The 576,716-nt window shown below is 41.9% G+C and overlaps 2 protein-coding genes across 3 annotated transcripts; one reads left to right on the top strand and one right to left on the bottom strand.

Annotated features, from left to right (window-relative positions):
* Positions 1-1,084: 1,084 nt before the first annotated feature.
* LOC126334763 (serine-threonine kinase receptor-associated protein) lies at positions 1,085-71,555 on the top strand. Its single transcript, XM_049997341.1, has 7 exons — positions 1,085-1,924; positions 22,309-22,448; positions 35,310-35,460; positions 57,136-57,260; positions 59,661-59,773; positions 66,709-66,845; positions 69,879-71,555. Exons 1-7 carry the CDS (start codon positions 1,681-1,683, stop codon positions 70,076-70,078), a joined length of 1,110 nt encoding a protein of 369 aa, XP_049853298.1. The 5' UTR covers positions 1,085-1,680; the 3' UTR covers positions 70,079-71,555.
* Positions 71,556-90,675: 19,120 nt separating this feature from the next.
* On the bottom strand, positions 90,676-457,824 carry LOC126334760 (uncharacterized). 2 transcript variants are annotated; one of them, XM_049997335.1, is made up of 26 exons: positions 457,709-457,824; positions 457,258-457,514; positions 301,255-301,334; positions 233,880-233,967; positions 225,409-225,560; positions 218,915-219,079; positions 218,718-218,831; positions 217,218-217,338; positions 209,612-209,804; positions 208,670-208,810; positions 201,993-202,258; positions 187,592-187,761; positions 187,078-187,186; positions 178,922-179,118; positions 178,542-178,677; positions 160,702-160,997; positions 155,194-155,367; positions 149,986-150,162; positions 149,490-149,693; positions 136,486-136,740; positions 132,201-132,373; positions 131,289-131,442; positions 122,138-122,399; positions 120,536-120,682; positions 101,004-101,157; positions 90,676-91,993 (listed from the first exon to the last, which is right to left on the bottom strand). In XM_049997335.1, the coding sequence occupies exons 2-26, from the start codon at positions 457,278-457,280 to the stop codon at positions 91,700-91,702; spliced, it is 4,245 nt and encodes a 1,414-aa protein (XP_049853292.1). In that variant the 5' UTR covers positions 457,281-457,514; positions 457,709-457,824; the 3' UTR covers positions 90,676-91,699. The 2 variants fall into 2 exon arrangements, with proteins under 2 accessions (XP_049853292.1, XP_049853290.1); XM_049997333.1 differs by having other exon boundaries at positions 218,915-219,082; positions 457,709-457,794.
* Positions 457,825-576,716: the final 118,892 nt, after the last annotated feature.

Raw genomic sequence — 576,716 nt, forward strand, 5'->3', positions numbered from 1 at the left:
TATTTCACACACAAAAGCAAGACAGATATTACACATTATAAAAATGAAATTGTTACATAATTGTGGAATCACAACTTGTAATGTGCCACTACATTATCAAAGGCATAATATGGAAGTACCACTAACTATTATGGTGACTAATTACACTTACAGTGTAAAAAACTGAAATATATTTATTTAAAAAAATGTGATACATACAATGTAGAAAAGATAAGGATACTGCAGCTATATGTAAGTGCTATAATATTTTTCAACACATCTCATCACTTCGAATTGTTCAGTTGTGTCTATTTAGTTATTATCACGTTATTTGATTTTTATTTAAACAGTGATCTCTCAAATTGAGTACAGAAAATTGTAATTGAATGTAAACCACCTGAAGACAGGCACAAGACCAAAACCATTTATTTGTTAAATACAATCACCTTCTGTAGTGACCAGTAGCGGTTATTATTCTACACCCTATTGTTATGTATATTAGTTATGTGTTCTGAGGGACATTTATTACTATTATGATGAAAAATATATCGTACTGTCAGTATAATATTACTGTGTTCTGCATCTATTTTAGTAATTGCTAAATGTAGTAATGGTGAAACTAAGGAGTATAAACTGTCGCTGCGGCCACAAATATTAGCAGTACCGGTAATGTTTTAGTGACTGTAATTACTAACTGTGGTGAATTAACCTTAGTGCAACAGAACATTATGAGATGATAATGGTTAGTCACAGGTAGATTTCTGGTTATATGTTTTTTCTGTGATGAGAACTCAAATTAATTTTTATTATCTTTCATTGTCATTTTATTGACCCCCACTAATTTCCAAATTTTTCACTTTATAATTTAAAGAAAGTTAGTTAGTTATGTGTTCCATAAATCGTATCTGCGATAAATGTTTTGATGTGGAAAGTGTCAACAGAACAAACATAGAACACATATTACAAAAAAGTACAAAGTATCTGTGCGGCTACAAGCTGGCTATTTACAGATTGTTCTTATAAATAAAAATTATCTCTGTTCAAGAGTTACTCTGTGATATAGAAGCTTGTGGCCATATAAAAACAGTGGTTTCATTGATCCAGTATTTTATGTCACTTTGTTATATGACAGAGAGGTATTTCTGTGGGGTGGGGTGCAGATCCCAAGTTTTCAGTACTTCTGGAAAATTCCATACACCCCGTTTACATGGAGCTCCCAAAATCGGATTTCGTTATCCTATTCCATAATACGACTTCTGGCTGATCATGTAAATGCTTCAAGACCGAATTTGCAAATCCGCTGCTAGTTGCCGGCTTTCCAATTCGTCTTTCGCTCCAATGTAAACGCATCCTGTTTTGAAACACGCTTGCGCTGTCATGTTTTTTGGTTTTAAAAATTTTGGATTAGTATGGACGGAGTGGCTTTTTGTATAGTGCAGGATTGGTAGAAATATAAGACTAAAGCTGCTTACATCTCATTTAATTGAAGAGATTGGGCGATTGCGCTGACTAAATCAGAAACTTGAATAGCTGTTTTCCGGGCTCCATATTTAACTCGGCTAGCTAATGCGCTTCAGACCTTAACATATAAACACGACAGCGATGAACGGTTTTCTAAATTCGGATTTCGTGTTTCAGAAGACGTATCGCATGTAAACGCAGTGTTAAATATTTCCTCACGTAATATCGATAATAGCGAGCATGCGTTTAATCGATATAGAAGTCGATTACGTTATTGCACTTTCGATTAGAGCAGCAGTCTCATCCGAAAACGACTACGTATGCCACGGACGAAACACGAGGGTAGTGTGTATAAACGATTTTGAGAAAATGGCTAATTTGAGACAGACTCCTTTGACTTGCAGTGGACATACTAGGCCAGTAGTGCATTTAGCTTTTAGTGATATAACGGAATGTGGATACTTTTTAATATCGGCTTGCAAAGGTATGTCGCGCTCTGTTGTCTGTTGCTTAAATACTGACCTAGTTTCCATGGCCTATTTAATCTCGTTAAATCACATTTGTGTATGTTCGCTTGTGTTAATGTTTCACTTGTGTGCATAGTGAAAGCAGTTAAAAAAAGAGATGTCTTTGTTATAAGGTGCTGTAATTTAAAGCGTAAGAGTGAAGCTTTGTTGTGTAGCAAGTCAGCCTTGATCTAATTCAGTGTAAATAACCTTCACCGACTGGTCGACTAGAAGGCCTTCATCATTTGAACAGTGGCACTTTTCTTTACAGCTTTATGGAATTCCTTCCTAATTACATAAATTATCCAAATATATGAAGTCTGAGAGAGAAAGCCGGGGGAAACTCGTAATTGCTTAGCTTATGTGAATTAATGTGAGGAATGATTTTTCGACCTTATTGTAATTAACTGTTTTCGCAGTTTTTATGTTTAAAGTTACAAGGGAGGTATCATCAAGAAGTTGTGCTTATCACATCCAAAGTTGTCACAATAACACCTCTACAGCTAGGCCTATTGCAAATTTTTTCCCCGTAGTTATTAGTAGGAAGGAGTATGGTTTTCGGGTCTCCAGGATCGTGGTTCCATCAGTTTTAAATGTGAATGATACAAATTGGTTTTTAATTATCATGGCGTCCGCCTAAGCAATGTACACCAATGAAAATAATGTTTCAAATTGAGTATATATATATGAGTAGGAAATAAACTGCCCAAGTGATGTGATTTATATAGTATTAGTTTCAGTTAGTAATGATGGAGACTGAATTTCTGTAGGAATACGTACACTCTTGCAGTAACGAGATATTTCGTTGTGGATGGAGTCGTGACAGCTGGACTCATATTAAACTGAGAGTGAAATGTTGTCTTAATGTACACCTGTCCTAGGCTCTCGTTTCAAATAAATGAATTGTAACATTTTAAAGTTGGTTTGGAAAGCTTCTTATAGCACTGAAACTTGTTTGATGAACATGTTAAATAGAATATTTAAGATAAAGCAGAGATTAATAATGGTTCCTGAGTGGTAGGCTTGTTACTTCTACAGTGTGGTAGATTTGAGAAATGTGTGGACAATTTTAGAATTGGTGGTTACAGATACATATGTTAGATAACAGAGGGGCTAGGCAACCATAGCAATATGGTATCTTATGCACTATATCCAATAGCAGATTGCGGCTCAGAGATAAGATGTTGAATTCACATTTATTTGCTGGGCGAATTTGTGTTCATCATATTGGAATGCATAAATTTGCCAGTAATGACAGTGCCTCATGTAACGATTTTTACAAATTATTTGTGAATTGTTCTAACAGGCTTTGACATGGGCCCCCCACTAAAATCTGGGTTATGGTGACAAAACAATCTGTAATATATCCTGATGTCCAGGTTAGATTGAAAGGTGATAGTTTGGTGGATTAAAGGGAATCTTTCTTGCCAGAATGTGATATTTGCTTGTTTAGTTAATGTTTAACAATATCCATGAACTCTTTACAATTCCACTATGACAGTTTTGCTGTGAGCTAGTGAAACGAACGAATATGGGCTGGAGGGGAGGGGGGGATTATGGTATCAGATTGACTTATAGCGCAACCTAATGTTTTACATTTGTGCCATATTTAATGCATTTTCCCATTATTAAAGCACCTTTCATCATAAACTAAAACTGAAAGGTAAATTCAGAAATCCTGTTTAAGGTAACAGACAATCCAGTGGGGAGCATTTTAATATTTATTATGAGTGTGTATCATACATAAACTACGAAAACTGCAAGGGCAGTCACTACGTTTAAAATTTTCTTCTGTTCATTGAACTTAGTTTTTCATCCCTTTGTTTAACTAAGTCCTGTAAATCTGATTATCAGGTTAGGAACATAATGAGTTAAAAAGTTTAAAAATAAGTGTCATGTAAAGAATTATTAGGCACTTAGCTTCTGAACTATTTTCTGACCCGTGATAAAAATGTTCATAATTGGACCGAATGTTATGTTTCAGCCAGAAACCAAGCAACAAATTGTTGAATATGGCAGGACTTTCCTTCTATTCAAGATAATATAATGGATGAACTATATAGCTCCAGTAGTTCCTGAGTATCATAGCAAAACATAACTCTGCTAAACCAACACTGTCCACATTGAGAATATGATGTGAGCCTTAAACATTTCAGTATAGTGTTAAATGTGGCACAAAGCTTTCCTCGTCTGAGATATGAGGTATGGGTTACTTACTACAAATGGAGTTGTGCCTCAAGCTAGGTAGATGGTTTTGCATTAACTCTGCAAATACAGGTTATTCCTGTCGTAGAATGCAGAACATTGGCGACATGTGCAGGAAAGGCTCTCTAAGAATGACGGTGCTTGCCAATTATTCAACGTATGTGAGTTTGTTGCAGTGGTCGGAACATCTAACATATGCAAATACTATAGACATTAAGTAACTGCAGCATATGGTGTGCTTAACTCAGTGATTTTTAATGACAATTATAAGGTCCATTTAGTATTTCAGTTAAGTCTTAGATCAGCAAATTTTATCCTTGCTGGTGTTTCTTTCTTCTTTCAATCGTCTGTACATACAGTTTTCCACTCTGCCACTAGGATGATAGTTTGGGAATGGGCCATTCAAGGCTTTTATGACCAAGCATTGGACAGTGTTGCTTAAACTACACAGAACACTTGTCGAGGAAGATGTTGACTGTTGATGGAACCATACAGGGCATAGACTCATGAGTATCAGTTTTTTAGTTTTACCTTTTTTAAAAGATTTGTTTTATAATGAATATTTGAGTAATGATGCTGATATTATGATGAAGATATATTGAACTCTATGCTACCTATTGTGACAAACCTGACTGTTGAAGACCAAAGAATGGAACACTGTGTCTGATGAATTAAAAGGTTTCTACATTTTTAGTTACATGTGGTAAGCACATATAGCTGCAACATTACACTTATTTTCTAAAAAATCTTGAGACTCTGCTCACCATCAGCATGAGAGCAGTGCAGTTACCTTCCTGGATTCGTGCGTGATTGCAGGCGCGCGCGTGCACGCTCACACACACACCTTTTGAGGTAATTAACTGTGTTCTATCTGCGTGCTAATGAGGACTTAAGATGCTTGTACCTGTTTTTGATTTTTCTGACCTGACACAAGAAGAGCAAGGTCAGTTAGGAATAGGTTTCTGCATGGATTAGTCCATTTGACAGGACATTCTGTGTGCATTTTGAGCTGCACCTGGGATACTGACAAGTCATAAGAGAAAGACTAGTTTTCTTCCTTACATTGTCAGTATTTCATTCAAGATTTAAAAGATTTTCGTAAAGCATAGGTACAAACTCTCTTATTATATCACATTCTCCTCTGTGATCTGGTGATAGGTGGCTCACCCACAGTTAAGGCTACTGTGAAAGTAAGCAGTCGGTGAGCATTCTAGACCCAGGACAGTGTTATGGGGCTGTCAACTTCTACAATACTAATAAAAATCAGAGATGTGCTTATAACCACAGTGGGGTATATGTTGTGGCACTCGTCATGATAAAATCCAAGAGAGCTTTGGAGAAAAGGTGTAAGTACTATTTTGCGTTTTTCAACCCACCCCGTGGCATGTTTTTGTCACCTTTCAGCATTGTGTGCTATATCCGTGTACTAAAGGTAGAATGTTGCTTGGCATCTGCGTGCTCTGATTACCACATGGAGCACCTTTCTGTAGTTATCAATAGTCAGCATCATCTGAATAGTGTGAAGTGTTAAACTGATATAGTATGGAGTTTCAGTAATGCCATCTGCCACTACATACAGGAGCTTTAGAAACATTCCCTGTATGTTATTACCTTGTGTCCCACATTTGGCTTCTGTATTGTCAGCAGAAGATTTGTATGTCTCTGAATGTTAGTAAAGCTGTGTGTTCCCCCTGTGTAGCACTTATTCTTCTGGACCTATCTTTCACATCTGTCATTGTTTCTTTTTATACATAATGTGAAAGTGAATCCTTGATTATAAACTTTTTTTACCCTTACATAGGTTTTGTTGATATTGTAAATAATTTGTGTCTGCACTTTATCTCCATTTCTTTATAGGGTTTTCAGCAATTTCTTCCATTTCACATTTTTAATACACTTCTCTAGATCCTCAAATCCTATACATAATGTCGAAAAAGTATTCCATGTTTTGAGAAGTGATAGCATTAGCCAAAGTAAGAGAAAAATGCCCAGTACGCAAGGGCTATTAAAATGCAGGCCTTAGGAGGTATGAACACTTGTTTATCTTCATTACTGTGAAACACATATCTTGTACTGAAAGCTCTTTCCTATTATGAACAACTTGCACAGTGCAATAAACAAATGAGAAAACAGTTCTGTTATTGTTCACAGATACAGCATACAGTAAAGTCTGTTCTTGGTGTTACTGTAAACCATATTCACAGTTCTCGGAAAATGTAGTGCCTATGTTAGCTCAACTGGAACCAGTTCATGTTTTGATAAGTTTCTGAAATACTTTTACATTACAGTTTTATCTACACTCGTGCCGCAAAGTGGAAGCCTAATATTCCACTCCGGTATTGGCAGACGTGATGATCTGTTCTGGCCTGGCAAAGGGAAGCATGTGTTGACTCCTTGCGTAGTGTCTCAGTAACAGAATCTGCTCATTTGTATATGGCTGTCTGTAGGTTGTTGGTAATAGCAAAGTGCGTGCAATAGCAGAGCAGTGTTTCATAGTAGTAAAGATGAATAAGTGCTCATGGCTCTACAGGTATGCATTTTAGAGCCCATGTTTTCTGGACTTTTTCTTGTTTTCTTCCATACTACCACCTCTCAAAATATAGAATACTTTTTAAAATAACCTGTATGTTGAGTCTTTATGATCTTCTTTCTGTTAAGTGGAGGATCAAAATTATTTGTACAGTTTCTCCTTTTGTAAGGCGATTTTACATTTATCCGAAACGTTTGAGCTTTTCTTTTTGTTCTTGACTCTTGTGGATAAAATATTTTTGCTGTATCTGACACATGGCAGCATTTTGAAAACCGCTTCTGGCATGGGAAATGATGCACTGGGCTTTTGAGTGCCTTTGTGAGGGAATGTTTGATTCTTTACTGAATATTGAACGAACTTTTTGTCCGTATAGGCAATTCAGGACTTCAACATTTGTTTGAACATCTTGCAACCACACAGTCTTGATGCATGATTGATTCCAAAAAGTAACTAAAATTAATTACAATACTTAACAGTAATGTTAGGCATGCTTGTACATTGATAATTTTATTTTAATTAGTCACAAATTGAAATTGCCATTTTTTAAATGTTGTAGTCTTAAGTCAAGATTAACCTTCGGAGTAAATGTAATATTTCTTTCATAACAAAAATTCCCAGAATTACACTACTATGTCATAGCACTTATGTACGTGACTGCTGTGATTCAAAAATTTTCTTGTGTTGAGGATACAAGGATCTTAGAGTAAATCCAATAACTGAGAATCGGAAAAGGGTGCTTGGAGCAAATTTTTGCCAGCAGCACTATTGCAGCAGTTATAAACCCCTGTTTATGTGGGTAACTGTCTTGTCTCAGTTGACTACTGCTGTGTCCACGGCATATCTTCCTGCACTGAGATATGCCGTAGTGCTCGTTTGTGTTAAAGGTGTGATGCCCTAAAAATCTTGCATCTGCAGAGAGGTGGCTACTATGCAGTTTCGCATCCGTTTTCCTAGTGGAGGGCGTTTGCAGTTCATAATGGATATCAGCTGAATGTCATGATATGGAACATCACTGCCAAATAATAGTATGTTCAGACTGAACGGAATGTCAGCATAACATCACACCACTTAGCTCTACACTGGATGGTGCACGTAAGGTAATGAGAGAATCTGTACTACAAAACATCGGATTATAGTAGCAGCATTAAAATACTGGCAATGACAGTAGGCTGGTCCTTTCAAAGTTCCAAATAACATCTAAATTGTTTGTTTCTTTCAAGCAGCTTAATTTTTTCTGTATTGAAATGATCTTCATAGTAAAAATTTTTGTTTACTTCTTTATTCGTGCAGAGCGTAGGCTCTCTTTATGTCCCGTTACAATAAATCATAAATTATTTTTCAGTTACAGATATTTGATTTCTCTTGTGAGATAACTTTCATTTAATATGACATCATATTCGCCATCAACAAATGATATGATTTCCTTTAAAAAGTCCATGAGACTGTGAACCTCAACCGTGAGAAGTTGACCAGCTGTCGGAGAATAGCTCATGCGTATTACACAATGTGACGTGCAAACAAGGCAAACAGTAAAATTAAGAAGCACAAAATCTCTTGATACAAAATAAGTAGTAATGACTGTGCCATCTCCCATCATCATCAGTGCTCTTTCCTCTCTGTTGCATTCCCAGTATTCAGCATATTTTGGATTTTAGAAATCTACATTCAGCACACTGTCATTTGTTCTGTGATATGCTGCCTTTGAGGCACTCAACAACATGTGCTTCTCTCAACTTATCCCGTACCATTTCCTTAATTTATTACCTTTCTGTGATTTCTTCAGTATTAACCTACAGTTCATCACCAGTAAATAATGCTCAGAGACCAATTTAAAATCTGTATTCATAGTATCTCTTACCATTATATAACCTATCGGAAATCTTTTAGCATCTCCAGATCTCCATGTATAAAACTATTTTTCGCAATTCCTAAATCAGCTGTTAGCAACGGTTAAATTATACTTCACGCAAAATTGTACTAGACAGCTTCCACTGTCACTTCGTTTCTGTAGTTCATGTTCTACTGTTTTTTTTCTTTTTTCTACTATAGAATTCCATTCCCCCATCACAATTAAAATTTTCATCATCCCTAACTATCAGAATAATGTCTTTTATCTCATTGTACATTCTGCAATCTCTTCACTGCTAGTTGGCATATAAATATGTACTACTATGGTGAGTGTTGGTGTCATGTCTTTCTGACTTCTGTAATGTGTTCACTGTGCTGCTTGGACCAACCAAAGTTTTTGGTACCACACTTTGTCTTGGACCCATGACATACACGGTCAGTCGTAATGTTGTGACCACCTACCTCCTATCAATATAGACCTGTCCAAGTGGTAGCAGCATCAGCTGGCAAGGAATGACTGCTAGTCAGACACATGCAAGATGCATGTAGTATCAGTGTGTGTGTTGTTCACTTGTAGAATGGGGAAGGTGTATGATCTGAGTGTGACCAAAGGCATATTGTGATACCTCAGCAAGAGCATTTCAGAAACTTGCACAATTTTTCGGGTGTTCGATGAGTGCTGTGGTGACTGTCTTCAATATGTGGCAAAACCAGGTTGAAACCATATCCACATGTCACTGGGTTGGGTGACCATCCCTCATTACAGATGTCAAACTTCATTGGCTGGGCAGACTGGTACAACAGGACAGGTGGGGAACTATGGCAAAACATCACCAGACTTTAATGCTGGGCAGAGTACAACACAGGATGCACCAAACACTCCTATTGATGGGCCTCTGCAGCTGATGGCCCGTGCATGTACCAGTGTTAACACCACATCAGCAAGTACAACTGAAATGGGCAAGTGACTGTCAGCACGGACGTTGGCCCAGTGGTAGTGTTGCAGAGTCTTGAAGCCCAGTACCTCCGTCATACAGATGGGAGGAATTGAGTCCTTCGTCTTCCAAGAGAACAGCTTCTTGATAACTGTACTGCAGGATGGGGACAAGCTGGCGGCAGATCCATTATGCTCTGGGGGAACATTCACGTGGACATCCATAGGCCCAGTGGAGCTCATGCAAGGCACCATGACAGCAAGGGAGCATTGTACACTGAGACCACATACACCCCTTCACGACAATCATTTTTCCCATTTTGCAACAAAATCATGAGCCATGTCATAAGGCCAAGAGTATGATAGTGTGCTTCTGGAAACACAGTGGCAAGTTCCTTTTGATGTGCTGGCCCTGTAACTTGCCAGATCTGAACACATCTGGTATGTGATTGAACGTGGCATCAGAGCTCATTGCCCCCTCCCTGGAGTTTACTGGAATTAGATGAATTGTGTGTGCAGTTGTGGTGCCAGTTCCCTCCGGCGATCTATGAAGGCCTCACTGCTTCCATGCCCCAAAGTGTCGCAGCTGTTATCCATGCCAGAGGTGGGCATGTTGTCTATTACATAGGTGGTCATAATGTTCTGGCTGATCAGTGTAACTGTGTTGTGTTGTGTGATGTCATTGGAGTGCGGAGTCATTCAAATAGATCATGTGCAGAGATGATGTGTTGGAGTAAGCGGTGGTGCACTCTAATGTTGTACATTTGTGTTTCTAAATTCTGTGAGAGATAAGTTAGTGCAGCACTGAACATAGCACTTTGTGTTACTACGTGTTTTGGAGTCTGGTTTTGATAGATTTTGATACCATTGTGCATGGCAACTATAAATAAATTTTAGGGTGGTTTTAGTAAACCAGTCATTGTACAGTGTCTGTAAATCAATTTAAGGAAGGACAGGAACACAACAATGTCACAATCCCACTGGTTTCTTATTATTTTTGCATATCCAGATTTCAGCTATAAAAGCTGTTTTCAGTACTAAAATACAAGGAAGTTACAGGCTCAGAATTGATTTACTTAAAAAAAAAGTGAGAGACCTTGTTATACAATAGCAGTCATACATTGTAGTCAACTCACCATTTGAGTGATTTACCTTTCAACAAACTCGCACCATATGACTTTACTGATGTGTAGGGAGAAGGAAACTGAGGTGGTTGTTTACAACTACTACAGCAGTCACCGTTTGTGTAATGTAGTATAAGTTCTGCATTACAAAAATAACTAAGCCCTTTCATTCCAATGTAGTAGTTTAAGCCTTTATAAAATAAAAAGAAAGCCGGCAAGTATTTTGCCTGTCACTCCAAAATACATCAAGAAATGCCAATTTACAGTGTCGCAATAGGCACCACAACAACAAACACTGTCTGAAAGTGAGCTTTTGACCAACAAGGCCTTCATTGAAAATAAACAACATACACACACTCAGACAGATACAAGTCACTCATACATGATCAGTTTTGGGCAGCTGAAGATAGAATGTAAGTAGAACCTGTAGGTAACAATAAATTGGAGGATAAAAATAACAAATACATTTGCTTGCTGTAGTGTGGGAGCTTTAGCACAAAAATAGCCTCAGTTTTTGAGAATTAGAATGTAAAAGTGTCCTTTTCAACTACAAACAACTTTGGATATGTTTTGTCTAATTATGTTGATAAAAGTGCAGTGCGAATCAGGTGTGTCCAGGATGGAATTTCCAGATTGTGATTTCTATTAGGAGGTACAGACAGGTTGAAGATTTGAGATCAGGTTTGGTGAGAGTGTATCTTTGTATAGCTGGGATATAGTTCAGAGATCCAACTTGAGAATGGCAGATTCGTGACCTTTTGGAGGAGAGAGTTACACTGGCATCTGTCATCATCTTGTGTTCACTTGCTCAATGAGCAAGAATTGATGAAGCGAAGCAGGTTTTGGGAACACTTTGTTGATCTCCTGCTTTGAGGGAGGACCCAGAAGGAAACTAATATGGCAATTTTGACCTTACATAACACTACTATGTGAAAATGTAACTTTTTGTCAGTGGACTGTCTTATCTTCCATTAAGTTGGTATATCCAACGTTATATCAGTTTTACCATCAAATGAGTAAAACACCATTCGGCTATTAGTCTTACAGTTTAGATATGATGATTCATTATGTTGTTCTTTGCAAGTATCACACTTGGATCTACACCATACGTTACATAAGAAATTTATATCAATAGAGGACATCTGTGTGTTTTTATTAAAGCTGTGTGGTTAAATTAAACAAGTCATGTTGATATTCAGTATTTTACTACAATGTTAACAAATCTTCATAAAAACAATATGTATGAACTTTTTGTATTTCTTTTATATTAAATATTTAATTTCTCACTTAATTATTATGATATGAGCAACTATGCTAGATTTTAGCTTGGATGAGTTTCATATTGATGTGAAACCTAAATTTTATCAAGGTGATCTTAAAAAGAAGTCTAATGTGATGTAATAATTCTGTATAGGACAGCTGTCAGTACATGGGAATAATCTTATGCATAACATTAAGTGGATCACTTCGCCACTGTTATATGAACACACACATTGTAAATCAGTCTTTCTTGATTTATTTTAAGGTGATAGTCAAATATACTTCCTGACTTTATTTATTAAAAAAGGCTTAAACTATTATATTGGAATGAAAGGAGGTTAGTTATTTTTGTAATGCAGGGGGCATTCTTTATACATGATGCAAACTGAGGTTGCCGTAGTTGTAAGCTACCACTTCAGTTTCATTCTACCTATACACCAGTAAAGTCATTTGATAACATATAGCTGGTGTGATTTTCTTGGATGGTCTGTTGACTAGATTGGATCATTGCTGTTGTATAACATGGTCTTTTTTTATTTATTTCTTCTGTAAACTGATTCTAATTCTGTAATTTCTTTGTATTGTAGGACTGGAGATGGCTATTTATAGCTAAAATATGGATATCCAAGAATAATCAAAACAATGGTTTTGCAACAAATTTCTGGGTTCCTATCCTTCATTAGTTTGACTTTATTGGCTTATCAGCAAATTATTTTAGTGTTATTAGTTGTTGCTGATTTGTTTTCAGTTTTGAGATTGTTAGTGCATGTTGTTAATGGTTTCAAATTTTTTCCCCATTTGGTACTAGGAATGGACCATGTGCCTAAATTTACTGCTTGTTTGTTATTGCTATGATGGACAATTATATGGCTGTTACAATTAAATTTCTCCATTATACAGCGTGGTGGTGGTGGTGGTGGTGGTGGTGGTGGTGGTGGTGGTGTGTGTGTGTGTGTGTGTGTGTGTGTGTGAGGTGTCAGCAGTGTGGGAAATTTATGAAATGAATCAAAGTAGTTGCTTCTCGAACCAGGGCCGAGTATTGCCATGTTGTCATGATGATATTTGGAGGTTGAGCGGGAGTTCCTGGTTTGAAAATTCTGTGTTGCTCATACAGTATGTTGTTTTGTTAACCTATTATTGATGCTAGTGCTTGTCAACTTGGTTTTGTTACCATGGGATGGATGTTAGTGATACAACTGTCTTAGGGTGGTTTTCTTTTTCTCGTGAGGTTTGTTTCAATTTTATAAGTATAAGGTGGTGTTTGGGAGTGCCTGGGGTAGTTGTGGAAATTTGAGTCTACATTTGGGAAGGCAAGGTGTTGGGTGGACAGTTGTGTGTGTGTGTGTGTGTGTGTGTGTGTGTGTATTTTCTGATGTGGTTTTAAAGATGATGGATGGGCGTGCAAAATTGGTTTTGGTGAGATTAATTGGAGAGTTACATTGCAGATGGTTCCATCATTGTTTCAGATTCTTTTTCTTCATTCAGGTACTAGGGGTTATTGACATTTAATATTGAACCATAGTGTAGAGTGCAAAGGTTATGCAGGGGGAGAACTTGTACTAAAGCTATATGAAGTAGGGGTGGAATCCATTACAGGGAATGGGATGAGGCACTCTTCTTCTCCTGTATGGTCTCCTGGTGATAAGTACTATTGAAGGAAGAGATTACCTGACAGCTATTGTCTTTTTTGATGCTTTCGGAAAAGGATACATGTTCGTTGGTTAAATTTATGGGAAGAAGGGAGGGAAGTCCGTTAACGTAGTTTGAGTTATTGTTAGGTTGAAAATTTTGTTTGTTTTGTTTGGAAAACCCCCTCTGCAAAGTTATGAATGATGTTGGCATTATTATTGTTTTTTTACATTTTAAATGGATATTGTGTTGGAAAAGGGCTTTAGTTGGTTGGTGAGTGGTGTTGAAATGGGGATGGAGTAAGGTGGGAATGGGTTTTCTGTAATGGTTATCTCTGTGTGTGTGTGTGTGTGTGTGTGTGTGTGTGGGGGGGGGGGGTTGCCAGCCTAGATTTATTTCTCAGTTGACTTTGAGTGTTTTTTTTTTTTAAAGGAGTGCAGTATGTTTACGCAAGTTTGAGATGTGGGTATTTATGGTGTTTCTTGATCAGAACTTGAAGCTCATATTTAGCAGTTTATAGTGATGAGTATCATGGAATGTCATTTTGCTCTGTTTGTTTTGATAATAGCTAGTTCTGTTGGTTGTCGTTTGCTCATGTTGTTGGCTTTGTTTGAGCATTATAGGTTAAGTGAAATTTTTGATAGCTTTTTTTCAGGTTTCTGTTATTGTGGTTTCATTGATTGCTGAGGTTTTTGTGTGGTCGGTTTTTGTATTAGTATTTGTTGTGGTATGTATTTGTTGTTACGATTGGTGTGTGCTTAGTTTGTCTTTTCCCAGTACACCTTAATTCTCGCAATTGTCATTTTAGTTTAGTGTTATTTCTGCAATTAAATATTTCTCATGTTGTTTGTTTCTGTTTGAGTGAGTAATGTGTGATGCCATGGTTGCAGTTATCACCATCTTGATGATGTCACGGATCAAAGCTGATGTTGGTACTGCAGTCTTTGGTGTCCATTATTCATGATATCTTACCTGTATTCCTATTTCCTTACTCTTTGCTAGCCCAGCTCCTGTATTACACCTGTTTGATTTTGTATTGATAACCCTGTACTGTACTGACCTGATGAGAAGCCCTTTCTTCCTCCTTCCGCATCTTTCACCAATGCCCAGAAATCAAACTCCAATTTATCTATTTCTCTTTTTAAAGTCTCTAACCTACTTGATTTAAACAAGCAATTAAACCACAAAAAATAAAGTGTAGTGTCCAGGTTCTCCATCCACCCAATTTTTTCGGAACCAATGCGCATCTAAGAACTCGGTGAAATGAAGAAAGACACAGTATGCCCCACCTCACTGCAATCACAGCTTGGAAGTCTCACTGTCCGTATCTGTGGAGATTAACTGCAGATCTTCCTGTCCCACATCAAATGCAGTTTAGTTTATCCCAGGTGCTACAAGGAAGTATGCTCCAGTAAGCTTTGGTGGGATGAAGACAGCCACTCCAATTTTCAGGCAGCCTCAAGATTGACAGCAGTGGGTGACAAACTTATGGTATTTTCAGTCATATTGTATAATATTGCTGGATTATGTTATGTGTGTTTGGGGCAGGGGGGGGTGCGGTTGAATCTTCTGTTTTCCAGTGTATCACTGAGCAAGAGCTTGATGCCTCCTGTGATGAGTAGGTAGAAGCATATTATGTGCAATGCAAATGGATTCTACTGTTTTCATTGTTTTCAACAAACTGCTGGATCTTTACAGTTGTTCCTTCATTTATACCTCCTCCTTTCTTCTTTCATAAAACTGTTAGAATGCCTCTCTCCTTCACTAATTTCAGATTAGTCTAACTAAACGCTCAGAAACTTTTAACTCGTGAACTGCACTGATGTCCAAAATTAAAGCAACAAATGGAAATTTTTGCAAAGTGGGTTTAGTTTGCCTCAAAACAATATAAACCGGCGATAGTAAAGTAGGAACAATGTAAAAAAATACATCACATAAACAACTGCATCATGCGCCCTAATTGTAGACAAAAATGTTCTTTTCCAACATAGTGGATTTGCATGCACATTCCAACAATGGGTTCATGTGCTCAGTATGGGTGCGACCACCTAACCACCTATGGCAGCAATACAGTTCTGGCAAAGACGGTGCATGCTTTGAATGATGTCATCAGTCTCATGTTGAGGCACTTATGCTCATTCTACCTGCAGAGCTGTTCGCAAGTCTTGGAGTGTGGCTGGTGGTTGCAACTCATGTCCCAAGTGCAGCCCAGACGTGTTCCATTTGATTCAAATCAGAAGAGCGAACAGGCCACACCATCCGTGCAGTATCTTCCGTCTCCTTAGAAACATCAACCATCTGTGCTTGGTGATGTGGAACATTGTCTATAAATACGAAGTCTGAGACCAGCAGAGTACCTCGGAACAGCCACAGATGTGGTCCCAAGATCTTATCACTATACCTGACAGCAGCTAAAATTTGCTGGTCCATCTGTACAATTTCATTAAAAGGTGTTTAGAGTGCTCAACATAATCACTGCCTGCCCCATTAGGTATCCTCCTCGATATTGGTTTCTTTCCACAGTGTTCGGATTCTGAAACTGTGTTCCACGTTCCCTGCAGATGAGAATCCGTTGAGAATCAGTCTGGGTGAAATCAGTACTCGTCTGTGAAAGGAATGTTAGCCCACTGTTCGACCACCCTGGGTGAAATCAGTACTCGTCTGTGAAAGGAATGTTAGCCCACTGTTCGACCACCCAGAAGCCCTGTTGAAGACTCCACTCTAAACATTTCCTTCTGTGAAGATGCGTCGGAGATACACATACAGCAGGTCTGTGACAATAAAAGCCACTCTGCCAAAACCTTTGTACACTGTTTGTCACGATACACTGCGTTCAGTGAATGCTGCGAGGCCAGATGCCAGTAGCCATTCAATACTAAGGAGGCACTGCCTTGTCTAAGCCAAATAATGGTCCTCTTTCAGAAGTCACAAGTGGTTGGCCCTGCTGTGGTATTTGGGATACAGCCTTGGCCTCTACAAGCAGTCGTCACATCCAAGAAACAGAATGATTCACATTAAGTCAGTGGGCAACATCAATTTGTGGCTGACTGTCCTGCTTCTTTCTTCCTAGGCCTGCCTGTTTGATAGACATCTTCATGCACCATGCTGCACTGTCTGGTGACTGTGTACAGTGATTGTAGACATCAGACTAACCAACAAGCACCAGACCGTTTGATAGGTGCCATTATGTCATCGTTGGCGTGGTTGTCTGTTGCCCGGAATGCCATATTCCATGCGGAACATGATTGTACAGACATTTGTTGACAGTTTGTATGATTATATTGTGAATGAGACACAGTAAAGGGGAAAAGCAGTTGTTGATTTAATTTTGGACGCAAGTGTATTTTTTCTCTTGACCATGAAGTAGGGAGCAAACATAAAATTTTAACTTTTTCGTCTTTGTGTCACTGAACACTTACTTTTTAGTTTCTTGATAAACTCAAATATTCAGTGTGGGATGACTTTGGAGGTAGGTTTTCTTCTTTTTTGTAAATGCTGTTGATATCTGCATTATTAAAGCACAATTCTGACAATTTTTCTAATTTTGTCTTAAATTCATTGCACCTTGCTTTCAATAGCTGCCTTTCTTTTTTCCACTACTCAGTTTTCTTCTTATTTTCAAAGCAGGGGGTACCTTTAAATTAGAACAAGCAAAATCCAATTTGCTAATAGCTTCCCCTTTAGGAATATAAATGTCATTAACAAGGTTACATGATTCTGGTTCTGGATTCATGATAAATATTTTTCAGTAAAATTTGAGCCCAGAGAATTCCCAGGAATCGCATTAAGTTTCACTCAGAAAGCTGTTTTACTCACACTTAACAAGGGCAAATATTCAAGTTTTATTTGCCTCAAGCCTTTAATAACTGTTTGAATGGCTCAGAGCACTTTTTTCCAAAAATAGTGATTGTACTTCAGAATAATTTTTTTCCATGATACTCACAAACTGATGATACAAAGAACTAAGTTGTAATTTAAACAAGTTCATTAACATTTTTTGAATTTTTTGAAACTGAACGTAAAATCTCTTATGATGTACTTCACTTGCTATGTGTCCAATAGAGCACTGTTCATCTATTTTATTGTATTCCAGCTAGTCTTTCCAAATTATTTATTGTTAAATTTTAAAATTGTATTAATAAAAAATACTCATGACAAAAGCTCATTTAATATCCTACACGTTCAGTTATGTATGTACATCCATTCTGAGGATTCTGAGCAGACTTAAAACTACAATGCCATGCACAGTAAATGTAGTGGGGGTAAACAGTTCATGTACTGAATTGTTACTGACTACTGGGCTCCGTACAGACCTGACTGCAGCCTTCTCAACAGTAGAGAAATTCCACATTTTTTAATTTTATGTTTATCATTTTGAACATGTAATAATGTGCTATGTAATTGAGAATAAACTTAGATGTAAATGTGGGCAATTTTTTCAACATAGAACTAAAACAAAAGTTCCTATTGTTTAATATTTTACTATAATAAACAGCACTAACTTAATATAGGGTAATAGTGTTAACTAAATATAAATTACAACTAAATTTATTACACTGAAACAATTAACTATCGCAATAGGCAACAACCGTAACATCAGTTGTAGTATAATGTGAATTATTGCCTCATTTTCAAAAATTCATATTTTTGTTTACAGTCAAATATCAGTGTTGTGATTTTTACAGTACTTTACTATCGTATGGGTGTATAAAATGTGCAAAAACCGAATTTTTATATTCAGTCCCACCCGAGATAACTAGCCCCAAACTTTACAAAAAATAAGATTTTTCAAATTTCAAAAATATATAAAAAAAGTAAGGAAACATTTGTCAGTGTTCTTTCACTACATAGTTTATGATAAGTAACTAGAGGAAGAAAAATGCACTCTGATAAAGCACTCTTTGGTAATTATTTTTGGGTCTAAAAAGTCTATTTTCTAAATTGTCAGTACCAAACTTTGGTGGTCAGTTTGATTATTTCTGAATTTAGGGTATTTAGGGTATTTTGGGTAATAAACTGTGTTGTCGAGGAGACTTTCCTAAAAACAATCATGTTAGTTGCAGTGTTGTAAGTTAACACAGTGCAGACATATTCGGCTTAATGCTAATGTCTCCAAATTGAAAATTCACCAATAAAAATGACAACCATTTTGTACTGGTGCAAGGTAAAAATGCTTTATAAAACTGTTTTGAACTTCTCAATTATTGGTTAATCAAATATAAAAAATCAAAAATAATGTAAAAATGGTCAAGTGATCATCAAGGTACTTTCAGTAGGTGATGGAGTTACACACAGTGACTTCCATATACATTTTGAATGCTGTTACAGTGTAATATATTGGATTTGATTATCATCTGCAGACAGTAGTTTGTGTATTTGATGCTCAGTTGAAATGCTACCACTTTTATCTTCTGTATGTTTGGTTTGAGTTTCTACCTCTAGAAATAATTATCCAGTTCTTCGTGTAGGTAGTTCGCCTGAGAGAGAGATTGGTCTTTTGGGCCAATAGGTAAATGTCATCAGTGTATATAAATCTGTGAGCCAGTGTTTGACAAGCCATGGTTCATATCAGGCAAATATTAACCGTACACTGTCAATAAGATTCTTCTGGGTTTTTGACCGCATTGTCAGCTATAAAATTCCGACGTTTCAACAACTATTGCAAGCCGCTTTCCTCTGGGTATATTACTAACTGCTGAACGGGCACTAGTTTAACTACTTACACTATGGGGGAGTGCTGTCATTGGATATGAGGGTGATGAGAAAGGGTAGTGGGTGTTCTGTTGTTGGTCTTTGCATTACATGTTGTCATTGGCAGAAATAGGTGTTTTCCATTGGAATTTCCTTTATTGCTTGTCATTAGTGGAAATTGGCAAATAGGGAATTGTGCGGCAACTGCAGCATAGGGCTATTTACTAACTGCCTAGTATTGGCTAGAGTGCGTCACATTCGGCGTACCCTCCACTGCTGTGGCTTACCGCGTGCCTGTTGCTTGGCCTGTTCAGTAAGGCTGTCACTGCTGGCAGCCAAGACGCTGGGAGTCAGTACCCGTCTTCTCTATTTGTGTTGTCAGATTGCTTGGCTATTTGTATAGTCTCTGATCTTCCCCCTCAAGCTAAGCGGCTGTTTTGCCAGTATGTGGACCTCTCAAAATTCAGTCTTCATCCTGCACTGTTCCTGGTGCTCTGCCACTGCTGATTTCTTGCCTTGTTTGAGATGGATACATCTCCATGTTCAGATAATCTTGTGCTTATTGAACGCCCAGTCTCGCCCATACTGATGAAACTGTTTAGCTTGAAGATGATGATCAGGGGGGCTGTAGGAATAGCCAAGTGTCCTGACGTCATGAATAGAGAAGACTGGTACTGACCCCCAGCATCTTGACTACCAGCAGTGAAAGCCTTGCAGGAGGACAGCTCTCGCAAAGCAACAGACATGCGATAGACCACAGTGGCAGAGAGTACACAGTCTGATGCACCCTAGCCGATACCAAGCAGTTGGTAAACAGCACTACACTGCAGTTGTCGCTCAATTCCCTATTCGCTAATTTCCACCAATAGCAAACAATAAATGAAACTCCAATGTGAAACACCTATTTCTGCCAATGACAACACACAATGCATAACCAATAAAAGAACACCTGTTACCCCTTTTCCTCACCCTCATATCCAATGACTGCACTCCTCCATAGTATATAAGTAATTAAATTAGTGCCCATTCAGCAGTTAGCAACACACGGTGAAGAAGGCATCTTGCAATAGTCACCAAAAGTTGTAATTTTATAGTTGACAATGCTGTCACAAACCCAGAAGAATTTTATTTACAGTGACAATGGCTGTAGAAGCCTATGTTTACAGTTATTAAACATTTATCCTATAAGGTGGTGATCTTAATTCAAGGAATGGCAGCAGAATAAAGTACATTACCAATCCTGGTGAAAGATATTTCATAGGCTTGTGTACGAGGTCTATTCAGAAATTTTTGAAAAATTCGTAATTTTTCACCTGTGGTGTGTTGAAGTGAAGTGCGGTTGGCATCCCTTCACATTCCTGTCTTGTAATGTGTAACTGACAGAAGTTTCGTTCTTGTATGTATGTTAGTTATTGTTAAGTGCTGTATAGAGTGGAACCTTGTGTTTCACAGTTTATGAATTTCAAGATTGCAGAATTAGAGGAGCAAGAATCTGCATTATCTGCATGACACTAAAAAAAAAAAAAACCTTGACAGTCACACCAAATGATGCAGGAAGCCTTCAGTGTTACAAAAGTTTCACACGGCTTAAAAATGGCCAGACGGAAGTTAAAGATGTCCCTCATTCAGGTCACCCTTCAACATTTACAAATGACGCTCGTGTCAGGACCATCAACAAAATTGTGCATGCCAGTCAGTCAAAGTCTGTCAGATTGCAGAAAACAATAACATTTCAGGTGGATCATGGCATGAAATCCTGAAACAGCATCTTGGAATGCATCATGTTGTTGCCAAGTTCGTCCCACAGCTCAAGAGTTGAGACAAGAAAGAACTTTGCCTTGCAATCTGTGAAGAGCTTTTGGGTTATGCAAATGAGAATGAGATGTTCTGTAAGAGAGTAATAACTGATGGTGACATATTGGTTTACGGTTAAGATGTTGAGACCAAGGTTCAGTCTTCACAATGGGACTGGGAAATGATCTCAAAGACCAAAAAGGGCTTGTCAGGTCAGGTCAAACGTGAAAACCATGCTGATAGTTTTCTTTGACTTTGAAGGATTAGTTCATCGTGAATTTGTGCCATAGGGATAAACTGTTAATCAATGGTACTATCAAGACAAGTTGCGAAGTCTGCGAGAAAAAGTGAGAAGGAAACAGCCTGAAATGTGGCAAGACAATTCATGGCTCTTGCATCATGACAACACTGTCAAACATTCATCTCTGTTGGTGCATGACTATTGTACAAAAAATGAAATCATTGTGCTGCCTCATCCAGATTTGGCCCCTGTGGACTTTCTTTTTATTTCCAAAGTTGAAAACTCCATTGAAAGGACAAAGATTTCTAACGATAGGTGAAATAGAAGAAAATTGGCAGAAGGCACTTACTGTCATCCAGCACGAGGTCTACCAAGACAGCTTCCGGAAGTGGAAACTGTATTGGATGCAGTGTGTCAATTGTGGAGGAGAGTATTTCGAAGGAGACCATAAGTAAAAGGTAAGCATAGCAAAATTTCGTGCCCAAAGTCGTGGAATTTTTTAAATAGACCTCGTACATTGGTTGCTGTTCCTTCTTCACTCCTGAACAGGAGCATACAAATATTATTGCTGCTTGGTGGCAACAAGATATGTGTCTTCAGTGGTAAGCTGAATCATGAATGTATTCAACGGTTATTTGCTTTTTGTTCTCAGATTATCATTAAAGCTTCTTGGAAATTCTTGGAAATTAAGAAATTACCTTAACATTTCCCTGTAGTTCTGTTGCCAGATATCAGTTGGCAGTGTTAAGAACATTCCAGTTTCCCTGATCTCAAAGTTCCATTCATATGTTGCAATGTATGCATGCAGAACTACAGGTTGCTGAAGGCAGTGTGTGTCTCTCTTCAGTACTATCTCTTTGATGTAGCCAAGATTGCTGTGCACATACGGGCAGGTTCCTTAAATTACAAAGCGTATATCATTTACATTTTTGTGTCACTTAAATACACATAACTGGACGTTACTCACTTTCAGATGCAGTCTGGGATCATTCAGAAACCGTTCCGTAATATTAAAACTGACTGCATTGAATTCATCGGAATGCTGCTGCTGCTGCTGCTGCTGCAACTAATGTTGGTGGTGACGACTTTTCCTACTTCGTTTACAGATGGCAAGCCCATGCTACGCCAGGGAGACACAGGTGACTGGATTGGCACATTTGAGGGTCATAAGGGTGCTGTTTGGGGTGTTGCACTAAACCCACAGGCATCAAAAGCTGCGACAGGTGCAGCTGATTTCAATGCCAAGGTCAGTTGTGAAGAGTTTTAAGAATTGTTTACTCATTTGTTTGATTATAAGAAAAGGTGAGCTAATGTTTTCTATCATGAAATGGCCTATTAGCTCTGCATTTTGAATTATTATTATTATTATTATTATTATTATTACTACTACTACTATCACTATTTTGATGGCCAGTTGCAAGTCAAAACCATGATATCTATCAAGTGTCTTCACAGTACTTTTGAGGCACATTTTCCAAATATTTTCTGCACCTTATTATGACAATCAAGTAGGGGTGTTAGGTAAAACTTTTAAACCACATATCACATCACTTTTTCCAAGTTGTGTCTGGATAAATACTTTCCTGAAAGCTCTGTTCTATTCTCAAGCTTCAAAATGCTGTTTAATAGACAACCCTTCTAGCATATTAGCCTACGTTAGATCGGGCTGCAAACTGGTCCCTATCAGTTGAAAGATGTACTAATCTTGCCTGATTTCTCGTGTGAACATATACTGAAAAATATGTGCATACAAATAAGTAATTGTTCTCGGATTGTTTTCTTGCTTGCACTTTTGGACTATATACAGGTAGCCTTTTCCCCTGTGTCTTTGCACCCTATGCAGTCAACACTTATACTGAACACATCTCCTCCTTCCCCCCCCCCCCCCCCTCTCTGTGCCCTCTCTCTCTCTCTCTCTCTCTCTCTCTCTCTCTCTCTCTCTCTCTCTCTCTCTCTCTCTCCCCCTTCCCCTTTTCTGTCTCCTCATATCCTCCTCCCCCTCTTCTTGTCCATTTATTCCTCCCCCTCTCTCTGACTGTCCTCCCCCCCCTCTTTCCACCTTCACCTCCCCCTCTTCCTTTTCCACATGCCTCATACATCCCCCCTCCCCTCTCTTTGCACCCCTCTATCCAACTCAACCTGTCCCCAGTCATTCTTATCGGCATGTGTAGCCTTTGCAACACAGTTCAATGAATTGGGTGAATACTAATCCCACGATGCATTGGTATGCAGGGCAGCCTATATGTGAGGGACCAGAAAACCATTTCTTGCCATTGACATGTAGGCTGCCGTGCAGAGCTGGTTGATTTGGCAGGTCAATACCATTCCTTCACAACATGCCTGTCATACAAGGTAGTCTGTATGGCAGGGACTGGAAAAACACATACTTGCCTGTACCTCCATACATATTGGAGCCTGGAGGCTATAACCCACCCACCCACCTGTCAATGGTGATGCTCATGAGGCCTGCTATTTCTGTGCCAAAGGGTTTGGGAGGAGATTTCGGTCATACAAACATACACCCTGCTGTATTCAAAACAGATTCTGATTCACCATTCAGTTGGTGAATAATATTGAATTGTAGCAGATACAGGTTGGGATTGAACTACCGTATTTACTCGAATCTAAGCCACACTTTTTTCCGGTTTTTGTAATCCAAAAATCCGCCTGCAGCTTAGAATCGAGTGCACAGTAAGCGGAAGTTCTGAAAAATGTTGGTAGGTGCTGCCACAACTTCTGTCGTCGCATATATGTAGCGCTACACAGGCATGCTTTGCAAGCACAAAGATAAAATACTGGCGCCAAAACCTGTGTGTCAGTAAATAAATTAAGACAAGGTAGAAGGATGTAAACATTATGCCATGTATTCTTTTGTGTTTGCTGCTATCTCATTTAAATCCTGTCTGCCTAATAAACTATGAAACTAGAGTGAGACAACTGCAAACGTGGAAGAATATACATATCATGTCATGTTTATTTTCATATTATTCTTATGCTGAATAGTGATAGTCAGAAATGAAGCACGACAACTGACTAGGTTTTTTAAATCTAAGATGACTCTTAATTTCTGTGCTGAATGTAATGTACTAAAGAGGTGTCTGCAAAGATTTTCAAATGGAGAAAAATTTTTGCTAAGCTCGCGTTCAGAACTTCTCCTATCATTCAGTCTATTATTTGGTTCTTGTTGATCATTATCAAAGAAAGCAGCAGTGTAAGTAACAACAAATAGCAGTCTCCTGCCGTTGATTCGCTTATGAGACAATTCCTCTTTTTTTTATATTCTCAGCCGCAGTAGCACGCATAAAAAGCAAGCCATGCCGCGAGCGGCGACAGGTCGTAAACTCTCGTTACCAGAATGCGACAAACAATGCATTACACAGTACAATAATACATTTTCAGCTTAGAATGACGTAAACACCTATAACAAAGAGAATGGCACTTATCAGATCAAACCAGACGAAGCATGTGAAAAAGGAAGGGTACCCGTATAAATACGGACGGAGTGCCTGACACACAGCAATGGCTACTTCTAAAGCTTAACTGTTAAGCTTACGACTCAATCCAAACTATTGTAGCTGTATCTTCATTCATTCGACGTCAATTATGTCTCATGTTACAATGGACCAACTTTGTTTCGATTCAGAGGGGTGGTCTAAAACTTTTCTCTCCCCTTGAATGTCGAGTCTGAAATTTCAGGTGCGGCTTAGATTCGGGAAAATGTTCTTTCCCTTGATTTCGAGTCTCATTTTTCAGGTGCGGCTTAGATTCGAGTAAATATGGTAGGCTCTGCACTTGGAGTGACTTGCTGACCACACTTTTCACTGAATTAGTCTGCAGGGGACCATGGTTTGGCAGCAATTGGTTATTGTATGATGACAGGTGTTATATGTGAAGATCTGGAGCTGTTTTGTGAAGAAGATTGTATGTGACTAATACCAAAAAATGACAAATTATCAATTAGGATGAATGGGCATAGGCAACTCAAAGTATCCTGTTGCAGAGCATGTTCTACAACTTGACATTTGTGACCTCATAGCCTGTTTTACCACACGCGCCATCTGGATTCTTCCCCCAGACAAGAGTTTCTTAGAACTCTGTAGATGGGAACTACCACTAAAACATATCCTTGGTTCTCATCCCCCACCTGGACTTAATGTACATTAATTTCTCCTGTCTCAGCTTTTCTTCACTGTAACTAGTCTCTGCTTTACTCCGTTGTAGTTTTCTACATCTTTCACTGTCTTTCCCGTCCATTTTTCACCACCATCCCCGACCTCTGTTACAGACAATGCACTTATCTTTTCACTCTTATTAACTTATGCACAAGTTTTTAATAGTTATCTCTGTCTTGCATAGTACCCTGTCTTCCACATTTAAGCTCTCAGGTTTTCAAACCTTGTCCGATGCAGTCCCACCAATCAGTCTTTCTTCTCATGATGCATGGTAAGTCTCCCATGACCTGCAGTTCTGGGTGACTTTCCCAAATTCTACCCCTTTTTCTAGACCTCTCCAGTCCTTTTTCCTTCACCCTTCTTCCTGCCCCTTCAATCCTTCTGCCTGAAGAAGGAGCCACTGACTCCAAAAGCTTGCCAATCACAACAGTTTTTTATGTGTGTGTTGTGCTGCCACTTAGTGAGTGGATTTTTTGTCTATCCAACTAAATAATTTAAATAAAATGGAAAGAAACTTCCACATGGGAAAAATATGTGTGCCTGTCTACTGGCACTTTCCCGCTTGGTAAATATACAACTAAATAATTTTATCAATAATTGATTGTTTTCATTGTTATACTATTATAATTGTTATACAGAAGAATGCTAATTGTGTTTACACTAAAACATCACTCCTTAATTGCTGTAGAAAATTGGTGAAAGGCAGAGTCTGTCTAAACGGTAACTAAAACAATTGTTGGCCCTACATGACTTAAAATTGTTGACCACAGCCGAGCATGGCCGAATTGCACTGAATGCATCCAAAATATTCAGTATGAATGAAGCAATGCTGGACTATTGAATATACCAGACTGCTGGATACCATATTAACGGGCTTATCCTGTAGTAGGTGTTAACTTTTACCAGATGATACTGGGCCTGTTAAATTATTCATACATCATTGGCATCCCCTACGGGTCCAGGGGTTAGAATAGGCCCGAGGTATTCCTGCTTGTCGTAAGAGGAACTAAAAGGAATCTCACACGTTTCAGCCTTCATGTGGTGGCCCCCTGTGGGGTTTGATCTCCATTTTTCAAAATTTTCCCGAAGAGCAAGCCAATTTGCGAAGGGAACCTTTCATGGTGCATCATGTCCATCATGCGCTGAGGCCTATCGCATCCTTTGTCGACGTGGGTCTGCACTTTTGCTTATTCTCCAACTGTAGGGCGAGGTAACCCTTCTAGGTGCGTATTTATCCATCAACAGTGCAGTGTTGTTTCCTACACTGATGATAATGGATTTGTTTGCTTGGTTGTATTTGATATCCAGCACGTTAGCCAGTCTGTTGTGGTGGGGCAGCCATATACCCTGTGGCTGTAGCCCCCTGACCACACAGGTATCCCTCTGCTGATGCCTGCACTGTTAACTCCCCACGCATGCCAAGGAGTAGATGCCTGTCATCCTGGGGCATCGGGACTCCCGGCAATGGCCATCCTGCCAGGTGGCCTTTGCTGCGGGTGGGTGGTGCCCGTGGAGAGTGCCCCTGGTCAAAGTGGGTGGCATCAGGGCAGATGACACGCAATGATGCGTAGTACATCATCTCTTGCTGGTGGTCAGACACCAGCAGTCTCTAAGCATTCATGGGCTCAATTCAACACACAGAAGTATGACCCCAAATCGTTCCCCTCCCTGGCCACACTATGGGAGGAACGTCAGGCTAAGGATGGCAGTGGCTCTTATTCATCCCAGTACCTTGTGTGTTTGAGAGCTGATAGGGAATGTTTCATGACGATGAAGCCTTAGTTTTTTTGTTGAGCATTTAGAGGAAAAGTTTGGGGAGGTGGAGCGCTTGCAGTCTGACGATGAGCTGTGTGCCAATTTAGAGCGGCAAGATGTACATTTCGTTTGGTGTATCCACCGGTGTCCGAGGGATAATCAGATTGCTACCAGTGCCTTCGTCTTGGCCTTCGAATGTTATACATTTCCTGAGAAGGTCAAGGTGTTGGTCTACTGCTGTGATGTAGAGCCCTATATACCTCCCCCAATGTGATGCTTTAAGTGCTTAAAGTTTGGCCATACGTCTTTCTGCTGTGCTTGCAGCATCACATGTCGAGATTGCGGATGCCTATCACATCCCAATAATCAATGTGCCCTGCCTCCCATCTGTGTGAACTGCGGAGAGCACCATTCGCCTTGCTCGCCTGACTGCGGGATTCTCCAGAAAGAAAGGAATATAATGGAGTGCAAGACTCTGGACTGGCTGACCTACACTGAAGATAAGAGGAAATTTGAATGCCTACATCCTGTGTGTATGACATAATCTTTTGCCACCGCTACAACAGTTCTAGCCCCATCAGCTCCACCAACCCCAGTCACCTCTCAGAGCCAGAAGACTACACCTGCGCCCTTAATGGTGGGGAGCACTTGCTTCCCTGTTGCTCCTGCACCACCTACTTTGAGAGCAACACCCCCCCCCCCCCCCAACCATCAGGGATATCAGTCCCCGCTTCTGCACCAGAGAAGCGTAAGTCATCCTTGGCTCCTCTCGCTAGGAAGGGGTCCCTTCCCAGGTTTCTGCTAGTGGGAAAGATGACATCTGCCAGTGGCTGAAGAGCCCAGAAGCAGCTGGCCATAGGGCTTCAGTCTGAGAGACTGAGTCAGTGAGGTTCTCTCAGCCATAGAAACTCAAAGAGCAGCTAGAGAAACCCAAAAAGAAGATCCCCAAGACCAAGAGAATTGTGGTGGTACCCACACCACTGCAACCTACAAGCTCTGTGTCTGTGGATGATGTGGAGATTCTGGCGTCTGTTGATGACATAGATCTTGCTGGACCCTCAGACACAATGGATATACCAGGTGATCAAAGAGTCAGTATAAATTTGAAAACTTAATAAACCACGGTATAATGTAGATAGAGGGGTAAAAATTGACACACGTGTTTTGAATGACATGGGGTTTTATTAGAACAAAAGAAATACAAACGTTCAAAAAATGTCCAACAGATAGCGCTTAATCTGATCAGAATAGCAATAATTCGCATAACAAAGACAAAGCAAAGATGATGATCTTTACCGGAAATGCTCAATATGTCCAACATCATTCCTCAACAATAGCTGTAGACGAGGAATAATGTTGTGAACAACACTGTAAAGCATGTCCGGAGTTATGGTGAGGCACTGGCGTCGAATGTTGTCTTTCAGCATCCCTAGAGATGTCGGTCGATCACGATATACTTGAGACTTCAGGTAACCCCAAAGCCAATAATCGCACTGACTGAGGTCTGGGGACCTGGGCGGCCAAGTATGACGAAAGTGGCGGCTGAGCACACGATCATCACCTAACGACGCTCGCAAGAGATCTTTCACGCGCCTAGCAATATATTTTTTCTTTCTTTTTTCCTAGTAAAACCCCATGTAATTACAAGCATGTGTGTCAATTTTTATCTCTATATCTACATTATTCCATGGTTTATTAAGCTTTCAAATTTATACTAACATTTTGATCATCCGGTAGACTGCTAATGCAATGTTAGTGGCAGCATGTAACCCCGAGATGTAAACTGCCTCATTGAATTTTCCAAGCCTTCCCAGCTGTGGTTTTTTCCACTGCCTGGCTGAGCTATGGCAACTGTTAAGCTTTACACATGCTTTCTGCATTGCCCTCCAGGAAACCTTGTTCCTGGCAGTGCAGACCCTTGCCCTCCACAGCTATAAGGGATCTTACAGGAACTGTAGCAACTGTAATAGAGTATCAGGCGGAGTTTGTATTTATGTCCTAAACTCAGTCTGTGCCCCCCTTCAAACCCCTCTTGAAGCTGTGGCTGTCAGAATAAGGATGACACAGGAAATAAATATCCGCAGTGTATATCTTCCTCCAGATGGTGCAGTATCCCTGAATGTTTTAGCTGCACTGATGGATCTGCTCCCTAAACCTTTCTTACTTTTGGGAGATTTTAATGGCCATAACACTTTGTGTGGTGGCACCGTGCTTACTGGCCGAGGCAGAGATGTTGAAACTTGACTGTCTCAGATCGACCTCTGCACCTTAAATACTGGGACCGCCACACATTTCAGTGTGACTCATGGTAGTTACTCAGCCAGTGACTTATCAATTTGCAGCCCAGAACTTCTTCCAGCTATCCACTGGAGAGCTCATGACAACCTGTGTGGTAGTGACCACTTCCCCATCTTCCTGTCATTGTCCCAGCATCAGGCCCACTGACGCCTGCTCAGATGGGCTTCAAACAAGGCGGACTGGGAAATTTTCACCTCTGCTGTCACCGTCGAATCTCCCCCACACGGAAACATCGATGTGATGGTTGAGCAGGTGACTACAACAATCATTTCTGCAACAGAAAACGCGATCCCTGGCTCTTTAGGGTGCCCCCGGCGAAAGGCATTCTCTTGGTGGTCACAGGAAGTTGCTGAAGCAATTAAGGAGCGTCACTGAGCTCTGCAGCAGCATAAGTAACACCCTTCCCTGGAGCTCCTCGTAGCCTTTAAACGGCTCCGTGCCCATGTTCACCATCTTACCAAACGATGGAAGCAGGAGTGTTGGGAGAGATACGTCTAGACCATTGCGTGCTATACGTCACCTTCCCAAGTCTGAGCAAGGATCATACGTGTTTTCAGATACCAGACCCCAAGAGGTGTTCCTGATGTTAACATAAATGGCGTGTTATCTACCGATGCATTCATGATTGCCGAGCACTTTGCTGAGCACTATGCTCGAGCCTCTGTATTGAAGAACTACCCCCAGTCTTTCGCACTCTCAAACGGCAGCTGGCAGGGAAAGTCCTTTCGTTCACTACACACACTACATTGAATCATATAACACCACATTTATAGAGTGGGAGCTCGTCAGTGCCCTTGTGCATTATCCTGACACTGTTCCTGGGCCAGACCAGATAGTCAGATGATTAAACATCTCTCATCTGACTACAAGTGACATCTCCTTATCATCTTCAACTGGACCTGGTGTGATGGCATCTTTCCATTGCAATGGACGGAGAGCACCATCAATCTGGCGCTCAAACTCAGTCAAAAAATGCTTGATGTGGGTAGCTATCAGGCTAACCAACGTTCTTTGTAAGCTGCTAGAACATATGGTATGTCGGCAGTTGGGTTGGGTCCTAGAGTCAGTTGGCCTACTGGCTCTGTGTCAAGGCAGATTCCACCAGGGTCACTGTACCGCTGATGATCTTGTGTCTCTTGAGTCCGCCATCCGAACAGCCTTTTCCAGTCACCAACAACTGCTTGCCATCTTTTTTTATTCACGAAAAGTGTATGACACGACCTGGCGACACTGCATCCTTGCCACTTTATGCAAGTAGGTTCTCAGAGGCCTGCTCCTGGTTTTTATCCAAAATTTCTTGTCGCTTTGTACTTTCCGTGTCCAAGTTCGTGCCTCCCACAGTTCCCTCCATATCCAGGAGAATGGAGTTCTGCAGAGCTCTGTATTGTGTGTGTCTCTTTTTAGTGGCAATTACTGGTGTAGCAGCAGCTGTAGGACCGTCTGTCTCACCTTCTCTGTATGCAACCGTTTTTGTGTTTCATACTGCTCCACCAGTACTGGTGTTGCTGATTGGCACCTACAGGGAGCCATCCACAAGGTGCAGTCATGGGCTCTAGCTCACTGTTTCCAGTTTACGGCGGCAAAGTCATGTGTTATGCACTTCTTTCAGTGTCGTACCATTTATCTGGAACCAGAACTTTACCTTAATGACAATTCCCTCACTGTAGTGGAGACTTCGATTCTTAGGACTGGTTTTCGACGCCGGTTTGACTTGGTTTCCTCACCTTCGTCAGCTTAAGCTGAAGTGCTGGCAACACCTCAATGCCCTCCGCTGCCTGAGCAACACCAACTGGGGTGCAGATCGCTCTAAGCTGCTGTTGCTCAACAGAGCTCTTGTTCAATCCCACCTTGACTATGGGAGCCTGGTTTACAGTTCAGCAGTGCCATCAGCACTGCGTTCACTCGACCCAGTGCACCATTGTGGTGTTCACCTAGCGACAGGAGCTTTTAGGACGAGTCTGGTGACCAGCATCCTGGTGGAGGCCAGAGTCCCTGCATTGACGGTTAGGTATGCACAACTGCTGGCCAGTTATGTTGCACACGTTCATAGTTCTCTTGCACATCAGAATTACCGTCTTCTTTTCCCACCCACAGCAGTTCACCTCCCAGGTCAGGGCTGCCAATTGCAGTTTGTGTCTGATCCCTTCTTTCTGAACTGGAGTCGTTTCCTTTACCACCTATAATTGAGATCCATTCATGTACACCTCCATAATGTACATCTAAGCTGTGGCTTCGTCTGGACTTTTCACATGGCCCTAAGGACTCAGTTAACCCTGCGTCTCTCCGCTTCCACTTCCTCTCGATTGTTGACATGTATTGAGGCCATGAAGGTTTACACCGACAGCCCAATGGCTGATGCTCACATCGGCTTTGCGTATGTCCATGACGGACACACAGGATTCCTTGCCCGATGGCTGCAGTGTTTTCACTGCTGAGCTGGTGGCTGTATCTCGTGATCTTGAGTTCACCCGTTCATGCACTGGGGAGTGGTTTCCTCTGTGTACTGTATCCTTGAGCAGCCTACAAGCTATCAACCAGTGTTACCTTCATCATACTTTGGTAGCGACCATCCAGGAATCCATCTATGCCCTGGAACGGTCCAGTTGTTCAGTTGTGTTTGTCTGGACCCCAGGTCACGTCGGAATCCCAGGCAACGAACTTGCCAACAGGCTGGCCAAATGGGCTATGCAGAAATTGCTTATGGAGATGGGCTTCTCTGCAACACCTGCATTCAGTACTATGCCACAAGGTTTTGTGGCTTTGGGAGACTGAATGGGGTAACCTCTTTACGCACAACTGTGTGCCATTAAGGAGACTATGAATGTGTGGAGGACCACCTCGCAGGTCTCTTGCAGGGGCTCTGTGGTTCTGTCGGCTCCGTGTTGGCCATGCTTGGGTGAGACATGGCTACCTCTTGCGCCATGACGACCCACCTCACTCTCGCTGCGGTGCCCGGCTGACAGACGCCCATATCTTGGTGCGTTGTCCTTCTTTGGTTGCCCTGCGACGGACTCTTCAGTTATGAAACTCGTTGCCATCAATTTTAGCTGACAACACCTCATCAGCTAATTTCATTTGATGTTTTATATGTGGCGGTGGGTTTTATCGTTCCATACGTGTTTTCGCGCTTGTCCATTGTCCCTTTGTGTCCACTCTAATGCTTTTAGGCTGGATGCATTATTAGTAGTGTTGGATGTCCTCCTGTCGTTCTTCTGGCAACTAAAACATCATTGGCTGTAAGGACAGACAACATTTTTGAAGTAATACTGAAAACTTTGACAATTGCATCAAACAGCTAGTCTGACAGCGCAAACGGCAGTGAAATGTTGTAGACGTGACTACAAACAGAATCAATGCTATTAAATCATCAGCAGTCACCAAAGGCAAAATGGTTATGAAAAAAGCTGAGGTCAAACTTACAGGGACTGCTATCAACTTATTTAACAGACAAACTGAAAATTTTAGATGTGGCAAATGTGTAAAAATTATGGTTGGAGTTTAAATATGTTATAAACCATGATCTATATAAGGTCATTGCAAATAAAGTAATAAACGACAGCAAAGAACCACCCTCATTTAATTGTACCATTTGTAGAATATCATGGAAACAGAGATTACCACTGCACCCTCAGTGCAAGAGAGTTTGCAGGGATGCTGAAATAAAAAGTTAATAGCAATGCATGCATCTGTAAGATATGCCATATCTAAAGCCTACAATTATTTTCGTAATCAGATGTGATAATAGATTTATCAAAAAATGGTTGGAAGTTGTGTTTATGCATAAAGTCAGTGAAAGGTTCCAAACCTTCCACTCAGTTCCTCATGGAATGATCTCGTGCTGAAACTGAAGACTGCAGACAGAAAACAGAATTTTTAGATTCACAGTAAACAATGTATTCACAGAAGAGAATACTACCATTCCACCATTGTTTGACTGCCCCTTGGATTTACAAATGAGTTTTTTCAATATTAGCACCCATGGCATTAAAAAGAATGAAGACTATTTAAAACAGATAAGGCAACACTCCCTAGTGGATTTCACTTTAGACTTAACATTGGAGACATCACAGAATTAGCACTGTCCTAGCTTATATTTATCAAGGAATCACTCTTGAAGTGAATAGTTCGTATGACTGGTAGAGTGGGGGCAGCAATCTGTGGTTGTTTGCTGATGATGCTGTGGTGTATGGTAAGTTGAGTGACTGCAGGAAGATGAGAGATGACTTGGACAAAATTTCTAGTTAGTGTGGTAAATGGCAGATACCTCTAAATGTCGATAAATGTAAGTTAATGTGGATGAGTAAGAACAACAAACTTGTGATGTTCGGTTACAGTATTACTAGTGTTCTGCTTGGCTCATTCAAGTCGTTTGAATATTTGGGCTTAATGTTGCAAAGTGATATGAAATGTAATTAGCACATTAGAACTGTGGTAGGGAAGGCAAATGGCAGACTTCGGTTTATTGGGAAAATTTTACGAAAGGTTGTTCACCTGTAATGGACGTTGGTGTGGTCTATTCTCGAGTACTGCTCAAATGTTCGGAATCCATACCAGGTCAGATTGAAAGGAGACATTGAAGCAATTCAGAGGCAGCCTACTATATTGCCATTAGGTCTGAACAACACCTAAGTGTTATGGAGATGTTTTGGGAACTCCAGTGGGAATCCTTGGAGGGAAGGTGACTTTTTTTAAAGAAACGCTACTGAGAAAATTTAGGGAACCAGCCTTTGAAGCTGACTGCCACACAATTCTACTGCTGCCAACATACAATGCGCATAAGGACCACAAAGATGAGATACAAGAAATAAGGGCTCACAAGTATTTTCCCTCACTTTGTTTCCCAGTGGAATGGGGGAGGAATGAATAGGAGATCAGCAGGGTGTGCTCTGCCACACTCTGTACTGTGGCTTGTGGAGTGTTTTTGTAGATATCGAATGCCAGTGTGGATGTGATGTGAAAACATTGTTCTGTGCACACACGGGGAAAGTGTGCCTGTGAAGGTAAGAATTCCCTGAATGAGTAGCTTGTACAGGAGGTTTTCATGCCACACAGTCGCATTTACATGGAAGTATAGCACCAAAGTTCTCTCAGTGCCTTGTGGCATCCATTATAACTCCAACAAGGCAATGAAGTCGACATGTTACATGTCCTCTTACTGCAGACTTCTTATCAGGGAGGAGTTCTCAACTTCTATGTGTTGCAGGAGTCATTTGAGGTACAGAGGTTTGAAGATTTTTAATAGTGCAGCTACCAAGCCAACTGGCTTGTAGTTTGAGGGGGAAGCAAGAGTCCTTTCCTAGCATTGGGATTATGATGACCTAACCTTGTTTGTTTCTCCATGGCTTTTGGATACTGTGCAGTGATGAAGATGCTGGTGTCTGCAAGCTTTACTATGGCAGCCATTGGCTTGTACTAGGTAAGTTAATAGGTCAGCTGGTCTGCATCATGAGCTTTCCTGCAGTTAAACCACTAGAGCTGTTCCAAATGTGATGTTGTTGCCATCCTCTTGTGCAGACAAATATGTTGGAGGTACTCTCTATTAGCTGCATGTGAACCAATGGCTTTTCATTGTAGTTTGACCAATAAACTATGCCTCCACACCATTCAAAAAAGTTGATTGTATCATCTTTTTTTTGTCATAGCACCAGTTGATACACTGTTCGTAAGTGTGCCGTTGTGTGCTATGTGTATGTGACAAAAATATTTTGCGACTTGTTTCCATATGGCTGTTTCATGCGTCATTGTAGTGATATTTCATCTTCTGTGTCAGTTACTTTGTTTCTCAAAATTGCTGTTTTTGTGATTTAGCTCTAATATACGGAAATCAGTGTGTAATTATTACAGTAGTCCAATCAGTTTATTCTGTGTATTATTCCTTTCAGGTGTGGGATGCTGTTTCCGGTGAAGAAATTCATTCTTTTCAACATAATCATATTGTAAAGAGTGTTAATTTTTCTTCAGATAGTGAACTTTTTGTAACTGGTAGCAACGAAAAGCTTATCAGAGTCTTTGATCTCAACAAACCAGAAGCAAGTAAGTACTTTTTCTGTTAGTTTCATGTTCAATGGTTCATTTTGCATGAAAAATTTCAGTAGTATGGAACAAGTCATTTCATATTCACATTGGAAATTAATTTTTAAATATGGCTACATGCAGAACATTCATAAGCTTTATTATTGTTATTATTATTGTTATTATTATTATTACACATTACACTAATAGAAATTCTCGTTTCACTTTTTCAAATTTTACTTTGCTGTCAATGGGTAAGTGACCAAAATTTGTTGCTGCAGCATTGTGCACCCCTTTCGTGTTAATGTCTGAATGTTGTTTTTACTTCTGATATTGTAATTATACACATCATTGTTCCTTTTGAACTGCAATGAATGATTTATAACGAACTTCACGAGGGAGTAAATATACTGTGAACGAGTAGAATATCTCTATTTGGAGGAGAATAGTACAGATTAAAAATTATTTCCAGTCCAGCCTTCACTTCTTTGGAAATACATCTACATCCATACTCTGCAAACTATCACAAAGTGCATGGCAGAGGGTATGTCCCATTTTACCTCTTATTAGGATTTCTTCCTTTTCCATTTATTTATGGAGCATGGGAAGAATGATTGTTCGAATGTCTGTGTATGTTCTCTAATTATTTTTATCTTGTCCTCACAGTCCGCATGCGAGCAATATGTATTAAGTTCCTAGAGCCTTGAAACTTTGTTAGTAGGCTTTGCTGGTATAGTTCATATCTTCAAGAATCTGCCTGTTCCATTTCTTCAGCATTACTGAATGACTCTCCCATGGGTCAAACAAACCTGTGACCATTTGTGCTGCCCTTCTCTGTATACATTCAGTATTCCTGTTAGTTCTAGTGTATGGTTCCCATACACATAAGCAACATTCTAGGTTGGGTCATATGAGTGATTTGTAACCAACCTCCATTGTACAGTGATGGCACTTCCCCAGTACTCTATCAATAAAGTAAAGTCTACCACCTACTTTATGCACAGCTGAGCTTATTTGATCATTCTATTTCATATCTGTGTAAAGTGTACACATGGGCATTTGTGAGAGTTCGCCAATTCCAACGGTGCCTCATTGATATTATAGTCAAAGGATATTCCATTGTTTTTTCATTTTGTAAGGTGCACAATTTTATATTTCTGAACAATTAATCAAAGTTGCCAATCTTTGCACCAGTCTGAAATCTTAACAAGATCTGACTGAATATTTATGAAGCTTTTTTGAAATTTTACTTCATTATAGATAACTGCATCATCTGCGAAAAGCCTGATGTTACTATTAGTATTGTCTGCGGTGTCATTAATACGCAACATGAACAGCAAGGATATCAACACACTTCCCATGTTCACACCCAAAGGTACTTCCACATCTGATGGTGAATCTCCATCCGAGACAACATGCTGTGTCCTACGAACCGAAAAGTCCTCAGTCCAATCAGAAACTTCACTTGATGCCCCATACTGATAGAACTTTCAACAATAAGTGTACTTGTGATACTGAGCCAAATACTTTGTGGAAATCAAGAAATACTACAGCCATCTGACTGCCTTGATCCAAAACTTTCACTTTATCTCGTGAGAAAAGTACAAGGCGGGTTTCACATGATGACTGTTTTGGTGAAGCCATGCTGATTGGCATGGACGACGTTATTCTGTTCAAGGTACCTCATTAAGTTCAAGGTTGCAATATATTCTAAGATTCTAAAACAAATCAGTGTCAAGGATATTGAACAGTAGTTTTATGGATCACTCCTACTACCCTTCTTGGAGATGGGTGTTACCTGTGCATTCTTCCAAATACAGTGCACGGTTTTTTATTCCAGGAATCTATGGTGGATTGTAATTGGAAGAGGGCTAATTCAGCTGCAAATTCAGTATATAATCTCATTGGGATTTCAGCTGTCTCTCAACACCTTTGACACTAATACTGATTTTACTCATCTTTTCAGTGGTACAGGGATTAAATTGGGGCAATTCTCCTGGGTTTTCCTTTGTAAAGTAGTCTGTTTATATGTTTCTTTACAGTGGCCATGGAGTGTCCCTCCAACTAAGAACTATTGTACTGGATGCATATCTATCCAGTGGACTGTTGACTGTTCTTTTATGCTTGAGTCAGAGATCCTCTACATGCTCCTCCTTTAAAGTTCCTCATGTTCTAGGTAGATTTCAGAGAAGGTATTTGGTAATGTTTCACAGGGTGTCTTCTCATGCCCACCACTAACAAAATTGTAATGATCACAGTATGATTGGGGAACTTACGTACAAATGAACTGAGGGTTTTTCTTTTTTCCCCTAAAGTTTTTGGTTACATCAAGAGATGGGGCTGGTGGCAATAGAAAGGTCTAATTACCATTTTTTGCCCATCTGTGATGCTGAGTCTTGCCCAGTCAGTCTCACACGTAGCTTCATTTCTATCTCGGTGGATTTAAGTTCCTTGTCTACTGTGACAAATACACCACCTACATTTCCCATTAGCCTATCCTTTTGATAAGCACTTAAATTTTCCCGAAAAATCTCACTGCTATTAATTTCAGGTTTCAACCAGCTTTCTGTACCTAGCATTATATGAGCTTCGCTGCTTTTAAAGAGTGCTTCGAACGCACACACTTTGTAGCGAATGCTTTGGCAATTAACAATTAGGATTTTAATACTCACTCCCTCGAGAGGCATTTTTGTTGATCTTCCGATCTTACACCGTTACTTCTGGGTTTCCTACAGCCATTGTTACCTAGATTGAACCGAATTCACCTAGTCTAAAAACCTTGTGTGCATTCCACACACAGTCAGCTACCTGGATAGCAGCCTCTGAAGGGTAGTGCACATCTGATCCATTTAGGTCCACCCTACAGTTCTCAACCCTATGGCTCAAGTCCAGGAAGTTGCAGCCCAGCTTGTCATAAAACTTTTGAAGTCTCCATACTCAAGAACAGAGGACTGCAATCAGTTCTGGAGAAAATGCTGAAATTGTGAGCTTTTTTGAAGTTCCTTGCACGAGGCTGTCTTCCCAACCTTCTCTGCCAGTCAGCGGAATGATCGAGGTAGGACATCAGAGCCCAGATGACAGGCATCATTTGTTCCGTGTGCCACAATCTGCAGTTGTTGGCGCCCTTTTCTTTCAGTGTCTGCCAGAATAGCCTTTTCAGTGTGTTGACTGAGGCCTCTATACTCACTCACTGAGTGTGCCTGTGTACTTTCCTGTCTCTTGCTGGTATTTCCCTAAGGGGTACCATCATTTGCCATACTTGTGAACTGCTGACAATTAATAGACCCTACCTTTTTGTGTTTCCCTCTTGACACCAGATCAAATGGGTTTCACCAAAACAGTGAAAAGTTTCACTGGCTCAATTTCAGTGAAAGACAGCACCTCAGACTTGTTGGTTAGGGGGATCAGTGTAACACCCAGAGTCCTCTCAGGTCCTGTCCACACTATGCAAAATGCCTAGATCTACCAGTCTAATGGACGAGTAATGACAGAACCTTTACTTTCTGCAGAGGAGGCAAATTCCATTGTTGCGAATAGTACTTAAGGTACCTTTGGTACTGGTACCACATTTACAGGACTCTTGGGAGCTCTTCCAACACACTGATTCACAGAAGCTGCTGATCATTTGACAGTAGACAGGATGATTTCCAGCTGCTTACGAACATCAACCAACTGATCCTGTGTTTGAGAAGAGCATTCACAATGGGACTGCACTTTGGCTGGTGCAGGTGAACAAATAACCTTATACTAAGCCTGCTGATTCTTTTATATCTGTTGGAAAAAAATGCTGATTTTCTAAAAGGAGCATTTACTGAAAACAAGATTTCTATTAAGACAACAGAAAAACTTGTGGTAAAAATTACTGATTTCCTAAAACTTTTTGAAGTTGATTGCAGTTATTAGCAAACTCAAAAATAGAATAATTTTATGACACACACACACACACACACACACACACACACACACTTCTTTAAGGGTAAACTAGATGTATCACAATGTGTTAGAATATCTGCTACAGTAACTAATCACAAATGCCGATTTACTACAAATTAGATTAGAATATCTGCTACAGTAACTAAATCACAAATGCCGATTTATTACAAATTAGATTGAGCACAGGCCAGTGGTAATTCCCAAAAATTCTCAAAAATGCACGTTTATTTGCGTTGATATACAATGATACTTGAAGTGATCTATTCTTTGGTAGTAACTGTGGATCACAAACAATTGTTGATTTGCTGTGAAAAAACTTCCTTACTGGTAACTTATGAAAATATAGTTTTAGAAGCATTTGAAAATTCTGGAGAATAACCTGTTTCTCCTGTAATTATATAATGAAATTATAGAACAGTTGTTTTCAATGAGGATAGGCCTCGTGTTTCAAAAATTTTAAGAACACAGATAATTTAACCATGCAATTGACAGTAATGGTAAGAGTAAGAGTTTATCATGGCACTTGCGAATGTTCCAAATTTCAAATATTACACAATACAAATGGGTATTGATACAAGCAGTGAAAGATTACGCAGAAGTGACACAGCAGTACATAAGCGAATCTAGAATTTCAAATTGGAACACGAATTATGAACACATGGTCTCTCACAAAGGAAAATTCTGAAGTTGGCTTTTTTCATATAAATAAACATTTGGGTCACATGGATTTTTTTACTTAGCTGTTTCTGTCCCAACATCTACACTGATGTGCCAGAGAACAACACTCCAGCATGAGTTTACCTTGGTCAAATCTAGAAAGATGCGTGGAACCAACAAAGCATTTTAGCATTTTTTGCCTGTTGCAGCTAGCAGTGCAATACAGTGTTTCATTATGATAGGAAGAAATGGTTGGATTAATTTTGTATACTTTTCAATTGCATTTCCATATTAAGGCGAGGGGGCGGAGGAAGAAAATGTAATTTTATCATTTTCAATTTTTGGTAGAGATTCTAACAGTTAGTAGGTAGTATTGTACTTAATCTATAACCTAAGAAAACTGATATGGAGGATGGGTAGAGGTCTTCTGAACTGATGCTGTCTTCTAAGCAAATGCATTATTTATGCACAGTCATTCATTCTGAAATGACATTTTTCTTTTTTAGTTGGTGGTGCCAGTATCATCCTATTATTGAAAGAAGCTTCAAAATTTAAAGCCAAAATCACAATTTCCTAAAATACTAGATCGTCTTTGGTTGTAAGTCATTTTGGCTAATGTAGGTCTTTGTTGGTAGATATATCAGACCCACATCTCTGTTCTAGCAGAAATTACAGTAAATTGGTTATCATCAACTCCCATTGTTACTGACAGTGTTATCTCCGACACATGCATTTACTCCACTCGACAACATCGTGTCAAGTGGTTTAAATTTGCAAGTGACTCACTTTCAAAATGGCTGTAAAGTAATCATCTGAAATATTGTAAGAGAATATAATACTATCCTGGATGCATGTCTGAAAGTTGGCGAAATATTCAAGGAACTCACATTTTGTTTACTCATTACATAATCGGAGAATGAATGTATGATGAGTCAAGTTCTCACTGTAGTTGTGGGCACTCTGCTAAGAAACTAACCAGTGAGAGTAGCCAAAACGTACTAAGTAGTAGGATGGAGATTCTTCCATTGAATTCAGGCTACACTAAGAAACAATTTTCTCTCACCACATGACTTAAACCGATGTCCCTGGAAAAAGCTGCCATCTGTAAATCAATAATCCATTATTGTATGGAGAGCACTGTATTGTATGGAGTGCACTGTAATTAGTCTAATCTTGTCTGCTGTCACAGTGGGAGCACTACAATAGGGGATTGCAGTATGTGTGTACAGTAAAACCCCCTTTTTACTCTTTTTCAGTTATTGACCCAAAAAGTGTAAAATTCAGTAAAACTAGGGAAACACAAAAAGTGATAATGAATAAACTATTCTTAGTCATTCTCTTTATATTTTCATAATATGAAATTAAAACTTTTTAAATTGTGCCTGTTTCAAATTATCTGAAATAATTGTTTTTCTTTCTAATAGCAATTAGGTTTTTTGTCATGAAACCACATTAAAAAAATATTCATGTTGTAATGTGAGACTCATTATTGATAACCATTACAAAATTATGATATAACACAATAATGGTTATCACTCTGAAGTTAGCAGTCTTTGTAAACAGAGAATAGTAGGAATGAAATCTACAGCATTTTGCCTACAAGGAGGTTACCTGGTTCAGGGATGCCCTGCGTGAAAAAGAGGTCGGAAATTGTCATGTTAAGTGGCATCTGGAGGAGGAATGTTTCTGACATCAAGTTGTACCAACCTGAGACTGCACACACAGTATTTCACACAGAAGTAACAATTTGTGGACATCCATTATAGAGACAGCTGTCTTCAAAAGTGGTGTTTATTTGCATAACTGACTGTGACATTAAATAAAAACTGTTGAAGTAAAATGCAGTGAGCAGAAAGGAGCTTACTACTAGAGTCACTATCATCAGATTGTGATTATTTTTAAGGCAATAACTCATACTTCCGCTACCTACCAGATGCTGCCAACCTGTAACACAGGTGGCCAGTATCGAGCACATTGACAATGAAAATCTAGCTTACTGCACTAATGCTATGTTACATAATAAACAGTTTTGTGTATAGTCTGTGTTTTCTGCTTTGATCCAAGGCTGACTTTGAGCAGGAATACAATGCACTGTTTGCAGAAATCTGTGTGGAAATCAATGTTAAAGCTTGTGATAACATCAAAGAAAACTTAAAATTGCAGAAAATGTTGTAACGTGGGATCATTGACAGGAAAGCATTACGTTAGGAGAATACGACTTCTTCTGGGACCGATAAAAATAACGTAAAAAGTGAGAAAACGTAAAATACAGGAATATAAAAATGGGGTTTTACTGTATTCAGAAGTTCTTGGAACTTTGTAATCGGGCTGTTGTGGGATAGCTCGCATCTATCTTCAAGGGTGTATCACTTCCAGTTTTTCAGCAGCTGTGTGCCAGTCTTCCACGGCTCAAACAAACCTGTGACCATTCATGATAGCCTCCTTTGTACACTTTCAATATCCCCTGGTAGTCCTGTTCAGGACTGGCGCCACATACTTCAGCAATATTCTAGGATGGGTTGTAAGAGTGGTTTGAAAGCAATCTCCAGTGTGGCTAGTTGTTCTTCCTAGTGTCTTACTGATGAACAGTAGTTTGCCATACACTTTGCTTACTACTGGGCCTGTGTGTTCATTTCGTTTCATGTCCGTATGAAATGTTGCGTACAGCTATTTGTAAGTTGAATGATTCAAATTGTGACTCATCGATTTTCTAGTCTTAGGATACTACGTTTTGAAATTTTTGAAAAGCACAATTTTATATTTGTGGTCATTTAGAGCAAGTTGGCACAACTTTAAAATTATACACTGTGATCAATAGTATCCGGACACCCCTAAAACATACATTTTTCATATTAGGTGCATTGTGCTGCCACATACTGCCAGGTATGCCATATCAGTGACCTCAGTAGTCATTAGACATCCTGAGAGACCAGTATGGGGTGCTCTGCAGAACTCGAGGACTTTGAATGTGGTCAGATGATTGGGGATCACTTGTCATATATCTGTATGCGAGATTTCCCCACTACTAAACATCCCTAGGTCCACTGTTTCCGATGTGATAGTGAAGTGGAAATGTGAAGGGACACGTACAACACAAAAGTGAGCAGGCCGACCTCGTCTGTTGACTGACAGAACGCTGACTGTTGAAGAGGGTTGTAATGTGTAATAGGCAGACGTCTATCCAGACCATCACACAGGAACTCCAGACTACATCAGGATACACTGCAAGTACTCTGACAGTTAAGTGGGAGGTGAGAAAACTTTGATATCATGGTCGAGCAGCTGCTCATAAGCCACATATCACACCTGTAAATGTCAAACGACACCTCGCTTGGTGTAAGGACCATAAACATTGGGACAATTGAACAGTGGAAATATATTGTGTGGAGTGGCGAATCACGGTACACAATGTGGCAATCCGATGGCAGGGTGTGGGTATGGTGAATGCCCGGTGATAATCGTGTGTAGTGCCAACAATAAAATTCGGAGGCAGTCGTGCTATGGTGTGGTCGTGTTTTTCATGTAGGGGGCTTGCACCCCTTCTTGTTTTGCATGGCACTATCACAGCACAGGCCTACATTGATGTTTTAAGGACTTTTCTTGCTTCCGACTAGTGAAGAGCAATTCAGGGATGGCGATTCAATCTTTCAACATGATTGAGCATCTGTTCATAATGCACTGCCTGTGGTGGAGTGATTACATGACAATAACATCCCTGTAATGGAGTGGCCTGCACAGAGTCCTAACCTAAAACCTAAAGAACACCTTCGGAACGGTTTGGAACTTCGACTTCATACCAGGCATCACTGACCGTCATTGATACCTCTCCTCAATGCACCACTCTTTGAAGAATGGGCTACCATTCCCCAGCCTTCCAGCACCTTATGGACTGTATGCTTGCTAGATTGGAAGCTGTCATCAAGGCTAAGGGTGGGCCAACACCATATTGAATTCCACCATTACCAATGGAGGATGCCACGAACTTGTAAGTCATTTTCAGTCAGGTGTCTGTATACTTTTGATCACATAATGTATCAAAATCAGACTGAATATTTGTGCAGCTTTTTTTTTTTTTTTTTAAGGTAGTAAGCCCACTTCATTACAGACAACTCCATCTGTGTAAAGTCTGAGGTTGCTATTAATGTTTTTGCTAGATCACGAGACAATAAAATATATGTTGCAAGTTACTGATAAAGACTGTGCTTGATTTGAAATATAATCTGAAATGATCACTGATTGTGAAAAACCCACAATAGACAATCGGCTGACTATACATTCTTTTAGGAGAAAAATTTAGTATGGCTTCATTGTCTTGCTGAAATTGTTAGGAATCTGCACAATAAGATAGCGGTGAGCATTTTGGAACCCGCTAACTTTGCTACAGGAGCTTAAGTGGTAGCTTACACAATAAAAAAAGAGGTAAAGCTTCTTAGTCAGTAATTATTATTTGATTTTCATGAAAATTTTCCTTCTTGATAAGTAAAACTTACTTTACATGGGAGCAGCCCTTGTAACGTACTTGAAAGGTTTATTTACATTTAGTGGGCTCATATCACATACATGTTTTGGATTGCACTGCTACTGTTTATGGGTTGGATTGACATTTGTTAAAGAAAGTACACTACACTGCAGGTTCAGGGGTTTTCAGGTCACCTCGAGCTAGATTGTTACCAACTTGAGTTGTGTTTGCGCGGTGCACAGCGGCCGCCACTCTCGATGACGGTTTTGTGTGAAGTTGGAGTTCACCACTGTCTTCCAGACTGAATCCAAGTTGAACAGAATTAAGTCTGTGCCTGCAGAATGGGATGTCACTCTCTGTGACCTATAAAAGTACAGTAGCTTATTATTTATTTTGTGTCATCAAACTTCGTGAGGCTTTATTTATTTATTTATATTTTTTTCAAGGGATCTATATAGAAACATTAATGTTGTGACTGAGGGAGGCCCCCCTGCCAGACCGGGGGTTAGAATAGGCCCAAGGTATTCCTGCCTGTTGTAAGAGGCGACTAAAAGGAGTCTCACATGTTTCAGCCTTTATGTGATGGTCCCATGTAGGATTTGACGCACATTTTTCAAAATTTTACTGAAGAGCGAGCCAGTTGGGTAAGAGCACCTTACATGGTGCATCATGTCAATCATGCGCCGAGACCTCGCACATCCTTCGTTGATGTGGATCTGCACTTCCGTTCGTTCTCCAGCTTTTGGGTGAGACCACCCTCCTGGCTGTGTTCTCCTCCATCCTATGTGCAGTATTGCTTTCTGCACTGTCGACGATAATGGACTCATTAGCTCATTTGCGCCTGATATCCCGCACGGTAGCCAGTCTGTTGTGGTGGGGCATCCAAGTACCCTGTTGGTTGTAGCCGCCTGACCACACAGGGATCGCTCTGTTGATGGCTGCGCCATTAACTCCCCACATATGCCAAAGAGTAGATGCCTGTCAACCTGGGGCATTGGGACTCCCGGCAGTGGGCATCCTGCCGGGCTGCCTTATTAGGGCAGTTGACATGCTATAAAGTGTAGTACATCATCTCTTGCTGGTGGTCAAACACCAGCAGTCTCTAAGCAGTCAAGGTCTAACTTCAGTGCTAAGAAATACGACCCCAAATCGTCCCCGTCCCCCTGGCCACGCCAAGGGTGGAATGCTAGATGAAGGATGGCAGCGAATCTTATTCCCCCCGGTACCTCGTATGTACGAGAGTCTATGGGGAATCTTTGTTGTCAGTGAAACCTCAGTTTCAGCACTTGGAGAACAATTTCGGGGAGGTGGAGGGCTTGTCCAAAATGCGGTCAGGATCAGTCGTGATCAAAACAGCATCCTCTGCCCAGTCATGAGCATTACCCACCTGTGACAAGCTGAGGCATGTTTCTGTTTCCAACATGCCCCACAGGAGCTTAAATATGGTCCAGGGTATCATATTTCACAGAGACCTTCTTTTGCAGTCCGAAGACAAGTTGCGCGCCAATTTAGAGAAGTGAGGTGTCCATTTTGTTTGGCGTGTCCACTGGGGTCTGAGGGATAATCAGGTTGCCACCAGTGCCTTAATCTTGGCCTTCGTGGGTGACACATTACCCGAGAAGGTCAAGGCAATGTTCTACCATTGTGACGTAAAGCCATATATCCCTCCCACAGTGCGGTGCTTTAAGTGCTGGAAGTTCGGCCATATGTCTTCCCACTGTACTTAGAGCATCACCTGTCGGGATTGTGGATGTCCTTCACATCCCAATACTCCCTGTGCTCTGCCTCCTATCTGTGTCAGCTGAGGAGAGCACCATTCGACTTGGCTGACAGACTCCAAGATTCTCCAGAAAGAAAGAAAAATAATGTAATAAAAGACCTTGGACCGACTGACCTACACTGAGGCTAAGAGAAAATATGAGAGGCTACATCCTGTGCATATGACGTCAACGTACGCCACCTATGTGACAATGGTTCTACTATCTTCCGTTCCACTGTGTACAGTTGGCTCTTACAGCTGTTGGACTCCACCTACACCCATGATGGTGTGGGGCACTTCCCTCCCTGTTCTTCCTGCACAACCTACTTCAGGAGGAAGGAGTCCCCTGGGTCACTCCATTCCCAGGTTCCTACTGGTGACAAAGCTGACACTCACTAGTGGCTGAAGCAACTACAGGTAGCTGAGACTGAATCAGTGAAGCCTTCCCAGCCAAACAAACCTAAGGGCCTGGAGAGAAACCTAAAAAGAAAAAGATCTCCAAGAACCAAGGCACTGCAGTGGCAGCCACACCACCACTACCTCCAAGGACTGTATCTGAGGATGAGTTGGAGATTCTGGCATTCGCTTAGGACATAGATCCTGCTGGGCCCTCAGACACAATGGATGTTGATCGCACAGGTACTCATCTGGTGGCAGCAGGTAACCTTGAGGCGTAAACTGCCTCATTGAGTGTTTCATGCCTTCCCAGTCTCACGATCGCATAATCCTCCAGTGGAATTGTGGTGGTTTTTTCCACAACCTGGATGAGCTATGGCAGCTGTTAAGCTTTACACGTGCTGTCTGCATTGCCCTCCAGGAAACCTAGTTCCCTGCAATACGGAGCCCTACCCTATGTGGCTATAAGGGATATTACAGGAACCGTAGCGACCATAATAGTGTCGGGTGGAGTTTGCGTCTATGTCCTGAACTCAGTATGCAGTGAACCTGTGCCCTTTTGAACCCTTTTTCAAGCTGAGGCTGTCACGATAAGGATGATGCAGGAAATACCTGTCTACAATGTATATCTTCCTCCAGATGGTGCAGTACCCTTCAACGTATTAGTGCCACTGATTGATCAACTCCCTAAACCTTTCCTACTTTTGGGAGATCTGCCCCTTAAATACAGGTGCCCCCACACATTTCAGTGTGGCACATGGCACATATTCGGTCATTGATTTCTCAGTTTGCAGTCCTGGCCTTTTCCCATCTATCAACTGGAGAGCGCAAGACGACCTGTGTGGTAGTTACCACTTCCCCATCTTCCTGTCACTCATGCCGCATCATGTCCATGGACACCTACCCAAATGGGCTTTAAATAAGGCAGCCTGGGTAGCCTTCACCTCTGCTGTCACCGTTGAATCTCCCCCACATGGTGCCATCGATGTTGTAATTGAGCAGGTCACCACAGTGATTTCTGCGGCAGAAAACGCGATCCCTTGTTCTCTGGGGTGCCAACAATAAAATTCGGCAGAAAACAGTCCCTTGGTGATAGCCGGAAGTTGCTGAGGCAATTAGTGTAAGCGAGCTCTACAATGACATAAGCAGTGCTCATGCCTAGAGTACCTAATAGACTTTAAGCCGCCTTGTAACTGTGGTTGCCTGCTTCCAAAACGACGGAAAGGAGTGTTGGTAGAGGTATGTCGACCATTGGGTGCCATGCATCACCTTCCCAAGTCTGGGTGAAGATCAGACCCCAACAGGTGTCTCTGGGGTTAACATCAAAGGCATGCTCTCTACCAACACAAATGCAATTTCTGAGCACTATGCTCGAGCCTCTGCGTTGGAGAACTACCCCCAGCCTCTCGCGCCCTCAAACAGTGAATGGAAAGGAAAGCCCTCCTGTTCACTACACACCACAGGGAACCCTATAATGCCCCATGTACAGAGTGGGAGCTCCACAGCGCCCTTGCACATTGCCCCTATACTGCTCCTGGGCCGGATCGGATCCACAGTAATATGATTAACATCTCTTGTCTGACTACAAATGACATCTCCTTGCCATCTTCAACTGGATGTAGTGCGATGGAACCTTTCCATCATAATGGCAGGAGAACACCATCATTCTGGTGCTCAAACCCGGTCAAAACCTGCTTGATGTGGGTAGCTACTGGCCCATCAGCCTCATCAGTTTTCTTTGTAAACTGCTGGAATGTATGGTGTGTCAGTGGTTGGGTTAGGTCTTGGAGTCACATGGCCTACTGGCTCCATGTCGGGGTGGCTTCCTTGTGTCCCTTGAGTCTGCCATCCGAGCAGCCTTCTCCAAATGCCAACATCTGGTCGCATATGACATGACCTTGCGACTTCATATCCTTGCCACATTGTATGAGTGGGGTCTCCAGGGCCCGCTTCTGATTTTTATCCAAAACTTCCTGTCACTCCGTACTTTGTGTCCCAAGTCGGTGCCTCCCACAGTTCCCCCGTATTCAGGAGAATGATGTTCTGCAAGTCTCTGTATTCTCTGTATTGAGTCTCTCTATTTTTAGTGGCTATTAACGGTCTAGTAGCAGCTGTAGGGCTGTCAGTTGTACCTTTTCTGTATGCGAATGATTTTTCCATTTCATACTGCTGCTCCAGTACTGGTGTTGCTGAGCAGCACCTACAGGGAGCCATTCACAAGGTGCAGACATGGGCCCTAGCCCGCGGCTTCAACTTTTCAGCCGCGAATTCGGGTGTCATGCATTTCTGTTGGCATTGCACTGTTCATCCGGAGCCAGAGCTTTACTTTGATCATCAAGAACTGGAACTTTACCTTAATGATGATCCACTCACTGTAGTGGAGACATAGCGATTGTTAGGACTGGTTTTCAACGCCAGATAGGCTTGTTTACCTCACCTTCATCAGCTTAAGGGGAAGTGCTGGCAGCACCTCAGTGCTCTCCGCTGGCTGAGAAACACCAACTGGGGCGCAGATTGCTCTACACCGCTTAGCTCTACAGAGCCCTTGTTCAATCCCGCCTTGACTATGGAAGTCTGGTTAACGGTTCGGTGGCACCCTCAGGATTGCATTTACTTGACCCAGTGCACCACTGTGGCATTCCCCAAGTGACGAGAGCTTTTAGAATGAGTCTGGTGACCAGTGTCCTGGTGGAGGACGGAGTCTCTCCATTGAAGGTTAAGTGTGTGCAATGGCTCGCCAGTTATGTTGCACATGTTTGTAGTTCTCCTGGACATTTGAATTACCGGCCTTTTTTTCCTAACCACAGCAGTTCATCTTTTGCATCAGCGGTAGAGGTCAGGGCTTAAGATCGTGGTTCGCATCCAGTCCCTTCTGTCTGAACTAGAGTTCTTCTCTTTACCACCTCTCCTCAAGGTCCATTCATGTACACCTGCATGGTGTACATCTAGGTTGCAGATTCTTTGGACCTTTTGCAGTGGTCCTAAGGACTCTGTTAACTCTGGCGGCTCAAATATCACTTCCTCTCAATTCTCGACATGTATGGGGACCATGAAGTGATTTACACTGATGGCTTATGGTCATGAAGGCTTTTCGTATGTTCATGGAGGACATATTGAACAGCACTTCTTGCCAGATGGCTGCAGTGTTTCCACTACAGAGCTGGCGGCCATATCTCGTGCTCTTGAGCACATTTGCTGATGGCCTGGTGAGTCATTTCTCCTGTGTACTGAATTCTGGAGGAGCCTACAAGCTATCGAGCAGTGGAACCCTCTCTATCCTTTGGTAGCATCCATTCGCAAGTCCATCTATGCCCTGGAATGGTCCCGTCATTCGGTGGTGTTTGTGTGGACCCCAGGACACTTTTGAATCCCAGGCAACGAACTTGCCAAACAGGGCTATGCGGAAACTGCTTCTGGAGACGGGCATCTCCGAAACTGATCGGTGTTCTTCTTATGCTGCATGGTTTTTCAGCTTTGGGAGACAGAATGGCATAACAGTACACACAACAAACTGTGACTCATTAAGAAGACCACGAATGTGTGGAAGTCTTCCGTGCATTCCTCTAGAAGGGAATCAGTTGTCCTCTGCTGGCTCCGCATATGTGGCTAACGCATGGTTATCTCCTCCTTTGCAAGGACCCACCTCGGTGTCGCTGTGGCTCCCAAATGGCAGTCGTCCACCTCTTGCTGGACTGCCCACTTTTAGCCGCTCTATGTTGGACTTCTAACTTTCCCAGCACCCTACCTTTGGTGTTGGGTGACAGTGCCTCAACAGCAGCTTTAGTTTTACGTTTTATTCGTGAGGGTCAGTTTTATCATTTGCTCTAAGTTTTAGCACATGACCTTTGTCCCTGTGTGCCCTTCACCCTAGTGCTTTTAGGGTGGAGTTTTTAATATGTTGCAGAGTGGCTGGCTTCTTTTTATTCTCATGGCCAGCCAGCCATGGTAATGTGCTGTTGTTTTGATCTCTTCTGCATGTTTCTTGTGTCCCTCTGGTTTGCTTGTCCGATTTTGTCCATTTTAGTGTTTGTTTGCACTTTTGTCATTCTTGTGTTTTTCTCCTTTCTTCCAGCTGTGTTTTGTATGTCTCGATTATTTTACTCCCACCCTTGTGGAATTATTTCAATCGAATTGAGGGACCGATGACCTAGCAGTTGTTTGTCATGAGTGTATTTTCAAAATGTGGCCTATAGTACAAAAACCATTCATGCACATAAAGTGGCATTTGGCAGACATTAAGATCGTCTGATCACCGTCAAACTCTTACAGAAAATTCAGTGTGTCTCATTAGTGTTTTTTTAAATTTCATCTGTAATTTCATCTGTAATGCTCGTGATGAGACATTTGGTTAACTTAAGATCATAATATCACCAACAAACTGTTACAGCAATTTCTGGATGTATCACTGTCTTCAAAATATCATTTCAGAAGACTCAAAATTGCGACCTGCAGAGAGATAGCCATTCAAGCTTTTATTGAGGCATGGCTATTAGATTGCCAATTACGAAAACATTGAATGTGTAGCTTGTAAGAAAAAAAATTGCAATAGGTGGAACATATACTTTTACATAAGAAATTTGGCTGCCAGACAGTAAAAAGAGTGTATTCAGTTTTGATTGCGAATTTCACATCAGAAATAAAATTGCAATCAAACTAGTTCGCAAACAGTGCAGATACTAATGAATTAAGTGAACACTATTAGAGTTTTCCTGGCAACTCTGTTTGGTTTCTGTATTATAAGAAGCTACAACCCGAGTAGACGTGAACATGGCAAATGACATTGAAAGGTAATTTAGCTTTTCCTGCTAGCTTGGTTTGAACAAGTTCCAGGGTCAGCTTGGTTTACGGAGTGATCTATCATGGGTTGAGATTATTACTAACTCAAGTTGAACGTGTTGCATTGCGATTAGTGCTGTGTTACAGGTTGTGTCACACTAGTTAGGTGCTCACCACTGTGACACGGATAAAGTAAATTGTGAGGGTCTCATGGGTCTGTCTTTAAAAAGTTGTAGCCCATAGTACAATATTCATTTGTACTCGTGACACTCCATTTGGCTATATGAAGATCATCCGATAACTTAAAATTCATACAGAAAGTTTGGAATGGTTCACAAGTCTATTTTCAAAACAATAAATCAAAAATTGTGGTATGAATTCATGCTCATGAACAGCCATTTGACTACCTCACGATTGACCAATGGCTGTCAAATTTTTTACTGCAAATTTCAGATGTTTCACAAGCATGTTTGCAAAATTTCAAACCACAAAAGCCTATATAGTTGTGCTGTAGCAGTTATCAACATAAACAATCATTTGGATCCCCTATGGTCACCTGATAGACCTCAAAATCTACACAGCATGTTTGTCTTTTCACAAGTCTATCATCAAAATTTCAAGCCAAAAGACCTGCTTCCTATGCTGTATATATCATGTTTGTGACTTAATTTTGTAGTCACCAATAGGTGCCACGAAGCTCAATTTGGTGAACTGAATTGAATGGTTATCTACTCTGACACAAAAGAGGGAATGGTGTTGAAAGTAATCTCAGTTGTTTGTCCTAACTCGGTTTGAACTCGATTTATGTATACTTTCAACTTAGTTTGACTTAAACCGGAATTGGCCCATCGCTACCAGATTCAGTGATCATGGTGACACATGACATGACCTAAGTCACATGGAAATAAATTCCTGATTTTTTCATCACATCTGTTGGTATCGTTGCAAGGAAGTAAAGTTATTGACTACAATCTATGTATGTGTAGAACAGTTGAACCAATTACCATTTACTGCGTAAAAAAAGTGAAATGAAATGGAAGGAAATTAGGAAGACACTCTTATATGTAAATATGTTACGAATTGTGTAAAAACTGGATTTCAGTTTGCAAAAATTTCATGTACAGCAGAGTCCCTTAAAAGCAGGGAGGAATAACATTATTCTTATGGACATTTTATCAAGACTGATGATTTTCTTTAAAAGAGGGTTTGTTAATTCAGTGTGCCCTCTATTGACGTAAATTTCTTACATAACGTATGTTGTAATTTCAGTTGTGGCACAATGTTTGCAAAGAACAAAATAACACATTTCCTGATACTTAGCCCTTAAGGCTAGTAGTTGAATTTGCTTGTTTGATGGTACAGCCAATATAGCATAAGTCAGTACTAACAAAATGGAATACAACACAATACACTTCATGTTCACATTCCTGTGTCATGATGTCTCCTGCCCAGAAGCAGGAGGCCATTAAGAATTTCCAAAACTGGCTGCATTTCACCAGCACTTGGTCATTGAGCAGGTGAAACCAGATGACCTCAGATGGCAGTATATCTCCATCTCCTCCAGGATATCCATGAAATTACCCTTTTCAGCTTAGTGCAGCTACCTGACACCGGATATCAGCCGGCCAGGGTGGCTGAGCAGTTGTAGGTGCAACAGTCTGGAACCATGTGACGGCTACGGTCGCAGGTTCAAATCGTGCCTCGGGCATGGATGTGTGTGATGTCCTTAGGTTAGTTAGGTTTAAGTAGTTCTAAGGGACTGACGACCTCAGAAGTTAAGTCCCATAGTGCTCAGAGTCAGTTGAACGGGACGTCAGAAAGGGGAGGGTGTGTCCTCTTTCAACCAAGTGGTTACTGAAGTTGCAAGTATTGTAAGTAGGATATAGTTGACAGATGCAACTTCGTATGTAATATATTTTAGCAGAGAAGTTGGCTACTTTTAGCTGAAATTTCAATGTTGTTGTTGTCGTTGTCGTTGTCGTTGTTGTGGTGGTGGTGGTGGTGGTGGTGGTGGTGGTGGTCGTCGTCGTCCTGAGACTGGTTTGATGCAGCTCTTTGTGCTACTCTATCCTGTGCAAGCTTCATCTCCCAGTACCTACATCCTTCTGAATCTGCTTGGTGTATTCATCTCTTGGTCTCCCTCTATAATTTTTGACCTCCACACTGCCCTCCAATGCTAAATTGGTGATCGCTTTATGCCTCAGAACATGTCCTACCAACCGATCCCTTCTTCTAGTCAAGTTGTGCCACAAACTTCTCTTCTCCCCAATCCTATTCAATACTTCCTCATTAGTTATGTGATCTACCCATCTAATCTTCAGCATTCTTCTGTAGCACCACATTTCGAAAGCTTCTATTCTCTTCTTATCCAGACTATTTATCGTCCATGTTTCACTTCCATACATGGCTACACTCCATACAAATACTTTCAGAAACATCTTCCTGACACTTAAATCTATACTCGATGTTAACAAATTTCTCTTCTTCAGAAACGCTTTCCTTGCCTTTGCCAGTCTACATTTTATATCCTCTCTACTTCGACCATCATCAGTTATTTTGCTCCCCAAATATCAAAACTCCTTTACTACTTTAAGTGTCTCATTTCCTAATCTAATGCCCTCAGCATCTCCCAACTTAATTCGACTACATTCCATTATCCTTGTTTTGCTTTTGTTGTTCATCTTACATCCCCCTTTCAAGACTATCCATTCCGTTCAACCGCTCTTCCAAGTCCTTTTCTGTCTCTGACAATGTCATCAGCAAACCTCAAGGTTTTTATTTCTTCTCCGTGGATTTTAATACCTACTCCAAATTTTTCTTTTCTTTCCTTTACTGCTTGCTCAATATACAGATTGAATAACATCAGGGAGAGGCTACAACCCTGTCTCACTCCCTTCCCAACTGCTGCTTACCTTTCATGTCCCTCGACTCTCGTAACTGCCATCTGGTTTCTGTATAAATTGCAAATAGCCTTACGTTCCCTGTATTTTACCCCTGCCACCTTCAGAATCTGAAAGAGAGTATTCCAGTCAACATTGTCAAAGTCTTTCTCTAAGTCTACAAATGCTAGAAATGTAGGTTTGCCTTTCCTTAATCTAGCTTGCAAGGTAAGTCGTAGGGTCAGTATTGCCTCACGTGTTCCAACATTTCTACGGAATCCAAACTGATCTTCCCCGAGGTCTGTAAATAATTCGCATTAGTATTTTTGCAGCCATGACTTATTTTAAACTGATAGGACGATAATTTTCACATCTGTCAACACCTTTTTTCTTTGGGATTGGAACTATTATATTCTTCTTGAAGTCTGAGGGTATTTTGCCTGTCTCATAGATCTTGCTTACCAAATGGTAGAGTTTTGTCAGGTTTGGCTCTCCCAAGGCTGTCAGTAGTTCTAATGGAATGTAATGTACTCCCGGGCCCTTGTTTCGACTCAGGTCTTTCAGTGCTCTGTCAAATTCTTCACGCAGTATCGTATCCCATTTCATCTTCATCTACATCCTCTTCCATTTCCATAATATTGTCCTCAAGTACATCGCCCTTGTATAGGCCCTCTATATACTCCTTCCACTTATCTACGTTCCCTTCTTTGCTTAGAACTCGGTTTCCATCTGAGCTCTTGATATTCGTACAAGTGGCTCTCTTTTCTCCAAAGGTCTCTTTAATTTTCCTGTAGGCAGAATCTATCTTACCCCTAGTGGGATAAGCCTCTACATCCTTACATTTGTCCTCTAGCCATCCCTGCTTAGCAATTTTGCACTTCCTGTCGATCTCATTTTTGAGACGTCTGTATTCCTTTTTGCCTGCTTCATTTACTGCATTTTTGTATTTTCTCCTTTCGTCCATTAAGTTCTATAGTTCTTCTGTTACCCAAGGATTTCTACTAGCCCTCGTCTTTTTACCTACTTGATCCTCTGCTGCCTTCCTACTTCATCCCTCAAAGCTACCCATTCTTCTTCTACTGTATTTCTTTCCCCCATTCCTGTCAATTGCTCCCTTGTGCTCTCCCTGAAACTCTGTACAACCTCTTGCTTAGTCAGTTTACCCAGGTCCCATCTTCTTAAACTCTCACCTTTTTGCAGTTTCTTCAGTTTTAATCTACAGTTCATAACCAATAGATTGTGGTCAAGAGTCCACATCTGCCCCTGGAAATGTCCTACAATTTAAAACTTGGTTCCTAAATCTGTCTTACCATTATATAATTTGTCTGAAACCTGTCAGTATCTCCAGGCTTTTTCCATGTATACAACTTCTTTTATGATTCTTGAACCAAGTGTTGGCTATGATTAAGTTCTGCTCTGTGCCAAATTCTACCAGGCGGCTTCCTCTTTCATTTCTTAGCCCCAATCCATATTCACCTACTACGTTTCCTTCTGTCCGTTTTCCTGCTACCGAATTCCAGTCACCCATGACTATTAAATTTTCATCTCCCTTCACTGTCTGAATAATTTCTTTTATTTCATCATACATTTCTTAAATTTCTTCCTCATCTGCAGAGCTAGTTGGCATATTAACTTGTACTACTATAGTAGGCGTGGGCTCCCTGTCTATCTTGGCCACAATAATGCGTTCACTATGCTGTTTGTAGTAGTGTACCTGCACTCCTTTTTTTTTGTTTTATTCATTATTAAACCTACTCCTGCGTTACCCCTATTTGGCATTGTATTTATAACCCTGTATTTGCCTGACCAAAAGTCTTGTTTCGCCTGCCACCGAACTTCACTAGTTCCCACTATATCTAACTTTAACATATCCATTTTCCTTTCCAAATTTTCGAACCTACCCGCCCAATTTAAGGGTCTGACATTCCACGCTCCGATCCGTAGAACGCCATATCACCACATCTCGCTTGTGCATTGTACAATACATGAAGCAGAATAATTACATATCAAATTAACATTTTTCAAGATCTGAATTTATCATTTTTTAAACCACCCCCCCCCCCCCCCCCCCAAATAAGTGGCTCAACATTCTGAGTGGTGGAAATGTATAGAATGAAAAGAGGAGAAAGTGGTATCTTACACTGTGCTTTTAAAAATCGAGGTGGAGATTGTACTGTTCCTTAATGCAGATTTCTTCGCCTCTAGTGTTTATTTCCTTGCTACATAGTATAGGGGTTGCATCATCCACACAGGTATGTCATCTCTGGAACACGTCCTTTTCGCAAATCTCTTATGAACCTAAAAAGTTCAGGAGTCAATTTGATAGAGGTGGTCCAGATGACTTTGAGCAGTAAGCTCGAGGTAATTCTGAAAGACGACTTCTGTGAGGCTGTGAAGAGATTGAATAGGTGTGCTGAACAATGTATTGTCATATCAGCCACATTTTAGTAAATAAACAACAAAACTCATATGCTTTTGGTTTTGTATTTCTTATTGCTTTAGTTCAAGAACTTGGACATGCACTTTGTACATGTATGTCAGTTGGGGCTGTAGTGTTCCTATTGTGAGCATGACTAAATGGTCCTTTCATCAGTTTCATTGTCTGCGATTCTGGTCTTGACTAGAAAATGCTAAAAGTTATATTATGTACAGTTTATTTTGTTTGAATGTGACAGTGTATTTACAACAATCCATTAACATAATGTTCCTTAATTTGTCTTTATGGTATATTTATATTCATGTGAGTTTCTCAAAGCATGAAAGGAATAAATGTTCAACATAGAATTTGGTTCTTATAGAAATTCAGAGTTATTTTTCATAGGTTATCTGCTTGACAGGCCCTTCCACCTTTGCTGGACACACTTCGGGAATCAGGCATGTGTTGTTCTTCAGGAATGACTCTCATCTTGTGAGCTGTGCTGACGATCGCTCTCTGAGAGTTTGGGACCGAACATCTGGACAGGTGATTCTTATCTTAAATTTGAAGGAGAGCCTTTTCTTCTGAGTAGCTTCTTTCTCAAGTGATTGTATTTCTTACTTGAAATTTAAATTTTAGTTTGTTTTTGAGTACATATGTGCTTTCCTAGTACACATTGAAATCCCTGTGCCACAGTACTCTAACACGTTGCTAGTGGAAGTAAAAGAAAATAGTGTGGCCCATTGATGGAGTATTGTATGGTAATTTGTTTTTGGTGGCAGTGGGAATATTGCAGCTGTTTTAGGTCAAGCTATATAGCTAAAGAAGTAAACTAGATTGGCCTGACATATCTACACCACATTTGCTGTCACCAACAAAGAATGATCATACAGTACTTCACTTTATCAGTGAGCTGCACAATTCTGTTTCGTCTTCCCTAGTAGCATGTTATGGTATTGTGGCATGGGGTTTTCAATGTGTGTTAGGAATGCAGATACATGCCTATGAAAAATAAATATGTCAATGGTTTTTCAAAGCGATGATTAAAATTTTATGACGACTGATTTATGATGTGAAACAAAGCTGAAAAATCATGTCGTGTAGACCTGTTTAGTATTCTGTTCATTTAGTTTCACTGGCAACATTATATTGCACTGGAGGCTTGTGGCTATTATGTGAATAACTGAACATGTCCTTATCCCTGCTTCAGGACACTAATAACACGAATCATCTTGTTGCTGGCTACCTAAAGTGATGATAATGACAAGTACACATCAATCTTTTGGAATAATGAAGCATAGTAATTTTTGCGTACTACCTACTTGTTGTTGGGTATTTGATAGCCTTGTCGTAAGTCTGTCGGTGTTAGGTCATTGTTGTAGGTTACATACAATACTGCTTCAGAAGAAATGAAGAATTGGGAGATTCACTGCTATACAACATGATCATTCACTGAATTGTACTATAATTTTTTGGCATAATGATTCTCTTGTAGGTGGCAGAACCTTGTGTTCTTTGACAGGGTGTAAAAATGTACATGTTGAAACACACATTTGTCACATGGCCTTCAGCATTTCATGTTGCTTTTGCCTAATCCTAGTTAAAATTGGATTATAGACAAAAATAGCTGATGCAGAGCTGTTGTACATATCACTTGGCCTTGCAAACTTGATGGCAGTTATTGTTAGGATGGAAAGGTCACCAGTTATTCCATTAACAAAAAGTGTGAAAATTGGACATACTCTTTCTTTCATGTAGGCATGAAGCATAAAATTCACACCAGTAGTAGTACTCTGCACAAGAAGCAGAAGATTTTTTATTTATCTTTTTTAAGAAAAAGTGAAAATTGATTTTTGATGATTAGCATTTTAAAAAGTTTATTATCCATCGAGATTTAGGCCACGGAGTTTTGTGAATGCAATGGCAGAAATTTCTCATTAGGTTTTCTGTGCCATTTCAAATTATAGAGTGGCTGGAGGGTTCTTGAGTACCTCCCAGATGGTGCATGGTTAGAGCTAGTGGAGATTTTGCAGTAGTAGAAAGTAGCACTGTCTTACAGTATCCATGTGTAACTGGCTGGGAACACCAGTTGTCAAGTACCTATAGACATTCATCTGCAAAATAAGATCATGTGGCAGCATTATTGCCGTATTCACTAAACTCCTAGTATGAGACCTGAGTGAATGAAGAGCTTCCATGCTAGTTTGAGCATAAATATATTTAATGCTAATATTGCTTACATATGTGAAGTGGGCCAAATCAAACCATTTATGAAATGCTTCTGCCTTCGTACAACATGCAAGTGTATGTCACAAGGAGGACATTAAGTTGAAGTGCATGTTTAAAAATTATTACAAAACTGTAATGAGCATGAAGTTTAATTTGTTTTACAAGAGATGTCTACATCTTCCCAAGGTGTTGTGTACACCTGGACAAGGCCAGGATTTAGTATGACATCTTGAACCACTTTAACTCGTCAACCCATATAAATTATCTTAACAGTAGTCAATAAAACTTTGTTTGAAGACATTAATCGTTGATAACCATATGTATGTTGGCAGTTTTCATTTTAGAATTAATGATTTCTCTAAGTAGGTGCATAACTACTATTTTTTGGTTTAGACTCTAGTTATTGTGTTACTTAAATAAACTTTCAGAAAGCATTATAACTTGTATAGGATGAAATGCTTTGCTGTTACAAATGTTACAGCACTTGCGGGATTTGGCAGTATCCAGTCATGAGCTGATCATTGATAGCAGTTATTTAATACCATGAGTCTGTGTACATTACAGTGATCATATAACTTTTTGTAGTGAAATATGCTTCGAAAGAGTGTGTGGAAAGTGCATACTGTTTTTTGTGTACTTCGGCTTTTTTAAGGTGCTCCATTAGATAAATTGTTATGTAGTTCCAATATTTCAATCATGTTTTATCTGTGTTTGTAGGAAGTACAGAAACTTGAATTCTCAGCCATTCCCAGTAGTCTGGAGGTGTCACGAGATGGTACAACGATTACTGTGACCCATGGGAATATAGTAAGCTTTTGGGATGCAAACAGGTGAGTTTTATTTCTAACAGAATTTTGTTAAATACTTTTTTAATTTCATGATATGAGTAATTTTGATGATAGTGTTCTAAAAGAACATTAAAGAAGTACACACAGTAAACTTTTCTCGTAATGCTTTTCCCTGTTGTTGCAAACATCTCAGACTGTGCTATTGAAGATTTTTGTACAGTCTGACTACAGAATTATGATGACATCATTGTTGAGCAGTTTTTTTTTCTTTCTGAGGTTCATTGAATGTTACAAGCAGAGGAAAACGTGTGATTTGTACCCCAGCTGTTCGTTGTAGTGTTTAACACTAAATATATTATATTGGCAAATTGTATACATTTCCTTGTAATGTTCTTGCTGTTGAGTCGTTAGTACTATTTTTCCAGAAATTGCTACCAGTAGCCCAAAATAATTATCTATTACACTGTTTGAATACACAGAGTTGAGAAAAATTAAATACGACCATAAAATGTTGTGTAAAAAAGTAAAAATTTATTTTTAACAGAAGTGCAATGTAGGAGAGTCGCCAATTTAACCAAAGTATGAAGAAAATAGAAGAGGAATGTAGGCCAGGTAGAAAATGCACTCAAGTATATTGAATGCCAGCAACATAACCAGTGAAGAACAGTGTTTGAAGATTTTCTTTTCATCCCTTGGATAGTGTACTAGCAAAACAGAAATGTTGCATTAGGTTCCAAGAATGAATACACTTATGTAATGTTGCCAGGAATATATAAAGCCATTTAAAAAGTTTGGAAATGTGTACAAATGTAACAAATATAAACTGACAAGGGGATCTTTCGATATTGGAAATTAAGTTCTGGATTAGACTTAACAGGTTAGTTGTATATTTCAAGGGTGTCCACTCATAGAAGTCTTAAAGCACATTATCCAGGAAAAAAAGGCTCTGAAGTTTTAAACATTGCTCTTACCTATGTCATATGTGTCAATAGTAGCAAGGCAGCAGGTAAGTTCAGTAGTGTGCGAGACTGTCATGTGGCTGATCTGGGTTCGATCCTACCTTACTGCTGGTAAGGTTCAATTTAGGTTTTTTAAAATGTTTTAAAAATTGTAACAACTGTAAAATACATTAATGACCTGACATATTATCAATTAAATTGTTCGCAGCTACTTAAAAATTGTGAATTACACTGCAAGTATTTTCTTTTTAAATAGCTGAATAATTTCAAATGCATTTTTAGTAGAAATAAATCAGTTACCACAAAATTCTGGGTTTAATTTGTTATATTGAATTTTCTACAGTATCACGGTCATTTGTCAATTTTGTATTTTATGTGATGATTGACATAAAAACATTGAAAACATAAACATTTTGGCATCTTGCACAATTTATGAAGGAAGATGTTTGTAGGAACACAGTTTTTTAAAAAATCTGTTGTAAAATATACTTTATTGACATTCCTGAAAACTTCTGTCATCAGAATGTCTGGAAGCATATCAGGTATATCGGATCATTTCCTTAAAAATTGATGGTAATATTATTTTCAATAACATTGTCATAATTTTGTATATGTTTCATCAGATTTTTTTACGCGTCCATAAAAGTAGACGTCACATGGGGAACAAGTGGGGTATATTTCAGAGGAATAACTTAGTTTACATGTTGGTGTTTTCTCACCATCCTGAAAGATTTTGTCATATAATTCAGGCTTTGATGGTCCACTCGCGAGTCAATAATTAACAGAAACTGTTCTTGATCCACATAAGACTTCAAACACCGTTTGAGAAAGTCAGTATGCAGTTCTGCCGTTGTCTTCCCAGATTTGGAAGACATTATTACAACGTTTTTATAATTTTGCTGTTTATTTTACTCAGGAATGAAAGTTATAGGTTGCTTCTTGTAAGCCCCCGCGCGCGAGCACACACACACACACACACACACACACACACACACACACACACACACACACACACACACACACACACACACACACACACACACACACACCATTTAGGATGTTTCCAGGCAGCATATTGAACAGTATATGTGGTGCCTCACTTTGTGTTCTGTCTTTTGATGAAAATTGTTTTGCTTCCTCTGACAGTCCTGTTGTACACTGACTGATACTGACATCCTGGAAAGAAAAAACAACTGAAATTGAATTTTGTCAAAGAATTGTAAAAATAGAGAAAAAAAATAATTTTTAAAAACGCTGCTATAAATACCTGTCTAGTCGGTGTTGATAACAAAATCTTAGTTGAAATTCAAAACTAATTTTAACATCTGGGTTCAAAAAGTGTCTGCAGCAGCCAAGGTTTCTTTGATCGAAGCTGTTTCTTTTCTTGAAACAAACCTTCGTCACTTTTTGCTGACGAATTCCGTGCTTATTTTTGAATCTAAGAACCCAGCTTTAAATTCAAAATCTGTAAACTGCTGTGCTGCTGCTAAAGCCAACTGTTGTAAATACCACATATTCACTTGTTGATAATACTCTCAGGCTGCAACAAAACTATCATACATCCAGAAACTGATTGGTGCGTACCTACCAAATTGATTGCTGCCTTTTTTTACAAATATTCCTGCTCCCTTACAAACTGCCACACTGGACTCGCATTCGGGAGGACGACTGTTCAATCCCGTCTCCAGCCATCCTGATTTAGGTTTTTCGTGATTTCCCTAAATCGTTTCAGGCAAATGCCGGGATGGTTCCTTTGAAAGGGCACGGCCGATTTCCTTCCCTAACTCGAGCTTGCACTCCGTCTAACGACCCCGTTGTCGATGGGACGTTAAACACTAACCACCACCACCAACACCACCACCACCTTACAAACTACATCCCTTCATCTTTTTTTTCCCTTGTGGGGTGAGCCTTTGTGATGTGAGCAATGTTAATTTTGTAATTCAAAGAAAGACAATCTACTTCTCTTGTCTTATTTTCTTCTGGTTCATATTCATCCGATGAGTTGTGGTTTTCATACATTCCCAAAGGTTCACATTCACAGATTCCGATGCAGTCAAATTATTTGCAGCAAGCAAGCCTTCATAATAAATGGTCACATTTTTTAACATCACCTTTGACACTTCACAATACTGTAAAAATTTCAGTAATATTACACAGTAAAGAATCCTCCATTCTCTGTCAAAGTCACCGAGCGAGGTGGTGCAGTGATTAGCACACCAGACTCGCATTTGGGAGGATGACAGTTCAAACCTGCATCTGGCCATCCTGATTCAGGTTTCCACGATTTCCCTAAATCGCTGTAGGCAGCTGCCAGTACAGTTGCTTGGAAAGGGTGCGGCAGATTTCCTTCCCCATCTTTCCCTAATCTGAGCTTGTGCACCGTCTCTAATAACCTTGATGTCGATGGGACATTAAAAATCTTCTGCAAAAGTCAGGAATGCACTGGCACTAGGGCAGGTAAGGCCCATTGCTATATTAGTTTGGTGCGGGCCTTGACACTTTTTGACCGTCTGCCTGTTTCTTTTGACAGTAGGGCAACAGATATACTCTGCTCTTCCACAAAGACACTGGGTCCTTGAATTTACAATGAATATTTATAACCTTTCCACAACTTATAATATTGCCTAATTTTGTAATAATGTTTAATGATAGTAATTAATTCTTTAATTTACCTCCATTGAAAATGCATTTGAAATTACTCAATTTTTAAAAACAAAGTGTTGACGAGTGTAATTCACATTTTAAGTAACCTGTGACAGCCAGCTCATAAACAAAATTATTTATGACTTAACTGATAATACTTTAGGTCATTAAACTTTATTTCAACATTGTTATAATTTTTAAAACAATTAAGAAAACAAAATGAAATCGAGCTTGCAGGTAGAATCGAACCTGGATTGGCCATATGACTTTCTAGCATACTACTGACTGAGCTACTTCACTTGTATGCTAGTATGCTACTTCCGACTGTATATGAGCTGCGTGTATGTTATGCTTGAAACTTTAGTCATTTTCCTTGGATTTTTCTAGCTAGTGCACTTTAAGACTTACTTGAGTGGATGCTCTTGAGGTATACTACCAACCTGCAAAGTTTCAACCTAAACTGAATTTCCGAGATTGGAAGGTCCGCTTTTGAGAGGGGCATGGTGAAATTGAAACTTGTGGAATTATTCTAAATGTCTGTGTGTGAAGTGAATATTGGACACTTCAAATTCTCTCTTTCATTGTTCTGCAAGAAATGAACTTGAGGTCAAGAAGACATAAACTTTTTGGATATTAGTTTGGGTTATGAAATAATTAATGCAATATTCTCACTTTTCCCAAGACAACATAACATTGATAGGAACAAGTTGAAAACGGAGTTGTTGTAAGTGCGTGCCTTTCCACAATGTTAAAATTGATAAAATTTTGAAAGGCTGGAAGTGTTGAGCTGAAGATTGTGTATGGAGATGTCCAGAAAAGGTGTTTAGAGGTAAATATAGTAACAAGAGAAAACTAAATTGGAGAACCACCTCTTATGGCTAGTAAGAGAACACTAACAGGACAAATATTGCAATCACAGGAATTCCAGTGTGAAAATGATAGTGAAAAAGGGTAACCATTGGCCTATAGCTGACTTGTGGCAAATACTACAGCACTGGTAATTGCCTAGCTTTTTAGATACTGCTTTTTTTTCCAATTTAAGTACACAGTTTTATATGCACAATCATGTATGTTAGGGGGTAGGGGAGGGAGATGATTATAAGAATAATAAGTGGAGGGAGGGCTAGAAATGGACTGAAAATAGTGTCACAAATTTGAGATTGTGGTTGGGTTGAAGGGAAGTGTGGGGTGGGGGTATAGTGGGAGGGAGGTTGTACTCTCTGATTAGCTTTACACAAATTTTGTATTGCAGTAAAAAATTACATATTTTTGTACTTCAAAGCACTGAAAATAACAGCTGAATAGGCCTTCAGTCATAACAGCCTTCAGTCATAACATATTGTTCTCTCTCTCTTCTCTCTCGCTCTACTCTCTCTATCTCTCTCCTCTCTCTCTCTCACTCTCTATCTCTCTCTCTCTCTCTCCCCCTCCCCCTCTCTCTCCGCTACACCCCTATCTCTCTCCCTCCTCTCTTACCCCCTCTTCTCTCCCCCCTCTCTCTCTCCCCCTCTCTCTCCCCCCTCTCTTCGCCCCCCCTCTCTCCCCCCCTCTGCCCCCCCTCTCTCTCCCCCCTCTCTCCTCCCTCCCTCTCTCTCCCCTCCCTCTCTCTCTCCCTCCCTCTCATCTCCCCCCCTCTCTCTCCCCCATCTCTCTCCCCCCTCTCTCTCCCCCCCTCTCTCTCCCCCCTCCTCTCTCCCCCCTCTCTCTCCCCCCTCTCTCTCCCCCCTCTCTCTCCCCCCCTCTCTCTCCCCCCTCTCTCTCCCCCCTCTCTCTCCCCCCTCTCTCTCCCCCCTCTCTCTCCCCCCTCTCTCTCCCCCCTCTCTCTCCCCCCTCTCCCCCCCCTCTCTCCCCCCCTCTCTCCCCCCCTCTCTCCCCCCTCTCTCCCCCCCCTCTCTCTCCCCCTCTCCCCCCTCTCTCTCTCCCCCCCTCTCTCTCTCCCCCCTCTCTCTCTCCCCCCCCTCTCTCTCCCTCTCTCCCCCCCCTCTCTCTCCCCCCCTCTCTCTCCCCCCCTCTCTCTCCCCCCTCTCTCTCCCCCCCCCTCTCTCTCCCCCCCCTCTCTCTCCCCCCCCTCTCTCTCCCCCCCTCTCTCTCCCCCCCTCTCTCTCCCCCCCTCTCTCTCCCCCCTCTCTCTCCCCCCTCTCTCTCTCCCCTCTCTCTCTCTCCCCCCCCTCTCTCTCCCCCCCTCTCTCTCCCCCCTCTCTCTCCCCTCTCTCTCCCCCCTCTCTCCCCCCTCTCTCCCCCCTCTCTCCCCCCTCTCTCCCCCCTCTCTCCCCCCTCTCTCCCCCCTCTCTCCCCCCCTCTCTCCCCCCCTCTCTCCCCCCTCTCTCCCCCCCTCTCTCTCTCTCTCCCCCCTCTCTCTCCCCCCCCCTCTCTCTCCCTCCCCTCTCTCTCCCTCCCCTCTCTCTCTCCCCTCTCTCTCTCTCCCCTCTCTCTCTCTCCCCTCTCTCTCTCTCCCCTCTCTCTCTCTCCCCTCTCTCTCCCCCTCTCTCTCCCCTCTCTCCCCTCTCTCTCCCCCTCTCTCTCCCCTCTCTCTCCCCTCTCTCTCCCCTCTCTCTCCCCTCTCTCCCCCCTCTCTCCCCCCCTCTCTCCCCCCCGCTCTCCCCCCCGCTCTCCCCCCCCCGCTCTCCCCCCGCTCTCCCCCCGCTCTCCCCCCCGCTCTCCCCCCGCTCTCCCCCCCCGCTCTCCCCCCCCTCTCCCCCCTCTCTCCCCCTCTCTCCCCCTCTCTCCCCCCTCTCTCCCCCCTCTCTCCCCCCCTCTCTCCCCCCCTCTCTCCCCCCCTCTCTCCCACCCCCTCTCTCCCACCCCCCCTCTCTCCCACCCCCTCTCTCCCACCCCCTCTCTCCCACACCCTCTCTCCCACCCCCTCTCTCCCACCCCCTCTCCCACCCCCTCTCTCCCACCCCCTCTCTCCCACCCCCCTCTCTCCCACCCCCCTCTCTCCCACCCCCTCTCTCCCCCCCACTCTCTCCCCCCCACTCTCTCCCCCCCACTCTCTCTCCCCCCCTCTCTCTCCCCCCACTCTCTCTCCCCCCACTCTCTCTCCCCCCACTCTCTCTCCCCCCCACTCTCTCTCCCCCCACTCTCTCTCCCCCCACTCTCTCTCCCCCCCACTCTCTCTCCCCCCACTCTCTCTCCCCCCACTCTCTCCCCCCCCCTCTCTCCCCCCCCCTCTCTCCCCCCCTCTCTCTCCCCCCCCCTCTCTCTCCCCCCCCCCTCTCTCTCTCCCCCCCCCTCTCTCTCCCCCCCCCCTCTCTCTCTCCCCCCCCCCTCTCTCTCTCCCCCCCCCTCTCTCTCTCCCATCCCTTTCTCACCTGAAGTGTGTGTGTGTGTTTTACAGCTGCACAAATAAACCTTAATTGTAAACATTTTCAGCTTGGAGAAGATAAGAGAATTCACTGTCCCTACACAAGTAAATTCTGCATCGTTGCATCCTGATAAGACTATATTTGTTTGTGGTGGAGAAGACTTGAAAATGTATAAATTTGATTATACTACAGGAACTGAAATTGGTAAGTATCAGTATTGGATGTGTAAAGCTAAAACATTATTTTTATTTTTTTATGCATGTTGTTTTTAATGTCTCTTTATTGTTACAAGGAGACAAAAGCGGCTCACCAGTATTTATCTTTAGGCAGTGAAATTCCATGTACTACTTATCATAACTTGTAGAACTTGTATGTTCTTTCCTTAGGGAGGAAAGGGGAATTGGTTGAGAAAGGTTGGAGAGCGGGTGGTAGGTAATTGGAGGGAACGGGCCTATCTCAATGGAGAGCCATGGAAGACAGTGGTGATGGAAACATCAAAGAGAGTGAGCTAGTATCATAGAAAAAACATTTGAAAACTTGTTCTCATTCAGATTACTTTCTCATCTTCATTTTGTCTCCCTACCTTTCTCTCTCTTTTAGTTGTTCTTCCTTGTCTCATTTTCTCATTGCGTGCTGGTTCTTGATTGCAGTATTCATTAAACTTTTAATTTTTCTCCTTTAATCCATCTTTACTTCTCACTTTGTCTTACGTATGATGCCTGAAAGGAAGTTATAGTCATCAACTGCTCACTGTATTCATGGCTAGGACTGTCTCTGCAATTTTTACCCGCCACACTTCCCTCCACACCAAGCTGACTATTCCTTTATGCCTCAGAATGAGTCCTATCAAGTGATCCCATCTTTTTATCAAAGTTGTGCCCTACTACTTATTGACCACACTTCACTTCCCTACACTCAAGACAAATATCTTTGTAACAGATTTCCTAACACTTAAATTTATATTAGATGTTCAGAAATTACTCTTTTTACAGAAATTCTTTTCTTGCTCGTGAGAGTCTGCATTTTAAATCCTCTTTACTTCAGCCATCAGCAGTTATTTTGTCACCCAAATAGAACTCATCTTCTTCGTTGAGTATTTCATTTCCTGATCTGATTCCCTCAGCATTGCTTGAAGTAATTTGATTACATTTCATTACCTTTGTTTTACTTTTGTCTCTTTTCAAAATACTATCTGTTATGTTCAGCTATTCTTCCAAGCCTTTCACCATCTCTGACAAGACATGAACAGTGTGTCACTCTAGAAGCACCCAAATCTCAAGAGATGGAAGCACATGCCAGAGGTGTTGATGTGTTAGTGCAGACTCTGCATATACATTGGCACTAAAAAACAATCATCTACTTAATGGGGCTTCACAATCTGAATTCACTTTGCATTGTGTTTGAAATGGATTACATTGAGTAGTGACTCAATTGGGAGAAAATCGTAGTTGTAATACTTTCTACTCATTTCAAGTCACAATTTTTCTCTTGCTGTAACAATTTCATAAATTTTATTGTATCTTGTGTCAAAATATTCAACCCTGTATGCTTAGTACACCCAATATTCTCAGTAATTTGTTTTACATATTCGAACTTCTGCTGTCCAACAAATTCTGTCTGTTGCAATACAGTAGAGTGCAAAGTTTGAGGCTTCAATGCGTTGCTGTAGTATCCTATAAGTATACACCCTGTTCTAATAAAAGATTTCACAGATAGACATAAAGAGCAAGGAAGTAGCTAGAAGCAGTGTTAGTGTGACAGTCAAGATTTGAAAAGTTAGTCCACTGTTACTTTTGACTCTTCCTGAACATTACCTCACATGGGTTGGTTCAGTTCCTCTCCAGGTCTTCCCATAATCTGCACACATTATACAATTTTTTTTACCCATTTCTTTTATCTTGATGAAAGACTTTTCAAAAATTCCTAAACCAGACACTTACACTTCTTAACTGCCCTCTGTTTTCTACCATGGTATTTCGCAGTTGCACATGGAGACACTTTTGTAGCGTGTATTTGTGTGTATTTTAGACATCAGTATAAATTTGTTAAAGAAAAAGAATAGAAAATAGTAATTAAAAAATGTATAAAATATCGTCTTGCTTTCTATTACTAGTTTTTTGTCCAAATTTCTAGTTTTATTTAAATTAGTTAGCTTGTGACATTAATGTACAAAGTTGCAACATTGCTATTACAATTACTGCAGGCAGCATGGTACTCCACTCCCCATGTTGGTAGAAAATCACTTTGTCTCTATCTCCTATAAAAATTGCATAAAATACTGAAATTTACATGTGGTAAAGATCTCAATAGTATCTCTGTGTCAAAAATCTGTTGTCAATTGTAATTAGGTCCGGAATTAAGTTGTTCAGATGAAATTTTTGTGTCGGAAAAGTTTCCTGCTTGAGAATCGGTAGACAGTGCTTTGTGCAGCAGAGTGGAAGAAAGTGGGAGCTGACAGTGTCAGATTCCCTTTCCTTTGATATCAGTATTCCTCTGGGAGCATTCCAGCCAACTAACTGTGTCTTTTAATTTATGATCTCAGTGAGAAAGTAAGCAAACAGCTATCCCTAGTTGCCGTGTAAGGCACTTACATTAAATTCCACAGGCACTTTTCACGATCACATGCCTGTATTTGTGAGCAACTTAATCCACATAGAAAGTATTGTTCCACTCATTGCCTCATCCCTATGAATTTCACAGTCTTGATGATAAACATCTGCTGCTGTCATTGTTTGCGCATTGCCTGGACCTCAAATTCTGTGTTTAAATTTTGTACCTTTCCAGGGACCATCAGGCAAAAATGCTACATCTGTATATCATTCAATCTTTACCTGATAAAAACCATTTTAGAACCTTACTGAGTTCATATTTTTATACTGTTCTGTAACTTTTCCTCAGTATTGCAAAATAATTGTAGTCTTTGCTTGTTCCAAAGTTGTGTTCTGTTGCGACCTAATCAAATCTAATCAAAAAATCTGCTTACAGTTACAATCATCTGTAACTACTTTCACACAAGTATAAGCAAGTGTGTGTAGTACTTCTGAAAACTTGCTGTTACTTCACGAGTTCATATTCCTCTTTTATGTATGTTTTGTATAGCATTTCATGTAGAAGATTATGGTTATTTAGTGGTTAGAGTATGCTCCCCATTTAATGATAGGACCGTATTTTGTGTTTAAATATTTGTATGTTTTAAAGCAGTGATATTGTATTTTAACAACTATGTTTTTCATTTAGAATCCTTCAAAGGTCACTTTGGACCAGTTCACTGTGTGAGGTTCTCCCCTGATGGTGAGCTGTATGCTTCTGGTTCAGAGGATGGAACTTTACGTTTATGGCAGACAACCGTTGGCAAGACGTATGGCTTGTGGAAATGCATTGAGGGAACACTGGCAGAGCCAATTGCCCCACAAAAGCAGGAAGTTTCAGCCAGCTAGAATTGACTGCTATGGAAGTCTCCTATTTATTTGACTTTATAAATATGTATAAAAAGAATTATCTTTTGACAGCTGAATCTCTCTCGTGTTGTCATGATTTTCAGTGACTGAGGACACTTCGTATGATAGGGTTTCAAGGAAAATGGAGGAGGAGAAGGAAACTTACTGCTTCATTTCATGTTTCTCTGGGAGAGACGTGATTTTTTTGGATGCATTCATGTAACAATTACCATGAACGAAGACATCACTTGTGGTAGTTCTGAATTGTTTAAACCGTTTTTTTAAGTGAGTCACAAAATATTTAATCGCTCACCAAGTTGTACTTGTGCAATTTTAACCCAAGTCTTTGGAACTCCCTGCATTTAGAACTGTTACCCCAAGTCTTTAGAACTCCCTGCATTTAGAACTGTTACTTTCCTTGTGTAGTCAGTTCAGCTCCTATTAGAAATATTTAAGCATTTTTGTTATAAATTGTTTTGCTTTGTAGTAAATATCGATGTGTAGTTCTTTGGGAATCACAGTGAGGAAATGTATTCATCAGACCATTAAATCATTAACTAGTATTTACAAATGGCAGTATTTCCAATTTTGATAGATCTTAGCTATGGTGGTATATATTTTGCAGCTTACTCAATGTGCAGTATTTTCAACTGTAGAGCCATGTTAGTTATTGAAAAACTTTGCTCCTGTGAATGTAGTACCTTTTCTCATGGAAATTTCAGATTATAGACTCATAAATTGTCCAATTGTAAAAATATACATAAATGTGCTTTCATGGAGTATAAAATTTTATTATGATTTATTGACAACCTTTGCTTTGCTTTTTGTGTTAAAACTGTTATATTTTATGGTTTATGTTTTTATTTCTGATTCAGATGTAATTACCTTGGTAAGATTTCTCACAGTAATGTTTTATGGTTAAACCAGAGCAGTTCTAAATGAGTATTGTGGGCTGAGTGTAGTAATTTTTCATTGTTGTGTAAAGCTAATTTTTAATTCATGACAAATAGGATAAGGGTATAGAAATAATTCTAGTATAATTGTGCATTTCAATAAATGTAAGTATTCATTGTAGGTGATGGTATATCTTTTTGTACGTGTATGACTGTAAGTGGGACAGGTATGCCAAGTTCCTGGGGCCAATGCTAATTTGGAATTAGTTTCCACAGTGCATTTACTAGGGCCATGAATTAGAAATGTGGGAGGGGGCATACCAAATGAATATTTTTCTCGGGCTGTGTTCGTAAAAAGAACACATGGGGTATATGAAGTGGTTTGAGCATAGTGTATTTTATAACATTAATAATTTTTATACCATTAATAAACAGTAGCTTCCATTTTGTACAGTGTATTTATTGTGTGGAAGAACTAAGCCATTATAAGAGTATGTATGCCCTGTATATTATTGACTGTATGAAAATAATTATGTAAAAAGTTCATTGTAAAATGAAATAAATCTGTACATGTTTTGTTCATATATGATGTAAGATCTGTATTAGTTTTTAGTACAATCATAACAGTTGCAGTAAAAAGGTCCCAGAAACTTCCATGAAATATATGCTCAACTGAACAAGAAGCATTTCCGGGTCAACAATGCAGTGCTTGGGTATGGTACCATTTTAGTAAAAATATGTAAGTAGGTGCGGAATATGAAGTTCTCTCAAATTACAGTTTTATATGGGAAACATGAATAATTGTTCCATGAAGGGAAAACTCTTAAGAAGCTCGTGGAGACAAAAAAAGTGAATCAAAATGAGAAATCAGGGTTGCAGTACTCGAGCACCATTTGCTGCTGACAAAGAGAGAGAGGTTAGCAGTGAGGTAGTGAGAGGGTGGGGGATAGGGAGACAAACTGCCTCTATACCAGAAAAAGGCATTGAATAATACTATGCTTATACTTGTGCTTGGGTTCCTCTTCTATTCCATTTTGTTTAATTCCAGTTTATCTGAATTAATTAACATTCTCATTCTAAGGCTGCGTTCACACTGCTGGCCGGGCCGAGCCAAGTCTGGCCAGGCCGCCGCCCGCTTTGAAATCAAACACATGGTTTTGAATTGCGATGTTCACACTGGCGGCTGCGCCCACACTGCGTGAGCCTCCCGGAGCCGAGCCGGCGACATCCCGAGTGTTTAATATTGCCGGCACGAGCCGACCGCAGGCGTGAGCCTGTGGAGCAGCACTACAGCTTCTGCAGTACATGCATCACACGTCTCCCTTCTGCTTTCATCACAAGTGTCAGTGCACATGTCTTTTATGTTAAGATGTTACCTCACATTTCACAATCAGTGAGGAATAAATTCGTTTATTATAATGATACATGCGAAATTACTTTTATTTCATTCATTTAATCTATCGTATTTACATGCATTTACAACAATAGCCTGCCAGCGATCGCGGCATTGCCGCCACTGAATAGTTCGCATTTACTTGTAAATGGAGGCAGATATGAGTGTCACCGAGGGACGGAAATGTGTCCCTACCAGATGACAGTGCAGTGTAAAGTCATGCTGTGGCACGTTACTGTTAGCTGTTGTCTGTGACATCTTTTTGCGATGTTCTTACTTTTATGAATGCAGAATAACATATACATGACATTAACTTGTGTCCATCAATTTGGTATCAGAAATTCTGCTAGTATGACAGTAATGATGCAGTTTCCACATCATGGAACAAAGTAACGAAGGAGTGTGTTTCAGATAGTACGCACAAATATAAATTATTTTCCTTTATAATTTTATTTGTTTTATTTACAGTGAAATGAGATACACAAAAATACAGTAAATAGCTAAGTACTTTAAAGTCCAAAATCTATTTTTGAAAGGTTTTGTAATTATTTTAAGTTGCATTTTTAACTAAATATTCAACAAAAGTGTTCCTGACAGTTTTCAAACGTAATGTGGAATTTCTGTTGAATGTGGCACCAGCTGTCTGCATATCAGCATTGTTACAAAACTTTTCAGCTTCAACATTGCATCCTTCTCTGTCAATGACAATATTATGAAGTAGACAAATGCACTTGACTATGTGATCAGCTAAGTCAATGGATGTTTCATTTTCCTTCCTCAGTAGTCTCCATTTATTGGTCATTATACCAAATGCACATTCAACAACTTTTCTTGCTCTGGAATGCATATCATTGTATAGAATCTTCTCGTTGTCTAAATTTTTGTGAGGAAAAGGTCTCATCAAATTCTCTAATAAGGGGTAAGCTTTATCTCCCAAAATGACGTACGGTAGTTCCTGACATTCCTTCAAGTCTTGTTGGTGGCGGTAATAACAGCTCCCCATTTGTAAGTTTCTTATATAACACACTTTCTTTAAACACGCCTGCAGCAGACTGTTTACCGTAGGCACCAACATCTACAGCTATAAATTTGTAATTTGCATCAGCAACTGTTTGGAGTACAATTGAATAGCACTGTTTGTAATTGTAAAACATGCTGCCAGAAAGTTTAGGACATTGAACACGTATGTTCTTCCCGTCTATACATCCAACACAGTTTGGAAATCCCCATCTCGTATGCATTTCACTGGCAATTTCTTTAAATCGAGAAACAGTTGGCATTGGTAAATGAATGGGAGCAAGTGACTCCCATATGGCCATACAAACGTCTTTCACCACCACTGATACGGTGGACACTCCTAATTGGAATGACGATGCCAGTGCATGAAACGAGATGCCAGTGGACAGATACCTGAGAAAAAACAAAATCGTAAAATGTGTTACTCAAGTGTGGTGTTGGGCGAAGTTTTTACAGTTTTGTTTGCACAGTAGATATTTACTTAGTCTATGTCATTTCACAGTTGTACAACAATAAATAATTAGAGAGACATGGCCATACTATATTCTTTCAATTAAGATAACGAAATCGAAATGCAAAGACCTGAGAGACAGTTACAGAGAAGAACTTGTATAACTTGGCAAAATGTCATGTGATCTAGGGAATAGTATGTTAAAATGCAATTCCTCTCAGGCTTTATTCTGTCATATGATTTTCCTAAGTTCCAAGAGCTATGCGCAGCTCCTTATCAGTGGAAATAGAACCACTGAGTCAATGGGCATTATCTCAAAACTCTTCGCCCATCAATCTGCCTATCTTACAAGGTAATGAAAAGAATTCTGTGAGGTCATCAGTGGGTCCACATGATGAACCATCACCACTGCCAAGCGCTGCATCATGAAGAAAAAAGTTGGAAAATTCTGAAGGAGTATTTCTGTGATTCTTCGTTGAAGGCACAGCAAGACGTTACCCAAAATGACGAAGCTAATTACTTACTAATGATTCTCGGGAGTCATATAAACTCTCTTCCCCTCATAGTTAAGCGTTTGTGAAATTTAAAATACAAAAGCATGACTACAATTAATTGGAGGTAGTGAAAGCTGCACAAAGTTCTACTGAAAACCAAAAAGTGTGTACTAATGAAGCTTCCCTTATCGTTATAGAAAAGTTTTCTTCTGCTGTTATACTTCTGCGAAAATTTGTGTTCTGTTTTGAAATTTTGTCTTGAATGTTCTGCAGCACATACTGAAATGTATTATGATTCATTCTGTAATATGAATAAAAATTTTCAGGATAGTTTTTAAGTTCTTCATGTAAAGAAAAAAAACCTCTCCTAAATGTTTTGTTGCTATTTATGGGATGAATCCATAACCTACTAGTTCTTCTGTACTTCAAAACTCGAAGAGTTACTGTAGAGTCAAAACAATACCAATAAGAGTGAAGACATTGTTCTACCGACAGCACAGACTAGCTAAAGGCGAGCAACTGTGACTGCAGCTGCGTTTTCCACTGACTTGCTAGTCAGCTGTCGAAGGGTCGGGATTTTTTAAAATTTACTTATTTGGCCACAGGCAACTAACAGCCATTTAGCCAAAGAGTGGAGATTACCTTGACAGCGCAGCCCGCCAAGGAAGGGGGAGGGAACAATGAAGAACAATGAAACATCTGTGTCGATCCACAGTAATTTCATTAAGTCTCCATTATTTTTTCTGTTAAAGTAGACGAGACTACAGAATTGCACTTCAGTTTCTGCAGTAAACGTATCACAAATCTCCAGTTTGTTTTTGTGATTAGTTATACACCAAATTTTATCAGACCTATGTCACCGACACTTGTACCTGTACATGTACTAAGCCAAGCTGTAACCGCACGAACTCCGTGGCTTGCGGGCACGGCACTGACGCCGCGGAATAGCTCGCATTATTTACGACCAGAGACAGATATCAGTATCTTTATCATTTCAAAAACTTTTTGGTACTTTTAGCTACATTTCATTCGCAACAATGTATGGTCTAAAACGGATCTAACAGTATGCTACCTGCTACATAACTTTTTCACTACAAGATTTGTAAATCATGTGCACAACGTTGACAAATAGCATCATTTCACAATGACTGTTAAGAAATATGGAAAGATAAATGATTCAATATGAAGCTAAGGTGCTACACTACCACGTGTACAAAATTAAGATTTTTTAGCCGCATACTTTCTTCAAAATCGGTTGGGAAGTGTTGCGAAACTAAGAAATCACGCGAAACAAAAAGTAGACTTTTCTTTTTTCACGATGTAAGTAATGCTTTTAAGGAAAAAATAAGTTCATTAAACAATGTGGCGAAGTCTCACATACCGCTAAGAATTTTTAAGACATGAAAATCGGAGTAGTGGATTTTCCCCCATTTCGCCATCCCAGCTCGGCGCAGCGCGCAATGTGAATGTACTACACGTCGGCCTGAGCTGGCTAGGCACGAGCTGAGCCAGCATGCGTCAGCCCGGCCCGGCCAGCAGTGTGAACGCAGCCTAAGAAAGGGCAGCCAACTTCATAGATCACTAAACATGAAGCTACGACTGTTAACCTCAATTTTATTGTTGTTAGTATTTTGTTAATAATATATTTCAAGTTAAATTATAAGTGAACTCGTGTAGGGAATTTGAGGACTTCATACAGGTGTTTTACTATTGTAGTTTGTCGCAACATGGATCAGCTATGCTTCATTATATTAAAACGTTGCATAAAAACACACTTATTTTTCTAACATGAAGTGCTGTTGTGGAACAGCATGAGGATGCAGGAGACTGCTTGATGACATTGGACTAACTTTCCTTTTGTTTACCAAATGTGCCATTTCAGTCTTGTTGTCTACCTGTATTCAGAAGAAAGAATATTAAAGAATTCTAGACATTTAACTGTAGATTTAAGTGTGTATGAGTGTGTCTCCCCCCATGGACCTTGCTGTTGGTGGGGAGGCATGCGTGCCTCAACGATAGAGATAGCTGTACCGTAGGTGCAACCACAACGGAGGGGCATCTGTTGAGAGGCCAGACAAACATGTGGTTCCTGAAGAGGGGCAGCAGCCTTTTCAGTAGTTGCAGGGGCAACAGTCTGGATGATTGACTGATCTGGCCTTGTAACACTAACCAAAACGGCCTTGCTGTTGTGGTACTGCGAACGGCTGAAAGCAAGGGGAAACTACAGCCGTAATTTTTCCCGAGGGAATGCAGCTTTACTGTGTGGTTAAATGATGATGGCGTCCTCTTGGGTAAAATAGCCCCCCATTCGGATCTCCGGGCAGGGACTATTCAAGAGGACGTTGTTATCAAGAGAAAGAAAACTGGCGTTCTACGGATCGGAGCGTGGAATGTCAGATCCCTTAATCGGGCAGGTAGGTTAGAAAATTTAAAAAGGGAAATGGATAGCTTAAAGTTAGTGGGAATTAGTGAAGTTTGGTGGCAGGAGAAACAAGACTTTTGGTTGGGCGAATACAGGGTTATAAATACAAAGCCAAATAGGGGTACTGCAGGAGTAGTTTTAATAATGAATAAAAAAATATAGGAGTCCGAGTAAGCTACTACAAAGAGCATGGTGAATGAATTATAATGGCTAAGATAGACACGAAGCCCATGCCTACTACAGTAGTACAAGTTTATATGCCAACTAGCTCTGCAGATGACAAAGAAATTGAAGAAATGTATGACGAGATAAAAGAAATTATTCAGGTAGTGAAGGGAGACGAAAATTTAATAGTAATGGGTGACTGGAATTCGAGTGTAGGAAAAGGGAGAGAAGGAAACATAGTAGGTGAATATGGATTGGGGCTAAGAAATGAAAGAGGAAGCCGCCTAGTAGAATTTTGTACAGAGCACAACTTAGTCATAGGTAACACTTGGTTTAAGAATCATGAAAGAAGGTTGTATACGTGGAAGAACCCTGGAGATACTAAAAGGTATCAGATAGATTATATAATGGTAAGACAGAGATTTAGGAACCAGGTTTTAAGTTGTAAGACATTTCCAGGGGCAGATGTGGACTCTGACCACAATCTATTGGTTATGACCTGTAGATTAAAACTGAAGAAACTGCAAAAATGTGGGAAATTAAGGAGATGGGACCTGGATAAACTGAAAGAACCAGAGGTTGTACAGAGTTTCAGGGAGAGCATAAGGGAACAACTGACAGGAATAGGGGAAAGAAATACAGTAGAAGAAGAATGGGTAGCTCTGAGGGATGTAGTAGTGAAGGCAGCAGAGGATAAAGTAGGTACAAAGACGAGGGCTGCTAGAAATCCTTGGGTAACAGAAGAAATATTGAATTTAATTGATGAAAGGAGAAAATATAAAAATGCAGTAAATGAAGCAGGCAAAAAGGAATACAAACGTCCCCAAAAATGAGATCGACAGGAAGTGCAAAATGGGTAAGCAGGCATGGCTAGAGGACAAATGTAAGGATGTAGAGGCTTATCTCACTAGGGGTAAGATAGATACTGCCTACAGGCAAATTAGAGACCTTTGGAGAAAAGAGAGCCACTTGTATGAATATCAAGAGCTCAGATGGAAATCCAGTTCTAAGCAAAGAGGGGAAAGCAGAAAGGTGGAAGGATTATATAGATGGTCTATACAAGGGCGATGTACTTGAGGACAATATTATGGAAGAGGATGATGTTGATGATGAAATGGGAGATACGGTACTGCAGGAAGAGTTTGACATAGCACTGAAAGACCTGCGTCGAAACAAGTAAATAACATTCCATTAGAACTACTGACAGCCTTGGGAGAGCCACTCGTGACAAAACTCTTCCATTTGGTGAGCAAAATGGATGAGACAGGCGAAATACCCTCAGACTTCAAGAATAATATAATAATTCCAATCCCAAAGAAAGCAGGTGTTGACAGATGTGAAAATTACCGAACTATCAGTTTAATAAGCCACAACTGCAAAATACTAATGTGAATTATTTACAGATGAATGGAAAAATTGGTAGTAGCCGACCTCGGGGAAGATCAGTTTGGATTCCGTATAAATGTGGGAACACGTGAGCAATACTGACCCTACGACTTACTTTGGAAGCTAGATTAAGGAAAGGCAAACCTACATTTCTAGCATTTGTAGACTTAGAGAAAGCTTTTGACAGTGTTGACTGGAATACTCTCTTTCAAATTCTGAAGGTGGCAGGGGTAAAATATAGGGAGTGAAAAGCTATTTACAATTTGTACAGAAACCAGATGGCAGTTATAACAGTGGAGGGACATGAAAGGGAAGCAGTGGTTGGGAAAGGAGTAAGACAGGGTTGTAGCCTCTCCCCGATGTTATTCAATCTGTATATTGAGCAAGCAGTAAAGGAAACAAAAGAAAAATTTGGAGTAGGTATTATAATCCAGGGAGAAGAAATAAGAACTTTTAGGTTCGCCGATGACATTATAATTCTGTCAAAGACGGCAAAGGACTTGGAAGAGCAGTTGAAAGGAATGGACAGTGTGTTGAAAGGAGGGTATAAGATGAACATCAACAAAAGCAAAACAAGGATAATGGAATGTAGTCGAATTAAGTTGGGTGATTCTGAGGGAATTAAATTAGGAAATGAGACACATAAAGTAGTAAAGGAGTTTTGTTATTTGGGGAGCAAAATAACTGACGATGGTCGAAGTAGGGAGGATGTGAAATGTAGACTGGCAATGGCAAGGAAAGCGTTTCTGAAGAAGAGAAATTTGTTAACATCGAGTCTAGATTTAAGTGTCAGGCAGTCATTTCTGGAAGTACTTGTATGGAGTGTAGCCATGTATGGAAGTGAAACATGGACGATAAATAGTTTGGCCAAGAAGAGAATAGAAGCTTTCGAAATGTCGTGCTGCAGAAGAATGTTGAAGATTAGGTGGGTAGATCACGTAACTAATGAGGAGGTATTGAATAGGATTGAGGTGAAGAGGAGTTTGTGGCACAACTTGACTAGAAGAAGTGATCGGTTGGTGGGACATGTCCTCAGGCTTAAAGGGATCACAAATTTAGCATTTGAGGGCAGCGTGGAGGGTAAAAATCGTAGAGGGAGACCAAGAGATGAATACACCAAGCAGATTCAGAAGGATGTAGGTTGCAGTAGGTACTGGAAGATGAAGGAGCTTGCACAGGGTAGATTAGCATGGAGAGCTGCATCAAACCAGTCTCAGGACTGAAGACAACAACAACAAGAGTGTGTGGTCATGTGCATGAGCACAACAATACTATACCTTTCAGACTCAAATTAAAACCATAACCAGTTAGCGTCTTGGTACAAATAATTATGTTTGGGTATTCCGTTTACGTTATGAATATTATTATTTTTTGTAGAGCCATCTGTACAGAAAAAAAACTGGTTAAATTGCATAAATAGGAGGGTTGACTGAAAAGTAATGCCTCCAACTTTGTAACTCTTCAACAGTTTGCAGCATTGTTCCGTAGCCTCTTCTCTACAGTACCAGTTGGCGGGAAGCCTTAGCATTGAACAGTTGTGTTGTTAACAGTGTAAATTATGGAACCCTGCGTAGATAATCGGTCAATGTGATTTAAGAAACGTAGTCACTGAATTCTTGACAGCAGAAGGTGATTGTGATGATGCGAGTACTGTGCGTCATTGGGTGAAAAAGTTTAAAACAGTTGAGGTGGGGACACCTGACCTGCGTGACAGACAGTTGGACATTCTGTGACAGCAACCAGAGTTTCACAAGCAAAATGTTGACAGATTGATTCAGGACGATCATCGTATTACTCAGAGAGAAATTGCAAGCACATTTGGCTTTTCACAAGAATGTGTGGGTCACATTTTTGCTTTGCTTGGCTATCTGAAGATCTTTGCACGATGTGTACCCGGGATGCTGACTCGTGAAATGAAAGTGCACAGATTTGAAATTTGCCAAGAACTCCTCTCGTGTTACGAGAATGAAGGTGATGCCTTTCTCCATCCAATTGTCACAGCAGACAAAATGTGGGTACACCATTACAACCTGGAGACGAAACGTCAGTCTGTGGAATATAGACACAGACTCGCACCAGAAAAAGAAATTAAAGACGCAGCCCTCAGGTGGAAAAATCATGGCCAAGTGTTCTGGGATGCAGATGGTGTTATCAATGTTGATTTCCTTGCTCATGGAACAACAATAAATTCAGAGTGTTACATCACAACGCTGCGAACTCTGAAATAATGGCTAACAAGGACCTGCAAAGAAAGGGAAATGTTTTCCTGCAGCATGACAAAGCCAAACCACATACTTCATGTGCCACCACAGCAGAAATTCAGGAACTGAATCTCACCACCCTACGGCATCCTCCGTACAGTCCAGATTTAGCACTGTCTGACTTCCATCTGTTCCCGATAATAAAAGATGATCTGCGGGTATATTATTATGCCTTTGATGAAGCCGTTGAGAGAACTGCGAGACTGTGGTTGTGGAAACTGAGTGTCGACTTCTTCCGTGATGGCTTCAGAAAATTTGTTCATCATTGGCAGAAGTGTATCCAATTGGCTGGTGATTATGTGGTAAAGTGAATACTGGTAATAACGATCACAGTGTAAGGAATATTTTTGCATTTGATTTATTAAAATATTCCCATCCAAATGCAATTAACGAAGGTGGAGGCATTTCTTTTCATTCAACCCTCGTATTAATGATGCAACAATAAAAAGATGGTGACCGAATAACATGGGAGTTACTGCAGATTCTTTCAGTGTAACTACTGTTGTGCTAATAATTATTTAAAACTTTCCTGAGTCTTAAGTGTAAATAAGACAAAGGCAGAAAATTGTGAATTGTTAAATAACAATTTATTGTGGCTACTCCTCTCAGTAACTGCATACTTAAATTCATTCCAGATTTCCCCAAGTGTCTCTTTTTATGATCTGTTTTATTTACCTCAAAGTGATTGTCTTTGTGTGTATTGCTTGATGTACATTGTGTCAGGACATACTCTGTGAAGCAACAGTGACTATAACAGTGCTTTATGTACACTTAAAATTTACGAAAGAATGATGCAGATTGTGGTATTGCAAATGCCTGGCTTTGATGAAATGAGTAAGTAATTACTTTCGTAGGACAACAGTGTTGCAGCATCCATGGAAAATAAGGATATATTCCCTGAGGAAAAAGTATAACTGTCAAGAATCTTTGACTACTGTATTTATGTGATTATAAGATGAGATTTTTTCCCAAATAAGTCATTTAAAAAATACAGGGTTGTCTTATATTCACAGATTAAACTAGTGCTGCTGAAGTCAGCAGGGGGGGGAGGGGGGATAGAAAATCACCAAACATCTGTGTTCTCAGGTCACACTGTAACTACACCATATTCGGAAGAAATAGCCAAATGTGTGTGACAACAAAGATATAAGTTTCACGTGTCTTGCTAAGAGGATGAGGATGATGATGATGATGGTGTTGGTGATTATTTAAAATAGTTATAACACAGACAGGCTAACTAAGCAAAAACGACAGTGAAGTTAGAAATTAATGAAAAAATTCCTTTTTGTGTATTTCTCTACATATTATCAAAGGGCAGACAATAAATCAATGGCAAATGCTCGATTATGTGTGATGTAAACTTTTTATGCAGATACCGTGGGTCGTCAGGGTCATATTATACTCAGTTAAATATGTTATGTGTCACACAAAAATGAATATATCGAAAGGAAATCTCACTTGAGAAATATTAAAATTATAAGGAGACCGAATGGCCGGACATTACTTACCTTCAGAAGACAGAATTCCAATACTGCCAATACATGTGTGTAAGTGCAAAAAGTAGTCCAGCTTTTGGAACTATTAGCTTCTTCAGAGAAGAAAGAGGGTAGGATGGTGTGGAGGGACAGTCCCTAATTAAGGTGCCCTCTCATGGGATGTGAAAGCATTCATGGACAATGAGCTGGCAGAGTTTAGTGACATTATATGGAATTTCATGTTCCACTTCATTGCAAAGTGTTAAAGGAAGAAACTGCTAAGTCAGATTTTTACTCAGTTCATGGGAGGAATGTGTCCATTGAGATACATGATCAGTTTTACAACACATGTAGAACGGGGGACACCATATTGGATTAAGTCATCCATCTTTGAAAGCTGCTTCAAAGCACTGGTACATTAAGGATCTCTTGCAAATTCATCACTTTTGGTATTATTTGTTATAGTTAAATGTAAAATAGTGATATTTACGGGTACAGTCTTTAGGTACGTGTATAAATTGTGTAAGATATAACTAAGACAATGCTGCCATGTGAAGAGCTGTACTGTAACTGAGAGTCAAGAGCTACGAAGTGAAAGGTTGCAGTTTACATGTGGGTACTGACAGCTCAAAAGGCTCTAAAAAATTCGAAATTTTTCACTCTCCACTTGAGAGAGGATTTGTTTGATTTTGCGAATCTGGGCCAATGAATTGCAAGCCTGCAATCTGACTCACTGGCTGACTCCCCCTTTTTTTTGAAGATCACTATCAGAATTAATCCAGCTATTTTATGCACTTCGTAGTTCGTAAAAAAGAACTACAGCTGGAGAGCACTGTATCTATGAGATACAGCAGGTCATTTCAGAGTGTTGCAGCAGCTGCAACAGTTACCAAGTCTGGCGTGCTTCGCATTGACAATCACATCCAATGTGAGTGGGAGAGAAGAGATCAAGAGAAGTTGCCAGAGAGAGTTGGTCAAACGTAGTTCACTGATAAACAGTGCAAGCTTCAGTCCAGAAATATCAACAGGTAACTTCTCTCACTAATTTTTGAACTTGTGTAATAATTATATCTATTATGTACACCCAAATTTTTATGCAGGATTGTGCTGATTTTATCCCCCATGACAGAATACTAAATATGATGATAAATTTATAGAACTGCACCTCCTGGATTTTACAGGTGTCAAGACTCTGGGGTTTAATATTTGCGAGTCTCGATTTCACTTAAAGTTTTTTCAGTAGCTTGATTTACAGAGGAATATGCAACTAGTTTTCGTATTTTAAGGATTGATTGCAGTGATCTCTTGCACAATAACTTCCAAGCATTGTATTTAGTAGTGCAACAATCGAATTGTTATCCTGCCTATTGTAGCCATTATTTTTTGCCCCTCTGTATAATTTCTGTAGACATCATTGTGTACAGTTCCAACTAGCACAACATTAAGGATACATAGAAAGTAAAAATTTAGGAAGGATGGCAAAAGAGACACTCTGCCTCCAAAGCTTCACAATGCTTCTCATAAAGCATTTACCCTGGCAATCTTGAAGACAGGCACACTTCTTATATCGTGGTTTTATGCTACACTGAGCACAGCAGCAGCGTAGCTTTTTAGTATAATGGGCACAGACTTAATCACAAAAAGTCATCCATTGTGTTTGCAGTGAACAGTATACAGATAATTTACTGGAAGATGTACAACACCATACAGTTTGTGGGGAAATGTAATTTTTTTTGGGACTGATCACTTACCTGATGATCCAACATGAACTATCTCTCATTGATTGTAATGTCTCTTTAGGCTAATGGTTAGAATTGCTGTCTAGTGATTTGTGGTTCTTGGGTTCAACTTCTCCTACCCTCAAAATTTTATTCCACAATGAGTACTGGAATTCAGTCCATCCAGTCTTATGAGACCAAAGGAGAAGTTGTTTGGGATAATAACTAATAAAATTGGTGGATACACTAGCAAAACATTGGAAGACCTCTACCAGGGTGGAGCCAATAAGACATAGACTTATTTTTATTCATATAGTGCATATCGATAGATAATCAAAAGAAATTATAGACCTACAGACATTTCACATATGCCCCAGGGAAGACACTGCAGTTTTGTAACGAGCTTATCCTTCTTAATATGTAGAAATACTGTGTATGCAAAGCAAAATATAAACTTGCATACTGTTTACACGTATACTTTCCTACTGAGAAGTTCTTTATTCAGTGGAACATTGTGCACTGTTTGCTTCTGGAGTAACCTAAACTGGGATTTGTTCTAATACTTTTTAGCAGTTTGTAGTTGTGTTCCCATTGGATTACAATCAAAGCAGGTACTTGGTGTGTATTGCAGTGGATATATGAAAAATGTGGTCACTTTATTAACTTGGCTGCACCATTTTTGAGAGAGAACTGCGAGCACTGGTGGTTTGCATATGTCACTAACAAAGTGTGGAATTATTCATATCTTCAAATACGTCCCTAACATTTATTTTTATTAATAAGTTTAAAAAAAGACAGTTGTAAAATAAAACCTTAGCATTGAAGAGTTGGTGTTCTGTGTAAATAAGAAAAGAAATAATACCTGATCAATTATTCTCAAAAAAGACTGCAAGCAAACGTATCAAATGTTCTTCGTAAGGGACAGGACTAAGTAAAATGCTTGAGGAATGTTTAAATGTGTCACGTTATTATGAATGTCACTTCCAGAACTGTAGAAGTGCAAATATGATAGGTATGTGTTCATATCACATTATCGGTGTTCTGCACAACAAGTAAAGTTGTGAGAACAAAGCCTAATGCGGCGACACTGCTATGTAAAACTTTCTCGGTATTCTTACCAAGTCAATTCAGGATTTGACACAGCAAGACAACCAAGAATGTTTTACGTAACCAAAGTTGTGGTAAATACATCTTCCAAGTCAAATGCAAACATATTTCAGGATACTGACACAGCTTTTGCTGTGTATTTGGTTCACACTGGGGTGACTGTTATTTTCCAAGTTCGATTTCTTTTTTTTCCTTTTCTCCTTTGTGCTACACACTAATGTGGTTACATAGTATAAAAAAATATTATTTTTGGTAATTTGGGCTCTTCTAGAAATGGGAAAGCCATGCCCCTAGGTCTCTACATTTGGAAGACAAAAATGATATAGGTGATTTACTTTTTTTAATCTTACAACTTACAACATTGAAGTAGCAGATTAACCAATTACTTTCAGTTTAATTACAGAATTTGTAGTATTAAGTGCAATAATTGAATTTATAACATTACCCCCCACCCCCATGAACCATGGACCTTGCTGTTGGTGGGGAGGCTTGCGTGCCTCAGCGATACAGATAGCCGTACCGTAGGTGCAACCACAACGGAGGGGTATCTGTTGAGAGGCCAGACAAACGCGTGGTTCCTGAAGAGGGGCAGCAGCCTTTTCAGTAGCTGGAGGGGCAACAGTCTGGATGATTGACTGATCTGGCCTTGTAACACTAACCAAAACGGACTTGCTGTGCTGGTACTGCGACAACTGAAAGCAAGGGGAAACTACAGCCGTAATTTTTTCTGAGAGCGTGCAGCTCTACTGTACGGTTAATGATGATGGCGTCCACTTGGGTAAAATATTCCGGAGGTAAAATAGTACCCCATTCGGATCTCCGGGTGGGGACTACTCAGGAGGATGTCATGATCAGGAGAAAGAAAACTGGCATTCTACAGATCGGAGCGTGGAATGTCCGATCCCTTAATCAGGCAGGTAGGTTAGAAAATTTAAAAAAGGAAATGGATAGCTTAAAGTTAGATATAGTGGGAATTAGTGAAGTTCGGTGGCAGGAGAAACAAGACTTTTGGTCAGGCGAATACAGGGTTATGTTATAAATACAAAGTCAAATAGGGGTAATGCAGGAGTTGGTTTAATAATTAATAGGAAAATAGGAATGCGGGTAAGTTACTACAAACAGCATAGTGAACGCATCATTGTGGCCAAGATAGACACGAAACCCACACCTACTACAGTGGTGCAAGTTTATGTGCCAACTAGCTCTGCAGATGACGAAGAAATTGAAGGAATGTATGATGAAATAAAAGAATTCAGATAGTGAATGGAGACGAAAATTTAATAGTCATGGGTGACTGGAATTTGGTAGTAGGAAAAAGGAGAGAAGGAAACGTTGTAGGTGCCTATGGATTGGGGCTAAGAAATGAAAGAGGAAGCCGTCTGGTAGAATTTTGCACAGAGCACAACTTAATCATAGCCAACACTTGGTTCAAGAATCATAAAAGAAGGTTGTATACGAGGAAGAATCCTGGAGATACTAAAAGGTATCAGACAGATTATGTAATGGTAAGACAGAGATTTAGGAACCAGGTTTTAAATTGTAAGACATTTCCAGGGGCAGATGTGGACTCTTGACCACAATCTTTTGGTTATGAACTGTAGATTAAAACTGAAGAAACGGCAAAAAGGTGAGAGTTTAAGGAGATGGACCTGGATAAACTGACTAAACAAGAGGTTGTACAGAGTTTCAGCGAGAGCATAAGGGAACAATTGTCACAAATGGGGGAAAGAAATACAGTAGTAGAAGAATGGGTAGCTCTGAGGGATGAAGTAGTGAAGGCAGCAGAGGATCAACTAGGTAAAAAGACGAGGGCTAGTAGAAACCCTTGGGTAACAGAAGAACTATTCAGTTTAATTAATGAAAGGAGAAAATACAAAAATGAAGCAAGTGAAGCAGGCAAAAAGGAATACAAATGTCTAAAAAATGAGATCGACAGGAAGTGGAAAATGGCTAAGCAGGGATGGCTAGAGGATGTAGGATGTAAGGATGTAGAGGCTTATTTCACTAGGGGTAAGATAGATACTGCCTGCAGGAAAATTAAAGAGACCTTTGGAGAAACGAGAACCACTTGTATGAATATCAAGAGCTCAGATGGAAACCGAGTTCTAAGCAAAGAAGGGAAAGCAGATAAGTGGAAGGAGTATATAGAGGGTCTATACAAGGGCAATGTACTTGAGGACAATATTATGGAAATGGAAGAGGATGTAGATGAAGATGAAATGGGAGATAGGATACTGCGTGAAGAATTTAACAGAGCACTGAAAGACCTGAGTTGAAACAAGGGCCCGGGAGTACATAACATTCCATTAGAACTACTGACAGCCTTGGGAGAGCCAAACCTGACAAAACTCTACCATTTGGTAAGCAAGACGTATGAGACAGGCGAAATACCCTCAGACTTCAAGAAGAATATAATAGTTCCAATCCCAAAGAAAGCAGGTATTGGCAGATGTGAAAATTACTGAACTATCAGTTCAATAAGTCACGCATTCTTTACAGACGAATGGAAAAACTAGTAGAAGCCGACCTGGGGAAAGATCAGTTTGGATTCCGTAGAAATATTGGAACACAAGAGGCAATACTGATCCTACGACTTATCTTAGTAGCTAGATTAAGGAAAGGCAAACCTACATTTCTAGCATTTGTAGACTTAGAGAAAGCTTTTGACAATGTTGACTGGAATACTCTCTTTCAAATTCTGAAAGTGGCAGTGGTAAAATACAGGGAACGTAAGGCTATTTGCAATTTATACAGAAACCAGATGGCAGTTACGAGAGTCGAGGGACATGAAAGGTAAGCAGCAGTTGGGAAGGGAGTGAGACAGGGTTGTAGCCTCTCCCTGATGTTATTCAATCTGTATATTGAGCAAGCAGTAAAGGAAAGAAAAGAAAAATTTGGAGTAGGTATTAAAATCCACGGAGAAGAAATAAAAACCTTGAGGTTTGCTGATGACATTGTCAGAGACAGAAAAGGACTTGGAAGAGCGGTTGAACGGAATGGATAGTGTCTTGAAGGGAGGATATAAGATGGACATCAACAAAAGCAAAACGAGGATAATGGAATGTAGTCGAATTAAGTCGGGTGATGCTGAGGGAATTAGATTAGGAAATGAGACACTTAAAGTAGTAAAGGAGTTTTGCTATTTGGGGAGCAAATAACTGACGATGGTCGAAGTAGAGAAGATGTGAAATGTAGACTGGCAATGGCAAGGAAAGCGTTTCTGAAGAAGAGAAATTTGTTAACATCAAGTATAGATTTAAGTGTCAAGAAGTCGTTTCTGAAAGTATTTGTATAGAGTGTAGCCATGTATGGAAGTGAAACATGGACGATAAATAGTTTGGACAAGAAGAGAATAGAAGCTTTCGAAATGTGGTGCTACAGAAGAATGCCGAAGATTAGATGGGTAGATCACATAACTAATGAGGAGGTATTGAATAGGATTGGGGAGAAGAGAAGTTTGTGGCACAACTTGACTAGAAGAAGGGATCAGTTGGTAGGACATGTTCTGAGGCATCAAGGGATCGCCAATTTAGTATTGGAGGGCAGTGTGGAGGGTAAAAATCGTAGAGGGAGACCAAGAGATGAACACACCAAGCTGATTCAGAAGGATGTAGGGTGCAGTAGGTACTGGGAGATGAATAACCTTGCACAGGATAGAGTAGCATGGAGAGCTGCATCAAACCAGTCTCAGGACTGAAGACCACAAAAACAACAACAAATTATATATTTCTTTTTAATTTTGTTATTTTTTGTTTATTTATTTTGCAAAGACTGATACAGTAGGCATTGAAAGATGACTTCTCAGTACACGATATTTCAAAATGCATCTTTAAGCTCTCAGGTTTTCAAACCAACCTTGTCCAGAACAGTCCCCAAGAATGCCTTTCCTTCTCACCCTGTCCAGTAAGTCTCTCTTGACCTGGGGTTCTGAGCAGCTTTTCTGAACTCTCCCAATTTCCTAAACTTCACCATTCCTTTTCTTTCACTCTCTTTCTTTTCCTTCATCCCTTCTTTCAGGGGGAGCCACTGGCTCCAAAAGCTTGCAAAATTCAATGTGCTTGTTGTCAACTCTATATCTCCTCCATATAGTGAGTAGCAATCTATTATTTCCATAATACTGCTGTTAATCCATCCTGGATCTTCTATAGTTCAGTTACATTATATTTTTAAGGTTTCTCTGATATGAGGTCTGTTAGACAAGTATCTGTCTTCTCTCTCTCTCTCTCTCTCTCTCTCTCTCTCTCTCTCTCTCCCCCTCTCCCTCTCCCTCTGATGGATTTGAATCTAGAGCACTTGCATCAGCTGACCTTGAACATTTGTGCGCATGTGTGAATTTTTTTTTTCTGCCTGTTGATAGTGTCAGTTGCTGGCAAGCAGCAGTTGAGTGAGGTAGTGCTAGTATTGCGGTTTTCATTGCAAGAGAAATGATGATATGGCTGGAGCAGTGTTACTGCATCAAATTTTGCCAGAAACAGGGCGAATAGTCAGGTGAAAACATTCGGAGGATTCAGATTTTCGTGACGATTCTGTGGGCATACCACAGATTAAGGAGTGGTACAACCGGTTAAAAGACAGCTACATCATCATTAGAATGTGAGCTACGCTTTGGTCATCCATCAACATGCCGAAATGACTAGGTCATCGCCACAGTCCTTCATGACAATACTCAAACACATTCCTCACCCTTGATTCGGACTTCTTTGGTGAAACCCAGATTGCTGTGCTTCAACAGTCACCTTATTCTCCTGATATGACCCCCTGCAGCTTCTAGCTGATGGCCAAACTCAAGACGCCATTGAAAGGAATGCGATTTCAAACAAGAGAAGACACTATGGCAGCAACGACAGTCGAACTAAACTCAATTCCAAAAGAGTTTTTCTGCATGTTCCAATAATAGTGGCACCACTGGGAAATGTGTGTGGAGTTCCAAGGGAACTAGTTTGAGGGTGATTAGGTGTCCAACACCCCAGACAAGCCAATTGTGTCCCCCCCAGCCCAATGTCAGATTTTTTTCTAACAGACCTAGTGTGTGACAACTTGCTTCCAGTTATTTCATGGGTATAATATCCAAGTAAATAAATTTTCTTCTGTGAACAAATGCTTACATGCTTTTGCTACAACTGCTACCTTTTCTCTAAAGTGAAAGACTGCCGGTATGGTGCAGACTGGGTGATGGACAGGAATCTCTCAGCCTGGTCTGTCTTCCTTCTGCCTGTCTCAAGGTCATTTACCTCTAGTGTCACCTAGTCCTTGTGAACAGTGCTGCAAGAATGCATTCTGTTAAGAAGACTGAAGTAAACAAACTACCTACACTGGGTAATGAATGAATCTGTCATGTAAAATTCAATATTTTTTGTAACTGATTGTTTTAGTTATTTATTTGGATTTTCCGAACATGAAGGCCCAAGGGCTCCTTCCACTCATTCTACTGAGCCAAAATTTCACACAGCTTATTTTTACTTGAAGTGGAACCAAACTGGAGGATAGCTCAAAGAAAAGTAAAAAAGAGTGCCAAATAAAGAGTTACATGACTCCACAGGCAACTGCCATTCTATAATTATAAAAGAGAGAATCTCTGTTTTGTAAACATCAAAAAAAGTTTCATAGTTGCCTATTAGAGTTCAGTTGTGTCAATTGAATTCAATCACAATAATGTCATAAACAGGTGAGAATGAAATTGAATTATACATGTACGCAGCTCCATTGTATCAGGTACTGTATCAAAGCAGTCACTTCTATTGATAAAAATCCTGTTCATCTCTATTTACACGAAAAGTTTGTGTTAGAAAAGGTGCTATGAAATGAAAAGACAATGAACATGTTTTCAATTTATATACAAACAATATTTTTATACACATTATTACAATAATAAATAAACTGGCAGTCATATGTATGTATTTGCTTTACACATAGCTTACTGGCTAACACACTTTCATGCTTAACAAGAAGACACTCAGTTCTAGAAATTTACTCATTTGACAATAATAAGTTTTAAACATGATTGTATCACTTACAATATCATTCATTCACACTTAAACTTTTTTGTGTGCAGCAGGTTCCTATACATATGTGAGAATAAATTTTCTGCATTTGGAAACCCATCAGGCTGAAGGTATGAAATCATGAGGCCACTTAATTTTGTTTTTGACACTTTTGTGACCATCTTTTGACATTATTTAAACAGTGGGACATTGTTGCACAGTGTACACACAAAACTCCCAAGTTTCAACTGTAATACTTTGTTTCTTTCAGTTCCGTAGGTTATGTATAACTATTGTCAGACTGGGGAAGGGGGGGGGGGGGGTCTCTCTTATAACATTTCAGGAGTTTTCAAGTCTGTCTTTGTTCCTTGAGGAACTGGCTAGTGTTAAAAGTTTTACACATAGATCCTTAAACTGAATGGTCACATAACAAGCTTTACAATTGGCTTTGGTATCGACAAGTAATTTTAGGCCAGTATCATCTGTATCTGTGGAATAGCAAACATATCTTTCTTATCCTAATGAGAAAGAGTAGGAAAAAGTCAGTCTCTTACAGTATATGAGATGCCATTTACAATGCTTACTGTGCCTTTAACTATGTTGGAGGATGAAACAAAAACGGTTGCAATGTACATACAATATTTTGTACACACAGCATGTCATGAATGGCACTGTAATATCATTATTGTTGTTAGTTTGAACTGTTTTTGTAGTGTGAAAGAGGTTATCCTCATCACTTTCTGATTTGACAGCAACAATTGTTTCTGATATGGTGTCAGAACCTTTGTGGGAGATCATTTTCACTTTTCACTGCATCAGAAATACAAGATATCATTCTTGGATTCTGAAATACAGCACTCAGCCAACAAAACTTGATAGGTCAGGCAGTTTAAATGCTACTCCAAGAGGTGCTGGACGTGGTGATCTCGGTCGTGGCCTGGGTCTCTGCCTAGGAGGGGGCGGCAAAAGACCGATGGGTACAGAAAGTTCTCTTGCTCTCGATGGCAATGGTGCAGCAGGTGAGTCTCCATCAGGTACTTGAAGCAGGAATCCACACTGTGCTGTGCATACATCGTCACGAAACACTGCATCGCGGCCTGAGTCTCGCACAAGCTGACTGCAGTCTGATATCCTCAGCGAAGCACACTGTGCCTGAAAAATTAAAAAAATACATCTTTGATAAACTGTTGTTTTTAAAGTCAATCTTTTGACTGCTTTGATGCTGTCCATCTTTTTCTATATTGTGCCAATCTTTTCATTCTGTGTAACAATTACACCCAACATCTGTATTACATTGTCTTGTCTTGGTCTATGTTTGTTTTTCCCCCTTACTGCTTCTTCCAGAGCCAGGTTAAGTTTTCCTGGAAGCTAGAGCAGATGCCCCACTAACCTCTCTCTCCTGGTAAGCAACTTCTATTCTCACCCACTTCATTTAGAGACTTCTTCTTTTGTAGTGTATATGTCCACTTAGTTTTTAATGTTCTTCAATGGCATCACATTTGCAGTGCTTCCAGTTTCTTCTCATTTGGATTTTCAGTTAACCACACTTCCCTTTCATACCGTTTTGTGTTCCAAACATACATTTTCATGAACTTATTCTTCATTTCCACATCATATCAAAATATTGCATCAGTAGAGACTTTTATTGAAGACAGCTTTCTTTGTGTGTGTTAATCTACTTCTGATACCTTCCTTGCTACAGACATTTTGTGCAGTCCTCCTTCCAACAAGGGGATTTGTTCCCCTTCTTCCACTACTTCGTTGTTCTCCTTTCTAGTACTCTTCATCAAAAAAAAAAAAAAAAAAAAACCAGTTCCTCTAGGACTCCGTTACATCTAACCCGGAGGACTAGGTTGTCTGCAAAGTGTAACATTGCTGTATGTTCCCCTTGATTTTTATTCCTCACCTGTAAATTACTTACACTTCTTTTACCGCTTCTTCAACATACAAGTGCCAATCCTGCCTAACATCCACCTTAACATGAACTTGCCTTTCATTTTATTACATCCACTTACATTCTGTAAATGTTATAGATTATTCTTCTGTCTCTATACTATAGCCCCAATCTTCTAATGACTGTGAATGTCTTGTGCTATCTTACACTGATGAAGGCTTACTGTAGATCCACAAATGCTTAGGAAAGTATTCTGAGTTTTTTCAGTCTACTACTTGTGAGCCTATGTGATGTCAAAATTCATTTCAGGAAGGGAAGAAGTCGCAGAGAAGCAAACTGATTCTTCCTCCAACCTATTCTTCAGTTTATTAACATATTCAGCTATTTAAAAATGTGACTTAGCAAACTAGCTGTCACATTCATCTGCACATAGAGTTTTGACACAAACTGGTTCCTATAGTTCCCATATAGTTCAACATCTTTGAAGAATATCATACAATCCTGCTGGCTTGTCTGAGCCCAGAACATTCAAATTCTGTTTGTGTTATTGGATCATGTGTTCCATATCAACTTCATCTTCTTCTATCTTTGGGACAGATCCTTTCCATAATAAGACTTCAAGGTACTCTGCCCCCTGACTGCCTTTTCTTCTGCATTAAGTAGTTTTACATCTGCACTTCCTAAGTTAACACTTTTGCACTTTACCTCTAAGACGTTACGCTAAACCATCCTTTACATCACATCAGTTTTTCGTAAAAGTGGCCTTTCTCTGTATCTTTGCAAGCTTCTCTCACCTTTCTGGTTACTCTCAATGTCTTTGCAAGTTTCTCTAACATTTCTGTTTACTTTACTTCCCAAGCAACCTATAGTACTGTATTCTCACTTCATTTATAAGATACTTATAGTTCCTTCCTTTGCTCATAAGGTCGAGTATTTTTTGAGACACGCATGGCGACTTCTTTCTTTTTCTATACCCGCAGTTTTCCGCCATCATATTACAGTCCTTTTCTACTGAATCGCTCTTGACACTTTTACTCGGGCCTTCAGTCATAGTCTCTGAGAAACACCACTTCATATTGCTATGTCCTATATTTTCAGTATTTAGTTTCATTTTTTTTCTTCTCACCTTGAACTTCACCCTTTTGTTGATAACTACTAGTTTATGGCCTGAGTCTATTTAATACGTAGCTACGGTTTTCTGACCAGGATTTGATTTTTAAATCTTTCTGTGACTATGTAATCCAGTTAATATTTCCCAGTGCATCCTGATCTTTTCCAAGAATACCTACTCCAGTGATTTTGGAAGGTGTCCACCACATACACTTGAAACCTATAGAACAACACTAATGGTGTCTCTCCCCTCTCAACACTTTCCGTCACTACATATTCTCCAATACCTTCCCTTTCCATCACCTCACGCAGAATAACATTGCAATCGCCCATGGCTACCAATTTGCATCTCACTTCAAATATTTTTCCAATTCTTCTATTTTCTTGCGTATTTCATCATCATGTGATTGTGATGTGTGCATGTAAACCTGTACGACAGGTGTTAGTGTTTGCTTAGTTTCAATCCTTAATAATAATAATAATAACAATAATAATTCAGTCATTGTACTGACCATAGTAACTTACCACATTTTCTATATTTCTGCTCATCATTACACCATTCACCGTTCACTGATGCTCTTGTTATTAACCTATAATCATCTGACCAGAAAATTCTGTTCTTTCCACTTCACTTCATAAATTTTTCCCAATTATAACTTCAGCCTTGTCATTTCCCTTTTCAGGCTATCCAGTTTCCCAGCAACATTCAGACTTCTAACATATCATACAATGATTGGTAGAATGTTGGCTTATTCATCATCCTGCTGACAACAGCGTCAAGGAAAGTCCCTACCCAGAGATCTAAATTGGGAACTGATTTACTTCCAAAATTCTACTGAACGAAGTGGCCATCATACAATTACTTTTGGAAGACTACATGAGTTGTTGTATGTTTTACATATCTTCAATGCAGTGGTTTCCATTGCATTCTGTATACTTATGCTGTTAACCATTGTTGATTCTTCCACCTTCAATGGCCTTTTCACACCCCAAAGGCAAGAGGGTGCCGTGTATCTCTATCCACTCATCAGTCCCCTTTTTGATAATTCCAGTGGCAGTATGAGGGTGACATCTTGTACCAGAAGTTTTTAGTTGCCTTAGCTGAGAATTTTTATTCAAAACGTATGCAAAAAATATAGGTAGGAACTTCAGAAAATAAGCTAAGAGTATTTCACAACAAGATTTGCATGATGTCAGAAGAGTAAAATTTTCTGGGTTTCCTGTAGAGAGCTCTTCTACACTATGGACAAGAGGTGCGTCACAGTGTATCTGGAACTGTTACCCGAAGTTGAAGAACATGAGACAGTATGAATCATGTATGCAAACCACAGATACACTGTGAAATTCTGGTGGTACATGGACCAAATTTAATGTCTCCAGTCATTGTGAAATGGTGCCCACAATTTGAAAAAGGCTACCCAGGTGTGGGTGATGCTGATTGGGAAAGAAAGCCTTTGACAGTGACCACAGATGACAATGTCTAGGCAATCATGAAGCTGAAAGGACACCTAGGTGGAAAGCGATTTTCCAGTACTTCAGACGTTCATACAGCAGTTCTCAAAGACCCCCCATGACCAAGTATCAGATTGGTAGAACATTCTGACTATTGCTTACTGACACATTGACCATGTTAAAAAATAGTGTCATATATCTGTCTCGTTGAAGTATAATGCAGCATTCAATAAAAGTTACTTGTCTCACCTCAACACTGTGTAACTTACTTTATGCAATATCTTGTAATACAGTAATAAACCACGAAAGCTGTACTTACTAAGGACAAAAGAATCTCCAAATTCATATTGCATTGAGGAACACCCAGCTCTTGAGCATGAGTGCCTTCTTTCGGCAGTCTCCCAACTTTAGCAAGAGCTAAGCAATCTTTCACATTCTACTTGCTCTACACATTTTGCTATCTGAAGTGACCATTGAAATGATCATCTATGCCAAGTGTAAACCGTGATCTGTGAGAGTAGCATTGACTCTTAGTTACTCCTTGGTTTATGCATTATTTTTGTCTATTCTATGATTGTGCAACTGAAACTGGTATTATGAAATGAAAAGTAATTTGAATTTGCTCTTATGATTTATTCCGTTCATTTTTCCTATATCTTGTCTTAAAAGTGCCAGAATTATTTTAAAGTTGTTAATGCCATTTTTTTGTGACACATTTAGTTCACCACTAACGTAGTAATGGGGGTATCACTCCATGGAAAATCCATGAAGGAATAATGACAATATTATAAGGATACTGACTGCTACTCCCTATACATACAGTGGAGACGTTAAGTTGCAGACAGGCTCAACAAAGAGACTACTAAACAGGTAAACTCGCAGCCAGAAAGCCATAAGCCATCTTCTGCCTCAGAGGCCAGAGGTTGTGTGTGTGTGTGTGTGTGTGTGTGTGTGTGTGTGTGTTTAGTTCAGAAGAAGGCCTTCTGGCTGAAAGCTTGCCTGTTTAATACTTTTGTTGTGCCTGTCTGCAAATCAGTATCTCTGCTAGATGGCTAGATGGTGAGTAGCAATTTATATCCTTTTCATAAGATTGTCAATGTTTCATTCTGGGAGCTTAAATTGCAGATAATGATCAAAATTATGTGTAATGTTTATTGCTGGTATCAAAAATTACATCTTCTTTTATCCAGTTTTTAAGCAAAAAAAAAGTCTTCTTTGATGACTTTTAATAAATCCATTATACAGATATTCAAACAATTTGAAGATAAGAAGCAGAATGTATGGCTAAAATTTATTATCAAGGAAACATTTGTAGCAAAAAAATTGATTATTAAGAAAACTGTTAATATTTTGCTGCCTAAAAATCTTCATGGAGTTCTGGATTAGCATAAATACCCAGTTTCAATTTGTATTATACCTCAAAATTTTACACATCATCATGGGGGGGGGGAACCAGTACTGGTGTGGTGAAATAAAGGTCCTTCCTTCGTGTCTAGTGACTTTCATCTAGCCATTGCTGGGGGAGGGGAACTGGTATGGTATGGTATGGTATGCTATGCTATGTTATGTTATGTTATGTTATGTTATGGTATGTCATGTCTCCTATTCTGGAGAAAACCAACCTACCCGTATATAGGCTATTATTATGATGGGATTGTAACTACCAAGCATTTTAAGGTAACTGCCAGTGCTCCCCCCTGGGACAAATCTGTGTTTCCATTCTGTCTGCGGCTTGTGTAACCACTTGGTCAAATGTGAAATGTTACAAAGTGATTGTGAATCATGTTTTAAAGGTGAGATGTGAGCAACGGTCCAGAGTTTACCTAGGTGGGTGTGGAAAACTGCCTAAAAACACATCCGGGCATGCAGGCACACTGGGCCCCATTGTTAAACCACAAGGTATTTTTTTGGTATAGGGACAGCATGCCTCTCTCTGTCCCTGACTAAGTGATGTGAAAGAAAGGTATGACATTCATATCATGGACAAAAAATAAGAAAGATGAGAAATTAGTAGGAATATTAAATAAATTTTTCCACATATATTTTTATGACATTTATATAATGGTCCTTACTAATAAACTATTATTTATATTCAAAACTATAGAAGGCAACTCACTCCTGCTCCATTGTGATATTACCTCTTCACTTCTGCCTATAATTCAGTAACTTGATATCAAATAATGCCTTACAAAAATTTTGGTATTTTTCACAACCTGACCTGTGGAATGAAATATTACTTAAATTTATACATGTTTTTCTCTGCATGTAACCACTGTACAAAAAATCTCCAGTGTAAAAAAATCCTGATTAGAAACCAGTGGTAGTGTAAGCACTTTGGAAGTGCTGCATCATACAACCTCCTAATATTATTGGTAACATTGAATTTGGGGTGCACTGTGGGAAATTTCTTATTTTAAAATAACATAAAACAAAGTATTGTAGATACCAGTTGCATTCTGTTTTCCTTATATACAGGTGCATTTAAAGTTTTATTTATTAGGTTTTGATAATGATATCTTCAAAGTGGCCTCTGTCCTCTTCAATGCATTTGGGGAATCGAAATCTGAAGTTTCAGTCCACTTTGTCCAGCATGTCTGTCTCTGCTAGCAATAGCAGCACAGATACTGTTCTGCACCTCACCATGGTCTGTGGACGATTGGTATACACCAAATATTTTAAAAAGCTCAATAAGAAAAACTTGCATGGGGCTAAATCTGGCAAGAGTGCTGGCCACTGAAGATAGTCCTCAAAAATATGAAACAGTTGGGGAAGTGTTTGCCCAAATGTGGCACTGATGTTCATGCTCTGTGAGCCAGGTGACACTGTCTTGTTGGAAGCACACATCCTTCGCATCCATTTCTTCAAGTTTGAGAAGAAAAAACTCCTCAATCGACTGGAAATAACACTCACAAGTGGCCGTAACTATCTTATTGTTGCCTCTGATAAACAAGGGCCAGTTTGTTGGACAATTTGGGGCAGGGAACCAAACAGCAAGGTCAGCCGTCTCATCGGAGTAGGGAAGGAAGTTAGTGTGCCCTTTAAAAGGAACCATCTCGGCATTTGCCTGAAGCAATTTAGGGAAATCACAGGAAACCTAAGTCAGGATGGCCGGATGTAGGTTTCAACCTTCAACTTTCCAATGCACACCAGTTATTCTGTAAATAGGTGCTACTCTTGAAGCTCCTCTCACATGTTTTGTTTATTTACACATCCAGACATATCAAAATATCCATTTTCACTGAAGATAACGAGGATGTCATGAGGCAGGTTTTCGATCAAGTCCTCACATGCATTTTTTTCTCTCTGTTTGGTTCTCTTTTTTTCAGTTCTTTTATTTTTTAAAAAGCTATGGCCTTGCAGCCCCAAGAAATAAGTTCTGTGACTGTAAGCGACTTCAACAGCTTAAGTTTTCACAGTTGTCCCTCTGTGAGAAAGTTGAAATTAAGAAAATGAGGTCATCAACACCTAATATTCTAATATCTGAAGCAGTCATAGACAGCAATAAGAAACACATTCATAGCTTTGATTCTGAATGGTTTGAATGGAAAAGTTGGTTTCATAACTGTGAAGTAAAAAACGCTTTGTTTTGCTTTATGTATTAGCTGCTTGTAGGTGATGTAACATAGACGAAATATGGTTTTAGAAATATAAAGAAAATGAAAGAAAACTCCAAAAAGTATGAGAAGTCAAAGAAGCATGTTGATAATGTAGTTTCACAGTCACTTTTTGGATCTATTAGCATTAAGATGAAATGTACTGAAGCCTACAGACTTAGTCAATGAAAATAATATTAAGTTAAAAGGAAGGTCAGCATTGGCCGTAATATTGATAGCAGAATCGATTTTCGATCACATAGTGATCGTCTTCAGTGCTGTACAAATTAAACTCAGACACTGGTATCAAGTTATCAGTAACCAAAACTGATCTAAATTGTTCAGCAAGAAATGCTTCACTGGTTTTAAGAATGAACATCCTACACAAGAGATAGTACTGTCTACTGAAGCATATTCCATTACTCACAAAGAAAAGCTTGGAATGGAACAATAAGTGTGATATTCAGTCATATTCAAAATTAACTGAGTTGCTGAAATTTATCTTGGAAAAAAAACTCTGGACAATGTTTTGATGGAATTATGAGCATTAGAGGCAGAATGCTGCTTTTCAACACTGAAAAGAATAAAAACTTCTAAAAAAACCCTATGAATTTGGAAAGACTAAATATGCTCACAATGCTGTAAATGGAGACAAATTCCCACAAATGTCATCCCGAGATCAAGGAGAAAATTACTGATTTTTTGTTCAATTTGAAACAAGAAGGATGGATTATCTTTTTAAATGTATAGATCAAGCTTTAACTGTAAAAAATTAGGTTAAAGAAAGTACAAAATATTTTACTTTGTTCTTTTAGGATGCCTGCCTCTGTGCAAGACCCACATGTAGCGGGACCTGGGTTTAGTTCCTGGTTCTGCCAGGTTGTTTCTGAATAAATTTTCTTTTTATATGTGTTTTTTTCACACAATTTTAAAACAAAGGCTAAAAATTTTATAGAGCGCGAGCCCACAAATTTCAGTTTTGAGCCAGAACCGCTGAAAACCCTACAATAAAGAAACATTAACATTTACTTTACAAGCCTTTTGACAACCAATATCTACAGTCAGGTGATAGAGAAATTGTTTGCCATATAATGGACATGATGTGTGTAATTTCAGTTATGGTTTGTGTAATGTATAAGTGCCTCTAGACAGAAAGAGATCCATGAGGAGGGACATATCACAAACTCTATGGTGTACTGGTGTATGCTACGATGTCTGATTCTGAATAACTGTTATATTCTTGCAGTTTTATGTTTCTAAAAATTCCCATGTATACTGCATGTATTACTCACAGGACCCAGTTTCTTCCAGCGTAGACACACAAGTTGTAATGGCTTTATCCCGGCTATTATACAATGCAATGATTTGGCCAATAAGGAAAACCAGTCATAGGTTGATAATTACCTTTAAATTTCAGAAGATATCACAGCAATAAATATTTATGAAGCAAGATAATATGATTTTCCTCAGAATCCAAGAGTTTACCAAAATAGGCAAAATGGCATGCAAAATGAGTGCATTGGATAAATATGAATTTTGAACTTATTTCAGACACAGTATGCTCCCATTAGTTTGTGTTCATTACTCTGACATTCTCCAGCAGAGAGATACTGCTGATTGTAAAAGAACACTGTGTATTATAATTTCCAGTAGTCCAAACCACACAAATAGTTCCATCTACTTGTCTCCTATATTCAAAGCAGTGCACTGATGTACAATCTGATTAAAATTACTTGTTAGATGACACTTCACACCTTGGAGAATAGTTCCTCTGATCTGAGCTTTCAGTTTTACATGCAAACTGTCCACTGTGGCTATGACCACACCAAGGTCTCACTTTAGCTACAGTTTTTGAGTAGAGCATTGCATGCTTATAATTCATTAACAGGCAATGCTGGCAATCTATTTGACTGTCACCGGGCAAATTCACTTTCACCTTACAGTCACATCACGCAAGCTGTTATCCAAACATCATCTAATGTGCAGCTGACAGCAGATGAGGCCATAGAATCCCATGACAAACATCAAATGGTAAATCACAAGTAGTTTTAATCAGAGTATAGACATACAATTCCCTTGACCGAGCTACATGAAAGTGACAGAAAATACTTACACCTTCCGATGTGCAGATGCAGCTTGTGCAAGGCGAAGGGAAAATTGTTTCTCCAAGAGCAAATGTGCGTCCACCCATCTGACAGCCATGACGTGTCTCTCTCCAGGCATTAAAATCTATGGCTGGTAGTGAATGGCATGGTACTCGGGGATTCCTGCAAGGTTATGAAACAATACTACTAATTACACACTGTTAAAAATTCATAGTTGACCTGAGCAGTGGTCAAGAAAGAAATATTTCAACTTTACTTTAAATGAATTTAATGTTAATGTATGTTTTAAGTAGAAGGCACATTATTGTGTAATGTAACTTCAGTATGATATACTCCTCTTTTGCGTAATTTTCTATTTACTATGTTTATGTACAGATTCAGCTTCTGCCTAGTTTCATACACAGAACAGCGACCATACTGGTACACCTGCCTAATATCATGAAGCCCCCCCCCCCCTCTCGAGAATGCAGAAGTGCTGCAACACAATGTGGGATGGACTTGCCTAATGTCTGAAGTAGTGCTGGAGGGAATTGACACCATGAATCCCACAGGGCTGTCCATAAATCCGTAAGAGTATGAGGTGATGGAGATCTCTTCTGAACAGCAATTTGCAAGGCATCCCAGGCATGCTCAACTCAATAATGTTAATGTCTGGAGAGACTGGTGGCCAGTGGACATGTTTAAACTCAGAAGAGTGTTCCTGGAGCCACTCTGTAGCAATTCTGGACCTGTGGAGTGTCGCATTGTCCTGATGGAATTGCTCAACTCCATCAGAATGCATAATGGACATGAATGGATGCTGGTGATCAGAAAGGATGCTTACATACATTTCACTTGTCAAAGTCGTATCTAGAAGTATCAAGGGTCCCACATCACTCGAACTGCACATGCCCCACACCATTACGATAGGTGCACATTGAAATGGTATAGCACGGCCCAGCACAGCGCCATTTTTTGCAACTTCACAGTTTCAAATAGAACCAGCAAATTGGGACGCGACTGGGATGTGACATGCACCAGATCGCATGTCGTCATGGTTGTGGCACAGTTTCTCACACCACAGGTCACATGAGCACTGCAGGAGGGATGAGGTGGGGAGCGGGAAGGCAGTCCTGCCATATGCACACTTTGACATGGCACATATGGATAGTGGAAGTATTGCCCATTTGAAAAATACTGCCTTACAGTATACTGAATTTTATTGTCACTGAGTAGAGTTTCGTTTTTCTCTGTTTAAGCACTCCATCTCTTTTTGTTAGTACATAACAGTTTACAGTTACATATACCTGCACACTTTTTTGTTTTGTTTATTCTTTTGTCAAGAAAAATGCACAGTTCAATAAATGGGGAGCCATTAGCCACTGAGGTTGCATCTTCTGCCTCCATTATGTCTTCAGATCATAATAAGGGATGGACTATTCATCGTGAGGTAGTGAATAAGTAAGGAATATTATAAAATCATGTGACTTAGAAGCAAGGCAGGAAACTAAAATAAGGTTATGTGTTTGCTGTTTGTTATGTTGATCTATCTCTACAATGTGTTACAAAAGGTCGAAAAGGTGTCGTTCCCACAGGTATGACCCCTTTGTACTCCTGGTAAAAAGCATATGAGATACGAAGTACATAAGTTTCACTATCATCATTTGGATATGGATAAAATAAGAGACATTATACTATGAACATGTTGACATCACAGACAAGAAGCCCTCATGAATAACAATGTTTTAATCAGCACACCATGATGAGAAAAAGCATTTCAGTGGTTGCATACACACTATCGGCATTAATAAACTAATTATGCAACAGGCTACACAAATGCAGTAGTAGTTGGTATTATTCCGAAAGTATGGATATCCTGTAAGAGGATGGTGATTTGATATATTTAATTTGTTGAAATGTATTGCTGACAACGGCAGATCTAATTTCATGACAATGTTTTTTGAATGGCATGAACTCTTCCTCTCACAAAGCACACTTGGCTAGCTTCCGCATTACTTTCACGAGCATTATTCTCAGCTGCTGATGATACACTGGTGGTGGTGGTTAGGGTTTAACGTCCCATCGACAACGAGGTCATTAGAGACGGAGTGCAAGCTCGAGTTAGGGAAGGATTGGGAAGGAAATCAGCCGTGCCCTTTCAAAGGAACCATCCCGGCATTTGCCTGAAACGATTTAGGGAAATCACGGAAAAACTAAATCAGGATGGCCGGAGACGGGATTGAACCGTCGTCCTCCCAAATGATGGTTCAATCCCGTCTCCGGCCATCCTGATTTAGGTTTCCCGTGATTTCCCTAAATCAATTCAGGCAAATGCCGGAATGATCATTGTGTTGTGCCACATATCAGTTGTTAACTTTTCACAATAACAACTATTTTATTCGCAAAACACACATTGTCTGTTTGGCCAGACATAGATGAGTAACCAGCATTTCGAATGTGCATGTCATTCCGAATGAAGGGTATGCTCGTCATTATTTTAATACTGCTCAGATAAAAAAAAGAAATAAAATCCTTTGGTAAGTTTATATTCCAGTCGCTCAGTGTTAAAAATACGATGGGGTATGGGATTCAACCAGAATTCCAACAGAATTGGCGATTTATTACTGTGTGAAGTGTTAACATTTTCTCATCCGAAGAAGCATCACCATTTATGAGCAACGGTCACATTTCTCTTGCTGACAGGTTTAATTGTACTTCTATTGCTAAAATTCAGTATAATTTGCACAAACTCATTTTTGAAGCAGCCATTGTGTCAGAATTCAATTCCGAAACAGAGTGTCTCACTAAACAAGTAATTGGCGACCAGAGAGCTCAACAGTTTACGAAAAACCGCACTGTGTCGGATTGTGGTAACATAAGAGAAGAAGAAGAAGAGTTCGGCAGCGCCCTTAGTGTTTTTCGAGACCGGGACCGGGTTTCACACGTGTTATCCATTCATTCATTACAAGATCTACATGACGTAAGAGTCACACTTGACACTTCGTAGCTCCTGTTTCACTAGCTTTCGATACCTCTTAAAGAATTACAGTCACTGGAATGAAAAAAATAAAATAGAAAGTACAAAGTCTGATATATCATCATAGATAAGAAAGTTCAGTGTGTTTATGAAGTGGCAAAGTACTTTTCTTGTTGTGTGACATCATTCACCAAAATCTCTTTTTGAGCTGTTTAGGAGATATGAGGGATGTTGTAAATATTTCATTCTCGCTGGTGTGAGATCGGGAGTGAATGCACTACATAGGATCCATTTTCTCAAGACCGGAGACAAAGACCTCCTCCCAAGTCTAAACAAAAATTCAATAAGTTAGTTAAATTTCATACATAAATTTCATATGGTGTAATACACACCAAATGCAAAATCATAGTGACCCCTAATTTTCATTGCGAACTTTTTGAATGTTGCATGGTGTCTTACTAAAATGTGTATATCACAATAAGTATGGCCATTAGTGAGATGATGGGAACTTCACCACGGGGCTGACATATAACACTACAAGTAAGGCAAAAATCCAACGTTTTCAATGAATAGTTCCTGTAAAATCGTTTGAGAAAGATTAAAGGGTGCGAAGCATATGTACACGTCGCAATATGTGCAGGACCAGCGCGACATGTGCAGAATGTGCGTGTCACGCTGTCGTGTCATGTCACATTATATCACACGTGCTACCCACATATCAATTTGCACTTCGCATTACAGAGCCTTCACTACCTTGAACAGTCCCCTGCTGACATACAGGAGCCATGGATTCATGAGACTGTCTCCATACCTGTACTCATCTGTCCATTCATACAATTTGAAACGAGACTAATCTGACCAGGCAACATGTTTCCAGTCAGCAACAGTCCAATGTTGGTGTTGAAGGGCCCAGACAAGGCCTGTGTTGTGCAGTCATCAAGGCTATACGCGTGGGAAATGGGCTCCAAAAGCCCATATCAAAGATGTTTCATTGAATGGTTCACATTCTGAGACTTTTTGATGGCCGTGCATTGAAATCTACAGCAATCTGTGGAAAGGTTGCATTCGTGTCATGTTGAATGATTCTCTTCAGTTGTTGTTGGTCCTGTTCTTGCAGGATCTTTTTCCAGCTGCAGCGATGTCGAAGATTTGATGTTTTACGGGGTTCCTGGTATTCGTGGTGCACTCGTTAAATGGTCATACAGGAAAATCCCCACTTCATCGCACCTCAGAGACACTGCGTCCCATCACTCATGGGCCAACTATAACACCACGTTCAAACTCACTTAAATCTACTATTGTAGCAGCAGTAACCGATCTAACAACAGCACAAGACACTTGTTGTCTTAAATAGGTGTTGCTGACTGCAGCACCATATTCTGTCTGTTTAATATCTCTATATTTGAATACGCGTGCCTTTACTAGTTTCTTTGATGATTCAGTAATGAATGTAAGTCATAGTTATGTTTAAATATCTTTTTGTTTTTCCAAGATGCTCCCTGCTGTACAAGTAGTACTTCTAATATGAACTATGTAAAGGCAATATTTTCAGGCTTTTAAAAACTTCTACAGGAATCCTTGTAGTTTGCCTGGTTTATCGCTCTGATAATCATTTTCCGTATTTTATCTATTTATTTTTTAGATGTGGCACTCCCACCCCCCCTCCCCCAAAAAAAAGATTCTGTACATTAATAGCTACTGTATACTGCTATGGCACATAGTCACCACTGACAAGCAGATTGTATTTTGAATAAGAATTTTAACAGCAAATGTAAATGGACAGTTGAACCTCGCATAGCAAGCATAATTCGTTCCAGAATTGTACTCATACTGTGAAATACTCATTAAGCAAAACAATTTATCCCGTATAAATTAATATAAAATATGATGATGCATTTCGTGCAGAAAAAGTACTAATACTTTTATCTCATTTATGACATATATTCAAAGAAAATTATACATAGAGTATTATGTACTTTATTACTCATGATATATAACTAATTCTTTCTTACTAGGAAGCTATCCGTAGTCAGAAGCTTCTTCCGATGCTTCAACACTTGGCAAAAATGTGATCCAGCATTATCGTCAAAAACATTTGTAGCATGCATAGCCACTGCTTTATTGCAGTGATGATTTTCAATGTACGATGCAACTGGTTCCCATGCGTTCAGCATTTCTCTTATTGCACCATAAAATTGCTGCTTTGCTGTTACCACCACCACCACCACCACCACCACCACCTCCTCCTCCTCCTCCCCCTCCTCCTCCTCCCCCTCCTCCTCCTCCCCCTCCCCTCCTCTGAAGAACTCCTCTCCACAACTTCCTGCTATGAAACACACTACAAAGCCACAAGTTCTTCGTTGGTCACTTCTTGGCTGCGACCTTTCACAAGCTCATCGATATCATTGTTATCCACTTCTAGTCCCACACTTGTGGCCAAAGACGCAATCTCGTTGACTACAGGCTCTGCAGATACTGATTCAAAAGCCTCAGAGTCACATTCAAAAATGCACTCTGGCCAAAGCTTCACCCATGCAGAAATGGGAGTTCTCTTGATAACCCCTTCCCAAGCCTTTTTGAACACTTGATGCAGGCAACAATATTGAAATGATATTTCCAAAACACTCTGAGAATGAGATTGGTACATTCAATTAACTCAAAGCAATGCTCGAAGAGTGCTTTAGAGTAGTGCTTCTTAAAGTTAGAAATAATCTGCTGGTCCATAGGCTGGAGCAACAGAATAGTGCTGGGAGGCAGAAATTGGATCTTGATGAATTGAAATTCTTCAAGGAGGAGATCTTGTAGGCCTGAAGAATGGGCATGAGTGTTGTCCATAACAAGCAAGACATGAAGTGGCAGATTTATCTTGAGCAAATATTTTTGCACCGAAGGACCGAACACTTTATTGATCCAATTATAGAAAAGGTCACGTTCGCCCAAGCCTTGTTGCTGGACCTCCACATCACATTGAACCTGCGCTTCTGGAATTTGCTCTTCTTGATGGCTCTTGGAGAGTTTCTGAATGGTAAACAAGCAGTGGTTTAATTTTCAAATCGCCACTTCCATTGGTAGAGAATATCAATGTGAGACTGTCTTTCATTGGTTTGTGGCCAGGCAATGCATTCTCTGCTGGTATGAAGGTACGCTTTGGAACCTATTTTACAGAACAGACCTGCCTCATCACAATTAAAAACCTGTCGGGGCAGATGACCCTCAGATTCTAAGAGCATCTTGAAGTTGCTGATGAAGTTCTCAGCTATTTTTCTGCTTCACCATGCCTCACTTTGCCGCAGTTGTCAGTTCTTCTCTTAAACTTTTTGAACCACCCATGGCTTCTCGCTCATGATTCTTGCATTTTTCTTAACAAGATCGCAAAAATCATTCTCACTTGCCTACAAATGGTGTTCTCATTAATAGTGTTGCCTTGCAATTGCTTTTTATTTATTCATATACAGAGTAATCTTTTGAGGTCATCCAGAATATGAAACTGGGGTTTAGATACTCCTGTCACTCCCTTTGAAGAATCTATCTCCTTAATCTTGTCCTTGTTCTTGAGGATAGTGCAAATAGTTGATGTAGACCGATTGTGGGAGATAAATCAGCAACGTTCACACCACATTCGCATTTTTCAATGATATTACATTTCATTTCTAAGAACATTTTCTTTCTCTTATGGTCATTTTGTTACCGCTTTATCTTTGGGGACATTTCTATGAAGGCTATTAAACTTTGCACAGAAAAAACACTGTGTGAACACAATTTTAGAAAAATGTGTGATGACAAGCTGCACTAAGATGGTACAGAGTGATAAACCCACACTGTAGTATGTACTAAAGACATTGTTCATATGCTACTGCCTACAATGAAAGGTGTTTATATTGTTGAATGCGTTGCATGCTGCAACCGATTGGCTGGTGATGTCACAGTAAATAATTGTCACTCGTTATACAAAACCGCTTGTTAAGCGATTCATTGTTTTACAAATTGTTTTGCTTCTTATGCAAATTGCGAGTTGTGAGAGGTTCTCACATCATGAGGTTCCAATATATTTAGAATGTTAATGATGCATCTCTCGCTTCAAATCCTCTTGAACGTATATCCCTAAAAATGTTGTATGACCCATATTCGAGACATTTTTCCCTTCAATGATAAAAACAGGGTTAGCAGGATGGAGGTTTTGTTTGGTGTGAGAGTTAACTGCTAAAGCTTTTTCAAAATTTATAATGAGCCTGTTGGTCCTGAACAGTGGCATTACTTTGTATTACCGACACTGCTGTTTCATTAGAATATTAGTGTCTTCTGTGAAGAGTACTGTCATTCTGTCTTTTGTTTAATCAGTCAAGTAATTTTCTAACAGCAGAAATGGGACAGGTCTCAGAATTGATCATTGTCAGATTCAGTACCTGATTTACAGCTCATTACTGTTAAAATTAGAAATTCTAACTGCATGAACCCTCATTTTCCTAGCTGTTTGTGGAACTGAAATGGCTCATGATTTGTGTAACAAATAATCCTCCCATACATTGATTGCATCTACCACCCAAACACCAAAGATAGAAATGGTCTGATGAAGGAGTAACAGATGTATTGGATGGTTATAATCAAACTTTCCCTATTTAACACATTAAAACACAGAAACTAATTGTCATACAAAGGTATGCTGGCTACCTCTCTAGATATGCTCCACTTGACAGCAGCACATGTGTGAATGCTGCCCTGATAAACCCTGTCCTTCAGGTAGCCCCACAACCAGAAATCACCGGGAGTGAGATCAGGTGATTGTACCAGCCAAGCATTTGGAAATGATTGGCTGATAATTTAATTGTTTCCAAATGTGTTTTGGGAAAGCAGGTGGACTTGACGAGTGATGTGTGGTGGGCCCCATCTTGCCAAAAAAACTGTTGAGTTAAATGCCTCTCTCTCCCCTGTAGGGCAGGTATGACATGCTGGCAAAGCATATTGCACTAATGTTGGCCAATCACACTGCACATCTTTGGTCCATGACCGCCAATCTATTAAAAAAAGAATGGGACAATGACTAACATAGCCGTGAAGCCACACCACACGGTGACACATTCACCATACAGATAAACTTCATAGACTGTAACTGAGGGTTAAGATATGCACACTCGGCAATTCTGTGTGTTCACCTCACCTGTCAGAGAAAAATGAGCTTTGTTTGCCCATAGGATGATACAGGCCCTCATCAACTTCAAACCTTGTGAGAAAGTGGAGAGCAAAGTCAACACATCGTTGTGTGTCCTGTAGTGCATGCTGCTGTACAATCTGGTTTTGTGTGGATACCACTCAAGAATGGTTCGAAGCACATTCCATACAGTGGACAACGGGATGTTCAACTGTTGTGACATAGCACGCTCACTGCCTGATGATCAGGAATTGCGTGCAGCATTGTCTGCCACAGCAACAGCGATTTCATCAACCACCTGTGGTGCAACTAGTCGTCGATCTCTTCTCGGAGTGATGCCCAGTTCTCCAGTTCATTTGGACTTGTCGCAGTTCTGAAGTACATGGTCCGCAGAGCAGGTGGAGGAGGAGGATCCTTCTGTAATCCTTTCAGCTGGTAATGTTCTGGAAGTGCAGCTGTGTTGTTTTGATAATGGGGCTTCACCAATAATTCCCTGCTCCTTTTGTCCAAGCTCATGTTTACACGTCAACAAATGAACTGCAGCCGGTCAGGTGTGTGAAACTATGAATCACAATGACTGAGCATGGCATGTGGCGATCATAGTTGGAACTGGATGGTGGTGCTGTGATGAATGGAAATCATGCACCCCATATGGCCACATAATTTTTGCATTTGGTGGACAGGCAATGTGTGGTAGATGTGGAAAAGCAGCCCATGATACAGGTGTCACTTACTCCCTTGCAGAATGCTGCATCAATTACTCTGGTGTTCATGGAGCATGGAATCAAAGCTGCAAAATATTTCAGGAGGGAAAGAAGATTTAAGAGAGGAAAATATCCTACACAGAGGGCCATGTTGAGACAGCATAAAGAAAAACAAGCAAATGTAGCAAAATCTCACTGAAGACACAGTTTCTATACTGCAGCAGAGCCTGAATAGGTTCAGGATTCATGTGGAGGAACACAATGCAGACTAATACAGCTGGGTCTGTGAGAAACTCACTGTGAAGAGCCTGACACCACTGTACAAATAAGGCACTGCAGCCTTCAAAGAAGAGGTAACCTCTGAAGAGAGAGAGCTCGAAGTTGTGAAGCCTTACCCATTTATGACAACCTGAAATTGGTTGTGCCACATAGGGAGACACTATACTCCTTACATCTGTCTGCTAATGATGATATAGTTCCTGAGGGTGTTATGGATCATTGCACATTTCCCCATTGTAATGAGCTATTGGGATCCATGACCACCTATCCATGAAGGTTGAGAACGTCAGTTCTCAGTAGCATGATGTTTGCTGTAAATAGGGCAGAGCACACACTTCAGAACTGCTACAAGACCATTCTCTGCCACAGATCTCTTTGTATGATCTCCTGCCTGCAATACTGCTCTGGGAAGTAGTTGGCAGTTTGCACTTGACTGAACATTTCTCCATCTAGATATATCTGGCACAGCAAAGTACACCTGAATGTAAGCGGCCTAACTGGATACTCAGAAAAGCTAACTATGTGCTGTACAACTGACTGTGTTTGAACATTGAGACAATGACCAGAGGTATGCGAGTTACAGTATGCCATTGCAATGGCGATCCACCAAGCCATAAAGGTATTCAGGCCATCTACAGGGATTGCCTATGCTTTGATGGGGTGAAGAGTGCCACTCTGCACTAGGGATCAGATGCATAGTGCTGCACCGTTAAGTATCTGCAGAGGACATGACAATGCCACTACTTGACATGGTCTGTGCTCCACTTCAGGCCGACAGCAACTCAGTGACAAATGGGGAACAAAACCCTGTGATGGAAATAACTCACTGAGAGAACAGAAGTAGGGGAAGCAAGGTGCATGTGACCACGGCAATATGCACACAACAATAACACAGCATATGTCTGGCGGTCGGCTAAAGACTGAGCACACAACAACTTTTGTATGACCGTTACTCTAGGTCCGTGGTGGTGTAACTCTGCAGAAGCACTGGCCTGCTCCACTTACTGCCAATCATGAGTAAACACTGACATCAGTGAGTCTGCTCATATGACATATTCAATCCAGGACACCACTTCCGTTCATCTGCTGAATGGCTTGGATAACAGTGGTAGAAAGCAGTTCCAGAAAAAGAGAAGGATGTTCACACACAGGTTTTTTTTCAACTTCATGAAAGTCTGTGGACTCATGCCCAGGCTATAGGGAGGATACAGTAACACTTCTCATCCATATTCACATAGTTTTTGGGCTACAACAATGCCACTATGTGGGCAAGCAGTGTCATGGAGAATGTGTGGCCCAGCCTTGAGCAACTGAGATCAGGTTTTGCGTATTTTTTTTGCACAGGTTTTGCATGAAATTATGATAATATACAGCTGTGACACTTGGTAAACATGTGACTTTATCTAGCATGATTCCTTGGTGATCATAAGCAAAAATCATCATTTGTTTAAGCTTTGATCGAGCATGTCAACATTTTTTTCTCTTCTTCAATCATCTGTCAGAATACAGAATACTGATGCTAGGGGAATTCCTGTGGCTTCAGAGTCCTTCACAAGTTGCACTATGATCTTCTTCAAGAGCATCTGCTGCAAGTTCCACACTTGGTTCATCTGTTTACAATTCTGGCCTTCCAGGTCTCAGATTATTGTCTATACCCATGTGACCACCATGAAAATGATTAACCCAATTTGAAACTGTACTACGGTCCACTGTAAACTCACCACAAACTTCACTTAACACATTATGGATTTCTATTTGACTTTTGTTGTGTAAAGTTTCAATCTTGATGTACAACCTCTGGTCTTAGATGGTCACAGTCCTCAAGACCGCTGCAGGGTTAATTTCTACCTCTTACCAATTTTATGTTAGGGTACACAATGAAGAAACAAAAACACGTGCTTCTTCCTCAGGCTCCCAATTCAATTACTTCTGACATAATTTTCACTGTTGCCACATAAGAAACAATCCACAGTAATACCAGTCTGTGCACCTTAATGGGTTTTAGATAGATTTTTATCATTGGCAATTCTATGTGCTGTAGGAATAAATTTGTAAACATCTCACTACTGAGCAGTAGAATATGGTACCATTAAGTTCCACCACCTAGCGGGAGTTTCACAAATGAATAGAGGGGATATGCATGCAAAAGAGGTACTGCTTCCATTAATAGCAAGTTTATTTTTGTGACCATATTGTGTCTGAGTTCCAGTGAGTTTAGCCAGGCAACCATGAAATCAATGGCAGCTCCTGCAATGAGATCTAAGATTGCTGCCGAATGCCACAGGGCTCTGGTGGAGCTAGGGGGAAGCAATAGGGTAAACCTAGTGTGGGACCCTGGCCACTTGGGGATCTGTGGCAATGAACAAGACAACAGATTGACCAGGATGGGGGCAACAACTCCATTTATTGGACCGGAACCTGTCCTGATAATCACCACGGCTATGATCAAACCAGAACTATGGAACTGGCTTAGGAAACAACACGTATAATATTGGTCCAAGGTCCATAAACAAAAACATGAGAAGGTAATAATGCCTAAGCCATGTTTTAAAAGAAGCTCTGTAATCCTGGGATTGAACAGGAAAGAGATTAAACTCATGACTGGACTGATGACCGGCCAAGGGAATTTCAAAGAACACCTACACACAATGGATATAACGGAAGAAGACCCTAAATGTGATGAGGGTGAAGAAACTGCACCACACCTAATTTTCGTGGCACTGGAGAGCAAAAGATACAGAATCTTCAGGACAACTAAACCTGAAAAAATTGTGTCTAACAAAAAACTGGTAAAGGGACTCCATGCACTATTTAAGGGAATTGGTTGGCTTTACTAAATATACAGGGAGAGATACTGCACAATAAACTCTGTTTTGGTGTGGGCAGTGGTAGGTTACACCAAAGCTGTTTTAGCTTCCCTGTCAAAATCAAATCAAATCAATCTGGTGAGTTTTATTTTCTTGTGGATAACTACAGCATACCGTGAGTCTAACAACAATACAACATGAATTCACTGTGCAATTTATTCGGGAAAAATTTGTAACATTGACATGAAAAAGAACTAATGAATTGTCCAAATTATAATGAAACAGTCATAGACCATTTTGCAGTGCAGAACAGGAGTTGTGCTGATTTCATCTAGACACAAATGAATTAAGGTAAAAAACTTGCATTGATGGGTGACAAGAAGCAATTCATTTGTTGTAAATACCTGCTTAGCCTACTAAACAAGTGGTAAAAAAAAAGAGTGGTGATGTGTTTTGTACTCTGATGTCATATTTTCTGATAATTTGGCACAACAAACTGCACTAAAATTACATGTTTTGGAGACCACATATTTTTATAATATACAAGTATAAATATGAAAACCAGCAAATACAGTATGCTAGCTTCACAAACAAATCAACATGGCAGCTGCTTAGTTTGCTTCTGGCAGCCGAGGACAGCACAAGACCCTTCACATCATATGACAACTCCACTTCCAAAATCACAAATGCTGCGGACTCAACATAGGTAAAAAGCTTAAAAATCAAAAGTTTAGATTTGAAAATGCAAAAAACATTAAGCATGTTAAGAAGAAAACACACACTGCATTAAAGACCTTTCTAAAAAAAAAAAGTTTTTTAGTACGATTTGTTGTGACAAAATGTCAAGAAATATACCAGCAAATAACTACTGTATTTTACGAACTATAAAACACTGTGGACTATAAGGTGCACCTTAATTTTTAAGCAATATTTTGAAACAATAATATTTTTACTGTTTTTGTTATTATACTGCAAAGCCAGACTAAAAATATAGTTCATACAACTGAACTGATCTTTAAAACCCCTGAAAATCATCATCTGAGCTTTCTTCTTCTCCTTCTTCTTCTTCCTTTTTGTCATCATCAATGTTCTCTTCATATATAGGATGGTTACCCCTGCCACTGAGAGCATTACTTATGCTGCACTTCTTGAAAGACTTAACTTCTCTCACTCTAGACCATGACTGTTTTAGCCACAGACACACTTGTTTGATTGTAAGTTGTTTTAAAGTTCCCTTTTCTGTGAATTCATGTCGATTATCATCCATCAACCATTTGTTCCATTCCCCTTTCATATACACTTTAAATGGTTTATTTATCGAGACATCAAGAAGTTGCAACAGCTAAGTAAGTTCATAAGAACAAACTCTGTACTCCCATGTCTCAATTTCTCTTTCACAGAATTTTTCAAATGACTACTAAACTAATCTACCACAAGAAGTGAATCTTCTTCAATAAAGCACAATTCATTCTCTTCCACACTGTGTTAACCCATTATTTCATACCAGCTTCGTCCATCCAACCCTTGTTATGTACATGAACACCACCACTTGGCAGTATTTCAGCAGGTTTTGGCATTGTTTTACACTTGAAAATGACCACTGGATTACATTTAGGACCATCAGCACAACATGAAAGGACAACAGTGTGGTGCCTTTTTTCATGTCCACTTGTTTTTATTGTTGAACAATTGATAATCCAGAACTGATTGTAACAATATTATGAAAAGTAGTGGAGATGCACTGTATAGCGGAGATGCTGAGTCACAGATAGGCACAACAAAAAGACTGTTGGAAAGTGAGCTTTTGGGCAACAAGGTAGACAAAACAAACACACACACACACACACACACACACACACACACACACACACACACACACAAACACACACACACACACACAGAGAGAGAGAGAGAGAGAGAGAGAGAGAGAGAGAGAGAGAGAGAGAGAGAGACTCTCTGGCAGCTGTAGCAACTTTCATAGTGTTGTTTTTATAGTTTACAGTTTTAGCACCTTTAAAGGCAACATGTCAGGGAGTCTTGTCCACATTTGCTATTTGGCTTAGTTCCACACTGGTTTTCTTTTTATGTTGAATAATAGAATGATGTTGAAAAACAGAAAGATAATATTTTCTCTTCATACTCTTGTGGCCTTTTCTGAAATATTTTGGCTTTGGTTCATATGTTAATTCCATGACACTTCATAAATCTCTAGCACCAACCAGCTCCACCCTTAAAGACTGTTAAGTTCCACTATAGCGCTAACTTAAGAGTGTGTATTTGAATCATTTTTGTATTCATTTCAATGCCATTTTGATGATGTCCTTGAATCCATTTCAATATATGATCTTCTAGTTTTGGATATTTTGCATTCAGTCCTCTATTTGTACATAGTCTTCCTCATTTTTTTCAGTTCTTTTTTACTAGCCTGCCAATTGCAAATGTTTTTTTCTGTTGGTGGAGGGCCAAAATGCTGCTCAGCTGCTCCGGTTCAATTATCTTCTACCATATGTGATTACTTTCAATTTATAGCCCACATCATATGAGTAACTTTTATTTTTTCCATTACGAAACCAGCTACTAACAAAAATATTGTACTTTTACTGATAACACAAATCACTTTCAATTCAAGTTCACTGGCACCATAGATAATAATGCCACATCATTGGCTAGATAGTATTCTGGGTTTCTGATGGTGGGGTGGGAGGGTTTTAGTGTTAGCAAGCTTGTGAATCCCTGCAACTCATGTTCATCAAATCGGTGCACTACTGCTGCTAATCGAATCCAATGTTACAGATAGAGATAGGTTTCCTGCAACATTGAATACATGGCCATTTTTAAGACTGGCAGGAATTTTAAATCAAACATTGGACTTTTTCATATTAACTTTGAATATAAGAAGCACTTGAATTTTGGAAGCAATTTTTCAAAGAAAAAAGTGTCTTGTAGTCTGTAAAATACGGTACATTAAAACCTATGGATTTTATTAGGGTTGAATGAAAAGTAATGCCTCCACCTTCGTTAATTGGGTTTGGATGGGAATATTTTAATAAATCAAATGCAGAAATAATCCTTAGAATGTGACCTTTAATTGCCAATACTCACTTTTCCACAGTATCACCAGCCAATTGGATACATTTGTGCCAACGATGAACAAGTTTTCGGCAGCCGTCATGGAAGAAGTCGATACTCTGTTTCCAGAACCACAGTCTCACAATTCTCATAATGGTGTACCCACATTTCATCTGCTGTGACAATTGGATGGAGGAAGGCATCACCTTCATTCTCATAATGCGAGAGGAGGCAAATTTCAGGTCTGTGCACTTTCATTTCATGAGTCAGCATCTGAGGTACTCATTGTGCACAGCCAAGCAAAACAATAATGTGACCCACACATGCTTGTGAAGTGCTGATTGTGCTTGCAATTTCTATCTGAGTGATACAACGATCGTCCTGAATCAATCTGTCAACATTTTACTTGTAAAACTCAGTGGTTGCTGTCACAGGAGGTCCAACTCTTTGTTTGCCACACAGGTCAGATGTTTCCACCTCAACATCTTTAAACTTACTTGCCCAATTATGCACAGCACCCACATCAACACCATCATCATACATTGCTTTCATTCTCTGGTGAATCTCCTTTGGGGTGACACTTCTGCTGTCAAGAATTCAATGACTACACTTTGCTTAAATCGCATTGACCGAATGTCTGTGCAGGGTTCCATACTTTACACTGTAACAACCATTCAGTGCTAAGGTTTCCCGCCAACTGGAGCTGAAGAGAAGAGGCTATGGAACAAGTCAGTACCTGCCGCATTCCAATGCTGCCAACTGTTGAAGAGTTACAAGGGTGAAGGCATTATTTTTCACTCAACCCTCGTTTCACAGTGTAAGACTAAATAAACTTTTGGCTTGAGTGTGTTGTGCCCCCTCTGCCCTGAAATCTTGGTTGTGACTGATTTGGAGCTTAGCATGAGGTCAATGTTAGTTCAGATCAGAAAATGTCACAACTTTCCCAGTATGAAACTCATGATACATGGTCCCCAGGAGCCTACAGTAAACTGTCATCTGCTCTGAACCCAAGAAATTATCAGTCCATAACCAACAACATCAATCTTTTGGAGATGGCTTACAACAAGCTTTCTTATGGAGATGGGATGTAATAGACATATTTTTTTGGTCTGGAGGCTCTATAGTCTCTGACAGTTTTGCCTTCTGTTAAAAGCACCCTATACTCATACAGTTCTTCATACACCATTTTATTGTTTTTATTTATTTTTTGCTTTAAGTGGTATATGTTCATGGTAAGGACTACAGATAATGTTTTTTTAATTGTGAACAATTCTGCAGTTTTTTGTTCCTCTTTGAACCCCATGACAGCTACTAGCCTGCTGTAGCTCACATTGGAAAGTTGGAAGAGAGATCCACTCAAACAAATTTTTACCTGCTGCAAATAAGGGAATCAGTTTTAAATGTCAAAGATTCAGTGACATTTCTGGGGCTCATATTCGATTCAGACTTGTTGTGACCACCACAGCCAATGGCAATGTCCCTCAAGGTAGTGAATATTATGAAGTGCCTAGTCACAAGTCTTAGGGAGCAGACAAGATACACGTGATCCAGTTTTATAAACCTTTTGTGTGATCAGTGCTGGATGATGGATGATTTGATTTATGACCTAGCAAGAGCTACTTACCTCCAGATTCTCTGTGCTATCCACTGTGAGAGGCTTCCACAGAATAATGGTGGCTACAAGACCAGCCCTATACCTAGCCTCTGCACTGAGTCTGGGGATGTCAGGAATACAGGTTCTATGTTGTTTCAGATTCACCAGCATACCCTCCCATATAAGCAATTTTTCCAAATAATCTGTGTGCAATGGTACCTTTTCAGATTCATGCAAAGCATGACTTAGTGGAAGTTGGTATGGGACAAAACCAATATTAACCCAGAATTGCAACCACGTCCACATTACTTACTGGAGGGGCCCAGAATATTTTAGACTTAATAGGTTACAGGACAGACTGCACTCCTGCAGCCATTTTTTATTTGTTTTTAATGAAATTTTAAATGGGAACCATGACATCATTTTTAAGTAAAATCTTAATATGATCATACACTATTTCCAAATACTTTCTAACACAGAACACATTTAACGTACATTGTTACCTATTTTCCGTATTATATGAAACATTGTCTGGTTTATAAGTGCACAACAGTTAGTAAACATTACAACATGTGTTTTACAAAGTATCAATTGAAAGATAACTATTTTTAGCACATTACCTCCCAGCATTGTCATACACATCACATTACAGCAATTGTATAGTTCACAATAAATGTTCCTGCATGGGTTATTGGACTACACATTCAGAAGAAAAATTGGAACTTGGAGAAGTACCTGTTTCATACAAGGTACTGAGAACCATGGTAAACACCCTACAATCCGGTATTCTGTGTGTCGAAAGCACTAATGGTGTTTCCAGATAGTAGTATGAGCATGATCACGTAGAAGCCATAAATGTACACCATAGCTGCACATACTTCTTTAGTGTAGGCATGTGACATTTATCAGCGCTCACACAAACACATACACAGGGTCATTTCCTGTTATTTGAAGCTTTCCTTGCATTTGAGAGTTTGTAAGAAAGGAAGATTATGGTTTAATGTCACTTCAATGATAAGATCATGACATGCAAATGAAAGAAGTATCATGAGGAATGGTAACACATTATAGTACATAGGATGTGTCAAGCAGCACTCAGAAACGGGGGGAAAAACATGCAATTGAATGCTGTAGGTGAAAGCTGTTTGTCTCTCCTACTCGATTTCTTTTTTTTTTATACGGTCAGCGGCTATGAAATAAGTAGAACCAGGAACCTCACAAAAAAAGTCTGACATTATATGCCCTCTTGAAATGAAATTATCATGGGGCATTATTGGCTGGGAGATCCCAGCCAGGGTTGTTTGGCCACCTGGTGGAAGTCTTCCTTCTTGACACCAAGTTGGTGACTTGTGCATTGATGCAGATGATACAAAATGATTAGGACAAAATACACATACACACACACGGTCCCTGAATGAAGAATATCTCTGACCTGGCTGCGAATCGAACCTGGGACCCCACAAAGCAGAGGCAACAATGGTAACCACAGAACCTTCAGCTGTATAAGAGCCTTATAAACCTAAGATGAGCAATAAAAAAGATTATTAATATTTATTTAATGTGCCTTGTGCTTACTGTTGTTTATTCTCTGATAGAGGTATCTAGAAAACTAATTTGTTGAACAGGCCTATGTTCACCATGGACTGCCCAGCTTACATCTGCAGCTACCCAACTGCCAAAGGACAATGTACTAGTTACAGGCAATGCCTGTAAGGATATTCACTCAGCAGCAAAGTACCATAGAAGATACTGTTATCCATTGTCACTGCAGATTATTAAGTAAATATTGTAAAGAGGAAACAAAAATGAGTGGACTACTGTAGTTAAGTCTTCATAAATTGATCGTTGACAGCTGCAGTGAGCTAGGCATGGCAGCCTCGTGCACCTACCTCAACCGATGAGATAACCCGATTTTGTACACATCTCTATGGCAATGCCTCAGTGCTGTCACAGCTCTGTAGACAGCTACTATACTGCCTGCAGCTGTTAGCGCTTCACATTTAAAAGCTGGCAACAGAGCTGAGAGCTGTCAGCAAACTTCTTACGCTGTCTCAACTACAGTTAGATTTTTTTTTATCCCTCTTTCCCCACCTCAGACTAGATTTGTTCAAATTAGTTGAGCAGCTTTTCTTATGACAGATGCTGGGTCAGAAACATTTTTTGGAGAATTCATTGATTTAGAACTGCAGTCTATTGCAGAGAGAGAATAAAGAGGAGAGGAGCGAAGTGATGAGATACTAGATAGAAATATTGGCTCTTGAAAATAACCTAACACAATGGAAAATTAAACCAATGCAGCACATACGTTAGATTTGTTTTCAGCATCGAAGAGGGCTTGCTACGAGGAATTTTTTGAAAGATAATGCCACTGCAGTATAACAGTACAGAAAGAAGCACATATATACTTGTCCTTTAAACATCCATACATTTGAAATATTTTCTTTCTACCCAGTGAAAAAAATTTCTCAAAGGAAATCATTAGCAGTACTGAAACTAATATGTCAAGTTGCATTTACAAGGATCTTGTCACTGCTGGACTCATATGCAAGTAGATGTGCCCTTCAATAAGATTTACAGTTATATTTGGTTAGTATATGACAGTTTAGTAGAGAAATATGAACAGAATAATATAAATGGAATGATAATAGTTATATCACAAACAATTTCTACATATCACACATAGGATTCAATTCTATTCATTCTAAGAATGCAGAAATTGCTCACCTTCATTCTAACGGAAAAGCAGAATAGTAACAGTCTGCAATAACTAAAATATCCCTTGCCTAATTCCAAATGCCTGTAGTTCTCATGCCAGGAGCTACAGATAACAATGTGTGAATGTATCAATAAATGACTAGTTTCATACAAATATAGAAACTAAGTGTTTCCACATTTCAGAGTCTGTCAAGCTAATAAAAATGTGTTATAAACTCAATTGATTATATCTTAAAGAAATAATAAAAATTTCATATCAGATTTACTCACAAAAATGAGCTTGGCTGATCAAATGCAGATCGCTGCATTTCACCTGGGTGATCCAAGTTATCACATAAAATTTTAGATAATGTGATCTTTCGAATCTGAGCCAGCTGTGCTTCTGTGAATTTCAAAACTGGGTCATCATTTTCATACCTGAAATTTGCAAGATATAGTGGTTGACTCTTCTATAATATTACATATTAATTATTACTTCATACACTTATATCTCCTGCTAAAGAAATTAAATGCAAAGCATCACACACAAATATTTTACAGGGGCAGGTCTCACGAACCTCAGGATGAGAGGGACTCATCATGTCATCACTTTAAAAACTTATTACCTTGTATTCTTTGACCATCTCTAATGACCTTGTTGCTGACAGGATATAAAACATTAATCTTCCTTCCTTTTTTTCGTATTTGATGAAGGAACTAACAGTTCAGGTCTTTCACCCCTCTGGTTTAAACCTGACATGCAGTATTCTATGTAATTATGATCCCTTGGCTGCAGTTGTTTATACCAAGCTGCAACACATTAGACTAATCATCTAGAGGTTACAATGAGGGAATGATAAATCACCTTCGTAAATCACCTTCGTAAATCACCTATTACATGTATTAGACTCTTGATACACTGTCGCTTGCACAAAAATCAAGAACTTCACTTTTTATGACAAATGTTGACATCAGCTGCAAAGGATTATTTTAAATTTATGATGCCAGACCAGTCTCAGGCCACATATCACCAAGTGTGAGTATGTGGCCCAACACTAGCTGGCATAATAAATTAAAAATATATCCTACACAGCCAATGATGACATTTGAGTTATAAAAATGGAGTTTGTGAGATTTTTATATTGTTGATGGTGCTTAATGATGTGTATCGGGTTGTTTTTAGTTCTGATCTATCTATTCCATGCTACTGTTTTCATAAACTGTGAACTGGAATGAGTTCCAATTTATCTAACGTCACACGCACATCTGCCAACGGAATCTCCCATCATATATACCTTGTATACTTATTTGTCAATGCTCAAGTCAACTTGCTTATCTGTCCCATATTTGTGAAAGTATGAGTGTCATCTACTTACTAAGCTACAATTTCTGGAAAGGGTTGTATAGTGGAGTAATCATTACTAAGCTCTTATGGTGTTGAAGAGAGGATGAAGAGTCAATAATCCATTTGGTGCAGTAAAATTTTTAAATATCCCATTACTGAATATGTTCTGAAAAATTACAGCAGTGACTTTAATTAGCTTAATTATTCTTTTCTTATTCTCACTATTCTTTGAGAATTTTATTTTTATACTGTTTCCTAATTGCTTACTTCTCTCTTTGCGTCTTTTCAGTATCTTCCTGTGCTCATCCATGCATACATGATAGGAAGAAGTTCCCAATTACCAATCACTGTTGTTGAAACAGCTAAAGCAGTGCTTCTCCAGCTCATGAATAACATAATTACCTGTCTTTTAACATAGTGTTACATAGAACAGCACACAAAAGTATACCTCAGATTGTCTAAGACAGTAATTATGCCATATGTTCAAACTAAAACAATAGTTTCAGGATAAGTAAGACACACATATAAGAAATCTTTGTTTTTCTTACCAGAATCTATCACACTTTCGCAACTGTCGGAACTGAATCCCAATAATGCAAGCAAAAGTTGGTCCAACTAATCCTCCTTGCACGGGTCTTTCACTCATTCCTCCAGGGAAGAGATCTATATCATCTACTGTAGGATACAAGCGTTTCAATCTAGTAATAACTTCAGCTGGGATTTCCCTTGAAAGATCCTCAAAACTAGAAGCTCTTTTTAAATTACACAGTGCACGGTAGTCATTGTATGGGCGTATAGCATGGTCACGACCTGAAAAGATGAAATTTTTTTAGTCACTTTCTATTTCTCTATTGGTTTTTGAAATAATTCTGATTTTTACTCTCTCTCTCTCTCTCTCTCTCTCTCTCTCTCTCTCTCTCTCTCTCTGCCTTTTTGTTCCAGTGTTCAAAACAGTTGATTAAATCTACTTATCTGAAAATAAAAAGTAAATAGGCACAACTTATTTATGTTAGATGACTTGGTATAAATAAGCAAGAGTTTATTTGAAACCATAGTATCGAAATAAAAGAAATAAAAGACAAAGATGACTTGCTCCACTTATATTTCTACTATTATCTACATTTTAGATTATAACAGATACAGCACTGGTCTTACTGAGATCTCAATAGCTGTGGGGAGGCAATGAATAATCATTAGTTAGTAAACTGAGCCTGTTTTGCACCGTGGCTTCTAACATTGCCAGAAGCAAATGCTTAGGAATGGTAGGCTGGGAGTCATGTAGGTTTTAGGAGAGATTGTTTGACAGAGAAACCTTCTCAGCTGGATGGGAATAAGTTGGCACCATGCTCTGCACATCATATTCATGATAAATATTATGATGCAGAATGTGTCAGCTGGCTACATGTGGGCTATATACAGGTTTTTAATTGACTAATAGCTTCTGTTCTAGAATTTCTGCATGGCAGGCTGTTATAGTGTTGTCCCAAAGGGGAGGGGGCCACTGGGTACCAATTGGCTCGTCCATGACCAAAAGTATATCATGTAGATTACCTGCCAGGCAGCCCATCTGCACACATGGCCAGTGCAGTACGATCACATACACTATGATCCAGCTGCCTGACTGCCTGCATCCCCTCAGGGGGCTCAGAGCTCTTTTATGGGTACTTGTGTGGCACGCACAGGACCCTGAGATATTGTAGGTTCTCTTCTCTCCCGGACTGCAATTCTTCCCCCATAACCTGTTCTTCCCATCGTAGCTCCTCCCCCTCCTGCCATCCCTCTTTCTCCCTCCGTGTTTCGCTCAGGTCTGCTACACCTTTACAGTCTTGTCTTGTGCTTCCATTCTCCCTTTTTTTCTGGCCTTTTCTGGTCCCCCTTGTGGTTTGACCTCCCTTTCTAAATTAATTTCAAAGTGTCAGTCACTTGGGGAAGAACTATCCCCTTAATGTCTCGGGTCTGGGTTCTCTATCCCTCTTCCTTTCCCATCCTAGCCTCCCCTGCCCCCACTAGGTCACCAGCATGGTGGCCAGTCAGTCTGATGTAGCTGTTATGTACCCATCTGGCTGAGTCTCCTAACAACACAAGGGACCACACTTCTGGTACCTGACCTATCACTGCTTTGTGTATGCCTAGGACTTGTTGCTCCTTTCTGGGGTATCAGAACTCCCAACAATGACTGCTGTGCCAGTCGGCCCTTGCTGTGGTTGACAGATGCCCATGGGGTGAGCTCCTAATTGGAGTGGGTGGTAGTGGGCACTTCGCACATGAAGCGCGTACAGTTCCACACTTCTGGCCACTCTTCAGGTAGGAATGGTTCTCCCCACTCCTACTTTTGCTCCTTGGCCTTCCCCTTTCTGGGAAGAGGGCCAGGCCGGCCAGCTTGGGGCAAACCTCTTTCACTGTTACTTGGTTTGTTACAGGACAGACAAAGAGACTTTCTACACTACCAAATTGCTCTTCTTTGTAGAACACACTAAAGATAAGTTTTGTTAAGTTGACTCCTTTAGTAAGATGCAATTTGGTTCCCTACTGATTAAAACTTCTGTCAGTCAATTGGCTTCCCTTCCTTCTTGTGAGCACTTAGGAGCCATCCCAAGGAGCATTACTCCGTACCAGTCTTTAAATACAATGTATGGCATTATTTTCCACAGGGACTCCTTCTTCAATCTGATGATGAACTCAGGACTGACCTGGCATGGTGCAGCATTCATTTCGTCTGGTGAATCCAGAGAGGTCCTAAGGACAATTGTGTTGATATTAGCACTTTCATCCTGGCTTTCGAGGGGGTACCTGTCTAGAAATAGTCAAAGTATTGGTATACCATTGTGATATGAAGCCTTATATCCCACCTCCCATGCCCTGTTTTGGTGCCTCCATTTTAGGCATGTGTCTTTGTGATGTGAGGTGACTTCTATTTGTGGTGACTGCGGAGTGGGGAGTAGTTGGACCCACCGCCCAAGTGCACCAACTGTCTGACACAAATTCTCTTTGTTCATCACTTTTCCCAGTCTCTAAAACGAAAGGAAGCATCAGGAATTCAAAAGTTTTGACCATTTATCCTACTCTGAGGCCCAACAGAAATTCGCCTCCATTTTGATCATGGGTCTTTCTGATGTGAGGTGACTTCTATTTGTGGCGACTGCGGAACCACTCTCCATGTGGGGAGTACTTGGACCCACCACCCAAGTGCACAAACTGTCTGACACAAATTCTCCTTGTTCATCACATTTCCCAGTCTATAAAACGAAAGGAAGCATCAGGAATTCAAAAGTTTTGACCATTTATCCTACTCTGAGGCCCAACAGAAATTCGACTGTCTCCATCTGGCACCTCTAACATTTATCTTTGTTTCTGTCGTGTTCTTTCCTCCGCCTCCTTCCTTCTTACCATCACCCTACCCCCCTTCCCTTTCCTTCTCCCTGGCAGTTTCCATGTCCTTCCTTCATGGAACCACTCTTTCTCTTCGGCTGGAGAAGAAACCCTCTTCTCTAGCACCAACCAGGGAATGAGGGCTCCCTCTAGAAGCCCCTCCCCCCAGAGTCTCCTGCACAAGAAGCCTACAGTTACGTTGATTCAGGCATGGGACCCATGCTGTGTGAGGCTCAAGGCTGCTATTCTCTTTTGGATCCTGATACTGCTGTGACTTGTTCTCTTCCCGACCACACCTCCTTTTCTCCTCCAAAGGAGAAGAAGAAGATGATGCACAAGTATCAGAATGATGCCCCCCCCCCCTGACAACCCAGGGGGTATCACCTCCTCCCTCTCAATCAGAGTGTGACCTTACATTCATGGATATCTCTCTGACCTTACCACTAACAGACACTGACTCGGCACAATGATCTATTCTGGCACGTTTGATGTCCATCTGGGCTTTGTACTACTCTCCTGCAATGGAACTGTAATGGGTACTATCATCACCTTTGGGAATTGCAGTTTCTTCTTTCTTTCTACTTTGTAACTTGTGTGTATTGCAGGAATCTCATTTCATTTACTGCCTCTTTGTGGCTCCCAAGTCGTCTGCTGGAACTGGATCAGGCCTTTGCAAGCCTCCTGCGGTGTTTGCGTTGGTCCACATGGATACTGTTAATTCCAGGGTTCCTCTTCAAACTGCACTGGAAGTGGTGGATGTTTGGATTCATTTAGACTCTGTATGGTAACAATGTGCAATCTTTATCTGCCTCCAGACTGCTCTCCTTCGAAAGCTCCCGTCCTTCTCCTTGTGGATTTTAAAGCCCATAATCCTCTGTGGGGCGGTACTGCAACTACTGACCAGGGCAGGAGTGTTGAAGACCTGCTGGCAGGACTTGATCTCTGTCTTCTCAACAACGGAGCTTCAATACATTTTAGTGTGGCACACAACACTTTCTTGGTCATTGATCTTTCAATCTGTAGCCCTCGACTCCTCCTCTCCATTCAATGGGGAGTTCATGATAATCTGAGCAGCAGTCATCTTCATTGTGAGGCTCCACCCCACTGCCGTTGTGGAGCCTGTTCGATGGTGGTCCACACTCTGCTGGACTGTCCTAACCCTGCAGCAGACTCTTTAAACTTCCTGACATACTAGCTTTGGTGTTAGCAGACAATGTGTCTGCAGCTGACCTGGTTTTACAGTTTATTTGAGAAGGAAGTTTTAATCGTTCTCTCTAATGGTACAGCACCTCAGCCTTGTCGGCCCATTTAGGGATTGGAAGGATGCTCTATTGCCTCCTCTGCCACGACTGGGTAGTGCATATCTGGGCTTGGTGGTCTACCCTACCCTTTACCTTGCCCTTTCTTTTGCTCTTCTTACCTTTCTTGCATGTTCTGTCTGACTTGGTGTTCTTCCTATGCTTCTCTCACCCTGTCCATATCGCCAGTCTTTACTGTGTATCGAGGGGGGCAGAAGATGTGCTCCCATTACAGTTTTTGCCTTTGAGGGCCTCTGGCTGCTCCCTGGAGGGGGCACCTTGCCCACCTTTCTTCCTTTCCCAAATTTCCTTCTTCCTTGTTCCTTTCTCTAGGCTTTGTTGACCTTCAATGAACCTCAGGGCTTTCTTTCCCTGGGTTCCGCATACTAGGCCCTTTGGTATGTAGTTTTGTTGTCTTGCCTGTTTTGTCTAGGAGAGACTGATTAACTTGCCATTTTGTCCCCTTGATCCTTAAACCAACCAACCTGACTGCCTGTGTGACAGCTGTTTGCCCACACCTGTCCACCTGCGCCCGTGGGTACCTGGCTTGAATAGCCTACTCTATGGTATAGCAGGAATTGTTAAGGAGAAACAACTTTAATCTACCTATGAAATCACTTCTCCTGTCTATCAGAGATTTTTTTTCAATGTGGTGTCTAGCTGGGTGTTGCACTCCCTTCTATGTCAAAGTTAGATTCCCTAGAGGAAACTGCAGACCATGTTTCCTCCTAGTGTTATATTGGTGAATATGTCTATTACTCACAAACTGCAATGGATTGTTGGCAAAAAAAAATTGTGAGTGAATAAATGTACTGCAAGGATCTGCTTAATATTACCAGTTGTTTTAACAAACGCCTGCAAGATGTAAATGTGGGAATTCCACACATAATTCTAATTACTTTCTTATGTGAAATGAATGTAACTTGCCTGAGGAGTCACCCCAGAATATTATGTCAAAGGACTTCGTTGAATGAAAATATGCAAACTGTAATCACTTATTGATTTTCACACCACCAAACTTGATAATTAGCCTTATGACAAAACTAGCTGAATCTATACATTTTCGTAGGTCTCCTATATGGTTTTTCCAGTTAAAATTTTCATCAATATTCACATTTATTATTTTGTCTTGATAAACTCACATTAACAGTTTATTACTACACTGTCCCTGTTCATAGAGTGTCTGTATTGTCATACAGTGTCTGTATCATCACAATGCAATGTCACTGACAATTACAGCTGTGGTAAACTTCACAAAATAGATATGTGTATTTGGACTATACATAGACAGCAGCTGTTTGCAGGCAATGAAAATTTGTGCCATACTGGGACTGGAACTTGGATTTCCTCATCTCGCTCAAATTTTCATTTGTCGCAAATGGCTGAGGTCAATGTATAGTTACAATATGTGAATCTATTTTGAAACATTTACTAAAGCTGTAATCATCAATGACAATGTCTATTCCTTCAGGCATGCGTGCATGTCTGATGGGCTTTGATGGGCTAAAATGATGTCATAATATTTGTCTCCCTGTGTGGAAACCATGAACAGTGTGAGCATAACAGTTGTGACTACATGACATATGGCAGTTTGTCTCAGTGCTGGCGGAGTAATCAGATAGTCTAAGTTGTTAAGATGACCATTGTTTTTTTAAGTACATTACTGCAAATCTGCTTAATGACTTTAACCAAAGCATCTTTAGTATTTTATAAGTGGATGCTTGTTTCATCAGCTTGACTATAATTCTTGTACAATCAGAAAAAAAGGACTAATGTTGCCTCCTCATTGTTCAGGTAAGTGCTTGTGGGCTACATTTGCTAAGCACATGGAGATTTATAATTTTCTGCACTCGACACATATTTGGATTCAATAGTACATCTGCCTTTAGATTATAAAAATTAAATGAAGGAAAACAAGGCATCTTTGTTTCTTTTATTTCCATAATCTGATTTCAAGTACTCTCTCATTTATACCAAGTCATTTAATATAAATAACTGTACCTATTTCTTTAGATGCATGTAACCCTCTGACTGCCATGGATAAGTTAACTCATCAATTTCCACTGCCCCAAAGGTGCTGAGGACATGTTTAAGCACATCTTCTGAATTTTTCTTAAGCACTATTGATGTGTTTATGCATTCTCTTCTGCTGAGGATGAGTTACTTCCAGAAATTAGTGAGTACAAAAGTTTCAAGTATTTATCGTATGACATACATGTCTCTTTGTATGTTATTATTTGCAGAAATTTCGTTTCAGTATCTGGAACTATTTATGAAAAATTATGACTGTTATGACCTCTTTTCCCAAAGTGCAAGGAGAGAATTTGGTGCACAGAGCATGGCCGTCTGCACAATATAAAAACCACAATCTGGGGAAGGAAATGAAGATCATTCTGCTCTCAATTTCAAATAAAATATTGATACCTTCTACATTTTATACGAAGTAATGTATGAGCTATAATCAACCATACACAAATTGATGCAGCACAATAACTATGATGAATAATGAAAAGAAATTCAGTCTTTTATCGGGCAAAGAGGTCAGATGGTAAGATGTAAAAAAAATCAAATTTTCAAATTTTTTCACTGAATAGTGAACCTTAAAATCCTATGATAAGTATTTCACAGTGGCTGTAATGCCATCTCTCATCACAGGTAGCAGCATCAGGAGAGCAGTACAGCAACAACTAAGCCACAGTCAGCACAGAATGCACAGACCATGTAACGAAAATGTACCTCACTCTTACATGTTCATTGAATTGCTGTAATCTAAAGGCAAACATACTATTGATTCAAATGCCTAGGTAGTGCAGAAAAAATGTAAATCTGATTAGCAAAGATACCCCACAAACAGCTACCTGAATATTCTGTGGGTAGTTAGTAATTTATTATTCAGTTAGTTTTTGTAAATAAATCTCAACTAGTAAAAGCAATCTGATGAAGCTATATGGTTGCAGAGATCTTTTCAAATCTCAGACATATATCATTTGAGTTTTGGGTGAATACCAAGTGGGCTGAGGCGTGAAATGGAATTTGCATTGAGGAGGGAGGCATGCTAGGGCAGTCCATGCAGTTGTGCAAAGCCACTGTGCCAGGGTGGTTTAGTAGTTGCACATCTGCCCAGTGAGCAGGAGACCTGGGTTCAAATCCTGGTCTTGGTACAAATTTTCATTCATAGCTTCAGTCTGCATATACACATCATAAAAGTAATTCTGTTTATGCAACCTGAACTGTGACAATAACTTCAAAATGTAAACTTGTTAGAGAGATTATATGGGCAAGCTATATAATGGACCAATTCTCTGTTATTTTGTAAGAGTTGTTTGATGTCTGAATACGTCTCATAAACAATTTCCTTTCCCGGACCACTGAAGTCGTCAGATTTTTTACTATTAAATTTCTGTTATATCAGTCAACTGAGAAAGAAATTTTACTCTGAAGCAAACAATACACACAATGGTGCTACCAAAAGAGAATGTCTATCAAGAAGTCCGATACACTCACGTAGAAATGTACCAATATTGATGTGAATAACTGCATTTTATTAAAAAATTTAATGTACAATTAATCATACTTTTTTCTTCTGCAAAAAACTATAAAATAAGTTTATTTTCTGTCATTTCCATCATACTGTATGCTTGTTGCTACATTTGTTACAATCATAAATTATGGATAACTATGTGAAAGATCACCTATGTTAAAGTACTTATTTTTATCTAGCACTATCAGAAATATCACTCCCTCAAATATCATAGCCATCCTTTATTGCTTGGTATGTGACTGTTGAATATTATGTTGACATCTAGGTCATTAAAGGCTGGAGCATGAGCTTATCTGGTCAAGAATGAGAAGTACATTGGCTCTGTTCTTCTGAAAGAAACCACCAGAAATGATGTAAGAAACAATGGGAAGACTTAACTAGTGGTGCAATAGTTAACTGACAGACTCTTATGCAGGAGAAATAGGGATTAAATCTTCATCCAGTGATTCTGATTCTCATTTTCTAAGGTTACGTCAATCATTACGGACTGTGGATGTCAAGATAGTGCCTTAAACTAGCCATATCTTTATTCCATTCTCCTTTGCTGTCATTCAGTTTCTATGAAGGTAGATGAGATCTTCCTTCTGTTCCGATTTTAAGTCATTTGTCTTAAAAGCTATGGAGACGCACTGTCAGAATCAATTTTTTTTTATAATAGGGTTAATTGACAGCATTTCCCTTTTATTGAAGTATGTGTTAATAGTTTTATTTTTTATTAATAAATCATTAATTAAAACTGGATGTTATAAATCATAACAAGTGAAAGATGTGGCAGTTAAGTCTTTGAAAATGAGTAAGGATGAAATCTATATAATAAAATAAAATATGAAAGGTTCACATGTATAACAAGATGTCATGAAGGTATAATAATGCACTGAAAATAAGCCGACTCTAACCACTATTCTTTGCACATCACTCCGAATAGTCTTCTGTTATCTTCACTACCTCCATAGATCCTATACATCACTTCAGTCCTTTTACTTCCATGGGTCATGTCATGAAGATAAGCTCCATTGTGTGATTTTTCCATGTGCTCTCTCATGAAAACCTATCCCAATGATCAGAGCAAGTTTAGAGGTAACTTACAATACCTTGCTATGCAACACATAGCCCTGAGCTTGGTAACTGCTTAATGAAATTCACATTTTGGATTATAGTTACCAATTGCCTGCACGTGAGAGATTAGATGGGTATTGGCCATATGGAACAGGCTCAGGTTCTCACTACTCATCAGACCTTAAGTTCTCAACTTACACTAACTGTTCCTGTTGTTAATAGGTTCATCATCACTTTTCAATATCTCCAATCTCCTTTTTCAAAACCTTTTGACAACTATTATTTCACTCACTTTGCCTTCCAATAAAACAATAAATAACACAGAGAATCTATAACGCTTGTATGATAATTCCAGTATGAAAATTGGAAACACATGTACAAATTCCATGCTACATATTATTTTATAACTATAAATTTTATAATCAGAATTATTACCTCTTTGTATATTGAGTGCTATAAGATCAACCCCTGAGAATGGGATATGCCTATCCTCAAACAGGTGGTTTGTGATTTCTCCTGTCATAAACTGGTCCAGATTTTCCATAGGTGTTGATGCAAGGCCTCTTATGATTTCATCAATAATGTTAGCCTGCAACCAATGCAGTATCACAGACACTGTTACTGCTGGAGTAATGTGTGACTTAAAATAATTCAAATACCTTATTCTTGGTGCTAGGAGATATTGATAACTTCAATGCAACTGTTGATTATTGAAGTACATGCCACAAATACAAGTATGATCACAACAATTACTGTTTATTACAAAGATGGATACATAGTAAAAATGGAAAAATAAATAATTGTGTGTGCAACAATCAACTTAAGCTTCTCAGAAATAGACTGTATATGTTATTAACTAATTTGATGTTTATCCCATCGAAAGAACAAATCATTTATGAAAACTGTGATTACTACCATACCTTATCTGATTTAATTTCTTTTTTTCAAAACTGAAACATCTTTTCATTTTAATAATTACATTACCAGAGCAGAAATAAAATAACAGTTGTAAGAACTCACATATTTCCACTCATTTATCTGAAATACTGTCTCCTTCTTTTGAATCATTAAGTTTTTGCAGGTGTTTAACCTAACCACTTATTTTACTACTTCCTTTTTAAATCTTTAATTTTCCAAACAGCGCAGTCCCTCATGTATTATTAAGTGTTTTTTTTTTAAGTTGTCTGGTTTTAACAGAGATTAAAGAACTGCATAGCTGTAATTAGCTGTAATTATCTTCCATTAGATTCCATACAGAATTCCATGTAGGAAATACTGTAAAAAAATCTACTGCTTATTATAATGGAATCTGAATTTGTTTCCATTCTCTAATATTGTGATACATACCTGGTAAATCATGTCGGGATTGAAAAAGCCATTTCGTAACAATATAGGAGGATCAATTGCCTGGTAATTTGGGCCAAATCGAGGAATATGTGGCCGTAAAAGACTGTGCCCAATTCGAAAAGCTGCAGTGGCAAACTCATTAACTATGCTTGGATTACAAGAAGCGCTATATCCTGAAAATATATGATGTAACAATAAGAGAGGCAGCTTTTTGACAGTTTATCTATGAACACACACTGTACTACATTTATGTACAAATAATTTATTTTTGATCAATGATAAAATATTTCAGGTTATGTACTAAACTACTTGCATCAGCACATAAACGTCTGTGTTTGAAAAAATAGCCAGTATTAAAGTATTGTGGCGCAAAAGAAGAGGATCATAGGTCAGAAACCATTGATACAGCCTAAATAATGGTTATCCCTCAAACATATATGACACATTCATCTATTACAACAATACTTTGATATTTCCAGTTATTTAAGAATAAGTGTTTTATTGTGCATATTTTGAAATACATTAAGTGGATAGAATGAGTAAGGAAGGATTTTGCAACAAAGGCATCTCAGGAATTTGTAATGGAATTGAAGAAATATCGATACAAGTAACACTGTTAGTTGACTATTACAGATGCAGTTGTACCAGTTGTGTAATTAGCTGTATGACAGATTTCATTAAACAGACATTAATTACAAACTTATTGAAAAGTTGCAGCTAGACATAAATTTTTGATGGACATATGTGGTTATTATAACAATCATTCGATGTCATCAATCACAACACCTTGCTTCAGAAACTTGAAACTGTAGATATTAGGGGCCCGGCCTAGGAATGGATAAAATAATATCTTCAAAACAGAGAGCAATTAGTTGAGCTTACTATCCAAGAAGGGAACAAGAGAAAGTCCTACTGGTCAGAAAAGCAGAGCATCAAGTATGGTGTACCACAAGGCTCTATTCTAGGATCAGTTCTGTTTCTACTCTTTGTAAATGACTTGGAATCGACTGGCGCCCATGCATAATTACATACAATTTGCAGATGACACAAATGTGATGATAAAAGGAAAGATCAAAGAAAAATTACTACAAGAGATTAAAAATTGTACCACACACATTACAGACTGGTTTCCTGGAAACAACTTAGTAACAAACACAGACAAAACAGTTACAATGCATATACACACAGTGCAAAATAAATGTCCACCACAGTGCAAAATAAATGTCCACTAGCACCAGACATAAGACTTGTTTACTAGAACCTTCGAAAATGTAAGCTCTATAAGATATCTTGGGATATGGATCCAAGAAGATCTAAGATGGGTCCAACAAACAAAATACATTAGAAATAAATTAAATACCATTTGTTGTACTATCAAAATTCTTTCTGATTGCACATCGAAAGAGACACTAAAAGATATATACTTCGCCCAGGCAGATTCCTTACTGCGATACAGCATAATCTTTTGGGGAAAAGCATCTGCTAGCAAAAGTTGTTTTATATGCCAAAAGAGAACTGTAAGAGCCACAGAAAATGCTGCATCAAGAAGCTCATGCAAGCCCTTTTTCAAGAAACTACATAATCTTCCACTACCATCTCTGTACATTTTACAAGTAATCATATTTGTAAGGAAAATCTTAGAAAACAGCAACAATCTTGTGTCAACTAACAAGAGTATCCACCTGTATAACACAAGGAGAAAGCAGGACATACACGTTCAACATGCACACACAACACTAAAACACAATGGACCACTGCGAACAGGAAACATGACTATACAATTAGCTACCTGCAAACATTAAAACAATAAAAGATACTTCAAAATTTAAAACTGTTGTCCATAAATATTTATTGCAAAAATGTTATTATAGTATAGATGAATATCTTGAAACATAAAAATTTATTGCCAAGGTTAAATATAATGTATGGTAGCTGAACTTTCAGTTGTGACAATATTAAGCCTAAATCGATGTAAATATTCTTGTATGATTTAAAAACATGTATTGTAAATCACAATGACTTGTCCAATATCATATTGTATACCTTGTACAACAAATGATCAAAAGGACCAATAAAAACATAATGTAGTCTTTCATTTGAGGAAGCTGTTACATGCAATCATTGGAAACTGTTACTCCCTTGACATTTTTCCACAACATTGTGCAATATTATTGTCTCAAAGGTATTTCTTCAATGCTAACTCAGTCATCTGAACATGGAGCTTTTAACAGAACAAGCTGGGATGGTCCTACTTGTTCTTAAACTAGTCCTGATGTTACTGTTTCTCTACAGAAAATATGGTGAACCTTAATAAAGAAAGATTCTTTATACACCTTAAGATTTGTGTCTGTGATTAAAGTTGAATTTTTTTAAATCAAACTTTTACAGATGAAGTAGTGAACATAAGATTTCGATACTGCAGTCATTGTGCAATTAATTTTTTTGGTTGTTATTTGATTCTCCAATTATTCTTACCATATATGGTGAGAAAAAAATTGTGATAACTATTATATCAGCCAAACCCATCACTCTCTTAATGTAAGGTTTAAGGAGCAATTACACACATGTAACAAAACTGCCTCTGGGTTGCACTTATCAGAAACCGGCCATACTATTTGGAACATTGAAAATAGTATGCGTATCCTCCACACAGCGCAAAAAGGCCATCCTTCCGATTTACTAGAAGACCTTGTAATTTATAAAGCCAAAATGCAGGATCCAGCATCAGTGCTTAATGGGCAGCTTGACTTTATACCCAATGCAAACTTTGCTTTATTTGATGATGTTTTACATTAATTAATGAACGCCTCTTGTATATGTATCTTCCCCTGTTGTTACATGCATTATATATTTACTCCACTTTCTTACGTTGGTTATTTTACTCTCACATCTGATCAACCTTCCCTGTTTATTAATGTATTTTATCAACAAAATAATCTTATTAAGTATTATTTTATTATACTTTTCTTGAAAAAGCAACTCGCACGGTACATGAGACCCTTTGGCAGTTATGTTTCTCCAACTTCGTGCCTGCACTGAATGCTCGTGCCCATGTCAACAGATATTGTTCATTACTTACTTTAGTCTTTTGTTCTCTTCCTTTTCATTTCTTTTCCTACTTATTATATCAACTTTATATATTTTTTATTAGCTCCATAAGCTTGTTCTTGTGTATGTTATTTTTTATCTGCAATGACCACAAGAGCATCTCAGAATCATATATTATCACTTAACCATTTCCTTTTCTCAATTTCAAATTTAATTTTATTCATGATTGAAATTTTTGCATTTTACCAATATAATAACTCATATATTTGGCATGCACACTACCAACTTTACCTATTGTATTCTTCATTTATTGCCTTCTGTACAATTTTATAATTAATGAATATTTATAGATTTAAAGTATTCACATCTATTAAGCTTATGGGACAAACAAATGTTGGACCGTATGATTCCTTCGGCACTATGGACTAATAACACTATATTTTGAATATGTGTGATGATGCTATGCTGATTTTGATGCCACAATGGCTTTATTATATTAGGGCATTTTATAAAACAGGTCTAAGGACCGAACATGTTGTGATCATTGATGGAAGTACAAGAAATTTATTCTATATTTTTGGAATTATGCTTTTAATATGTGATCATGTCACAGTTTTGGAAATTGAGCAAGGATGTATAAAACGGAAATAACGAATCACCAGACTGGAAGAATCAAGCGAGGTGGCGCAGTGGTTAGACACTGGACTCACATTCGGGAGGACGACGGTTCAATCTCGCGTCCAGCCATCCTGATTTAGGTTTTCCGTGATTTCCCTAAATCACTCCAGGCAAATGCCGGGATGGTTCCTCTGAAAGGGTACGGCCAACTTTCTTCCCTAATCTGATGAGACCGATGACGACGCTGTCTGGTCTCCTTCCCCAAACAACCAAACCAACCCAACGAGACTGGGAGAAGACAGAAGAGTTAAACAAGTGCCAACAGAAAATGGAGATGCAGACTGATTGAGAGACAAATGGCTACAAAGAAGACAGAGTAGACTTTAGGCTCACTCTATTAAGTGTAGAAACAGAAACACTGACACTCAGCAGAAAATTACCAATATTACATTCCTCTATTAATGTGCCGTAATTTAAGAGAAATTTATATTCATAGTAACTAGGTTCATTACTCTATCACTATTCTGTATCAAAAGTGTCTCTTTTGGTCAGTATTAAGAACTAGAGAAATCAGTCAGTTACTTTTAATTATACATTATAAATATATAGAAAACCTCACCTTTATAGAATCCCTGAGGCTGCAGTTTTAGTTCATATAGGTTCACAGCACTCCATCCTAACAGTCTTGGAAGAAATTCATTGTAGGTTATGTGCTGCAAAGCTGCTGTGAGGATTCGTCTGCCATGCTGGTATAGACGTTCATCATCCCAATGTGGATTCACGGCAGAAAGTGCCCTAGCTATGCTGTTGTGCTCTCTCATGAATATCGTGTGAATAGCTGTTAAAGCTGGCTGTTCACTGGCACGTCCATCACCTTCAGGAGAGTATTTTTTATTATTTCTCAAAGTTATATTGTGATATGCATCTCATAATGAAGTTGATAAATAACAGTTTGAGAGATAACGTTTTAGTGACTGGCCTCTGTTATCAACAATGACATTACTCACTTAATTTCTTTTCCAGATTTTACACCGGAGAAGCTGTATGAGTCTGTATACCCATAGCTACAGCACTCCCATTTACTTAAAGAGAAAAGGCATCTTGATGAGGACAGAATATGGGACATTCGTAGAGTATGTGTCACACTTAGAAGTATGATTCTCTTCTATCTTGAGAGCTTTTCATAGCAAAGGGTGGAACAGCATATTCAAAGTTTTGTGATGGCATCTGAATACTGACTGACTGCAGAAATAAAATTATTATGAGCAAGTCATTGAATTGGCATCAAACTGGGGAAGAAAAACCTCATGGCAAGCTAGCAACCAAATACGGGATGCTCTTCTGCTTTGGAAACAGAAATACATGATAAAGATATGAACATGAAGTAACAGGGGCAATTTGAAATAACAAATTTAATTAACAAAACAAAGCTTAAAGACTATGCTGCAGATTTATTGTCAGAATTGAGGAGCATTTTCTCAAGAGTCAATAAATGCAAAATGAAAGTAAATGTTTGAGGTAACACATTATTTAAATGTCATACCAAAACAGTAATTACATAAACAAGATAATTTAATATTAAACTGCTTGTGTTCACAATTCTGATTACGTGTTGGAATTCCTAAAATTTTCATTGCTTATATAAGAGTAGAAACCCCCCCCCCCCCCCCCAAGTCTATAAATGCAAAGACTGTAGTTAAAAGTTTTGTTAATATATACACTGAAAGTGATTTTTTCTGTTTCTTTTTTATCTTTAATATTACTTGTAAAGAAAGCTACTTTATTGTTCATTTTGCATAGAAATACAATAATGTATACAATATAGCACTTTACTTGCATACTTTTCCATACATGTTTGATATGCAGAACTGCAAAATAGTAAAAAATGTTACTGAACCACAACACAAAATACTGGCTACAACAATATTAAGTTGGAAATCTACTGATCACTTTCAACAATGTTTCTTTTGCTCCTTCCGGTACATTACAATGAGGAATAAATTTTACAGAATCCTTTTTCTTTTCTTTGTTGACCATGTTCTCTTTTTCCAAGGTAGCTGCTTGCTTCAGTTCCTGACTGCAATTTGGAGATTTCTGTACCTCAACCTATACAGGACCTCCTTTATAAGTGTCATAGACTACCAAAAATACCCTATTCATAGACTTTTCATAAGCCGTCACTCACTGATTAGTTATTTTGAAAGACATCTTAGTCTGTAGAGCTTTTAGTGCACTGAACTTGAACTCCTTTGCTTCCCAATCTTTATTTAATATATCACTGATGTCCTGTTGTTCCAGCACTTTGCAGCATTCAGGCAGTAAAAGAAAATTTTCCTTTTTGCATTGTATCAAACACTGTCAAGAGGCATATGGCTGTGTCCACAGTCCACAAACAAGGGAATTATGTGCCAGCTTATTAAAATTTCTGCTTTCTTCCATGAAGGCCATTAGTGTGCACTCATTACTGTATTTTTATTTTGACTGGTACAGGAGTCAGTGCATAGATGAATTTCATATGTACCATTTTGTTTGGGAGATCTCAAGATTCCTGAGGAAACCCAATATACCAAAGACTACTTGGTTGCATCCTTCAAAACCTTCTGTTTTGATCCAAGTATAAAAAGCAATCCTTTCATCTGTGCTTGGAAATGAATCATAATGCACAAACTGTACAGCCAAACATGTTTTGAATAGAACGTTTCATCTATGGAGACCTTTAGTATTGGCTGATTCTCTTGTATATCAACATATACTTTAAAGATATTTGCAAAGAACTTTTTTGCACAATTTTTTTTGCAGCCTGTGGTTTGATATTAACTGGTTCTTTTTATATAGATATTGGTCCTTTCTTAATTTTAGTAGACCAGTCTTGCATATTGAACATGTATCTATAAATGGAGTCTTAAATGACAATTTAAAGTAGTTGTAGAAAACGCTTTTACATTGCTAGAAAACAAGTTGGAAGGCCTGGCACTTCCTTTTTTTACAGATATTTTTCTGCATTTAGACTGTATTCAGCTTAGATGGTAAATACTATCTTTTGGATTTTTTCCTTGAATAGTGGCTCTCTCTACACCTCTATGTTTTGATATCACTCTTTACAGCTTGTCTAATTTTCTTATCTTTAGTAGTGCTGCAGTTTTCCCCTCAGTTTTCAGCTGGTAACTTCCCTATAACATGGAATTTATTGGCCAAATTGGAGTGTCTGTCTTGGATGTACCTGATGTTGCCTGAAATGTTGCAGCACATACATGTACTGTCTGTCCATTTTTTTCCCTAAAGCTGTATTTTATTAAAACAGCATTCTTCCTTTTTGCTTCTTTCTTGATGTTCCTGTGTTTTGGTGATTACCACATATTTTAGAAATAATTTATCCTAATTAGTTTTGTTTAAACTATGTACATGCTTATACAAAGTAGTGAGATGATTATAAATGAGATCGGTTGCTCTGCATTCCTTTCTTCATAAGGATTTTGGGTTCACTTGTATGTCTGGTAGGCTACGTGAACAGGAAAGCATTTTCTTTTTCTTGTTGGATTTCTTGGATGCTTTCAATCATCTTGGACTTCCTGCCACTTGAACACCCAGTTATATTTGTACCATTTTCTGAATCACTTGTATTAACCTATATATCATAGCTTAACAGCCTACTCTTTTACTGGAAACTTCTTCCTGACACAGATGGTTCAAACTGAGCAATAATCAGAAGTTGTGTAAACCACTAATTACTGTTGTTGGTTCTCGTGACAAGTGATTGCCTATAGTTTATGTTTACTTATTTATTTTTAAAAATCTCTCATATTATTATTAACAATGACATTCTACATTCTTATGCCGTCTTCATGTCTCTCAGAAGCAAAAGCACAATTTGCATTTATCAACTTTTGCTTTAACGGGCTGAGAACAAATACAGTACTGAGTTTTGTAAAAGGTCATAGTCTTCAACACCCTATACAGTAGCAAATATCAGGTTTGGACCAAAACATTTCAACAGGTCATGTGTGACAACAAGGTTGATTTGTAACAACAAAAATTTGAATTTTGAAAAACTGATCATTTATCAACCCATGAAAAAGCTCCTCTGTTCTCAGTGGTTTCACACTTACTGTAACCAATCCATTCCACTAACTTTCACATTCCAGGTTCACAAAAACTACAACTATGTGGCTGTTACACTCTAGAGTCAATTCAATGAAACATTTATGTTGTTCATAAGTACAACATGAAAAACCAATTAAACAAGTGAGAGCTGTGTCATTACTCACACTACTAAATATGGCTAAAAATAACAAAACAGCAAACTGTGGCTTTGGTTTTAAAGTAATGTTGCTCAAATGACATAACAGAGTTGTTGACGATCTGTACATATATAGCCTACATTACAAGAAGATGGAATGGTGAGCCAGTACTTACCTTAAGGAGGCTAAATTCCAAGTAAAATAGACTCATTTAAAAGTAGAAACAACTATTCTTTACGTTTAGAACTGTTCATTCCTTCCTCTGTGAGAAATGGACTGTTAGTTGCTTCCTCAGTGAGAAATTAGGGATGGGTTGGGGAAGACCGGAAAGGAGGAGACCCTAGGTTGAGAGGGACCAACTTGGATATGGGGACACAATATGAAGGAGGCTGTGTCAGAAAGAGTGTGAGGACAAAATACATTGGTAAGTACTGTGAATGCTTCAGTCCAAAGACAATAAGAGAATGTGAAAAGTAAATATGTATTAAAAGGAAGAGAGATGAGTGTTTGAATGAACACTGCAATTAATATCTAGAAGGAGATGGGAAAAAATCAAGAGAAAGGAGAACATGAAAGATGAAGACGAAAAAGAAGTAATAACTGAAATAAATGAAATGCCACCAATGGCAAAAATGAGGACTGGTTATTAACAGATGTGTGGACTGGAAGGTTTCAGAATGTGAGGAGAAGCTGGAGAGAAAGTTTCCATATTGGGAGTTCAGGAAAACTAGGACTGCATAGAAGGATCCAAATGGCCTGTTAGATGAAGCAAGTCTCTAGTACCTTGAGTCAAGCTGTAGAACAGGCTAAGAAACTGGGTACTGAGTGTCCCCAAGGCAAACAGTTCTTCTGCGTCCATTTATAAACTTAACCAGTTTAATGGCAGTCATTCTAATGGGCAATTCCATGTCCAGTTTTACCATAGCTGCAGGCACATAAAAAAGGAAGTCCTGTTAAGTTTTAACTCAAGATATGCTGCACCTTGGCTCCAGGACCATCAGCTGGAGGTCATTTGGCCAATGAGCATATTATCATGAATTAATCATCATCTTTGACAACTCTTTGTGAGTTGACTATTTCAGTGAGAATCCTACATTTAACTTGCCATACAGTCCTAAGACATGGAAGAAATTCTGCCATGACCCACCTTCAGTTGAACTCACCAATGTTTCAACTAAGTGTCATTTGAAAATATTTTTATTCAGGACAAGACTGATTGAAGCCAATTAATGAATTTGTAGAAGATGAAGTCGAACTGATTACATGCTGTCCTGGGGTAAAGTTTGCTAAAGACACAAAAATTTGCTTAGTCACAAAGCCCTATTTTAAACAAGGTACAAATACAAAAAAAAAAAATCTTTCTGCAACCATTTTTCAGAGAACTACAATATAAAGGAAAGCCTTTGATCAATCAATGACCCCAATGGCAAGACGCTTCAAGAATTGTCAAGGAAGTGTGTGAAGCCAGGCAAGAAGCTTGGTACAGCATGCATAACAGAAGAAAATGCTAAACTAAAATCATCAATATACAAATAAGAGCTTGGTGCTTCTCCTGTCAAGTTTCAGAAAGTTAGCAGCAGAGATTCATATGGGTATGCAAAGCAGGATATCCAGGCTCCCATCAGTAATAATATTGCAAATCCAGGTGGTTTTGATCTAGGTGAAGTAATGCAAACCAGTACAAGCCATCTATGCAAAAGCACCTTGATTTTGAGATATGATAGATCTGAAAGAAAAGTTGTGTGTATCAAAAAGCTATGAATTTTGACACTACAACCAAGAGGTTGACCAATGGAAAAAAACAGCATCCACATTTTATGTACCAGTAAATATGGTGAAGATTGCCACAAAGCTAAAAAGGGAATTCTTGAATTGCCTGAAAGAAAGCAAGGGAAAAAAAAAAGAATTCAGACCCAATAAAATCAAAAGTTCCACAATTTTATGAAATCGTTGAGTGTAGCAGGATGTGTCCTGGACTCAAAGATTGTGTTCCCATTATAACTGAAGGGGAGGAGATCAAGAAGCAGAAACAACTCTTACTTTGCAACCTGAAAGAACTATTCATCATCTATCAATACCACATTGGAGCTGAAATTGTAATTTCTCAGTTCTGTGAATCATATCCAAAATGGGGTGTTCTTGTCTGTTCTTCCAGAACATATTCAGTTTGTGTATTCACATTACACCAGAATGTTAAGCTTATGATAGATGGAAGTCCAACCCAAGAAGATTACAAATGTCTACTCAAAAAAAACTGTCAGTAACTTAGAATCAAAAGACTGCTTGCTCCACCATTGCAAAAAGTGTCCTGGGGAAGAAGCATTAGATACTATTTTTAATGGATTCTTTCAACAATAATGATCCTGAAAGTATTATTGAATTTAAGCAGTGGGTCCACACTGACAGAGAAACACTGGACACAAAACAGCTGGCAACTGAATATTTTATTTCAGAACTGACAGGAAAATATGGAACCTTCCATGCCATCGTTACACTGTGAAGCATTAAACCCATCATTTGAAAATGATCCAAGACAATTTGAAGATGGGAGAAATTGTTGTTTTAATGGATTTTGAAAAAAAAAACTATTCATTTGTGGTCCAAGATGCTCTGCAGTCCTTCCACAGGGAAAACAGACAAGCCCCTTTACATCCATTTATAGTTTATTACAGAGGTGCTGCAGATACAAAAAATTTGAACACTGCATAATCAGTGATTCCCTCAGGCATGACAGTTTTGCTGTACATGTCTGCTTGAGAAGGTATACTGAGCTTCTGATTGGGGATCTCTACAGTTTTCATCATTCCACTGACAATCCTGCTGCCCAATATAACAATTTAAGGAACTTCATCATCTTACATAATCATGAAAATAATTTTGGATGCCAGGCTGAGTTGAACTCCTTTGGGACAAGCCATGGTAAATCACCATGTGATTGAATTGTTGGAACAGCAAAACAACTTTCAGTACTTGCAAGCCTTCAGTGGCCTAAGAAAAACTAAATTTTGATGCTATTTGACTTGCTCACATTTTTGATGAAATTTGCATGGAATCAAGTTCTTCTTCACTGAGAAGGCCAAAGTTGAAATTGAAACACTGGCTCAAGAAGAAAGTTTTAAAAATGGTCACACTATTTCTAGTACGAGAATAAATCACCAATTTGTGCCAAATGATGAAAAGCAAATTCATATCAGCCACATTTCGAATGATAAGCATCTTTTATAGTTAAACTGACCACTCTATGGCAAGTTGCTTTGCAAAATCTCAAACTTGGACATTACATAGCTTGTATCTATGACAAATTGTGGATTGGGAATGTTTACGACATATCAGTTGAACAGAATAATCTGCTAATACACTAACTGCATCCCAAGAGTCCTGCACATCCATTTTATTGGCCTGATAGACAAGACTATTGCCGAGTTTCGGAAAAGCATATTATCACCAACATTCCTGCTCACTCTAAACATTTATGGGGTGCCAGTACAAGTTCCCTGGACAAACATCATCCAATGCTAAAGAAACATTCAATAGTAAGAAACAGTCAATAGTAAAGAGCAGCTCCACCTTGGGAGCCTGATAAACTCACAGTAGGCTTGGGAACCTGGTAGATATGCTCTTAGTCTTGGGAACCTGATTGACCTTGTAACAGGTCTGAGGACCTAGCGAAGTAATCCAACTCAGATTTGGGAACCTTCACGAAGAGACCAAGCCATCACTGTTCTTGCATAAATATCATGAAAAAAGCAAACAAATACTGTGACATACAAAGGTTTTAGTCTGGCGAAACCAATGGTTGAAACTGGGGTGGTGTAGGTGTGGCAATTTGTGCTGCCTAATTGACCTTGTCCATGTTGCATTTGAACTTAGCAACAAAAGTTGAGCAGAAACACCAACTTGCAGATTTCTCACTGCTGTAATCAACTTATAAAGAGTTGTCAAACATGACCGAGTGAGGTGGCGCAGCAGTTAAGTACTGGACTCGCATTCGGGAGGACGATGGTTCAATCCTGCGTCCAGCCATCCTGATTTAGGTTTTCCGTGATTTCCCTAAATCACTCCAGGCAAATGTCGGGATGGTTCCTTTCAAAAGGCACGGCTGACTTCCTTCCCCGTCTTTCCCTAAACCGATGAGACCGATGCCCTCACTGTCTGGTCTCTTTCCCCAAAACAACCCAACCCAAGTTATCAAACATGATGATTTATTCACAATAATAACTGATGGCTCTGTTGCTAAAAGTACAGCATGTGTTGCACTAAAAATTTACACAACTTTCTTTGAGATGTGTCTGTAGCAACGATAAAAGTTTTCACAAAATTGGACATGGACAGGTGGGGGCCATTTCTAAAATTGGCTGATTTGATGTGGAATGGCTCTTTACGAAAAGCCATGCAGTGAACACAGGTTAGTTGGCATATATACTGAGGTGACAAAAGTAATGCCCAAGAAAGGCACTGCAGGCAACCTTACGCTGTTTACAAAGGCACTCGTGTTGCTCTTTTGCTGTCATAGCCCATTAAATCCACAGCACTGTCCTAATGATACATTTATCATATGTCCCAAATTTGATTTCTGTGGTTATTTTAGTCAGTGTTGCTTGTCTGTCAGCACTGACAACTCTCCGCAAATGCCACTGCTCTACGTTGTTAAGTGAAGCTTTTTGGTCACTGCATTGGTCGTGGTTAGAGGTAATGCCTGAAATTTGGTATCTCAGCACACTCCTGACACTATGGATTGTGGAATATTGAATCCTCTGATGATTTATGAAAAGAAATGTCCCATGCATCAACCTCCAATTACCATTCTGCGTTCAACGTCCATTAATACTCGTTGTGTGGCGATAATCAGCTTTGCCAATGCACTGCCCTTTTATACCTGGTGTATGGGATATTACTGTCATCTGTATATGTGCATATCGCTATCCTATGACGTCTGTCACCTCAGCATAACGTGGATGGTTTCAAACCTTACTCTGCCTTTGATGATGTAAGAGTTACAGTGGTTGGGATAGAGTTAATGGTAGTGGGTGTGTTCTGGGGCAAGATTGACAGTGAGACTGATTGCAGTGGTAGGAATCTTGGAGTAAGAATAAAGGCCTGGGAGTGTCACAGGTTCAACAAGGATGTTACAATGTTAAGAGGGTGAAGGATGGCAATCGTGAGTAGTGTAAGAAGAATATCAGGGAGGATCAATCTTATTTCAGGGCCTGACTTAAGAAAGTCATAGCCCTGACAGACTAATATTTTGAGGCTTCTGTGGTACTGGGTGACAAAATGGATGCTTTTGAGCCTTTTGGAAGTTCCAAGTTGTATTCATGGGAGTCAGAAACGACAACTGAACAGATTTGTTTGTGGAACTTTAATAGTGGCAACTATTTATTTACAGTTCATACAAAATAGATGTGTGTTTCAAAGTTTTACTGATCTTCAAAGTAGTCACCAGCATTGTATGTAACCCATTGCCAGCGATGTGGAAGTCGTAGGATACTCTCGGCAGTGCCAGTTGTGTTGACAGTTTGAGCGGCGCGATCTCTGCCGGAGGAATTTGTAGCATTCTGAAGCGAATGCCGTGAAATGTTTCCTTCAGTTTGGAAATCGAGATGAACTTAAAAGTCAGGGGGGTGCAGTAAGTGGTATAGCACTTAGCAGCCCCATCAGTCAAACACATCACTAATAGCTTGCACTGTACATGCTTGAGCATTGTCCTGCAAAATGATGTTCAGGTCCTGCAGAAAGTGTCATCACTTCTGTTCCTAAGCTGTTCATGTTTGGAACACAGCCTATGACCAGCTTAGAGACAGAAGTGATGACACTTTCTGCAGGACCTGAACATCATTTTGCAGGACAATGCTCAAGCATGTACAGTGCAAGCTATTACTGATTTGTTTGACTGATGGGGCTGCTGAGTGTTATATCACCTACTGCACTCCCCTGACTTAAGCCCTCGTGAGTTCATCTTGATTTCTAAAATGAAGGAAACACTTCACAGCATTTGCTTCAGAAGGGCTACAAATTTGTCGGGCAATAGATCACGCCGTTCGAACTGTCAACACAACTGGCACTGCCAAGAGTATCCTACGACTTCCACATTGCTGGCAACGGGTTACATACAATGCTGGTGACTACTTTGAAGGTCAGTAAAACTTTGAAATGTGTATCTATTTTGTATGAGCTGTAAATAAATAGTTGCCACTATTAAAGTTCCAACTTTCATATGTAGTAGTAATGGAAGAGGAAAGCCTGTGAGAGGCTGTTGGTGTAGGTGTTAACGAATTCAGTGTTGGAATAGGTATGTTCACTATAGCTGCCTAGGTTGTAGTGATATGATAGTTAGATGCAGAAGGTGTAGCAACTGCTGAAGTGCAGGTATTGTTGCATACTTTTTGGTTTTGAATTGTCTGAGTTTTAGATCTAACAATGAAGTTGGATTGAGTGACAATAAAGAAGGTTTTTTCAGAGGGCTTCACATGGGCACGGGAGAGGCAGTGTTTTAGAGTTTAGAGGCCATATGTATATGAGACAATGGTGTAAAGAAAGGCTGCATCAGTAATGACAAGCAGGGGCCCAAGAGAGAGAGAGATGAGGGATCGGATTTGAGATGTTCCAATATGGGTTGTTGTCTTATGTAGTAGGAGAGGCTCTGTATGATCAGTTAAAAATGCTCATCTACCAGGGCTGAACATGACTGTTCGGGCTCTGAATGAGATGGGCAGGAACTGTAGTACATGGGTTAAATAGTAGTTCCAATGGTTGTGGACTATGACTGGGTAGTGAAGTGCTATTTCCTGTTCAGGTTATGAGTGAATAAGATATCTTTGCCTGGTGCAGAGTCATTGGCTGTGGATATGAGACTGAAGGTGTGTAAAGCAGGTGGTAGACTTTAGTTTCTAGATAGAATACTTGGAAAATTATATCAGCCTACAAAGGAGATTGCTTACAAACCACTTGTGTGACACATTCGAGAATATTGCTCAAGTGTATGGAACCTGTACCAAATGGGACCTGTACCAAATAGAACTACCAGGAGTTATTGAACGTACACAGAGGAGGGTAGTATGAATGATCATAGGTTTATTTGACCTTTGCAGAGTATCACAGAGATGCTGAAGAAACTGAACACAGACATGAAGATTATGTACAGCAGAGGCATATACACTATCATACTTCCTGTGCTCAATACATGAATGGAACAGGAAGAAACCTAATAACTGGTGCAATGGGAGATAACCTCTGCCATGCACTTCACAGCAGTTTGTTGAGGATGGATGTAGATCTAGAAGGTTAAGCCTTTCAAAGAAATATGTCTCTGGATTAAAGGGTGTTCTGGATGATGGAGTGAGCAATAAATGTTTCCTAGGATTGTGAGGTGTTATAATATGTTTCTGGTTAAGGGTGAATTTTGGTAGTAGATGTGCCAGAAGAGGGACTTTAATGGGGGAGCCCAAGCTGAGTTTGCAGGCTACAGTGGGTGGAGAGGAGGGGGTTTGGTTTGTCAGGGACAGAGTTCTGAATGACAGGATGGTGGTCACTGGAGATCAGGCGAGGGACATCACTTTTGAAGTTTTATACCAACAGAGTGAATACCTTAACATCATAGTGTGAGGTGTTTCTAAAATTTTCAGCTGAATTCAAGGAAAATTACACTGAGCTTGCTTGTAGACCCAGAGGTTGAAAGTTCGAGGATTTTAAGTAGTGGCAGTAGTGATTAGCAAAGGCAATATTTAGGTAAAGGATAAGGTAGGTAAGGGTGAGCTGCCAGTCATCACATGATGTGCAGAATTACTTCATATTATTTCACAATTCTTGGCAGTTATTAGAATTAATAATTTCCTGTGAATTATGGTTATGTAATTTAACCAATTAATGTTGCTTCCTCTGACACTATCATTTTCCATTTATTTATTGAGTTTTACTTCTGTACTATTTATAAAACAATTTTGGTTGCAGAATGTTCTTTATTAATGTAAGTTAAGGACTTAAGTTAATAAAGAACATTTTACAACCTGAGACTTTTTAAATAGTAGAAATAGAAGGTCACTGTACCACCATGCCAAGGTGGAATAGAATAATTTTTATTACATATGAATGGATTAATTTTTATTACATATGTTAGATTGTTAATAATGTATTGGTTACCCAAAATCTCTAGTTTTCATAAAACTCAACAGATAAGCAAAATTAGAAATTTTTGTAGATATTTTCTTTTAGTGCTAGGCAATTCCATAGGTAAGTGTTGCAGAAACTAATGCAACCTCCTCTTTTTCATTTGTCAATAACTTTTAAAAACAATATAGCAATCATATTCTTCTCCCCTTCATATTGGCAGGAAATGAAACAATGAAGGCACTGAGTTGCAGACAGGCTCAATGAAAAGGATGCCAAACATTCTAGCTTTTGTACAAAAAGTCCTTTGACTGAAATAGAACACACACACACACACACACACACACACACACACACACACATATATATATATATATATATATATATATATATATATATATATATATATATTAAAAATAAAGATTCCAAGACTTACCAAGCGGGAAAGCGCCGGCAGACAGGCACATGAACAAAACACACAAACACACACACAGAATTACAAGCTTTCGCAACTGGCAGTTGCTTCGTCAGGAAGGAAGGAAGGAGAGGGAAAAATGAAAGGGTGTGGGTTTTAAGGGAGAGGGTAAGGAGTCATTCCAATCCCGGGAGCGGAAAGACTTCCCTTAGGGGAAAAAAAGGGACAGGTGTACACTCGCACACACACACACACATATCCATCCGCACATACACAGACACAAGCCTTCCCATGTGGAAGTTTCTTTCTGTTTTATATATATATATATATATATATATATATATATATATATATATATATATATATATATATATATTCAGACAAGCACAACCCACACATACATGTCTCTAGCCCCTGTCAACTGAGAGCAGATAGCACTTTCGTCTGATGTGTGCAGCAATCTGGGTGGAAGCCGTGAGGAGGTGGCATGGGGCAAAGTGTGGGTGGGATAGGAGGGTGACGTGGTGGGGACAGGATCCCCTGCGGGAGGCAGTGTCAGGAGGCTGTGCCGAGAGTGGAGGTGGTGGGGTAGGGGTAGTGGGGGGGAGGGAGGGGAGAGGAGAGACATAGAGAAGGGCAAATGACTGCAAGTCTAGTGGCAGAATGGAAGGTGTACATATGCTGGTGTGCTGGCAGGGAAGGGGACTGTCAAGATTGTTGTTATTTTCCCATCCTGGACTTCCCTTTGTTTTAGGAAATGTTATACCTGGAGGTCTTTTCTGAAACATACCTTGCTGGAAGTGAGCAAACATCTCCTTCCATTTACAGTACCCAAACCTCTGAAAATATTTTCCTGACAAAATGTACCTGCTATGAAACAGTATCCAGAAGGAGCCTTGCACTCCGGATGTACAGGTGAATTAGGGAGAAGATCCTTTCCTTGCACTGGATGTTGTGTCACATTCAAACGTCCACCAAAAGATCTTAGTTGTCTTGCTAAGCATGTGTGTTCTCCATAAATTTGAGAGGCATCCAAGAATGCTGAGTTCTGATTAATCTGGTCTCTTGGTCCTATCAATGGTAACAGAAATAAGTACATAACATTAACACACTGGCATGGGAAAAACCATTACACATACACCTAAATTTCTGAATGTGATAAATAGTACAACCAAGTTATAATAACAGTATATAATTGGAACATTTTCACTACATTGCACACATAAAAGGCAAGTCTTTTGCTGTTGTCTAAAGCACACACACACACACACACACACACACACACACACACACACACACACACACACACACACACACACACACAAACCACCAACAACAGCAATAACCAAACACATATATTTACCCAGGTGCTGTTGTCCAGGTAAAGAGCGCATGAATGGCAAGCACACTGGTTCTCCAGTTGTCTGGTTTACTTGTGGATAGAAATGGTCATGCCTGGGGATTGGAATAGGCATGCACTCAGGATGCACTGTATTTGGTGAATTGCATGAACGGCAATCAGGAATTGAAGTGAAGAACCCTGCAGAGAAATGACAGCAACATTAAAGGAAGTCCAAAAGATAATAAATATATTTCAAATGTTAACTTTCACAACTGCACCCACTTTTTTCTTTTTACTTTATGATAATGACAAAGGATTATATGCCAGATATCTGACATCTGCATTCATGCCTGATGGTGGCATGGGATGTATTACTCTATGTAAGTGCAAATCATGAAACAAGATTTTCAGAGCAAGTCAACCTGACATACACAGTGAAAGAGAACTTCTAAGCTACATCTAACTTTGCTGTTTCATCAATAATAGAAAACTTTTCTTTATTTTATGGCATTACCACTGCCTTAAAATTATATTTTGTCCAAAGTGAAACAACTACATGATACAGAATTGAAATAAATACACAAAAAATACTAACAGTCTGGTATGAAAACATGTCAGCATTTAACAATGAAAACTTATAACATATGAGGTTCATTCAAATGAAACCTGATCAGTGTGTCTACCTTTGCCTTGCAAGTAAGGTGGCACCATGTAACTGTGGGTACGGTGGCACCATTTATTGGTAGAAAGACTGACGCGTGCACACCACTTGATGTTGCATAGCGCCAGTGTGGTTTCATGCCGAAGAGGAGGTGGTCACACAAGTTATCATCCATTACCAAACATGCAGGCGAGTAAGCAGAAACAATGAGGAGTGATTCAATTTTTGGCAGCAGAGGGAGTTGGAGGCCATGAAATGTATTGATGTATGAAGGCTGTGTACTGTGAGTACAGCCTGAGTCGTTCAAGTGTTGTGGAATGGTGCAAACAATTCCTTGGGGGTGCGAGTCGCTGGAAGACGAAGCTTGTCCTGGACAGGCTCATCCATCACACCAGAAATGGTTGCGAAGTGAATGCTTTAGTCTTGGTCAACCGCAGAATCACCATGGACGAGATCCATCGGTTACTGGGTATTATGAGGAGGAATATGGCTTTCTGCCACATATTGTCAGGTACGAAACATGGTGTCACCATTTTGAACTGGAAAGCAAGCATCAGAGCAAGCAGTTGAAACATGTGACTTCACCACCTCCAAAGAAATCAAAGGCTGTGCACACCTGGTAAGGTCATGATGTCTTTCTCTTTTGACCACAAGGGCCCACTGCTTGTCGAGATTCTGGAACGGGGAACAACCATCAATGCCCAGCGTTATGAAGCCACTTTACAGAACTTTAGATGACCTATCAAGTTGAAATGCCAAGGCACATTGTGCAATGGCATTATCCTCCTGCACAGTAATGCCCGCCCACGCACGGCCAATGCAGTGAAACGACATTGCAGCAGTTTCAGTGGGAAATGCTGGAACATCCACCCTATGCTCCCGATCTTTCACCATTGACTTTCATGTGTCTGGACCTCTAAAACAAGCTATTCATGGACATCAATTCACAATGGATGACGAAGTATGAGACTGGGTCCAGATCTGGATCTGACAGCAGCCTACTAGCTTCTTCAAGGGTGGAATCGACCAGCTAGTGTCGCAATTGGATAAATGTGCCAACAGTTTTGGTGACTATTTTTGATTATGGGTACTGTGTATAACTACATTTTTGAGTTAATAAAATCATTACCATTAATTTTCACTGGTGACCAGGTTTCATTTGAATGCCCCTTATATAATAGAGTACCTTAAAGGCACATCTTATTATTTTTAAAGGATTATAAACTTTGTATATGGCAGTCGTAACATTCTGACTATATTTAGCAGGATGTCCTACACCTTTTGGATCCAAATTATTATGATAGAAAAGCATTCTGAATGTAGTATTTTGAAATGAGGAACTGACGACCAGGAACAAACATTTAGTTCCTTGTTTACAAAAGTAACTTACACTTTGTAGCAACACACTTTGCTTACAGTAACTGATTAAAATAATGAATGCCAGTTTCAATGCATCTATTACAGTGGTGCATAAATTTGGGTGTGATATTAAAATAACTCTCTTGACTGTTGAATAGTGAGACAGGCAGCTAGGACACTACCAAACAGTTTCTCTCCAATTGGATTTTCATACTTCATGTAACCAAAGAGAAAAAAAAATCCATAGGAATGAGATCCTGCTATCGCATTGGCCACGGCACTTTCTCCCAATCAAGTGATGAGGGTATCTGTTCTGTGGGCACTCAGGGGTTTTAATAGTATAGTGTGATGCTGCATTGTTGTGCTGAAACAAAATCTTGCAACAGACAACTAATGTCATTTTTTCCCAAAAACTGTGACAGCACACATTGGGTGAACGCCTGGTAACACGTACCATTCAAATGGGATGGCAACAGATTAAGGCCTATTAATTGTACTTGTGCAGTTGCAGTGTTGTACTGCCTGAAATTTTGATTATCAACCACTGTTTCCTTGTCTCAAAAGACTCAGCTTAGGATCTTCTACTATCAGTATAATTTTCAGCCTAAAGATTTGGGAAACTCTGTCTCCTTTAACCTGGGTTCCTGTGTAGCTCCTAATTAATTTCAGTTTACTTCTGTTTCTTCTAACAATTCCTTCCCCTCTTTCAAATGAAGGAGTTCCTACATATGAAAGCTACTGGCTTTTATGACTATATGTACCCACCTTTGAATGGAAATAATGCCTGTTGGAGAGAAAGAGTATTTGTATGATTTTATTGTTTACTGGTAAGCACATTTTTTTCTAATGCTGTGCAAAGACTAGTTCCAAAAGGCATCAACCTTGTACTGACAGTGCGCCTTTCTTTGCTGATATTTTGTGACTGTCTTTTTTATCTACACTTAATTGAAATTTCATTTTAGTGAAAATTATTCAGTATATTATCAACTACAAACCTATATAACTGCTGATATTTCTAAAATTAGAGTTTATCTGTCAACAAACGTACTGAAACTCACAGAAACATACTTATGAACACATGCACACATTCTCTATGTTTTACAGAACTTCAACAAACATAAAAAATTTAGAACTTGTGAAACTAGTCATTTGAATGATGTTAACAGTTGCAGAAACAAATTACAATCACTAAATAAGAAACAAAGCACAGTGATTTTTCTTCTATTTTCATTTACTCTGTTTAAATAGTAGCAATGTTAAGAGTATATATAGCTTACTACCCAACATGTATCATATATAAAACAGCAGTAATTGTATGTCACTCTTACACAATTGCACTGATTAGCCTGAGCTGACTTCTGCAGTTATTGTATATCAGAGGTATTAGTCCCATGAGGTAGTCAACCATTTATTCACAGAAATGTTGGCCAATTATATGACTATTAGTATTTAATAAAATCTACATCTACATCTATACTCTGCAAATCACCATGAGGTGCATGGCACAGGGCACGTCCCATTGTACCAGTTATTAGGGTTTCTTCCTGTTCAATTTACGTATGGAGTGTGGGAAGAATGACTGATCGAATGCCTCTGTGCAAGCAGCAATTATTCTCAAGATCCCTAGTGGAGCGATACGTAGGGGGTTGTAGTATATTCCTAGAGTCATCATTTAAAGCCAGATCTTGGAATTTTGTTAGGAGACTTTCTCGAGATAGTTTACATCTATCTTCAAGAGTCTTACATTTCAGTTCCTTCAGTATCTCTGTGACTCTCTCCCTGGAATTATGCAAACCTGTGACCATTCATGCTGCCCTTCTCTGTACATGTTCAGTACACCCTGTTAGTCCTATCCATTATGGGTCCCACACATTTGAGCAATATTCTAGAACTGGTCACATGGGTGATTTGTACGCAATCTCCTTTGTAGACTAATTGCACTTCCCAAGTACTCTACCAATAACCTGATGTCTACCGCCTGCTTTACCCATGACTGAACCTATGTGATCATTCCATTTCACACCCCTACTAAGTATTCCTATGAGTTGCCAATTCCAACAGTGACTCATTGATTTATAGTCATAGGATACTACTTTTTTTATCATTTACACTTAGAGCAAGCTTCCAATCTCCTCACCACATTGAAATCTTATCAAGATCTGACTGAATATTTATGCAGCTTCTTTCAAATAGTACTTCACTATAGATAATGGCATCATTTGCAAAAAGCTCGATTTTATTATTAATATTGTCTGCAAGGTCATTAATATACAATATGAACAGCAAGGGTCCCAAAACACTTCCCTGGGGCACACACAAATTTACTTCTACATCTGACACTGACTCTCCTTCCATGCTGTGTCCTCCCTGTCAAAAAGTCCTCAAGCCAGTCACATACTTCACTTGATACTCCATATGATCGTACTCTTGTCAATAAGCCTAGGTGTGGTACTGGGTCAAATGCTTTTCGGAAATCAATAAATACTGTGTCTACCAGGTTGCCTTGACCCGAGCTTTCAGTATATCATATGAGAAAAGTGTGAGTTGAGTTTCATATTATTGATGTTTTTGAAATGCAATTCTGATTGCATTGAGGAGATTATTCTGTTCAAGATACCTCACTATTCTGAGCTCAGAATATGTTCTAAGATTCTACAACAAATCAATTTCAAGGATATTGGACAGTAATTTTGTGGATCACTTCTACTACCCTTCTTGTGGATGAGAGTGACCTGTGCCTTTTTCCAAGAACTGGATACAGCTTTTGCTCAAGAGATCTACAATACATTAGAAGAGAGGCTAACTCAGCTGCAAATTCAGTATAGAATCAGACAGGGATTCCATAGGGGCCCAGAGCTTTGTTCAATTTTAATGTGAAGATTTGATTCATGTCTGGTTAATCTCCTCACTTCCTGAATAGGTGCATCAGATTCCTCAGTTTCTAGTATTATTCTGTAATACTTTTAAAAGCAGTGTAGGTAATCACTCAAGACATGCTGTTTACTATAACTATTATTTAGGTAAAATGAACCATGGATACTTGTCACATTGCACAGATGAAAATCATGGCCTAAGGCACATACATCTTTAGTATAAACATGCAAAACTTCATTGATTGTGCAACGAGAAGCCATTGATTGTGCAACAAGAAGCCATTGATTGATTTTATCATTACCTAGACTATAAATTCTTTTAACAAAGTTACATACCTCTGTGAACTGGAGTGAATGTAAGATCATGGTCAAGGAACTGTGCAAACTGCATCAACATTAGGCTGTACCGATTATGTAGATTGCTGATATCAGCATGAATTGTAGTGGATATGAGGCGTGGAGAAGGCAATGGACCTCCTGACACCGAGCTCAGCCGTGGTCTCGCTATTGCTGTTAAACAATCTCATTCAGTGATATGCATAAGTATTTCACATTACAGTTAATGATAATTATTATATTTTACTGTGGATGCACCAGACTGTTATTCTTCCACTAACCAATCCTGAACATTAAAGAATGATACAGTAGGCATTGAAAGATGACTTCTCAGTACATGATGTTTCAAAATGCAACTGAAAAAAATTCATGTATCAGAGATGGCAAATAGAGAAATAAACCAAGGACAGCAATTCACATCTAGAAACCTCACCGAACAGTATCAACTGTTATGTCATTTAGAAAACGCTTGCTTATTTATATATTCTTTTCCTGGGACTCTAGCTGACAGTTTTCAGCTGAGACTGTAGGATGTGTCACACTGTTTTATAAGCAGACAGCTTGCATTAACCATTTTATATTACATCAAGGCTTAATTTCAGTGAATGTAAAATAATGTACAATAAAAATAGGATAAAGTTTTACAAGCACATAAAAGGTCTTTATATATATATATATATATATATATATTACAAATTTCCTGTTATAATGTAACACCCGAAGTTTAGTTAGATTTTAAATAGTCACTCTACTGTATACACATTTCCCTCTGAGATATATTTTAAGCAATTATTAAATATTTTAGTTCCTTTTATTTTCTTAATAGATCTAGATAGCTTATTAAGAAACCTTTTCCCTGCTCCACCTAGAGCAATCACTGTCAGTTTGAGTTTTTGGTGTCTTAAGTAATAATGTTTCTTTTCTATTGTTGTATGGTCATGTATACCTTTATAAAGGAGGTAACTGTTACTTGTTTTCACTGCCACTGTAGTAATAGTACATAATCCTGAGAAATCTCTCATCCATATGCTGTTTTGCAGATCTTGGTCTGGTCTGTGCACCTAATTTTTACATGGGGTGTTTAGTGCTGCCCCCCCACCCCCTCTTCCATTTCATGCAATACTAAAAATTTGTGCTTCTTAGTTCTTTAAATGCTTCTCTATTTAGTTTAGTATTTACATTATACATTTCCCTCTGTTTGGTTTGAAATTCTGCATACACTGTTTTACACTGATTTATGATACGATTATTTTGTAGTAGATACTATTTCCATTTTCAGCATTCAGGATTACTTCCTTTTCAAGCTCTTCCTTCATGTGAGCTGCACAGTTAATTTCACTGTCATCAGTATAAATTGTAAGTTGCTGATTTATACTGCCTGTGAAATCATTTACAAAGAGAATAATTAGTATTGCCCTGAGCATGAAACCTTGTTTGACCATTTGTAGCTCAAATCTGTAACTGATTATATCTTCTCATCAGTATGTCTGACTTCCGTACATTGTTTTCCATTTGTAATGTACAATTTTACTATGGAGTAGCATTTCCTTTGCATCCCATACCAATATAGCTTCTTCATTAGCTTGTAATGACCTTTGTCACCAGACACTGTGACAGTCGGTCAAGAGCCATAATCAAAGAATTTTCTTCAGTCTGAAGGAAACATAATATAAAAACAAACATGCAATAAAAGTAGACATTAATTAACTACTGCCACTGTTCAAACATACAAAAGACATGTACATTCAAATTAATGCTAAAAGAAACAGAAAAGTAGATGAATTATTTAAGTGCCTACCTCACCTAGTTATCACAAAATAACTCTTCAAAATATCCCACAAAACATGTAAATGGATTTTGGACATTTGTTCCAGCAACAAAACTATCCAGTCATACAGTACAGTGGTGCAGTGAAACAATGCAATAACATAATCTATGATTTTTTAGCCAAAGAGTGAGGATGTTAGAGAATCACAAAGTTAAATACTTAATTGTCGGTACCATAGTAGGAAGCTACTGTGATGAGTTGTTTAAGAAATACTTTTAGAAAAATAAAAATCCCATAAGCTTATAACATAGACTTGTCAATAAGGTAAAGATCAAGCAATCCCGATAACAAAAGGCTACATTTAACATGGTTAAATTACCAGGGCTCCACCAAATTAAAATATTAACCACAGTCCTTGTTTAAATTTATCAAAGAATAACAGTATCTAAATTTGCAACAATATAGTTTTGTCTACAATATGCATTGCTACTAGCGAATTATATGAAAAGGAAAATTTACTAAGAACAATATGAGAGAAGGACAGTTGCTACTCACCATATAGCGGAGATGCTGAGCCATGATAGGCACAATAAAAAGATTCACACAATCAGAGCTTTCAGCCATTAAGGCCTTTGTCAGAAGTAGACACACACACACACACACACACACACACGCACACACGCACACATACGCAAGCGCAATTTACGACACACACACACACACACACACGCATGCACGCACGCACGCACGCACGCACGCACACACACACACACACACACACACACACACACACACACACACACACACACACACAAGTGCAATTTACACACACATCTCCAGTCTCAGAGAGCTGAAACTACCAAATGTACTAAGAGAAACTACCAAATTTACTAAGAGGACTATAAAATTATGAGACAAAATTGGTGGCTATTACTTACCTTCAGGGGGAAAAATTCTTAGTACTACTAATAAATACAAGAAACTATCCTAGCTTTTGGGACTAATATGATGTGTGATCAAAAAGTAACATGAATTTTCATTTTTTTAAAATAATCTTTATTTATTCATCAGCATAACTTCATCCCATCTAAAGTAATTCCCCTGAGATATAATATATCGGTGCCAGCATTTATTCCAATTTTAAAAACACTTCTGGAACTCACTTTTCTTTGTGGTGTTCAGCTCCTTCAGCAATTCTGTTTTTCTCTTATCAATGGTGGCCAAACATTATCCTTTCCTGGTTCTCTTTAGCTTTGAGAGTAGAAAATAGCAGGTCAGTTTCAGCAAATGTGGTTGCTGAGGCAACACAACAGTTATATTTTTTTGCCAAAAAAAAATCATGAACAAGGATTGAGGTGCGAGCAGGAGTATTATGATGATGCAATTTCCACAAGCAGTTTTGCCACAATTCTGGTTGTTTTCTATGGACTGCTTCATGCAAACGGCTCTTAACTAGAAGGTAGAATTCCTTATTGGCCAAATGCCTATAAGGCAGGAACTCCTGATGCACTATCTCATTGTAATCTAAGAAAATAGTGAGAAAAACCTTCACATCTGAACAAACTTATCAAAATTTTATCAGTCTTGACTCTATCTATTGGGATGACTGGGCCTAAGTTCAACAATTTCAGAAAAACTTCGTTGCTACACATTTTGTGGCCCAAAATAAACTTTGCTGCTACAAATTTCATGGCAAAAAATCCAAAGACATTGCTTTTCATGAGCCAAAGGCCATGCTAATATCATCAGTAACCTCTCTGATGGTGATTTGGTGACCTTCCAGAACAATTTTCTTTATTTCTTCCACATTGTTGTCAGTAACTGATGTGCCAGGGTGTCCAGGGCTGTTGTCATCTTCAACATCTACTCGACCCTCTTTGATATTTTTATAGCACTCAGAAATTCTTGTCTGACTCATAGCAGAGTGCTCAAAAGTCACAGTCAACATTTTGAATATGGAGCTGCACTTTATTCCATTTTCAAGCAAAATTTAATGGAAATTCTTTGATCTGTCTTTTCAATAAGTAAAAATTATGAATGCTCCAAACATAGCCTTTTCGATTATCAACAATAAACTAAATATTCAAAACAGCTGAAAATAGATACGTGTATCAGGTACATGTGTACAAACAAGACAAAAAAATTGAAACTTGGGCGTATAAATCCCACGAAATTAAAAAATTCCTGTTGCTTTTTGATCACACCTCATATTTCCAAATGGTAGTATATTCAGCAATTCTGCAACATAATTTTATTGCTGTCAGTCATGCAGCCAACATTAGTATTCTGCCCTAGAATCTAGATTATCACACAATTGCAGAAGGTGTAGCTATCACAATATGTTTTAATATTCTCCTGAATTCCCAGGGATTCTGATTTTTTGCTTTATTGATGACACAAGTGTTTCAGCAGAATAAAATACCTCACTCTGAGTCTTAGAAAGGAAAGTAGTGTTTGAATGAAAATTGTGTTAGGTATGATATTTTGGTTGAATGAATCATAGTTCAACAAACTGATTTATATTATTAGCAACAAATACTATTAAGAGTAACTGTACTGAGATATGAGTAAAAATTGCAAGGAATTTCCAGAGGTCTTTGTGAGATATTTGGTTACCTACTTCACATGATATTCACTCTGCTTTTTTATGAATAAATACAGTATTTACTTCAGCTGCACTGCCTCAAAAGGTAACACCATAAGACAATAGGGAGTAACAGTATGCAAAACATGGCGGACTTAACTACTTCTATGGTGAAAAGTGTTCTGATTGTCAGTAAAGGAGAAGAAAGGTACTGACAATATATCTTGTTCCAATGAGCATCCTGAATTAATGGAGAGTATTTTATATGCATACGAGAATACAATAAAATCTGTTCATAAGTATGTTAACCAGATTGCCTGTTTACTATTCATGCTAAGTGATATTATTTCCACTTCACTAAGTGAAAAAGTAAAAAAAGGATGAAAAGCTTACTGATTCAATCAGTCTGCTCAGATTCACTATAGACCACTTACCAGTTCCTAGAGCCTATGATAACAAGAGCATGATATATAAGTGATAGGAAAGTAATAAACTGTTTGATATGGGCATACTTTGAAAAGTACGGTAGCCATACATACGTACACACATGCATAATATTGTACATTAATAATGAAGGTTCTGGGATTTTCTCCCTGTATTTTACCCTGTCACCTTTAGAATTTGAAAGAGAGCATTCCAGTTAACATTGTCAAAAGCTTTCTCTAAGTCTACAAATACTACAAACATAGGTTTGCCTTTCCTTAACCTACCTTCTATGAAAAGTCGTAGGGTCAGTATTGCCTCGCGTGTTCCTACATTGCTGAGCATAGTGTCTTTAATTGTAATTAATACAATTAATCAATTTCATTGTTTCAATTGTAATAATGCTGAACCCCATCTTCCAACATAACTACAGCCACTAAGAGTGAGTCCCAGGCCCTAGCTAATACAGCGGCATAAATGTGTTGCCAACCTTACGCATCTCACAAGGTGACACATGCAAAGCTTAGAGCCTCAGAGAGACTTCGCAGACACGCTGCACTTCAAAGGAGTGTGTATAGTAATAGTATGCATTAAAATAAATTGAGAGGACAAGCTGTAACTATGAATAATGTTTATATGTACTGTTACTGTCTTCTTATGACAAAAAGGAACATATATCTATTCTCTTAAATGTTAAGTGAATAAATTTAAAAATCAAATGCAAGCTACATACCATTCTCATAGGCTGCAGGTAAAAGGCGAGCAAATGTGCTAGTGCTCTTGCCGAGATTAGGGTTGCGCAGATTGTTGCACCTGCCAGTGATGCTGCGGTACGGGTATGCTGGATCACATGGAGCTCGGTCTTCTGGTGAATCACAGTCTGGTGAATATTCTCCAGTTGGTATGAATGGCCTGATGTCTATACTCTGCAGACCATTTGTGACAAAATCATCTCCTAAATCTGTAGAGAAGCCTAGGATATCATCTCTTACAGCATCGAACAGAGCCTGTCGGCGACTTCTCCGTAGTCTAAAAACATATAATCGAAACATTGACTGAAACAATTTCCCATTAAAATTAATTGAATATTTCACTTTTAAGTCACTATAGTATGTTAAAATGAATGAAACATTTCTGTGTAAAAATGATACTATATTCAACAGCTCACTGTCCATACTTTGCTTATAACATCTGTCCACAAAATTCCAGACATGCTGTACAGTCTAGCCTTCTGTCTAGCGTCTGGGAGGAAATCAATGTCCTACATGGCAATGAATTTTATTATTGTTGTTGTTATTTATATAATTGGAGAATGGAATAAGGATGTTGTAACTGATTATGAAGGTTATACATAAAGCCTTTGTCCAAAAAGACTAAAGCAGAGTGTATAAAATTATCAGTAGCAGTACATCTTTTCTTATTAAAGGATAACAGATTTTGAGTTAGTGTGTGGTAGGGTAATAGTGAAGAAGGAAGAACACTTTAAGCTTGATTGATAACTGTTTCTCACAGTGCACGAATAAATGTCACATATCATTCCCAAACACTCATGCTAAAGTGCCAATTAGAATATCTAATGTTGGTTGAGTTTTATCATATACGTTCAACATGTTTAAAACAGGAAAAAACAAACCTAGTGCATAATGACTAATTTCCCCTGCAGAGAAATACATATTTGTAGCACTGAAAGATAACAGAATAGGATTCTTCTGTACCATTCAAGGCTGTACAAGGTAGGCCTACACCATATCAATGGGACCACTCTTCATGTATAATGCACTTCGCACTAGGGTCAGGACAGAACTGATGGCCAGTATAGTTCCAAAAGCTACAGTTGTGTCATGTATTGTTATATGTTTCTATCAACAAAATGAATTTTTGCATCTTGAAGTTAAGAACTGACCAGTAATTCCGTCTCATAACTTTACAGTTTTTGCAAGTGAATATATCCTTTTCATACAAGTTCTCACAATGTCATAAAAACAGGTCATTTGGCCTTGTCATCAGTAGCAGCTAGGGTAATCTTAACTGGATTGTAGTCTGACTTCTAGTGCTGTTGTTCAAATAGACAGGCCGTAGAACCTCCAGAATCGTTAGTGTGCAGTTCTTATTTCTTTTCTATTGCTGTTAGCATGGGACCCTTTACTTGTTATGGGATGAATCACATCCTCAACTGTGAAACTATGTAGGGTCTCTACTTACTGGGCACCAGGGAGTGCAGTCATTGTTGTTTGCAAGTCATCTCTTTGTGAACAATATGTAATCAAATCTAGGGAGGACCACCACTCTGCCTCACTGCACTGTCCTCGATGTATAAAAACATTGTTGTCTCCATGTCACTGGTCTAAGTTAGTCCAGACAAACGAGGTTATTATTTCATCCACAAAGGATGACATTTTGAGGACTGTGGTTGAAAATTAAATAGAAATAAAACACTTTTTTACTTCAGACACTCATTTCTTATTCCAACATATGGCTCACTAGCTCACACCACCACTTTCAGGTAGTGAATTACAGAATTACATGCTTCACACCAATTTGGAGCACAGATACCTTTTCGCAGCAGGAGGCCAAGTGAGAAGTAGGTTATGCTTTATCTTTTGAGGAAAAGTAGAATCAAATAGGTACTGCAGACTGCAATTCACTGTACTCGTTCTTCATTGTACATGAGATATCACACTTGCGGCAACGTCAAGACAATAAGACTGACGCAAGTTGAAACTGAGTGAGCATTAAAGTTTAAGGATTTTTTAAAAAAGTATATGTTATTTTTGTACCCTTGTTCTTTGTTAGTCAAATTTGGTTCTATGTTTGTATTGTACTGTAGAATTTACACGTGTTCAGTTAACGTATATTAATTTTGAAAGTAAAGTGTGTAGTACATTCAAATCAAGTGTACATCATTTTACTGAAGAGGAAATCAGTTTCCTACAGTGCTGACATCAAACTGGACAATTATCTTCTACAAGTGTATTGCTACAAACCGATCACAATGGCTTCTAGCAATTCCATTTCTGTAAAAGAAGAACCTCAAACTCAACAGCAAGATTCTACTGCAACACCTGCAGTGACTGCAAGCAATGGCAATCACATGGGCATTAGGAATGTCAAGATTCTCCCATTTTAGCCTACAAATGTTCAATTGTGGTTAACAAAAGTGGAAGACATATTTGTTTCCACAGTATTATGTTGAACATGGAACAATTCATGTAGCTACTGCACAACTGGACTTAAGTGTTAGTGAACAACTAGCAGACATATTTCTCTAAACAGTCTTTCACAGTTCTAAAGCAAACAATTTTGCAGCATTTTGTGCTGTTGCCAGAATCACTTTTGCATAAGATCACTGATAGTGAAGCGGGTGCCAATGGTACCCACTCCCAAGTGCTCCGTTCACTGTGTGTGCTGGCTGGACAGGGCCTACAGTCAGAACAATCCCTCAAACTGTTTTGGCTCCATCATTTACCTCAGCAAAATTGAACTCTTTTATCAGTCTTCACAGATCTGCCTATAGGTAAACTCGCATGCAAAGCTGCTGCTATTGCTATTCCTTAATGTGAGAGCAATTGTGTCAGAGTTTATGGTGGGTTGCCCTGAACCAAACATAGCAGTGGCAGTTGCTTTGGGTGGCCCTGCATTGTGGATTACAATGCTACCATCCCAAAATTCAATGCTGGAGCCTTCTATGAGTAACTTAGTCAATGAGTTAGCTCACCTCAATGCTAGGTTGCAGAAGCAGGAAGAGGCAATGCATGCACCCATATGCAAAGATCAAGGCTGCAAATGGTGTCAGTTTCACTGATGTTTTGGTAAGGCTGCAACCAGATAATCCAAGCCATGTGCCTACACAAACTCCAAAGATGAGTGCCAGAAGGCCTGTGCACTCATCACCACCAGTTGACGCACATACAATCAATGCAAAAGACACAGTTTCTGCTGATTTGCCCTATGTGTACCTTCACTGTGGTGGATGTTGGCTGTGCTGTCTTGGGTGTTTACTTCTTAATTATTTCTCAGTACTGCCTGATTCAGTGAATCAGTGTCTATTTGTAAAGCTACACTCTCCTGTTCACTCTACTGCACCAGTTCGCATGTTGTGTGATGATGGTGGGTTACATCACATGGATATTTCTGTATTGACTGTGCCTGCTACATCAGCCCAACAATGTTTGCTATCACATCAACTTCCATGTGCAACACACATGCATTCATTACAAGACTAGAATCCAACAAAGGTTTTCACTGCTGTGGCCAGATTACAGGAGAGTTGTCAGTTAATGACAGTACAAATCTCAGAGATCTAAGCTCTCCACAAGGAGGAACTGAATGCCATTATGTTGCTGCATGAGGATAATGCCTCGCTGCATCAGTGGATCTCCACCATTTTCCAAATAACTAAATGTGGCCCAGGCCTGGCTACATGAACTTCACTGTACGGCTCCTGGATGAGATCTGTGTCTCACCACCATCAATTCTCCTCCAGCCAACAGAGGATGACGACCTTGGCCTGTGGCTGCTACAGGAATTTCCAGCACTTACAGACCCAGTCTTGGGTACGTGTAACCACTGCCAATCAATCCAGCATTTCATTCCCACTACCCCTGGCTATCCTGTTGCTGTGAAGCCCAGATTTCACCTGCATGTGGCTGAGTCAGAATTTAATATGATGCTTTCCGGTAGTTCAGTGGTTTGATCTCATGGGGGGGGGGGGGGGGGGGGGGGGGGGAGAGAGAGAGAGAGAGAGGGAAAAAAAAAATTCTGACTGCATGTGGCCGATGTATGTGTCTTCAGTGTTGTCAATTGTGCCACAGCTTTTTATCTGATTCCAGTGGCTAAGAAAGACAAACATAAAAGTGCCATTACTATTCAGATTTTTCAAGCACAACACTACGCCTTTTGGTTTGTGTAATGCCATGCAAACTTGGCAAGGCTTTATGCATAGGCCCTCCATGGGTTGTTGTTTATATTTTGCTATAGGGATGATCTTTTAATCCTCTCAAAGAGCCATGGGGAAAACTGAAAGCTTTGCGTCCAGTGTTCAAGAGTTTGAGAAATACGCATTTACCAGACAAAAAGTTCAGTTTCTCAGATGTGCTGTTTGTTTGTTTGTTTTGTTTTACAGCACAAAAACAATTAGGATCACACGTGCCTATTTCAAACCGTAGAACATGAGGACAAAGAGAGGAGTTAAAAACGACTACACATCAATTCCAGTCAACAGAGGAGAAGACAGCTAAACACAGGGACATAAAAAAAGGTCTATAAAATAGGCCATAGAGAAACGGAGGTGCAGAACTAAAAGTTAAATGGTCTTTGCCATACTGCTACAACAGATGAAAAGTACACGACGGTCAACAGTCCACATGTCATTCGCAACTGCCCCAACTCAAATGGCAAACACAAATGGGAATATAAGCAGTTAAAAAGAGGGCATTCCATCAGGAAATGGCAGACAGTCAAAAGTTGAGTGCAATGTGCACAGTGTGGTGGGGGAGCAGCACTTTGGTGATGACTAAAAAAGAGTGCCCAATACGCAACCTAGTTAAAATGATGTCCTTGTGGTGGAGGGCCAAAAGGAGGTCATCCAAGCCACTGGGAGAGGCTTGATAACCCGGAGCTTGTTTCCATCAATGGTGGACCAGTGCTGATGCTAAAGTGAGACCAGCTGCTGATAGACAGCAACACAGAGATCACCAGAGGGAATGTAAGAACACGTGCCCTGAGGTACAAGGACTGCAGCCTTGGCAGCAGTGTCAGCGGCCTTGTTTCCTGTCAGACTGATGTGGCCAGAAACACACATACAGTGGCTCCAACAAGAGTGAGAAAGTGACAGCTTTCCTGGACGTGTTACACTACAGGATGGATGGTGTGTACAGCAAACAGAGGCTTTGAAGGGTACTGAGAGAGTCTGAGCAGATGACACAATTGAAAAGTTTGTTCCGCCAGATGTACTGCATGGCCCGATACAGGGCAAAGAGCTCTGCTTTAAATACTGAGTAATAATCTGGAAGCAAACACTGAAAAACATCATCGCCAGTGACAAAGGCACACCCGACACCACGGTCAGTCTGAGAGCCATCAGTGTTCACAAAGGTACTATCGTGAAGTTCCATGCGAAGGTCATGAACCTGCAGGTGACAGAGCTAGGTTGGAGTGGTGTCTTTAGAAAGCAAATGAAGGCCAAGGTGAACAAGGGCCACCGCATGAAACCAAGGTGGTGAAGGGTTCACACCTGCCAGCAAAGTTGTAGGTGGTGTGAAGTTAAGCTGCCAGAGCAAGAGCCAAAAGCAACTCCATGAGGTAAAAGAGAAGAGGTATGCAACCCATACAGGCAATCAGAGGAGTCATCAAAGAAGGAGGCTTAGGGTGGGTGGCCACCTGTGGCAGACAAATGGCATGCATATCCACTGAGGAGAAAGTCTCGGCAGTGGGACAGATGTACTTCAGCAGCTTCTGCATACAGACTCAATTGGGCTAGTGTAAAAGGTGCTAGTGCCAAATGGATTCCACAATGGTGGATAGTATTGAGATGGCATAATATGAACGGATGGGCAGATGCATAAACAAAAGACCCATAGTCTAGTTTTGAACAGACAAGGGACCGGTACAAGTGGAGAAGGGTGGCTTGATCTGCATCCCAGGAAGTACCATTGAGGACACGTAGGACATTGATGGACCATATAAAGTAAACTGCAAGGTAAGACACGTGGTAGTATGAACAAAGTTTCCTATCGAGCATGAGCCCCAGGAATTTTGTAGTTTCAACGAACAGAAGGGCAACAGGCCCAAGGTGTAAAGATGGTGGAAGAAACCAACTTTGCCGCCAGAAATTCACACAAACAGTTTTGTCAGTGGAAAAACGAAAGCCACTGTCGATACTCCACAAGTAAAGACGATCAAGACATTGCTAAAGTCGCCACTCAATGAGACAAGACCTTGGAAAACTGCAACAGTGGCAAAATCGTCAATGAAAAGGGAGCTGCAGATGCCCAGTGGGAGACAGGCCATTATGGGGTTGATGGCGACAGCAAAGGGGACAACACTCAGTACGGAACCCTGATGAACACTGTTTACCTGGATAAAGGTGTCCAACAAGGCAGAACCCACACATACCTTGAAAACTTGATCTTTTAATAATTCCTGAAGGAAACGGGGCAGGCGGCCATGGAAGCCCCACATGTAGAGAGTAGGAGGATACCAGTCCATCAGCAGGTGTCATAGGCTTTCTCCAAATTGAAAACCATGGCCAAAGTCTGGGATTTCTGCAGAAAACCATTCATGTCATGGATGGACAAAGTAATGAAATGATCAACTTCACAATGGCACACTCAAAATCCACACTGTGCAGTGGTTAGTAAAGTGTGAGACTTGAGTCACTTAGCAACCAGGCACGTATCATGCATTCCATCACCTTGCAAACACAGATGGTGAGAGAAATGGGGCAGCAGCTAGAAGGAAGATGTTCATCCTTACAGGGGTTAGGTATGGGTATGACAGTGGTTTCATGGTAGTGTCTGGGAAATGTGCCCTCTGCCCAGATGCAGTCGTGTGTATTAAGCAGAAATTGCTTGCCCGCAAGAGAAAGGTGCTGCAACATCTGAATGTGAAGTGTCTGGCCCTAGGGTGGAGGAGTGGGATGCAGTAATGAAGGTGGCATTGTAACACCCACGATTCTGAGAAGAGAAGGGTATCACCCGAGCCTCCTCCACTTGTTTGTAATAGAGGAATGTATGGTGATAATGGGAGGAGCTCAAAATCTCTGCAAAATGGTGGCCAGGTGCTGGAGTTAGCAGTAGAGTGCACGATGACATTGTCTGCTACTGTCAGGCTGGAAATTGGGGAACGGATCTTGGTCCCAGAGAGCTGTCAGAGGCTGGCCAACACAATGGAAGAGGTAGTGGAACTGATAAAAGAACTAGTGAATGAAATCCAGCTAGCTTGTTTGCTATCCTGAAGAATGTGATAACACTGTGCTCCCATCTGTTTATAATGAACACAATTTGCCATCATAGGATCGCAGTTAAGAATGTAGAGAGCACTTCTCCGTGGATGAATTGACACAGTATGCCTCTGTCCAACAAGGGACCAGGATACTGCTTGGTAAAGAGGAAGTGGGAGGAATGGAACATTCTGAATGGTGAGGATAACGTTTGTAAGATATTCCACCTGGTGATCACAACTGAGGAAATGTTGTTCGTCAAGGAGGAGGTAGGCCTCCAGTTGGCCTTAGTAAGCTGCCATTTGGGTAAGCTGCTACTGGCAGAGGTGGCATAGGAGTCAGCAATATATAAGACACAGTACATCATGTACAACAAAGTTTGGAATTAAATCAAAATGTTAGAAGTAGTCAAAATCAAGCTACAATAGCCCTTTACAAAATAGTATTGTAAGGTGCTTAAAAATGTTATTAGGAAGGCAAAGAATATGTGGTATGCAAATAGAACAGCTAATTCACAGGATAAAATTAAAACCATATGTCAGTTGTGAAGGAAGTGTTTGGTCAACAGCACAAGCTTGGCAATATAAAGTCAGTTCGTAGTAAAAATATTTCTGTTACTGATAAATCAGATACATGTACAGTATTTAACAATCATTTTCTGAGCATTGCTGGCGAATTAAATAAAAATTTAGTTCCTACACGGAATCATATTACTTTCTTGGCAAATACCTTTGCGAGATTGATGTCTGAAATACTCCTCCGTGATACAGACAAGGGGCAGATTGAGTCAATAATTAAATCACTGAAGACTAAAAATTCTCACGGATATGATGGAGTGCCTAGCTGAATATTAAAGTACTGTGCTGCACGTGTTAGCCCCATATTTAGCCAAATTTGTAACTTTTCCTTCAGGAATGGTCAGTTTCCTGAACGATTTAAGTAGTCAGAAGTAAAGCCGCTTTATAAAAAGAGAGAAAGGGATAATGTAGACAATTTTAGACCTATTTCTATGTCACCACTGTTTGCTAAAGTTATTGGAAAGGCTATGTATATAAGGATAATTGATCATTTTATATCACACGATATGCTGTCAAATGTACGGTTCGGCTTTAGAAGTCATTTAACAACTGATAAAGCTTTATTCTCTTTTCTCTGTAAGGTACTGGATGGGTTGAAAAAAAGGTTTTGAATGCTAGGCATATTTTTTGATTTAACTAATGTGTTTGATTGTGTTGATCACAAAATATTGCTCCAGAACTTGGACCATTAAGGAATACGGGGAGTAGCTCACAACTGGTTCACCTCCTACTGTAGCAACAGACAGCAGAAGGTCATTACTCACAGTGTTGAGAATGGCTGTGATGTGGGGTCTGAGTGGGATACAGTCAAGTGTGGGGGTTCCCCAGAGATCAGTGTTGGGGCCACACCTGTCCTTTCTATATATAAATGATATGCCCTCTAGTATTAGGGGTAACTCTAAAATATTTCTGTTTGCTGATGACACTAGCTTGGTAGTCAGGGATGTTGTGTGCAACACTGGCTTGGTTTCAAATAGCGCAGTTCCTGGCGTAAGTTCATGGCTTGTAGCAAATAAACTATTACTAAATCACAGTAAGACTCAGTTTTTACAGTTTCTAACACACAATTCAACAAAACCTAATATTTTAATTTCACGCAGTGGGCATATGATTAGTGAAACTGAACAGTTCAAATTTCTAGGTGTTCAGATAGATAGTAAACTGTCATGGAAAGCCCATTTTCAGATCTTGTTCAAAGACGTAATGCTCCCATGTTTACTATTCAAATGGTATCTGAAGTGAGTGATCGTTCGACACAAAAATTAGTCTACTTTGCTTATTTTCATTCACTTATGTTGCATGGTATTATATTTTGGGTAACTCTTCCCATTCTAAAACGATATTTTTGGCTCAGAAACAGGCAGTTTCCTCATGAGTCACTCTTTCTATCTTGTCGATGCGTTCCTTCAAAAATTAAGCTGATTCTTATTGTATTGTTAATTGCATTTACTTAAACTTCACTTTTTTTGGGTTCATCTGATTTTATCTGTCATGTACTGAAACGTTCCATGACCTTGGATATTTGCTCCTCAGTTTGGTCCTACAGATATTGATGGGAGGGGAAAAAAAAGGGGGGGGGGACCCGAAAGGGAGCCATGTATAACCACACCGAGCAGCAGAAAGCTGGAGGAAGTATGCCCTGGTGGCATCATATGATGGAGGGATGTAACTGGTACAAAGGGAAAAGGTCAAGTGAGGAAGGATAAGGTGAACTGCAACAGCTTGAGGGCAGGTACTCAGGGAGATGGGTTGACCAAGAATACATCCCATGTCCTGTGAGATGGAATGCCAACCTCAGGGGAAGTTCAAAACGGAACAGGATGAAATGTGAGAGCACAAAGTGGTCCTGAGAATGCAATTTTGTTTCCTGAATGCAGAGAACAAGTGGACACAGCAATTCTAAGAAGAGCCGTAAATCCTAAGGAGAGCTGTAAATCATCTTTGTTGTACTGATGGCCACAAATGTTCCATTGGAGGAGAGTCATGATGGGTAAAAAATGAAGGGGTGTCATCACGGTGGCTGCCAAGTGCCAGCCTTCGAAGACTTGCTGCTACTGGGCACAGAGGCAGGAGGACCCTGCACAATGAGGTCTACAGAAGCGTCAGCACTCTTCTGCTGTTGGCCTGCAGAATCCAGGGCAGAAAAATGGTTGGTGGTGTGCACTGGCGACAAACAGAGGTTGGCCAGGTGATGGTATCACATGGCGACACTGTCGAAGAGGATCTCTGAGTCAGCGAAGGAGAAGACCATTTGCCTTTGTTTGAATTCTTCAAGCTTTTCCGGTTAGCAGAGGAAGACTGAGGTGTTGGTTGGCTGGAGGAACATAGGAAGTCTTCACAGGAGTATTCTATCTGTCATTTCCAGCCTGCTGGTTGAGTAGCTGGTGGCTTTGCCCCATGAGGCGAGAGTTTGGTGGTGTGTTGCACAGCTGGAGGAGGAGACAGGGATGCTACCATGACAGTGGGCAATTTGACAAGTGCGGTGCTAAATCTGAGGTTGCATATCTGCATGGCCATGCCTTTCACAGAGCGAGATGTAGCAAGAACATTACTATAGGTGCCAGATGGTAGCACACAGGGTTTTTGACTAGCCAACGACTTGCAAGCGGACGGGTAAGGTACTTTTTCTTTCATCCAGATCTCCTGGACAGCCTGCTCATCAAGATACTTGGGACAATGGTGGAAGGTGGCGACATGGCTGCCAGTGCAGTTGATGCAGCGGGGAGGAGGAGGCAGACAATCGCCCTAGTGAGCATCCCTCCCACAGGTTACACATTCTGCTAGGTGTTGACAGAACTCTAGAGTGTGGTTGTAACAATGACACTTGTAGCAGCACATAGGATTTGGAATATACTGTCTGACTGTGATAACTTCATAAACTGATCTTTGATGGAAGAACCACTCAATCAAATGTGAGAAGGAGAGTGCGTGTGGGCACTAAGGGGGCATCTACTTTTCTCATCACCCAATGGACGGCAATGACACTCTGGCCACAAAGGTATGTTTGGATTTCTGCCTATGTCAGACCATCAAGCACCCTAGTGTAAATAACACCACGGGAAGAATTCAGCATTCAATAGGCCTTGACACAAACAGGATAGCCATAGAGGAGCGAAGCTGCAATCAGATGTTGTGCTTGAGAATCAGAAGCAGTATCCAAAAGCAAAGTTCCATTGCGTAAATGAGAGCAGGATCTCATAGGGCCAGCAATTGCATCTACACCTCTCTGAATAGTACACAGATTTATTGTTGTGTAGGACTGACAGTTTTGTGTATGCGAAATCATGAGGAACCTTGGTGCAGCTGGGAGTGTCTTTGAATCGTTACCCTCATTCCATTTATGTCTTGTAGCTATTGCCTGTGAAGATGATTGGCTCATTGCGAGAAAATCCCCCATGACTGCCAGCATCACTGATGGTGCGCTCCACCCCCCCCCCCTCTCCCCCTCCAAATTGGACACCCACTTCAGAAGGGGCACACCCACCTTAGGTGATTGTTCACACATAAGGTCACACCTACCGAATACCTGAAAGAGGGACCAATTGGCAATTTGGGAAGTTATCAGCTGAGGAAATCACCCCTCCTTGGGCCTGGTCTGTACCTGGGGGTATGTGTGAACCCTACCTATCGACTTTGCGCTGGGAATTACCCATTGTCCAGTGACCTGTTACACGTCAGACATGTGGGCTGGCCTTCCAGGAGCACACAAGGAAGAAGAAGAAAAAGAGGAACTTCAAACGCCAAAGCAGAGGAAGGATAGGAGAAGGTGAACAGAGAATGAAAAAAGGAACAGTGGAGAGTATTCTGATATTGACTACCAAAAATGCAGAATACATTTCCAAAAACAGCCCAGACATGTTCCCCAAGGGAGAAGAAAAAGAACAGAAAGAGGATAAATATGCAGCATGGAAGGGAAAAGATGCTGCAAAGTCTGGAGACCCGTGCTAGCCAAGCACGAACTCTCCAAAGAGCGGTGAGCCCCCTGAGTGCTTGTACTACGTCGCTGCTTGAAAATGATATTATGCAGCTGTCATTACTGACCACATTCAGAGGTCTCTCGTGTGTCCTGGGGATGATTTGTTACAACAGACTTCATCTGCCTCACCCTTCAAAAACCTAGTACCCTCTTACTGACTGGCAAAAGCACATCAGAAACCAACGCATCCCCTGAACCTAGTACCCTCTTACTGACTGGCAAAAGCACATCAGAAACCAACGCATCCCCTGGACTTCCACAAGCATAACTGCTTTCAATTCCATGAAGACTGTGATTGCTAATGCTGCATTTATGCTCGCTGACACTGCATCTGCCCCTGCAACAGTATTTCTGAAGCACCTCTCACAGGGAGTCACTGGCTTGACCATCAAGCATTCCTAGCCATGTCTTGAGGGACCCACTGTGTTCATAGATCACAAGCACCTTATGTCAGTGTTTCACAGTCATGGAGCTCAGCTCCCCGTGCAATCTTGGCAGGTTGATTTCATTGCACAATTTACAACTGACATCTGACACATCTCCAGCCAGGACAACGTCATCGCTGATTGTTGGTCTCACAACTGTGCATCGATTGCAGCTGGTGGTGCCCTGGCTGTTGGTCAAGAATCAGATCCCTTCCTTCTTCAATGTCAGCTGGATACATCATCAAATAGTTTGCACCATGAACTCCTTCCTCTGCAAGGTTCTTGCCGAAAGGTATATATAGTGTGACATGTCATGCAATAAGGTTCGCCCCTTCTTCCAGCTAAATACAGCATTGCCACAAGTTTCCCCAAGTGAAGTTCCCTGATATCCCCCAGCTCCCAAACAAGTTTTAGCATTTTTCCCTGACAAATTTAGAGATCTCTAGTGTAAGTTGAGGATCTGTCTTTGCAGCTACGGAACAAGAAACAATAGTGCAAATGAGGAAATATCTAAAAAATACTTGCAAGCAGATGGCGTTTCCTGGTGTCAGCAAAAATCTTAAGTACTAACATTAACATCTTTTGTAATGAACTGTTTTTAGATGGAGAAAGCAACCCAAACAATACATGTGTTTCATTAAGACCACTGATGTTATTTCATTTCAATAAAACTAAACACAACACATTTGGTGACAAAAATATGTGTCTTCTTGGAGTTGCATGACAAGACGGGACAGCTACAAACAACACTGTAGATGACCACCAATAAAATGTTGGTTCTACTATGTTCATTATTATCAGTTATAACCCACTGTGTTGTTTCCATTATTGTGCATGTATTTTGTGATTTTTCCTTCAAGAAATATATGAATACATAGCATACAAACTTCCAGCAACTGGCACAATTTTCTTCTTCCATACTTTCTAACATATAAACTACTTTTTAAGTGGCAAAATGTACTAGAACAAATAAAATGTCTGCAAAACACCACACTGCAAAATTACTTGAGGGGAGACAGTGGCAATTCCTAAAATCCATTGCCCATGGCCTCTGGCCTTCTGAAGAACATCACAGTCCTGGGTCTGTTGATAAACCATGAAAATCTGCTGCATACACCCCATACAAACAGATATAGCCTGCAGGCAGATTGGTGAGTCTAGATCTGATGGGCTGGGCCTGCACATTACTGGGAACCGAATGGCTTCAGTTTGGCAGGCCAGATCTATTACAGATACCATCAGAAACAGGCTGCAGTTTTGGCTCGTAGCAGCTATTAATGACCCAAAGACCGCAAGTTGATGAAATGAGACCACAGTGATCAACTCAAGCAAAAGATAACTTATTCAAATATTCTGAGAATCAATAATAATGATAAAAGACAGAAACTCACCATAAAGATGATCACTGAGCCACAGACAGGCATATAGAAAAGACAATCACACTCTCGCAACAACATATTCAGCCATAGCTTTTGTCAGAAAATGAGAACACACACACATTCACGCAATCACTAGACACAACCCACACACACATGACCCCTGCCTCTGGCCACTGCATCTACGGTCTCAGAGAATTGGATCCACAAAAGCCGCTCCTCATGCCTCCCTGCCTCTCATCGGCAGCTGCTAGACTAATGGCAAGAAATGGTGGCAGCACTGACTGCAACTGAAGTTGGTAGAAAGGGAGAAGCAGTAGTAATGAGGAGTAGGGAAGCAGCGCACATATTCAGCTGCTCCAGCCAATGATGATGCATGAAATCTCAGTAAGTAAACCGTTTCATCTAGTGAAACAAAAATGAGATTTTTCCCATGTTTTTTTTTTTTTTTTTTTTCAAATTTCTCCAATGTGTTTGAAATTCCCTGATTTCCAAAAGCTGTGGCAACCCTGAAATAGCACTGCCCCATTTTTGACATTTTTTGCAACTTGTTTCACCCAGGCATCAAGGCTAGTGTTAAATTAGTAGCTAATAAAGTTGTCTGGGCGAGACTGCAAAGGGATTGTTGACAGTGGGTGAAGTGTTGTCACATATGTCAATCTTCAAAAATTGCTCACCATGTTTCTGTTCCTATCTCTTCTTTCCTCTCCCCTTCTGGGAGATGTACACACATCCACTTCGATATTGTTGGCCCTTTCCTCCCCTCTTGTGGTTTCTGCTACCTTGTGACAATAACAGACAGATTCACAAGCTTGTTTAAGGTTGTTCCATTGCTGCTCTCTTCCTTGCCCATTCCTGCTCTCTTCCTTCATTCATGTCCCCAGTCACACTACCCCTACTTCAAACAATATATACAAAGAAGCTCTGTAAGTCAAAAACAAATTCCATGTGTACAAAGTCTTGGGGACAGCTATAAATAAAAACCCTGACAATGTCAGGTTTCTCAGTAAGTTGTAGACTATGTTTCAAAGCTGTGGGAACATCAATTTACTTCCCGGAGTAGGTCAGAGTTACTCTCACTATCAAATTCAGATACTTTCTTGGTTGTCCCCAAATGCTTCTTGAGTAGTATTTCATGCAGACACAGACCATATCAAGGATTCTTTTGTGGTAAGGTGTAATTCATTTATATTAGAACTGTGCATGTTTCCATAGTGCCTGTCACTGGTTTATTGATTATAACAGAAAAACAAAATAGAGAAATTAAGCATCAACAGCATATTCCACCACATCAACTAAAACAGTCTGATGATGCTTGGTCTGCTTTGTGATTCCATGCCTGTAGAAATTTACTAGTTTGGCAATAGTTTGGCAATCAGTCTAAGTGTAAAGTATATTTTCAGTTACAAAAGCTTTTCATGATGGTTGCTCAATAAGGAGCAAGAAAGGTACATGTCTGTGGGTGCACGATAAGAATAAGTGTGATAGCAACACTTGATGCTGTTTCTTTGGTTGGCTTTCTTACATGGCGAGTACAAGGCATCTCTGTTGTTGGCAACAGATGCCAACTGTGATGTCACACACGTGGGATACAGTTTGTAAAAGAAAACACTTTCTTTGTGCTGCCAGATAAGTAACATTGAATTCTGAGGACTCACATTGGTCATTGCTGTTTCTTTCTATTTTCCTCAAGATTGTCTACAGAAAGTAAATGGCTCATGAAGGTCAAATGGCTGCAGGTCATCACATTTGTCAGTCACTGGGTATACTAACTTAACCATAGTTATAAACCATAAAAACCTTCGTCATCAAATCCCATTAGTCTTCTTGAAAGTGGTGAATACATCACATTGAAACTATCCTATTTGAAATGAAAGAGCTATTAGGTAAACATTAACATTGACACTCAACAAGTTTGATGAAAGAATATGCATGAAGAGCTACATGAATTTGCAGTTCTCATATTCATTCCATGGGGTGGACATAAACAACCTTATAATTAGGACAGAGGGGACACAATCAAACACACTTCACCATGGGGCAACAGATTGGAATCGCTCCATTCTGGGACAACAGTCATAAAAGTACAACAAATAATTGACAATTGCATGGTAGTCAAAAGCTGTGGAGGCCCCCCAAAAACTTTTTGGGTCTAATGACACTCATTTGCAGGACACCAAGAAATTTGGACAAGGTGCACTAACCATTACATTGATGTTGTCAACTCAACTGATGTTGGGGGCACGAATTTGAAGCATTTGCAATAAAAACTAAATTGAGGAAAGTGTGTTTAAAATTTGATTTTCATTTTCTTTTTCACCAATGTCTTAGTTCACATTTACTGATAGTCTGTGCTTATTACAATAAAAGTTCATTAGCAGTACATTAGCAAAAATTAAAACATGTGACCTATAGATATCATTACTAACAACGTTGTGTCTTATTTTACTACATGTCAACTATCTCACCACAGTGCTTTTTCTGCATGACAGCTTAAGCGAACACCACAGAAAATTCACATAAAATGTAACCACTCATGGATAGGAAATTGAAGTTTGCCTAGCTTTGACTGTTAAGCTGAAACCATTATTTTCAGCTAATTTAAGTAGTAGTTATGGTTTTGGGCACAACAGGTATTAAATAAGTTATTCTAACTGTACAGACTTCTGTGTGCTCATCACTGATTGCTATTGTTTTATGGTTGTAGCTCAACAATAATGCATTTCTGACCTATGATTAACTTAAATATTTTGCTCAAACTGTTTTACCCCAACTTAGTCTGCCTTATTGTCAGGTTGTTTTTCCTCACATTGTATACACTCTGTCACAGACATATTGTACCAGTGCTAGTACTCAAAACTGAGGCATGCAAGTTTTTTGAGTAAAATACATGTAAAATTTAATGGTGAAGCTCATGCTGCCTGTATTCTGTTGGAAACTTAAGAATGTCCTCTTCAGAACTGAAGCTGGGAACATGGAAAAAATTTAATACAGTTACAGACAGCTCTCAAAACTGACCATTTAGTGGTTCAAAATGGTTCAAATGACTCTGAGCGCTATGGGACTTAACATCTACGGTCATCAGTCACCTAGAACTTAGAACTACTTAAACCTAACTAACCTAAGGACATCACACAACACCCAGTCATCACGGACCATTTAGTGGGTGGAAAGAGTTTTTGCATGTTGCAAGAAGACAATTTTGCTGGCGCAGATGTGTTAGGTTTTTAAGTTAAATTATTTGCTTGAAAATTCATTTTTGGTTTTCTACTCAAGGATAAATCTTTTTTACACCTCCCGTTACAACAGATTTTTTTTTTTTCATTTGAAATGTACAATAAAATATAATTTTCTTGTTTAGTAATCACTGCAAAAGAACACATTACCTGGTTTCAGTTTACTATAATGTATGCTATTAATGCTTTCTGTCTTGTTCAGGTAATAGCATACCTGGCCATTATGCACTTCAGATATTCTGAAATATCAATACAGCTGGCTACAACCAGAATGCATGCTGAATTTCATTTAAAATTTAATATGCTGTTGAAAGAGACTGTTGAAATAATGTCTTTTTGATATGACCAAAAAATTAATGGTGGTGAGTTAAATTTGGTCACACTTCTGGTGATTCATTGATGGAGTTAAATTTAGTTACGTTTCAGGTGATTCACTGACTGGAATTTGTTTTACATGAAGTGCATATCACCACCATTTGAGATTCTGAAGCTGACCTCATTTCTGTAAGTTTCTATTAGACTCAATATAGTGCAAATTTCACCATTAAATTTGTTATTTATGACTTACTTGTATATCAATCATGCTTCTCTAACAACAATATTGTTTCACATCTGCCTAGTAATGTAATGGTATTGTAATATTCAAACTTCTTGATGCAGGAATATATTTTAAAATAAATAAAATCAGCTATTCAAGTAATGCTGAGTAAGCAAAATGACACAATTTCAGAGACTTTACTGGTATCATACAGATACAATTTTATGTATATTGACAGAATCAGATGGTGAAAATTTGTACCAATGCCAGGAATTGAATCTGGGTCTCCTGCTTGCTAGGCAGGTGCATTAGTCTGCCTGCCAGCCAGCCAGTTTACTAGGCAGTCAGGTTAATGTGCCTGCCTAGTAAGCAAGAGACCCAGGTTCAATTCCTGACTTTGGTACAAATTTTCACTTGCTGCTCCTGACTATGCACATATAATGTCGAATACTGTTACAACTTAATGCAACTGGATTACACAATTCTGATGTAAGTTACTCCTTACCTCTGCAATGAATTAAGAATTTCTTCAGATGCAAATTCCAGCAATATTGATGTGTTAGCTAAATGAAGAGAGTATTTATTGGCTTTACTGAATGCAGCAGCTGTACCAACAGGAGACTTTGGATCTGCTCCTCCATCTAATGAAATACAAACAGTTCATAATGAAAAAGGGCAAAATATAAGTATTTCATATTGAAAGTATCTAACTTATTTTGTTCATCATAATAAATGTTTTTGGAAAGCCCGCCAGTGTCACTCATGATTTAAATAATGAAAAATGAACCAGTTACCAACTTCTATAAATACTGATTGCTGCTGTTTGAGTGAGATAGAAACAGACCCACAAACCATATTGTTCTAAAATGGTAGATAGTGTCTTACTTTTCTTCCAAAATTCATATTCCTTCTGCTGACGCTCTGTGCGGTATTCCTCTGCTTTCTCCATAGCTTGCATTAATAAGTCTGTTGGGAACAGTTCAACAGCTTTCACTTTAATATCACGTGAACTTATTACTTCATCATCAAGCCAGGCAGACAAGTCAAGTCTTGGTTGCAGTTCACATGAAATCCGTACATTCCTGCATTCACAGAAATTTAACATTATACATATAGATGCTAAGTCAAATAAGTAATTAATTTAAATAATTGGCTTTTGAAGGAGAATTTTTAATGGCCCGTACTTAATTTTTCTCACATTGACAACAGTAAGATAAACACAATCGAATGAGATATGAAGAATTTCTTATAATTCATATTTTTGGAATAAATACTTCTTGCCATAAAATTGTCTCTTGACATGACAGTGAAGATAAAATAAAGGAAAAAATTTCTGTCTTCATGTCAACAGACTGGAATTCCATAATGTGAATTTTTGACAACTAAGCATAAAAGTATTTATTATTAAACAACTTTACTTGAGAAAATATAGTAGTTTGCAAATGGCCTTAAGTGGCTCTGATAGATCCTTTGTAAAGAATATAAATAGGTTAAGTGTCAAAATTTGGAAGCTCCATCATAGCAGTTTTCGCATTCTTTGTTTATTTCCTTTCCCACTGACATGACTATTTGTGAACATGAATGAGTTTGGTCAGATTCACAATATTTGCTCTTAAGACAGAAGATACTTTATTAATCTTTGTAACAAAACAAAAAAACTCTGCTCTGGATTCTGAAAGGTATAAATTAAGTAACAATACTTTCTGATTTCTTGCGATAAGTTTGTGACATGCATAGATGTCCACAGAACTGTTTTCAAGGTAGAACAACATTCTAAAATTGTCATTTCTTTACATAACTGGATCTGGGACTTTAAAGACATGTTAAGCCTATACAGATACACATTTATTATATCCCAAATTCCAGGATGGAATAACGACAACATTTTGAAAAGGCTAGATTGCTACTCATCATATAGAGGAGATGTTGAGTCGTAGACAGACACAACAAGCACACACACACACACACACACACACACACACACACACACACACACACACACACACACACAGACCATTGTGTCTCTGGCCAGATGGACTGCAGGCAACTGTGTGTGATGGGAGAGTCTGGGTATGGAACGAAGGAAGAGTCAGGGGTGGGGAGGGGAAGGGATAGCAGGATAGTGGTAGGGGAAGATGTGCTGCTTGTGGGAGCATGCAGGAACATGGTGGGGATAGGGCAGGGATGTATGTACACTCAGGAGGTTTGGCTTGGGGTGGGAGAAGCAAAAAAAGAGAGAATTATAGGAGGGAAAAGAAAGAGAGAGGTATAGGTGGAGAGAAAAGAGAAATAGAGAGACTAGTGGGTGTGTTGGTGGAATCGAGGACTATAGAAGGCTGTTTAGTGCTGGAGTGAGAGCAAGGGAGGAGACAGGTGGGTGAAGGACAGGGACTAGTGTAGGTTGAGACCAGGGGGGTAATAGGAAAGCAAGAAATATTACAGGGAGAGTTCCCAATTGCACAATTCAGAAGAGTTGGTGCTCATAGGAAGGATCCAGATAGCATAGGCTGTGAAGAAGTCGTTGAAGTGAAGCACATTCCTTTGTGCTCCCAGAAGCAGCACTGTACCCTCCCCAACACAGTCTCCTTCTTACCTCCACCACCCAGACTGCTTCTCCCTTCAGGTGCAGCTGCCCAAAGTCCAGCCTCAGTGGCCAGAGACAGCTGTCATGTGTGTGTGAATTGTGGTTGTGTGAATGTGTGTGTGTTTTCAACATTAGAAGAAGACCTTTTGGCTGTAAGCTTACTTGTTTAGCAGTCTTTCAGTTGTGCCTGTCTGCAACACCACATCTCTTTTATACGGTGAATTATCCACTCAATATTTCTGTATCTACATCTACATCTATACTCTGCAAAGCACCATGAGATGCAAAGCAGAGGGTGTGTCCCATTGTACCAGTTATGGAGATTTATTCCTCTTCAATTCACCTATGGATTGTGGGAAGAATGATTGTTTGAATGCCTCTGTATGTGTGCAACAATTACTCTAATCTTACTCTCACAATCCCTATGTGAGCAATATGTAAGGGGTTGTAGTATATTCCTACAGTAACCAATTAAAACTGGTTCTTGAAGCTTTGTTAATAGATTTTTTCGGCATAGTTTACATCTACCTTCAATAGTCTTCCAGTTCAGTTTTTCCGTATCTCCATGACACTCTCCCACAGATTAAACAAGTCTGTGACCATTTGTGCTGCCCTTCTCTGTATATGTTCAATACCCCTGTTAGTCTTATATGGTACAGGTCTCTCACACTTGAGCAATATTCTAGAACAGGTCACATGAGTGATTTGTAAGCAATCTCCTTTGTAGGCTGATTGCACTTCCCCAGTATTCTACCAATAAACTGAAGTCTACTACCTGCTTTACCCCACGGCTGAACCTATGTGATCATTCCATTTCATATCCCTACAAAGTGTTATACCCAGGTATATGTATGAGGTGGCTGATTCCAACAGTAACTTATTGAGATTATAGTCATAGGATGCTACATTTTTTTCATTTTGTGATGTGCAAAATTTTACATTTCTGAACGTTTAAAGCAAGGCACCAATCTCTGCACTGCGTTAAAATCTTATCAAGATCTGACTAAGTATTTGGGCAGTACTTCATTACAGATAACTGCATCATCTGAAAAAGCCTGATTTTACTGTCTGGCAGGTCATTGATATACAACATGAACAGCATGGGTCCCAACACACTTCTCTGTGGCACACCCAAGGTTATTTCTACATATGATACTGACTCTCCATCCAAGATAACATGCTGCATCCTCCCTACCAAAACGTCATAAATCCAGTCAAAAACTTCACTTGATACCCTACCTCACCGTACTTTTGACAATAAGCATAGGTGCAGTAATGCTTTTCGGAAATCAAGAAATACTGGATCTACCTGGTTGCCTTCATCCAAAGCTTTCAGTATGTCATGTGAGAAAAGTGCAAGTTGGGTTTCACATGATTGATGTTTTCAATATCGATGCTGGTCAGCACTGAGGAGATTATACTGATCAAGATCTCTCAGTATGTTTGAGCTCAGAATATGTTCTAAGCTTCTACAACAAGTAAATGTCAAGGATACTGGATGGTAATTCTTGTGGATAACTTTAAATACCCTTCTTGTAGATAGGTGTGACCTGTGCCTCTTTCCAAGAACTGGGCCATGGTTTTTTGTTTGAGAGATCCATGACAGCTTATAGTTAGAAGAGGGGCTAACTCAGCTGCAAATTCAGTATAGAATCTTATAGGGATTCTATTGGGGCCTGGAGCTTTTTTCAATTTTAATGATTTCAGATGTTTCTCAACACCACTGACACTAATACCTATTTCATTCATCTTTTCAATGGTATGAGGATTAAATTGGGACAGTTCTGAGTTTTCCTTTGTAAATGAACATTTGAGAAAGGAGTTAAGCATTTCAGCTTTTGCTTTGCTACTCTCAATTTCAGTTCATCTCATTCACTAGGGACTGGACACACTTTGGTGTCACTAATGGCCTTCACACATACAACCAGAATGTTTTTGGGTTTTGTGAAAGATCACTTGACAATATTCTGCTGCAGTAGACACTGAAAGCTTCTTGCATTGCTCTCTTGACAGCCAAACAGGTTTATTTCAGCATCTGTCTATGTATAGCCCCATGCTTCACTTTACACTCAGGAGTAATCTGTGCTTCTTTAAAAGCTTATTTACAGTGGCTGTATATTATGGAAGTTCCCTTCCATTATGAACTGTTCTACTGGGTACATATCTATTCAGTGCATGCATTGTTGCCACAAAGATGTCATTGTCACTGACATCAGTTTTAATGTAGACATTCTCAAAGAGCTCAGATCTATTTGTTGCCATTAGGTCCAATATATTTCCATCGTGAATGTGTTCCCTAACTATCTGTTGTAGGCAGTTTTCAGAGAAGGCATTTAGTAAAGTTTCACAGGATGTATTATCATGCCCACCACTAACAAAACTGTAATATTACCAATTAATTGTTGGACAATTAAAGTCTCTACTGTTGATTACAGTATGATTGGGGAACTTAAGTACAAGTGAACTATGGTTTTCTCTAAAGTTTTCAGTTACTTCAGGAGATGAATCTGGTGAGCAACAGAAGAATGCAACAATAATTTTATGCCCACCCCTGATATTGAGTCTTGTCCAAATAATCTCACATGCAACTTCAATTTCGCTGCCTATGGATCTGTGTTTGTTGTTTACTGTGACAAATACACCACTTCCATTTCCCATTTGCCTATCCTTTCACTATACATTTAAAATTTCCCCAAAAATTTCGCTGGTTTCAACCAGCTTTCTGTACCTAGTTTTATCTGAACTTCACTGCTTTCCATGAGTATTTCAAACTCTGGCACTTCATTGCGAATGCTTTGGCAATTTACCATTAGGATTTTAATACTCTCACCTGTGGGAGGCATTTCTTTGCATCTTACACTGATACTTCTGGGTTTCTTACAGCTATAGTTATCAGGATTGGATGGAGAGTCAACTAATCTAAAAAAAATCCTTGTGTTACAACCCACACACAGTCAGCTACCTGTGTAGCAGCCTCTGATGTGTAGTGCACACCTGACCTATTTAGGGGAACCCTACAGTTCTCAACCCTATGGAGCAAGTCCAGCAAGTCGCAGCCTAACTTCTCACAGAACCTTCAAGGTTCGACTCAGAACCAGAGGGCTACAATTAGTTCTGGGAACAATGGTGGAAACTGTGAGCTTTGTTGACACTTCAAACACATTTTATTGACGGTAGATCACTATGATACCTAAAATGTAGAAATGAAATAATATATGCTAATAATTTCGGAGGACAGGAGAGCATTGAATTGTTGACAGGCACAAATAAGCTGAATACACAATTGCAGTCATGCAGGTTGACTGGTTTTGTTTGGTGGATATGGCAGACGGGGGAGGGGAGAAAAGAGACAGAGAGTAGGGGAAGGGTTGAGAAAGGGTGGCTGACAGCTCAGAAGGAGGCAGCAGATGTGTAAGACAGAAATATGAGAGGAAGAGGCAGCACATGCCCCAAATAGGAATGCAACACACAGATACTGGAGCCAATGCTTTCCTGCATCACATAATGATTATGGTGTGGGAGAGCAATCTGGAAGGAGGTGATAGGAAAGAGGAAGTAGAGACTGTTGCGAAAACGGTGTGGGTGTAGAGGGTTAAGGTTGACAGGACTGCAGAAAAGGATGTGTTGCAAAAATAGCACCAGTTCAGAAAAGCTGGTGCTATGAGGAAGAATCTAGATGGCAAAGTTGTGAAGCAGGCACTGAAATTGAGCATGCTGTACTCAGCAGTGTGTTCTGCCATTGGCTGGTCAACTGTGCTCTTGGCCATAGTTTTGTGGTGGCCTTTGATTCTGTTGGACAGCTAGTTGCTTGTCATGCCCACACAAAATGCTGTGCAGAAATTGCAGCAGAGCTGGTACATGGCACAGCTGCTTTCTCAGGTGACCCTGCCTCTGATGGGATATGATAGGCCTCTGATGGGAAGAGGCTGGATGTGATGGGTGGGTGAACTGGGCAGGTCTTGCACCTGGGTCTTCCACATGTTTATGATCCCTGTGGCAAGAGGCTGAGTGTGGGAATGATACAGTGATGGGCCAAGATGATGTGTAGGTTAGGAGGACAGTGGAACAGCACTTTAGGGGAGGTGGGAAGGACTGAGGGTAAGGTGTTCCTCATTGCCAGGCATGATGATAGATAGACAAAGCCCTGACAGAAACTATACTGCAGCTGCTCCAGTCCAGCATGATAATGGGTGATATGGGGGGGGGGGGGGGGGGGCAGGTTCCTATGCAGCTATTTCTTGGGGGTGTTGGGAGAATTGAGGATGTGTGAGGATACGGTGTGGAGAATCTTTTTGCAGACTAGTTTTGTGGGATAATGTCTGTGTGTAAAGGTCTTTGTGTGACAGCCAGCATGGACAAGGAAATTCCATTACTGCATATATGCAGTCCATAGGTAACCAGGCTTCCTGGGAGTGATTTTTTGGTAAGGAACAGATGACAGCAGTCAAAATGTTGGTACTGTAGATGGTTAGTGGACTTGATATGGGCTCAGGTATGCATGGAGCCATGAGACAGGCAGAGGTCCAGGAAGGTGGCATGTTGGCTTGAGGGCGACCAGGTGAAGCAGATCAGAAAGAAGGAAGTCTGTGGAGGAATGAGGGTAGTGAGGTGTGAACCTGGGTCCAAATCATGAAGATTTTCTCAACAAACCTGAAATTTAGTCAGCACAATGTGTGTGTGTGTGTGTGTGTGTGTGTGTGTGTGTGTGTGTGTGTGTGTGTGTGTGTGCGTGTGCGTGTGCGTGTGTGAGGGGGTAGTTAGAGAAAGGAGTCATCTGACAGCTAGCAAAGTTTGTAGTCTTTGTTTGTGTGCCTGTCAATGACTTAACACCTCATTATTCAGTGAGTTGTCATCTCTAATTCAAAATTATGTACTTTCTGCCTAGCTGACATTCTCTTTATTTTATGTATGATTGTACAATTTCAGGTTTAGGTCTTTTTAAGTATTTTATGGGTGATTTTTTAATGGTATATTATGCCACTGTCATTGGAGTTGTTGCAAAGCTGCACAATCTTAGAAGTAACATGCTCCCAAAATAGTGAAAAACTGTTTCTAATTTATTTTGTGACAATTACATGCAGGCACAGGAGCAAAGACGTACATGGCAGAATAAATCATTGAAGAAATGCTCATAAAATAATTGAAAATGGTCTAAGGCGGAAATTGTACCATCATACCTCAAATAAAGAGATGTCAGCTGCAGGCATGACAAAATCATTTAACACATTCCACCAGAACTTCACTGTTTTCACAGATTAACACATTTCTGTTTTTATTGTCATCTTAGCTTGTCTTCTATTTCCTTACACTTAGTTTTTGTTGCTGCTGCTCATGTTTATCTCATCTGTGTCTCTGGTTCTCCTTTCCTTACTCCAGTTTTACTGAATTCTATCTCATCTTAGGTTTCTCATGTGACCCTGCCTCTGATAGGATATGATAGGCCTCTGATGGGAACAGGCAGGGCATGATGGTTGTATTAGTAAAAAGCAATAAGGCGTGCCACTATATCTACAATATTTTAGTTTTCCAAATACACTTTTGTTATCTGCACAATCCAAATGCTCAACAGTCACAGAAAACACCCTCAGGAAAATTTTTCTTTCAAGTTCTAACATTTTTGAGGACATGTAAGAATTTAATTTTAACTTATCTAATACAGAACCCAGACTGAGAGGCACATGGCACTTTTTGCTCAGAGCACTAAGTCAGTATTCTATTCCAGGCTACTTGGGATTTTTTTTAAAGACTGATAGGAGCAAAATATCTCTGTAATTGGACGTGATTTGCTGATTTTGAGTTTCATAAAGACATGTAATTGCACCTTCGAGTTTGCCAGGAAAAATGTCTCATGCCAATGACTGATTTTAATTATAGTTGTTTCAAAGAAGTGCTATCGAAGCAGTACAATTTTGTAGTGCTCTGGTAGAAAACACCATCATAGTTAGAAAAGCATAATTTTTGGCAATATAATGTCATTTATAGTTTTTTAGTGGTCGTAATTTTTAAATTGATGGTTGCTGATGATGTAAACTAACTCATCAATTTTCATTACTACTGTACACTTTGTAAATCTTTTTCTGTACATTCTCTATGGACATTATCATTGTATAATTACAATGATCCTTTTATACAGGATGTTTGACTATCCAACACTAAATGATTATTATGTTTTCATTTGTTAACATTTGATCATCATGGCCAGATGAATAATTTATTGTTGTTTTCACATCTAAATTACTAAATGTTGTTTAGTCTGAAAATAAGCTGTGAATCACTATTGCATTACATTCTTTAACATTCAATGTTGTCTTACTGATCGGCATTATCAAATGTCACAGTTTATTGTCATATATTTGTAGGTAAACATGTAAGCAGTCTCTAAAACAACTAAAATTTTTTAATTAATAACAGTTGATGTAAATTATGTATTCTTTGTAAATATTGTGGGAATACTCACAGATAGGGGTCCTCTTGAATAAACACCCGTGACTGTACCTGTTCAAGAGTTGGCATGTTAGCACACAGCAAGCCAGCAAGAGTCACTTTTCTGAGTTCCTGTAGTTGTTCTGAAAGAATTAAAGATTAAGTACTACTAATAATAAATCTTTAAACATTTTAATAGCTTAAGTATATTGTATTCCCATTTACTGATAACTAAATATGAATATCTTATCAAAGAATCTAAGGCATGCCTGTAATTGGCCTTAGATGACTCCATGTCATCTAGCACGCGCCACAGTTAAGTTTGCAAATTTAGATACTCAAGGACAGTTACCTATTGCTGAAGTGTTAGAGCTCTAATTTTTGGCCTTCAAATGTGCACACTACAGCAAAATTTCCCCTCAGCTTAGAAAATAGAAAAAGTACGATATTTTACTAATTTGGTACTGATATAAAATGTGCACATATTCCACTATATTAAAAAAGTTGATATTTTAAATGTTATATCCTTTCACAGCATCTCTACTTACTTTTGCTGAATGATGAGGGAGGGAGATCATTCTCATACCAGAAGCGATCACTATTTCGTACTAACGCAAACTGGTGAGCCAATAGGCAGGTGAAGGTGGGGCCAACAATAGCCCCATCAAGTTCTGTCTCCAGCACACCACCAACAAACAGATCTATCAAGCTTGGATCACTGTAAATGAAAATAATTTTCTTTCTAAAAAAACTGTATGAAGGCAATTTTCAGTTGGTAAAATTGCTATCTGTGGACAGTAAATTGAACTGTAAACATAAATCTATAAAAAGTAAAAATAATCATAATTTATTCCCAGAAAGGTGTCAGAAAAAAATTCAGGATTGAGGGAAATAAGTCAATTTTCAGGAGCAGAGAAAACAAGGAAAATAGTGTTACGAGGTTTCCTGATAAAGATAGGTTTTTAAGTTTGATCAATTTGAGGAACTTATGTTACACTATACCACTGTTGATGTGCATAATTATCATGATATCAGAAGTGGTTAATGTGATATGTGGTGCAGAGGGTGGAGAAAAATGGATTTTGTGCTGTAACTCAAAATTTTCGTTTGATAGGTTTATGGGAAATGGGAACACAGATAACTGTATATGCAACAAACTGTTCCCATAAATGTCTACACATACATATATTTCAGCACAAAGAAAGACACATGTGTACACTTTACAAGGTACAAAGGCTGACTAGAACATTAACATGGCGGCTCGTCAGAGCAGTTAGAGTTCAAAGATTATGCTTTACGTGGTCGATGTGACCTATCGACGCCACACAGCCCTCCCCCGCAGTACGGTATACGGCCTGAGAGGAGGTCGTGTGGGCATCAGCATCAGAGTGAGTAGTGCGAGGCGGCAGGTGCACGACTGGAAGCTCTATCTCAGTCAGGGCGATGTGCGAAGGCACGGTGTTGAGCTGCAGGACCACATGGTAATCAGGCAGCCAGTGGAGGAGACGATGCATCAGCCGGTCCAGGATGATGACGATGGAGAGGGTTGTATGGGCACACGACGGAAAGGGCTTCAGTGCCCGCTCAGTAACAGATCGAGATGGGTGTCAAGAAAATACTCAGAACAGTAAGTTAAAACAGAATGTAAAACACAGGTAAAAAGGTTGGAAAAATATGTGCCTACCAACATCAAAATGTGGGATGAAGCTAGAGGTGTGGGGAGGGGTGCGGCGTGCGAGCATGCCTGCCCCTAATGCAGATCGAGCCATCCAAGGAGATGAATGCACTAACTCTTAATGGATTGCACTCTTGGGGGAGGGACAGGCTATGCACTATTGTGACATCTACTTCCTCGTTAAGTGTTGAGTCTGCAGTGTCTGTAAGGACCACGAGCACACGGTCGTCCAAAGTGAAAATTGACACATTGTCGATGGGGTTAGTTGGTACATTGCAGCACAAGTTGAAAGTCGGGGAGCAAGTCTCTCCAGTAGATGAAACATAATCAAAACTTGCGCATGGAGTTGATGATGACATGCTTGGGTGCAGTGACGAACCCTCAGAAGGAGAAAACCCTACCATGGGGTGAGCTAATTCATTATCAGCCTCGTCAATGGAAGATTCGTCCAGATGATCCGATTGGGATGGTAGAGGGGCATTGGAGTCCACAAAAGCAGGCTTGAGCCTGTGTAGTGAAATGGTCTGTGGGCGATCTTTAACCATAATGTCGAAAGTCATCTAGCCCCTCCGGAGTACTTCAAAGGGGCTGAGATTTGGGTGTTGCAGGGGTTGTCTAATGGAATCGCCCTTGAGCATAGCGTGGGAGCGTTATTGAGTGTGGTTGACATGTAAGTGGCTGGTGGGGAATGACTGACAGGTGGGTATAGCCGTGCGTGTCTAAAGTGGGTGCGCACCCTACTATTAAAGTCTAGGGAGGAGAGGAAATCCTCGGGTGCTTGAGGCAGGATAAGTTCCCCAGGTAGAACTGGGTTCTCACCGAAAACGAATTCAGAGTTGGTTCCCTGTAAGTCAGGTTTAAAGGTCGAACAGAGACCGAGTAACACCCAAGGAAGTGCCTCAGACCAGAGGCAATCATGGCACCTGAGTGCCGTTTTAAGAGTGCACTGCCATCGTTCCGCTAAACCATTGCTTTGCGGGTGGTAGGCTGTTGTATGAATTTTTTTTAATACCAGAAAGGTTACATAGAATCGTGAAAAGTGCAGACTCAAACTGTCAACCCTGGTCGGTGGTGATGGTGGATGGGCAACCAAAGCTAGCGATCCATGATGAAACGTATCCCTTGGCCACGGTTTCTGCTGTGATGTTGGGTAAATGAACAGCTTCCATCCAATGAGACATGCAGTCGATTGTGGAGAGGATATATTTGTTGCCCTCTGATGGTGGCAGAGTGCCGATAAGGTTGATATGTACATGACGAAAACGTCCTTGCAGAATGTCAAACTTGCCAAGGGGGGGAGGTGCGGCGTCTGATTTTGCTGTGTTGCAGGAAATGCAGCTGTGTGCCCAGGTTTGACAGTTCTGCTTAACATTTTTCCAAACAAAATGCTTGGTGATGAGGCATGTGGTGGCACGGATGACAGGGCGGGTGAGGTTACGCAAGGAGTTGAAGGCTAGTCGGCGCAACGTCGGAGGGAGCAATGGTCGGAGAGTGCCGGTAGAAGAGTTGCACCACACTTCGTCCAAAACGCTGGGGAACTTGGCTTTGGTAAACACAAGTGATGCCTGAGGATCTCTGAGGCAAGCTTGAGATTCGTCATCAGAGTCCTGGAGAGTGGTGAGGTCAGATAAATCGATGATGCATGAGACAGTATTGATCCGCGAAAAGAAATAAGCGGGGATGTTTTCCGTGCCTTTGATACAGTATATGTCCATAGTAAATTGAGAGACCAGGTCGAAATGGCAGAAACGCCGAGGGGGTGGGTCCTCGGGAGGGTTTCAGACAGCGTCCGCCAGTGGTTTGTGATCAGTAAGGATGAAAAACGAACGGCCTTTGATGTCAGGGTGAAAGTGTTTGACGGCTTCATAGACCACCAGAAGTTCTCTATCAAAAGTGGAATATTTCTTCTGGGCTGCAGACAGTTTTTTATAAAAGAAATGAAGGGGTGAATTTGTGTCACCTTTGGGAAAGTATTCTACCAACTTAGCTGCAACCAATATGAGGCATTCTACATGGACATGACTATTAATAAGTTGTCTGTCTGCAAGAATGACCACTGAAAAATGGTGACCTTAGAGGCAGTTTGACTGCCCTGTTACGAAGTGTGGCACACAACACAGTGTGATTGACTTCAGCAACTGATTCACAGTCTGTGCTATCTGGACTCTTTCCACCAATACCAAGTTTTCTGAACTGTGAATGTGGGAACTCTCCCTACAGCATATCCTTCATTTCTGTAACCCCTCTGGCCTCAATCTTTGCTAGTGCCTAGCATCTCTTCCCTCCTCTTCCATGCCTTCAATGCTATCCCTTCCCCTCATGATCCCACACCTTTTCTTTTCCCTAAAAAACTACCACCTCCAAGGTCACTCAGTCAGGCCTCATAGCGTGGTCTACTTTTACATGTACCTGTCTGCTGCTCAAAGCCTCCTCTATATGATAAGCAGTGATATATCCTATTTCATATTGTTATACTATCCTGTATTATCCATTGTTTAAATTATTTACAACAGACAGTTTGGTAGCTCACTTGAAAGAAATACATTACATCTAATGGCAACAAACAGACTTGACCAACTGCAAGATACCCACAATCAGAGAGCATGAGGCATTTGTAATAACAATTGTTACCAAAGGCAGCTGTAAAAAACAGATATAACTAGACGCATAAAAAATCTACCCACCAAGTAGTGGCAGGAGAAAACACACATAAAAGTTATGGGAATGTGCAAGCTTCTGGAGCCAGTGGTTCCTTCTTCTGGTATGAAGTTAAAAGAGAAGGAAGATGGATGAAGGAAAAACCTGGTGACATTTAGGAATAGTGGAGAGTTATGGAAAAGTCGCAGAGAACCCTGGGTCAGAGGAGATTTAGGAGACAGAATGAGAAGGAAAGACTGATTGTTGGAGACTGCATAGGATGAGATCTGAAAACAAAATGAGAGCTTAAAAGTGGAAGATAAGGTAATAAACAAGATGGAAATTATTGACAATACATTGCTGACATTTCAGAAAATAAAAGATAAAAAAAAACTAAAAGGCAACGAAGAAAAGGAAATTACTGTTATCCTTTCCAAATCAAATGTTCGTTCTCATACACCCAGGCATTCGAGGCAAACATGTTTCTACAGATGCGGAATCTTTACAGTAATATTCCACCCTTCTCACATCAGCCTTCACAGGACATGATTACCCCACTGGCCCAGTTAAAGAGCAGATTTCTTGGGCCATCACATCCAATCTTGGTACTACTGAGCCCTCCAAAAAAACCTCTTATCATTCAGTAATATTCTGTTCTTGGATATATTTATCAGATACTTCAACACAAGGTTACAACTTCCTTAAATAGTGAAGAGGTCCATTCTGTTTGACATCCCCCCCCCCCCCCTTTCCCAACACCTAGCTGATTGGTCTTGTGTAAACCAAGAAATCAACAGCACAGATAGAATATTAAAAAAAATAATACTAGGCTCTCAAAATGCAAAATTCATTAATACACCTAATAGCAAAGAGCTATATACCTCATATGGGCTGCATTTGAATGCAAAAGGCAAGGAACTTATGGCAAAAAGGATTCTAGAGTTAGTGAACATGAAGAATAAGAATAACAAACAAGTGATTGAACTCAAGTGGAAGGACACAACTACAAATAATGAGCTAATGACTGTAGCTTTAGCAAATAAACCATGAGCACGTGCAGCTGAAAAGAAGAGATCCCACAAGCAGTGAATCCATATATCAACTAAAGACAAAAATATCCCAAAGAGCCCTTTGGAAATGGAAAAACAAATATGGACACTTCATAAACCTGCAGCAGGTATCAGTGGATTAAAGAAAGTGACCAGGCCTAATACTCCAAGCAACTGTGTGAGGACAAAGAGTCCCAAAATAAATACAGATAAAGACAAATATTAACTTTTTTACAAATCAGCATCTGTTAATTAGAAATAAGATTTTAGAATTAGAACATCTTTGTAATGATTTGCTTCTGGACATTATATGTATATCTAAACACTGGCTAACAATTGAGCAAGTAGACGTATTTGTCCCTCAGGGGTATGTTGTGGCTGATATCATGTGTAGAAAGCAAGCAGAGAAAGAATGGTGGTGCAGGTATTTTTGTAAGAGAATGAGTGAAATTTTCTAAAATTGATGTAACAACTTATAGCTCAGAACTACATGCAGAGTTCAGTTGTATTAAGCTGCTGGATGAAAACATAATAGTAGTTAGCCTATATACATCCCCAGATGGTGTTGTTAACCTATTTATTGAGAAATCTGAACTATTAATTTAAAAAATTTTAAAATTTAAGACGAGAATTGCTGTCTGTGGAGATTTCAACATTGAAATGGCTAACACAGACAAACAAGTCACAAAAATATTTTTGAATGTACTAAGATCATTAAACTTATACTGTACAAATAAGTATCCTGCTCGAATGTATGCATGCTTGGACAACATTATAGTTAATTTAGTTGAGGAAGATTTTAGAGTCACATCTGCAGGAGGACACTTCGCAGATCATGATCCTTTGCTCCTGACGCTTTATAAGAGGCAGCAAATTAAAACCACTGAACCTAACCCTGTACTGGTGAGAGAACAAAATGAAGAGTACATTACACTGTTCATTGATAAGTTAAGGAAGGAAAAGTGGGACTGGGTATACAAATGTCAACCAGGGAAATTGGGAACAGAAATAGCCTTTGATAACTTTTTTTGAAAAATTTATGGTATTCTTATTCTGCATTAACTTGCACACATTCCACCAGATTTACAAGCATGCCTGTATTCACAGGACTGAGCAGAGAGAGAGAATTTATAACTCATATACTAAATAAAAAAAAAAAAATTCTACACAACTAAGCTCCTACTCGCATAAAAAAAAGAGAAAAAAAACCTGGCATCTGAGAAGTACAGAGAAAGTGCTCCCTATTTCCTATAAATATAAGGCAGCATGGCAAATTATAAATCAAGGTCTCACTCCCAAACATACTCAAGTGCCTTTGATGGATCCTGAGGTACTAAATAACTTTTTTTATTAATTCAGTTAAGGAAGTAATAAATAGTATTAAAGAAACAAGTTCTTCCACAATGGACCTGCTGGCTACCCTTCCGCCCAATGAACATGTATTTCACTGGAATCCTATCATACCCTCTGACATTTTAAAAACTGTTTCCAAATTTTCAAATTCAAAAAGTATGGATTGCTACTGGTTGTCCAATTACATTATTTAAAAAACAATACACTTAATATGCTCGCCATTAGCTGGTATTTTCAATAAATGCTTAGAATCTGGAGTTTTTCCTAATACACTCAACATATCTAACATCATCCCAGTTTATAAAAAGGGGAATAAAAAACTGCCTGAAAGCTATCGAACAATTTCAATTGTGCCTATATTGTCAAAAATGTATGAGGCACTAATGCACAACCAGCTAAATATCTACTTTGAAGATCATGGCTTACTTTGTAACTTTCAGTTTGGATTTTTCAAGGGAAAAAACACAACTACTGCCATTTTAGAAATCATTGTTTGAACATTAAGTGCTATTGAAAACAAAAACAAAGTATCACTTGTATTATGTGACTAAAGCAAGGCATTTGATTGCGTTCCTGTTGACATCCTACAAAAGAAATTGGAATACTATGGGTTGCAAGAGAACACTTTAGCCATCATATCTCCTTACTTGAACAACAGGAAACAATTCATTTCAGTCAGGAATATGCATTCTTCCTTGCTCGAGATAGACACAGGTGTTCCCCAAGGACCTATCCTTGGACCCTTCTTTTTCATTGTTGCAATCAATGACCTGCCGTACAACATACCACATCCTGTCATATGTTATGCAGATGATACTACACTGTTTACCTCTCATCAGAACATTTCTGAACTCAGTCACATAACAAAAGAATCTCTTGACATAGCTTTGGACTGGTTTACTGCTAATAAACTTTTATGTAATCCCAATAAAACACAACAGCTCATACGAGGCATGACAAAGGATATAGAAACTAAATCAGTAAAGCATCTAGGTATTCACATTGACTCCAAACTTAATTGACGAGAACATGTCAATCATGTTTGGTCAGACCCCATGCTGCTTCTGCACCCATTTCTTTACCCTATGGCCCTTGCCCCTGTGTTCATCCCTGCTGTAACACATGCCCTATGCTTACTCCTATCTTATTACCCTATCTTCCACCTTTGTCTCTCAGGAAAAAATTGGAAATTTGCGGTAAGTTCTATGGCACCAAACTGGTGTGGTTAACGGTCCCTATGCTTACACACTACATAATATAACTTAAACTAACTTTCGCTAAGGACAACACACACACCCATGCCCAAGGGAGGACTCGAACCTCCAATGGAGGGAGCCGTGTGAAACGTAACAAGGCACTTTACACTGCACAGCTACCCCGCATGGCTGTCTCACAGGTTTTCAAATCTTGTTCTCTGCAGTTCTCAACAATCAGTCTTTCCTTCTCATCCATTTTGGTAAGTCTTCTCTGATCCAAGGTTAAGGGTGACTTTTCTGTTACCCTCCACTTTCCCAAAACCTTACAAGTCCTTTACCTTCATCCCTCTTCCTTCCCCTTCAATCCTTCTGCCAGAAGAAGGAGCTGCTGGCACAGTTCCATAACTTTTATATGTTTTTCTCCTCCTTCATGAGCAGATTTTTTATTCATCCAATTATATTTTCAAAAGCTGATTATTTTTGTTGATATATCAGCTCTTGAAACAAATATATAGATGTACATGCTCAATGAAGTAGATACAGAGTTGCTAGTGTCTTATCTCAAGGAGGAACTCAATTTAGCTCCGAACAAGAGCACATAGAAAACTTCAGCTGAAGTTTAGAAAAATAGTTACCAAGCACTATATACACTCAACAGCCAAAGAAACTGGTACACCTGCCTAATATCATGTAGGGCCCCTGCAAGCACACAGAAGTGCCGCAACACAATGTGGCAAGGACTCCACTAATGTCCAAAGTACAGAGTTGCTAGTGTCTTATCTCAAGGAGGAACTCAATTTAGCTCCGAGCAAGAGCACATAGAGAAACTTCAGCTCAAGTTTAGAAAAATAGTTACCAAGCACTATATACACTCAACAGCCAAAGAAACTGGTACACCTGCCTAATATCATGTAGGGCCCCTGCGAGCACACAGAACTGCCGCAACACAATGTGGCAAGGACTCCACTAATGTCCAAATGTTGGAGGGAACTGACACCATCAATCCTGCAGGGCTGTCCATAAATCCTTAAGAGTACGACGGGGTGGAGACCTCTTCTGAGCAGCACGTTGCAAGGCATCCTAGACATGCTCAATAATGTTCCTGGGGAAGTTTGGTGGGCAGCAAAACTGTTTAAACTCAAAACAGTGTTCCCGGAGCCACTCTGTAGCAATTCTGGACGTGTGGGCTGTTGAAATTGTTCTGCTGGAATTGCTGAAGTCCATTGGAACGTACAATGGACATGAATGGATGCAGGTGATTATATAGGATACTTATGTGCATGTCACCTGCCAGAGTTGTACCTAGATGTATCAGGGGTCTCATATCACTCTGACTGCACATGCTCCACACCATTACAGAGGCTCCACCAGCTTGAGCAGTCCCCTGCTGAAGTGCGGGGTCCACGGATTCATGAGGCTGTCTCCATGCCCATACACATCCATCCACTCAGTACAATTTGAAATGAGACTCTTCCGACCAACCAACATGTTTCCAGTCATTGACAGTCCAATGTCGGTGGTGATGGGCCCAGGTGAGGTGTAAAGCTTTGTGTTGTGCAGTTGCCATGGGTACACGAATGGGCCTTCGGATCCAAAAGCCCATACTGATGATGTTTCGTTGAGTGGTTTGCAACCAGACACTTCTTGATGGCCCAGCACTGAAAACTGCAGCAATTTACAGAAGGGCTGCACTCCTGTCATGTTGAACAATTCTCTTCAGTCATCGTTGGTCCAGTTCTTGCACGATCTTTTTCTGGTCTCAGTGATGTCAGAGAACTGACGTTTTACCGGATTCCTGATATTAACAGTACACTCGTGAAATGATCATAAGGCAAAATCACCACTTCATCCCTACCTCGGAGATGCTGTGTCCCGTCACTCGTGCGGTGACTATAATGCCACGTTCAAACTCACTTAAAGTTCGATAACCTGCCATTATAGTAGCAGCAGTAATCAATCGCCTCAGCGATTCAGATAGTCGTACCGTAGGTGCAACCACAACGGAGGGGTATCTGTTGAAAGGCCAGACAAACGCGTATTTCCTGAAGAGGGGCAGCAGCCTTTTCAGTAGTTGCAAGGCCAACAGTCTGGATGATTGACTGATCTGGCCTTGTAACAATAACCAAAACGGCCTTGCTGTCCTGGTACTGTGAACGGCTGAAAGCAAGGGGAAACTACGGCCGTAATTTTTCCCGAGGGCATGCAGCTTTAGTGTATGATTAAATGATGATGGCGTCTTCTTGCGTAAAAGATTCCGGAGGTAAAATAGTCCCCCATTCGGATCTCGGGGCGGGGACTACTCAAGAGGATGTCGTTATCAGGAGAAAGAAAACTGGCATTCTACGGATCAGAGCATGGATGTCAGATCACTTAATCGGACAGGTAGGTTAGAAAATTTAAAAAGGGAAATGGATAGGTTAAAGTTAGATATAGTGGGAATTAGTGAAGTTCGGTGGCAGGAGGAACAAGACTTCTGGTCAGGTGACTACAGGGTTATAAACACAAAATCAAATAGGGGTAATGCAGGAGTAGGTTTAATAATGAATAGGAAAATAGGAATGCGGGTAAGCTACTACAAACAGCATAGTGAACATATTTTTGTGGCCAAGGTAGATACGAAGCCCACACCTACTACAGTAGTACAAGTTTATATGCCAACTAGCTCTGCAGATGACGAAGAAATTGAAGAAATGTATGATGAAATAAAAGAAATTATTCAGATAGTGAAGGGAGATGAAAATTTAATAGTCATGGGTGACTGGAATTCGAGTGTAGGAAAAGGGAGAGAAGGAAACATAGTAGGTGACTATGGATTGGGGCTAAGAAATGAAAGAGGAAGCCGCCTGGTAGAATTTTGCACAGAGCACAACTTAATCATAGCTAACACTTGGTTTAAGAATCATGAAAGAAGGTTGTATACATGGAAGAACCTTGGAGATACTAAAAGGTATCAGATAGATTATATAATGGTAAGACAGAGATTTAGGAACCAGGTTTTAAATTGTTAGACATTTCCAGGGGCAGATGTGGACTCTGACCACAATCTATTAGTTATGACCTGTAGATTAAAACTGAAGGAACTGCAAAAAGGTGGGAATTTAAGGAGATGGGACCTGGATAAACTGAAAGAACCAGAGGATGTACAGAGTTTCAGGGAGAGCATAAAGGAACAATTGACAGGAATGGGGGAAAGAAATACAGTAGAAGAAGAATGGGTAGCTTTGAGGGATGAAGTAGTGAAGGCAGCACAGGATCAAGTAGGTAAAAAGACGAGGGCTAGTAGAAATCCTTGAGTAACAGAAGAGATACTAAATTTAATTGATGAATGGAGAAAATATAAAAATGCAGTAAATGAAGCAGGCAAAAAGGAATACAAGCGTCTCAACAATGAGATCGACAGGAAAAGCAAAATGGCTAATCAGGGATGGCTAGAGGACAAATATAAGGATGTAGAAGCTTATCTCAGTAGGGGTAAGATAGATACTGCCTACAAGAAAATAAAAGAGACCTTTGGAGATAAGAGAACCACTTGTATGAACATCAAGAGCTCAGATGGAAACCCAGTTCTAAGCAAAGAAGAGAAAGCAGAAAGGTGGAAGGAATATATAGAGCGTCTATACAAGGGCGATGTACTTGAGGACAATATTATAAAAATGGAGGAGGATGTAGACGAAGATGAAATGGGAGATACGATACTGCGTGAAGAGTTTGACAGAGCACTGAAAGACCTGAGTCGAAACAAGGCCCCCGGAGTAGACAACATTCCATTGGAACTACTGACGCCCTTGGGAGAGCCAGTCCTAACAAAACTCTACCATCTGGTGAGCAAGATGTATGAGACAAGCAAAATACCCTCAGACTTCAAGAAGAATATAATAATTCCAATCCCAAAGAAAGCAGGTGTTGACAGATGTGACAATTACTGAACAATCAGTTTAATAAGCCACAGCTGCAAAATACTAATGCGCATTCTTTACAGACGAATGGAAAAACTAGTAGAAGCCGACCTCGGGGAAAATCAGTTTGGATTCCGTAGAAATACTGGAACATGTGAGGCAATACTGACCTTATGATTTATCTTAGAAGAAAGATTACGGAAAGGCAAACCAACGTTTCTAGCATTTGTAGACTTAGAGAAAGCTTTTGACAATGTTGTGTACATTCATTCATTCATATGTATTCTGTGGACCCCATCAAGAAGGAGAACAGTCAAGTGTGTGTCAAGATATACACTACCAGAAGACAATAAAATCATAAATACTTAATCCATACACTACATTAGTGGCAAAGTCTCACTGTACTGCTTAATATTATTCACGTAAATGCAGCTAAGTTTAACCATGTAAATTAGACACAAAACTTCTGTTTCCCCAATTCCATTAAACAGTTGCTGTTTTAGCTTAATATTTCCTTAATTCCAACAGTGTTTTTCAAAGAATGTAGTTACCTACTGCTAAATAAATGGACTCAGTCAATTCGTGCAAACACCTGTATGTAAGATCCCTGAGGGTATGAGATGGAATGATTACACAGGTTTAATTTCAGTTAAAGCTGGTGGCAGACTTTGGTATGGCAGTGGAAAAATTCAGGCAATCTAGAAAGGTGATTGCTTACAATATACTCACATGACCTATCCCAAAATATTGCTCAAGTGCCATATAAGATTACTTTCTTGATTGTGGATAATTTTCCTTAGCAGCACTATAAGTTCAAAGGAACAAAAAACAAACAAACAGGTTTTAATTTCACTTGTTTTCAGATTTTTTTAATTATTAATCAAACTGGACAAAGACCAGTTCTTTATGCAGTTATCCAGACTACTGTCACTTCATAGTTGTCATTTTGTTCAACACAGCAAGTAACCCCACTTCTCAATGTCAGAAAATAACACAATAACTTAATAGTCTCAGATAAGTTCACAACAAACATGTCTCAATATTTTGTTTTCACATACAACTCAATTGCATATCCTTGGAATTCACAAATGACAATGTCAGCCTAACTCCAGATAAGTTCACAACAAACATGTCTCTTTGTTATCAGTTCAGAATCCCTCCCAGTAAACAAAATAGATGAGCTCCACACATACAAATAATTCACCAGCTCCACACACATCTAATTATATACAAATAATTCACCACTTTTGATGTATAATAGTGAGTACAAACAAAGATGTGAGCAGTAGGTTACACAGTCAAGAATTTTCATAGAGATGTAACAAAATTATTGCAACTCTTGGACTTTTATCACATAAACATTAATTGTGTGATTGCTTAAAAACAAAGATGTGGATTGTGTGGTTATCAGACAGGGATTCACACAAAAAATTACCCAATTAAATAATAAATTGCGACATGATATTATCACAATGATTGCTAAGCCCGGACTGAGGATTTTTGGGTCGAGTGAAGAATATATAGACTGGTGTCATGATATTTTGTTATTTTGATAGTGAAGTATGTATAGCATGGAGTCATAATGTTCTGTGATTTTGAGAATTATATTATCCGTACTATTATATAAAGTCAAGTCATCGCTTAAAGTTGTTACCAAAAAACACGGAAAGTTTTTGTCTGATTTACTTCAACCTTTTACGTGATACTTTAATAAATGTTCTTTAATATATAAAAATTGTATACACAACTATGTGCTTTTTTGTTTTCTTCTACGGAATCTGAATTGTCCACTGTAGATTAAAACTATGGGAAATACTGCCGTTGAAGCTATTATCTTCGCAGATGCAGCAGCCAGGGAGGTCTGTCATATCCTGTATATGATTAACCCATTCATTTTAAATGACTTCAATTCCCAATCAAGTATTCGATTGCAATAACAATAACCAAAGCTCAAGGTCAGAAAGAGGGGAGAAGATTAAATAGGCAGGGGGGTAGGGTGGATACAAAGAAAGGGAAGGAGTAGATGGATAGAGAGAGGGGCAGGAAGAGGTGGAGAGAGATATAGGGGAGGGGGAGATGAACAAAGAGAGGGTGCAGGAAGTGACAGACAGAGATCTGGGGGAGGGAGGTGGGTGTTAGGAGGAGATGATGATATGTATCCAATTACGATACATATTTAGCAATTGCGAAGCATTGCTCGGTCAGAATTAGAAATAGAGTGGATCTATTAAATCCAACAATAATCTAGTTTAACAAAATGACACTTATTTAGGAAAATATCAGAGTTCAGGGTATTATCTGATTAATACACGGTATTCCTCTGTGGTGGATTCACTATTTTCATGTAAGATGGCCATCTTTTAAATTTAGATAATTTATTCAAATTCTTAATTAATGGCTTAACTATATAACCAAATGCATTATCAGGATTAGAAAAATTAGGGCAACAAAAGTATAAAGTCAAATCCTGGAATCAAAGAAGCACAAGGGCTCAAAATGACAAAAATAACTTTGGGTGTGACCAGTCTATAATTACAAGTGTCTTCTTAGTTAATATGTTACTGGGAAAAGAAAATTAGTTACAGGAAAGAATGAAAGCAGCAGGACTTATTAATGAGTGGTGTCAATTCTCTCAAAACCACTGATTAGCTCACACTGATTTTACTACAGAATGGTGTTGCAACTACTTTGAATGCTAATTTTGTTTTAATTAACAAGGTTTTACATACAAATTAAGTATACCACTTGAATCGATAGACTGAAAACTATAGCATGGATTATAAAATTATTTGAAATACCATACGAACACTATTTTGGCAGTTATAAGTACACACTGCATGTACACTATGTATATAAAAAGATTCAGGCGAAAGACAGGGAAAAAATATTTCTCTTAGATATATTCCAAAATTAAAGAGAGATGTAAACAAAGTATGTAAGCTTAGGCACTATACAAAAAACTGAATCCGCACCTTCTACAACTGCAAAAGGCGCATACCTGTTTATGTTTGGAAAACTCTCTCATGGTTTATATATGATTATGTATAATACTTGTTCTCAGGCTTTCATGTTATGCAGTTTTCATTCTGCTTTCCTGCTGTGACTGGAAATTGAGCAGTTAATTTAAGAAACCACTAACTCACCTGTAGATTTTTTTAAGGACACTAAGACTCTCTTCTGGAATGTTGTGAGTGTGTCTGCTGTGGTCAGATGACATAGGACACAGCTTAAGCCATTGCACGTATGGTGGAAGCCCATGATCACGACCTCTATGAATCAAAAGGGATGCTACATTCCAGTTTGATGTAGAGGTAGATGGTGTATGTGCCAGTGGAATGGATGCTGGTGTATTCAGTAACTTCTGTATCACAGGTTCTGAACTATCTTTTGATACATTTTTGTTGTCCATCTGTGAAATATAAGATGTAATAGATTAAAAGAGTTAATGCTATGGTAAATGATACTTCTGTTAATTAACTAGTGAAAGTATTTCACAAAAGTAATTTATATAAAAAATACAAAAGCAAAATATGGACAATAATGAGCCTGACATCATTTTTCAGTGGCAATATCATCGCATTCAGTCATCCCCACATCTATAAATTATCCAAAAATTTAACTGCTGTAAGTGGTAATCCAGGTACCATGCAGAATATTTATCATAATAAAATTACTGTTTCATATTTTTAAGATGTTGTGCAGCCAGGCTTCAATGTCCAGAGACATTGGACATGTGTGTGTGTGTGTGTGTGTTTTCATATTTTTAAGTTGTTGGGCAACCAGGCCTCAATTCCCAGAGACACTGGACGTGTGTGGTGTGTGTGTGTGTGTGTGTGTGTGTGTGTGTGTGTGTGTGTGTGTGTTTTATGCTTGTGTGAGTGTGAGTCTGTTTTCTACTTTGTCTGAGAGCTTCGATGTTTTAGCAGACCTTTTCATTGTCTCTCTGCATCGTAATGTCTCCTTTATGTGGTGAGAAGCACTCTATCTTTTCCCTATTGTTTTTAATTGAGTAATATATAATTCACAGTGGATAGTCAGAGATATAAATTGTCCAAATGGCAATAAAAACATATGGCAGCCTTCCTGGTGGGGGAAAAAAAAAAAAAAAAAAAAAAAAAAAAAAAAAAAAAAAAAAAAAAAAAAAAAAAACACGCCACAGTATGCACAAAAATATAATGATTACACCTTCACTGATTGTATGTGTGCCGTATTCACTAATGACTCACAATTTAAGTTTAATCAATTGAGCAAACATTGATACATTACATAAAACATAATGGGATGGTCGTTATTATTGGTGCTGCTTACAAATGAGTTTGACTCATGTCATACTTGCAACACACATTTATTGCATACAGCTGTGCTAATATGGTTATTCTGCAGCCTTGTTTACGTTTTTCCAGAAAGCTGAACCAGATATTGGTGGTGGGTGAGGTGGCGAAGTGGTTAGCACACTCGACTCACATTCAGGAGGATAATGATTCCAGCCATTGCGATTTAGATTTTCATGATTTTTCTAAACCACTCCATACAAATGGTGGGATGGTTCTGTTGAAAGAGCATGGACAATTTCCTTCTCCATGTTTGTGCTCCATCTATAATGACCTCAATGTCAACAGAACATTAAAATCTAATCTACCTTTATATCTCAGTTCATGATTATTTTCCATATAGTGGTTCCACGAGACAACTACACAGAGCACATGAAGAAGACAGCTAGGTCAGATACCAAAGTTATACATGCAAAATGAAATCACTACATCAACACCAATAAATAATGCCATAAACCTCAGGAATACCATCTTATTTAATGACTACAAACCCATGTGTATACTGTCAGAGCTGTTTCTCCACATTACAATTGGAAACAGTACAACTGCATCAATTCAGAGAATGATTCAGTTATGAACTTTTCTCTGGGAACAGTTTTTTTCTTCTACAACATGATATAACACTTACTGTGTGATAACAGCTTAACTGCACAAACCAGTGTGTGACTAACCAGAATAATAAAGATACTCCTCAGTCCTCACAACATCTGACAAATATCCATCAAAGAGACTCTGAAGAAGCAAAGAACTGAAATTAGCTTAAAAACTGTTCAAATCTCCCTGAAAAATGCTCCAGTTTAAGTGCTGTACTACAACCAATAATAATAATAAATGGCCAAATAACTTTAAAAAATTCAGTATAACTGTAAAGTATGATTGTGAACAATACTGAAGAACCAAAAATAGTGTTTTGGAATGTTTCTCAATCATCTAGAAAATGTAATACTTTGGCAAATTGACTTCTTGCCATGTTCAGTCAGTCCAGATGACTGCTGGATACTGCCTTTCTGTCCCCTCTCCCTAGCTGCAGCCTCCGGCCATCTGGTTCGGAATGAACCTGGTATGGTGGTGGAGGAAGTGTGGCATAGTGGTTCAAACCAATGTCCTCAGTCCTACTGTGGCTGCAGCTGGATGCATGCCTCTGTCAGCATGATGACAATGTGTCTGTGTCTTCTTCAATTGACATGACATGAGCATATTTCTACATAAACTGCCCTTGTGCTTTGACCATTCTCAATGCATGGTCTCAGTCCTTGTTTAATTGAAAGCTTCTGTCTTTATTTATTAGTTCATCAAGCAGTTGAGTTTCTACAGCCTCTTTTGGAATACACACGGTCAGAAGTGACAGTGCTTCACAGCCTCTTTTAGAATACACTGTCAGAAGCCATAGTGCGTTACTCCTGTACCACTCAGACAGTCTGGTCTACGTATATTTTCCTGCAACGGCAAGGGATTTGCTAAAGTCCTGTTTCCAGAGTAATAGGTCATCCTTGACTGATCCCAACAACGCTTTTGTTTTGGGTGGTGGCAAAAAATGCAGCTGGCATTCTGTTTCCATAGTATGCTGCTAATTTTTGCTGATGTTTTCTTGCTGCATGGGATAATAGCCACTGCAACATGTTCCTCTTCATGCTTAATGGATTGTGGTCTTGGCTTGTTTGATCTTAAGGCACCTCTGACAGTCACTGTAACTGTTCATGGAAACATTGACTGTCATGGTCTGACATTTTGCATGATTTATGCACTGTACCTAGGACACCTCATTGTTAAGGGGCATAACAGCTGGAGTAATTTACATCTACATCTACATTTATACTCCGCAAGCCACCCAATGGTGTGTGGCGGAGGGCACTTTACGTGCCACTGTCATTACCTCCCTTTCCTGTTCCAGTTGTGTATGGTTCGTGGGAAGAACGACTGCCAGAAAGCCTCCATGCGTGCTCAAATCTCTCTAATTTTACATTTGTGATCTCCTTGGGAGCATAACAGCTGGACGTGTGCAACTACAAACTGATATGTGTTGGTTTATGGTAGATGCTATGTTCTAATGTGACATCTGGTCTCTGCTTGATAAGCACACCTAGAAATGGAAGTTAATTATTTTCTTCCATCTCTATCATGAATTTGATGCTCTGGTGTGGTGAATTCATATGTCGCAAGGAGCCCTGTAGTTGACATCATTCTTGCAGCCAGATTATAAATGTATCATCTAAATATCATAATAAGAATGGGGGCTTCTAGACTGCTGAATCCAATGCCTTCATAAATATACTGGCCACCAGTGGTGATAGCATGCAACCCATCACTACTGCAGCTGTTTGTTCACAGTAATTTCTATTATACAAAAAGCAGGCTGACATAGAATGAACTAAAACAGTTTTTTAGTGCTAGTCCAAACTTTTCTCTGATGAGGCTTCACAAGTCTCCTAGAGGTACCCTTGTAAAGAAAGATACCACGTCAAAGCTTACCATGAGGTCTTCTTGGCCCAGTTGGGTGAAATGCGCTGAATTCCATGTGTGATGCTGGCATTTGTCCAAAGAGAGGCTGGACCTCACAATCAGGTGTTTTGCTAATTCATATATTGGTGCGCTAATGTTGCTAACAATTGGGCAGAGTGCCATTCCTTCCTTGAGGACTTTAGGTAGTCTGTAAACTCCAGATGGCACAGCTGCTCATGGACAATGTTTCTTCACTATCTTCTTATTTGGGGATTGTGATACAGAATCTCAATGGCCATCCTCTTTACTCGGTGCGTAGAGTTGTCTTTAGTTCTCTTGCAAGTATTGTCCTCTTGCAAGATACATGATTCATCTGACCAGGTGACATGTTTCCATTGAGCCATGGTCTAACTGCTACAATTCCATGTCCACTGCTGTCGTAATGCGAGTTCATTAGGTCAACATGGGAACACATAGGGGTCATACACTGTGGACCTTGTTTCCAAGAACATGCATTGACTGGTGTGCTACAAACACTTTTTCTTGCATCAGCATTGTATTTTGTCATCACATCTGCCACACATCACTGCCTATCCTGCTTTATAGAGCAGGAAAACCTCTGACCTCCAACTTCTATTATGAGGCATGCACATCCAACATGTTGTTGCCTGCTTGTGTTTCACTGTCATTCAACCACTTTCTACAGATGATCCTGACAGTAGCATGTGAACAGCAGAAAGTAGCTTTGCTGTTTCTGAGATGCTCATTCTGAGGCAGTAGGTCATAACAATCTGCCCTTTCAAAGTTGCTTATGTCAGTGGATTTCCTCATCTGTGGTCTGTACCAACACTAGAATGATTCCCCATTCATTTCTGCTGATTACAATTTCAGAAAGATTGGATGATTTATTTATGAGAAGGAGATTCACAAACTAAGCATGTCAATAATACTTTGGCCCATGTATGGTCCTTATGCAAGCTGTTATTCAGCTTGGCATTGATACAGACAGCTGTTTGATTTCCTGCTGAGCAAATCATCCAAAATTCTGTCCAACTGATGTGACAGTAGAAACTCTCCTCGTGTGTGCATGGGCATTATCTTGCTGAAATGTAAGCCCAGGATGTCTTGTCATGAAAGGCAACAAAAGGGGGCATATAATATCATCAATGTACTGCTTCACTGCACGGTGTCACAGATAACAACTGGAGAAGTCTTACTATGAAAAGAAATGGCACCCACTCCTGGTTGTTGGGTTGTATGGCAGGCAATAATCAGGTTGATATTCTAATGCTGTCTGGAGCATCTCCAAACCCATCTTCACTGGTCATTGGGGCTCAGTTCGAAGTGCGACTCATCACTGAAGACATTTCTACTTTAGCCAATGAGATTTCAGGCTGAAGCTATGTCTGGAGACGGCCCAGACAGCAACCTGGCTGTAGCCCACCATACAGCCTGACTACCAGGAGTGATGGTCTGAGGTGGCATTTATTTTAAAAGCAGGACACCTTTGGTTGTCATCCATGACACCCTTACAGCACAGTAGTGTGCAATGATGATATTCTATGCCCTATTTTGTTGCCCTTCATGGCGGGTCATCCTGGGCATACATTTCAGCAAGATAATGCTTGCCTGAACATGGCCAGTGTTTCTATTGCTTGTCTTTGTGCTTGTCAAAGTCTTTGTTGGAAAGGAAGTTTGCTAGATCTCTCCACAATTGAGAAAATTTTGAGCAATATGGGCAGGGCTCTCCAGGTCACGCTTTTGACAATCTAACATGCCAATTGGATAGAATTTGGCACAATATCACTCAGGAGGACATCCAAAAACTCTTATTAATCAATGCCAAGCCAAATAACTGCTTGTATCAGGGCTGAAAGAGGACCAAAGTGTTACTGACTTGCTCAATTTTTGAAGCTCTCTCTCTTCAACAAAGCATCCAATTTTTCCAAAACTGTATTCTTATGTTTGTCTGTAAATGTACATCAGATCTACCAACTTTTGTCCCATTTGGATAATTTCTTAGCAGAGGTTTTTTTTTAGTCTTGGAGTGTATTTTCCTTACCATATTGCACCCCCACAAAGCTACCAGGCAGCAGCGTTCAATCTCACAGTGGACACTAGTCATAGTGTTTGGGCTCCTCAGTGTATTTGTGGTCTTAAATCCAGTAGCTTTGATTGTGTGAGACTATTTGAAAGCACTTCACACATTATATCATGCTCTGTGAGTTACAAGTTTCCCTTTTAGGAACCAAAAAAGGAAAAAAAAAATGATTGGATGGTATAAGAAATTCAGTTTAAACTCTCTGTTAAAGAGACCAACAATGAGAAGAATGGACAAAATGTGGACAGTGAAATGCAGATAATATGCATTCAGTTGTTCACTTTCTTGATATGACCTGTGGCCAATTATCTTTCTTCAAGAAATCTTGATATCGGTTGTGCCCAAGCTATATTCCTTCATGAAAAGTCTTTTAACATTTTCCTTTTTTTTTAGTTTCTCCTTTTTATTCTTGAAATAAAGTGAGAAAGCTTGCTGTTTTCTAAGTTTATGGTTCATTGTCATCATTTACTTGTTGCTGTTACAGCATCATAGCTTTTGGTGCACATAAAAGCACTCTGTCTTCAGGCCATGAGTGGCCTACCAGGACCATCCAACTGCCATGTCATCCTCGGTGGAGGAAGCGGATAGGAGGGGCGTAGGGTCAGCACACCGCTCTCTCGGCTGTAAGATGGTATTCTTGACTGAAGCCACTACTATTCGGTCGAGTAGCTCCTCAATTGGCATCACGAGGCAGAGTGCACCCCAAAAAATGGCAACAGTGCGCGGCGGCCTGGATGGTCACCCATCCAAGTGCCAACCACGCCCGACAGCGCTTAACTTCGATGACCTCATGGAAACTGGTGTATTCACTGCGGCAAGGCTGTTTTTGGTGCACATAACCAATTTATTTATCTGTAACTTTTATTTCAAATTTCCATAGCACAGTATGAGAATTATAGCTTTAGTAATGCTTTAACAGTGCTTAAACGAAAACATTCAAAAGACATACCAGTGATTCAGGTACCATGAAACGGAAAATCTGGAGTGCTGCTGTTGCCACACTGTTGATTGTTCCAGCATGGTTTGAGCTTGAATAACTTGTAAAATACCCTTGTTCTTTAAGTTTCAGTTCCGGTTTTTGGGATACAACCTGGAAAATAAATTACAGCAAAAATATCTACAATTATTTTCTAATATTTCACATACAATTATAAAATGTTGGGTGATTATAATCTTAATTTATATAATCAATTTTTAAGTCACAATACACGTAACAAAAATAGAATACTGCAACATATTATACAGCTAAATAGCCTACCGCTTGGTATGTGCAGTTTTTTACCTATCAATATAACAAACAGGTGTTACGATAACTAAAACGAAATGCAGAATAAAAGAAACTCTCTCTCTCTATGTGTATGTATGTGTGTGTTTTACTTGTGAAAACATTCTCTCTCTCTCTCTCTCTCTCTCTCTCTCTCTCTCTCTCTCTCTCTCTGTGTGTGTGTGTGTGTGTGTGTGTGTGTGTGTGTGTGTGTGTGTGTGTGTGTGTCTATGTGTGTGTGTGTGTGTGTGTGTGTGTGTGTGTGTGTGTGTGTGTTTTATTTGTGAAGATATTGATAATAGACAAATGTTTGAATGGCTAAACCATAAAAAAGCATACTTATTGGACATATTCTACTAATCTTGTGATTGCTGGTACTCTAATACTTTCAACATATTTTTAATAGCTTTAGAAGTGTTTATTGTTGTGAAAATCAAATATTTTGTAGTGAACCAAATTCTGCAGTGTTTGTGTTCATAAAATTAAACTATTTTTCACATAAAATAATTTCTGTTAACACATGCACTATATTCACCAGTATTATTAATAAACTTATATCATTACAGAAAAAATGGTTTCAAAGTGTGTGTATTTCTTGCGAAGAATTGGATCTTAATTTGTACTGACCTGTCCCAGGACTGTTGGTAAAAATTCATTGAAAGTTATGTGTTGAATTTCAGCCACAACAATTCGACGAGCTTCTTGGAATACAGTTTCATCTGACCAATGGCTGTTTAAGGCAGCAAGTTTGGATGCTACATTGTTATGCTCTTGAAGAAGTACAGAATAAAGAGCCCCTAATGCAGATTTCTCTTGGCACCTAAAGAAAAACATTATATTTAAAATCTGGTTTACAAATTCTGCACCACTGCTGTAATCACATCTTGATGCTGTTCTCAGCTTCAAATTGGTTATATGTGATTAAAGCTTTAAAGATGACATCTCTTGAAGAGTGATTACTTGCATATTATGGTATGAGTATATTATAACAAATCAAAGTGATGAATCATATTTCTATCTCAATGCAGTTGCAGAGAGTAACTGGCCATTAGATGACATACCGAAAATTAACTGAATTTCCATTCCTGAACAGGTACTCATTCTTTTTATGATATTAACAGTTCTTATTAATTTGCAGAAAATTTGCAAATTAAGATATTTTAATGTTATGTTATTTTCTTTCAATTTTGTAGTTAGAAGTGAATATGAAAAAATATTCATGTATCACGTTAGCATTTGTATCCTTGATTATGGAGACCAGTGGGAAGTTTCTGCTTCATCCCTTGAAAAGTTTTATTTGCACAAATCCCTTGCTCCAAATGCATCTGCAGCCACATAATAAGTAAACATTTTCCACCTTTATTTTACCTTAGCATGTTCATTTTGGTGATCCTGTTTTTTTGTAGATATAACTTTTGTTAGAGATAACAGGAAGGATTAACAAAGCTATCCTCCAAAATGGGGCATAAAATAAGTATTTCATAGTCACCATATCCAAAATTTTCATCATAATTTTGGAGTATGAATGTAGCCTGGAGTCGATATCAGAAACTTAAATGTCATGACACACCGAAATGAATGTTACAAAATTTTAATGAATTTCCAATAACCATTTTTCTTCCAGCTTAAAAAGCTACTTATCAATTACATTAGATGAACATTTATTTCTTCCAGCTACAGTAAGTAATCAGGCAACTAATGAAGGAGTCCAAGATTCATCCACATTCATACTCTGCAAAACATTGTGAAGATCATGGCTGAGGGTGCTTCCCATTTTACCAGTTATTAGGACTTTTTCCCATTCCATTCACATATGGGGCGCAGGAAGAATGATTGTGGAAATGCGCATACTGTAACTATTCTAATCTTATCCTGGACATCTGTCCAGATCTTACCATGTTCATTTTTTAAATATTTTATAGGGCAGTGTGTGGTCTTCCCTCTTTGTTTTGTACGACTGTTTAACTCCCTTTGTGAGACAAGGCATGTTCAGGAATGCAGGCATGTTGCTTCTAACAATCTTGTTTGGGAAAATCTCTTCAATGAGGGATTAGATCTCATTTATGAACATATTAAAATTAGTGCCAATCTCATTCAGTCTGTATACGAGGCTCCAGTCCACCCACTGTAGTTTATGTTTAAGGGTTTCTAAGTAAGTCTCTGGTCATTAACTTCATGTATTTCCAAGTAGGAATTGCTGTCTTCACAGGTATACTGATATGCAGAGTGAGGAGTTATCCATCCAGGTCAGACAACCCATTCAAGCCTCAGGTGACTTTGAAGCTATGGCACATACTTATGACTATAAATATATTGTCTATTTATGCCTGACAGTCCAATGTGATACTTATGGGTAGGTCAATTATTAATTTAAGATTGTATGAACTGATCAGATACTGAAGCTCTACTTTGTTGTTGCTTTCCATTTCCTTAGTTTACAAATGAAATGACACAGTTTTGGCAACTTCATTGCTCTCAAACAGATATGATTTTATGTATACAGACTGAAGCGCATAAGGGGGAATTTAAAGTAGACTGGGGCAGCAGCAAGAATATGGATTGAGGAGGGAGGCATGCTATGGTAATCCGTGTAGTTGTGTGAACCACTGTGTCAAGACAGATTGGTGGCTAATGCACCTGCGTAGTACGCAGGAGACCCGGGTTTGATTCTCAGTCTTGGTACAAATTTTCACTTGTTGCTTCAGTATATAGACATAAAATACTTGGTTTAAGTTTGTTATCTATTTCTGGCATATCTCTCGTGACATACCAAAAATAGTCTGCAAGCACAGATGAGCTACACTTGCCCTTCTACATTCTTTTCATTGCTGAAATGTCTTAATGAAAGTGCTCTGTGCACTCATCACTCACAGTGCCACAATTGTTTGGAAAGAAGTCAAGATTAGAGTCCAAAAAGTGGATCTTGAGTGGCATGTTACAACCTAGCTCATTGAATATCTTCAAAAGCTCATTAACAGCTAGGTTGTAATTTTCAGCTCACTGATTTCCCAAGAAATTGTCAGAAACGTTTCTGAAGGTTTCACAAGCTGTTATCTCTGTTCCATTCAAGACCCTATTAAATATTCCTTCCTTAAACAGTTCTTGGATTTGCAGTACAATGAAGATTCTTTCTATGATCGTAGCATCACTGAGGTGTGAGACTTACTTCTTTAAATACTTGAAAGCTTCTCTTTGATTCATCACTTTCACTAAATTCTTCATAAGCCCTAGCTTTATATGTAGTATACCATAAGACATTTACATGTAGTATCACAGGAAACTAAGGGAGTATTCTGTATATTCTTCTTCCCACACTGAATTTAAGATACAAATCATATTTTATCACAAGAGCTAAGTTCAAGGACAATGGCAAAAAGAGGCATAGTGCTCTCCACTCTGGGATTATGTGAAGTTAGTTTGTTGATCAGTGCGCTGAAGTGGCACTGACCATCTGTGATGCATGTAGGCCCTGATGTGGTTCTGTCTTTTGATGTTTGAATGTGTTGCTGCCTTGCGGCCAGCCCCACAACATTGGTATTGGAGTGAGCAAGCTGAATAGTGACAGCTCGCATGAAATGTTGTGGTAGCCATGACACCAATGCCCATACAAGACACATGCTAACACAGTGGTTTACCATAGTAGATTTCTCTGTTATGAAGTGAGTGATATGTGAATTGGGCCTACATTACTTTTGTGGGTCCCTTGTACGTTTGTATAAGCCTGGCAAGAAGTACAAAGCAAAAGTGAATGTCAGAGAAACAGCATTGTATGGAAGTGAAATTTGGTTCACTGGCAAACTGGTGGTAAATAAATTCGAAGCATTGAAATATGAACCAATGTTAAAAATGTAAATTGCATAGAGCAAGAATGACATAAAGAAGTAGTCAAGAAGTCTATGGAAAACACATGACGCACTAGTTGGACATCATCTATGAAATTATCATTAACATGGATCTGGAAAGAGCTGTGTACAGAAGCAATTACATTGGCAGCTGAGAATCACATGATCTAAAATAGATTATTGAGTATATTTGGTGTAAAAGACCCGCAGAAGGCAAGAATAGATGGAGAACAGTACTAAACTAGTCGAAAGATGAAAACATTGATTGTTATTACATCCTATTTCTCTTTTTACCTCGCTGTCATATGCATTCAGTTATGAAGTTATTGCCCAGCTAAGTGCAGCCAATATACACTTTAATGACTTCCCCCACCTTCCATTTCTTGCTCCTTCAAAGTGCCCCCATGTATCACTCCCAAAGGGACTGCACCTACTGTGAGAAGCTTAGATTAATTACTGTGGACACAGAATCATTCTTCCCATACTCTGTATAAGGATGGAATGGAAATAAACTCTAATATGTTGTATAACAGTAAGTATTCTCTACCATGCACTTACAGCTGCATGCAGAGAATGGATGTAGATGCAGATGTAGATGAAGAAATTATAAACTTCAGTATTATGCTCGCCACCGACTCGGAGATTTCAGTTACAGTTGTGATGCTTTTCTACAAGCACAGTATAAGTTAATCAGAACTTAATTAAGATAAAGAAATTACTGAAATATTAAATAATACAGCGAGTATATGCAGACAAGGAAAAACAATTCATGGATATTTACCGGATTTCCCAGTTAAAAATACTTTTTCTTGGGTGAAAATACAGTTTTTACATGTTAAGCAACAGTATGCTTTCCCTCAGAACTGTAAAACTTTTCAATCCTTTGAACAGTTAAGCCTTTATACACTGGCATAGAACTCCCTGCCCCCCCCCCCCCCCATCCTATTTTTGTATTACAAAAATATAGATTCAAATTCCACCAAATACAGCATGTTTGTTTCCAAAGCACTGAAATCGAGATTGGGATGTGCTTTTGTAAGCCAATCGTAGCTCACGTCATGTGATCTTTCCAGCCAATGACGGCAGATGTTCAGAGCATAGGGCATGCGTGATGTAGTCATCCAATAGCAACATCACTGTTAGGTAGCCCGAACACACAAAGAGCAAAAGTTAATGGTTTAATTTAATACTCATAGAGTAGCTACAAGAAAAGCTAAGGTTTCATGTATAATATTAGTCTTGATGATTAATAAGCCAGAAGAAAAGCCAAGCTTTCACATACAATATTGGTCTTTCTTGCATGTGTTACAGTTTAAGGTATATCAGACAAATGTGCCAGAAAAATTTTCAATAGTGACTTAGATGTCTGGTCTTTTTGGCTCAAAATTCTTCTAAGGGGCTGGTCCTCAGAGAGTTAAGTTTTAAATGAGAGTCAACACTTTGTGATTTAAGAAATTCATTGCACATTCTCACACATAATGTAGTCAATATTCTGTAAAAGGAAATTTACTTTAAATGTAATGCTTTTCAAACCACCATTCACAATATTTTCCTGAGACTTGTTAGAATAGGTCCTTTTCCACAGTTGTCAGAGAGCATCAGAAAACAAATATTGTGATGGGTGAGCAGCTATGATGACTTGGGAAGCCCATATGTTCATGCGTATATAGCGTTAAGAGGTATCACACTATGTCATAAAAGAAACAGGACATCAGGGGATATTCCACAAGCATTGAAGTTTTGTAACACATACTAAAATGCATAATTCGGCTTAAAGTGCATATTCATATGTCCAGATTCACAATGAAGCACGCCCCAACTTGATATTAAAATTATCAATGTGGTTTTTGGGCTATAAATTTCTTGGAGTATCAGTACTGTATTATCTCGTTTCATTCTTTATTATGGCATAATTCCATACAAACCACAAGATGAAAACAAGCACTTGAAATTTGGTGAACAGTTGAAACTTAGTGTGGAATGAAACACTGTTTCAAAAAAATTTACTGCTGCTGTGGAAAATATTTATAAAAGCCAAATTTCTGTGCCATACTGACAAAAATAACTTCATTGTTCTGCAAGGCAATTAATGTTTGACTGGCGAAGATGTGGAAATAAAATAAAATCAGAAAACTGAAACTAGTAACATATTTCAGCCTTCCATAATTATGTGAATGCATTTTAATTTACTTAATAGCTCCTGGCCACGGAAATCCATTTTGTTTTCATTTGAGGTGAGAACTGTAAATGAATAGAATCAGCAAAATCACTGGACGTAAACACGAGTTACGTGGAGACTACCCACTCCGCAAATGCGTGAATCTAGCAGCTTGGGCATGCCAGAAAAATATTTCTGGGTAGCATCTTGCTGCATGTTGCTATTGCTGGTAAAGCTAACAGCCAGAAACGAGAGAAGATACTGCTCATAAGTGACTCAACTGCGCGTGCGCTTGAGCACACTGGCAACTGCTCAGACGAAGCCTAATATAAACAGTTGTGACATCATGCACATCAGAAGCAGTTTTTTTTTTTTTTTTAATGAAATATTGTATAGTCTTTGTCCTAAAACTTCTCACACATTTTGCTGTTGGCAGACACTTGTGTGTTTTGTTTTTGTAAATGGTGTATTTCCTTTGCAACTTAAGTTTCATTATTTTTTCTCATTTATGTTTTATTGCTGCAGTATTATTCTGTAGTACTGGGATATAGTAAAATTCTTTGTTAGAAAATCAGTTCTTACCAGTCAAAATTACAAAAATTTACCTGAAAACAGACAGTGAAAAATTCCCGGAATTCTAAGGAATTCCTGGGATTTTCCTGGATGAAAAAATTCCCAGATTTTCCCAGATTGTCTGGTTGTCCTGAGACGTATACACCCTATAATAGTACCACAGTCACAAATACAATGGCTTTTTACACCATGAACACCTCAACCAAATACTACCAAACTTGTACTCCACTATTTTCACACCAGTGGAATCAGTTCATTAAATATTTAATTCTTATTTGAGTTTATTTTCAGTGCAGAAGAAAAAAATTCCTACACACAAAGGATAGTGTGGGTACATGGTTATTGGGTATGCCTAACGTTACTGGAATGTTTCAGGTGGAGATAGCAACACATGTCCAGAGGCCATGCACATACAGCTTGTAGCCATCTTTGTTATGAAAAGGAGAGTCACTACTCACCATATAGCACAGATGCTGAGTCGCAGATAGGCACATTACAAAGATTGTTAGAAAGTGAGCTTTTGGCCAACCAGTCTTTATCAGAAATAGACAATGTGCATACATGCACTCACTCAAATGCAACTCACTTTCTGGTAGTCTTTTTGTTGTGCCTATCTGCGACTCAGCATCTCTGGTATATGGTGAGCAGCAACCATCCTTTTCAAAATACTGTTACATTCTATCCTGGATTTTCCACTGTTTGATTTTGTTGTAGTCATCTGTAGGATTTTGCAAAAAGTCAAACTGCTAACATGAGGGACATGGGAGCATCATACTGACAGACTGCACAGACAACTGGCTGTAGTGCAATGACTATAGAAGACTATAGAATGTCTAGTGATGAGACAGATTCAGGACAACACATACTCACATAGAGCCAGTCAACAGGGACACTGAATGGTATCCTCTGTTGCTCAGCAATTAGTCTCGCATCAGTTTTTGGCAGTTCGGTTGACTACAATGTGTCTGTAGTCAACCTGTTACTATGCCACAGGCAGCAGTGATTATTGGGACCCAAACCTCTCCAACTTCTGGAATCATTGGATGGGGAGCTATTGATGTGACACCAGGACTAATTTGGTAATTGTTGAAGAGAGAGTGAGTGTTGACAGAGATGAGGCAAGAATTGTAAACCCTGTTGTCCTATTCTCTATAACCAGGGTACCAAATGGCATATTATAGCAGAACAATGCAAGAACCACACTGCAGTTCATACCAAAAACATGTTCAGGAATGTATGGATGCTCAAGTGTCCTGCCCAGTTCCCTGATGTAACGGCCATAGAGTGTATGTGAGATGTGATGTACACATGTATACTTCAGGTTCTAGACAGTAATCTTCATGAACTACCACTGCATGTGTTTCGGGCAAGGCAACAAACTTCTCAAGATGATGGCCAGAGACATTAGCTTCCATGTCATAATGAATAAACAATGCATTTGTGTCCATGGAGGTCAAACTTCTTACTGATGATGATGATAATGATGAGGGACATGTTTGAAATGAAATGAAACTTTTAATCATTTAATACTCATTATGTGATGAACAGCTCCACAAACTCTTATAAGCTCCAAACTGATACTTCATGGTGTAACACTTTCCATTACCAAGCGCGCCCATTAAGAGAGGTCAGATAATAATGACCTAGAAATGAAACAAACCTTGAACATGCATCTACGTCAACTCTTCCCTCTTCCATTTTGCGATAAGATGGCCCTAGCTCATCATATACAGCTGAACCATCCAGGAAAGCTGTCACTGCATTCATCTGCTCCCGTACTTCTGCAAAAAATTCAAAAACATTACAGAATTACTGAACAAAATACTGCTAATAACATTATTCTCTCCTTATTCATGTGCTCCATACCTAATGCAAGCCTCTCTGGTTGGCTGAACGAAGGGAGATTGTGAACACTCATGTTACATGATCTCATTCCATGAGAAACCGTGGAGAGGTTTAACAGACGAAAATAGCATAAAGCATGCTGATAAGGAACTTTACACCACCACCCGTCCTTCACTAGTAGATCAGATAAGGACAATAACATTGTTTCCCCCTTAATGATTCAAAACAGGAGATTGTGAACACTGACGTTACATGATCTCATTCCATGAGACACCGTGGAGAGGTTTAACCCACGAAAATAGCATAAAGCATGCCGATCAGGAACTTTACACCACCACCTGTCCTTCACTAGTAGATCAGATAAGGACAATAACATTGTTTCCCCCTTAATGATTCAAAACAACTCTCTCGAGTCAACTGTAACCACAATAAGTGTGTGATATATTTATTGTTTCTACTTCCACCACTGCAACAGTCAGATGAAAGGATGGTGAAACAGTCTTCTCCTGTGGAACAAAAATATCTAAAAACCGAAATAAGAATTTTGGTCTTTTTTCCATTACCATGTGTTTCAGTACCAAAATGGTTAACAAGCAGCTGAATATTTTGTATAGTTATCTCTTCACACTAATGAAACTTCCTGGGGCTCTTTGACAGTTCTCAGACACTGAACTGAAAACTAACAAAACTTTTTGTACAAGGCATATGATATTCTTCTGTATTTGTTTAGCACCTGTGTATTAGCAATAATGCTATTATCCTTTAAAAAATATCTGTGCTGATGTCCTCACTCTATCTTTCTAACATAGTTGATAGGGCACGGTGTATCTTTACCATTCTGGAATGTCATTTTTTTCACCTACTTAACTTGCTGATTGTGGTATGAACTAGAGCTACAGATAGCTCTTTGCACATTTTGTTGTATAGTGTAGAATGTTTACAGCTGATCATAGAGGTCATTTTAGCAATTGCTTTATCATTATTAAACTACTAGGCATCATGAAATTGACTTTACAGCAAACTTTTTGGGGTGGCCATTTTCTGTAGTAAGTAGGTAAATATTCTTTTTATAAATGCAAACGCCTTCTTCTTGCTCCAATATAATATTTGATTACAGGTTTTAGCATAACAGATGAGCAACTAAAAATGCATTGGAGATGAGTTTTATATTAAAACGTGAAATCCTTCTGGAACGTAAATAAATATTGCTTCACAGCAAGAAAATAAGTAAGACACTAAAGATCAAGCTTGGATGATATGAATTATTAGCAAGAAGAAAAAAACAACCAATAAACTATGTTTCTACAACACTCACCTAGTTTACAGTCATCTGAAATTGATGGCAATGACCTCATATAGGCATTGCACGTTTTATTGCTCCTCTCTGGGTAGCACTCAGGGTGATTGTGAGTACAGCAGTCCACTGAATCTGTTGAACAAATACAAGTTCATTTCTGCTGATGGGTATCGAGTGTAAACAATGTAACAGATACCTGTTGACAGATGACTTACTAATGTTTATGGTGGCTGCTAGATCGTGGGCTAGCATGTCACCCCACACAGCAGCGAGACCTGTGACATAGCTATGCTCATTCACACCAGCCTGTAGTTTGGTCAGTGCTGCTGCTACTATCTGCGGTGGCGGCAGACCAGGAGGCTGTGGTGTAGCACTGAGACCTGCTATGCAGTTGCAATACTTGTAATAGGTGATATTATACACATACATCCAGTGAATTATTACTATTTTTATTAAATAATGGAAAATTCAGTCTGGATTAATGATTATATTACAAAACGGATAGACTTACTCACCACACAGCAAAGATGCTGAGTCGTAAATAGGCACAACAGTAAGCTTTCAGCCAAAAAGCTTTCTTCCGAATTAGACAACATATACATGCACATCTCGGCATCCAGAGATAGTGCTCAAGTGTGTGTGCATTGTGTTTGCATGAATGTGTGTGCTTGTTGTCTAATTTGTAAGAAAGCATTTTGGCTGAAAGCTTACTCGTTAACAGTCTTTTTGCTGTGCCTATTTATGACTCAACACCTCTTCAAATGGTGAGTACCAATCTATCTTTTTCATAATAATGTCATTATTTTTATTAAAAGTGTATTAAAAGCATGGCAATACATCACAAGCATAGCAGAGCAGCACTTAGAGGTCAATGACTTTACTGATAAGATTGGTATTATTTGAAAATTATTTAGGATCTTATAACTTTAGGAGTAGTAGTCATAAAGTCTCAACTATCACTTTGAAAAGTAGTTACATAATTAATGAAACATTGGAAACTCGAGGTTGGAATACCAACAATAAAGGAAAAAACAGAGTACTGCTTACCATAAAGATAACACACTAAGCTGCAGACTTAACTTTCCATTAAATAATTAATCCTTTGTTTGTTTGCAAGAACACATGTGCACACCACATAGACATTAAAATCCCTGCGCTGAGCTACTGTAACATACCACTAAATCAGCCAAGGTAAAATGGGACAATCAATTGATAAAATGAAGGTATCGTGTGCTAATTCCTTTTTGGCATTAGTGAAAATGGTGCTCCTATGTCAGGCCAATCCAGGCGACTTCTTTAGCTATCTGTAACTGGTCTGACACAGCTTCCAAAAGTTTTGCTACTTTCAGAATTTTCATTCTGGAAACATCCCACACGCTGTGGCTAAGCCACATTTCTGCAATATCCTTCCTTCCAGGAGTGCTAGTTTAGTATTGCAAGATTTGCAGGAGAACTTCAGTGAAGTTTGTAAGGTACAAGATGAGGTACTGGTGGAAGTAAAGATGTGAGGTTGAGCCATGAGTTGTTCTTGGGTAATTCACTAGGGAGAGCACTTGCTCCCGAAAGGCAAAGGTCACGGGTTTGAGTCACAGTCTGGCACACAGTTTTAATCTGTCACAAAGTTTCAATTTTGCTACTGCTGAAAACAAATTACAGAACAATACTCAGCCTTACCAGTGTGCTGCACAATTATGTGTTAGCTCCTGGGGTGCTGGGAACTACCTGATGAACAACTTAAGACCAGTCTGTTGCAGCATCTGTTTTATATTGCCTTCAACATTTCAGCTACAATTTTTGAATTGTAGTGTGTCATAAAAAAATGAATAAATAAATAAATAAAAGGAAAGTGAGATATTTATTCATCACTTTAAATATATTGAAAGCACCAAGTTCACTGATATTAGTATGCCAGTAAGGAGACGTCCAACAATGCCTTTTAGATTATTGTTAATATTAATTTAGTAGAATAAAGCAAGAATATCTTCATCTTCCTAAGAAGACACGGTGCCATGGTACTATTGCCAATAACTTCTATTGCTGTTGGCTCAACTTACACCATGCCATGCCACTGCCACGTATCAGCCATGACAAGTACAGTATTATGTCACTTGTCATGCTACGTTGGTGGGGTCTCTGCCTGGGAGGAATGCTCCAACACATCCAGTGACATAATTACTGACCCTACTGTGGCAATTTGATGCTATCATATTTTACTAAAAAATCTATTTTTGTAAATGCCCCTACAGCCTACTTTTCATCTTTCATGTCTCTCTTTTCCTATTAGTGTGTGTGTAAGGAAGTCACTTTTTAAGTATGAACATTTTGTCAGTATGAAACACGAAACTGTTACATATGTTTGTTTAAGTTGGCACATATCTTCTGGAAAAACTGGCATTACTCATGTTGGGACCATAGATGCAATGGGGACAAACATAGTTTATTTTTTGATGATTTCAATTCCCTGGAGGAAAGAAGCAATAATTATGGTCTTCAGCAGACAACAATTCAAAATACAAAAATAGTAATTTTCAATTTAAGGGCATTAAAAATATACTAAGGAGGTTAAAACAATTACTGAAATATAATTAAAGGTGAGTTACATATATGAAATATGTTTACAAAAAGATTAGCTGCTAATGTAAACATAGTGATACAACACATGCTCTTATTAGGTATTGGATATTTTAGTTACAGGGGACAATAAAGAGGGGAGGAAATGTGAGGAAATGGGAAGTGAAAACTGATAAAATGTCAAGAGCTGTGCAGGTGATAGATGGTATGAGTGTTGCATTGTGGCAACAGGAGATAGAGAGAAATAATGAAGTGACTGGTGTGTGAAAAGAGTTAGGGAAGTGGGGCTGGGGCCACAGATGATTGGAGGGATAAGAGATGGGGCAGAGTTGTGAGGGATGAAGAGGGAGTGTGATACAGTCACTTTGGGATATCATACACAAGACATGGAATAAAAGGGAAGTGGAAATGTGGTGACTGAATTTGGAAAAGATTGAGGAGTTGAGGGTGTGTCACTGTTTGAGATTATCGGAGGTTTTGGGTTATGGGGACGTTAAGGAATTTAAAGAAAGGAGGGAATTTGGTTAGTAAGTACAGGTGAGAGACACAAGGGGTAGACAGGTGGGAAATTGAGACACAGTGCATGGCATATGAGCAACTGTGAGGTCTGGTGGTTCGGAGGCTCACTGGTTAACTGCCAGACAATGGGTTTTCCTCTGTCCCTTATCCCTTCTATCACTTTTAGGAATGTGAAAAATGCCAAGCTGCAGTTTGTTATTGAGTCCACATTAAACTGTATGTCCCCCTATAAATGGCTAAGACAGTTTAGATGTCACAGGGAGACAAAGGCATACTATCTCCAAAAGTTTACTGAGGCACTGTGATATTCAAACAAACCAGCGAGTTGCTTACATCTTTGCAGAATAACTGATGGATTCTAGGAGGTGGAAAGATGATAATTACATTGGCACAAGTGACATTGAGTAGGTTTACTGTTTTGTAGGTGCAAGTAATGGTTAAAAGATGGAATTCCAAGTCAGACGATTTAGTGGAGTAAGTTTGTTGTTGGGGGGTTAGTAGATAGTGTCACCAGACATATTTGTAGTCAAGCATTGCTCCAAGACATTTTTGTATAATATTTGGGTGTATGGGAAGATTAACAATGATTAAGTCTCAGTCAGGGATGTAAAAATGAAGTGCTTGACTTCCAACGTATGAATGGGTGTGAAGTTGTTATATTTGAAACGTTGATGCTCCAATGGCTTGGTTGCACAATGGGCAGGTGTTTAGCACCTGCACTACTATCTTTTATGAGATAAGTGTGGTTAATACAGACATGGATGTACCAAAATCATGTTTACTGTCATTTTTAAAACTTATGATAAAAGACATTCAGAGGATGATGAAAATGACATAGGCAACAGGATGAGCTGAAACAGTTTAACAGGTAACTGTAGCTAACTGATAAATGGACTAAAAGATAGAGCCATAAAACTACTGTGGGCTACTGAAGACTATCCTAAGTAAGAATAGATTACAATACTATTCCTAGTAGCCTTGTTAATTAAGAGCATAACTGCATTACCAGTACATTTAGTGTGTAGCATACCTATTGCTTTGTTTACATATCCTATCAAAGCACCGCATAACCACAAAACATTTTTGCTCTGTATGGTTATCCTTCTGTCTTATTTAAAAAAAAAAACAGTATTTATAGCAAAACTTATGCTGACAAAATTTAATTCAGGTTTTATTAAAAAATGTTGATTTTTACTGTGAAACACAGGGATGTTGTAGTAAAAATAAAAAAAACAATACAAATTTATCAATAGTGTTACAAAACTGAAGCCATGAGTTCATGGACAGTGTCATATTTGCAGGCAAGTCAAAGTGCGTACACCCCACTGGAGTGATACGTATGCAAAGTGCGATGAATGGATAGTTGACTTCTCTGCTTATTGTGCCTCACTGGCAGCCACTTCTCCTCCCACAGCTGCAGGACTGTCTGACTCAAGAGCAAGATGACATCATGCAGATGAATGGAACATTGTGTCATGTAGTGTTCACAGCACAGAAGTATTTGACTTTTTTATCTGCTTGCTTATTTTCCCAAACAGTCAAGTGTCTCAGTATCCAGCAGACTGATATATCTTATAGTTCATCAGTAAACTGAAGACGAAACACCACTTGTGGTAGGAGAAATGTCCTTTCCTGGAAGAGTCTACAGCTGCCATACAGGCAGACTAAGAATTAATTCCCTTTCTAGCAGCAAAGTGCAACATATGGTGACGTGCACAAGTTCTGTTTGTGTGCACTTCTGGTGTTAGTTGTGTTACTTGCTAACTTCTGTTTTTTGTGTAGTGTTAATGAATTTAGTAAAAAAAATAAAATAAAATAAAACACCAACAGGGGTGTCAGTACACTGTGTTGCCACTGATTTGAAAGATACATTGCAGAAATGTTGGTATAACTGCATGGAACAGCCTGTATTATAAGCACAATACAACAAAGTCTCATGACTTCACACCAGTAAGTAGTGTTACTGCCTATTGCCAACCATGGCTACAAAACTGGAGCGTGCCATAGCAATACAGCATTGTAGGGAATATTGCAAATTGTACATTGATTCCAACCCTCCCTATAAAAATCACCATCAGTCCCTCCAGGTGACCTCCTCTCTTGTCCTTCCTCTCCCTTAGGGAGAAAAAAGGAACATATTATATGTCACAACCCCCTGCCAATGTCTTAAACTGGATATGGAACTGATTAGAGTAGCCCTTATTATCTAATTCAAGAAGAGCCCCTAGTTGAAGTGATACCTATACACTTCCTGACAAAAGAAGTGAAGCACTCAGAAGGGGAGGAAGAAATAAAATGTAGCTTCATGAGTTGAAAGGGTATGTGATCTTATTTCAGTGATTGCAAAATTGAGTCAAATATATAAATAACTTGTCAGGATGAGCCCACTTTTCATTATGATGTTGCATCCCTCTGGCCTGGATTTATGCATTGATTTGGATGGGAAGGGTATCATAAAGCTGTTGTATATTCTTCTGAGATAAGCTGGCCCACAACTGAGACTGATGAGCAAATCAAAACTTGCAGAGAGCTTGGTCATATTAGCTGGTAGAGGAGTGGTGATGCTGGTGGTGGTGGTGATTGAGAGGGGATGGTGAAGAACAAGTTTCAACTTGGAGGGAGCATGCACAAAACAGCCAGCTGGTGTGCCCAGCCAGTAGATGCACAGTGGTATGGCAGGGATCCTGGCCTGAGCAGTTCATGGGTGGACACTGCCCGCTCCAATTTTCACTTGCTGCACCAGTTAGTGCCTGTTCCAGTGCAATTGTTTATGAACAAATTATAAAAGCAGATTTAAAATGCTGATTCCATATTTTTATCTGACCTAAGTTCATCCTGAATTTAGAAATACAGTAATTTTAAGAAGTACAAACGGGCCATTTCCAAAATTGCAGTAGACATATGAATGCCAGTTCTACCATTTTAACTGACCTATTGGCACTTGAATTTGATAAGTAGTTCAAGTGGGCTAGTTCCACCAGAACCTTGACAACCCTGTATGAATGATGCGAAGGGGGGGGGGGAGAGGGGAGGGGTACGGACGAGAGGGAGGGGTGAGGAGAGGAGACAGGAAGGAGAGAAGAGAGAGAGAAGGGGTCACCTTGAAAGGAGATCAAGGAGTGACCTCGAAGGGGATTTTCTTTTGGGGGGGGGGGAGGGGGGTGGGAGGGGAGGGAGATGGCTTTTGCACTAAACCTGCATTCATCCACTAACCATATGCTTGTAGTCCTAGAATTCACTGTGTAAAGCACCAAGTTACTTTATGCTTACAGTAGGTGACACAGCTGGGTAGAAACAGCATGGACTCACCTTCTTGTTCTTCAGTTTGCAGACAAGCTATAGACATAAGGAATGTCTGTAGAGGTTGGGTGCAGGGCCACAGATACCTGCTTGTTAGAGAAGTTGTATCTGATAGATGGTTTAGGTATACCAAGGATATCAAGTAGACAGAGGAAAGGGAATGGAACAGATCAATCTTCACAGTAGGTGACTTCGTCATGTCTACCTCTCGAGTAGATTTGGTCACTTCTGATCAATTCACCTTCTTCTTCTTTTTCTTTTTCTTTCTTCCCCCCCACCCCCCCTCCTCCCTGGAAGCCCCTTGCTGTGCTGTACTCACCATCAGCGTAGACAGGTGGCGCAAGCCTGAGGAAGGGTGTACCCGCGGCACCCCACAGTGGTCGGCGCACATTGTTGCACAGGCCAGCCTGTGCACGGTACCTGCTGGGCGGGCAGCGGGGTGGTGATGGGCAGCCGCCCAACTCTCCCGGCCTGCAACACATTCAGTACCCGTCCTCACTCCACCATGTCTTTGTAGCAACACTGACGCCACAAATTTCCTCCATTTACAGCACTTTTAAGTGGGCAATGACAAAATTCTCCTGTCTTGCAGTGAAATACTGTGTAAAAGAAAAAACTTATTTCTCAGTTTTGTCACATTTATTTTATTTATGATTTTACTTCAACTGACAAGGTTATGGTCTACAGACGCTCTCTTACATCTAATGAGACATCCTCAGTGACATAACATTACAGTATGCATAGTACAGAGCAGTCCAGAAATGTAAACTACCCTTCTAAAACAAAAATGATAGATAAACAGAAATTTAAACTCAAGTAGAATGAGATAGGATGGGTGGGGGGGGGGGGGGGGGGGTGGGGGGGGGGAGGGAGGAGGAGGAGGAGTGGCATGATGTATGAGGCTATGTCATCAATATGGTGGATATTTTTGAAGCTATCATCTTGTATGTAACACATAATTATAATTTTTTTAAATAGAAAGGGCGGTCAGTGATGTATCAAACACACAGCAAATTACATGAGAAAAACAAAGGTGCTGGAGAGAGGAGCACCCATGTTACCATGGGGGATTTTAGTCAAACCAGCCAGACAGAATCACATGTTTATGGCACACTCATAACCGGTTTTGGTCGTACAATGACCATCGTCAGAAAAATAGGTGCTAAGAAACAAACTCAACTCCCGAAGAAAATTATGGTTGTAGGATTATTGGCAGTATCTGTAGCTGAATACTGCTTCAGTCTGATAGACTGTATCTAACAAGACGTTTCACATGCAGATTGTAAGATACAGAAGTTGCTTGCAAAGTATTGTTAAGTCGTTCAGGAGCTGAAATCGACAGGCTATGCATAACTCAAAAGGAAGTCAGGCAAGATGTGATGCAAATAGATGCAGCTTATTAAAGAGCCAGAGCTGAATTTAGCAGGTTTGTAACTAAGTGTGTGAATGATCCACTAATGTGTCAGATAATACAGTCTGTGATGGCAAATGGAGACAGACAAATTACTGCCCAGGGGAAGAAAATTGCAAGAAAGTTCTCACATACTACAGAAAAATTGCAAAAAAGCTCTCACAGACTGCAGAAGGTGCTGCTAATGACACACTTTTCCAAAGTAACATCAAAATGGAAACTCAGAATAAGCTGAAATGGTTCTGGAAACAGAAATCTCTGTATGGTCTTTTCCCAAGTCGTGTGGAGAATTTAAATATTGACAGACATCAGACACGCCTCTTATTTAGAAGAGGAAAAATGAGTGCAGAGACAGTAACTCTAGTAGTAGCCGCTCAATAACAAGCCTTGAAGGCAAAGAACTGTGAAAAAGCTAAACTGAAAGACACTCAAGATGACAGATGTTAACTTTGTGTAGCATGCCATTAGATCATGGACCACATAATACCAGGCTGTCCTACATTAGTAAAGAATGAGTACTTCAAGAGACACAAGAAGGTGTGCACATAGCTTTACTGGCAAATATACAGCATTCTTGGGGTACAAAATCTCTCCAACAAAGGATACAACTAGACACTTAAAGTGGCTATGACCGCTCGATACAACACTGTCCCATATGACCAACAAATTTATACTGATCACACAGTTGCAGCTAAACAGCCATATACAATACCACATCTTTAATCACTGTATCAGTAACATGAGATGGGATCATTAATGTGGGATGTACACTGATGTCCCTGTCATCATTGTGCCCTGGGATCAATACCACATGAAATGAAGAGTTGCTCAAGCAATTCAGTACTAAGATTATGAATGGACTGGATTGTTTTCCCAGGTGTATGAGGGGGCAGGAATTATGTTGAAACAAAAACAATGCCTCTTGAAATCTTCCCTCTCCTCTTCATTTTGATTTTGAGTTTTAGATATCACGCTAGACCACACTACATGTCACTGTTCACTTTTAATCTTTATGAGTGTAATGAAACAGTAATGGACAGTTTATATCCTGTAGCAGTATAATAATCAACTATCCTACAGAATGTTGGATTTGGGACTTTTTTGCTATCAGAAAAGACAGATATTTTCATTTCTTGCTCTGTCACTTACTCTAAGGTTCATATTGATGGGCACACATCTCACCAACAGTTACCATGCAAATGAGAAAGACATCTTCTTCCTCTTTAAAATACCTCAAATGTGATTTCAACATTTCCAACTTTTTCTGTTTGCAAAACTTCCTGGCAGATTAAAACTGTGTGCTGGACTGGAGACTGAACATTGGACCTTTGCCCTTTCCAGGCGAGTGCTCTACCAACTGAGCTACCCACAGCAGACACTGATAAGATATCAAAATGGTGCAAAAACTGGCCACTTGCCGTAAATGTTCAGCAACATAGAACTGTGGACTTCAAAAACTGAAATACCGCAGTATCCTATGAATATAATATCAGTGAGTCACAGATAGAATCGGAAAACTCATCCAGTACCAGACTGTAAAACTTTCTAGGGACAGGAAATGGAATGATCACATAGGGTCAGTCGTGGGTAAAGCAGGAAGCAAACTTTGGTTTATTGGTAGAATGATAGGCAAATGCCACCAGTCTACAAAGGATATTGCTTACTAATTACTCATGCAACCCATCCTAGAATATTGCTTAGGTATGTGGAGCCTATACCAAATAGGACTAACAGGGGATACTGAATGCATACATGGAAGAGTAGCATGAATGGCCACAGGTTTTTTTGACCCACAGGAGAGCGTCACAGAGTTAAAAGAACTGAACTGGCAGACTCTTGAAGATAGATGGAAGCTATCCTGACAAGTCTACTTGCAAAGTTTCAAGAACCTACTTTAAATGATGACTCCTGGAATTTACTACAGCTCCCTCCATATCACTCCTGTAGGAACCTCAAGGACAAGATTAGATTAATTACAGCATGCACAGACACATTTAAACAATGATTCTTCCTGTGCTTTATAAGAGAATGGAACTGGAAAAAGCCCTAAAACTTGTACAGTAGGACATATCCCTTGTTATGCACTTCACAGTGGTTCACAGAGTATTGATGTAGATGTAAACTCACGGCCTCCTTTTAACAGCTTTCCTTCTGCCAGTAGAGGAGAATATTGTATGTTAGAATACTTTTCAGACTATCACTTCCATTCAATGTTATGTACTGCAATTGAGAAAATGTCATTACTGTATTTAGTAGTCTATGTGTTACATTATTACTCTAGCACACATAAGCAGTCAGTAATTGAAACCGAGCTATGAAGAAGTATTATCAGAAACCAGATATAAACTAAAAACATTTTCAAATAGAAGGTATTGGAAACTGACACGAATTTCCATCTTCAAGGCAGGGAAAATTGTTAGGACATTAAAGAAATTCAATTCATTTACAAATATCATGTGTTTCACAATAGCAGACTCTCTGTTTCAAGGTAGGAGATTATGTATGACTGATGAAGTATGGCTTAAATATCCACATGTTATGTCAATATTTTAAAATTTACAGAATTTTACTCTCCATAAAATTCTGTAACTGAAGAATTAACAATATCCTCCAAATAGCTTTAATATACAGCATTTAAATATGGCAGAACTAATAATATTTACAAACACTGCACAAAACACAACTTCATGTCTCACAACAAAAACAGTTGTAAATACCAGAAACTGATTTCGATGGTGTGGATTCCTTCCTTGAAACACTGACCTGGAAACATGGTGTGTTCCATGGTACACTGTCCTCCAGATACAACATCTCATCTCCTGTCTTCTAAATGTTCTTGTTTCTGTTTGGATGTCAGCAGAAATGGCATACAGTGAGCACGAACTTTGTGATCCTTTAGAAATTCACGGATGATTGCAAACACTGAAATGTTGCTAATGTTTATCTCATGGCCAATATCATCAATTCCAGCTTGACAGTTGTCAAAAATCATACACTCAGCTGTCTCTATGTTCCTACCCATGGATAACCTACCAAACATGCTTCGCCACAGACACATCCACTTTTAAAGAGATTTTTCATACACTAAACAGCTGTTACAGTACTGCGGCTGTAGTCTACAAATAACCTCCGCAGCTTTAGTCACTTCCGAGCACAGCTCATTTCTTCCTTAGTGCTACTGGCAACGGGGCATTCATAATACAATCACTACGAATAAGGCTATTCACCAAACCAATTCAGCTAATGCATAAGAGCAACAGTGAGATAAAAGCTTGTCATTGTCAGAGTCAGTGTTGTCAAATTATGGAGTGGAAAAAAAGGCCTTTACATATTGTCTTTGTGAGTAACAACAAATAAAATACATGCCTGTGGTACATAACAAATCAAATCTGGAGAAGAACTTCACTGATTAGGAAAGAGTGAATGATACTTGGGTGAGATGGAAGATGAGATGGAAAATTTCCAGCTTCTCTTTCTGCCCCAATGTGGCATGCAGTGTTCACTGGCTGTTGTGTCTTCCTGCGGCAATGGCATCATATGCATGCAGTAAGGAGCAACAGGAGGTCAGGACACTGCTCCCTCAGCCACTGACAGCCCTCTACACCTTGGCACTGCCACCTCCCACTCAAGTAGCTTCCCCACTAATATCACAAGGCTGAATGCATCCCGTTTTCTGTACTCCCACAAACGAATAATCCCTGGTACTACTAGGAACTGAACCCGGATCCCCCACATGGCATTCAAGCATGCTGAATACTCAGTTATGGAAGCATGCAGTTGGAAGATAGAAAACATAAATAAATAAGTATGATTAAAACAGTACCAGTAACTGACATACTCTACAATGATAATGGATAAAGCGCTAACTGTGGTTTTGTGTCAGTGTCAGTTTACAGTGACTACTTGCCTGGACCTGGTGGTCAGGAAAGCCGCAGTAGTTTAAATTGTTTGTATGTGAATGTCCATGATGCACGGCTGTCAGGCTGTTGTAATCATGAGAGTTGACATGTTGTACAGCTGTGTAAAACAAACAGTTCTCCACAGCAACACAATAAATGCTGGAAACTAAAGCAACAAAATAACATCTCATTTTTATGAGGGTTCTTCAATTACTAACTTCTGTTATTTAGTATGTTTTGGTTACTTTTCCCACTGATAGAAGTTAATAGTTAAGTTAATAGTTACAAGTAGTTGACTGGCTGACTGATTTTTTGCTACATTTCATCTGTCCTAGCCCAGTGATATTATAAGACTAATACATCAACATCAAATTACTCGATAACGATACATTGGACACCTCCAACTTCTACATTTACATGTACACGGCGTTTATAAAAAAAGGTTAACTTATTTCTGCAAAAGGTGTTATTAGTCAGAACTACAGACATCAAAAAAAGTTTTGCATCACCCCGGTTCCCAGAACTCTTGAAGAGTGACACTGACTGTGGATATTGTACCACAGACACAATCCCTAGGACTATTCAGAGATGTTGACAACCCAAAGATGTAAACAACCATGCATGAGCAGCACCTATTAGACGGAGGGGGTCTGACAGCCGATCAGTTCTAGTCATTCCACCAGGAAGGAGGTAGACAGCTAGTGTTGTCTGTAGTTCAACCATGCCTAGATGGTCAATACCACGCTTCGATCGTGTCTGCATTGTTACTTTGTATCAGGAAGGTCTCTCAACAAGGAAAGTGTCCAGGCATCCCGGAGTGAACCAAAGCAATGTTGTTTGGACATGGAGGAGATAGAGAGAGATAGGAACTGTCGATGACATGCCTTGCTCAGGCCGCCCAAGGGCTACTACTCCAGTAGACGACCGCTACCTATGGATTATGTCTCGGAGGAACCCTGACAGCAAAGCCACCATGTTGGATGACACTTTTCGTGCAGCCACAGGAATTCATATTACGACTCAAACTGTGTGCAATAGGCTGCATGATGTGCAACTTCACTCTCAATTTCCATGGCGACATCCATCTTTGCAACCACAACATCATGCAGCATGGTACAGATGGACCCAACAACATGCCGAATGGACCACTAAGGATTGGCATCACATTCTCTTCACTGATGAGTGCCACACATGCCTTCAACCAGACAACTGTCGGAGACATGTTTGGAGGCAACTCGATCAGGCTGAATGCCTTAGAGCGAGTGCAGTGAGGTGGAGGTTCCCTGCTGTTTTGGGGTGGCATTATGTGGGGCTGACGTACACCACTGGTGGTCATGGAAGGCACCGTAACGGCTGTACGGTAAGTGAATGCACTCCTCTGACCGATAGTGCAAACATTATCAGCAACATACTGGTGAAGCATTCGTCTACATGGAAGAAAATTTGCGCCCCCATCATGCACATCTAGTGAATGACTTCCTTTAGGATAACGACATCGCTTGACTAGAGTGGCCAGCATGTTCTCCAGACATGAACGCTATCGAACATGCCTGGGATTGACTGAAAAGGGCTGTTTATGGAAAATGTGACCCACCAACCACTCTGAGGGATCTACTCCGAATTGCCATTAAGGAGTGGGACAATCTGGACCAACAGTGCCTTGATGAACTTGTGAATAGTATGCCACAATGAATACAGGGATGCATCAATGCAACAGGACATGCTACTGGGTATTACAGGTACCGGTGTGTACAGCAATCTGACGACCACCTCTGAAGGTCTCACTGTATGGTGGTACAACATGCAGTGTGTGGTTTTCATGAGCAATAAAAAGGGCAGAAATGATGTTATTTTGATCTCTATTCCAATTTTCTGTACAGGTTCCAGAACTCTCTGAACCAAAGTGATGCAAAACTTTTTTTGATGTGTGTGGAAGAAACCGATACATGTTGAGATATGGACCAATCTACGTTCTCATTCCCACCTGAGTGTTATGTACAAGCAGACTCAATAGACAGTGCTGCAGGTGTTTACTACAATCTTGAAACATCCTTCAGCCCTTCTTTGCAGGGCACCAGTCAATCTCACAAATACACAAGGCTGCACTTGGAAAGTGTCACATGATCCTGTAATGTCTGAGCATTGTCGGTCAGTTGGGAATACACCAATGCCTTTAAATGTACCCATAACCAAAAATCCAACTGATTCAAGTCCAGTCAACAGGTAGGCCATGTCACAGGACCTATTTGACTAATCCATCACCCATGAGGTAGCGTCGCACCATCAGCAGAAAATGGGGTGGTGCGTCATCAAGCATAAACTACAATCACTGCCTTTTTGCGCAAGGGTAACATTGTCCAGCAGTGTTGGTAATTTATCGTGCAAAAATCAGTGATACACATCACCTGTTAATCTGTCTGGTAAAGTGTATGGTCTTATGAGTCTGCCACTCCTGCCCACACTTCGAAACTGAAGAGATACTGATGCCTCACCTTCATGACTACTTGAGGATTTGCATCTGCTGACACGGGCAAACTGTCATGATATTCTATGCCATCTCCTGTGAATCCTGCCTGTGCCACCGAATATTGCACATTACTTGTCACATGTAAAATAGCCCATATCTCAACATGTATTGTACACATAATTATAGAAACTTTTCTTCTAGTTTTGGCCAATACTGCCTCATACAGCAATATGTGGTACTTTTTAAAACACCTTGTGTGTATGTAACAAGCCACTGTGGAGTGAATGTTGGGAGGCTACATCTTACAAGTACTATTTATTTTCTGTCTTATTCCATTCACAAACTGAGTGGGGGAAAAATACTGTTTATATACCTCTGAACATGCCCCAGTTTTTCTTGGCTTATTCTCATGGTTCTTAGGTGAAATATATGATGGAGCAGCAGAACCGTCTTGCAGTCTTCCTCGAATATCGGTTCTCAATATTCACTCGACAGAATTTCATGGGATTGGTGCTGTCTTTCTCCCAAAGATTCTCTGAGCTATTTACACTTTCATATGGGCTACCTGATCTGAATTCAAACATCTCTGAATTCGTTCAGTGTCTGCTGTCAAGCTTCCTTGATAAAGACTCCAAACTTTGGTCGCACTAGTGTCTTGGATGCAATTTCTTGCTCTTTCCCACAACACTTACAATGAATCTAATTCTTTCACTCGCCTTCTCTACTACTGATTTCATTGTGTTATCACTTCAGATTGGTCCTTAATAATACACCTAAACATTTGAAATGATGTGATGTGTTCGAGATTTTCGCCACTAATTTTGTAATCTGACACTGTTAGGATCTTTTTGTCTGTAGAGCCATTATCCCGCATTTATCTAGATTTAAAGACAGCTACCATACATTATAGCCTACATTGTATTGAGTCATTCAGTGAATATTTTTGAACAATCTCATTTGTTTTCAATGCTAAGGACAAGTGACATTACAATATTCGAAGACTTGGCTCTTACCATTCAGGTGACTTGGTGTGCTGCTCTGCAATCAGCGCAGCTTCCGCTCTTGCTCGCAGCCGTGAGTCCGATATCGATGACAGGTAGTCTGCAACAAGGAGACGAAGGAGGGAATTAGAGTACCCACACTGCTACGGTGGCATAGAAATAAGACACATTGCCTAGCCTTTTCAATACTCTGTGCAAGACAGTGGAACACTCAAAAAACCATATGTATGTAAAATGATTTTTATTCTCTCTGACATCATGCATGGCAGCACATACTTTAAGAATCTTTAAGGGACACAATCAACTGACACACTCGTCAAATGAATAAAAGAACTCCACTCATCAGTCTAGTTTCATATCCTCTGTTAAACGCAAGCTACTCACTACCTTACCAACCGAGCTTGAAATACGCTAATTGCAATCTCATTCGCATGAGAAAATGTCAACAAAAGTGCGCCTAAAGCAGTCACATCTTTCAGCCAGCAAGTAACAAATGTGTAAGGTTGACCATGTTTATGTTCAGTGCCAGAATATAACTCATCACAGCTGTGCTGGGACATTATCATTTGCTGCAAAATGCTGGCTATAACTGCCACCTGTACTTTACTTTCTCACCATTGGCTGTCTTAATACCAAATTGTATCCAGTTTGTTTATGAGCTTCAGTTTCTTGGCACTATCCTTTATCTAAAATTGAGCAATAATATGTTTTTATTGAGTGTTCTACAGGCAGGGAGGAAGGGAAGATGTCTGCTCCCCCTGACCCCTAGGAAAATTTGTCTTCACAAACAGAACTCGTATCCCCTCCTGGCCACAGAGATCCTTGTATCAGTTCAGTATCAGTTTGAAGAAATCCGTAACATGGGATGAATACCAACTAGTAGCAAGTGCACCCAGAACCATTTGAATCTCAAAACCATTTCGCCACTCACTGCAAAATTGATACGAGTTGTTCGGCTAGCACAGAGCATGGGTACACTTAATAAGTCATCACGTAGTTCTTCTACTCATCTGATTCTGTCATCACACTTTTCCTGCCTTATGCTAATATTTTCACCTCTACTTAACTTCTGCACCCACATTCTGATCTTTGACTAGGGTCATTTCATGCCAAGGCCACGGGTCCCCACTCAGCCATCTCCAAAATCTAATGAAATTTGGTGTGAAGGTTCTATATGGTCTTTGATGCTTATATATCAAATTTCAGTTCAATATCTTCAGTGGTTGAATTTTTAGGGGCTTTTGAAGAGAGGCTACTCGCCTTCGCATTATGTACAAAGGTGCAATTGTGCCAAGTTTGCTTGGATTTTTTAAAAGTTGTAGTACACATTCAGTCATTTGTTTCAATACACAAAAACAACTTTTATGCTGAATCAAACACGGCAAAAATATCGGATTTAGCCACACTTCAATATAGATACAAGCCTCTAAAGTGGCTAAAAAATTCATCGTGCAGTTCTGAGAGCCAAGGGTTGCCTGACCACTGCTACTTTTCTGATGAACCGATCAACTCAAATTTCAAAGGGTTATTCCTAGCTATGATGTCTATATATGGATCAAATTTAACTAACATTGGATGCCTAGAAGAAAAGATATGCATCTACAAAGTTGTCCCAAAATTTTCTACATGCAAATTTTTAGTTTTTTTTGGGGGGGGGGGGAGGGGGGAGTAAATATCCCAACTGTGTTTTATTCAATCCTCTTTTTATTACCACAGCTTGAAAGAGCATGCTTTAATCTTTCAAAGCTATATTGTTTAATTTCTGGATCTAGCATACTGATGGGTAAGAATAAATTTCAAAAGTTATGATTTTGGTCATTATGCCCAACAATTAATTTTTTTTAGTGTATAAATCAATTTCAAACCTTCATTCAACATATGCCATAAAACGAGTATAATACACAGCACAGCAAATTTGCAAAACAAAAACACTAAAGAGTCAGTTCCATTTTTGGTTAAATAGTTCTACAATTTTGTCAAGGACAGATGGGGGAAAACTGTTTTGTCTTCCTAATGATGATGGTAATGTGCTTCTAAAGTCATGAAAATATGTTGCTCAAGAATCCAGCAGGTCTCTTTAGCAGCTGGCCAGCGGAAGGAACGATCAGAACCATGTGGGTACACAAAGCTGATCAGGACATCTTCCTGCTCATGTGAAATATGCTATGAACTCCATTTGAAAGACATGGACAGCAATGGTATCATGAAGGAGGCAGTTGCTAATCATACAAATGCTAATATGCTGACATTCTCTGCCACCCAAATAGATAACAAATGGATGTAATGTGACCTGACTATTCTCCCCATGAAATCCTTGCACAGCATCAACAACAAATGAATAATTCTCAGCAAAATACATTAATATAATTAATTCATTTACAGCAAGATTTCTTTTTGGCGGCTTAAGGTATAAACTTTAGTGTTTTGTCACAAAGTGATGGCTTCTTAAACCAATAATTTTCAAAATAAGTTTCTCCATGGAATCTTCAACAGTTCTCTGACATGTCTCCAATGTGTGTCTGTCAGTATGGGCCTATGTTGGTATTATATTGTTTCTTCACAGCCATAGTCTTTAAAAGTGTCTTTAAGAAAAGCCTCTAGTTGTACTTTTCTTGGACATCCCTCACAACATTGCAAAATGCAATCTTTTGATTCCAAACTGCCTACTTTTTTGTGGAAACCTTGTAGTCATCTTGGATGGATGTTTCTGAAGCCAACATTAATTTAACATTTTGATGAATTGCACATACACATACTGAATATGATCCAGAAGCACCAACTGTAGTACATCATTTCAGCCTGAGCTCACAAAATTTTGAGAAAAAGCTCAGTTGATTTCCATAATGCTTACAATAAGCAATGAATACTTTTTTCATATCTAAAAGGAGCAGATGTGTGATTTCCATTTATTGTTACTGCAACACAATCCTTTTAGCTTGGGCATAAACAAAGAAACTCATCATCTCCACAAAAAAAAAGTTAGGACATTTTGTTTTACTTTATTGTTGAGCTTTTTCCCTTTTCAATTTGCACATATTGCCAAAATCCCATTTATCTTTAGCTTCTTAGGCTTTTTCTCCATTTTAGTTAAAACTGCAAATTCTTTAGCTGTTGTTTCAATAGTCCAGCTATTTGGGGCCAGGGTCAAAATTTGAACTTTTCTGGAATTTCTTGAAGCCTGAAGCTTAAGTTCTTCAACTAAGACATGTGTACTTCAAACTTTTGGCACTCTTCCGTTTATATTTGAGCAATATCTACTTGGCTCACACCAGCAGCTGTGGCAATCACCTTAGTAATGCTACCTTGGGCTTTCAGAACTTTGTGCTTTATCTATCCCTTTGCTGATCTGTTGAACCTTTAATGGTGATTCTCCAAGTAATGATCATGAAGTATTTGCAATATAGCACACATCAACAACATATATGTGGATGGTGATTCTTGCTTATTCTGGTGGGATGATTCTCTTTGGGCCATTTCTTGTCTATATTTGGTACAAATTTTCTGACCAAGTTTAAAAACGTTAGTCAAAAACTTCAACCTACCAGACACTGCAATGGTCACTGCTCTTAAAGCCTTCTTGGTTACATGTTTTTCTTTACCAAATGGGTTGCAGCAAGTCTTCTACAGGAACTGAAATTTTGTCATCAACAAGTCATAATGGTATGGGCAAATTTGGGCACCTTCAGTAAAATCAAGCGCAGACCCATGTCACAGAAGCTCCTTGTTCATTGGTGACATTTCCTTAACTGATTCTAGTTGACTTTTGTCACAATAGAATGGTCATGACTTATGACAATCAGCTACATCTGACCCACTAAAGTAGCTGGGTGAAGGGATCTCTTGGTTCATTTTACACAATAGTTTATTAATCTATAACAAGCAATTTTGAAAGCTTATGAATATCCAGTTTTGAAGCATAGAAGACTCAGATTTGTTCGTGTATAAAATATACAAATTAGGCCATCAAAACAAATTGTTTTAGTGTTTACTTTCAGCTACAACAATGATTAATGATTATTCAACCACACAGTATTCAACATTAAGACTGTACAATATCAACACCAAAAATTACACCTCACAGAAGACTGTTACAGTGAAAATTGCCAATAATGAAACCACTAATTGAAAGTGGTATTTCAGCAATGTATCACTGCTGCAAGGATAGAGCCTTAACAATGCACTTGCAGGAAAAATTAATTTGCTCAAATAAAAATAACTTTGTTAAAAAAAAAATAGGTCGACCGAAACTGGGTGGCAATGCATATATGTACCACCGACCAACATGCATTGTAGAGTTAAAACATTCTTAACAACATAACATTCCATTACGATCCTCTAGATTTTTTGATCTTAAGAGCACCATGTAAAAACACTTATTAGCACAGTTATATTCCGTGACTGCAGGCAGATCTTATACTACTGAGAGACATTACAATGACATATTTTTTTATTTACATCTTCAAATTGTATTAATTGTTCTATTTACTGATAATCGATTTTCCCTACCTTCGAGTAGGTATTCTTACTCATTAATATGCAAGGTCCAGAAATTAAACAGTATAGCTTTGAAAGCTTAAAGCATGCCCTTTCCAGAGGATTCAACAAGACACAGTTGAGATATTGCCCCCAAAAATACCCTAAAACTACATGTAGAAAATTTTGGGTAATTTTGCAGATGCACATCTTTTCTTCTAGGCATCAAATGTTAATTAAATTTGATCTATGTGCAGACATCTTCGGCGGAATAACGCTCTTAAGTTTTGGTGTGATCGGTTCATATGAAAAGTAGCACTGGTCAGCCCAACCTTGGCTCTCAGAATAACACGACGAATCTTTTAGCCACTTTAGAGGCTTGTATCTGTATTTAAGTGTGGCTAACTCCCAATTTTTTTCATAAAAACTTGTCAATGTATGTCACAGCTAATGACCAAATGTATGCTAGAAGTTTTAAAAAAGCCTAGCTAACTTGGCACATCTGCACACGATGCGAAGGCGAGTAGCCTCTCTTTAAAAGCCCTAAAACTTCAACCACTGAAGATACTGGACTGAAATTTGGTATATAACCATCAAAAACCATAAAACATTTACACCAACTTTCATTAGATTTGGAGATGGTCGAGTGGGGACACTTTTTAATATTGGTCCCTTTGACGTGGAATGACCCCTACTGTTTTTTCTGCTGTGGAACCCAGGAATACTTAACACGACGCAATAGAATAAGGGAAACCAGGGGAAATACTGACATCCCAGACAATAAAGACATTGCTTTCTCAGACAATAGGAACAGTGCTGTAGCACAGCGAATGGTGCTAGAAGCAGAGTGCAGGGGCGACGCGGTATTGTAAATAAGTCTTACTGTGTCACTAAACACTAACTTTAATTCAATTTTGATGCTATGTTTATGTTAAAATTCGGGTCAGTTTTTAAAAAAACTCTAATAACTGTATAGAGCTTATAGATAGTATGTTTTCCAGCGTGTCTTTTAGTATGGGTTTTGCAACTTCTCGAGCATTGGCAAAGCCATTAAAGTTTGTCTCTGCCATGATGTCCAAGTAGGTTAATATCGACAAATAAATGTGGGACAATGTCAACAGAGTGTTGATATTTCCCCGCACTCAAAAATTAAAAAAAAGTTGTTTTCACTTATGTAGTGTCTTATACCTAATTTAAGAACGGCGACGACTAGAAAAAGAAAATTAGCGACAGATAAATGGACTGAAGAAACCCTAAAAAAGCATTAGGTTTAGTGAAGTTAGGAAGATCACTGAACAGCATATCAATGGAGCTGAACATACCGAGAATTAAATTTTATGATCGATTAAAATTCAATTCAGACCTTTCTCGAGGATGTTGTTGTTGTTGTGGTCTTCAGTTCTGAGACTGATTTGATGCAACTCTCCATGCTACTCTATCCCCGTTTCTACTCCTGAACAAGAACAAGAATTAGTCAACCAAATAACTACATTAGTGCAATTATTCTATTGTATTTCCCTTGTTGAGCTGCAACGAACTGCCTCCGACTTTGCCAAAAAACTTGGCCTTAAGCACAGTTTTAATAAAATTACCAAATCGGCTGGAGAAGACTGCGTTTCAGGTTTTAAAACGAGTGCTTCTTCCCACACCATGTTAACTATTACTGGAAGCCACCGTTGGTGTCGAACTAACCTGTGCCTTCCTTTCGTAGGGGTCTCCCACACATTTCTTTCATTGCCTACTCTTTTTAGTATGTATTCATTTCTTACACAGTCTACAGCACCACATTTCCAATGTTTTCAATTTCTTCTTCCCCACGTTCAACTTCCATAAATCTTGTACAATAGATGTACACTTTTACGAACTTCTTCCTCATTTTCGCATCAATATTTGATATAAAAATAATTATTTTAATGAAGATACATTTCTTCACCTGCGTCAGTCTACTTCCGGTTTACTGCTTCGACCTCTGAACACAACAAGAATTGTCGACGTAAATTTAAATAGTATAAACAACCGGGTAAAAACGCAGTGGCTTAATCTAGTTACGTTGCACTGAATGAACTTCGGTGTTTCAGTTAACACAGATTAATTTCACACGTGGAATTCTGGGCCAAAAGATAGAAATTAAATTTACTATCCAACACAAAAACAAAATTGTATTCATACAGTCTACTCGTGCTGTACCTTAACTCAAATATGCAAGAACTCGGTCACAAGAAAATTAAATAAATATAATTTTCTGGCATTAAATATAGTTGCCTATAATGCAGAGTAACAATGTTGTTGAATAGAAAGCATGCATCCACCCAAAAATGCACATTATTCGAAATAATATACTGAGGCGCCCAGCCTCTGAAACTCTCGCATTTTGATAAACAACTCGGCCCAAAACACTTGTACACCGCTCGGGCTGCTGTTCTGGGCTACTTAGAACAAAACACACAAATGATAGGTTAGCTCTCACGTGTAAAACGGCGCATTGCAAAGCGATTCATATCAGAAAAAAATTACTCATTTACTATAAATGAGGAACCATAATCTGAAAAATTTTGCAGGTACACTGAATAAATGGGAGCTGGTATGAGTTATTTTACTAAATATTACAAGAATTGTAGGAAGGGAGGCGGAGCAAACACTAGCCTCCATTTACCTCTTGGTTCTTTTACAAATGACAATGTTGTTATGTATCGATACGACTAATTGCAATGTTACGACTGGAAAAATATTTTAAAGAGGAATGACATTTGCAACTGGGTGCCCGGTCAGTTTTACCAATCTTTTACAAAAACACCATCATTTGCTGCGCCTCACCTTGTTGCAGGATTCCGAAAACGTATGATGTGCCATGCTAGTATTTGCCGATTCTGCTTTGAAAATAATGTCTCTAGATCCGTTACATATTCATCTGGTGCGGGCAATCATAAGACTCCTGTACTGTCGCTGACGCACTCGTCAGCTTAATATCGTGGGATTACAATTCCGGAATGTAAACAATTTGAAGCACGCGCCACTGACATATTTACGGAGCATATTCGCCTATACAATCTTCTCCGTCGAATCCACGAAATACTGTAGTTTTTGTTCGCTGACTGATATGTCACAGTTCAAGCCGTATTCATATCAAAGCACATTCATCGAAATGCGCAAACTTCATATCATGCACAAGCATTGTTTCATTAGTGACTCACCGATAAGTTTCCATTGAATTTCTATGCGAATACGTAACTTTCGACCTTGAACTTGCGGGATTCCCCTATTCAACGACAACGAACCACGTAGGATGAGCAAGAAGAACTTTGACGAAAAATATGACAGTGTAATACCCACATCAAAGATCTTTGTCAAATATATTTGACGAATATTTGATCACATCTTTGATCAAATCTTTGACAAAGAAATTTGATAGTGTAATCACTAAAACGTTTCTGGTAATGCAATTTTATCTTTGAACAAAAAATAAATAATGGTTGACTTATCAGGATAAAATGCTAAAAAATATGCTATATGTGAATTACTTCCCCCCCATGAACCATGGACCTTGCCGTTGGTGGGGAGGCTTGCGTGCCTCAGCGATACAGATGGCCGTACCGTAGGTGCAACCACAACGGAGGGGTATCTGTTGAGAGGCCAGACAAACGTGTGGTTCCTGAAGAGGGGCAGCAGCCTTTTCAGTAGTTGCAGGGGCAACAGTCTGGATGATTGACTGATCTGGCCTTGCAACATTAACCAAAACGGCCTTGCTGTGCTGGTACTGCGAACGGCTGAAAGCAAGGGGAAACTACAGCCGTAATTTTTCCCGAGGACATGCAGCTTTACTGTATGATTAAATGATGATGGCATCCTCTTGGGTAAAATATTCCGGAGGTAAAATAGTCCCCCATTCGGATCTCCGGGCGGGGACTACTCAGGAGGATGTCGTTATCAGGAGAAAGAAAACTGGCGTTCTACGGATCGGAGCGTGGAATGTCAGATCCCTTAATCGGGCAGGTAGGTTAGAAAATTTAAAAAGGGAAATGGATAGGTTGAAGTTAGATATAGTGGGAATTAGTGAAGTTCGGTGGCAGGTGGAACAAGACTTCTGGTCAGGTGACTACAGGGTTATAAACACAAAATCAAATAGGGGTAATGCAGGAGTAGGTTTAATTATGAATAGGAAAATAGGAATGCGGGTAAGCTACTACAAACAGCATAGTGAACGCATTATTGTGGCCAAGATAGATACGAAGCCCACACCTACTACAGTAGTACAAGTTTATATGCCAACTAGCTCTGCAGATGATGAAGAAATTGAAGAAATGTACGATGAAATAAAAGAAATTATTCAGATAGTGAAGGGAGACGAAAATTTAATAGTAATGGGTGACTGGAATTCGATTGTAGGAAAAGGGAGAGAAGGAAACATAGTAGGTGAACATGGATTGGGGCTAAGAAATGAAAGAGGAAGCCGCCTAGTAGAATTTTGCACAGAGCACAACTTAATCATAGCTAACACTTGGTTTAAGAATCATGAAAGAAGGTTGTATACATGGAAGAACCCTGGAGATACTAAAAGGTATCAGATAGATTATATAATGGTAAGACAGAGATTTAGTAACCAGGTTTTAAGTTGTAAGACATTTCCAGGGGCAGGTGTGGACTCTGACCACAATCTATTGGTTATGACCTGTAGATTAAAACTGAAGAAACTGCAAAAATGTGAGAAATTAAAGAGATGGGACCTGGATAAACTGAAAGAACCAGAGGTTGTACAGAGTTTCAGAGAGAGCATAAGGGAACAATTGACAGGAATAGGGGAAAGAAATACAGTAGACGAAGAATGGGTAGCTCTGAGGGATGTAGTAGTGAAGGCAGCAGAGGATAAAGTAGGTACAAAGACGAGGGCTGCTAGAAATCCTTGGGTAACAGAAGAAATATTGAATTTAATTGATGAAAGGAGAAAATATAAAAATGCAGTAAATGAAGCAGGCAAAAAGGAATACAAACGTCTCAAAAATGAGATCGACAGGAAGTGGAAAATGGCTAAACAGGGATGGCTAGAGGACAAATGTAAGGATGTAGAAGCTTATCTCACTAGGGGTAAGATAGATACTGCCTACAGGAAAATTAAAGAGACCTTTGGAGAGAAGAGAACCACATGTATGAATATCAAGAGCTCAGATGGCAGCCCAGTTCTAAGCAAAGAAGGGAAGGCAGAAAGGTGGAAGGAGTATATAGAAGGTTTATACAAGGGCGATGTACTTGAGGACAATATTATGGAAATAGAAGAGGATGTAGATGAAGACGAAATGGGAGATACGATACTGCGTGAAGAGTTTGACAGAGCACTGAAAGACCTGAGTCGAAACAAGGCCCCCGGAGTAGACAACATTCCATTAGAACTACTGACGGCCTTGGGAGAGCCAGTCATGACAAAACTCTACCAGCTGGTGAGCAAGATGTATGAGACAGGCGAAATACCCTCAGACTTCAAGAAGAATATAATAATTCCAATCCCAAAGAAAGCAGGTGTTGACAGATGTGAAAATTACCGAACTATCAGTTTAATAAGCCACAGCTGCAAAATACTAACGCGAATTCTTTACAGACGAATGGAAAAACTGGTACATGCAGACCTCGGGGAGGATCAGTTTGGATTCCGTCGAAATGTTGGAACATGTGAGGCAATACTGACCTTACGACTTATCTTAGAAGAAAGATTAAGAAAAGGCAAACCTACGTTTCTAGCATTTGTAGACTTAGAGAAAGCTTTTGACAATGTTGACTGGAATACTCTTTTTCAAATTCTAAAGGTGGCAGGGGTAAAATACAGGGAGCGAAAAGCTATTTATAATTTGTACAGAAACCAGATGGCAGTAATAAGAGTCGAGGGGCATGAAAGGGAAGCAGTGGTTGGGAAAGGAGTGACACAGGGTTGTAGCCTCTCCCCAATGTTATTCAATCTGTATATTGAGCAAGCAGTAAAGGAAACAAAAGAAAAATTTGGAGTAGGTATTAAAATTCATGGAGACGAAGTAAAAACTTTGAGGTTCGCCGATGACATTGTAATTCTGTCAGAGACGGCAAAGGACTTGGAAGAGCAGTTGAACGGAATGGACAGTGTCTTGAAAGGAGGATATAAGATGAACATTAACAAAAGCAAAACGAGGATAATGGAATGTAGTCAAATTAAATCGGGTGATGCTGAGGGAATTAGATTAGGAAATGAGACACTTACAGTAGTAAAGGAGTTTTGCTATTTAGGAAGTAAAATAACTGATGATGGTCGAAGTAGAGAGGATATAAAATGTAGACTGGCAATGGCAAGGAAAGCGTTTCTGAAGAAGAGAAATTTGTTAACATCAAATATAGATTTATGTATCAGGAAGTCGTTTCTGAAAGTATTTGTTTGGAGTGTAGCCATGTATGGAAGTGAAACATGGACGATAACTAGTTTGGACAAAAAGAGAATAGAAGCTTTCGAAATGTGGTGCTACAGAAGAATACTGAAGATAAGGTGGATAGATCACGTAACTAATGAGGAGGTATTGAATAGGATTGGGGAGAAGAGAAGTTTGTGGCACAACTTGACTAGAAGAAGGGATCGGTTGGTAGGACATGTTTTGAGGCATCAAGGGATCACAAATTTAGCATTGGAGGGCAGCGTGGAGGGTAAAAATCGTAGAGGGAGACCGAGAGATCAGTACACTAAGCAGATTCAGAAGGATGTAGGTTGCAGTAGGTACTGGGAGATGAAGCAGCTTGCACAGGATAGAGTAGCATGGAGAGCTGCATCAAACCAGTCTCACTACTGAAGACAACAACAACAACAACGTGAATTACTTAATGCTACATCACTTGAAAAAAAATGGTAAGTTTAGCCATTAAAATGCTAAATTGGCACTCTCCAGAAGATGACAGCAATCACAGCCTCTTTGTGTGTGAAAATGAAAGAGGAACCGACAGTCTCTTCTAGAACAATTTTGACATCTGAAAGTAAAGTTTTCTACGAGTTGCAACATTTTATTTTCTTTGAATAATGCTGTTTATAACAAAGAGCTTTTCAAATTTTTATGAGCTGCCAAGATATCTTTGTAATAATAAACGAGCACTATGAGCTATGTTAACAGTTAGGTTGTTGTTGTTGTGGCCTTCAGTCCTGAAACTGGTTTGATGCAGCTCTCCATGCTACTCTATCCCGTGCAAGTTGCTTCATCTCCCAGTACCTACTGCAACCTACATCCTTCTGAATCTGCTTGGTCTCCCTCTACCATTTTTAACCCTCCACGCTGCCCTCCAATATTAAATTGGTGATCCCTTGATGCCTCAGAATATGTCCTACCAGCCGATCCCTTCTTCTTGTCAAGTTGTGCCACAAACTTCTCTTCTCCCCAATCCTATTCAATACTTCCTCATTAGTTATGTGATCTACCCATCTAATCTTCAGCATTATTCTGTAGCACACATTTCGAAAGCTTCTATTCTCTTCTTGTCCAAACTATTTATCATCCATGTTTCACTTCCATACATGGCTACACTCCAAACAAATACTTTCAGAAAAGACTTCCTGACACTTAAATCTATATTCGATGTTAACAAATTTCTCTTCTTCAGAAACGCTTTCCTTGCCATTGCCAGTCTACATTTTATATCCTCTCTACTTCGACCATCATAAGTTATTTTGCTCCCCAAATAGCAAAACTCCTTTATTACTTTAAGTGTCTCATTTCCTAATCTAATTCCCGACTTAATTCCACTACATTCCATTATCCTCGTTTTGCTTTTGTTGATGTTCATCTTATATACTCCTCTCAAGACATTGTCCATTCCATTCAGCTGCTCTTCCAAGTCCCTTGATGTCTCTGACAGAATGACAATGTCATCGGTGAATCTCAAAGTTTTTATTTCTTCTCCATGGATTTTAATACCTACTCCGAAATTTTCTTTTGTTTCCTTTATTGCTTGCTCAATATACAGATTGAATAACATCGGGGAGAGGCTACAACCCTGTCTTACTCCCTTCCCAACCACTGCTTCCCTTTCATGCCCCTCGAATCTTATAACTGCCATCTGGTTTCTGTACAAATTGTAAATAGCCTTTCGCTCCCTGTATTTTACCCCTGCCACCTTTATAATTTGAAAAAGAGTATTCCAGTCAACATTGTCAAAAGCTTTCTCTAAGTCTACAAATGCTAGAAACGTAGGTTTGCGTTTCCTTAATCTTTCTTCTAAGATAAGTCGTAAGGTCAGTATTGCCTCATGTGTTCCAATATTTCTATAGAATCCAAACTGATCTTCCCCGAGGTCGGCTTCTACTAGTTTTTCCATTCCTCTGTAAAGAATTCGCGTTAGTATTTTGCAGCTATGGCTTATTAAATTTATTGTTCGGTAATTTTCACATCTGTCAACACCTGCTTCCTTTGGGATAGGAATTATTATATTCTTCTTGAAGTCTGAGGGTATTTCGCCTGTTTCATACATATTGCTCACCAGATGGTAGAGTTTTGTCATGACTGGCTCTCCCAAGGCCGTCAGTAGTTCCAATGGAATGTTGTCTACTCCGGGGGCCTTGTTTCGACTCAGGTCTTTCAGTGCTCTGTCAAACTCTTCACGCAGTATCTTATCTCCCATTTTGTCTTCATCTACATCCTCTTCTATTTCCATAATATTGTCCTCAAATACATCGCCCTTGTATAGACCCTTTATATACTCACTCCTTCCACCTTTCTGCTTTCCCTTCTATGCTTAGAACTGGGTTTCCATCTGAGCTCTTGATGTTCATACAAGTGGTTTTCTTATCTCCAAAGGTCTCTTTAATTTTCCTGTAGGCAGTATCTATCTTACCCCTAGTGAGATAAGCCTCTACATCCTTACATTTGTCCTCTAACCATCCCTGCTTAGCCATTTTGCACTTCCTGTTGATCTCATTTTTGAGACGTTTGTATTCCTTTTTGCCTGCTTCATTTATTGCATTTTTATATTTTCTCGTTTCATCAATTAAATTCAGTATTTCTTCTGTTACCCAAGGATTTCTACTAGCCCTCGTCTTTTTACCTACTTTATCCTATGCTGCCTTCACTACCTCATCCCTCAAAGCTACCCATTCTTCTTCTACTGTATTTATTTCCCCCATTCCTAACAATTGTTCCCTTATGCTCTCCCTGAAACTCTATACATCCTCTGGTTCTTTCAGTTTATCCAGGTCCTATCTCCTTAAATTCCCACCTTTTTGCAGTTTCTTCAGTTGTAGTCTACAGGTCATAACCAATAGATTGTGGTCAGAGTCCACGTCTGCCCCTGGAAATGTCTTACAATTTAAAACCTGGTTCCTAAATCTCTGCCTTACCATTATATAATCTGTCTGATACCTTTTAGTATCTCCAGGGTTCTTCCATGTATACAACCTTCTTTTGTGATTCTTGAACCAAGTGTTAGCTATGATTAAGTTGTGCTCTGTGCAAAATTCTACCAGACGGCTTCCTCTTTCATTTCTTAGCCCCAATCCATATCCACCTACTACGTTTCCTTCACTCCCTTTTCCTACACTCGAATTCCAGTCACCCATGACTATTAAATTTTCATCTCCCTTGACTATCTGAATAATTTCTTTTATTTCATCATACATTTCTTCAATTTCTTCGTCATCTGCAGAGCTAGTTGGCATATAAACTTGTACTACTGTAGTAGGTGTGGGCTTCGTATCTATCTTGGCCACAATAATGCGTTCACTATGCTGTTTGTAGTAGCTTACCCGCATTCCTATTTTCCTATTCATTATTAAACCTACTCCTGCATTACCCCTATTTGATTTTGTGTTTATAACCCTGTAGTCACCTGACCAGAGGTCTTGTTCCTCCTGCCATCGCACTTCACTAATTCCCACTATATCTAACTTTAACCTGACCATTTCCCTTTTTAAATTTTCTAAACTACCTGCCCGATTAAGGGATCTGACATTCCATGCTCCGATCCGTAGAACGCCAGCTTTCTTTCTCCTGATCATGACGTCCTCGTGAGTAGTCCCCGCCCGGAGATCCGAATGGGGGAGTATTTTACCAATGGAATATTTTACCCAAGAGGATGCCATCATAATTAACCATACAGTAGAGCTGCATGCCTTCGGGAAAAATTACGGCTGTTGTTTCCCCTTGCTTTGTCGTCGCAGTACCAGCACAGCAAGGCCGTTTTAGTTATTGTTACAAGGCCAGATCAGTCAATCATCCAGACTGTTGCCCTTGCAACTACTGAAAAGACTGCTGCCCCTCTTCAGGAACCACACGTTTGTCTGGCCTCTCAACAGATACCCCTCCGTTGTGGTTGTACCTACGGTACGGCTATCTGTATCGCTGAGGCACGCAAGTCTCCCCACCAACGGCAAGGTCCATGGGTCGGGGGGGGGGGGGGGATAGTTAGGTTAGGTTAATATGCACAATTGTTTTAATTTAGGTTTTGAACAGTTGTTTTTTTTGGTGCTCCTATTTTTTCGTTTTATGTCTTAAGTAGTGGTGTTAGTCGTTAATGTTGTTATATTTGTATCACTGTTATGACATCGATGTAAGGATTGTAAAAAGATTGTAACACATGCCTCTTATTTAACATTTGGTTGACTAAATGGTCGTTAGCTGCCCGAGGCCAAATAAATAAATAACAAAATTCAACACTGTCTACTCCTCTCACTGACGGCGCTGCAGTTCCGTGTCTGATATAACGTCTGAAAGTAAACAATACCGTTTCAATTTTTGTCGAAAGGTCGCTTATCTGCATATGGCCAGTTAGTCACCCGTTTTGTTAGATGTTTGCTGTTGTGGGTTTATTGTGTACAGCAATGGCGAAGTGGGCATACGAGGGGGAACTGTGAATTTTACAAATGAGATTCATCTAGAACCAGAGTTATGGGACGTCGAAAGTAATTTATACAATGATTGTATTTGAAAAAGGACACTTGTCAATCTGTTGCCGACGAGCTCGGAATCACGCTTGATAAAGTACACCGTGTAAGAAATTCCAGTCCTCTAACCTGTGCCAAATGTGAGGCGAAACGGTTACATAGAAAGAGTGGAAGCACAGATAGCTTCCGAAAGGCATTTAACCCAGTACCATACCTACGCGAAAAGTACGATCATATGGTGTATCAAGTGGAATTTTGACCGGATTGAGGACTTTTTGGTAGGGAAGGCGCAGCATGTCATCTTGGATGAGGAGTCATCGTCAGTATGAAGAAGTACCTACAGGTGTGCCCCAGAGACGTGTGTTGACAGCATTATTGTTCATGTTGTATATGAATGACCTTGCAGACTGTAGTAAAACCAGGCTTTTTGCAGATGATCCAGTTATCTGTAATGAAGTACCGTCTGAATGAAGCTGCATAAATCTTCAGTCAGATCTTGATCAGATTTCAAAGCGATACAGATATCGGCTACTTGTTTTAAACCTTCAGAAATGTAAAATTGTGCTCTTCACAAAACGAAAAGAACGTAGTATCCTACGACTGTCATATCAATGAGTCACTGATGGAATCGGCCAACTCATACAAATGGAATGATCACATAGGTTCAGTCGTGGGTAAAGCAGGATGTAGACTTCGTTCTAGAGGTAAAATATTGGGAAGTGAATTCAATCTACAAAGGAGGTTGCTTATAAATCACTCGTGCGACCGGTTCTAGAATGCTGCTCAAGTGTGTGGGACCCGTTACAGACAGGACTAACAGGGGATATTGAACGCATGTAGAGAAGGGCAGCACGAATAATCACAGGTTTGTTTAATCCGTGGGAGAGTGTCACAGATATACTGAAGGAACTGAACTGGAAGACTCTTGAAGATAGACGTAAACAATCCCGAGAAAGTCTATTAACAAAGTTTCATGAACTGGCTTTAAATGATTACTCTGCGAATATCCCTTATCTATCACTCACGTAGGGATCGTGATGACAAGATTAGAACAATTACTGCACGCACAGAAGCATTTAAACAATCATTCTTCCCGCACTCCATAGTGAATTGAACAGGGAAAAACTAAATAACTGGTACAATGGGACGTACCATCCGCCACGCACCTCACGGTGGTTTTCAGAGTATAGATGTAGATGTAGCTATAGTGGCTCTTCGTGCACTCGGTTTGCATTTGATGCCATGAGTTTCGTACTACCTCGAGACGTGCCTGAAGAACGAATTTAAAGTGTAAACAGTGATGTGTGCTCGTGAACAAAAATATAATATAAATGAAAATTGTATTCTTATTGCAAACTTACATTAATGAAACTCTTCAGTCGTTCTACCAAAGCATTGTATACTTCTGGTACCAAGACGCTTATTGACTAATTCGAGGACAGTACACTTTAAAGAGATAAACTTAACTTATGTACAAATCAATAGTAGCTAAAAACGAAAGGGTGATCGCCAGTCGGATTGTAACTGGTATACACTCTCTTATATCTGCATCAGTTTTAGCAATTCTGCTTGTACCAGGTATTCGAAACCGTGTTTCGACATTCTGGTAAAATCCAGAGAAAGGTATGTTCACGAGTTAAATTTTCTGAAGCAATCCGCTTACTTAAATAGAAGCGCCCGCAAATCCCGATTTCTTTTCTTCTTTCTAACTTCATTCCTTGCAATTTTTAGTTTTTAAAATCCAGTCTTAATCACACCACGTATGTTACAAGAAACTGAATTTTAAAAACAAAAAATTTTAAAAAATTTTGATCACTGTCCCAAAAATGTTTATTAAAATTGTTTATTCCTTGCGTTATGTAAAAACGGGGGAACCGCACTAATTTCCAGTAGCACAAGTTCCGCCATTTTGTGGCAATAGTGTGGCGCCGTGTAAACACTTCCGGCTCGGAAATCTAATGCTGCAAACATTGCCGGGGAACGGTGAGATAATATCATCGTACATGTGGCTGCAGTTCGTATGGACGCAATGTTGCTGGACAACATTGTCGGCCATATGAAATTTTTATGGCCAGTGTAAACGTACCTTTACAGATTGTCAAGCAACAATTTCAGTAAATAACCAACTGTACTGGATGTAGATATCACAATGACGTGAGTACATTTGTATTTCACTCGTGGGTGTGAGTGGAAAAACGAAAAAAAAGAAAACAGTCGGTCAAGTGATGTGTCTAAAAGTAAAAAGTAAAATAAAATAGATTAACATTTGATTCACCTTATTTACTGGAAAGGATTTCGAGCACCATTTAAAGGTGCTTCAAGCGTTTCACTTATTTTTTTTATTTCTTACATTTAGGAAAATAATTTCACAATACATTTGGACGACTTTTTCAATTTTTTTATGTTATTTTCAAGGTTGATAGTATTGACACCGCAGTTGCTCTCTTAAGTCTTCTGTTCTGTAAATGCCTCAATTTAGTGCTTGATTCGAAGAAAGTCTTTTTCGCTGTTTAATATCACATTAATGTAATTTTTATGCGAAAATATTCAGGCATAATGTTCTTTTCGATACTTCAGGAGCTGTTAGTGAAATATTTCAGTTTTCCCTCAAATCACTAAATAAGTTTTCCTTAATTATCTTGATTACTTTCAAGCAGTTATACATTTTTTGTAGAAATAGACCTCAATTTTATACCCCATTCTCCATTTGCCACTTTTCGTTTGGCTATAAACATTCGGATAAAAACACATTTTGTCATTTCCAGAGAGCCTTGTTTTCGCTCCACTCAAATTTTTGACCAAAAAAATATTTTATGACATTGGTTACTGGTTAATGCATGTTGTTTTTAATTGCCAAGCTTGGATATACCTGAACCAATGTACATTAACACCTTTCCACGAAAGAAGGCCCTCTGTGTATACATTTAGTGTGAATGATTTGTGAGCTACACATGTGATGTATAATGGAATGGTTGTACTATTGGTCGTAACGTGCTGATGTTAATAAAATAGTAATTAACATTTCTTTTATGGACTGTTAATGAGGAATGCGATGACAGGTGTGTTAGCTTTCATGTTTCGCATTCTTTAAAATAATTATTGCAGAAATTACGAGTAATTGATAACAATGTTGAAAAGCGAGACTAAAATTGAATTTCATTATTTCGGGTTTATGACGCATTCAGTTTCGTTATTCGATGGAGCTAATTGCAGTAGACTAAGAGCTGTGCAGCTTTTCATGTTTCTAAATCGAGCACATCATAAATTTTAATTGTTATTCTGCAATATGAGAATGCAAATTATGATCTTAATCGGGTTATTATGTTGTTTTTACATTCACAAGTGTTCTCGAAATATTGCTGCAGTCGGTAGTGGGATGTAATCAAGTTCATCATTATGTATGTACTCACATTTATACTGTTGTGCTCTGTGTTTGATTCGATCAATACACTGTTTTTGTTTTATCTCCGCTTTTTCACTTGGACTTCCAGCAGTAAACGGAAATGAGTGATGAGAAGGAAGAGGGCATGACGTTCTCAATTCTACACATGGATCGCTAGCAACGATGTTTTACAGTTCATTTCACTGAACTCTGTTTAGAGATTTGAGGGGTTATCTCGCTTCGTCGGACCTGTTTTAAACGACTAGGCTATGTAGGCCTACATCTCTTTCATCTCCCCTTTAAAAAATAAGAGATGGAAATGTTTCTCAGGAGGGACACTGTAAGCTCCTAAACTGTAATTAAATATTTTAGCGTCACAACCTTACAAAGAAACAAGGATTTAGGAAACAATCTGAGCAGCTCTCCTAGATTGTTTACCGATGATGCTGTCATTTACCGTCTGAAAAATGTGAAGTCATCCACAGGGGTACTAAAAGGAATTTGAACGATCACGTAGATAATGCCATGGAAAACGCAAATCAAAGACAGCGATTTATTGGCAGAACATTCAAAAAATATAACAGGTTTACTGAATATACTGTTTACACTACGTTTGTCCACCCTTTTCTGGATAATTGCTGTGCAGTGTGGGATCCGTATCAGATAGGATTGACGGAGGACATCGTAAAAGTTCAAAGAAGGGCAGCTCGTTTTGTATTATTCCGAGAGTGCCACAGATATGATACGCGAATTGGGGTGACAGTCGCTGCACCAGGACATTCTCGTGAAACTCCAATCACAAACTTTCTCCTCGGAGTGTGAAAATGTTTTGTTGGCGCCCATCTACATAGGGGCAAATGATCATCATAATAAAGTAAGCTCGTATGGCAAGATTTAAGGGCTCGTTTTTCCAGCGCGCTGTAGAGACACTTTATTGTGAACTGCAGACTAATCATGTAGATGTACATGAACTACGGCATGAAAACGGGCAGTAGGAGGAGTGATATGAACATTCTCCACAAAATATTTGTGACAAGGAAGAATATCAATGTTATTGCTCATCGTTTCACTCGCAGCAGTGTCAGCTGTCGTTTTAGTTTCCTGCCTAACCACACACTCAGAAATCGCCACACATTCGGAAATAAGCAGCCAATTACTTGGTTCATCCTTCGTTCCCTAATGAGACGGAAATGTTAAATAACATCGTATATTGCAGAACATACTTATATTACATTGATAATTAAGTCCCTGAATGGGTTAACAACACTAAGATGAAGAAAAAAGATTGGCATGTAGTAGGCTGTGAACCAACATACTTTAACTCTCTAAACTACGACATTATCCATTATGCTTTTTTTGTCTCGTATCTCGGTTATCGTAGTATCTCTAAAAGGATTATATCGTTGATGCTTTAATAACAGATATTTTTCATATGAGTCACGCATTTGTGATATAATTTTAATGCGCTGTCGCCTTGACACGGCATATGAAAGTTATAATAAGAAACAACTAAACATGGCAAAATGTATACGGCTCCTACAACATCGATTGTCGATATTGCGTGTGACGTCAAACACTGTCGCTTTTGCAGGAAGTATTGTAAGACGAGTACTACCTTAACACAGGAGAAGTAAAGAAAGTACTATTATATGGAACAAAGGAGAAGAAAAGCAACGATATTGTGAGACTGATTCCATATCTTGTTCTACCTCGAATGGTTAATATGGGAATAATATTTTAGTTTCTTTAACCAATCTTTATTCCATGAATCACGTTTCTTCTTATGTTGTTTCTTCGTAACAAAAGCAAAAAAAAGTCTGCCCAAGCCAGCGTATCGTTGTCTGACCTCTATACATTTTGGTAACCAAACTAATGTTTGTGCAAGCGTGTAGAGGCGTGAGGAGTTTATGTATGCTCGGGCAAGCATGCTTGCGCATCATTGTTGTCAAGCATGCACTTATATGTGTGGCCACCTTAAAGACAGCAAAATATTCTGGAGTATTGAAGTATCGACTTTTGTATAAATTCTATTACAATATACCGGCAACAATTGCACCAGGATATAAAATTCAGTTCTATATATTTGGGAAGTTTTACTTCTAGTATTGTGGTAGCGAATTCTATAGTTAACTTCTAAATCACTCTTGTTAGGGACCACATATTACATAAGAAAGTAAAAGAAATGTAATAATGACTATGTACTTGGAAGGCGCTGTACCAAGATCTTCCACAATCAGCTTAACACTATATTCTGACTACACTCTTCTTTACAACAAATAAGGGCTACTTTTTTTTTGCTACACTCTCAACGCACATTAAATTATGGGAAAGGACAGTACTGAGAGAAAATATGCTAGTAACCCTACCACCTCCCCCCAAATCGTAAACATTCCGTTATTTTGAGGTAAACAGTCCTCATAGATTTTTTTGCGATGTACTGTTTCCCTGTTTACTGTCAGGTCAATATCTCGTAAAGTCTCTGTTAAGGGTTTATAAGCAGCTGCCTTCTTATCCCTGCCGCTGTATCCCCTACGTTTAATTTTCCACTAACCTGTTTGTCTCCAGAACAGTTCGATAATTTGGCAATGAAGTCTCTAGAACACTGACGTGTGTCTGCTATTTCAAAATTTGTTATGCACACACAGACGACAAACACCTGACTGAACAAAACAACTGACGCACACACTTTTTAGCGCCAGATTTTCTGCGATCTGCTGTCCACACGCTCCAATTGTCTGCGCAGATTTTAGCAATTTCGCTCAAACCTCCAACTTCCAGGTTTGCCTACATTTCGTATCTACGTAAACCTGTTCACACGTAACGGTCTATGTGCGCTGACAGTTGCGGAGGTAGATCGTTGCCGTTACATACAGAAATGTTTTGAGCTGTTGAGGGAATGAATGCACGCATGTGTCCTAAAATGGTTCCGATTTGGAAGGAAAGCACCACTATTTGAACATATTTGAAAATTTCGTAAATTCGCAGCATTAGTATCGTTCATCTTGTCTAAGAGTTTGCAAACGACGTTGGAGCAACGACTAGTGACAGCCACGGCAGACGTTAGATGACCAGCTGACCGTTTGGCAGATGCAAGCAGGGATCATGCACTGGCCGCCAGGAGCGCTGTGAAATGCCTTCACCTTCCTGCGGCACGGAGTTCCGTGACTTTAATATTGTCGGTGCTTTTTGCTTTCCCTGTTTATTCGTTCGCTTGGTTACCGAACAAAAACTTGATCGCCTACACTCTGTGTCAGCGAGTACATCGCATTCTCTGTTCATTACGTTGAACGTGGAAGTGTGCTAGTTATTAGAATAAAGTGTTATTCCAAGCTGTACATTCGTTCGTATCTGATTCTGATACTCGCTGTGACTAGACCAGAATATGGAGTTCACAGGTCTATCAACCAGCCTACTTGCGACAGCATTTTTCGGCGAAGGCACAACAGCAACCCGATAAACAATCCACTCGTCACTACTACTGAGTAGATCGATTTTGATAAAATTTATCACAACGTAAGGAAACCGATCGATATCAAAAATAGTCGAGCATCAACACGTCGTTAGTTACGGTTTTAATTAGTGCATTTTATATGTTTTTAAGGCAGTTAGTGTTTCCTCTCGTTGCCAGAAGATGTTACAGCTGACAAAAATTAGATTTCACTTCCGCTATCTTGTTTTTCGGCTTTTAGAAGCCTGATTATACATAAACTGCATTTCGTGTCCCACGGAATTCACTTTAATTTCGTAAAATTTCATACAGTAGAATTTATATGAAGTCGACTTTTCAACCATTGCTCTCCCTCTTATTTCCTTCAACTGTTACGCTTCTATCTGAACATCACAGCAAATGGCTCTGAGCACTATGCGACTTAACTTCTGAGGTCATCCATCAGTCGCCTAGAACTTAGAACTAATTAAACCTTACTAACCTAAGGACATCACACACATCCATGCCCGAGGCAGGATTCGAACCTGCGACCGTAGCGGTCGCTCGGCTCCATACTGCAGCGCCTAGAACCGCACGGCCACACTGGCCGGCAACAGAAGACAGCAGAAATAATCGTTCTCAACTAAGTAAAATCCTCTCTATACCACTACATAACATAGTTGTTTTCTCAGAATCATTTTCTGTATCAAGAATGCAAGTTTAAAGCAATCTTTCTCAAATTAACAGAGAAATTAAATTGATTTCAAACAGCTAATGGCCCACCTTCATCACAACAGCTGTCTATTCCGTGTAGTAGTCTGTAGCTGATTCTCATCAACTATCCCTCCCCCACCACTTTTTCCTCCCTCCCTATCCACAGAGTTCTCTATTCAAATTAAATTATTTCTTAACAGTCATTGTCACCGTCATTTTAATGTTCTGCTCTTTCATGACGTTTTCTGCTTCTGTTAATACTAAATACGGCTTGTTGTACTAAATTAATCGATGTCGTTCTTTATGTCCTTTGTTATTATTATTAATGTCAATTATATTGTGAACGTTTTGTAATATTTTTAATATAAGCTTTTCCTAGTCCGGTATAATAAGGGACCATAGATCGCTAATGACCATAGATCGCTAATATGGTCTGCCTAAATAAGCAATAAAAATGTATAATTAGTGGAAGCGAAATAAAGACTTTATCGACAGCAACCTCTGTTGCCAACAATATAAACTACAAATTGTCCACAAAACATCTAACAAGATCGATATACTGATAAGAAATCGTGTACAAAAAACCATTTTACAACCAAAAAAGGTTTTTCTTCTTTTCTAGCAATCAAAATGTAAAAATGTATTGTGTACGCAAAAGCTTTACAGAATCACCACTGGCGATGCTTTATTAATAAAGTCAAACGTGTCTGGCTTAAAACTTTTCTAATGTGCAACAATGCATAAGACACGGAAAAACAAGCAAAAACTGTTATCTGTATATATAAAAGGCAATGTCCTGACTGACTGACAAACTCATCACCGCCCAGCACAAACCATTAAGGACAGATACTTGAAATTTGGAGAAGGCGTGGATCTTATACTGCGGGCGCCGTTTAACAAGGGATTTTTCGAATTTCCGATTCTTAAGGGTGTGAAATTGAGGCTGAAGTTTCTTTTGAAAAATTACGCTTTAAGTCAATTTTGAAGCCAGTCTTACGAAAACTGATATGTAGTCTCTCAGTCAGAAATAAAGAAATATGCGTTTCAGCATTTTTTGAAATTGATCCCTATGGGGATGAAATGGTGGCTGAAAGCTTTCCTTGAAAATATTTCATTATTAAAGAACTACCAAAGTATTTTTAAAGCTATGTCTAGGCCTCTCGGTTACATAATAATAAAAAAAATACATATTTCAGTGTTTTGGGTATCGGAACCCCTAAGGAGCCGAAATAGAGTCGCCCAGCTTCAACCGCTAAGGACAGAAACTTGAAGTTTGGAGAGGGTGTTTATCTTCTACTGTAGGCATCGTTTAAGAAGAGACTGTCCGAAATTTCATTCATAAAGGGGTGAAATAGATGATGAAACGCTTTATTTTTTTGCTTTTTTGAAAGTTTGTCGCTATGAAGGGAATTTTGAAGCTAAAGCTACGAAAACTGATATTTGGTTTCTCAATTAGAAAATGAAAAATACGTGTTTCAGCATTTTTGCAAATTAAACCGCGAAGGAGGCAGATAGTCGATGAAAGTTTTTTTGAAAATAAATTATTACTATAGAACAGTTAAGGGATTTTTAAGGCGACATCTATGACAACCGATATTTGGCTTCTCGGTTAGAAATAAAAAATTATGTGTTTCAGTGTAACATTTAGTTATAAAAACAGTGTTGACACTAAATTTATGAACATTGATATTTCATCTCTTGTTTAGGTATAAAGAAATATCTGTAGGGGGTGAATGTTGTTATGGAAATATCTCCACAAGAACACAGAAGGCGTGATAAACTGAAGCTCCGGACTCCAGTTACCAAAATCTCATTTTGGTCAGAAGTACATTCGGAAAAGACTATGCTTATATGGACTTAATTAACGTGAGAAGCTTTGAAGGTGTTGCAACCTGTGAAGAACATAAAAATTCGATTAAATAAAAACAAAAAAAATTCTGCGTGCCATTCAGTCTGCGCGAACGAAACAGCAGGCGCTAAACTACGAGGGTGGTTTGAAAAGTTCTCGGAATCACCAAGAGAGGTCAGCGCTAGCGCAACTAGTTGTTCACATGATATTCATTGGTCTGTTGCCTGTAAACACGCGACACATCAGTGCTGTTGGAAGAGAGCTGTGGTGGTGATGTGGCTGTGGTGTTGTTTCCGCATAGTGATTTGCGAAGACTGAAAAAAATCGAGATTCGACCAGTGATTAAGTACTTCGTAAAGAAAGGTATGAAAGCAAAGGACATTAATGCCGATTTCCAGAATGCACTGAGGGCCTCGGTTCCTTCATATTCAACTTCTGCCAAGTGGCTGTGTTGTTGCTCCCGCGTAGTGATTTGCGAAGATGGAAAAAAAAAAAAAAAATCGAGATTCGAGCAGTGATTAAGTACTTCGGAAAGAAAGGTATGAAAGCAAAGGAAATTCATGCCGATTTCCAGAATACACTGAGGGACTCTGCTCCTTCATATTCAACTGTTGCCAAGTGGACAAATGAATTTTAATTTAGTCGGGAGACCTTAGATGACGACCAGCGCAGTGGTCGGCCAAAATGTGTCACTACTCCAGAAATCATTGCGAAAGTGCACAAAATGGTCACGGAGGATCGCCGATTGAAAGTGCGTGAAACTTATCACGCTTGCTAGATGTCATCTGAAAGAATATATTACATTTTAACTGAAGAATTATAAATGAAACATTATCTGCAAGATGGGTGCTGCGAGTTTCGATGCTGGGTCAAAAACATGTTACGTTGCCATTGCAAAATTACACGAACTAAGGTATGAATTGTTGCCATACTCGCTTTAGTCATCTGATATGGCTTTGTCAGACTTCCATCTCTTCCCCAACTGAAAATTTTTTCTTCGTGGACTGTACTTCGAACGAAGAACTGATATCCATAGTTGACAACTATTTTGCGGGCCTGGAGGAAACTCATTTTCGAGACGGGATCAAGGCACTGGAACATGGTTGGCGAAGTGCTTTAATCTACAAGGAGGCTACACTGAAAAATAAAAAAAGTTTTAGTGATATAAGTACTTTTTTTCTATTCCGTTTCGATAACTTTTCGATGGCCACATGAAACGTTTTAAGACATATTGTATCATTGTATTTGTGACATCTAGGACTGCTATTTTCACTTAAACTACGGAGCTCGACTGCCGTAACACCTCTATCCCACAACCTACGCGCTATTTGTTAATAGAACGATAGTCTGAAGTTACCGTTTTATTCATGTGGCCTGTTTCATGTGTCTTCCTTTCCGCGCTACAGCTTAGAAAAGAATTATCGAGAATTTAAAAGTAGTACTCAGTGAGACGGACGACAACTTATTTTTAACGTCACATTTCTGGCTTTCGCTAGCACTAATACTGAAGTTACGCACTTGCTGAGAGAGACTGTTTTGAAGTTGCTATAAAATGATCAGACCGCGAATGACGTTTACGCGATTATTTGTAATATGTACCCTTGCGTTTAATCTGGCATTAACAATTATTCAACTGAGCCTCATGACGAAAGTCATTGCTGCTGTCGTGTCCAAAGAAAGTTCCTGTTATTCGCTGGTTTGCCGCTTATATTGTCAGTAGTTAACGCCTCATCCTCAGTGCCCTTCGGCAACAGACGTTACTTACAAGTTAGGAGCAATGAAGGCTGTTCTGCTCTTGCACTGTTGGGCAATGTGTTTTCCCCGTGTCAGCCACTAACTGTCATTTAATGTTCACTTTCAGTAACAGCCGAGAGCCATTCGTGTAGATGTTTGTCTACTTATTCACACCCTAAATAAACTTATTATCTTTAACGGTCTTGTTGACCGAAGCCGGGTGTGGAATGGTTGAACATGGATGAAAAACAACTGTGTTGAGACACTGTGACTTTATTTCGTGGTGAAGCTGTGGTCTTTAATGGTTTTTGAAACGGAGCAAAACCTGTACATCACTGTACTGAAAATCGTTCGCGGACGTTGTGAAGATCCACAACAGCAATAACGCTGCGGTTACGCTATACTTTTAGAGTCCAGATGCATCCCAAATGCGTCTGTTTAGAAGCACCTGCGTGTACATAAAAGCTACAAAAACGCAGTGCAACAGCCAGTTAAAAAAAAAGGGGGAGGGGGGGGGCGGCATTCGCAGAAAGGCAGGCTGCGAGTCAAACGAGCTAACAAATGTGAAAGTTCCTTTTTATGTTCGCTGCGCTCACATATGAAGTGGAAAACGTTTCTGTGTGGCTGTTTACAAGTGCTGGAAATGTTTCATAACTATTTACTTGCTTGTTATTTTCGTAACGCAAATGGAAAATACGTGTTATTTTAAGTTCAATAAAAGCCCTGCTGTTATACTCTGCTATGAGAAACAGATACACTGATGAGCCAAAACATGATCAACTGCTTAATAGCTTGTTTGTCCGTTTATGGAACGAAATAGATTATTGATCATGTATATCGGGGATCCAACAGTCTCTTATTACCTATGTGGAGGTATGTGGTTTTAAACGTCCACGCACAGTTCATGTAATTCGCTTAAATAACGGGCCGCTGATTTGCGTACGTGGTGATTGCGCCCGATAGCGACCCAGATGAGTTCCACAGGGTTTACAGTATGCGAATCTGGTCGCCGAGACATCAATGTGAGTTCACTATAACGCTCCTCAAACCACTGTAGCATGGTTCAAATGGCTCTGACCACTATGGGACTTAACATCTGAGGTCATCAGTCCCCTAGAACTTAGAACTACTTATACCTAACTAACCTAAGGACATCAAATGCATCCATGACCGAGGCAGGATTCGAACCTGTGACCGGCTCGGTCGCGCGGTTCCAGAGTGTAGCGCCTAGAACCGCTCGGTCACACCGGCCGGCCTCTGTAGCGTGGTTCTGTGGCTCTGAGACACGGACAATTATATTGCTGAAAGATGACATCGTCGTCGGGGAAGACATCAAGCATGAAGAGATGCATGTGGTTCGCAGCTGTCACCATGTCTTCGATTACTACCACAGGTCCCACGAAAGCGCAGGTGAACCGCCGTCCACCTCGATGACGGCGTTTGTGGAGACGACCATCGACCTCTTGCGGCAAAAATGTGATTCACCCGAAGAGCCAACACGTTTCCATTGATCGACGGTCGTATCCCGGTGGTCCTGTGCCCACTGCAGTCCTAACTAACGATGTCGTTGGGTCAACATGTGAACACGTAGGGTTGGTCTGCAGCAGAGCTCCACGTTCAGCAATGTACATCTATTTTGTCTATTTTGTCCTGTCTTTCTTTATCTGTATTTTTCTTCTGTCTTCTACACATACATATACACTCCTGGAAATGGAAAAAAGAACACATTGACACCGGTGTGTCAGACCCACCATACTTGCTCCGGACACTGCGAGAGGGCTGTACAAGCAATGATCACACGCACGGCACAGCGGACACACCAGGAACCGCGGTGTTGGCCGTCGAATGGCGCTAGCTGCGCAGCATTTGTGCACCGCCGCCGTCAGTTTCAGCCAGTTTGCCGTGGCATACGGAGCTCCATCGCAGTCTTTAACACTGGTAGCATGCCGCGACAGCGTGGACGTGAACCGTATGTGCAGTTGACGGACTTTGAGCGAGGGCGTATAGTGGGCATGCGGGAGGCCGGGTGAACGTACCGCCGAACTGCTCAACACGTGGGGCGTGAGGTCTCCACAGTACATCGATGTTGTCGCCAGTGGTCGGCGGAAGGTGCACGTGCCCGTCGACCTGGGACCGGACCGCAGCGACGCACGGATGCACGTCAAGACCGTAGGATCCTACGCAGTGCCGTAGGGGACCGCACCGCCACTTCCCAGCAAATTAGGGACACTGTTGCTCCTGGGGTATCGGCGAGGACCATTCGCAACCGTCTCCATGAAGCTGGGCTACGGTCCCGCACACCGTTAGGCCGTCTTCCGCTCACGCCCCAACATCGTGCAGCCCGCCTCCAGTGGTGTCGCGACAGGCGTGAATGGAGGGACGAATGGAGACGTATCGTCTTAGGGATGAGAGGCGCTTCTGCCTTGGTGCCAATGATGGTCGTATGCGTGTTTGGCGCCGTGCAGGTGAGCGCCACAATCAGGACTGCATACGACCGAGGCACACAGGGCCAACACCCGGCATCATGGTGTGGGGAGCGATCTCCTACACTGGCCGTACACCTCTGGTGATCGTCGAGGGGACACTGAATAGTGCACGGTACATCCAAACCGTCATCGAACCCATCGTTCTACCATTCCTAGACCGGCAAGGGAACTTGCTGTTCCAACAGGACAATGCACGTCCGCATGTATCCCGTGCCACCCAACGTGCTCTAGAAGGTGTAAGTTAACTACCCTGGCCAGCAAGATCTCCGGATCTGTCCCCCATTGAGCATGTTTGGGACTGGATGAAGCGTCGTCTCACGCGGTCTGCACGTCTAGCACGAACATTGGTTCAACTGAGGCGCCAGGTGGAAATGGCATGGCAAGCCGTTCCACAGGACTACACCCAGCATCTCTACGATCGTCTCCATGGGAGAATAGCAGCCTGCATTGCTGCGAAAGGTGGATACACACTGTACTAGTGCCGACATTGTGCATGCTGTGTTGCCTGTGTCTATGTGCCTGTGGTTCTGTCAGTGTGATCATGTGATGTATCTGACCCCAGGAATGTGTCAATCAAGTTTCCCCTTCCTGGGACAATGAATTCACGGTGTTCTTATTTCAATTTCCAGGAGTGTATTTCCGACGTTAAGATTAAGCTCGTACTGTCTCGGTGTAAAGAATGCTTGAAGCATTTCAACATATCGAGCGGATGTTACTGTCACTTCACTACCATCCTCACGTTCAAAAAAATAAGGGCCGATAACACCATGACAAGATACAACACACCATATTGTGACCTTGGTGCTATGCAGTGGTGGCTGGTGAAACTCACAAGGATTGTCCTGTGCCCAATAACGAAAATTCTGTTTGTTCACGAATCCGTTCAGGTGGAAATGGGCTTCGTCTGATATCCATAAGTTACCAAGGAAATTCTCGTCCTCGTTGATTGTAGCCAATATCTGGCTACTAAACTCTATACGTGACGCTGGGTCTCGTTCACGTAAGTGATGCACAATCTGCAACTTATAGGGATGGAAGTGTAGTTTGTGCAGTATTCCTTGTAAGCTTCGTCGCTTAATCTCTAGCGAAGATGCATGCTGTCGAACGGAGCGGCGAGAACTTCTCTCGATTGCAGCTCTAGCAGCTGCAATGTTCTCTGGGGTACGAACCGTTGGAATGCCACCTGGAGGTTTCTTTTTCAAGGCAGATCCTGTTTCTTCAAAATTACGCACCCACGTTGTAATCGCATGCGCAGATGGGACACGTCCATGACGTTCTAGCTGGTAGTGCTGTCGAAATGTTGTCTGCGCGGCAGTCGCACTATCACCATTTTTGTAAAACGCTCTCACAGCTACTGCACGTTCCGCACCAGTCCCATTCTCCATGGTTACTAAATGGCAATGCGTTCACATCAATTGTGCAAAGTTTCGAACATCTGCCGGCGCTACAGTGCTGCCAACTGTAACGATCAAAATTTCCCTTCCCCCTGCGCCACCCTGTATGATGAATAGTTCGTCTCCGAAACACTTGGACGTGCACCAGCATTGTGTTCCTTCGGCAGAGATGCCACAGACCACCATCTATTCTACTTCACAGAGCAGACAAGTCTACGAACTCCATGTTCTGAGAAGACTCTTGGACATCTAACCATTTAGCGTCTAGTTGTAGTTCTGGGGGGAAAAAATGGTTGAAATGGCTCTGAGCACTGTGGGCTTTAATATCTGAGTTCATCAGTCCCCTAGACTTAGAACTACTTAAACCTAACTAATGTACGGACATCACACACATCCATGCCCGAGGCAGTATTCGAACCTGCGACCGCAGCAGTCGCGCGGCTCCGGACTGAAGCGCCTAGAACCGCTTGGCGACAGCGGCCGGCCGCGTTGTGCAAATGATCAAGACAAGCCGCACTTGAACATTCGACCAGCATTGCCGTTTTCGAGATACTCGTTTACAGGCTCTGTGTAACAATAATCTGTCCTTTTCAAAGTCGCTTTCGTCAATGGATTTCCCTATCTGCAGCCCATGTCTTCGCCAGCGTGATCCTCCGTACGTGCCTGCTTCGCTTACATACTTTCGTTACTGGGTCACGTACCGGCAACGTCACAAGGCAGCAGCCAACGTCACGGTAGGCAGTGGTCACAATGTTTTGGCTAATCAGTGTGTGAGCTCTGTATTCGGAGCATGTGTATCATAGTATGTCGTCTGATTTAATAAATTTATATGAAGAAGCAAGCAGTCTTGGTTTTTCCCAGTGACGAGTTTCACTTTTCTTTAGGCATATTCGGATTGCCTGATATTTGGTAGCGATGGAGTGCATGTGATACCGCGCATAAAAATATCCCAGCAGGTAAATGTCCCTCGTCAAAGGCTTTACTCCTTACGGCATGTGGTGCTGTCCAATGCAAGCCAGACGGGATCAGATCTACAATAAGTCTTCACATCAATAACATGCCGGGCTGAAGTGCTTATTCTGGCTGCACACATCGCATAAATTCAACTATTGTAAAATTCTTGCCTAATAGAACAACTAATATTTTTTGAAGTTTCACCCACTCCTTTGTAAAGTAATGCGGTAGTTTTCATTTTTTCTTTTTTTTTTTTGAACAAACGAGATGGTGAAGTCTTTCAATACACTTTATTCGTGTCCTCGAGGTGCGGTGTCTATCGTCCCGTCCGGCAGTCCCGGTCCGATTCGTGAGCAGCCACGTTACAGTGCTTCTGTTCGCAACAGTACTGCAACAGCCTGATTCTTAACAAATTACCTGCTACTAGTCACTTAGCGATAATTTTTTAATGTTGCACTTCTAGTTTTGTGTCTGCGTTATTGATCAGCTTTATTCAGATACAGGAATTACAGCTTGAAGCTCTCACAAAACATTGAAATTTTAAGTTGGGTCTGGTGTAGAATACCTTGAGCGTCAGAGATGTACCTCAGGGAGAAGTGCTGCTCCGGTTCAGAAAGTGGAAAGACTGGAAAGATCGCCTTCCAGAAGAGGGCTTTATCAAGCCGTGCGTGTGAACTGGCTTATGACGATGCTGATGGTGGTGGTGGCGACAGTGACGGCGATTATGCCAAAAAATGTAAACTCAGTAGTACCGTTTGGGTACAAGTGACGTGCAACTACGCACAGAGGTCTACTGTGGGCTATAATTATCGTATGACAGCTAAACGTCGCAGATATTGTATTGCGTTGATGCGGAACCGATTTCTCTGGAAAAAGTATTTCCAGTTTTGTCCACCAGGTGCAAATGTGGCGCTGTACCTCACCTCGTCGACGTATCCCGTGCTCATAGTCTGTTGAAGAAATTGTGTATGCAGCTGTTATTAATAACATCATCATTATGCACTTCTAACTTGTTTGATCTTTTCTGTTCAAGTCCCGTTTCTAATCCATTACACATGGGAACATTTCTATACGGTTTTCTTGCATCACAGCGTCAGATTTTAAGCTGGTGTACTGAATTGAAACTTTTTTTTTTTTCATCGTAAATCGGTTCCACGTTAACGCATTAGAGTATCTACCAAGTTTAGCTGCCACATGACAATTACAGCCCCCACTGGACCTCTATGATTTGCTGCACTATAATTACACTCCTGGAAATTGAAATAAGAACACCGTGAATTCATTGTCCCAGAAAGGGGAAACTTTATTGACACATTCCTGGGGTCAGATACATCACATGATCACACTGACAGAACCACAGGCACATAGACACAGGCAACAGAGCATGCACAATGTCGGCACTAGTACAGTGTATATCCACCTTTCGCAGCAATGCAGGCTGCTATTCTCCCATGGAGACGATCTAGAGATGCTGGGTGTAGTCCTGTGGAACGGCTTGCCATGCCATTTCCACCTGGCGCCTCAGTTGGACCAGCGTTCGTGCTGGACGTGCAGACCGCGTGAGACGACGCTTCATCCAGTCCCAAACATGCTCAATGGGGGACAGATCCGGAGATCTTGCTGGCCAGGGTAGTTGACTTACACTTTCTAGAGCGCGTTGGGTGGCACGGGATACATGCGGACGTGCATTGTCCTGTTGGAACAGCAAGTTCCCTTGCCGGTCTAGGAATGGTAGAACGATGGGTTCGATGACGGTTTCGACGTACCGTGCACTATTCAGTGTCCCCTCGACGATCACCAGAGGTGTACAGCCAGTGTAGGAGATCGCTCCCCACACCATGATGCCGGGTGTTGGCCCTGTGTGCCTCGGTCGTATGCAGTCCTGATTGTGGCGCTCACTTGCACGGCGCCAAACACGCATACGACCATCATTGGCACCAAGGCAGAAGCGACTCTCATCGTTGAAGACGACACGTCTCCATTCGTCCCTCCATTCACGCCTGTCGCGACACCACTGGAGGCGGGCTGCACGACGTTGGGGCGTGAGCGGAAGACGGCCTAACGGTGTGCGGGACCGTAGCCCAGCTTCATGGAGACGGTTGCGAATGGTCCTCGCCGATACCCCAGGAGCAACAGTGTCCCTAATTTGCTGGGAAGTGGCGGTGCGGTCCCCTACGGCACTGCATAGGATCCTACGGTCTTGGCGTGCATCCGTGCGTCGCTGCGGTCCGGTCCCAGGTCGACGGGCACGTGCACCTTCCGCCGACTACTGGCGACAACATCGATGTACTGTGGAGACCTCACGCCCCACGTGTTGAGCAATTCGGCGGTACGTCCACCCGGCCTCCCGCATGCCCACTATACGCCCTCGCTCAAAGTCCGTCAACTGCACATACGGTTCACGTCCACGCTGTCGCGGCATGCTACCAGTGTTAAAGACTGCGATGGAGCTCCGTATGCCACGGCAAACTGGCTGACACTGACGGCGGCGGTGCACAAATGCTGCGCAGCTAGCGCCATTCGACGGCCAACACCGCGGTTCCTGGTGTGTCCGCTGTGCCGTGCGTGTGATCATTTCTCGTACAGCCCTTTCGCAGTGTCCGGAGCAAGTATGGTGGGTCTGACACACCGGTGTCAATGTGTTCTTTTTTCCATTTCCAGGAGTGTATAACCACGCGATATTATCAAGATGGTTGTGATTAGGTCTTCTTGACAGAAAGTATACGCTGTTTTAGATGCGGAACCGATAACTGTTTTTATGATAACACATATTAATATACCAATCGTAGATACATGCAAAAATCAGCAACTTGACTCGAAAACGAGAAAGCTTAGTTTTTTGTGTTAACTCTAGCGATATTGTGCAGCTTTCAAATCACTACTTACTGGGAAAAATGGAGATAGTTTCTTATTATATGGAGAAAATATACAACTTTAATTTTTATCTAGTATTGTGTTTTACTACAGGATGTGCTTGTTAGTAAAGGATGTGTTAAGATGTACCAACATATAAGTTTTGGTAGTGAGGTGACGGTCTTAAAATGTCCATGTTTCTTGATATAAACAAACGGTATATTTACTCCACTGTCTTTATAACTGTATTCGCTCGTTAATAATTGATTGCCTATCGAAACAGAATATACATTGCACTTACAAGAACGACCTCGATTTAAAAAATACATGTTAGTGTTGAAAACATCCTCTTCCTCCTCTTCTTTTTTCTTCATTTCGTTCTTTTTAGACATCTGTTTCCTCTTTCTTCCTATTCCTTTAGAAAGCATGACATGTTTTGTCAGTAGATATTCTGTGACTGACTACAATTTTCTGGTAACAATAATCACAAAAGCATCAAGGTAAAACAAACCCATTTCTTTTTTGTAGATTATAGTGTCAGCCTCAACTTAAACAAGCGCCGGACAATTTAAGCAGACTAGAATGCACATGATACATACAATAGATCACCAACTGATCCGTATTACTCAGTAGAATCCGTTCTGAAAAAGAACGTACCCCAATATTACGTGCCAGACCTTCTAAATGTTTCTTTCCCCCGCCTAGGCGAAGTTGTTCGCATCATTACCTCTGCTCTCTTCTACCCACAGTTTCCTGCATATTTGGGTAATTTCAAAAACTGCCGCTTCAGCCGGCGGCTCACGAATAGTAGGAAAGCCTCTCGTTGGGCTACCAAGATACCAGGCAAGGAGTAAACCGACGCCTTTAGGATCGCAACGAACACTCGTCTACGGCGGAGGGAAGCTTTCATAACGGAGCGCTCTACGAAAAGATGATATCTCCACCCAAGACAAACATGCGCAAGCCAGGCAAAGAGCGGCACGCGCTGCAACAGTATGGTAGCGGGGATTACGTAACCTAACTTGGAGGGATGAAATCCCACCGCCTTATCTCTGACGAAACGGACCACCAGTCACCGCACGTGTTCGTCGTTGAGACAATAGGACGAGTGAACACAGCTGGGGAGAGAGGGAGTGGACAACGTAAGCAGACAGCTGTGCATCTTGTATTACCGTGCGAAATGTTAAGTCGGTGACTGTGGATCTCCGGATTGATATTCAATGGGAGAATCATCAGGAAGTGTAATCCTCGCATGAAGCAGGTCTCTAACAGAATGCTGCTGAAATATTGTTCGCAGTCTGAGGCCTGTACTACAAAAGACTGATACAGAAAATGAGAAGAACAGTAACACGTTTCTCCATAAGTACGTTAAGTAAGCGTGAGAGCATCATTTAGATGCTCCTACAACTCTAGCGGGTAGGTTTACAAGAGAGGCTTGTGCCTCACGCCGTGGTTTACTGTTGAAATTCCGTGAGCGTATATTCCTAGAAGAGAGAAATAATAGGCCTATATTGCTTTCTTGTGTTAAGACTATGAAGGTGAAATTAGACATATTCGAGTTTACGCCGAAGCTTCCCAACAGTACAACAGTTACTTCCCTGCACCATTGGCAACTGGACCAGGGAAGAGGAAGTAACAGTGGCATTTAAAGTACCCTCAGCCGTACACCATAAGGTGGCTTGCGAGTATAGATGTAGACGGAGACGGTCCAAGACGATTTTAGCTGGATAGCTGCGTATACTTCCAGTCAAACTCCATGTCTTGGTTAATGGCACTGAGCGAGGCACCATAGAGCAGTTTTTAAGATGGTGGTCTCAGAAAGAGCATGGTTCAGAACCTCGACCAGCCATCCTGATTTTACGTTCTCTGTGTTTTTCTTAGATTACTTCAGATAGTTCTTTTGCCATTTGCCCATAATTTACCAAACAAATTATTGTCCCGTCTGCGAAAACGCCGAAGGCGTGGAGATCTTAAACTGTATCCACACATCGATCCTTAGGGAGTCGGAGTCGGTGAAAGTCCTTGTTTTATCCTGCCACAAGGGACATTTGCTGAATGCACTGGAATGGAACGAGTGGGTCGACAGGGAGTCCAGGCAGGGCACAAATTTTCGATTGCCATTGTACATTTATTACGTTGCATTTTCAGCGCCTCTTATTGGTTGGGACAGGCATCATTTAATGGCACTGCATCTTCAATGACCTCATACCCATCCACTCACGTATGGGACATCATCGATCGAGATGTGCGTTCCTTGGATCCAGTTGCAAACGGTTTACGAATATGACGCTTTAAAAGTTTGTTCTAGTAAAATCCTTTACCGTAAAATTTCAAGGCGCAATGTAAAACATTTTGAAATAGATAAAAATAATATTTGGCGTTTCAGGTAACGTATAATGATCTCCCTCGCTGAGACACATATATAAAGTGCGTATCATGTCATTTCTGGAAACCCAGAATCTACTCTGTAGGAATCAACATGGATTCCGGAAACAGCGATCGTGTGACACCCAACTCGCTTTATTTGTTCATGAGACCCAGAAAATATTAGATACAGGCTCCCAGGTAGATGCCATTTTCCTTGACTTCCGGAAGGCGTTCGATACAGTTCCGCGCTGTCGCCTGATAAACAAAGTAAGAGCCTACGGAATATTAGACCAGCTGTGTGGCTGGATTGAAGAGTTTTTAGCAAACAGAACACAGCAGGTTCTCGATGGAGAGGCGTCTACAGACGTTAAAGTAACCTCTGGAGTGGCACAGGGGAGTGTTATGGGACAATCGCTTTTCACAATATATATGAATGACCTAGTAGATAGTGTCGGAAGTTCCATGCGGCTGATACTGTAGTATACAGAGAAGTTGCAGCATTAGAAAATTGTAGCGAAATGCAGGAAGATCTGCAGCGGATAGGCAACTGACCCTTAACATAGACAAATGTAATGTATTACGAATACATAGAAAGAAGGATCCTTTATTGTATTATTATATGATAGCAGAACTAACACTTGTAGCAGTTACTTCTGTAAAATATCTGGGAGTATGCGTACGGAACGATTTGAAGTGGAATGATCTTATAAAATTAATTGTTGGTAAGGCGGATGCCAGGTTGAGATTCATTGGGAGAGTCCTTAGAAAATGTAGTCCATCAACAAAGGAGGTGGCTTACAAAACATTCGTTCGACCTATACTTGAGTATTTCTCATTAGTGTGGGATCCGCACCAGGTCGGGTTAACAGAGGAGATAGAGAAGATCCAAATAAGAGCGGCGCGTTTCGTCACAGGGTTATTTGGTAAGCGTGATAGCGTTACAGAGATGCTTAGCAAACTCAAGTGGCAGACTCTGCAAGAGAGGCGCTCTGCATCGCGGTGTAGCTTGCTGTCCAGGTTTCGATAGGGTGCGTTTCTGGATGAGGTATCGAATATATTGCTTCCCCTACTTATACCTCCCGAGGAGATCACGAATGTAAAATTAGAGAGATTCGAGCGCGTTTGAAACCCTTACCTATTTTGTACGAGCTGTAAATAAATAGTTGCTGCTATTAAAGTTCCAGAACTCGTATGAAACTGCAGGATTGCAAGTTAAGAAGTTATTTCGTCATCATCGTCACCATCATCATCACCATCATCATGATCGTCCTTTCAAGGATTAGGCTGTTGCCTTTTCCGAACTCACAAACAAAATCATCCCCCATCTTTTTCGAGGTCTTCCAATATCTCTTCTCCCATACGGCTTGTAGTACAGGATCTTCCGAGGAATTCTGAGTCTTGGCATTCTCATGAGGTGTTGTCTCCAATCTTCACGATATTTTTGAATTTTTTCGTGCATCCTGAAAATATTTAATTCTGTTCTAATATCTTTGTTTCTAATCATATGTCTTCTTGTGCAACCCTTCGTGTTTATTAGAAACCTCATCTCCGCTGTTTGAATTTTATTATCTTGTGTTTTTTTTTTTGTGGTAACCCAGTTTTCGCGTCCATAGATTAACACAGGAACCGCCATTAGTTTATAGAATTTCATGATGGTTTCTTTTTGTACTATACGACACAGTGTTCTGCTAATGGTACCACAGGCGGCTTGGAATTTGTGTGTTTTATTTTCGATACCGGAGTCAAAATCAAAACTTATAGCACAGCCTCAACAAGATATTTGAGATACTTGTTCGAAAACTGAAGACTATAACTGAAATCGAGAGCTGTGCCTGCGGTAGCGTAGCTGCTGGCAAGGTCACTCTAGCCGAAGTGGTCTCCACTGAGGAGCCAGGGAGGGCTCCAGAGTCACAGTGAAGCCAGGGAGACAACCCCGACAAAAAATGAGGCAGGTCGGGATACCTAGAGATGGCAGTGCCATCAAGCGACTTAACCTACGCAGCGCTCGTGACGCATCCAGGGGATTCTAAAATTACTGGCTAACTCAAAAATAGCCTCAGTACAGGACTGGGTCAGCTGATGACGGTCGGAAACTCTTAAAGAACAAACGAGTTGGCATTACGGATTATATACCTTAAGAATTTCTTTTTTGGAGTAAAAAAAAATTAATTTAATTTTTTAAATCTACTTTTTTATTATATATCAGTCCTTCCAGATCATAAGTAAGAGGACTCCTTCCGAATTTCCTATCACGTGAACGAAAGAATGGAACAAAAGGGTGCGTTAATGGATTATGAACGTAGAGTCATTTGATATAGAGTGTTCCAAATAACATACTCCTCTATAAAGATGCCAGCGACTGAAACACAATGGAGTGCGTAACTAGTTTTAAAATGTTTTCTAAATTCACATTAGTAAAGCTAGACATAATTCGAAGCAGCTTAAATCTGGTTTCTCACTAGCGACCGGCTACGGCTTCGCTTGGGTATCATTAATTAAGTATCTGCAAGCGGATGGCTTGTCTCGTGTGGCGGTAACGCTATGCATACGACGCCATACGTTACCTGATATGTTCCAAAACGCAGTACATAAAAAAGGGATTTTCCGGTGCTCATATTTCGTATCTATTGTTGATAAAAGGATAGCTCTTGACCTAGGGACCATTTGTATGCTCAACAGAACGATCGTCTTAGTGTCAATATACTACAGAACAGAGTCAAAGTATGAATATTGCACACTACCTACCGCTTAGGCAAATGGAGCAAATCGGTTGTTCCTTTTTGTATTTGATCGGGTCGAAGGTGAGCTTGATGAAACTTACGGAGATACCATTAGTTCATGGGTGGCTCCTCGGAAAACTCCGCGAAAAGATTTTTTTTACTACATTTTCACAGTCACCGTCACTAAAACCCAGTTAAGAACTGCAAGACAGCTATATACAGCAAATGGCAAAAAATTTTACGATATGTTCCAAATTTTTACAATATACTCATAAGATCACAATCTCGAACAGCCTTGAAAATTTTCTTGATATCTTTATCCGTTTCCAGAGGTTCAAAGTTGCCTTACTTGTACACGCAAAATTCAGTATGAGGCGAAAGCTAAATAATAAATAACCACAGCAGACTGCTCAAATTTTAGCGGTATATTCTTTAGGCGTTTATATAGAGGAAACATGCGCCATCTATGCTTCCGTTCTTGAAAGCACAACCACAAGTGGAAACACAAGCGGCCAAAGACACTGCTAGCTAGGGCATAGCCACCTGTGGTAAACTAACATACGCAAACAGTGACAAACGTCGGTAAGCCCCTGCACATCAGCAACACTGACTGGCAACTACCAGCTACTACTAGAGCCGACAACAGGCCACAGCAGGAACACCGATGAGCTCGCCCACAGGCGCACAAACAAGCTGCCAACATTCCCTCACACTGTGTCTCCGGTATATGACCTATCGGACACAAGATCGATAACAAACCTAACTGTTGCAGGTTGCTGACGCTGAACGAGGACTCTGTACCAGCACCCAGCGCCAGCCGCCGAGCAGCACAATGCACAACGCCAAGGTATCGACAAGCATGATACCCACTACTAACAAAGCCTATCCTTGCACAACCTATCGCAGGCAGCAAGACAGCCGCTACTGCTCTTACCACCCGACCTAACTATCGCAGAGGCTTTTTCCCTTGGCTCTTGCCCTGGCACTTTTTTCCTCTGCCCTTAAAACCGCTACCCTTCGTCAGATTTCGACCAATCTATCTCCAGATGAGCGCGTATTAATGGTTAATCCTAACCAGACGTACGCAAACATCACAGTACCCACATCCTGCGACACCTCACTTTAGTGAATACTAACCTTTATGCAGAGATGGCAGTAGACCTTTTGTGTTGGCCATCATGCCGGTGTGGGCATGGAGCGGCTCCACCTCTTATTAAGAAAAAAAAACCGTTCTTGAGAAACACACCAAAAATTAGTTTTTTGGGTATGGAAACCAGCCACGGATCCGAAACCTCCAAGCACAGCAAATCGCTGTAATTTTTGCGATGTATTCCTAAGATACTGATCTTGAACAACCTTGAAAATGTTCTTCATATCTTTGTCCGTTTCAAAGGTACAGAGGCTCAAAGTTACCCTACTTGTACACCAAATATACGCACGTAAAATCTGATGTGAGACAAAAATGTAGTTTATAAAGCGACGAACCACGGAGAAATAAGCTATAAAGTGTCCGTTATCATCTGGAAACCTCGTTTTGTAGTACTGAACCTCACGCAAAATTTTTTTGTGCGTAAAATCCAGTCTGATGTATAAAACTAGTTTTATGTTATTTTAGTTTCACCTAAGTCAACTATCTAAAGTTTACTGACCAATAAGTTACGTGCCCTGCTGCATCAGAGAACGAAGGGAACCAGCGGGAAAATGCAAAAAGTGCAAATATGTTCCCGTTTATTTAAAAAACAGACCGAAAAGTGGGGTACCAGTAGCCTCATTCTAACTTCCATAACACCTTTAAAATTTTTCTCAAAAATTTTGGCATGCGAACATATTCGCACATTTTTATGCCGAGAGAGAAAAAAAGACAGTGGTGGTGGCAAAGAGGTGGAAAAGTAATAAATACTGAAGATGGTAGACATTGGTGTGTTATAAAAAGAGCAAAAGAGCAATGGCACTCTGAGAGAAAGAGAGGGACACAGTGGGTGACAGAACAGTGCTCGGAAGAGAGTGAAGTACACGATGCCAGTGGGAGAAGAAGAAAGAGATAGTAGAAGTGGGCGAGAGCCAGTGATGATGAGAGACAGAGTATACGATAGTGACGACGCGGAACAAAGAGATAGTGACTGTAAAAATAGACAGCAGTAGTAGGAAGGAAGGAAGGAAGGAATGAGATATTAGCAGTAAGAGACACCCAGAGGGAGACAGTGACAATGAGAGGATACTGTAGTAGTAGGAGAGAACGAAGAGGACTGGCGCTGTGGCACGGGAGATAATGACAGAGAGGGACAAAGAGATAATGAGTTGGGCTGAATGAGTGAGTGAGAAAGGCCAACTGGGAGTGTACGAGTATGAGAGACTTACAGCGATGGACTAGTGGGTGTGTTACGGTAAGCGGAGCTTTTAAGAATTCGAGATCAGCTGCATGTCGAAAAATGAGCGAATATGTCCCATGCTAAAATTGTTAGGAAAATTTTTAAGGGTGCTGAGGAAGGTAGAAAGAGGCAGCTGGTACTCTACTTTTCATTCAGAGGCTTTTAAATAAACAGGAACATACACGCAGCTTTTGTGCTCCGATAGGAGTATTTTTCCTCTGGTAAATTATATAAACAAACCTTCCTTGTGAAGGTCTATTACTGGAGAACACATCAAACTCTCTGCACTAGTTGTTTCACACACAGACGGAAAAGTCGGTGGAGGACTTTAATTTATCACCATCTATCAACACGATACCTTTGGCTCTTGCCGCTATGAAGCGGGCGGTAGTGGTATGTTAGACCATTACTTAATATTTCGGACGTCGTTACGTCAGTAGCGTCAGATTGGTCCCAAGGCACACGATGAGGTTCGCGTTATTCGATTTACTATGGCTACCTTGTTACCTTCAAATTGTTATTCATGAAATTCTGCCAATTACGGTGCGAATATTGGAACCATGATTTGTCTTATTTGAAAATGCAAGTTAGCGAGGGCAGCATTCGTTGTTTGAAGCCAACGTTAACTTGGTAAATTTACGGAGCGTCTGTGTGGAGAAGAGAGGAAATTAGCAAAGCGACAGACTCACTACGTAACTGGACGTAACTGCATTCGTATAAATGTGACTGTACGAATCTTGGCATTAGTTGCACTCCAAGTTGCTAGCCTTTTCGTAAAGTTTTGATCCGTGTACCGATATTTAGTTTTGTTTAAATTACTTCATCTATGGTCTGCCAACTACAGTTCCTTTCCCGCTCTTGTTTTAGGCTGATAGGCTGTCTCAACGTGATGTCTGGCTTGAGGTGAGACAGCTTCGCCTAAATTTGTGTGCTCGGAAAGAACAGTGATAACTACCTGGAGATAATTTGCTACATCTTTCTGACGTTGAATACCTTGTGTATCTATATAGTCATAGATCTTACGACATGGTCCCGTAAATGCAATGGGATGGGGCTAGAACTTAAAGTCGGAATTTATTTACATCACCTACTATTTGCTGACGATCAAGTAGTTATACCACAAGGCAGAGAGGATGGAAATTCTATACGTTACCATTTAGTAATGGTACACAGAAGCTGGAGATTGAAGATTAATTATCAGAAAACAGATGACTTATACATAGAGGGAAACAAAATTAAGAAGGTAAATATTTTCTCTTGTTTGGGATTCATTTTAGGAAGGAAGGTCAGTGGGACGCTCTACTCAGTCTTATGGAGCAGAAATGTAATAAACCGAACCAAAAGAATCATATATAAATCGACACTTGAGAGCTTAGTTATGTATGGAGTGGAGACTTTGACTAATAATCTGAAACACGTAAAAAAACTGCAAGCATTAGAAATGGACTTCTGGAGAAGATCAGCAAGAATTTCTAGAAAAGAGAAAATAAAAAACGACAGAATAATAAAGAGAATGGAAGAAAGAGAAGTAATATCTGGCGTGATGGGCAGAAGGAAGTCACAACGGCACGCGCATGTAAGGAGAATGGAGGAAGCCAGAATACCGAAAATGATCCTGGAATGGGAACCGGAGGGATACAAGAGAAGAGGACGATCTGTGACCACCTGGCTCCAAAATGCACAATTAACAACGAGAAGACTTGGCGTAGAGGAAGAAGATATACAAGATCGAAACTCCTGGAAGGGCATCCTGAGGAGATAAATTAACATCTTATGTAAAAGGTGTAATAATTTCCGGGCATTTGTTCCGCTGTAGAAAAACCTTTGTATAGGGGAATATATCAATGAATAAAGAGCGTACCTTGCATTTTGCTTTTAACAAAAAAATCGCTCTGAGCACTATGGGACTTAACATCTGAGGTCATCAGTCCCCTAGAACTTAGAACTATTTAAACCTAACTAACCTAAGGACATCACACACAGCCATGCCCGAGGCAGGATTTGAACCTGCGACCGCAGCAGAAGCCGGGTTCCGGACTGAAGCCCCTAGAACCGCTCGGCCACTCTGGCCGGCTCGAAACGACAAGTTTGGAGAAGAAGCTTAAGTTGAATACGACACACCGAAATCTCCCAGAAATACAGAACAGCAGGAAGAATACATTATTAAATTTGTGTAATCTAGGGGCGTATTGGGTGTGGTATGCAGAGGCAACTATGTGCTACCATCTCTGCAAGCAACAATGGCCCTAATGCTGCTGACTATGCTGTCGAACTGAGCTTGGATGACTGGTATTGACACGTCATTCTATGCTGATTCATCTTTATGTCTGAGTTCACCATTCGAAGTGGCCGGTGACAGGTGGCGTGTTAGTCTCTCAGCAACCTGTGATCAGATGTTTTCAATTGATGAGACAGTTCAACAATGCGCTGGCTGGGGCAACAAACACCCTCTATATGCAGGCAGGTTACGACACTGAGAGGTCTTGCGTTATCTTGTTGAAAGATGCAGTCATGAAGATCTCGAAGACAGGGCACAACCCATCGGCCTCGACACATCGGAAATGTGACGGCTGCTGTCCAAATTACCGGCTCTGCGAACTAGATCTATAGGCCCAATGGCGCCCGAAACCATGACGCCAGGTGCTGGGTCCCTACCTGGTAACGATAGTTCTCCACAAAGTCTACGTCCATGATGGTGCTATACTTTTAACCGGTATTCGTCTGAAAAGACGAGCCGGCCGTTTGGCAGAGAGGCTCTAGGCGCCTCAGTCTGGAACCGCGTGATCGCCACGGTCGCAGGTTCGAATCCTGTCTCGGGCATGTATGTGTGTGATGTTCTTAGGTTAGTTAGGTTTAAGTACTTCTAAGTTCTAGGGGACTGATGACCTCAGTTGTTAAGTCCCATAGTGCTCAGAGCCATTTTAACCATTTGAAAAGACGACATGGTCTCACTCCTGCGTGCAATTTTATCACTGAGCTCAACATTGTCGACTCACCTCTCTCTGCTGATGCATCAACGAAATCCGCAAAAATTGTCGCCGTTCTGGTAGTCCGTAGTTCATCAGACGTCACTCTGTCTGCGTGCGTATTTGTCTCGTTGCAAAACAAGCTCATTTCCTGACTCAAGAAACGAGTTGTGACTGAACGATCCTGCAAAGACGGGCGAACGATGTCCTCGGGTTTCTACTCGCGCGGGATAGTCGAGATCCTCCATGGCGTTGAGCATGACTCTCCTGCGCTCATCGACTGCATATATGCGTGTCAGTCGTGGGATCCCAACCAATTCGAGCAGCAGTATTGTCAAAAGATTAACTGCAATATCCATAGACCATGGTCCTGTTACTGTCGAACTCCCATACATTTTAGTAGATATTTTTCCTTCTGACACAAAGCACAACACCATCTTATCACGAACAAATAACGTTCAAAAGCTATTTTCGACTGAGAAACCCGCTGCATAATATTTCCTTCTGTACATAATGTAGGGGCGATCAAAATTTTCCGTTCGAAGGTCATGCAGTCCAGATTCGGTATGCCAATCAGGCAAAATCGCCGTGAACATTGACGTAATCACCCCACCCGCTGCACCAGGCTGAAGATACATATTTGGTAAAACACCATGTCCTGCTGTGTGAAGAAGTCCGTAGCTGCCTGTTAGAAATCCTCGTCCGACAAGAATCCTCGAAACTTCACGGCCTCTTTCGAGGGACATGGTTCGCATGGAGAGAGATCAAGGCTATAGGGCGAGTGCTTGAATCTCCCACTTGAGGCGGCATAACTTCTGCGTTACGACATTTGCGATATGAGTTATCATGAAGCAGCAGCGCCCGTTGTCGCAATTCTCCGGGCCTTATCGCCTTAACTACACGCCGTAATTTATCCAGCGTTAAGCAGTGCCATTACCCAGTGATGGAGACAATAAGTTCCTTGAAACCAATAGTAATGAGGCTGGCCTCCTAGGTCGGATGGCCAGCACGGAACTGGCGCACCATTCCAAAACGGTGGTTTTCGACAGACATACGGCTCTACACACATTATTTATTTTCCGATTTATGCCTACCGTTGTTTGTCCTTCGGTAGCCAAGTAAAGAATAATAACGCTTTGGTCATGTTTGGACACATTTGGTAATGAGATTACCGTTGTTCACGTTTCCGCAATTATCGCACATACGTCGGAAAGACAGGAGTGCTACACTAATCCCTTCCTTACACATGGGTGCTTATATACTCACATTAGAGTCGCGCTACGCTGCTGCAGTGCCCTCAAACGGAAACTTTTTGAGCGCCACTTATAATCCGAGCTTTCCAATTTGACGTTTGTTGCATACTGACTTCAAGGTGTTGCAATTTTAATGGTCAAATGTGTACGTTATCTGATCAAAAGTATCCAGACACCCTGTGCAAGGCGAAATTGACCACTAGATATACCGAGAGGCGGACCAGCCAGTTTAAAGGGAGATGGGGAGTATCGTGTTCTCATTCGAGAAACGACACCAGAATTGATCGGGCAAGAGAGGTCAGCGACTTCGAACGTATCTTAGCAACCATTAGACGTCACCTGAGTGACGAATCCACCCGGAACATTCCAACTCCTCTAAAGCTGCCCTAGTGGACTGCTGGTGACTGGACTGTGAAGTGGAAACGCGAAGGAACAACCACAGCTAAACCAAGAGCAGGCAGACCTCATCTACTGACAGAGAGCGTCCAACATGGAACGTGTAAAAAATCGCTTGAAATCGGCGGAAGGAGTCACTTGAATTCCAGAGTGCTTCCAGCAGTTCAACTAGCACAATGGCTGAGCATAAGGAGTTTTAAAACATGCTCCTCATAACCCATGTTCTCCCGTGGTCGGTGTTAAGTGACGCTTGAGGTGATGTAAACAACGACACCACTAGGCGATGGATGGCAGGTAACGAGTGAGTGCGAGCGATGGATCACGATATACCTTCTGGCAAAGGGACGGAAGGGATCGGGTTTGGCGAATGCCTGGAGACCGTTAACAGCCTTCCTGTGTAGTGCCAGTAATGGAGTACGGAGGAGGTAGTGTTACTGTATGGGACTGTTTTCTGCGGTAAGGTTGTGGTCGGTTTATTGCGCTTAAAAATCGCTATATTCGGAAGGATATTGAGCCGTGCGTGGCTCGTGTTCCCGCCAACATCTATTTTACACCTTGTTTTTAACGTACTTCCACCTCACTACGTTAATTTAAATTACTACTGTCACTCAGTTGCTGCTTTGCCTGACCGTGAGCGGCGTTAACAGCGCATATCGATATATCCCCTCTAATAGTATCTTTGCTCGACTGCTATTATTTCCGGTCGTTGTCTGTCGTAAGGGAGTTCGGGCTGCCAGTCAGTTGGGAGCGCAGTCCGGACCTGCCAGTCGGGGAGTTGCAGTGCGGCACTAGTGCAGTCTGGTTGGAGCAGCAGTGCGGTCTGCGTCGACATCGCTCGCCCGACCATTGCCGCCACGCATCACTTGAGACGGACCACGGTCTTGGTGGATCGTCGGTCGGTAGTCCTACCGGGCGACGCTTTTTGTCTCTCCGATCGTTCATGAGTCAGCTATGTATGTGTGGATCGACTCCCGATTTGTCTTCGTGCGTGCTTAGTGACTGTTGGGTATCGTTCAGGTCTTCGTGCAGCGTTTGTCAGGTTGTGTGTGTAGTTGGCGTTATTTCCACTGACGACTATTTTAGATGTCGTCGGCATTCTGAGGGTAGTCGGTCGGTTGGTGCGGACCAGGGAGGATCCCCGTGCGGTGCAGTCGGCTGTTTTCCTGTGAGCAACACCGCGTGTCTATATTGCTAAAATTTAGCCGCCATCCTGTGGAATTAACTATATTGATTGACTACAATCCAAGTGCACTAGAGAATTTTCTGCCTTGTCGCCGTTATTGTTCCGGTTACATGCCCTGGCCACTAACGTAATTTCAGGCAGTGTGCTTTCGACGAGTGTTGTCGCTGTCCAGCATGATGTAATTTTGACAGCTAATACCTACATCATTGTGGATTATCACGTTCGTAACCTTTGGTGTTTGAGTTCTGATGTACTGATTGATGGGAAGCAAGTCGTTGTGTCGGTCGGTCCGTGGCTGTTCCCTGGTTGGGTTCCGACGGACCAAGTGTAGTTGGGCTCATCACCCGTCTCACCTAAGGGAACGAGGGCAGACCGACCTCCCTGGTGGCTTCTGAGTGCCACCGGTGTTTAATTATCTATTTTCAGCTGCTTAAAATTTAAGGCTTATGGTTATTTTTTCCTTTTTTCTTAAAAAATTTGCAAAATTAATTCTTTAATTTATCTTTCAAGCTTAAACATTGCGGCCTTTTGCCTTTAAAAGATTATGGTAATATTTTTTTAAAATTTTGGAACTTAATTGTGGCCTTCAGCCATTGGTATTGATCCTTGCACATGTTTTTTCTATATGCTTTGCCTTGAGTCTTTCCACTTAGCAGTGGTATGTTTATTTTGCCTTTTAATTGAATTTTTTATCTTGTTGATTTTTTAAGATTTGTTATTGTTAAACATTGTGGCTTTTTGCCTTTAAAAGTCTGTGGTAATATATTCTAAAATTTTGAAATTTAATGGTGACCTTCAGCCTTTGGTATTTCACCTTGCATATGTTTGTCCTATCTAGCTTGCTGTGATGTTTTTTTTAATTAATTTATTGCTATCTTAATTGGATTTTTATCTTGTTGATTTGTTAAGATTTCTTGTTTGGAGGCCTTCAGCCGAGAAAGAGTTGCATTCAGTAAAGGTCCGGCTATGTGCTGCTTTGGTTGTAAAAGTGTTATTAAATTACAATAAACTAAAATTTGAGCCTGACCCCAACCTTATTTGGCCCTTTCCACAATCCTAATCACCTGTTCTGCCCAGTGGGTTTAGCGGGCGTATCAGATATGAACTCATTTTAAAGGTGTACTGCGTACATTAGAGAAACAGTTCAGGGACGATGGTTGATTGTATCAGCATGACAATAAATCCTGTCAAAAGCAGCATCTGCGACGCAATGAATTGTGGACAATAACATTCCTGAAATGGACAGGCGCGCCCACAGTCCCGACCTGAACCTAATGTAACACCTTTGTGATATGGTAGAACGTCTGCTTCGCTCCAGATCCCAGCGTCCAACATCCCTGCCTTCTCTGGCTTCGGCTCTTGAGGAAGAACGGCGCAGACATTCAGACACCTCACTGAGAGGGCCCCCATGAGCCGTCATGAAGGCGAAGGATGGGCACAGCCCATATTGATTTCCGCTAATAGGTATTCGGATGCTTTAGGATCATCAAAATGGTTCAACTGACTCGAAGCACTATGGGACTTTAACATCTGAGGTCATCAGTCCCCTAGACTTAGGAACCTAACTAAGCGAAGGACATCATACACATCCATGGCCGAGGCAGGATTGGAACCTGTGACCGTAGCAGCAGCGCGGTTCCGGACTGAAGCGCCTAGAATCGCTCGGCCACAGTGACCGCCTTGGATCAACAGTGCTGAGTTAACATCACTGCGTACCTTCTAAGTGTTTTGGTCGCCGTGGGTATAACTAGGCTCGCTACACTTTGGACGAAGTTTTCTCGCTGAAAACACGTAACTAGGGAGGGCGTTAACAGGCAGACTGATCAGCGACAGTGGCCGGATTGTCCCGTATCGATGTGACGGGTTCTGGGAGGCCGGTGTAATTGCATCGGATGGCCGGTGAAGAGCGGTTCGCGGTTGCTGGTTTAGGTAATGGGATCTGGTAACAGCCGGCTGCTGCTCGCTGAGCAGACTGCGTCATTTCTGGCCGCCCCGGTCGTGTCGAGCGCTGCGGCGCGAGTCACGGCAGCCAGCCAACCGGCCGTCCGGCTATAGGCGCGGCCACGCCCCTGCCGCACGGAGCGATCAAGCGCTGAAATGCAGATTAATGGCTCAGCGCTCGACACAGTGCTGCTCGCTGGCTGCACCTCACCCACTGCAGCGCGAACCGGTAGTCGCGCACGGCTGCAATCGCATTAGGGGCTTAATTCCGTTATTCTTCGACTGCAGTTCGTATGAAACTAACATTGTATGCTGGCGAATCGCAGCTCCCGATTTACACTTCCAGAAGCTTTTTAGAGGAGCACAGCATGAATGAGCCTTTCATAACGGAAAAAAGTCCATTAAAATCCTTTTCAGTCCCTATAGACATTTAATTTGTCCGTGTTGAAGAGGGCAGCGTTCGCACCAACAGTCTTTTTTGACTCAAGCCATTTGTTACCTTTTGCTGCCGTCCATCTGTCTGTCTGTCCGACAGTCAAAAACCCATTTTCTCAGGGACATGTAACCGTGTCGAGTTGAAATTTATGTCACACATTAAGGCCTTCGGTCCCTTGGCGGTGTAAAAGCTTTAAACTTCTATGTCATTGCAAACAAAAGGTACTGCTATTAATGTCGCCTATTTTGATATTAATAAATTTACTCATCAAACCCTGTAGAGTGCTTCCCGTTGATCTAGAATCACGAAATTTTCAAGAGGCAAGGTTTCACAGCACAAGTTAAAGAAAAACTCCGAAAGCTATTTATCTGTAATTCTTTATGGCTGTTTGTTATCCAAATGACTGTCTGTCGTCTGTTAAGTCATTTTTCTCTGGAATAGTCAGACGTATCTAGCTGAAATTTATGTCACATATTAAGATCTACTGTCCTTTGGAAGGGTAATTTAACTTGTAAATCAATGCAGTCAAAAGATACGGCTATGTAACATATATCTATACTCCCAAAATGACTAATCAAAACCTAAAGGATACTTCCTCTTGACCTAGAATCAAGACACGTGGCAAGTAGCAAGTTTTCGCAGTACTGGTAATGTAAAAAATTCGAATATTGTTAATTTTTAATTATACCACACGAAAAACAAAATTTTTTGGTCATCTGTTATCCGACTGCCTGTATGTCCCTCTTGTAACACTGCGTCTTCTCAGGTATGTCCAGACGTATATTTTGCCTGTACCGATATGGATAACATTAAAAAAATGGTCGAGATTCTGATTCCTACAATGAATAAAGTATATGTATCGATAATTTTGCGTACAATCCTCGGCGCGCGAGTTCTAGTCGCACCTATCCGGATTTTGACTAAATCTGCAGTAATCTACACGGGTATACCAGTTGTCATTTTGTAGACTACGACTGTTGCTTGCTTTAGTAATGAGTACAGCTGAAGGTATGATATCCGAAAACAGAGTTTTCATGGGTGAGTGATTGAGTGCAGTGAAGGCAACTAATCCAAGGCCACGCCGAATGAAATCGCACAGCCAGTAGTAGACTTGCCTCGCAAACAGGAGGACGAATGGTAAAATCCCCGCCCAACTGCGGTTTCCTCGTAATAATGAACGAGCGTAGAATGCCTACATTAGCACTATCAAAATGTGCATTTCCTTTCTGTTTTCATCCATGTTGTTCTACCTGTGTTATACATAAACAAAAAGCTTCAGTATCCGTGAACGTGTAATAAGACAAAAATGAAAGATACATGTCAACTCAGGAAGGACATCAACTTATAAAAGTTCACCAAATCGAACAATCACACTCCTGACAGAGAGCACACTTATATTTACGTAACATGAAATATTACCGAAATTATTTCCATTAATTTCATAGGAAACTCCCACAACCTTTAAGAAAACGCGGCGACGGAAAAAGAACTGAATATAGTGGGGTGCGAACCCTTATCCGCTCAACCCTCTTTTCCAGGTCGAGGCGCCACAATCCACTACGCCATACTGAAACTCACCACCTATCGGCCGCGTATTGTATGTTACAATCTTCTACAGGCTTTAATCACCGAAATGTTATTGACATTTAAGTATAAAACATCCTAACAAGGACGACACCTTTTCATGAGTCTTCAATGGGTTGTTGTCTCAAAACGTCTTACTCGCTTAACTCGCGAATAACAAGTGAAAAAGACTAAATAAGACAATTTTTCAGTAGCCAATATGACATTTCCCGTCACTTTATTACAACAGGTCGTACCAATAACGATTCGTCCTCGAGACATTCAATGTGCTGGTGCTTGGAAACTTCACGTATTCGTAGGGTGTAACGTACAACATTAAAACCATCGAATATGTGTTTGTACTGAACACGACAAATACAGTATGACGTCTTGTTATCTGCTTGTGACGTAGGAAACTTCTTGCTTCCCACTGTCTCAACTTTACTTGGCATGCTGACAAAATATCGCCGCAGTTATTTTGTGTTTCACGTGACGAAATGGCTCCTGGACGAGAAATAGCAGGGACTGACGTCACAAAACTCTTAGAGCGCCACGTCAGTGTTAGCAGACTCTTCCTGTGTGCGGGCGGCTTTAGTGACAGCACGTAAGTGGGCGGCAGCTCCTTGCTTCGACCCCAGACGTGCGTGACCTCAATCAATTCTGTCATCTGTCTGCCTCATGACGCGACTGAATTCACGGCGGCGCTGGCCTCTGGAAGTTAGACTCCAAGGTAACGGAAGTCAGAGTGTGCTGTTTTCTAGCATGACAGCAGACTGCTGCGCCAGTGTCCATGTTTAGAACGAGGGTGCCACGACAAACGGACAGGAAACGATCGAGAGACGATCGAGCAACGAATGAGAGGTAGCACGGTGTCTCCGGCCGTTTTATAACATGTGTAGTGTGCTTCCATGTTTATGCATCGCCCGCGTTGTCATCCGTGCAGGGATGATTGGCTGACGTTAAATCTTTATGACGGGAGCGAGGACTTTTATAGCTTAAGGTTTGTCCCTTTTCACATGGCGTCAATGCGAGGACATGTAGATAAACATCTCCATCCGCGACCGCATGGACCATGAACGAAGTTTGAAGGGAAACGGCTGTTCCTAATAGCCAACGCCATATTGGGATTTTTAATAAAAGTCATTCATGTTCATTACGTAATTATTATGACATAACTGTCTGATAGTTCTATACTTCCACCAAACACTGATAGTTTCAGAATTTAGCTCATCATTAATTTACGGGGAGGATTTTCGTATTAAGTTTGTCTTCTGCTGAACATACATGTAGTCGACCCGTCACTGCAGTCATCAGCTGCTAGAATCTGTGATCGGAATGCAGGTGAACGGATTTATAACAAGCTCTTTCTTCGTACGAGCTAGATGTGATGGTTGATTTGGCCTTGCCAATGTGATCTTGAATTCCTCTGGGAAAGTCTATGATCTACATATTCAAAGCGATAACTATAGTTTTATTTTTTAAACCAAAATCGGAGAAAAACATGCATTAAAGAACTAGTGACACTAGGAAGGAATCTCCAGCAAGTGTCAGCTGTCTGAATTTAGGTTTTCACGTCATGTAAACTCAATAAATTCTTCTCGGTTTACTTGCGGACCAGTTTGCAGTGTGTGCACGACACTACGCCACAAATGAGAAGAGAGTGCATGCCTTCCGAAACGTCGTGGACTTACTGCTCACTAACACGGCGAGAAATCCTCGGCGATTATAGTGCACTGGTGACCTGTTGGTCGGTCTCTTTATTTAGGGCGCTGAACATCGAGATTAATACGCCCCTGACGCTGTTAGTACTGGCCCGAATGTGGGTCTGACCGGTTTTGTCCAGACTAGAGCACGCAGAATTGCACTAGTGAGTCACTGGGATCACAAATTTCTGTGCCCTGACACTCCACAGGGCGCCTTGCCAGACTCTCAACACAGGACTTGCGCAACCCTTTCCGTCCACTGAGGTCATGTACTGCAAAACGTGTTACAGTTCCAGCTGTGTAGTGTCGGTGATCAGTGCGGCCATAGGTGCTCCACTTTCATGATCTTCGAGTCCTGATTTGTCTGTTGAAATGGCCAGTATTCAGACTTTACATATGAACACTTTTGGGTGTGTGCACTCTGAGCGTCACCAATGCCTATTATACTATATACTGTAGATACCGTATCTGCATACAGATCAGGAGCAAGTGCAGCATGCCAGAGTGAGAAAAATAGTGTGTCACAAACACTCTCCTCCAGAAAATACTGGTTTAATTTCACTCTAGGTAATGCAAGAACATTTACACTAACACCATCACACAACTCAGTCCACAAAATATGTTCAAAATGCCATGCCCTATGTAGGCATTTCACGGACGTTCTGTGGTGTGAATGGACTGTACTTAGGATACGGTCAGGGATGTGTCAAAGTCTGATCTACATCTAAAACAGGAATATCCTTTCACTGTATTCGTGTTATTATCTATAGAAGACAGCGTGGCAGCAGCAGCCTTTTCTTCATTTACCAGAATACAGGTAGTCTAAAACGGTATCGAAAGAGAGACAGATGTAAATACAATAAATAGATACAAAACAGATCAGAAAACTCATGCTTGGGAATTTCCCTTGGAGGCACTACTCTCACAGAGTTATTCTTCAGTAATACAGTAGGGCCCCGCCGGTGTGGCCGTGCGGTTCTAGGCGCTTCAGTCTGGAACCGTGTGACCGCTACGGTCGCAGGTTCGAAACCTGCCTCGGGCATGGACGTGTGTGATGTCCTTAGATTAGTTAGGTTTAAGTTGTTCTAAGTTATAGGGGACTGATGACCATAGATGTTAAGTCCCATAGTGCTCAGAGCCAATACAGTAGGTACGTTAATGAAGCTCTTTTGTAATGCAAGGCTGGTCTTTTATTGTACGTTGCATACACAGATGTGCTTTCATTTCAGTTAAGGCAGTAGAGCCTTATCAGTTCGGAGATTACTTTGCACCAGTTCTCCAGATGTTTGATTTATTAATCTGAAAAACACAACAGGTTTTTGGAAGACATGATCCCGTTTTAAACAAGGAAACAGGGCTCGTTATTCCACATACTGTCTTACACGAATTATATATTTTTTGGCTCATTTAGTGTATACGTGTAGCTCGAAAATATTATGCATTAGGCACAGCCAAACAGCTTGAAAGCTGCAAAATACATTGCCGGACGTAAACAAGACCTCCCATGTTATTTGCGACGTGTGACGTGATATGACGATGGGCTTTACTGATGGTACAACAATCTCACCGAACTCTGTTCACTGACTAACGAATATTCACTACCAGTCATTTACCGAAGATTATAAGACCCTATTTCGTTTGTATCAGTGCCAACCAACAATACAGCTGACGACTCAAAGCTCTCGGAGCATCTGCGTAATTATTCTTAAGAGCATATACTAATACTGAAGACATTCTTAGTGCTATATTGCACTGGATGTGAAAAGCGGAAGTTTATGAAACAAAATACCAAGACATTGACAGAAAGAATGTGTGTCAGACAGGAAGGAACTTCAATGCGAAATTCAGTGAACATAATAATAATGAGAATGGTTCGCCGGTGGCAGCAAAGCATCTTAAGAAAGAGCAGCACTCGTCAGGAAACGTCACAATTATAACAATCTTCCAAATCTCAATAGATGCAAATCGTTGTAATATAGGAGTAAGATTGTTTCTACGCATTGCTGCAACAAATACACAAATGTTCTTGAGTCAACTGCTGTGTCTTTCGTTGGCATTGATATTAACGAAAGAGAGTGATACCGTCCTTAGTGGGTGACTAGCAGTGGATTTTCGTTAGTCAGTGAACGGAGATTGGGGTCACTTGTAATTCCGATCATTATACCGTGTCACGTGTAAAATGGAAGGCCGTTTATACGTTTGACAATATGTTTTGCAGCAATCAAAATTTTGGACTGTGAGTGATGGCGTAATATGTTTAAGCTACATATACTACATGGACAACATTGCCATCCGATATGTGTATGTTATTTGACAAATAATGAGTCATGTTTTCCTGAGTTTTCCTTGTTTGTAGAACTTCGTAGTGGGATCGGATCTTCCCGAAATATTTTATGTTTTTCAAATGAATAAATAACACATAATGTCTATACTGACATCGTGATACATTCGCACTATGGCTTCATAGTAGACAGTAGAGCGTTGGTTATTTTTCATCCACAAAGGTGCAACAGTTACAAACAGCTGCTCACAAGAGACATTTGAATGATCTTGAATTGCTTCAGATAGTAATTGTGGTCAGGTTAATGTATCATGAATGTACACTGAGATTCAATAAAAAGGTGCGTAAATCGCTTAATATGTCTTTAGATCGATTTGTCTTCTTGAATGTCTGAGACTATGTTGAGCAGAAACTCCTAGTGCCTAAATAAAATCATCCTGGGCTTCCAGTCGGATCAAGTGGTTATACAGCCACAAGCTTTCAACTGAATGCTCCTCGACCGTTGTCAAATGGTAACTGACTGCCTTCTGCAAATGTTTGTCAGTCCTTAAAGTGCCCTGTAAGGGTCGACTCTGGGCCTTTATGAAGTGAATTTGGGGTTTTTAGACCTAATGAATTGATGAAATTGGGGGCGAAGAATTTGTTTTCGTGCAAAATTAGACTGATTTTTCTCTGAATGATGTGGTAGATGGACAGTTGTCCTAACTGTCGCCTAATATGTGTGTTGAGAGCATAGCAGGGAGCGCCCTTTCTAAGTCTGAAAACTTTGTGCTGAAGAGTCTGCAGTTTTTTCAGATGTGTGTTGGCGGCAGTTGAAAACATTTCCGAACAGTACAAGACGGTCGGAAGTATCAGAGCACGTCATCTAGTTTTGCCTTGTGTAATAGTGTGTCGCTCTTGAAGGGTGGGTGGGCCCTGTAGGGGCCACACCCATTATGGGTTGCACTGGTTACGTCCGACCTCCAAGGCTATTTCTTGTCTATGGCACGACCAAGGTATTTGACTAGGTCACAACAAGTCAAGGCCGCGACATAAATTGGGGATTGGCGGAGAGAGAGCTTGAGCTTGGTAGTGAAAACAATTGCTTGGCTCTTCCTAGGATTGATTTTCACTTTCCATGCAGTGCAACGTTAGGTGATTTTGTCCAGATATCTTTGGAGGACCCTAACACTGAATTTTAGGTTGGGGCAGCGCTTGAATAGCGCAGTGTCATACAGGACGTTTTCCACTACCGCCTGCCTGGGTATGTCGTTGGTGCTGATAGACTACAGCACAGGTCCCAGAACTGAAGTTGAAATTTAAATTTGTGGTACGTTCCTATGGGACCAATCTGCTGAGGCCATTGGTCTCTAGGATTACACATTACTTGATCTAACTTAAACTAATTTACACTAAGGACAACACACACACCCATACCCGAGGGAAGACTCGAACCTCCACCGGGGGGGGGGGGGGGGGGGGGCGCACGAATCTTGGCAAGGCGCCATCAGAATCAGTCCGCGCGGTCCCAAAACTGAACCTTGCGGAACCCCAGCCAACACCGACTCTGTGTTGCTGCAATGATTGCACATATTCTGGATAACTTATGGAGTCTAATTTCTGTATTAAGCCATCATGTCAGACGTGGTAAAGACCTTTTCCATGTCAAGATACAGTTTTTTGTTGCCCCCATCCATATGCAGCTGTATCACTTGCTGCAACTTAATGATATAAGGCAAAGTTTCCGTTCGGCGTCCGCCGCCTGCTTTAACTTCGTGACGGACGGGATCCACGCTGTGCTCAGCTGCAAACCTTCGTCTGTATTGATGGTGTTATAAAATATTGTGACATCTACAGCTTCTTTAATTACGCTGCTCCAGAAACAATTAGCCTTCATATTAACAGAGATGTAGTTGAATATTATTTTGAATCAATTTTCGAAAGCATCTTTAGCTGTCCCCGACTTTTCCGGATAGCGTAGTCGAAGTCCCCTCTCATGATCACTTCGCCTTTTTCCATCGGTTCCGTAGTAACTGTTATCCTTTTAAGTAAATTAGAATATAATGGTGTAACCGAAAATGCCGCAAAATGGTTCAAATCTTATATCTCTGGCAAGAAACAAAGGGTGTTATTAGGAAAGAGACATGTACTAAGCTATCAGGCATAATCCAACTCGGAACTAATTACATGTGGGGTTCCACAAGGCTCCATCTTAGGTACCTTACTTTTTTTTTTGTCTATATCAATGACCTTTCATCAGTAACATTGCCAGAGGCCAAGTCTGTTTTTTTTTGCCAATGATACATACATTGCAATAAATAGCAAATCAAGTTTAGTCTTAGGAAGAATATTTGTGGACATTAATCACTGGTTCCAATCCAATTCTTTGTCACTAAACTTTGAAAAAACACGCCACATGCAGTTCAGAACTTGTGAGGGGTGTCGCACGAGTATATGCCTAACACACAATGACAAGCAAATAGAAGAAGTGGGCAGTGTTAAATTCTTGGGACTACAGCTTGATAATAAATTCAACTGGGAGGAGCACACCACAGAACTGCTAAAGTGTCTTAACAAATCTCTATTTGCAATTCAAATTGTGTTAGACATAGGAGATATAAAAATGAAAAACCTGACATACTACCCTTACTTTCATTCCATAATGTCATATGGGATTATTTTTTGGGGTAATTTATCAAGCCAAGCTAAAGTTTTCCGGGCACAAAAACGTGCAATAAGAGTTATATGTGGTGTAAACTGAAGAACATTCCGCAGAAGCCTGTTTAGGGACTAGGGATACTAACTACTGTTTCCCAATGTATTTATTCCTTTGTCATTAAAAATACATCACTTTTTCAAACCAAAAGCCCAATTCATGGAATCAATACTAGAAATAAGAATAATATTCTCAAGGATTTAAAGTCACTTACTCTTGTACAAAAAGGTGTGCGTTATTCAGGAGCACACATTTACAATAACTTGCCAGCAGCCATATAAAGCTTAAAAACGAATGAAATTCAGTTGAAGAGAAGCCTAAAGAATTTATTGGTGGCCAACTGGCCAACTCCTTCTACTCCATTGATGAATTTCTCAGTAGAACCAAGCGATTTTTGTGTGTGTGACTATATATATATAGTACAATCTAACTTCTGCACCGTTTTAGTGCAGTAATGTGTTTTTGTAAATAAGTATTGTAGTATTTCTGTTATACGTTTATTACCTTATAAATAAATAAAAATATCATTTTAAATTCAGTGCATTAATGCGATATTAGTAAATGAGTGTTTGTAAAATGATTCTTTCATATAGCGCTCATTAAAAAATGACGATCATTTCACTTGAGACCTGTGGAAGGTACAGTAGCTTATTTGTTTAAGTTGTAAATATTTGTCATGTGTTATTGTTTTTCTGACATCCTGGAGCACCTCCTCATTACGAATCAAGTGGAATGAAAGTAAATCTAATCTAATCTAATCTAATCTTCGACACAGTCTACTCTGTCCAGTCACGTTACTGTGACCACCTGTTAAAAGACTGAATAAGCACAGTTTGCAGTGCGGCCCTCTACGAGACGTGCAGGAGGAGAGTCAGTGAGGTTTAGGAAGGTACCAATGGGGTTGAGGTGCCATGCCACTTCCAATGCCGTGGCCAGCTGCGCTAGGTTCCTCGGTTGAGGGTCCATGGAGCAAACAGCCCGATCGAAGTGGTCCCTCAGATTCTCGTTTGGGTTTAATCCCAAGGAGGTTGGCGGCCAGTGGAGTACGGTAAACTCATTCTGGCGCTCTTAGAAACACGCACGTTGACTACGAGCTTTGTGACACGCTGCGTTCTCTGCTGGTAGATGCCATCCTGCCGAGGAAAACCCAATTTCATTTGGGGTGGGCATCGTCCCCAAAGATACATGTATGCTTGTGTTGATCCATTATGGCTTTCAGCATGACGAGAGCCCCCGGGAATACCACGAAAACATTTGCCAGACCATAACGCTCCCTCCTCCGGCCTGACTCTTCTGGCAATTGTTGCAGGGTATTTGCTTTCAGATATTTCACACTGTACACGCCAGCGGCCATCTGTCATCTGAAAAGGCCACCTGTCCCCACTCAGTGGACTTCCAGTACTGGCGTGCAAATTCCTTCATTTGTCGCCAATGAACAACAGTCAGGTGCCAGTTGCAGAGGCCCACACGCAGCAGCATTCGCTGAACGCTCGTTGAGGAAACACTGTTGGTAGCCCCATGGTTCATCTGGACAGTCAGTTAATCAACAGTTGCACATCTATCGGCCCGTGCACATCTCCGCAGCTATCGTTCAGCCCTGTCATCTATGGCCTGCTGTGCACCACAGCCGCGTCGGCATCCGTTTTGGATAGTACCATTTTGCAACGCACGATATACGCACTTTACAGTGGCATGCGCGCAGTTTACAAACTTACCCGTTTCGGAAATGCTTGCACCCTTGGCTCAAAAGCCAATGATGGAGGCCTCCGCGGTGGTCTCGCGGTTCTAGGCGCGCAGTCCGGGACCGTGCGACTGCTACGGTCGCAGGTTCGAATCCTGCCTCGGGAATGGATGTGTGTGATGTCCTTAGGTTAGTTAGGTTTAAGCAGTTCTAAGTTCTAGGGGACTGATGACCACAGCAGTTGAGTCCCATAGTGCTCAGAGCCATTTGAACCATTTGATGGAGGCCTTATGGGCGTCAGGCAAATTGCCCAGTTTCTGCATTACGACATCGACTACACTGTTTTCCGCGCCTCTCCGACATGCTTTACATATCCTCCACTGCTAGTGTTGCCTCTGCCGTCAACATAGGCGATGGTCACATAAATGTTTCTGATTGAACGGGGTCATGATGGACTTCCTTTGTGCTCTGCTTGCTCCTTTTGTGTATCTAACAGCGAGGCGGCGTCGATATTAGTGCCTCGGCGTTGGAACGAAGTTGCTCGATGCAGTGTCAAAGTTGCGGAGCGCGCCATCCAACCAACCTCCAGCTAGCAGCTCAGAGCGGAGGGCACCTCTGACGAGGCGGCTCTGACGGGCGGAAAATCTCGCCTCACTTCTTGTCACGTCAGCTCAGCTCGGCAGTCACGGAAGTTGGAGTACTCCGTGTCCCCGCGAGGGGATAGGCGGGCCAATAGTTCACAGAAAAACGCACTCAGGCTTCATGAAATATTCACGGCAGGGATCCCACTAGAAACTCGAGTTTGCCTTAAGCAGGGAATTTTACGCCGCCTCAAGTCCATTTTTCTGATGTTTAAGGTAGCCGAAGAGCTGCAGCATGAAAATTAAACGCCAACTTCGCCAGCTACTTCGTAACCTTCGCATTATTTATTAGTTAAGAGTTTGGTGCAGCCATGTAACTGTTCGACTGAAAGGCGCCGAGTGATGGAAATAATATCCATTCATACAGCGGTTGTAATATTCCTGGCCTCACAGCCATCATATTTATCCTCAAGAAGTACTTCTTAGAATAGTTGAGACGGCAACAGTGTGAAGATGAGGTAATGTGGTGTGATGTATTCGGTACGTGTATTATGAGAAAGACCATCTAAAGCGTGGTCCTTCTCTGCGATTGGCTTCTGTGTTTGGATATCGCGTCAAAATGGTAAACTTCTGTTGTTAATATTAGAAAAAACTGGGCTGTGAATTTACTATCATTTTATATAAAGCATCTTTCAGTAGAGGGCTATCATTCTATAATTTCAAAAGTGTTAATTACCAGCAGAATAATAAACAATTGCTAAACGAAAAGGTAGACGAAGAATTTCGTAGATCCTCGGAAGTCGCGTAACTTGGGTAGCGGGCGAGGTGATTTGGCTATAAGATCAGAGCTCGGAAGTCAGTTTCGGAGGACGGACATGTTGTCTTTTTCGGGGTCGGTTTCAGTTAAGACTTAATTAGCAATCTCTGGTTTGTAAATATGAGAGCTGTATAGGCAGTCTCGGAGGACAGACATGGTGACTGCCGCGGTCGGTTTCAGGTAAGACCTAATTAGCAGTCTCTGGTTTGTAAATACGAGAGCTCGATCGTGGTCTCGGGGGACAGACATGTTGCCTGCCGCGGTCGGTATCGGCTAAGAACTTAATTAACAATCTCTGGTTTTTGAACATGTAATTGGGAACTAGTTCAATAGTAATTACGCAAAGCCGCAGTTCATTATTTTGTTTACTCTGTGTGAAAGTGTGACGAAGAGAAATTATTTGTGATTCGTAAACTGGATTGTAATTGCGCAGTTTCTCGCCTCAGAATAACGGACTCACGGTCTACGTACGGTTTTCTGCTTAAAGGACAACAACTGTAGAAGACTGCAGGTTGGTGAACATTGTTCAGAATTTTTGCGTTCCACTCGGGGCGGAGGAAGGAACTAGGCACCGCGTGTGAAATGCGATCTTAGTATCAATTAGACCAGTGGCACGCCATCTGCGGAAACACAGAGGAGGGATGAAGAAAGGAAATTTTCGAGGGAAAGGATTTATCACACTCACAAAAATCCCTCTCACTATCTCTCTCTGTTTCATTTCCAGTACGGATTTCGGGGGGAATTTGCCGTTCGAGATAAAACTTTCGTTCACTCTCGTTATTCTGGCGAAATGCACGCTGTTGTTGTTATTGTAGTCTTCAGTCCGACATGGGTGCAGCTCTCCACGCTAGGCTACCCTGTGCAAACTTATTCATTTCCGATGATGAAAAGTCCTCGGGTTTTCAGCAGCTTAGTAGTTTTGAAGAGTATCATACTCATCTTCTCCTGGCTAAACGTTGCGGTATTTTAACACAAACACCCGACTCGAAGCCTGAGAGGGTTTTATAAATAGTATACGCCGAGAGAGTATACATTCTCTTTATTTTGCATAACTTCTGCAACCTACATCCATTTAAACACGCTTATTATAGTCAAGCCTTGATCTCCCACGATAATTTTTACTCACCACACTTCCTTCCCAAAACCAAATTGACTGTTTCTTGATGCTTCATGACGTGTCTTATCGACGTATACTTTCTTTCAGTCAGGTTCTGCCATTAGTTTCTTTTCTTTCCATTGCCCTTCAGCATCTCATTAGTTATCCTGCATACATGTGTATCTTCAGCATTCATTTACAGCATCACATTTCAAAACCTTTTACTTTACTCTTATCTGAACTGTTCATCGTCCAAATTCGTACAATGTTACATTCCAGGTAAATACCATCCAAAAAGACTTCCTAACACATAAATTTATATTTGATGTAAAAAAATTTCTCTTTTTCGGGACCGTTTTCTTGCAATCGGCAGGATATACACTTCGATAATTTTCAGTTATCTACTTAGCGCAGCAAACGTTCTCCGGTCGTTCATTACTCGTATCGTTCCATTTGCCAATAAATTATTAAAAGATTGTCAGGCGTTGCGTAGAGTTCTAGAGATTTAAGTGAATTACCATAGCAGTGATTTTTCAAAAGTACAAGGACAGATGCACTTAAGAGTTCAAAACGCACATGTTTGTTCACATCATTAACGCGCTGGGTGACGTGACGATTACAGGCCCTCGACGAACTACGCAGAGTCGGCAAGCGCCAATTGCAAAGTAACCAAGGGTGCTGTTATTAACCAGGCGCCAAGCAGTGTTACAGGATCACCACAAAAATATGCAACCGAGATACTCATCGGGCACCTTCAGTAATCCTCGTACATTATACTGCAGCTATTGTGATAGTTGCAGGAGTCGAATGGACGGTCGACAGTAAAAAAAGTAATCAAACGAATTACCAAACTATGGCTATCAAGATCGATATGCAGAGGCATGCTTTATTATTTCTGAATCCAATTGCTCCTAGACTTCCAGATCGGGGACGAGCAAGTGGAGGATTCTGTTTCATTGACGGAAGACTTCGTGCTGACAGTTTGGGAGATTACAGGTACATCTGCACCGTACCGTACGTGGCGATCTGTACGTGGTTTCCCACAATCATTATTCCTCCCATCCTATTTCATTTGTGAACGATATATTGATGACCGATGGTCAGTAAAGCTGTGTATAGCCTGAATTTGTCTAATTTTGCGCTGTGGTCATTACACTAGTTACAAGTGGCAGGAAGTAGTGTGTTTCTTTACTGTTATGGAACGTAAGCTCTAGCGATACACAGTGCCTTTCCTGAAGCGGCTCCCACTGGAGTTTTCTAACGTTTCTGAGACGTCCGGTTGCTGATTAAACGAAACCGAGCTGAAGAGTGCAATTCTTCTTAGAACCTTCTCTCTCTGGTCTTACACCTACAAATAACGGTGTCAGTATGGAGATTACGATACACCATTGTCGATATGCATGATTTATTTAACAGAAAAGAAAGCTAACATGTTTCAGGAAGACATGACCCCTTTTATAAACTTCAATAAACAAGAAAAACATGACACATTATTTTACATACTAACAGACACATATGCAGTATAAATATCTTAAAAGTAGTCTACCATCACACACAATCTAACGTAAAAGACTCTCCATTTTGCACATAACATGGTATAATAAACGAAATTAATGGTGGTGCTTAAAAATCTCACAGACGTCTGTACAACGACGAACGAAAATCCACTGTCCACCACATGTAACGTCCTATTTCATATCTAACTAGTGATATGGCTATCGATTCAAAGACCTTCAGACATCTGTATGTCTTTATTATAACAATACGTAAAAACATTAACTATAAAGGGCAATTCAGCTGTCCCTACCGATAGGTTTTATGTAACCTGCAACGGCTTCAGAAACTACGTATGAGATTTTCATAGTCTCTCACTTGTTACATGTGAACTGTTGGTCCTACAGAAGAAATTAACGAGACCTTTTTGTAGGAAGTTTAAACAAGTAACGTTTATACTGGGATATGTTTTCGCTGGAGGCCACAGATTTCGAGTTATTGAAGAAAAACGCATTTGAAGGTCAATTTTATACATGTTGTAGAATAATTCGAAACCTATAGAGAAAATGTATCCAAGTAAAAATTTTAACCATCTTAAATTTCCTACAAAAAGGCCCTGTGCATTTTTTCTGTAGGACTAATAGTTTGCATGTAGTGAGCGAGAGAATATGAAAATCTTGCATGTGGTGTTTGAAGGTGTCACGGGTTGCATAAAACCTATCGGTAGGGGCAGCTGAATCACCTTGTATTTATTGTGTGGCTCTGGGCCCTGGTGCCCACTTCCACGTCAACTAATTTTGATACACTGCAGTACATTACTTTCAATTATTAATACTGCCTTCCTTACACTTTACGTTAAAGGGTCCAGTCTACATTTTCAGTTGATCCTCTGTGGACTTACATTTTTGTAACTGTCGAAGTAACATTTTCTCTTATTTCGGTCATAGTAATATTATTATTCACTAAATGCCATTAATTTCCAGATACGAGTTCTACAGTTCTACAGAAGCGTCAAGGCCAGCGACCTGAATAGAAACATCCACTGTATTACTTGACTTGTATTGGAATAGTTATACTGAAAGACATTGATTATATTGCTTGTCGTCCTTTTCTTGCGACACATCTACATTTCTCAAAGTTAGGTATTGTCATCTATTTTCTGTAATGAAAACTCATTAATACGATTTGCTTGAATTGTTGTGTAGAGAGCCGAGAAAGCGGGTTTCCAAGGCACCCCATATTTGACGAGAATTTAGGATACAACATTAGCTGACCTGAAGAGAGACAAAGGTGGACATCAGTTTGAGTCCGACGTGGGAGTGTAAGAAAGGGTGAAGTTGTGGATCCGTCAACGGCCGACGGCATTGTACGAGTGTCAAACAGGAGTTTATCGTCTCGTCTCCTAGGGGGATAAATGCCTCAACGTATGTGGTGATAAGTTTGGAACCATACTACGGTCTCGCTTTGGCTAGTGCTCGGTTTTCATTCGATTGGCTCTTATATTTAGTATATATTAAGGCAATGACTGTTAATGATCTCTTCAGTGCAGATGCCCACCAGGCTCGAACTCTTACGGGAATCGGCGAAATGCCGCGATTAATGAGAATAATGGGCAATGGGCACAACATTCGTAGTGTGTGGATAGGTTGAGAATCTGAGTCTGACAGGTAGCATGCTGGGGTAGTTCGCGCAGTGGCGATGACCACTGCATCCGGATGGCGCAGTGGTCAACGTATCTGCCTTTTAAGCAAGAGACCCGGATTCTAATCTCGGACTGACACAAATTTTCAACTTCCCCCATTGATTTAAATCAGTATCCACTCGCAGCCAACGTCTGTAATTCCTTTGTGTTTAGTTATATTTAATAGGCGGCAGTATGGAACTTTATCGATGTCTTGTCGGACGTCAGAAAGCATGGCATTAATCGTGGTGCCACTATCAACAAACTTCCGTATATCGCTAGCCAATAGCGGTAGCTGGGTTTCAGTGTAATTGGTGATTGCGAAATACATGTTAGTTCCTATGAACGAGTTGTTTCGTTTCCAAAAAACTCATCATATGCGAGCACAAAATTTGTTCTAGAATTCGAGAGGAAACTTGTGTACACTACTTGTGTACACACTTGGCTCTGACAAGATACAGCAATAATGTAATGGTGACAATATGTCGATTACTATTACCAAAACAACCTAAGTATTGCAAAAATACTCACTTCCCGTAGCTGAAATCAAGACGTACATTTAAAAATTGTACCAACCGAAAGGCAGACAACACACAGGCATTTACAAACATACTTTGATGAAGCGTTGAGTTCCATCGCTCTCTTACATTGGCTGCTACCAAAGCGAATAAGATACTACAAAAGTGGTCACTGTAGGTTCTACAAGGTACAAATTGTTGTTATGATTTAGATTCTTACGATTCTATGTACATTATGAAACACCGCGAAAGTGAACAAGAAACAGTCTGAGATGGTAATGAAATCCTGTTGATAGTTGCTCTGCTAGTCTCGTCATTCTGCGTGTAATTGCCATGCAGTTAATAACACCTATTTGGCATGGTGAGAGCCAAAACTCCATTTTTGTCCTAGACACACGCAGGGTAAGAACGATTAAAGCACAAAAGCACACAGAATAGAGATCACCCAACTAATATACAAACGGTACTGACAAATACCCCCTCCCCTCCATCTTCACCAATTTTCACTTTATTGACGCAATAAGCTCGTTTGGTATCAAATAATGTCCGAGACACCCCTGTCTGGGTCTCTGAAGGTGCTTTAGAATGAGCAAGACCAAATTAGTTTTTCCATGATGATGTGAAATAATTCACTGAGGTCCGATAAGTGATTTATACAGACCAAATTTTAGGAGCGTACTCTAAATTCTGTTACGGAAAATGGGCAAAGCATCATTATCGAAATACGCTTTACATACACAAATCACCTAACGATACTCTAACTGGAAACTCTAGTATCAGTTTAGAAGAGAAAAATAGGTTTGCACTAGATCTTTCAGTGGTGAGTGTTGACGAACAATCTTTAGTTTTCTCTCAATTTAGATAAATGTGTTAAAAGCAGTAATAACAATTGCTGTTATGTACTTCGGTGTACCCAATGCTATAAACTGTAATAAATTTGTAAAGAAAGGAGCGAGACTATTATTCGTAAGCAGATAGTTTCGGTTGTAGACTGAAAATGTAACTATCGAATAGTTATGTGGCAACAATAGGAAAAAAGAGAAATAACAGTTATTTCTTTAAACCTAGTACATACGGTATAATACGGCGTTCAGTTACCTACACAGTTGGTCTGAAGGAGGAAGGAGAACAAGTTTGAAAATATTATGTACAATAATACAGTATATGTTGCGCATACGGAAATAAATATCACTTTCAGCTTATCATATTGTGCAGCTAAATGTATTTTGATAAAAGTGTATTCATCAGATTCCGTGTTCTCCACGTGTACAAAAATATTATATTTAGTTGCGGGAGGAATGTTTTTTGAATGTTATCATCACATAGCATGATGACGATGACCTGCCGAAACCGGTATCAACATTTTTGTAATAATTGGCTAATCTGACTACAGAAAAAATGACTGAAGAAAACATTGTTATTTAAGGTATCATTAGTTGTTTGAGGACTTTAAATCTGTTTGGTACTACAGAGTTTAGATAAATTTTAGCGAACTATGATTTACAGAACTCACCAGTGATGTTAAACAGCTGCGGAGAGCCATCTCGGAAAGCTTCACTCGACTTTGGCAGCACGAGTAGCGCCCCCAAAAAACTGAAATAAGAAAAGTTCGATAAGCATCTTACAGTGAACTATTCGTAATTTCATAAGCTACGGCCGCGCAGGATTAGCCGAGCCGTCTGAGGCGCGCAGTCATGAACTGTGCGGCTGCTCCCGGCGGAGTTTCGAGTCCTCCCTAGGGTATGGGTGTGTGTGTGTGTGTGTGTGTGTGTGTGTGTGTTTGTCCTTAGGATAATTCAGGTTAAGTAGTGTGTAAGCTTAGGGACTGATACCCTTGGCAGTTGAGTCCCATAAGATTTCACATACATTTGAACATTTTGAACATAAGCTACGGTTTGTAACTGTTCTTTTAGCTTTATTTCTTATTTAATGTTACTAAGTCACCTAGTTGCACCGAAACTGATAGTTACAATAACTCCCGTACCTATTGTACTGTTTTCCGTATTAATAATGCAGCTTATGCGACACATGCGTTTTACCCTTAGTTGTTCTTTGCGTTATGTAGTGGGCGTGTGTACACCGTACATCGCCGGTAACTCGGCAGTTAAGCGCCGTGAAAGGAAATGTGTGATGTAAACTACCTGCTCGACAGGAAAGAAGCACAAGTAGCGACCCTGCAGGCGCCTCCACGTGTCTGCTGGTTTCTTAAAGCGGTCCGTTTCTTTTGTAACGTGTGTAAAGGTCGAGGACGGAATGCCTAATGCATCAACAACATAAACGCTTTGGCAGGGTGTAGTGGCCGGCCTTGTCTAGAACATTCGAATATACATCGCTCCCGAGAGGACAAAAGGAATAAATTAAGGTGATAACAAGACTTGCTATCTACAGTAACTTTGAAGTTGTTGAAAATAACGACTGTTCATTATTCATTTTCATAGTGGTGAGGCAAGAAACATGAGGCCGAATGTTTTTTTTCATAAACACGAAGGCAGTCTGTTTGTAATCGGAATGACGCTGTAAGAGGACTCAGCATTTATCGATAGACAGACTGCCAGGACGGGCTCTCATTGAAGAATGAAGGTGTGCCATCAGCGACGGCGCACTGATAAGGTAAACTGCCAAAAATATTCTAATATTGTATGCTGCTGATGTTATTGTTATGTTAGACTGTAGCATGGCGCTACCGACACCTGTGTATACTGGAACAGCTGCACAAGGGGTCTTGTTTCCCAATTACAGTTGCCCTAGATGCAGTACCTGGTCGATGGACTGACCCATTCGCCTTCCGTACCACATGCACCAGGAATAGATTTAGGAAGTAAATTAGAACACTGATTATTATGCAAGTATTTTAACCCTTTAAGCGACACTGGTAAATATATACACCACTTGTCTTTAATACTATTTATTGCTTTATTTACTACAAACAATCGATTGTACTGGTATTAATATTTTCTTTGTAGTTTGTGTGATAAGTAGTGAATACCATTTTTATGTTTCTAAGTCGGCAGGCTTGAGGTATCAGCGGACAAATTTGTAACAGTGTGAATATTTACCGATAGCCTTTGAGGCACTCGTCTTAACAGCTGGTTTCGTGTTCAGCTACCATTTGTCACCTGTGGATTTACTGATCTGATATAAATGACGGTAAGTTCGATACACAGATTTCCTGCTTTCGAAAGTATAATATCAGTACAGGAGTTGCTTGTAAGCATATTTACAGCTGCATTTCTTCCGCGCCGTTCATGTAAGCAAATAGATTGTCGTGAATGTAGTTCCTATGTACATCCGATTTTACTGATTACAAGCTGTGAAATGCTTCTGATGAAGAATGAGCATTGCAAATAATATTGTTTCACAAATTAATATCGAAAATATTAGCCGCTGAAATAATATTATTTCCGCTGACAGTGCACATGTAGGATGATTGCTGAAAATAGGCAACATGACGAAAATAGTTTGTGCACACACTTGAGTGTAAAAGGCAAATGAATTATTGAGTCGTTTACGTTAGTTTTATAGTTGGAGGGGTAATACTGACATTCGTGAATCTTTCTTTTAGATTAGTAAGAGTGACTTCATGGAAGTGTCTTAGCTTCAAGTCAGATGAAGTTATAGCTGATTGCATGATGGAATGCCAGGACGGGGTTACAGCATAGAACTCTGAATATTCGAAATTTGGAGGAGACTCTGATGCAGAGGATGTAGCTAGTACCTTTACAGTTTCAGATACTACTACAATAACTGATGATACTCTGGGTAACTCTGTGTCAAGTGGAACCAATGGGTGAAGCGTCTAGTACAGATGCAGCAGGAAGGCTTGACTGTTTCCCTGAAAGTCGTCAAAGTGGCTCTGATACTGAAGTGGCTATAAATGTGCATTTATACGCACAGTCTAAAGCTGAATCCTAGTCCTTCGAGAAATATCGTCCTCATGAGAGCATGTTTACTAACAGAGTTTGTTACTCAAATAGTTCAAATGGCTCTGAGCATTATGGACTTAACATCTGAGGTCATCAGTCCCCTAGACTTAGAACTTCTTAAACCTAAGTAATCTAAAGTCATCACACACATCCATGCCCGAGGCAGGATTCGAACCTGCGACCGTAGCAGTCGTGCGGTTCCGGACTAAAGCGCCTAGAATCTCTCGGCCACCGCGGCCGGCGAGGTTGTCACTGTTAGTATCCTGCAGATTTTTCCAAACCTTTTCAGCACAAATTTTGTGGCCCTACATTTTGTGCCCCTACCCCATTGGTTTGAGTGTTTACCACTCCATCACTTATGATGAACTTAGAAATACGTAATAAAGGGAGCAGTTTTCTTGATTACTATTCCCAAACAGTACACAACGACATATACGTGCCGCGCGGAATTAGCCGAGCGCTCTCAGGCGCTGCAGTCACGGACTGTGCGGCTGATCCCGGCGGAGGTTCCAGTCCTCGCTCGGGCATGGGTGTGTGTGTTTGTCCTTAGATAATTTAGGTTAGCTAGTGTGTAAGCTTATGGACTGATGACCTTAGCAGATAAGTCCCATAAGATTTCACACACATTTGAACATTTTTGACATATACGTATATTCATTGCTTTTCTGGATAAAGTGTTTTCTCACTTAAAGGGTTAATGTGGCAGTTTTAGCTGGGGGGGGGGGGGGGAGGTGTTTCGAACTATGGTTGCGTGAGATGCTGGTCTGAACTACCACGTTTACGACACTGCTAGCCTCAGCAAAGAATAGCGATGTAGCCATTACCGAACTCTTTGTATAATACTCATTGCCATGTATTGTGTGTTGCTCGGAGAGCACAGGAGACTGACGTGGGCTGCCAGGCTCCACCCCATTCACCCCCGCCCCAAAAAAAAATGTTCAAATGTGTGTGAAATCTTATGGGACTCACCTGCTGAGGTCATCAGTCCATAAGATTACACATTACTTAACCTAAATTATCCTAAGGACAAACACACACACCCATGCCCGTGGGAGGACTCGAACCTCTGCCGGGACCAGCCGCACAGTCCATGACTGCAGCGCCAAAGACCGCTCGGCTAATCCCGCGCGGCGATTGTTGGCCCACTCCATTCCTCGACGCTCGGGCTGTCTAATTGTAAGTTTTTGTTTCTTTACTGTCGCGACGACTGCCACGTCCAATGTCCGGACTCCACATCTATATGTTATCACAACATACAACATGGTTCCCTGTCTGTATGACATCCTGTTTTGTTTTCTGCCCTTATTCGAAGGACCTGAGGCAACAAAAGGGTGTTAAATAAAGTATTCTATATTTGAAAAGTGGTAGTATGGATTAAAACAAGAAATGTCCAGTAAAGGTGGGCTCTGAAATGAACACCTTAAGAGCTATGAGAACTTGTTCAGTAGAAGAGATGTTTTCCACAGTAGCAAAGACGAACAATTGCTCGATAAGCATTTTAGATCCTACATTTACTACACAATTCTGTCTTTTTTTGGTCCACACTGCCACCTATCAAAATATGGAATAGTAGTTCTCTCGAGATTTCTCTCAAGCATCTGTAACTAGTACAAATGTCAGCGAGTTCGATGCACAACGTTACTTTGCGCTCTCCATATCCGTAGCAGCTGTAAGTCATCCTGTTTTGTTTTCTGCCCCTATTTGAAGGACCTGCGGCAGCAAAATAATGGTCCTTGAAAATGTATTAATGTCTGAAGAATGATACGTAGAATCTCCTGAGCGATTAAATTATATGACAAATGGGAAGATATTTAATGTGAGGAACTGCTAGGTGTCGTCCAGAATAAAACACAACGAATATATCAGGTAAAAAAAACAGAATATGCATAGGAAGGTAGCCGGTACGAACTTCTGCCTATGACCAACAAATTTTTCAAATACAGCGTACGATTAGTTTTTTAATTAAATACATCGGTTAAAAATAAACAAACGAAGATTTACGATCGAATTATTAGTTCTAACACTGTGCAACAGCAGGTATGGTGATAATATCTGAAATCGGGCTCATAAGCCTGTAAGCCAATGGTTAAATATCGCCAAACATTCCATCCAAGCCCTAGTTTAACACAACTAAGGCAAATAAAATATTTATATGTTTCATAATTTGCATGAGATTTAATCATGGATCATTCCCTGGCCATTTTGATCGAATACACATTCGAGATAACCCTTATTCTGCATGTGATGAAATAACGGTAGGGGATATCAGTCACATATTTTTTTTTTAAAATTTAAACTGTATGTAAACTAGCAATCGATTTCGTACAACTACTAATTCGATGCCATAAGTCATTACCAACTACTATAAGAACTCCCTTCGCCAAAATAATGTCGTGGGTTTAAGGCTAATTATGAAATTCATTCATAAATGCAACCTTATTCTGTAAAACTACAAAATACTGAAAGATGGTTGTACGGCCTTCAGGCCGAAAGTCACAGTAAATAAATGAATAAATAAGTAATGCTTGTAAGCCGTTATGTCTTTGCTAAAGAAGCGACCGTTTTAAAGATAGTGACTGCTGAATTTCAATTTTATCCTCATATATGACCAATAAAAAAATGTATAGCTATTATTAACGCAAATGTTAGTTTGAATGTCACAACACTTTACTACGTAGGGTCCTACTGGAAGTGGTACACCCTTACCTTTCCTTTACCTTCGAACTGAGGAATCCAGCAAGTTAAAAATGGGCTCCAAACTATGGTAAACCTCGATTTTTTTTTCGTTAACAAACATTGACAAGGTGAAAGAAGAAATAAGTGAAAGATAAAATTTTAGAATGAACGGAAATCGAGTCCCAGTCCTCTGTATCCATTGTCTGGCACTTAGCTTTTGTTTTCTTAAGAGATCCACGCCATATGATCAATACAAACTCAAAAAATCGAAATACACTACTGGCCATTAAAATTGCTACGCCACTTAGATGACGTGCTACAGGCGCGAAATTTAACCGATGGAGAGAAGATGCTGTGATATGCAAATGATTAGCTTTTCAGAGCATTCACACAAAGTTGGCGCCTGTGGCGACACCTACAACGTGCTGACATGAGGAAAGTTTCCCACCGATTTCTCATACACAAACAGCACTTGACCGCCGTTGCCTGGTGAAACGTTGTTGTGATGCCTCGTGTAAGGACGACAGATGCGTACCATCACGTTTCCGACTTTCACAAAGGTCGGATTGTAGCCTATCGTGATTGCGGTTTATGGTATCACGACATTTCTGCTCGCGTTGGTTGAGATCCAATGACTGTTAGCAGAATATGGAATCGGTGGGTTCAGGAGGGTAATACGGAACGCCGTGCTGGATCCCAACGGCCTCGGAGCACTAGCAGTCGAGATGACAGGCATCTTATCCGGATGGCTGTAACGGATCGTGCAGCCACGTCTCGATACCTGACTCAACAGATGGGAAGTTTGCAAGACAACAAGCATCTGCACGAACAGTTCGACGACGTTTGCAGCAGCATGAACTATCAGCTCGGAGACCATGGCTGCGGTTACCCTTGACGCTGCATCAGAGACAGGAGCGCCTGCGATGGTGTACTCAACGACGAAACTGGGTGCACGAATGGCAAAACGTCATTTTTTCGGATGAATCTAGGTTCTGTTTACTGCATCATGATGGTCGTATCCGTGTTTGACAACATCGCCGTGAACGCACATTGGAAGCGTGTAATCGTCATCGCCACATTGGCGTATCACCCGGCGCGATAGTATGGGGTGCCATTGATTATACGTCTCGTTCACCTCTTGTTCGCATTTAAGGCACTTTAAACAGTGGATGTTACATTTCAAATGTGTTCCGACCCGTGGGTCTACCCGTCATTCGATCCCTGCGAAGCCCTACATTTCAGCAGGATAATGCACGACTGCATGTTGCAGGTCCTGTACGGGCCTCTCTGGATACAGAAAATGTTCGACTGCTGCCCTGGCCAGCACATTCTCTAGATCTCTCACGAACTGAAAACGTCTGGTCAATGGTGTCCGAGCAAGTGGCTCGTCACAATACGCCAGTCACTACTCTTGATGAACTGTGCTATCGTTTTGGAGCTGCATTGGCAGCTGTACCTGTACACGCCACCCAAGCTCTGTTTGACTCAATGCCCAGGCGTATCAAGGCCGTTATTACGGCCAGAGGTGATTGTTCTGGGTACTGATTTCTCAGGATCTGTGCACCCAAATTGCGTGAAAATGTAATCACATGCCAGTTCTAGTATAATATATTTGTCCAATGAATACCTGTTTATCATCTGCATTTCTTCTTGGAGTAGCAATTTTAATTGCCAGTAGTGTAGCTTGTGAGGTTATGAGTGCGGTTTGTATGGTTGCTGAGACTTCCCGCCCTCCCCCCTCCATTGCCCGGTGGCTGTCGAGCCGGTGAACGGTGCATCGCTGAGTGTGCTGCAGGGCTGCGTTTAGCGAGACAGAGCAGCTGCGGCAGGCTCGCTCATTCGCCTGTAAAGGAGGCCAGTGAGCTGCAGCGCGTCATTTGGCATGCATGGCGCAGCCGTAGATGACAGATTCTGCCAGGGCCGTGCCACAGGCGGTCCTTATGAGCATGCCGCCTCCACCATCTGCACGCAGGCAACCGTGCTTCTATTTCCTCTGCAAGGACTGAAAGTACTTTTAGCAGAAACTGTAATGAATCTCGATATGGCACCACAGGCCACTGTGATGTTTTCAGAATAACAGGTCTCTTACTAACGCTTTAAGCCTGCCATCCATACTTTGTAGTCATGCCTGTGTTCAAAAATGTGTCACTATAAGTCTATCCTTGTGGAACATGATGGCTCTCAATTTCGCCAAAAGATAACGATGCACCAAAAGCACCAGAAGAGCTTAATTTAAACAGGACTTCTGTCTCGAATAACGGTGAAGAAGAATGTAAAGATCACAAAATTAAAAGGCCGAGAGAAATCGCATTTCCAACAAGAATCTGCAGCCCAAGAAGGATTACTTCCGCAGAACTCATTTAATTCAGAGAAAAATTTAAACTAGGATAAAAAAAATTCATTTGCATTTATTCTAGAAAGAACGAACACCGATAGGAAACCCAATTCCGAGTTGAGAACGTGGACCCAACGATTATCCTTTTTGACGAGTGTTTGGAGTTTGAAATGGTTTAAACTTATTGATTTGTTTAAAGAAGATACTATTTGCTCCTTTTTTCCTTTTCTGAAAAATGAGAAAGGAGAAAAAGGAGCTGAGTGTAGAACAGCATGGGTTTAGGAAAGGAAGAAGCACGATCGACATAGTATTTTCTGATGGAAAAAATTGGGAGTATAACAAAAGGGTGATAATGGTTTTTATAGCCATAGAAAAGGCATATGACTCAGTTAACAGGGGAAGACTGTGGGAAGAAAAGAAGAAGATAGACATAGAAGATGGATACATTAGTGTAATAAAGACAATGTACAGAGGACACAATTGTAGAATTGGAACACCATTGGGGAACTCTGAATACTTCGAAATAAGACAAGGATTTAAGCAAGGAAGTATTCTATCTCCTGCACTTTTTAATGTTGTGATGGAGGGAATGAATAGCACAGTTAAAGATATAGTAAATGAAAAAGACAAAAATATGATTTTTGCAGATGATACGGTAATATGGGGTGATAAAGAGGTAGATGTACAGTTACTGCTTGATTCGTGGAAGGAAATAATGAAAAGGTATGGATTAAAAATAAATAAAGATAAGAGTGAAGTAATGATATTTGGAAGAGAGAAAGGGATCAACGGAAATATGACCTTGAATGGAGAACCCCTCAAAGTGGTAGAAAGTTTCACTTATTAACCGAGTGAAATATCTAGGGATGAAAGAATAACTAACGAAATTAATAGGAGGCTAAAAATGGGAGACAATGTCTACCAAGTAATAAACCACCTGATTTGGAATATGGAAGTTTCAGAAAAAGCAAAACTCCTTATGTATAAGAATTATTACTTCTCTATTTTCACCTATGGTGGAGAAACATGGACAATGACAGAAAGAGACTGGAGCAGACTGCAAGCAAGGGAAATGAAATTTCTCAGAGCAGTTAAGAGAAAATCAAGAATGGACAGAGTAAGGAATGTAAGGACGTTAAACAAGAAAGTACGAGAGAAGAAATTGAAAAAAAGAGATTAAGATGGTAACGGCATGTTAAGAGGATGCATGGACAGAGACTCCCCAAAATTATGGAAGAGTTAAAGATGGATGGGAAAGACCTAGAGGGCCCCGAAGAACACGGTGGAAAATGGGAGTGAGAATATCTGTAGAAGGGAGAGGTGTGACCTGGTAGCAAGTGGAGGAAGAAAAGTGGTGGGAGGACCGAGCCAAATAGAGAGGACTCATCAGCATCCAGACCCGGCAGTAGCTGGAGCGGGATTCGGATATAGATAGACTATTTGCTCGAAGTTTTGAAAGCTAATGTTGGTAGCAACCGGAAAGCAGTGAACATCGATTGAAAATGGTACATAGTTATCTGACTTCTATCGAAACAGCTATTTCCATCAGTCACTGCGGCGAGAGTTTTGTTAGAGTGGACAATTAATGTAACAGATGATGATTTTAATAATGAACATTCTGTCTCATAATCAGTTCGAAATCGTGATAGATTGTACAAAGACCGACCGCCCAAAACGTTCAGAGACAGGTGTTATTCCTGGTATATAAGCGACGTCTGCTTAGTAACCACGGACGCAGCTTCAACTAACGTCTGTAAGAAACACATGGAGGAGTCGACCAGTTAGTTGTGAGCGGGCAGTGTGGACGTGTTGCCGTACTGTGCCAAGTTGTATCGCAAATCGCAAGGGTGCAACATCTCTAAATGGAGTGTTCAAGACATACTTCAGAATACTTCAAAGGAGAAGAGAAAGACATATGCAAAGTTTGTACCGCACACGTTCACTCCTGAACAACGAGGCGTGGACGCCTAGCGCGACTTGATTGAAATGCACAGGTCACGAGACTTCTACGTTTTGAGGTGGATTCCTTTTGCTAAGACAAAGTACAGAAATTCACATGCACTGAGGATACTACCGACATTCAATCCAACGCGACTCGCCAGTTCAGCTACATCCCAAACAAGGAATTTTCTGACAGTTTCACACGGTTGTATGAATGTAACAATGGAAAATTGTACTGAAATGTAGAAGGATCTGAAACGAATTGACGCATGGTGCAGGGAATGGCTATTGAATCTCAATGTAGACAAGTGTAATGTGCTGCGAATACATTGAAAGAAAGATTCTTTATCATTTAGCTACAGTATAGCAGGTCAGCAACTGGAAGCAGTCAATTCCATAAATTATCTGGGAGTAGGCCTTAGGAGTGATTTAAAAGGGAATAATCAAATAAAGTTGATCGTCGGTGAAGCAGATGCCAGACTGAGATTTATTGGAAGAAGCCTAAGGAAATGCAATCCGAAAACAAAGGAAGTAGGTTACAGTAAACTTGTTCACCCACTGCTTGAATATTGCTCACCAATGTGTGATCCGTACCAGATAGGGTTGATAGAGGAGATAGAGAAGATCCAACGGAGAGCAGCACGCTTCGTTACAGGATCATTTAGTAATCGCGAAAGCGTTACGGAGATGATAGATAAACTCTAGTGGAAGACTTTGCACGAGAGACGCTCAGTAGATCGGTACGGGCTTTTGTTGAAGTTTCGAGAACATACCTTCACTGAGGAGTCAAGCAGTATTTTGCTCCCTCCTACGTATATCTGGCGAAGAGACCGTGAGGATAAAATCAGAGAGATTAGAGCCCACACAGCGGCATACCGACTATCTTTCTTTCCACGAACAATACGAGACTGGAATAGAAGGGAGAACCGATAGAGGTACCCAAAGTGGCTACGTGGGATTTCCTATCGTGGGGTTTCCTACAAGGGTGCAGCAGGTAGCGAAGCTGTCCCGAGCAACCGGTTCCCTAACGAGGTGTTTGCGAACTGAGCCTCCCACACTGCTTGTCTACCCCAGCCGCTCACCCTCAGTGCAGGTGTTGTCACCATTTCTCATACAGTGTCGTCGTCGATCAGCATCAATAATTTCGCGAAGTTAACTTGCCGAGTTTGGAGTTTCGTCATATATGTCATACGAAACTAATTATTTGTGTTTGGCGGATCTCATTCACAAAAGTACGCTTTTAACGGTATTTCTAAAGTTCTAATATACAATCTGCTATTTATTGAATTTTTGTATCTCAACAAAACTGAAATTTTACTTGGCAAATTTCTTATATAAAACGGTCACTTGTCCTGTGAAGCTTCCAGAATTTTTGGTGAGGAAGGCGGAATGAGGACTCAGACAGCTGGTTGAGCACTTTTCTGTCAGAGACTTTTAAACACGATCATATTTGCCTTTATTGTGCTCCAACAGGAGCATTTTCAAGCTGATTATTTTGTAGTTCATTTTATAAAGATGAAATTTCATCTATATTAAGCAACGAATTTTATCATCTGTAGGCATCAAGAACAACACTCTAGTTATCGAGACTTTATACGTCGCATCTAACCATAGGGAAATATTCTGTAATTTCTTTCAGATGAACACCCATTGTCGCTTAAATCTTTGTCTAATTACTAACTGTAAACCCGGCGTTGCTCGGATATTTATTCATCCCAGTTTTATGCCAGTTCATCCCCTCTTTCCTCATCTCTCTTGTCCTATCTCGTCTCTCTGTCCACCTCCTGATTCCGCCCATCCGTCTCTCTTTCCATCTCTTCTATCTGCCCTCCTCTCTCACAACACTTCCTCCTCCTCTCCATCCTCCTCTCCTTCTCCATCCATCTTCCCGCCTCTGTCCACCTCCTCCTCCGCTTTTTTCTAATAGTACGTCAAATTCACAATAACAGCCCTAATTTATGTATTTATTACAGTGTTCCATTAGTCATTAATCACCTTCCCCCTTTCTCTGTTTATCTGTTTACCTGCTGCTCCCTCTCTCTTTTAATCTGCCTCTCTCACTTCTCTGGACGCACCTCCTCCCCCCTCCCCGCCCCTACCACGTTCTCCTCTCTCCGTAGATCTCCTCCTCCACCACAAAAACATACATACATGAGCCAACTCCCAAGCTGATCAGTCAAACGGTGTGTAATTCTGTTGTAAGGTACCCTCTGCCATACACCGTATGAAATTTCACGTAGACGGTGAGGTTCCCCTTGTTTTGAAGATCAAATGTACAAAATTTCATCGAGATCGGAGCAACACTGTGGCTTTTGTTGAAATCCGTAAGTAAAGTACCCTCCACCATGCACTGAACGAAGTTTTATGTAGACAGTAACTTGCATCTTGGTTTGGGAAATAGGAATTCATTTTTATACACCCCGCTTGCTCTATGCCGACTTAGTTGCGAAACATAAATAAAATAAGGGGCAACATAGCTATTAAATAATAGTAACGAAATTACGAGAGCAGTCACTTTCAGTTTTACGTAAACTTACGTTATACCTTGTAAATTATCACGACACAAAATGAAGATGAGAAGCAATGTGGGACTTCCTTCCGTTTTTCGTTTGAAACTCTCGGAGAAATCTTGTGTGATGAAGAGGGTGGGAGGAGGCAAGCAAGGGGAGCCTCGATCTGTTTTGCCGGCCCAGGCCTGTGACAGGTTTAGTGTGCCACTGCTAGTAGGAAACCCCACGGTAGGAAACCCCACGGTAGGAAACCCCACCGTAGGAAAACCCACGACACCACTCAAAGTACCCTCCCTCCGCCACACACCGTCAGGTCGCTTGCGGAGTGTGGATGTAGATGTAGATGAACGTTCTGCGACTTGTACTCAAGTGGGAGGAGACTATGTAGAACACCTGAACCATTAAAATCGCCACAACTTTTCCCTGTTTTTCAGTAATTCAGACTCGAAACTTTTTGTACATGATGATCTAGTAGACGAAAAGTGGTAGCATAATAAAGAGATTTACTTGGTAGGAGAAGATGCGTTTTCCAACATTGTATTTAACAATTTCCGTTACTGTCCCGACACTTCAGAAGTAAGTCTCATTCCTACACGCATCGTGGAGGAACTGAGATTAAAAACACTCGTAGCCACGGAGTCTTTGCTGCATCGTTGTAAGCAACAAGTTAAACGTGCACTCGGGAGCGGTACTCGAGCCGCCAAGACACGTCTTTCGGAGTACCAACTAAGTACCAACCAAGTCATCTGAGTACGCCTTTAGAACGATTCAAAGCTTCGACTTTCAATGTAAGACTTGTCGCACATAACCGGGAGGAGTCTCGACCAGAAGGAATGGAGCGTCGGAATAAACGTTTGCTGAAAGGGAGAGAGGACAGCTGGGAGTTATGGGAGGGGCAGGGCGAGGATGAGGCTGGCTGCGAGAGGCGGCGAGTGTCGCCGTGACGTCAGAGGGTGTGGGCGGGCCGCGCCGACTTTCTCGCGGCTTGATTTACGCGCGCCCCTGCTGCGACACGGCGCGGGTGAAAGGCTGGGGCCGCCAGCGCTGTCCCCATCTGTCTTCTGCCCGCGCGGGGACAACAACAACAAGTGTAATTAGCGGACCAGTTCGACAACCGCGCTGCGACTGCCGCGCTCGCCAGCAACGTGACGCTCCGAAAGTGACCAAACCTAGGAAGAAGAGGGTAGGCACTTTTGCGCTTATTAACGACAAGTGACTCATGTTCGTGTTGCCACTCACTACGCAAGCGTACATCCAATGGGGAACGGATTTTTCTCATTCTTCGGACATGTGTGGTACGCATGCACGAATGGTAATGTATTAAGAATAATAGGCCTATCATAACTGTGGCAAAGGACGTAATAGGTGAATCCAGAGAACCTAGAAATAAGGAGTGGTATGATCATGAATGTAAACAGATGAAAAAAGCAAACTAAAATGTCTCCAACGAAATACGAGAATTAACCAGACTATATACAGAGGGGTCCAAAAAAAATGTATCCACTGTTTAAAAGTCCATAAGTTGCAAACTAATTGACGGGGTTGTCTAATTTTTGGTGAAAGTGTAGCTTAAAGTCCAACTTAAAGATACACTGTAGGTGTTCGAAATGGTCACCATTAACATCCACACACAAACGATGCCGCCGAACTGCAGCACGAACTGCTGACTGCAACGTGTTCAGTTGTATATTTGCACATGAATGTACGATGGATTCTCGTAGTTCATCCAATGTGCGTGGCTTTTGTTGATAAACGACTTCCTTTAGTGTTCCCCACAGGTAAAAGTCCAGTGGAGTTAGGTCTGGGGAACGTGGTGAGTACTCCACAGCACCTCTACGGCCTATCCATCTTCCTGGTAGATTTTCGTCGAGATACGCCCTAACACGATTTTGACAGTGGGCTGGGGCTCCATCTTGTTGATAGTAAACTCTGCCGTCTCCATACAAGTCTCGGATGGCAGGTAAAATGGATGTCTGAACCTTCTGAAGGTACACTTCACCGGTAACTGCGCTATCAAAGAAGAATGGTCCAATCAAGCCCCAGTAAGACAACCCACACCACACATTTACTCCTGGCAAATTCACGGCTTTGTCTACATGGACATTCGGATTTTCGGCGGCCCAGTAGATGCAATGTGGCGATTTACTGTACCATTAAGTTTGAACTTTGCCTCATCAGATCACACAATCATCTCTGCAAACTCTTCATCGTTGTTAGTACACCACTCGCAGTACTCCATTCTACGATCTGGGTCGTCCTCGTTCATTGCGTGTAGCAATCGTGGGATGTAGCACTTCCACTTTGCTGTCTTCAAAATTCGCCGAACACTTGAGCGACTCACTCCAGTTTCACGGGCACAGTGTCTCACAGACTTCTGTGGTGAGCGAGTGAACTGTTGTAGCACACGACGGGAGTTAGCTGGACTGTTACAGGTCGTCCAGATCGTTGTTTGTGTACATCTTTAACACAGCCTTCGGCTTCAAATTTGTCTCGAATGCGACGAATCGTTAAAAGTGTCGGTGGCTCTGTTTGATACTCACTTCGCTATTGCCGTTGAACCTCATTAATGTGCTTAAAATACCACTTCAAAACTGACATCCTTTCATCAAATGTAAGCCTTGCGCCAGCCATGTTTACTCGAGTAACTAGGTGCAACTAAGTACAAAACACTGACTATTTGGCGACTGTCATCTGACAAAACAAAACAACGCAATACAACGCTTGTGTGGCGATTGCCGGAACTACAGACTATTACACTACCAAAGATGAGACAACTCCGTCGATTAGTTTGCCAGTTATGGACTTTTAAACAGTGGATACATTTTTTGGAGCCCTTTGTATAATGAAATGAGCATAGAAGCGGCAAGGGTACGCTGAATAAAGAAAAGAGAAGCCTTAAGAGGAAATATAGAAGACATGAAAGAACGTTATAATACGAATGAGAGCAGTAAATTTTATAAGAAGTTAAACAAGTAACCCAACGGTGTAGACCTAAAGTAATACGCAGCGTGGATAAATATGGAAATCTGCTGTGACAAAAGAGGAAAGTCATGAATAGATGGAGAGAATACTGTAAAAAAAAATGCTGGAGTGTGATAGCACTGATAAGGAGCAGCGGATATACCATAAGCAGAACCAAAAATATAAGAGCCAACCCTTGCAGAAGTACAGAAAACGGGGAATTGTCAAAAAACTCACAAATCTGTAGGAAATAATGGAACAATTGCCGAGCTTTTAAAAAGAGGAGGCGTTGTTTTACACAAACGGATGCATAAACTTATCTGTTTAATCTGGAATTACGGAAGAATTCCAGAAGAATGGATTATAGGTGTAGTCCAGCCCATACGTAAGAAGGGTGACAAGGCATGTTGCTCTAACTACAGAGGGATTGCTCTGCTGAATGTGGTATAAAAGTTTTTATCCTGGATCCCATATAATACAATAGTCCCATATGTAGAAGATACACTGGATGATTATCGGTGTGGTTTTGGTCCTAATAGATCAACTGTGGACCAAATATTTGTACTGATACAAATACAGGAAAAAGCATGTGAATATAATATAGAACTCAACAACATCTACATCTACTTCAAGCTGACCTTTGATAGTCTAAACAGGGAAGAGATGTAAGAAGATATAAAACTGCTTGGCCTACTATCCAGTTATATTTCGGTTATTAAGGCAACCTTGGCAGATTCCAAGGCAATGGTGAAAGAGGATGGGGAATAAACCGACTGTTCCAATATAAATCAAGGAGTCAGACAAGGTGATGCTCTTTCCACCATGTTATTCAGTTTGACCTTAGAGGCAACTATATGAAAACTGCAAATATTATGACACATCTGTACGAGAACCACACATTTGGCTGCATATGCTGATGACGTTTCAGTTATTATTAGACGCAGGATGTCACTGGAGAGAATAATGGTGGAACTGAAAAACGACCGAACGGCATAGGATATTGGAAATTAACGAATTCAAAACTAAATGTATAAAATTTCATAGAACAGGGGACACTAAACTGGACCACTTGTCAGCAGCAGGTAAAGCATGTAGAAAATTTTGAATACCTAGGGACTAATACACTCCTGGAAATTGAAATAAGAACACCGTGAATTCATTGTCCCAGGAAGGGGAAACTTTATTGACACATTCCTGGGGTCAGATACATCACATGATCACGCTGACAGAACCACAGGCACATAGACACAGGCAACAGAGCATGCACAATGTCGGCACTAGTACAGTGTATATCCACCTTTCGCAGCAATGCAGGCTGCTATTCTCCCATGGAGACGATCGTAGAGATGCTGGATGTAGTCCTGTGGAACGGCTTGCCATGCCATTTCCACCTGGCGCCTCAATTGGACCAGCGTTCGTGTTGGACGTGCAGACCGCGTGAGACGACGCTTCATCCAGTCCCAAACATGCTCAATGGGGGACAGATCCGGAGATCTTGCTGGCCAGGGTAGTTGACTTACACCTTCTAGAGCACGTTGGGTGGCACGGGATACATGCGGACGTGCATTGTCCTGTTGGAACAGCAAGTTCCCTTGCCGGTCTAGGAATGGTAGAACGATGGGTTCGATGACGGTTTGGATGTACCGTGCACTATTCAGTGTCCCCTCGACGATCACCAGAGGTGTACGGCCAGTGTAGGAGATCGCTCCCCACACCATGATGTCGGGTGTTGGCCCTGTGTGCCTCGGTCGTATGCAGTCCTGATTGTGGCGCTCACCTGCACGGCGCCAAACACGCATACGACCATCATTGGCACCAAGGCAGAAGCGACTCTCTTCGCTGAAGACGACACGTCTCCATTCGTCCCTCCATTCACGCCTGTCGCGACACCACTGGAGGCGGGCTGCACGATGTTGGGGCGTGAGCGGAAGACGGCCTAACGGTGTGCGGGACCGTAGCCCAGCTTCATGGAGACGGTTGCGAATGGTCCTCGCCGATACCCCAGGAGCAACAGTGTCCCTAATTTGCTGGGAAGTGGCGGTGCGGTCCCCTACGGCACTGCGTAGGATCCTACGGTCTTGGCGTGCATCCGTGCGTCGCTGCGGTCCGGTCCCAGGTCGACGGGCACGTGCACCTTCCGCCGACCACTGGCGACAACATCGATGTACTATGGAGACCTCACGCCCCACGTGTTGAGCAATTCGGCGGTACGTCCACCCGGCCTCCCGCATGCCCACTATACGCCCTCGCTCAAAGTCCGTTAACTGTACATACGGTTCACGTCCACGCTGTCGCGGCATGCTACCAGTGTTAAAGACTGCGATGGAGCTCCGTATGCCACGGCAAACTGGCTGAAACTGACGGCGGCGGTGCACAAATGCTGCGCAGCTAGCGCCATTCGACGGCCAACACCGCGGTTCCTGGTGTGTCCGCTGTGCCGTGCGTGTGATCATTGCTTGTACAGCCCTCTCGCAGTGTCCGGAGCAAGTATGGTGGGTCTGACACACCGGTGTCAATGTGTTCTTTTTTCCATTTCCAGGAGTGTATTAATAAAGAACATTACGTGTCCACTGAAATAAAAACCCGCATTTTAAGTTGTAATAGGCTTTATCATACATTTAAAAAGCTAATGACACCTAGGATGATAAACCGAGAGCTCAGAATGACTCTATGGAACGTTATGATTAGGTCAGTGGTTATATATGGATGTGAAGCATGGATGCTAACCACTGATTAACAATAAATCAGAGTATTTGAACGAAGAATATCATGAAAAATTTATGGGGGGATCTGAAATAATCGTGGTACCTAAATAACAAGGTCCAGTTATGAGGTGGCTTATCTCATACAGAGAGATGATATTGTAAGGTTAATTACAAATAAAAGCTGCAGTGACATCCTTACTTGTACGAGTCTAACTTCGTCTGCTACCACCACCAGCCATTATGACAGGGAAAATTCTGAAGATGATCTGAGAAAAGGGCCAAAACCGGTGGTTAATGAATAAACATCTTAAAACGCGATAGAGACTGTTTTTATTTAATTTTTAGCATTTTATACCGACTGCTGCTTTGCTTCAATTACAGAATGATTTCTAAAATTGTAAAATCGTAGAACAACAGATCTGCAATCAGCCAGTCAGGTCTTAACAGCCGAATTAAGTTGATAATTGGCTCCTTCTACCGACCCCCAGACTCCGATGATACAGTTGCGGAACAGTTCAGAGAAAGTTTGAGTCTCGTAACAAATAAATACCCCACTCATACGGTTATAGTTGGCGGGGACTTCAACTTACCCTCGGTATGTTGACAAAAATACTTGTTCAGAACCGGTGGTAGGCAGAAAACGTCTTCCGAGATTGTCCTAAATGCATTCTCCAAAAATTATTTCGAGCAGTTAGTCCACGAACCCACGCGAATTGTAAATGGTTGCGAAAACACACTTGACCTCTTGGCCACAAACAATCCAGAGCTGATAGAGAGCATCATGACTGATACAGGGATTAGTGATCACAAGGTCATTGTAGCTAGGCTCAATACCATTTCTTCCAAATCCATCAGAAACAAACGCAAAATAATTTTATTTAAAAAAGCGGATAAAGTGCCACTAGAAGCCTTCCTAAAAGACAATTTCCATTCCTTCCGAACTGACTATGCGAATGTAGACGAGATGTGGCTCAAATTTAAAGATATAGTAGCAACAGGAATTGAGATATTCATACCTCATAAATTGGTAAGAGATGGAACGGATCCCCCGTGGTACACAAAAAAGGTCCGAACGCTGTTGCAGAGGCAACGGAAAAAGCATGCGAAGTTCAGAAGAACGCGAAATCCTGAAGATGGGCTAAAATTTACAGACGCGCGAAATTTGGCACGTACTTCGATGCGAGATGCCTTTAATAGGTTCCACAACGAAACATTGTCTCGAAATTTGGTAGAAAATGCGAAGAAATTCTGGTCGTATGTAAAGTACACAAGCGGCAAGACGCAGTCAATACCTTCGCTGCGCAGTGCCGATGGTACTGTTATCGACGACTATGCCGCTAAAGCGGAGTTATTGAACGCAGTTTTCCGAAATTCCTTCACCAGGGAAGACGAATGGAATATTGCAGAATTTGAAACACGAACATCTGCTAGCATGAGTTTCTTAGAAGTAGATACCTTAGGGGTTGCGAAGCAACTCAAATCGCTTGATACGGGCAAGTCTTCAGGTCCAGATTGTATACCGATTAGATTCCTTTCAGATTACGCTGATACTATAGCTCCCTACTGAGCACTCATATTCAACCGCTCGCTCACCGATAGATCTGTACCTACAGATTGGAAAATTGCGCAGGTCGCACCAGTGTTCAAGAAGGGTAGTAGGAGTAATCCATTTAACTACAGACCTATATCATTGACGTCGGTTTGCAGTAGGGTTTTGGAGCATATACTGTATTCAAACATTATGAATCACCTCGAAGGGAACGATCTATTGACACGTAATCAGCATGGCTTCAGAAAACATCGCTCTTGTGCAACGCAGCTAGCTCTATATTCGCACGAAATAATGGCCGCTATCGACAGGGGATCTCAAGTTGATTCCGTATTTCTAGATTTCCGGAAAGCTTTTGACACAGTTCCTCACAAGCGACTTCTAATCAAGCTGTGGAGCTATGGGGTATCGTCTCAGTTGTGCGACTGGATTCGTGATTTCCTGTCAGGAAGGTCGCAGTTCGTAGTAATAGACGGCAAATCATCGAGTAAAACTGAAGTGATATCAGGTGGTCCCCAGGGAAGCGTCCTGGGACCTCTACTGTTCCTGATCTATATAAATGACCTGGGTGACAATCTAAGCAGTTCTCTTAGACTGTTCGCAGATGATGCTGTAATTTACCGTATAGTAAGGTCATCCGAAGACCAGTATCAGCTGCAAAGCGATTTAGAAAAGATTGCTGTATGGTGTGTCAGGTGGCAGTTGACGCTAAATAACGAAAAGTGTGAGATGATCCACATGAGTTCCAAAAGAAATCCGTTGGTATTCGATTACTCGATAAATAGTACAATTCTCAAGGCTGTCAATTCAACTAAGTACCTGGGTGTTAAAATTACGAACAACTTCAGTTGGAAGGACCACATAGATAATACTGTCGGGAAAGCGAGCCAAAGGTTGCGTTTCATTGGCAGGACACTTAGAAGATGCAACAAGTCCACTAAAGAGACAGCTTACACTACACTCGTTCGTCCTCTGTTAGAATATTGCTGCGCGGTGTGGGATCCTTACCAGGTGGGATTGACGGAGGACATCGAGAGGGTGCAAAGAAGGGCAGCTCGATTTGTATTATCGCGTTATAGGGGAGAGAGTGTGGCAGATATGATACACGAGTTGGGATGGAAGTCATTACAGCATAGACGTTTTTCGTCGCGGCGAGACCTTTTTACGAAATTTCAGTCACCAACTTTCTCTTCCGAATGCGAAAATATTTTGTTGAGCCCAACCTACATAGGTAGGAATGATCATCAAAATAAAATAAGAGAAATCAGAGCTCGAACAGAAAGGTTTAGGTGTTCGTTTTTCCCGCTCGCTGTTCGGGAGTGGAATAGCAGAGAGATAGTATGATTGTGGTTCGATGAACCCTCTGCCAAGCACTTAAATGTGAATTGCAGAGTAGTCATGTAGATGTAGATGTAGATGTAGTGTTAAGTAATGGACGTGTGGCCGTAGCCTACCAACTTTGTTGTGTCACAAATCGCAGTGGAGCAGTAACCTTAAGTCATGTGCTAAAGGAATTTTCCAGAATGTTTTGAAGAAGAGAAAAGTGTGTGCAAAGTTTGTCCTGGAAAAAAGCCGACGCGTGGACACGTGTCGCGATTTGAATGAAATGCAGAAGTTGACAGTTTTTTCATGGGAACAACATCATGAGTGACAAGGCTTGACGCTATCAATATGAATGTTCCACATAACGAAAAGGTGTAAAAAAACACGAAAGATCAAAACTTTAATGACACGGCCCACATTCAAGCCAGCGTGACGGGGTAAAAAAGAACAACATTGCAAAGAAAGACGTCTCCGGCAGTTTCACAATTGTTGTACGAACGTTACGTGCGTTGTACCCAAGTGGGAAAGGGGTACGTCTGTAGACTGATAACTTATCAGACTGAGTAGGGAATTATTATTATTGTTATTTACCGAAGAATCTACGTCTACATTTACATCTATACTCCACCAGCCGCCTAGCGGTGTGCGCTTTCGTGTATCAGTGTCACTTCCCCATTTTCCTGCTGCAGTCGCATGTGGTTTGCAGGAAGAGCGATTGCTCGTAAGCCTCCGAGTGGGCTCGAATCTCTCTAATTTTGTATTCATTGTCTTTTCGTGAGGTATACTTAGGTAGAAACAAGATATTAATAGACTCTTCTAGGAATGTACGCTCTAGGAACTTTAACCGTAGACCATAACGTAGAGCAGAAAGCCTCTTGCAGCATCTGCCACTGGAGTTGGCTGAGCAGGGAGTGGCAGCTGACCTTTAACATAGACAAATGTAATGTATTGCGAATACATAGAAAGAAGGATCGTTTATTGTGTGATTATATGATAGCGGAACAAATACTGGTAGCAGTTACTTCTGTAAAATACCTGGGAGTATGCGTACGGAACGGTTTGAAGTGGAATGATCACATAAAATTAATTGTTGGCAAGGTGGTTGCCAGGTTGAGATTCATTGAGAGAGTCCTTAGAAAATGTAGTCCATCAACAAAGGAGGTTGCTTACAAAACACTCGTTCGACCTATACTTGAGTATTGCTCGTCAGTGTGGGATCCGTACCAGGTCGGTTTGACAGGGGAGATGGAGAGGATCCAAAGAAGAGCGGCGCGTGTCGTCACAGGGTTATTTGGTAAGCGTGATAGCGTTACGGAGATGTTTAGCAAACTCAAGTGGCAGACTCTGCAGGAGAGGCGCTCTGCATCGCGGTGTAGCTTGCTGTCCAGGTTTCGAGAGGGTGCGTTTCTGGATGAGGTATCGAATATATTGCTTCCCCCCTACTTATACTTCCCGAGGAGATCACGAATGTAAAATTAGAGAGATTCGAGCGCGCACGTAGGCTTTCTGGCAGTCGTTCTTCCCGCGAACCGTACGCAACTGGAACAGGAAACGGAGGTAATGACAGTGGCACGTAAAGTGCCCTCCGCCACACACCGTTGGGTAGCTTGCGGAGTATAAATGTAGATGTAGATGTAGCACCTCTGTGATGCTTTCGCGCTTACCAAATGAACCTGTAGCGAAATGCGTCGCTCTTCTTGGGCTCTTCTCTATTTCCTGTTTCAGTCCTATCTGGTACGGATTCCATACAGATCAGCAGATTGAAGTACTAGTCCAACGAGTGTTTTGTAAGCTACTTCTTTTGTTGATGGTCTAAATTTCCTGAGGATTCTTGCAGTGAATCTCTGTCTCGCATCTGCCTTAATCGCGATCAGTTTTATGTGGTTTTGCACTTCAAATCACTCCATATGCATACTCATAGATATAAAAATTCTTCCTTAAATGTTCTGGAGTTATGTAACCATACATTAAATTGTCTTCCTGTCTATGAATTCGCAATACGTTAACATTTATTCATGATGAGGGTCAATTGCCACTCCCCGCAACAAACGTAGATCCCCTGCAGGCCTCCTGCACGTCGCTACAATTTTTTACAATCGTGACTTCTCTGTATACAACAGCATCATCCGTGAAAAGCCTCATGAAACTTCCTATGTTATCCACTAGGTCATTTAGAGGAGGAAGAGGAGGATATTAGTGTTTAACGTCCCGTCGACAACGAGATCATTAGAGACGGAGCACAAGCTCGGATTAGGGAAGGATGGAGAAGGAAAGCGGCCGTGCCATTTGGAGAAACTATGCCGGCATGTGTCTTGAGCGATTCAGGGAAATCAGGGAAAACCTAAACTAGGATGGGCGGACGCGAGATTGAACCGTCGTCCTCCCGGATGCGAATCAAGTGTCCTAACTACTGCGCTACTTCTTTTGGTTACTTCGTCATATATATGGTGCCAAAAGTAATGGCCCCACAACACTCCCCTTGGGTACGGCCTAAGTTACTGTTATGTCTGTAGACTGTTGTCCGTTCAGAATGAGATGCTATGTTCTGTTTGCTAAAAATTCTTCAATCCAGTCACACAGCTGCGTCCGGGAGATAAACTGAGTAGGAGCAATTTCTGCTCAACATTACTGGACAGCGTTGACCAGGGTGACGGATTCCTGACATATCATGTGATGTCTGATGAGGCAAACTTTCACCTGGATGGGTTTCTCAATAAACAAAACTTTCAATACTACTGGACGCAGACTCGCAGCTCATTGATGAAGAGGCCCAGGGTAGTCCAAAGGTCGTTGTCTGGTGTGCTACTGGACTGTCCATAGGATTCATTGGGCGACATTTTTATCGAAAACGAACTGTGGATATCAGTTCCGAGCGGTAGCTGATATGATTAATAATTTATTCATTCCACAGCTACAGGGGCATTGCTATCCAAACGCGATATAGTTTCAGCAAAACGAGGCTACGGAACATAAAGGCCCGTAATTCAATGGCTAAACTGAAATGCCACTTCCCACATCGATTTCTCTCAAGATTCGGTGTTATCTCATGACCGGCGAGATCACCTGATCTTTCAGAGCTGCCATTTTTTATGGGATCACTCTTCAAGAACAAACTCTTTTTCACGTCGCCTCCGCAATACTGATGAGTTTGAAGGCGGGAAGAAGTAACGGTCGTTCCTGAATAAATGGTTGAGAGCAGAGTTCCGTAGTTTTGATATATTAGATAGATGACGAAGTAAAAAATAAGAGTACCTGTAGAATTGGTAGCATTGGTAGGGAAAGAAACGTAAATGAAGATGTGAGAGGGAGAGACTGGTAGAAGACGACTTTACTTTGTTTGTTTTGCGCATTGTTGTTAGTCCAGTGTATATTTTATAACCTTACCAAATACAAACTGCATTTTATATGTAATAAAAATTACTTGATCCCCTAACTTCTGCTCTTTTATGTAACCAAAGTAATTACTTTCAATGGAAGCACATTCTACAAATGCAACCATAAAAGTACCTATGTTATTATCATTGCTATTTTGTACTCAAAAGAACGTTCGTCGTCATGATCAATGGCGTTAGTTTCCTATCGTTATTTATATTATGTGTGAAGTTATTTGTGAACTGCAGAAACATGTTTTATGTATGCTCAGTGAAGTACTGAACTGGTGTTTGGTATGTTTTTGTATACAGTATCTTTTAATTTTACTGTTTTTTTGAGGAAATTGCGTTTTCTACCCCCCCCCCCCCCCCCCCCCCCATGAACCATGGACCTTGCCGTTGGTGGGGAGGCTTGCGTGCCTCAGCGATACAGATGGCCGTACCGTAGGTGCAACCACAACGGAGGGGTATCTGTTGAGAGGCCAGACAAACGTGTGGTTCCTGAAGAGGGGCAGCAGCCTTTTCAGTAGTTGCAGGGGCAACAGTCTGGATGATTGACTGATCTGGCCTTGCAACATTAACCAAAACGGCCTTGCTGTGCTGGTACTGCGAACGGCTGAAAGCAAGGGGAAACTACAGCCGTAATTTTTCCCGAGGACATGCAGCTTTACTGTATGATTAAATGATGATGGCATCCTCTTGGGTAAAATATTCCGGAGGTAAAATAGTCCCCCATTCGGATCTCCGGGCGGGGACTACTCAGGAGGATGTCGTTATCAGGAGAAAGAAAACTGGCGTTCTACGGATCGGAGCGTGGAATGTCAGATCCCTTAATCGGGCAGGTAGGTTAGAAAATTTAAAAAGGGAAATGGATAGGTTAAAGTTAGATATAGTGGGAATTAGTGAAGTTCGGTGGCAGGAGGAACAAGACTTCTGGTCAGGTGACTACAGGGTTATAAACACAAAATCAAATAGGGGTAATGCAGGAGTAGGTTTAATAATGAATAGGAAAATAGGAATGCGGGTAAGCTACTACAAACAGCATAGTGAACGCATTATTGTGGCCAAGATAGATACGAAGCCCACACCTACCACAGTAGTACAAGTTTATATGCCAACTAGCTCTGCAGATGATGAAGAAATTGAAGAAATGTACGATGAAATAAAAGAAATTATTCAGATAGTGAAGGGAGACGAAAATTTAATAGTAATGGGTGACTGGAATTCGAGTGTAGGAAAAGGGAGAGAAGGAAACATAGTAGGTGAATATGGATTGGGGCTAAGAAATGAAAGAGGAAGCCGCCTAGTAGAATTTTGCACAGAGCACAACTTAATCATAGCTAACACTTGGTTTAAGAATCATGAAAGAAGGTTGTATACGTGGAAGAACCCTGGAGATACTAAAAGGTATCAGATAGATTATATAATGGTAAGACAGAGATTTAGGAACCAGGTTTTAAGTTGTAAGACACTTCCAGGGGCAGATGTGGACTCTGACCACAATCTATTGGTTATGACCTGTAGATTAAAACTGAAGAAACTGCAAAAATGTGGGAAATTAAGGAGATGGGACCTGGATAAACTGAAAGAACCAGAGGTTGTACAGAGTTTCAGGGAGAGCATAAGGGAACAATTGACAGGAATAGGGGAAAGAAATACAGTAGAAGAAGAATGGGTAGCTCTGAGGGATGTAGTAGTGAAGGCAGCAGAGGATAAAGTAGGTACAAAGACGAGGGCTGCTAGAAATCCTTGGGTAACAGAAGAAATATTGAATTTAATTGATGAAAGGAGAAAATATAAAAATGCAGTAAATGAAGCAGGCAAAAAGGAATACAAACGTCTCAAAAATGAGATCGACAGGAAGTGCAAAATGGCTAAACAGGGATGGCTAGAGGACAAATGTAAGGATGTAGAAGCTTATCTCACTAGGGGTAAGATAGATACTGCCTACAGGAAAATTAAAGAGACCTTTGGAGAGAAGAGAACCACGTGTATGAATATCAAGAGCTCAGATGGCAGCCCAGTTCTAAGTAAAGAAGGGAAGGCAGAAAGGTGGAAGGAGTATATAGAAGGTTTATACAAGGGCGATGTACTTGAGGACAATATTATGGAAATGGAAGAGGATGTAGATGAAGATGAAATGGGAGATACGATACTGCGTGAAGAGTTTGACAGAGCACTGAAAGACCTGAGTCGAAACAAGGCCCCCGGAGTAGACAACATTCCATTAGAACTACTGACGGTCTTGGGACAACCAGTCCTGACAAAACTCTACCAGCTGGTGAGCAAGATGTATGAGACAGGCGAAACACCCTCAGACTTCAACAAGAATATAATAATTCCAATCCCAAAGAAAGCAGGTGCTGACAGATGTGAAAATTACCGAACTATCAGTTTAATAAGCCACGGCTGCAAAATACTAACACGAATTCTTTACAGACGAATGGAAAAACTGGTGGATGCAGACCTCGGGGAGGATCAGTTTGGATTCCGTCGAAATGTTGGAACACGTGAGGCAATACTGACCTTACGACTTATCTTAGAAGAAAGATTAAGAAAAGGCAAACCTACGTTTCTAGCATTTGTAGACTTAGAGAAAGCTTTTGACAATGTTGGCTGGAATACTCTTTTTCAAATTCTAAAGGTGGCAGGGGTAAAATACAGGGAGCGAAAGGCTATTTATAATTTGTACAGAAACCAGATGGCAGTCATAAGAGTCGAGGGGCATGAAAGGGAAGCAGTGGTTGGGAAAGGAGTGAGACAGGGTTTTAGCCTCTCCCCGATGTTATTCAATCTGTATATTGAGCAAGCAGTAAAGGAAACAAAAGAAAAATTTGGAGTAGGTATTAAAATTCATGGAGACGAAGTAAAAACTTTGAGGTTCGCCGATGACATTGTAATTCTGTCAGAAACGGCAAAGGACTTGGAAGAGCAGTTGAACGGAATGGACAGTGTCTTGAAAGGAGGATATAAGATGAACATTAACAAAAGCAAAACGAGGATAATGGAATGTAGTCAAATTAAATCGGGTGATGCTGAGGGAATTAGATTAGGAAATGAGACACTTAAAGTAGTAAAGGAGTTTTGCTATTTAGGAAGTAAAATAACTGATGATGGTCGAAGTAGAGAGGATATAAAATGTAGACTGGCAATGGCAAGGAAAGCGTTTCTGAAGAAGAGAAATTTGTTAACATCGAATATAGATTTATGTATCAGGAAGTCGTTTCTGAAAGTATTTGTTTGGAGTGTAGCCATGTATGGAAGTGAAACATGGACGATAACTAGTTTGGACAAGAAGAGAATAGAAGCTTTCGAAATGTGGTGCTACAGAAGAATACTGAAGATAAGGTGGATAGAGCACGTAACTAATGAGGAGGTATTGAATAGGATTGGGGAGAAGAGAAGTCTGTGGCACAACTTGACTAGAAGAAGGGATCGGTTGGTAGGACATGTTTTGAGGCATCAAGGGATCACAAATTTAGCATTGGAGGGCAGCGTGGAGGGTAAAAATCGTAGAGGGAGACCGAGAGATGAGTACACTAAGCAGATTCAGAAGGATGTAGGTTGCAGTAGGTACTGGGAGATGAAGCAGCTTGCACAGGATAGAGTAGCATGGAGAGCTGCATCAAACCAGTCTCAGGACTGAAGACAACAACAACAACAACAATCGCTGTATAATAAATCTGCGTTGTTTCTTATTTTATTATCTGTTCCACTGTACAAAGTAACAATTTTCGAATAAACCTGAATTAAACATTGACAATTTTGAATTAGCTATAAATACTGTTTATTTTAAATAACATACAGGACAATAACTACGTAGAATAAAAATGTTCCGCGGGTTAGGCGGGCCATTATATAGTCTCACTCTTCCTAGGCGGTTCACCGCTTCCTGTTTCTAGAGGGATCAGGTAACACTGATAGGATACGCGAACATAGCGATCGAAATGAGGTAACGCCCGACAGGTATGCTACGCATCTAACGTACTTGCAACGCGGCTACGATCTCTCTTGAGCAAGGTTACTAGGGGAACTGTCGTAGCCTACGGTTACTTATGATAGTCTACGGTGGTTTTATAAGTCTAGTTGCGAGCCTAATGAGGAGTTTTCGCAAACGTCCTCAGCAATGCGTCGCCAGTGATGGAAGCCATATTTTTTAAGAAGTGAAGTTGTGTTTGGCTTTTCAGTAAAGGCAATGAGTGTAGAACAGTTATCTCTAAGTTATATTGGTGTAAATATACGCTAAGCCTCACAATTACCAAATGAAAATATATTACTTCTCGTGAGTCACCCTGTATATTAACCCAGGGAAGTCTGCTGGCAGGCGAGAGTGCATTACATCGCGCAATTGACCGACTGGGAAAGGGCTCCGGCGGCTCTTTGATATTTGGCGCAGTACTTTTTTTAGAAGCGGCGGCAATAAAAACGCGGCTGAAGCGCGCGTCCCGTCCCTTTGCGGCGGCACCAGGTGCTCCGATATGAAGCGTAGCAGTTTTGGTGGCTGCCATTAACCCTGATTGGAGGCGCAGCGGTGGAAGAGCGCGCGCGCCCAGCCCGGGAGGGCCATCCGCCGGCTTTCGCCTCGTGTTTGGCGGGGGAGAAAGTGCTGCCTTTTAGGGGGAGCAGTGCCGTGGCAAAGCGACCTGCTAAACGCGTCACGTCCGTGTGAAATGTGTCTATAGGAACTGCATTCATTGTTGGAGTACAGCATGGCATTTTGAATGGAAATCTATAACAAACTGGCATTAAATCAAAGAAGGACGCATAATACGCCTAATTGACTCCCAAAACAAAATCAGTCAAACAAAGTAAATTGTGAAGGAAGACATTGTTTGCAGACTTTTCATTCCAAGAAAATCTCTACGAAATTAACAAAATTGTGACCGTCAATAATTCTATATAAATAAAAATGTAAATGCTTGTTTGTTGGAAACCGTGTATCTCCGAAAGTTCTCCACCGACTGCTTTGAAATTTTGACACAACGTTGCAAACGGTTCAGATGGCTCTGAGCACTATGGGACTTAACATCTGAGGTCATCAGTTCCCTAAACTTAGAACTACTTAAACCTAACTAACCTAAGGACATCACTCACATCCACGACCGAGGCAGGATTCGAACCTGCGACCATAGCGACACAACGTTGCATTCTAATACACTAATGTTTTTATGTTCTTATTTGTTTTACATATGACACATAAAATATATATTTAAGTTTCTGAGATTTTTTTAACAACGTTTCTTTTTATTGAATTTATAAAAGATTATATATAATACATATTAAAAAATAGGTACATAAAAACACACGCGTATTCCAATGCAACGCTGTGTCAAAATTTCAAAACATCCACTCAAAAACTTTCGGGGATTTGCGATCGGGAACATTTTGCAGTTTCTATATACACTATGTGATCAAAAGTATCAGGACATCCCCAAAAGCATACGTTTTCATATTAGGTGCATTTGCTGCCACCTACTGCCAGGTACACCATATCAACGACCTCAGTAGTCATTAGACATCGTGAGAGGGCAGAATAGGGCGCTCCGTGGAACTCACGGACTTCGAACGTGGTAAGATGATTGGGTGTCACTTGTGTCATACGTCTGTACGCGAGATTTCCACATTCTTAAATATCCCTAGGTACACTGTTACCGATGTGATAGTGAATTAGAAACGTCAAGGGACACGCACAGCACAAAAGCGTACAGGCCGTCCTCGTCTGTTGACCTTCAGAGAACGCCGACAGTTGGAGATGGTCGTAATATGTAATAGGCAGACGTGTATCCAGACCATCACACAGGAACTCAAAACTGCATCAGGATACACTGCAAGTACTATGACAGGCGGGAGGTCAGAAAAGTTGGATTTCATGGTCGAACTGCTGCTCGTAAGCCACACATCACGCCAGTAAATGCCAAACGGTTCCTCTCTTGGTGTAAGGAACGTAAACGTTGGACGATTGAACAGTGGAAAAACGTTGTGTGGAGTGACGAATGACGGCACACAATGTGGCGAACCGATGGCGGGGTGTGGGTGTGACAAAGACCGGTGAACGTCATCTACCAGCGTGTGTAGTGCCAGCAGTAAAATTCTGAGTCGGTGCTGTTATGGTGTGGTCGTGTTTTTCATGGAGGGGGCTTGTACTCCTCGTTGTTTTGCGTGTCACTATCACAGCACAGGCGTACATTGATGTTTTAAGCGTCTTCTTGCTTCCCACTGTTGAAGAGCAATTCGGGGATGGTGACTGCATCTTTCAACACGATCGAGCACCTGTTCATAATGCACGGCCTGTGGCGGAGTGGTTACACGACAAGAACATCCCTGTAATGGACTCGGCTGCACAGGGTCCTGACCTGAATCCTACAGAACACCTTTGGGATGTTTTGGAGCGCAGACTTCGTGTCAGTCCTCACCGACCGACATCGATACTTCTCCACAGTGCAGCACTACGTGAAGAATGGGCTGTCATTCCCCAAGGAACCTTCCCGCACGTGGTTGAACGTATTCCTGTGAGAGTGGAAGCTGTCATCAAGACTAAGAATGGGCCAACATCGTATTGAATCCCAGCATTACCGATGGAGGGCGCCACGAACTTGTAAGCCATTTTCAGCCAGGTGTCCGTATACTTTTGACCACATAGGATGATGGAGAGAAAGAGGGAGGAGAAGATGGACAGAGAGAGGGGGAGGAGGTGATGGGCAGAGAGAGGAGGGAGGAGGAGGAGGAGATGGACAAAGAAAGTGGAAAGGAGAGATGGAAATTTGTGGTAAGGTATTATGGGACCAAACTGCTGAGGTCATCGGTAACCTAAGCTTACCCACTACTTAATCTAACTTAAACTAACTTATGCTAAGGACAAAACACACACCCATGCCCGAGGGAGGACTCGAACCTCCGACTGGGGAGCCACGCGGACCGTGACAAGGCACCCTAGACCGCGCGGCTACCCCACGCGGCTAGGGAGGGATATACAGAGACAGGGGAGAGAAGGGCTTTAGGACGTATATCCACTTGCCACCCATATTAGAATCGTGTGTTTTGTCTTCTCTTTCTTTTCCATTTAAGCAGACTGAGCCACAGAAAAATGTGGACGAGCACAGCTAGTTGTTAACATAAAATGACACAACGTTGCCCTACGCATCTTTACTTCAGATTTACGGCGTAACTGTCCGGTGGTGAGATGTACACCGGGTGAAAAGGAATAGTCTCACTTTGCAGATATCACCGCTTAGCACCGCCTCTAGCCTTGAAAACTCACATCAGAGTCCAACAAAAATTGAAATGCTAAGAGTTGAGACACGGATTTTTGAGATGGGTTCAGTATTGTTTTTTGATTGAATGAGGGAGTAAACAGGTCGGATTAATCCTCAGTATATTTTTTAAGTTTCTTTCCAGATAACATTCGAAAAGGTACAGAAATTTTACAAAAAAAAGGGCTGCACGTATTTATTTCATTCAGACTGTGTGTGATATTACTTCATAGACTACTTAGTTAACCTGATACTAGTGGTTGGAAAGACATAAATGACATATGGAAATTAAACCCTGTATTTTTGTCTCCAGCGGCAAGTCCGTACCTCTAGTGATCCGAACACGCCTTAGGTCCCCACTCAGAGTTCCCCATCAGTCAGGTATCTAGATAACTTCCGTCAAAGAAACTTTGTGACATGGTTGACTGGAAGACTAGACTACGAGGATAGGTTCAGCAGCCTAAATGTAAAGATTTTCTTTCATGGCTTAGATTTGCGATTTTATTTCAGGAAATGGAAGCGTTGTGTGTAAATTGAAACATTTGAACGTGTGTGATTGTAAAGACCATGTGTAGAATGCAGTATTTTATGCATTACTGATGACGATGAAGGAGGAAAAGAGAGAGAGCTGCACATGGCCAATCTCTCATACACCAACGTCACGTCAGTCTTAGCGTCCCAATCGCTGCCAACACTGTCACTTGCTCTCACGCTATAAGGCACTTTAGACAGGATTACAACGTAAACCACGAGGTAGGTGCATCGTCGGGCGACCTTTCATATTTAACTGCATTTCTTCCCATAGCTCGTCAAACTCAGGTCAAGAAAATTTCTTCTGGTACTGGAATTCGAAATGGCAATACCCAAGTCTGGTAGCAGCTCAAGATCACGTGTTAGCGAGGCGAGTTTTGCACTGGAATAGTCTAATGGTAACGGAATATGTTGGTCTGCAAAACCTTATGTACGCGCTTGCAAACAGTTTGTCCTGCAATTAGTAACTCCATTCGCTGTACAGATTTCTTTGTAGTTAAATGCGAGATGTGATCAAAAAGTAATGGGATTTTTTTTAATTTCGTGGGTTTATATATAGGATTTTCAGTTTTTTTATCTTGTTGGTACAAATGTTCTGTTCGCGTTTTCTTCTGTTTTGAATATTTAGTTTATTGTTGACACTCGAAAAGGTTACTGTATTTCGAATACTCCAAGAATTTTTACTTTCGAAAAAGATGGATCAAAGAATTTGCATTACATTTTGCTTGAAAAACGGAATAAAGTGCAGCACTGCATTCAAAATGTTAGCTGTGACTTTTGGTGAATATCTATGAGTAAGACAAGAGTTTACGGATGGTATAATCGTTTCAAAGAGGGTCGAGAAGAAGTTGAAGGCGAGGACTGCACTGGACGCCCTAGAAAATGAATTACTAACGACAACGTGAAAGAAGTAAAGAACGTGGTTCTGGAAAAACGCCGAATCACCATCAGAGAAGTTACTGTCTGTCGCCATATCCTTCGGCTCATGTCAAGAAATTCTTTCAGACGTTTTAGGCATGAAACGTGTAGATTGATTGTCCCAAAACTGTTGAATTTCGACCAAAAACAACGACGCGTAGACATCCCTCAGGAACAGCTGAATGAAGTCTCAATAATCCAGAATTTCTGTAGAAGCTATGACAGCTGACGAAACAAGCGTATACGGGAATGACGTTGAAACTAAGGCCCATTCGCCCCATTGGAACCTGCCTGAAGAACTAAGACCGGAACAAAATTCAAGAAGTTCGATCACTTGTGAAGGTTCCTCTCAATGTTTTCTTCGATTACAATGGGATAGTGTAAAATAAGTTCTTGCCTAATGGTCAATAAGGATTACTACCAGGAAGTTATGCGCCGTTTGCGTGAAACAGTCCGAAGAAAACGACCAGAATTGTGGCAAAAGCACTCGTAGAAATTTCATCCCGCCCACACCTCAATGCTTGTTCGTGAGCTTTTGGCAAAAAATAAAACCGTTACGCTGCCTCAGCCACCGTATTTGCCGGAAATGGCCGTCTGCGACATCTTTGTATTCTCGAGGCTGAAGAAAACCATTAAAGGACGTTGTTTCGTCATCACTGATGACACAGAAACAGAATCGCTGGAGCAGCTGAACACCAAAACGAAAAGTGACTTCCAGAAATGCTTCCAAGAATGGAAAAAACCGATGGCACAAGTGCATTATATCTGAGGGGGATTACTCTGGCCGGCCGGAGTGGCCGAGCGGTTCTAAGCGCTACAGTCTGGAACCCCGAGACCGCTACGGTCGCAGGTTCGAATCCTGCCTAGGGCATGGATGTATGTGATGTCCTTAGGTTTAAGTATTTCTAAGTTATAGGGGACTGATAACCTCAGAAGTTAAATCCCATAGTGCTCAGAACTATTTGAACCATTTGATTACTCTGAAGGAAACAAAGTCGATGTAGATGAATAAATAAAGGTTCGTTAAGAAAAACTAAAATTTCCGTTACTTTTTGATCATACCTCGTATCTCAGTTCTTCATTTCTACGCACGCGACGTATTGTAAAGGCCGGAATACCAGCGCTGAACATCACGTTAACGCCGAAGTCGTTAGAGGCATAGGATAACCTCAGAAACGAGAACCGTAAAGTAGAAAATCGGTCCTATAATTTTCACAGGATTTGGGGAAGCTATCGAAAACCTAAATCTGGTTGACCGAACTGAGATCTCGATTCTTCCGTTCTGTGATACCAGTGCGTTAGCAACTGCGCTACTTCAGTCGTAACTTACTGGGAACATGAACTTTTTCTCCACTGAGTTACCTCGAAGCAGCTACCTATTAATGTCTCTGAGGCAAAAAGACCAGGATACATTTTTCCGTGGTGGAGGAGATCCTGCTCGCTGGCCTGATTTCCTCTCTCGCACTACGAGTCACGAGTGATATTCAGATAACGGATATTTCGCTCTGTTGTGCGCAACTCCGCTACAAATCATTGCGAGACTTCAGCGTGGAGCGTCACGACTCTGAACATTCTTGGCCGAGAGCGAATCCTCTCCGCAATCCGACTATCGAAGTAAGTCAGCAAGATTTCGAGCGTTCTTTTATTTTTTTCGATGGTAAACAGGTCGACGGAACAGGTTGCACAAAATGTCTTTCTCAAGCTCTGAATCCTGGAACTTATCGTTAGTGATTTAGAGAGAAAGAGGAGGTGAGGGATGTCTGTGCTTATTACGTTTCGTCAGGCGTGTTGAGTGTGCAGCTGTTCTGTATCTGAGGGCGTGATAGAGGTGGATTCAAATTTGCTGATTTGTTATTCGGCGGTGCTTAGAAGACAGCTAGGGCTAGATATTTCGATCTGTTACACAACAGCACATCCATGTGGCATTAGGAATTTTCGTCGAAATATTTAAAAAGCAATAAAAAGAAAGATAATTGCGTATTACAAGCTGCAGAGAAGAGATTATTGAGGAAAGTAAAGGTCTGCCCAAGAAAAGTTTTAATGAATAATATAAATGTTAGAAATGCTTTGAATGTAAATTCTATTAATGAGGAAATAACTAAATACAGAGGTCGAAACAACGTGTGAATAGATGAACGACTACCAAAGAAAATCTTGAAGTATAATCTGAAAGAAAGAATAGACATACGTCGACCAAGGAAACGACGGGCGTAAACTGTGTGAAAACTGAACAGAATGTGCTTAATCCTTGTATTTAAGAACGACGATGAAGACGATATTTCTAAAACGTTGGTGGATTCTAAGTTCTGCTTTACGATTTCACTTACTTGTACCTAAAACAAGCAGAAGCCACGCTTCGCCGATATGGACGTTTCATAACGGTAAATCTGGACGCCCTGTCGGGAACTGAAACCTACTCATCACGAATGCGAAGCCAGAACATAACCCTTAGATGCACCATTGTCATTTAACACAAGACTCTTAGTGATAAACTAAAGCCAGGTACATTACGCCCATTGTTATCAAGTAAGAAGCAAGTAGGACTTTCCATGTATTCACTGTTTTCTAAGACTTACAGGTGTACATGTTATAAAGTTTACCCCTCATTGTCACCAGAATATTAAAGACATGCTGATTGTAATCCTGTACTTTAAGCTCAAATGCTGCAGTGTGCCGTTTGTTCTATAGATTATTACAGTCTAGTGCAAGATTACTGATTAATAGCTCAATAATTTTTTCTACTCTTTTGACAGGCGGACGGTATGATGCATTAGATCATTCATGAATGATCAAATGTAATATGAGGACAATTTCTACTTTGAAACCAATGTGGGAATATATGCGAAAATAAATTACATACAACTGAAAGGTATGGATAAAGTATGGATTTGTGGGGTTGAAAACTGCGGTCGTTCTGCCAAGTGTGACAGCATGGTTTGTCGCTTCAGAGCGGTACAAATTTACATGGAGGTGGAGAAATTCGATTTTGTGCTAATTTTTTCATATTCGCAGGTCTACTAAACCGCGAAGCCCAAACTACGTATTTCACATACTGTGACATTGTCTGCCTCTATAATTTTTTTCGTACTCCTGCGTCTTCCTACTACAAGTTAACGACTGGATAGTTTAGCACTGATATCACTAAATGCTCAAATGTGTGTGAAATGGAAAGGTCTTCAGTCCCTAAGCTTACACACTACTTAACCTAAATTATACTAAGGACAAACACACACACCCATACCCCGCGCGGCAGATATCACTAATCGTTCCTTCTCCTAGTATGCACTGTTCGCATACTTCTTTCCTCAGTTATACTTTCCAGTACCTCTTCGTTTCGCACTTTATCTACTCACTTATTTTTTTATTACATTACGTAGCACCACACTGCAATCCTTTTGTGTGGTAGGTATCAACATAGAGTTTCAGATATATGTTCCTCAGTGGAAAAATATCTTTCTCACTGTTTAGCAACTTTTGAACTTAGCAGATTTCTTGCGTCCCCCTTGTGTAACGTTACATATCTGGATACCAGATTTCTTTCAGGTCTTGTACTTAATGTTTCCTGATTAGACCTTCAGCAAATGCTATTCTCCGTCGTACCATTCTTCATCCCTTATACATTCTCATCTTTAACGCTAACCTAGGCTGTGCACTAAATAGCCTACCGTCTCACTGGGGAGGACGATGGTTAAAACCCACGTCCGGCCATCCTCATTTAGGCTTTCTGTGTGATGCGACTGATTCCAGTGTCTCTGTTTGAAGATCTCTGAGCTGGCACAGTAACCTCAAAGTTATTTTCTCTTCGACTCCTCTGGATAATGTTTTTGCTGTAGTTGATAGAATCTGGCTCTCTTCAGTTGATAGAATCTGGTTCTCTTCTCCCTCTTCCTAAAGTCAAAGTGAAACTTTTTTTTCTCGTTCAGTACACGATGGGAGATGACGCCAATCAGAAGTGAGGCGCCACAAACTGTCCGTACTGGCTGTTTTTTTTTTAATTGTGGGTTGATATGTGTAACAATAATTTGGAAGCTGTCGCTATTTGACAGGCGTTGTGCTTGCTCTGGGGTGTCACAATATCGTGCACGTGGCACAGATCTGTGATAGTGTGCACTTAAGAATTGTGATGCTGAGCTGGTGCGCAGTGGCAAGGAGCAGTGTATCGCGCGCTTACGACATTTGGCGTTTATTTCTACGATGGTTTACGTGTGCTGGGCAAAATTAGCCACTGTAGTGTTCATTATGGGCGACATAAAGCATACACGACGAGTATTAGTTAAGAAACCAAGCGATAGTTTTCCGAACATATAATGTATAACTTTTAACTCAAATTACATTTATATTTCCGACATAAAAACACTCCTGCAGCTAGCAAAATTTACTTAAATATAATATCTGTACTACTAATATTTGTACTGTAATACAATGTATCTCATGCCAAAGGCCATGACGCAGTAAAGTTTAATATCTATCATACCCATATTCATTGTAAAAAAAATACAGTGTTTACTTTCTGTGAATCAGTGTAAAACCAAGTGCAGCTGAATCCGGTGTATATTTGCGTACATAGCTTGATAATGTACAGTATAGGGACAGATTTGGAATGGATATCACAAGACAGTGCACTATAAGTACCTAAAACATATCAAACTTTCAGTTTCATAAACGTTTTGTCAGCAATTACTAAATTTCAGTCATTTCCGCCAGCAGCATCAATATAACGTCTAGCTATACTTGGTCCACAGTAGAATGTTCTTGTAACACCTCTATCTGATTACGAGCCTGCAGTGGTTGGAAAACCTGTTTATGGTAGAATTAAACGTCCCCCACCCAAAAAAAAACTAAAGACAAGCGACTGGTTGCACATTTATTACCAGATAAATCGCCGAAGTAAGTAACACTGCTCTCGTATTTTACTTTCTTCCTGGCGACATATGTGAACTTCGAGCCTTGCACTCTCGATCCTTACTTAAATTTCGTTTCAAACCCCTGATTTCTTTTTCGAATAAAACTTTAAACAAGAGATGTGGTAAGCGACAACTTTTTTTCTGATTTCTCACTTTCATTGCCCGCTCTTATTTTTTTTATAAACACTGTAGTCCAATTAATGTCTACTATTTTATCTCCATTTTTGTGAAGATTTCTAACTAGCTGCGATATTTAGAGGACTGGCTCAGTCATACCGCGCAACTCGTCTCGTATAGAGAGCAGAACGTGCGACACTGTGGGATTTGTCGTAATCCGCCGTTTCCGCACGAAGCGACTTGTCGGTAAGAGCCTGCGAAGTGCTTCAGACACCCGCGCCGACCGTGTCGCTGCGAAAGGTCCAGGGTGCAGCGTCATGACGCTCGCTGGAGGAAGGCCTGGAGGGAACTGGAGCGTGGCGCCGCGCTAGCTGTTACCAAACGGTCTGGCCCGCTGCCTCGTCATCGCCTCTCCCTGCCAGCGTCAGGTGTTTAACAGCCACGAGCCTCACCTCGCCAGGGTCAAGCGTTTTATAGCCGACCATGTAGCCTGCTTACGCTGCATTACGTGAAAGACGCAAGCTGCTGATTTGTCGTTTAATGAGATGCATATCCGTGAGACATCTGCGTTCGTACTGGCACATCCGAGAAGTGAGATGGGCGAAATCCAATACTGTGCCGTTGACATAATTCGATGGCTACCCATAAAGTTGCCTGCGATGGGCTATATACACAGTGTGGCCATTAGTCAACCGAAGGCACTGGGACACGAGTCGGTCGTCAGCAGCTGAAGCCTATTTGCTAGAAATGGCTTCCTGGCGTCCCACTTTTACTGGATTGGTGTACAAAACGTAAGAACGGAAGTAATCGATAAAAACATTCTTCAAAACCGGCGTCTTGGATTTCTCAACTATCTGGCAACTTTCCCCAGATTTCTCGGTGTTATAAGGATACAGATATCGATCCTACACTTGAAGGATAGAATGTACCGTTAAAATATTTTGCCACAGCAGAGCTGCATCGCAGACGGCACTGCCCCATCGTTCTAGAAGGAAGAGATTGGCGCCTGGAGATGTTTTGGCGCGAAGGAGTGAAGCAATCGTGGAAGCGCGAGCCTGCAGGGCAGGTCCCGGCAGCTCGTGCTCCTCGCACCGCGCGTAAGAATTCCGTTGCTGGAGACGGACTGACAGCCACTTCCCTCATCACCTGTAACGTTCGTCCTTCAACTCTTGAAGAAACGACGCCATTGAAGCTAAACATCTTCGTGCATCACATTCGGCCCGTACACAGCACAAAGTTCCCGATTACATTAACAACTTTGAGATTATTTTGTCAGCAAATCCGTGTTACAGAAAGGATCTGACATGTGGCGGGGACTTCAGTGACGCCGTTCTTTTTAAAGACTGCTCTAGGCAGACGAGAAGCAACGTGTTTTTCTCTCTATAACAGCTCTGAGAGCACTGACTTCTGCGTGTCAGTGCACCAACTGTTCCGTTTCCCCCTCTACTCCCCATGCTACACGGAGACGGTGATACTTTCCAAATGACAAAATGGTTCAAATGGTTCTGAGCACTATGCGACTTAACTTCTGAGGTCATCAGTCGCCTAGAACTTAGAACTAATTAAACCTAACTAAGGACATCACACACATCCATGCCCGAGGCAGGATTCGAACCTGCGACCGTAGCGGTCGCTCAGCTCCAGACTGTAGCGCCTAGAACCGCACGGCCACTCCGGCCGGCTTTCAAATAACCCTCGTATAAAACTGAATCGATTTCAGAACTACAGTGAACGTCTACTACCGGCGATGTGAATCACGTAAATGCTGTGAAGGTCAGTCTCTGACACTTACGCAGTAAGCGTTGTCATTGCTCTCGTTGGAAATGTTGAACCGCCTGTATAACAAAAAATAGTCGATCGTTTGTGCCTTTCGGCCGTGAGCCGAAACTGCCTCGGAGAATCGATTGTGTTCGCTACTACTGGCCTTGAGTATTGTCGGTACAGTGACTAAGAAGTCTGCTTCTTGCGTGCTCCTGTACCTGTGATGCCTTCCAAATGGTACTGCTGGCAAAGCATCTATTGTCAACTGTGTAACTGTAATTGGAGACGAACTTTGCTCTATTCCTGATAAAAATTATGCAGATGAAAGCAACAAACTCTGATGAACGTTCAGGAAAGGATCTCTCTTAACAAATTCTACAAGCACTATTGGACCCAACATCTGTGGTCATCAGTCCCTCAAATTTAGAAATACTTAAACCCAACCAACCCAAGGACATCACACACATCCATGCCCGGGACATGATTCGAACCTGCGACCGTAGCAGCAGCGCGGCTGTGGACCGAAGTGCCCAGAACCGCTCGGCCACAGCGGCCGGCAATCGATTGTACAACGTGTTTGCTAATCTTCCTATTAACTTGTCTTTGCTGATCCCCCTAGTAACTAATTCTACAACGTCTTTATCTCCCATATGATGAGCACCAGGTGAAGAGACCCAGATCTAAAAAACTGTCAAAATACGACTCACTGTTGAGGCACAATAAACTAATGCAACACAACAATTTGTACTTTCCCTAATTGTTGTCTGAATGTCTGTGGAGGAATGGTAGCCCATTCTTCCTCAAGAGCCGGAAGCTTAGGAAAGCAGTGAAGTTGGAGGCTGGTGTCTGGAGTGAGGGCGACGTTCTAACCCATCCCAGAGATGCTTCCCTGGCCTTACGTCGGGACTCTGGGCAGAGCAGTCCATTTCTGGAATGTTATTGTTCACAAATCATTCCCTCAAAGATGCTGATTTATGACAGGGATGCTGATAACAAACACACATCGCCTTCGAACTGTTCCTCTACTGCACTGTAGGCAGTACCCTATATATATCTGTAAAATTTGTTGACATCCTTCCAAATTTTAACGTTTTCTTAAGTGCAGAAAGGGGACCACATTCTAACTAAAACACTGTTGGCATTACTCGTACTTGGGGGTAATGTTCTCCCGACATTCGCGAAACACAAACCGTTCCATTAGATTGCCACAGCGTATAGCGTGATTCATCGCTCCAGTCATCCATTGTCCAGTGACGGCGATGTTTTACACCACATCAAACGTCGCTTAGCTTCGAACACATAAATGTGTGGCATTTTCAACTCCCTGTACACCGTCGTTGTGCTAGCAGCGCTTTCGAACACACGAGGGTCTCCTTCCTCTTTAATTTAACCGATGATTTAATTTGATTTTTTACAACCACCATCCGCAATGCTCGACGGTCCCATGGGGTTTGGTTTAACTGTAGTTGTTTGTTCGCGTTTCCACTTCACAACCACATCACCAAGAGCCGAATTAACCAGCTTTAGAAGGGTTGAAATGTTGATGATGGATTTACACTCAGACCACATCTAAGAGCGTTCAGTAAGTAATGCAACACATTTTTTTCTCGGCCAGTTTCGGTTGACATCACGGAATATTTCCGCCTCAGCCCCTATAGTTTCAAGGAATTCCGTTAGGCGGTGGCGCTATAGGTAGCCTCCAAAATGGCGTCTGTAACGGAGGTGCGTTCCAAGCACAGACCTGTCATTGAGTTTATTTTGGCGGTAAACCAAAGCATCTCTAATATTCATAGGCGCTGCGGAGACCTGGTAGTGAACAAAAGCACGGTGATTCGCTGGGTGAGGCATTTGTCATCAAAGCAACATGCCGTCCAGCTGCAGACAGCTGTGACTCCTGTTGGAACGTGCGGACACTCTCATTCGCCGTCAAACATGGCGCTGTATAATTGGACGTCTCTGTTTGCAGTGCTGACACACATGTCCACCAGTTGGCGTCCTCAAAGGTGCTAGCCCCCTGGGTTCCTCGCCGCCTAACAGTCGACCACAAAGAGGAACGATGGACCATTTGTTCGGCCCAATAAAGGATGCACTCTGCATGAAACGTGCATGAAGGGGAGGTTATTGATGCAGCAAGACGTTGGCTCCGACGTCGACCACTATACTAGTAGCATGCGGGCATACAGGCCTTGCCAGTAAGTTGGCGTAAGGACGTCGCATTGAACGGATATTGTTATGAAAGAAGGGTTTTCGAGTCAAAGAAGTTCAAAATAATTTGATGCTTTGGAATCGTGAGTAAAACCAATCTGCTTTCAGAAAGAAATGTTTTGCATTACTTATTGAACACTCCTAGTACGCGTGCGAACTGAACGATCTACATCTGTTAATAAGGAAGTTACTTTATTCACTTCCCCTCATCATCATCATCAGTGTTCATATGGTAGTTATCCAGGCTGTCCGGTCTTCTGTCGTCCTTTTCAGGTCTGCATAATTTCCTCTTCCCTTTATGTCGTCTATCATCTTGTATCTCCTTCTTCCTCTCAATCTTCTCCCACAAACCAATCCTTCCAAAGCATCTACAAGCAAGCACTCCCTTCTCAATGAATGTCCTAACCAGTTCTTTTTCCTTTCTCTTACAACTTTCAGCAGACATCTTCACTCACCAACCCTTTCCAATACTCTTTCATTACTCACTTTTTCCATCCAGCTTATTCTCTCCATTCTCCTCCACATTCACATCTCAAATGCTTCTAACCTTTTTTCATCCTCTCGTCTGTGTCCATGTTTCTGCCACATATGGTGCCACACTCCAGACAAAACATTTGCCAAGACTTTTCCTTAGCCCTTTATCTAATTTGAAGATTTCCCCTCTGCCTTGACGATAATGTACAACACTTTGCGTTGTTGTGCAGCCAGTTGTTAGTGTGCTTTCTGTCCTGGGCACGAGACACTGCAATTGGCCAGTGCAGTACGTGGCAGGCGACAGGAGGGGCGCAGCGGGCGGCCGCTGGCCGTGTTGCGGTTGCGATACGCCCACGCACCGTCCCCTCGTGTCGAGCCTCACTGCTACAGCAGCCCCGTCCTGAGCCTCGCCGCCAGCCTAAAAGCTCGCCGGGGAAATGATTTAAGAAGAACGTAATGCCGGCGGGCGGGCGCCATTGTTGGCGCGGCACAATGGCTGGCTGGCTGCGCGAGGCTCCCAGCCGTAACGGGACCAGGCCTGCGCTGCTGGCCGCCGCCGCCGCCGCCTGCGGCCACTGCCTGCCGCACTGTGGTCGTCCCGCGGGTAATGTAGCTCTCTTAGTTTCTGCAAGGAAATTTTGCTAGAAAGCTGCCGTCTATCTCTAAAAGTTACTTTCGTAAACTGGGAATAACGTTTGTTATAATTCAGGAGTTTGCTGAGCTATTTTTTCTGATTGTTTACAAGGAGGAACTGTTCAGCAGATACTTTCAGTGAAATACGGTCATGGATGTGAATGCAGGAAAGAACTCAAACGAAATGCAAGTGCTCTGTAACGAGCCATTGGCATCCATGGTTCCGTTCTGTGTATGTATGAGCCGGCCGCTATGGCCGGGTGGTTCTAGGCGCTTCAGTCTGGAACCGAGCGACCGAGCAGGTTCGAATCCTGCTTCGGGCATGGATGTGTGTCATGTCGTTAGGTTAGTTAGGTTTAAATAGTTCTAAGTTCTAGGGCACTGATGACCTCAGATGTTAAGGCCCATAGTGCTCAGAGCCATTTGAACCTTTTTTTGTGTATGTGTGTGTGTGTGTGTGTGTGTGTGTGTGTGTGTGTGTGTGTGTGTGTGTGTCACAGCTCTGGAACGCATGGAGTAAATTTAAGTAAACATGTTACATATGTGACACAGTACCACAAGGGAATTACCAAGCAAAGAAGATCCCCCTAACATCTCTACTTGTAGAAGTGGGTGTGGGAAAGTGGTAATATGTAACAAGAACTCTGGAATGCGTGGATCTCTTTCTACCAGACTTAGTGGAGTTATGCTTTCTCTCTTCTTCTTCTTCATCCATGCTTGTCCCATAATCTACATGGTCGGCAATGGTTATATATGGGCCAAAGCTATGTCAGTGACGGCGGGTGGCTGGAAGCTCTCCCCCCCTCCCCCCCCCCCCCCCCCCCCTCTGGCGACAGGATTTGTATACTCCATCTGTTTGCGTCTAGAGTAAGCTCATCTTCAAGTGGAGAGCGTTTTCTAAAACGTTCATCTGCTGCAGGATGAGGGTACCAGCCCGGTATTCACCTAGATGGACGTGGAAAACCGCCTAAAAACCACGTCAACTCTAGCTGGCACACCAGTCCTCGTCGTTAAACCGCCGGACGGATTGGGAACGTTTTAAAGATCGAAGGACTGCTTATATCTAGGTAGTCTATACTCCATATTTCATCATGACAGAATGTGTAGCGAATAGCGTGCATAACTTTTCAAAAAACAATAAACGACGGTAGCACTGCTAACGTCGCATATAAGCATTGAAAATGTCTGGAGTGTGGGCAGCTTGCTCGTCATTACTTTCCAGTAATCGATGCGGATGCTTTGTGTGCTCGCATACAAAGTACGTGAAAGGATTTTTCTCAGGATGTCGGGGTCTTCTTCTATTCCATGCCATGGATCCTTGTCCATGGCAAAATATCAACAAAACACCTATCATTTATACTTACGATATACAGTACTGACTTTTTATTGGAAATGGTACTAACTTGTCATCAATACTCCTTATCCTAAGTATGCACTGCATACAGCGTGTAAAAGAAACTACGTATACAAAGTTTTAGAGTCTTTGTAAGACATAAAAAAAACTTTTTACGCCACAAAAAGTCACACGTGCACCATTTCGTCGCTAGAGGTCCATGTAGGTTTTGACGCTAGTCATGTTCGGACATGGCGTCCAGACTGCTGTGTGAGAAATATTGTCTCAGAGATGTTGCTCAATACATCCGTTTACGGTGAAGCACAACTGGCACATGCTTACTAACAATCATGTAACACGCTCAAAAAGATTAACTGTTTCACCAATAATGGCTGCAGCATCAGCTAACCGAGCAACCAGCTTTTCTGGAGTACCTGTCGGTGTCTCGTACACCAAACACTTCATCTCTCCATATGGGAGCAGCAACATCTTTAAAGCAATGTTCACCACACGGCAGTTTGAACACAATCTCTGAAAATCAGCAGCGTCATAACCGTTATGGATCCGTAGCCAGAAAACGGTGCATCTACGACATTTTTGTCACTTAGAAAGTGTTTCTTTTATCTCCTCTAAACACTCTAAACTTTCGTACATGTAGACTTTTTACATCCCCATAAGGAACCCATATATATTGAAGTACTATACAATAGTACATTTACCGTATTAGCATCACGTTAAAACAATGTGTCAAGTGAAATGCGACTTAAAACAGTGCAAAAAAGTACCACAAAAACGAAAACATATGCTCGAACACTGCAGCAACCAGTAGATGCGCATTCGGGAAGTCGCTGGTATAGTATCACAAAAAAACATTTACTCGACAGTACTTCTTGACAATAAAAATACTATATATTTATTCATTTCTCTACTCGAAGGAGCACGATATGGGGCTAAAGAAAATCCTGTTAACTAAACGAAATAGAGATAATCCAGTTATTACAACATAGTCACGGAAAATCAATCCACAGTTATGGCTAATGATTACATATACCCTGATGGCCTTTCGCAGGTGCTACTTCTTATTCTGTACGACCAATGCCAAAAATCGTGCATAATTCTTTCCCTTTAATATTTTGCAAGTTGTCATGGTACACTGGTCATTATAGTCAAGTGTATGATCGGCGCTGCAATTTTCACAAATTCAATTTATGTTAAGGCCCGGAGCGGCAAATAAGAGAATTTCCCTTACTTGATCGACCCATCACGGAAGAGAGTTGGTGAAAACATGCGTAATGTGCTTCGACAGTTCGAATTTTCCCTGGTAAATATTCGAAAGCAGTCTGTGTGGGTCGAGAAAACCTGTGTGACTCGAGTGAAAGTTCGCCACCTCGTAATGTGCCCGACACGAGCACAGATATGCGCCCGGTGACATGCATAGAGTATGGTCGTAACGAGAGAGTCGCTGGGCAACACATTTCGGTGCAGATAACGTGCAGGATACGAAGAAACAGATACAAACGGTGGCATGTTTACGACCGATTTTACTCTGGACAACTCCGTCCTACGAAACAGCCATCCAAAAGTACGCAGAAAGCTATCAAATTCGTTTGATGACTGCTGCAGAGATATAGCTTTTGGCATTCGTTCCTGTGATACATCGAAGTGCCAGCAGTGGATAAGTCTTTCGCAGGTTGGTACACGTACGTTGCTATCTATACCTACTACCTTTGATGCGAAAACAATCTGGTGCAGTAGGGGAAGCCCAGTCAACATGGAGGTGAGCTCAATGTATCAATCTCACCAAGAGACAAAGCAACAAAACAAGCAGTGGAAACGGGTAACCTCATCACCGCAGAAGAAGGCGAAGAGCCGACTATCATAGGGCAACATGATAGTGAGTGTTGTTTTGTGATCGCGACGGATGTGGTACTAACAGATTACGTTCACAACGGGCAAACCACCACAGGAGCATACGAGAAAAACTCCACATCAATTCCCTAGCTCGTTCTACACAGGACGCGGTTCTTCCATGTGCTGCATCTGTTGGTTATCAGATTTTTGCCTCACCCGCTCGTATTCTCCTAGTTGTGCCCACGAAAATACACCCGTAGGCACAATGGTGGATTCTTTGGTTTGCTTGGTGAAGGGACTGAACGGAACCTTTAATATATGTGTAAGATATTAGTTCATTTTATAACAATATAGATCTGAAGTTTTACTTAGCTTTCTGTGATCCATGTCCACTGAATCTGAAGAGGCAAAGAAACTGGTACTCGTGCCTAATATCGTGTAGGGCCCCCACAAGCACGCAGAAGTGCCACAACAGGACGGGGCATGGACTAATGTCCTAAGTAGTGCTGGAGGGGACTAATAGCATGAATCCTGCAGGGCTGTCCGTATGAGTACGAGGTGGTGGAGATGTCTTCTAAACAGCACGTTGCAAGGCATCCCAGATACACTCAATAATATTCATGTCTGGCGCGTTTGGTGGCCAACAGAAGCCTTTAAAATCAGAAGAGTGTTCTTGGAGCCACTCTGTAGCAATTCTGGACGTGTGGGGTGTCGCCTTGTCCTGCTGGAATTGCCAAAGTCCATCGCAAAGCACAGTGGACATGAAAGGATGCAGGTTATCAGACAGGATGCTTACTGACGTGTCACCTGCCAGTGTCACATCTAGACGTATCATGGGTCCCATATCACTCCAACTGCACACGCCCCACAGGATTACAGAGCCTCCACCAGCTTGAGCAGTCCCCTGCTGACATACAGGGTACATGAATTCACGAAGTTGTCGCCATAACCGTACACATCCATCCGCTCGATACAATTTGAAACTAGACTCGTACAACCAGCCAACATGTTTCCAACCATCGACAGTCCAATGTCGGTGTTGACAGGCTGAGGCGAGGTGTAAAGCTTTGTGTCGTGCAGTCGTCAAGGATACACGAGTGGACCTTCAGCTCCGAAAGCTCATATCGATGATGTTTCACTGAATGATTCGCACACAGACTCTTGTTGATGGCCCACCATTGAAGTCTGCAGCAATTTGCGGAAGGATTGCACTTCTTTCACGTTGAACGATTATTTTCAGTCGTCGTTAGTTTCGTTCTTGCAGGATATTTTTCAGACCGCAGAGATATTGGAGGTTTTGATGTTGTACCGGATTCCTGATATTCACGGTACACTCGTGAAACGGCCGTACGGGAAAATCCCCGCTTCATTGCTTCCTCCGAGATGCTGTGTCCCATCGCTCTTGAGCCGACCGTAACACGACGTTCAAACTCCTATAAAGCTTGATAACCTGCCACTGTAGCAGTTGTAACCGATCTAACAACTGCGCCAGACACTTTTTGTCTTATGCAATAGTTGCCGAACCCAGCACCGTTTTTGCGTGTTTACATATCTGTCTTTGAATATACACGCCTATACCAGTTTCTTTGGTGCTTCAGTGTATTATTTACAGAATAACGTCGTATTAGTTGGAGGTTTTGATGTAGTCAAAGTTTTCTCAGCTATAAAAGACGTCCTAAATGTGCCTAAAATCTATCTGCTCACCTGATTCTTTCAAAGAACGCACGAAGAATGTCTCACAGCAGAAAACGATCTAAAAATAAAACTGTCATTGTAATCACGAAATAAACATATTGTAACACTTCTGCGTACAGTCTTTAATATTGTTTTTGTATGTTCTACGCAAATAATATGGAAAATTATGGTCTTTGAGTCATTTTGTCGCAAGCATAGATCAGACGAGAAATAACTTTGAAATACGAAATTACATTGGATAACACTAGTGATATTAACCAGAAGAAATAATTGAATATAGCCGCGACATACACAGTGAAATACGTGTTGATAAGTCGTGATTGTGACTGGGTACCTAGTCACGAAAACGAATATAAAGGACTGGAGGAGAGTAAACGAATTAGAGGCCACTGTGGCGAAGGAATGTAATCATCACCTCGAATCGATGACGTCATTCTAAGCAATCCAGTTCTAGTCGTCATTTACTCTCCGCATAAGAGGAGCAGTTTGTTTCAAAACTACTTGCCCACTTGAAAACCTTTTTTTTTTCCTTTTTTGCAAGTGAAAACCGGACCTGCAATACTGTAAGATGAACTGGTCAGATAACCGTGCGCCTGACAAATAGGGTCGTTTATCTCGTACTCCAAATCTGTTGTGACGAAACAGGAAGCGCTCGTTTCGGAAAGGTTAGTGGCTGGCGGGCGGCAGCTCAGGTGCAGCTGCAGGGTTCAAGACCGCGCCCCCGCCAGGCCGGGCCGTGCCGCTCCGAGTGATGCGGCCTTCGAGGTATTTTCGTCTCAGTGTGGCTCTTTGGCGGCAATAAGCTCGGCGCTTTACCGCATTTAAACACTTAATACGCTGCAGTTTATGTAGGAACAGGGACTTCACTGGCCTTATAGTATACCTTTATTTTCTCCGTAACACGATACGAGGGGCGTTTGAAAAGTCCGTGCAAAGTCCGAGAGATGGCACCACCGGCGCGTATCGACGTCATGTTTAGTTAGTAGCATCTTTGGAAAGAACGCACACCAATTTTCAGCCATATTGGTCTATTTATTTGTGTCTGACATTCGTGTGAATCAAGGAAGTCGATTGATTGTCAAAAAATGGACGAAAAAGAATTTCGTGTGGTGATTAAACATTACTTTATGAAAGACGAAACGCCCCAGGGGACTAAAGAGAAGCTTGATAAACATTGCGGTGACTTTGCACCTTCGATTAGAACAGTTTATAAGTGGTTTCAAAATTTTTGGGGTGGCCATATGGGCACAAGTGATGCCCTGTGGAGGTTACGACTCCAGAAATCATTGATAAAATCCATGACATAGTGACGGATAACAGAAGAATTAAGGTGCATGAGATTGCTAGTGCTGTGGGCATCTCCAATGAACGGGTACATAATATTTTGCTTAAACATTTGGACATGAGAAAGCTATCCGCAAGATAGGTTCCGCGATTGCTCACACTTGACCAAAGACGGAATCGTGTGAAGGGTTGCCAGCTGTTCAGGAAGAATCCGTAGGACTTTAAGCGTCGTTTCGTCACTTTGGATGAAACATGGATACATTACTACACTCCTGAGACCAAACAACAATCTAAACAATGGGTTACCAAGGGAGAATCTGCACCAAAAAAGGCGAAGATCATTCCTTCGGCCTGAAAGGTTATGGCGACTGTCTTTTGGGATTCGCAAGGGATAATCCTCATCAACTATCTGGAAAAGGGTAAAACTATTACAGGTGCATATTATTAATCGTTGTTGGACCGACTGAAAACTGAGCTGCAAGAAAAACGCTGGCGATTGGATAAAAAAAAAATCCTTTTCCATCACGACATTGCACCAGCACACACCTCAGCAGTTGTGGTCGCAAAATTAATGGAAATAGGATTCCAACTCGATTCACATCGCTCCTATTCTCCAGACTGCCGGCCGCGGTGGTCTCGCGGTTCTAGGCGCGCCGTCCGGAACCGCGCCACTGCTACGGTCGCAGGTTCGAATCCTGCCTCGGGCATGGATGTGTGTGATGTCCTTAGGTTAGTTAGGTTTAAGTAGTTCTAAGTTCTAGGGGCCTGATGACCACAGCTGCTAAGTCCCATAGTGCTCAGAGCCATTTGAACCAACTTGGCTCCCTCGGACAGCTGTTTGTACCCTAATTTGAAGAAGTGGCTGGCGGGACAAATATTTTATTCAAACGAGGAGGTGATTGCAGCAACTAATAGCTATTTTGCAGACTTGGACAATTCCTGTTATTCGCAAGGGATCAACAAATTAGAACAGCGTCATGGACTATGCGGCTGCTCTCAGCGGAGGTTCGAGTCCTCCCTCGGGCATGAGTGTGTGTGTTTGTCCTTAGGATAATTTAGGTTAAGTAGTGTGTAAGCTTAGGGACTTATGACCTTAGCAGTTAGGTCACATAAGATTTCACATACATAACAGTGTTGATTGATGTTCTGGTCCCCAACTCACCAGATCTGAACCCGATCGAACAAGTGCAATGTGACTGAACGTCAGAGCTCATCGCCTCTAACCTGCGACCTACCAAAGCCTCATTACTTCCAAGCAACGACGCGTCGCCGCTGTTATCCGTGCCAAAGGTGGGCATACCGGCAATTAGGTAAGTGGACATAATGTTCCGGCTGACCAGTGTATGTCGAAACTGATCAACTCAGTAATGCAAGGTAGGGATGAACGTGTTCGACCTGGAAGCGAAAGCCACTTTAAGTCTTCTACTTGTGGCGTAATGTTGCTTTGAGTCACGCACTTTCTCTAATGATTTCATAACTGCAATATGATTCAGAAATATAAGTGCCATGAGCATCACAGCATTCAAAAAGTTTTCGAGTCACTTGTTTCTTTAGATATGGGGCTGAAAGCCATGGAGAGCTTAATTTGTTAATTAATATGGATGCTGCAACAATATGTACATTCGGCCTAGCTAGATATATCAGGTTCCTCCTTTTCCAGGATCTTTGTGGGTAGGTGTTTGTTAACAGATTGCCCTTTTCTTTGTCATACGGATAATATTCGCTAGTTATTGTTTTGCGCTTTGAAAGGTAGCCTTGGTCACATTAATCCCAATGAAACACTGCCCATAACCTTACTGGCTAGATCTCCACTTCGCGTTTCTGTTGCTGGGACACCAGCTTCCACTCATTTGTTGGATTGGCGTTCCGTTTCTAGCGTAAAGTGGTAAACCCAGGAGGCATCCACAATAACAAATCGTCGTTCTTTTTAAAACGATCCAAACGTTGCTCAGATATTCGTTTATCGGAATCTGCTTTTGTCAGTATTTAACAAATATAACACCAATCTTGCACAAAACTTCGCGGCCAATTCTTAGGGTAAAATGTAGCGTATTCTTTCAGCTGTCAAAAGTTATGTTGTCATCTGTTTCATGTAACTTTAATCGCCAGTTGGCCAATACCTCGTAAATTTTCTCGATGTGTTCAACTGCGGTTGCATTTGTAGTATTTGATTCACGTGCATCACCTTCAAGTCAAGTACAGCGCATTTTAAAGTAGACATCCATTTCTTAACTGTTGAGAAAGAAGAAACAGACAGTTTATAAACTTTCATCGACTTCGAATGAAATTCCTGGACGAGGAACCATAAGCATTAGAGAAATAAATTTTCGTAGCTATAGAGAGAATGCTACGGACTAGTTGTCAAACGTGTGATACGTTTACCAAATTATGTTTCAGGACTACTTTATCCGTTTATCGAGTGCTTGAACATTCTATGCTACTAGCGACCGTCAAAAGTAAAAACCAGCAGGAAACATGCGTTGTCAAAATAAAACTCTTCCTAGAGCGTCTCATGTTGGCGTATTATTCTCTCAGTTTACAACTGAGCCTCGTAAGAGTTTAAGACGCCAACATGATACATTTTAGAAAAAGCTTTGTGTTTGACAACGCACGTTTGCTGCTGACTTTTACTTCTCACAGTGCCCAATGGCACGTAATCTTGATAATGGGATAACGAAATCTCGAAACATGTTGCTGTAAATATATCACACGTTGACAACTGGTGCACAATATTGTCAGTACCGATTCATGAGACAGTTGTACGATGGCTTCACAACAGATAACGTCGTTTCTGCGTTGGGAAAGAACCAAACGACCGAGCGCCATTAGAAAGCACTGAGCTCAAATCGTTACAGGTAATGAAATGTGGTATAATTCGGAGATAAGTTAAGCTGAATTTTTTTACGTAGGACCTAACGCTGTTCCTTTGGTCATAAACCTACCCGTAGAAAGACGGCACCCTATTCCATTGTATCCAATTGAACGCAACACACGCAGTACGATTCGTTCAAAAAATGGTTCAAATGGCTCTGCGCACTATGGGACTTAACGTCTGAGGTCATCAGTCCCTTAGAACATAGAACTACTTAAACCTAACTAACCTAAGAACATTACACACATCCATGCCCGAGGCAGGATTCGAACCAGCGACCGTAGCGGTCGCGCGATTTCAGACTGTAGCGCCTTGAACTGCTCGGCCACTTCGGCCGGCACGATTCGTTCTAAAAAGATTAGAAACTATGTAGTTTCCGGAGTTCAAGCTGAGCTCCGATACATGTTATGTTGCAACATTTATCAAAACACCAAAAACAAAATTTAATTTCTATCAGTGTCATCTCCTGCTTCCAGTGTACCAGTGTACTGTGTAGTATCTTCAGTATGGCAGACGACTACAGCAGGACGAGAGCAAGTGTCTGAAGAACTCCGGAGAACAGTAAGGTGCGATGAACGACCAGCTGTGAATCGGATCGGTGCGCCAGTTTGAATCGGGGGAGAGGGGGGGGGGGGGTGCAGAAAACAATTTTATGAGCACTATTGTGAAGTCAGATCCTGTGCTCAGTGGCTCAGTAAAATACTGTATCCTTGGTTATGAAATTGCATTAAATCGTAATTACACTACTCGCCATTTAAATTGCTACGTCACGAAGATGATGTGCTACAGACGCGAAATTTAGCCAACAGGAAGAAGATGTTGTGATTAGCTTTTCAGAGCATTCACACAAGGTTAGCGCCGCTGGCGACACCTACAACGTGCCGACATGGGGAAAGTTTCCAACCGATTTCTCATACACAAACAGCAGATGACCGGCGTTGCCTGGTGAAACGTTGTTGTGATGCCTCGTGTAAGGAGGAGAAATGCGTACCATCACGTTTCCGACTTTGATAAAGGTCGGATTGTAGCCTCTCGTTCTTGCGGTTTATGGTATCGCGACGTTTCTGCTCTCGTTGGTCGAGATCCAATGACTGTTAGCAGAATATGGAATCGGTGGGTTCAGGAGGGTAATACGGAACGCCGTGCTGGATCCCAACGGCCTCGTATCACTAGCAGTCGAGATGACAGGCATCTTATCCTCATGGCTGTAACGGATCGTGCAGCCACATCTCGATCCCTGAGTCAACAGATGAGGACGTTTGCAAGACAACAACCATCTGCACGAACAGTTCGACGACGTTTGCAGGAGCATGGACTATCAGCTCAAAGACCATGGCTGCGGTTACCATTGACACTGCATGACAGACATGAACGCCTGCGATGGTGTACTCAACGACGAACCTGGGTGCACGAATGGCAAAACGCCATTTTTTCGGATGAATCCAGGTTCTGTTTACAGCATCATGATGGTCGCATCCGTGTTTGGCGACATTGCCGTGAACGCACATTGGAAGCGTGTATTCGTCATCGCCATACTGGCGTATTACCCGGCGTGATGTATGGGGTGCCATTGGCTACACGTCTCGGTCACTTCTTGTTCGCACTGACGGCACTTTGAACAGTGGATGTTACAGTTCAGATGTGTGGCTCTACCCTTCGTTCGATCCCTGCATTTCGCAGGATAATGCACCACCGCATGTTGCACGTCCTGTACGGGCCTTTCTGGATACAGAAAATGTTCGACTGCTGCCCTGGCCAGCACATTCTCCATCTCTCTCACCAATTGAAAACGTCTGGTCAGTGGTGGCCGAGCAACTGGCTCGTCACAATACGCCAGTCACTACTCTTGATAAACTGTGGTATCGTGTTGAAGCTTCATGGGCAGCTGTACCTGTACACAAGCTCTGTTTGACTCAATGCCCAGGCGTATCAAGGCCGTCATTACGGCCAGAGGTGGTTGTTCTGGGTACTGATATATCGGAATCTATGCACCCAAATTGCGTGTAAATGTAATCACATGTTATTTCTAGTGTAATATATTTGTGCAATGAATACCCGTTTGTCATCTGCTTTAATTGTGGGTGTAGCAATTTTAATGGCCAGTAGTGTAGTAATAAGACATGGCCACAGAGAGTAGTTGCATTCCGCAGCTGGAAACGGAGCCTTGAGCAGGAAGAGGACAAAGACGACATTAAAAAAAAACAAGCATAAGACACGCAACTGTGACGCAGCGCGCCCCTCCCCTCCGGTATCCCCGGCGGAAGTCGGAGGCGTGAAACTGCACACGGCGCGCAGTCGGCAGTGCAAGCGGGTGAAGGCTGAGGGGCAGGTCCGGGGAGCGGCGGCTGCCTGCGCGTGGCCGGGCCACGGTGCGCCGCAGCACGCTGCACTCGGCTTTCCCTCGCAGTGAAATTCAGACCGCCGCGCCACAAGGTTATCGGCGACGGCTTGCGGAATACGTCACGCTGTCGGCTGCGCAATGTCAACTCGGCGAGCCGCTAGACGGCGGCCGCTGGGGACGTTTCAGTCGCTCAGCTGCGAAGGCTGGACGTACGGTACAGTCACCGACCGATAGCACTCGGATGTTCTGCAACACTCCATGTAAAGCACACCAAGAATCGCCATTCATTGCGGAACTGTTGTTTACTGCTGAAATTATCAGTGCCCGTAGAGGCCCGTCTTGATGTACAGAGTATTTATAAAGTAGTAAAATTGCGTGCTTATGAATTATCGTCTCAGTTATGTGACTGGATTCGTGATTTCCTGTCAGAGAGATCACAGTTCGTAGTAATTGGCGGAAAGTCATCGAGTAAAACACAAGTGATTTCATGTGTTCCCCGAGGTATTGTTACAGGCCCTCTGCTGTTAATTATCTATATAAACGATTTGGGTGACAATCTGAGCAGCCTGAATGAGATTTTCACTCTGTAGCGGAGTGCGCGCTGATATGAAACTTCCTGGCAGATTAAAACTTCTTTCAGGAGTGCTACTTCTGCAAGGTTCGCAGGAGAGCTTCTGTAAAATTTGGAAGGTAGGAGACGAGGTACTGGTAGAAGTAAAGCTGTGAGGACGGGGCGTGAGTCGTGCTTGGGTAGCTCAGTTGGTAGAGCACTTGCCCACGAAAGGCAAAGGTCCCGAGTTCGAGTCTCGGTCCGGCACACAGTTTTAATCTGCCAGGAAGTTTCAATATGAGCAGCCGTCTTCGATTGTTTGCAGATGACGCTGTCGTTTATCAACTAAAAAAGCCGTCAGAAGACCAAAACAAACTGCAAAACGATTTAGAAAAATATCGGAATGGTGCGATAAGTGGCAGTTGACCCTAAATAACGAAAAGTGTCATCAACATGCGTGCTTAAAGGAACTCGCTAAACTTCTGTTACACTATAAGTCAGTCCAATCTAAAAGCCGTATTTCAACAAAATACCTAGGTAATAAAATTACAAACAACTTAAACTGGAAAGAACACATAGAAAATGTTGTGGGGAAGGCTAACCAAAGACTGCTTTTATAGGCAGGACACTTAGAAAATGTAACAGACCTACTAAAGAGACTGCCTACACTGCGCTTGTCCGTCCTCTTTCAGAATACTGCTGCGCGGTGTGGGTTCCTTACCAGGTAGGACTGACGGAGTACATCGTAAAAGTTCAAAGAAAGGCAGCACGTTCTGCATTATCGCGAAATATGAGAGAGAGTGTCACAGAAATGATACATGATTTGATCTGGAAATCATTAAAAGAAACCCGTGTTTCGTTGCGACGGAATCTTCTCACGAAATTCCAATCACCAACTTTCTGCTCCCAATGCGATAATATTTTGTTGACACCGATCTACATAGGGCGGAACGATCGCCACGATAAAATAAGGGAAATCAGAGCTCATACGGAAAGATACTGGTGTTCATTCTTTCCGCACGCTATAGGTCTGCAAGATTGGAATAATAGAGAAGTGTGAAGGTGGTTCGATGAACCCTCTGCCAGGCACTTAAATGTGATTTGCGGAGTATCCATATAGATGTAGATGTAGAAAAGTAACCTTTATTTGTGAAAGGATAAATAACTAGCACAAATATTTGCTACTGCACTGAATACACTATACCTTCTAGCTTCATTCCCGTCTATCACTGTTAGTTCTCGACGTTCCCGCTAGGTATCATGCGCGAATGAGTTATTCCAACAGTTATAATGGAGTCATATAACGGTGCAGAGTGTGCGCAATGTTGTTTTGATTTCATGAATCGAAATCCACTGCTACGGTTCATAAATAATTCAATACTAAATACCGCAAGACACCGTCTAAAAAAAAAAAAGAACTGTTACTAATTGGCACCACCGTTTCACTGGAACCGGCTCTGTAGCACGTAGGACGCCACTTCAGGGTCGGTCGGCAGTCTCTGACGCAGTAATTGAGCCAGTTCGGCTGTCTTACAAAAAGTAGCAACACTGAACATTTGTACATAACTTAAGATACACTGCGTTCAATGCTGTATCAAACATTTCTGTAAGTTATTTACCTTTTGCACAGTTAAAGGTTACGTTTGTATAACTAATTTATTAACAATCTGCCACGATGGGGAGGGGGGAGGTGTAGCCACGCGGTCTAAGGCGCCTTGCCAAGGCTCGCGCGGCGCCACCCCCCCCCCCCCCTCCCCATCCTAGGTTCGAGTCCTACCCCGGTCATGCGTCTGTGTTTTGTCCTTAGTTTAAGTTAGATTAAGTAATGTGTAAGCCTAGAGACCGATGACCTCAGCAGTTTGTTCCCGTAGGAACTTACCATAAATTTCTGTATTACTCCTGAGTAACACGTTGGTGACAGTGGATTAAAATCATGTTGTACCAGGAGTAGTCATAAATTTTTAATTTATCACTTCAAAAAAATCAAGCTGCGAACATGGAACTTGGTGATGGTGTCAGTCCACTTCCACATATGCGCCATTCAATTCGGTATGTTTTTCTCAACAATGGATGACTTCGCAGAGACCTTCATTGTAGAGGTCTGCATACTGACTGTCCAGGAAATGTTCCACAGTGAAAACCTTGTCCTCCCCATTGTGCAAATGCCTGCCGTGCAATGTTTTGTGACATTACTGTCATTGCGTGACGTTACTGTCATATATCGCTATGCGATATTATTTCGTTTTCTGTCGATTTGCACGGTTATTTTAGTGAGGATATTGATGTTGTGTTTTTGGAAAGGTAGCCTTGCATTCGCCATGCTGGGGTGGTGTGACGACGGAAACGGCTCTGTAGCCCCTTTTGCTGGCAGAAGACTGTCTGCGTATCTCATCAGGTCAGGAGAGTCTCTTCTTGGGTTACGGGCTGTCTCGCGGAAGTACGGAAGTGACCCACTTGATAGCTACTGAATGTCTGGCGGGCACCTGCACCCCTTGTGGTCACTCCACAGCTCCCAGAGAATAATTTAGCATGCCGTTTTTGCGTTTCTGCGGGTACTTCAAAGAGCCATGGCGGTCAGTTGCGTTTGCTCTAAAAAAATTGATTCACCCAGTTGTATGTTGTTGCTGTGGACAGTGATCCGGCTACATAAGGAAGGCCAATCATGAAGAGACTGCTTCAGCCCAGTACCAATTTTGTGTTTAAAAATGTGCATCTTCTACGCAAAAGGAGGGAAATTACATGCGCTTTCCCCTGCTTTTACATAAATTTAACAACAATGCTCACCAGTCACATTGGCAACAGCATGCAATCGTCCCCTAGTTGAGGACTGTGAACTCAGATTCTCGGAATTTTGCTTTGGGTCGTCACAGAGAGGGGGTCACGTCCATCTGCTTTCTCGTGCTGATCTGCGAACGCTGGCTGTTTAGGGGAATATTCGTGCCACAAATGTGGTAGCGCGATCCACACTCTGTGCAGCTCATTACTTACTTTACCACGCAGCTTGTGTGGCTTAATTTACTTATAATTTGTGGCTTCTCATAGTAACGTTAACTTTTATTTCGTGTGCTCACTAGATAATCACATGTTGCGCTTACTTAGTATTTGTGATTTTGTTCTGTTTTGCGTCTTACAAGCATATCTGATAATCCCACACCGCAACTAGGAAAAAAAAAAAAAAAAACAGCATTACTTCGCCCCATGACGCCTTCTCCTTTTTCAAAGGTGGTAAATATCGGGATTATAGTGATTCACCCAGCACTCGTCCATAGTGAATAGGTGGTTAAAGAAGTCATCTAGATTGACCTGACGTACCTGCAATATTGCCGCTGATACCTCGGCTACTTGAACGGGAGTGAGCAGCCGTGGAACCCAGGGAGCGGCGAGTTTTGTCATGTTCAAACTGTCGTATGAAATGTTGAAAACTGATCCATGACTGATTTTCGGATTTTTTCGTATTGTCCCGATTTTGATAGGCCACATTTGTAGCACGTGGGTCTCCACTTCTATTGTAATTCCCGGTTCCTCACAGGAACGACGTGTACAATTTCGTTCCTCATACCTCAGGCATGTTGGACCACACTGAAGTGTCTCTGTCACATGGCTACTGTGTCATATGATGGTGCATTGCTGCTGTACACTTCTGCCAACACGTCATGGATTCCTGCAGCGTAGTTGCCCTTCAAATGCAGAAAACGAACTACCGCACGCCGACACTCCGCTTTATCAATGAGCTGCGCCATTTTGTTTTGGCTCCTGCAGCGGTCTCCTGTGACACGGTGAAGCAAGAATTTCAGTGTGGACCAGGACTACAGCCGTGTAACTGCAAACAAATAAAAATTGAACCACCCAACTATATAGTCTGTTTTACTATAGACACTTTGAGAAAACTGTGCACACGCAAAAATTCGGCGTTTCTTATATGTGCTTTATGTGGCAATAATCATTGATTACCATGTTTCTACGGTCAGTATCATGCCGGTATGAGCATTGCACCATAGGATACATATTACACTTGACACAAATCAAATATAGAAACAATCATATAACTAAAACGACTATACTGGAAGCGCTCGTGTATTCTTTTTTTATTTCCAATCTCCTTTAGGAAAAAAAATTGCTATTCTTTTTTCGGGACAGAAGTTAGGAATACAGTAAATGAATCATTAAATACTGATAATCTGCACAGTCACCATAATAATCCTGTTGTTAGAATTACGTGGGAATGGAAACGGGTGCTGGCGGCGAGATTCGATCCACTGTCCTAAGACCGCTCGGCTAATCCCGCGCGGCCGCCACAGTGTCCCTTGAACCACCCCATCACATTCCAGGCCTTGTGACATGGGGCACTATCTTGTTGAAAAATGCCCCTGTCGTCGGGAAACACGATTGCCACGGAGGGGTGTACGTGTTCTGCTACAAGCGTAAGATACTCCTTGGCCGCTACGGTGCCTTGCACAAGCTCCACTGGACTCATGGGTGCCCACGTGGATGTTCCTCAGAGAATAATGCAGCCACCGCCAACTTTTCTCCGTCTCGCAGTACGGGCGTAAAGGAAATGTTCCCCTGGAAATAAAGGTAACGGATTCGCGTCCTCCCGTCGGTGCGATGGAGTGGATGGTCACGTGCCCATTTCAGTCGTAGTTGCCGATGACGTGGTGTTAATATAGGAACATGCATGGGTCGTCGACTGCGGAGGCTCATCATTAGGAGTGTTCAGTGCACTGTGTGTTCAGACACACTTGTACTCTGCCCAGCATTAAAGTCTGGCGTTAGTTACCTGACAATTCGCCACCTGTCTTGTCTTACCAGTCTGTCCAGCCTACGATGTCCGACGTATGTAACAAGGGTGGCCGCCCAGCACCACGACGTCTGGACGTGGTTTCACCTTGGTGAACCCCTTCCCGAACTGCACACGGACAGCAAGCTCTCTGATACTGTATGTACCAAATGTTCAAATGTGTGTGAAATCTTATGGGACTTAACTGCTAAGGTCATCAGTCACTAAGCTTACACACTACTTAACCTAAATTATCCTAAGGACAAACACACACACACCCATGCCCGAGGGAGGACTCGAACCTCCGCCGGGACCAGCCGCACAGTCCATGACTGCAGCGCCTCAGACCGCTAGGCTAATCCCGCGCGGCTATATCTACCTTACGTGTGTCTGACTAGCAGTCATTCCTCGCTAGGGAACGCTGCTATCGCCTGGACGAGTTTATATCGATAGTAGGTTGGTGGTCATGATGTTCTGGCTGATCAGCGTAAATTTACTATGGCTGAAGTGCCACTTTGTAAGTACTCATACAAAAGACGCTCTACTCCGACATGCAATTCTGAGTTCAAAAACAAATGTTGCTGTGGATTATTTGACTTTAGGTACACTGTAGGCAGGAATATGTTACGGATTCCGGTCACAAAAAAGTACTGAACTGTCTCATCTGGGTCATAAAACGCAGCCCAATGAACCGGCAGTACGCCCGTGGTCTCTTTGGTGAATGTAAACGTAGATTTTGTCTTCATGTTGTTGTGCTACAACTTCACGTGAGTGAGACGTACAAACTGTGTTTGAAAAGCTATAAAATACTCCTGTAGGCACACAGATGAGAAGACGGAATAAGATGAGAGTGTTGCGATAAAGCACGACGAGTTTACTCCCGTCTCTAGTGACCTTGATGTCGACAGGACGTTAAATCCTAATTTTCCTCCCTTACTTCCTTTTCACTCCAAACAGTCATGAGCGTTTAGTTATTGATTAAGAGCAGTTATTAATACTCGGCGCATGTAACCAGAAGCTTACGAAGTGTGATACCAATTAGATACTGTTGCGGTTTCCTATGCCAAACAAGCCAACAAGTGTCGAATGACGAATGTCTGCTCAACCCTGCATTAGTTTTCGCGCCGGATCAGTATTTTCCTAGGTGATGTATGTTGGCAGTTACATGGTACACAGTACGTCTTCACGCTTCCTGCACTCTCTAAAGCGTTCCCTGTGCCACATGTTTGACGTGGAATGTGAAAGTACTGTCTCCCCTGGGTCCGCCTCCGTCACAGCGGTGAGCGCGCCTACTGCCGCACGCAGGACCAGGTTTCGGATTTTCCTTGGTTGAAGAACTGGAACCAGGACCACACAGATTCGTGAGAACAACGGAGGAGCTACTAGCAGCAGAAGTAGCGACTCCACTTGCGCTACCTTCCACAGAGCAGTTTGCTGACTACATGCCTCTCCAATATCTCCACATCCAGTAACGCCCTTTGGTACGATAGCGCCATACAGTTCAGTTAAGCTTATCCTTCATTGTTCCCCAAAAATCATGTTCAGTGCTAATCGGACATAGGATAAGACATATTTTGAAGTGGAAAGTCAGGTAGATGTCTCTACGAGGGGAGGAACGGGATGTCTCGCTGAACCATAGAATGGACTGCGCATCTTAGTACGCTCCCCCTCCTATTTCCTCACTTCTCCCAGCATGCAGGAAGCACCTGCAGCATCATCGTCATCATCATCATCATCATTTTTTTCTTCTTATTCCTTCGTTCTTCATCCTTGTCATCTTCCTCTTTCTCCACTTCCTCCTCCTCCTCCTCTTCTTCTTCTTCAGTTTCCTCCTCTAACACTTTCCTCCTGCTTTTACTCTTTCTCCTCCTCCACACTATTCTTCACTTCCTTTTCCTCTTTCTCCTCTTCTTTCTCTTGCTCCTTTTCCTCTTTCTCTTCCTCTTTCTCTTGCTCCTTTTCCTCTTTCTCCTCCTCTTTCTCTTCCCTTTCCTCTTTTTCCTCGTCTCTTTTATGCTCCTTCTTCTCCTTTCCTCACTTTTTCCTCCCTTTCCTTATTTTCCTCCTCTCTTTCCTCCTTTTCCTTCTGCCTTTCCCTGCTGCTTTCCCTCGGCTGACACAAAGAGCACAGTTTTTGTGGTTATTAGTTCAAACGTTCTGTAGAACGCCGTGTCATACCTCGACGTAAATATATCTACTATTACCATCTTTGCAGAGCCCCAACTGCTAGAGCAAGCAGGAATCTACTAATACCAGTATTGCTGGCCCCTGCTTGATCAGAACCAAAGATCTTCCTACACGTCAATCAGGGGCCTGAAGATGGCGTAGTAAATCACCGAAACTGGTAGCCAAGAAAATAAGTTCGGAAACTAGACGGCTGAAAGATGTTTAATTTGACATCCTGTATCGAACAGCCGATTCCCACAACAATCTCTGAAAAGATGGACATTTCTCTTTTTGCTCTTCCCTTCCCTCTGTTTTCTCCTCCCTTTCCTCCTGTTCCTCCCCCCTTTCCTCCTTTCTTTCTTCCTCCCTTTCCTTCTCTACCTCCTCCATTTCCTCCTCTTCCGCCTTTTTCCCTTCTCCTTTCCTCCTTTTCCTACTTCCTTCCTTGTCGTCCTCTTCATCCCTTCTCTCCTTTGTTGAGTTCAACATTATTCACTCATGATTTATTTTCCAGTGTTATTAATTATGTTAACTCTCATCAGAAACCATTTTCATGTTATTTTTCCTCACACTTAGGCTGCTACGGTTTTCGTTGTGTCTCACAAATCGGGGCTAGCTCGGTATGGTGAGTCCATAGAGGTCAAGGGGAAATACCAAGTGATCAAAAAGTCAGTGTAAAATTTGAAAACTTAATAAACCACGGAATAATATAGATAGATAGGTAAAAATTGACACACATGCTTGGAATGACATGGGGTTTTATTAGAACTACCCCATATTGCTAGACGCGTGAAAGATCTCTTGCGCGCGTCGTTTGATGATGATCGTGTGCTCAGCCGCCACTTTCGTCATGCTTGGCCTCTCAGGTCCCCAGACCTCAGTCCGTGCGATTATTGGCTTAGGGGTTACATGAAGTCGCAAGTGTATCGTGATCGACCTACATCTCTAGGGATGCTAAAAGACAACATCCGACGCCAATGCCTCACCATATCTCCGGACATGCTGTACAGGGCTGTTCAGAACATCATTCCTCGACTACAGCTGTTGTTGAGAAATGATGGTGGACATATTGAGCATTTCCTGTAAAGAACATCATATTAGCTTTGTCTTACTTTGTTGTGCTAATTATTGCTATTCTGATCAGACGAAGCGCCATCTGTTGGACATTTTTTGAACTTTTGTATTTTTTGGTGCTAATAAAATCCCATGTCATTCCAAGCGTGTGTGTCAATTTGTACCTCTCTATCTACGTTATCCCGTGTTTTATTCAGTTTTCAAATTTATACTGACATTTTGATCGCCCGGTACAACACAACATACACAAATGAGAAGACGTATACGAGTCAATCATCGGAAAAAAGAGAAGCCACTGAACCACTTGGGACACTGCAAAGATGGTAATAGTAGACATATTTACGTCGAGATACGACACGGCGTTCTAAGGAACGTTTTAACTGATAACCATGAAAACGTTGCTATCTGCAGTCAGTCGAGGGAAAGTAGCTCCAGGGTTCTAGGGCAGGGCGATCAAAGTTTCTGAGCGTGACACACGGAACAGGCGATGAAGTTCATCGCGATTACGGTGGCCCCGGTTCGCACGCATGTGTGAGTGAAAGTTCAGCGCACGCCTGAGTGCCTGTGGCTCGCGGAGATTATTCAAAAGAAAAGGGTTCGCGTGGCACACAAAGCCACCCGCAGCGGCGAATGAAATACGGGCAGGTCACCGGAAAGGGAGTCTCACCTATGCTTGAGATGTTCAGACGACGTAAAAAACACAACACTAAGCCACGTGCTTACATTCTCACATATCTATATCTGTGAAATTCTATCCTCTTTGCATTTATTTTTCTATTAAATTCGGTAGAAGTGGAACCCGAGATGGCGTACTCGTTGCAGTATATATGTTGCAGTTTGAATGTAGTTTACAGGCATATCTTAAAACACGTTTAAGATAGTTTCAGTCTCGGTGACGAAGTCTTCTCGTGTTATCAGCCAACTCAAGACGTCGTTCTGCGGCATCCCTTCAACAAGTTTCCTACTGATCATCTTGAGCGAAGTGTCGGCTTCGCGGTCGCCTGAAGATGACAAGTAGGAAACTTGTTGAAACGCTGCCGCAGAACGACACCTTGATTCGGCTGACAACCCGAGAAGACCTCACCATCGAGATTCGTGGAGAATGTCTAAATTCACAATTTCAGTCTCGTTTGCATCTCTAGATCGCGAAAATCGTCTAGAGAAATTTAGAGTTACATATGTTCTATCGGGGGAACTTCTGAGGATTTTAATTTCTAGGACAGTACATCAGCATCAACCAGTCAGTTCATAGAGAAACGTATTATGTGCAGACGAGTAGTGTCCTGTTGAAAAATGGCAATACGAGACTGTCGCGTGAAAGATAACACATGAGGACCCAACATGTCTGTGACGTACTGTTGTGCTGTCAGAATTCATTCAGTCACTAGCAGCCGTGAGCTGTTTCCCATCCGACAAATGATGTGGGTTGGCACAGAATGTTGCATGGAGTCGACCACTTGTTCTCGAATGGCTGGCGTCCATTGCGTTTTCTCGGATGCGTGGTGTAGATTTGAAGGGGCCACGATGTGCTTGGTTCATAATACGGCGATCCTCCCTTGTGCGGCCACTGTCACATCCGAAGGTCCCACAAATTTGAATATTGCACGATTCGATTAGATGGCCAAATGGAACACCGCAACACAGTCCATTTGAGACTCTGTTAGGTACTGATAACGCTGTCTCACAAGAGTGCATGGCGCATCCTTCACAGTGATCACTCAGCATCCGACGCCGTTCACCCACTTGACATACCCTAGCAGGCGTGTAGCAAAACAGCACACGAACAACACTAATGCATTTTGGTGGCCGTTCTTCCTGTGACAGAGAATTGCAACTCCAATCATTTACATATCCGCCAATGCTGTACGAAGCTACACTGACACCCGACCATGTTTCTGGGTGCTTCACTTTTTTTGTCACTCAGTATACATCACGAAGAAATTCACGTTATATTGCCGTCATTTGATCTGAAGTGAGAAATGTTTTCGATTTGGCTAGAAAAAGTACAACACCTGAGTATTTTATTTCGATGCACGCAGCAGTGTCTGCTAAGGTATGAATCACTCCTTAAATGCTCCGAAAAACCTTAGACAAAAGATATCAGGTGGACAGCGCTTCCCCCTACTTTCGGGAACGCAAGAGACGTGCAGATAGAGTTGATGCAACAAAATTCTGGAAACACTGAAGTATTTAGTCCCAGCTTTAATCAACAGTCTGAAGCTGCTGCCAACGCTAGACGATCTGAAAGACCTTATGAGGCATGACAGTGACAATTATCAGTCGTATAACTAAAGTGATTTATAGCTTTCTCTCTTCCTGATAGTTTCATGTTTATTTTGTGTCGAGTGAATACTGCGACGGGCGTTCAGTAGGCCTACGTAATGCAAAGCATTTTTTCTCGACCAATTTCAGTTGGAAAAAATCCGGAATTTGTTGTGGTACGTCGTGGAATATTTCCGCTTCAGCCCCTATAGTTCCACGAAGTTCCGATAGGTAGCAGCACTCTACCTACTCTTCAAAATGGCGTCTGTAACGGAGGTGCGTACCAAGCAGAGTGCTGTCATTGAGCTTCCAGTGCATCGCAGATATTCGTAGGCTCTAGCAGAATGTTCACGGAGACGTGGCAGTGACCAAGAACGCTGTGACTTGTTGAGCGAGGCGTCTATCATCATTGCAACAAGATCGCGCAAAGCTGTTCAATCTCCCGCGTGCCGGCCAGCTGCACGCAGGTGTTACGCTCTGGATGCTGGAACGTGCGGTTTTGTAGCCAAAAGTGTGAGAAATAATATGGGGTACTGGATCCTGGACAAAACCAGTGTGCTTTAAGGAAAAAAATGTGTTGCATTACTTATTGAATGCCCCTAGAATCGTTTCCGTGAAAGAAGAGGTCAACACTCAAAAATTGTCTGTTAATGATATGTCCTGACGTCACCGAGGGATCGTGAGAGGATCACAACAGGAAATTTTTTCCAAAGGAATTGTAGAACTAGAGAAATGATATGGTTTTCTGAAGTTACTTAAATGAGTTGCGAGCGGGAAGGAGAGCCTGGTTCCTGGCACGAATCCGCCCGGCGGATTTGTGTCGAGGTAGGATGAACCGGCCAGTATGTGGATGGTTTTTAGGCGGCTTTCCATCTGCCTCGGAGAATGCGGGCTGGTTCCCCTTATTCCGCCTCTGTTACACTATGTCGGCGATTGCTGCGCAAGCAAACTCTCCACGTACGCGTTCACCACCATTAGTCTACCAAGCGCCGGCCGATGTGGCCGCGCGGTTCTAGGCGCTTCAGTCTGGAACCGCGTGACCGCTACCGTCGCAGGTTCGAATCCTCACTCGGGCATGGATGTGTGTGATGTCCTTAGGTTAGTTAGGTTTAAGTAGTTCTAAGTTATAGGGGACTGATGACCATAGATGTTAAGTCCCATAGTGCTCAGAGCCATTTGAATCATTTTGAACTCTACCAAGCAAACATAGGGGTTACACTCGTCTGATGTGAGACGTTCCCTGGGGGGTCCAACGGGGTCCGAACCGCACAATAACCCTGGGTTCGGTGTGGGGCACCGGAGGGGTGAAGTGGACTGCGGTAGTCGTCGTGGGGTTGTGGACCACTGCGGCTGCGGCTGGGACGGAGCCTCTCCGTCGTTTCTAGGCCCCCGGTTAACATACAATACAACACTAACAATACTTAAGTGAAAGATAAGGGAACAATTTTTTTCGGTAGCAAAAGTAGAAATACTTTCAGTTAAAAGTTTTATGTTGTTCGAAATTGGTGAGTGCTATCTGTTGTGTTTTCTCAATCAGTATTTTAAGATGAAATCACGTGTTGACATTGCAAAAATAAATGAATAAATAAACAGAAATAAACGTAAATAGACTATACACATATTCAGGATTTGTTCTGAAAGTCGAATATCTATAAGAATGTTCTTGGTGAATTTTATTTTGGTGTTTAAAATTTTAGCGCTGAATTACTGGAGAAGATCGCAGATACAAACTTCGTATAAAGAACGGGACGGTAGGACTGCTCCTAGCATAAAGGTGGCCTCCTGTTCCCAATGACCTCTCGTAAAACTGTGTCTCGTTTATGTTGCCTATACTACTTTTCGTTGTTCCTTTTACCGAAAGCCGAAAGAAAAGTCTATCGGAACGACGCTGGAGAAATCCGACGGATAAACCGAGTTGTTGCAGAGATTTTACGACAAAAGAGGCTCGAGGGGGGATTTAGCGAGTTATGGGGGACGAAGTTACGGAAAGACCACCGAAGCTCGAAGATGGATTTTCCAGGTGGCAGATCTCGTTTCTGGATGCAGTGGCAGACTGCTGGGTGATTTCATCACGCAGTTTTATTCAACAATCAGGAAACGAATATTCTCGTGAAAGCCAAGTGCCTCGTCATTCGTTCTGTGAAATTCGAGCGCCCCTCCCCCCCCCTCCCCCGCCCCCTTCCCGGCAAACGTTGTGCAGCATTTCAATCTGCACATTTCTCACACCGGAACAGTGCAGCAGCGTGCGTAACTCTGTCGAATGGTTGACAATAACAGCGTCATTCACTTGTTGACTTTCGCTTTTCACGGTATGAGGTGCACATCTAGGGGGAGAAAGTGCACCGAGCGGTAACTCCTTTATCGCAACGAGTGAGTGAGTGATTAAAGCGGCGAATGGCCCGGTGCAGGCCGGAAGAGAACTTTCTCCATGGAGCCGTTACAAAAACGCCGTATGCAACAGACGGAAAGAAGTGCAGAGCGCTCTGAGAGGCAGATGTCGTCATGTCGGCTCACCGTTTCCCTTACATCAGCCGAGGAGTAACGTACCCTCCGCGGGAAGAGTTTCGGTTTCTCCGGCAGAGGGCGGCGTCAGCTGTGAGCGGGCAGCTGGCCGTCGCTTCGCTTTCTCGCGCCCCGCGCGTGGGTGACCTCACACCGGAGCCGCTGCCCTCTCGCGCCAGCTAGCGGGCGACGCACCACGAAGGAGAATTTGCGCTCAGACACGGGTCAGAAATATTTTATGCTTCTTTCCGCAATCAGATCAAAAGGAATTCATTGTTAAGCCTTAAATACACTTTTGTTTACAAAATATACAAATTTAACACGTAAACTACTATAATATACACTGAAGAGCCAAAGAAACTGGTACGCCTGTCTAATATCGTGTAGGGCCCCAGTGAGCACGCAGCAAATGCCACAACACAACGTGGCATGGACTTTTCTAATGTCTGAAGTAGTGCTGGAGGGAATTGACACCATGAATACGGCAGGGCTGTTCATAAATCCGTAAGAGTACGAAGGAGTGGGGATCTCTTCTGAACAGCACGTTGCAAGCCATCCCCAGATATGCTTAATAATGTTTATGTGTGGGAAGTTTTGTGGCCAGCGGAAGTGTTTAAACTCAGAACAGAGTCACTAGAGCCACCCTGCAGCAATTCTGGACGTGTAGGGTGTCGCATTGTCTTGCTGGCATTGTCCAAGTCTGTCGGAATGCCCAATGGACATGAATGGATGCAGGTGATCAGACAGGATGCTTACGTACGTGTCACCCGCCAGAGTCGTATCTAGATGTATCAGGGGTCCCATATCACTCTGACTGCATATGCCCCGCACCATTGCAGAGCCTCCACCATCTTGAACAGTCCCCTGCTGACGTGCAGGTTCCATGGATTCATGAGGCTGTCTCCATGCCCGTACACATTCATCCGCTCGATACAATTTGAAACGAGACTCGTACGATCAGCCAACATGTTTCCAGCCATCGACAGTCCACGGTCGGTGTTGATGGGCCCGCCGGTCGGAGTGGCCGTGCGGTTCTGGTCTGGAACCGTGCGTCTGCTACGGTCGCAGGTTCGAATCCTGCCTCGGGCATGGATGTGTGTGATGTCCTTAGGTTAGTTAGGTTCAATTAGTTCTAAGTTCTAGGCGACTGATGACCTCAGAAGTTAAGTCGCATAGTGCTCAGAGCCATTTGAACCATTTTTGTTGATGGGCCCTGGCGAGACGTAAAGCTTTGCGTCGTGCTGTCATCAAGGGTACACGAGTGGGTCTTCGGATCCAAAAGCCTATACTGATGATGTTTCGTTGAGTGGTTCGCACGCGGACACTTGTTCATGGCCCAGCACTGAAATCTACAGCAATTTGCGGAAGGGTTGCACTTCTACCACGTTAAATGATTCTCTTCAGTCGTCATTGGTCCCGTTTTTGTAGGATCTTTTTTCGGGCGCAGCGATGTTGGATATCTGATGTTTTACCGGATTCCTAATATTCACGGTACAGTCGTGAAATGGTCGTACGGGAAAATCCCAACTTCAATGCTACCTCGAAGATGCTGTGTCCAACCGCTCGTGCGCCGACTGTAACAGCACGTTCAAACTCACTCAGATCTTGATAACCTGCCATTCTAGCAGCAGTAACCGATCTAACAACTGTGCCAGACTCTTGTTATCTTATACAGGCGTTGCCGACCGCAGCGCCGTATTCTGCGGCGATACATATCTCTGTATTTGAATACGCATGCCTATACCAGTTTCTTTGGCGCTTCAGTGTATCAGTGTATGTTTATTCTGTGTCAGAGTATTGGGCATCGTGCTCTTCATCTATGCCTCTCTCTGTAGCTCCGTCGGTGCTTGCAATCATTACTGATTGTCTCCTCTGAAAATCGGACACTTTTTTATGATGCTTTGGTCTGCCACAAATTAAATATAGGTCTCAACCTAATAACAATTTGTTTAGTACATATCTGTTACAATCAACGCGGGAAAATATACGATCAAAATCTATTCTGTACTGCCGTTTGTGCTTGTTGTGGCACTCAGTTGCTTCCTTCGACAACTGACTTACATGTAGAATTGCTTTAGATATGACTTCGGCGCCATGCATTAAAACTTTGACAACAGCAAGTGGTTTTTACTTTCTTTGGCCTCTCTGTATATCGTATCGTAATAAAGGCTAGATATTGATAAAGCCCCAGAGTCAGAGAAACAAATTTGGTGTGTCAAATGGCTCTGAGCACTATGGGACTTAACTTCTAAGGTCATCAGTCCCCTAGAACTTAGAACTACTTAAACGTAACTAACCTAAGAACGTAACGCACATCCGTGCCCGAAGCAGGATTCGAACCTGCGACCGTAGCGGTCGCGCGTTTCCAGACTGTAGCGCCTAGAACCGATCGGCCACCAGAGCCGGCATTTGGTGTATCCCTAGTGCCAGTGCATGATACGTTACTTTTTCACCAAAGAAGAAGGATTGAAAGTAGATAGATTGACGGCCATAGTGTTAAATAAAACGTTGCCAACTCTTTCCCCTCTACAAGCTGCATAACGTAAGTCGGCACGACTCCACAATCTTGAGTAGCGATCGGGGCTCACGAGAAATATGGGCCCCGCAATGAACCTCTGACGTCACACTATTTGGCTTGTCCGCAGTACTTCGCGAAAGCTGGGCTCCGTGCAGAGCTTACGGGAAATCAATATGTAATTGAAGAGGTACCAAATGAAGCTCTCAGTTTTGTCGTGTGCTATCGAGAGCTTACAGGCATTTAAACGCACTGTCAAGAATTATTAACCTCGTCTGTTGTATGTATGTGTGTATTGAACTGGGAACGTAGAAACGACGGAGAGGCTTCCCCCCCGCGGTAGCCCTTGGTGGTACACAACAGGTCACAGCAGTCCACCCACCTCACCACCACCCGACACCGAACCTAAGATTATTGCGCGGTTCAGCCCCCAGTGGACCCCCCCAGGAACGTCTCATTCCAGACGAGTGTAACCCCAATCTTTGAGTGCTAAAGTAATTATGGTGTACGCGTACGTGGAGACAGTGTTTGCGCAGCAATCGCCGACGCAGTGTAACTGAGGCGGAATAAGGGGAACCAGACCGTATTCGCCGAGGCAGATGGAAAACAGCCTTAAAAACTATCCACAGGCTGGCCGGCACACCGGACCACGGCAGTAATCCGCTGGGCGGTTTGGTGCCGGGGACCGGCACGCCTTCCCGCTCGGTAAGCAGTGCGTTAGACCGCACGGCTAGCCGGGCAGGCCCTGTAACAGTTACTCACTTCTCAACGGAGACGCCTACTGGCACTCGTAAGATCTCCAGTGTCAAGTGCTATGACGTATGCGCCACGGCATGTCTTTCAAGTGGGCCTCTGGCGACGGTTCACAGTCGCGTCCTGCCATCCTAATGTAGGTTTTCCCTTATTTATTTAATCGTATGATGATTTTATACAATATACAGTTGATATAAGGCAAATGATTTTATACAATATACATATGATAGTAGACAAGATTAAACTGTAAAGTCCGTGTTTTTAAAGCAGTTAATTAAGCTGGGTGTGAGAGTGAACACGTCATCGGGAATTCCAGGGTATGAATGAAGTGCACAGCGTTGGACTAAATGTTCAATTGTCTGCTCTTCTTGATTACATTCACACATTGGTGAACTGATCCAGCCCCATTTGTGCCTGAAGTACCTACAACAACCATGTCCAGTCCTTAATCTGTTGAGGCGGCACCAAAGGTTCCTCGATATGTCAAAAGCTTTTGGCTTCTTTGTGGGATCAAGGTGATGGGCTCTTGTTCCCAATGTTTTTGTTGTTTGGGGGTCGATTGTTGCTCGTGTCCGTAGGTATAACCTATATTATCCTACATGTGTACCCTGGGTGGTGCTAAACGAGCAACAGTGTCATATGTGATATACAATAGGTTTTCCTTGATTTCCCTTAATAGCTTCAGGCAAATGCCGGGATGATGCCTTTGAAAGGGCACGGCCGATTTCCTTCCACATCTTTCCCTAACCCGAGCTTGTGCTCCGTCTGTAATGACCTCGTCATCAACGAGTAGTTAAACTTTAATCCCCTCCTCTCTCTCCACGTGGGCATTGGTAGCGTTCTGATAACGTCACGAGCCGAGCGTTGTGTGGAAACACTCTGTAAACAGTTCTGCTTGCTGAGGTCTAAGACTAAAACTGCTTTCAAAGTCGTTAAAACCTCTCATGACATGCCTAACATTGGAAGATGAAACGTTAGGCAGAGAATTACGCCTCGGACTGCGTCCTAATGCTCATAAAAGAAATATCAGGAAGCATCGGCCATGAGAGGCTACATTCTATGATAATACCTCACTAAGAATAAGCTCAGAATGTTTCTGCTGACTGTAATTGCTCAGTGAATCAGTCATCAGTTCTTTCTAGTTTCAATTAATAAGTGCAACTTTTTTCTAATTACATTCTCCGTATTGACCCCACCCATTGTTGACAGCTACGGAAAAAGCCTCATGAAGCTCTGCAGTGGGGTTCGATGTAGTTTTTCGTACATTCTTTCTCCGCGCTCCGCAGCCACCGCGGGGCAGAAAACAAGCCTCCGCTGCTGGATTTATGACGGCTGCGTCCATGCGCCCGTGCGCAGGGGACGTGTGTGAGAAAGTGGAGGACCTTGCTCAAGGTTGGCCGGCCTGGCAATAAATCAAGTGCGTGGTCGGCGGGCTTCGCTGCGGGAGAAAGTGGGGCCGCGGCGCTCCGGCCGGTTGACCCCGCTGCGACCTCCGAGGATTGGAGCGCGCTCCGAAACAACACGCTGTGCGGCCGCCATGTTACCAGGCGCGTAAACGGGCAAAACGGTACACGGTACAAGTTGCAGGTTTCCTATTTAAATGCTTTCAGGGGCAACATAAATTTTGTTTTTAATGTTTCATACAAATATTTACCGATTTTAAATATTTTAAATGCCGCCATAATTTCTTCATTGGTTCAAATGGCTCTGAGCGCTATGGGACTCAACTGCTGTGGTAATCAGACCCCTAGAACTTAGAACTACTTAAACCTAACTAACCTAAGGACATCACACACATCCATGCCCGAGGCAGGATTCGAACCTGCGACCGTAGCACTCGCACGGTTCCGGACTGCGCGCCTAGAACCGCGAGACCACCGCGGTCGGCATTTCTTCATTGACGGGTATAATCTAACATTAAAGGTTTAATACAATATTCCAAGTATTAAAGTTAGAGAAACTGTGTATATGTCTTGACAGAGTGCAAGTCGTGGCGCACATAATACCAGGAATATTTTCACCCAGAATTTGAGAATGAGAGTACTTAGTGATTTCCAACGAACTTAAAAATAATTTCAAATCTTTTGAAAACTGTTCAAATAACTTACGGGGAATGCAGCCGGATGACGTCGTCGGCAACCGCCGATATTTCGATAGCAGCACACCCTGCCATTTTCGTGGCAAAACTGCAGCAACTAAGCGCTGTGCACGCTAGTTTGAAACCTGGTTTTTCAGAGAAACTCCGTAAAGATACCACACACACACACACACACACACACACACACACACACACTGTAAACACTAGCGTGATCACAGGCGAAAGACGACCGACGTCAGAAGTTATCGACGTTGTTGATGTGGTCTTCAGTCCTGAGACTCGTTTGATGCAGCTCTGCATGCTACTCTATCCTGTGCAAGCTTCTTCATCTCCCAGTACCTGGCTCTGAGCACTATGGGACTTAACATCTTAGGTCATCAGTCCCCCTAGAACTGAGAACTACTTAAACCTAACTAACCTAAGGCCATTCCACAACACACAGCCATCATGAGGCAGAGAAAATCCCTGACCCCGCCGGGAATCGAACCCGGGAACCCGGGCGTGGGAAGCGAGAACGCTACCACACGACCACGAGATGCGTCTCCCAGTACCTACTGCAGCCTACATCCTTCTGAATCTGCTTAGTGTATTCAAGTTATCGATAGCAAAATTAATAATCGACGGGTGAGGTAGCGTAAATTCTGTCCCTCTGTTTTTTGACAAGTGAGAGAGCAGGATTAAATTATCAAGTAACCTCAAGAATAGTGATGGTGGCTCTTGTTTTAATTCTGTATGTAACCGTGCTGTCTCACTTGAGAAGGAAGAGAGGGACGGAGCTCATGCTACCGCTGCCGTTGATTATTAATTTCGCTGTCGGTAAATTCTGACGTTTATCTTTGATTTGTGATGGCGCTAGTGTTTACAAGCTGTATGTGTGTGTGTGTGTGTGTGTGTGTGTGTGTGTGTGTGTGTGTATGTGCGTGCATGTGTGTGTGCTCTTTTCTTTACGGAGCTTCTCTGAAAACCGAGGTTTTAAATTCGCTTGCACAGCACTTAGTTACTACAGTTTTGCCTTGAAAATGGACTCGCACTCGGGAGGACGACGGTTCAATCCCGTCTCCGGCCATCCTGATTTAGGTTTTCCGTGATTTCCCTAAATCGTTTCAGCAAAATGCCGGGATGGTTCCTTTAAAAGGGCACGGCCGATTTCCTTCCACATCCTTCCCTAACCCGAACTTGTGCTCCGTCTCTAATGACCTCGTTGTCGACGGGACGTTAAACACTAATCTCCTCCTCATCCTTGAAAATGGCACGGTGTGCGGCTGTCAAAATATCGGCGGTTGACGACGACATCACCCGGAGACATTCCCGTAAGTTATCAAACATTGCGTACACTCGGAAAAACTAAGGTTCCAATTTGCAAAACTACTTCTTCTTGACAGCCTCCACAAATAAAGAATGGGAGATAGTACATCGCTTACTACACTCTCGCTGTTTATATAATAAGACTTCAGGATCAGCAATGACGTTTTAATCCAGTATGTTTCTACTACTAACTCTATTCGCTACACATTTTGTGGACAGAATCCACATATCACTGAATGTTCGTGCAAAAAGACGTAATTGTGCGCCAAATAGTACTGGATATGACGTCATAAATATTGTGATGTGAGGCAAACTAGCTTCTCCTCTAATTGAGCGCAAGTTACTCACACTACACTCATGATAATGACTTTGAACAAACTTCAAACCTAGTTTCAATCCAAAAGTAATAAACCCTGCAACACATAGATGACGAAAGTCGTGGGATACCTCCTAATATCGTGTCGGACCTTCATTTACCCGCAGTAGTGCACCATCTCGAACGGCATGGACAACAAATCGTTGGAAGTCCTTTGCAGAAAAATTGAGCCATGCAGCCTGTGTAGTGTAATTACGAAAGTGTTGCCGGTGCAGAATTTTATGCACGAAATGATCTCTCGATTATGTCACATGAATGTGTCATGGGATACATGTTGGGCGATGTACGTGGCCAAAACATTTACTCGGAATGTCTAGAATGTTATTCAAACCAGCCGCAAACCATTGTGGCCCTGGTGATATTGCACACTGTGAGCCATAAAACTGAAATCCATGAATAGCTGCAAAAGGTTTCCAAATAACCGAACACCCAAGTAAACGCCATTATGGACCCACCACCAGGTTGTACAGTGCCTTGTTGACAACTTCAGTCTATGATTTCGTGGAAAATAGGCCACACCCGAATCCTACCATCAGCTCTTACCAACTGAAATCTGGACTCATCTGACTAGGCCACGGTTTTCCAGTCGTCTATGGTCCAACCAATATGGCCAAGAGCCCAGGGAAGGTGCTGCAGGCGTTGTGGTGCTGTTGGCAAAGGCGCCCGCGTCGTTCTTCTGTTGGCACAGCCTATTAACGCCTAATTTCGAGTCACTGTCCTACACTCGTCGTACGTGCCACATTGATTTCTGCGTTTATTTCGCCCATAGTTGCTTGTCTGTTAGCACTGCCAGCTCTACGCAATCGCTTTGCTCTTGGTCGTTAAGTGAAGTCCGTCGGCCACTGCGTTGTCCGTGTTGGGAGGTAATCCCGGAAATTTGGTATTCTGAGCACATTCTAGGCACTGTGGATCTCGGAATACTGAATACTCTAATGATTTCCGAAATGGAACGTCCAATGCGTCTAGCTCCAACTACCAATCGACATTCAATGTCGTTTAATTCCAGTTGCGCGACCGTAATCATGTCGGGAAACATTTCACGCGAGTCACCTGAGTGTAAATGCACTGCCCTTTTATAGCTTGTGTATGGGATACTATCGTCATCTATTTACATATCACTTTCCTATGATTTTTCTCACCACAGTGTAAATAAAAATGCGCCTCATCGCTCATAAACATAACTGCATTTGGCTATTCTCGAATGATCACTTTCATACGCATCGTGAAGTCTCCTTCTTATTAGAAGTCGCCATCTTTGACGTGATGATTCAAATGGCTCTGTGCACTACGGGAGTTAACATCTCAGGTCATCAGTCCCCTAGAACTTAGAACTACTTAAACCTAACTAACCTAAGGACATCGCACACATCCATGCCGAGGCAGGATTCGAACCTGCGACCGTAGCGGTCGCGCGGTTCTAGACTGAATCGCCTAGAACCGCTCGGTCACCAGCGGCCAGCGTTTGATGTGATGAACCACCAGTATTTTACACGAAGAGAATTTTAAATGCGAACACATTGGCGATATTTTCAGGATGTGTCGGCTTCTTAAGAATGTTTCTGCTGTTCTGAAAGCTTTAACCCATCGTAGAATAGTATCGCAACTTGAAGCTGTGCGATTACAATGGTGTCGAAAAGTTGGCCGTGTTGCAACGACAGATTTAGTGTATAGGACGGAGATATCGTCCACTCTTCCATTACTGCTGAAATTGCGGACAGTCTAGAAGCGAATGACGTATGTGTCGTCTCCCTGTCACCACTGACAGCGCCGTACTAACCATTCTAGGAAAGTCAATTTTCCTTACGTCACTCTCTATTTAGTTGGTAGGGTGGTTTGAGAAGGGGGCCAAACAGAGAGGTCCCATCGGATTAGGGAAGGGTGGGGAAGGACGTCGGCCGTGCCCTTTCACTTGAACCGTCCCGGCATTCGCCGGCGGTTGTGGCCGAGCGGTTCTAGGCGCTTCAGTCTGGAACCACGCGACCTCTACGGTGGCATGTTCGAATCCTGCCTCGGGCTTGAATGTGTGTGATCTCCTTAGGTTTAAGTGGTTCTAAGTTCTAGGGGACTGATGACCTTAAGATGTTAAGTCCCATAGTGCTCAGAGCCATTTGAACGATCCCGGCATTCGCCATTTAGGGAAGCCAGCCGGTGTGGCCGAGCGGTTCTAGGCGCTTCAGTCTGGAACCGCGCGACTGCTACGGTCGCAGGTTCGAATCCTGCCTCGAGCATGGATGTGTGTGATGTCCTTAGGTTAGTTAGGTTTAAGTAGTTCTATGTTGTAGGGGACTGAGGACCTCAGATGTTGAGTCCCATAGTGGTCAGAGCCATTTGAACCATTTGAACCAATTAGGGAAATCACGGAAAACCTAAATGAGGATGGCCGGACGCGGATATGAACCGTCGTCCTCCCGAGCGAGAGTCCAGTGTGCTAACCACTGCACCACCTCGCTTCGGTCCCTGTGTTTGGCAGCGCTTCTGGGGCTAGTCATCGGGAAGAAAGCCTCAGCGAGCTGAAATGTTTCGAGCCGTTCCGATACCACACCACCAGGACGCGCGAGCCGCCCCGCTGTGGATGCGGAGGAGACGAGCTACGGCACGTGCGTGCGGCACGCATCGCGTTTTTCGCGCCTGCAGCCAGCCGCTCCCACGGACGGCGGGCCCCGTCTGCCTCTTGTTTATATGCGCCGGCACCAGATTGCACGGCGCCACGTCGCGTGACAACAGCTCGTTGCGCCGATATTGCTTCCTAAGAGATAGTGCTCCCGCGGCCGTCCCCACAAAACGTCTCTCTCCGGCCTTCGGCGGCAGGAAGGAGGTGCCTTCCGTGTTCTGTCTCGCCTCCGCCGAAATTGTTTTCGGCGCAAAGAAACGATTTACGTATTTGAGTAAGCGGCTGTTAAGACGAAAGCTGCTAGAGCGCTGTCGCTGCCCTGGTGCCCTCCATTGTTGCTGCTGCTGCTGTTGTTATCTTCAGTACGAAGAATGTCTAGGTGCAGCTCTACTTCGTCCTGCGTAAACCTCTTCAACTCTGCACAGCTACAGTAAGCTGCATCCATCTGAACTTGCTTACTGTATGTGTCATGGTTGGCACTGTTCCAACGAACGACCTAAGTTGGCAATACTTCCAACGTCTTCGGCTTATGAGATCGCTGCGAGAAAGGGTGTTTATCTGTGGACCAGAAAGGAGAAATCGGAAAGGGACAATACGGAGCGGGAGGAGGAAGCGGATAGTTGTAACAGCTTGCCTCGTGAACAGAAGTCCGCAGTTGATTTGGCGTGTGCTATCAAGTTTATGCGCAGAAACAAAAAATGGCTCTGAGCACTATGCGACTTAATTTCTCAGGTCATCAGTCGCCTAGAACTTAGAACTACTTAAACGTAACTAACCTAAGGACGTAACTCACATCCATGCCCGAGGCAGGATTCGAACCTGCGACCGTAGCGGTCGCTCGGTTCCAGACTGTAGCGCCTAGAACCGCACGGCCACTTGGAGGAAAGCAGACATTCTTTCCGCGAAACACCATGGAGAAGTTAGAGAAGTGGCATTTGAGACTGAATGCAGAACTATTCTACTGTCCTCAACATACATCTCGCGTGAAGACCATGAATATGAGATGGGAGGAATGAGGGTTTGTTAAAGAGCATATAGACTGTCATTTATCGGTCGCTTCATTTGTGAGTGGAACTGGAAAGGGAATGACTAACAGTGATACTGGATACCCTCCGCCCTGTAGCCTGCAGAGTATGTAATCGCATGTAGATCTATTTCTTTTTTTGCCAATTCGATACAGTTGTTATTCGATCCATCCATCCAAACCCTTAGCATTCTTCTGTTGCACCAGATTTCAAAAGCTAGTATTCTCTTTGTGTCTGAACTATTTATCGTCCGTAGTTTACTTCCGTTAATAAATTCTCCTCTTTAGACCAATACTTTCAGAAATAACTTTGAGGGTATAGTTGTTATGTCACTGGGAATCTTTTGTAAATTTCTCGGTTCGGAATGGAGTCAGTGTTAGCAAACGGCAAGTAAAACCTCATTTGCGCGACGTCAGCTGTTGTGAACGAGGAGGAGAAACCTCACCAGCATTCCTGCCGGCCGCAGGTAGATGAATAAACAAGAGGCGTCGGCGGCTTGCGGGTAGCTTTGAGCCGTCCCGGCCGCTCTCACTTGCTGGCTCGTCCAGCCCAGCTCTCAGTCACCAAACTGTGGCCCGCACACGAATTTAGAAGCCTTGTTTTCGCGTTAAGGAATTACACGTCAACGAGAGATTTCTGTGTAGGCAGTTTAGCGACGTGAGACAATCACGTTTTTTGTTTTGTCGCTAGAGACTCCTTAGTACGATACTCAGCTTAAAAGGAAACATGGTTTCAAAGCCGAATTGTGTACATAGAAGAGGGTAGCATGGTGTAGAGATTCAGGTTACCGAACCTGTTCCATAACATACTTTGGTGTAAAATATAGATGTACATGATCACAGATATCGGCGTACACCGAATGTATTGAAACAAATGTCTGCCCTCCATCAGCTTTCGCCGAAACCGACGAACGAATGTAGTGTAAGCAGATAGCCGAATTACAAACGTATTGAAACAGGGTTGATGCTTGTCTCCTACATCATTCAATATTAACATTCAGAAAGTCTTACACTTGTAGGGTGGAAAATTTGCAGGAATGGGCTGATTTATGCTAAGAAGATTGTTAGTAGAGTATGATAAGTGGCGATTGAAATAAAAATTTCAGAATTCTGAATGCCTATGCAGTGGAGGAAAGGTAGGAAACGTAATAGTAGATGAGCAGCACATCAAGACGTGTAAAACATTTGAATATTTGGGTAGCATCCGTGGGGAATGATCAATACAGAAGCTAAACCCTCTGTCATGGCCTTCTAAAATACCCCAGAAAATGAAGAAGACGCTCTGTAGAGGAGCTGTAGAGCCTACAACGATTTACCTATGCCAGTGCTGGGAGTATAATGGAAAACAACAAGAACAAACTGTGAGTAGTAGAAATGGATTAGACCCTATGGCAGAAGGGACCACATAAGAAATACGATAACTAAGGAAATGACCCATACTTAAGAGAACATCACAGACAGAACGGAAGAGCGGCAGCTCGCCTGGTATCGACATACAATGCGAATGACAGATGACAAATGGCGAAAGGTCTTGGTGTACCATCCTCAGGGGAGAAGGAGAACAGGAAGACCGAAGGGTTGCTGGTTAGATGGTGTAAAGGAGCCCTTGAGAAAAAGAGAGGTAGAAGAAGATGAGGAAGCATGGGGAAAAAACTAATGATCTCAGCTGTAAGAGCCTCACGAGAGAGAGAGAGAGAGAGAGAGAGAGAGAGGGAGAGAGATAACTGTGGCATTTTGCTTGTAGTAAAAGATAAGTCGGATTAGGAGCTGTACGCTACCAGTTCTGGCCTTCTTATGGACCAAATACAGGGTGTTTCATAAAGATCTACGAAATTTTTAAGGACTATGACTGCTACATGAATGAGATAGAAAACTGGAGTGCATTTTAACTTACGTGAAGAAACTAAACATGTACCTTAGCGTTAGTTGTAAGATGCATATAATGCAGTTGGCGGTATGCCTTGGTCGTGCCCTAAGTGTGTCGACTCGAGATTGTGGTAACGCAGCAACAAGGCGTTTTGTGTTCTCCGTTTCATGAGGTGCAGTTCAGTTAAAACCGTGCGGCGTGATTGTAGTTGAGAATGTGGCAACGCACCTTCTCGCTATCTCAACGATGGAATGACCTTAAGGAGCGTTCGTACTGGTATCGCATTGCATTTCTGGCCGACAAGGTCGCCTGATTTAACGGTGTGTAATTTGTTTTTCTTTTGAGGGTCTGTGAATGACTCCGCCTAAGTTTTAACGATCCTGTTGCATAAGCTTTTTTTTAAAATTCCCAGGCAAAACATTGATTTCAAACATAAGTGAAGTAAGATACTGACGTCAACGTTGTTTCTGAGTGATGGGATGCGTGCAACAAGGCGTTTTGTGTTCTCCGTTTCATGAGGTGCAGTTCAATTAAAACCGTGCGGCGTGATTGTAGTTGAGAATGTGGCAACGCACCTTCTCGCTATCTCAACGATGGAATGACCTTAAGGAGCGTTCGTACTGGTATCGCATTGCATTTCTGGCCGACAAGGTCGCCTGATTTAACGGTGTGTAATTTGTTTTTCTTTTGAGGGTCTGTGAATGACTCCGCCTAAGTTTTAACGATCCTGTTGCATAAGCTTTTTTTTAAAATTCCCAGGCAAAACATTGATTTCAAACATAAGTGAAGTAAGATACTGACGTCAACGTTGTTTCTGAGTGATGGGATGAGTGCAACAAGGCGTTTTATGTTCTCCGTTTCATGAGGTGCAGTTCAATTAAAACCGTGCGGCGTGATTGTAGTTGAGAATGTGGCAACGCACCTTCTCGCTATCTCAACGATGGAATGACCTTAAGGAGCGTTCGTACTGGTATCGCATTGCATTTCTGGCCGACAAGGTCGCCTGATTTAACGGTGTGTAATTTGTTTTTCTTTTGAGGGTCTGTGAATGACTCCGCCTAAGTTTTAACGATCCTGTTGCATAAGCTTTTTTTTAAAATTCCCAGGCAAAACATTGATTTCAAACATGAGTGAAGTAAGATACTGACGTCAACGTTGTTTCTGAGTGATGGGATGAGTGCAGCAAGTGGGGAACAGTCCTTTTATTAATATTGATTGGAAAAATATTTTTCCTATCTTCGTGAACGAGTTTCCAAACCGGCACCCAGCTTCGAGTTCAGGGGGATCCAGTACCCAGGTAATGGATGCGAATGCCTTGGATGCGGCATCCACAACCTGCCACAGTCACAAAAAAGTCGAAGAGTTTAGTTGAACTATGCATTATCAATTTTTAATACCGAGTGTTCGGAAATTCCCGTTACAAACTTCTTAGTCTTCTACAGGGCAGTGAGTAGATAACATTTTCATTACGAACCCACGTCAGGAGAAGTGCTGCTTGCGTTCTACGCATTGCTTAAATCATCTACTTCTGCTTCAGCCAATGAATTAGGCGTGACTGGCCGTGCGGTTCTAGGCGCTACTGTCTGGAACCGAGCGACCGCTGCGTTCGCAGGTTCGAATCCTGCTTCAGGCATGGACGTGTGTGTTATCCTTAGGTTAGTTAGGTTTAATTAGTTCTAAGTTCTAGGCGACTGATGACCTCAGAAGTTAAGTCGCATAGTGCTCAGAGCCATTTGAACCAGCCGTTAGGCGTGACTCGGCACAATTATTACGTAACAAATCGAAAGGAAACATAACGAAACATTCATTTATCACTTAAGCACAACTGTTTCTATCAACACTTAAACTTTACGTGTTTACATTATTCCAAAACAATAAAGAATCCATCATACTGTACGTACAGAATGTACAGTAATACAAACCAGTGCCAATGTTGGCAACACTACAAAACACAATACACAGAAATATACAGAAAAATGGTGAACAGTGGTGTGCGAAAAAGTATGCTGCGTAAAACGTAAAAATGCATAGTTCTGCAATGAAGCGAAAAATTAGACTACGAGTATCAGTGTCTAATGAAGAGAGAAACTACGAACTTGCTAGCAGACGGAATTTCCCGGCGTAGACTAAAAAGTAAGCAGAAACTGCCGTAAGAAAAAAGAACCCAAAAAATATTGACGAACTGTTTTTCGATCTTAAAAACAAATGAAATTGTAAATATGTTTAATTACACACCACTGATGTTGCTTTACTTTAATAAAGCGAAACGTGTCTGGTGAGAAAAACGCATTTTCTTGTAGTTGTAACGACGGAACAAAAATACCCTAAGCTCTAAGCAGCTACGGACATTATGACCTCACAAATGGATTGCAAAGAAGTGTTTGAAAAGCAAAGAAAAAAAGAAATGTTAGACGGGTGTTGCTACATCTAATGAAGACGTGACTGCTCTAATGTGTGGCTGAAGAAGGTGCGCCTTTGTACGGGGCAGCAGAATTTTTAATGTCAGCGCGAGAGGCAGCCGTCAATGTTGCTGGGGAACGGCAGAGGCGCGTCGGCGCTCCTTCCGAGTAACAAGTGCGGCGTCTTGCGCGGTATTTGTGGCGGCGCCTCGTGCTCCGACCCAGTTCCCGCGCGGCCTTTGTTGCCTCAGTTACGGCTGCAGAACACAACGTTGTTCACACTGACGGTAACGAGGTGCGGCGGTGGTTACGTCAGGGAAGCCGAGAAGCCTCGCGGGAGAGGCGGTTCGCCATACAGCGCGTCAGCGGGGCCGATGTTTGTCGGCAGGTGGCGTGTGTGTGTGGTGTCCGGGGGCGGAGGTGGAGGCGCCGCCGGCAGTGGCCGTGGCAGTGAAAGCTGACGCCGCGGCGGCCACAACGGACGTCGACCGCGGTCAAATGTCAAGGGCGGCCAGCGGAGGACCCTAGGGACGCCTCCTCCGAAAGCGGCTGGTCCGAGGTGAGCGCGCCAGGAGCCACCGGACTGGCCAAGAGACTTCTTCAATTCGGGCGCCGGTGCAGGGTTCGCTTTTGCGCTTTACAATGTGTTTCTGTCCCTCCCCTGCCCCGTCACCAAAAGCAAGTTGCCGCCCACCTCACTTTTTACGTACCACAGATAGTGCTCTCGCTTCATATGTGCCAGGTACAGAGCAGTGTGTATTTTGCAATTTTCGACACTACCGTCAGTTGTAATTTCATTATTAACTGATTGACAGCCGGTTTCGACAAAACACTTCGTCATCGTCAGGCCATAAAAGTAATATGAAAGCAGCATTAGCACCATCATGACTTCAAAAGCAAAATTGTACCTCGTAATGAAACATGTAATACATAGTTATTTCCATTCTTTAAAAACGAGCCAGCCGGCCGCGGTGGTCGTGCGGTTCTAGGCGCTCCAGTCAGGAGCCGCGCTGCTGCTACGGTCGCAGTTTCGAATCCTGCCTCGGGCATGGATGTGTGTGATGTCCTTAGGTTAGTTAGGTTTTAGTAGTTCCTCAGATGTTAAGTCCTATAGTGCTCAGAGTTATTTCAAACTGCACGGTTGACCACAGGGATCGATGGGAATCAGTATGCGCTGTATGGCTTGGTTTAGAGACGAAGCCCACTTTCACCTGGATGGGTCAAATGGTTCAAATGGCTCTGAGCACTATGGGAAAGTTACACCGTGCATGCGTTATACTCTGGGGTATGTTTTCATGGCATTCCGTGGGTGATGTTGCCACTCTAAAAGACGCAGTGGATTAACAGAAGTATGCGTCAATCCTTGTGGCCACATCCACCCCTACACGCAGTTCGCGTTTCCTAGGCACGATGACATCCACCAGCAGGACAACGCAACGTGTCTCACGGCTCGTAATGTACGTACGCGGTTCGAAGAGCATCAGGATGGTTTTACCGTACCCTCCTGCTTACCAGACTCGCCGGAATTAACCCCAATCGACAGTCTGTGGGATCATCTCGATCGGACTGTTCGCACAATGAATCCTCAACTGAGAAACTGGCCACTGTACTGGAGTCGATAAAGCTCCACGTCTCTGTCGGTATCTTCCAGAATCTCATTGACGCTCTTCTTGCACGTCTCGCAGCTGCCCGCGCTACAAAAGGTGGTTAGTCAGGCTTTTGACAAGTTGTCGCATTAATGTGACTGGACAGTGTAAATGTTAACAGCCGGCTGAAGACGAACCTGTCGGTTTGAAACCGGTAACGACGTAGCATTATTAACGGTGGCTGGTTGCTGTTTTCTCCATTGCAGGAATCAACTTGTAAAAAGTTTGTTATTGGTAATGAGAACCAGTTTCCTGGTATGGAACTCAATTAGAACGTACTTAAAAAGTATTCATTTTCTAATTTGTCTCATTACTTTTGCGATGATACAGGTAGATGCATAATTGCGTGATATCGGAATACCTTCTAAATTTATTGATTAATGATCATTTAAACATATACTGTTTATGTGTAGCTCATCCGTAGTGAATAAATTGATAAGGTATTCCGATATCATGGAATCATGCTGCTCCTTGCATTACCGCAAAATAATGAGACGAATTAGAAAATAAATTCTTAATTAAGAAGGTTCTAATCAAGTTCCATACCAGGAAACTGGGATACATCGGTTTTTCTTTCTACTGACGAAGCAGATTCAACACATAGGACGTTTACGATTTTCACTCTTCGTTCGTAAACAGTAAAACATTTTTACAAAGCTTAAGTCCCCGTTTTCAATTTAAAAATGAAAAGAAGAGGGAAACAGGTGATGATTTCGTTTTGGGTGAATAAATAATGGAAGGAAACCAAACGTACCCTTGATTACGAACTTGTTGTGTACTATATTAAGAAAATGGTTCAAATGGCTCTGAGCACTATGGGACTTAACATCTGAGGTCTTCATTCCCCTAGAACATAGAACTACTTAAACTTAACCAACCTAAGGACTTCACACACATCCATACCCAAGGAAGGATTCGAACCTGCGACAGTAGCGGTCGCGCCCTTCCGGACAGAAGCGTGCTACTTCCTACACAACAATAAGGACAGGTAGGTGGGCTACAGGGTAGGGCAGATGCTGTCGTCGTAGGGAAGCTGGATAGGAGCAGGAACGATTAGCGAACAGATGTTCTACTTAATGTGTAGCTTTCTCCAAGCATTGCGAAGAAACCTTACAGAAGAATAAACAACAATAAACTTCAGATATCACAGGAAGCAACTAAGGAGAGTCATGCAGTGTGAGGGATACACAAGAGCGAACTGTTGAAGTCTAAGATTGAAGACTGCCGAAGATCGAGTCTGAGAACGTGCGTGTAACTGCCACCGGCCATCCCATATAGAGGCCGTGTAGGGCGCTCGTAGCCCGAGCTGCGGAAGCCGTGTCTTGGTGGGCGCTCATCTCTGGATCCGCCGGGTTCGCGCGTGACCGCTATCGGCGTGTCTCGGAAACGTGCGTTTCTATTGGTATCTCTGAGACGCTGCTGGGGGTGGTATCGATCTGTGATACCACAGAACTATTCGGCAGTTCACACAAAGTAATATAGACAAGTGGCAGAAAACCAAAATAAGAACTTTCGGATAAGGATCTTAGGTAGGCTCCTCTTTAATGCGTAACCACTGTGACGCCTTGCTCACTCAGTATTTCTGTTGTTTCGCTAAACGCCGCAAGACGAAAACTCTGAAATTTCCGGCGACGAAGCAAATTTGTTTGTTTCCCTTTTCTTGCCTAGGGGTAGTGAGCCTCCGCATTAAATCGCCAGAGCAGCAGCGCCGCAGAGAAAGGCTTTGCGTAGCGAGCTGCACGACTCTCGCCCTCGGCCACGCACGGAGGCGCTGCGGGCGAGATGCGGCGCCGGCCGGCCTTTCACTCGAGAGACCAGCCGGCGTGGCGGGCGCCTGAGGGTCAGGGCGAGCGTCGCTGACCGTCACAAGGCCAAGGCACCAACTGCTGGCCGAGGGCACCACTGGCTGCTCACTCCGTCCGGGGACGCCACTCCTCATTCCTGGCACGCTGCACGCTACGTCACAAGGAGCTAACACGCAGTGTACGCTTTCGGTTTGTCTCACTCACCTTACAATACATTTTTGAAAAATATGTAAAAATCAGCCTACCGGTTGCACAGGTTTTCTATTTACCTTGACCATGTTTCGTCACCTCTAAGGGTGACTTCATCAGAAGGTAAGGTAATTACATGAAGGGCCCGGCCGCGGTGGTCTCGCGGTTATAGGCGCACAGTCCGGAACCGTGCGACTGTTACGGTCGCAGGTTCGAATCCTGCCTCGGGCATGGATGTGTGTGATGTCCTTAGGTTAGTTAGGTTTAAGTAGTTCTAAGTTCTAGGGGACTGATGACCACAGCTGTTAAGTCCCATAGTGCTCAGAGCCATTTGAACCATTTGAATTAAATGAATAACATATCGTCAAAACTGAACAGCGATTTAAGAGCTGAGTTGCTCAAGTCGTACATTAAAATATAAAACATAATGTTCTTCAAAAGGTCAAACATCAAAACATAAGTAACACTGGTGTGGTGTGAGGAGACTTATGTTTTATTGTCTGGCCTTTTGAAGATCATTATGTTTTATATTTTAATGTATGACTTGAGCAACTCAGCTCTTAAATCACTGTTCATCTTTGACGATATGTTCTTCATGTAATTACCTTACATTCTGATGAAGTCACCCTTAGAGGTGACGAAACCTGGTCAAGGTATATAGAAAACCTGTGCAAGGGATAGGCTGATGTTTACATATTTTTCAAATTTGTGTATACAGTTGCTGCAAGCGTCAGCCATGTTTATAGTTGCTTACAGTAAATGTTTCCTAGGATCAACTACACTGAGGTGGGATAGCGATACGCACCTATACATATCGTGGCAGTATCGAGTACACGAGATATAAAAGGGCACTGCACTGGCGGAGCTGTCACTTGTACTCAGGTGATTCATGGGAAAATGTGTCCGACGTGATTACGGCTGCATGACGGAAATCCTCTGTTATCTTTAACCTATACATTGAAGAGGCGCTGAAAATAGTAAGGGAAAATTCACAGACAGGTGTAGTAATTCATGGACAACGAATAGATATGATAAGATATGCCGATGATTTAGCTGCCCTAGCTGAAAGTGAAGAAGATCTTGTAGTCCTACTGAATAGAATGGATAAAGTTATGGGGGAAGAATATAATATGAGAATTAATAAAGCAAAAACAAAAGTAATGGCATGCGACAAAAAAGATCAAGTGAAAGTACAAGTTCACGTAGGCAATGAACTGCTTGACAAGTTGATAAATTTACTTAGCTGGGCAGTAATATTACCAGGGATGGAAGGAGCAAGGCAGAAGTGAGAAGTAGAATTGCTCAAGCAAAGGCTGCTTTTAACAAGAAGAAAAACGTCTTAACATCTAAGAGCATAAGACTTGATAACGGGAAAAGATTTTTGAAATCATATGTGTGGAGTGTGGCATGCTATGCGTGTGCGACATGGACTCTCGGGACAGAGGAAGAACAAAAGCTAAATTCTTTTGAAATGTGGTGCTATAGGCGCATGCTCAAAATCAAATGTATCGACAAGCTCACAAACGAAGTGGTTCTGGAAAGAGCGGGTGAGAAGAAAAGCTTTTGGAGTTTCATTGTTAAAAGAAGAGTGCAATTTACAGGCCATCTATCAAGACATAAAGGACTGCTGAACACAATCATAGAGGGATATGTCGAGGGAAAAAGACCAAGAGGAAGACCACGGCTCAGGTACATGGGTCAAATAGTGAAAGATGTGGGATGTAACACCTATAAGGAAATGAAGAGAAAAGCTGAACGACGCACAGAATGGAGAGAAGCTGTCTGTCATTGTAGCTGTTGCGAACCAATCTTTGGATTGACCACTTCTGAAGAAGACGGAAATTAACAGACTTTGAACGCGGACTGCTAGTTGGAGCTAACAGCACTGGACATTCCATTTAGGAAATCGTTAAGGATTTCGATATTCCGCGATCCACAGTCTAAAAAGTGTGCCGAGAACTCCAAATTTCAGGCATTACCTCTCACTACGGACAACATAATTGCCGACGACCTTCGCTTAATAGCAGAGGGTAGCAGCGTTCTCGTGGACAGTGCTAACAGACAAGCAAGATTGCATGAGACAACCAAAGAAATCAATGTGGGACGTTCGACGGACGTATCCATTAGGAGAGTGGGGCGAAATTTGGCGTTAAGGAGCTATGGCAGCAGACGAATGACGCGAGTGCCTTTGCTAAAGCACGGCATCGCTTGCATCGCCTCTTCCGCGCTCGTGACCATATCGGTTGGACTCTAGACGTCTGGAAAACCGTGGCCTGGTCAGATGAGTCGCGATTTCAGTTGGTACGAGCTGATGGTAGCGTTCGAATGAGGCAGAGACCGCACGAAGCTATGGGGCCTAGCTGTCAATAACGCACTGTACAAGCTGGTGGTGGCTCCATGATGATGTGGGCTGTGTTTACATGGAATATACTGGGTCCTCTTGTCCAACTGAACTGGTCGTTGACTGCGAATGATTATGTTCGGCTACCTGTAGACCATTTGCACCCATTCGAGGACTTCATGTTCCCAAACAAAGATGTCATGTATGCGGGCCACAGTTGTTTACGATGGTTTGAGGAACATTCTGGACAGTTCGAGCGAATGATTTGGCTAGCCAGATCGCCACCTATGAATCCCGTCGAACAGTTATGGGACACAACAGAGATTTCAGTTCGTGCACAACATCTTGCACCGGCAGCACTTTCGCAACTGTGAACGGCTATAGAGGCAGCAAGGCCCAATATTTCTGTAGGGGACTTCCAGTGGCTTGCTGATTACATGTCTCGTCGAGCTGCTGCACTATAACTGCCAAACGTGGTCCGACATGATACTAGAAGTTATCCCATGACTTTTGTCACCTCAGTGTTACTCTCAAGGTCAAGCACAATGTAGTGACTGTATAAAACGTTATTGTAAATCGTAAAATGAATATTGACGATTAAATAGGTAAATCAGATAACTAATGAAGAGGTAATGAATTGAATTAAGGAGAAAACAGGCCTATCCGGACTAAACACAGGGATCGCTTGATAGGACACATGCTGAAAGATCAAGAAATAGTAAATTTGTTAACGGTGGAAAGCGATGAGAATAAAAATTGTAGGTGGGGGGGGGGGGGGGGGCGGGGGGCGGTGGACCAACGCTTGATTACAGTAAGCTGGTTCATCTGGACGTATATTGCAGTAACATGAATACAAGAAGAGGCATATGTAGGATAAACTAGCTTGAAGATCTTCACCAAACCAGTCTTCTGACTGAAAACAACAACAACGAAAGTTTAATGGCAGGTGTTTCCTCTGCTCGGGTGTATAAGTGTGTCGAAGCTGACTAACTGCAGGAAGAAACAAGATTTTCCAGTTGGCACGATTGCTTGTTCGTTTTATTTTGTTTTAGGACGCAAAATCAACTAGGGATGTATTTGCCCTTAGCTGGTGTGATGAATGGCAGCTAGCTCTGAATATGGAAAAATGTACGTTTTGCGGATGAATAGGAAGAACAAACCTGTAATGTCCGGATACATCATTAGTAGTATCATGCTTGACACAAGTTGTTTAAACATCTGGGCGCAATGTTGCAATGCGATATGAAATGCAATGAGCATGTGAGAACCGTGAAAGGGAAGGCGAATGGTTGATTTCAGGTTATTTGGAGAATTTTAGGAACGGGTGGTTCACCTGCAAAGGAGACCACGTGTAGGACGCTGGTACGACCTATTCTTGAGTACTGCTCGAGTGTTCGGGATCCGTCGGATTGAAGGAAGACACTGAAGCAATTCAGAGGCGGACTGCTGTTACTGGTAGGTTCGAACAACAGAGTAAGTGTTACGGAGAACTCAAAAGGGGAATCCCTGGAGGGAAGGCGGCTTTCTTTTCGAAAAACACAATTGGGAAATTTGAGAGAACCAGCATTTGAAGCTGAGTGCCGAGCGATTCTACTACTGCCAGCATACGTTGCGCGTAAGGACCACGAAGATAAGGTACTAGAAATTAGGGCTCATACAGAGGCATATGGACACTCGTTTCTCCCTCGTTCTATTTGCGAGTGGAACAGGAAAGGGGATCTCTAGTACTGGTGCAGGGTACTCTCCGCCACGCACTGTACGGTGGCTTGCGGAGTATCTATGTAGATTTAGATGAAGACAGAACGGAGAACGCGAGGAACGAGCAATCGTCAGCGGGGCACTCAGAGCCCCCGATTCATCATTATCATAGATCCGAGGTGCAACTGGTGCTTCAATGACTACAAGGACCATTAATAGGCGTCTCACAGGAAGGGGGTGAGCTCACGTCGCCCCGACTACCACTGACCTCTGTTCGGAGCATTATTGACAGTGCCCTCTAACGAGCTCGGGTTTTTAACGATCTAATGCGCCAGCTGAACAGAATTCAGCGCGATATCCCTCAGGAGACATCCAACAACTTTGTCAATTAGTTCCACGCAGAATAACGGCTTGCATAAGGGCCAGGGGTGGATCAACGCATTGTTGGCTTGCTCAATTTATGAAACTCTTTCTCTTGAATAAATCATGCAACTTTTCTAAAACTGTAATGACTTGCTGGAACAGTCCACGGGTATACTGCCGGTTCATAGTGTCCAACGGGCACAATATTTCGCCGATCAGGCATGTCGCCATCGTCAGGTGCGTTGATGAACTGAGCTCTTGAGGGCGGGCGTCCGATTTAAATCTCCTCCCCCCGCGGGCCGCTCTCTTCGCGTGGGCGTCGGAATCTGTCGTAGCGTCGATGTGCTTGCTACGTCCGCCCTGGTCGCCTGTTCGTACTTCTTGCTGAGAGTCTTCTTAATTACATTCAATGCCGGGTCGCAAGCCTTGCTGAGATTGTAGCCACAATTTCGCTTGATAAGATCTTCCCTGGTGCGAATATCGATGTCCTCCCTTATAACGCTGTCCCAATATTTAGAGGTCTGAGGCAGGATCTTGGTACGCTCATAATCCATCTCGTGTTTCTCGGACAAACAGTGCTCTGCTGCTGCCGACTTATTTGGATATTTCAGTTCTCGGCAACGATCTTCGACGGTGCTTACTGTTTGTCCGATATAAGTCTTCCCACACTGACGGGGAATTTGGTATATGCCGGCCTTCCTCAAACCGAGGTCATCTTTCACACTTGCCGGTAATGTCCGTGTTTTATTGGATGGGTGTTTCTTTAATATATGGCCGATTTTCCCCGATTTGCGCCATTGTGCGGAATAAAGGCAGTGGCTACCTCTTCTTCCGTGACTTCATCCGTCTTCACTGTGGTAGCGGGACGGTTAGCGCGTCTCATCTGCCATTCCGAGTACCGGTTTGTTCGGAACACGGTTTTGAGATGTTCCAATTCCTGGGGCAGATTCTTTGCGTCTGAGATGCTGCGCTCCCTGTGTACTAGCGTTTATAGTCCTCCATTCCTCTGACTAGAGTGGTGGCAGCTGTCTGCATGCATCTACAGGTCAGTGTACACACCGTGGCTCAGGGTACCATCAGCTCTTCTCTTGACCATTACGCCCAGGAATGGTAATCTTCCTCCTGCTTCGGTCTCCATAGTGAATTTGATGTTTGGATGTATGGAGTTTAGGTGTATAAGGAAATCCAGGAGCTTGTCCCTACTATGGGGCCAGATGACGAAAGTGTCATCGACATAACGGAAGAAACAAGTAGGTTTCCAATTGGATGACGCCAAGGCTTCCTCCTCGAAGTACTCCATGTACAAATTCGCGACCACCGGCGAGAGAAACTGAAGAGCCACAGTGTAATGACTTGTTCGTCTGTCCATGTTCATCACATCTACCGACTTCCGGTCCAATTCGGATACTTCCTTCGTGGTGCGTCGTATTTCGTTTCATTATCGAGTGTATTAAAAAATTTTTTTGACTTTAGGTGGAATTATTTTTCCTGGTGCATATTCAGAGGTATGGCCGTGCTATTCATACTTCGCAAGAACGTTATGAAGAATAACGACAACTGGTACCTTTTTTATAATGTTTCGGTACGTATGATACTGCTCGTGATACTCACTGGTAAGTGCGCCGAGAAACCGTTGTGAGCGCGGCGGAACAGGGTCACGCCGTGCTCTTGACCATCACCACGTCCCTGTGACAGCGTCACGTGGGCGGGCCTCCATTGTTTTCCGTGGCCCGGACCTCTCGGCGGGCCCGCACAAGGCTGATAGCCTCTACCTTCTAATTTGCATAAACGCAAGGCGCACTCGAGTGCAGCGCGGCGAGGCGTGTTCCAGCGCGCGCAAATTTGAATAACGCCGATGTGAGCGTCGCTTAACGGCGCTCGGGTCGCTTTGTGCCGCCCTGCGAAGGCCTCGCGTAAGCAGCCACTTAACGGGCTTAGAGCAGTCGGCGGATTATTGCGCTCCGGCGTCCTTGTCTCTCCCCTGTTGCACACATCGGGGACTCTGCAACGGAACCCGCGACGCATTCTCTTAGGTCTCAACAAAGCATTTCTCCGACGATGCAACGACCGAGCTGAAATGGTTCACGCAGTTGGGTGGATGTAATAGCTACACTGCTTTCCGCAAACTGAGGACCGTAATGAGAAAGAAACACGAAACCGTTGTGATGGAAGTGCTTCACAGAACTACTATGTATAAACCAGCAGCACTGCAATTCCGACTCGTCGTATTTATACACCGAACGAAAGCAGTTTTAAAAACAGGACTACAGTAGCAAGTTCTAAGAGGCATACATATTATGAAAATGTATGTGTGTGTGAAAACCAGAGGACAGTTATAAGAGTCGGGGGACACGAAAGGGAAGCAGTGGCTGGGAAGGGAGTGAGACAAGGTTGTAGCCTCTCCCCGATGTTATTCAATCTGTATATTGAGCAAACAGTGAAGGAAATAAAAGAAAAATTTGGAGTAGGTATTAAAATACATGGAGAAGAAATAAAAACTTTGAGGTTCGCCGATGACATTGTAATTCTGTCAGAGACAGCAAAGGACTGGGAAGAGCAGTTGAACGGAATGGATAGTGTCTTGAAAGGAGGATATAAGATGAACATCATCAAAAGCAAAACGAGGATAGTGAAATGTAGTAGAATTAAGTCGGGTGATGCTGAGGGAATTAGATTAGGAAATGAGACACTTAAACTAGTAAAGGAGTTTTGCTATTTGGGGAGCAAAATAACTGATGATGGTCGAAGCAGAGAGGATATAAAATGTAGACTGGCAATGGCAAGGAAAGCGTTTCTGAAGAAGAGACATTTGTTAATACCGAGTATTGATTTAAGTGTGAGGAAGTCGTTTCTGAACGTATATGTATGGAGTGTAGCCATAAATGGAAGTGAAACATGGACGATAAATAGTTTGGACAAGAAGAGAATAGAAGCTTTTGAAATGTGGTGCTACAGAAGAATGCTGAAGATTAGATGGGTAGATCACATAACTAATGAGGAGGAATTGAACAGAATTGGGGAGAAGAGAAATTTGTGGCTCAACTTGACTAGAAGAAGGGATCGCTTGGTAGGACATATTCTGAGACATCAAGGGATCACCAATTTACTATTGGAGAGCAGCGTGGAGGGTAAAAATACACTAAGCAGATTCAGAAGGATGTAGGCTACAGTAGGTACTGGGAGATGAAGAAGCTTGCACAGGATAGAGTAGCATGGAGAGCTCCATCAAACCAGTCTCAGGACTGAAGACCACAACAACAACGACATGTGTGTGTGTGTGTGTGTGTGTGTCTCCCAAATCTCTCTCTAAACCACTGGACCGATCTCAACCGAATTTGGTGCACATATCCTTTACCATCTGGCAGCAATCGTTGTGGGGCGGGAGGTACGAACAACCTACATATCATAGATCAGGAACTATGACGTCATAAACAACGATATGCACGATTGTGCATGATTTTTAAATTTCTTACTTCATTTTTGCTAACTCTTCAAATGGTTCAAAAGGCTCTAATCACTATGGGACTTAACAACTGAGGTCATCAGTCCCCTAGACGTAGAACTACTTAAACCTAATTAACCTAAGGACATCACACACAGCCATTCCCGAGGCAGGATTCAAACCTGCGACCGTAGCAGCAGCGCGGTTCCGGAGTGAAGCGCCAAGAACCGCTCGGCCACAGCGGCCGGCGTGCTAACTCTAATCGCAACATGTTTTGCAGATGGTAACCACACATTCCGCTGATTGTACCTACAAAATTATATCGTTGTATAGGGTATATCGAAAAGAATCATTTGATTTTTAAAAACTCATAACTATTAACTTATTCGAGATATGTTCCTGAACAACGACCTGTTGGAAAGAGCAAACTATCGAGTTTTACTTGGTTCCCGCTAGGTAGTAGCACTGGCATCTGGAAGTGCGGGATTTTTAAAATCAAAGGATTACTAAACGATGGATCGATCGCACTGCACCAGATGATTCAGTCTTACATTTCTGGCCACCAAGGTCACCAGACCTAACTTTATTTGATTATTTCTTGTGGAGGTTTATAAAGGACTCTGTTTATAAATGAACATGAATGAACTGACACATCGCATAACAGCAACTGTAGAAGCTGTAACTCAATACATGCTCGCTGCATTGTGGGAACAGTTTAAATACCGCATTGACATAAGCTGTGCACTTCATATTGAACACTTATGAAAAGGTATGAAAAATACTTTTTGAGTTTGCCGTTCATCAAAAACCAAAATTCATTGTATATGTTTCAGAAGTATAGACGTGCCAAATCAGATGATCCTTTTTGATACACCCTGTATAACATATAGATCAAGACACGGGACGCCATAAACACTGAGATGCATGAAAAAGTACCGCGTCATGCGTGGCGTTTAAATTTATTACTTCTTTTTCAAAACTTTCAAATTTGTGGTAGGTTCCTATGGTACCAAACGCCTGAGGTCATCGGTCCCTAGGCTTACACACCACTTAATCTAACATAAACTAACTTACGCCAAAGACAACACACACGCCCATGCCCGAGGGAGGACTCGAACCTCCGACGGCGGGAGCCGCGCGAACCGTGGCAAGGCACACAGACCACGTGGCTACCCCGCGCGGCTTTACTTCTTTGCCACTAACTCTATTCGCTACTCATTTCGCAGACAGTATACACATATGCTGCCGAATGTACCTATATCGTTATATGACACATACTTCAAGAGATATGACGTCATAAAACCTTAGATGCGTGAAAAATGTCACATTGTGCATTAAGTTTTAGTACATTTATTCTTTACTGATAAGATACTCCTACAGTAGAGTCAGCTTAAGAAAGTCCCTGCCACCTGGCTTCGATGTGGACACGTTTCAACTACGAGGGCAAACGGGTGCAGGCGAAAACAGAAGTCGTCTATAGAGCTATTAAAAGGCGTTGCTATACAGACGTTTACAAAATCACTTTGTAGACAAGCGAAGCAGCTGCGCCCACGGTACAGAAACTGTCTGGGATTCCTGCGATATTACACTACAGACATAGTTCATTTTTGTTTCCGTTTGTAATAGAAAACTGTAAAAATGAATACTCGTGCAATGTTGGGTGTGTCGGACCGTTGTAGTGGTAGGAAGAGATTAGAGTTTAACGTCCCGTCGACTGCGAGGTCATTAGAGACAGAATACAAGCTCTGATTAGGACTCGGCCGTGTCATTTCAAAGAATCAATCCCGGTAACTGCCAGAAGCGATTTAGCGAAATAACGGAAAACCTAAATCAGGATGCAGGTTTCAACCGTTGTTCTCCCGAATTCTACCACTGCGTCACTTCGCTCGGTAGCTGCTTGCAATATATAGGGAAGCTGAACCGCCACAAAATTTTAGCCAAGTGGTGGTACACAACTATAGGATCGAATCTTACTAGCAGCTGACCCGTGACACAAACAACTAAAACGTACTATGAGTAAATAATGTGAAGTTATCATTATTTGTTGATTATACCATCAGCCAATTGAAACGGTCATAAGGGTAGGAAACATAGGTGTTTGTATCCAGGACGATTTCAATTAGAGCGATCACACATAAGCGGTTGACTCGCCCGTACAGTGCAGGTGTTAAAGCGCCGCTTCCGGGACTGAGAGATACGCTAACCCCGGATAGGATCCACTAGGGGCGGATTAACAACGTGCCAGCCCGGATGTGGTTTTTAGGCGGGTTTCCACACTCCCCTAGATGAGTACCCAAGCCCCATCTCAGTTACACGATTGGCAAACATATAGAAAACTTTCGCTCACTTTCACATGAATACCACTACACACAGTTGGTTGGGGTACCTATATTCCGTCCTGGGACTGTAGCGGGTTGCGACGGTTTTGTAAGATAGGGCATCCTTGTTGCTTAAATAGTACGTTTTAATGCCGACGCAATAGCTGGTCTATCGAAACAGTTACACCTTATTTACTCATTTCCAACCTATTCTGAATTCGAACAATATTTCAATGATTGGCAATGCGTTTTCGTGCTTCATTTAGGTAGAATCTTGTGTTCTTCAATGTTGTCATATAATTGTTAGTGCTATCGTTATTTCTGATTTTTTGATGCATGAAAAAATATTGCAACAATATTTATTATAACCCCATTCACTCTAAAAACTTTATTGTAGAAAAATTTCTTTCCCGTTAGTAATGAGTGTGCACGTCGTGTTGAATACTCGGAACTTTCTGCATAATAGGAGCGTCATGAATATCGTATAAATACCATGGCCGCTCACACAGCCGATAACATCAAATGAAAGCGACTGTGAAATTAAACGCGTCGCTAAATTAATGAAATGGTTTTTCCTAATTGCGCATCTATTTTTAATACAGGAGCTTGTTAAAGGAAACAACCTGCAGCCCCAGCCGCTGGGTTTCTGGGTACCTGGCAGAAAACTGTTTAGAATTAATTTCAACTGAAAATCGGTCCTTGATAGCGCTCTGTTGGTCCTGACTTTTTTTTTATATCGTCTGTTTCATCTCGAGATCTGAAACAACAGTGCGAATTTGCTGAGGCAATCGAAATGTGATCCTGGACAAGAGACAGAGCGAAAATTCGAGTGTTAAAACATAAGAATCAATTTAAAATTAATTAATCACAAATGTCGCTGGACTAACAGCGGGATGATACATATTGGAAGTAATTATCCCGAGGTTAAAAAGTATCGTAAGAAAACCTGCAGACATCAATTAGACGAGAAAGAGCTAACATATTTTTTAACGAGAAGTTATTTATTCTGACTGCTGGCGCAAGATGTGTCGTTTTTCCAGTCTGCTTGAGCATTCTCGACACTTCTCCTTCTTTCCCTGCGAGACTTACCCACAGGTAAACAGAGAGCAACGTTTTGTTATTTATCAGGTTGCCTTTGTGCGGAGGTAAGTTCGAAAGAGGCGCCGCAGCCAAAGACCTCTGCGGCAAGTGATGTGGACAGACGGTAATACTGCATTTATATCCGAATGAACCAATATTGGAGTCATAACGCTGGCCTTCAGTTTCCTCTGTCGCTTGTATATTTTTGATCTGTCTGGTGGCGAGTAGTTTTATACTTGGCTTGAAGAAATACGTGTGTAAAACTAAGCTGTGAGTCTTCACTCAGAAATGAACTCAATTCCATTGTACTCGACGTTGTATAAGAAATACTTTCCCATCAGCGCAAGTCGTTTACGAGTTTCGTTAGATCTCGAACGCACACTTTACACGACGACCTTAATTGTGATAGAGTAGAAACGTTCAGTATTTACGAATGGGATCTGATCGTTTCAACTATGAGCACGCAGTTTGACAAAAGCATAAGTAGCGCACAGTAATGATGTAAGAATGACACTGGAACGGAAGTGTTAGCAAAAGTTATGATCATTGTTAACCCAGTACAAAGCGACATGCTGCAACAAATAAAAGGAAGTGGAACCCCGATAATTCAGATCATTTAGTAATTACGCAAATAATTTGAAAAAATGGTTCAAATGGCTCTGAGCACCATGGGACTTAACTTCTGAGGTCATCAGTCCCCTACAACTTAGGACTACTTAAACCTAACTAACCTAAGGACATCACACACATCCATGCCCGAGGCAGGATTCGGACCTGCGACCGTTGCGGTCGCTCAGTTCCAGACTGAAGCGCCGAGAACCGCTCGGCCAGTCCGGCCGGCAAATAATTTGAGACCACTCTTGTAATAGAGGCCTTGAAAATTGTGATTGTATTAAGAACTCCTATCTGGGTGGACCATGGATTGTTTCCGTACTGTCTGATTGTGCCAGGAACAGGGGCTATCTTCTACGTATAAGAGGCTACCAAATGAAAGCAAAACGGTTGGAAAAAATAAGTAAACTATTTATTATTTCAAAATTAATTGCCTTAACTGTTAACCCATTTATCCCACTGTGAGACAAGATGGTCAGTGCAGCATGATAGTACTCAGGAGTGCACGTCTTAATTGGAAGCAAACCGATGGTGACAAATGTCTTTCTTCAGGCTTCCAAAAATCTGGAAATCACATGGAGAGAGGTGGGTGTGGCTGTGTAAGGGCTTCCTAGGGAAACGTCTGCACCGTACTCGAAACGACCTGCGAAGATTGTTTCGACTACATAATAATTGGTATAAAAACGTCAGGACTGTCTCTACAATCAGTAAAAAAATATTGCGACAGGAATGATCTAGCCGCCATAGTAGTACAGCCCGAAATTATATATAGGTAGGGGAATGTATTTTTTCTGCTTTTCTTAAAATTTTGATTACATATTCATGGAACCAGCCTTTTTCTTTGGAAAACGCATATTTGTACAAGGGCTATTCGGAAAGCAAGACACGATCGGTCGCGAAATTGAAACCACAGTGAAAATAAAAACTGTTTTAATTGCAACATTTAGCTACACTTTCCAGGTACTTCCCTACATCGTCCGCCGCTCCGACTTACACATCTGTCGTACCGTTGGACCAGCTTTCCAATACCCTCGTCACAAAAGGCAGCCTCCTGTGCTTTCGAACAATTTTCTGTGCTGGACTGCAGTTTGTTTTCTGTGTCTGTATGCTGTCTTCATAGTCAGTAGTTCATTTGAACGGAGATGAAAATTAGAGGGAGCCAAGTCCAGGCTGTATGGTGGGTGATCGAACACATTCCGCAGGCCGCTATGACCGAAGCGGTCCTCGGCGCTTGTGTCCGGAACCGCGCTGCTGCTACGGTCGCAGGTTCGAATCCTGCCTCGGGCATGGATTTGTGTGATGTCCTTAGGTTAGTTAGGTTTCAGTAATTGTCAGTCTAGTGGACTGGTGATCTCAGATGTTATGTCCCAGAGTGCTCAGAGCCATTTGAACCATTTGAACCCATCCCAGCGAAAACGCTGCGGGAACTTCCTCACTGGCCTTGCCGTGTGCGGATGAGAACTGTCACGAAGAAGGAACTGCATGGCAGTCACGATCTGTGGGGTTGCATGGAACAGGCGAAATCTCTCGACAGGCACCCATACTTGGCGGGTGACTATTTTCGAGGAACATTTACGCGTACGTTGTGCCCTCAGAACTGAGAAGAGCGACGTGACGCTATCTACTGGACATTGCTCAACACATCTGTGCAAAGTTTCATTAGATTTTTACTGTGATTTGCATTTCGCTAGCGATCGTTCCAAACTTTCCGAATCTTTCTTTCTTTCTTTTGCTTGTGCCTTTTTCCCGCAGGTACCCAGGGTCGGCGTGGCTAAGCGGATTTGGCAATGTTAGATTGAGGGGTAGCCGGATGCCCTTCTGCCACCACCCCGTACCCCTCGGGACGGTATTAGTGTACCCCAAATGTCTGCGACTAGTGTAATCCATGGAATAATGCGAAAGTGTCCAAATGTCTGCATGCCATGTAACTGAGACGGGACGTGGGGACCAGCCCGGTATTCACCTAGTAGGATGTGGAAAACCGCCTAAAACCACATCCAGGCTGGCCGGCACACCGACCGTCGTCGTTAATCGGCCGGGCGGATTCGATCCGGGGCCGCCGCGCCTTCCCGAGTCCGCGAAGCAGCACATTAGCGCTCTCGCCTAACGTGGCGGGTCGTAACTTTCCGAACAGCCCTCGTATAAATACAAGCGCCGCTGAACTGCTGCAACCACACCTACAATGTTGCAAGCAAACTTGACGAACTTCCATACATGGTGGTGATATTGTTTATCTTTGAAACACTCAGTGTTGCAGACAACTTTACCAGGTCAACCTAACATATCTACATCTACATCTATACTCCGCAAGTCACCTGACGGTGTGTGGCGGAGGGTACCCTGAGTACCTCTATCGGTTCTCCCTTCTATTCCAGTCTCGTATTGTACGTGGAAAGAAGGATTGTCGGTATGCTTCTGTGTGGGCTCTAATCTCTCTGATTTTATCCTCATGGTCTCTTCGCGAGATATACGTAGGAGGGAGCAATATACTGCTTGACTCTTCGGTGAAGGTATGTTCTCGAAACTTTAACAAAAGCCCGTACCGAGCTACTGAGCGTCTCTCCTGCAGAATCTTCCACTGGAGTTTATCTATCATCTCCGTAACGCTTTCGCAATTACTAAATGATCCTGTAACGAAGCGCGCTGCTCTCCGTTGGATCTTCTCTATCTCTTCTATCAACCCTACCTGGTGCGGATCCCACACTGCTGAGCAGTATTCAAGCATTGGGCGAACAAGCGTACTGTAACCTGCTTCCTTTGTTGTCGGATTGCATTTCCTTAGGATTCTTCCAATGAATCTCAGTCTGGTATCTGCTTTACCGACGATCAACTTTATATGATCATTCCATTTTAAATCACTCCTAATGAGTACTCCCAGATAATTTATGGAATTAACTGCTTCCAGTTGCTGACCTGCTATTTTGTAGCTAAATGATAAGGGACCTATCTTTCTATGTATTCGCATCACATTACACTTGTTTACATTTATCAAGGGCGCATGATGCGCTGTGTACGGTTACCGCCTCGTGACGTACAGTGATTGAAGTTAATATCAATGCATAACAGATGAAACAAATTAAATTCCCTAAATATTTGTTTTAACTAATAATTTTTACTTATAATCATCCCATGCAATTGAACTAGCGGTTTATATTAAAAATGAAATTTGCCATTTCTTAACCAATTACAGATTTATCAGGTAAGGTAATGAAATCAAGTGACACACGACACCTTTCGCCTGCATGTTGTAACTGAAATACATTCCTTGCAGAATGTATTTTTCTCGTGATACTCTCCCACAAAGATTACAATAGGGTACTCTGTGTGTATACAACCGAGACGTACCTTGGTGCCAAAGCCGGGAGCCAGACCGCAGCTTTAGAGTGTGCTGGGGCCGTAATCCCCGCAGCTACATAGCAGTCGGTTGCCCCGTTAAGCGGCGGTAGTTACCCGTGAAGTTTCTCCAGTAGCTGCAGAGAGGTTGCGTCACCACACGCGACTTCCTCGGGAAACGCCTGAAGGCGAGAGGCGGGAAGGAAGGAAGAGGGCCGGCCGGCTTCCGCATCGACCTGTTCCCTGTTCCGCGCTGGCGCCAGCTTCCCCGTGCCGGCTCTCTTCTGCTCTACTCTCGTAGTTTTTACGGTCGTGCGGTAACGCGTTATGACGCCCTCAAGGCGCAGGGGTAGCACGGAAGCACGCGAGCTAGTCGGGCAGTAGGCGCTCCAGGAAATTCTGCCAGGGTGCCGGGATAACACGTTGTGTGTGTGTGTGTGTGTGTGCGTGTGAACGCGCTAGCTTGCGAGCGCGGGTATGCGTGTGTGCTGGAAGTTGCAAGTTAAAACGGCACTTTCAGTTCTGCCACATTTTGTTTGTTTAACTCGGGAAATTAATCTTCGAAAACTTTTCGCAAAGGCATTCTGTAATCAGTAGCAATATGTTGTGCAGACTCTTTGCGTTTACGTCTCTTTAGGTCACGGCAGTGGTAGTGTTCAAGCGAGTTCAGGTTGCTTGTAGCCAATCAGAACGGCGAGCATTTTGCATCCAATTGTTGTGAGGAGACCCTTTTGCTTATTCAGTGATGGGACATGGCGCAGGCAGTGAAATACTTCAGCCAGCCCAAGTGGCCAAGCGGTTCTAGGCGCTGCAGGCTGGAACGGCGCGATCGATACGGTCGCAGGTTCGAAGCCTGCCTCGAGCATGAATGTGTGTGATGTCGTTACGTTAGTTAGGTTTAAGTAGTTCTAAGTTCTAGGGGACTGATGACCTCAGAAGTTAAGTCCCATAGTGGTCAGAGCCATTTGAACCTTTTTTGAAATACTTCAGCTCATATACGTTAATAGTTATCAATATCCCGCTCAGCTGCATGCACGATTTTCAAGTTGCGAAAGGTGGATTTTCGTCGCTGGTTCCAGGGTTGCTGTGTTGCTGTTGCAGATTTTCTTCAGTGTGTTTGTGCTCATGCCTACACGAAATACCTAGCACACAACATGATATCAACAGAAGCACAGCGGAGTTTGTCTTTCGCACCACATCGTCTTCAGTTGCTTTAGTGAAGTGTTAACAGTAATTAACCGTTTTCAGATTGTGGTATTGTGACTACAGTACCCATAACACGGCGTTAGCGTATAAATTGACCACTTCTACGCTCTGTGGTTTCAATAAAATTTGACGAGCGATGTTTGTACTGTTTGATGTTAAATTATAAAAGCTATGCCTGTCAATTGCTAGTTACACGTTTTCTTGTGAGTGTGTTCTACTGTGATTCTTTCTTTCCTTAGTTTCGAAGTCAGGTGCGTTATAAATTTGATTATTGGGTCATGAATATATCTGTGACTTGGCACTGCATCAATAACTCAGGACTTAGTCTTACTTATCTTAGTAGACTAGTTTATAACATGGTAAGCCTCTTGCAGTGTGTGTGTGTGTGTGTGTGTGTGTGTGTGTGTGTTGTGTGTGTGTGTGCCCAGGGATGAAGGTCCCGGCCCAGTCTCGGGTTGTATTAAAGGCTCAACGAGGCAAGACAACCACACATTTTGTGGCCGACAATCACGGGTTCATCGATTTTCCGTGCAGAGGTTTCACTGTACATTTGTGCAATTGGAATGCTGCCTTGGATGTATATCTCTATTTCCTACCTATGTGGATTTTTCATTTCACAACTACATCTGCAAAGATACTTCACAAATCACTGCAGGGTGGAGACTACGTACTAGTACGGGCACTACTTTTCCTCATTTCTCTGCATAATGGTAACAGGAAAAGTGATTGCCTACACGTCTCATTTGCACCCTCATCTCTATCTCACCTTAATCTCGCGATTTCTACCTGAAGGTACGTGGTAGACAGAATAGTTGGAATATTCGTTAAGGCAAGGATAAACATCGACTTTCTTCTAACTATTCGCGTATCAACTTCCTGGACTTTTTATAGCACTCTGGTATCGATTATACCGACACATTATGATTTCAATAGCGTGCCTGATGCTTTCTTCGTCAGGTTCACTTTGTAAGGTTGTCAAGTCGTAGACCTAACCTAGAATTAGTCCCACGGATGCCCTGGACTTACTCTGAGTCCTGCCAGCAAGCTTAAATCTCTCATTTGTGTGCACTACTCATGAGACTGGATTGTTGTCTTCACAAAAGCGACGTCGTAAACTATAGATTGTACTGTGAGGGTTTCAGGGCTGACAATTTAGTATGTATCTGCAAGACAACAAACATCCAGCTCATAGTAATCCATTTTTTCTAACTAAAAACGGTTTAAAGCCTGGAAATGCGTTGTATTGTAGCCTAGGCCAAAGTTTATTATTGAAAATGCGTTTCTAATTGTTATACATTTTATTCCTGTGTGATAAAAACTGTAATACGTCTTTAATTTGATTATTTTGGTAAAAAATAGTGCGTTAATATCTCCGTTAGCCTATTTTCTTCTAACATTTTTGGAAGGTGACTACTAACAGCCGTTGAGCAATGTATAGAATGCATGTTTGACCATCAGCTGCTTTCATTTTAAACCCAAATATTAACCGGTTTCAGCCGGCCGCGGTGGCGGAGCGGTTCTAGGCGCTTCAGTCCGGAACCGCGCGACTGCTACGGTCGCAGGTTCGAATCCTGCCTCGGGCATGGATGTGTGTGATGTCCTTAGGTTAGTTAGGTTTAAGTAGTTCTAAGTTCTAGGGGACTGATGACCTTAGATGTTAAGTCCCATAGTGCTCAGAGCCATTTGAACCATTTAACCGGCTTCAGTCATGGACCGTCTTACGGATAAGGATAAAAATGCTTAAATCCTTCACATTACCTTTGCCATTACTTAAATAAAGTGTAGAGTATGTCATGAATATCAGTGTACGAACAGGACTTTTAGAAGCAAACACACTAAGTGCACACAGAGAAGTATTGGAGAAGATCGTGACTATAAGTATTACATTGTACAATATATTTTGTACAGTGTAATTCTTTTGTGCTCCTGATGTACATGGACGACATCGGCGACAATCTGAGCAGCTCTCTTAGATTGTTTTCAGATGATGCAGTCATTTACAGTCTTATAAAGTTATCCGACAATCAAAACCAGTTGCACAATGATTTCTCTACGGTGCGAAAAGTGGCAATTGACTCTAAATAATGAAAAGTGTGAAGCCGTCCATATGAGTACCAGGAGAAATCCGCTAAATTTCTATTACTTGACAAATCACAAACAGCTGCTGTTCAGCTGACTACTAAGGGATTGCAATTTCGAGTAACTTTAATTGGAACTAGCACAAAGATGAATTTGTGGGGAAAGCAGACCGAAGACTGCGATTTACTGGCAGAACACTTAGAAAATGTAAGAGGTCTACTAAAGAGACTTCTTACAGGAGGGTTATCCACTCTTTTCTGGAGTATTGCTTGCGATGTGGGACGCGCATCAGAGGGGACTGACGGACATCGAAAAAGTTCAAAGAAAGACAGCTCGTTTTGTATTATCACGAAATGTGGAGAGAGTACCACGGACTTTATACGTGAACTGGGGTGGCAATCATTTTTCGTTGTCCAGCATTTTCTCGTGATATTTCAATCATCAACTTCCTCCTCCGATTGCGATAATATACTGTTACGCCCATCAACCCAGGGAGAAATGATCATAATGCTAAAATAGGATAATTCAAAGCTTGCACAGGAATATTTAAATGTTCGTTTCTCCTGCGCCCCTTTCGACAGTCAAATGGTAGAGAAACAGCTTGAAGTTGGTTCGATGAATCCTCTCCCAGGCACTAAATTGAGATGGAGATGTAGATACACTCTATTTACCCTTTTGTCTGTTAAGAGGCAAGAGATATAAGTTCTAGAGGATTAACAATTTAGGAACGGATAAAAAATTCTTTCAGTTGTATTTTAGAAATAACGGTGACAATCAGTATAAAACTGCAGTACATATTTTCATACAGTGCTCCGGTAGTATGGTTGCTCGTCGCTTAGTCGACGACACCGACGGACCATTATGCAGTAGCCGTGGTGTCAGCACAGCCACCGGGCAGCCATTGTATAAAGAGAACTAATGAGTTAAAGTGTTCATTAAAGTCCTCTGTTCCGTGTCTCGTGTAGCGCTTGCACGGCGAAGGCTCTGTTACGTCTTTCCTTTGAACTCCAACTAGGGGGAGCATAATTAGGACATTACTAGGCTTCCGACAGCCCTTAATCTTTCCAGTAGAAGCTGCAAAGCACTTATTTCTCGTGGGAACTGTCGGTGGGGAACTGGCCGAGGAAACGTTTCACCTGTCCTGGCTGGAATCGAAGATGGCGTGCGTATGTCTTCCAACACAGTATCTGCGGTACTCTTGCTCGTTCTGTCACACGGTGCTCCATTACGACTAAGCGCTAAGTGAAGTTAATTGGCCAAATGTGAGCAATCAGTGGGAAAAGATCGACCACGAAAATTTCCCTAGTGCATTCAAACAATATTTTACAGTTTACGTCAAACTTACTCTTTAGGAAATACTGCAACAAGCCAAAAGTTTAATTTGAAATGATTTTATTGTACCTTTACTAGGTTCGGGCCTGAGCCCGTCATCAGACGGTGGTGTTGACGTCTTTGCAAGTTTTACGTTTGTGCCTAAAGTGTAACATAGCTTTTGTGATTGATTGTGTAGTTTACAAAAGGTTTTACATTTGCGTCCTCAAATGTAACGAAGTTTTTGTGATTACACAGTTGTATACTTTTATGTGCTCTACACATTGTAACCATCTCCGTAAACGACCTCCTTTACACTTTACAGGACAGAGGTTTGATCTTCTTTTACTATCCACGCTGATCAATGAATTAAAATAAATACAAGATGGCGGATACATTTGTTTACATCGGCTGCGCATTTGCAAGTGCCAAAGAACGTGATATGTGCACAGATATGGCACACTTCTGGATATACTGCAAAGATAATGTTATACAGTTATACATTTAATTCTTTAGGTTGGAAGATGCTGGTGATGGTCAATGAAGAATTTTCTCTCTGTCAGTTAATTATTATTAAATAGAAGTTGTTGAAGCTACATGGCTTCATGGTTACACTGCACCGCAGTAGTGGGAAAAGAGATAAACTAGGAGCACTTGAACTGTTAATCTGCAGAAGAAAGCTAGAAATGAAATGAGCATGCACATAACAGCAAACGTAAATTTATGCAATAGTTTTATGAAGAGAAGTGCTCTGACGAAGGGCGATTAGTTACTCTGACAATCAAAAAGTCTACAGGAGCATAACATTTCCGGGCAAAACAGAGATTTTAATACGTAGCATAGATTATGGAGCAAGTTACTGACACAGAAAGGCAGAGACCTAGAAATTGGTACGAATGGAAAGGGAGTAAGGTAGCTGAGAAACCAATTAAAAGATTTATGAGAATGGGAAACAATATCTGAATGAGTAATGTCGGATTCCTTAGAGCGCCTGCAATTGAAAGAAAGATCGGACGCACTAAGCTGAATACGAAAAACAGATTAAAACCACAAGCAGGTTATTTGGCATGTTCTCGACAGGAGGAAAGGAAACGTTCTTATCCTAGAGAATGCGGCTGATACTACCCTTTTATGATACGTTGATAAAACACATTCGAGTATTTGTTTCAATTAACATCACTCTGAGTACTCAGCTTAGAACTTACGTCTTCCTACAATGGTTAGGAAGGGGTTTATACTAATCCTATTAAGCGACAATAGGGACTCTAGAAAGATTCTCACAGTCTAATATCACCGTGTTGCTTGTTTGGATGAACGAGCCATGTTAAGGAATTGTGTTTTTTCAACACTTGCTCCTTTTTAAAGCATAGCTGAGATAGCCACCATTTGGAGGGTTATAGTAACTGAAAGTTGTCTCCACGACGAAAATTCAATGTAGCATCCTCGTGAAACATCGACGCCTATTTCAGTTTTCGAATTCGTCTTTATGCACAGTACACTCATTCGTAAGAGCGTGACCTCGAACGTCACTTTGCGTGTGACCTCATGACATCTCCATAAATAAGTAAACTTAAAACCGATGAACGTTGTCGCATATTCCGCCGTGCCTGCTCCCTGCCTAGAATGGCGGCAGAACGCCGACCGTGTTCATTTAGCAGCAGACCTTGAATCAGCAGTGTGTTGTGACAGCATTTAGCGGAGAGATGGCGAAGGTTTTACACCTCGCGCCACTTCACTTGAAGAGACATCAAGGATGTTTTCTTTCTCTGCCACATACAAGATTTTTACCGTAAAAAACGCGCTGTACTGTGACGATGATAGGAGGTGTGCCTGTAGAACTACTTGTAAGCAAATGTCAGCTTCTTTTTCAGGTGGCTCGACCTGCTTCGGCGGACAAGTTTCTGGTGACCGTACGACCCCGCAGAAAAAGTCTGTCACCTTGCCAGTGGCGTCGTATAAAGAGGACACAGAAGCAAGCATCGGGGGGGATGGGGGGTCGTGCCCAGAAAACTCTGTCTGGGCTCTCCTCTGGATCATACAATAGAATATCTTTGATTGACTTATTTTATTCATCTTACATTGTCTGCGTCGTGGGAAATAGATCGAGTAACGTGGAAGTATGTAGCGAGATTGAAAAATGTCGTTATTTCCTCAGGAATTAGAAGGATCATTTAAAGATATGCACTCGCTCTTCCTTTTACAGTACTCGAAATTGCGAATGACTTGCGACAATAATTAATATGTTTCTTTCCTAACTGTCGTTAGCAGTTGCATCTAATATAAAAAGAGCGACATTTATGGCCTTAATTAGACTCAGAATAAGTTTATATTACTCGCCTCTCTAATTACGTTGCTGGACATGTTTTCGACATTGATTTGCGCTCATAAAGTGCACTAATGATCTAAAACACGATGACCACACCAACTCAAAAGCGTGGTGTCAGCATTTGGAACGCAATACAGCAGCGATTCTGCATGGCGCGCATTCGACGCGACACGTCCTTGTTAGGTTTCTTGATGTATGTGGCACCAGACGGAGACATCGAGCCGGCCGGTGTGGCCGCGTGGTTCTAGGCGCTACAGTCTGGAACCGCGTGACCGCTACGGTCGCAGGTTGGAATCCTGCCTCGGGCATGGATGTGTGTGCTGTCCTTAGTTAGGCTTAAGTAGTTCTAAGTTCTAGGGGACTGATGACCACAGATGTTAAGTCCCATAGTGCTCAGAGCCATTTGAACCATTCTTTTGAGACATCGAAGAGAACTGTCTATTGACACATAATCAACACGGATTTAGAACACATCGTTATGCTGAAACACAGGCGAAGTGTTTAGTGCTGTCGACTAAGGATTTCAGACTGATTCCGTATTTTCAGATTTCCAGAATGCTTTTGACACTGTACCTCACAATTGGCCTGTAATCAAAATGCGTGCTTATGAAATAACGTCACAGTTATGCGACTGGATTCGTGATTTCCTGTCAGTTCATAGTAACTAGCGGAAAGTCATTGAGTGAGACAGAAGCGATTTTTCGTTCCCCAAAGCAATATTATAGGCTCTGTGCCGTTCCTTCTCTATATAAACGATTCACGAGATAGCCTCAGCAGCCGTTTTAGGTTGATTGCAGACGATGCTATCGTTTATCGCCTAGTAAAGTTATCAGAAGATCAAAACAAACTGCAAAACTATTTAGAACAGATACCTGTATGGTGCAAAAATTGGCTTCGTTTACACGATAAATCAGTCAAATTTAAAGGCCGTAAATTCAACCATATACCTAGGAATTACAACAACTTAAATTGTAAAGAACACACAGAAAATGTTGTGCGGAAGGCAAACCAAGGACTATGTTTTATTATCAGAACACTCACAAGATGCAACAGATCTACTAAAGAGGGCGCCTGCACTACTCTTGTCTGTCTTCTTTTGGGGTGCTGTGGCGCCGTATGGGCTACTTACCAAACAGAATTAACGGAGTACATCCAGAAAGTTCAAAGAAGCATAGGACATTTTGTGTTATCGAGAAACAGGGGAGGCAGTGTCACGAACATGAGCATGATTTTGGGTGGACATCATTAAAACGAAGGCGTTTCTCGTTGCGACGGGATTTTCTCACGAAATTTGGTCACACCTTTCTCCTCCGAATACGAAAGTATTTTGTTGAATCGATCATCGTAATAAAATAAGGAAAATCAGAGCTTGCGTGGAAAGATATAGATGTTTGTTTTTTTCTCGCACTGTTCGACAGTGTCGCAGGTTCGAATCCTGCCTCGGGCATGGATGTGTGTGATGTCCTTAGGTTAGTTAGGTTTACGTAGTTCTAAGTTCTCGGGGACTGATGACCTCAGATGTTAAGTCACATAGTGCTCAGAGCCATTTGAACCATTTGAACCAATGTCTCCCATAGCATAACAACGTCCCTTAGCGGTCTGCATTCACTGCGCGGTGCGTGTTTCGAGCAGCCGTTTGCCTGGTTGACGGCATATCCTGAGACGGCCATCGATCTGGTGTAACAAGAAACGCGACTCATTCGACCAGGTGATACCTCTCCAGTGATCTACGGTCCAATACCGATGATCCCGTGGCCACTGAAATCGTAATTAACGCTATCGTAAGATCGACACGGCCACATGTTACTATCTACTACTGCGGAGACCCATTCTCAAGAATTTGCGCTAAATGGTGTGCTCCAAAACACTTGTGCGTGATCAAACATTATACTCAGTCGTCAGATCTGCAAGAGGTCGTTGCTCTACTCACTGTACAGTGCGGATACGTTCTCTGAAGAGGCGTGAGCGTCCAACACCTTGTCGCCTACTCGTAGTTCGACATTTCTTCAACCACTGTCCGTAGCTGTTCACGACAGCAGCAAGCGAATAGCCGAGCAGCTTCGCCAATTTCGAAATGCTCGTTCCCAGCCACGGAGCCTTAAGAATTTGTGATTTATCAAAGTCGCCAGTGGATTTCGTCATTTGCTAGCCGTACGTCCCCAGAATGATTTCCCATTCGCCTTTGCTCCACTTGCGTACGTTCCTTACCGCGTAACGTACCGTCAGCGCCACCAGGGAGCATTCAACCTTGCGGCGGGCAGTGGTCATTATGTTTTAGCTGATTTGGGTGTGAGTACCGGGGCTAGCAGTGTATTTAACACTAAATTCTTCTAGGATCTTCATATGGAAATGATGCTCTAAGCCCCCTCCCCCTCCCTTTTCTAACTCCAACTTATACTGTTGTACATGGATTAAGAAGAAACGTGAACTGACTGTAATCGACCCTGCAAGTGGAGTAGAAAAGAGTTTGGAACCTGCAATAATTTAATTTGACAGAAATTAATTTGATAAAGGAATGTTTCATTAACGGGGTGAGAAATGAAAGGGTTGCTCTTACCATCTACAGAATGAAAGTTCTGTCCAAAATAAGAAATTGATTTATTATGACTAAACTCAAAATAATAAACAAAACACATGGAACATTTACAATACGTCAAATTGGATACTCAAATAAATATTGTGAAGGTGAAGTTGTCGATAAACTAGCTTGTGACATTTATGACCAAATGGTATGTGGAGCCAATTCCTTGCAACTCAAATCTTAAGAGAAACACCGAGCCAACCCAACATTAATTGCTGCTACAGTAAGGAGGACTCAGACAATGAACACCCAAGACAGAACACAGTTAGAAAAGACGAACAGGCGCGCTCTGCTGAGCTCTGATTATCACCTAGCAAGATTCCCTAATCTGCCGGTGCTGCCAACATACATTACCAAGCTGTCTTCTTAACTGCAAGGACACGATCTGGCATACCGGAGGCGGTGGCTGGTTGCTTCGATGTCCCGTCGTGGTGAAGATAATGTCGCGAGTATAGCCCGAAACCAATTATCCTGGTCTGGTTGTTACAGACTAAAGACTTCCTAGCAACACAAAAGCGCCTCTAAGGGAGACGAAGAAGGCTCGCTACACAATCACTGACGGTACAGTGAGTGATTTTAACAAGCGAAGTCACACAGTAACTCCAATACAGTCAACTTTAGCCAAAACTGCTCAAGACGGACAACATAGGCCGCTTGTACACAGAACGCTCAATTGCTAACTGTACTCGGATAGTTACGTTGAAGTCGAAACTTCAGCAACTTCGTCAAACAGTTACAATCAAATAAAAGTATATTAGACAGCCAACGGAAGGCAGGTTGTCCACAGCAGCGAGAGCTCAGTCTTGTAACCTACTCCGACCGAAAGGCGAGAGCCGACACCACTCAAGAGCACCCACACAAGCCAAACACAGAACATTCCTGCCCCCACGACAGTGGCCGTGGTTAAACGTTCCAATCAGCTACTTGAAAACCGGCGGAAAATTCCACTCTATTGCCGAAGCACTACTATTCCACCAATGGAGATACTTGGCGCCAATTTCTGCGCCGATTTTGCTATGTCACGGAGCTATCGCCTGAGCAAGCCAATCACAGTTATGATTTTGCAGAAAACGCGGGAATTTGCCCGCCAGAAAGTGTTTTCACTAAGTTTCTGCGAAGTAATGAAATCTCTAGCCCAGCCGTTCCGTCAGGCCCCTGTGGGCGTGTCGCCCCCGCTCTTATGACAATGTCGCCATCTGGAAAGCATCCACTCGACTCCCTCACACCCGTCGGTTTAACCCTTTCAAGATCAGCAGAACCCGCCTGTCACCGGACCACCCCGGTGACGAGGGATGCTACGTGGGAAGTCTGCGAGTGAAGGAATAGCAACTTTTCACCGCATGCAATTAGAGAGGAAAATCGAATTACTCAAAGTAAGATAGCAATATGAGAGGTGCCACCTCTCAAGCGTATCTGGTTAGTTCGCCTAGTTCACCTTTCAACTCTCATACATACACAAAGGTAAAAGAAAAAAGGTAATGGCATAGAAATATGCACAAATAATGCACATATGTAGATGGTGGTAGTATTGCGTACACAAGGCATAAAACGGCAGTGCATAAGCGGAACTGTCATTTGTACTCAGGTTATTCATGTGAAAAGGTTTCCGAATACTAGTTGGAGCTGTACGCATGGACATTCCATTCCGGAAATCGTTAGGGGAGTCAACATTCCGATATCCACAATGACAAGAGTGTGCCGAGATTACCAGATTTCAGGCCCTACCTCTCACGACGTACAACGCAGTGGCCGACGGACTTCACTTAACGACCGAGAACAGTAGCGTTTGCGTAGAGTTGACAGCGCTAACAGATAAGCAACACTGCGTGAAATAACCGCAGAAATCAATGTGGGACGTACGAGAGACATATCCGATAGGACGGTGCGAAGAAAATTGGCGTTGGTCTATGGCAACAATGAGCGACGCGAGTAATTTTGGTAATAGCATGACATCACACACAGCTTCTCTCCTGTTCTCGTTATCATATCGCTTGAACCCTAGACAATCGGAAAATCGTGTACTGATCAGATGAGTCCCGATTCTCCATGGATTTTAATACCTACTCTGGATTTTTCTTTTGTTTCCCTTAGTGCTTGCTCAATATACAGATTGAATAACATGGGGGGGGGGGGGGGAGGCTACAACCCTGTCTTACTTCCTTCCCAACCACTGCTTCCCTTTCATGTCCCTCGACTCTTATAACTGCCATCTGGTTTTTGTACAAATTGCAAATAGCCTTTCGCTCCCTGTATTTTACCCCTGCCACCTTTAGAATTTGAAAGAGAGTGTTCCAGTCAACATTGTCGAAAGCTTTCTCTAAGTCTACAAATTCTAGAAACGTAGGTTTGCCTTTTCTTAATCTAGCTTCTAAGATAAGTAATCATGCAGTAAAGCTGCATGCCCTCGGGAAGAATTACGGCTGTAGTTTCCCCTTGCTTTCAGCCGTTCGCAGTACTAGCACAGAAAGGCCGTTTTACTTAGTGTTACAAGGCCAGATCAGTCAATCATCTAGACTGCTGCCCCTGCAACTACTGAAAATTCTGCTGCCCCTCTTCAGGAACCACACGTTTGTCTGGCATCTCAACAGATACGATACGGCTATCTGTAGTACTTGCAAACCTTGTACGTAATGACGTTGGGCAGATGACTTTTTTAAGAGAGGAAGTTGTCACGTAATTCAGATGCATGCCGTAAGATTTTATAGACTATGGGATTCAATTACAGCATTTCAATGTACAATCAGCAATGTGAAGTTTTCGTATTTCCGAGGGCTAAAATTCATTTTTTTTCCGTGGCTGTTGTGATGCGCATCTGCTGGTGACTAGTGTGCCTCTAGCGGAATGGGGAATTTGTGTCTCTGCTCTCTCTTATTATTTGTGTGTATCGTGTCATTTGTCATGTTTTATCTACGACGGCAGTCATCCTGAAGTAACAAGAAAAATAACTCCGACTCCCGCAGAGCTGACCAGAACGCGCCCTGCATCGCTTGGAGGGTGTACTTGCCAGCCAGTGATTAGTGAGCTCGACTAGTTTCTTCCCGGAAACAGCCGTGGCAGAAACAAAAAATAGGCGCCCAAGAGCTGCCGGCATAATTGCGTCGGCAGCACCGGGCGCAGCTCTCGGAAACGGAACGGTTCCGGTGCCGTCCATCTCGTTAGCGCTACGGTTGCGTCAGCCTGCCGTTGCGTTACGTTCCCACTTCCCCAGGCTCTCACGGTTCTCCGTGCTTCTGAGAAACGTTACTCTCATCTGATGCCTTAAGGTGCTTCAGGACGTGCGTACACAATCCAAACATTCTGCAGCTACTCTGATGAGGCAGGGAAACTTAACATCTGCACAATTTCGTTTGGTATAGGCCTGGAACACCTGAAAATGTTGATTCGATTAACATTCTCATTCTTCTCGATTACCTGCCACAAAGTGCCAGAATGACAGGGATAGGCATCGACGCGTTGGAGGGAGTAGTTGCGTTCATTTCAGACGGCTGTGTAGTATTTAGCGATCCATGCCTACAGATTCCTTCAAACAGTAGTAGGGAGTACTTGCGTTCATTTCAGACAATTATTTGGCGATCCATGCCTACAGAGTCCTTCAAACAGTAGTAGGGAGTAGTTGCGTTAATTTCAGACTCTGTATAGTATTTAACGAACCCTACAGATTGCTTCAAACAGTGGTAGGAAGTAATTGTGTTCATTTCAGACGATTGTGTAGTATTTGGCGATCCATGCCTACAGATGCCTTCAAACAAGGTACTCGTGGTATATGATGTGATCTGTCGAGGGGTCGAGGATATCGGATTACAAATATTGTGCGAAGCACGTGGCTCCAGCGGACTTGCCGTGAAGAAAATTATCAAGCACCGTTAAGCCTGTTCTCTACTTAAGCACCGAGCGTTAACACAGTGTAGTCGGTCGGGGATTTAATCCTCGTTGCTTCTGGAGATCAGAGTGTGTTTGACATTGCACATGCCCGCTCTACTAAAGACAACAGAGCTGACGTTGAGAAAAAATTGAGAAATGGAAAGATCGATGTTATGAGTAATATTTGATTTCTTGCGGAAATTAAGGGCGAATTTTGTGGAACTTACTTCGAAATATTCTACGGGAAACGTGACATTTATATCATCGACGACAAAAGAAGTCACAGCACACCAAAAATCCCGTTGTTCGCTGCTTGAGAAGTTCTTTTTTGTGTTGAAAAATACTGTTGCGGAGTTAGAATGTAGATGCAGAGTTCGCTAGCACGCAGCTACTTGTTGTAAACCGGGGGTACCACAATTTGAGTTTCAGTGTAGGCATAGATTTTAAGTTAATTGGAGGGCTTTTCGCATTCGATGAGCATCATATGAGGATGACATTTTGTAATTCTGCTAGTGCGTAAAATTTGAACAGAACACGAATAAAAATCTTGAATAAAAACCTGAATGGTAAAAGTGCAAAACACAAGTAGAGCACACACATTCTACAGCCAAAAAGCGGAAATATTGGTCAAACATGATTACATGACTGTGGTCCAAAAATGTGAAAAGATTTTCACACATTAACCAGTTTACTGCAATTTCCATTCCCCACCTGTTACCTCCATTTGTTGATCTACATCTTGTTCATGTTGTCGGTTGTCGGTTACCTGGTTCCAAACATTGCTCTGTCGATTGTCTATTATTAACTTCGCAGGCTACGATACTGGGCTGTTACATCCCATTGATCATTCCAACTCATGCCACATTCCTTCTGTTTCTTCCGTCATCTGGGCGACGGAAGTAGACGATAACGTAGTTTCGGCTTTGGTTACAACAGAAAACGCGCTGACAATGCACGCTGGAGATCAGAGAACCAGAAAAAGAGCGCTGATTCCTCTGCAAAATGAAACTGAACTTTTCTCAGGTATTTTCAGAAATTTGCATGCTAATTTCTTTTGAAATGTTACATAAAAGTCAACAAACCTGGAAAAAACCAAATTTTCTTTTAAGTTCTAGTTCAGCTCCGTAAAGAAAAACGAATGTTGTTGAAACTAATATATGTTATTTTAACCTACTTTTGGAGAGAATACACTTAATTCGATTTTTGTCTTGACTAGTCCATGATTACTTAAACTTGCGGCACACGAAACTCTCGCTTACCCGAACATTTTTAGAGATCCCTTGAGCTTAGAACTGTCGAGAGACAACTTTACATTTAATTGCAATACAGGCGAAAAATGTTGTCATCGTTATGTAGGAGAGTAGGCCAGTGAGGACACATACAGCTATTACGAAGAGCATTCGGCATAACACATCATTTCTCTCTCTCTCTCTCTCATACTAACACACATACAGCACAGAATCACTGAAGGCTAAGAGGAAACCATCATCCGTAGTTGAGCAATAAACATCGACTCCTGCATGAGCCTTGCTCGATGCGCAGTGTCGTGAGGGAAATAAGAGGCAAGGAAGGATACACTCGGCAGAGATTGATGTATGGAGGTCACGCAGCGCAGCAGACTGTGACGTGTCCCTGAAGAGATATGCGCCCCCGTCGCCACACGTGTCTTCCAAAGGCTCGCCTGGCATAAATTCACTTTTGTTTCTCCTAACATGCCTCAAACTCCATACCCTGCAGATACTCTGTACGCGGTCGGTCTGTTCCCATATCTAAACGCGCAGTGGTGCTAGCTTATAAGACACAGAGACGTGAGTCACACTCGTATCGAATCGATGGATTGGCGATCAATGGTCTGATACACCTGCCAGCTGGAGTCTGAATTTTGAATTTTCCACGCTCATTTAGGCAAATTCTGGGCTGATCCCAAATGCCCGCCTCAGAAAATTCGAAACACTAACAGTTAAAATACTATAACACACAACACAAAGAGAACAAGGCCTCAGAGTAATGCTGGATACAAAGCTTTTGTCCTTATTTTAAACGGACGACTGTTGCACCAGGAATGGCAATCCCCGCCGCCTTGTCCTCCAACATTAACATATTTCTCGGCTACTTCTGCAAATAGTTTCAATGCTAACACAAACAAGCATTATATCACTGTATTACTCTTTACAAGACGTTTCTAATGCCATTAAAATAGTGTTTTGTTCCAGTTTAAAAAAAATTCATGCTTGCTTCAATATCGCGGGTGATACAAGAATCAAGTGGTTTAAACGTGCAACAAAATTACGTCCGACGCTGTACACCATCGTATGCAGAAAACCTCGTTTCGATACCTTTAACAGATCACGAAATGAAAGTGCTGCAGGTTTTGGGGGAGGGAGGTTCACCCTGCACATTTAATGGGCTTCGGCTGATCCTTCCCTGATACGCTTCGAGCGAAGATACATATTTTTGCTAGGCACACACAAGTCAGATTTGTCGCATATAGCGCTAGTTGAGATTTAACTGCTTTTATACAGGGCGCCCCAGGAGGAGTGGTCAAATTCTGAGATATGACAGGATTGCTCATTTGAAGCAATAAAAACGTCACATAGACTTATGCACTATTCCGAATCGTTTCCCAGAGAAAACACATATATAAGGAATAGGAATGGACCCAACATTGAACCCTGTGGGACTGCCTTTGCGTTTTCTCTCTAGTGCAACCAACTGGGCACCAAGATCACTAGACCTTACTCCAAGAATAACTTGTCATTGCGTTTCGAAGCACCAAAGTGGACCATTCCTCTACATACCATGTGAAGTCGTTTCTTTCACTCAATAAATGCAGCAACAGATCTGACCTCGAACTAACAAGTGAACACTGGCCCACGTCAGCAGTTGTTCCAGAGTTAGTGCAAAAAACTATTGTTAATATGGAATAGCGTGCCAACACTTGTTTCTGTTTCCCAACTAATATTGAACAGAAGGAGGTCTGCATACGTCATTGCGTAGCAATGTTACGACCAGACCGAACTCAAAACGGGACAGCGTCAATGAACTGGTATTTCTAGGGAAAACGTCAGTTACTGGCAGTATTTTCAGCCTTTACACATTCGTACACGCAGAAGATTAAAAAGGGTACATCTCTCGCTCCATAACAAGAAAACATGGCCCTCAAAACCAAGCAACCGACAATTTAAATTCACGCAACTTTCAGAACTGTTTTAGCTTGTAATTCATTAACATCAACAACAGTTAACCAACTGTTACCTTCCTCCGTCCCTCTCAGTCTTCTGTCGTGTCCAGGACCAAATGGAGGCTCATCTATATTACTATATGGCTAATCCGGTTAATGGTGCACGGTATTAATTACATATTGTCTATCTAACGGCTTCCAGAGGCAACAAATACTTGATATTCAATATGTCATACAGCTTTTGATCGAATTTAAGAATTTGAAGCGCTTTCGTAATCTGCCCATTAACATCTATAATCATATGTTAACAAGGTTTCACGCCATAGGACAAGTATTAAAGTTATAAGCTGTGTATAGGTCTTGTGGCTGTGTAACTAACGGCGCGCACATTACTCGAACTTGATTCATCCAGTATTTGAGAATAGAGCACTAAGCAACCTTAAACAAACGTTACACACAAAGTCAAATCATAATGAATTCTTTTCTTCATGGCATACGCCACAAAACAATGAAATGAAAAAGTTTATCATTTACTACAATTTCACTGTTCATGCAGCAAAACTACAGCATCAGGCATGACATTTTAATTTATTACAGCTTTATTACTAACTATTGGCAACACCTTTTGCAGATGTCATCCACATGTACCGCCCAATGTACTCACAAAATTATGTTATAATACGACATATAGTTACGAGGATATGGCTTCGTAAACATTCGAGTTCGATTGTTTTAAAGAATCGGGGTAGCGGTTTATGAATATGTGCTAGCACCTGTTTTGCATCAGCGTTTTGATATTTACGTGGGGTCGTCCTTCAAAGATGTTAAAGTGTTCTTTGTGCCTTCGAGTTATTTAAATTACTATTTTTGTACGTAGATTCTTTCGTATGGCACTTTCATGAAGTGCATGCGTCTCCCTTCATCTTTAAAGATTTTTATTGACTCATATTTCGGGAGGACGACGGTTCAATCCCGCGTCCGGCCATCCTGATTTCGGTTTTCCGTGATTTCCCTAAATCGCTCCAGGCAAATGCCAGGATGTTTCCTTTCAAAGGGCACGGCCGACTTCCTTCCCCCTCCTTCCCTAATCCGATGAGACATATGACCTCGATGTCTGGTCTCCTTCCCCTAAACAACCAACCAACCAACTCATATTTCCTTTAAAGAATTATTTATTTTTATTTCCGCCGCTTGGTGAAACCAATAACTTCAATTTGACAGATCCAGTCATCTAATTGTGGGAAGGCAACTTCCTCTTTATATGTAATATAATGAACAGAATCTTTAGTAGCGCACCGAGTCGACATATTAAAGAAAGCACGGGCGGGAATGTTTCTCTGAACGAACATGAAAATTCCTTGATGCACGGCAGTTATATTGGGGAAAGCAGAAAATAGTACAGCTTTTTCTCCATTCTTACTGTCTGGCATGATAGATCACAATCTTTTTAGCATTTCAGTTTTATACAGCCCGTATTTTCTTTTAGTGCTGCTGAAGTATTTGTACGAACAAGAACGTTCATCTTAGCGATGTCGATGCAATCATGCGAACACTCCCTTGAACGCTTTCTACACGACACTCACGTCGCCTGTCGTGCAGAAACCGGACATTCCGGTTGCCACGGACTCTGAACACAAGAAGTGGCCCAATCAGTGTTCTTCTCAATAACAAGCTGGAGTCACGAGCTCGCTCTGTCACGTGTGAACGTTAGGGAGGCTCACCGTATGTTTCTGTTTGAGTCTACAGCTCCCAGAATAGGCCCTTTAAAATTTAACAGCCAAATGTCGGAGGCATTATTTCCCTGTGTTCTAGCTGTATAAGTGTCTCATGACCTACTTCCTCCATTGGTGATGGACTCGTGACAACTCGCCTAACACTAGGAAGTACCTGCTGCCACATGTGACGTGTTAACGCACTGAGTTATGAAAAGAGAATATTCTTTGGCAGTCTACATGAAGGTTGTTTAAGTTCTACATCGCCCGAGCTGTACCTCAGGACGTGAAAAACTGTAGTAAGACAACACATGTTCAGAGACCCACTTATGAATTTCTTTAAAAAAAATGTATACAACAAAGATGAATTATTGTTCCCCTTATTTCGCTCCAACTTGTGGAATCAAATCGTGGAATGTAGCCAAGCCATTCTCATTGTATGCCTTCTCTTACAGGTTCTAGTTCTAAAGGGTACAGAGAGAAACTGTTGAGGATAGAGGGATGAGTCTGAGTACAGTACAAAGAAAAAAGATCTCCTTTTCAGATGTGCAGGAGAAGTACCATCATGGTGTTAGAACAGGAAGTTTACAGAAAGTCTACTAAAGCAGACAAATGACGGCCGTAAACTCGAATCGCGATCTGAATCACGGGAAAGGAGAAATCAAGCCAAATACCCTCCCTCCCCCCCCCCCCCCCATAAAATCCAGTCGCTATCCGAATGAGAAGAGAGCAATAATCATTTCATTAGTGGAACGGGCTAAACGAATCAGTGAGCCATAGAACTTCGAGGAAGAATCAAATCACTTACAAGCTCCTTCAAACGAGATCACTACTCCAACAACAAGACAAACAGAGCAGCACATGCTAAGAAATCTGTAGCTGGTATCAACAAACAAACAACTAAAAGAATAGATTTTCTACCACTTGTAAAAACTATGACCGATTGTATTTGTTACTTTCTAGAAAACATGGCATGAAAACAGAGTTCACACTACGAAAATACAACGTCAGTACTCGAATTTCGCTAGACTTTTGTTCTACCTACTAACGGCAGGAAGATAGGGAATCCACTGCATGTGAGGTCAGATGTGCGTTAGAACCACTGAAAGAAATATCAACACGCTGCGTAAGGAACACAAGAGCGGCTGTCGTTTCGGCGGCACACAAAGCAGTATTACCAGTTCATACACAGGACCCAAGGGACCAATACGCGCTGTTATCCGAAACTTAAGTTTTGTTATGCTCGGATAGACAGGGTGGTCAGGAACAATCTGAAAAGCGTGCAATGGTGCTGTCGGCTAGGTTGTGCTGTCCCCGTCCTTTGTGCTCCGTCTCTTATCACCGTGTCGTCGACGAGTACGCTAAATTCTAACCTTCCTTCTTTTCTCATTGATCGCAGGCATGTCTGTATTTAATAACCACACACTTTCATATTAGATTGTCTGCTGCATCTGATTTCCTTATTTGCCATTGCTACGAATACCCCACACACAAGTAACGATTTGTTTACAGTAGATCCTTGCTAATCCGTCCTCTAATTGTCTGTCTCCCCGCCTAGTCAGACCATCCCATTTCCGGTATCTGTTTACCTACACTGGCCGTTGCTACAGTCAGGTCTTGTCGATGGCTCATCATCTGCAATATGGATCACTGGGCATTTGACCGTTGCTAGATGGGATAGTTCGATCATTTTTGGTCTGAAACAATTTGTTTCTAACTCCATCAATACGTGTTACTGTGCATGCATTTGTTTTGTAAATAAGCGACAGTGTTCTCATTACTTAGTAAAGTGTGTAAAACTAAATTATGGCCGGTCGGTGTAGCCGAGCGGTTCTAGGCGCTTCAGTCTGGAACCGCGTGACAGCTACGGTCGCTGGTTCGAATCCTGTCTCGGGCATAGATGTGTGTGACGTCCTTAGGTTAGTTAGGTTTAAGTAGTTCTGAGTCTAGGGGACTGATGACCTCGGATGTTAAGTCCCATCGTGCTCAGAGCCATTTGAACCATTTTTTGAACTAAATTATTGCACCGACTAAACGTAAACATATCCGGACGTTGAGCTCAGTGAGGTGAGTACAGCTATTGCTGACTGCCTGCACAACGGAAGAAGAAGTAACCGACGACCAACTTATTGAGTCTGTAACTGGAACAATGCGGAGAGAACGAGAAAGACGGTGACGACAAGTAAGACAATGAACCTACGGTTCGAGTATCACATACGTTTGCTAAAAATACATTGGATATAGATCTTGCAAACGAACAAAGCTCTACGCCTACCTCAATAGACGTTTTCTGTATTAGGAAATGGCGTAAATCACGGCAAAATCAAAGTTGTCGACTGCTAAGCAAAAGAACAGAACATTTTTTGCCGTGTGATTTCTTATGTTTGGAACAGTTAAGTGCAAATACGTTGTGTGTCAATGCACTACTGTAGACGATAAACTTTCACTCACAGTAACAATATCTTACCGTGCGATACAGATGTATTTTACAGGAAGGGCACTGCTGTTCATTATACTTTCGTGTAAGATTTTTTAGTATGTGAACGTTTTCTTTTCGTTTTGTTGCTGTTTTAATGGAACAATATTTCAGACATTATTTCCATTAAAGTTGTGATGTACTGCGTTGTGATGTTATGGGTCAACAAAAGTGTTCTTCCGACAATCCGGCCTTTTTTGCGTACCGGCCATGCTCTCGGTCCCGTAGGGGACGTATTAGCGAGGTTCTACTGTAATTTGGTCCTTCAGTTATGCATAACACCCATACTAATAGACCATTTAATGCCACGACCATGACCTTATTGGGAGTCGGACCCATGAATTCCGTTTTAAAGCCTACGTCGTTACCCCGAGAACACCAATGTCATCCGAAGCACGAACTTAGCAGCCTGTCGACATCGCGGTCATTGGAGAAGGCGTGTAAACATTAAACAACTGTCTGAGCCACAAGCGTGCGTGGCGACCACTGTCCGGGTGTATTGTGCAAGCGGCGGTGCAGCAGATCGCACGCTTAGCTAACAAGTACGTCCGTGGCCCCAAAGGGCGTCGGTGACAAGTCGGCGGGTAAACAGGCCGCTCCAGCGAGCTGTTTACTTGAGTGCAAGCCAACACGTTGCCAACGCCCTGATGAATGGCGTCTGCCGCCACCGATATCGATTGCCTGGGAGCCTGAAGCCATGTCACCGTGTCGCCGGGGCCGCCCTTGTGGTTAATGCCTGCCGGTAATCGATACCCAGTTCGATAGAAGAGGCTTCTGTCTTGTGAAGCTTCCAAGAACAAATATCAAAAATCATTTCGTTGGTGGATTGGGGAGAAGAGGCGGTCTTTTCTAAGACTTGGTCCTGTACTGATATTTCATTCATTTCGTATCACACTAATACCCAAGAAAGAAACGGGAGTAATCCGGTGAGAAACAGATCCATATCACTAACGCCGATAGGACTTTGAAACACATTCCGTGTTCGAACATTATGAATCACCTAGAAGAAAACCATTTATTGAAACTTCCTGGCAGATTAAAACTGTGTGTCGGACCGAAACTCGAACTCGGGACCTTTGCCTTTCGCGGGCAAGTACTCTACTGAGCTACCCAAGCACGACTCACTCCTTGTCCTCACAGCTTTACTTCCGCCAGTACCTCGCCAGATTTAATCTGCCAGGAAGTTTCATATCAGTGCACACTCGGCAGCAGAGTGAAAATCTCAGTTTGGAAACATCCCTCAGGGTGTGGCTAAGCCCTGTCTCCACAGTATCCTTTCTTCCAGGAGTGCAAGTTCTGCATGGTTCGCAGGAAAGCTTCTGTGAAGTTTGGAAAGTAGGAGACGAGGTAATCGACAGTTGGTTCATTATAAAACTCGAGTCTTCCCATTCGACACCAGGTGTGTGATATCCCACTGTTAGCATTGCCTCTTCCGCTGCCGTCATTATCAATGAGAACTTTTCTTCTGGCCTTTCGGTGATTAACACATATCCGGACATTCTCACGAGTTTGGACTTAATCTCAAGTTAACCTACAATTAAAGTGCTAAGGGCATGCATGGCGATTTCCGTGGGAGGCGTCAGAAGGATGATATTGTTATAATTGTTCTAAGCTGAATCTAAAGATCCATTACCATGGTGTTCATGGTATATATTGAGAAACGGTGATATTATATCCTGTCTTTCCTTAGAGTAAAGCATCAAATATGTATCCTTGTCGTATGCGTGAAAGAGATTCATGCTTGTGCACAGTGCACTGACACTGCTCTCCAAATACTGCCGATGAAAATGTATTGCTTTAAGACGTTGGGGAAAAGTGTCTATATTTTTACATGTATCTGTTTCTAATTTCTAAGCAAGCATTCGGAGAATAAAGTAGCACGAAAAATAAGTATCTCGAAAATGCCAAGGAAGTCTGCAAATGACGAGCTGTGTTTAACACAGGGCGGTTGCTTACATAAGGGCGAGCCCACATGGATAGGAAAAAAAAAAAAAAACCACTACCCAATAAAGAAAAAAATTACATCTCGTCCTAACGTAGGGGAAAACAACTGAAATAAACTGCAGTTACCAAAAAATGGTTGAAATGGCTCTGAGCACTATGGGACTCAACTGCTGTGGTCATTAGTTCCCTAGAACTTAGAACTACTTAAACCTAACTAACCTAAGGACATCACACACATCCATGCCCGAGGCAGGATTCGAACCTGCGACCGTAGCAGTCGCACGGTTCTGGACTGCGCGCCCAGAACCGCGAGACCACCGCGGCCGGCTGCAGTTACCTCATTTATATTCTCTCATACCTATAATCTACAGAAATGTTTTCTCAGTCGTTCTAAGTGAAAACTTTTAAATATTTCTCTGAACTGCAATTTCTTGAACGTTACGCTGAAGCTTTATATAGGTATGGATGTACGCAATCGATGATGATGATGGTGATGATGATGCTGATAATATTAAAACATATTGTACATTTTATTGTTATTAATTATTACTGAAACCGTAGGCATCTTGATACCAACTTCTTGGGGGGAGGGGGGAGATGAGGGGTGAGAGACAGATAGTAATATAAATTTACAGATAGGTCGGTCGATAATTTAATTAGCACATGTACCCATAAAAATGTACTTAGTTCTCGTGTATTGATAGTACAAGAACATTTCTGTGCATTTACAGAAATCGTCTGCTGGGCTCCTCAAAAGCCACAAATTACTGTACTCAGTGCTAGGCGACACTTAAGGAGGTGTAAGGTGCGACACTGCTGGACAGTGGATGACTGGCAACCTGTCATTTGAGGTGATGAATTACGCTGCAGGGTTTGACTTTGGCTAGCACCTCGAGAACGTTACCTTTCTAGTGCCAACAGCCGTTTATGGAGGAGGTGGTGTTAAGGTATGCCCATTTTTTCGTAGTTAGAGTGTTCTCTGTCTTAATAAAAGTTCGCAGACCATGATTGCTTCTATCAGCATGACAATGCACCCTGTCATGAATTAACATCCGTGAGTCAATGGTTTGTGCACAGTAACATTTTTGAAATGGACTGGTCTTTTGTATGGGATGAATCAGAACGTCTACTTCAATTGAGATTCCAGCGTCCGTCATCACGATCGTCTCCGTTTTCGGCTCTTGTTGAAGAATGCTCTGAAATTTCTGTAAAAACTTCAGACACCTCTTTGAAAGTGTCTCCGGTATAATTCAATTCGTCATAAAGGAGAAGGATGGATATACTCTACATACAGTAAGTGTCCGCCAAAAGGCGTCCGGTTGCTTTTGATCATTTAGTGGATAATTCTTGGAGTACGGAAGTTTATTGTTTTATACACAGCCAGCTTTCAGTGTTTAGTTACAGTATTTCATTCTTATTGCTTTCCTACCAGTTTTTTTTTTTTAGTTCTACGTGAGTTTAATTTTATCTTATACCAGGCCAAGCGGCAAAATTTTGACAAAGTATGAGTAGACGAATGTTTTGAATAATGGTTCAAATGGCTCTGAGCACTATGGGACTTAACATCTATGGTCATCAGTCCCTTAGAACTTAGAACTACTTAAACCTAACTAACCTAAGGACATCACACAACACCCAGTCATCACGAGGCAGAGAAAATCGCTGACCCCGTTTTGACTAATCCAGATGCTTGTTTAACAAGTTACGCTGAGGAAGTCATGTTCTGTTCGCTTATCCTTTTGGCTAAAGACCTGCTGGCTATTTAATTTTTGTAAGTTAATTGCACACTTAGTATGTACTGCTGACTACTTTGAAAATGTGTACACAGCCGAATCTATGCAGCATCGGAGAATCAAGAAACTAAACTCTTCCCGAACAGGCTATGAATGAATGCCGACCGCCGTGTCATCCTGAGCTCATAGACGTCATTGGATGCGGATATGAAGGAGGTAGGATGTGGTCAGCTCACCGCTCTCCCGGCCGTATGTCAGTTTCCAAGACCGGAGCCGCTCCTTCTCAATCAAGTAGCTCCTCAGTTTGCCTCACAAGGGGTGAGTGCACCCGGCTTGCCAACAGCGCTCGACAGACCGGACGGTCACCCATCCCAATACTAGCTCAGCCCGACAGCGCTTAACTTCGGTCATCTGACGGGAAACGGTGTTACCACTGCGGCAAGGCAGTTGGCGAGAATGAAGAAAAGAGGGTATTTTAACCAATGCCGGCCGCTGTGACCGAGCGGTTCTAGGCACTTCAGTCCGGAACCACGCTGCTGCCACGGTCGCAGGTTCGAATCCTGCCTCGGGCATGGATGTGTGTGATGTCCTTAGGTTTAAGTAGTTCTAAGTCTATGGGACTGATGACCTCAGATGATAAGTCCGATAGTGGTTAGAGTCATTTGAACCATTTTTGGCAACCAATGCAACAGATTGTAGTGATACACAAAATTTGCTAAGGCTGTGGACCTTATTGCTACTAAAACACTGTAAGAAATTTTAGATTATACGCCGAAAATCTAAATTTAATATGATAAAATGTATCTCTTAATCTTCACTGGAAAGGTCCGCTCTGCGCAATCACTGCGTTTCCGCTTCCGTTCACTTGTGATGCTAAAAGAATATCGCAACACTCATTACGGAACATAATTAGAGGTAATCACCCGGTGCGGCAGCGCGCTGTAACAGGTGGAGAAGGCCGGCCGCCGGCTCCTCACCGTGCGAGCGGCCGAGAGAAAGCCCCGCATCCGAGTAGTGCCTTCCAGCGTTCGCCGGCTGCAGCTTCCGCGGCCTATCGGCGCGACTCCGCCCACCCGCTGCGTGCGACACGGTCGCTTCCAGCACGCTGGAATCCGGCTCCAGAGGATTGCCAAACACGCGCAGAGGCGTCTCCCTTGGCACGGAATGGTCCGATAGGCCAGCACGCCTTTCGAAACGCACAGAAATCAGCCCACACACTCTGGCAAGGTGGTCACGTCTGACGCAATGCCCGAAACACATCTGGGAGGCGTGTCGCGCGGGTCTAGCAGTGCCGTATCGCACTGGGGGAATGTCTCGGGGCTTTTGCAAGAGAATTAGTGCAATGAGAAGCCACTGCCTTCACTATTACAGTCGCTAACGTTTCGCTCGGTCCTTTCCAAACCAGAATGAAAATAGGCCTAAAACTCACATATGGCAGGAATATCGACTATGACTGCAGTACGCATAGGTACAAGAAGAAAATGGCAATATTCAGAGATATGACACGAACGATCGTTTTAAGTAAAAACTCTGGTATAGGTCTAAATCTACTCCGCAAGCCCCCGTACGGTGCGTGGCAGAGGGCACCCTGCATCACTACTAAATAGTAAATACAACGAGGGAAAAACGAGTGTCTATATGGCTCCGTATGAGCCCTACTTTCTAGTATCTTACCTTCGTGGTCCTTACGCGCAGTGTATGTTGGCAGCAGTAGAATCGCTCGGCAGTCAGCTTCAGATGCCGGTTCTCTCAATTTCCCGATAGTGTTTTTCGAAAAGAAAGCCGCCTTCCCTCCAGGGATTCCCGTTTGAGTTCCCGAAGCTTCTCCGTGATCCTACCTCTAATAAATCCAGCAGCTCGCCTTCGAATTGTTTTGATGTATTCCTTTAATCTGACCTGGTACGGATCTCAAGCCCTATATATAATTTTGTCTAAGTCATCTAAGCACTTGTAATGTCTCTTGCAGCGGTCTCTCTTCGATATTTTCAGAAATTTTATAAATTATATAACTCAGTACATATCTCGAAATATCTTATCTTACCGATTCCTAAACTTTAATATACGATGATTATCAATGCAAAGTAGTTTCAAGCCCTATTATTCCTTGGAGCGTCCATTTACTCCATGGAATAGCTCCTCTGCTATCTATGTCTTCTCTTATGAAAAGAATGAAAGAGATCTTGCCGATTAGCCGTGAAAGAAGGAGGATGAATATGTATGTATTGTTGAGCTAGTCCCCATCTTGATGAGATTCTGTATGAGAAGGAATTTAATACATGAACTAAACTAAAGTAAGTGTGTTCGCGTATTATTTAACTGATTATTATTGACAGTGTCTGCTTTCTACGCTGTTTCACGGGATCAGTGGGGAACGTCTGATTTACACTGGACGAACCTGCCGTTTTGTATGCTCAAGATATCCAGTTACTTCAAATAAATAGGCTAACACGGTCTTACCACCAGATCTCCGGTCTTCCCCATGTGATCACCGAAAGTTAATAATTATTACAAATGTTTTCAGGAGATCGATTGACAATTTTCATTGCACTGAGACTTCGAAATTGCTTCACTGCCTCATGGATTTTAAGTTAAGCTCAATTTAATCATGATAGAAGAGTATTGAACTGTATGAATATGATAAGCCTGCTTTGTGAATGAAAATTCCCTTAACATACGCATATTTTTACTATCCTGATCAATGAAGCTAAATCAGGCCGGTGTGAGAGAGGTTTTTAAATTTTTTGAATACCACAAAAAAAAATATTAAACACTCGAGACGATATACTTGTCTCTGATGAACACCCGCCGTCGAGGTCAATGCACTGGGTTGTGTTACTTATGAAGTATTCGAGTCACTCACATGTCTGACCTGTTCCATATTCTTGTTCCTTCGTTAACAGCCCGCAGCAGGGCACCGCGTCAAATGGTGTCCGAAAATGTAGAAATATTATATCATGTGAGAACAGGCCAAGTTGTGTTTTCCACAAGGATTGCTTTCTAAGACCGTGCTGATTCGTGGACGTAAGCTTCTCAGTCTCAAAAAAAATTATTATATTCGAACTCAGAATATGTTCAAGAATGCTGCAGCCAACCGATGTAAAGGGTATTGGGTTCTGGTCTCCCTAAAATGCATACCTTAAGTGCTATGAGCATTTCGTCATCTTCGATGCTGTGAAACAAATTCCTACTACTGCGAGATCGTTGCTTTCCATATTTTGGGAGGAGGTAGTATAGACGAAAACAAGAAAAAAAATCCAGTAAGCATGGCTCTAAAGTGCATACCTTTAGAGCTATGAGCAGCAGCAAAGATGAACAAGTGCTCACAGCTCCTAAGGTATGCACTGAAGAGCACTGGATTTTTGTTTCATGGAGCATAAAGTGTGATTCACCTGAAAAGGCCACCTGTCTCCACTCAATGGACGTCCAGTTACCGATTCAGGTACTGATGTGCAGATTCCATCTTTCATCGCCAACTAACGGCAGTCAGTATGGGTGTACAAGCCAGGTGCCCCTGCTGCAGAGGCTGATACGTAGCAAAACAACGTTCGCTGAAAAATCGTTAAGGAGACATTGTTGGTAGCCCCTTGGTTCATCTGGGCGATCAGTTTTTCAACAGTTGCACGTCTATTTGCCTCTACACATCCCCGTTGTTGTTGTGATCTTCAGTCCTGAAACTGGTTTGGTGCAGCTCTCCATGCTACTCTATCCTGTGCAAGCTTCTTCATCTCCCACTACCTACTGCAGCCTACATCCTTCTGAATCTGCTTAGTGTATTCATCTCTTGGTCTCCCTCTTCGATTTTTCCCCTCCACGCTGCCCTCCAATACTAAATTGGTGATCCCTTGATGCCTCAGAACATGTCCTACCAACCGGTACCTTCTTCTTTTCAAGTTGTGTCACAAACTCCTCTTCTACCCAATTCTATTCAATACCTCCTCATTAGTTATGCGATCTACCCATCTAATCTTCAGCATTCTTCTGTAGCATCACATTTCGAAAGCTTCTATTCTCTTCTTGTCCAAACTATTTATCGTCCATGTTTCACTTCCATACATGGCTACACTCCATACAAATATTTTCAGAAACGACTTCCTGACATTTAAATCTATACTCGATGTTAACAAATTTCTCTTCTTCAGAAACGTTTTCCCTGCCATTGCCAGTCTACATATTATATCCTCTCTACATCGACCATCATCAGTTACTTTGCTCCCCAAATAGCAAAACTCCTTTACTACTTTAAGTATCTCATTTCCTCATCTAATTCTCTCAGCATCACCAGACTTAATTCGACTACAGTCCATTATCCTTGTTTTGCTATTGTTGATGTTCATCTTATATCCTCCTTTCAAGACACTGTCCATTCCGTTCATCTGTTCTTCCAAGTCCTTTTCTGTCTCTGACAGAATTACAATGTCATCGGCGAACATCAAAGTTTTTATTTCTTCTCCATGGGTTTTAATACCTACTCCGAATTTTTCTTTCGTTTCCTTTACTGCTTGCTCAATATACAGATTGAATAGCATCGGGGAGAGGCTACAACCCTGTCTCACTCCCTTCCCAACCACTGCTTCTCTTTCATGTCCCTCGACTCTTATAATTGCCATATGGTTTCTGTACAAATTGTAAATAGCCTTACGCTCCCTGTATTTTACCCTGCCACCTTTAGAATTTGAAAGAGAGTACTCCAGTCAACATTGTCAAAAGCTTTCTCTTAGTCTACAAATTCTAGAAACGTAGGTTTGCCTTTCCTTAATCTTTCTCCTAAGATAAGTCGTAGGGTCAGTATTGCCTCACGTGTTCCAACATTTCTACGGAATCCAAACTGATCTTCCCCGAAGTCGGCTTCCACTAGTTTTTCCATTCGTCTGTAAAGAATTCGCTTTAGTATTTTGCAGCTGTGACTTATTAAAGTGATAGTTCGGTAATTTTCACATCTGTCTGCACCTACTTTCTTTGAGATTGGAATTATTATATTCTTCTTGAAGTCTGAGGGTATTTCGCCTGTCTCATACACCTTGCTCACTAGATGGTAGAGTTTTGTCAGGACTGGCTCTCCCAAAGCCATCAGTAGTTCCAATGGAATGTTGTCTACTCCGGGAGCCTTGTTTCGACTCAGGTGTTTCAGTGCTCTGTCAAACTCTTCACGCAGTATCGTATCTCCCATTTCATCTTCATCTACCTCCTCTTCCATTTCCATAATATTGTCCTTAAGTACATCGCCCTTGTATAGACCCTCTATATACTCCTTCCACCTTTCGGCTTTCCCTTCTTTGCTTAGAACTGGGTTTCCATCTGAGCTCTTGATATCCATACAAGTGGTTCTCTTTTCTACAAAGGTCTCTTTAATTCTCCTGTAGGCAACCGTCATTCATCCCTGCCATGTATTGCCCGTGGTGCACCACAATTGCCTCAGCGCCAGTTTTCGACAGCGCCATTTCGCGATGCACGGTATATTTCAACCACAGTGCAACGTGAGCTGTTTACAAATTTAGCCGTCTTTGAAATACCTACACCCTTGGCCAACGATCATGCCCTTTTTTTCACGTTTTCGCACTACAACTTCACTGTTATCCGAATCCTCCGACCTGCTTTATATACTCTCCGCTGCTTGGCCAACCACCTGTCGCCTGTGAGTGGTTATTGCACGTTGACGTCAAAAATAGACGGTGGTCACATTATTGTGATTGGACCGTGTATGTCACGTCGGACAAAGTCTGAAATTCCAACTATCAGAGTCTAGTTAGCGTGGACACGGAAAGCAGTGGTTCCACCTCGCGTCTCTGGGCCACATCCGGAATTATTTCTGTTTCTGTTATAACTTACCAACCAGAAGAATGTGAAATGCTCTGCCCAGGTCAAAATTCTCTAGGTAACGCATACGAATCTGTCTGTTTCAGTGGGCTTGGAGTGGAAAAGAGACGTCATCTTTTTGAACATTGAGTAATATTGAGTTCAGGTATTTATTTTTATTCTTCATCTTCGGGATGTTATTTGGTTAAATACTGGCCGCATAGGCAGCGGCTAAAAGAGAGGGAGACGGCAGGGTGAAGACAAAATTTATGCCAGACAAAAACTCGTTTTAGTTTCATCGTCACTTATATTTCCTCCTCTTACTTCCGAACGTTGGAACCAGTAGTTCTGTTACGGGATGTATGAGTAACACATCTGGACTAAACAATTTGCTGGAGACACCGGTATTGAAGAACATTTTCTAATGAGGCTCGTCATCAGTAGGAAGTTCGGGCTTGGATTCAGGTATGGTGTAAATTGTAATGTTATTAATGACATATTTAGCATTTGTGAAAGGAGTTCAGTAATGTAATTTAGTCTTTTCTTCCTTTAACTAATTACACTTCGACTAATTCCATTGAGCTCATTTAAGTGAGTTTAATTAAATGATCCGTTATACATTTTAAGGAAAATACTGTTATGGATCCTTAATCAAAGCCACAGCCTATTTCCTTTCCAATCCTTCTGTGACGGACATGGCGTTTCACTCTTAACGACTACGTAGTCAGCGAGATTGTAGAATTCCTAGGAAACGGAACACAGCGTGTCATTCTTTAATGGAGAGAAATCTTCAGAGTCAGAAATAACTTCAGACGTAACACTAGGAAGTGTTATAGAACCATTTCTAATCGCTAGACATTAAAATAATAACCTACTGGATAACGTCGAAATTCCATGGGGCTGTTCGCAGGCGCAGCTGTTGTATATAAAAAAATGTCGCAACGCTAGAAAATTGTAGCAAAATCGTAGAAACTCCTGCAGACAATCGACGCTTCGTGCAGGGAGTGGCAATTGGCCGTCAGATAAATAAATATGAAAGACTCTAAATTATTCAAAGTGTGATATCGTCCACATGAGTACTAAAATGAATCCGCTAAGTTTCTTTTACTCGATAAATCAGACAGATCTAAAGGCTGTGAACTAAATACTTCAGTTACGGGTAACTTCAGTTGGGACGAACACGTAGTTAATGTCGTGGGGAAAAGAACCAAAGACTGCGCTCTATTGGCGGAACACCTAGCAAATGTAACAGGTTTACTGAAGAGACTCTTTACGCTATCTTTGTCCGCCCTGTTCTGGAGAACTGCTGCACGGTGTGGGATCCGCATCAGATAGGACCGACAGAGGATGTCGAAGAAGTTCAAAGAAGGACAATTCGTTTTGTATTATCCCGAAATAGAGGAGGGAGTGCCATGCATATGGTACACGAACTGGGGTGACAGTCATTATAACAAAGGCGTTTTTCGGGACGGAAGGAACTTCTTACGAAATTTCATTCACCGACGTTCTCCTCGGGATGTGAAAATGTATTGTTGGTGCCCGTCTATATAGGGACAAATGATCATCATAATAAACTAAGATAAACCACAGCTCGTACGGCAAGATTTAAGTGTGCGTTTTTCCGTCGCGCTGTTCGAGAGTGGAACTTAAAGGTGGTTCGATGAACACACCACCAGGTACTCAATTGTGAATGCAGAGTAATCATGCAGATGCAGATCGATTGAGAATAAAGAGTCGGAAAGACACATTATTGTATGATTACACGACTGCAGAACAATCAGTGGGATCAATCAGGTCCATTAAAGCCTTAGAAGTATACGTACAAGGCGAACAAAGGTATAAAACTTATCGTAGGTGTAGCAGATGCCAGACAGATTCACTAGAAGAATCCTTAGAATGTATAACCCAATCACGAAGGGGGAACCTTACAAATCCCTCGTCGGTCGGATTCTTGGACTTTGCTCATCAGATTGGACCTGTTCCACATAGGACTGATGGAAGAAACACAGGTGATTCGAAGAAAAGCACATTCTTCGGTCAAGTGTTCCTGTAGTTAGAACGAAAGCGTCTAGGAGCTGCTCATCCAACTACTGCGGCTGATGCCTCAACGGAGCTGTTGTGCATCAAGACGTGGTCTATTGTAAAAATTCCGAAACCGTACTTTACTATAGCAGTCAATCAACCTATTGCGTGTGTGGCGCGTGAAGACCATGAAAGGAGGCTTATCAACAGTTGCTCTTATCCCGCAGAATTCTCGACTGGAACATAAAATTGAGGAAAGTGACAGTGGTACACAAAGTACCCTCCGCTACGCACCATTAAGTGGCGTACTGTGCATAGCTGCAGGCAGACAAGGCTCGACTTAGTTTTAATGGGAGAATTTTGCGACAGTGTCGCTCATCCATAATGGAGACGGTGTATAGAACATACTGTGAAACCTTGGGTACTGGTGGAGGGTTTGGAATCCACACAAGGTCGGATTAAAGGAGTCATCGAAGCAGTTCAGAGGTATGCTGCTAGATTTGTTACCAGTAGGTTCGTTCAGCACGCAGGTATTATGGAGATGCTTGGTGAATGCAAATGGGAATGCCCGCAGGGAAAAGACCCTTCTTTCGCAATGCGCTACTGTGAAAATTTAGAGAAACACCATTTCAGGCCGACTGCAGAACGATTCTACTGTCGTCAACGTATACTTTGCATAGGTACCACGAAGATAAGATGCAAGAAATAAGGGCTCGTACGTAGGGTTTTAAACAGTCGATATTCCCCTTCCGAGTAGAATAGGAAAGGAAGTGACTAGTAGCGGTACAGGGTACTGTTCGGCAAGCACCCTACGATGGGCTGCAGATTATGTATGTACACTACTGGCCATTAAAATTGCTACACCACGAAGATGACGTGCTACAGACGCGAAATTTAGCCGACAGGAAGAAGATGCTGTGATATGCAAATGATTAGCTCTTCAGAGCATTCACACAAGGTTGGTGCCGGTGGCGACACCTACAACGTGCTGACGTGAGGAAAGTTTCCAACCGACTTCTCATACACAATCAGCAGTTGACCGGCGTTGCCTGGTGAAACGTTGTTCTGATCCCTGGTGTAAGGAGGAGAAATGCGTACCATCACGTTTCCGACTTTGATAAAGGTCAGATTGTAGGCTATCGCGATTTCGGTGTATCATATCGCGACATTGATGCTCGCGTTAGTCGAGATCCAATGACTGTTAGCAGAATATGGAATCAGTGGGTTCAGGAGGGTAATACGGAACACCGTGCTGGATCCCATGGCCTCGTATAACCCAGCAGTCGAGATGACAAGCATCTTATCAGCGTGGCTATAACGCATCGTGCAGCCACGTCTCGATTCCTGAGTAAACAGATGGGGACGTTTGCAAGATAACAACCATCTCCACGAACAGTTCGAAGACGTTTGCAGCAGCATGGACTATCGGCTCGGAGACCATGGCTGCGGTTACCCTTGACGCTGCATTGCAGGCAGGAGCGCCTGCGATGGTGTACTCAACGACGAACCTGGATGCACGAATGGCAAAACGTCATTTTTTCGGATGAATCCAGGTTCTGTTTTCAGCATCATGATGGTCACATACGTGTTTGGCGACATCGCGGTGGACGCACGTTGGAAGCGTATATTCGTCATCGTCATACTGGCGTATCACCCGGCGTGATGGTATAGGGTGCCATTGGTTACACGTCTCGGTCACCTCTTGTTCGCATTGACGGCACTTTGAACAGTGCACGTTACATATGAGGTGTGTTACGGCCCGTGGCTCTACCCTTCATTCGATCCCTGTGAAACCCTACATTTCAGCAGGATAATGCACAATCGCATGTTACAGGTCCTGTACGGGCCTTTCTGGATACAGAGAATGTTCGAGTGCTGCCCTGGCACATTCTCCAGATCTCTCACCAATTTAAAACGTCTCGTCAATGGTGGCCGAGCAACTGGCTCGTCACAATACGCAAGTCACTACTCTTGATGAACTGTGGTATCGTGTTGAGGCTGCATGGGCAGCTGTACCTGTACACGCCATCCAAGCTCTGTTGGACTCAATGCCCAGGCGTATCAAGGCCGTTATTACGGCCAGAGGTGATTGTTCTGGGTACTGATTTCTCAGGATCTGTGCACCCAAATTGCGTGAAAATGTAATCAGATGTCAGTTCTAGTATAATATATTTGTCCAATTTATACCCGTTTGTCATCTGCATTTCTTCTTGGTGTAGCAATTTTAATGGCCAGTAGTGTAGATGTACATGTAGGTAGCCCTTGATCTTCCTCCCTAGGATATGATATGTGAAGACTGCGGAAATGATGGATGTTTTGGGAACCTCGGGAGCTGCCATGGAGGCGGGACGCTGCCTGCAGGTAGCAGGTGGCGTGGCTGCGCCCCTCGGGCCTTGGCAGTGAGCGCTTTCCTCTGCTGCGCCACGGTCTGCGGCCGCCGCTAACGACCGCCCACACCGCCGCCGCCGCCGCCGCCGCCTCAGCCACCGCCACACTCACTTTCGTTTCAGCGCCTCGTGACGACCGGAAGCCTCGCCTCTGGCGACCGCTGCGGCTGTGCGGCAAAGACGTCACGCGGGACTTCCCCGGCACAACTAGGGCGGTGAAATGGAATCAGTCAGCGTCAATCAGGGAGAGGCTGACGTACGTTAAGAGTCTGTGACAAGATATAAAAGCAGTCAATCAAGAGTGCAGAGCAGTGATTGTAATTCCTTTCCTCTGCACGCTATCATCTCACTGTCAGGGAAAATCGATCGTGCTTGAGCGGGAAGGTGAGTGGTTGGTGGTGGTACACAACAAACTGCTGTCAATCAAAGGGTTCAAATGGCTCTGGGCACTATGGGACATAGCTTCTGAGGTCATCAGTCGCCTAGAACTTTGAACTACTTAAACCTAACTAACCTAAGGACATCACACACATCCATGCGCGAGGCAGGATTCTAACCTGCAACCGTAGCGATCGCGTGGTTCCAGACTGTAGTGCCTAGAACCGCTCGGCCACACCGGCCGCCTGCCGTCAATCAAATCGACCACCCACGAGTGGTAAGCTTCATGCCAGCTAAGTCGATAGAAGGAAGTAATGCGTATTAGGATTAGAATATAACATTGTCCATTGACAGAAAGTTTCTTTTTCCGATAGCTGTATGTGAAGCCTGTGGAATATCATTTGACATTTAACATATAGGATGACAATTAATGAGCTATATGAAAAAAATGTAAATTAGTTACAACTGCGGCGCGCACACACTTTATTCAACATGTAACAGTCACTACAGATATTCGTATTTAGGTTATTACAAGTTCGATATGCCTGTCATTGGCGATAATGCGGCGCAGACGAATAACGAAATTCTGCATGACTCGCTGAAGTGTAGGAACACCGGTGCTGTCGACGGCCTCCTGAATGGCTATTTTCAGGTCAGCAGTGATTTTGGGATATTGCTGTACACCTTGTTTTTAATACAGCCCCACAAAAGGAGCTGCATGTGTTCAGATCTGGAGAATATGGCGCCAATCGAGGCCAATGCCAGTGGCTTCTGACTATCCCAGAACCAGAATGCGGTCCCAAAGTGCTCGTACAGGACATCAAACGCTCTACTCCTTCTATATGGTCGAGCTCTGTCTTACATGAACCACATCTTGTCGAAACCAGGGTCACTTTGGATAACGGGGATGAAATCATCTTCCAAAACCTTCACGTACCATTCGGTAGTCACCGTGCCATCAAGGAATATGGCACTGCTTAGTCCTTGACTGGACATTGCACAACACATTCTCACGCTTGCTAAACTAATCAGTGAAGAGACGCGCGGCTGATCTTAGTATCTTCTCTACCTCTTCTGTTAATCAGACTGGCGACCAATACTGAACGATGAGTCTAGCGAGGGCTAGCTCCTATGCGGATGAATTAAACATTGCTGCGATTCATCCAGTGAGTCTCGGTCAGGCAGCTGCTTTTCCTAAGGCTAGAGATGCGATTTTTACTGCCTTCAGGATCTCAAGGGCAAGCATAATTGGCTGAGATTCACAAGATCGCTGGATGCGCAATAAATGTTTATTCCTTCAGAGGAGCTTTTCAGTCTTTGAAAAGAAAGTAATACGCCGAGCATGAGAAATGTTCCCTAAATGAAACAAGAGATGAACATCACAGATATAAGCCTGTTCTTACAGTCATCTGTCTGATAATCATTATTTATAACGGGTGTGACTTGCGACTTTTTCCAGCAGCTCGGAATGTTTCGTCACTCCAGTGAATTACGATAAACTGCAACTGGAAAGAGCAAGTTCTTTCACATAATTTATACAGAACCGTACAGATCCACCATCATGTCTAATATTAGCTAACTTTTGACAAACACCGGACTGCTAATTATATGGTACCTCCGGAGCTATCGGATCTTACGTTGGGTCAACGTGGTTAGTGAAGACATTAAGGTAGGGAGGTGTTCTGTGACGCGGAGGAATTGGAATTGTTTAAAACAAATACAAAGCCAGAGAATAGTATGGCTTATGCTCGACACTGTTCTGTTTAGTTCTGGAAAAAGTGACTAGCAAATGACAAAATGATATCCGTGGTTTACTGGCAGAAGCCGACAGAAAGGTTCTGGAAATGTACGTCCAGCAACAGGATATTCCACATGTTTCGTCTTCCTTCAGAGTCCGCGAGTTGGAATTCCCGGAGCGCATCAACACCATCAGTTGGCAAGTGTGTTGTAACAGGAACCCATACGAGGGAATATCCCAGTGAATCGCATCCGGAGCGTAAATTCCGAAAGCATTATGGCTATTAATGCACGTAGGCAAGCCACTAGGCGGCCTTATCATCTGATATATATTTTTCAGCATTTTCTGATTGTCACATACATTCAAATGAAATAATTAGAATACAGTCTCTCGTTCTGACAAAATTCCACGTTTCTTTGACTATAGTTCTTTCATCCATTCCTATTGCCCACTTGAGATATCTAAGAACGATACTAAACACATAAGGTACCGAAACATATACAGCGTTATAGAATTAGATTATGAACGTTTATTATTGAATGACTTGTGTTTGTTTGAGTAGATATCTCTTTATTTCTTTACCATGAGAGCTTCAGGTAGGTAGGACTCCTATATTTGTTACTACAATGGTGAGGAGGGATGTGAAGCAGCGAACAAGGCACTGAACCGAGCGAGGTGGCGCAGTGGTTAGACACTGGACTCGCATTCGGGAGGACGACGGTTCAATCCCGGCCATCCTGATTTAGGTTTTCCGTGATTTCCCTCAATCGCTCCAGGCAAATGCCGGGATGCTTCCTTTGAAAGGGCACGGCCGACTTCCTTCCCCGTCCTTCCCTAATCCGATGAGACCGATGACCTCGCTGTCTGGTCTCCTTCGCCAACCAACCCAACCCAACAAGGCACTGACTTCGGAAGGAGATGAAACCAGTTCACAGTTCAGTCAACCAGTATTTTGGGCATAAAGGAACGCTGATATTCTTACGGCCTATATCTCTTCTAATGTTTCTTCGCGTGGCCTAAGCCATTTATTAACTGAATAAATTTAATAGCACGTGTTCTCAAGCTGAGCGCTTAAGGCTTTCTATCTTGTGCCAACCGGTTGCTCATTAGTTTGTAAGTGGTCTCGCGGGCGACTGTAAAATCAGTAACGAATAATGAGAAAGGAATTCTATGGCGAGCGTCTGTGGTGGGGTTAAATTACAAACTACAAACATTTGCGAAATCTTGACACGAGATCAACTGGTCGACGTGCGTCGTTTCTGAAAGTACGAACTTAGATACTTGAATTTACACTTAAAAACTTTCCCACCGGCTACGTAGCTGTGTCCACTATTATAATCAAGGAAACAAAATTCTATACAAAACAAAGACAAAATAGCGAGTTACGATAAAGTCGCGAGTGAAAGAAGAGCAAGAGTAAGTTGAGCCTGACTACAGTAATTTCGTTGCGAAGATTTTTCTTCGAGTCGCGTTACTGCCGCAGTACTGCGGCACCGCAGTATAAACCACAACAAGTAAAGCCTTTTCTTTATTAGAAAATAAAAGCACCCGCTCTGCTCTGTTGCAGACAAGTGTTTGCTTCTGGTATCCCATACCAAAACTACTGTATCATGTGAGAATTTTCACATACTAAGCATTCAGTAAATATTTGACCGGGACAATGCTACATCCGTATATGCAAGCATCTGATAACGTATAATGAAAACAAAACTACTGACTACTGCATCTTGTTGTGTTGGCAGAAGTGCCAACACTGTGTTACGACTGGAGGCCGAAATGCACGCGTTTTAGCTCACGCAGGCTGGCGTGAGCAGGGAAGAACTATACTGACGTGAGGTCTGGAACATGACAAGGAATTAGAGTTCAGAGAGCGGACGTAATTATTTTGATACTTAACTTTAATCCATTAATGATGGTACATGGTTCACAATATTATATGTTCAGAATACATTCTGGAAGTAACTGAATATGGCGCCTTGCTAGGTCGTAGCAAATAACGTAGCTGAAGGCTATGCTAAACTGTCGTCTCGGCAAATTAGAGCGTATGTAGACAGTGAACCATCGCTAGCAAAATCGGCTGTACAACTGGGGCGAGTGCTAGGGAGTCTCTCTAGACCTGCCGTGTGGCGGCGATCGGTCTGCAATCACTGGTAGTGGCGACACGCGGGTCTGACGTACACTAACGGACGGCGGCCGATTTAAAGGCTACCACCTAGCAAGTGTGGTGTCTGGTGGTGAATCTACACATCTCGTCCGCAACGTAATAAGAAAACGACAAGTAAATTTGGTGCTACAACAGAAACGTGTGAAATAACGTGCCTTTCCTTAAAGATATGAAAACCACCAAAGTGACGGGATAGAGAACAGGTAGCGCAATTTACGAGTAGGAAGTTGGCAATGCATCTACTTTAATAGCGTTCTAAAATGCATAACCGGTAAATCTCCAGCAGAAGGCGCACATAGCGGGATTGCCTCGAAGGACGGCTTCCGCGAACCGTTTGGAATTCCGGGTCGTGACTTGATTCTCCAGCCGGAGAAGACTACTGCTGCTATAATAACGGCTGCTACAAAATAATCATCGTTCACTCAGTGAAGGCTGAACTTATTGAGTCAAATGCGGGCGTTGCATAATTCCTTTTTAGAGATAAGCTGATTTCCGCTTTTTGAGACAAGCCAACTGAAAATGCGGCTATAGTTCGTTTCCGAAGCTCTTCAGATTTGTGTACTGTACATATCAACAGCATATTTCATAGATACAAATCTCCACCTATGATACCACAGTAGAAATAACGAGATGTAATTTACTTGCAAATTCTTTAATATATTAAGTATACCTTTTGGCTTGGATCACATGTTATTATTTATGTCAAAGAGAGTAGTGTTCTTATTTCTCACAGGCCGGCGGATTGCACGAATCGCATGAGCGTGCAAAAAACAACCAAATCAAACAAAAAATTATATTGGAACTAGGAGTGTGGTTCATGATTTATTGGCCGGGATGCGTGTACTTTAATAGAGACTGCACCCTGGATGTGTGTACTTCAATAGAGACCGCACGTTAGCTAACTTTTGACAAATCCCACACTGCTACTGATGTGGTACTTGCGAAGCTATCAGATAACTTGTATAAGGGGTGACTCGGTTGCCCGTACCTAAGGGTTTTATGCAAGCCGCAACGCCTTCAAACACCATGAGCAAGATTTTCGTGTTCTCTTCATCGTAAAACGAGAACTCTTAGTCCAAAGGAAATAATGAACAAGATTTTTTGTTCAAAATTTAATGAAGTTAAATTTTGTACGGGGATATGTTTTCACAAGAGGCGTATATTCAAATCGTTCAAGAAAAACGTACCAAAGTGACGTTTAAATGATTTTTCTTGAATAAATCGAAAACTGTGTCCAGTGAAGTCGTATACCAGAACAAAATTTAACTACATTAAATTTCCCTTAAGATGGCCCCGTTCATTTTTTTTCTGTAGGACTGGTAGATTGAACATAGCGAGTGAGAGAATACGAAAATCAGCATGTGGATTTTGAAGGCGTAGTGGGTCATATAAAACCCATAGGTAGGAGCAATTGAATGACCCTATATAGTGGGTTAACGTGGCTGGCAAGGGAATTAGGAGGGGAAGTGTTCTGTGACTTGTGAGATTTGGAGACAATAGACAAGTAAGTAGTCCAGAGCCACAGGTGACGTCTAGGCTATCAGAGACGCGAGACTTCCAGGAATAGGAAGACAACGGCTAAGTATACGTGTTTACAAGGTATATCTGAATGTCCTCTGTTATGCTGACGGCATTGTGTTGTTGCCTCCAGTGTAGATGAACTTCAGTATAGGGTCTTTTTATGTATAATTTGAAAGTGGACTTGAAGATCAATTGTATGAAGACTAAAATAATGTTCGAAGAAAGTCATATTTATGAACAATGGAGTTCTGATTATCATTTATCGTGTGGATGTATATATGCAATTCACAGCAATACTTATTCAATGAAGTTCAAGAGGAATGTGCAAGAGCTCTGGTCTCAATTGACCTCACAGAGCGATATCCAAAGAGTGTGCCTATTGCATTGTTGTTGAAGAGGACGTGTAGACGACCTCCAAGATGGTGCACCGTGCGAAACGGACTGCAGGAGCAGCCGAACCAGATCTCATGTCTCTTCCCATTATATGACTTGTAGCTATAGGAACTTGGGTTCGAACCATATAGCAAAATATAGAAGAAATATCAAGGTATAAATGTGATTATTTGCGAGCTGCTGATGAAATAAGCCAATATCACTATCAGTCTATCATCATCAGGTAACAAAATTATTTACATCATCGTGTATGGTATCCTTCTTGATGTGGCGTCAGAAACAAACCATACTGGGGAACTGAAACACCGTCAATAACATTGATAAAGTTAAATATTACTGTACGACTAATAGATTGTGTATAGCGAGCGAGAAAATATGAAAATTCGCATGTGGATTTTGAAGGCGTTGTGAGCTGCATAAAACCCATAGGCAGGAACAGTTAAATCACCCTGTATGTTGGGTTAATATGCGTGTATGGTATACACAACGTTAGGAGCAGAAGGCAGAAGACGGTTATAAAGGCAATAAAGGATCGAGAAGCCGAAAGGATACCACCAGGATGACCCAGAACGAGGTGGAAGTATAATACCACGGGAGACATGCATGTACTGGGTCCCGAAGGTGGAACCGGAATATACAGTGCACTAAGATTAATCCATACTAATGCTTCCACATTAATATTATAAGACCGAAAGTATCTGTTTTCACGACTGAACTGCTGAACCGATTTGATGAAATTTTGAATGGAGATAGCTTGAACCCTGAAAAGGGCACAGGCTACTGTAGAAAGAAAGGAGAAGTCGCCTAAGAGGGTGAAGTAGGGAACGGAAAAACTTTGGAGGGGAGCAGGGCACATCATGAGCTATGCTTACCCGAAAAGACAGACACGTGAAGGCAGCCGACGTCATTGCACGTATAGTAGCTTACTTACTCATCACAACAAACTACTGTCATGCGAGTGCACCTGCTTGTAACAGATAGTTAACTATATTACTGCGTTTTACTGTTATTTTGTTAAAGCATTTTATTATTGTTAGTCGTTTAGTAGTGAGAAAGAATATGTGGAGGATAACGGCAGGATGTGTGATACCGGACAAGCTGATAAAGCCAACAAAAAGTTTGTGAGGGAATCAAAGTGTAGAGTGAAAGTAAGGGGGGAGCTCTCACAAACATTTGAGGTAAAAACAAGAGTGAGAAGGGAGAGAGTGAGACAGGTAGGTATTACATCACCAACCCTCCTCAATTTGTCACTCAAAACCACTGTGATGTGCAGGAGTCGCCATAGGGAGAAAGATACATGTTCTGGCTTTTGCGGATGATATTGTGGTGATAGAGAAGAGCATGGAAAACCTGAAGAAAATGGGAACTGTACTGATGGAAGAAGCTAATTAAGTAGGTCTAAGTATAAATGAAAGTAAAACAAAGTTCATGGTAATAGGAAGAAGAGCTCAGTTAGGACCAAACCATCAAACAAACAGGAACCTAACAATACGGAAGACAGACACATTCACGTACCTCGGTGTCAACATCAACCAACAAAGCCTTATAGAACAAGAAATCGTAACGAGAATTCATACCGGGAGCGAAGATATTTAGGAGCTATACATAACACCGTAAGGTGTAAGTTAGTATTCAGGGAGACAAAAATAAGAATATATCAGACCATCACGAAACCAACAGCGTGTTGTTGAAAATAAAGTACTGAGAAAAACTTATGGACCAGTGAAAGAAAATGAACAGTGGAGAATAAGGGGGGAAAGAGAACTCAGACAATTATACACACCACCTGACATCGTAGGAAGTGTGAAAACTAAAAGACTCAGATCGTAATGACATGTGAGGAGCAGAAGGGAGAACATTGTAATAAAACCAATAATGGATGGAGAATCCGAAGGAAGGAGACCACCAGAACGGCCGAGAACGAGATGGAGGGGTAATACCATGGCAGACATACAGATACTGGGTCTGGGAGACAAAGATGAAGCTGACAAGGTGTGGAAGGCTGCACTGAGTGAGGCTAGTTTGTGTGGCCAGTAAAATTAAGTGAGTGGTTCAGTGACGTAGGATGGTCTTTAATTTAATTTTTTGACACTATAATAAGGCTGATGTAAATAATTTCATGTTACAGGATGATGATGATCGGTTGACAAAAACTGGTATTGGGTGAATATTCATTTGTATTAGCAGGTCTTAATGGTACTTAAATATGATTTTATTAAAATTTTTGCAACTGTGGGAAAGCAGCTGCGCAAAACACACACTGTGGCACTGAATACCGCCTGGTGGTGTTGAGGGCAAGTAACGCAGTGACGAAAACGTGTAAGCGGAGCAGAGACGAATGGAGAACCATTCTAACGACGATGCGGCCGCAAATGGGGAAATCCGCTGACACAAGCGACTTTGACAATGGGCAAATTTTGTGACCCAGACCCTGGCAAGGTGCGTCTCGGAAACGGCAAGGCTGGTCGGCCGTTCGCGTGCTGCTGCAGTGAGTGTCTATGAAAAGTAGTCGAAGGACGGTGGAACCATGAGTAGGCGATAGTGTCCAAGCATCGTCATAGAACGTGGAAGCTGGAGGCTTGCATGTTCTGCAAAGCAGGTTAGTTGGAGATCTGAGACAAATCTGACGAGAGAATACAGTGCTGGTGCAGAGGCAAGGGTTTAGGAGCGCATCGTACAGAGCACATTGTGGAACATAGAGCTCTACAGAAAACGACCCATAAGTGTTCGCATGTTGATGCAACGATATCATGAACTGCGATTGCAGTGAACACTGGGATCATCGAGATTGGACCGTGGGTCAATGGGAATGTATCGCTTGGTCGGATAAATCACGTGTCTAGATACATTAGGTCGATTGTCGGGTCCGGATAGGCCGCCATCCAGGCGAACGACATCTCAAAAAATGCACCACTTGACAGTTGGAGGCCCATGGGGCAATATTATGCTACGGGGACGTGTTCACCTGGGCTCGACTGTCGCTAATCCATTCAATCCTAATTGTTGAGTGCGCCACACGGCATGTCGATTTTCCGATTTCGTAGTGAACCCTCGCTTGTTGCAAACAAGTTAAAAGTTATTTGTTAAATTCAATAACATTTTCCTTTATTATCGGACCACTGACTGGAATTCCTTTACTGCGTTGTTGTACAAACCATGAATAAAGAGCTATGCCCGGTTCTTCATTATCAGTCTCTTGTATAACCATCCATTTTCCTAATTCGCTGTCCATTTGTGGTGCCTGCTATCGAATAACATCTTCCATTCTGATGCCATAGATAGTTGCTCGTCCTACACTGCGCTCAGCAGCAATGCCTCTCTTCGGAGAATCTCGGTTCAACTTATCTAAAATTTCGAGTTTCTGCTAGCGTAACGCCTTTCCTTTTGGAAGCTATGATACTGAATTGCACAGAAAGCCACAATTTCAGATATGCACAGCATTATTTAAAATTGTAACTAACTATTAGCATTGTTGCACACTACAATCCATTGTTCTGTGCGCTATTTGTGCTTGAGTGACTAGAGACCGGGTTACGGAGAGGCCGGACTGAATTTGCGAGAGTTTAGTGTAATCAAAGGCACCATGACAGCTTTAGACTACGTTAACATTGTATCCTTGGTGCCTTTGCCGATATTTCAGCAGTTTGATCGTCTGTCTCACAAATCCAGAGTCGCGATACAGCAGTTTAAAGAGCAATAGAGTGCACTTACGTTGATACATTGACCACCAAATTCGCCTCATATGAGCCTTTTTGGAAAACATCTGGGACGCGATTGGACTACAGCTCCCTGCTCAGAAACCATCGGCCAGTAATTTACGCGAATTGCGTGACCTGTGCTAGACATCTGTTTCCAAAATTTCTCCGGAAATCAGCTAAGCACTAGTCGAATTCATTACACGCAGAATCGCTTGTGTCTTGTTTTCAATGAGGACCAGCATGCTATTAAGCAGGCAGCCTTAACGCTTTGGCTCATAAGTGTATATTAAAATAACTTTTCCTATCCAGCGCATCAGTGGGACTCATATTTCACTTTTTAATTTATAAACGAGAGAGGATAAACAGAGGCAAAACATCATCTCGACTGATCTTCGGGCGCTGGCCGATACGTATGTGGGCTAGAGGTTTTCTCCGGTGCTGCTGCCCGAAGCGCCCGTGCTGCTATCTCGCGGCCATCTCCATAATCGGCGCACGGCGCGCGGCCCGTCCAACGAGACATTGAAAATTGGCCGCGAGTGAAAGCCGAGCCGAGCCGAGGCGAGGAAAGTAATGTCGCCGCAGCGAAAGGAAAGGGGTCGCCCGCTGCCCACCTGGTCCCGCGCTAGCGCCGCCGTGGCGAGTCCTGGAAACGACCGCGTAACACCGCGATCGCGTGAGTCTGCGCCACCGCGCGCTTTTTTTGCTGCCTCATTGTTTACTAGAAACGGAATAGTTGTTGATAACACTTTCTTCCGTAAGTAAATGCATTAAAAGTGCACGGGTTGATGTGAGGGGAACCATATTTGCACGAATAAGTAGGGTGGCCATTCGTTAGTTATAATAAAGGTGGAATACCCGAAACTGTGCAGCACTGTGCCATAAGTGGCCAAATTCCACAGAACAAACTGTTCGCATGTTTACTTCCATTGCGTGTCGGTGACGTTTCACCAAAGTCACAACACGACACCAGCCTGAAGTAATCTCCGGCGTCTCTGCGACATCCATCTCTTCCCATTGCGAATTTGCCTTTAGTAGCTAAAATAAAGTCGTTCCGCTTGCTGTTATCCACGACGGAGCAGAGTTAACTGTTAGTTTAATATCTGGCACTAGCATCACTCAGATCATTCTGACCGCTTCATTATATTTTAGATCTACATAGAGTCGCTTTCAGAGTCTTAGTCACGAATGGCTAGGGTTGATAGATAGTGTCCTGGTGAACAACTTTCGTTAGGAACAAAACATTCACTCTTGCTTCCTGGCTGCGCCGGGCATGCTTAAGTATACGCTGGCCTCAGGACGGAAAGATTTCACCTAACTAGCAGGATTTACTAACCAGGTATCTTCATATTATCTATCACAATAAACTGATAGAGTGATTTTCAACAAGAAAAGCTTAAAAAGAGGATCTCTAAGTGGAGATAAATATTTTAGAAGCGAATTGGGAGCTTTAATTTTCTTGGGCCTATCCCCTTCATGTGGTGTAGGTAACTGAATTGCAGGCAACACGCACTGCACGTGAATGCTGCTGTGTGTCTGTGTCCTGCCGCCTCCCAGGGTTAGAACAAATACAAAAGGACGCCTAACGCCGCTGGGAAACGTCAGGGAACTTTTTATCTCAAACAGAAATGTCATCTATCACATCTAGACGTCTGATGCAGAGAGTGTATATTCGGTCAGATTTTATTAACATCTCATTCCAATCCCTTTCCCCCAAAAACTCCTCGGAGAACAGTATACGCTTCCGCCTGCATAATAACATAAAAGGAATAATTGACGAGATCTTCTCGGAATGTAAGTTGAATAAACTGGTTAGTGTATAGCAACTTTCCAGGAAGTTTCATTCTATCTTCTGACTTCACTAAGACATGGCAAGGAATGAATTTACCGAAACGGCAGCATCCATCGACAAGATTACTCGGATTGTATCTCGAGTAAAATCTGTGAAATTCGCTGAAGACGAATATATCTCTAGTTAACGGGAATAACGTCCAAGAGGTGTAGTTGTTTACGGAGTGTTACTTTCTTTCTGCAAACTCTTGTCAACTTCGCTTATTGATTACGCTTGATCTAAAGATCATCCACGTCAAAAACAGCCTCAACTCCACCTAAAACAAGAGGCTTGTCTTATGGTATATAAAGTTTTTCTCGTGAATTTTCCTCAGCACGAACAACTTCAGTGTCCACCTACGCTTGACAGTGGCCATCACGTCTGACACTCTCTCCACCAGCCCCACCTCCCGCGTGCCTCCGTGCCTGGTGGTGCGGGCTCTCGACTCGTTTTCAGTAGGACGACGTCTCAAATCCCGTCCGGCCATCCCTATTTAGGTTTCCGTTCAAAAATGGCTCTGAGCACTATGGGACTTAACATCGAGGTTATCAGTCCCCTAGACTTAGAACTACTTAAACCTAAGTAGCCTAAGGACATCACATACATTCATGCCCGAGGCAGGATTCGAACCTGCGACCGTAGCAGCAGCGCGGTTCCGGACTGATGTGCCTAGAACCGCTCGGTAGGTTTCCGTGATTTTCTTAAATCGCTCCAGACAAATACCGGGATGCGTCCTTTGGGAGGACACGGCCGATTTACTTCTATATTCTCCTCCAGTACTGGCTTGTGTATGACTCTAATGACCTCGTCATCGACGGAACGTTACACCCTAAACTTGCTTCCTTCCTTCCTTTCCATTCTCCCCTTCCTCGTCCACACACTATTTTTCTGCGCAAAGACTCCCTGAAACACTCTTCTACCACCGATTATAACCTTTCGCTCAAGCTCGCTCGAGACTCCGCCACAAACTTTCCTCGAAGTCGACTTTAAAAGTTCGCTGCACGTCTCCCGTTTCTCTCGCTCCATCCCGCAGCCCATCAATAAGCCCAACATCGGATTTCAGAGGCATATCTCATTATGAATTCTTATCTTCCGTCTTCGACGATCTCGTCATCGACTCGGCGTTAAATCCTAGATTTCCTTCCTTTTTCTTTTCAATACATGACTTTCAATTAAATGTTTCGTCACGTAATAGCAACCATATAATTGGTACAACTCCCAACAGAGGCAGTCACCTTCTCTCTCATTTACTGCCATCTATCAGCTAGCTGTAAAACTATCAAGATAAATCCTGGAGCACCCAAGTTCCCATTGACTTTAAACTAATTCTGAGATTTAATAGTTCATGTGTAATCTGTCTCAGGTTGTTTATATTTTGTCACGTGAATTCCAGCTTTACGGGGCAGTGTTACGCACATCCTGCTCAGTACGTTTGAGAGCTGTCGACGCTGGTGGTGAGAGTTCTGTCAGCAGCTATGTACCTCAGTGATCCAACCGCACGACCAAAAAATACTGCTTGCTTAACTCTGCTACTGGTTAACCGAATGGCTATTCCTGAACCATCGGCAGCTACACGTTAAACAAAGCAACGATTGTTGCCTACCATGTCTACAGTTCTATGTGTCTAAGACTGGTAAAATGAATCGCTGACCAATAAGACGTCTCTTTTGAAACTAGTAAAAGAGATATAGCACTTCGAAATACACTCCTGGCCATTAAAATTGCTACACCAAGGAGAAATGCAGATGATAAACGGGTATTCATTGAACAAATATATTATAGTAGAACTAACATGTGATTACATTTTTACGCAATTTGGGTGCATAGATCCTGAGAAATCACTACGCAGAACAACCACCTGTGCCCGTAATAATGGCCTTGATACGCCTGGGCTTTGAGTCAAACAGAGCTTGGATGGCGTGTAGAGCTGTCCATGCAGTTTCAACGTGATACCACAGTTCATCAAGGATAGTGACTCTCGTATTGTGACGAGACAGTTAGTGTTGCGTTTAAATATTTGACAAATTGAAGCATATTTCATACGAATAAAAGGAGTTGCTCCTCATGTGATAATAAATTTCCTGCTCACAAAGAAAAATTAAGCATTGAAAGAATCCGCTTAAGTGCGGCAAATACAAACGGTCCAACGTGGCAATACTCAGTGCTAATATCGCAATGGACAAAGAACGCATCTCTGTCTTCGATTTTAGAACTTACAGCTTAAGTTACATTCTCCGATTTAAATTTCTGTCCACTATCTGTTAACGCCATCTGGAATTTGTTACCTTGTTAGTTTCTTCTATCGATGTGGAAACGATGCACGAAAAAAGGCAAGTGATGGTCGGAATGTCGTAATGTACTACACTGGTAAGGAAAACCCGAACTCGAGTAACGTGTATGCAAATCAGAAACTAAATATTATTATTCAAATACGATAGTCTAACATATTCTACACAACAATCTCAACTTTACGGGCAGCGGTCGCAGGGCTTAAAAGAAATTTCGTATCATTTCCGATTTATGAGGTATGGACGAAAGCTGCCTCATTTTAGTGCAAGTGTATACTCTAGAATTCATGGCACACAGTACTTCGTACCTTATTTGTCATTCCTAGTCATGTTCTACTTGTGAATGACGCCTCGAAAAATGGCTGACTCTATGCCTTGGTACGCTACATGTTCTCCATTATCTTACGATGTTGGCCTTCAGACGAGATGTACGATGCAGGCAATAGAGCCGTTCTGTATCCTGTTCTGAATACTGACTTTCTAAACCTACCCAGCAGGGTTTATTCAGAATAATGGCGACTTTCTTCTAGCGATCTCTTAGCTTCTCCGTAACTAGACTCCCTGATTACTGATCCAGCAACAAGTATCACAATTCATTCAGTCTCGTCCCTTAATTTAAGTTAGGTATAGAAAACCCATGAAATCAAGATCACACATGAAATCTTCTTTATTTGGACTGATTACTTGTTTCGGCTAACAATTTAGCCGTCTGCAGGTAGTAAAACATTCTTGATTAATGTTGGTGCTATTACAGCTTCTCACACCGTTGAAATGGTAACATCCATACATGACACGGTGACAAACAGTTTTTCATTGTTTGTGACCATTGTCATTGAACGATGGCCTCAAAATAAACTGATAATGATTGTGTCAGTAAGTTGTAAGACAATACATCTTTGTTTTATCATCATGGCCACGAAAGGTGAAAAGCTGTGATTAATTACGTAATGTATATATGTCGTCATTTTAAGAAATATTTTAACGCAGTGTGAAGCTGTAATTACACCAACACTAATCAAGAATGTTTTGCGATCTGAAGACGGCTAGATTGTTAGCCGAAACAAGTAATCAATTCAAATAAAAAAGATTTCATGTGGGTTTTCACTCCCTAATATAAATAAAAAATTACAACCGATCGCGTATCTTCTGCTTGACAACATCGACAAACCTGACCATTCCTTAATTCTAACCATTGAGAGGTCTACGCAGGCGAGCGAAAGTCTTTTGCATGGTCTCCTCTGCGTCTGCTTACCTGTGCCTTAGATTTCTGGTTGCTCATATAAGTCATTTATTTGCTCCCAAAATAATTGATTCTATATGCTGATTCCACTCCATAGCGCTTCCTAATGCTACACTCAGAATTCTAGTTGCTCTGGAAGATTTCGGAGGCGTACCATTAAACTTTTTTCTTCGAATAATCTTGTATTTATCTACTTCTGATACAGCTATTATTAATTGCATCAAGTGAGTATTTTACCTCAGCCGTTATGAACTTCCCTACCGTCACTCAACAGCGGTTTGTTGCCTGTATTACCAGCAAACAGCAGAGCTTCTTGTAATATTTTCTTTTGATTACCGACATATGCCACTATTTAGCAATGCTTTTGAATAACAGGCATCTTGAGCCGAATTATGACGAAGTTTCGAAGCAATAAACTCTTCTTCCTTAACGAAGTGTCTCTGTCTAACGATCACCAATTATTCAACCACTGATGATGTTGACAGTGAGAGTGTCACCACCTCGCCAAATGTACTCTCTCTGGTGCGTTTCCTGGTGGGTGTGTTACGCCTTTGTTGGCTGGTGAGCATGCCTGTTGCAGAGCCCCGCTCCTGACGAAATGTCGAGGTTGCAGTCTTTTGCAGCCGGGTGAATTCTGATACTGCTCTGATGCTATTCCAGCCGCCGCCCGTTTGCCTTGAAGGCGGCGTGCTATGCATGCCGGAGCTCGTTTGGTATAGGCCGCTACAATTGATGTGCTGCTAATAGTGCTACAATCCCATTTTCGTTATAGGTAACGTGATGGAATTTGTCATAAGCCAAGCAGCACTTTTACGCTGCAAACTTTCATTTACTGACGAAAAGAAGCATCCAGTAAGTTTCTAAGGGTCCTGTACGTGCCTAGCCAAAGTTGTTATCGCCAGATGGTGGCCAGCCCCAATATGACAGGAAAAGGGAATGGTGATGATGCACGATTGCTCACTCAGTGACTGTACGCAAAAATATTGATTTAAATTACAAAATCTCCCCTTGGTGTTTTACGAATAAGGACATAAGGTGACTGATGATGAGCGTGAACCGTCATGAACTAACCAGCCATTAAATCTACATCTATGTCTACATCTACACCTACAGCTACATCGATTCTCGACTATCCACCTTACGGCGCATGGTGGGCAGTACTCCGTACCCTCCTGTACGAGGGAAGGCAGACTGACTACGAGTTTGCCTCCGTATTAGCCCTAATTTCCCGCATCTTATTTTAGTGGATCTTGCGCGCAATGTATGTTGTGGGCAACGTAATCGTTCTGTAGTCAGCTTCAAATGGCGGTCCTCTAAATTTTCTCAGTAGTGTTCCTCGAAGAGAACGGCGCCTTCCCTCCAGGGGTTCCCATTTTAACTCCCGAAGCATCTGCATAACACTTGTGTATTGTTCGAATCTAGCAGTAACAAATTTAGATCCCGCCTCTGAATTAATTCTTTCCTTAATTCGACCTGGTACGGATCCCAAACACTCGAGCAGTACTCAAGAACAGGTCGCATTAGCGTCCGATATGCGGTCTGCCTTACAGATGAACCACGCTTTCCTAGAATTCTGCCAATACACCGAAGTCGACCATTCACCTATCTCACCCTAATCCTCACATGCTCGTTCCATTTCATACCGCTTTGCAAAGTTACGCCCAGTTATTGAAACGACTTGACTGTCTCAAGCAGGACACTACTAAAGCTCTATCCGTACATTACGGGTTTGTTTTTCCTAATCATTCGCATTGACTTACATTTTTCACATTCATCACACCAATTAGGAATGTTGTCTAAGTCATCTTGTATCCTCCTACAGTCAATCAACGTCGACAGCTTGCCGTATACCACAGCAACATCAGCAAACAACCTGAGATTGCTGCCCACGCAGTCCGCCAAATCATTTACGTATACAGAGAATAACACTTCCCTGTAGCACACCTGACTCATAACTCTAGGGATGGTTCAAACGGCTCTGAGCACTATGGGACTTGACTGCTGAGGTCATCAGTCCCCTAGAACCTAGAACTACTTAAACCTAACTAACCTAAGGACATCACACACATCCATACCCGAGGCAGGATTGGAACCTGCGACCGTAGCGGTCGCGAGGTTCCAGACTGTAGCGTCTAGAACCGCTCGGCCACTCCGGCCTGCCTCTAGGGATGCCTTGGCGATTTTCTCTGCGATTAGATTATGTACGGACACTAGATTTCATTCTCTCGCTTCTTTCATATTAACCGGTTAGTAACACAGAAACACAACATTCTGCCTACACTGTTAAGTTAAGACTGAATATCGGACTATTAGGTGTAAGTCGAAACAAACTTCAACAGGGTAAGACGCCAATCCTCACGATTAAATAAATTCTTTCCAATTTCGTTAGTTGGTCATTTTGCGATGCTTTTTGCTAAGGAAATCGAGTAACTTTAGTTTCATGGTCGAATGAATTTTGAATATTGCGGTGATCACATTTTGAGTGAGGAGGTTGGCTACAGGTTCTCAACAGAATCGGCGAGTAAAAAAACATATGAAGAAGACTGGCAGTAAAAAGGGACAGGATGATAGGACATGTGTTTAGACGTCAGGGAAAAACTTCCGTGCTACTAGAGGGAGCTGTAGAATGGAAAAAGTGTAGGGGAAGACAGAGCTTGGAATACATCCAACAAATAACTAAGGACGTTTTATGTAAGTGCTACTCTGATATAAAGTACACACAGGAGAGGAAACCCATGGTGGACTGCATGAAACCAGTCCGAAGACTAACCACTCGAAAATAAAAAAAAGGAATAAAAAGAATGGGGACTGACCATTGCAGTTGTTTCTAGAGTTAGTCTACGATGTACTCTTTAGAAGTAGTCAAAGACCGTTAGTTCAGCTTCCGCATCGGATTGCTGCGATGAACCTATTCAAAAGCAAAGCTATACAGGGCATTTGTAAAACAACGCATAGCGTTGAACATAAGATAAACACTAAAACGTAAATCATTCCATATATGAACTTTACTTTATCTTGTAGAAATTAATTGTCGTTCCAGATCTGGAAGCGGAAATTTGTCTTAATTATTTTTGAAATCTTTATTGGAGATATCAGCGATGTTTGTCTTTTGAAATTCCTTAATAAACTGGAAAGAACAACGAATGTCTGTTCGTCCAAGCGATCCAAAGACATCGACACCCAGGCTCATACCGTGTTTATTGACTTCGGGAAGGCGTTGGAGATTGTTCTGTCTTCTACCAAAGAAAATACATGTTTCACGAATACAGGACGGCTACCCTAGTAAACATAATTCAACAGTGGTTTGGGAGAACTTGCGCGATACGAAAATACCGGTAGTTTCGGGTGTACACCAAAGTAGTGTTACAGTGCCGATATAGTTAGCGATATAATAAATGAAATGGGGGATAACATCGGACGCTTCGTGAAGCTATTCTTGAAATAAAGTTGTAGAAAATGGCGGAATACCCGTAGGCAATCACCACTGGTCGAGGGAATGGTAGTTAACAGTCAACATAATCCGAATGTAACGAATAGCGCATAAACACAAAGAGAGGCCAATTATTGTTTGATTACACGACTGGTGAGCAATCGAGGAACAGCCCCAACAGCAAATTGTCTAAGATTGCGCACACGGAGCGGTTTAAACCGTTCGCTTATACTGGTTGTAAGAAAGGCAGATGGCAGACAGATTGCCTCGGGAGAATTCCAACAAAATTTAGTTCGTAGTTGAAAGACGACTTTACATATTACTCGTCAGACTGTGACTCTAACCAGTTAAGATGAATGAAAACTTTCCTTTTACATTAACAAGTCGCCCATCTGTCAAATCATAAGAGGCATTGCAGTTAAGCGTAAAATCTGCGGGACTGTGCATCCCGGTATTTTCCAGAGCATTGCCAGAGGAAGTGAAGAAAGCTTAGAGTTTAATATTCTACCGACGTCAACGTCTTTAAAGAGTTGGAGCGCTGGCTTGGATTGGACAAGGTTGCGCAGTATGTTGACGCGGTGACCTCGAAGGCACCATGCCGGTAATTACCCAAGTGATTCAGGAAAACCACAGAAACTTTACACGCATACTGCTCGACATGTTTTCGAACCAACCCGGAGACGGGTCCAAAGGAGCGTAGCCGAAGCTGACCGCAACGATAAAATCCTGAGCCCCCTGGGTACCGAATTATGGCTAAAAAATGGCTCTGAGCACTATGGGACTCAACTGCTGTGGTCATTAGTCCCCTAGAACTTAGAACTACTTAAACCTAACTAACCTATGGACATCACACACATCCATGCCCGAGGCAGGATTCGAACCTGCGACCGAAACAGTCGCACGGTTCCGGACTGCGCGCCTAGAACCGCGAGACCACCGCGGCCGGCCCGAATTATGGAATTTTTGATTTGCACACTGATACCCACATAGCCACCAAGGCATGCTGTAGACCAACTCACGAACATCTCATATTTGCCAGATAGGACAGCGATATTTTTGCGTGTGATGGTACGTAAATCTACGTACATCCTCCGAAAACTCTGCATTTAAATGGCGGAGAGTACAGTGTACTATTTCTGGTCATTCCCTTTCTTGTACCACTTGGAAATGGGGCGAGGAAAATGATGCCTAACTGCCTCTGTACGAGCCCTAATTTCCCTTATTTTGGCCTAACGGTCCCTTCGTGACATGGACGTCAGAGGCTATAGAATCGCACTGTGGTCTGTAGCAAATGCTGCTTATTTAAACTTCCCCGACAACAATACCCTAACCCTCAGGTACAAATCGAACCGAATAATTCAGCGACTTCCTTTAATCTGACTTGGCGAAAAATCCCAAACGTGGACAGCAACAAGGAGCAGCTGAAATGGCCTATAATCCCACTTCTCTACGAAGTCCGTGTACATTACGAACAATGTAACACTTTTAGTACCGCTTCTCGTCCCAGATGTCTGTATAGATCGTATTATCTTTATAATAATTTCCTCGCTGGCGTGTGAAGTGGGCTGAGCACTTGCACACAGGTACCTATTATGGATTCGCACGGCCCATAGGGGCTCCCTAATTTGCGTTAATGAGCGAGCAGCCAGCAACTTACCTGAGAAGTGCCGCGGACTTCATTTCCCGCGTCGTCGGCAGGAAGGACGCTGAAGACTTCTTCGGCGACGTCTGAAGTAGGCGAGGTGGTAACCGGAGAAAGAAAAGGGATGGAACTAGTCGCGCAAGTCCCGCGGGCGAGAAACTTTTCCTGCCGAGCCACCGACACCAGACTGCGAGAGTGGACGCCGCGCCGGAGCGATAACGCAGAGAAACGCGCGCGGACCCACGAGTCACTCGGTTTCCCGCTGACCTCGACTGAAACGAAAGGCAACAATTCTGCACAGACTGGATGAGAACAGAGGTGGAAATATAGTGAATGAAATGTGTGGCATGCACGATCCTCCTTCGAAAAAAAAAAAAAAGAGAGTAGAGAAGTGAACCGTGGGAGGTGGCGATATGCAAAGAAAAGTAGGTACTAGCGAGAGCGAGAGTGAGTGGTGGACACGCACTTCGTGAAGGCGGCGGCTGCGGCAGCGTCTGACCGTCGGCTGGCTAGTGAAGAGTAGTCATGTCACCGGCCGGTGGAAGTGGCCAACTAACCGAGTTGGTGCGCGCGCGTCCTTCTCAAGGAGTTGCACTTTCACCCACGGCGCCTCGCCCCACCCCCCTCCACGCCTCTCCTTACCCCTCCCCCCCTCCCCCCCACAGCTTCACCTGTCGGCAAAACAGCGCGTGCTCTTACGAGGACCCCGTGACATTGCTTTGTCACCGGCCACTTCCTCTTGGCGCACGCTTCCCGGCCGCATTCTACTCCGGTATCCCTTCGGCATTGTCAGAGATGGATCCGAGGAGGGCCGGTATCGTGAGGCTCACACGAGTGACAGAGGGAGAAAGGGAGGGAGTAAGGTAGGGAGATTAAACAATGATCCAGAATGAGATTTTCACTCTGCAGCGGAGTTGCGCTGATATGAAACTTTCTGGCAGGCCGAGGCTCGAACTCGGGACCTTTGCCTACCGCGGGCAAGTGCTCTACCAACTGAGCTACCCAAGCACGACTCACGCCCCGTCCTCACAGCTGTACTTCTGCCCGTACCTCGTCTCCTACCTTCCAAACTTTACAGAAGCTCTCCTGCTCAGGACGGAATCTAAACTGCTCAGGGATGATTGTGTTATTCAAAAATGGTTCTGAGCACTATGGGACTTAACATCTGTGGTCATCAGTCCCCTAGAACTTAGAACTACGTAAACCTAACTAACCTAAGGACATCACACACATCCATGACCGAGGCAGGATTCGAACCTGCGACCGTAGCAGGCGCACGGTTCCGGACTGAGCGCCTAGAACCGCGAGACCACCGCGGCCGGCGATTGTGTTATTGTTTCGCGGAATTTGGATAGGGCGCTGAGGATCAAGCACTCTAGTACTTTACCTAGAAAGCACAGGAATGAGATGGGTCTATAATTTTATGGAAGGATAAGGTTCTTAATGGGTTCCGGTAAGGTTACGACCTGAGCAATTTTCCAGGCTTTTGGGAAGTAGGTTAGGGAAATGCACTGGTCGTATAGTGTGGTGAGGTAGGTGATTGCGTTGGGAAGCAGGTGTTTTAGCTATGGGACACGGACCTTGTCAGGACCGGGGGATTTGTTATTCCCTACGTGCCTGATGTAGGCACACACAAGTCGATCGGAAACAGGAGTAAATTCTGCATCTGTATCTGGCCTTTCTTGTCTCAATTGAGCCACTCGTCCGTTTATTATATCTTCCTGCCTGTCACTCTCGTCATCTTCGATGACGTGAGTTCTGAATTGTGACTCTAACGATGTCGCCAATAATTCTGCCTTACGGGTTACATACCACCTGCTCCCTTGGGGAAACCTACGACTACAGAGACAACACGGAAATCCGGCTGCAGATCAAAAATAAAAATAACTGCCATACCCCGAAGGACTACTGTTCATCTTTAGCAGATCCTGTGATGGGGGAATAACCACTGGAGAGTTCTAAAGAAAAAGGTGCCCAATGGGTGCAAATGAAGAAAACCTTTCTTAGTGCTACCCTCAATTTCTGGCCCTGTCTAGTTCATAAGTGTCTCGACACTGGCAACATGAACAGCCTTCACATATCTCCTGTATTCTTGTGAGTTTTGTTCAATAGTATTCTACTGCGGCTGTCCTCGAAGGCTTCGCGCTTTGTCCTCTTGACTTACAAACGCAAGTCATTGAACATCTTTCTATTTATAGCCATATGCTTTGTCTTACAACCGGCCAGAGTTGCCGGGCAGTTCTAGGCGCTACAGTCTGGAACCGCGCGACCGCTACGGTCGCAGGTTCGAATCCTGCCTCGGGCTTGGATGTGTGTGTTCTCCTTAGGTTAGTTAGGTTTAAGTAGTTCTAAATTCTAGGGGAATGATGACCTCAGCTGTTAAGTCCCATAGTGTTCAGAGCTATTTGAACCATTTGTCTTACACATTATGCACTAGTCCCTGTATCTTTAGAAGTTTTTTACAGAGACTACATACAATGGATGGTTCCCCCTAGCATGAACTGTTTCACTTGGTACGTATCTATCATGTTCATGGTCAATTATTCTTCTAAATCTGAACCACAGTTCTTCTATATTTTCCGCTCCAGTGCTACACATTACTAGTTCCTGATTGAGAAACGACACATATATATCCTTTTGCTTATTTTAGTTGTTCTTCGTACTTTGGTTCATCTACATCTACATCTACATCCATACTCCGCAAGCCACCTGACGGTGTGTGGCGGAGGGTACCCTGAGTACCTCTATCGGTTCTCCCTTCTATTCCAGTCTCGTATTGTACGTGGAAAGAAGGATTGTCGGTATGCTTCTGTGTGGGCTTTAATCTCTCTGATTTTATCCTCATGGTCTCTTCGCGAGATATGCGTAGGAGGGAGCAATATACTGCTTGACTCTTCGGTGAAGGTATGTTCTCGGAGCTTTAACAAAAGCCCGTACCGAGTTACTGAGCGTCTCTCCTGCAGAGTCTTCCACTGGAGTTTATCTATCATCTCCGTAACGCTTTTGCGATTACTAAATGATCCTGTAACGAAGCGCGCTGCTCTCCGTTGGATCTTCTCTATCTCTTCTATCAACCCTATCTGGTGCGGATCCCACACTGCTGAGCAGTATTCAAGCAGTGGGCGAACAAGCGTACTGTAACCTACTTCCTTTGTTGTTGGATTGCATTTCCTTAGGATTCTTCCAATGAATCTCAGTCTGACATCTGCTTTACCGACGATCAACTTTATATGATCATTCCATTTTAAATCACTCCTAATGCGTACTCCCAGATAATTTATGGAATTAACTGCTTCCAGTTGTTGACCTGCTATTTTGTAGCTAAATGATAAGGGACCTATCTTTCAATGTATTCGCATCACATTACACTTGTCTACATTGAGATTCAATTGCCATTCCGTGCACCATGCGTCAATTCGTTGCAGATCCTCCTGCATTTCAGTACAATTTTCCATTGTTACAACCTCTCGATACACCACAGCATCATCTGCAAAAAGCCTCAGTGAACTTCCGATGTCATCCACCAGGTCATTTATGTATATTGTGAATAGCAACGGTCCTATGGCACTCCCCTGCGGCAACCTGAAATCAGTCTTACTTCGGAAGACTTCTCTCCATTGAGAATAACATGCTGCGTTCTATTATCTAGGAACTCCTCAATCCAATCACACAATTGGTCTGATTGTCCGTATGCTCTTACTTTGTTCATTAAACGACTGTGGGGAACTGTGTCAAACGCCTTGCGGAAGTCAAGAAACACGGCATCTACCTGTGAACCCGTGTCTAAGGCCCTCTGAGTCTCGGGGACGAATAGCGCGAGCTGGGTTTCACACGACCGTCTTTTTCGAAACCCATGCTGATTCCTACAGAGTAGATTTCTAGTTTCTTGGTTGACATTGTTGCTACAATTTCCTCGTGGTCATTGATTCCAGTCTCTTTGTGGACGCCTTGAAAGACGTCAGTTGATGTTTGATCCAATATATTTCCACCGTGAGTGGCCTTTCGAAAAATTTGTTCTAGATAGTTCTCAGAGAACGCATTTGATAACGTTTCGAAGGACTTCTTGTCAGGCCCATTACTTACAAAGCTGTAATTTTCCCAATTGATTGTTGAACGGTAAGAGTCTCCCCCGATGATGACGGGATGATTGAGGAGGAACTTATTAGTGAACTTGTTTTTTCTCTAAAGATTTCGGTTAATTTGCGGGTGAGTTTAATGGTCTATAGAAGGATCCGATTATGAGCTTATGTCCACCACTGATACTCGCTCTTGTCCCTGCAATCTCACAAAGAGATAACCAGCTTTCTGTACCTAGTATTATTTGAGCTACACTACTTATTAGGATCGGTTCACTCTCTGACTCTTTGTTGCAAATACTTCGGCAGTTAACTACCACTAATTTAGTTCTCTCGTCTGCAGGAGGCATTTCCTTGGATCTTGTACTGACACTTCTGGGTCCCCCACAGCTATCATTATCTGTATTGGATAGGGAGTCCCTTTATCTAAAAGACCTTTGTGTGCCCCCTACAGGCAGCGATCTGCCTGGATGGCAGCCTCTAATGTGAAATGCACACCTGACCCATTTAAATGGACCCTACAATCCTCAACCTTATACCTCAAGTCTAGGAAGTTTCAGCCTAACTTTTCAGAGAACCTACCAAGTCCCTGGTTCAATCCTTCCACTCAACTCAGAATGAGAGGGTCACGATCAGTTCTGGGGACACTGCTGCCATTTGAGAGCTTCGTTGAAACTCCGTGATGAAGTCTGGTCTTCTCAACATTCTGTGCCAGCCGCTGGAACGACCCAAGTTTGACCCAGGAGCCCAGAAGATAAACACTGTTTGTTCCAACGCGCACTAAAATGTGTAGTTGCACACTGTTCCCCCAGTGGCTGCCGGAGTAGCCTCTTCAACATGTTTAATGTGGCCTCCAGGCATATATACTAAGTACAACAAGTGTTCCTTGCCATCCCTTACTGCCATTTCATTAAGGGGTACCATTGGTCGTCGTACATCTGATTACCGACGATGAATAGAGATTACTCTTTTGCGTTTTCCTCCTCTTGACTCAGGACGTAAAATGTTTCCCGACAGATGAAGTGAGCCTCACTGGCCCAGTAATGTCTCATCATTCCAAAACAGTGTTTATCCCCACCTCCTCTGAAAAGAGAAGTGAGCGTGTCTTCGAAATTGTCCTAACAGCTGACAGTCATATTGTTGCAGAAGACGCTCAGTAGCACAGTCGCCTTAATGTAGTGGTTATGATTGTAGACTGTTGCATGGAGGGTCGTGAGTTCAAAACGCACGGGAACTGAAGAATTTTAATTTCTATATACGGTTCGAGTACATTCTAGAAGTATCTACAAATGGCAAGAATAATTGTAACTGGAATGTTCTGTAGCTGTACATATTCCGTATGTGTTCTGGCCGGGAGGCAGTTCACTCGGCGCTCTTGTGTGTACAAGTGCTGAATAAACCTTCATTAAGTGAAATTAGTGTTCGTCATTCATCTAAGTGACAATATTTTTCTCCTGTTAGATCCTGTTCTATCCTCTACCAATTTGTGAAACCCAGCTAGCTCTATTCGTCCACAAGACCCAACAGACATCAGATACAGACTCCCACGTTGATGCCGTGTTCCTTGACTTCCGAGAGGCGTTCGTTACAGTTCCGCACTTCTGCCTAATGAAATAAATAAGAGCCTACAGAATATGAGTCCAACTGTGTGATTGGCCTGAAGAATTTATAATGAACACAACGGAGCATGTTGTTCACAACAGAGAGAAGTCTTCAGATGATAAGATAGCTTCAGACTGTGTTATAGGAAGTGTTATAGGACCAATACTTTTCATAATATACGTGCGAGAGGCGTTCAGTAAGTAATGCAACACACTTTTTTTCTGAAAGAAGGTTGGTTGTATTCAGGATTTTAATATACCAAATTATTCTGCTCTATTTTGGCTCCAAAACTCTATTTTTCAACCTAATGTCCGTTCAATGCGATGGCCTAACGCCACCTTACGGGGGGGGGGGGGGGGGGGAGGGGGAGGGGGAGGGCTGTACACCCACATGGTTCCACTCCACTGGTCGACGCCGGAGCCAGCGTCTTGCTGAATGGGTACCCTCCCAATATCCACGTACTGCTTTCCTCGAAGTGCATCCTACATTGGGACAAACAGAAGGCCCTTCGTTGCTCTTTATGATCTTTTGTCAGGTGGCAAAGAGCCCAGCGGATACACGCCTTTGAGTACCCCAAATAGTGGACTCTTGTGTCAATACTACCAACACAGGCGTACAGTTGTGAAGCGAGGTGTCCTATTGTGATCGACCGATCACCTCGAATGGGAGTGTCGTCACGTTTTATCATTGCAGGAGTCACAGCTGTGTGCAGCCAGCCGGCAGGCGGGAGATCGGACAGGTTTGGGCGACCTTGTTGCCATGATGACAGACACCTCGCCCAACGACTCACCGTGGTTTTGTTCACTGCCAGGTGTCCGTAGACATTCTGTAAGCACCTATGATCATTTGCGACGCTTTGGTTTTCCGCCAAAAGAAACTGCTTGGAACGCACGTCCGCTACAGACCCCTTATTGAGTCTACGTAAAAAGCCGCTACCTACTGCAAATTCATGAAACAATAGTGGCTGAAGCGGTAATGTTCCTCGACGCCCCACAATATATTCCTTACTTTCTCAACCGAAAATGGCCGAGAAAAAACATGTTTTCGTTAATTACTGAATGCTCCTTGTAAATGAACTAGTGAATGATGTCGGAACTTCCACAAGACTCTTCGTGGATTATACTGTTGTTTATAGGGAAGTCCCTACGTTAGAAAATTATAGCAAAATGCAGAAAGACTTGCAGAGGATGGCTACTTATTTCAGGGACTGGCGATTGACCCTCAGTGTAAACACTTGTTACGTATAGCGCATAAATAGACGGAAGGAGCCTTTATTCAATGACTGAACGATTGGAGGACGATCACTGGAAGCAGTGACATCGATAAAATGTCTAGGAGTATACGTGCGGAACGATATGAAATGGAACGACTACATAAAACTAATCGCAAGTAAGGCAGATACCAGACCGAGATTCATGAGAAGAATGCTCAGGAAGTGCAGTCCATCCGCAAAGGAGGCAGCTTACAGAATCCTGGTTCGGCATGAACTTAAATATTGCTCGTTAGCCTGAGATTTGTGACAGATACTGTAATGTTAACTTTACGGAAGCGCATGCCCTTATAGAAGTCTACCAATTTATCGCATCCTTCTACGTGTAATGCGCAAAAGATCATGAGGATAGAATAAGAAATATTCGGCACCACATGGAGGCTTACCCTCAGTCTTTCTGTCTAGTGGCTAGCAATTCTGCCCCTTGATCACGGAGTCCCGGGTTCGATTCTCGGTCAGGTTGGGGATTTTCTCTGACAGGAGACTGAGTGTTTGTGTTGTCCACATCATTTCATCTTCGTCATTCGTGACAGTGGCTAGATTGGTTTGCGTAAAAGTTGGACTGTGTAAAAATTGGCACTTTGTATTCGCGCTGATGACCGCACAGACGAGTGCCCCACAAACCAAACATCATCATCATTAATCATTCTTCCCGCGAAACATTCGTGACTGGAACTGGAAAGGGGGCAAGTAAAAAAAAAAAAAAGTTCAAATGTGTGTGAAATCTTATGGGGCTTAACTGCTAAGGTCATCAGTCCCTAAGTTTACACACTACTTAACCTAAATTATGCTTAGGACAAACACACACACCCATGCCCGAGGGAGGACTCGAACCTCCGCCGGGACCAGCCGCACAGTCCATGACTGCAGCGCCTTAGAGGGAAAGTCAATTTGGGACATAAAGTACCCTCCGCCATGCACCAGAAGATGGCTTACGGAGTATAGATGTAAATGCAGATATAATGTTTCTTGAATGACTTCATAAAGAGGCAATTAATTCTCTAAACTTTTTATTACTTGGCCAAAATATGAAACCGCTATTTCTCGATTGTTAGAGGATGACACTGGTAGCCGTTCACAGTACGTGATGTGTTAACCGGAGGTGTCTTAATGCTGTGCAGGTAGTCTGACATTACGGTATGTGCAGATGAATAGGCGCAATAGAATAATGTTCTGCTATATGCATTTCAAGTCAGATTACTTGCAGCATCTTTAGCGGCGAAGAGTGTTAATCCTGCACTACATGATCACTGCACATGAATCTGGTGTTTAATATCTACCGCTATTTGCTCTCGTCAGCACAAGAGTTTAAGGGTATTTAGACTTTTCCACTATGTTAATGCATATACAAAGGTGGACATTATGTCCAGACTGGCCTCTGCAATGCAACGTCTACAACCTGCACCAAGAATGCATTGGTTTATTCCGACAATGTGACGGAATTATGTTCTGTTGCAACGACGGAAACAGTCCGAAACCAGTCCATAAGGCTTTGTGATTATTAGTCATGACGCGTTTCTGAGACATAGGTTTATCTTTTTGGGACAATCTTAGATTTTAGCCAGTCAGCATAGCCCCAGTGACTGAACGTTTTGTGTTTCACCCTGAGCTGCAAATATGACCTTGCTATCTGAGGTCTAACACGAAATAGATTCCCTATCCGACAACTAGCCAGTTTAAATCAACTGACAGAACGGTGTTCCAGATTTGGGTCCAAAAGCACTATTAATTGCTTGTGTCTTTTTATTATTTTTTTAAAGTTATACGTATATTTGCTAGTTCGGTACACATTGAATCTATTTCTCTACCTGTTTTTCAACCTTCATTCACCTGAACATCGCAATACATTTGACGCACTTATCTGTGCAATAAGTCATTCACGAACCTTGTCAGTGAGTGGAAAAGAACTGGAAATAAAGCCGAATAGGGCCTTTACGAGGATATTTCTCTGATACTATTACTCTACAACGTTCACCCGACCTAGGTAGCGCAGTGTTGAGGGTAATTGGACTAGTGTTTGGAGAGAGCGGGATTTTGGCCCAGCTTACAACAGTGTACGTAAACCACTTCCAGCGAATATTGGTTCCTTCCAGGTGGCCACGGCCTGTGCTTTCACCTACGTTTTCCGAAGGAAAGAAATACTGCGCAACATAGGTCGGATGAATGTTGTAGAGTAATAGTATCAGGGAAATATTCTCGTAAAGGCCCTATTCGGCTTTATTTCCAGTTCTTTTCCACTCATTGACAAGGTTGGTTAATGAGGTATGTCAGAGTATATCATAGGAATTGGGACTGGAGGTATGTCAGAGTATATCATCAACTTAGTGGTCGGTACACGTGGACCACAAGCGCAGAAGAACAAGGATCGGATGGGAACACCATCGCTGGGTGTAGTTGAAGAAACGACTCTGACAATTGCCTGAAGAAATGTAGAAAACCTCCGAAAACAATGACAGCTGGGCAGCAATATGAGACCCATTGTACTTGAGTTGACCACTGCGTATCAATAATTGCTCGACTACCCTCAGACACCTTGTCCAGTTGAAATACTGCGCGCCCCTAATAACCTGCGACAACGAACCGTTGTCTTCTGATGTGCAAAGCTTACACACTGAAGTGTAACCACAATTTGTCTTAATTACTTAGATTTATCGCAGACTGACCACTTGGACCTATGAGACACTGAAATTAGGTCACGGAAAAATCCACGGAATAACCAGATCTTGTTAAACGATGAAAGCCAGTATAAAAAAACTTTGTTCCAATTCGAGAAGAAAACAGTATTACCTACTATTCCATACATTCCTGTAACGTAACTGAGGTCCTATACCGTTCCGACAAGGAACTGAAGCCCTTCGCTAGGAGAAAACCCTTCAGCTTGGATTTGAATACCTGCACTCTGTCACTAACAAAGATGAAAGCGTTTGAGTCTCGGTCCAGCATACAGTTCTAACCTTCCAGGAAGTTTCATATTAATAATGTTTGTTGCAGAGTGCTACACTATTTTTTGAACAGTAGTCGAGGATCGGTGGAGGTATTTTCAACGTAAAAAGAGGGTTCTCCCGTCTTGTATTCAATGAATGAATCCTGCTCTTCCCTTCAAACAGCTTCTAATTTCAAGCAGAATTCCCAAAAACTGGTACACGCCCTGCAATGCAAGTGTAGAAACCCCGTCTTCTTTAAACAAAGACTTGCACGGGCTTCACTAATTAAACCACTCGGAAGATGACCTTTTAGATGAAAATCTTCGTAAATAATTTCCAGTGTTTCACCAGTACTGACTGTCGACAATATTCTAAGTGAAGGTAGCAGCATTGAGCATGTCGTGAACCATCCATGAGAACCTGCCCTCTGTCGTCAGGCCCAAATATCTCTTGTCACCTGCTACTGTAATCCTATCATCATTTTTTAAAAAAGCTGAATGCCAGCACGATAATACGTGTGTGCAGTAATGTGGATATAATAAACTGTATTGTTGTACAAAAGAGTCAGCCCGCTAGTTGTGAACCAAGAAGTACTTCTCTCGATGCCATTTTTTATACAGTATGATATGCGGATGAAGATTCACATTAACTTCAAATGCAGTTACCTGTCACAACTGATTGCAGATCATTGATGTGAATCAGGAAAGGAAATAATATTTTATGGAATCTCTTGAGAAACGCTTTGCGTTAAATTAATCTAGTAATATACCAGCTCACTTCGAGAAAGCCACATTCTGCTTCCCATTGCATGGAATTCACTGCCCATAAACGTATAACGTCTTATTTCGTTGTAAAACACACTGTGGCCCATCAGTGGAAAGTCCTTATGAAATAAAAAAATACACAGTAGTTACAGTATTTTGGTTTGGCTGTTTGATTTGGGGGAGGGGAGCAAACAGCGAGGTCATCGGTCCCATCGGATAAGGGAAGGATGGGGAAGGAAGTCGGCCGTGCCCTTCCAAAGGAACCATCCGGGCAGTTGCCCGAAGCTATTTAGGGAAACTACAGTTTTTTGATCAAGGTCTTGAACAGTTCCTTACATGAATAAATATACTGCTTGGCCAACTGAAGATTCATCTTTTGTGTATTGTCGCTGTGGATTGTTGGTCTTGCACTAGTTTTTGGCAACGAAATTTGCTGCCATCTTCGAGTAAGTTATAAAGACGGCATCACGTCCCGTTTCCGAAAATTCTTGCAGAACCAACGATTAACCGTGGCAGAACATCCGAGAAAAAAATTAAATTACATATTCGCCGAGAAAATTATCTGATCGTATATGAAGAACAATTACTAGTACAAAGCTGTAAACCAGTCAATAGACTGTGTGCACGGAAATAAGATCTAATCAACATCTTACCATCTAGATTTAGATTTTACGTGATTTTCCCAAAACGTTTAAGTCGACACTGAGTGGTTCTTTTGAAAAGGATACGGTGTTTTTCCTTCCTCATCTTTTTCAAATCCCGAGCTTCTAAGGCGTCTCTAAAGACCTCGCCGTCGACGGGCCGTTAGACTGTAATATTTTTTTCTTTCCTTTCTTGTGTAGGTTTCTCGCCATTGAATGTTTAAGTTCCCCTGAGAAAGATGTTTTACACTAGTCGCTAACTACACCGGTAATGCAGAGAGCACAAATCTTCGCGGTGCTCTCTATCCAATCATAACCATTTAAATTTCCCACAGTTCAGAGACGTAATAATTGGCTCATTTTGTTTGCTGTCAGTCTCATGTACCTCCATGACTGCTATCTCTCTTAGAGTTGCGATCAGCAAAAAAATCTGGGTGATTTCCGTTCGTTGCTCAAGATTTCTGGACTCATTTTACTCGCAGCAGGCAAGAAATAGTAACGAAAGCAGAGGGGTACTCATTGCTGTTGGGCAGGCAGGCAAGCTGAAGCCCGTTATCATCAGAACGAGCAGGCTGCTTTACTCACATCCAAACTAAGCTACGCTTAACCCAAGCAGCCCACAGGAGTCTTGCTTGTCTGCCCGTCTTCCTCTGTGTTACGCTACGTTGCAGTTTATTCTGTTCGCTTTCATTGTAGTGTTTGTTGTAAGACTCGGACGTCGATGAAAAGTCTTTCTTTACCCGAGTATGACAAGAGGGAGCTCGATGAAATATGTATTTATTATAGATGATTGCAGGCCAGAAAATGGTGGTTTTTATTTTTCCTTTGTTCCTTTCCGTGTATTTCAGACTTATTTATTTATTTCGGTATGAATGGCTTTCTTTTGCAACTACACCCTCTTTCCACTAGTACTGACTATTCTCATTTCGGACCATCGTCAGGTCACCTCTAATACATGTTTTCGGTGGTAAGCAGGACAATTTCTAAACTTCGAGCTCCCTTGCAATAAGAACCTGAAGATGTCTACTTCACCGCAACACCAGCTTAAGTAAGGTTTTGGTAGTCTAGTTCCTGTAACTTTAGTGTGTTGCAGCGAAATCCAACTTCAGTTATACCAATTTTAATTACTTTTTACAGGATTTGTATTGCAGCTTCGTTGAATTCATTCTAAGTGGCCAAAACAGTTCATTCCAAATCCTCCATATGCATTTTAGCATACACGAAGTTCGCTTCCCATTTTATGTTATCTAAAAAGTATATTTCTGAAGAAACTTTTCTTTCATACAAAGCCTTCTTCGCACTTCCTTGCATACCACCAGAAAGTGGCTTTTACTATCCACTTAGCCATATTTTGTCCTATTTAAATGAATGTTTGCCCTACATTTAGGAAGCCTATATACCGCTAAACAGCCAACGGCCTTGCCGTAGTGGTAACAACAGTTCCCGACACATCACCGAAGTTAAGCGCTGTCGGGCTTGGCTAGCACTTGTATGGGTGACCATCCGATCTGCCGAGCGCTGTTTGCAAGCGGGGTGAACTCAGTCCTTGTGAGGCAAACTGAGGAGCTACTTGATTGAGAAGTAGCGGCTCCGATCTCGTAAACTGACATACGGCCGGGAGTGCGGTGTGCTGACCACATGCCCCTCCATATCCGTATCCAGTGTTCGCCGGCCGGTGTGGCCGTGCGGTTCTAGGCGCTTCAGTGTGGAACCGCGTGACCGCTACGGTCGCAGGTTCGAATCCTGCCTCGGGCATGGATGTGTGTGATGTCCTTAGGTTAGTTAGGTTTAAGTAGTTCTAAGTTCTAGGGGACTGATGACCACAGATGTTAAGTCCCATAGTGCTCAGAGCCAAATTTGAACTAAGTGTTCATACTCTTTCAAAATATTTATAGTGATGAAACTGTTCGTGAAATTAGCAAACATGTAACATACTCGAGGTTGCCGACTGATTGTCTAGTAACTTTTAACAGAATTTGCACGACGAAACGCCTACTGATTTATTTGAAGCTGCCTCATAAACACACGGAAACTTTGCCCATGGTGGACTTGAGGCCTGTTTCGTGTATATACATCCTCAAATTATTAATTTCTCCTCAATTTCCATTAAGTTTGGTTTGTTCATTTAGCTGCTCCTACAGTTTACGATAGCTGAGGTGCATTGAAACTACTATGGAAACATACACTGAAGAGCCAAAACACTACGACCATATACTTAATAGCTTTTTAGGCCCCCTTTGTAACGCGATATATCACCGATTCTGCGTTTGATCGATTCTACAATTCTGTGGAAGATTTGCGGTGCTATGAAGTGCCAGGCGTCTACGTGCAAGTCATGTAGTCCCCGTAAATAAGTGGCTGCTGATTTGTGTACGCAGTAATGGCACCCGGTAGAGACCCAAATGGGAACCATCGGATTCACATCCGGCGAATTTAGTGGTCAAGACATTAACGTGATTTCACTATCATGCTCGTTGCACCATTGTACCACGATTCTGGCTTCGAGACACAGACAATTATGTTGCTGAAAGATGACATCGCTGCCAGGAAAGACGTCAAGCATCAAGGCATGCAGGTAGTCCGCAGCTGACCTGGTGTCTTCCATTACATAATGCTGGTCCCATCAGCCTGCGTCCACTTTCCGAGCAGCCGTTTGCTTGGATTGTGGTATCAACTGCTACGATGCAACGGCGCGGGTAAAAGTTCCTAGGTTGGCACTACGACACCGACACCGACGACAGTGCCCTCTAGCCGGCGCTGTGCAGCTCTACGAGCGCCGCTCCAGATTCTGCCCATTTGATGCCGAGCAGACGACCAACCAACATTGTTTCATTTTCACAGTGGCGAACCACCTCAGATTTTCCATGAGTAACTTTTGTGAGCTTTGATACAGCCGGCTTCGCACCTACGTGCTCCTCAGTGAAAAGGTAGGTATTCACGTTATTATGTACTCAAATTATTATTGCTATGAGATAGTGAAACCACCTTTACCTTAAAATCTGTACCGAGAGATTCTTACCTCATTTTCTCCTATTCGCTTCCTACATTCGCCCTACCCTTCAGTTTACAGGAGCAAACCCATGCGCCGCCTTCCAGGCGGGACAAAAAATGGATGACGACATTTCTGGAAACGACCATCGACATGGTGTAGCAAAAAGCTGATTTATTCGAAGAGCGATACTGTTATGCACGGTCCAATCTGGATGATCCTAAGCACACTACAATCGTAACTGACGTTGTCGTTAGGCCAACATATGAACAAGCAGGAGTCGTCTGCTGCACAGCCCCTTGTTCAACAGTATGCGCTGAATGGTGTGCCACGAAACACGTCCACCGACATTAAGCTCTTTCGCTAGAGATACTACAAATCGCCATCTATCCTATTTTATAAAGCGGACAAGCCTCCGAGCCCCACGTCCTGTGAAGAGTGGTAGACTTCAACCACTTAGCGCCTAGTGGTAGTTTACTACCCTTCTACACTTTCTGTAGATGCTCACGACAGTAGCAAATGAACATTCGACCAGCTTTGCCGTTTTCGAGATGCTCGTTCATAGGCTCTGCGCAATAATAATCTTCCCTTTGGCAAAATCGCTTATCTCAGTCGATTTCTCCAGTTGCAGCGTATATCCTCGCTAGGCTAGTACATCTTTGCTCGGCTTCCATACTTTTCTTACTAAGTCACGTGCCTGCAACGCTGTGGCGTTGCAGTGGGCAGTGGTCATAACGTTTTGACATATCAGTGAATACCCGGCTATTTCTAAGCACGTAGCGCAACGAAGTGCAACCTATTGTCAGATGTGGCACGCTGAACGGGTCCCGTGAGCTGGCAGGCTTGCGGAAAAATCAAGTCGGCTTACTCTGATCACTGTGCTTTATTAAACATGTCCTGTGTCTCCGTTGCGGCAGATTGTGCTGCTTCAATGGTTGCGGCGGAGATACGGACAGACAGGCTCGAAGGAGAAATAGTGCACCTCTGAACTCAAGACGGCAATATGAAAGCATGTGTGATTGTGTAAGAGCTTCGCGGATACGCGGTTGGCGCACCGGTCGCTGATACTGACTCAGCCTGTTGGTTCCAGCTCCAGCGCGAGTCATTCTGTGGTTTCCGTGGGCTGACTAATCGCTGAGCAGAGCACGACCTTCGCTATCCGCTAGAGTTTAACGTCCGTCCACGGCGGCGTCAACAACTCGTAGAAGCATGCAGGTGAGACATATTTCATGTTTACTTGGTAACGTTGGGGCAATACTCCCACTTTCCCTTATGTGATCATCAGAGTCTTGTTAATCGCACTGAAATGCTACCACATCACCTGATACGTCCGCGTTGTTGTTTTGCCTTCCATTTGGTTACAAAATCGTATCCAAGATGCGATATAACGAATTTCCACATTCAGTCTAGAACTGTCAGCTTCATGTAACCACAGGCAGCACTAATTTTCGTATCTTCAATCCCACTGCACCTTCGCCCCCTGGCTCTGACCTGTGAATCCTCTACATCAAGACCGGCCACGGTGTCCCAAACAGCACATGAGCCGGATGTGCGGGCCCTGTACGAGCCGAGGCTCGGCCTTCCTTGCCTTTGCTGTGTCCAAATCAAATACCTCTGAACACTATGGGACTTAACAGCTGAGGTCATCAGTCCCCTAGAACTTAGAACTACTTAAACCTAACTAACCTAAGGACATCACACACATCCATGCCCGAGGCAGGATTCGAACCGTGCGACCGTAGCGGTCGCGCGGTTTCAGACTGAAGCGCCTAGAACTGCTCGGCCACTCCGGCCGGCCTTTGTTCTGTCCTTCTCGGAAGTACCCGCTGCAGAGCGACAGTTCGTTTGGTATTGCTGTGTGGCTTTTTACGGTCGGAACAACTCTTTTCAGTTCAGCGGAATTGTGGTCCCAGCGCCGTTTAACCTTCGCTACTCGTTCGTGGTATGAAGGTCGTTCACAGGTCTAGCTGGTATCCACACAAAAAGAGCCAGTCAAGCGCTCAATTTTGAAGCCTTTAAAAATGTATGGGAATGACAAAAGAGAGGCATGAGAATCGTCAGTATTTATTGTACAGTCACACAATCGACAGGTACGCAAATCTGCTATGAAATGAATTACAGTACCATGCAGAACACGCAGAAAGAATTTAGAGATTTAGTTGATAACAAAAGAGCCAATACGTACAACGGTCGACAGATGACATTCAGTGTTCTGTACATAAAGAAGCACTTTGTGGCAGATTTGCAGACATGGACCACTTGAAGAAACTGGTGGCAGGAACAGTAAAATTTTTGAAGTTTCACGCCTTATTCCACTGTCAGTTGCATCCGTTTTCGATGGAACTGAACGAAAAGTATTAAGATTTTATAATTTACTGCAAAGTGCGTTGTTTTAGTCAAGGGGAATACCTTGAACGAGTTTTCAGGTAAAAACAAGGTGACGTTGAATTTATGAAGGAAAAAGGCGAGAGGGAACGAAAATTAAAACATTCGGAATGGACTGTAGACCTTGCATTTTAAGTAGACTGAAATGCAGTAAGACCCTGCAAGGTGAGAAACAAGTTATTTCTGATCTGATGGGACTGCTTTTATAAAGAAAATCTCTTTGTAGGAGGGACAAATTTTGACAAACATAGTCCAATTCCCTAAGCTCTTTGGCGTTAAGGAAAACATGAGGTTTGAAGAATTCATTATGGCCCTGAAAGAATTGCAGGAGTAGTTTTCTAAACGTGTTGGCAACACTGCCAATCTCACATCTGTTTCAGAGCCATTTTAGAGATCTTTTTCCTTGTCAGTTTCAAGCGCCCCTGTGCATGTGCCGATGTAACTAAATGATCTGCAATGTATTTCCGGTTTAGATACAAATCCTTTTACGTTAATACTGTCCAGGGCGTTTACATTGGTTTCCTCATGTAGTGTTTCCGCGTCTCCATGATGGGGCTGCAATAGTGCTGTACTATTTTGATCAACATAAGAGTGCGAAAGACCTTTCTTCGATTATGAAACCAAATAAGTCATTCTTATGTGGTAGCCGGAGTGTGAAAATCAGTAAAATTCACTGTGTCTGTCCGCATGCCGACGGTTTATACCAGATAAAAGTTATATTATGACCTCAGACCGCAAAAATAATTAAATACATTGAAAATGTTTTACGTTTGTGATCTACAATGAGATGAAAAACGTCATGAGATGCCTATCAATATACTGTCGGACCACCTTTTACCGGCTTGAAGAACAGCTCGACGTGGCGTGGACTCCACAAGTCGTTGAAAGTTCCTTGCAGGAATATTGAGCCATACTGCCTCTATAGCTGTCCACAACTGTGAATGTGTTGCTTGCACACGATTTTGTACACGAATTGACCTCTCAATTATGACCCATAAATATTCAATGGGGCCGCGCGGGATTAGCCGAACGGTTTAGGACGCTGCAGTCATACACTGTGCGGCTGGTCCCGGCGGAGGTTCGAGTCCTCCCTCGGGCATGGGTGTGTGTGTTTGTCTTTAGGATAATTTAGGTTAAGTAGTGTGTAAGCTTAGGGACTGATGACCTTAGCAGTTAAGTCCCATAAGATTTCACACACATTTGAACATTTTTTTTTTATTCAATGGGATTCATGTCGAGTGATCTGAGTGGCAAAATCATGCTGCTCGTGTTGTCCAGAATGTTCTTCAAAACAATCACGGACAATTGTGGCCCGATGACATGGTGCGTTATCTTTAATAAATATTCCATTGTCGTTTGAGAACATGAAGACCAAGAATTGCTGCAAATGGTCTCCAAGTAGCCGAAAGTAACCGTGGGCCCAATCCATTCCATGTAAACACAGGCCACATAGTTATGGAGCCACCACCAGTTTGCATACCGCCTTGTTGACAACCTGGGTTCATGGCTTTGTGGGGTCTGCGCCACACTCGAACCCTACCATCAGCTGTTACCAACTGAAGTTGAGACTCATCTGACCAGCCCACGGTTTTCCAGTCGTCTAGTGCCCAACCGATATGGCCAAGAGCCCAGGAGAGGCGTTGCGGGCGATGTCGTACTGTTAGCAAAGGCACTCGTGTCGCTCGTCCGCTGCCGTAGCCCATTAACGCCAAATTTCACCTCATTTTCGTAACTATCCCGTTCATCGTACGTCCCACATTGATTTCTGCGGTATGTCATGTAGTGCTGCTTGTCTGATAGCACTGGCAACTCTACACAAACGCCGCTGCTCTCGATCGGTCTTTAAGAGGTCAATGGCCAATGCATTGTCTGTGGCGAGAGGTAATGCCTGAAATTTGCTTTCCTTCACACAGTCTTTGCACAGTGGGTCTCGGAATATTGTATTCCCTAACAATTTTCAAACTGGAATGTACCATATGTCTAGCTCCAACAACCATTCCGCATTCAGATGGTGGTGGTGGTGGTAGTTAGTGTTTAATGTCCCGTCGACAACGAGGTCATTAGAGACGGCCGCATTCAGAGTCCGTTAATTCCCGTCGTACGGCCATAATAACGTCGGACACCTTTCCACATGAATCATCTGAGTACAAACGACAGCTCCGCCAATGCGGATTCTACTGCCATATGTGTACGTGCATATCGCTGTCCCAAGACCTTTGTCACCTCAGCGTATGTTAGTTCAGAAATATGAAAAATGGAAGCAGGTCATAAGCAGTGCAACTGCGTTGCCATATAAATACAGATTGTTGGCAGGTCGGCTCCCCATTCTCCCCCTTCTCCCTTCCGCCGCTGCGGTAGCTTGGCATGGCGGTGGGGAAGTATACAGCCAAGCTGAGCATTATGGCACGTGAGCCAGGGAATTACTCGCTAACTGTCCATGTTCTACACAGCCGATACGTGTAAACCCTTTCTACACTATGCCAACGACACTGCCTTTCTAACATATCTCACCATCCATAAATCTCAACAGCCCATTCAACTCCATCTCAACCAATTTACTTTCTGTTGCAAGCAGTTTTTCTTTAAGACCAGTCCTTCCAAGCCACAATTTACAACCGTCCTATCTCATTAACACACAAATATACATCAGACTAACCTACAACTGTAAGCTGATTTGATAACTGTACATGTCAACCATCCAACAAAAGGCCCACAATAGAGAAGCAGAATATGATAGTACGATTTACCATTTACTTCCCATGTTTGCCCAATTAGTTAATGGTAAATCGCATTATCATATTCTGCACCTACAAAACCTTAATCTGACCAATCCTCTGTTTTGATAACATCACCTCAATATCAACTCCACCAAAATTTTACCATTCTCTCAAAATTCCTCAAATACCACGCACTCTGCCTCGACTTCTGTATCCAACTAGCCACTATGATCCTGTATGAACTTCAATATCCTCTCTTTCCTCTCCCATACTGAACACCTTCGGATTTCCTGTACTTTCCACAAACCTGACACTTGACTCTAATCACCATATCTTTTCACCATTGATTATTAACCTCCATACTTTGCCGGATTTGTGTTAACTTATTCCTTCCAATCCAGTGAGGGTGCCAGTAACCTTGCCATTGGGTGCCTTAAATCGTTAAGCACTATACTCACATATTACCAACGAAATCAAGTGCCTCCAGCTTCCTGGCTGTGACAGCTGCCCAAAATCTATCGTTCCATCCATCTTTAGTAGAATACTACCCTTTTTCTCTTTGTCAGGGCTACTGTTCGTCTACTTCCTCCCCACTGCTTTTCTCTTTCCTCCCTCCCACTCCAAATGCTTTGTTTAGGGTCCCCATTACCAAAGTCTTCTACCCCACAACTTTTTCAAAATACTATCCTCCTAACAACCCTCCTCACTTACTGCTTACTTCCTTAACTCCAATAAAGTTAAGTGTTCCGTTTTTATAAAGATAATTGTCAGTTACCTAATTCAGCAACCGTTACAAGGTAAAATTATAACAATTGCAGCCCTTGGTCGCGAAAACGAAGTCTTTTTGACTTAGGTTTCGGCCATTTCTAAAAGCACCTGCATCAGAAAGAAAACATTTACTCGAAAACGAAGTCTTTTTGACTTAGGTTTCGGCCACTTCTAAAAGCGCCTACATCAGAAAGAAAACATTTAAATTGGCATGTCACGTGTAAAATAAATATGCAGCGATAACGCTTTAGTCACAAAATATTAAAATAGAAAACATAGAGGCAGCCCAATAAGGGCTGCACCACATGTCGAACTGCGGTAGTACAAGAATGAGGCGCCGGCGTTAGCAATTGCGGGCAGGTGAACAGTATACCAAAAGTGCTATCTAGTAGCTCCAGATACAAACTGGCTATTTAACATTCCAAATATAGAAAGGTGAAGTGTGTAATACATGAAGTAAGAGGCAATATTTTATCTGACAGCAGCAGACTTGGTAACAATTTGTCTGCAGAAGAGCTTAGAAGTACAGTTTAAGGACTGAAAAACGCCATTACAGAATTACAAAGCGAACTGAATAACTCAGCGAATGGAAAACGGTATAACATGAAATGTAATTAATATGAACCATTTAATGAGCAAACAGTTATGAATCGACTTAGATAGAAGAAATATTTCGGTAACTGCACGAGGGAACACGAAATCAAATATCAAGTAACGGCTTTATACCGTTGAAGAAGCTTTTATTGCGTAATTGTAGCTGCTCATTAAGAATGAGGCCACAATTTATAGAAAGATGTTCAATAATTTCTAATTCTTCGAGAACATCTAATCTACGCCCTTTCTTTTCAGTGTGCAAAAAGGTTGATATCGTGATGATGTCTTTCACTCCGCAGTACATTCGAGGGCAAGAGAAACTGCTGATGGAGATTCGCAGAAGATGCAGTTGTATACATCTACATCCACATCTCCACCGTTCCACTTTCGAATGGCGCGTGGGAAAAAGGAACACCTAAATCTTTCCGTTCGAGCTCTGATTTCTCTTATTTTATTATGATGATTATTTCTCCCTACGTAGGTGGGTGTCAACAAAATATTTACGCATCGAAAGAGAAAGTTTGAAATGGAAATTTCGTAAATACATTTAGCCGCAAAGAAAACGGCCTTTGTTTCAGTGACTGCCACCCCACCTCGCGTATCATATCAGCGACACTCTCACACCTATTGTGCGATAACACGAAACGAGCTGTCCTTCTTTGCACTTTTTCGATGTCCTCCGTCAATCCTGCCCGGTAAGGATCCCATACCGCGCAGCGATATTCCAGCAGAGGGCGGACAAGTGTAATGTAGGCTCTCTCTTTAGTGGATTTGTCGCATCTTGTAAGTGTTCTGCCAACAAAGCGCAGTCTTTGTTTCGATTTCCCCACAATATTATCTGTGTTGTCTTTCCTAAGTTCCTCGTAATTGTAATTCCTAGGTATTTAGTCGAACTGACAGCCCTAGATTTGTGCGATTTACCGTATACCCAAAATTTATCGTATTTCTTTTAGTACCCATGTGGATGACCTCGCAATTTTCTATGTTTAGTGCTAATTGCCACTTTTCGCACCATACAGAAATTCTCTCTAGATCATTTTGTAGTTGGAATTGATCGTCTGATGATTTTACTAGACGGTAAATTACAGCGTCATATGCAAACAGTCCAAGGGGGCTGCTCAGATTATCACCTAGATCACTTATATAAATCAGGAAGAGCAGAGGGCCTATGACAATACCTTGCGGAACGCCAGATATCATTTCTATTCTACTCGATGATTTTCCATTGTCCGCCCCCGGTAGCTTAGTAGTCAGCGCGACAGAATGTCAATCCCAAGGGCCGGGTTCGATTCCCAGCTGGGTCGGAGATTTTTCTCCGCTCAGGGACTGGCTGTTGTGTTGTCCTAATCCTCACCATTCCATCCCCATCGACGCGTAAGTCGCCGAAGTGGCGTCAGATCGAAAGACTTGCAGCCGGCGAACGGTCTATCCGACGGGAGGCCCTAGTCACACGACATTACAATGTCATCTGCAACCCTTAACTCAAGGGCTGTCATGATAAAGGGGCTAAGTATCTAAATGTCTTTTATAGGGTATTCGCAATAAACTTAATAAAATAGCGTGAATGTAAATATGCACTAACTCCACATTAAGACTTGCTCATTGACTTTAGGAAAGCAAATTATCATTTGGCATAATACAAAATAACAACTTTTTTAATAAATTTGAACAGAAATGCTAAACGGGAAAAGTCTGTCAAATAAGTTTTGTAATATTTCTACCTCTGGTAAAATTTTACTCTTCTTTCTTGGCGCAATTCTTGTGGACCTCAGATAGGTATTCCACAGACATTCTGAGCTCTCTTTTCTTCTCTGAAGACAGTCCTTTTGCGCCAGTGACCTCGTTGAATGTGATCGTTTTGAAATCTTCACTTCGCCATGCTTTTTTCAGCACTCTTATCATTTCCCATCCCTCTATTTCACCAAATGTCTTTTTTATCTGATTTACGCCAGGCATGCTGATTTTAATTCTTGAAGTAGAACTTATATACTACGTGATCAAAAGCATCCGGACACCCCCAAAACCATACGTTTTTCATATTAGATGCATTGTTCTAACACCTACTGCCCAGGTGCTCAACATCAGCGACCTCAGTAGTCATTAGACATCGTGAGAGAGCAGAATGGGGCGCTGTGCGGAACTCACGGGCTTCGAACGTGGTCAGGTGATTGGGTGTCACTTGCGTCATACGTCTGTACGCGATATTTCCACACTCCTAAACATCCCTAGGTCCACTGTTTCCCATGTTGTAGTGAAGTGGAACGTGAAGGGACACGTACAACAGAAAAGCGTACAGGCCGACCTGGTCTGTTGGCTGACAGAGAACGCCGACAGTTGAAGAGGGTAGTAATGTGTAATAGGGAGACATGTATCCAGACCAACACACAGGAACTCCAAACTGCATCAGGATCCACTGCAAGTATTATGACAGTTTGGCGAGAGATGGGAAAACTTGGATTTCGTGGTCGAACGGCTGCTCATAAGCCACACATGACGCCGGTAGATACCAAACTTCGCCTTTCTTGGTGTAAGGAGCCTAAACATTGGATGATTGAACAGTGGAAAAACGTTGTGTGGATTGACGAATCACGGTACACAATATGGCGATCCATCCAATGGCAGGGTGTGGCTAACGTCATCTGCTAGCGCGTGTAGTGGCTGCAGTAAAATTCGGAGGCGGTGGAGTTGGTGTTGTCGTGTTTTCCATGGAGGGGGCTTGCACCCACTTTTGTTTTGTTTGGCACTACCACAACACAGACTTACATTGATGTTTTAAGCACCTTCTTGTTTCCCACTGCTGAAGAGCAATACGTGGATGGCAATTGCACCTTTCAACACGATCGAGCATCTGTTCATTAATGTACAGCGTGTGGCGGAGTGATTACTCGACAATAACATCCCTGTAATGGACTGGCCTGCACAGGGTCCTGACCTGAATCCTACAGAACATCTTTGGGATGTTTTGGAACGCCGACTTTGCACCAGGCCTCACCGATTAACATCGATACCTCTCCTCAGTGCAGCACTCAGTGAAGAATAGGCTGCCATTCCCCAAGAAAACTTCCAGCACCTGATTGAACGTATGCATGCGAGAGTGGAAGCTGTCATCAAGGCTGAGGGTGGGCCAACACCATACCGAATTCCAGCATTGCCGATGGATGGCGCCACGGACTTGTAAGTCATTTTCAGCCAGGTGTCCGGATACTTTTGATCACATAGTATATTAACCTCAGTTATGTAAATGGTCATATGAGCTGCTTGCTGAAAGTTCGCAAAATAACTGCCTCCCATCTGAACAACTTTAAGTGGCTGTTTATTGCGAGCTGTTGCTGTGGTGTTCATCACATCAGAAACAAAGTGCTTTCTCACCTTTGTTCTTTTTTCAATAACTGCCTGTTTTGTTAGAGTTACCTGTGTTCCTATTAGTTCCCTTTGCAGAATTATTTGGTATTGTTGTGCCGCTAATGAAGACACGCAACGTAGGAGGAAGCAGAAGAGCAGAATCCTTATGTCCAGTGTAGCCAACTCGCCTAATACTTTCTGAAATTACCCCATTTAACAGGAAAAAAGTCATAGGAGCTACCTCAGAGCATCTACTGTCCTTCGTAGCACCTACATCAGCCATAATTGAAGGCAGCCCTTTTAGCATGTAAAAGCCCTGTTCACATACCTTCTAACGAAAGAGATAATGCAGTTTTTAGCATGATAACCCTTCCACTATGGTAACCATTATTCTAAGACCTTGTATCGTGTTCTGGTGCATTTATAGCCTACAGTTTATAAAGCGTAACTGATTAACCAAAAGCTGTATTTTCATAAATTTTTAATAAGCTATGGTGCTTCCATTTTGTCAATATCACTAATATTCGCATGTATCTATGAATTTCCATTACACTTCCAGAGCAAGAAATTGTACTCTTTTGAATCGTCGTAGCCAATCTCGTAATTCCTTTCGTCCACTATAAAATATAGCTTCAGCGTTCCTTCGCGGATTCCTATACTTGTTCCGAAGCCAAACAGAACAGTTAGGTGCCGCATCAAATCTGGATAAAGAATAGGAGTAGTCCATCAACAATCGCAGCCACACTCCAGAGATACTTGTGACACTGTTTCTGAAATTATCACAGGGTAATATTCCGCTCAGGATATTCTGGTTCATGATAAATTCCAAACTAAGAAGATCGCAAGTCGACAAGTCGACTAATTTACGAGATATGAACCGCGGACGAGAATAAAGCGCCGCTGGCAGCAGTGGACGAGGGAGTCTCGTTTCGACTTCACACCGTCAACAGCTCACTTTCCTTTTCCCCTCCTCGCCTACATAAAATATATGATTTATCTGGGTTTGTACGGACTGGCATCTCATTTCCCTCTTCCACCCCTCTGGACTACTTCATTCTACCTTTTTCACAGGTTCTCTTCAGAGCCGATCTTGTAGTCACCTGTGAATGAAATATAAATAAAGGCCTGCCGACGGCGAGGAATCTTTAAACCGGAGGAGCCGGAACGTGTTTCGCACAGCAAGTAGTTTTCACCACGTCATCTGCTGGCAGAGCGTCCATTGACTGGCAGCACTAGTGACCAAATACAGGACTCGGGCGGAAAACGGTGCATCGTCTCTGCATCATTCTCCCATTAGCCACACTAACTGGCCCCTAGGTCTTCTTAAAATCCTTGCTACCGTCTCACTTTCCGAGATCGTCGTGATGCCTATGAATAAACTTGGCAGCCGAGAAAGCGGATCCAGTGCTGACGTTCCTCTACGAAGCTAACGATCTACAAGGATAGATGGTGTACTACCTTTTCCTCTTGGCGGATGTTCTCACAGGCATTAAATTTTACCTACTGATTTCTTTCACCTGCTGGTAAACGATTCCCAAGGTCAACTCACTTCTTGTGGACATAGCTTGTCACATGATTTCCTTGCAGTCGCAAAGAAGAGTGGCTAACGCGAAGCAGTTTCTTGACACGTTAGGTTTTTTGATCTCTCAGGGTTTTTTTTCAGTGTGCTAGATTAATAGTGTGCTTTCGGGTGTACATCCTAGTCGGAGTCCACGCAATGACTTCGCTTAACAGCATAGCTCGCAACATGTGACGTAGGTGACAGGGTCGGTCGTCGAAATATTGTGCATAATATGGAATCATAATATTCTAGCGTTCACCCGAAATATAGGTCTACAATTAATTCATCTTGTTCATACCATGTAATTAAATTGGAGGAAAGCGCCGAGAAACATCTTTGGATGTCGGAACAGCTAGGTAGTGCAACAAATTTTTTTTCTCGGCCAATTTCGTTTGAAGAAATACAGAATTTGTTGTGGGTCATCGTGGAATATTGTCGATTGAGCCCCTATGGTTTCATGAAGTTCCAATAGGTGGCGGTGCTATACGTAGCCTTCAAAACTACGTCTGTAACGGAGGGGTCTTCCAAGCAGAAAGCTGTCATTAAGTTTCTTCTTGTGGAAAACAAGAGCATCGCACGTATTCATAGGCGCTTTTGGAATGTCTATGGAGACCTGGCAGTGAACAAAAGCACGGCGAGTAGTTGGGCGAGGCGTCTCTCATCCACGCAACACGGTCGCGCAAACCTGTCCACCCTTCCGCGTGCCAGCCGGCCGCATACAGTTGTGACTGCTGCAGTGTTGGAACGTGCGGACACTCTCATTCGAGATGATCGACGGACTACAATCAAAAACCTGACTGCTCAGCTGGACATGTCTGTTTTTGTTGTGCTGACACGCTTGTCCACAAATTGCGGTACTCAAAGGTGTGTGTCTGCTGGATTCCTCGCCGCCTAACAGAAGACCATAAAGAGCAACCAAGGACCATCTGCGCGGAATCGATTGCGCGCTACAAGGCTGATCGTGACATTCTTTTGTCGAACATCGTCACTGGCGACGAAACATGGGTTCATCACTTTGAACCTGAAACAAAACGGAAATCCATCGAATGGCGCCACATCACCTCTTTTCCGAAGAATAGGTTAACAGCCGCACCCTCATCCCGTAAAGTCATATCAACTGTCCTCTGTAGGAGCTATTCTGTTTGATGTCCTTCCTTACTCTGCAACGATAAACTTTGAAATTTATTATGCTACGGCTGAGGGAGTGGCCGAGCGGTTCTAGGCGCTACAGTCTGGAACCGCACGACCGCTACGGTCGCAGGTTCGAATCCTGCCTCGGGCATGGAGGTGTGTGATGTCCTTAGGTTAGTTTGGTTTAAGTAGTTCTACGTTCTAGGGGACTGATGACCTCAGAAGTTAAGTCCCATGGTGCTCAGAGCCATTTGAACCATTTATTATGCTACTCCCAGGAAACTGAAGAAGCGACTTCAACGTGTTTGTCGCCATAAAAATGCAAACGAACTTCTCGATCTCCATGACAACGCAAGGGCGCACATAAGTCTACGCACGCGAGAGGAGTTCACAAAACTTCATTTGGCTGTTCTTCTTCATCCACCCAACAGCCTGGACCTCGTAACTTCCGACTTCCATCTGTTTGGCCCGATGAAGGCTGCGACCGCCCCCGGTAGCTGAGTGGTCAGCGCGACAGACTCTCGATCCTAAGCACCCGGGTTCGATTCCCGGCTGGGTTCGAGATTTTCTCCGCTCATGGACTGGGTGTTGTGTTGTCCTAATCATCATCATTTCATCCCCATCGACGCGCAAGTCGCCGAAGTGGCGTCAAATCGAGACTTTCGCCCGGTGAACAGTTTACCCTCCGGGAGGCCCTCGTCACACGGCATTCACATTCAATGACGGCTGCTCTCCGCGGGAAGCAGTACGTGGATGATAGGGAGGTAACTGATGCAGCAAGACGTTGGCTCCGACGTGCACCAGTAGAGTGGTACCACGCCGTCATACAGGTCCTCTCAGTAAAGTGACGTAAGGCCGTCAAGCTGAGCGGAAATTATGTTGGAAAGTAGCGCTTTGTAGCCAAAAGAGTAGGGAATCATGTTGGTGTATTGGAATCCTGAATAAAACTAATCTGCTTTGAGAGAAGAGGTGTTGCGTTACTTACTGAACGCCCTTCGTATATTTTGTTTCGCTTGTCAGAGCAACAACAAGAAGCGGAACTTACTTGTGTTCATAGATGGGACGGAGCGATACTTCTACAGTAATAGAACTCTGCAATCAAGCCAAGTGGCAGCCGCTTTATATTTTACTTAAGGCATCTTCGTTGAAAGGCGGTAATAGAGGGATATCAAGTTAACTATTCTCTCGACTTTGAATACCAGTTTACAAAACCTCAACAGCTAAGTATTCTCCACGTACCTCCTCAGCAGTCTCTACAAGTTTCGTGCAGTCCGTTCCAGTTCACTCGCCGAGAAAGAACCTTTGGAAGTACTGGGATCAGAACCGCTGTCTTCCCTATGTCAGTCAGGTACACTGAGCGCCGAGCAACAACCGGCGACTTGCAGTTCATGCATTTACATGAAAACAGTTGAAACTATTACATATAATTTACAATTGTAACTATTGGTTGTAAGTTAAATAGTCTATAAACACAAGCTGCTTGAAGTTGCAAGCGGTCCTCAGTTCGTTAGGTTTGAATGCAGCAGTACCTTACTAGGCATGGTTCTAGTAGAGGTGGCGTGCCCTGGTACTCTCACACTTGTGAGCAAGCTCTCTTAATTCGTTATCCGGGCACCTACACTTCAAGGTGGTGTCATAACCATTGCGGAATTTAACGTTTCTACATTCTACAAGGGTCGTAAGAAATCAAGGAGATAGCAGGAATCAAGGACACAGTAGGTTGTCATAGCGACGAAAAACGATCGATTACAAACATTCTTAGACTCACACTATCTCACTTTCTTTTCACCTCCTTACTCCCCGTCCTTCCTTCCACCGTTTTTCTCTCCTGTCCTTACGCTCTCCAAATTTTTGCTTCCTATGTCTAGATGATTCGACTATTCAACTGTATCTCATGTTATTAAATGTGGAAAATAGAGATAACAGAAAGATGGATTATTAAAAAAGTAAGTATTGCGATACAAAGGATAGATGGTTGCAAACGAGGAGTAATGAGACGATCTGTCAAAATATATGGAATATACCAGATGTAATGGCAAATCTTCTTAGGACATTTCTACCTGAAAACTAAACTCTGCCCGAACAGACAATGAATGCCTAACGGTACCGACCGACTGCCGTGTCATTCTCGGCCCAAAACCGTCACTGGATGCGGATACGGAGGGGCATGTGGTCAGCACACCGCTCTTCCGGCCGTGTGTCAGTTTACGTCACCGGAGCCTCTACTTCTCAATCAAGTAGCTCCTCAGTTTTCCTCACATTTCTACCGCCTGAATGAAAAAAAATAACAGGCTAACAAAACAAATATTCCTGTAATTATGAAAAAAGAGGAAGATACAATATCAGAGAATCGGAAATAAATGAAGAACCTAAGAATAAAATAATAAATTTAGGAGTCTTAAAATTCTGAAAAAAAGCATTAATCAGGAACAACATAGACATGAGAAAAAAAGTTTTGTTCCTCATTTTGACTCCGAGTTTCTTTCCATATTATGATAATGGTTGACGTTTCCAGTTAGCTGGTCTGACATTTAAACCCTTACATCCTGGATTTTCAACGGAACTGTGCAGTACACACCCTCTCGTTGTTATTCCTGTGTTACTGATCTGTCACTGCTCCGTGGATCTGAGCCGCGTAGTTTTTTTTTTTTTTTTTTTTTAAGGTTACGTTGACCCGTAAACGCGGGAGGTATTGGACGTGACTTTGAGATGCGTAGCTGTTACTGCTTTTGCTTAAGATCGTCACTCGGTCTGGAGATGCCCTCGGGTCCGTACCATGGTCTTCTCGAGTAAAGGTGTGCATCTGCTGTTTTCTCTTAATCCTAGACTGTTTTTTTGTTGTGCTCGGAAGAGCGTCTTTAACCTGACCCTGAGAATTTCGCCTCTGTACAGGAACCACGTTACTGGAACATTAACTCTGCTACTGTTTTCTAATGGAAATGACAGTAAACTGCGCAGCAGTATACTTTTGTTAGAGCTATATGTTTAAAAACGCCTATTCATCTCCGTTTTAGTCACCTGAACTATACATCTGCTGACTCTGATTTATATTTTGCTATGTGTGTTAAACAAGGTCTCTGGGACAAACAGGCAGAATTTTTAAAAATTTTCCTCTGTCCAGTGAAATTTGTTTATCGAATATGGCATAAGTGCCTCCCCAAGTTTGTTTTGCGCACGAATTTGTCCATCAGTGTGTTGCGGGTCTGTATCTGTTACAGACACTTGTGATTTGGTTCCGCGTTTTCATTGTCATTTGTTCTAACTCCAAATCATCAAGACGTGCTTCTCTGGCGCTCGTAATTCCGTTATTACTGGGCACTTTCTTCCAAGAAATTTACCATCCTTATGTACACTGATCAGCCAGAACATTACGGCCACCGACCTTCTACCGATATAATCCCGTCCAGACTGCTAGTCAGACTGCTAGTCAGACACACGCACGGTGCATGTAGTACCAGTGTTCGTGTGTTGAATGGAGAAGGTGCGCGGCCCATCTGGGTTTGACCGAGGGTAGATTGCGATGGCCCGGAGGCTCGGCACTAGCTTTACGGGAACTGCACAACTTGTCGTTTGTTTAAGGAGCGCTGTGGTGCGTGTCTTCAAAACGTGGCGACAACAAGGTGAAACCAGGTACGTCATGGGGTTGAGCGGAATCTCCTCATTACAGACGTCGAATGTCGTAGGCTAGTCAGACTGGTAAAAAAAGAAGAGGCGGCGAACTGTGGCAGAACAACATCAGTCTTCTATGGGGGGGCAGAGTACAAGTGTGTTTGAGCACACAGCGCACTGAACACTCCTTAAGATGGACCTCTGCAGCCGACGACTCGTGCTTGTGCTAGTGTTAACACTACGACGTCGGCAGCTACCAATGAAATGGGGCAGTGTGCATCGGCTCTGGACGTTGGCCTTGTGGCAGAGCGTTTTATGGTCTTATGAATCCTGATACCTTCTTCATCATACCGATTGGAGGATGCGAATCCGTCATCTTCCAGGTGAACAGCTGTTTGACACTTATACTGTAAGACAGACACAAACTGGCGGCGGCTCCATTATGCTCTGGGGAACAATCACGTGTGCATCCATGGGTGCTGTGGAGACACCATGGCGGCCAAGGAGTATCGTACAATAGTTGCAGATCACGTACACACCTTCATGACAATTGTTTCCGACGGCAATGGCATTTTTCAACAAGATAATGCGCCTTATCACAAAAGCAGTAGTGTGATGGAGAGCTTCCAAGAACACAGTGGCGAGCTGCACTTGATGTGCTGCCCCCCTCCCCCCCCCCCCCCCACTCCAGCTCGCCAGATCTGAACTAAATCCAACACGTTTGGGATGTGATAGAAACTGGCGGCAGAGCTCATCGTTCCCCTCCTCGGAATTTACGGGAATTAGGTGACGCATGTGTACAGATGTGGTGTCGGCTCCCTCCAGTGACTTCCATGCCACAACGCGTCCTCGCTGTTATCTGTGCCAGAGGTGGATGTTCTGTTATTAGGTAGGTGCTCACAATGTTTTGACTGGTCAAATTTCAGAGCTTGGTGTTTGCTTCCCTAAGACCTGCTCTAATAGCGTAAACTGCAGTGCGCTAGTTTGAGAAACAGGGAGATGGGCCAGAACAGGACAGAACACGCACAGCGGATTAACGGCCGTGGATGGTGCACCGGCCGGCGTGGGTGTAGTTTTTAGGTGGTTTTCCACGCTACTTTAGACAAATGCTAGCCTCGTCCCCAACTAACGTCTCATAAAAATACGAATGACAGAAGATCAAGATTCACCGACAGGTGAGAAACCCGACTTGGCTGTCCACCCCTTTCCCCCTTCCGCTGCTTTAGGTAATACAAAACTTCGGCGACAGGAAGAACACCCGGCGGTAAGTTGAACAAAAATAAATTTTTCACATCTTGAGCACAGCGGACCACATGCTAGATGGGATTAACGCTATGTAAAAGAAGAAGATTCGATTTTTGGTCATTGCTATTTACTATACAATTAAAGTTTTGTCTGAGAGATAGTAGTATATTTTCACCAGTCGCAACTTCACATAAGCAGAACGTGTAGTGCAAGTCTTTACTGCATTTCCCGTCTTTTCCTCCTATTTTGTATGACTACTAGTTCCGCGTCCCCTACTTCGCTTGCGTAGATTGTATCCTCTGCACAGATTTTTTTTTTGCTCTTCTTTAATCGTATTTTTATGTTATTCACATTGCATCATATAAACTTTTCACGCTTATTGAGGCTGCAGAAACATAGTCTTTTCCGAATGTGCTTCAGACTAGAAAGCGGTTCTGGTAGCTGGAGTCAGAGGTCTTTGTTAATCCTGTCTTTTGAGTTCTTGTGGTGACGTTTACTTAAAAGCTTTCATCCCATAACAGATTCTTCTCTAGAGGTGAAACGCCAATTTACATACATTTATCTTTAACAATACTTTAGTAGCACTTTAATAATGATTTATTTTTAAAATAACACTTCAAGCTCTATTTGACCCATTTGAGGTTGGATTTCAAAAAATGTTGGAGCATTTTTTTTTTTGTTTCTGATTGAGACACCAAATTTTTGTAGTTCTAGCTTCAATATTGCTTTAATACCGACATATTTTCAGAAAAACTTTCATCCTCTTAGGATGGAATTTCGAACTACCCCTTACTACATGACGCCTACAGTATAAGATAAGCACCCTCTCCAAAATTTTAAGTTTTTGTTCTTAGCGATTTGGGATGGGCGATGATGAGTGAGTGAGTGAGTCAGGACATTTCCTTTTACGTATAGAGATTGGTTATTCTTCCCCAGTTGTACTGCAATGGGGCACTTTGTTACTCCTTGACTTATGATAAAACGAACGGAAGAGTAGGGTTGAATGTCCCGTCGACGGTGATATCATTAATGACAAAGCAAATGCTTGGGATTGGCGAAGGATGAGGAAGGAAATCGACCTTGACATTTCAAAGGAACCGTCTGGTCGTTTATTTTAGTCGTTTAAGGAAATCTCTGTTTGCATGACCGCATGACGGTTTAAACTATCGTCCTCTTGCAGTCTCACTGACGTTCCACCTCTGTCGGCTTAACACCATGTGACACCATCAGTTCCACTGACAAGCGATGGTTGCTTAACTCCGAAGTAGACGAGTTACTTTGTAACAGGAATGATTTTTTTTTCAGTTCTGTAGGTCATATGTTAAAAAAACTTAATGGGATAATGTTCTTAAGTGCCATTTTTTAATCAGACCTGAAGACAGATAATTGTTCGTAAGCGGGAACATTATACGTTTACTGCCAGATAGAAACCTGTTATTGGCGCTGCGATCGCAGTTCCCCGTACGACAATTCCTAAAGTTTGCAAGTTACTTTTCTTTGTAACAAAGAAGTAGGATATATAAAAGCATATTACCAAATTGTTTACTGTTGTTATGTAAATACTTGTAACCTGGTCTAATCGTAGCATGGGGAATATTACCAAGCTGACATACGTGGTAATAGCTTGTAGAGTAACACATCATGGGAGGTGTCGCAGGGGTTAAGACATTGGACCTACTTTTGGGAGGAGCAGGTTTCAGATGCTCATCCGGGCATCCAGATTCAGGGTTTCCATGCTTTCCTTAAAAAGTATAAGGCCAAAGGAGACGGCCTATTTACTTACCCATTCTGGTCTTATCGAACTTTGTGCTTCGTTTTCCATAATATCATCGTCATCGTCGTGGTGTCCTTATCCTTTTTTCTTCGAAATGAAAGCAATACCTTACCCTTGCTATTTTTCTTAACCTGCATTCTGTAAATAACGACTGCAAGTCAATTTCTTTCCTCGTGTCTTTGTTTTGCTAAGTGAAGTGTCCGTGCAGTTTGTTACGTGTAAGATTAATGACCCAGTTTTTGTGGAGGACCCAGTTGGGATCGATGTTTAATCACTTACGGTAACTGGCGCCAATTAAGCCGCATGAATTAACAATACCGCTAAGTGGTTTGGTGGCCACCAGAGATTATTGGAAAGCCGTGCGCAAATGATGTCGCTGGATTACTCGTCGGAGGTCAATCAATTACCACAATACAAGCTCAAAATTACGCCCCTGTGACCTCAACACGAACTGCAGGTGGTGCTAGCGACGTAAATTACGGCGTTGTCCGGAAACCACTCCATGCTTTAGAGTTAGGTTCTACTGCAACACCTACGTCACTTGAGATAAGGAGGCAAGAAGCAGTTTTCTAGTAGAATGTACAGCACAAACATAATTTTCAATGGCGGATTAAATGTGTTGATTTATTATAAAGAATTGTTTGTATTTTATAATTTTCTGACCATATTTTGAGATCTTAATGTAAGTTTGTTCTAACTTGAAATTTGCCTTGCAAATCTGATGCACCATGTACGATATCAGTATTTGTCTTTGTTATTCCGAGTTTTACTTCGATTCTGGGCACATTTTGATAGTACTAAGTTCATAATTCCGTTTGTGGCCACGTGTAAGGAAACAAAATTTCCCTTTCAGAACGAATTGCCAATCGATTAGTGTTCTTCCAAATAACTCTGAAGTAACTATGCATTGGCACAAGTGCGGATATTACTTTTACAACTACATATACACTCCAGAACCAACTTACAGGGCATATCGGAGGATACTTCATAACAAAATTATGGGTTTTTCTTTTCTGTTCCATAGCGATATTAAGGCAGGAAGAGATGCCCACTCTTATACTTTTGTACGAACCCTAAGCTCTCTTGTTCTCATGACACCTACCCAACATATAAACGATGGTTGCAGCGGAGTCGTGGCTTAGGCTTTCTCGAATACTGGTTCTTTATAAATTTACTGAACAGGTTTCCTCGAGAACAACGTAGTCTTTCTTCCAAGGACTTTCATTTAAGTTCCCCGAGCATCTCTGTTGAACTTCAGTTCTGGTTGCACCGACCAGCTACTATCCTATCTCGGTTTCTCTAACACCGGAACAGTACTGTAGAACTAGCTGCAGAAGCGTCTTGTGCACGATTTCCTTTACAGAAGCATAGTAATTACTTCTCATAATTCTTCAAACAATAGAAATCTTTTATTTGCCTACTTTTATACTGATTTTACGTGTTCACGCTATTTCATGTCGCTTTTTTGTTTTTCCTGTAAATGTTTAAACAGTGTATTGTGATCTATGTATTCGTTACTAATCTTGTAATGGCAAACGATCGGGCTTAAACAGTACAAAAGATTTAGTCTGATTGGTGGTAGGCTTCTGTTCTCTGAAGCATGTAACACTGTATGATACGGTCATAAATTACCCTCGTTCCAGATGGATCAATGGCCATACGTAATAAATCTCCAGTTAATTCTGAATTTAGCCTGAACAGTGTTTTGCTTCCACAAGGAATTCCCCTTCAATAGAGCTTTCCAGATAGTTCTTGGTCTCCTAAATTTCTTTTTCTTCTTATTACTAACTTGCCCAGAAGCTTACAATCCTGCCATGCTTCATATTCGCACAAGACAGACTTCACATCAGTACTGAATATTCTGATCTTAATTTTCCTGCTTGTGCCGCGCGGGGTTAGTCGAGCGGTCTTAGGCGCTGCAGGGATTGTGCGGCTGGTCCCGACGGAGGTTCGAGTCCTCCCTCGTGCATGGATGTGTGTGATGTCCTTAGGTTAGTTAGGTTTAAGTAGTTCTAAGTTCTAGGGGACTGATGACCTCAGCTGTTAAGTTCCAAAGTGCTCAGAGTCATTTGAACCATAATAGTTCATTCTTACTGTTATTACAATACACCGAGATGAACCTATTATGTTAAATGTCAGCTACTTTATCTTGTCGGTGCTGATTTTAAGCCACAAAGCCATCACTTTACTCCGTCTTCTGCACTCTTTGCTTGACCCTCTTACGCTGAATGAGAGAAAGCAGGTATCAGCGAAGTGCAAGTTTTAAACTTATCATTGTTAGGGCCACTTTCAATTTAAGTCCTGGCTTTCCGTGTATTCTGTTAACATAGGAAAAAATGTTTCACATTATAAGGAACCTCAGGCGACGTTTCTAAAAACGAAAAATTAATTACCAGTGAATACGTTTCAAGCTGCGTTTTTGTTAATAAGTAGAGATACAATCTGACACATCGCCGCGAGTCACTGGATTTCAGCGTTGAGAGTAGATCCGTGACGTATTTTTTTTTATTTTATGGCTCCAAGCTCTATGGGACTTAAGATTTGAGGTCATCAGTCCCCTAGACTTAGAACTACTTACACGCACATCGATGCCCGAGGCATGATTCGAACCTGCGACCGTAGCAGCAGCGCGGTTCTGGACCGTGACGTATTCTGGAGGCTAGTGACTGGATTCATGGTTTGGTCGCCGTTTTTTTGACAGTGCTTGGTATTCCGTCAGCGTTTGCTGTAGGAAAGAAGAGGTTTCGGCTGTGAATCAGTTTACATCAATGTCAGACAAATTTGATGAGAAAGCTGGGTATAGCTGATGAACTCTCGATCTTCTTCGCGGAATTTCGGGAGAATGTGAATTCATTCTCATGAATCCAACGCTTGCTTTGGTTTAGCTCGATAGTAAGAACATGGTCTATAACTAATCGTTTCCTTGGAAAGAAATGTCGCGTGGTTGCTAACCTGGAGCAATCCTTTCTATCTGACGTCAATTTGACTGTTCATTTCATCAAGAGGATTTTGTTTTGCTGTGCGAGGCTGGGTGAATTTCGTTCCAGACCTAAACGTTTTCTCTTATTCTTCAGTTCCGTAATGCTTTAAAGCGTCGGGGACAGACATAACCATTACAGAAACATCTGGGATAGAAACCAGGAATCGCAACCGAAACCTGAGCATTAGTAACTAGCGACGCTAAAAACTAAATCATACAATCCTTTCCTTTAAAGTACTAGCTCTTTGATTTTCTAGTTTAAATTTACGCATGAGAGCCGGTTCTGACGTAACATAAACTCTTGACTAAAGATGTGGTTGGTTCTGTTGTTCGCTTTTATTTAATACAAGTCCTTTATATATACGCTGGCTGGCAAGAAAAGTGAGGCGCCCAGAAGTCATGGTCGGATTCCAATACAATTTTGTACGCATACACACCATTGTTGGGTATTTAAACAATTACAGTTGCCATTCTGTGTGACAGGTGGAGCGCGCTACTGTTGCTCGTGTTTAGTCTTCTTCCCAGGCCTGGAAGGGAATGTAAGGGGCGTGAACAGCGTCAGGGGTTGAGTGATTACTGTATAGGACACGAAGATGTCGCGTATTGATCGTCATCAACACTTCACACAGTTTGAAACAAGCCTCATTGTGGGTCTCCGTTTGGCTGGTTGGTCGAATAGTGCGATATCCAGATTTGGATGTAAAAGTGGTCGAATGATGGACTGCTTGAGAACGTGAATGCAGGCGAACTCGTCGACAATATTCCGGTTGACCACCTCTGCGCGTAACCCCTTCACGTCTGTGGCTGCCATCCGAGAACAATTAATGGATTTCCTGCAGTGTTCTATGTCATCCCATACCATTTGTCGAGGCTAAGCAACGAAATCACTCGAGAATTAGCGTCACTTGCCTAGGCTGCAGTTAACACCACAACGCAGTCGCCAGTGTTTGGATTGGTGCCGTGACGAAGAGGCATCCGCTGCTGGTGAATTACTCAACACTGTGTTCAGCGATGAACTGCGGTTCTGCGCTATGCTGGATGAGCATAGGTCAGTGTGGCGGTGGTCTTTGGTGAAGTCCCATTCTTCCGTTGTTTTGGAGAGGCACAGCGATGAAAATCCTGGTGTCATGGTGTGGGCAGCCATTGAGAATGACTTCGAATCACGGTTGTTAGTGAATGAGGGTAATGTGATGGCACAACACAACGTTCCGGAGATACTGTATCTCCTTGTGCTACCTCTCAAGCGATAGTATTGTGGTACAGGTTTTCAACGAGACGCTTCGTCCACGTATGACATATGTCTCTGTATGTACTGTCCGCCTGTTGTTGAATTATTCCCGTAGCCAGTAAGCTGACCAAATCCGTCCGCGACAGATATTTGGTGCCATCTCGGACGTCAAATCCGCACAGTGTCAGTACCGAGCATATCGAGTTGTGGTCTAACTTGCCTCAGGAGAGGATACAACGACTTTATGACAGCCTCTCTGTGGCATCCGGCCTGGCAAACTTTGAAAGCCCCAGCAAAATAAGAATCCATACCACGGCCGCTGGACAGCGCTGCTAAAATTGCGAGTGAGTAGATGCACAACCGTACCACAGCGCTGGTCTCGCACTGCCACAGTGCAACGGCTTTCTCCCTGACCAGCCAGAGTTTGCGGCCGTACCGCCACGCAGTGGTCCTACTTTTCAGTGGCGTATTCGCCTCACAGTGATATTACTAGCCTTAACGCACTGTTGTCCCTTGGTTTCCGCGTCAATACATCTTGGTTTTTCTCCTTGATTACTCGCTGGACTTGTTAGTTTTTAGTGACATCTCCACTGTCCGTTTTACTCACTGCTGTCTACTCGCCGTACCCAACATTCTGCCGGCCAGCCAAACTGGTTTTTTGAATAGTTCGCGATCGTTGTCAGATCCCAGTCACAATAACTGGCGATGAGGTAAAGGTTAGCAACGCCCCATGGACACAAAGCTTCTGGAGCTCTTGGAACTATGACAGCAACAGCTGTTCTTATAGCAGCAGTTATAACAACAGTTTCAACAGTGGTTTCAGCACCAGCAACAACACCAGCAGCAGAGTGGGTTGCTCCGGCAAGAAATTCAGCTTTTGAAGTATCAACTGTAGATTCAAGGTACCCACCGAATACAGGCAGTATTCATTTTCCAGAAAGAGAGCTGCCCACGCTTATTTCCACATTTTACAATGCCGAAGAGGAGTGGGACACGTATTCATACCGACTGAAGCAGAATGTCACCTACTATCAGGTGGCTGATGACGCTCTACAATGGTCTCCCCTCCTCTCTTGGGCTTCCCTGGCGGCATGTTTCATATTTAAGAAATTTGGTCTTCTCTCAAATCCTGTCACCATCACATTCGAGGAGATTTGGACGTTTCTTTCAAATTATTATTCGCAAAGATTCCATGTCGTCGCATTGGAGCTCGAATTTCAAGCAACCTGGTTACTGGTGTCGCTCCTGGGTCACTGATTTACAGCGTCGAGTCGCTGCTGCCATTTCACCTGTATCAACCGAGCTTGCAGAGTCTCGTATGCCAACTCTTTAGTTCGAGATGTAGTGGCCCAATTGGCTCCCCATCTTGAAGTACGCACGTTAGCCGTTAAGGAAGAAAACGCATTATTAGACGATAATTTCACATTTGCGCACTCTTTCACAATAGTGTAGGTATTAGTTGATCGTCTCACAACTCGATCACTAGTAGCAGTGGCCTAGACGCCATATCTTTTACTGGAAGCACGGAATCCTCATAAACCACTTCCTAGACGGCGTCGTCGTGATTCATCACATTCAGATGTGTCAATGGCTTCTGAACAGTCAGTTCTGCGCCGTCGGCGCTGGCAGTGGAGTCTTTTGTCTTGCCCAATGTGCTTCACAGTGTATGCATGTGCAGAGTGTCCAGGTCAATGGGCACACTGCATCCAACGCGGAAAAGATGTACATCTGCGAACAGTCTGCCACAAGCCATCAGGACAATCAGAGTCAGGGGCCCACTTCCGTCAAGGAACGGTGCATGATCTTCAGGTAATAGTTCCCTTTGATGATCCTTTCGCTCACAAGTTATTTGTAAACGTCAAATTGTAAACAAAGACGTCCGTTCACCAATGGACACAGGAACTATCGTTTCCTTTGTCAGCCTTCGAACATATGCTATTCTGAGTTTCTCTGACTTAGTCCCACCCTCCTTCTATTGGTAGCTCCTCCAGGATAAATTCATAATCGCGGCAGCCTGCAAGAAGGTCATGTGGCTGATATCTCTGTTTGTTGTCGATAGTCGATCAGCGGAAACATTTTCTTCATCAATGATGAGATTCAGGTCGCCTCTGGCATGGTTCCCTTCCCGGAAAATGACGGCCTTGGTGTCACTTTCGCACTTATTTTATAACCATGCCTAGGTCTCATCTCTCCTTGCATCCAGACGTGGTTCCTTGTTTCCACTGATTGCGATTCATTCTAGTCTACAGACAGCCGCTAAGCAACCACGAGGCGGGGATGATCGAACCAGTCTAAACAAGCACTTGAATCACGCTCCTGCTAGTGGTAAAGAAACGCGATGGCTCCCTTCGGCTCCGAGGAGACCAAGTGTGCAGGCGCAAGTAAGTACCTACCCTACATATAACATGTCCAGAAAACCTGTTCGCAAAGCTTGCTCCAGAAGAATATGTTCTAAGATAGACCTTGACTACAATTATTTGGAGATCCCACTAGATGAGTCGCAAAACATCGTGGTTATCAAGACTCCCTTTAGCTTATATAAATACAAGTGCTTGCCTTTTGGGATTTCTTCTGCTCAGGCTATCTTCCAGAGAGGCCTGGAACAATTAATTATGTCGATACCTGCCTGCTACATATCAGGACCACCTGCAAAACGTCTGCACTCTACTTACTACCTTACGTAACACAGGAATAAAGTGCCACTTCGACAAATGCCATGTTTTTCAGGAGGAAGTGGAATATCTCTGGCACTTGATCAACAAAGAAATTGATCCAGCCCACTGACCGTAACATCACAGATATCGACTCTCTAGCCTGCTGCCAAAATTTACAGGCACTGCAAGAAATTTTGGGAAAGATGAATTATTATTCTATGTTCCACCCGCAAATGACCTGTATTATGCATCGACTAAACAATCTGGAAAAGAAACCATTCACTACGCGTGGACGATTGCCTGTCAACATGCTTTCATGCATTTGAATCATATAATGCACTCGGTACTCTGCCTTACGCCTTTGGCTATGGATTCTTCTTCATATGGCATTGGTGCATTGCTGGCACTTAGGATGACGACAGTACTAAGCAACGGATTGCCTACTCATCAAATGTGCTGAACCCGCTCGGAAGAATTACTCTCAGATGGAAAACGAAGCTTTAGCCAGTGTTTTTGCAACTATGAAGTTCCATTGCGACTAAATTAACTTTAATTTCTGGCCACAAATCGGTGGAGGTGCTCTTCAGATTGTGCTCCAGTCTTCCATAACGACAGTACAGTGGCTCCAGCATTAAGCACTTCTCCTCAGCTCCTACAACTACACAGTCCACAGTGCAGCACACTTGTGCAGAAGCTCTAGCTCTCCAATTAATGGGACCAGATCTGGCCTTTGACCAGCAGAAAATCTCATGTTTCCACATTAATGCAGAACAGAGAGAAACCTCGGAAGGGTTCCCCATTTTGGCTTCAACAACCAATGCAGACATTCACCACGATCTAATCTTACTGCGAGGCATTCATTATGTGCTTCTTGTGTGGTCCATATACTTTTCAAAGGATACCAGTCTACAGCTGTGTACGTTGGCTCATCTCTCTCACCATCTGTAGGTCATCAGTGATGTCCTTCTGATTGACGCTGAGGCAGATACTGCTCGTGTTATTATCCCGATTGCCCTGCGGCCTCAAGTTTTGCAGTTGTTCCGTCGAGGACGCTGAAGAATGTCACGGATGAAAGTCCTAGGATGGCGACACGCTTGCCTACTAGGCGTAAACATGGACATGGAAGCCATGGTGTGCAGGTGTTCCGCTTGCATGTGATATCAGATTGCTACAACTGAATCTTTTGTCCCCTGGCTCACACTCCCATCGCTCTGGGACTGCATTCATTTAGACCCTGTGGGCTCCTTCTGGGTTCTATGTGATTCATAGTCATTAATATGGCAGCAAGAGAGGGGAAGAAAACCAATGTGCACTCCGTGTGCATACCGGAGGGAGTCATTCCAGATGTGGAAAGGGTCCTTCCGGATGCCATGAAGGGTACAGGGTGCACCCATCTGCAGGTGGTCGCTCATGTCGGCACCAATGATGTGTGTCGCTATGGATCGGACGAAATCCTCTCTGGCTTCCGGCGACATCTGATTTGGTGAAGACTGCCAGTCTCGCTAGCGGGATGAAAGCAGAGCTCACCATCTGCAGCATCGTCGGCAGGACTGACTGCGGACCTTTGGTACAGAGCCGAGTGGAGGGTCTGAATCAGAGGCTGAGACGGTTCTGCGACCATGTGGGCAGCAGATTCCTCGACTTACGCCATAGGGTGGTGAGGTTTCGGGTGCCGCTGGATAGGTCAGGAGTCCGCTACACGCAGCAAGCGGATACACGGGTAGGAGGGGTTGTGTGGCGTGGACTGGGCGGTTTTTTTTAGGTTAGATGGCCTCGGGCAAGTACAGAAAGAGCAACAGCCTCAAAGGGTGCGGGGCAAAGTCAGGACATGCGGGGACCAAGCAGCAATCGGTATTGTAATTGTAAACTGTCGAAGCTGCATTGGTAAAGTACCGGAACTCCAAGCGCTGGTATAAAGCACCGAAGCTGAAATCGTTACAGATATAGAAAGCTGGCTGAAGCCAGAGGTAAAGTCTGCCGAAATTTTTACAAAGGCACAGACGGTGTTTAGAAAGGATAGATTGCATGCAACCGGTGGTGGCGTGTTTGTCGCTGTTAGTAGTAGTTTATCCTGTAGTGAAGTAGAACAGGACAGTTCCTGTGAATTATTATGGGTGGGGGTTACACTCAACAACCGAGCTAGGTTATAATTGGGTCCTTTTACCGACCTCCCGACTCAGCAGCATTAGTGGCAGAACAACTGAGAGAAAATATGGAATACATTTCACATAAATTTTCTCAGCATGTTATAGTCTTAGGTGGAGATTTCAATTTACCAGATATAGACTGGGACACTCGGATGTTTAGGACGGGTGGTAGGGACAGAGCATCGAGTGACATTATACTGAGTGCACTATTCGAAAACTACCTCGAACAATTGAACAGAGAACCGACTCGTGGAGATAACATCTTGGACCTACTGATAACAAACAGACCCGAACTTATCGACTCTGTAAGTGCAGAACAGGGAATCAGTGATCATAAAGCCGTTGCAGCATCCCTGAATATGGAGGTTAATAGGAATATAAAAAAAAGTGAGGAAGGTTTATCTGTTTAGCAAGAGTAATAGAAGGCAGATTTCAGACTACCTAACAGATCAAAACGAAAATTTCTGTTCCGACACTGAGAATGTTGAGTGTTTATGGAAAAAGTTCAAGGCAATCGTAAAATGCGTTTTAGACAGGTACGTGCCGAGTAGAACTGTGAGGGACGGGAAAAACCCACCATGGTTCAACAACAATGTTGGGAAACTACTGCGAAAGCAAAGAGAACTTCACGCCAAGTTTAAACGCAGCCAAAGCCTCTCAGACAAACAGAAGCTAGACGATGTCAAAGTTAGCGTAAGGAGGGCTATGCGTGAAGCGTTCAGTGAATTCGAAAGTAAAATTCTATGCACCGACTTGACAGAAACTCCTAGAAAGTTCTGGCCGTACGTTAAATCAGTAAGTGGCTCGAACCAGCATATCCAGACACTCTGGGATGATGATGGCATCGAAACAGAGGATGACACGCGTAAAGCTGAAATACTAAACACCTTTTTCCAAAGCTGTTTCACAGAGGAAGACCGCACTGCAGTTCCTTCTCTAAATCCTCCCACAAACGAAAAAATGGCTGACATCGAAATAAGTGTCCAAGGAGTAGAGAAGCAACTGGAATCACTCAACAGAGGAACGTCCACTGGACCTGACGGGATACCAATTCGATTCTACACAGAGTACGCGAAAGAACTTTCCCTCCTTCTAAAGGCCGTGTACCGCAGGTCTCTAGAGCAACAGAAGGTTCCAAATGATTGGAAAAGAGCACAGGTAGTCCCAGTCTTCAAGAAGGGTCGTCGAGCAGATGCGCAGAACTATAGACCAATATCTCTGACGTCGATCTGTTGTAGAATTTTAGAACATATGTTTTGCTCGAGTATCATGTCATTTTTGGAAACCCAGAATCTACTCTATAGGAGTCAACATGGATTCCGGAAACAGCGATCGTGTGAGACCCAACTCGCTTTATTTGTTAATGAGACCCAGAAAGTATTAGATACAGGCTCCCAAGTAGATGCCATTTTCCTTGACTTCCGGAAGGCGTTCGATACAGTTCCGCACTGTCGTCTGATGAACAAAGTAAGAGCCTGCGGAATATAAGACCAGTTGTGTGGCTGGATTGAGGAGTTTTTATCAGGCAGAACGCATCATGTTGTTATCAATGGAGAGACGTCTACAGACGTTAAAGTAACCTCTGGCGTGCCACAGGGGAGTGTTATGGGACCATTGCTTTTCACAATATATACAAATGACGTAATAGATAGTGTCGGAAGTTCCATGCGGCTTTTCGCGGATGATGCTGTAGTATACAGAGAAGTTGCTGCATTAGAAAATTGTAGCGAAATGCAGAAAGATCTGCAGCGGATAGGCACTTGGTGCAGGGAGTGGCAACTGACCCTTAACATAGACAATACATAGAAAGAAGGATCCTTTATTGTATGATTATATGATATCGGAACAAACACTGGTAGCAGTTACTTCTGTAAAATATCTGGGAGTTTTCGTGAGGAACGATTTGAAGTGGAATGATCATATAAAATTAATTGTTGGTAAGGCGGGTACCAGGATGAGTTTCATTGGGAGAGTCCTTAGAAAATGTAGTCCATCAACAAAGGAGGTGGCTTACAAAACACTCGTTCGACCTATACTTGAGTATTGCTCATCAGTGTGGGATCCGTACCAGATTGGGTTGACGGAGGAGATAGAGAAGCTCCAAAGAAGAGCGGCGCGTTTCGTCATAGGGTTATTTGGTAACCGTGATAGCGTTACGGAGATGTTTAGCAAACTCAAGTGGCAGACTCTGCAAGACAGGCGCTCTGCATCTCGGTGTAGCTTGCTCGCCAGGTTTCTGGGTGAGGTATCGAATACATTGCTTCCCCCTACTTATACTTCCCGAGGAGATCACGAATGTAAAATTAGAGAGATTCGAGCGCGCACGGAGGCTTTCAGACAGTTATTCTTCTCGCGAACCATACTCGACTGGAACAGAAAAGGGAGAAATTGACAGTGCCATGTAAAGTGCCCTCCGCCACACATCGTTGGGTGGCTTGCGGAGTATAAATGTAGATGTAGATGTATTAGTCTAACTACCCACATGCGATCAGCAGACTCACCAAGGTGTTAGCTATCGAAGGGCGTCCCAAACCACTCTGTTGGGCAATGGGCTCCAGGTCACGGCAACAGTTTTAGAACAGTTCTGCGACTCAGACAGCACAAAACACCGTTTCAATCCGCTGTTTGAGCCGTCTGCATTTAAGCAGCAAATTTAACATAACCGCCACACATGACCACTCCCATCCACGGCTATAGCCTAGCGGAGCTCCTCCATAGGAGGCAATTGCAAACTCTCCATTTCCTTGGCTCCATAGTCCCAGGAACTTGGGGCATTGCATCCTGGACACCAGCTACAGTGGGTACCACCAATGCGAAGTGCCTCCAAAAGTTCATACTTGGAGAGGTTTGGAGTGCTGTTACATGAGCCAGATCCATCTGTTACTAGTGACTGCTCTGCTGATGATGGGCCACCATGTCCTAGAAAGGCCACCTGTGTCAATTCGACAATCGCAGTTTAGAACACCAGCTAAAATTCCTGTGGACTTGGGCATGAAGGTGGAGATCTCCACACGGCCTCCAGATCCATGGCCAATGACATCTATGTCTCCATGTCCCAGCGTACTCCCGGCCATCTTCACACCTGTCGGTGGGACACAAACTATACCATCTGTTCACCTCCCGATACATAGACGAGGCCGCTTTCGACCATACGTGCCCATTTCAGGTGGGGAGAGATCTTGAATCCCAGCCCGACAATTTTGAAAGCCCACCGGGCACGATGGATCGCGACGAGAGCCGCGAAAGAGCGCTGCCTCTTACGTGAACGAGCATATCGCCATACCACAGCGCTGTCCTGTCTTCCGCAGTGCCACATCTATCTCGCTGACCAATTAGTACGCGCGGCAGTAATGTAAGTTCTGCAGCGCCATGGCCCTACTTTCAGTTGCATATTCGCTTCGCTAGCCATAAGACACCATTGTTCCTTAGTTTCCGATTCTCCCCGTCTTGGCTTCTCTCTTGGACCACTTTCTGGACTTGTTGGTTTGTAATTCTGTCTCTACCGTCAATTTTCTTCGTTGTGCCTTCTGTCCTTTCTCACTCGTCAGCGTTCCGCCATCGACAGCCTCTGGCAACTCGACCTGCCTCCGCTGCTTTCTTGAATCGTTCCCGATCTTTGTGAAGCCCCAGTCACAGTATTTCCCACGCGAATCAGTGCACGCATCCAGACCAGAACGGGTGCAATGTTACACAGGAGCTCAAACTGCCATGTTCTTTGTAAATTTTCTAGATACTGGAATCAATGACATAACATTACATACCTTCTCATACCATAAAGCTTCCTAATCCCCTTTTGCATGCTTCACTTCTTTTTTAGGCCGTGTATTTACGCAAATAGGTGCCAGCACATCAAATTTTCACTATTATTCCCCTTAAATGTCTATCATATATTGACAGTCGAAACGTTTTCCTTGATGAATATCCACCAACCAACACTTACAAATTAGTTTTTTGTTGTTGTTATGTATCTTGCTTCTTTAAGCTACTAAGCTGCTTCAGTCGAGACAGCAGGGCAACACATACAGTTCTGAAGTAGTTTCTCTCACGATACGATATTTTAATCAATAGGAATTAACTGAAACGCTAACATGAAAAATCAATTGCGTTTCATACTTTCTGCTTAGACAAAATGTGACTTCAGAGTTACATCTTTCAGAGAAAGTTGTGTAATTTGATGCAATTGACGATTATATTCTATAAATGTTTTACATTGATAATACCGTGGTCATATCAGTTTCTGAAGTTGCTAGTACTTCCATCTACATTCTCACCCACTTCAATAGCGATCTCAGAAATATAATTTGCACGAATAAGAAATTGGCGATCTGTGGGGAATCTTTTTGCTATTATTAACCTCTGAATCATACATTAACGTGGCCTTCTGCTTAAAGTAACAATACCTTAAGTATTAAGTGACTGAACTGTCATGTTGTCAATATGAACTAGTTCGATTAGCGCACTAAAAGTGACGTCATAGGTGATGCCTATAAGAGAAAATGTCTGTGCTGAAGACAGAAACTGAAGACTGAGATACTATGCCAGTCTAAAATGAGAAAGAAATACACAAATTTGTACCTCTAGGCAAGACAACGAATCTGAACACTACATTACAGTATTCTGGGAAGCCATAGATTTTACGAGATACATATTTACACACATGGGAGGACAAGAACCTTTCCAAAGGACTGATTTATGTTGATAATACTCAAAGTATATCTGAAAATAGTCCGCTACTGGTCTCTAAATTGTCGCTGGAATACTGAAGAAACGTACAAAGAGAGGAAAGTTGTGACACGTCTACATGAAAAACAGTTCATTAGTGGATGATTTACGCGGAAACCGCAACAAGTCGCTCTATAGTGGTTTTAAACTTTTTATTGTTCTGTTAGCCAGATTTCAGAAAATGTATCATTATATGGCTAGTAGCTTGAGAGCGGGTTAATGGGACTATAACGCCTTTAAAAACACACTATAAAGCTATTGGTTCCAGTTTACACTTAAATAATGTTCTAAGTTAACCAAAGTTGCACCGTTCTGTTCCAAAAATGGACGAGATAAAGCCAATAAGTTAATTTCGACTCAGTTTTGGCTTACCAATGTCTAGAACGCAGTTCATGAAATAAACTATAGTTTTATGAAGAATTTAATTACATAGTTAATAGGTGGCAAATAAAATTTTTAAATATTTAATTTTTATATATGATTTTGAATGACTCAACGCGCTTGCTTTCAGTAATAATAGCGACAGCACATCTCGGATGCTGGTGATAAATTCCATTTTTTAAAGATTTTTATTCAATCATAGTTTGTTACAGCCGCATCAAAGATGATTTGGCAACTTACTTGCATTAGTTGAATAAACCAGACCACAGAATCCAGACTCGTCTTAATGATTAATAATTTGTATATCGGAGTAACAATGTACGTCCATACTTATTCATGCTTTTTTCCTGAACATGATTTCTGTGAAGTTGGAGACTTGGTACATGACACTAATTTTATTCAATACAACAGTCACTTTTAAAGTAGAACCCATATGGAAAGACGTGGCATCTACAGAATACATAAACGAATTTTTATTGCCCTGTCAAGCAAAAGAACTCCAAAATAACGGAAATTCATATTCAAATTACCTTCTTGGATTCTGCTACGCTGCAGCTGAATAAATGTACAGAAATTTCTCTGGTGGCAGTGAGTTTGCGCCTGAAACGCTCATCTTATTCTGGAAATGATATCTTCGTAATGGTTTTGTGCTGGCGTCCTATCGGAGTTCCTGTTTGTTACCCACAGACTGAAGGAAAGGTTTCTGTTCGCGGTAAAGCACCATGATGCTAGGCGTCCTTAAGCAAACAGTTTTAGTTCTCGTTTGCTTCAGAGCAATATGAGTTTTACGAGGTAATATAAATGTCTCTTCCGTAAGTGTCATACATAAATTACCCTGTTATGTGTCATACATAAATTTCCTTGTTGTGTGCTAACGTATTGTTTGTGATCGGGTCAGAAAACTACTAACGTTAAATGCAGATAAATTAACTCCAGTTTTCGATTTTTATAGCACCATTTCCAGCGCTTATCAAGAATCGGTATTCCTATTTAACCGACAGAACGAGAATGTGCAGTAATGAGCGTTCTTTTGCTCCATCAGCTTATATCCTGCACTAGTTGTGGAGACGTAACTTCATTGAATTCTGAAATATATAGAATTATTCGAAGATAAAATGTTTCTTATTGAATAGCAAGTGACCAGCTGTACACCAGTACAACAAAATAACTACACTTGCACTATGGAGTTTGATTTGTTACTTGCACGTAGCCGAGGACGTAAAGACATGAGGTCATTTGTAACATATATTCTGCATCGCCATTAATCATTGGGATGAGGATTCAGAAGATAACTGACGTCACTGATTCAACACGAATTCTGTAGATGAAGTAAACTTTTCTTATTTTCGTACGAACTGATCAAAAACAAAAAACTCCGGATGTAAGCTTGCCATCGCCGGATAATCTATGTTTGGCGAGTGCTTAGCTGTACATTACAAGGAATATCAATTAAACATTAGAAGCGGTATTAGATGTTAGAACGCTGTGAGAAGGAGGGGTGGAGGGGATATACACACACTACACTACACTACACACACACACACACACACACACACACACACACACACACACACACACACACAGAGTGAGAGAGAGAGAGAGAGAGAGAGAGAGAGACACACACAGAGAGAGAAGGAAGAGATGGACTGATAGAAGATTGGAATAAATGCAACGCCGAATGCTTAGCTAGTTCTGTTATAAATGGGCGACAGTTTAGGTGAGGTAGTGAAAGTGCAGGGACGTTTTTAGGATAAGTGGTAAGCCATCTTGAGCCAATAGTTTCGTATATCTCTTGCCTTTAAGGTCCTTAATTTGTACTGCTTGTTTTAAGGCTTATTCGACTAGTATAACTTTTGCTGTCTTGCTCTTAGTTTATCTAATATGGCATTCCTTGTTGCTAATACTCGCAGTCATTCTTCCCCTGTTGCTAAGTCAATTATACTTATCAGATAGATATTATCACTCTTTTGCAAGTGAATGTTTATTTTATTTCTAACCAAACATGTTTCATCTATTCATATTAGTCATCATCAGTAGTTTTTATGTTCCCTATTGTTTTCTTGTTTTCATTGGTTCTTGTGTAGGCAGTAGGTGAACACACAGACTTCAAATTGCCTGTATGTGACAGTTATGCGTTTCACTGTACATTAACTTTCTTGATGCTCATATCATATGACCTTGCTATATGGTTGACTACACTACGAAAACTAATGAACAGATGAAGATAATATGGAACATAAATACCACTGACTATATTAATATAGGCGAGACATGTTTGGTTAAAATCAACATTCAGCAGCAAAAGATTATAGTACTTATTTTTATCTACATGATACCATAATCAACTTCCATGTTAGTACGTGACCTGCCAGTCTGTTCCCCCTTCTGTAAAAATTGTTTTCTCATACGACTGTTATTTCTTACTTTACGTATCCAAATATTTTTTATTGTTCTTGGAAGCTGTATTTCTTTATTTTTACTTCTCACTGCCATGTAGTTTTACGTTCACACAGTTTCAGAAACTCGTCTCTTAATTCAAAGATAATGATGAATACAAGCGCAATCCAATGCTGAAGAAAACTTTGTTTCAATTCTACACATTGTATCTGCTTACCTTTACCCATTTCGCGGTGTACAAGTTCGGACTGGGGAAGGCTATCGGCCACTTCCCGTTCAAGAAAACATAAGAGTATTAGCTCTATGTGACTTAAGGGAGCCACGAGAAACTTAACTCTGGAAAGCCAAACTGGGATACGATCCGCCGTCCTCACCAATACGAGCCCAGTGTGTTATTAGAGAGGTAGAATCCATTTATTGGGATACATTCTTTTGTCACCATCATCATCATCATCGACAACAACACAAACATGTTGCTATATTATAAACGCGCTTCTAGCAGACACACAGGACACTTGCTGACAAAGCAACTGACACACAAGTCTACGAAACGGCATGAAATAGAAACTCTTGCACCATGTAGTGAGCCACACGAGTTAAGTGTTAAAATCATGTTAATCATATCAACAATATCTTTGTAGGTATTGTGAATAACTCGTGTGTCTCTGTTAAAATCTCTGTTCCCCTGCGAATTCGCAACATCTAATTATAGTACATACAGCGTAAGACTTTGGGTTGGGGTTGGGTTGTTTCGAGGAGAAGACCAGACAGCGAGGTCATCGGTCTCATCGAAATAGGGAAGGACGGGGAAGGAAGTCGGCCGTGCCCTTTCAAAGGAACCATACCGGCATTTGCCTAGAGCGATTTAGGGAAATCACGGAAAACCTAAATCAGGATGGCCGGACGCAGGATTGAACCGTCGTCCTCCCGAATGCGAGTCCAGTCCTAAGACTTTCTCTAAATTTGGAAATATCGTGAAGATATCTTATGTTCCTCTTTCATCATTAGCCCTAGTATCACTCCTTTGGTAGATGGAACCTTTGATGGGCCATTAAAATACGTACACTGTCTAGTCATATTAATATGACCACTTGTCAGAACTCTGAATAACTATATTTTTCCGCGCGGGCAAGTGCGAGACGTAAAGGGAGAGAGTCCGTGAGGTTCTGGAGGTACCGACTGGGATGTGGAGCCATACCGACTCCAGGGGCGTAGCCGACTGCGCTAGGTATCTCGGTTGAGAATCCACAGCGCGAACAGTCAGATCGAGGTAATCCCACAGATTGCAGATGGGGCCTGAATCCGGTGTGTTTGGTGACCAGTGGAATATGTTAAAGTCATCCTGGTGCTCTTCGAATCACATTCGTATAGTGCGAGTTGTGTGACACGCTGCATTTTCCTGCTGGCAGATTACATCGTGCCGAGGAGGAATAAACTGCATGTACGGGTGGATTTTGTCCAGAAGGACAGATGCATAACTGTTCTGATCCAGCGCACCTTCCAGAACGACGATATGACCTAGGAAATACCAAAACACAGTCCCAGACCATAACGTTCCCTCATCGGGCCCCCACCCTTCCGTCGATTGTTGCAAGCAGGGTATTTGCTTTCAGTAGTTTCACCACATGCACGCCAACAGCCATCTGTCCGATGGAGCATAAAACGTGATTCATCTTAAAAGGCCAACTGTAACACTTCAGTGGACGTCCTACTGCAGTATTAGGATGCAAAATCCAGCCTTCACCGGCTAGGAACTGCAGTGAGCATGGGTGCATAAACCAAGCGTCTGTTCCATAGATCCATACGCAGCAACGTTCGCTGGATGGTCGTCGAGGAGGCACTTTTGGTAGCCCCTTGGTTCATCTGGGAGGTCAGTTACTTAACAGTTGCACGTCTATTCCACCTGTACAATCCCTCCAGCAGTCATTCACACGTCATCTATGGCCCGTGGTGCTGCACAGTTGCCTCGGCGCTGGGTTTTGGACAGCAGAATTTTGCCATTCACAGTATATTATAACCACGACGTCACGCGAGCAATCTACAAACTAAACCGTATTGGAAAGGCTTCCAGCGTTGGCCCGAAAGCCAATGATAAAGCACTTTTGGACGTCAGAGAAATCGCTCGTTTTCCACATTAAGACGGGAACTGCACTCTTATCCGCGTCACCCCCTCCCCCCTCTCTCTCTCCTCCTCCTCCCCCCCCCCCCCTCCCACGATTCGCTTTACTTACTCGGCACTGCTAGTATTGCCATCTGGAGCCTGTGTGCAGTTATTGCACGTTGACGTAGAACATAGGCGGTAGTCACTTTAATGTGACTGAACCGTGTATCTTTTATCCTGATCCCGATTTTCTGTGTTTTATTTTAGTCGCAAACAGGGTGCTCAGATATTATCTAATCGACCGAAAGTCTTCACAATTGAACGCTACTGATTTCTCCAGCAATGTTATGCTAATGTATTGTTTGTGATCTTAAGGCGTATCTGTAGACAATGACATTACAATTAAATAAAAGAAATTTTTTGAAACTTTTTCGTAAGTATGTACAGTGTTGCCTCCCCCCATGAACCATGGACCTTGCCGTTGGTGGGGAGGCTTGCGTGCCTCAGCGATACAGATGGCCGTACCGTAGGTGCAACCACAACGGAGGGGTATCTGTTGAGAGGCCAGACAAACGTGTGGTTCCTGAAGAGGGGCAGCAGCCTTTTCAGTAGTTGCAGGGGCAACAGTCTGGATGATTGACTGATCTGGCCTTGCAACATTAACCAAAACGGCCTTGCTGTGCTGGTACTGCGAACGGCTGAAAGCAAGGGGAAACTACAGCCGTAATTTTTCCCGAGGACATGCAGCTTTACTGTATGATTAAATGATGATGGCATTCTCTTGGGTAAAATATTCCGGAGGTAAAATAGTCTCCCATTCGGATCTCCGGGCGGGGACTACTCAGGAGGATGTCGTTATCAGGAGAAAGAAAACTGGCGTTCTACGGATCGGAGCGTGGAATGTCAGATCCCTTAATCGGGCAGGTAGGTTAGAAAATTTAAAAAGGGAAATGGATAGGTTAAAGTTAGATATAGTGGGAATTAGTGAAGTTCGGTGGCAGGGGGAACAAGACTTCTGGTCAGGTGACTACAGGGTTATAAACACAAAATCAAATAGGGGTAATGCAGGAGTAGGTTTAATAATGAATAGGAAAATAGGAATGCGGGTAAGCTACTACAAACAGCATAGTGAACGCATTATTGTGGCCAAGATAGATACAAAGCCCACACCTACTACAGTAGTACAAGTTTATATGCCAACTAGCTCTGCAGATGATGAAGAAATTGAAGAAATGTACGATGAAATAAAAGAAATTATTCAGATAGTGAAGGGAGACGAAAATTTAATAGTAATGGGTGACTGGAATTCGAGTGTAGGAAAAGGGAGAGAAGGAAACATAGTAGGTGAATATGGATTGGGGCTAAGAAATGAAAGAGGAAGCCGCCTAGTAGAATTTTGCACAGAGCACAACTTAATCATAGCTAACACTTGGTTTAAGAATCATGAAAGAAGGTTGTATACGTGGAAGAACCCTGGAGATACTAAAAGGTATCAGATAGATTATATAATGGTAAGACAGAGATTTAGGAACCAGGTTTTAAGTTGTAAGACATTTCCAGGGGCAGATGTGGACTCTGACCACAATCTATTGGTTATGACCTGTAGATTAAAACTGAAGAAACTGCAAAAATGTGGGAAATTAAGGAGATGGGACCTGGATAAACTGAAAGAACCAGAGGTTGTACAGAGTTTCAGAGAGAGCATAAGGGAACAATTGACAGGAATAGGGGAAAGAAATACAGTAGAAGAAGAATGGGTAGCTCTGAGGGTAGTAGTGAAGGCAGCAGAGGATAAAGTAGGTACAAAGACGAGGGCTGCTAGAAATCCTTGGGTAACAGAAGAAATATTGAATTTAATTGATGAAAGGAGAAAATATAAAAATGCAGTAAATGAAGCAGGCAAAAAGGAATACAAACGTCTCAAAAATGAGATCGAGAGGAAGTGCAAAATGGCTAAACAGGGATGGCTAGAGGACAAATGTAAGGATGTAGAAGCTTATCTCACTAGGGGTAAGATAGATACTGCCTACAGGAAAATTAAAGAGACCTTTGGAGAGAAGACAACCACGTGTATGAATATCAAGAGCTCAGATGGCAGCCCAGTCCTGAGCAAAGAAGGGAAGGCAGAAAGGTGGAAGGAGTATATAGAAGGTTTATACAAGGGCGATGAACTTGAGGACAATATTATGGAAATGGAAGAGGATGTAGATGAAGACGAAATGGGAGATACGATACTGCGTGAAGAGTTTGACAGAGCACTGAAAGACCTGAGTCGAAACAAGGCCCCCGGAGTAGACAACATTCCATTAGAACTACTGACGGCCTTGGGACAACCAGTCCTGACAAAACTCTACCAGCTGGTGAGCAAGATGTATGAGACAGGCGAAATACCCTCAGACTTCAAGAAGAATATAATAATTCCAATCCCAAAGAAAGCAGGTGCTGACAGATGTGAAAATTACCGAACTATCAGTTTAATAAGCCACGGCTGCAAAATACTAACGCGAATTCTTTACAGACGAATGGAGAAACTGGTAGATGTAGACCTCGGGGAGGATCAGTTTGGATTCCGTCGAAATGTTGGAACACGTGAGGCAATACTGACCTTACGACTTATCTTAGAAGAAAGATTAAGAAAAGGCAAACCTACGTTTCTAGCATTTGTAGACTTAGAGAAAGCTTTTGACAATGTTGACTGGAATACCCTTTTTCAAATTCTAAAGGTGGCAGGGGTAAAATACAGGGAGCGAAAGGCTATTTATAATTTGTACAGAAACCAGATGGCAGTCATAAGAGTCGAGGGGCATGAAAGGGAAGCAGTGGTTGGGAAAGGAGTGAGACAGGGTTGTTGCCTCTCCCCGATGTTATTCAATCTGTATATTGAGCAAGCAGTAAAGGAAACAAAAGAAAAATTTGGAGTAGGTATTAAAATTCATGGAGACGAAGTAAAAACTTTGAGGTTCGCCGATGACATTGTAATTCTGTCAGAGACAGCAAAGGACTTGGAAGAGCAGTTGAACGGAATGGACAGTGTCTTGAAAGGAGGATATAAGATGAACATTAACAAAAGCAAAACGAGGATAATGGAATGTAGTCAAATTAAATCGGGTGATGCTGAGGGAATTAGATTAGGAAATGAGACACTTAAAGTAGTAAAGGAGTTTTGCTATTTAGGAAGTAAAATAACTGATGATGGTCGAAGTAGAGAGGATATAAAATGTAGACTGGCAATGGCAAGGAAAGCGTTTCTGAAGAAGAGAAATTTGTTAACATCGAATATAGATTTATGTATTAGGAAGTCGTTTCTGAAAGTATTTGTTTGGAGTGTAGCTATGTATGGAAGTGAAACATGGACGATAACTAGTTTGGACAAGAAGAGAATAGAAGCTTTCGAAATGTGGTGCTACAGAAGAATACTGAAGATAAGGTGGATAGATCACGTAACTAATGAGGAGGTATTGAATAGGATTGGGGAGAAGAGAAGTTTGTGGCACAACTTGACTAGAAGAAGGGATCGGTTGGTAGGACATGTTTTGAGGCATCAAGGGATCACAAATTTAGCATTGGAGGGCAGCGTGGAGGGTAAAAATCGTAGAGGGAGACCGAGAGATGAGTGCACTAAGCAGATTCAGAAGGATGGAGGTTGCAGTAGGTACTGGGAGATGAAGCAGCTTGCACAGGATAGAGTAGCATGGAGAGCTGCATCAAACCAGTCTCAGGACTGAAGACAACAACAACAACAACAACATACAGTGTTGAACTCAGTACTGATTCTGAGGCTGTGGAGAGATCAAACTCCCCCCTGTATCCTTTCTCCCAGAGCTGCTGCGCTCATAAAGTTGTGGGAGTGTCTCTTCGAGGTTTGAAAGGAATGTGAACAAATCTGATATTTACGAAGTCATACAGTTTTCTACCTGTATGCAGCACTTTTGCCTGTCTTCATTGTTTTGTTCTCAGTATATTCTATTCGTCTGACACGGGACGCCCCTCGCTGTCCTTTCTCTGGCTACTAATTAGTGGACCGAGCGAGGTGGCGCAGTGGTTAGCACACTGGACTCGTATTCGGGAGGACGACGGTTCAATCTCGTCTCCAGCGGTCCTGATTTAGGTTTTCCGTGATTTCTCTAAATCGTGTCAGGCAAATGCCGGGATGGATCCTTTGAAAGGGCACGGCCGATTTCCTTCCCCATCCTTCCCTAACCCGAGCTTGCGCTCCGTCTCTAATGACCTCGTTGTCGACGGGACGTTAAAAAACACTAACCTAACCTAACTAATTAGTGTTTTGAATTATTAACTGTGTTCGACATTTCTGATTTATTCAAAGAGCCCCAAGCGCGGCATGTTTACAAATGCAGCATCAATGAATGATATGCAGTCAGCTCACTGAACAAGTTGCGCGCATGCGGGAATATGGTGCTCTAGATAGGTGCCTGCATACTGTCATAGTGCGATCCGATTCCTAGCGATGTGGTCTTTGAACGCCTTACTCCAATGTAATAAAGGCCTGTATCTCTTAAAAAACAGAGGCGGCAACTTCAGCGCTAATTCTTCACAATGATTTAAAAACACAATCACTAGCTACGTCGGAATGAGCTGCGTCTAGAACCTGACTAAGAGTGACCTTAGTGAACAGATCTCCATTGTTTTACTGTCTCGGAACAGACACAACGAAGGAAAAAAAATCTCCTGTAGCCATGTACATTTTTCATCCCATCAACGTCTGTGTCATCAGGAACCAGAATGAGCTTAACCCACCTATCCTGCACCCCTTCCAATACCACTCTAGGTCAACTGCCTTATGTATAAATGGCGTATCAGTAATGGTTTATGATCCGGGGCAATTGCCTTATAGCTGAATGGTGGAATTACGATAATTTATGAGCCTTATTGCATAATTTAGTACCTAGTTAGCTTAAAATTTCCTGAGCTCCTTTAGCATAATTTATTCATGGATTTCTCTGAATTAGCGTAATTCCCTCATTGCTGTATCAGAATTAGAATCATTCATTCACTGCCTTCTGTGTAAATAGTGGTCCAGGATAATTTATTACCCAGTTAGCATAATTTGTTATCCAAGATGTCGGTTGGTTGAATGATGGCATCCTATGGATTGTCACTCCCCCTTGATGGTTTCCACCACCGTGCCCCTCTCCCTAAGAGAAAGCAGGTCCTGCACATGCCACTATGACTTATTATTATTATTCTTAGAGGATGTCTAGTCCAAAACATTTGGGTACACTGCAGAGGTTCTGGGCTTCACTTATTAAACAAAATACTCTCTTGCTTTGTAAAAATTACACAACATTTTTTTAAACGAAGTACACTCTTGCTATGTAAGAATTACGCTATAGAGATTTTGGTGTGATTTTTTTTAAACAAAGACGAAGCAGGAACTTTTTATTTACATAGATATGTAGCCCACAGCTAATTTAAGGATTCAGTTAATTGCAGTTGCTCCAGACATGTGTTTAACAGGACAAGGAAATGTACAGCGAGGACTTGGTTGTGCTAACTCCACGAATGACACTAGAGCATTAACTGCTGCCCTTGCAGAACATATCTGTAGCAGTTTGTCAGAGTTGTATTTCCTGAGACAAACACACTTAGGTGGTGAGCTCAGTCGTAAAATACATTTTCTGGCTGGGTGACGCAACCCACCCTGCGGAGGTTGGCACTGCACCGCTCATTACAAGTGCCACTAAGTGTCTGTTGCCCAAAGAAAGAAGTCATGGTAGGGTCACAGCCCTTACACACCACACTCTCACAGACGTTGTGATCTTCCATTCAACCCCACCCAGTCCACATGCCAAGGGATGAGTTTTTCGCTTCTATAAACGAATACAGCATCTTATGCACCACGATCCATGCAGAATATAGCACACATTTTGCTCCCCTGAAAATTTAACAATTCAGTGCGCTAAGAAGTGGGATACGGAAGTTCTAAGGAATGACGAGATACGTTTGAAGTTCTCTAACGCTGTAGATACAGCAATAAGGAATAGCGCAGTAGGCAACACAGTTGAAGAGGAATGGACGTCTCTGAAAAGGGCAATCACAGAAGTTGGGAAGGAAAACATAGGTACAAAGAAGGTAGCTGCGAAGAAACCATGGGTAACTGAAGAAATACTTCAGTTGATTGATGAAAGGAGGAAGTACAAACATGTTCCGGGAAAATCAGGAATACAGAAATACAAGTCGCTGAGGAATGAAATAAATAGAAAGTGCAGGGAAGTTAAGACGAAATGGCTGCAGCAAAAATGTGAAGACATCGAAAAAGATATGATTGTCGGAAGGACAGACTCAGCATACAGGAAAGTCAAAACAACCTTTGGTGACATTAAAAGCAACGGTGATAACATTAAGAGTGCAACGGGAATTCCACTGTTAAATGCAGAGGAGAGAGCAGATACGTGGAAAGAATACATTGAAAGCCTCTATGAGGGTGAAGATTTGTCTGATGTGATAGAAGAAGAAACATGAGTCGATTTAGAAGAGATAGGGGATCCAGTATTAGAATCGGAATTTAAAAGAGCTTTGGAGGACTTACGGTCAAATAAGGCAGAAGGGATAGATAACATTTCATCAGAATTTCTAAAATCATTAGGGGAAGTGGCAACAAAACGACTATTCATGTTGGTGTGTAGAATATATGAGTCTGGCGACATACCATCTGACTTTCGGAAAAGCATCATCCACAAAATTCCGAAGGCGGCAAGAGCTGACAAGTGCGAGAATTATCGCACAATCAGCCTAACAGCTCATGCATCGAAGCTGCTTACAAGAATAATATACAGAAGAATGGAAAAGAAAATTGAGAATGCGCTAGGTGACGATCAGTTTGGCTTTAGGAACAGTAAAGGCACGAGAGAGGCAATTCTGACGTTACGGCTAATAATGGACGCAAGGCTAAAGAAAAATCAAGATACGTTCATAGGATTTGTCGACCTGGAAAAAGCGTTCGACAATATAAAATGGTGCAAGCTGTTCAAGATTCTGAAAAAAGTAGGGGTAAGCTATAGGGAGAGACGGGTCATATACAATATGTACAACAACCAAGAGGGAATAATAAGAGTGGACGATCAAGAACGAAGTGCTCGTATTAAGAAGGGTGTAAGACAAGGTTGTAGCCTTTCGCCCCTACTCTTCAATCTGTACATCGAGGAAGCAATGATGGAAATAAAAGAAAGGTTCAGGAGTGGAATTAAAATACAAGGTGAAAGGATATCAATGATACGATTCGCTGATGACATTGCTATCCTGAGTGAAAGTGAAGAAGAATTAAATGATCTGCTGAACGGAATGAACAGTCTAATGAGTACACAGTATGGTTTGAGAGTAAATCGGAGAAAGACGAAGGTAATGAGAAGTAGTAGAAATGAGAACAGCGAGAAACTTAACATCAGGATTGATGGTCACGAAGTCAATGAAGTTAAGGAATTCTGCTACCTAGACAGTAAAATAACCAATGACGGACAGAGCAAGGAGGACATCAAAAGCAGACTCGCTATGGCAAAAAAGGCATTTCTGGCCAAGAGAAGTCTACTAATATCAAATACCGGCCTTAATTTGAGGAAGAAATTTCTGAGGATGTACGTCTGGAGTACAGCATTGTATGGTAGTGAAACATGGACTGTGGGAAAACCGGAACAGAAGAGTATCGAAGCATTTGAGATGTGGTGCTATAGACGAATGTTGAAAATTAGGTAGACTGATAAGGTAAGGAATGAGGTGGTTCTACGCAGAATCGGAGAGGAAAGGAATATGTGGAAAACACTGATAAGGAGAAGGGACAGGATGATAGGACATCTGCTAAGACATGAGGGAATGACTTCCATGGTACCAGAGGGAGCTGTAGAGGGCAAAAACTGTAGAGGAAGACAGACATTGGAATACGTCAAGCAAATAATTGAGGACGTAGGTTGCAAGTGCTACTCTGAGATGAAGAGGTTAGCACAGGAAAGGAATTCGTGGCGGGCCGCATCAAACCAGTCAGTAGACTGATGACCAAAAATGACCAAAAAAAAACAACTCGAATTTGTCACTGATGTGGAGTGGGTGGGGGAGGGGGGGAGGGGGGTGCTGATTCATGTTTGATACTGTTTTAGGTCATGTGCTGGTGTGTGTGGAATGTGTCAAATTTTCTGGAACAGCCTATTATGTTATAGTGCACATGCGCACAAAGCGAGCTGATAAACCTTGCATAAATCTGAAAAAATCTTATGGTGTCAGTGTGTGTGCACAATGAGTTTGAGTCATTCTAAAACCATATATATTTGAAACATTTTAAGTTTTTAGCCGAGTAATATTGAACTATTAGGACAGTGGATGACCCTCATCTCAGTAAACATAAACAGTTTAGCAGATAGGATCACCAGCACTATAAAACTGTTTGGTGACAATACTGATGTGTAGAGGAAAGTATCATCACTGGATAATCGTAAGGAATTGCATTAAGAAAAGAGAAGACCAAAAAACAATGAAAGATAGAGGTAGATAGAGGAAGAATCTGATAGAATATAATTACTGGATTAGCGGCAAACATCATACAAGTATTTAAGATGATACTATTAAACGGAGTTATCATGTAAAATACGCATGTAGGGCAAGAACAGCTAAAATCTATGCCAAGTACCTACGCCAAGTGCAATACTTCGCACAGTATATTTGCAGATGTAGAGGGGATGAAAATTGGATGTAACTTTTATGTAATACTTTAAGGTCTATTTCTAATCTAAATTGCTTGACAATATTACAAAGAACAACAGGGTTAACTTATTAGCAATCTACGGGTATAGAGGATAGCACATGGGATTCATAGATGTCTAAACCTCTCCATGGTGCACAATGCATATACCACAGGAGTTTCTCCACCATCTCTGTAATGTTCTCTCATTGGCTAAATGATCATGTGCATCCCTCTCTTCATTGGGCCTTGTTTGTCTCTTCTATTAACGTGACCTAGTATGGGTTCAAGACTGACGAACAATTTTTTTAAAAAGAAAATTACAGACTAACAAGTGTTATCTAAGCCAGTTCTTTTGCGCGTGGATTACGTTTCTTTACAATTTTTCCATTGAATCAGAGTCTGGCATATACTTTACAACTATTTGCTTTACACATCCATTCCATTTTAGGTAGCTCCAGATGGTTACTTCCAGGTATTTTAGGGTAGTTACTGTTTCTAGTGGTTTGAAACCAACAGTGTAATTGGATTTCTTGGCTCATTTACACCATGAGCCAAAACATTATGACCACATGTTTAATAGCACGTTGGTCCACTTTTCAAACACAGTACAGCAGAGACTCTGTTTTCTGGTTTCCAGATGTCTACTCACAAGTCACTACATTCCTGCAAATTACAGGATGGTAGTTTGTGGGAACGCAGCTGGCAGCCGATGTATGTTTCAAAGGGTACAGATCAGGGGCGTTTGCTAGTTAACACATCAATTTGAGTTCACTATTATGCTCCTCAAACCACTGGAGCACGGTTCTCGCCGTGTATCGCCGACAGTTATCCTGATGGAAGACTTCAATCATGAAGGAATGCAGGTGGTCCTCAATAATGTTCACTTAGCTCAATGCTGTCATGGAGTCTTGGGTCCCATAGAAGCTCTGCTCTTTGTACTCCATTGCACAATTCCCTTCCACCCAGCCTGCATCTGTGGCGCGGTGCACATTTCAAGCAGCCAAGGACCTGGTGTAGCAAGAAATGCGACAGGCGACATGTTTCTATTGATCCACAGTGAAAACTCAGTGATGCTGTGTCCACTGCAGTCATAACTGACGTTGTCATTGGGTCAACACAGGAACACGTATGGGTCGTGTGTTGTGGAGCTAAATGTTCAACAATGACCTTTGAACAGTGTGCACTAAAACACAGTATTGTTCTCTGTCACCAGATCTGTCACAGATCACTGCCTATCCTAGATTACACAGAGGGGGCTTCTGACCTTTACGTTTTGTGATGAGATGTGGACGTCCAGTACAACATGGTCTACGATCATTCGACTAGCCTTCAACCACTTTCTATAGATGCTCACAACAGCAGTATGCAAACAGCCGACCAGCTTCGCCATTTGAGAGATTCTCGTTTCCAGCCTCAACGCCACAAAAATGTGCCCTTTGGCAAAGCCACTTCTACTAGTGGAATTACGTGTGGCCCGTATCTTCGCTATAATGACTGTCAATTCGTCTCTATTCCCAAAACACAACCAGGAGGCACTCAGACCCGTGGTGGGCACTGGTCATAATGTTTTGGTTCACCGGTGTGTATGCAGTAGATCCCATTTTCTTGAATCCAGGTCCCTGTACCAATCATATATCCTCAACAGTTTACTACATCTGAATCATTACATCAATACTCCTCTAGTCACCTGGCGGTATGTGGCGGAGGGTACTTCTGGTATCACTAATCCAACCCACTTCCTCTCTTCGATCCGCGAATGCCGTGTGGGAAGAATAATTGTCGGTAAGCCTCTCCATTAGCTCTAATTTATAGAATTTTCTTTTTTTTGTCATTTCCCGAGATACATTTGGAAGAGAGTAATATTTTATTCGACTCTTCCTATGAAGTACCCTCTCAAAATTTCAATATTAAGTCTATAACTGATGCACAATTCCTCTCTTGTCGCATCTGCCACTGCTACAGTCTTCCTTCATTGCTATCTTCTCATGGACTACTGCATTAGCTGTGACTAGCTTCATAGAACTCCTAGCGCCGACCGCTGAGGCCGAGCGGCTCTAGGCGCTCCATTCCGAAACCGCGCTGCTGCTATGGTCGCAGGTTCGAATCCTGCCTCAGGCATGGATGTGTGTGATGTCCTTAGATTAATTACATTTAAGTAGTTCTAAGTCTAGGGGACTGATGACCTCAGATGTTAAGTCCCATAGTGCTTGGAGCCATTTGAACCATTTTTTAACTACTAGCCGAAGTGCATGGTGCACTATTGTGTGCATCTGTGTGTGTGTGTGTATGTTTGTGTGTATGCACACATTGTGGGTTATCCCAACACATATGTAGATCCACTTATGATCACTACCAATGACATACCCCACGTTTATTCAAGTACAGCTGTTTCAAGTTTAAACAATCCCTCCCCCTTCCACACCCTTATGACATCACAGCTTGAACTATTGTCACCCGAAGTTTGGATCTGACTTGTCCTAAGTTCAAGTTCACCAGTGATATTTTTAAGCAACTGATGGAAAAAGAATAGTAACAAATGCGTATTTATTCGACCAAACATCATGCCAGTGAGAGCCCCTTTTGCACAGCCACAAAGCTCTTGATCGCTAGTCCAGTCAAGATGTCCACACTACAACCCTGCCTGTATCAGCATGTTAACTGTTAGGCCTGGATTGGGCTGCACAACCAATAGCAGTCAGAAAGGGCAAACAGACCGTCAGCCATTGCTGCTGCCCAATAGTCACGTGTTGACAGACATTAGCCATGTATTGAAAACACTTAGCCCAATGCTCAGCTGATACCTCTCTTGGCCGACTTGCCAGGTCTACCAACTGAACTGCAACCACGACATTGAGTCTTGAGTGGTGTATCCACAGCATCTAGCCCACCACTTGACTGATATTGGTGCTGAGGCACCTCACCAAATCTTCTGCCTAAACCACCACAACAGACACTGAGTCGTAAGTCCCTTTTCACGTGTAGTCTTATGCTTTTAAAACGAGTATAGCAACAATGACGCTGAATTTTGGGTTGAAAACAGTGAATACTGTACTTAAATCGATGAAATTAGTGCCCTCGGGTAAGGACAACATGCTATTTACTAGGAACTCTTCAATCCAATCATAAAACCAACTGTATTGTTACCAACCAGAAGTATCGAAAATGAACTTTATGCTCCAAAACGTACTTAAAAACCTCACAAAGACATCAAAGACTCAGTCTGTAGCAGACATATCTTAAACTGCTCTTGTTTAAGGTATGTCTGCCATAGACTGAGTCTGTCCATAGCGATCCATATTGCAGTGTACAAGCACTGTGGGTACATGGCAGTTGAATGCTTTAAAGTTACTTAACGGAGAACACTTAATGCATGAAGGCAGTGCCTCTTTATCTAGTTTACTGAATATGTGAAGAATTTTAGTCGTCATTTGTACTTTAGCAATATTAAGTGTATATTTTAATCAGTATTTTTGAGCTTTTTGTTGAAATGAAGCTTATTTTAGAGAGATAAATAATTATTTATTTTCCCTGTTTTGAAATGTGGTTTAACATAGCATGGTACACAAATAAATATAAAGATGCACGTAATTCTCTAGCAACGTCAGGTAGTGATGACGCCTTTGCAGCATACAAGCTGCCACTGAAATTTATAGCAAGGTGTAAGCTTTGAAAGCACATACCAAATATTTCCAAAACGTTTATATGAAATTGCATGTGGGTACAATTCTACACGCTCATACAACACACTCTGTATGGTTGAACTACCACATATCACATTTCTGAATGCACTGTGTGGTATTCTCCTTGTATATATTCACTGTTCTGGGATAATCCCAAACACATATTGTATGACAATCTAGTAACATTGCAGGCATTTGAGTGCTTAATACAGGAGTTATTTGTATTGAATACTGACATAACTGACACCGTGCATAATCTGAAAGCTCGTACTACTTCATGTCACTAAATCGTCGATTTAAAAAAAATAAACGTTATGTTTGATTCATGATCTGAGGAGATGCCTACAGCTGTTTGTTTACTGTCACTTGCATTCAACTTGTACACTACAGTGCATAGCACCACTTTCACAATTGTATTACAATGTGACAAGAGACTGATGAGTCGTGCAGACATTGGTGGTCGTGGAAACTCGAAAACTGAAAACAATAACATTTGCTGATATATCAGGTGCACTCTGCAATGCTTGTGGCACAACATTTGGTGTATATGATGGATATATAGGAAAATCGAAATACAGAAATAATTCGGTGTCCTGCTCTGATATACCAGGCGCTGCATCATGGAGTCGGATTCTATGCTGACCTGCTTTCTCCTGCCACTCAGATTCATCAACCACTGTGTTGGATATGTCAGGGAACTCTTATTCTAAGGGAGAAGTAAAAGAAAACCACGAAAAACACACTAATACACACATAACGAACAACAAGCATTGAAAGAGAGGAATGGTTTTATACTTGTAATCGACTGAATGAGTTATTCTTTTCTACCTGGAGGTGGTACATCTCTCATGACCCTTTATGATGATGATCAGTCATTCACAGAGCACAACTGGCAGGTCAGCTTGATGGCTAGTAAGGCTGTATGATGAAGATGAGTGGTAAGGATAAAAGGCCGGCCGTTGTGGCCGTCCGGTTCTAGGCGCTTCAGGCTGGAACAGCGCGACCGCTACGGTCGCAGGTTCGAATCCTGCCTCAGGCATGGATGTGTGTGATGTCCTTAGGTTAGTTAGGTTTAAGTAGTTCTAAGTTCTAGGGGACTGATGACCTCAGATGTTAAGTCCCACAGCGCTCAGAGCCATTTGAACCATTTTGAGGATAAAAGACTGCAGCTACATATAAAATGGGAGAACTGTTTCGGACTGGTGACATTGCAGACATTGCAGATACTGGATCACCATTTTGTATTGTAACATCATTGATGACGTGATGGATCGCCATCTTGGACCACAGTTTAGAATTCTAAACTTAGAACCACGCAGACTGCGCCAATTCCCCAGTACTGCTACCTTCGTTTGCACACAATGCAGACTGCATTAAGGTCAGTCAGGCTGTTTTGGAGAGCATTTTGTCAGTATTTTTGATGAAACATATGGATGTATGGGATAAAGAGTTATATAATCCTCAGTGTTCAGTGCACAAATTGTTCAGTCCCCCACCATATTTCCACTTCATATGGAATACTCAAAGTACAAACTTCATCAAAAGTATTGCAGAGTAGCCTTCATGAAGTCAAACTCCTCATGATCCTGAAAAACTCTAAATTTGACGATTGTTGGTACTAATTCACTACAATTTATCATATTTAAATGTTCTACAAACCAGCAGGCCTGAAGAATTTTCCTCAAGAGCAGAGACAGAGATACTTCACATCACATCTCTTGAAGCCCACTATCATCCGCCTGCTTAGCTGAATGGTAACGTGCTTGCCTCCCATGCAAATGGCCCAGGTTCGATTCCCGGGCCGGTTGGAGATTTTCTCCGCTCGTGGACTGGGTGTTCTGTTGTCCTCTTCATCATTTTATCCTCATCACCGGCAAGCGACTCACCCAATGTGCAGTAAGATTCGCACTCGGCGGCCGGACTTCCACGGATGGGGCCTCCCAGCCAGCAACGCCACACGATGGTGTCGTTTCACACCCACTATCGTGACCAGCTGAAAACCTGCACTAGCTCCCTTGTTGGAAGAATTATACAAGCATTCATCACATAATGATTTAGAAAACCCATGGGAGCATGTATGTTCGCTAATAAGTCCCATTACCTCACCAGTCCATTACGTGCATGTTTCACATAGCACTCACATATTCACATCGCCCTTTTGTTGCCATTTAGAAATCCATTCGATATGTTGGATGATGTAAATACTGTATAACGTAAAACACTGAAATCTGTGTGATGAATAAATTAAAAATACAGTTGTAGTTTGGACAATAAAACTCCTTCTGTTTATAGCAAGGATGATCGAGTTAAACGTTTCATTACGTTTCATTACATCGATATCAAAATTTCCATCACAACAGGGTGTACCTATAGCGACGATCAGCTTTAATTAAAAATAATACTGTCACTATCAAAAGAGTATTTGGCCAGCTGGTTGAGAATCCATGGTTATGAGCCTGCTACTACAGCAGTTGGAAATCTATCGCAAGCTGTAGTATGAAGCTATCGCTACCATCTTACTAAATTCACAGTGGGATTTACTGTTTGAATCTACTCAGTCTACTACTACTACTACTACTACTACTACTACTAACATTAGTACTATACAAACTTAACCACATAGACTCACACATCTGTATGGACTATTGCAGTACATTTTCCTTACAGTTCATCAGAAATGATTTAGAAATCCTTTGGAAGCGTATTATGTCAGTCGTTTATGTATACCGAGATGGAGGACATTCTCACTCCAAATCAAAAAGACTGCTCTGCCGTATCTACAGCTACGAACACTGACGCACTGCGTTTGTCTATTTCCACCAAGGAGCTTGCTTTCATCACGTTAGCTAGTGAGATGCGTATGGACAATAGTCGGTTTTGTCATTAACAAGCAATAAACTGTGAAAAGCTGGTGATTACTGTAGACAATGGTTAAAACGAAAGAATATTTGAAAAACCTATGTACTTGCGATGACTCACCATACAGACTTACAGAGATTTGAAAGCTACATCATCAACGAATCTTGTGCTGTTTGTAGCTTTTGTTGAGGAACCACAGTATAACGTCGTTGGCGATTCTCATCGAAAACGAAACGTATCTTTCAGTGGAGTCAGGCAAGAGACAATAACACAGAGCCATTCTCCCGATGTCTAATCATACTAACGATGGCATTAAGCTCATTGCTTACAGGTCCATATGAAGTTAAAGCATGGAAGACAGTTGCATAAGAGATCCATTGCGAAATCGTTTAAGATAGCCTGAATACTAGATCGGTTTCTGTTTACAGGAGGGATGACTGGAGTAATGTACAGCTAAACATGTGAAATAATCCTATGATTCCAATCTAAACATTTTTCACTCTTTATCTGCTAAGCTATGAGCCTTAGAAAAGCTTTCATACAACACACTGTGGAAGGAGCTTATGGGTGAACACATTGTGGAGTATATCGTGAATTATATCCTGCTTACTCGTCAAATATTGTATTACCAGGAAACCTGCTTTCTCGGATCGCTAGACAACAACTCTAGCAAATCGTATTAAGGAATTTTTTTTACTAAAGGAAATGATTACAATATTTAACTTTGTGAAATGCGGATGTGTTGCAGGCAAATGGTGGCAGACAAAATAAGAAATGTCTTGAGTACAGACAATGCTACACAGTAGAAGCGAAATGACTAGTCGTGATGCTATTCTTCAACTCGCTGCTGTAGGACTCGTAAAACTGGGCCATGGCCCAACTTTTTAATTTTGTATTTTCTACACTTAAGTTATGGACTATAGTGATATTCAGATATCTGTATATATAAATTTGTGTAAATAAATGTCTACTTTATAATGTGCAGTCGGTTGGCTTTGAAGTATTTTGTCAATAATTACCTCTGACAGCACAAAAAACCCTAGAAAAAACAATTTATTCTACTATCTTTTAGTAATAAGTTTACACTTAAGGTACAGATATTTTTCTATTATTAACATGTTACTTTTGCTCATCCCAAACATCATCTTTGCGCCCTACCTACATTAAGGTTACCATTAAGAGCCAATTCTAACTATGACAAAATGTGGTTAAAACTAAAATCGGATTCCTCCACAAGGAAAAAGACTTACTAAAGAGGCAAATACATTAACTTCGTCTTAACCTCAGTCATGAGATGCATCCTACAGTCGTCATGCACTTGCTAGATAACATCACTAGAACAGCTAATTATCTCCAAGAGACACAAAAAGAAAACTCAATCATTTACTTCAAAATTAACAAGTTATCCTACTGACACTCCTAACACTTCAGAATTTGAAATTTTGTTAGTGGTAAATTCCAGCAGCATTTTACTTGATGTAGCCTGACTTGTTTTACTAAATGAAAGTCTCACACATAACATTGTACCAAAACTTGACGACAAAAACGTCAAAGAATTAATTTTCAGCACAAAAACTGTATGTGATATTGCTGTAGGTTTAAAAGTCAAACAATTTATTGCAAGGAGTCTACTATCAACACACAGTTCTCGGAAAACCTATTCAAAAATACTTACTAACATTAATAAAAAGACGCACAGATACTAATGCCCTTGTTGTTAAGGCAGATAAAAGTTACTTTGCAGTAGTTATGTAAGAAGAATGTTACATAGAAAAAACCTTAAAATTCGTTCTTCAAAACAACATAAAAGAATTGAAGTCTGACCCCACACCTAACTATAAAGCTCAGTGTAAGAAATTAATTAAAAATTCCAACTATCCTTTATCAGATGCCGCTGTTCAGAGTAACATAGGCTTGAATCCTGTACCTCCTAAACTAAGATCTCGGCCAAAAATACATGAACCTCAGTGTTGACTGTTAACTCGAGGAACAGTCCAACACATTACATGTATAAAAGGCTCAAAGAATTCCTTAGCCAATTTTACACCTTTGAAGACAACTTCTCTATCATAAATCACCAACAATTTGTCAATGATGTAAGTGATGTGCACATACCAGACAATGCAAGAATCGCATCTCTGGAAATTGTAAACCTATACACAAATATACTTGTCCATGACACTATTGGAATAATTAAGTGCAATTTAATAAAAAACAAACAGTTTTTGAAGGCAGAGATATACGAACCCATAGAGACATGAGAATCAATCCCAGCATATAACTACCTCTCATTCAACAAAAAAGAATCTATATGCAGTCAAATGGCCTAGTAATGGGAAGCAGTCTTGCTGGCCTTTTAGCCAAAGTTTACATTGACCATTTCGAAAATATATTCTTCAGTGCCAATATCCATTTAAAAGATAAACTGATTATTATGAAAGGTATATTGATGACACAGTCATGTTGTTCAGTTGTATAAAAGATGAAATAGAATCATTTGCAACTGCCATGAGTAACACACACTTCAATACCAAATTCACTGTTGAGCATCAGATAGAAGAGGATGTCAATTTTCTTGATCTTAGGATAAGATGATGATGAAGAGGTCCCATACTCCAAGGAGCATAGGGGACGATGCGGGAGACCCGCATTGCTGACTAGGCAAGATTCTAGCGGAGGTGGTTTGCCATTGCCTTCCTCCGATCATAATGGGGACGAATGATGATGATGAAGACGACACAACAATCAGTCATCTCGAGGCAGGGAAAATCCCTGACCCCGCCAGGAATCCAACCGGGATCTCCTGTGCCGGAAAGGAGAATGCTACCGCAAGACCATGAGCTGCGGACTTAGAATAAGAAAGTCGAACCAAAAGCATACCTTTGAAATTCATAGAAAACCAATAATTCCTGATGTAATTATAGATAATTCTCCATGCCACCCAACACAGCACAAAATGCCCTACTTCAAATTCATGTTAAACTGAGTAAAGAAAATTTACCTCTGTACATTGTCCAAGAAAAAAGAAATCAATGTTATCAAAACTGTGGCAAAAATAATGGCTTCAAGCCACAAGTAATTGATCAGCTATACAATAAAATTAAAGATAGTAAATCACCTGCAGTAAATTCGCAACCAGCAGCAGAAAAGGAACAATTTCCATGCATTCCCTTCCTAGGCCCAATCTCATATCAAATTGCCAATCTTTTTTGAGGGCTAGAAATGCAAATAAGTTTCCATACGAATAAAGCTGTGCAATGTAACATTATCCACAGCACCAAAACCACCAGCCTATGCCCAGGAAAATCAGGAGTTTACAAGATTATTTGTGACAATTCCCCCAGCTTTTATCTTGGACATACAGGCAGAAGCTTCAGCATAAGGTATCGAAAACACATGGATGCCTTAAGACTAAAAAATTTGAAGAAGTCTACAACAACCACTCACATGAACCAATATGGACACAATGTTTCTAACATTAATGACAACTTATAAATATTAAATAGTACTGACAAAGGCAAGAAAATGGTCATTTTAGAGGAACTGGTAATATACACTCACACTATCAACTCAACTCATAACATTGTAAATGAACAGCTGGAGTTACCCAATAAAAATTTTCTAAATTATTTGCTTGTGCTGTTCACAGAAATAAAACACAAATTGCACCCCTAGCTGTCACACCATTGCAGTCTGAGATAGATGTACATAACTGTATAAATATAAACTACCAGAAGTGTATTGCTCTTATTCCACCCTCAAACTTTTTAATTGTTTGTTTGCTGAAATTAACGTATGAACTGCAGTGATATCAATATATCTGTACATATTCAATTATGCACATATATGCCTACTTGATGATATGCAGTTAGTTTGCTTTGAAGTATTTGTCAATAAATACCACTGATGGTACAACAAATTCCTATCCTATTTTCTTTTAATAGTGAGTTTATATTTGTGGTGCAGATATTTTTCTGTTGTTAACATGCTACATTTTGCACACTCCACACCTCATCTTTGCTCTATTTACATCGTTGATCGATATTTAATAAATGATATCTTTGTATTTTTACTTAATGATAATCTTTGCATTGAAAAGAAATAACACAAGTGTATCACACATGTGCAATGATCACATGCATTTCAAGAATAATATGAAGTGTGCCACAAAAACTCATTTACAATATGCATGTTGTGGTGGAACTTAAGAACACATACATTGAACAAGAAAATCACATGGACCAAAACAACGAAGCGCCATCTACTGGAATGTATGTAAGTGAACACAACTGTTTGTAAGTATAATGCATTTTTATTAATGAAACAACTGATGAAGTGGCATGAAAGAGTCTAATATTCTTGTACAGTGTGGAGTAGATGACATGGTGTTGACCAAACATCTATGTAACGAAAAATATTAGCTATCTGAAGATGGGCATGGTAGCCCAAAAACTGTTACGGCAGAAAAATAAAATATCCAAAAAGTGTTTGTGGCTGGTTACATCATTCACCAACCAGAATAACTTCTTTCTTGATTCTGATGTTTTATTTCTAATCAGCATCAATTAACATAGAGATGCAAATATGTGTCAATTTTCCCATGGAATCACAAATTAGTACATAACAAATATGTAATGAAATCATACATTGTCTTCATTACTGAAACATGGCGAAGACCTTCAAGAATGACTTGTCATCACAGTCACAACACGAGTTGTCTATTGTTCCAAGACCTTCCAGAAAGTTCTATAAATCAAATTAGCATCTAGGTGATTTCTGTTTTTAAGTTTTACCATCATTAAGATTTAAAGGATATATTTTTTAGAGAGTTATGAAAATAACAGGTAATGACAGTATTATAAAAATAATGTAAGTTATTCACTTTACGTTATGTTGATACTTTAATAGGATATCGATTGTAAATCAAGAAAATATATCTAGTGACATTTGCGTTGAATGACTTTTAAAATGAATTTGCAAGATAGACCTAATCGCCTGGTGCTAGTCTTTTGAGGAGTCGCCACTTCGGCGATTTGCGCGTCGATAAGGATGAAACGATGATGACGACACAAACGCCCAGTTCCTGAGTGGAGACAATCTCCAACCCAGCCGGGAATAAACCCCCCCCCCCCCCCCCCCCCCCCGACATGAGAAGCCGGCGCGCTATCCACTAAGCTACGGTGACGGACAATCAGAGGTAATTGTCAGGCAATTATGCTAACTGGGTATGATAAGGCTCATAAATTATAATTCCGCATTTGTACTTACGGGAATTCGGCCAGAGAGATGGGGGAGTTGGAGGGGGGTGGTGTGGCGGACAGGATTCATAAACAATTTTCGACGCTGACGACATAGACGTAGACGCGGTGAAAATGGCAGTGGAGTTCCATTTGCTCCAATATTGACAGCCCCGCGAAGAATACGGTCTCTCTCTCTCTGCGGTAGCGTGTCTGAATGCCCCACAATTTTTTTCAACGAGTACGTTCCTTGGCGATTTATGCCATCTTGCGACTCTCTCAAATTGCATATTTGACAGATATTAAAATTACTTTGCCCCCACCATCCAGTGGCACTATATTTAAGCAACATATCGGTAGATCGAGAATACCGAAAAAAATAATATTTTAATAGCAGTTTCCATATTAAGTTTTCGGATTTGTTAAATAATTTGGCCCATGGTTATGGTGTAAGTGTGCTCCTGTTTGAATCCGTTCTAGAGAAAATTACTAAGTACTCTGTCCTTGTAAGGGCCGGAAGACAAAGCTACAGAGGCCTACTCAACGTAAGAATTCCGTAAACACACGTCGTACATGTTATGATCTGTACCTATCTCAGATAAGCGTGTGTTATGTTCTGCGTAAGCTGTTTACGTGCAGAAACCATCGATAACAATTGTTACATTGTGTGACGTAAAAATGGTAAGGTCATAGGCTTCTAATCACACTTTCTGTGAACGAGAAGGGGGATAATAGTAATAATTAGTAGATCTACATCTACATCTACATGGTTACTCCGCAATTCACACTTAAGTGCCTGGCAGAGGGTTCATCGAACCATTTTCATACTACTACTCTACCATTCCACTCTCGAATGGCTCGTGGGAAAAAGGAACACCTAAATCTTTCCGTTAGAGCTCTGATTTATTTTATTATGATGATTATTTGTCCCTACGTAAGTGTGTGTCAACAAAATATTTACGCATTCGGAAGAGAAAGTTTGCGATTGAAATTTCATAAACAGATCTCGCTACAAGGAAAACCGGCTTTGTTTCAGAGACTGCCACCCCAACTCGCGTATTATATCAGTGACACACTCACCCCTATTGCGCGACAACACGAAACGAGCTGCCCTTCTTTGCACTTTTTCGATGTCCTCCGTCAATCCTACCTGTAAGGATACCATACTGCACAGCAATATTTCAGCAGAGGACGGACAAGTGTAATGTAGGCTGTCTCTTTAGTGGGTGTGTCGCATCTTCTAAGTGTTCTGCCAACACAGCGCAGTCTTTGTTTCGTCTTTTCAGTTTAAGTTGCTCCTAATTGTAATTTATAGGTATTTAGTCGAATTGACAGCCCTTAGATTTGTGCGATTTATCGTACACCCAAAATTTATTGGATTTCTTTTAGTACCCATGTGGATGACCTCGCACTTTTCTTTGCTTAGTGATAATTGCCACTTTTCGCAACACACAGAAATTCTCTCTAGATCATTTTGTAATTGGAATTGATCGTCTAAGGATTTTACTAGACAGTAAATTACAGCGTCATCTGCAAACAATCTAAGGGGGCTGCTCAGATTATCACCTAGATCATTTTTGTAAATCAGGAACAGCAGAGGACTATAATACTACATTTGCGGAACGCCAGATATCACTTCTGTTCTACTCGATGATTTACCGTCTATCAATACGAACTGTGACCTCTCTGAGAGTAAATCACTAATCCAGTCACACAACTGAGAAGATACTCCATATGCACACAGTTTCATTAACAGTCGCTTGTGAGGAACGGCATCAAAAGCCTTCTGGAAATCTAGGAATATCAAAGCTGAAAATGTCGGCTCTAGGGGGGAATTTTGCAGAGTCGTGTGGTGTCGAGAAATTATAAATTTCAACTTATTGCTACCTATCGAAGCGTTATTTCAGTGAACATCTGCATTTACTCTGTCTTGTCTCTGAACTGTCAGCGCGGCTATCAAAGATTTCATATTCCTCTAGCAGCCGCCAACGTCACTCGATATCACACTTTATGATATTATTGATTGGGTTCACGTAAACGACGCTACGCCCATTTTGTGGATCTGCTGATGTGACGAAGACGCATTCCTATTACTATACTCTCCGCAGGTGGAGCCATTTTCTCTTGAATGCTAAAAACATTATTATCGTTTGTGCATAGCATGGGAGGTGGCGCAGTGGTTAGCCCACTAGACTCACATTCGGGAGGATGACGGTTCAGACCCGCGTCCGGCCATCCAGATTTAGATTTTCCGTGATTTCCCAAAATTGCTTCAGGCAAATGCTGGGATTGTTCGTTTGAAAGGGCACGGCCGATTTATTCCCCATTCTTCCCTAATCCGAGCTTGTGCTCCGTCTCTAATGACATCGATGTCAACAGGATGTTAAATGATAATCTCCTCCTCCTCCTAGTTTGTGCGTATGTCTCGTAGGTCCTAGTTCTGAGACAATAATTGCAGTGTCAGTAATATCTTCCGAGTTTCTCAATGTTTTAAATCACCCATATTATCCTCATATTAACTATTCCAAATCATGTAATTATTTTGACTTGTTCTTTTTTGGGTCTTCCAACTATCCGAGAACTTTAAGACTGAAACACTCGACTATTATCACAAAATAATAGTATTGGTATTTCAGTTATAATTTTGAACATTATAGAACGAAGTTATAACGAGGTCGCCCTTTACCTATACTCCAAATGTCGACATTGCTATCGACATAAAAAGTAAGGCATACCAAATTAAAATACATTGCACTTATTTGAGAGGAAGCCGCATATCAACAGCTACATAACGAAGCAGAAAGAATGAAAAGCATTAATAACACTTTTATCGAGCAGTCGACAGTTGCGACCATGCAGCAGAGAGAGAGAGAGAGAGTTTCTTAGAGACCAAAGCTTTGTGGGAAACTTGTAGCTATAATCGCAGATCCTATGTCGAAACGGTGTCCTCAGTGATTCAGATGTTAATGTGCGTATGTTACCTCCCGGGAAAAACTAAGCTGCGGTTGCATGTCTACAGGGAGCTGAACAAGTGATTTCACTTTCGGAGAAAACAGTTTGTGTCATGGCGTGATCGGCAGGCACCACCACTAACGTTTCGTCAACTACACGAAGCGTCGTGAAACCTGAGCACAACCTTTTACGTGCCTTCGGTTCTCAGGGAACGAGGATAAAGAAATGAAGCTGAAGATTTCTAGCTTGTACGTCCTGAAGCCTTAAAAGAAATTTTGGGGATGAAGGTATCTGCCACTCAGTTCAAGTTGTGGACAAGTCAGAGGTATGATATACAAATTATATTTTTAGGAAAATTTGGTACCGCGTTATCAAAATTTGGAGAGTGGTAATAAGTCATTCACCCTTGTCGAAAATATTTTACATCCATGTATCATAAACATTTGAAAATGCCGAGAATAACCGATTTTAGTTCATGTTGTATGGAAAATTGTGCAATAAGTTTGTGGCTATATATTATGTCTGCCTGATTAAAGGCCTCAAATCATTCTTAAATACTTGATGTTGTTTATTGACGCCTTGTGAAATGTGAGCAGTAATTGTAACATAGCCTGCTGGAACTATGACCTACGTAGAAGCTGAGTGGAGGGAAGCTGTTGTCTGTAAGTACGCTGAACGTTGAGGAAATCCCTATTTTGCTGGCTGCCTTTCTTTGTAGCTGTTCATAATTTCCGATATCGAAATTCCTAAGCTTGATAGATTTTAGTACTAGACTAATTGTAAGTGATGAAGGATCGTCAACAGAATTCTAAATATCTGAATAGGTATTAGAAAAACTCGCTTACAGCAATGAAAGTATGCAGGAACTATGACAAATACTCAAGTAAGTTGTACGGCGCATGTAAGAACAAGTACGTCTTCGTAAGACAATGGGGACACTGAAGAACCAGCCACAGTTCACCTGAAGGTTCACTGCAGATTCAGTACCATCAGAAGCCCTCTAAGCGAAGAAAAGTCTGAACGTAGCCACACCGAGCTTAAGGATGCTATGCGTAAAGCATATTATTTGGAAGGAAAATATTTCCCTCTAAATTGTTCAAAATTCAGTAAGAAGTTTTAGGAGGCCTTAAAGGCACAGAATCAAAACCGACCATCCAGATCTCTTGCTGAGAATGCTGACACCTTATCGGAAGACGAGAAATAGTCGAAAATAAATTCTGTCCTTCGCAGCTACATCACAAAAGAACCTTCCACTACATCTTATCCTACTGATTGTCTTAGAGACTCTAAACTTACTAACACAGAGACAAATGGATGTGGAGGCACAAATTAATTGAAGTCCTTTGTTAGAGGAAAGTTTAATGGGCCTGCTTAGTTCTATACTGATTAAATATCAGAACTGACTCCTCTTTTACAAACAACTTATCGTAGGGCTATGGAGCGATGGAGCTGTGATTGGAAAAGGGCACAGGACGTCTCAGTTTTTAAGAAGAGTCGGAAGTGACTTACACAGAAGAGTTACTTCAATTTGTTGCAGCAAAGATATATGAAGCTGTAAAAGAAAAACCAGAGTCACCAGAAACTGAGTCAGCAATGAAGACTGTGATAATTCATTTAACAATTAGTTGATCGCACAGTACTTCCCGGTGACGTATTTTTATAGCACCTCTGTCCCATCCCACTACGCCCCGGAATTTTTATCAACCAATGAGCCGGACGGTCTTTGCATATGACACCAATATAGGTCGTTTTCGATTATTTACACACATAACTTCTTTCCCATCCCTGCTCCTATCGGTGCTAGGGGTGCGTAAGTCCCTTGCCGCACCACCAAGCAGTCCACAGCTCGTGGTCGTGCGGTAGCGTTCTAGCTTCCCCTGCCCGGGTTCCCGGGTTCGATTCCCGGCGGGGACAGGGATTTTCTCTGCCTCGTGATGACTGGGTGTTGTGTGATGTCCTTAGGTTAGTTAGGTTTAAGTAGTTCTAAGTTTTAGGGGACTGATGACCATAGATGTTAAGTCCCATAGTGCTCAGAGCCATTTGAACCATTTGAACGCACCACCAGTACACTTTCTTCCAAATATTAAGTCACCTTCATAGGAAGTTTGGTTTCAGTGGCTTCTTCCCCACTTGTAATCCCTCTACATAGGCTTAATAGGTTAAGGGATCTGCTAGTCCTCCTCATATCCTGCACCCTCCCCCCACCCCCACCGCTCTGATATTAAATCATTAGGCCTTTTGTTCATCCAGGGGATCAACTCACAATGATATAAAATCTGTCATAATAGTATAATGAAAATAAATAGCTCAAAATATATACACACACAGGATATGTAAGTATGGGTTTGTGAGAATAAGAGAGCTGGTAGACTGAGGCCTTGATGAAGGAACCATCCTGGCATTTGCCTGAAATGATTTAGGAAAACAACGCAAAAACCTAAATCAGGATGACCAGACAGAGCAAACGTCATGCTTCCGGATCTGTCAGTATCTTAACAACAGCCTTGCCTCATTCGGTTAAACCTGTTGAACATTGTTCTTTGCCGCGCGAGATTAGCCGAGCTGTCTAGGGCGCTGCTGTCAAGGACTGTGTGGGTGGTCCCGGCGGAGGTTCGAATGCTCCCTCGGGCATGGGTGTGTGTGTGTTTGTCCTTAGGACAATTTAGGTTAAGTAGTGTGTAAGGTCAGGGACTGATGACCTTAGCAGTTAAGTCCCATAAGATTTCACACATATTTGAACATTTTTGAACCATGTCTTTTTTTTTTTAATTTACACACAATTTGCTTGACTTCATCACTGCACACACTAATTACACCCCGGTGACTCCTGGAACTCTATCACGCTGTTATGCCCCTGTCATGGTCTAAGACAACATACAGGGTGATTCAGAAGTAATGATCAATATTCAGGGACATGACGCGAATGAGCATTCGAAACAAAAAAGTCAAGTAAACATGGGCTCTAAAACGCCTACGTTAAGAGCTATGAGCAATTCTTGATCTCTGATACTGTGAAACAAATCTCTTCAACTGCAAGCTCTTTATTTATTTATTTATGCATTTATTTTACCTGGCAAGATTAGGGCCTTCAGGCCCTCTCTTACACCTAACCAGGCATACTCAGATTGAACGAGTTACAGTTTCTACATAACATTAAGGAAATATAGCCTATTATGCAGTATTGATGTTAAAGAAAAAAAATAGATATTATAACAGTAGTACAATGATAATTATAACAATAAAAATAATTATAATAATCAATAATAATAATAATAATAATAATAATAGTAATAATAATGATGATGACTATGTATATGAAAGTAAACATACTTTTCTTTTCTGAATGTCAGTCCCATTGTTAGTTGGGAATTTTCTCGTTATGTTCTTGCAGCTTGTGAGTTATTCTCATCGAGCAGAGACATAAGACGATAGAATGGGGTGAAAGAGACATATAAGAGGTAGATAGGTTAGAGGAAGAGAAATAGAACGGTAAAATTCGAAACTGTGATGGAGAGGAGAAAGAAAGAGATGGGAGGGGCACAACAATGGTGGCTATACCGTCCCTAATATGTAAGTCTTGAGTTCCCTCTTGAATGTTGAGTAGTTCTGGATAAGACGAAGATCACAGGGGAGTGCGTTCTATAGTCGTATGGCTGAGATGGAGAATGACACGGAGAAAGATTTTGTGTTATGTAAAGGTACAGCCAAGATTATAGACGTATCCGATCTGGTGTTGCGATTGTGGATTGATGATAGGTGTTTAATGTGAGAAGATAAGTATTGGGGGCACCAGTGGCTAAGAAATCGATGAAGTAAGCACATCGTGTGGACATCGCGTGCCTTATGTGGGCGTATCCAACCTAGCTGGGAGTATGAAGGACTGATATGATCATACAACCGAATATTGCACACGTATCTAACGCAAGCATTCATCACTAGCTGGAGGCATCTAGAATTTTCACTATTTGTGCCGTGTTGAACTCCATCACAGTAGTAAAGATTAGGCAAAACTAGTGTTTGGACTAATTTTTGTTTAACATGGGTTGGAAATATTTTTCTAAATTTTTGAATTGCATGTAGGGAGGAGAGCGATTTCCGGCAAGCTGTGACTGTTTGTTCTTCCCAGTTTAGGTGTTCATCCAAGATTATTCCAAGGTATTTAACTGTTTTTTGGTATGGTAGTTCGGTACCATTGAGGAGTATTTTAGGGACTGTTTCGCGAAAGTACCGGCTGATTAACTTTGGATGAGATATAAGTATGACCTGGGATTTCTTGGAGTTTAGTTTAAGACCTAGGTTCTGTGACCATCGGGAAACAGAGCAAAGATCTGCGTTCATACTCGCTACTGCGCCAGCAATGTTTTTGGGGCTTGCACTTATGTACAGTTGGATGTCGTCGGCATAAAGATGGTAGTTGCAGGAGTGAATCACTGAAGAAATATCATTAATGTACAGTGAGAAGAGTAGTGGACCAAGGACGGAGCCTTGGGGAACTCCAGAGCGCACGCTTTTCCTTGATGACTTTCCCGACCCACAAATGACTTGTTGACTTCTGTTTTTGAGGTAGCTGTCGAACCAGTGTATTGCGCTGTTTGAGAAATTCAGCTGTTTCATTTTAATTAGTAATATATCGAAGTCAACTGTGTCAAAAGCCTTGCTAAAGTCAATCAGTGTTAGGATAGTAGCTTCACGTCTGTCCATAGCATGTTTAATGTCATCAGTTACTTTGATTAATGCGGTTGCTGTACTATGGTGCTTTCGAAAGCCTGACTGATATTCATCATGGATGTTATGAGTTTTGAGGTAATCCGTCAGCTGTTCATGGACGATGTACTCTAGGGCTTTAGAAGTTGCAGGTAGTATGCTGATCGGCCTGTAGTCACCTGGCGACTTAGGGTTGTCAGTCTTGGGTATAGGCTGAATTAAACTTTGCTTCCACTCAGTAGGATATGTACTACTGACAAGAGACAGGTTGAAGATGTCTGTGATAACTGGAATAATAGTGTCTACGACGTTCTTAATCATGCCAATGCTCACTTCATCATTTCCTACTGCCTCGGAAGAGATTCTCATAATTGCCTTGATTACTGTGCCTGTAGCGACATGTTTTAGGAAAAACTTGTCTCTCGAGAGATTGATATCTTGGGGCTGGTAATTTGTCGCTGCGTGGCCGTTTACAGCTGTTGAGAAGAAATCGTTTAATTCTTCTGCAGACGCTTGATAAACAGCGTCAGATCTTCGCTTCCCTATACCGAAACTGCGCAGCTTTTTCCACAGTGCAGCAGGTTTTGATATGCCGCATACGACAGAGCGGGCATGTCTGATTTTGGCATTCCTCACGCTTTGCTTGGTTCTGTTTCGAAGTTTCCTATAAGCTTCGTACGCCTCGGGAGTTGGGTTACTCTTGAAGGCCCTATGCGCAGCATCACGTTTATTCATTAACTGGCGTAATGCAGTGGTGAGCCACGGAGCGGGAGCTCTCTTTACCTTGACAGTGCGTTGAGGAGCATGTTTATCATACAGTGCAATAATTTTGCGACATAATTGCCGAATTTTTCCGTCTAAAGTCGGTTCATTGCTTATACCATGCCAAGGGATGGCTGAGCAATCCTTTTGAAGAGCGTCATGGTTAACATTTTTTAAGTTTCTGTAGGTTACCAGGTGAGATTTTTCTTTGGTAGTATGCATTGAGTAATTTAAGAATATCACGTCATGAGCAGAGAGTCCCGGAGCGGATGTCTGATTGGCGCGGATTATTTTATCTGGTCGCTTTGTTGCTATTATATCTATGATTGTGTGGCTGTGTGGCGTGTGATGAGTTGGGTCCAGCGGTGTTAAACTCATATCATTGGAGTGGAACAGTTTACTTTCCATATTTTGGGAAGTGGTATTATGGACGAAAACAAGAAAAAGATGTCCAGTAAAAATGTGCTCTAAAATGCGTACCTTAAAAGTTACGAGCACTTACTCATTAGAAGAGTTGTGTTACAAAGTAGAGATGATGGACAACTGCTCATAGCATTTAAGGTATGCATTTTGGAGCACATGTTTACAGGAATTTCTTTCTTGTTTCGGTCCATATTGCTGCTTCCCAAAATATGGAAACCAAAGAGCTTGCAGTAGAAGAGATTTGTTTCACACTGTCAAAGATCAAGAATTGCTCATAGCTCTTAAGATATGCGTTTTAGAGACCAGGATTACTTGACATTTTTATTTCAAATGATCTGTAGTGGCAACTTCTGCCACCGAATGTATTAGGATGACCAAATGTAGTGGGAAGAGGTAGAAGGCACCGTTTTAAGACTCGTCGAGCTTTCAAGTGATTTATTGTATCCAACTGCAGTGCCATGTTCCCCTCGGTCTGCGTCACTGGGTCCCGCAATGCTGAGGACACCACTTCACTGTCTGCGAAACGGCTTGGCACGGAATGGCTGCCTCAGTGACCCGTGCACGCACTGTGTGTCAGACTTGTAGGCCAGCAGAGTTGCTTTGTCGTCAGGATGCCGGCAGTCAACTCAGCGGTCTGTGTCCCTGCTGACTCAGCACCACTTGGTGTGAGCCGCAGGCGGCCAGCTGTGTGCTTCTTGCCAGCATAGCTGAGATCGTGGCGACAACAAGTACCCATGACCCTGAGTCCTAATCTGTGGCAGGAACTATCTACTTCAGCTTCACTACAAAGCAAACCACTTCTGACAGCAACAAGTACTCCACCACCAACTGCATGTAACCTATCCTTTCTGAAAATTTTAGATCAATTGAAAAAATTTCGGCTGAACTTATTTTCAGCTTTAGAGAGCTTTCTATGCCTATAGCTATTTGAGCTTCAGTGCTTTCAATTACAAGGATGCCTACAGCATGTGTCAGAAGCCAGGCTGACTGTACGCAGTAACGAGCCGTGGAGTGGCCCACCACTGGCTGTCTATGGATCCTGCGTCGGCCTCAGAGGGTCGAACCAGTGACACGCCATGGACTAGAATGCTGGCATCCCATCTGCTGATGTGTGTACCTGGCGGTATGACACACCCCACCATCCAGGAGACCTGCTGCACTTGAATGAATTTCGCTAGAAACCCACACCTATTTATAAGCGGCTGTGCGCCTCTGTTTTGCCATACACGCCACTTTGCGTCCCATACTCATAACACACTAGGTTGGCTAGAGAGCCCCTTCTACCTGTGTTGGTGGTGGTGCCCATACATATCATTTCTGTCATATTCCTGACTATTGACCATCACTTCTGAAACTGCCTGTATAATGTTCTACATTGGTCCATTATAATCAGTTATACAAAGGTTATTGTTATTCAGTAACAATTGAATAATATACTTCAATAATAATTCAATAAGACAATTAATAAAACAGTGGTTATACAGTGGATTATTATAATTTATTATCATATGAAGGGCGTTTTGCTGTTCTGTCTGCCTAATACTCGGTTATTCTTTCAGATATTCTCTTTCTTTCTTCCTCTGAGATCATTCTTCCTGTAGCCCTTCTGTTGATCTTCGTTTGTGGCCTGATTTGTGTGTGTTGCTATATTCTGGTATTATCTGTTTTGTTTTCTAAGTCATGTACTGTAATTTGGATTTCTCTTATATCTTCCTTAATTTCTGTAATTCATTTAATGTTGCTCTTACTATTCTACAATTTTGCTTTTATTCTCTTACTAATTCTGTTTCTTGTGTTCACATCAGATGTCCAAAGAACGAGATACACTTATTTTTGACCGTGTTCTTTATTTGTTCTCTTTTCTTGTACACTATTTCATTTGAAGCTATTCTCCAATGCCCATTTACTTGATATTGTCCTAATTAGTCTTCTTTCTGTCTATAGTGTTTTGTCAGTTATGCTGTATTAGTTGTTTTCAAGTTGGTTTCAGCTGCATACGTTATTTCTGGTTATGTAACAGCTTTATAATGTTTTAACGTTTATCTATGTATTGGCTTTTTCTTGTTGTATGTGTTTTTGGTAATTTAATTTGCTTTGTTCAGTTTTTTTGTTCTGTTTTGTCATGATGGTTTCTCATTTAGATTTTAAGTTACGATTCCATCTAGATGTTTACATTTATCAACAACATTGACTTTTTGTCCTCGTATTGCAATTTTGTTAGTAGTAGTTGGTGTTAGAGCTGCACCTTTTTTAGACTGAAGTCAGCTGATAGGTATACCTGCTTAAAGGAAGTGCCTCTAACTAAGGGCTCCCCACCAGAGGATGTAATGTTTCCAAGTAGAGAAGGAATTAGCATATTTCATCAAAATATAGGAGGTATTAGAGATAAAGTTAGTGAACCGCTAATAGATGTTAACACTGAAATTACCGGTATATCAGAGCACCACTTAAATAATTTGATAATTCAGAGGCTTCCTTTACCAGGCTACAGATTAGCTGGCTGTTTCTCAAGGAGTTCCTTGCGGGGTGGGGGAGTGGCTCTTTATGTAAAAAAACAGTATTTCATTTGAGTCCATAGACGTATCACAACACTGCACTGAACAGATATTTGAAAGTTGTGCAGCATTAGTTGAATTTGATGAAACAAAACTTCTATTTGCTGTTGTTTATAGGTCCCCTAACTCCGACTTCAGAGCATTTTTGCTTAAGCTAGAGAGGGTTCTTGATCGTGGCGACAACAAGTACCCATGACCCTGAGTCCGAATCTGTGGCCCTCACCTCAGGATGTAACTGCTTTATAATGTACCAGAAAGTAGTTATATGTGGTGACTTCAATATTAATTTTGTACATGATTGTGCAGGAAAAAGGATGTTGGTAGATCTCCTTAATTCATATGATCTGATGCAAACTGTGTATTTTCCAACTAGGGTGCAGGGGAACAGTAGCACAGTCATAGACAATATTTTTATTCATTCTTCATTACTAGATGGGCATTCTGTTAGTAAAAGAGTGAATGGCCTTTCAGACCATGATGCACAAATTTTAACACTAAAAGGCTTCTGTACTCAAACCAATGTCGTATTTAATTACAAACTACGTAGGAAAGTTAATCCAACAGCAGTAGAGAGTTTTTCAAAACCCGTCAAGGAACAAGAGTGGCAAGATGTTTATACTGCCGATAATATAGATGATAAATACAATGCTTTCCATAACACATTTCTCATGCTCTTTGAGAGCTGCTTTCCATTAGAACATTCTAAACGGGGTACTAGCAGTAATGGACAGCCTGGTTGGCTGACTAGTGGGATAAGGATATCATGTAGAACAAAGCGGGAATTGTATCAAAATGTTAGAAGTAGTCACAATCAAGCTACAGTAGCCCATTACAAACAGTATTGTAAGGTGCTTAAAAATGTAATCAGCAAGGCAAAAAGTATTTGGTATGCAAATAGAATAGCTAATTCAGAGGGTAAAATTAAAGCCATATGGTCAGTTGTGAAGGAAGTGTCTGGTCAGCAGCACAAGGTTGATGATATAAAGTCAGTTCGCAGTAACAATATTTCTGCTACTGATAAATCAGGTATATGTACAGTATTTAACAACCATTTTCTGACAATTGCTGCTGAATTAAATAAAAATTTAGTTCCTACAGGAAATCATATAAATTTCTTAGCAAATGCCTTCCCGAGATTGAAGTCTGAAATACTCCTCTGTGATACAGACAAGAGTGAGATTGAGTTAATAATTAAATCACTGAAGACTAAGGACTCTCATGGTTATGATGGAGTGTCTAGTAGAATATTAAAGTACTGTGCTGCACATGTTAGCCCTGTATTTAGCCATATTTGTAATTTTTCCTTTAGGAATGGCCAGTTTCCTGAGCGATTAAAGTACTCAGTAGTAAAGCCGCTTCATAAAAAGGGAGAAAGGCACATTGAAGATAATTTTAGACCTATTTCCCTGCCCTCAGTGTTTGCAAAAGTTATCGAAAAGGCTGTGTATGTAAGGTTAATTGATCATTTTATATCACACGATTTGCTATCAAATGTACAGTTCGGCTTTAGAAGTCGTTTGACAACTGAAAATGCTATATTCTCTTTTCTCTGTGAGGTACTGGATGGGCCAAACAAAAAGTTTCGAACGCTTGGCGTATTTTTTTATTTAACAAAGTCATTTGACTGTGTTGATCTCACAATATTGCTCCAGAAGTTGGACCATTACAGAATAAGGGGAGTAGCTCACAATTGGTTCACCTCTTACTTTAGCAACAGGCAGCAAAAGGTCATTATTCATAATGTTGATAACGGCTGTGATGTAGGAATTGAGTGGGGTACTGTCAAGTGGGGGGTGCTCCTGTTCCTTATTTATATAAATGATATGCCCTCTAGTATTATGGGTAACTCTAAAATATTTCTGTTTGCTGATGACACTAGCTTGGTTGTGTGCAACATTGACTCGGTTTCAAGTAGTGCAGTACGTGACCTCAGTTCATGGCTTGTAGAAAATAAACTAACATTAAATCACAGTAAGACTCAGTTTTTTCAGTTTCTAACACACAGTTCAAAAAAACCTAACGTTTTAATCTCACGGAACGGGAATGTGATTAATGAAACTGAACAGTTCAAATTCCTAGGTGTTCTGATAGATAGTAAGCTGTCGTGGAAAGCCCACGTTCAGGATCTTGTTCAAAGACTTAATACTGCCATTTGCACTATTCGAACGGTATCGAAAGTGAGTGATACTTCGACACGTAAATTAGTCTACTTTGCTTATTTTCATTCACTTATGTCGTATGGTATTATATTTTGTGGTAACTTTTCCCATTCTAGAAGGATACTTTTGGCTTAGAAACGGGCGGTTCGGGCAACAAGTGGTGTGAGATCACGAACCTCTTGTCGACCTCTGTTCACGAGTATGGGTATTTTGACATCGGCCTCTCAATATGTATATTCCTTATTGTCGTTTCTTATTACCAATATTAGTTTGTTTCCAACAATAAGCAGCTTTCACTCGGTTAATACTCGGCAGAAATCAAACCTCCATTTGGATCGGACTTTCTTAACACTTGTGCAAAAAGGTGTACAGTATACTGCTGCATCCATTTTCAATAAGCTGCCACTCGAATTCAAAAATCTTAGCAGTAATCCACGCGCTTTCAAATCGAAACTGAAGAGTTTCCTCATGGGTCACGCCTTCTATTCTGTCGAGGAGTTCCTTGAAAAATTAAGCTGATTCTCACTGTATTGCTGATAGCATTTGCTTAAAGTTATGGATTGATTTTTTTCGTGTTCATAAACATTTTATTTTTATCTGTTATTACTTTTATGTTGTAAGTTCATGTACTGACACGTTCCATGACCTTGGAGATTTGCTCCTCAATTTGGTCCTAGGAACTTGACATGTAAATAAATAAAAAATAAATAAATTATCATAATCTTTTTTTTGTTCAAATGACATTCCAAGGCCAGTTTTCTGTGCTATTTCGTGTAGTGATTAAACTTGTTGCCTGGTTTCTCGAAGATCATCAGAAAATGACAAACCAGTTCAAGCTTCTATTATTTTTAGCACTCAAATTCTTACATTATTTCGGTTATCCGTGTACCGTTTTCTCATTATGTGTTCCAGGGCGCAGTTGAAAGAGTAGTGGTGATAGGCAGTCATCTTGTCTTAAGCCTCTTTTGATAAGGAATGGTTCATAAATGTCTCCTCTAAACTTAACTTTCGATTTGGTGTTGGTTAGAGTAAGTCCTATTAATTTAATTAGTTTTGGATGAAGTCCCAAATTCCTTCAGATTTTTAGCACTGAAAGTGTATGGAGACGGTCATATGCCTTCTTAAAATCTACAAATGTTATTGGGAGAGGTTTGTCCCATTTCGTGTGGAATGTCATTATTAATTTTAAACTAATGATCTGTTCTACACAGCTTCTCTATGGTTTGAAACCTCCCTGGTATCACCCTAACTCCTGTTCTAGTTGTTCCAAGATTCTTGCACATAGGACCTTGCATAAAATCTTGTATGTTCAGTCTTGGAGAGAGATTCCTCTCTAGTTGTCTGGATTGCTCTTATCCCCCTACTTCTTTAGTGTGTGTAGTGCGTATATGATGGCCGTGGTCCAATGTTCAGGGAACTGCTCTGTTATCCAAATATTTGTTAGATATTGTGCAAGGAGGTCTCGACTGAGTCACTTGAATAGTTCCAAGGTCAAAAAAAAAAGCTGAATTTCTGCACAGGCCTTATAATTTTATTTGTCCTTTGAGGACTCTTTCGGCTTCTTGGAAAGTTGGGGGGGGGGGGGGGGGCTAATATGTTAGGTTCGGTTTTAATTAGGATATTTACGTCGATTTGTAAGAGTTCTTTGGGTTCTTCACAATACAAAAGTTCGTTAAATGCTTTTGACATGTTTGCAGCATTTTCTTTATTACTGTGTGCCATTCTGTCTTCATCTTTCAGTATTAGCATCCGGAGCTCATACTGTTGTAATTGTTTCCCCAAGATTTTTAGTAGTTCCTGGAATTGGTTTTGTGGTAATTATCTTCTGTAGAGTTTATTATGTCTTTATGGAATTCTCTCTTAATTCTCCTAATGTTCTGTGTGAATTTTTTCCTTTTGAGGTTGATAGCATTTTGCATTGTTGCGTTTCTTTGGAACTTTAATTATGTTTGCTGTCTCCCTTAATGGAATTCGTCACATTTTGTACTCCATCATGCATGTTTTCTTGGTGGATTCAAGGGAGCTAGATTATCAACTTGTTTCTTGAAACTTTGTACTAGCTCTTCTAGATCATCTGTTACTTTAATTGTTAGATTTATTTGTTGGTATTTGACAGTTTTAATTAGTTGATGTGGGTCACACTTCCCTCTTGTTTTATTAGTTTTTTTCGTCCTTTTTTCTTTAATGGAGCGTATTTGATTTTAACTTTAACTAAGAAGTGATCTGAGTCTGTGTCTACTTTTCTCAGTGCTTTAACATTGTATATTCCCTTACAAAAATTTTTGTCTGTACAGACATGGTCTAGCTGTTACTTCTCCTTCCTTCAATCCGGGTGTTCCCATGTTTTAAGTTTATTTGGCTTCCTTTTCAAGTTTGTTGATTTAGACATAACACCACCGGTAAGCCGGTTACGATTCCCCTATCCGCCACGAGCGACGCGCCACGTAGGAGTATCACCTCTCCTCCTGTTACAACAGAGTAGTAGGTTCGTTTTAACGTCGTCCGCCAACAGATAGCGTAGTGGCATAGCTTTCGGAGAATTGCCTCACAGGTTGAGCTGCTTCGTCAGTTGTGCAATGATGCTGGTATCAGTGGTCACGGAAACATTCTCATAGCCATAGACAAGGTTCTGACGTCTACGCAGCACAGAAGCCCACCCGAATCGTTGTATTGTAAAGACAGCAGTGGTACATCGGAAAGCTTCCGCAGCACAGATAAGAGGGCTTGTGAGTTCAGGCGTGTCGTCACGAACTGTTGCGAAACGGTGATTAGCGCCATGACTATGGGCACGCATGTTTGGCCCCACCCCACATCTTATAGTCTGTGGTGCAATAAGCTATAACTCTCGTTCACCTTTGCTACTTCTGGATGGGACGTCAACCAGCGCTCGATACATGTCGAAAGTTGTTAGATCCGTTGTATTGCCGACCTTGCAACAGGAAAGTGATGTGTTGTTCCAGTAGCATAAAGCTCGCTCAAACATTGCCCGTACAGCACAGCGTGCTTTGCTAGACGCCCAGCAACTTCCCTGTCCAACACGATCTCCGGACTTGTCTCCAATCGAAAGCATATGGGATATGATGGCACGAGAAGTGACTCGTACGACTTGTCAATCAACAACCCTTACAGAACCGCGTGAACAGTTCGACCAGGAGTGGCATGACGTATGCCAGGACAGTATTCGCCATCTGCACGATCGACTAGGTGTCAGAGTCTACGCTTGCATTACCGTCTGTGGAGGCTTGGGTCTATACCGGATACCTTAGAATCGTTTGTGCTATTGATCTGTAAATGTAACATGTATTCCACATACACTGTTTCAACAATAAACCTTGAGTGAATTGGAAACTTCTAAAAGGGTGTACTATTATTTTGCCAGCAGTGTATACATTAAGTACGGAACTGGACCTAATACGCTACCGTGAGGGACACCTCTACGAGATGGAGACAAGAGCATACCATCTCTAATAAGACCATTCTTAGTAAAACACTGTTGTATTCAAAACAACCTTCGTGTTGATGACGGCTCTACCTTTACTTTTGTTGAAAATGTGAACCTTCCTGGCAAACGAATTTGCAGAGCTCAAAAAGGTGTAATTGGAGAATTTTTTAACCGTTGTTCTATCACTGTTAGTGGCATTGGTAATTCAAACAACGATATAAAGTAATAGCGTAGAGGAGAATCGCTTTGTGTCTGGCGAAAACGCACCATAGTCTGGGATGGCTTTAGATGGAAGTTTCTAGCGGTCGTCACTAGACGATTCTGGCAGGGTCGCATGGCCCACTCCTCCCTCATGTAGCCAGTCTTGAGAGTTTCTACATTTCATCCTGTTTGACCACAGCCTAGCTCTATGAGAACACTGCAGAGACTACTCCACTGTTTGGCAACTCCATTTAATACTGACTACGAGCTGACAGGGACAGTTGCTGCCATGTGGACATTTTTTGAACTGGTTCTTGGTTTTCGTCTCTTGGACATTCTGAAGCTTCTTCGAGTGGCGTTCAATAAGTAATGAAACACATTTCTTTTCTCAGATAATTCGGTTGAAAATGAAGCAGAATTTGTTGTGCGACACTGTTGAATATTACTGCTTGAGACCCTGTGATCGCAACAAGTTCCGAGAGGTTGCGGCACTATAAGAAGCCTTCGAAATGGTGTCTGTAATGGAGGTGCGTTCAGAGTAAAGAGCTGTCATTGAGTTTCTGTTGGCGGAAAACCAGAGCACTGCAGATACTCATAGGCGCTTGCAGAATGTCTGTGGAGGCCGGGTAATGAACAAAGGCACGGTGAGTCGTTGGGCGAGACGTCTGTCATTATCGCAAAAAGGTCCCGCAAACCAGTCCGATTTTCCGCGTGCCGGCCGGCTGTTCACAGCTATGATCTCTGCAACGTTGGAACGTGCGGACACTCTCATTCCAAATGTTCGACAGATGGCAATGAAACGCCTCACTGTCGAATATGACGACTCTATTGGTAGTGCTGTCACTCTCGACCACCAGTTTGGGGTACTCAAAAGTTTGTGCCCTCTGGGTTCCTCGCCGCCTAACAGGAGACCATAAAGAGCCTTGCGACTTCTATCTGTTCGGCCCAATGAAAGATGGGGTGGAGGTTATCGATGCAGCGAGACGTCGGCTCTTACGACCACTGGTAGAGAGGTGTTATCCGGACACTTAGGCATTCTCAGTACAGTGGCGTAAGGCCGTCACATTGAGGAGAGGTTATGTTGAAAAATAAGGTTTTGTAGCAAAAAGAGTGGGGAATAATGTGATGTACTGGAATTCTGAATAAAACCAGTCTGCTTCCAGAAAAGGCCCCTCGTAGTAGTGCAAGAGGCTCTGTACTTTCAGTGTGAGTCAGTAAACTGTGTTAAGAGCTATTCAAGCCAACCAAGCTATTCCCAAGGACTATTTTGTTGTTGTTTCGCATTCTGTTAATAAACTTTGTATGGTTCTTCTATTACAGCGTTTTATTTCGAACTCATTCCCTTTTTTATTCTAATCTATCTCACCCAGCTGTCTTCCATAGCTCATGCAATTCCAGGCGGTGAAAATGAAAGGAGGTCGCCCCAGTTTGCGGGCACGATAAATGTTAACAAGCCGCCTGGATTTCAAATTGATTACCTATCCAGTATTCGGCCGTGTAAGGCTGTAAGTGGCCTACTGTGTTAAAACTGACCTAATTTATTGAACATGTGCCTTGTTATGTAAATCTTCGTGACTCAATAACATTTCTGTATCCAGTCTGATGTCGAAATTAAGAAAAGAAGCACTCACGGTAGACCATACTTACAATAAATCGCCCAACTGGGAACTCACAGTCATAGCTCATACGACTGAATATCAAACAGTGAGAAAATTACTCCTAAAACCCTATCAAATTTACAAAGTGTGGATGTGATCAGCTTGAGGCCAAATGTTCCTCGTGACTGTAATCACAATGCTTTATTCTGAAACTGGTTTATCACTGAAAAAATCCGACTAAAGCAACTGTATAAAGACTGAGTTCACACACAAGACATGGATGTATTGTGCCAAAAGTTGAAGGCATTACTACCTTGTTGTGTGCAAGTTATTTCGTGGTTACGTAAATAAACAAACTGCAAAAATCTGTCACGGCTATCTGCACTCCGCCCGAGCTTTCGCAATCCAAATGTTCAACTTGCAACAGAACTGGATATTTATTGCTAATAACGTTGGAGAGCTGTATATGATTGAGCTATTTCACTCTCTTTACCATGGACAATCACTAAATAGACAATGGGGGATGTTGGCAACGGGTGTGCTCAATATGACATCACACAAAACGTGACATTAGATACAGAACTTAAATAAATGACTACGTAGAGCAAAAACAAAAGGCCGGTATGATTGATACTATGTATTATCTGAAGTTGACAAACCTGGAACATAAACCACATGGGAATCAAAATATTCGTGAGGTATTCGTACACACCTTTTAGGAGAGAATGACAAAATTGACCGCGTAATGCAATGGACTGAGCAAATACAACACGATCCTGCAGTCAGCTTGAAATTTACAAATAACAAATTCTCTCCGTGCCTTTGTAATATCTCGCGCCTCAATACCAGATCACGTTCGCAATTCATCACCAGTTCGGTACGCGAAATGACAGCAAAATAAATGTGCGAATACGAATATCACACGACTTAAATGTCTTAAACGTTGCCTGCTAGCAACAAAGTTAATTAAGACATGTTCTTGTGAGTTTAGTACAATTCTAAGTTACTTGTGTAACCAGTCAATTATAACTGGGACATTTCCTGACTGGGTGAAATATGCAGCCTCTATTCAAGAAATATGCAGCCTCTGTTCAAGAAAGGGGATAAAGAGATGCCATCTACAGACCGATTTCACTTTTGCCAGCATTCTCAAAACTTTTAGAAAAAGTAATGTACAGGCAGCATCTCAACCATCTGACCACAAATTACATATTAACAAAAACACAGTTTGGTTTTCTGAAGGGTTCTGATATCGAAAAGGCTATTTACACCTACAGTGAAAATGTACTTAATTCATTAAATAACAAGTATTTTCTGTGATTTGTCAAAGTCATTCGATTGTGTAAACCACAACATCTTTTTAAATAAATTAGAATTCTATGGTGTCACAGGCAGTGATGCAAAATGGTTCAAGTCCTACGTCGCTAACAGGAAACAAAGGGTGTCAGTGCAAGGGACTAGTGAATTAAGTCATCAATCATCATCAGAATGGGAAGAAACTACATGTGGTGTCCCACAAGGATCCATCTTAGGGCCATTGTTGTTTCTTGTGCACATTAATGACCTCTCATCAAACAGGAAACAAAGGGTGTCAGTGCAAGGGACTAGTGAATTAAGTCATCAATCATCATCAGAATGGGAAGAAACTACATGTGGTGTCCCACAAGGATCCATCTTAGGGCCATTGCTGTTTCTTGTGCACATTAATGATCTCTCATCAGTTACACTGCCAGAAGCAGAGTTCGTTTTGTTTGCAGATGACACAAGTATTGCAATAAATAGTATGTTGATTGTAGTTCTAGAAAGATCTGCTAATGATATTTTCATGGATATTAATAAATGGTTTAAAGCCAACTCACTGACATTAAACTTCGAAAAGACTCACTATATGCAATTCAGAACCTGTAAGAGGTTTCCACCCAGCATATGCATAAAGTACGAAGAAGAGCAGATAGAAGAGGTTGACAGTCTTAAATTTCTGGAATTACAACTTGATAATAAATTCAGTTGGGAGGAGCACACCACAGAACTGCAGAAATGCCTTAACAAATCTGTATTTGCAATTCGAGTGTTAGCAGACATAGGCGATATAAAAGTGAAAAAGCTTGCATACTTTGCCTACTTTCATTCCATAATGTCATATGGTATAATATTTTTGGGTGACTCTTCAAGTCAAACAAAAGTTTTCAGAGTCCAAAAGCGTGTAATACGTATTATTTGTGGAGTAAACTCACGGACGTCTTGTAGAAACCTCTCAAAGACCTGGGTATACTAACTACTGCCTCTCAGTATATTTACTCCTTAATGAAATTTGTCCTAAATAATATCTCTTTTTCCTCCAAACAGCTCAGTTCATACATAAAATACCAGGAACAAAAATGAGCTGCACAAGGAATTAAAAGCACTTACTTTAGTTCAAAAAGGGGTCCACTACTCAGGAACACTCATCTTCAATAATTTGCCAGCAAACATAAAAAAATTAGTTACAAATAAAGATCAGTTAAAAATGAGCCTGAAAGACTTACTAGTGGCCAACTCCTTCTACTCCATTGACGAATTTTTTAATAGAAACAAATGATGTGTTGTATATATTCATACTATTAGTATTGTTATTTCAGCTTTAAAAAAAGTGACATGTTCCACATCCACGAGGATCTCCTCAACACGGATCTATGGAACGAAAAACTAATCTAATCTAATCTAATCCTCTGTAAATAAATGAAAGTCTTACCAAAGATCTCCAAAATTTTAGCCGCCACCTCCGAAATGCTCCGATTAAATCGCCTCATCGTTCGGAAAAAAGTGCGAATTCAAACTTTATCGGCCACCTCGCCCCACTTGTTCGCGCGCTACTGTGCAGGAAGTGTGCGGAACTCGCCAAAGATGGTGGAAACACGTTACCACAGTTCTCCCACAAAGAGGGAAATCAAAGTTTCGTAACGACTATTCCCTGATTTGAAGAAAGAAAACTATAACAAAATTGAAAGAACAGTTTAACACGCATCTTTCAAAGTGTGAAGGTGTGAGAATATCACAACTGTAATAAGAAAGAAATAAGGAGTACCATCATACTGTTACATGCTGAAATAAGGTTAGAAGCACAACACAACATTGAGATGGGGGCAGCCTTCATTGACCTTGGACAATGATTAATGACACAGAGCACATGTATTAAAACCACAGAACAACGATTAAATCGGAGAGAGACTACTGTAGCAAGAGAGCCCATCACTGTGACAAAGGGGGATATTTCCGTGCATACTTCCACATGGCTAGTGTCTTCGGTTTGTTGTCGGTGCGCGAAATACTTGCGCTCGCTGAGTGAACGAAGTGGCAAGTGTATATGATCGACATTATTACTTTCTGCTGAAGGTGGTGAACATCTAAACCGATGCTAACTGCAAGGTGGTAAACGCCCGCAGCAAGGGGCGTACGTAACGGTTATGAAGCTGAAGCTGCTGATCCATACGAGGGAGAGCAGAGGCCAAAGCCTACCTGCAGTGATGTGGGAGCTGAATACGTCTACTTGCTGACAGAGGCTTCCTATTCTGGTCAAAATTTAGCCACCGGAAAGACAGTTCTCACTCCATTCCTATGCCTCCATGAAGAAGGAGAACGACCGTTTGTAACGTCAGGTTTTTTTAACGGATGCTGCTAGTTTGGGTATACACTCTAAGAGAAAAGCCTACTCACCGCGAAGAAAGTACCCAAAAGGGACGGAAATGGTGTATGTGACGTACATTTACAGACAAACAAATTATTGCAATTTCAGAAAAATTGGATGATTTATTTAAGAGAAAGGGCTTTACAAATTGAGACTGTCAATAACGCACTGGTCCACTTCTGACCCTTATGCAAGCAGTTATTCGGCTTGGCATTGATTGACACAGTTGTTGGATGTTTTACTGAGGGATATCGTGCCAAACAGTCCAGTTGGCGAATTAGATCGTCAAAATTCCGAGTTGGTTGGAGGCTCTGTCTATAAGGCTCCAAACGTTCTCAACTGAGGAGAGATCGGCGATCTTGCTGGCCAACGTAGAGTTTGACGAGCACGAACACAGACAGTAGAAATTCTCACCGTTTGCGGGCGGCATTATCTTATTGGAATATAAGCACAGGATGATCTCCCATGAAGAGCAATTAAGAGGAGCGTAGAATACCGTCGACGTACCGCTGTGCAGTAAGACTGCCGCAGCCGCCAACCAAAGGGGTCATTCTATGAAAAGAAATAGCACCCCAGACCATTACTCTTTGTTCTCGGACAGTATGGTTTTGTTTTGTTTTAGGGTGCAGAAACAACTGTAGAACACGAAGACAAAGAGGAGAGTTAAAAACGACTACACGTTAATCCCAGTCGACTGAATAGAAGACAGCCAAAAACAGCGCCGAGGAGAAAGCTCTATAAAATACGCCATAGAGAAACGGAGTTCCTGAACTAAAGATTAAATGTCCTTCGCCATGTTGCTAGGACGGAAAAATGTAAAATGGAGTCGACAGCCCGCGCGTCATTCGCTAAAACGGCCGATAACTCAGTCAGCAAGCACAAATGAGAACGTAAGTGGTTAAACAAAGGGCATTTCAGAATGAGATTTTCACTCTGCAGCGGAGTGTGCGCTGATATGAAACTTCCTGGCAGATTAAAACTGTGTGCCCGACCGAGACTCGAACTCGGGACCTTTGCCTTTCGCGGGCAAGTGCTCTACCAACTGAGCTACCGAAGCACGACTCACGTCCGGTACTCACAGCTTTACAACTGCCAGTATCCGTCTCCTACCTTCCAAACTTTACAGAAGCTCTTCTGCGAAACTTGCAGAACTAGCACTCCTGAAAGAAAGGATATTGCGGAGACATGGCTTAGCCACAGCCTGGGGGATGTTTCCAGAATGAGATTTTCACTCTGCAGCGGAGTGTGCGCTGATATGAAACTTCCTGGCAGATTAAAACTGTGTGCCCGACCGAGACTCGAACTCGGGACCTTTGCCTTTCGCGGGCAAGTGCTCTACCAACTGAGCTACCGAAGCACGACTCACGTCCGGTACTCACAGCTTTACAACTGCCAGTATCCGTCTCCTACCTTCCAAACTTTACAGAAGCTCTTCTGCGAAACTTGCAGAACTAGCACTCCTGAAAGAAAGGATATTGCGGAGACATGGCTTAGCCACAGCCTGGGGGATGTTTCCAGAATGAGATTTTCACTCTGCAGCGGAGTGTGCGCTGATATGAAACTTCCTGGCAGATTAAAACTGTGTGCCCGACCGAGACTCGAACTCGGGACCTTTGCCTTTCGCGGGCAAGTGCTCTACCAACTGAGCTACCGAAGCACGACTCACGTCCGGTACTCACAGCTTTACAACTGCCAGTATCCGTCTCCTACCTTCCAAACTTTACAGAAGCTCTTCTGGGGAAACTTGCAGAACTAGCACTCCTGAAAGAAAGGATATTGCGGAGACATGGCTTAGCCACAGCCTGGGGGATGTTTCCAGAATGAGATTTTCACTCTGCAGCGGAGTGTGCGCTGATATGAAACTTCCTGGCAGATTAAAACTGTGTGCCCGACCGAGACTCGAACTCGGGACCTTTGCCTTTCGCGGGCAAGTGCTCTACCAACTGAGCTACCGAAGCACGACTCACGTCCGGTACTCACAGCTTTACAACTGCCAGTATCCGTCTCCTACCTTCCAAACTTTACAGAAGCTCTTCTGCGAAACTTGCAGAACTAGCACTCCTGAAAGAAAGGTTATTGCGGAGACATGGCTTAGCCACAGCCTGGGGGATGTTTCCAGAATGAGATTTTCACTCTGCAGCGGAGTGTGCGCTGATATGAAACTTCCTGGCAGATTAAAACTGTGTGCCCGACCGAGACTCGAACTCGGGACCTTTGCCTTTCGCGGGCAAGTGCTCTACCAACTGAGCTACCGAAGCACGACTCACGTCCGGTACTCACAGCTTTACAACTGCCAGTATCCGTCTCCTACCTTCCAAACTTTACAGAAGCTCTTCTGCGAAACTTGCAGAACTAGCACTCCTGAAAGAAAGGTTATTGCGGAGACATGGCTTAGCCACAGCCTGGGGGATGTTTCCAGAATGAGATTTTCACTCTGCAGCGGAGTGTGCGCTGATATGAAACTTCCTGGCAGATTAAAACTGTGTGCCCGACCGAGACTCGAACTCGGGACCTTTGCCTTTCGCGGGCAAGTGCTCTACCAACTGAGCTACCGAAGCACGACTCACGTCCGGTACTCACAGCTTTACAACTGCCAGTATCCGTCTCCTACCTTCCAAACTTTACAGAAGCTCTTCTGCGAAACTTGCAGAACTAGCACTCCTGAAAGAAAGGATATTGCGGAGACATGGCTTAGCCACAGCCTGGGGGATGTTTCCAGAATGAGATTTTCACTCTGCAGCGGAGTGTGCGCTGATATGAAACTTCCTGGCAGATTAAAACTGTGTGCCCGACCGAGACTCGAACTCGGGACCTTTGCCTTTCGCGGGCAAGTGCTCTACCAACTGAGCTACCGAAGCACGACTCACGTCCGGTACTCACAGCTTTACAACTGCCAGTATCCGTCTCCTACCTTCCAAACTTTACAGAAGCTCTTCTGCGAAACTTGCAGAACTAGTACTCCTGAAAGAAAGGATATTGCGGAGACATGGCTTAGCCACAGCCTGGGGGATGTTTCCAGAATGAGATTTTCACTCTGCAGCGGAGTGTGCGCTGATATGAAACTTCCTGGCAGATTAAAACTGTGTGCCCGACCGAGACTCGAACTCGGGACCTTTGCCTTTCGCGGGCAAGTGCTCTACCAACTGAGCTACCGAAGCACGACTCACGTCCGGTACTCACAGCTTTACAACTGCCAGTATCCGTCTCCTACCTTCCAAACTTTACAGAAGCTCTTCTGCGAAACTTGCAGAACTAGCACTCCTGAAAGAAAGGATATTGCGGAGACATGGCTTAGCCACAGCCTGGGGGATGTTTCCAGAATGAGATTTTCACTCTGCAGCGGAGTGTGCGCTGATATGAAACTTCCTGGCAGATTAAAACTGTGTGCCCGACCGAGACTCGAACTCGGGACCTTTGCCTTTCGCGGGCAAGTGCTCTACCAACTGAGCTACCGAAGCACGACTCACGTCCGGTACTCACAGCTTTACAACTGCCAGTATCCGTCTCCTACCTTCCAAACTTTACAGAAGCTCTTCTGCGAAACTTGCAGGACTAGCACTCCTGAAAGAAAGGATATTGCGGAGACATGGCTTAGCCACAGCCTGGGGGATGTTTCCAGAATGAGATTTTCACTCTGCAGCGGAGTGTGCGCTGATATGAAACTTCCTGGCAGATTAAAACTGTGTGCCCGACCGAGACTCGAACTCGGGACCTTTGCCTTTCGCGGGCAAGTGCTCTACCAACTGAGCTACCGAAGCACGACTCACGTCCGGTACTCACAGCTTTACAACTGCCAGTATCCGTCTCCTACCTTCCAAACTTTACAGAAGCTCTTCTGGGGAAACTTGCAGAACTAGCACTCCTGAAAGAAAGGATATTGCGGAGACATGGCTTAGCCACGGCTTGGGGGATGTTTCCAGAATGAGATTTTCACTCTGCAGCGGAGTGTGCGCTGATATGAAACTTCCTGGCAGATTAAAACTGTGTGCCCGACCGAGACTCGAACTCGGGACCTTTGCCTTTCGCGGGCAAGTGCTCTACCAACTGAGCTACCGAAGCACGACTCACGTCCGGTACTCACAGCTTTACAACTGCCAGTATCCGTCTCCTACCTTCCAAACTTTACAGAAGCTCTTCTGCGAAACTTGCAGAACTAGCACTCCTGAAAGAAAGGTTATTGCGGAGACATGGCTTAGCCACAGCCTGGGGGATGTTTCCAGAATGAGATTTTCACTCTGCAGCGGAGTGTGCGCTGATATGAAACTTCCTGGCAGATTAAAACTGTGTGCCCGACCGAGACTCGAACTCGGGACCTTTGCCTTTCGCGGGCAAGTGCTCTACCAACTGAGCTACCGAAGCACGACTCACGTCCGGTACTCACAGCTTTACAACTGCCAGTATCCGTCTCCTACCTTCCAAACTTTACAGAAGCTCTTCTGCGAAACTTGCAGAACTAGCACTCCTGAAAGAAAGGTTATTGCGGAGACATGGCTTAGCCACAGCCTGGGGGATGTTTCCAGAATGAGATTTTCACTCTGCAGCGGAGTGTGCGCTGATATGAAACTTCCTGGCAGATTAAAACTGTGTGCCCGACCGAGACTCGAACTCGGGACCTTTGCCTTTCGCGGGCAAGTGCTCTACCAACTGAGCTACCGAAGCACGACTCACGTCCGGTACTCACAGCTTTACAACTGCCAGTATCCGTCTCCTACCTTCCAAACTTTACAGAAGCTCTTCTGAGAAACTTGCAGAACTAGCACTCCTGAAAGAAAGGATATTGCGGAGACATGGCTTAGCCACAGCCTGGGGGATGTTTCCAGAATGAGATTTTCACTCTGCAGCGGAGTGTGCGCTGATATGAAACTTCCTGGCAGATTAAAACTGTGTGCCCGACCGAGACTCGAACTCGGGACCTTTGCCTTTCGCGGGCAAGTGCTCTACCAACTGAGCTACCGAAGCACGACTCACGTCCGGTACTCACAGCTTTACAACTGCCAGTATCCGTCTCCTACCTTCCAAACTTTACAGAAGCTCTTCTGCGAAACTTGCAGAACTAGTACTCCTGAAAGAAAGGATATTGCGGAGACATGGCTTAGCCACAGCCTGGGGGATGTTTCCAGAATGAGATTTTCACTCTGCAGCGGAGTGTGCGCTGATATGAAACTTCCTGGCAGATTAAAACTGTGTGCCCGACCGAGACTCGAACTCGGGACCTTTGCCTTTCGCGGGCAAGTGCTCTACCAACTGAGCTACCGAAGCACGACTCACGTCCGGTACTCACAGCTTTACAACTGCCAGTATCCGTCTCCTACCTTCCAAACTTTACAGAAGCTCTTCTGCGAAACTTGCAGAACTAGCACTCCTGAAAGAAAGGATATTGCGGAGACATGGCTTAGCCACAGCCTGGGGGATGTTTCCAGAATGAGATTTTCACTCTGCAGCGGAGTGTGCGCTGATATGAAACTTCCTGGCAGATTAAAACTGTGTGCCCGACCGAGACTCGAACTCGGGACCTTTGCCTTTCGCGGGCAAGTGCTCTACCAACTGAGCTACCGAAGCACGACTCACGTCCGGTACTCACAGCTTTACAACTGCCAGTATCCGTCTCCTACCTTCCAAACTTTACAGAAGCTCTTCTGCGAAACTTGCAGGACTAGCACTCCTGAAAGAAAGGATATTGCGGAGACATGGCTTAGCCACAGCCTGGGGGATGTTTCCAGAATGAGATTTTCACTCTGCAGCGGAGTGTGCGCTGATATGAAACTTCCTGGCAGATTAAAACTGTGTGCCCGACCGAGACTCGAACTCGGGACCTTTGCCTTTCGCGGGCAAGTGCTCTACCAACTGAGCTACCGAAGTTTCATATCCGCTGCACCACATAACAAGTGGCGATGGCTAAACAGTGGCCCAATATGCAACCTAGCTAAAATATCTCCTCACGGCGATAGGGGCGAGAGGTGGTCGCCCAAGCCGCTGGGAGAGGCTTAATAGCCCGGAACTTGTTCCCATGAAGGGAGGGCCAGTGGTGATGCCAAATTGATACCACTTGCTGACAGACGGCAACAAAGAGATCATCGGAGGGATTGTAAGAACTAGCGGGCGGGGGTACGAGGTCTGCAACCTTTGCAGCAGCTCCAGCGGCCTCTTTTCCTGTCAGACAACGTGACCAGGAACCCACATAAACATCACAGTAGCTCCAAAAAGAATGAGCAAGTGACAGCTTTCCTGGACACATTCCACTGAGGAATGAACGGTGTAGAGCACACAGAAGCTTTGAAAGGCACTGAGAGTGTCAGAGCAGATAATGCAATTGAAAAGCCTGTCTCGCCGGATGTACTGCGTGGCCTTATCCACGGCGAAGAGCTCTTCTGTAAGTACTGAGCAGTGTTCCGGAAGCCTATACCGAAAAACGTTGGTGCCAATGACGAAGGTACACCCGAAACCACGGTCAGTCCGAGACCCATCAACGTACACAGAGGTACTATCGCACAGTTCCATGCGAAGGTTGTGAAACTGAAGACGATAGAGCGAGGATGGAGTAATGGCCTTAGGAACCGAAAGAAGGGCAAGGTGAACACTGACCTCTGGACGTATCCAAGGTTTATTTATTTATTGTTCCGTGGGACCAAATTAAGGAGAAGTCTCCATGGTCATGGAACGAGTCAATACATGAAATTATAACACGATAGTAGAAACAGATAAAATGAAATACAAGAAACATATTCAAGCGACAAGTCGTAAGTTTAAATAAAGAAAATCAACAATGTAACACTGGAATTTGCTTAATTTTTCAGCTCGTCCAGAAGCTCTTCGACAGAATAGAACGAGTGAGCCATGAGGAAACTCTTCAGTTTAGATTTAAAAGTGTTTGGGCTACTGCTAAGATTTTTGAGTTCTTGTGGTAGTTTATTGAAAATGGATGCAGCAGAATACTGCACTCCTTTCTGCACAAGAGTCAAGGAAGTGCATTCCACATGCAGATTTGATTTCTGCCTAGTATAAGGTGGTGAAGGGTTCACACCCAGCGGGAAAGTTGCAGGTAGCGTGAAGTTAAGCTGCCGGAGCAAGAACCGAAAGCAAACTCCAGGATGAACCAGAGAAGAGGGATGCGCCCCATACTGGCGATCAAAGGAGTCATCGAAGAAGGAGCCTTAGGGTGGGTGGCCACGCATGGCAGACAAACGGCATAGATATCAGTGGAGGAGAAAGTCACGGCGGTAGGACAGCGGTAGTTCGGCAGCTCCTGCATACAGACTCTGAACTAGGTTAGTGTAAAAGGCGCCAGTGGCCAAACGGACGCCACGATGCTGGATAGTATCGAGACTGCGCAAGAGGGACGGACTTGCATAAACGAAACACCCAAAATCGAGTTTCGCACGGACAAGGGACCAGTACAAACGGAGGAGGGTGGTTCGATCTGCTCCCCAGGAAGGACTGCTGAGGACACGTAGGACATTGAGGGACCGCATACAGCGGCCTGCCAGGTAAAACACGTGAGGGGACCATGAAATTTTTCTACGAGCATGGGCGTCAGGAATTTAGTAGTTTCAACGAACGGAAGAGCAACAGGCCCAGGATGTAAAGACGGTGGAAGCAACTAAATTTGCGGCCAGAAATTCATACAAATGGTTTTGTCAGTGGAGAAACGAAAGCCATTGTCGATGCTCCATGAGCAAAGACGGTCTAGACCTCGCTGAAGACGCCGCTCAATGAGGCAGGTTGGGTTGGGTTGTTTGGGGGAAGAGACCAAACAGGGAGGTCATCGGTCTCATCAGATTAGGGAAGGAAGTCGGCCGTGCCCTTTCATAGGAACCATCCCAGCATTTGCCTGGAGCGATTTAGGGAAATCACGGAAAACCTAAATCAGGATGGCCGGACGCGGGATTGAACCGTCGTCCTCCCGAATGCGAGTCCAGTGTGCTAACCACTGCGCCACCTCGCTCGGTCAATGAGGCAGGTCCGTGGAAAACTGCAATAGATGGCAAAATCGTCAACGAAGAGGGATCGGGCAGTAATGACAGGCGATAGTCACCTGGAATCCCAGTGCTGTCGGGAACCTCTCTGGACGCGTCTTCGCTGGTCATCGGGGCTTAATTCGAAGCGGGACTCATCACTGACGACAATTCTGGTCCAGTCGATGAGATTCCAGGCGAATGTGCCCAAGACCACTGCAAACGGGCTTCTTAATGTGCAGAGGTCACTGGTAGTTGGCACAACGGTCCTTGTGGCCAGTGAAATACCAGTTGCAAGTCAGATCGATGATGATGATGATGACGAATCGGGAGCTCTGGTTGCCCCTCTGGCGACTGCCCGGTCCTCGCGTTCTGCCGTCTCTCTTGGTCGGCCGCTTTCTCTTTGGCGCTGTGTTCGATCATGGTTCACTCATTCCTGCCAACATCGTCGAATGGTGGCAACGCTCCTATTCAAATGTCGAGCGCTTCGCTGATTACTCCAACCGGTTTCTTTGAGCCCGCCTACGTGTCTTCTCTCAAATCCCGAAATTTGTGTGCATGTGTTGTTCACGCGCTGTCTGCGAGGTGTAATTACTGCCCAACTGAGAACACGCAATGAAATTCGCAAAGATTTTATGCCCTAGTCGACATGTCCCCTTTTACTATCCTTCCCAGCTGGCAGTGAAACTGGGCTACATCTTCACACTTTCATCCATTGGCCACCGAAGTTTACAATGTTGTATTTTTGCATAACTCTTTCGTGGTGCGTCTTTTTTTCGCTTCTTGCAGTGTTTTATCAGCTCCTCTCAAAATGACGGCAGCCACAGCCTGTCTCCAGATTCTGGTTCCACAGTAAGATAGGAAACATTATTATGAAGTTTCTTTAGTCTCGAAAATTTCGTTAATGGTTTAGAAAGATTTCATTCAGTCCATCTTTCATATAATTTTGTGGCGTCAGTCAGTCTACCTTTTGTATAATTTTGTGATGTTATCAAGCTCTGCAGAATATCTTTTCTATGCGTGCGTCTTCACAAATTTTTCCACGCCGTGGGGAAGGGGGAAGGGGGGAGGATCACACGGGTAGCCGAAATTGAGTGTGTTTTGTTTTTATTTATCTGTAATCTCGTGTGGTAAGCACTGATGATCGCTGGATTGAATGAGTGTGGGTGTAACTGCAAGCGCACGCAACTTGGAGAATTCAAGTGAATTTTCTTGCGTCGGCTTTGCAGTAGATGTCTCGAAACAGTAGTAGACTTTAACTTTCAAATTTGGCTAGAGGCGCCTCTCAGGTGGGGTGTCAGAGCGTTATTCGCGCAGGTTTTTGTACTGGGCGCCCTCGTGATTCGGAGACACACGAGGAACGCCTTTTTCACATTTTAGACGTTGGACCGATGGAGTGTTTTGAGGTAGAGTAAACATGCATCCTTGATCAGCTCGCCCGTTCCAAACACTTTCGATCTATGTGCACAGAGACGAGACAGGACGGATCGGGAACAGACGTTAGTCAGACGCAAAAGTGTAGGATTGCTCCCCACTCTTTTGGCTACAAAACACTATTTTTCAACATAATCAAATGGTTCAAATGGTTCTGAGCACTATGGGACTTAACACGTGAGGCTATCAGTCCCCTAGAACTTATAACTAGTTAAACCTAACTAACCTAAGGGAATCACACACATCCATGCCCGAGGCAGGATTCGAACCTGCGACCGTAGCAGATGCGGGGTTCCGGACTGAAGCGCCTAGAACCGCTCGGCCACCGCGCCGGCCTTTTCAACATAATCCCCGTTCGATGTGGCGGTCTTAGTCCACCTTACTGCGAGGGCCCATATGACTGCATGCCACCAATCTACTGGCCGACGTCGGAGCCAACGTGTTGCTTGATCAGTAACCTCGCCGTCATCCACGTATTGCTTCCCATGGGTTTCTTCGTTCATGGAACCAAACAGATGGAAGTCGGAAGATGCGAGATCCGGACTGTAGGGTGAATGAGGAAGAACAGTTCAATGAAGTTTTAATGAGTTCTCTCACATGGGCCGCCTTGTGTGAGACCTTGCATGGTCATGTAGAAGGAAAATTTTTGTCGCGGCGAAGACGCTGAAGTCGTTTCTTCATTTTCCTGAGGGTATCACAATGCTCTTCAGAGTTGATCGTTGCACCATGAGGGAGGACGTCAAATAGAATAAGCTCTTCAGAGTCCCAGAAGACAGTCGTCTTGACTTGGGTATACACTCTAAGCTGAGTTTGCAACCACGCACTCGCTGACTGTTTCGGAGGAGAGGTGGTGTGGCGCAACTCCTTGTAATGCCCTTTTGTTTCTGGTCTGAAGTGATGAAGTCAAGTTTCATAATCTGTGACGACGACTAAAAATTGTCACGATCAGTGTTGTAAAGCGCAAGCAGTTCGGCACAGATGGTTCTTCCTGGCTGTTTATGGTCTTCTGTTCAGCGGCGAGAAACCCAGCGGGTACACACGTAAGAACACACCAGCTGGTGCGCAAGTGTGTCAGCGCTACCAACAGAGACGTCCAGTTGAGCAATGAGGTGTTTGATTGTGAGCCACCGGTCACCACGAATGAGAGTGTCCGCACGTTCCAACTTTGGAGGAATCACAGCACTGTGCGGCCGGCCAGCAAGCTAGAAATCGCATAGGTTTCTCGACCTTGCCGTTATATTGACAGGCGTCTCGCCCAACGACTCATTGTGCTTTTTCTCTTTGCCACGTCTCCGTAGATATTCTGCAAGCCCTGTGAATATCTGCGTTACTCTGTTTTTCCGCCAGAACAAACTCAACGACAGTTTGCTTGGAGCACATCTCTGTCACAGCCGCCATTTCGAAGATTACGTATAGTGCCGCCACCTATCGGAACTCCATAAAATTATTGGGGCAAAAGCTGGAATATTCCACGATGTCCCATAACGAATTTCGCATCTTTTCAATCGAAATTAGCCGAGAAAAAAATGTGTTGAATTAATTGCTGAATGTCCCTCACAGGAGGCGACTTTGAATGGGAGTTAACACAGATTTCACAAGTTAGGAGCATCCTGTAACTATAAAGTCTTGTTAGAAGTGGTATGGGGTTTTCGTGAGTGATACTTCCTGCAGTTTATTCATTTCATAGCCTTCATTGGACCTCTCTAGTAAGTTACACAAAGGTTTATACACGTTGTTGTTATTCAATAATACAATACACTTAAACAATAATTCAGTAAGAAATTCAATAATGTAATAGTTCTACAGGGTTTGTTATAATTTATTATTATATGAAGCGTGTTTTGCTCTTCTGTCTGTCCAGTACTCTTTCATTCTTTCATATATTTTCTGTCTTTCTTCGTCTGAGAACACTTCCTGTAGCCCTTTTATTGATCTTCGCTCTTAACCTGGTTTGTGTTTCTTTCAGTACGCTGGCTTTCTCTCTTTTGTTTTTTAAGTCGTCTACCGTAATTTGGAGTTTCTTTATGTCTTCTTTAATTTCTGTGATCTATTTATGTTGCTCTTACTATTCCACGTTTTAGACGTTGGACCGGTGGAAAATTTTGAAGTAGAGTAAGCCGGCCGCGGTGGCCCAGCGATTGTATGTGCGACAGTCCGGAACTGCGCCACTGCTACGGTCGCAGGTTCGAATCCTGACTCGGGTATCGATGTGTGTGATGTCCTCAGGTTAGTTAGGTTTAAGTATGTTATAGGGAACTGATGACCTCAGAAGTTAAGTCCCACAGTGCTCAGAGCCATTTGAAACATGTTTTTGAACGACGACTGCCCCCTTCGCAGTCCAACACCGTGACCACGTAACCACGATGCTGGGGCTATTCACACTCGCTGAATGTTGCCCATCTTGAGCTTGGATGGCTCACTGTTTCGATTTTGCTTCTTTTTCACAGTTCAGCTCACCTTCTTCCTGTTCTCATTTTTGATCTGTGTTCAGTTTTTGAGGGGCCACTAAATGTGAGGGGATGTGATTGGGGTTTCCATTGTAAGAGGTACGACACCTAAAGGACAAATATCATTTGTCATGCTCTCTCATCCAATGCAATTAATGGAGTAGAAATGCTTGACTGGCATACATAAAAATGTTTGGTACCATATTCAAGGCATAGCTAGTTTGAACTGCCACTATTTACGTAAGGACATAAAACAAACGTTATCTTCACAGAAGGCAGTTTCGTTCAAAAATGTTCAAATGTGTGTGAAATCTTATGGGACTTAACTGCTAAGGTCACCAATCCCTAAGCTTACACACTACTTAACCTAAATTATCCCAAGGACAAACACACACACCCATGCTCAAGGGAGGACTCGATCCTCCGTCAGGACCAGCCGCACAGTCCATGACTACAGCGCCTTAGACCGACAGTTTTACAACAATCCAAGCGGCCATGAATCTCACCGAAAACAATACATTAGCAAATTATTCCTTTAATTAAAAAAAAAAAATGGTTCAAATGGCTCTGAGCACTATGGGACTTAACATCTGTGGTCATCAGTCCCCTAGAACTTAGAACTACTTAAACCTAACTAACCTAAGGACATCACACACATCCATGCCCGAGGCAGGATTCGAACCTGCGACCGTAGCAGTCGCGCGGTTCCGGACTAAGCGCCTAGAACCGCTAGACCACCGCGGCCGGCCTCTTTAATTTTACCCAAGATCACATATGGCCGGTCTATGTATGACGTCAAATTATGCGCGATAAAAAAGTTTCAACACAACCGTAAATATATTATGCGAGCCATTAAGCAAAATGGATTTGAAATGAGTCCAGTGCATTCAGTACCATTCTTTAGTGGAACAAGTGCATGACCTCTCCTTACTGATGTTGAACGACTCGCGGAAATGGTGGCTATAAGACGTCGAGCATTGGCTCATTTCTGACGTCGATAGAGCGCACGCTCCATTTTAATTTTTACACAAAAGGCTGTGCTGAGTTCATCTCGTGTGAATCAGAGAAACTGCGTGAAACACCTAGCAGCGCGGCCAAAAGAGGACAATTACGACACAAACCGCGTGTCTTGACGACAGCGGCCTCGTTACGACGTTGGGCAAGGTGTTTCCTCAATTGCGTTAGCTGTTCAATAGCGGACTGTGCATTCCGTGACAACTAGTCAATAAATGGACGCCGTTCTCTCTCGGCGCTCACAACTCCGTCGGCAACGCTTTCGCAGTTAGCTAATCGGCGATGTCATTTCTCATCAGCGCCCGTCGGGCTCGTCTGTGTTTCAGAGAGTAAGGACACATCCTAGTACCAGTTACACATCAGACCTCACTTGACATGCAAATGTGCACCTCTTATGAACATGTGTCCGGCATACGTGTGTAAGTAATCACATAGGTTTTATTATAACACTACATTCAGTTCGGTTGAACAGATTTTTATCCTTTTGACTTACATTCTATTTTTGTCGTCATTATTGTGCAGTGAGTGCGCTTGACAATGACCTCAGGACGAAACTAACAAGTAGCGCTAAATGAACTATTTGTTCGAACCGAACATCCTGCCCGGAAATGGTCACACCTTTCTTTGAATTTATCTAGAGTGTGGGCATGAAAAAAAAAAGTATCGTACTTAAAATCTCGTTTTAGTCACGCTTTGCAGCTTTTATAAAAGACATTTTGCTACCAATTTTTTTATGTTACTAGTATAGACCTGAAAGTCATCGTGATTTTACGTTATATAGGCCTACCACACGTCTTCAAATTAAAAATACAACAGATATCTACTACCGACCTGCCTCGCCTTCGTAACTGCCGTGTAACTTGCCTGGCGTAGTGGTAATAAATTGTGTACACAAACGTTCCTCGTGAATGAGTCTATCCATTAGTGAAAACTGTATCACAATTCCTCCAGTAGTTGCTGGAATTGGGCTTCACGTACAGGCATAAAAATACGTAGGGGGGATTTTGATTTACAAATTGTGTGTGGATTTAGCTTGAACGAAGGTGACACTAGAGAATGGAACAAAATGTCATGCATCAAATCAATAATAATAATAATAATAATAGCAATAATAACAGGTCGTGTCTGTGAAAATGTTCAGTCCAGCTGTGAAGCATGAATAGAGAATGGAGTAGATGACAGTCGCGCAGTGTTTTTGCTAACCACCCCACCCTCCCTCCCGCTCCCAGCATTCATTTAAAATAATTTAGGAAACTATTTTTGGATGAAATAAGGTGATGGTAAGCTTTGTAATACAAGGATCCACAGAAGCTGCTCCAGGAATCGACCTCTGAGAAGGTCTAGCAACAAACACTTTCGCGAGCGATGAGCAGCCAAGAATGGCATTCATTTCACAAGATGGTAACTCAGACGAGTGGCAGTCTAACGAATGACTAAGCTACGTAACGTCCGATAAACCAAATGCAACGATGGAACAATACGCCAAAGCCGAACCTGGCGGTCTGCGCTACATCTCCAGAATACTGTGTTTAGAGTGCCCAGAACAAGAAAGGAACCACTACCACCAGAGTAGAAAACACCTCACTGCCTGCTGTTCGCCTCGGCGACGCTACGAGCAGCAACACGAACCCAAATCACTGGAGAATCGCGAGATATCACAATGGTGGAGGTTTCTCTACTTGGATTGAAATGCACTCATCGTAAAGCTTGCAGGATCCGGTTTACGACGAGGTCGTGCACTCTCGTGACCACAGCCCTTCCATCCGGCAGTCCATGCGTGCCGCCAGCGGTCCCGGTGTGTTCTCGCACTGCACGGACGTGGCGCCTCCTGAGTCCCCAGCCGAATTGGCCCACTCACACGATCTGGAAAAACAACGACGTCGCCCCAAAGATGGGGCAACAGTTACTACATATAGATAACCGCCGCTGCTGCCTCTAGCGGACAGGCAACGCTTTCGAAACCGAGTGGCGCCAATCAACACGAGGAGAAGACAAACAGCCGCAACCATGCCATCTAAGCGAAACCCTTCAACAGAGGGCGGAAGCCTACAAACAGCATCAACAGGAGCCGCAGCACGGCTCATCTTTGGTAAGCGGCAATGCCTGAAATGTCTTATTCTCGGCACGCTCTTGACACTGTGGATCTCGGAATTTGAATTCCCTAACGATTGCCGAAATGGAATGGCCCATGCGTCTAGCTCCAGCTACCATTCCGCATTCAAAGTCTGTTAATTCCCGTCGTGCCGCCATAATGACGCTGAAATGACAGCATTGCCATTTCACTGCCCTTTTATACTTCTTGTATGTGATACTACCGCCAGCTACATATGTGCATATCGCTACCGCAAGACTTTGTCACTTCATTGTAGTTTAACTGCAAATACTTGTTTGCAGTATCAGTGCCTCTACAGGAACACTACTGATTACGATAATTCTTGTTATAACCATCACGAGGGAGAGATCGACTATATGAAATGACAATGGACTTGAGTACAGTTGTATAATAGATTTCTCCTGAACATTTAAATTAAAATGTCCTCTTAACATAGATGTACGTATGTCATTCTGTTCAGAAATTAATAACTTTAGTAATGCTTATAATTATTGCAAAATTAACTCAAAATCGTCAGGTGGAGACCATTGTATCGTGGCTATTACCAATTTCACATCAATTCTGCATCTATAGCACAAGCTTTAAAATGCTAACCACTGCAAAATCTGAGGCTGTGTTTTGTATTACTCCTTGATATAAATGGCAACTCCAGCACCCACTTCACTCCTCAGAGTATTTAGTGGTTCCTGAGTAACTACAAATTCTAGAGCAAATCATAGGGTCATACATTTCACCAGGAAAATTGGCAGACACTGTTTACCACCAGTATCTACGCGAGACAATACCTGCGATATTGGAAAATGTTGCCCCGTCATAAATGCAAACAATACGGTATATGAACCTGATGACGCTATCTCATTTTCTACGCCTCGTAAGAAGGTACCTAAAACAAACTATTGATGAGCGGTGGCCTGGTCGAATTGGTTCTGTAGCATGACCTATCCTTTCAGCTGCCCTTAATCCCCTAGTTTTCTGACACTGAGGGCATCTAAAGGCACTTGTATATACTACATCCATTGGCAACTTCCACACATTACAGGAGGATGTGGACTATTCATGTAAGCAAGTCCTAGAGCAACGAGGTGTGTTCGCATGAGTTCGAATTCTTAGAGGAGGGGGAGGAGTGAAGGAGGCGTAAGGATGAGTGGTAACAGCATTGAGTCCCCCTACTGCGTCTGTAGAAGGCCATCATGTCTCGACAAGTATCCGTTTCCAGCCATATGAGTATAGGACTTTATGTAGTTTTGCCCAGTAACATCTTTGTAAGAATAAATGCCCTTTAAATCGTCTTAAGTGGCTTCGAAAATCCAAACTTCCTCACCTACAAAATGCTATGTAGAGAACTCCATATTTGCTACTTAGTTTTGCACCGTTGTTGCATAAACTAACTGCATCTAGCATATTCCCTTGGCGTGGTTCTAGACACTAAAAATCGACAATCTGAGATGAGTCAGTATCTGTTTGCACCTTGAACGAAACGTATAACGATTTAAGCTACAATTGTTTTGCAATAATTAATAAAGTAAAATAAGAACTCCCAAAAATTTTGCTTTCAATAGTAATACATTTACAGACATCTACAAAAGAGTGTGTTAGAAACAGTAATAGCTTTTGTTTCTGTCAAGAGACAGTACAATGTCTGAGTGTTAACTGATATGTGCACGACTCCCAGTGGTGTAAGTCCTACGATATCTCAGACTTCGTTCCTCCAATGGTAAGTGGCAAGACGCAGTCAATACCTTCACTGCGCGATAACAACGGTGAAGTGTATGATGACAGTGCCACTAAAGCAGAGTTATTAAACACGGTTTTCCGAAACTCCTTCACCAAAGAAGACGAAGTAAATATTCCTGAATTCCAATCAAGAAGAACTGCCAAGATGAGAAACATAGAAGTAGATATCCTCGGAGTAATGAAGCAGCTTAAATCACTTAATAAAGGCAAGGCTTCTGGCCCAGATTGTATACCAGTCAGGTTCCTCTCAGAGTATAATGATGAAATAGCTCCATATTTAGCAATTATATACAACCACTCGCTCACAGAAAGATCCGTACCTAAAGACTGGAAAATTGCTCAAGTCACACCAATACCCAAATCGGAAAGTTGGACTAATCCGCTGAATTACAGACCTATTTCACTAACGTCGATTTGCAGTAGGCTTTTGGAACGTATACTGTATTCGAAGAAAAACGATTTATTGACACATAGTCACCACGGATTCAGAAAATATCGTTCTTGCGAGACACAACTAGCTGTTTATACTAGTGATGTAATGAGTGCTATCGACAGGGGATGTCAAATTGATTCCATATTTTTATTTCGACACCTTTCCTCACAAGCGTCTTCTAACCAAACTGCGTGCCTACGGAATATCGCCTCAGTTGTGAGACTGGATTCGTGATTTGCTATCAGAAAGGTCACAGTTCGTGGTAATACACGGGAAGTTATCGAGTAAAACAGAAGTAATACACGGCGTTCCCCAAGGAAGTGTTATAGTCCTTTTTTTGCTCCTGATCTGTATTAACGACATAGGAGACAATCTGAGCAGCCGTCTTAGATTGTTTGCAGATGTTGCTGTCATTTACCGTCTTGTAAAGTCATCAGATGATCAAAACGACTTGCAAAATGATTTAGATAAGATATGGTGCGAAAAGTGGCAGTTGACCCTGAATAACGAAAAGTGTGAAGTTATTCACATGAATACTAAAAGAAATCAGCTAAATTTCGATTACGTGATAAGTCACACAAATCTGAAGGCTGTAAATTCAACTAAATACTTAGGGATTACATTTACAAATAACCTAAATTGGAACGATCATATAGATAATATTGTGGGTAGAGCAAACCAGAGACTGCGATTCATTGGCAGAACACTTAGAAGGTGCTACAGGTCTACTAAAGAGACTGCTTACACCACGCTTGTCCGCCATATTCTGGAGTATTGCTGGGCGGTCTGGGATCCGCATCAGGTGGAACAGACGGATGACATCGAAAAAGTACAAAGAAAGGCAGCTCGTTTTGTAATATCGCGAAATAGGGGTGATAGTGTCACAGACATGATACGTGAATTGGAGTGGCAATCATTAAAACAAAAGCGTTTTTCGTTGCTACGGGACCTTCTCATGAAATTTCAATCGCCAGTTTTCTTCTCCGAATGCGAAAACACTCTGTTGGCAACCCACCTACATAGGTAGAAATGATCATCACGATAAAATAAGAGAAATCAGGGCTCGCACAGAAGAATTTAAGTGCTCATTTTTCCCGCGTGCCGTTCGAGAGTGGAATGGTAGAGAGACAGCTTGAATGTGGTTCATTGAACCCCCTGCCAGGCACTTTTTTGTGAACAGCAGGGTAATCACGTAGATGTAGATGTAGATGAAGTAGCACATCGGGCAACAAGTTTCAACCAGCGAACTTTATCAGGTGCCATGTTTTCAGGTTGCTCCCAGTTCATAGCTGTGCACTGAAGATTTCTTGCGAAAATTTGTTTCCAAGTATTACGAGGTCTTCCTCTACTTCTGTGTTCATCCGTTGACTTCCACAATAGTGCTGATAATCGAGATTCTACCATTTTTCATGCGTAGAACACATCACACACGCGTCAGTATTCTTCCTGCAACGATTCTGTATAGGCCATGTAGGCCATTTCCTCTCAGCACTTTGTGATTTGAAACGTGGTCGCAATTGCTGATCTTAAAAATTCACCTCAAGCATCGTTGATGAAAAACATTGAGCTTGCGTACTGATTTACTCACATTTTCCAGATTACATGTGCTTGTATGGCCGTAGGTAGGTTCAAATGGTTCAAATGGCTCTGAGCACTATGGGACTCAACTGCTGTGGTCATTAGTCCCCTAGAACTTAGAACTACTTAAACCTAACTAACCTAAGGACATCACACACATCCATGCCCGAGGCAGGATTCGAACCTGCGACCGTAGCAGTCGCACGGTTCCGGACTGCGCGCCTAGAACCGCGAGACCACCGCGGCCGGCCCGTAGGTAGGAGCCGAAGCTTTGTGGACCTGCCTGTAGAGTGTATTTGTCAAATGGATCGCATTCGTTGGAAGACACCGGAAAATTTCCCTATTCTGTCGTTGATGCCTGCCCCGTTATTAAATATATGACTGCCGAGATACGGGAATCTGGCAACATCTCATAGTACTTTTTTACTATAATTTGAGTAGATACATCTCCGCTGTTTAGATATATTTTTTGTCTTATCATCCCTTATTTTTAGCCCTGTGCAACTGACCATTCCAACCATCTCGTTAGGCATTAGTTGTGTTTCTGCCGTCGGCCGGAGTGGCCGAGCGGTTCTAGGCGCTACAGTTTGGAACCGCGCGATCGCTACGGTCGCACGTTTGAATCCTGCCTCGGGCATGGATGTGTGTGATGTTCTTAGGTTGGTTAGGTTTAAGTAGTTCTCAGTTCTAGGGGATTGATGACCTCAGAAGTGAAGTCCCGTAGTGCTCAGAGCCATTTGAACCATTTTTATGTTTCTGCCAGAAGAAAGATGTCAGCAACAAAATGCGGATCCGTAAACCTAGATTGCTTATTCCAAAGTATGCTGGTGTTGGAACCGTACATGGCTTTTCTCATTATGAAACCTATGAATAATATGGAAAGCATCAGATAAGGATGCATTCTGTAAGCGTCAAGGAAGTGGTCAGGAATTATATACAGGATTACAATATTCCATAACGTTTTTCAGAGTATACTTCGAAAACCTTTCCTAAACTCAATTAAATTCTACATGTTGTTCTATAACTTTCACGGAACAACTATTTCTTCAAACTAGAATTTTCTACCTCAAAGAATGGATGTCTCATATAAATCCACTAATAAAAAAAATAGAGATTCATAAGAAAGAAGTGAACTGAGAACAGCCAGAAACGGTAAATGGGAGGGCAATTTTTTATGGACAGTTTGAAAGGTCAGTTTAGGCATGATGTTCTTCCAAACACAGTGTGTTTAGTAAGCGCATGGTCTTTCCGAACACCATATGCTTAGTAAACTGGAGGCTTTCTTGGTAATCCACAGTACTGGCTAACATTAAATGCTCTCACTACGTGGTTATTTAGCTTATAAAATTTTTAACTTTTTATTGACACCGTTTAGAAATGAGTTGCTTATTTAAAACTGTCTTATACTCTCCTTGGGCAATGGCCTTGCCGCAGTGGATACACCGTTTCCCGTGATATCACCGCAGTTACGGACTGTCGGGAGTGTTCGACACTTGGATGGGTCACCATCCAGGCCGCCATTCGCTGTTGCCATTTTTCGGGGTGCACTCAGCCTCGTGATGCCAATTGAGGAGATACTCGACCGAATAGCAGCGGCTTCGGTCAAGAATACCATCATAACGACCGTTAGGGCGGTGTGCTGACCCCACGCCCCTCCTATCCGCATCCTCCTATGAGGATGACACGGCGGTCGAATGGTCCCGGTAGGCTACTCGTGGCCTGACGACGGAGTGCTTTTTATACTCTCCTTCATCGCACCAATAAATTTCTAATATTACCAAGATAAAACAAACGAAAGGTATGTACTCACTCAGAGGAGGAAACTTTGAATTAACTTGAGAGTATCCGTAAAGACCGTGAGAATTGGGTTTCGGAAGATCCCAAAGTGTTTTCGTGTTCTTTTACAACGAGTCTCAGGGAGCCGTGCAGCATCATGAAGTTCTTTCCTAAATGAAATAATAGATATTGTAAGGGTTTGTAGATTTCCGTACGAGTCTCATGTTAGTTGAATAAACCCCAAACTTCACTAACTACGTTGCTTTTACACGTTCGACATTCAAACGCTACACTGAAGTGATGGAAGTCATGAGACACCTCTTGAAAGAGTACCTGACCTTCTTTCGCTCGGTGCAGTGCAGCAGTTCGACGTGCTGAGCACTCAACAACTTGTTGCAGGCCCCTGCACATGCTGCCTCTACAGCCATCCATAATAGCGAAAGTGTTACCGGTGCAGCAAGTGACCTCTCTATTATGTCGATTAAACGATCGATGGGACTCATGTCGGGGGTCTGGGTGGCAAAATCCTTGGCTAGAATTGTCCAGAATGTTCTTCAAGCCAATCACGAACATCTGTGGCCTGGTGACATGGCGCAAAGTCACTCATAAAAATTACACCGTTGTTGGGGAACATGAAGTCTATCAATGGCCGCAGGTGGTCTCCATGTAGCCGAACACGACCATTTCCAGTCAATGATCGGTTAAGTTGGACCAGAGGGCTCAGTCCACTCCACGTAAACAGTGCCCACACCGTTATGGAACCAACAACAACTTGCTCAATGCCTTACTGACAGCTTCTGTCTCTGGCTTAGTGGGATGTGCACCACACTCGATCTCTACCATCTGCTCTTACAAACTGAAATCGGGACTCAGCTGAACAGGTCACAGTTTTCCAGTCCAACCGATATGGTCACGAGCCCAGGAGAGGCGCTGCAGGCGGTCTCGTTGGTCGTCTGCTGCCATAGCCCATTAACGCCAGATATCACCACACTGCCCTAAGGATACGTTCGTCGTACGTTCTGTATTGATTTGGGCGGTTATTTCACAGTGTTGCTTGTCTATCAGCACTGACAACTCTACGCAAACTCTGCTGCTTTTGGTCGTTAAGTGAAAGCCGTTGGCTACTGCGTTGACTGTAGTAAGAGGTAATTCGTGAAATGTTTTCTCGGCGCACTTTTGACACTATCTCATTATACTGAATTCCCTAACGATTTCCGAAATTTAATGTCCCATGCGCCTAGCTCCAACTACCATTCTACATTAATAGTCTGTCAGTTATCGTTGTGCCGCCTTAACCACGTCGGAAACCTATGTACATGAATGACACGAGTTAAAATGACAGCTCCGCCAACGCACTGCTCTTTTATACTTTGTGTACACGATACTGCCGTCATTTGTATATGTGGCATGTCTTTTGTCACCTCAATGTACACAAATATACGATGGCGTGCTGAAAATTAGTGCCTCCGAATTTTGGTGTGAAAACTCTTAATTATTTTTAAATAAAATAAATGTTATTTACATGCTACATCTTTATTTTTCATGCCTACATATTTACATCCCTCTGCCGCTAGAGGGCTCTAATGTGTAGCGTGGAACACGGTAGTGTGTAACGTAACTACTTCGGTGCGTGAGCAACAGCTTGCTGTAATCGAGTTTCAAAATCGAAGAGTTCATTTACACATGGCGCACTCTCTCCCTTAGGATGACCGTTACAAACCACACACAAGCGCTGCGACATATGCAACAATCAGACGCCTTGGGTTCTCTATACTAATCGTCTTCCACACAGTCCCGAGTTCGCCACATATGATTTTCATCTGTTTCCAGAACTTAAAGTGCACCTTAGAAGACTTCACTTTGACACTGGTGAGGCGGCGGAAATAGAGGTTGTGGCTTCGTCAGTAAAGTCACACGTTCTACAGTGATGGTACCAGTAGACTGGTATCGCTGGGAGAAATGTATGCGTCTAAGTTGAGAAGTAAATATGTAGATATGAAGAGTAAAGATGTAGAATGTTAATAAAGTCTGTTTTATTTAAAATGCTTTAAGAGTTTTCACATCAAAAATTTGGAGGCATTACTTTTCAGCAACCCATCGTCCTTTTACAATATTCATGGCAAATCGAAAGCTGATAATGTAAGGTAGACCCTTTCATCAAAGGTTGGCAGTTTACCACAATATAACTACCAAACCGATGATGTTCGCACTTTGTCGTGTTGATTATCTATGCCCGAGCACTGTACTTGTGGTTGACCATTGGAAAAGTGTGTCAACAACAACAGCATTCAGAAAACACATTACTACCTCAAACGCATATGAACTTCCCAAACTCAAGTTCATGTGACATAAATTCTTATTTCTAGCCAAAACAACTTTTTCTTCGTGCATGCAAAAAAAAAAAAAAAAGGTCAGGCGTCAGATGCTAAGAACACGAAAACGGTATGTAGCGGTAGTCAAGTAACTTGGGTATCCTGAAAAGAGGCGTACGCAATTTGGACCTTGTGTATTGTTCACACAGCCTCTAGAGAGAGCATAACTCGTCCAAAGTGAGAGACGCGTTTGTGACAGTATTGGTGGGGAATTAGATAATACAAATGCTTATCAATTCACGGTTCTTACAAATTCATCGTGATTGTAAATTGGAAGAAATGGGCAACAACTGTTAAACGTCACTTGCTGATGAGGATACGTTGGTCTTGGCCACAGACTACGATAAGTACGTCAACAATGGAGGTATCTACGCACAAAAGGAATGCGAAGTGAGTATTTGCTACATAATAAAGACGGTTGTTGTTGTGTGTGGGCATACGGGACATGGTGTAATTAAACGTTTTAAATTCGCTCCGATGTCGTTGGCTCAAGTGTGCTTTCAGATATTATCAAAAATACTTACGTAGTTTATCTCTAGTTCTTGTATATGTGATTCAAAAACTGAAGCAACAATGTATACATCAGAAAACTCGGAAATCGACGAAACAGTTGTAATGACGATCACGTGAGTTGCTTATGTTTAGCGATCTTACCAGATGACTGCCCGACATGGGCTTAAAGAGGCTGTTGATATTTTCCTGATAGACTTTTGTCCGTGCCTCAAACTAGTAGCTATTACGTTTCAACCAACTCATCTTTCTGCATAAGAAGGTAGTGACGTAATCTGACCGGTAGTTAGTAACCGTTGCACAATGGAAGAAGGATACCATCATTACGCAGTTTGCTATTCACACGTTTATAGCCTCTTTTGCCGTAACTACTTCGTTGTGTCAACAAAGTTATACTCTGTGCAGAGCAGTATTTAAGTTTATATGCAGCAGTGAACGTCTCTCTTTCCATGTCATGCCATACCCTGTGGCGCATGCTTTCAGTCTTTTATAACTCAGCTGCAGCTGGCAGATTTCTTAACTGCTGCATCAGCCCATCTCAGTGACTTTGCTGTTGGACAGAAAAATTTTACGACATATAATAATAATAATAATTTTACAGTAACTTGTACAATAATGTAAATTTTACAATAATATATAATATGAATGTGTGACGAAAGTAATGAGACTTATTTTTTATTTAGCGAAGTTCTTATTTTTTAAAAAACAACAGTACTTTCCCCTTCAAAGCAGTTGTCCTCGGCAGCTATTCATTGGCGGAGTCATTGTTTCCAGTCTTGGTAGCATCGCTGAAAGGCTTCAACTGATAAGGCCTTTAACACGTAGGGTACATTCTTCTGAATGTTCTCCAGAGTTCCAAAATGACGTCCTTTTATGACATTTTCAATTTCGGGAAAAGAAGAAAGTCTCAAGATCTCAGATCAGGTGAATAGGAGAGTTTTGGAACAACAGGAATGCCTTTTGAGGTCAAAAATTCCGTAATGGAAGTGGCCGTGTGACATGGGGCGTTATCATGATGCAGGATCTACTGCGCTGCAATGTCCCATCCCACTCGATTCATCCTTTTCCTGAGCCTGTCAAGGCCATCTTTGTAAAACATTTGGTTGACAGTTTGTCCTGAAGGAAGTCTCACAAGAGAACGCACACGTTCGACGTTTCCGTTGGTTTTTGAAGTTGAAAGTCTCCCT

The sequence above is a fragment of the Schistocerca gregaria genome, chromosome 2 (assembly GCF_023897955.1).
Source record: "Schistocerca gregaria isolate iqSchGreg1 chromosome 2, iqSchGreg1.2, whole genome shotgun sequence".
Lineage (NCBI taxonomy): Eukaryota > Metazoa > Arthropoda > Insecta > Orthoptera > Acrididae > Schistocerca > Schistocerca gregaria.

Bases quoted from the DNA above. Each gene is read 5' to 3' on its own strand.
- LOC126334763 (XM_049997341.1), top strand. From the start codon at position 1,681: ATGCGTTTAATCGATATAGAAGTCGATTACGTTATTGCACTTTCGATT. The intron at 22,449-35,309 runs GTCAGTTGTGAA...TATTCCTTTCAG, and splicing joins CAGCTGATTTCAATGCCAAG to GTGTGGGATGCTGTTTCCGG. The intron at 66,846-69,878 runs GTAAGTATCAGT...TTTTTCATTTAG, and splicing joins TACTACAGGAACTGAAATTG to AATCCTTCAAAGGTCACTTT.
- LOC126334760 (XM_049997333.1), bottom strand. From the start codon at position 457,280: ATGAAGTCCGCGGCACTTCTCAG. The intron at 233,968-301,254 runs GTGAGTTCTGTA...TCCTTGTTGCAG, and splicing joins GCAGCTGTTTAACATCACTG to ACTACCTGTCATCGATATCG. The intron at 120,683-122,137 runs GTAAGAAAAACA...TGCAAATTTCAG, and splicing joins CGAAAGTGTGATAGATTCTG to GTATGAAAATGATGACCCAG.